Source organism: Pelodiscus sinensis, chromosome 3 (genome assembly GCF_052426305.1).
Source record: "Pelodiscus sinensis isolate ZL-2025 chromosome 3, ASM5242630v1, whole genome shotgun sequence".
In the NCBI taxonomy this organism is placed as follows: Eukaryota; Metazoa; Chordata; order Testudines; family Trionychidae; genus Pelodiscus; species Pelodiscus sinensis.
Window position 1 is genome coordinate 66,581,105 of NC_143054.1, and position 576,716 is coordinate 67,157,820.

Below are 576,716 nucleotides of genomic sequence, written 5' to 3' on the forward strand. Positions count from 1 at the left end.
AATAGTTGAGTAACTGATAGGGATTCATGAGGTTAAGTGACTGTATTTTACATCCCTACCCCCAGAGGCCTCCTGGGAAGAGTGTTGAAGTAATGTGCGTCACCCAGCGGGCCTGGCTAGGTCACACCCACTTGGGCCCTGACTCAGCAAATCACTGAGCATGCTCTTAATTCAAATTGTATCAAGGCCTTTGTTGGTTGTGCTTGTCACTTCCAGGCTCCCAGCTGGATTTGGGATTGCAGGCAGCTCACATTGTGGTCTTTTTCCTTCTGGCAATTTTACTATTATGGGGGTGCTTGTAGCCATCAGAAATTAAAAAACTGCAGTAAAACTTCCTTGTCTGAATTACCACAACCTTAACATTAAAACAATACAATTTACTTTCTTTAGTTTACACTGTTTATTTTTTGAATTCCTCTCTGCTTAAGCAATGCTAACAAGTCAACCCATCTCATTTCCAGGTTTCTACTCGTTAGTGGAATGCTGCAGTGTTTGGGTTGAAAATGCTGCAGGGATTTTTGGTCCCTGATTTGCTCTGCATTGGAATTTTTGCTTTGCTTTGCATTTCCATAGAAACAGTTTTATTAAAAAATATTACAGCGCCTACTTAAGTGATGTTGAGAATGAGGATGAGCAGAACTAGCTTGAATCAGTATTATGGTGACATAGTTATGTGAGTTACCCAATACACTACATCAACACGCCTCCAACTGATCTACCAGCTGCGCAAATAATCAGACATGCGGAATTGGGTCTAAAAGAGTGGAGGTTTTGTCCTGTGGTCAAAATTAACCACATTTCGTAACTTCTCCAGAAACTAAACTATTATACTTGCATTAATAAATATGACAATTTCAGAGGCAAGAAAAGTTGATATACACTACATAATGATATGTCTTTATTTCAACAGAAATGGTGTCTAGACAAAATTCAGTTAACACTAGCAATTCAAATGAATGGAAAGGTTTTTTTTTTTGCACAATACTGTATTTACAATGAGTAAATGAAGTTTTAAATTCATTAGTTCATAACAATGCTTTTTTTTTCCAAAAAGGTAAAAATTCTTAGTAACAGAGAATAAGCATCAACAGCCATCTCATTTATACAATAAAAATCACAAGAAACCACAGTCACCTAGAAAAAAATAATAAAGACAAGCTTAAGAACTAGTACAATAAAATGATGCATTGAATTAAGTTACATTAATCGCATAGAATCTGTGTAAAAAGTATGTAGAAAAAACACCTGATGTAACCTGTTACAGTCATTGACCAGTTATGAGAGGTACAGAGGATTATACAGGTAGATATGTGTGAAAACTGTCCATATACTGTTTGACCTGTGGAGGAAGAGAAGAGGGGTTTGTACCCCCTTGCATACACTGATAAAACCCTGTTTTGAATATGGCCTCTGAAATCTGTAAGGCATATATTAGAGGTGCACTTGTATCCAACTGGTTCTGGAACAAACTCTTAGGGCAATTCCACCCTTGAAACCAAAAAGATATTTGAAATTAATAGCAAACAACAAAGCATCAAAGATCACCAAAGTGTTTAGTATAATTTCTGCTAGTTTGAAGGATCCAGATACTTTCGTTCAGAGCATGAGGGTAGCAAATACAGTATCTATACAGGTAAAATTCTCTTGATTATAGGTCAAATATAGGATAACATTGTCTTAATAAAAATGCAGTGTTCTAAGTATGATAGGTCCAATAGAGAACAACAATCCAGATAATAATAGCTCACTCATCACACCACAGGGTTGTTGGTTTGGCTCTATTATAGAGATGGGCCCATCTGCAAAATCTAGACCTCGAGTTCAAATACTGGACCCAAAGGTCAGGAGAGGTTTGGATCCACGGTTTGATTTGGAGCTCTCTCTAGTTCTAAGAAACCAAGGTGATCAAATACTGACAAATTCTGTTATATTCATTCTTTCTGAGTCAGTTATTTTCTGCATGCCCTTATTTGGCCCATAGGGACAATTTCTGCACTGCATGTGAGTTTTTTTAATCATGTGGGTAGATTTCATATAAATTTAACAAAAACCAGAATAAGGATGGGATTTACCCAATGGTTAATTTTCCTATGGTTTGATTTGGCTAATTATAATGTCTCAGTTTTTAAAACGTGTTTAAAGATTCCTCACTGCCAAAAAAAAAAAAAAAATTAATTTAGTTGCCCAATGGCAGCTTTATATGTGTATTACAGTAAAAAAACATAACACTAGTTTTAATTTGATATAAATACTACCTATCCTGGTGGAGTGTAGGAAAATACTGTACATTTTGTCCATTGCAAATAATGCCATTATATCTTTCACTCTAAAGAGAATAACTTATTATTCTACAATCCACCAACAATAGATTTTTAATATAAAGAGACACTTTTTGAATGCACATGTATATACATATATAGTATTCTGCAGCATCAGGTATGATGCCTGAGTCATGAAATATTCCAAACAGTATTATAAATTTACAAATATGTATTATAAACAGGTGAACACACACAAACTGTAATCATATATGTATTTAAATTTTAGATTGTCTTGGCAGAGACAAACTACAATATAACCTTAATGTGTAGAGAAAATACACATTATATGTTGTAGGAGGCAAGAGAATGTAAATTTATATGTTAATCTTTTTAGCTGCACCTTATTTTAGATAAAAATAAGACATCCCAAACTCAGCAGCTCCTCTTGGCTACATCATCAACTCCATTGCACTTACTGCAGCTAAACCTTCTCTAGACAGATCCTAAAAGATAGACATTAAACATGATGCAAATGTAGACTACAGGACCTACTAACAAATCATCATAAAACAGATTTCAAATTGTTGGAGATGAAAAAAATTGCGTCTCGTTTAAATGAAGTTAATCAGCTGAACTGCAAAGAATTTGATGTAAATTAGAATGCAAGATAGTGTAGGCTTGACTAATATTTCCTATGTCTTATGGTACAATATTCTGTAGTTCTATTATCTAATCAAGGCTTATTTCTATTTTAACATAAATAGCAATGGAATATATGACTAGGTGAGGATGTGATAGCTTCTGGAAATACAGAGTTTCATCATGTTTTCTTTAAAGGACCAAATTTTCTCTTACACGATTATGCCAACTCTCACATACAGGTTTGTTTTCTTTAATTGGCAATCACAAGGTTAAATATTAAAAATCTAACTATACAAATACACATTTCTATTTAAGATTCTTAACATAAAAGACTTGACAGTGTTGAAGTTAGGATTAACAATCATACTATCAGCATTATTAATTTATCTGGCAGCCAGTTATTCTATTTGACAAAGTTACTTTTATCTAGTTCCCACTCTCTCTTTTAAAGAGAGATAGCAGTTGGCATACTAATCACTGTGGTTTGCCTTTGCAACACAACATTTTTTAATTCCTTGGGAGGGGGGAAATACAAGGATTAGATCCAAAAATATAGTGCATCTTAAAAGCAGCATATACCCTTAGAAAGACATATAATAAATTACACATACAATATATAAAATAATAGTTTTTATACTGCAGCATCAAATTCTGACGCCTGAGTCATCATATGTTAGGAAGTCCGTGATATACATACTGGGATGTCCTGATAACGTGGCTGATTTTTTTTTACGCTACCTCTTTGTTCCAGAATCAGCTTTTAATTAACTTAAATTACTTCCAAGGCACCTCCAGATAACGCAGAGAAACAATACATTATATAATGTAGTACTCATTTGACACAAGTATAATAAGCCTAAATGAAATGAGGTTTTCTGGCAATACAAGTATAGCAAAGGTAAATAAAAAGGAGAACTAGATGTAGACTGGACAAAGCTAGATGTTCAAAAATTCTCACATGTGCTATGTTGGTGCAGAATTCAAGATGGCAGACCAACTGTATCTAGCACAAAGTTTCAAAACAATTTATTAGAAACCAGAAGCTGCTGCTTTCTTTATGAATAACTGCATGATCCATATTTAAAAAGATATGTTTTTGTTGGCTAACCCTCTTAGTTTGCTAAATATTGTAGTTTCCTTTTTTCAATTGCATTTTTGGTCAACTGTTTTAATATCTCACTACAGAATGTTAATTCAACCAGTGTCCAGATGTGAAGCTAATTCTCCTAGATGTTTCCCTTTTAAAGTTAACCAATAACAGTTTTGAGAGCCAAATGGTTCACAATAGCAAAAACATACATGCGTAAATATAGGTCAACGAAGCAATGACAAATCAGTTACTTCTGATGGTGAAGAATGAAATCAAACATGACAAGCTTGAAGGGAGAGAGGAAGAGAGAGAGAGAGAGACTCTTATTTGAGCAGTGGTTTTAAGTATCAGTTCCCATGAAAAAGAAAATCAGGAAGCCCGGCACCAGAACAAGCCGAATCAATCCCAAGAGCTGCAGCATATGTTCTGTGGATGACTTTGTTTGTTTGTTTGTTTGTAACCATTGGAATGAGGTCAAGAGTACCAGTTGCACATGAGTCATTAGCAGGGCAAATCTTCATGACAGGAAGCTAGTTCAAACTTGGTTTTATACTCATAAAACATTGTGTCTATCTATATGGGAAGCCACTTAAAAATAAAAGGCAACAGAAACGTCTTTAAAATACTGTCAGTTGACAAAAAATAGTTATGACACTATAATGTGATTCACATTTAAACTCTAGTTTCACTATGGTCTCACAGAAACAAGACTTCTCTGCAAAACACGGAGCTGCTCTGCAACGTCAATGAATTCAAAGGAAAATCACCCCCTCCCCCGCCAAGAGCTTCTAGCACAGTTTCCTGCACACACTGGCTGGGGTTGGCAGGAAGTGTTCCAAATATATTTTGATCTGCATCTTTTAAAAGAAAGGATGATTTCCCCCCTTTTCAAACATGTGAATTGGGAATTTGTGGCATTTGGATATCTTTGAACATTTAAAAATAAGGATTTTGCACAGAAATGGTTAATACTTAAACATGAATTAGGATTTTAAAAAAACCACATGTCCTACGTTATATACTAATTTCTTTGTACATGCAGAAAAACATTTTTCAACAAACATGGCACATGCTATTTGCATTTCCTCCTCTGTAGCTAGGCTACTGTCGTTTGGGAGAAGAAAGCAGAAGCTAGATTGGCAAGTCTGTTACGGCCCATGAGCACAATCTCAACACAAAAAGAGAGGAGAGAGGGAGCTGATTCCTCCTCCAGGAAAAGATGCTGATTCACTGAGCGCCTCAAAAGAGCACCAGGACACACCCCTAGTGTAAACATTAGAACAATAGAACCTATTGTCACATAGTGCTTGTGAAAAGCTGCTTTTCAAACAGGTGTGCCCAGCTGGTCAATTTTGCAACAAGCGTGAATAAATGTGCACCTGTAGAGCATGGGTGGTGTTGTCCAGGATAAGCCTCAGTACTAGCCACACACCCTGGCGCAGACAGGGCAAAGAACCACAAAATAAAATTCAATACACTTATAATAGTAATACTGATACTACTACTACTAATTAAAAATAAAAATGTTAGGAGGACGATTTTCTGTTTATGCTGTACATAGATGTTATGTTTGGAAAGCTGCTGTCACACGCTATCATTCACTGATCACCTGTTTTACCTGATCACTTGAGATACAAGTTCAATACAGTTGCAATTAAGCCAATTCTCTGAGCAGTCTCCTTTGAGACAGCATTCTTTTAGCAGCCGACTTGTGCTGATGGCAATGATATAGAATAAGAGGGTTCTATAACACAACACTTCAAAGGGTAAGCAATCAAATCAGGTATGTTTTGCTCCTTGCAGGATACAGTGTTCACTTGACGTTTGTAAGCAAATATCTGCAAGTCTCAGTTATGGACTTCCATCTTTCAATTGTTTCCTATACAACTAGTCAGACAGATTTCTACAGGTCTGATTTTGATTTCACACTGGTGAGAATCATGAGTAAGTCTACAGAAGTAAATGGAATATACCTGTGTAAAACTAGTGGGAAATCAAAATCAGGGCCAAAGGGACTATATCAATGGGCTGCAGCCTGCTTGAGGCCCAATCAGCACACAGCCATGGCCCATGTGACATCCTTGGGGCCAAACAGATATATATAATGTGTGATGTGGCCCACATAACAGAAAGAATTACGTATGTGGCCCTTATGGTAAGTAGATTGAGGACCACTAGATGTATGACTAGATATTATTTGCCTGGGAAGAGGTGCAGATTTAGGATCTAATCCAAAACCCATTAAAATTGGTGAGCGTGTTTCCATTGACTTCAATCTGCTTGGAGGACTTTGGACCCCAATTTAGGAACAAGTGCTTGTTATATTTTATTAAAGAGCAAAATATACCTTACTGGATAGGAGTCCAAAAGTATAATTAACAGCATTTAAACTTTTTGTCAGGGAAAGAGAAAGAATATAAAAATATTCAAGCAGATATTCTTTTACACATTATATGGTGAATTCAGCATTTGGCAAGATTGTTCTTCCTACATAATCATCTCCTGAGTGTTTTTAATATTAGCTAAAACTTTATTATTTTTCAACTATAAAGCAAAGAGTACAGTATACTCAAGTTATACTGAAGTCACAACTTCATTATGAAAAGAGGTTTGACCAGAAACTCAGTGCAAGTGGCAAAGTTGACCATTACTGTACAGTATCTGCAAGAAAATAAAATAAATCCACATTGCTCAAATGGCACAAAATGGCTGTGCCAAAACCAAAAACTTGTTTATAATAAAAATCTCAGATAAGCTTCCAACACTAAAATTGTATAAATAAGTACAAACTGAATGATATTGCTGAACTGTGAACTAAGCAAAAAAAATCATGTAACAAGTTACCAAACTAGTTCTAGCATCAAAGACAAAAAAGGAATGTTGGAACTTGTTTATACAATATAAATGAAAGTTTCCAGTTGTAGAATGAGAAAAATTGAGGCATGCAGGGACTTTTGCATATGGATATATATATTTTATATATATTATATATAATATGTACAGTTTAGCTATAAAACTTTGATGTGTAAAGAAGCTGTCTTCAATGAAAAATTGAACATTCAGAGGAAATTCCTGAGTTAGGGTTTTGTGACATGGGCCACTGAGAAAAAAGCTGCAGTTGGGTCCTCAGAGGTGTTATGTCCATCCCTGTTAAGATTGAAATTAACATACAAAAACAGACAGTGTTGCCACTGTTTAATTCCCTGCCTGAGCAAGGGATAGCACCATTGTGAAGATAACTCCTGCTTGTAGAGAGGAGGGAATACTTAAAAACAGTATTGCTGCTAAGACCACTGTAGTGTGCACCAAATACGTTCTTCTAGACAACAAATGAATACTGCCACTGGCTGACTGAAGAACACCTGACCAGGTGTAATGTAAGGTTACAAGTCACTAGGTGTAATCTTTCCTAGGCTGCTCATCTGTTGTACATTTATCAGTCATTTCCTGACAGAAGTCTACTGTCACTGTTTGGCTACTCTGTTCTAGAGGGAGCTCTCTTTCTGAGTAAGTACCTTGGTCAGCTCCATCAAGCCCTCTTCCGGCTGTACAATTTTCTGAGACGTTGTTAGGTAGCCAGTGAGCGCCTAGCTGCACGGAGTCTTGCTCTGAGCAGCACTGCATGCCTTCCCCAACACACTGGGGTGTCACTAGGTTTTGCTCTACTCCAGTTGGTGAAGGGTTGATATTGGTGGCTGTTGGCAGATCCATAGGCCTGAGAACAGGGAAATATCGGTGCAGGGCTTGGATCTGTTCAGGGCTCTGCATATCCCTACACACTTCTTGGGAAAGACATGAGAAGTTATCTAACAATTCTCCCATGCATGCTTTCAGCTGGTTCCTTTCAGAGAGTAATTTCTCTTTCTCACACACCTGAAAAAGAAAGAAGGTATCTTAGTTTCAGGAAAGGCCACTTACTGCAGTTAAGGCTTGAGTCCCATTTTACATATGGCTTTAACCAGTAAAAATCACAGACCACCTTCCGATTTTGTGTGGCACAGGGTAAGTCACAGACACATGCAATGCTTTGTTGTCTACCTGTTCTGCATGCACTTTTTGCAGATGGCAGCATGTAAGCAACATGATTGGTTTGAAGAGAATATAGCTGCCAATTCCTGGATGGCAGCTGTTTTTGTCATACTGTGGTCACATGATACACGCTTTTGGAACAGAACTATTTTTTATGGGAGAAATCCACTATCTGTATAAAGTCAGACAAACTGGGTTCTAAGAAGGATTGGGGAAGTAAAATTCACCCGAAAGCCAAAGGTCAGTCTATGATGAGACAACTGTGCATTCCCCCTGCGGTTTACGTTCCAGCCTACAAGTAACGGTAGCTCTTCTGCATGAGTTGTGTGGACCACAAGCTCTAATGTAAAAGTGATCCTGTGGTTACTGCCAGAGCCTTCTCCTTTTGTGGCCTTCTGCTCCTGCCTATGTGCAGCTGGCAGTGTGTCTCCCATGAAAAATGTAGTGCATAGGCAAATCTTTTAATGAGTCCTATGTGATACAGAAGGCCTCATGCTGCCTTCATGCACCACAAGTTAATTTCATTATGCATTAATTAGACTAGCAAGTCTTCTATGTTAGCCATTAGGAACTAGTGAACTGGGGTCACACATGACCCCTGCATTATTTATCTAAGCTCCCTCCTCTTCTATTGGCACCAATCATTACCGTATTGGAACAAGTCCCACAAATAAATACACCAGTGAGATCTCTCTTCTTTCCCTTCTGGCAAGGGCAACTTGTAGGTTTGTTTGTTTTTATTAATGTAGAAAACTATTAAGGTATAAGCAAGAAAATAAGCTGGGTTTCATAATTTGTTCTGAATGTAGCAAAATTAGTGGTCACTGTTCCATTGTTTGGCAGCAAGTTCCAGAAGCTGGGTGTAAACTGTTTCCTGTGCTCATAAATCTTTTCTCATTAGACAACAGTTTCATTATTCCAGCGGCACAAAGCTCTTCTGGGCATCTGTAGTTAGGACTAGAGAGACAGTCCCAAGTTGCCAGGACCTTTCACTCAGAGCTATGAAAATCAGGACAAAGACCTTGGACTGAACTCTATGTTCAATGGGAAGCCAGTGCAAAGAGTGGAGAATCATGGTGATACGTGTCTGACAACTTGTATTGCTTCGTAGATAAATTGAGTGAGCGCACACACACACACACACACACACACACACACACGTGTGTGCACATATTCTAAAGAAGACCTGAGGGTTTCTCTCAATGAAAAATATTGTCAAAATGAAAAAGCTGATAAAATGTAAAGAAAAGGCCTGAAATTATGTACAACAGATTTTTAAGCCAGAAGGGACCATTATCATCATCTGATCTGATTGCCTCCGTTACACAGGGTGCTGAATTTCACCCAGTAATTCATGAGATATATTGAAGATGCTGTTTATTGTTTAAGAAAGTACATGCATGAAAGTTAGCTGGAACATGACAATGGGCATCAATTTATTATGTCAGTTTCAGACCCATCATCAGAATCAAGGTTTCTACACAGCCATGAGAATGGGAGAGAGACAAAGAGAACAGTTTACATGAAAAAGAACACCACCTGCCAAAATATTGATAAATCCACCAACAAAACATAAAAACTAAACAGATGCCCAAGTGCATCTTGAAATGAATAAATTATGTAAGGAAGTGTATAATATAATTGTGCAGACAAGGGAGAGAACAAGTGGGTGGATGGATGGGTCTCTGAGAGAAGCGCGCAATGTTATGAACAGGGAATAACATTTCATACTGTGTCTGTCCTTACCCCCCCCCAGTTTAAAGGAGGTTGCTGACAGAGCAGAGGATAGTTTGGGGTGGCTGCTCTGAGCTCCATGCTTGGGGGACCCTGCAGAGGCTTGGGTGGACTGGGGGATTAACTAGAAGGGCCCAGGGCCAGCACAGCAGGGGTTGAGCCACCCCGTACTCACTAGCAGTAGCGGGAGCCATGGAAAGCGGAGTGACCTAGCCCCAGCCTGTTCCACTCCTCCAAGGCACATGTCTGGGATCCAATGCAGTGGAGTAGGCTGGTCCAGGCTGCTCCGCTTCCTACTGTCACAGTGAGTGCAGGGGTGGGCCTGACTACTGCTGCCAGTGCCAGGCCCCCTGGCAATTTCTCAGGCAACATCACTCGGGAGAGGGTGCTTGAGGTAAGTGGTGCAATGAGGGTAGGAGGAAATGGAATAAGAGGTGGAACTTGGGGGGAAGCGGGGAAGTGGGGCAGGGCAGAGGCAGAAAGAAGCGAGGGGGGGGCTGGGGTACAGTGAGGGGTTGTCCCCAGGCCTCCCATATCCCTAGGGAAGGTGCTGGTTGCTGAGGACTGGGAAATAAGGACAATGAAAATAATTCCATTCTAATTAAAAAAGAAAGCACTCCAGGTGACACTATATACATGAAGAAATGGGAACTTATTGATCACCATGTGACAAATTAATTTCAAATAAAGGCCTTGAGCCTTTAAGTCAATAGGAGTTTTGCTACTGGTTTTCTTAGGCAAAAGTTAATGTGCGATCCTGAAATTGAACATTGTCTTGCAATGCATATATTCAAAATGTCAGAATTAAGGCTGTGTTAGCTCTTTTAATTTTGGCATTTCTTAACTTCATGCTTCATTTAGTTCTTTTAATGTATTTTGTAGAGTAAAAAATGCATGGAATATGTTAGGGAAAAAAGCAAAAGTGTTAGAACAGAAGATGTTTTCTAATGTCATCCTTCATGCCAGCGCTATTGCAGACCAGAAGATGAGGCTTTCTGATCAGTTCATAGCCATGAAATGAAACTCTGGAAGTGAGGTTGGGACAGTATTACTTTGGTTTCAGGTATCTTCTAGTGTTATTGCTATGTAGCTCTCATTTCTCTGGGTATCTTTAGATTCTATGTCTTAAAGCTTTTACAGTTTCTTTGCTATATTTTCAGTCTACTTTCTAAGTTAAGAAGTTGAAGATAATTTGTGCTAAGCTGAAACAGTCAGGAAAAAAAAGAACCCTGTACTAAGCATAAGAAATTAATTTCACGTGGACAATATTCCACGTAACTGAGCAATATACTCCATCTTACTACTACTAATAATCTTGGTCTACAAACATTTTGCATATTTGAAGATTTTAAAGACATCATCTTGTTAATCCCCACAGCATTTGTGAGAGGATGTTCAAAATTATAATTTCACAGATAGGAAGATTTAAGGCATAAAGATTAAAGTGACTTATACAAGACCACAGAGAGGGTTGGTTGGAGATGGAGACACTCTGGTATTTCAGATTTCCAGTTCAGTGCTTGACATTCTAAATCAAGTATCACTGCAAACTTTAGTTTGTTTGTACTGAAATTAAATAAAATGAAGGAACATATTCCCTCCTTCCCATTATGCACAGCACTGTCTTTGATGCTGTCAATAAGGTATTTTGATTGACATAACTAGTGACATGAGTATGCAAGTGTGAATCTAGATGAAGTGTAATTGCTTTGGTTCAAAACCAAAACAACAACAACAACAACAAAACCCAAACAAACAAAAAAACCTCACTCAACTATTTGCCTTGAAAAATAAAAGGAAGCTGGTTATTGTGATTTACTTCACTGAGCGTAAATTAACTAAAACCAGTATTGGAATTGTTTTGAATATTTATCCATCGTTAACAGAGAGCCCCATTATCAGATTTAATTGAGGCAAGTAACTCACCAATTTGCGGATTTCACATTCTAAGTTCTGAATACAGTCCAATTTCCTTTTGCGGCAGCGCTGAGCTGCAATCCGGTTCTTACTGCGCCGGCGAACATCATGGATGAACTCTAACTGTTCTGAGGTTAACTTGTGCATCTTTATCATCATCTGGAAATCATTCCGTGGAAGATCTGTGATTTGATCTACAGGAAAAGGAAGCTTCACCTAAAACAAAAGAACAAACACCAACCAATAAAGTTACAATTTGCTTGGTTAATGCAATAGGAACAATGTTGTAAAAGTCACTTAATTGTTTTCCCCCCAAACAAATAGAATTGCAAAAGTTTCATAATCTCTTTGATAACAATCAACAGCTCATCAAAGCTAACAAACTAATCAATCCACCAAAGCTTATTGCTGCCCTATATTTGATTTTGTGGGGGAAATAAATTATTTGGGCCAGATTATCAACTGCTGTAAACCAATGTAGTTCCACTAAAATCAACACTGCTTTTCTGATTTGCATCTGCTAAAAACCTGGGCCTATGAAAATAGTACTTCAAAGGAATTCTCATAGACTCTCCTGCACAAACATGGAGCCTAAACCTCTCCAGTGGTAAATGTGTTTTGGGAGCAGTTAATAGCTATTGATTTCCATGCGGGTAGAAGATGCCAAATTCCTCACAAGATTTGGTCCAACTTTGAGATAGGAGTTTTATCTGCAAAAACTAAAGCCCAGATTAGCTGCAATGTTAAAAACGCAATCTAAAACATAAATGTGATCATAAGTTATACATAACAGCAGCTAGGATTGATTTTACAATCAGTCCAATTAACAGCACACCATGTCATTTAGAAGGGTCAGAGTAACTGAAAAAAATCCTTTTTCTTTCTTTACTAATGTATGTAAAAATACATTTACTAAAATTCCAATAAAAATTATAGGACCAAGTCACATTTACTAGAACAAATCTAAAACCCCAGTAATTGAAATTGAAACAAACATTTGTTTTAAGCTCTTGTACCCTTGCTTTGATGCCACAGCTGAATAAAGACACACTAGTCATCTTTTATTTTATTTTGGAAATTCTATCCTTTCTCCCACAGTTCTTACTGAATATGCTTTAATTATCAACCATCAACCCGAAAACTGGGGATGGATCACTTGAGGATTACCCATTCTGTTCATTCCCTCTGGAGCCCCTGGCGTTGGCCACTGTTGGAAGAAAGGATACTGGTCTGACCCAGGATGGCTGTTCTTATGGAAATTAAAGCTGTGAACACAGTCTTTGAAACAGCTAATATGTCTATGCAAAGGGAATATTGATGGATAGATTGAAATAAAAAAAAATGTTGGTCACAAAAACTGTGTTTCACATAATTGTGTGACAAATGAAAGTTATGTGCAAAAAGGCCAAATAACTTATTTTCTTGTTAGTCAGACAAGCTTTCAAGCTAACATAAAGTTCTTCTTTAGGTTCTTAGCCACATAGCTTGTCTTTCTTACCAACACAAGTTGGTCCAATAAAAGATACAGAATCATCCATCTTCTCTCCCTAATATCCTGGGACCAACAGGGTTTCTTTTTAGTGTCATACCTATATTGACCAAAAGGTGGCAGTAAACATTTAACTTTTACTGTGATTATACAATGAGCAGTCCCTTGGCACCTTAGAGACTAACAAATATATTTGCTTTCATTGGTAAAACCCACTTCATCAGATGTGATTGTATAGTTCAACTCTTATTTGAAGTAGAATGTATAGTTAACAATTGGCTATCAGAGAAAATTCTCTAGCCAACCTAAAAATTCTGGTGAAAAGGCTCCTCTGATATTCAAACATGTAATTAACATCCTTAACCAGTGCACTTTAAAATATATGGCAATAAAGAGATTAAATACAGGGATAACTATAAAATGAAAACATCTTTTACCAGTTTGTTTACATACAACAGTTTGCTAAGGACCCGTACATAGAAAAACACACTTTGGCATTCATGATAATTTAATCTGTCCACATCAGCAAACATGCCAGCAATTTCCTCACTTCTTTCTTGTTGGCTTTCCATTCCATGCATTCTGATGTCATTGTTCCATTTATCTCCAAGCCCCAGTCACGTGAAACTTGGTACAAGCTTCCCACTGTATCCTTTCACACAGTTTTCATGCAAAGAACTTTGCCCCCCATGAAACTATGGCTCAGACAATGCTTAATATTACAGGGCATCACACTGCAGATCAGTTTAATGGAAGAAAAAATGCCAAGTAGGTGCTGACAGGGAAAACAGTGCTTTGTTTATATTGACAGAGATTGACCTCAGACATGGTGATGTGGACTACCTTGTTTGCAGACTACTACCTAATGATAAGAATGTTTGATTTCCCTTTCATACCCTTTGGACAGTAAACAGTGTCATGTAGTTTGATCTTAAGACTCAGCCAATGCCTGGAAAAGCAGTTTGTGGATTCCTTTGGAAGACGCTGCAGTTTAAATAGGAAAATAAGGCTTTTACATTCATGTTTTGACATTAGGGGTACGTCTAAACTACATGGCTCCGTCGACGGAGCCACGTAGATTTGTTTTTTTGGCAAAGGCAAATGAAGCCGCGATTTAAATGATCGCGGCTTCATTTAAATTTACATGGCTGCCGCGCTGAGCCCACAAACAGCTGAACAGCTGTTTGTGGGCTCAGCGCGCTAGTCTGGACGCTCTCGAAAGCTCTCGAAAGCTCATGATACCTTCTACATGTTTTGTTAGTCCTTAAAGTGCTACGGACTATTGGTTGTTTTTTAAAAAATTTTTAATAATATAGTTATACTTTATGCTGATTGTGGAGCAGATTCTTGACTGGCATAAGCTACAACAGAGCTATGTTGAGTCCTTCAGGTTGAGGATCTGGTCTCCAGCAATCTCTCAAAGGTGAGTAGCCTGCTGTATAAAATAGAACAAAGAGCTGCTTCTGAAACAAAATGAAAACTTTTTTGAACTCAGCCTTTCAGAGAGTAAGCAATTTTCTAGCCACAGTTTGGGATATTTCAAGTCAGAAACATCCACAGAAGCCCCATTCTTTACTACAGCAAGAAGCTATACACTTAGAGTAGGGAGCTGATAAGTATCTACCTGTACAATTATTTTTGCTGGATTTTTACATCAGAACAGAGGCCCTGTTCTTCACCAAAGATACCTCATAAATACTGCAGTCTTTATCACTACACATGCCAACCCATTTTGCTATTGTTGTAATTCATCTCTCTCCTGAATTATGGATGATATGTTCAAAGGAAAGACAGCCAAACTACACTTATGAAAACTAAAATCTGCTTATGATTTTGGGAAGTTTTTCTTCATTATTTCCATGAGAGTGCCTGTGTAAATGTCATTACATCTAATGGCTAAGCAAGTTAGTAGTGACCTAGATAGATAGGGACAGCCCGTGAATCAGCAAGTGAAAAGTGCATACATAATCAATTAATTCTTTCAAGCTTCACCGGCTAATTCCTGCATGGATAGCGTATTTGCTACTGCACTGCTCATGTACTGTAATAATTACTGCTTTTCTTTCACTAAACGGACTGAATCAGGCCCAGTATAATCCACACGAGAGATGTGAACATTCAGTGACTGGAATTTTTCCTATTTAATAAGTATCGTTAGCTTTTTACTTTAATTGAATTTCCAGAGCATCTTACTTGGGCTGCTAAATCTCATCAAACAAAATGCCAGAAAGGTGGCTGAAACTCCTTGAGCCTAACAGCAACCTTAAAGCAACGGAAGAGTCTACAGGGAAGGGTAATAAAGTTGGGAACCCTAGACATGACTGCATCTTTAAAAACAGATGAACAAAATCTTGTTTTCTTGCTGTTTGCTGTGTTTACATAACTTCAAAACTGCCAGCTCGTTCTTTTTAAACTGAAAGCTGCAACCTATGGACGGCCTCACAGCTTGCAGCTCCTGGTATTACACCGGAAGTATGGATTGTATCCTAGGAGTGACTTTTTGTTGTATGTATGGGGATGAGAATTATTTGTTACAATCTGAGGATACAGTCACTGTTGTTATTTTTGATAGTATTTTCCTAAAAGACATTTAGAAGAGAATTTTCAAAAGTGTTCTACGTTGGCTTAAGCTGACTGCCATTGAAGTCACTTAACTCCCAACAGGAGCAGCATTAGGCCAACATTGGGGCTTCTGAACAACCCTCTTTCCCCGCATGCACTCCATGATATATTTGTTCCTGTGTACTGTGGTGAAAGCTTTCAGAAACACAAACTGGTTACTGTATCCAAAATCTCCCCTTCTCTACAAGGATCCTTCCAGCCTATGGCAAACAGACTTGCCAAGCTGAAAACCAAGAGATCTGTGGGACAAGCATGCATAACCTGGAAGGTCAGGTTAAGGAACTCAACTCCAGCTACATAAAATACATAGCTGGAGTCAGCTTACCTTAAGCCGAACTTGGCACCATCTTCACAGAGGGAGGCCAACGGAAGCAAATGCTCCCGTCGTGTACAGACGTGGCCTTAGTCTCATGGAGAGACTGCTCACTCTGCCTTCCTTCTTGAAAATACTCTTGTCTCTTTTTGCTCCACCAGCCAGTCCTTCTCCCACCTGGAGCATGCCAATCATTGTTATCATCCATCCGCCATTGTTCTACAGCCAACAGTTTTCACTCTGGTCTGCCCTTTTTCCCCTCCCTCTGCAGTGTCAGTCTTTTCACTATTTATTATGTGGGCGCTTGGTCATGGGGCAACTGCCCGACCAGCTCAGTCAGCACTGCTGCTCAAGCCATGTGCTGACTGTGTCAGACTGTGAAAATTCCCTTTGGAAAGTGAGTCCCTGGTCCAATGGGCAAGTCTTCTTAAATAGAAACAAAAGACATGTCAAATGTGATTCTCTGGATATTAATAGTTCTTGGAAAACTCAACCTCTTAACTCCTTCTGTCCTTGTGTATTCTCTTCAGAGAAATTGCATTAAAGTGGCCTGAATTTAGATTTTGTTTTTACCTAATGCAGAAGAGTGTGATGAAACAAATACAAATGCATTTTATTACAAATGATGTTTAGAATCAAGTTGACACAGACTATTTTATAACAGCAAAAGGATATTTAGGAATATAAATTTTAAGAAAGCTAAGCACCATTGGGGAGACAGTTTCTGCTCTGGATGTGCTACCTTGTTCTTGAGGATTCATTATTTATGGTCTTATTTTTGTAGCTATTTTAAGCAATATTGTTGGAAACTGGCTGTGAAGCAAAAACAGTTGTATTCTTGTCAGTCATATTACATTCCAATAATTGACTTCAACTACTCTCCAGAGGCTGAGAGGACTGAGTGAAGAGAAGGATTTGTAGGAAATTGGCTTTCACATTAAACAATATGCTAATTCCATAAAATCCCAGCAGCTCAAAGTCTCTCCTTTTTGTGCTTATAACTGTTCTGCATTGTAACAGGGATAATTCTGTTTGCACCTGCTATTTTTTCTACCAAACATTAACTGAAAACAAAAGTCTCAGTAACTCAGTCATACTCACAAGACTCTTTCCAAAGGAAGAGACAGTCATACAACAGAAAGGCATCCCCCCTCATCACACCAAATATTTTCAGTATTATCTGATTTTCTAGTAAAATAAGCCATGTGCTTTTGCATGGCCCACATTCCCCTAGAGAGCATAGTCACCTGAAGGAATGAAGTAGAAAATTTATTTTCACTTATTTCTCACCTTATCACTATCCCAGGAAATGATATTTCTGTTAACAGCACTTCTGGGCACTGATGACAAGATGGGACCCAAATCAAGAACAATCGGTCAAAAATCTAAGCGACCTTAGATATTTTGATAACTGAGGTCCAGAGTCCATCAGCCATGCTCACATTGAGCAGTCCCCTGAAATCAAGGCAACTACACATTGCAATCAGTGGGACTACTCAAGGAGCAAGGTACTGCTCAGCATGAGTGGGAATGCAGACTATGGCCCCTTAGACAGTAGGAATTAATTATACTCACTCAACTATTTCATCAGCTACACTTTAAAATACAAACTATAAATAATTTCATGTGATGTTACATGGAGATTGAGGACTTAGAGACCAGTCTATAAAGTAATAAAGCTAGCAAAGGGCAAAAAGCACATTGTAAAGGTTGGAGAAAGCTCCAATTAAAAGCCTAAGAAGAGGCACTGACAGCAGTGGTTAAAATTTCAGACCGTTACACGCGCTGCCCTCTGATCTTAATGGCAGCTGAGTTACTAAACCTAGGCATAATGATTTGAAAAAAAACACCCTTCTCCCTTAGGTATTTTACACTGTTTGATACCTTTCCCAGAGGCTAACTTCCAGGGACACGGATATTAGAGAGTATTTTGAGATGTCTATATTATAAGACACTTCTTAAATGAGATTGCATTGTATTTCTATCAGCTGCTCTATTGCAATCTCTCTCTCAAATTCCCTTTTCAATCTAAGATCTGAACTGGGACTTAGAGCTCACACAATCTAATTTCCTGTAACCTTGTGTTGCTTACTTGGGTTCCGAGGAGATCAATACCACCTCATGGAGTATTAATTTACTCCCACTAACAATACTTTTCATCAATACATCTCAAATTGTACATCATAATTACTGACTTGTGCATGAGGCACAGAGAGTTGACTTGCCCAGCATTACATGGAAAGTCAGTGGCAGAATCAGGAATAGAATCCAAGCATCTTAACCTTCAGCCCAGTGCTTATTGAACAGACCACTACTGCTCCTTGCAGCCAGAAGGATTCTAAAGCCAGTGTCAATACCCAATATGCCTGTTTCTCCCATAAATGTTACCCTCCTTTTGTTCTTGCCACCCCATATGCATACAAAGCTCTGAGACCATCCACAATCCCATCTTCCTCATTCATCTCCTTCAGACCCACCTCTGCTGCAGCATCTACACACAATTAGCCAGCAAAAATAGCTAATTAGTCGTTTAAAACAAGCTAACAAAAATCCCAATCTCCCAGCCTCTTTACTACACCATGCTATGCATTTGCCCTCACTGAGTAACAAAATGAATCTGTGCTATGACTGTTTTCTCTCTTCCAACTCTCTCCCTGCTGTCTTGTTTCCCAGCTGTAAATGTGACATTTAAGATAGCGCTAGAGTGTGACATGGCCATGCAGGGGCATGAGGCCTCACCCATTGCTGCTTTAGGACTTGGCTCTTGGTCCAGTGAAATGCTCCAGATATCTCTGAGGGTGAAAAGGGGCAAGAGAAGGAACATTGTCTCCACTGCAACACACCACTGCTGCCCTCACAAAAGCTAACCACACAGTGGGAAGTAAGGCACACACTTATAAAAATACTTCACTGCCATCAATTGTGACTCCAAGTCACGATGTGTCCCGGGCCTGTTCAGCTGCACACTACCCCTTACTTAGAGCCAAGTGTAAAACAACCCTCTCCAATCTCTTCCTTGTAAGTCTTGCTGTTTTGGGAAGCACCAACCACACCTCAGGAGGAAGGTAAGAATAACAATAAGTAGCAACAATGGGTTGATGTTTTGAAAAATTAAACCACTTTATACAGAAAGTGAGGGATAAAATAAAATACTGGATTATTTTTGGGTCCCTACCTTTCTCTTTTTCATCCTAAGTTCTCAAAACCCATGCTAATCAGGCAATGAACTTATCTGCTTCCTATGCTAGAGCAGCAGGTCTCAAGTGAACATTTTATTGGTCTGACCCGGGACAGCAGATACCCAGTTCCATACAAAAATTACTCCAGAACACTCTGCTCAGTTTCCCTAAAGGAGTTCAGAAAAACACCTCTTCTCTTTTCAACTCTCAAGCCCTATACTATACCCTTCAATCTACCAAGCTTATGCACTTACCCTGAAATACTCACCCCATATTCATAAATTGCCACTACAGCCTTTTTGCCTTTGTAAAATGACCCTATTTCTCTCTCACTGATGGAAGAACATGGAAACTCACAGCTTGTTTCTTGGGCCCATATTCTTTCCCTGCTTCCCTCAATAACTCCTGTAAATTCAAGGATAACATTCCTCGATATTTTATGTAATGGTCTTCTAGTGTGCCTCAGTTATGAGGAAAGGGAGGTCCTAGGCAGGAAGTATAATCCAAATACTGTAATAAGTTTGATGAGCGGGAAAGCCCCCTGGTTGCAAATAAAGGCAACACATAGTGAGGCTGCACAGTTTAGAGGACAGACCACAAGTCTGGAAGGAAGCAAACCTGGGTTCTATTCCTGGCTCTGTCACTGACCAGCTGTGTGATCTCAGGTTAGTCATTTCACCTCTTTGTGGCACTGGTTCTTCTCTCACCTTGGGTGCGCCTCATACAGATTGCAAGTGGTTTGGAGCAGGGACTCTTTGTTTATACAGTGCAGTGCTTAGCACGACAAGGTCCTAATCTTGGCTGGGCTCTGTAAGTGCTACCATAGTATCACAGTCTATAAAGCAGGCTGAAGGAAACAGTACAGTTTTAAGAGTGAAAAATATATAATTCCTTTATATATATATATATCACATATATATATCACTAGGTGACAAAGAAAAAGAGAGGGGACAGCATTTGTACGAACACAAATTTACTCATCACTCAGCTGTTACCTGCTTCTTGTTTAATATTAAAATTTCAGTTAAGTGCTAAGCCTCCAGGAGATGAACTCAGCTATTTGTGATCTCTCCTCTGTTCAGCATGCAGACTCAGCTGAGGAGGAGATGAATACACATTACCCCTTGCCTCTGTAAATTAGAAAGTGCTGGGCAAATGCCAAAAGTTATTTAAGAGAATAAAGGACTGAGTCAACGGGTCACAATGACCATTACATGTGTACTTATCTTAATTCCCTACCTCATGTCCTCTGTCTTGCACAGGACATGATTCACTGTCTGCTTCTGAGAACGACCCAGATTCATCACTGGAGTTTGTTCCATAGGATGGCTCACATTTAATCTGGGGTCTGACTTGGTTGTACATTCCATCTCCCATCATGCCTGGCTCCTGATGTTCAGGGGCCAGGAATCGAGCTCCTTGGGAACAGGGGGAAGATGAAAACTCACACAGAGGGAGGCTACAGGGAGAACCAACACTGCCATCCTCTGCATATGAGTAGGAGGAACATGAGCTAGAGGTCCTGGTTCTGGTTTCCAGAGGAGGCGAGCGAGGGCAAACTTTAATTGGCACCGGGCAGCTGGTGTTGGGCCGCATCCTTCCTGGCAAGTGATCAGCTGTCAGTCCACTGTGGGAATAGGTCTGTGAACTGGGAAGGGACTGGCTGCCTCCAGCCCACAGACCCTTTGGCACAGTCTCAGTGAGGTCTTTGTCCAAGCTGCTCACACCAGAATATGAATGCACCGAAGTGTTTACTTGGTCACAAGCATTTGAAGAGAATATAACACTCCTCCTATCCAGTTCACCTTCCTGCTTATACAGTGTTTCAAAACCAGGTCCTCTGAGAGGCGATCCCATAGTGAAATTGGAAGCATCCTTCTGAACGGCATGGGACTGTCCATAATTCCCTGTGAAAGGGCTGTAGTCAGTTTTCTGGTCACCCTGAGTTGTCCCTTTGTCAAAAGGGCATGCTGGGCTCCTGGCAAAGTGCTGTTGGGAAGTACTGGGGAAGCCAACCAAATCTATGCTTTTTGTTCTGTTGAAGAAAGACCTTAGGCAGGAAGGAGAGGACATACTTTTAGACCTATCAACACAAGTGGGGCTTGGCTGTTTCCGGTCCATTTCAACATCCCCTTCTTTATCCCTGACATCAGGTTCATCTCCAGACAGACAAAGCGTTATGCTTTCTTCATCATTTTCCTCATTCTGAGGCTCACTTTTGATCTGGCCCACAGCAAGTCCTGATTTGAGGCCATTTCCAGAACCCTCTTCACTGAATGTGCTTGCAAAACCTGAGGTACTGATGAGTGATGTGTTGCAGATATTCTTGGTACAAGCAAGCTGATATTTCTTATATCTCGGGTACCGTGTTACCGCGTCTTTGTCCAAACCGTCCTTGCTATTTCTCAGCATGTCAGAATCAGGCAGCATCCCTTCTTCCTTGTCTGCTCCAGAACTAGTGGATTCAAAGTTAAAGGGTTCTTGAGGCATTCTGTCCCTTGGGCAAGATATTTTTGAAGTCTCCGATTCCATAGTTTCCTCCTCTTCACCATCAATGTTCTCTTCATGGTGCATTCTCTGACAGGTGGTATCCTTTTTGCACAGGAATAAGCCATCTTCATCATTCAGCAGCTGAGTCTGAAGGAAGCTGAAGCAGGAGTCCTCCAGGTTGTGCATGCGCAGGAATTCAGCACAGTGGATGACCTCCTGTATGTTTTCTCTGCTGAGTAACAGCTTAGCAGTGTAGGCAAACTGTAACAACGGACCAAATCCCCTGGCAGTGACCTGCAAAAACAAAACAAAACAGGAAAATTGACAGTGTTATCATCAGCACAGCTATTGTCCCAAACTTTTCAAGTGTAGTTAGATAACCTGACAGCTCTAATATCCATAAATAAATACTCTAACGTACCAGTTAATCTTTCATCAGGTCAGCAATGATGCTACTTCCAATAATTAATGCTGCCTGCTTGGTGTTGCTTTTACACCTCATATTACAAGCTGAACTAAACATTACATAGACTGAGTGACTTAAAGAACTATGACCAAGGCATTTACACTGATAAAAATGTAAAAAATACACATTAGCATACACACTGTTAATCAGAATTAATAGTTCTCTGTAAACATGATGCGTTGCAATAAGACAGTACAAATTAGAGTATATTTCTTCTAATTCTGATGCAGAATGGGCTGGAGGATAAAGGTGTAACTTAAGTTTGAACAATGTTTACTGATTGTTATATGAAAATTCGGATGATAACTTTTCCCTCTAGTTTGAAGGCAACCAGGCTAAAGTTTCATCAAATCTATGCTAGCCATCATTTATCAAGTTACTATTTCATAAATAATGGAAGATTTTGAATTTGTACTGCTAATGAGTTCTCTTCAACCTAGGGATGCTAGCTATCAGGGAACTGAACAGTCATGTAACCGCATGATATCTTTGCAGTTACATGACTATTCAATAATCCCCGTGGGTGGGGCTGGCAGCAGCATAGGGTGCCAGGCAGGAGCTGGTCTGTAAGGGGAGCCAGTTTAAAAACCAGTGTCCTCACAGACTGGCTGCCTGCCACCATACACTGCTGCCTCTGACACAGAGGCAGGAGCTTGGGGTGGCAGCAGGCTCTGTCCGCAAGGGGTCTGAGCTCCCCACAGCGGCTGCTCCTCATCTCCTGGAGCAGCTTCTGTTTGTGATGGGCCCAAGCTCTGATAGAGGCAGCAGTGCGGGGGGGTGTGGTGGGGGAGAGTGGCACCACAGAGCCAGTGCTGGGGTTTTTAAGCTGGCTCCCCTCAAGACCAGCTCCTGTTTCCTCCCCATCCTTGCTCCCTCTGATACAGAGGCAGCAAGGGGGGGGATGCGAGTAGTTGACAAGATTAATCAATAAGCCTAGGCTTATCAGTTAATTGTCTAGTTGACTACTCATTGACATCCCTACCTCAATCAATAGAATTGCATTGTTTCTGGTTTCCATGAATACGAATTACAGCACATAGGGAATATATTTGCATTCATATTCAGATGCACTGCACTACACCCCAGATTAAAAAACATAGCAAGAGACCTAAAAAAGAGTCACCGTGGCTTAACCACCATGTAAAAGAAGCAGTGAGGGACAAAAAGGCATCTTTTACGAAGTGGAAGTCCAATCCTAGTGAGATAAATAGAAAGGAACATAAACACTGTCAAATCAAGTGTAAAAATGTAATAAGAAAAGCAAAAAAAGATGAGGAGTAAAATTAGTTCGGACTAAGGGCTTTAGTCCGAACTAACGCGTCCCGGAGCGCACTTCCTGGTTTGAATCAGCTGTGATTCGAACTAGCGCGCCGGCGAGATCATGTTAATGGAGCGCGGGATATTTAAATCCCCGCTTCATTAACTACTTCGATTGTCTCCATTTGCATCCCTAGTTCGAACTAGGGATGCAGTGTAGACATACCCTTACTGCCCCTGTACAAAACTATGGTACGCCCACATCTTGAATACTGTGTACAGATGTGGTCTCCTCACCTCAAAAAAGACATTTTGGCCTTGGAAAGGGTTCAGAAAAGGGCAACTAAAATGATTAGGGGTTTGGAACGGGTCCCATATGAGGAGAGGTTAAAGCGACTGGGACTTTTCAGTTTAGAAAAGAGGAGACTGAGGGGGGATATGATAGAGGTATATAAAATCATGAGTGGTGTGGAGAGGGCCGATAAAGAAAAGTTATTAGTTCCCTAAATAGAAGAACTAGAGGACACCAAATGAAATTAATGGGGAGCAGTTTTAAAACTAATAAAAGAAAGTTCTTCACACAGCGTGTAGTCAACCTGTGGAACTCCTTGCCAGAGGAGTCAGCCACCCTAGGTTTGAGGCAGTAACCAAGCTCCTGAGCAGGGCTCAATTGGAAGCTATGTGGCTATGTAGCTTAGCAGGAACTTCCAGGTTGACTTTGTGAAGAAACAATTCCTTTTGTTTGTTTTACACATTAATTTAATTTGGTGACTCCTAATTCTTTTGTTATGAGAAGCAAATAACTTTTTTTATTTACTTTCTCTCACTAGTCATGAATTTTGTAGATCGCTATCATATCCCCTTGCTTAGTTGTCCCTCTTCCAAGCAGAAAAGTCCCAATCTTATTAATCCCTCCTCATATGGAAGCTGTTCCATATCCCTGAACATTTTTGTTACCCTTTTCAGTACCTTTCCCAAGTCCAATATATCTTTTTTCAGATAGCGTGACCACATATGCGCATAGTAGTCAAGATGCGGATGTACCATGGATTTCCATAGAGGTGATATGATATTTTCTGTCTTATTATGTATCCCCTTAATGATTCCCAATATTATGTTTGCTTTTTTGACTGCCGCTTCACATTGAATGGATGTTTTTGGAGAACTATCCACAATGATGCCAAGATCTCTTTCTTGAGTGGTAACAACTAATGTAGTCCCCATCATTTTATGCATATAGTTGGGATTATGTTTCCCAATGTACGTTACTTTGCATTTATCAGCATTGAATTTCATCTACCATTTTGTTGCCCAGTCACCCAATTTTGTTAAATTCCTTTGTAACTTTTTGCTCTGCTTTGGAATTAACTAGCTTGAGTAATTTTGTAGCATCTATTAATTTTGCCACTTTACTGATTACCCACTTCTTCAGATCATTTAAGAATATGTTGAATAAGATTGGTCCCAGTACAAACAGAAGGTGATTTAAATGTGCCATGTAGAAGCCATTTTTTCTTGATAAGCTACAAAATGAGTCTCTAAGAGGAGTAGATAAGGAGCAGTCAATTGTTTTTTGTGAAGGTCCACATTTCTGGTCAAGGTATTGTCAATGTCCACACTCCAGAGAAAACAAACAGACAATAATAAATAAAATAAACAACAATCACAATAATAAAATAATAATAATAATAATAATAATAATGATATAGTAAAAGATTTCAGGGTCTGTTCAAAAGCACCTGGTGGTTTGGATTTGGCTCATGATCTATCTATGAGTACACCATCAGTAAATGAGAGTGTATTTGAAATCGGAAGAGACTCCCTGGAATAAATAGCTTCTCATGATAGTTATCTTACATAACCACTAGGGGGAATGACTGCAAAACAAATTGAAGCACTCAGTGGTTCTACTACGTTTTCACCTGTGTTGTTTGCTACAGTGTAGATAGTCTAAAAAAACCTTGCAACTGATTTATTCCACAATACAGCTATCTTCCAGGGTGACTTGATCTTTCAGTCCTAATAACGCCAGATGATAAATACAGAATTCAGGACAGCTGGTACCTCTGTTTCATGCAGAGAATGTCAAAAGCAGAGCTCTAGCCATGCAAAGGAGAAAATATGGAAGACACTTCTTTAAGATACCGGTATATAAAAAAACTCTGAATGAAGGGCAGATGAGAGAGACAGTCAGGCCCACACCTTGAATTATTTTTAATCGTACATGGAAATTTGTGTAACTCATCACTCTCCTAATTCATTTACAGACACAGAGGTAAAATTACCAGTAACACACTGAAAGGATAATATTTTCAGCTCTAATAGATGGCTCCAGGGAGGCGTTTCTGACATGTTTCAGTTCAGAGCTAATGTTTTAACTATTCAAACAAACTTTGATAATAAATGCATGCAACCACTTGCTGGTAAGTGTTAAAATTAGCAGAATCCCAGTAGCCTGAAGCGGACTAAATATTGATTTGGCTTCTACTGTGGTTCTACCTTCTTATTGCCTTTGGAACTGTTTGTAATTAATTCACCGTGATAAGAATGCACATATTTAGGCATTGGAATATGATTATACACATTGTACAGTTTGAAAAGGAAGGTTTAAAAGCTGCATATATTACAGCCACCCATGCACTTCAATTCCATCAGATTGGTTTTTATAGCAGGAATGGTCTTTTAAAAAGATCATGCTATAGATGTGTCAATTAGTGAAATGAAGGTAATGTGTTTTACTAACAGAATTGGGTTTAGTAACCCAAAATAATGTTCTTTGTTTATACATTGGAAAAACTCTGGGCAGATGGAAAAAATGCTATTCACATATCAAAAACCACAACCAGAAAGTTCAGTTTGTGGGAACCTGTATGGAGCATCCTCTCCAAACTGATAAGTCAGGCCACTACAGCACTAGCCTCTTATCATACAGCTCTTCCAAATACCCACTTCTATAAAATTAACCACAACAATCAGTAGATAGTAGGAAAAAATTTGCGTGTACAAAACCACAACCTAGGCAACAAACAAGCGCTGGAACAATATATGCATGCCAGTTCTCTGACTGTATGCTACAGCCCTTTCTTATACCCTTTGCTGTATTTTTGATTGTCAGCTAGACTTTGTCCTCATGTATATTTTAAATGTGCCTACCACACCTTTATCGCATCCTAAGTAAATGAAGAATTTTATTCTGTTTTTCTTGTGTAATCCCCTGGCCTGTAGATTTTAAATAGCTCATGCTGTGTCCCAGCCACATCGGCTACCTAACTGTGATCGGTCGGTCTACAGAGTCTGGCTCTTTAGCTCAAGTTTCAGACATTCCCTTTTTAGGCTCATGAGGTCTCTGGTTCAGCTCCTGAGTTGGCCACGATGGCAGTTGTCATGCTTGCTCTCAACAATAGACATTTAATGTGGAACTCTTAGTCAATTTTGTTTATGTAGCAACACGAGGCCTGGCTAGTGGTGGAATGGAGGAATCTGATGCTGATCATGACTAGCACACTGTAGAATGAGGAGGTAATTATCAAGAGAATGTGAGATTATAAGGCCATAAGGGACTACTGTGGTCATCTAGTCTGGCTTTCTGTGTAATACCAAATCCATGGGCCATTTTGGTGAATTACACAGTCATAGGATTTTAAACATCAAATTTCATTATTTCAGCTATTTAAATCTAAAATTTCAATGTATTGTAATTGCAGGAGTTCAGACCCTAAAAAGGAGTTGTGGGGAGCTGCAAGATTATTGTAGGGGAGTTGTAGTACTGCTACCCTTATTTCTGCACTGTTGCTGGTGGTGGACTTGCCTTCAGAGCTGGGCAACCAGTGTGAGAGCTGCTGGCTGGGATCCCAGCTCTGAAGTAAGGATGTTAAATATTGAGTAATTTACTAGTTGAGTAGTTGATGGAATTTCCATCAACTACTTGAATAGTCGATAGGCACTTCCGCATTCCTCCTTTGAAATGGGGCTCTTGTACATTTCAAAGGAGGAATGCGGAACTCTGCATCCAGCCCAGGGCCAGTGGGAAGTCCCGTTGACTCCAGGCTCCACGCCGTGTGCCAGTTTTGAAATGTTCAAGAATCCCCAGCTAACCCTGGGCTCCGCGTGGTATTTCAAAGGTGAAGTGCCCTCATGGAGCCTAGGATCAGCAGGAAACTCAGAGTCTCCCGACGACCCTGGACTCCATGCTGTGCTGCCACTTTGAAATGCCGTGACCCTGGGCTCTGCACAAATGCTATGATGGACTCCGAATCAGCTGGGGAATCCCCAGCTGACCCCGGGCTTCACGCCATGGCGGTGTTTCAAAGTGGCAGCGCCACACAGCTGAACCTGGGATCAGCTGGGCAGCACTGCCCCTTTGAAACACTGCCACAGTGCCCAGGTACAGGCTCTGTGCAGTGCTGCCGATTGGAAGTACCCTCTCTTCCTCCCCCCCTTTGCTGCCTCTATCTGATAGACTAGTTGACTCGACTATCCGATAAGTATTTGCTTATTGGATAGTCAACTAGTCCTTAACATTCTTACTCTGAAGGCAGAGCCAATGCCAGCAATACAGAAGAAAGAATGGCATGGTATGGTATTGCCACCTTTATCTCTGTGCTCCTGCCAGCGAAGCTGAGCCCTTAGTCAGTAGACACCACTTTGTCCACCTAGCTCTCAAAGCAGCAGCTCAGAAAAAAGAATAGTGTGGTATGGTATTGCCACCCTTATTTCAGCGCTGCTACTGCCTTCAGATTTGGATGCCTGGACAACAGCTGCTGCTCCCCAGCCACCGCTCCCTGGCCACCCAGCTCTGAAGTTAGTGCAAGTAGTAAGTATGGCCCTAAAATAACCTTGTGACTTTCCCCTAAACTCCCTTTTGGGTCAGGACTCCCAATTTGAGAAATGCTGGTCACACTCAAGAAATAGGGTAAATTCACACAAAAGGCCAGATTTTCTGGTGGGAGATCAGATTTCATGCTCCATGACACTTTTTTTTCATGTGCATGAATTTGGTACGGCGCTAGCCATAGGACTTCACTAAATTAATTCCTGTTTCAACATCATATATTTTAGAGAAAGAATGGCTAATTAGCATTAGAAAATACTACACTTATTGGCAAGTCCAACCCATTCATTTAGAGAGTCACAGAAACTAAGGATCAAAAACTCATTTTAGACTATTCTGTCTCTCCCTTTGCTACTCAAAGAATAAATGCTGAGTGTTAAGTTTTAATTGACTTAAGTGACCGGACTTCCACTATTTCCTTTGGGAGACTGTTACTATAACCTACTTAAGACATATTGCTAGGAAATTTTGCTTTCCTTATATTTAGTTTATGTACTTGGAACACTCTAAACACTTCTCCCTCTTGGACATTTAGACAATTAAAATAGTCCCTACCTCACACATCCTTTTTTGGTATTAAATCAAAAAACTAGATAATTTAAGAGAAATACTTGGAAAATAATGGAGCAAATTAGGCATGAGCAGTCAATGCAAAAATGTTAGCAAAACTACCTTTCCCATTATGGCTGCATACAGAAAGGTGTCATTCTCATTTAGAAATATCCAGAACTGCCTGCAGTATCATAGGAGTAGTTCAATTGTAGTCACTCTCTAAATGCATTTGTGACATTTTACTGCAAATGTTGCATAGAGTTCAGGACAGTTCAGTATTACCAATATGTCGTAAATGGGAGCAGAACTCAAAGAAGAATGAGAAAAGTGATCAAGAGGCTGAGAGAAGTCTTATGAACGAAGAGTGAAAGAGCTAAACGTAAAAACTGGCTCAGTGATAGCTAAAGAAGAAAAAAATTCCATTTACAATAGTGGGAAGAGTGTAAATGCTGAGGACAGAGAGGAATTGGTTAAGATGTTAAAATGAGAAACTGTTGGGGGCAATGGAATAAAACTGAAAAAGGAAAGATTTTGGGAATTTTTTCATACTCATCCTAGTCATTATCTTTTGAGTGTGGAAGGGTTTCCCAAACAAAGTGATGAATGCCTTATTGCTTGAAACTAGAGAAAGAAGTGAAAAATATATCGCAGAGAAAAAAAAATCTTATCCTGGAAGAAGTAGACTAGATAACTTGATGAGTCTTTTCCAGCTCTAATTTCTAGGACTGAGAGTGACATCATTCATAATTTATCAGAATGACCAAAAGTTGCTATTTTGTAATTAAAATATCTTGGGGGTTTAAAAGGATAATTATTTAAAACCAGCAAGAGGGATTAACCTGTTCCAATGAATGCAAAAAGTTCTGTGGAGTGTTAGCCACATAAGCACTCAATGCCTTTAGCAGGAACATAAATTGCTGGGACAGAACTTTGCAATGCTTTGAGAACTTAGGGATAGTTATAAAAATAGCTGAAGGCCTTCATTCTGAAAGCACTTATGCAGACCATTAACTTTATGCTCATGAGGGGCAGGTGAAGGCCCAGCTAGGGAAGGCAAGCCACAGCTCTGCCCCCCTACCACCAACCCTTCAGCAACCTGGTCCCATGGAGCTAAGCCCAGCCCTGAAGCCCGATCCTTCTTGGCCAGCCAGGCTATGTCTACACAGCAGCATCTTTAACAAAGAGCGTGTCTACACTACAAGCCATTATTTCAAAATAATGGCGAGCTGGAGGACTTCTGACTCCGACTCCTGTAACCCTAATTTTACAAGGAGTAAGGGAAGTCGCAGGAAGAGTGTTCTTCCTTTGACTTCTTGCTGTGTAGATAGTGCCAAAAGCCGAATTAAGCTATTTTGACTTACGCTACACAATTGGAGTAGCTCAAGTTGAGCTGCTTAATTCAACTTTTGCCCGGCTGCGTAGACGTATCACAGAGATCCTTCCTGGGAGGAAGGTTAAGAAGAGTAGGCAATTTTGGGAAGTTAATTCCTTCACTTGGCTACATTATTCACCACCCCCTTTCATGTTGAAAGCTAAGCATGTAAAGTGCTTGTAGGATCACAGTTTAAATTTATAATATTCAGAATTTGCAACCCGAGGACATCACAAAAACATCTAAAACAGTACAAATAGTTTCTCTTCATCTCTAACTCAAAACAGTGATTTATGTAATTTCAACATTTTTTTGTGAGGTAAGGGGAAAAGAAAACTTAGATAAAGGCTGACAGTTTGTAATTTGACATTCAAGGTATTAATTAACAATACGGAGTAATAAACACATAGAAAGAGGGTATGTGGGTGTTAAAACTGAAATTAGGAATAATCTTTTCATTATTTTATTGCTATATAGTGTTTTTTAATATAATACACAACACTAATGTTGAGGAATGTGAAAAGGCTTTATAATCAACCTCAGAGTTGAAGATTGTTTCCTACAAGCTTAGTCTTATTAGTCAAATTAGTAAGGATGTTCTAGGCCAGTAAGTTCCTAACTACAACTTATATAATCAAGCATACCCTAAAAATAGAAAATAAGATTAGTGACAGTAAACTGTTCCTATTTTTTCCCCCCACATCCAGAAGAAGATCTCAGGCATTAAACATCTCTAATCTTATTTGCTACAATTAGCATACACTTTATTCTTTTTCTTTTGTAGGTAATGTGTGAGTATAGTATGTGCATTATTTTCAGAGTGTAATAACCAAGATCAGTAAACATGATGTTATTTCATTAAGAGTTAAGTAACTTCCTGATTATTTACTTAGTTATTTGGAATAGGGTTTCATGGCAGATTCTGTTTTTCCCAGCCTGGACATTTGATTGCTTGTTTTAAAATCTTTTCCACCAGTTTGCCAGATATCCCACTATATTTGCACAGGTAAATATTCAGTTGCATGTGCAAAATAGATCTAGATTTTCATGATTTGCTATATAAATGCCTATCACCATGCATAAGATTGGTGTGCACAAGAGTAGATGTTGCTTGTGAAACTGAAGTCTTTTATGATAATATAATAACGCACAGCAGGCAGAAAAAGGGACCCAAAGATGAAGATGAATAGGATACAAAAATAATGAAGTATTTATTTTTTAAAGCCAGAGACAAATATGGCAACCTTACACTGACTCTTTTGGCTTAATTGTGTGGTTTAAGTATCCCTCAACTCCAAAAGCTTAAAGAATGGTAGCCCTGCAATCACAACAGTGCACATTTCCCCTGCCTGATAATTATCAAGAGGCCACTGGGTTAGACCCATTAATCTAATTTCATTTCATATAAGAAATCAGCAATCAGTCTCTAAAATCTAGTTTGGTGCAGAAGCAGGGAGGCTACGTGAATCTGTATTTGGGCTTTTAAATACAATGTTAAAAGCAGTTCTCCTGCTGGTAAAGAAGCAATGAAAGCACTAAGCAAGTCCTGCAGTTTTGCTTGAAAAATGCCTTTGTGCTCGACCTATTTTTAGCTTGAGTTTTACTTTCTGCCCACTTATGCTGGCGATCACAAATTTCAATGCAAGACTGATCTGATGTCAAATTGATAGTCTGATAACTTTTCAAAGGTGTGGAAATTGTGAGTGACAACATTACAATGGAAACATCTTCACATCCATGCATTCTGATAAAAGGGAGGTACCCAAACCATAAAGCTTTTTTCCTTCAAAATGCTGATTTATCTTTTTTTCCAGTGAAAATAAAAACTAAAAAAGCAGCCCCACCACCAGCAAAGCTACTCGGCAGCCAGGCTTTGGATGTGGGAGAGCAGCATCTCTTTGAAGTACATCCATTTCAAATGCCTCTTAAAGAGGTCAGACTTCAGTGCTTCAAGAAGTGCCTTAACTCCCTTTGTTGTTTTACTTTTATTTTAGAGACCACACTGGGAGCACTTTTATAGCATCCAATTTTGCTTTTACAGTAGAAGTTTAAGCATAGCAGCCTCTATGACCAGCTCCAGCTTCTGATCTGGAAGGGAAGAGGTCCATTACAGTTTTTGATTGCCTTGGCAGTAATATTTATAAATTGAAGGAGAAAAAAAAATCCTATTTCCTTTTCCTTTGTTCCCTTGACTTAATGAACACCTAGTAGCATGGGCAGTAGCTAAAAGAGGCAAGGAGAGGCAATGTCTGCCCTGGGCCTTAGTGCTCAACCCCTCCTCTCTTTCCTCTCCCTATTTTGACCATTCCTAAAGGTTCCCACTGCAGTCTGTTGCAGTTTGCAGACTAGTAACTCTTCCCGCAAAAGGTCTCACGTGTGTTAATCTGTATCTGCAAAAACAACAGAGTCCTGTGGTACCTTAGGCTATGTCTAGACTACATCCCTCTTTCGAAAGAGGGATGTAAATTAGACATATCAAAATTGCAAATGAAGCCAGGATTTGAATTTCCCGTGCTTCATTTGCATACTCATGTCACAGTGTTCATTCGAAAAATGCTATTTTGAAAGTGAAATTGCAGTCTAGATGTGGTTCTTTCGAAAAGAAAAGCCTTTTTCGAAATATCCTGTAAACCTCATTTTTTGAAGGAGTACAGGATCTTTCGAAAAAGGCTTTTCTTTTCAAAAGAACCATGTCTAGATGGCGATTTCACTTTTGAAAAAGCGTTTTTCAAAAGAACGCCATGATGCGATTATGCAACTGAAGTGTGGGGCATGCACCAACAATAGAAACGCATGTTGTCCACTGTGAGCAGCTGTGGGTGCCCTACTAATCAGCGAGGTGGCCCCTGAATCTTTGCTGGGCGGCTGCCCAAGCGCTCAGCTTCTAGGGGATATTGGGCAGGGCCTAGGTAGAGCAAGGGTAGAGTATGGGCAGAGTCACTGGCTGGGGAGCTTGCCTCTGCAAGCAGCAGCTTCACCCATCGCCCATGCCTAGTGGGTCAATATTTCAGAGAGGAGCCCACTTGCATGCTCTTTAGCAGATCAATGGCTATTTAAATGCTAGTTTGCAAACTTATCTAATACCTAGGCACAAATTCCAGCTGCTTGTCCTTACCGAAAATGAAGTACAGGCAGTCCCCGGGTTACATGGATCCGACTTACATCGGATCCCTACTTACAAACGGGGTGAGGCAACCCTGCACTAGCTGCGCTCCGCATCTTCCTGGTCTGCTCCCCCCCCCCCCCCCAGCAGACCAGGGAGACGCGGAGCGGCTTTTCTCAGCAGACACCTCAGCTTGAGAATAAAGGACTGAGGGAAGTGAGGTGTGGGAGAATAAAACTGAGCTCTGGAGAAATGTTTGGCTAGAGTTTCCCCTACAATATGTACCAGTTCCAACTTACATACAAATTCAACTTAAGAACAAACCTACAGTCCCTATCTTGTACGTAACCCGGGGACTGCCTGTATTTAAAAATACCTCTCTAAAAATAAAACCTGACTGCCCACTCTGACTTCAGACTTTTTTGTCCTGTATTTTGATCTTCACTGGTGGAACCTGGCAGTAGGCCAACTGAATTCAACTGGACTGGGTGGGGTTAAAATTTCAGGACTGAAACCATAGCATTTGAGCAGTCAGGGTCCAAAGACTTGTTATAACTTGGGGGAGAGGGGGGAAGAGACTCAGGGCTGGAGAGCGTTCAGGGTGTGGGTTCTGGGTAGCATTCACCTCAAGAAGCTCCCAGAAGTGGTGACTTGTCCCTCTTGCTCCTAGGTGCAGGGACAGCCCAATGGCTCTATCTGTGGCCTTGCCTGTCGGCACTGTCCCGCAGCTCCCTTTGATCACTGTTCCCAACTACTGGGAGCTGTGGAGCCGGTGTTTGGGGTGGGGCAACACTTGAAAAGGGACCAGGCAGCCTCTGCACCTAGGAACCAGAAAGACAAATCACCACTTCTGGGAGTTGCCTAGCGACCACAGGGACATGATAGACAATTCTGGGAGCCACAGGGAGTCTGCTTTAGCTCCACTGCACTGCTAACTGGGCTTTTAGTGGCCCAGTCAGAAGTGCTGATTAGAGCCTGCCAGGGTCCCTTTTCAATTAGGTGTTCTGGTAAAAACAACAACAACAACAACAACAAAAAACACCACACCTGGCAACCCCACGTGACACTATCTATGCTTCAGGAGTGTCAGATCTATAAAATAAACTCAAATTAAGATTAAAGACAAACCAATCACATTTTGAAAGAGAATATAGGACACAGTAGATAAAATAAAACAGGATGAGGAAGAGGAGGGGAACAAACCTAAAGAGAAGTTTGGACATTTAAAATATTTACATGCAAAAGCTGTCAAGTTACACCAGCAAACATTAAAATAGAAAAAAGTAAAGACACACACAGAAGGAACTTCACAATTCAGAGTGTGACTAGGAGAGTGGATTTGGATGACTGAGTATTTGGTAGCAGCAAGTAAGGAAACACACCTAAGAAAAAATTAACAATGCACCACAAATGATACACATTATCTCTCTCTTTTTTAAGCAAGTGGAGTTAAGTTTCAATTATTTATATGAATTCTTTGGAGTGCCCTGGAAAATACATTACAGTAGTATATTTTGTAAATACAGCAGGATTGTCACAGCAAGAAATCTCACTACAGCATCTGCTATTATATGTTGCTGATGTAGGGAAGACACAAACATTTGTGTATATAGTTTAATGAAATACTAATGAGCAAAGTTATAGTATAAAAAGCAAGCTGAGAAGGAAGGAGACAATAAGGCTATTGAGAGATAAGACTGGAAAAATAGGAACAGATGAAAACAGTGTTGCAAAGGGATTCTTTGTCTTGTTTTTCACAAGATTATCATCAGTCAGGCGATAATGCCTTATAAGATACCAGTATTCCAGTGTTTCCTGTTACTGAAAGCTAGCATAGCACTGAATAAAAAAATCACTAGCTTCCTTATGCTGGTTAGGAAGAGAGTATGGTTCAGTAGACTAACATTCCAGATACTGGGATGTTTTAGCTGTAGTGTGGAAGGAATAATGTCAAAAGCTTTAGTATTACACTCAACTAGATAAATAAGTAATTAGAATTAACTAGTAGGCTGCAAGCATGTATAAATATCCCATTATCCTACAGGTCACCATATTTGTAAATGAAAACTGTATTTGCTTCAGTTTTCCTTTTACTTTCCAATATTTGGAAATGCACAATATATACACTCAGAACATGTTGATTCTTTTCTCCTATGCTTCAAATAGATCTGAGGATTAGTATGGCTTGTGTTTACTTCTTTGTGTTCAGATTTCATTATGACATCAGCACAATTCAGGGAATGCGATTTGTAAATAAAATGCCACGGCAGAACTGACAAAGGGAGCATAATCTTGTTTGGTTCACAACCTACAAAAAGAGCAGTTAATTCATTCTATGGAAGTGTAAAACAATACCCACGCCTCAATTTATTACTCAATACTATTTATCTCTATTAGTATCATTGGACAGGATATTTCAAATGTGTCTACATTTGCTGCTATTTCAAAATATTTGGGACATAAGCAGAGAAGGCTTGATTGTCCATTGCCTTGCATCTTGTTTAGGTATTTACACTTTTTCAGAATTAGTGCATAGTAGGGTGGCCAAGTGCCCTGTTTTCAATGGAGAATTCAGGTCAAAAAGGGGATCTGACAGTGTCTGACGGGATACCCAAAATCTGGTTACTGCAAGGGAGGAAAGCAGGCAGATGCAGGGTCATCACCCACACAAACTCCTAATCAACCAGGGCCACCTTCTACTTGTGTTGAGTGACTGCAGCTCCCAGCCCCAGTTCCCGCCATGGATGGGAGCGAAATGAGGGGAAAAACAGTGAGAGCCAGAAGGAAGAAGGAAGAAGAGCAAATGGGGCTTGGAGTCTTGGGGGAAGAGGTGGGATAGGGCCTCAGAAACAAGGGCAGGACAGGGGAAAAGCCTTGGGGAAAGAGGAGGGTAGGGAGAGGCCGTGGGGACACAGAAGTGGGGTAGGGAAGTTCTGAAACTCCTGTTGGAGTGTCTGATTTTTTAATTATTACAAAGCTGGCAATTCTAGTGCACAATAAGTGTAAAATGATACCAAATGAGACTGGAAGCACTTCATGGGTGTAAATGACAAAGAAATAAATGCAAAGTAATCAGGACATGACTGAGGTCTATAAAATCATGATTGGCATAGAGTAAGTAGAAGTGCTATTTAGTCCTCATAACATAAGAACGAGGAGGTCACCAAATGAAATTATTAGGCAGAAGGTTTAAAACAAATAAAAGGAAATACTTCTTCACACAGTCAAGCTGTGGAACTCTTTAACAGAGGATGTTGTGAAGTCCAAGATTATAGCAGGATTCAAAACAAGACAAGTTCATGGAGGATAGGTCCATCAATGTCTATTACCGAAGATGGGTAGGGATGGTGTCCTTAGCCTTGGTTTGCCAGAAGCTCGGAAAGAATGATAGAATAGGACAGATCACTTGAATAGATCACTTGATGATTATCTATTCTGTTCTTTTCCTCTTGGGCACCAGGCACTGGCCCCTGTCAGAAGACAGGATATTGGGACAAACAGATTTTGGACCGAGTCAGCATGGCCATTATGAGGTTCTAGTGGAGAATCAGAGATAAAGATTTTTTTTAAGTCTTTCAATCTTTCCTCCAGGCATTCAATACCAGAAATGGAGATATAGTATAATAGTAAGTACCGATGCACTTGTTTCATTTAGATTCTGTAATTATCTAGAGAGAAAATGAAATATATAGACAATTCCAACTGGAATACAGAATCATAGAATACTATAACTGTATGGGACCTTGAAAGGTTATTAAGTTCAGTCCCCTACTCTCATGGCAGGACCAAGCACCATATAGATCAGGGGTAGGCAAAAGGACCTCTGCGGGCCAGATCCGGCCCACCAAGTGCGTTGATTCAGTTCACAGAGGTCCTGACACTCCCCTACCCCCAGGCCAATCAGGGTCTAGGGATGGGGGATGCGCAAAGTCTCCTCCCACCCTGCTCCTTGTAGGACAGCGGCAGAGTGCATGGAGACTTTGCATGCTCCCTTTGTCCCCAAACCTTGATTGGCCTGCGGGTGGGGGGAGAGGAAGCAGGCAAAGTTTCTGCTTGTCCTGCAAGGGGCTCGGCACTTGGGAGTCAACTGCCAGCTGCTGCTCAGCTGGTGGGTGACTAAGCATGTGGTGCTTCCTTCATATGCTCTCCCGACCCCCAAGCTCTGACTGACCTGAGGGCAAAGGGGGAGAGGGGAGGCGCGGAAGCACGTGAAGTCTCCTCCCAGTGCCAAGGGTGTGGGCACCTAGAGGGAACCTCCAGCTGTTCAGAACATCTGGTGGTTCTTTCTAGGGGAGGTGGGGGCAAAGACTTCACATGTTCCCACACCCACAGACCAATCAGGGTCTGTGAGCAGGGAAGCATGGAAGTGTCCTGGCCCCACCCCTTTTAGGAAGGCCTGGGGCTGCTTCAAAATTTTTTGAAGTGTCCCCGGTCAAAAATTATTGCCTACCTCATGATCTCGATCATCCCTGATAGATGTTTATTTAACCTGCTCTTAAATATCTCCAATGATGGAAATTCCATAACCTTCCTATGCAATTTATTCCAGTGTTTAACCATCCTGGCAGTTAGGAAGTTTTTCATAAGGTCCAACATTGCTGCAAATTAAGCCCATTGCTTCTTGTCCTATCATAGATGTCAAGAAGAAGAATTTTTCTCTTCCTCCTCGTAACAACCTTTTTGGGTACTTGAAAGCTGCTATCATGTTCTCTCTCAGTCTTCTCTTTCCAAACTAAACAAACCCAGTTCTTTCAGTCTTCCCTCACTGGTCATGTTTTCTAGACCTTTAATCATTTTGGTTGCTCTGTTCTCCAATTTTTCCATGTTTCCTGAAATGTGGCGGCCAGAACTGGACATAAAACTCCTGTTGAAGCATAATCAGCACAGAGTAGAGCAGAAGAATTATTTTTTGTATTTTGCTTACAACATGCCTGTTATGACCCAATGTAATGTAGTCTTAGTACTGTCTTGTCATATGTGGGTTCAAGTCAGACATTTAAGGCTATTTTGACTCTGTGTGTGTGTCAGAGAGAGAGAGTGTACACACTTACATACACAGAGTGATATGTGAGAAGTGTGTGTGTGTGTGTGTATGAAAGAAAGAAAATGCATGCAAGAGAGAATAACTTCCATCTGTTTTGAAAAGATTGTGTTCTCCTTGGATTTTTATAACCATCATATTATTGCTACACTGGAGTGCATCTAAAAGGCTACCGTTCTGGCAGTCAACATTATTACAGCTGCATAGCTTATTAACAAAATAAATAAACTCAAACACACTAGCAAGAAAATATTCACTACAATTATTGCTGTCTGATAAAATAATGAGTAAAAAACATCATTCTGCTGTCCCATCTACAAATGTGCATTTACTGCTGTATATGATGAAAAATAGTTTCTTTGTATGGTGAATCATGCTAAAATTTGTTCTTTTAAAAAAATGTTTGGAGTTGGTGCCTTTCAATTCCTGAGACACTTCATTTTCTAAATTCAATATGCTCCATTTCCCTTACTGCCCATAAAATCCCAATACTTCCCAACTTTGGATGTAAGCAACTAGTCAAGTGACCACTAGATTAGTCGCTTCCCTCACTTTCTGCCTTGATTAGAGGCAGCAAGGGAGGGGGAAGCTGGAGCCAGTGCTGGAGGGAGCCAGCTTAAAAGCCAGTTCCCCTCAGCACCATCTCCGCTGGGGGGGCAGGGGAGGGAGAGGCACAGTGGGGGACTGGGTGCAAACTGGGAATCAGCTGATTCCCAGCTTGCACCCAGTCCCCCGCTGCCTTTTAAATGTAGTAAGAGCCTAACGGCTCTGCAGTTTCCCCCCTTATTGACTAATTGAGTAGTTGATGGAAATGCCATTGACTACTCGATTAGCTGATTAAACAAAATTTAACATGCCTATTCCCAACACAACTGAACAGAAAATGACATGTGCACATAATGACATACAGTTTTGACACAGGAGAAACTGGTAAACTATGCAAAAAAAAACCAGTGGAGAAATACCAATGAAAGGTCTTTAGGAAAGCAGAAAGTATAAAATGCTGTGGTGCTCTCAGAGACCAAAGGCGAGTTACACAGCACCTTTTGTCCATCTGTCATTTTCTTGCTGGCTCCAAGCAAGGGAAGTGGTCAAAATGGAACCAAGCCAGTAAACTGCTGCTAAGATGATTGTCCTTTCTTTTCCCTTCTCCAACTGATGCCTCTTCTCTTCGCATGCTCATTTTTCCTGATGCTTCCCCACAGCCCTGTTAGCTCTTGAATGATATACTCAAGCAGTGTCTTTTCTTGACAGTGTTAGAAAACTCAGTTTGGGTTTTATTAACATAATTTATCATTTCACTACAAATGTCAGGGTTTTTAAAGATATTTAGAAAGAGAGCAGGAGAGTGACTGAAGGACTATTACACACCAGTGCTGCCAAGCAGCTACACAGTGTTATTTTCTTGATATCATATATATATAGTAGCCCAATGTCTGTGACTCTGTAACGCTGAAATGCTGGCTGTTGCCTCTGGGCGGTGCTGTTGTCCGAGTCACGTCCTTCGCCTCCCGCCGTGGCACTCGGCTGACTTCTGCGCCGCTCAGCCGGGCCGCGGGAGCAAGTGGTGCAAGTGACCGTTTCGGCTCTGCAGTCCCCCAAGTGAGAGGCAGGAGGAGGAGGAGAAGAGGAGGAGGAGGAGAAGAGATAGAGATGGAGAGAGAGGTAGAAGGCGGACGAGAGCTGAGAGAAAGGGGAAGACAGTAGGAGGAGAGAGAGAAAGACGTGGAGGAGAGACCCAAAAATCCCGTCTTATGACGGGCTATTGGCTAGTTGGTCTATAATCTGTTAACTTGTGCAACTCCTTACCCAGTGGTTTGATGACACTGCCTTTCAAAAAGGTGTTAAACTATTTTCTTTTTCTGAAGGTAACCTTTTGGGTTTCAGAGAGAAAAGCTATAGAACGTTCATTACCGGAATTGTTAAAATTATGAAAATAAAGCTATTTGGATCTGAGACCATTTATTACAGAGTGTAATTAGGTTAAATCTAGAGTCTAGTCATCATTCTAATTAAAGAGACACTACACCCTTTCAAGTTTAGCTTAATATCTATACATTATCACATTTCCATGAAAGTACTGAATAAAAACCCTATCAGGTTCTTAGACTATGCCCACCATGGTAGTATCTGAACACCAGTGCAGAGAAAGATGCAGCAGTAGCCCCTTTGAAGTCAAGGGGACTATTCGTAACAGTAAACACTGTGCTCAGTAGTGTTCGCAAGATCAAGCCCTTTGCATCAGTGGAGGCTGGTGACATCTGAGCAGGTGGAGGTAAATCTGACCTGTGCCTCCAGAGGTCCTTGCAGAAATCCTGGCAATTTCAGATAGTATTGGTACAATATGATTTCTGCTAGCCATATCATTCATTTAATTACAATGGTGGCTGGTTTATGCAAGTTTCTGAATGAGAGAACAAGATCATCTCTAGGGTTCAAAATCTGCCAGGCAGATAGAGAAGGCTCATATCTCATGCAGCTCTGAAGAAAAAAGGAAAGATCAAATAAAAATGGTGGAGATGGGGAGGGGGGGAAAAAAGAGCAGGAGTTGGATAAAAAAATGGCAAAAAGCAGCAGCTAGGAAAAGAGAAGGGAAGAAGGGATTATCACACCAAAACTGCAGCAAAATAAATATATGCCCACTATATCAGCTCCTCTTTGGACATGCATCTGTGGAAGAAAAGTCTGTATCTTCTTTTCACCATTGTCCCATTGCTCCCTCCTCTATTCTCCTTTTATTTTTCTGACCCTACCTAGAGTGACTACATCCCTCCTTTTTTTCCTCCCTGGCCCTTTTAGCCTCAATTCCAAAGTGGGCTTCACAGCCCAACAACAGGTCCCTTGATACCTTGCCTCCTTCCCTCCATAAACCAACTTAGCTTTTTTCTCTGACTAATTTCACAATGTTTGTGGCAAGGCAGGGAAGAAGATGGGATGCAAAGCAGGAAAGACAGAGCAGCTTTGGAGCAGACTTTCCTGCCCTGTATGCTAGGTTCAAGTGGAATGGCTGCTTAGGAGAAGACATGATGATCTCACCCCCTTTCCTAAATACCACTATTTTTTAGACGAGGTTGTGCCAAGTCTTCAGCTTCCCTCTCAAACTTTTTGCTTGCCCCTTCTTCCGTTTCAATAAGAGGTCCCATCTCGCAGTCTAAGCAGGACAGGCATTGCTCGTCCTGGACAAGCCACCTGTGTTACTTTTTCTTTATTAAAAAAAGTTCCTGTGCATAGTTTCATCTGCATTACAAAGACAAATTAACACTCTTCAAATGAATTACTGAAAAAACTCCTTTGGAAGGCAAAATACAGAGAGAGGTACAGGAATCACTGGAGAAGAACTGAAGTTCATTTTAAATCAGTGTACCATGTACAAATAATGTCTTACAAACAGGATTATTTAATTTAAACCTTAGATCTGTCAAGTTCCATTACTTCAAATGGAGCCTGACGTTCTTGGCTTCATTATGAATCAGGATTATATTACAATTGATGTTAGGTTAAGTCATTGCTTAGATACAAGGCGGCACAAAAAAAATTACACAGCAGTCAGTAAATAGAGCAAAGTCATTGCACTGTTCTGAAAGGCAAAAAGTCATCTTGCTAAATGAGGATCCAAGCTGTCCTTTACCAAGAGTGTTACTAATAAATAAAAGACCTCTGGGAAAAGTGCTGAGCGAACGCTGGGTCTATTTTCAGCTTGCATCAGCAGCTGCTGCCCCTGGGATCACATCTTTACTCATACTCTACCCCATATGTAATCACTCCAGGGCTGCAACCAGTAAGATAATGAAAGAGCATGGCATAAATCTATACTTGAGTGGAATGCTAAATGAGAAAAATAACACAAAAAGGGGAGAAATAAACCACATTTTCAAGTCATTAGGAAGAAAGACTTTGACATATGAAGTGTTGCAACCATTAATAGCACTTATCATATAGAGTGGAGACAAAGAGACAAATTAATCAAACTGACAGAACTGGGACATTTTATGCTAATGCAGGCTCCTGGGTTTTAGTGTGTATTCCTCTGTGTCTGGAAAACTGATACCATTACAGGGCAGGAAATTGCATGAATAACATGCAACAGATCATAAAAATTCACACACTGAGCGCAAAAACACAGCCAAAAGCACTGTAAAAACAAGGCTAGAGACCTCAACAGAGGAACTACCAACAGCTAATGAATGCAAATAAGTACAGGAATATTTTCCATTCATGCATAACAATTAGACGATGGCTGTGACTTCACAGTCTCAAATAACATAGGTAAGATAAAGCCTGGAGAGCTAACATGCAGATAGCCGGGAGAATTGCTGGCCAAGTCAGATTCTAAATTTGTTTGCAGTATTGCAGCCAGCAGTTTACAGCCATTGGGGAATTAACCTGGCCAAGTGCAGTCTCTGCCTAAATCTATTGCCATATTGTTGTTGCATTTAATGTATAAAGGGGAGGAATAAAAGCAGAAATAGAAATAAAAGTAGCATTCCCATTCCAACAAATTAACCCCTCCCAACTGTGTAAATGCAAAGCACACAATTGGAGTGATGGCAAATGAAAAACATTTTAAAGTCATCCTTTTGGGGAATGTATAGTCTCTTCCTGACCAAAGCCACAGATATGTTGTGAGAAGCAGGAAACAGCAGGAACAAAAGAAATGCTGGGAAGGGCAGTGTGGAGCAGAGGATCTTGCCAAGGTTACTTGGTCTGCCATAAAGGCCTCTAAAGAACATTGAAAAATCACTGTCAAAACCAGCACCGGTGAAGTGTAGAGCTAATCATCCACGTAAACATCAAATGACTGACAGTTAATTTCATGGTCAGCAAAGGCATTGCTGACTGTGGTCTGCTTCCAAAAGGAGGAAGATGCTTGGTTGATAACGCATAACGCATACATACAGTAGCAGCATTCGGAGGTGGAGGAATTAAGGCAATAAATAAAACCAACCTGTAATAAAATAGTTACTTAAGTATATTTGGGGCTGCATAATTTCAAATCCAACTCCTGCCTCCCACCCCAAAATATATTTTGATGTGACTGTTAATGCTAGTATTGTTGGACAGATTTTGAGCACCAATGTTATAGGCACAAACAGGGTGAGACTGTTAATAGCATGAAATGGGCAGGGACTTGCGGCTTCCTGCATGAGCAGTAAAGTATCAATCTTGCACATAACTCTAGGGCTGGGGAGCCGCCTTCCACAGTGGAATAGGTGCAGTTCTATTTATTCAAAGATGGAGGGGAGTTGACCAAAGGGTGCAGATACCCTTCCTAGGGTGGAGTCCAGTTCATGAGTGCTCTCTGAAGCACTCTCTAATAAAGCACTTCGGGGGGTTGCTGCAGATTTCATGTGTGGAATCTGGGCAAATATCAAAGATTGAAAATCTTACCTAGCTTGTCTTATTGTTTTTTATATTGTGCACAGCACCATGTTGAAGCTTAATACATAAGAGATTATAATGGAGCCTGTTCTGATGAGGCTATAATCTAAATATACAAAGAAATATACATACACACATAAAATATAGTTAAAATATAGGTTGATTATGGAACCATTTCTTCCTTTCAATTTTTTTTGCAAGTAAATGTAGACAATAATAATGTAGAGGCATCTGATTTCTTCAATTCTTGGAAGGTCCCAGAAGTGTTCTGCAAACATCAAAGATGCATCACTCTTTAAACTTCTCCGATTGTAAATGAGAATACATGTTTTCTTTTCCCAAATTCTAGTTACAGTGAAATCTGAAGACCTTCCTTAAAGAAATATTGAGACAGGTGCTCAACACCAATTTATCTCTCTGAGGAGAGGGACAAGGTGCAATGATAAAAGTTGACAAACATTTTCCCACCTTCTTGGCTAAAGTGACTGCTACCAGGAAAACCAGTTTTGAAAATCTGGTCATAAAAATTCAAAAACTAAGCACCAAGCAAGGCCTTATGGGCACTTTTAGAAAGCATGGATTTGAAAGTGCTCTTGGAAGGCAGAACAGGCATCCACTGTACCTTCAGCCTCGATAATATTAGACTAGTGTAAAGGCCATCCTAGTTAGAACACTGCATTTTCTGAGTCCTACCATGAACTGGCTTTGGCAAAACACAGAGGGGACCATCAAATGAACTTGACAACAGGGCAAAAAAGGAGCCACAAAGCCACCACTGACCACCCTGGGGAACAGCTGTCAAAACTTTAGGATCTTAGAGGGAAACTCTTAGAGCAGTGTTTCTTAAACTTTTTAAGACCGAGGAACACAATTTTTTTTTTAATATGAGAAACACCAAGGATTTTTGGTTGAGCGAAAAAAAAAAGTTCAGGGGAAAAGGGTCCGGAGGAAAGTTATTGGCGGGGGAGGGGCGGGGAAGGTTACCTGCCCCTTTAAGGGCAGCCATTTTGAGTGCTGTTGTTCTCCATGGCACACCTCCGACTGCCTTGCAGCACACCAGTGTGCTGCGGAACACAGTTTAAGAAACACTGTCTTAGAGGGAAAGATAGGACTGGAAGGGCCCTCCAGAGATCTAATCCCCTTCACACACTTCAGTGTTTCTTATTTACCTACGGGTTCTGGTTAACTATGCTTCAGAGGCATCTCAGACACTTGGATTGACAAACAGGATGCATAGAGTGGCAATGCTCTCCTTTGATCTGTTGTTCCAAAGAGAACTAGTCATAAGGAACTTTTACTCTAGACCAGTGGTTGTCGGGCGCCAGGGGGCGTGGCCGTTCGCCCGCAGGGCACCAGGCGGCGGGGACACTTGCGCCCCAGGGGCGGCCCCCCCCATAGCCGCATGCCTGGGGCCGGCGCTCCCCCCGCCAGCGCCGCACGCCCGGGGCCGGCGCTCCCCCTGCCATGCGCCATGCGCCCGGGGCCGGCGCTCCCCCCGCCATGCGCCAAGCGCCGCGCGCCCGGGGCCGCGCTCCCCCCGCCATGCGCCGCGCGCCCGGGGCCGGCGCTCCCCCCCGCCAGCGCCGCGCGCCCGGGGCCGGCGCTCCCCCCGCCAGCGCCGCGCGCCCGGGGCCGGCGCTCCCCCCGCCAGCGCCGCGCGCCCGGCGCTCCCCCCGCCAGCGCCGCGCGCCCGGCGCTCCCCCCGCCAGCGCCGCGCGCCCGGGGCCGGCGCTCCCCCCCCGCCATGCGCCCAGTGCCAGGCCAGCCCCGAGCACCTGGCGGGCGCATGGAAATGCCCCCGCGGGCGTCATGGCGCCTGCAGGCACCGTGTTGGGGACCACGGCTCTAGACAGAGGCTAAAGTTTGTGAGATGTGATACAGACCCTTTACTAAACGCTAATCTCCATACAGGACTACAGAGTTTTGTGAATGAGACAAATCTATCCTACCCTGCTTTTCAGTGTCTGATGAGGAAGATGCTTTCTTATGTGAGAGATCAGTAGTTGCTGAAAGGAAGAAATTGGGGCTTGTGGAAAGCTGATAAAGAACAAACTAAGTTAATCACATAAATGCTTACAGTTAGGCCTCTCAATAAAAGTGGTCTGATTTGCACAGGTGTTGAACATGTACAACCTTCATTTATTTCTGTTGCTAAGTTCTTTGGCTTTATTGTCCTATCCTATGTTTGTAGTGTCTAGAACAATGGTGTGCCTGTCCATTCCTGAGACTCCCAGGAACTACCACAATATAAACAACAACAACAACTAACTTAGATGCTTACAAGTTAAGTACCTAAATTCTAAAATGTACTCCTAAGCACACAGCTAACAGAATCGAGCTTTTTTTCTCAGCCTTAGAGTCTACAAAGAGTTTGGCAATCCAGGTGTGACAGCTTGGGGGATCTGCATAAGGATTGTGCACTTATGAATTCTGGTTGATTTTGAAATTGCTGTCTGAGTGAATGCCTTAGTGGATTTGGAACAACCATCTGCTATCAGGGCTGGTGTCACATCACTTCCAGATGAGGGCATGGGTGATGGAAGCTTGCTTTGAATGCAGCCGCAGAGGTATAGGAGAGCACTAGGAGTGAGTCCTCTGCATGAGGAGTATTGTGACAATTGTGCCCACAAATTTATCCTGTTGTGAACTCAACCGTAAAAAAGTGACAATTCATAAGATGTTACAATAACCCTGAATAACCTAATGTCGAACCTAAATCCCCCTTACTGCAATTTAAATCCATTGCTTTTTGTCCTCTTCTCAGAGGTAAACAACATTTTTTTCTCCCTCCTCCTTACATAATCTTTTATGTACTTGAAACTGGCTATCATGTCCCCCCTCAGTCTTTTCTTCTTCAGATTAAACAAGCCGAGTTTTTTCCCATTTGGCTTCACAGGTAATCTTTTCTAGAGGTTTATTTATTTGTGCTGCTCTTCTCCAGTTTAACCACATATTTCCTGAAATGTGCACCCAGAACTGGACACAATACTCCAGCTAAGGCCTAATCAGTGCAGAGCACATCAGACAAATAACTAGGAATGTAAAACTTTGATTATTTGGCTAATCAAATAGTTGATGCAATTTGCATTGAATATTCAATTAGTCGATAAAGGCACTTTGGCCTTTGAAGTGTAGCAGCTGCCCTGGGACTGTTGCTACACTTCAAAGGCAAAAGCGCTGCATGGAGCACGGGGCCAGCGGGGGACTCAAGGAGTCCCCTGCTGGCCCCAGGCTCCCTGCGGCGTTTCAAAGCAGTAGCACGGCATGGAACCTGGATCAGCGGGGGAGTCCCCAGCTGATCCTGCACTCCACGTGGCACTGCCACTTTGAAACGATGCGGGGAGCCCGAGGCCAGCTGGAGATCCTAGGCTGCACGTGGCATTTCAAAGTGGCAGTGCCGCGTGGAGCCTGGGGTCAGCTTGGGACTCCCACGCTGACTGTGGGATCTACGCGGCGCTGCCACTTTGAAATGTCTCATGCAGCCCAGGCCAGCTGGGGACTCCCAGATAGCTTGCTGTCTATTTTTTTATAGAGGCAGCAAGAGGGGCTGCGACTAGTCGACTAGCCTGTCAACTATCCGATAAGCATTTGCTTATTGGATAGTCGACTAGTCCTTAACATCCCTACAAATGACTTTTGTGTCTTGCTTACAACACTCCTACTAATACATCCCAGAATGATGTTCACTTTTTTGCAACAGTATTACACTGATGACTCATATTTAGCCTGCGGTCCACTATGACTCCCAGATACCTTTCTGCAGTACTGCTTCCTAGACAGTATTTACTATTTTGTGTAACTGACTGTTTCTTCTTAAATGAAATACTTTGCATTTGTCTTTACTGAATTTCATTCTATTATCTGCAGACCACTTCTCCAGTTTGCCTAGATCATTTTAATCTTACCCTCTAATGCACTTGCAACCCCACCCAGCTTGGCACTGCTCACAGATTTTATAAATGTACTCTCTATGCCATTATCAAAATCATTGATGAAGATACTAAACCGAACTGGACCCAGAAATGATCTCTGTGTGACCCCACTCAGTATGCCCTTCCAGCATGACTGTGAACCATTGATTATTATTCTCTGGGAATGGTTTTCCAACCATTTTTGCACTTACCTTTTAGTAGTTCCATCTAGATTGCACTTCCCTAATCTGCTTATGAGAAGACCATGAGAGACAGTATCAAAAGCTTTACTCAAGTCAAGATATACCACTTTCCTGGCTTCTTCCCTAGTCACAAGACTTGTTACTCTGTCAAAGAAAGCTATCAGGTTGGTTTGACATCATGCATCCAAAGAGTGGTATATATTAGCCAATAGCAAAGCATTCAGGTCCCTTTGCACTATGGACAGGTATAGCAGTGATGCTGGAAGTTTTGGGAGCGGGCGTGCTGCTAAGCTATACCTCCCTTTATCTCCACATGCCTCTCATTGCCCGCTGGAGCTGGGTCCGGCAGTTGAGAGGGATCCTTGGGCTGATCCTTTAGCAGGATCCAGCAGAGCCGAGGATGAGAGGCCAGTGGCTGAGTGGGATCCCAGGACCCATAGCCAGGGTCAGCGACTGAGTGGGACCTGAGCAGGACCTGGGGCTGGCATGGATGCCAGGCACAAAACCTGCGGGTGCTGCGGCACTCTCCACACCTCTACTTCCTGCCCCTATGCATGCAATAGATACGTGAAATCATAGTCAAGTTCTCTACAATGCCCAGCCACAAATGGGTGGGATGTGGCGGGAATTTCAGATGTACATTCTTGCTGCTTTCAAGCGTGAGGGGAGAAAAAATATTATGATTTAATTTTCTGTATTAAAATACATACATTGCTATGTCCTTGTGGCTCCTCCTGAACCAGAGTCATGCTACTAAACCCATCTAGATTTATACACGTAGTGAGCATTATTCTCAATGTACCTCTCCAGTGCACCCTGCAATAATTATTCTGGATTCACCGAAGTGTGTGCTGTGAACGAATCTGAACAACAGTGCACATTCCATACAATGAATCTATAAAACTGTATGCAAAGTAAAAATCCTTAGGAGGAGTGATTGCCTTGCTTGGGGATTAATGAGAATGGCACTTGTGGTTTCAGGCTCATGAAATATAAATGTGTTTAGGGCTTGGCTTTGTTAGTAGCTTTGAGAGTTTGATGGATGTTACTCATGTCATTCTACAGACAGCTCTGCAAATAAAGGGGTTGGGAGTACTGCATGCAAGTCAGATTAGTGCAGTCTGCTGAGTCAATGACAGAAATAATTCCAGACAGCGACTGTGATTTGCCAAGAACATTAATAGTGGATGCAGACGTGAAAAGGGACTACCGCTTTAAAGCCTACTACTTTCTGAGAGGTAACATTAGATATTCCTAATGCTGCTCTTTGGACTGCCAAGGAAAGAAGAGCTTTCATAGTTGTCCAACGCTGGACAGCATCTTCCCATTTGAGGAACAAAGTGCCAAGCAGATTATTTTACCCTCACATTGTCTTTTCCCCCTTCCAGATGTAAACAGACTCTTCCATTCCAAACTCCTGGGAAGCTTCCTCTCAAAGCCAGTCAATGAATTCCTTAAAAATATTATATTCATATGTGCACAAAGAGAATGAAGATAAGGTAAAAGGACACTTTATTTTTAAAAAGATTAAAAAGGAATTGTAATCTCCTTCAGTCATCAGGGTGCTGTAATATCGGATATCCTGCAGCCTGCCTTTGATTTTCTCCTGAACCCAATTCATCTTTTGTTAGCTAATTCGCAGCATTTTTTCCTCAGGCCAGTGGACTGGCTTGGATGGCTAACAGCTGCCAGTATTTCTCATGGCTGTCAGTTAAGAAACATCCTAAGGTTAGATGCCTGTTTCCATCCCACCCAAAGTGTTGAATGCATTAGCTTTCTAGCATACTCAGTCTTTGGCAGCCAGAATCTCACTCAGCCTGCATTTCTCCTTGGAAAGATTAACTATTCCAGTCCATGCAAATTAAAGAAATACATAACAGATTTTAGGGTCCGGTCATCATTGGAAAAATGGAAAATTTTATAATGGACCCCAAGTTAATGACAAAAGGCTCTAAGAGAGCTTATGCTAAATCCATTTGCTATCTCACTTGTAAATATTATTCTATTAATGAAAAAAGATAATGGACATTCGTGTCTCTTTTTCCTGGAAGCTCATTAGCTTTGGAAAGGTCCCATTAATACCTAACCTCAGCATTAGCTGTGAATTTCTTCAGACGACAGAGGCACTGGGAACCAGAAGATAAAACAGATTCAAGTGAAGATAGAAAAGTTAATTGAGGAGGAGAAAATCATTCTTATAATGCCAGTGGTATCGCCTGGTTGGTTGTGGAGATACAAACCTGCTATTCCAGGTTCCTGTATCTAACACTTATCACTTAAAAAAATGCCGAAGAGAATTCCATCATGGTCTGAAAAGTTACCTAATACTCTTAATGGATTTATCATCTTGAGTGCCTAAAATTTGTTCCAAACACTAAAATCTAAAAGTATAGGCAAAACTGAAAAAGAGACCTGTGGATGCTAGCTTTGGTTATTTTAGCTGGGGTTTCTTATTTTCTTGTGACAAGTTGTTTTTAAATGCTTTCAGAGTTTAACCAGAATCTTAATTTTCAGGAAGCAAAGAGAAATGATATATTTAATTTATTGTTTTTCTTCTGCTCAGCTTTTGGCTTCTTGACAGGGACTAAATGCCTCTGCACTTTTATTGGCAAAGCAATGCAGGTAATAACAGTGAATAAGAAACCTATTCTTAGAAGTACTGGCTCTTTCACAAGTAAAGTACCACTACAGCATGAATGACTCAATCATCTACTCAAGAGCTATTACTTGCTGCGATGAAGCAATGTTAATTGGATAATGGCGAGCTGCCAGCTAATATTGGCATGACCTACAATACCCTTGGCTGACAGCCATGTATGCTCTATCACACCTTTTTTTTTTTGTAATCTGGATGGGAAGTGGAAGCCATTAAAAAAAAACCTCCCAAGTGATATTTAACTTCTTATCATGAATTAAAAGCTTAATTAAGTGCCTTGTTAAAGGAAGGAAGACCAGTTTTTATGATTAAATAAAACACAACAGTTAGGGATATGGATCAAATTAACATTTTTTAGAAACTTATTATTTTCTGAGAACAGAATTAATTTGGCTCACATTTAATAAGAGCAGCTAGGACAAGAACCTAACAGAACTACTAAAAATAGAACAGGTAAAAAAATGCACAAATTTTGGAGAACAAATAAAACAAGGTGGGTGAAAAATTTTATAAAATTAATAATTAATGCTCATAGACATGGTTCTTATTCATTCTATTCTGCACCAAGCTATGAATTTAGTATGTGCTCGGTCATCTGTAAGCAAATTTACTAACGATGTTCTCTGAAATCAATTTAGTTAGGTCTGTATAGAAAGCTATGTGCACACTACTGAATTGATATAAAAATAGCCTGTACTAATTTGGCTTAAATTGATTAGGAAAAGGTTTAAACTAAACCAAAATAAGCTACTCTTATTACTAAAATAACCAACATAAAAACATCTAACACAAGATAGTGTACTGGTTTTAAAAAACAATTTAAATTGAACCATTCCACATTCTGTGGGTAGGCAAGATATGACGATATTTCATCAGTATGGTAGAAACAAACATCTTTTTAAAAAGAAAAATGATTCAAAATAAGTCCATCCACATTGTTTGTCTAATTTAAACACTATCAATTTGACAAGAGACCAGATGTCCTAATTCCAGCCTCTAAACAGAAAACAAATCTGCAACTTAGTCTTGAAAGGAAGATGTATTACTTTGGATAGTTAAAAATAAGCTTCTGTTAAAATAAAACAAATAACTCAGCTCATATGAGCTATTGTATTGACATAAGGTAAGTGTGGCGGTAACTGCTTTTATGCTATTCTGTACACCAGTGCCACATTGAAACCTTAACTGGACATTAACTTCTATTTTTATAATTTCATATTTTTGCCATTTCAAAGCACAAAGAGAACCTAAAGCTTGATGCTTAGAAATATTTGTGGTATATTACAAGTGCTTCTTACTGTTTAGTGAGCTTTTGAGTGATCAGGGCTTTTTAAAAAGGACAACTTAAGGGTACTTTTGTTCTTGTGGTACTAAATATATCCCAAGCTAAATGAGCCTTTTCTAAAAAACATCAGAGCATTAAGTGCTGACAGAAAATCTCTGGGTTTGAAAAGTTTATTAGCCTAGGATACAGCTACTACCTAGCGAACTAATGCTTCGTCCTATTTTCCTGACCCCTCTTGCAAAATTTGAAGGTTTTCTGAATATAAAGAAAGAAAGAAGTCAAAGAAACCATCTTTGATGATGGCACACAACTTTTAAATCTGTAAGTATAGGAGACTATGAAAACCACCAGATAAGAATGGCCAACAAAAGCAGGAAATTTCATGTGCCATTAAATTCCATACTATGGTCATGCATAACATTGATCTCCAATTGACTAAAAATGTCTATTTGACAACTGAAGTTAAAGAATTTGCATAAAATAGTTATTCAAATAAACAAGTGACTGAATAAATAAGACCTCTTAGCCAATTAGCATATAGGGATTTACATATGTAAGAAACCAATACCTGTACTTTATCCCGCTCTGACAAACAGAATTATCTCAATCTAAAAAAAGTAAAGCCTTGTTGCCATGTAATAAATCTAGGTCAATGGAAAACTAACAATTCTTATTCCCTATATAGTACTTTGTATTTCAGGCCACTGAAAAATATTAAAAGCCAGATTCTCTGATTCTACTGACTCCAATGGTGTATGGTAGCAGATAATTTAGCCTTAAATCCTTACACGTTTTGAATTTCACATATATGGTTAAGTAACAGTGTCATATTAACCCAAAAATAATGCTATATACTATTTTACTATTATACTATTTACTTCAATGGTGATGGTACATAATAGAAATCATGTATGGTTGAAATGTTATATATGGTGCGAATAATTTTTATATTTTAATAGCAGTGTCATTTGTAATGTTTCATATTCTTTTTTTAAAGCTACCAAAATTGCTTTGCAATAAAAATACTGCCTATACCACTAAGTTACATAGGTTTTTCCACAGCAAGATCATGAACGAACATTAATTATGTATAATACAAGTGATGGTGTGGGTTTAATGATTTAAATCATCCAGGGTTTAATGATTTAAATCACACAAAAAATAAAAAAATCATTGCTTTAAATCAAGTTTCCCACTGATACTTCTTCACATATTTCTTAAATAATGGTGCAAATCTGATCACTAAAATATGTTAATTTACAGGTCAGAACAGCATTCTACAACATCTACAAGAGTGTACTTTGTGTATTTTTAGATAACTTGATTTTTATTAATTTAGGAAATAATACATACTACTCATTACCTGTGTCAAGCTACAGATGAAGCAGTAGTACATTAGGAATGGTAAGAACCAAATCATTCACACAAACGCAAAAAGTACTTATTTTTGTTAAACTAAATCTTAAATGTTACATAAATGTTTCATACTGCAATTGTAGCGGCCTCCTGAGTTGCCAGCTGACGGATGTCCTTAACCCCCCTTTTTTTTAATTTCAAATTTTATTAACTCTAACAGACAAGTCTGGAGAACTCTAAATGTCTAGGGGGCTGACTGAAAACAGTATAATAGTATAGGATGAGGTTCCTTTGGGAAAAAATGAGTTATGATGAAATAAAATATGGAATAGACTTATGGCATTATCATGATGGTCTCTGACCATGATGTTCCAAAATACGAGGCATGTATTATGTAACATAAAGCAAGAGAATGATACTCAGTGGCAACTGGCAACTCTAGATTTCTCCTACTGTAGCTTTCTGGACTGTATATGAGGGTGAAAGATTCTAAACCTACTTAACTAATTAAAGAAGATATAAGGATTAGCTAAGCTAAACTTTTTTTTTTTTCTAGTAACACCCAACATACCAAACCCCTTGGGAATTTATTTGTTAAATCATACCCTATACTGCAAGGAATAGAGAGAGTCTTGAAGAATGATGCATTGCAAAGTTGATCCACATTATTCTTCAGATATACCTACAGTTTTGTTCACATTATTTTCTCCCAATAAGCATCCTTATGATGTTTCATTCTTGCAGATAGGCCCTGCATCATCATTATGCACTTGCTTACACTTGACACATTTTCCTTTTTTTAACCTAGGGAACAAATTTCTTCAAAATATTCCCAGATAGAGTCTTACACCCAGAAGCCACGATAGTTTTTCTATGGCAAAAGTGTAGTGGAATACAGGAAGCTGTGTGTGTGCTGAATAGTATGTTCCCTTTTCCTTTAAGCTCCATTCCACTGTTCCTTTCTATGCTGCCTCTGTCCTAGGGATGCTAGATATCAGCTAATTCAATAGTCGTATAACCACATAAAATATTGTCAGTTACATGACTATTTGGTAGTCTTTGGGGGCGGGGCTGGCAACCAGTGCAATCCAGTTCCCACTTCTGGGGAGCCCCCTGCTACCATGTGCTGCTGCCTCTGTATCAGAGGTAGCAGTGTGGGGTAGCAGCAGCCCCTCTCCACAGGGAGTAGGTCTGATCTCCCCCCGAACAGGGGCTGCTGCCAGCGACCAGCCTTTGTCCGTGGCAGACCCAGGCTTGATTCAGAGCAGCCTTTGTCTACAGAGAACTTGGGCCCACTGCAGACAGAGGTGGCTTCGTGGCAGCCTCCCCTACCCTTCCTACCACACTATTGCCTCTGATAGAGGCAGCAGCAGGGAGTGGGGCAGGCGACTCTGCTGAGCCAGTGATGAGGGAAAGACTTTTAAGATGGCTCCCCCAAGCACCAGCTCCTGCTTCCTCTCCTGTCCACTGCCTCTGAGAGAGAGGCAGCAAGGGGGAAAAGGTATGTGAGTAGTCAACAAGGTTAACCAATTAACCTAGGCTTATTGGTTAATTGTATAGTCAACTATTCATTGACATCCCTTCTCCATTGTTTCCTTTATATTGTTCCTGTCTTAAGACACTGTCTAAACTAATTATGCTGTGTGTGGCCCCAGTTTACCACCAGATAAGTGCAGAACAAAAACAATCCTATCCAGCTTGGGTCTGTCTCTGCACATATTAGTCTGCTGTCAACCAGAAATTGAAGACTGAGAACTTTCAGGAATCAAGAACTAGTTGTTAGGCTGGACAAACTACAGCCATTAATTCATTTTTATGAGACTAAGTGTAGATATTACATATTTGTGTAGCATGTTAACTGTAACGGATTTTTAAATGAGAAATTTAATATTTTTATTATTTTTATACAAATCCAATTTAAATAAAAAAATCTGATTTTATTTGAAAAAATCATAAATTTTTATACCTCCTGATGTGTCCTATGTGATACATATGAAGTATTAGCTACAGTTTATTTATGACAAATTATTTTAGTTTGCAACGTTACGTTGAAATTCATCTGGTACTTGAATCACCTATTTCAATTGGGCTGTCTGGAAATCAGCATAACTGGCATTAATCCAGTGTAGAAATATAATACATAGCAACACTATTACTGACATTGACATGGTGTTAAATGATAATTCTGTTGCTAGGGTAGTTTTTAAACACGCAAAGGTAGTGTACAACAAAACATACATTAAGTAACTTTAAGGTCAATTTAAGAAGACAAGAACTTAGAAGTTATACACAGTATTATTTGAAGGAACCAGAGCAAAGGGTGTATTCAATACATAACTGACGTTTACTGTTTTAGTTTCGGGACTCATTAAATTACACGGACTGATTTCCACTCTAATTCATTAATTTGTACTATGTGGGGAACACAATATTTTATGTCCAGCACAACATCTCCTCCTCCTCATGGTAAAGCCACAAGTGAGCCTCGTGTAGCTGTTATGTCAGATTGATGCATGCTAGTGAAGTGCAATGGAGCAGCAGTTTCCAACCGTCGGTCTGCAGACTGGTGACGGGCCATCAACCCCTGCCTGCTAGGCCACGGAACATTCCCAGGCCTTGCTCCCAGCTTTTAATTAGCCCTGCCTGCTTGGGTTCTCCATAAGGTGTGCGCCCAAAAAATTCACTTCCCTCTCTTCCCCACACAGCAGCAAGGTGAATGGCATGGCTGGCAGCCGAGTGTGCTGCAGCTGGAGTCAGGGCCACGGTAAGGTTGTCCCTACTGGGGCTGCGTGGAGGGCAGGGCCAAGAGCTGCATGGGAGTGGCTGCCGCAGCCACCGGAGCCAACCGCTGCACAATGGTGGCTGCCCCAGCACCACATGATTGGCGTATGCCCCGGCTGTCAGGGCCAAATGCCATGTGGTGGGCGGCTGCCCCTGCGACCCCGTTCTCTTCCTTCCCCGCTTGGCAGGTGCCTTTTCCTGGCCTCCAGCTGCTCCCAGCCAGGATGCATTATTAAGTGGATAGGAAAATATGAATGTGCAGAATGTGTCAGCACTGTCAGACCAGTTAACTCCTGCCTCTAATTCTGGTGCAATTGAGGCAAAAGGTTTAGACTGGAGAATACTCTTTAACAAGTATTAGCAACTACAAGTATTAGCAACTATTTTATTGTTTTTTTAAAAGTGTGTGTGTGTGTGCAGCAGTTTTTCAAATTCTTGTTAACCAGCATGTCCCCTCCTTTTGATTTGATGGATATACCATGGGCTAAAATTACCGCAACGAAGATGCAAATGTACAAGTAAATTAATTACCATAATGAAGATGCAAATGTTTCAGTACCAGTCCGCCAACAGTTTTTGAATGAGTTGGCCGGTCTATAGTATAAAAAAAGTTGGGAACTACTTCCATGGAGTATGAGCTAGCAGGTGTGATTTAGTGGCAAATTACAACAAAAGATGTATTTTCCAGTGAGCTCTGTCTTTAACACCTCCTGTCCATTGCTATTAGGGGCTATCCTGCACCTTTAATACCTATACAATTATTTTCCAAAATATTGTGTTCAGCATATTTTTTCAGCCTAAATCATGTGACTTGAGGCAGTTAAATATCACACTAGAGATGAGCAGAAGGGAAAGGAAACAAGGCTGAGCAAGAAATACAGGGTAAAGAACAAGAACCAAAACACGGCTGAAAAGGGGAGGGTGGCAATTAGAGATGTAAGAAGTATAATCATGTAAACGACTAACCGATAAGCCTGGACTGTTAACGGTTATCCACAGGCTCCCACCCCACTGTTAGGGAGCTGGTGTGTACAGGAAGCCAGCTTAAAAGTTAACAATAAAAGGCAAATGGCCCCCAGCGTGCAATGGCTCCAATGGCTACCCCATGCTTGTGCTTTTGTATCAGAGGCAGCAGCGCTGGGGTGGCAGACAGCTTCCCGGGAGCGGAGCTGCAGGTAGGAGCCAGCATGTGCCAGGAGGCAGCTTAGAAGCCAGCTCCTAGGGAGCTGGCTGCTGCTCTGTGGGTGCGTGTAACCGCTGAAATTTTCAGCAGTTACACAATTACTCACATCCTTAGTGGCAATGAGGCCCAAAATACTATGACAAGTCAAATGATTTTAAACAATATCCTACTTTGAGAGCCAAATGGCATTTTAAATTTCCCATCTAGAAAAGCAGAAGAGTATTAGGGTCCAGATAATGTACTGAATGGTGCTATAGTCATTAAATGACCTCTGTTGGGGTACTACTCTTTCAGCAATGGCAAGAAAAGGAAGCTCAAATATTTAAAAGCTTTGCTATAGTTGTTAGTTTGAAATGCTGGCTGCTTTTTTTCCAGCAGAGATGGTTCTGTGAATGAATACGTTCATGCTTTAATTCTCAAGGGGCATCCAACAATTCTTAACCAACCCAAACAGAAAAATCATAGCAACAGTCATGCAGAGTCAGATCCAAAAATCTGCACATTTGGATTAGTTTTTTAAGACCTTGAGGGTTAGCTGGCTAGCAGCAAGTACACCATTACTGCCATGTGAGAGGGGGTTGTTTTTACAAACAGATGAATAATGACATACTGTACCTCCTCTGGCAGGCTGACAACCAGGTCATTTTCCGTCTGCCCAACCAGCGCCTGTAAGAAGTATTCACTGCAAGCAGCCAGCACAGCCCGGTGGGCTCGAAACTCTTTCCCCTCCACAATCAAAGTCACATCACAGAGAATATCCTGCTTCCGCTGGTCATTTAGGCACAGGAGGATATTGGTACAATGGACTGTTGACTCATACACATACATGGGGGATTCAGTCTTCTCATCCACAGACATTCCGTTCACACCCTAAAATAGAAACAGCAATGATAAGGAGAGATATTGCTGAAGAATGATTCCAGCAATCACAATTTTAACAGACACACGGAGGTAACATAATTAGTGTCTTGCAAGATCTAGGCAGCAAACTGCAGAACTAGTGCTGAGCACATTAATTCTTAATCTGAACAAAGAATTCAGGAAAGTTATCTGGAAAGATGCTTACATTACATGCCTTTGTTCTACCTAGTTTAATGGACTCCCTCCCACCCCCACATACACAGTATCAAAACTAGATTTCAGACTTGTCCTCAAAAAACCTACAAATAAGAGACTACCAATATTTTAAAAAATGTATAAGTAATTACACTTAAAACTTTGGAAAGTTATAGCCAAAAATAGGAGAATATTGGGTCTTCCACAGAAAGAGCAGGTTTTGACTCTTACACTTCTGCTTTGTAATGCCAAGAAGCTTTGCATTACATAAGTTGCATTTGCATAAGTTGAGATGTACACATTCAGGTGGACAGCACTTTTAGAATTTACACTGAAAACCCTGGCTTTACTGAGAAGGAACAAGAGATTGTACTTGACAAAGAGAACCAGTGCTCCCTATAAACCGAGTGCTTGGGCAGCTGCCCAGGACAGATTTAAATGCTGCCCAGATGATTAGCAGAGCACGCACAGACTGCAGCATGTATTTCTGTTGGTGATGAATATCTGCACATGCCTTGGTGCACATACATTTTTTCTGCCCATGGATTGGAAAAAATAGAAGGAACATTGAAGAGAACCTACCTATGAAGACCTCATTTCCTATTGTCTCAATAACTAGATCTGTTTTTCAAAATCAGTGTGTGTGTGTGTCTGAAATAATGCATATTCATTGGTTGTTTAAGACATTTATTGAGAAATGAAGAATAGTTTCTACTTTTTCTAAAGTGCCACAGGAAACTCCTCGTCGTTTCTTCTACTTATATTTCTAAATTAGGAATCCAAGATTCCAACTTCGCAAGTTTATATGCAGGACCAACTCTGAGCCTGGGCAAAGCCCCAGTGAAGTATCTGGGTGCAAAAGAGTTTTCCCCATCTAGAAATGTATAGAAGCATGGATTAAATAGTTTTTTCCTGACCATGCATTTCTATGATGCAAGTCTTCGTTGTAAGAGTGCTAACTGGGAGACTCCTTATTTGATTCTGATGTACAACACCCTGTATATATAAACAAAATGATTTTTTTCTTCACTTACCTTCTCTCTCATCAGTTTGGGAATTCTAAGTGTACCTCAATAATTAAACAATTTATTCTCCATGCTTCAATATCTTAGGGTTCTGTTTAGCATGGAAGTCAATCTCATTGTTTGCTTTGCTTTCTCATTTTAATTTCTGTGGCCAGTAAACAACAGAAATGTATTCTATGCTATATTTAGGCTTACCATGCAAAATTCAACTTTTATTTTCTGCTCATTTCAATGGGCAATATTGATGCTGATTTTAAACTATTTTTAAATCATCAATTTAAATTCTCACCGCTTCAGGAAGTTGGGTGAAGTCCAGACAATAATTATTTACTGTGATTAGACAAAGTTTCAAAAAGTTAAAGTTTTATAACCAATATAACACACAGTATCACTATCAAATACTGAAATATACAAAGTAAGTATCCTTAAACACTAATAAGTTCTTGGAGAGCAATTTTTGTTACTTTGTCAAAATTGTGTGATCATTACTGAGCAAAACGTTGCTGTTGGTTTGCGTATGTACAGTGTAACCACCATTTAACAAACAAACAAACAAACAAACAAACAAACTTTTCAAGCCTGCCTAACTCCCATGGTGGATTATTCAGAGTCTTTACAGTTAATTGTTACCAACCAATTTGTTTTGATACACTATAGCTTACATAAATACCTGAATCTACAGTAGGAAGGTGATGCAAAATTCCTCAGCTGTTAGAAGATTTTTACTTTGATAATGTTGGTTTTGTGGGCACTTGTAAACTCAATTCAGCTTTGTTCCTGTGGTTCCAGATTGAAACCTAGATATTTTTCCTAACAATCATCATCATGCAGAAGGTCCGATGCTTTAAAAAGCTATCAGGAAAAGGCTTCAGAATGGACCTCTTTGCTACATGTAAATGCATACTAGAGATGTTAAAATGCATTTAATTCCAGTGGCCAGGGAGAGGGGGCCCGTGCCCCTGCCTCTGACACAGAGGCTGCAGCCGCAGGGGGTGGAGGGGAGCTGTGTGTAACCAGGCACTTTAACCAATTAGCCCAGGCTCATCGGTTAACCATGCAAATGGTTATATTTTCACATTCCCACATACTAGGGTTGTAATAGTGTAGCCGATTAACCAAGAAGCAAAAGCTTACTGTTAATGCTATAGACTACACGCGTTTCCCTCCTCCTAACCAATACAGTTTTTAGCAAACTGACCAGCAGCCTGGCTCAGTCCTCGCTTGTGCTTAGTCCAGGACCTACCCCTTATGCATTTAAGCGTATTAGGAGCTGGGCAGGCAGGCTGCTGCTACCCTGCTCTGCTGCCTCTGTATCAGAGGCTGCTGTCTCTGGTTTTTAAACTGGCTCCCCTTGCGGACCAACTCCCACCTGGCACCCCATGCTTCTGTCTGATACAGGGGGTTCTTCGGGAGTGGAGCCAGAGTGCACTAGCTGCTGGCCCCACCTCCCTGGGACTATAGAATAGTCAACTAATTGATAAGAATTCATGAGGTTAACTCATTCTTCAATTAGCTGATATTTAGCATCCCTAATGCCTACTCACTCTTTCAATCAAAGAATATTCCTCAACTCAATTAAGTTTAGAAATTCATAGATTACAAATCCAGAAGAGTCCATTGTGATAATCTACTCATCTCCTGAATAACACATGCCACAGAACTTCACTAAAATAATCTTAAAGCATATATATAGATAATATTCTGTCTGATTAGGGCTAGTAACATGGATTAATAAAAATGAAGTTTTAGACTTCTGTAAAGCATAAAGACCATGATTTAGATCTTCTTTCAATAACTCTGACATCCCAGAACTACTATAGGAATTCCTAATGAAATGCTTATGACTTATGAATATTTTGCACTTTCTGATGAAGGCCAAGATTTTCAACAGTAGGCGCCTAAGATTAAGCTCCTGAATAAGTGTCTTGATTTTCAGAAATGCTGAATACCAATCATCTACCTCTCATTTATTGTGTCTTTTTATAGATATGTACCCGATCTGCAGTGGAAGGATGTCATTTTGTTTTTCTGCAGTTTTACTTTTTGTTATGGGTTTGGTTTCTTAAATTAAGAAAATTTATGCTCAAAAATTCTTCTCACGAAGTGAGATTAATGATCAGAAATGGTTGCAATCATTTTATTAGGATTATGGTAAAGAGAAAATGATACTCAGCCTACTCACAGCTTTCTGCATAACTGATCTTAGATGCTAATGATAATGTAAAATAGTGTTTTAAGTGGTCACTCCTGATTAGTGTAAAATGTGAGGTTTTACAAGAAAAAAATAAGTGGGAAAATCTGAAAGTCACAAATGACAATTAAATGGAGAATGTAGTTTTTCAGGCAAATCTCATATCTGTAATGTCTGAGATGATTCTGAAACTGTAAAAGTAACCTGAAACTTGGCAGATAATAAAAAGAATTGATTATATTTTCAGTTTTAAAAAAAGACACTTTGCCTGAAGTTGCAATCTGTTTATTACAGTAATAGTGCAATAAGGAAATACTTGTGTGAATCAAACATTACATTTTTGGTTACTAGTTAGTAATTTCCCTCTTTAACTATTGCTCTTATCAATTTTTTAAAGAAGTTATTACAAAGCTAGTGGAATTATTACAAAGCTGGTCAGAACATCACCATGTGTTTCCCCACCAGTTACTCAGCAAGCCTTTAACTACAGAAATCCCTGGTTTGAATTTGATCTGTAATGACTGTCACCAGTCATTTCCCTAGCAGCCAGTGGCTATATCTAACCCAATATGAAATTAATTGGTTGTCTAAGCCTACTTTTTTGTACCGCGGACAGTTATTTGTTGACACGTGCCATAACAGTGGAAGTGGAGGGTTCAGGCAGCCTTTCTATACCAAATCACCATGCTGGAGAGGAGAGATGGAAAAGGCTCTTGTTAATTCAAGTATTGTCTGATGGCCTCATTTGGCCCATAATGAAAACAAAGATGACTCTTTAGTTCATGATGTACAAGCATTAAGGTCAGGGATACGAGACTGAGCATTTTACAACACTTTTCTGGAATATTACAGCACTCTAAACAACTCTGCTGTAATATGCCAGGAAAGTTTTATCTGGTGTCGCCTCAATTTGACATTCAATTTTTAGCATGAAAGCCTACAAGTAAAACTGTGTAATTTACCATTAAGAATCACAGCACTGGATCCAGTGCAAAATGAATGGCATGAAATGCTAGGAAACATACCATAGAGGTTGCATTAAGCCCTGTAGAAAAAAGATTCCAGTCACTTTTTTCTGGATCAAGCCATGAGGTCTGATAATAAAGTACAGTTTTTTAAAGCTCTATTTCATAAATTACATTTTGTAATATTTTCAAAAACTACAAAAGCTTTTGTTTTTGCAGATCCAGACTAACACGGCTACCCCTCTGATACTTTCAAGAACTAGTTACCCAGAATAAGGGTTTTATGAATAACTGTAAAAATAACTGCTCGAGCACAAGAAAGAATCCCAGGTCAGACTTAGTTAGAAAGACTGTACAGCAGAAGTGCACATAAATTGGCAACATCTCTTTTCCAGCAGGATGAAGTCATGGTTCTGAGCTTTTCTGCTCTTGCACTGGCTACAAGAGATACCAATTAGGATTCATGTGAAAATAGTTATTGCAAAGGTTAGTCGAGAAACAGTAAATACTCCTTTTAGGATTACAAATCCTATCTTTGTAGAGGGAAGCTATGTAGTGTCTCAAACAGTTGTAAAGGTGAAATAAGGAGAACTGGTTAATCGGTCCCATCTTCCAATTTTCTCCTAAATATCTCGTTCCATGAAGATTACTTGCTGAATAAAAGCAGAAGTTTGGTATTAGATGAAACCTATCAAAGTTCAATGCATCAGTTAACAAGTTCCTTAGAGCTGTGGAAAATGACCAGCATTAAAATCTATTATTTTGAGCTCTTAATTATTTATATTCCTATTACAAAGGAATCATTTATAATCAATATACCCATTTATATCTTTGCTGCCTCTCCTTAAAAGAAACTATTGAAAAAGCTTAATGATTAATTCAGCAGTTTTGAGAGCTCACTAACAGCAGACTATACACAAAGGTCTCTTCAGTGAACTCATTATTTAATTAATAAATGTTGAACACCAAACATTTCGCAGTCATCTGAAACTCCCAAGTATTGCGTGAGTTTTTATCAATTAATTATCAATTACAACATCATAAAACATCAGCATAAAAATAGAAATAATGAAATTTAATTATACATTATTCTTTTTAGTTGCCACAAAAGCTACACAAGACTGATTTGGATTAATAATTCATACAGCAATAAAGTATCAGGAAAGATAATTATACAGTGCCACAATTCTCACACTGATTTTTGTAATTACAGATTACAACCGTGTTAGCAATTTAAAAAGGTTAGAGAGCAGGAGTAATTTGCTATGTCATCCTCAGACACATTAATGTCTTTTTCTTTTATCACCAAAGTTTACTGAAAATACAGCAATGGACCAGTCAAGGCTACACGGGCCTGCTTAAAGTCAAATATACGGTACCTGGGCCTTTGATCATTTGTGACTGAGTCCTTAGTTGATTAGCTTCTTGTATTGTTTAAATAGTATGTGTCTCAAAGCCCGAGGTGCATTGCCAAATGAGAAAAATGCAAATTAATAAAATATTTTCCAGTATTTAGAAACAAGATCATGGAATATACTAGAGGACAATGAACAGAAGCCAAGTCTTTGTATCCATTATGACTATTGCCTATGCAAGTTGAACTGTAGAGCTGGTGGGGAATATTGCTAGAATATTTTTGGTCGGTAAATGCTGATTCATTGAAACAGTTTCTCAGGATTGTGAGGGAATTTCTGGGAAGATTTCAGGCCACTCACTAACCTATTGGCTATTCTGGCATGGGTCTCTCAAAAAACTGAAACAGTCATGATTTGGCTCCAACGTAAAACTAATTTCAAAACCTCAACTTGTTCTGTGAAACAGAATGCTTGTTTTCTAGCTACCCCTTCTGAATATACATATGGAAATTGTCCAATCCAACTGCTAGGATAGTTTATACAATGTGACCTGTCAAATTCCTCCAGACTTTGTGCTCTTCCACATTATTAGAGTTGAGAATACTGAAAATTCATTCTTAGCTTTAGGATAAAGACTTGTCAATAGGTGCATAAGTTTGGAAGCTTACTCATATTGTTCAGTTGTGCATAAACACAGCAGATGAATATTAGCTATAGAAAGAAGATAGGTTCCAGTGCAAAAACAGATGGTAAGCTCCTAGAAGGCAGAACTACATTTTACTGTACGTGTGTGTTGTGCCTACTGCAATGTGACCCTAATTTGGGAGAGAAGCCTTTCAGTGTGACTTGTAAGCCATCTGTTTGAGTCCTGGGCCCCTGGCCTGTGCTCAGGCCTGTAAGTAGAGGTCTAATGGGTCCATCCAAACTGGGGAGCCCTAAGAGCAGGGCAGTCAGTGATACGAACACCATCCCACAGTCTATAAGCCCGAGGCCCTGGTTCAGGTGGGCAGTAGAATGAAGCAGTTCCAGTTAGTAAGGCTCAGGCCCTGGTTCAGGGTGGGCAGCAGAATGAAGCAGTCCTAGTTAGTAAGACCCAGGCCCTGATTCAGGGCAGGGCAGCCAAACAAACACAGCTCCCCAGGCACAAGCAGGGAGGTGGAGACTGCCACTCGGTATGTGGGATGGCAGAGGGGACGCAGGCAGGGGGGCCCCTCAGCCCAGGGCCCTATTGGTGGCAGCCCTGACTACCACTGGGGGTCAGTGGGGATCCCGCCCATAACATGCTGACACACTCATCCTGACAGTTGTCAGCTTCCCCTGGGCCACTTCCTAACTCCCCCCTCAGCATCTATCTGGCTCCACACTGGCTGCTGGTTCTCGGGGTCATGCAGTCTGAACCCTTGGGCAGGGTGTAGACGGTCTCATCTTCAAAGCAAGAGCCTGGCAGTCTGGGACAGTCCTCAGCCTCTGCAAGGTCCTCAAGGCCCTCCTGGCTTGAGAGCTCAGGGCAGGCCTCGGTTTCCTCCAGCAGCTGGGCCCTTACTGAGCTCCTGGGCTGGGCTTTTATCCTACCTGCCCCACCCGTTGACCTCTGTGGAGTTAAAGGGGCAGGATCTGGCACAGCCCACCAGGCCTTGGAGAGAGGTTCTTCCCCCTCGGGGTCAGTGAGCAGCCACCCCTGCTCACTACAGACTGCAATATAAAGAAAATGAAATACACCAGCACAATAGCAACCATGTACACAGAACTTGCTGATTACAGATATTGCTATGCTCATAGACCATTCATTGTTTTTTAAGTTTTTTCAGTTGCAGACGAACACAGCTACCCCACTGAAACCCTTAGACTGTCTTCCATATCTGGAAGAATCCTTATCTTTGACTCATTGCATTGATGTTTACATTCTTTGACAAAGGAGAAGGCTCCCAACTTTTCATGAATAACTAATCTGGCTGGATGACACTGCAAGACTGATTTTAGCCCAATCTGAAATTGCTGGATTGTGCTATTTGCATCCAATTGCGAGTACATAATAGTAGGCCCCATGCCATGAAACTAGATCTAAATGTATCGTGTGTGTATCCAGAGGGACTACAGAGGGAAAATCTAACAAACATCTTAGATGTCTGTATACTAATGCAAAAAGTACGGGAAATAAACAGAATGAATGGGAAATACAATTACAACATAATTGGCATAAAAAAGATTTAGGGAGATAATTTAGATGAATGGAATATTGGTATAAAAGGATATAACTTGTTCAGAAAGGACAGGCTGGGAACAAAAGGAAGAGGTATTTCCCTGTATACCAAGGAATTATACTCTTGTACTGAGGTTGAGATAGAAGTAAGGCAGAACTGCTGAACATCTCTGGGTAAGAATATAACCAGTAAAAGCAAGGATGATGCTATGGTGGGGATCTATCTACTATAGATCACCTAAGCAGGAAGAAGAGGTGGACAAGGCAAATAAAATCATCTGAAGCACAGGACTTGATGGGAGAGATCAGCCTCCCAGGCATCTGTTCAGAAAACAAAAGAGCAAAGCACAGATTTTCCAAAAGTTTATTGGAATATGCTGGAGATCATTTTTTAGTACAGAAGGTGGAAAAAGTGATTAGAGGAAAGGTACTTCTAGATTTGAGTCTGACAAATAGAGTGGAACAGGTTGAAAATCTGAAAGTGAAAAGCAGCATGAGTGAAAGTGGTCATGAAATGACAGTATTCATGATTCTAGGAGTGGCAGGAAGGAAAACAGAAAAATTAAGACAGTGGAATTCTAGAAGACAGACTTTAGCAAACTTAGATAATTGATAGGTAAGATAGCATGGAAAGCAAATCTAAAGGAAAAATGAGTTCAGCTGGCATGTTTTTAAAGAGATGTTATTAAGGGCACAAGAACAAAACTATCCCAATAGCAGGGAAAACAGGATATATGGTAAAAGCTTATTCAGATACGAAGCTCAAAAAACATTCATACAAAAAATGGAAAGTAGGTTGAAATAGTAAAAATTAATACCCCCCCCCCCAACACCACAAACTTTTAGGGACAAAGTTAGAAAGGCAGAGGCACAAGAGGAAATTAAACTAGCCGGGGACAAAGTTTAACAAGATAACAAATTACAAATACATTAGAAGCAAGAGAAAGACCAACAACAGAGTATGCCCATTACTCAAAGGAAGGAGGAAAAGACTATAACAAAATACATCAAAGTCCCAAGTGTTAAAGTACTTTTTAGTTTCACTTTTTACCACAAAGACTAGTAGATCAGGCAACAAACATAATGAGCGTCATTGTAAATGTGTCAGAAACTGAGGCTTAATTAGGGAAAGAGCACGTTAAGATGTTGAATCAGACACCTTCAAGTTGGCAGTGCTTGACAAAATGCATCCTAGAATACTTTAGGAACTAGATAGAGTGATCTGAAAATTCTTTAAGAGAACTCATGGAGATCAGGAGCGATCCCAGAGGCCTGGAAAAGGACAAATACAGAACCTAACTAAAAAAAGGGGAGTAAAGGACAACCCATGAAATTATAGATCAGTCAGCTTAGCTTTGGTATCTGGTAAGATAAAGGAGCAAATAAATAATCAATCTGTAAGCATCAAGAAGATAATAAGGTGACAGATAAACATCAACATGGATTTGTCAAATCAAATCATGTGAAACCAACATAATATCCTTATTTAACAGGGTAACAAGCCTTGGGGATAAGAGGGAAGCAGCGGTTCTGATATATACTTATTTTAGGAAGGCTTCTGATATTGTCTCTCATGACCATCTGTAGCCAGACATGAACCCCATTTTGTTTCTCCCCCAACCCCCAGAGAGCAAGAGAAAGGCAGTCAGCCTTTGATGCCCTGGGAACGCAGGTGTGCTGCCTGTCCCTGACTCTACCATAAACAGAAACCAGACAGTAAATGGGCTAGCTGATGACTGGGAGGCCTCCCGTCGCCGTGATGGCTAGTACCAGTAATTGACACGCCTTCACTGTCCCAGGAGAGGAATCTTCGCCCATCACATACCAGAGGTACCCATTGTCTGCATTTTCCCAGGTGTGAATTATGCTTTGCACCCTTCGTGGGAAACTTGGCATTCAAAGCCATTTTTCCTAATTGGCCACTTGAGACCAGGAAGAAGCCTACATGACCCAAGGGGTATAAAGAGGGGTTTAGTAGCCCACCCCATTTGAGCTCCAATCATCTACACCTGCTGGCAGGTATTGATTGTGGGACGCCCAATCTCGCCCTACTTCTTCCCGAGGGATTGAGAAAAAGACGCTGGCCACGCCAACTCTGGAACGCAGGGGTGAGAATATATACCTGCTAGGTGTCTATTTTGCATGCATTTAATAAGAGCTCAGAGAACCAAAAGGGTTTCATGGTACCTGTAAGTGACTTCTTAGTGTAATTTCTGTCCTGTCCTTTGTAGTGGCTGTGTTATCTGTAACACAGCAGTAGCATTTAACAGCTAAGTTTACCCTGTAACAATAAAATAGTACGGTAACTGTTTAAGCTTTAACCTGACTCCTTCAGTTGCTGTAACAGAACCAAGCACAATTTAAAAGAACTTCAGCCGGTCATAAGGGACTCACTGCCCTGACCGTCAACTGACACCATCTCATCCATAAACTAGGGACATATTGCCGAAATGGACCTACCATAAAAGTAGGTGTACAACTGGTTGGAAAACTAGCAAAAGAGTAGGGATTTTTAGACATTCAAGCTCTAAGGGCATATCAATTGGTGATCTGAAGCAATCTGTCTTGGGTTTGGTTCTATAAATAGCTTCATAAATAATTTGGATAATAGTATAGAGTGTACGCTTATGGTTTGCAGACAATATCAAGCAGGGAAGAGTTGCAAGTGCTTTGTAGGACAGGAACAACATTCAAAATGATCTTAAACTGGAGAAATGGTCTGAAAAACAAGGTGAAATTCAGTAAGGACACATGCAAAGTAGCAAACTCAGGAAGGAAAAATCAATTGTACAAATACGAAATGGGAAATTACTGGAAGAAGTACTGCAGAAAAAGATCACGGTAGCTTAGTAAATCATACGCTAAATATGAGTTAACAGTACAACATAGTTGCAAAAAAAAAGCAAACAACATTCTGAGAGGTATTAGCAGGAGTGCTGTAAGCAAGACACACAAAAGTAATTCTTCCACTCAACTAAGCACTGATAAAGCTGAGTTGTCCTGTTCTGGACACCACACTTCGGGAAAGATGTGGACAAATTGGAGTAATGTTCACAGAAGAGCAACAAAAATTAAAGGTCAAGAAAACATGACCCATGAGGAACCATTGCAAACAGTGTGGAGAAGAGAGGACCAAGAGAGGCAAGATAACAGTGTTTAAGTATGTACAAGACTGTTATAAAGAGGAAGATGATAAATTGTCCACTGAGGACAGGACCAGAAGTTTATCATCAGAAGTTTATAACGTGGGGATCTAGCCAGATTTCTGAATAGCACTACTGGCCAAGATGGCTCCCCCCCCCCCCCCCTTAACCTGCACATAGCCAGGAGTATGCAACTTTGGCTTTAAATAAGAATCTTATCACTGAGATTTATGCCTCTGGCACTTTAAAAGTGGATTACTGCAAGATGAACATGTGACAACACCTGAAAGCCATTCAGAAGCTAAAACTAGGGCAGAACACAGAAGTCTACATGTTGTAGGAGACACCTTTTATCAATACCTCAAGAGCAGCACTGGCTGTCTTCAACAGACAGAATTTAAATCAGATGGTTTTGATGTATAATCCTTTAATAGCTTGGGATCATCATCCTGGAGCCATCACCTGTCCTTATCATACTGCCACAGTTTAGCTCAGTGGAGACATTCAAGCTGTAGGCTCCCTGGATATATACAAGGGAAGTGTCAGAAGGCCCTTTGATGGTGGAATACCTCCTTCCTGGCTGGTCTAAAATAACCAAAATATGTTGACATTCAGGTTGTGGTAGAAAGCCCATTGTCTTAAAATGGCATCTTGAAAGTTTTTTAAGATGGCATTGTGGTTGGGACTTTTTGATTGAATTCATAACATGATTTTGCTGCCAGCAGGTTACATGCATGAGAAGAAATGTTCTGCTGTTTCAGTTTTGTAAACATTTTTGTACTATCTTTTAAACAGTGAAAACAACAGTGTCTGGAGAATGGGAAAAACTCCCAACCAAGCTATGTTTGAGCACTATCAGTTATATTTCAGTATGGCTGCGTCTACACTACGAGTACTCTCAGCAAAAAATATGCAAATGAGGGACTCATTTGCATGAGTCACAATCTAATTTGCATATTTTCTGCTGATCCGTTTTTGTGCTGGGGTTTTTGCGAAAAACAAGCAGTGTGGACGTTTTCTTTTTTCAGAAAAAGGGGGTTTTGCGCACACACAACTAGGATATTGTAATGTTCAGTGCAGAGAGCACCTCCACCATTAGGTGGTGCCATTTATTTACCTTAGCGTTAAGCTGTTATTTTTAATGTTATGTTGTATGCCTGGGGGTTTTAGCAGGAATTGCAGTCCGTCTGCGTGCACCAGAGTTGGTACTTACAGTGCTTACTGAATGAGCCCAGACTCATCAGTTAACCATTTACAGTTACACTTTCACATCCCACTATGTCTCTTCAATTTGGAGTGTGACTCCTATTGCCCAAACAATAAATCACTTAACAAAAGGTGCTACTGAGCAGGGCCCTACAGGACCTGCTGGTTCTCAAAGAGGAACAGGGCAGGGTGTTTGGAGAAGGCACTGCCCATGAACCTTTCCGGCTATATGGTCCCCAGTTCAGGGTCAATCTTGTACTTGGCTTCCCAGAGAAGAACCGATCTCTTCTTCTGCTATCTGTTCACTTTGCTTAGGTTTCTGAGCCTAGGCGTCTCGATATTGGTGGACATAATAAAATTCATTCTGCACATAATCTGTGGCGGGGCAGGGCTGAGGGCAGGTCTGCTGACAGGAAGGGACAAAAGGGACAACTGCCCCAGAACCCGGCAATTCAAAATAGTCCAGAGCTACCACTGCCACCCTCAAGGCCTATCATCTCTATAAACAGAAAATGGAATTCACAGTTTACATAGACCACAGTGCCCTACATTGGCTCCTTACAAGATAGATCCCAGGGCACCTGTGCAGATGAATTCATAAACTGTCTGAATTTACAGTCACAGTTCACCATAAATTTTGATAGCCCAGTGTGGTTGCAGATGCTCTCAGCCACATAAAGGCAGAGAGGGCCTGGTCTTTTGAAGACATCTGGCAAGAACAGTCTAAGACCCTGTGTTACATTTGGTGCACCAGTAGATTACTGAAGGAGATCCAGATTGGATCGCAATTCAACACAATTCAGGAACAATAACCCGTTGATACAGCTAACAACTTGCTGGTACATGAAAGTAACAAGACTGTCTTGCCAGCAAGCTTACAGAAAACAGTACTACAACAGTATTTTCATGACAATGAAGTGGTAGCCCACCCAAGGTATGAAAAAAGACAGTCAGATATCGACAGACTTTTTGGCTGGGCAGGCCTGCAAATGGTAAGAACTGAGTACTTTCCTGTCTTGACTGTGCAGAAAGGAAAGCACCAGCAAGGAGACAGAGTATTCTTCAGGGAAAATGCCCCAATCTAGTAAACTGTAGGAGTTCATACAGATCAACTTGAAAGATTCACTAGAGAAATACCAGCTGGAAATTAGTATTTGCAGGTAATGCATGACATCTTCTCAAAATATTTGATGCATATTGAAGGATAAGAGGCCAGACAGCAATGGCTGCACTGATGAAACACATATGAAACAAGATGCACCTGCAGTGATCAGGGGAAGAAATGTGAATTGTGGTTAATAAACAAGTTTGTTGATAACTCCAGATAACCAAGGTGAATAACAGAGTCACTAACCCTTTGAGTAACGGAGAAACTGGAGTGAAGTGAGTAAACAAAACCCCTAGTTCTATGCTTATAATTTTAGTCAGTGAAGACTAACAAGACTGAGATATGAAGACACCTTTTGTATTTGCATGTAACAGCAGCCAGCATTCCAATACCCATTACCCTCCTTCTGAGATTATTTTTGGACTCCGCAAACCTATTTTTCCCCTCTGACTTGATATCAGTGTTCCAGAAGGCGGAGGAACAAATGAGCCGGAAGCAAGCATGCCAGCCACAAATGCCAGGAAAAAAAAAAAAAAAAAGAAGAATCACAGTCCTATCTAGAAGGTGCAACTATGCAACTGGAAAAAGCAGCATGGAAAAAAAATCCCAAACTTATTCCTTTCAGGAGGGAACTTACATGGTAATAAAAAAACTAAACAATATGTCTGTGCTGTTTCAAAAAGCAAGAACTTGCCTGGTAGTGGTATTTATAACTTATGCACAGATTCATTACAGGTTGGACCTCCCTAATGCAGCACCCTTGGGACCTGACTGGCCCCGGATGAGGGACTTTGCTAGACCATGGAAAATCATTTTTGGACGCTTGACACCACCCCCCTGGCCCAGCCACTGGCCTCCCAGTCAGCTCCCCAGCTCCTCAGACCTCGCTGCTCTGCCCACCCACTGGGCAGCTATTGCTGCCATGGCTTCGCTGGGCAGTTTGGCACTGTGGGCCGGGGCTCCAGGCAGCCATGTGCACCAGGGCTCCCTGGGCAGCCACATGTGCGCCGTGGCTCTCAGCCCCAGTGGGCAGCCACATGCTACCCATCAGCTACCTGCTGACAGCCTACCTGCTGACAGCCTACCTGCTGACAGCCTACTGCCATGCCAGCCCCGCAGGAGTCTCTGGTCCTGCAACATCCATGCCGGATCATGGATGTTGGTGGAACAGAGAATCCTGGTTAAGAGAGTTTCAACCTGTACAAGAAATGGGAGGATAAACACTGAGGATGTTCATCATCCAAGAGGGACGGAGAAAAAGATTTGGAGTTACCCCAGCAGGCTCCTGTGACTTCTAATTGGAGACCGGCTGAGAAGAAGAATAGCCAAGGTGTCCTTGGAACCTCAATGCTCTGCCTTCTGCAAGTGTCTATGTCCACAACAGATAGGCCTGACTTAGGGAACATGAATGCACTGATAATAGATCCAGCTACCATGTTAGTCTGCCCGCTCAAGTCCTATATTCAGTCTCCATGACTGAATTTAGCACTTGAGCGGGCAGACTAACATGGTAATGTGCATGGGTTGCAGACTGGCTGGATTCCCAGTAGTTACTATTTTAAGTTCTTATTTAACGGGAGGGGAGAAGTTAAATGCACACAGCATCTTTAGCAGTAGATGGTGCTGTATTTTTATCTTCCTACAAATTGCTGCATCTAATCTGTGTGTTTTAGCAAGAAATTCATTCCAGCCTGTACTGGAATGTACAGTGTATTGTAGTTGGTACTTGAAGTGTTCAGTAAATCCCTGTGATTCTATAAGGCTACATCTACACTGCAATGCTATTTTGGGATACTGAAGTATCCCGAAATAGAACATAAGAACGTCCGTACTGGATCAGACCAAAGGTCCTTCTAGCCCAGTATCCTATCTGCCAACAGTGGTGCCCCACTGTTGCCCCAGGGAAGGTGGACCGAAGACAATGATCAAGCGATTTGTCTCCTGCCATCTCTCTCCAGCCTCTGACAAACAGAGGCCAAGGACACCATTTTATCCCCTGGCTAATAGCCTTGTATGGACCTAACCTCCATGAAATTATCTAGCTTCTCTTTAAACACTGATATAGTTCTAGCCTTCACAGCCTCCTCTGGCAAGGAGTTCCACAGGTTGACTACATGCTGTGTGAAGAAGAACTTTCTTTTATTAGTTTTAAACCTGCTACCCATTAATAGCTATTCCGCGTATTCACAGCAAGCCCATTATTTTGAAATATAACGGGCTCACTATTCCAATGTCCCCGTAAACCTCATTCCATGAGGAGAAGTGAGGTTTCCCAATAATGGGCTATTTCAAAATTTGGCACTGGGGAGCGAAATAAGCTATTTCAAAATAAGTTTGAAATAAGATACACAATTTGCGTAGCTCTAATTGCATATCTAATTTCGGACTATAGTGCAGTGTACATACACCCTAAATGAGTGTTACCATATATATGTAGAAAGCAACACATTTGAGAAGAAAAAATTCATTATTTAATCTCGCCTCTCTTGGTTTCCATTTCTAACAACCTAGACAGTGCACTGATTATGACAACTGGGGGATAAACCAGATCCACCATATTGCTGCTAAACATTGTCTACTCAGAAGCTGTCCAAAGTGGATTATGCCTAAAGCAACAATAGGGCCAAGATGATGACTGTTAGCCAAAACAATATTTTTTATTTTGCTGATTTATTTCACTGTGTAACTTGGATAGGAAGACATAGGATTTCAGTGAAGAAAAATCAGATAAAAGCAATTTCTTCTTTTTCCAGAACTCTTTCCATTCCTTATACTGTGGTATTTACAGCAGTGCAGATGCCCAAGGAGGAATAAAAATCTAAGTATATGCATTTCAAAGTTTCACATGGACTACAATTGGTATTGTAATACAGGCCCCAGTACTTATCCCCTGAAGACTGCACTAAGCTAAGGCCTGTAAGTCTTACTATGCTTTGAAAAACTAAGTGTGCTGAGGCCCAGGTGATAGCTTTGTGAGATCCTATAAGAGACTTGAGCTCTTTCCACACAGGAGGTGGCTTGTGATCTGTGGAAGATTCTGTGAATTTTCAGGAAGAGTCTTGCCTTTTGGTTTGAATGCTTCAGATACCAAGCCTTGATCCATCTTACAACTGAGGATTTTGAGATTCTTTTTTCACTACGGAGTGGTAGAGAGCACGAGTGATTTTCTGAACTTTTCAATTTTTGACATACGTATCATCACCTCTCTTCCAATATCCGGTTTCTGTGCCATGTTCTCTCATAAGGCTGTTTTTGGAAGAAGTAAAAGAGTGCAACATCCTGAAAAAATGAGCTATGCTTTGAGTCAATACTGCATCAATCTTCAGTGCTTGGTGGAATGTGCTATTCTGGAGTATTGTAGAGAGGGATTCCTATTTCAAAGTTCTTCTTGATATGATGTGAAAGGCCAATTTGATAGTACATATACAAATGCAAAGAGGTTGAAAGAGCAAACAATACTATGTATTGTGCTGACAATACTAATTTAGGATCCATGTGGGAAATTATGAGCAGGTGGCAGACAGATTTGTTGTGCTGCTTTCAGCAACCTTTTCACATGAAAAATGAATCAAGTTTATCTGGATAATCTGTTGTCCTTAGTGCTCTCCTGGGTTTTAGCTCCAGATTCAGCCCAGCCTGTACCAACTCCAGTAGGGATAAACTTTAAAGAATAGTACTTGAATATTTTGAATATTATTAGTGCTTAAAATTCCCACAATAGTGCATGTTGAAAGAATACTCCTGAATGAAACTAGTGCGCTGTTACAGGTTGAACCTCTCCACTTCAGCACTCTCAGGACCTGACAGGTGCCAAATCAGAGAATTTGCTGAACCTCAGGAAGTCAATATTGTCTAGCAGCATTACCAACATTTCCACTGCTTACTGAGCTCTTAGAATAGTAATAGAGAGGTAGCCGTGTTAGTCTGATCTTGCTAAAACAAAAGGAAAAACTATGTAGCACTTTAAAGACTAACAAGATGGTTTAATAGGTGATGAGCTTTCGTGGGCCAGACCCATCATGTGCCAACAAGGTCCGTCTGCTAAGTATATTGGACAGACTTCTCAGACACTTCGCCAAAGAATTAATGCCCACAAATCAGACATCTTCACAAGGAAAAACCAGTTGCTTTTCATTTCAACCTACCTGGACATAGTCTTAATGACCCTAGTACATGCATCTTACTTCAAGAGACTTTAACACCAGAATATAGAGGGAAAAACTTTAGAACTTTCTTTCATGCTTAAATTAGACACTGTACGAATAGGCCTTAACAAAGATGCTAATTACCTTAACCATTACAAAGATAGCTTCCCACTTATCACCCCTGATTAGCCATTCATTGACTCATAAGTAGCTATTCCCTCCCTCCCTGTCCCTCACCCCACCTTCTGTACTAAATCTGATTTGTCAGTTTAATAATGTGTTCACTTTTTTCATTGTATTTCTTTGGTATATATGGTCATGCCAATTCTCTTCCAAAATATGATCTTAGGAAGCGAGTCTGGCCCACGAAAGCTCATCACCTATTAAACCATCTTGTTGGGCTCTTAGAAGACATTTAGGGGTAAACTGGAGCTAGGTAACAGCATAGAACACAGAGCCAGGACTAGTGGTTGTAAACAAACTTTATCGGACAGCGGGAAACTTGGCCACACCCATGATAAGTGGACATCCAGCTAACTAAAATCATGTAAGACAACGGATATTGCCAGCCCAGAGTGTGCCAGACTAGAGATGTTCAACCTGCACTTTTCCATGTTAATTTTTTCAGGTATCACCATCTAGTTCAGGGGTGGCCAACCTAAACCTGAGAAGCAGCCAGAATTTACCAATGCACATTGCCTAAGAGCCACAGTTATATGTCACCAGCCCTCCCCACCACCACTCTCAGCACATCCTGCCCACTGGTCAGTGCCTCTTTCTCCTTTTCCTCCTGCCCACTGGGATCAGCTCTTTCTCAGTGGAAGACACTGGAGGGGGGAAGCATGGGTGTCACAGGCTCAGTGTAGAGGGTGGGAAGTGGCAGAATCCTAGGGGGAAAGGGTGGCGGGGGACGGTGCCTAGAGCAGAGCTGGGGGTTGAACAGTGAGCTCCCTCTGGCCCGGTGGAAACTTGGCACCTGTATCTCCAGCCTTGGATTTGCTACCTGTGTAAGGAGTCGCATATTAACTTCTGAAAAGCCACATGTGGCTCTGGAGCCACAGGTTGGCCACCCCTGATCTAGTTAATGAAACATTGTTGTCGAGTTTTATATGCAAAACTGGGCTTGTGGTTGAGGAGGTCTTCTCTGCATAGTAAGAAAACATGTTTCATTAATTACAACCTCAACTGACGGGAACTATGAGGCTGATCATGATTTGTTCCTGTTTGACATATGGACTATATAATATGAGAGGAACCTAAAAAGTGTTTGCAAGCTTTTTATCTTTGCTGTAACCTACAAGGCATTTAGAAAACTGTCCATACTCCCTTGTTTATGGATTCTCTTGGGTCTCTGCCTGTCTGTTCTGATTAACATGAAGAAAGGGAAGGCATGCAGTTGTTGGTAGGGTTTTATGTATATGGCAGTGTTTCTAAAGCTAAAGCTTCCTGGTTTCTCCTTCTGAGAAAAGACCAGGTGTGTCTCGTTCCCCCTAGATATAATGCTGCTATTCACTTGCTCAGCGCTTTCCAAGATGAATGGTGGGTGTCATGATTGAAGTTCCATGTAGATTGCTGATGACATTTTCTTTGTACGTAGAGCCTCAATGAATAAAATGATTTTCTCTACCCACTTGGAAAAAAAAGACAGTGGTAATAAATTTACAAGACTAAGTTTCACAAGGCTTATCCATAGTAGGTAGATTTTGCCAAAAATTCCAACCGGTTCTTAAATCTTAAGGTGAAAATTGATTCCAGTAAAATGATTAATTCTATTTAAACCTGTTTACTAGGATTCGGTGCTAAAATCGATTTTAGTAAATTGGTAGAATTTTTTGGAGGAAGGCCTTGTGGTTAAATCTTCAGAAATCCAACCAGAGCTGTTAGGTTAGACAGAATGGCTTTTTCCAGCTAGAGATCTAAGGTCTGCATCATTTGGAAAAAATCTTTTCTTGCTAGCATGTTTTTTTCTTTTCTTCCATGACTTGGCAAATGCTTATATGCTTGTTTAAGGTGCAGAGGAGGATGAAAACCTGACCATTTTGACAGTCCAGAACAATGTAGTGTGGCCAATATAACACTGTAGTATAGACCAACCCTGAGTATGTCAAAATGACCAGATTTTCATTCTCCTTGTGCACCTTACCTGTAAATATCTCTAGTAGGAATCCTAGCCATTGCCTCCGCAATGACTGCCCTAGGTGCTACAGTAACACAAATAAACATGTTGAATAGTAGTAGAGAGGTAGCCGTGTTAGTCTGATCTTGCTAAAACAAAAGGAAAAACTATGTAGGACTTTAAAGACTAACAAGATGGTTTAATAGGTGATGAGCTTTCTTGGAGGAAGTGGGTCTGGCCCACGAAAGCTCATTACCTAATAAACCATCTTGTTAGTCTTTAAAGTGCTACATAGTTTTTCCTTTTGTTTTAACAAATAAACATGAACTACAGAACTTTAAATGAAGTCAAGAAGGAAAGAAAAAAGTGGATATCGTGCATTTAGGAAGGTCCACCTCTGCCTGATACTGTCCTGAGGATTAAATATGCTAGGTTTAGTAGCTATGCATGTGGTAGAGCACTATGAGGGAAAAACCAAAAAGGCATGGACAGAGATGAAAAAAATTATGGGTAAGATCCTCAGGGGGTACATGTGAACTACCGTGCAGTGGTAAAGAGCTGGGTGTTTTAAGAAGTGTCTATGTGCCTATTCTTTCCCAAATGATTACTGGGTAATAACGAGGAATGCAAATAATTTAAAAAAAAAATTCTTCACTATAACATACAAATACACGTGCCTTTTACCCGTTATGCTTATTAAGGAAGTGCCTATAAAAGCACTAAAAGGCTAACGTTCTCATGTTCTAATAATTTGACATTAACTAAGACTAGCCATTTGACATACTGGATCCTATAGCAGGGCCTTTTGTTTAAAAGTGTAACCTTATCATCATCTTTATTATATTTAACAGTAGTATCTTTGTTTTCCTTTTGTTACAACTTATAATAATTGCATTTACAAACCAAATTCACACGCTTACACAATTGAAAATATTGCCATTCTTGTAACTAGAGTTTAAAAAGATAATATTTTTCATATGCTGTCCAACACTGAACACATGGTTGGCCCGAAATAAAAACAAATTTAATCTCATGTTAAAATATTTATTACAAGTTTGCTCTACTGCAAAAAGCACTGTGAAATGTATACGGTGTGCTAACTTACACTGGCACATTACGGACCTGATCTAGCAAGATGCTTGAGTGCCTTCAACTTCCACTGACTTCAGTGAGAATTGAGGGAGCTCAACATCCAACAGGATCAATCTCTACGAGGATGAAAACAAGTGGATTCATAATTCCACAATACAAGTAATTTGACGAGAAATAAATCTCTGTTGTTCCATTAGAGATTGACATGTTTATGTGCAAAGCAAGGAAGCTATAAAGCTCTCTAATTTGGATGGCAAATGAAGCTTAATTGAAGTATATTCCTAATTAATATTAACTACATTGTATAATACAAACAGCAGCTAAAAGGGTATCAATACATCCCACAGACAGTAGAGCTCTAAATCATTTCTCTTGCTACTGGGACCAACCCAATTGACAACTTCTGGTGATCAACAACAATCTTGTGTCTCAATCTAAATGTAAAGAGAAAGTATTCTGGATTATAAAGGTTTAAATCTGCTTTTTCCCCAATCGCATATATGAAAAATGTGCTTTCCAAGCAAACCATAATACACATGTCCCTGTGCCTATATCTTGGATGTACTGTGTTACTAGGACTGTAACAAGAAACGTAAAAAAAAAGTGAAGTAAAACTTACAAATCCAGTATTTTTCGATAATACGTTGCATATATGGCACAGTTTATCTTTGTGAAAAGGCAGTTTTTCAGTCAGATTCAATACAGACTTCGCCATTAGCAGAATCCACTTTTGTAAACAGCATCAGTTAATTCATATTTATCAGAAGTCAAGATCAGGTCACTCGATCCACATGTATGTATGGTTACTTCAAGAAATATATTAACAGAAATGAATACATTTTAAATATGCCCTTAGGCATGTGACTTGATTGGCAAAATAAGGGAGATACTCACTAATTTCTACTAACTGATATTATTCTTTTCCACCATAATTATAACATATTACATTTCAGTTGATTAGTAATCCTGATATGAAATATACCTATGCCTTTTCCTTTAATAACCGGGGAGATGTGTATTTGTTTCCAGTACTGTCCATAGTGCTTGGCATATATTTTTTTAGACATAAAAGAGTCCAGGTCTCTGGAAAGAAGATCTTTGGGATGTATCTATCAATAGAGCAACAAAGATTTACATTAGGGATGTAAGTGACTAATCGAGTAGTCAACTATCCAATAAACCTAGGCTTATCGGGTAACAGTGTCACTACTTAACTACTCATCTGTGTGTTGTTGGGTGTCGGGGGGGAGAAGAGGGCAGGGCAGGCAGAGGCGCTGCAGTCTGGGACCCGGTACAAACTGGGACTGTTGAGTCCCGGCTCACGCCAGGTCCCAGACCTACCCCCACTTTGGCTCTACAGTTTAAATGTAGTAGGAGCTGGGCTTTGTGTGTGCCCGGCTCCTTACTACATTTAAATTGCAGAGCCACAGAGGGGCCCCTAATTGACTAATTATGTACTCAATACAAACTATATCGAGTACACAATTAGGAAATTTTCCTGCTCCTTAACATCCTTAATTTACATGAGCAGAGGAAATGGCCCTTTGTTTCTTAGGAATTTACATGTTAAACACTGCCATTCTTACACCTATAAGAATTACCCTTCTGTTTAATTCTCACAAGTAGTGAAAAAATATCCCCTGGTTGTGAAAATATTATGATTTCAAGTGCATAATAAACAGAAGAGAAATCAAAGATTTGAAACAGAGCCAATGTTTCTGCAAAAGTCTTCAGTAACAAAAAACAAAACAAAACAAAAAAAGGTGGAGGGAGAAATACAGAGAGAAAATATATGATAAAGAGTGGGTCCAGAGCTGACTGTCAAAAGTGAAAAGCAAGGGGAAAAAGGGAGAGGGGACATCAACATGGAGTCTGAGGTCAGAAGTGATGGCTGGAAGAGACTGAGATCAGGAGGAGAACAGAGCTTTATGCCAGATACAGGAGAATCTGTGAAACAGCAAGTGACAGCCATAGTGAAGGGAAAGGGAGAAGAGATAACTGAGGTGTATTTCAAAGGAGAAGTATGTAGATAGAAAGGGAAGTTGGATGTGGCAAGAGATTGGAAGCAGGAGCCAAATTCTACAGTGTTTGCCCCCAGGGCTAGGTGTAAGGGCGCAAGAGGAGAGAGTGCTGAAAGTGAGAGCAGCTATGGAAGATGAATCAGAACAGAAAGCCTATTTCTAATGAATGAAAAGGAAAATGAAAGAGCAGGAGACAAAATATTGCATATTTTAGTCAGTTTTTTCAGCATGGAGTGGGAGGGAAAGGCAGGCAGAAGATAGAAGAAATGTTGCTTAGAGTGATACCAGGGATGGAGAGTTTGGAAGGGAGAGGAAGATGTTGAGAGAGATGTTGGCAGAGATGAGGAAGAAAAGACAGAGAAGTGGTGCTGATGGGGGAATAAGAATAGCAGCAAAAGAGATGAATGGGCAAAAAGAGGCTGTGGAGGTCAAAAAGTTTCAGGCTGCAACAGAGATCATTCTTTGCAGAAAGGCGCAAAGTAGCTGAGGAGGCAATGGGAACAAATACAATCTCAGCCAATAAGAAAAGGAAGCATGGTAGGTGACAAGTGGGAGGCAAAGGGGAAGGAACAGAATCATAGAATCATAGAATAATAGGACTGGAAGGGACCTCAAGAGGTCATCGAGTCCAGCCCCCCGCCCTCAAGGCAGGACCAAGCTCCGTCTACACCATCCCTGACAGATGTCTATCTAACCTGTTCTTAAATATCTCCAGAGAGGGATTCCACCACCTCCCTTGGCAATTTATTCCAATATTTGACCACCCTGACAGTTAGGAATTTTTTCCTAATGTCCAATCTAAACCTCCCCGCTGCACTTTAAGCCCATTACTCCTTGTCCTGTCCTCAGAAACCAAGAGGAACAAATTTTCTCCTTCCTCCTTGTGACACCCTTTTAGATATTTGAAAACCGCTATCATGTCCCCCCTTAATCTTCTTTTTTCCAAACTAAACAAGCCCAGTTCATGAAGCCTGGCTTCATAGGTCATGTTCTCTAGACCTTTAATCATTCTTGTCGCTCTTCTCTGTACCCTTTCCAATTTCTCCACATCTTTCTTGAAATGTGGCGCCCAGAACTGGACACAGTATTCCAGCTGAGGCCTAACTAGTGCAGAGTAGAGCGGCAGAATGACTTCACGAGTCTTGCTTACAACACACCTGTTGATACAACCTAGAATCATATTTGCTTTTTTTGCAACAGCATCACACTGTTGACTCATATTCAACTTGTGGTCCACTATGACCCCTAGATCCCTTTCCGCCATGCTCCTTCCTAGACAGTCGCTTCCCATCTTGTATGTATGGAACTGATTGTTCCTTCCTAAGTGGAGCATTTTGCATTTCTCTTTATTAAACCTCATCCTGTTTACCTCTGACCATTTCTCTAACTTGCTAAGGTCATTTTGAATTATGTCCCTATCCTCCAAAGAAGTTGCAACCCCACCCAGTTTGGTGGTATCTGCAAACTTAATAAGCGTACTCTCTATCCCAATATCTACATCATTGATGAAGATATTGAACAATACGGGTCCCAAAACAGACCCTTGAGGAACTCCACTTGTTATCCCTTTCCAGCAGGATTTAGAACCGTTAACAACAACTCTCTGACTACGGTTATCCAGCCAATTATGCACCCACCTTATCGTGGCCCTATCTAAGTTATATTTGCCTAGTTTATCAATAAGAATATCATGCGAGACCGTTTCAAATGCCTTACTAAAGTCTAGGTATATGACATCCACCGCTTCTCCCTTATCCACAAGGCTCGTTATCCTATCAAAGAAAGCTATCAGATTAGTTTGGCATGACTTGTTTTTCACAAACCCATGCTGGCTATTCCCTATCACTTGATTACCTTCCAAGTGTTTGCATATGATTTCCTTAATTACCTGCTCCATTATCTTCCCTGGGAAGATAAACTGACCGGTCTGTAGTTTCCTGGGTTGTTCTTATTCCCCTTTTTATAGATGGGCACAATATTTGCCCTTTTCCAGTCTTCTGGAATCTCCCCTGTCTGCCATGATTTTTCAAAAATCATAGCTAAAGGCTCAGATACCTCCTCTATCAGCTCCTTGAGTATCCTGGGATGCATTTCATCAGGACCTGGTGACTTGCTGACATCTAAATTTCCTAAGTGATTTTTAACTTGTTCTTTGTGTATCCTATCTTCTAAACTTACCCTCTCTCTGCTTGTATTCACTACGTTAGGCATACCTCCAGACTTCTCGGTGAAGACCGAAACAAAGAAGTCATTAAGCATCTCTGCCATTTCCAAGTTTCCTGTTACTGCTTCTCCCTCCTCACTAAGCAGTGGGCCTACCCTGTCCTTGGTCTTCTTATTGCTTTTAATGTATTTATAAAAGGTCTTCTTGTTTCCCTTTATGCCTGTAGCTAGTTTGATCTCATTTTGTGCCTTTGCCTTTCTAATCTTGCCCCTGCATTCCCGTGTTGCTTGCCTATATTCATCCTTTGTTATTTGTCCTAGTTTCCATTTTTTATATGAAGAACACAAAAGAGTAAGCTTCAAAATAAGAAGTCAAGCAGCCCCAAAATACTGCCAACCAGAAACAAAGGATCTCACTCCCTAGGCCCTGACATTGCTCAGCACCAACTGATGTCTCCAGCTTGGTTTCTTTTCATGCCTTACATCTACCCTCACAACCTTGGCAGGCTGGGTTTCTTTTCAAGGGTGACATTTTGGGAGAGCGGGGGAGGGGTGGCAACAACTTGCTTTTCTTTCCGTTCCCCTGACGATAAGGGAGAGAGGGGAAAGTACTTGCATTCTGTGATTTACTCCTCTGCCTCATCCCTTCACCAGCCAATGTGAGAAGCATGTGTGTAAATACAAGTATTTTCCCCTAGCTCCCTGACAGTCTGGAGAACAGGAAGAAAAGCAAACCTAGTCCCAGTACGCATGGCTGCTGTCCTCCCGCTTCCCCTCTCCGATCTCTACCCTTGTTTCTTTTCTGTCAAGTGCCTACCACTTCTCTGGACATGGACCAAGTTAAAACAGAGCACAAAATCTAGCAACAGCCATTAGGAAAACAACCTTACCTAAAAGATGGAGTAATTGCCAATTAACAAAACATGGGAGGAAAGGGGGTAGGAGACACTAGGTGGCTGTCGAGCATTTAATACAGATGCGTGGCTTCATTAAATGAAGCTTCTGTCTGCAAAATCCATGAGGGTAAAGCATTTGAAAATGATCTGCTTCGTAAGACTAGAGGGACTGAATGAAATTCCAGCATACTAGAAAGGTAGCAAGAAAACTATAATGTACTGGCTTGTAGAAGGTGATGCATAAAGTACTGAATCATAATTCAACAGCCAACATGAAGTATTTTCATGGTTCTATTCTAAAAGTGATTTATCCAGCAGTATGAGGATTAATGGATCTGAGGCATGAGAAAGTTATGAGTATGCTTATTACTAAAGTATCAGCTTGACATCCTCCATACTAAAAGTGCCCGCCTCTTCAAGAAAATGCCTGTTGAATAAATTAATCATGAACTATGGTATTTGACAGAGAAATTGATATCTAACTTAACAAATGAGACACTGTAGCCCTAATTTCATCATGCATATTTTTATGAATGTTCTTTTTTTAGTAGTAAGTAATTAATCATATGCTAGATTCTGAAAAGCATGTACTAGCTGCTAACCTACGATAGCTAGAAAATGCCTACTCAGGCTAGTAGGTCTATAAAAGTACTTCAACTTGCAAATTACCTCTTTCAGAAATAAGGTTGCCAACCACCATTCTAACATTTTGCTAAGAGTGGCATATAACTCTCAGGATGCTGCTACTCAATCTGTAACAAAACTAAGTAGCTCAGAAAAGAAATTAAAACAACTGATTTGCATAATATATTAAGGAGGGAAATATAATGTAGAAACAGTGTTTGGCTGATGATCCATTTAAGTATAAACAGTGTTTATCGAAGTTGTAAGGAAGCATTCACCTCTTGAGTGGCAGATAAGACAGAATTCAAACCTATGCATAGGAGAATTTCCACTGCCTTACTAATCTCAAGAAGTGGGTTGTGCCCACGAAAGCTCACGATACCATGTACATGTTTTGTTAGTCTTTAAAGTGCTACCAGACTATTTGTTGTTTAAGTTTTTACTAATCTATTGCATTTACAGCAGTATGCAGCTTTCAGACAATTTAGATGTGATTATGAACTGACAATTACTTCCATATAAAATATGCAAATTTTCAGTGCTTCCCTAAGATACTGCACTGAGATCAAGAATCCTGGAGGCAGAAGTTCTGGGATCCTCAGACATAGCAGAAGCACTACAAGCTTCCCCACTTTGTGCTGCAGGTGTATTTCAAGTGTAAGTAGATAACTGTCTCCAAGCCTATTTATTTTCTTTGGCAACCAGATGGAGCCAGCTGGTGATATTTGTGATGAGAACAACTGTCCAGAAAATAAGAGGGGATGTTTTTAAAACAAAGATCTGCTACTGATCATTTCGGGGTGTGTCACCATTAAGTCAAATGTCTTGTTTTATTAATGTTGTTAATCTCCAGCAAGCCATTCTGTTTAGGTGAAAAAATACATTTCTGCTTTTCCTTTCCACTTTATGAGACAGAAATTACTAACTCATTAACAATGGGAAAAGAAGCTAAACCTCACTAATTAGTGACATGCTCTCGTCTTTATTAAGCAATCTTTTGAATGAGGTACAAGGCACAAAGCTACACAGTTTATTCATTGAATGCCTGCAGTAACAGTTTCCTGTTACTGAGAGGTTTCCTTGAAATCACTCCACAAACGTATTGCAACCACAGTGCAAAAGAAACTACTTTTCCTGCTCTGATTTCCCACTTGAACTTTTCAAGAAGGTTGCATATAATTTACTACCAACTCTGCCTCGGGCTTCCTGTAGTCAGCCGCTGGTCAGTTTCAGCAGCGGCTGAATCTGGACGTCAGTGCCGACTTACATACAGATTCAACTTAAGAACAAACCTACAGTCCCTATCTTGTACGTAACCCGGGGACTGCCTGTATTTGCCTAGAAGCCCAAGCCAAGATGCCAGATACTGTAAAAACAGATAGTACAAGACAATTTGAAAAACTTGCATAATTTAAAACAGATGAGGGACAAAGGGCAGACATAAGTTCTTAGTAATATCTGCACAGCAGATTTCACCAGCATGAAAATAATAAACATTTAATAAACAATCTTGACTAAAAATTAGGGATGTTAAAATTAGATCAATTAATCGAATAGTCAATGGAATTTCCATCGACTATTCGATTAGTCAATAAAAGTGCTTCTGCTTTGAAATGTAGCAAGAGTCCCTCCTCCCCCCACCCTTGCTGCCTCTTTTTGATAGAGGCAGCGGTGGGGGGAGTGGGAAGCAACTGGTCAACTAGCGTGTCAACTATCTGATAAGCTTTTGCATACTGGATAGCTGACTAGCTGATTAGTCACTTATATCCCTATTAAAAACGAGGCCCTTTAAAGAAACTGAAGAGTACAGATTCAAGTACTGAGTCTAGAGGCAGAGTAATGAGTGAAGAGGCAGGAAAACATTCACTCTACCTATGCAAAAGCGTCAGAGGGGTAGCCGAGTTAGTCTGTAACAGGAAAAACTTAAACAACAAATAGTCTAATAGCACTCTAAAGACTAACAAAACATGTAGATGGTACCATGAGCTTTCGTGGGCAAAATCTACTTCTTCAGATGAAGTAGCGGATTTTGCCCACGAAAATTCATGATATCATCTACATGTTTTTGTTAGTCTTTAAAGTGCTACTCTACCTGTGGTTAGGCAGGTACCCCGAATTCTGAAGTATTTGACTCACATCTATTATCCAAAAGTCTGACTTTGTTGAGCGCTAAGAAAAGGTTTATTATTTTCTGCCTTCTTTAATCCACGAGTAGATTCCTACTTTCGAACGCCAGAAGGGGCCACTTGAGGTCACCTAGTCTGTACTCCTATAAAACAGTGTTTCTCAACCAGTGGTACGAGTCCTCTTAGGGGTACTCGAGAGAAGACTGAGGGGTACGTCAACATAAAGACTGAGGGGTACGTCAACATAACTGAAATTTGGAGAAAACTGAATTTTTAAGTTTTACAGCCCTTTATTATTTTTGTACTTTTTACAATAAAAAATTTCATTGCCCACCCAGTTACAATTAAGTTGTTTAAACAAATGCATTGCAATGGTAGAAAAAAAATTTGTGTCTCTGAACACTATAGATACTGGGGGTACTTTTTTTTTTTTTGGTAAAAGGTATTTCATAAAAGACTGAGAAACACTGCTATAAAACACAGGGCATAGACCTTTCTCAATATAATTTCTAGAGCATATCTTTAGAAAAAACAAATAATATTGGTTTAAAATTGCCAAAGATGGAGAAGCTACTTATGTTTTGACATACAAGCTAGTTTTTAATCCATTTAGTTGTTTATATTCTAAGTTATATATACTGGCCATCAAACCAACTCAGAAAAACGTACACTATCAACAGGTCAAATCTATGTACACAGCAAAGTTAATTACTTCAAGGAATAAACATCTGAATACAAAGTAAAATAAGCTTTTCAGATATGCGGAAAGCAAATTCAGTGAAATGGAGCAAGTCACTTACAGTTTTTCTACTAGGAACACTCTCCATGCAGGAAGAAATTAGAAAGGAGTCACTGAAACTATGCCAAGCTGACCAATCCTATAAAAATGGAAACCAACACCACCAAACAGGAACAGAATTCAAGTGTAGCTTCTTTCATTAAGAAAAAAGAATTAATGTAGCTATGGCACACTGATACTAAACAATGAAATAACAACTAGTTAAGTGTTCACCAATGCAGTCACTGGATAGCCCCCCAGCACTAAAATGTCCTACTGGAAGAAATGGGAGAAATGAATGGGCACAAGGTCCATACAGTCTCCCATTGGCTGCAAGGTACAGTCCAGAGGTATATCCCTAAAATGTATTATGGCAGCTTGAAATGCATTCCACCTGCGGAACTCTGTGTGACAATTAAAGCTTTTATTCTCCAGCAGAACCAAAGTGGCAATTTGCACTTCCCTACACCAATGAAGATGAATCCAACCTTATGTCTTAACAAGAGAGAACACTACCTAAAATACGTATGCAACTGAGATGCACCAGTCAAAACCTAATGGAATGTGAATAGTAGTGCCGCAATAGCCATCATCAAATGTTCACTGCCCACATTCGCTAGTTGATTTACTGCACTAAGATACCACTTATTTCAGCATTAATAAAACAAGCTCTCCAGTACTGAAGTATTACTTTCCAATGCCTAAGATGGTGACTGAAGCAGCAGCAAAGCCAAATCTCAGAAAACGGGGTAAGTTGTGTGTGAGTGTGTGTGTGTACTACTATAGATTCCACAATGTCCAAACAACAGAGAAAAATTGTTCTCTTTAACCTCTGAGGACAGGACAAGAATCAAGGGGCTTAATTGCAGCAAGGACAGTTCAGGTTAGACATTAGAAAAACCTTCCTATCTGTCCACGTAGTTAAGCACTGGAATAAATTGCCTAGGGAGGTTGTGGAATCTGAGTCAATGGAGATTTGTAAGAGCAGGTTAGACAAACACTTCTCTGGGATAGGCTGGAAGTCTTGCGTTAATTGCAGGGGAATGGACTAGAAAAGTTTGAAGGTCTCTTCCCATCCTTTGACTATGATTCTATAGCTAAATTGATGTACTCTGTTTGGAGAAGGATGAGAACTCTGCTTAAAACTACATAGAGGTATACAGCCAGTACTTGAAATTAAGGGCAGAAAGCAACCAATCTTATCTCTATTTCATCCCAGAACTCCACACAGAATGCACCAAACATAAAATGGAAGATTCGTTATATATATTTCTGTTACATTAAAAACCCAACCTCCAAAAACTAACCAGCCGAAACTCCTTGCTAAAATGCCTTCAAACTTCCCAGATAATTCATGTTTCCCTGACAAAGTATAAACATTTTCAGCCCCAAAGTATTTTTGAGATGAGTTTATAAGGAGCCATCTCCCAACCTCAGTCTCCAGGCCTCTTCTATTTCTTCACTCAAGTGCCTCTAAACAGTCACTTCTTCTGTAAAGCCCTGTATACCTTCCTCATTCTTCTGTCTTCTGGTCTGTAAGCTTTCTTAGTCAGGGCCTGTCTTTATAGAATTATTTTAGCATCACATTGTGGTAGCTAAATTAATAATAAAACTGAAAGGCAAAGGCTTACAATTGAATGATTAATGGAACCTTAACTACAGTGTCACCAGTACATTCATACATTTCCTACTCATCCCGTGCACATGAAATGGTGAAAATGAAAAAATTAAGAAATGCAACAGATGAACCCAGATCCTCTCTCCCTGAAAATCACCACCATCTAGTTCAGGCAATGTTTCAAATATTTTTGGATCTGCCAATGGCTTATTAATGATCAGGGAGGATTGAGAGGATTCCTTTAGAACTCTGGTTATATATATATATATATATATATATATATATTGTTTCCAACAGTCTATTCCTCTAGCTGAAAGATCGCTTCTTTCCCTTAAACTAAATCCAAAGAGAAAACTAATCTTCTCTTGATTTAGAGCTGACAGGTGGTACATGCATAATTAAAGATGACCTAACACAGAATGCTCTCATTTCTGGCATATAATCAGACACTTAAGCAAAGCAATTATCAGTAGGCAATCTTTTGTGTCAACAGAGATCGGGATGAAACATTTGTCTGGTCACAAAGATTTTGTAATGATGCTGCATATGCATTTGCAAATACTTCAGCAACATTACAGATTAAATCTCAGTCATCTCTGACAAAGGTCTTTATCATTTCCAGACAACTACAGTATCCTGTCTTACTTTGATGGAAGGCTTACTCTTACAGTATAAGCACAGCAACCAGTGCTTGAGAAATGGTCCCAGATGTCAAAAATCTTTTCAGGGCTCTGCCACGCCATTTCCAAGAAACTGAGGTACATTCGATATACACATTGCCTTATCCCCGATTAGGTCTGTGACCTTTCTTCCTCCTACATTCCCCTTCCACTCCCTCACTCTGTTCTTCAAAGCGGTTCTCATTGTCCTCTTCTGTAACTCTTGACATTATGCCTCCTCTATACCATGCCTTACGCTTCAGCAGACTGCCAACTGACATATGCCAAGAACCTTTACTTTCTTCTTTCAAAAAACCTCTTGAAAACCCATCTGTTCCATTAAGCAATCCAGCTGTAGCAGACACACTGCATTTGTTTCGCATTGCCTCATGCTGTATTTTCCCTGCTTGTGACTCTCTAGGTTGTGGACTTCACAAGCTAGGGATTTTGTTCATTGTATAGCATGCTTTATTTACTGTCAAATGCCTCGTGAACATCTGTCCTGTACAATTGTGCTATTTGGCCCATAAATCATCTTTTATTTTTGGCTTTCAAAGTGCTTCTTTAAGGTTGGTAGGCATTATTATCCCTATTTTACAGATAGGGAAATGGATGCAGACAGTAGTTCAGAAGCTTGTGTGAGGTCAGAAGGATGTGGCAGAACTGAGAATAAAAGCCAGATCTCCTTTTGTATCAGAAGATAGCACTGCCTCCTTGAAATAAAGACTTCCTTACCATCTGAAAGGGAGAAAATTTAACTTAAACCTTTAATATTTTCCCTTCAAATAATATTTTTTTGGAATCCAAAGAGTCTCCAGAGAATGAATAAGCCATTTAAACAGATGGACATTCTAAAAAGGGTCTCCTTGGAGGTGCAGAGTAAAATTAATTTAGAAGAGGAAAGCCTCACACTGAGGTGGTTTCCCTGGTTTTGAGGAAACAGGGGGTTGTAAACCACGATTAAAACCCCTCCCACCTTCTTTGCCCTGCAAAAGAGCTGCTCTTAGCATATAAAATTACTTCAATATTGCAGTGAGAAAAGTGTTTTTTAAAGAGTAGCTTATGGTAATGGATTTTCAAAGCAAAACTAAAGCTGCTTTCCCTGAGAATAGGGTTTTACAGATGGGGAACTTCACAATGCTAGTGGTGGGCATTTTACTGCATTTCACAGGATTTTTCATTATTTAAATTCCTACGTACTTATGTCATACATGAATAAATGACCTTATTGTTCAGAACATGTCTTTGTATGAACATCTCTGCTGTTAGGATTAGTGTTATTTTGCATTTTTCTTCCTTATCAAGTCAGAACAAAAGTTTCTTTTACTGCAGTTTTGGGAACTTCATGCAAATGTCAGTTTTTACACGTCAATTGTCAGTTTAACAACATATAATGATATATGCAAGAGTAACATTAATATTAAGGGTTGGCTTTTTAATGAATGAATCAAAGCTTATAGACAAATGTCTGTTAATGCACTACCATGAAGTTTGCCTTACCAAAAGTGCGAGTAATAAGTTTTAAGATTACAATATTTAACTGTTAGAGGGCTGAGTTCAGCTACGGACATTTTCTTCTAAAAGCATATTTATTTACAAATTCTTTATACAAGCAGCAACCTTTTTAAAGGGATGGACAAAACAAAATTTAATGTGTGATTAAAAATGATTCAACATGCTCAATTTACCTCACAAAGTAAACATTTTCTTAACAACTTGGAGGAATACTGGTTAGTCTCTTCCTAAGAGACATATATTCAAGTTTAGTTCTCGCTCTACTGAACCCAGTGCTACAGTGTTATTTAGGATTCAATGTCATAACCCTTACTCATCTTGAGTACTTCTGTGGGCTGCTCATGTGAGTAAGGGCATCAGAATCAGCTCCAGAAAGAAGAAAACACCACAGCTACGGAGGCAGGAACAAAGTGTTTTAGAGAGAATGAAGGATGAGGATTGCTTTGCATAACAGAATGCAGAGACGACACTGAGTATAAGCTACATTTTAAAACGTGGAGAGATTACGTCATGAAATTGAAATGGCATGTTAGAAAAATGTTTTATTTGGAAGCGTATTTCTTATGGAGCTCTGCAAACATACAAATATATTCAGTATCCAAAAATGGTAGCTTTCTGGAGCTAAAATACCATATGTGAGGCATGTTAATGTACAATATTTTTATACATGCACAAAAAACCACAGACTGCTTATAGTATGATATCCAGTACAACTGTACGTATCTACCTCATGAAGATACACAGATACACCCCTACACAAAGCAATACACATTAACATAAAATGAAAAATGGAATTTCAATGAGACAAACACCCAGATGAGATGTAGTTAGGCTTTGCCCCCTCCCCCTCACCTCTACTATATGGTAAGCATTGACTAATTTCACCCACTAATTTAACGTGTCCCATCCCATGGAGGACACCTTTTTAATGATGCTCCATCACTTTTTCTTTAACATGTCCTGTTGTACTTTTATGGATGATTTTTTCAGTCATACTCCTACATCCACCACAGAAGCCAATAGGGGTTACATGAATGCAAATGAGGAATTTGATCCTTATTATTAGAGATGGCTAAATAATGCTTAAAACATTTATTATACACATTGTTTGATATGTGATTTGTTTTAAATAATCCACTCCTCTCTGCTTAATTGTGCCATGCTATAAATTACTCAGTGGGTGTTTTCGTGCCATTTTGAAATGTATGTTATTAAACATAAATGTTTATTCTTTCTCTGCCATCTCTTCTCAAAAGCAGTTCTCATAGATGATAGTGCAGTTCAGTTTTTGCCAAATTATTTGGCTAATGTTTATATAACTTAAAACCATAATTACAGGTGAAGAATGACTACCGTAATCCAGTAACAAATAGAAAACTGTTAGCTCAGATGTTCTTCGTGGACACTATTCTGCTATTTAGGAGGCTAGCTTCACATCAGAAGTAATGTGCACATCAGAATTCTGGAGAGGGGTAACTGAGTGTACTCACTTGTTACCATTTACAACAGATATATTCAATGAGTTTTAATGAGCAGGCAGGTGGAAGAGATGTAATTAAGCAGTACGAAGTTGTCAAAACTTTAATAGAAGTGCCTTGCAGACTTTGATGCCTCAGAAATGATACACATGATCTTTGGGGGAGGTGCTGGCCTTATCTTAAAGCAGCTCCATTCACGTATTCAAGAAATGGCATTAACAGGCAGTTCTGGAGAAAGTTGGGAGGTATGTTTTCTTGGCCTAAGGAAGGCGATTGAATAGAAGCAGCTAGTAGAGGTTTGTGCGAACATGGGATTACGTTCAACAGAAAGATTACAGAGGGAAAGTAGCCTTCACAGTATACATTTAGGTGGATATAATCTTAGCATTTTTGCTGGACTACCATCACTAAATAATCTTTCCTGCTGCTTACACTGTTCATCACTACAATATCTGAATACCTAAAAACTAGAATGGAGAAATAAAAGCTCAGGCATGCCAATTTCTAGCTTCCTGAAACCATAGAAACTAGAATCCCTGGAGCCCATCCGAATGAAGACATTTTAAAAGACCACCACACTAATTTTGGATCAAACTTTCAGAGGTGGGGGGAACTCACAATTCTTATGCAAGGTAATGGGATCTGTGGATGTTCAGAACCTCTGAAAGTGAGACTTATTACGTACGGTACAAATAAACATCTGGAACATGTTATTGTCTCACCAATGAAGTTGTAATGAACATTTAAAAAATATTAACAAAATAAACATCTGAAGTGCTTTATATGGTAAATATCAGAAAAAAACTGATTTCCAACCCTGCAGCCAGTTGTTCTGCAATATTGTCTGCTTTGTGCTGACAACCTTCCCTCCCCCCCATCCTCCTTCCCCCGACTCATTCAGACACAATGCCTTCAGGTCTGTCTAAGTAATGTAATTTACTGGAGTGGAATTCCCTTGATACCTTCTGCAGCACTCAGTGACAATATCATTTATACTCTACACTGTCATGCCATGACACTGATACATTGGCTTTCATCCCTCATTCACTGCAGTGTGTGCAATTTCACCTTCCATTGTGTCCTTTTGTAGAGTGCATGTACAAATTCACTCCATTCATCCCTAATTATAAACCTCTGCTGAAATACTCTCATTAGATTTATATTTCTTACCGCAAATGTCAATCTTATTTGAAAATTCCAATTTTCCTGAAGATTCATCCATTAGCAATAACCTAAAGCACTTTTTAACTGAATGCATTAAAAGCAAAACCAACAGAGCGGAGATACACTTAAAATACATCATTATAGTAAATCTCCATTGCTAATGTTTTGTATTATTCAAGTAATGTAATAATGAGCACTTGACTGGCCAATTCTTTTCTTCTAGCACTAGAAAGGCGTGAGCTAATAATCATCTAAGTCAAAGTCAGATCATACTGTACAACAGGGTAGCATTGCTAAGCCTTTGTCATTATGTATGAACATGTGGGAGGGGCATCACAGGCTCAGCATGATCTTTCACCACCACCTTTTGTACTTTTTCACCACAGCCTTAGTCCATGACAAGGTGCAATAATGCAGAAGTGGCTATATTAAGTAAATCTTTGTGTCCAAGGAGATCATTCTAGGGCATTCCAGCTTGGCTTCCTATGTCAGGAAATGAAATGCAAATTTAATGATTTTATGAAAAATAATGCCGGCAAAAGTTCTTGATTACAGGTGTATTTGCCATGGGAAGGAAAGGGAGATTAAATAGCAGATTTTGCTGATTTCCAGATGTAGATAACCTGCATCACATATCCTAACAGGCTGCTAACCTTCAGCTGAAGCGCTCTACCACATTCTCTTACAGTAATTTCAATTCAACTCCTTCATTTGCGACTGTTCACCCTGGACAGTCTATACAACAAAAAGCAGACAAATTTAACAGGGAAGTGATAAAACTAGAAAGGATCCTTCCTACTTCCTAGGAGAAAATACTGTATTCAAATTATAAAAATATTAAGCCAACCACATTGCTTACTGACTCTTAGTAATGGCAGGTAGAATGCATTGCACAAAAGTATCATCTGAGTGATATGCACAGAGAAGTAAGTATCGAATATTGCTCATTGGAAAGCACTGAATCAAGTGAGACAGTTCTCAACATAGGATACAAACTCTTCTGGCATTTTCTTCAAAACAATTTGATATGACTTCATCCATACTAAACTTAGTAGCAGAAAAAACATTTCTACATCTATATCAAATATGGAGAATCCATAATGAAAATGACAACTAATCTTTTCCTGCTTGTCAGCATCTGGTCACTTACAGGATTAAAACATGCAGATAATTATAACAGATGTAACGTAATTCCCTGCAGAAAACACCACTGCCACAAAAGCTAATTACTCCTGAAGTTTTGCCCATTCCCATCTGAAGTATTAAAACATTTATTACTGCATCAACTCTCTAGCCTTGTACAGTGTATCAGCCATTAGTACAATTGATGGGTAAAGATGCTAGAACAGAAATATGCATTTAAATAAAAGGTCAGAGATGATCAGATAAGTGTAGACTAATGACGACACACAACACAGTTCCGCTCATAAAAGATATGGGGGGAAGAGATTACACTGAGCCAATGTAATAGGATTTAATCTTACATAGTAAAAAACCCAAAACCAACCCACCACAGACAGCATCAATAATCCATGGAACAACTGTGTGTAGTTTAAGCGCTTGTGCTATACCACATCCTCTTTACTGCATGGAGTTTCATAGCTTTTTAAGAAAGAAAAGGCTATGAAGGAGAAGCTGAGAAACAATGGAAAAGAAGTTTTTCAGCCTTTGTACCTTTGGCTCTTTGCCTCTTCACAGAGAGGCAAAATTTCAGGAGCATCTGTACTCCTCCATTTCAAGAACTGTAACAAAGTGAAAAGCTAAAAATGCATAGATACACTCATTCTTTGGAAATGCCACAGCTACTTAATGAGTGAAACAGGGACAGCACCAGAGAAGAGACCATAAAGTTATGAATTTCCCTGTAAATGCCAATGTTTCTCTTTCGTGTTTTTCTTGGCCACAAGCTGAAATGTTATTAATAAATGTGGCCAAAGTAGATTTAGCAGCTCAATAAAGGTACATTTTAACTCATTTAGCCAACCCTTTAACAGCTGTGGCTACCTGGAGAAACTACCAAGCCAGCAGTTATCCATGCTATCACCTTATAGTGCAAACAAAAGGGTTTCATATGCCATTGGTCAACATTTAGAATTCCTTTTCTTGCTGTTCACAAGGCTGGCAAAGAGCATTTATATTAAAAAGATTAAAATTATGGACCAACAATTCAAGTTCTACAATGATACTACTGGATGTCTGATTTTAAAAATATTTGTGAGACAATTCTGCTTCCAAACCCCTTTCATCACCATCTCTCATTAGCTATACTTTGTTTTTTTCAAATGAAAAAACACTGATAGAGTATTAAGTGTACAGTGTAAGTAACTTCTCTCTCTCCTTCTTATTTCAACAAAGACAGATTTACAAGTACTCAAATGTAGAACTTACCAGACAGAGGCAAAGCTGCATGCAATCCAGTCATCAGAGCTAACAGAATGATTCTGCTTGCTCTACAGATTCTGAATCGTCTGAGTCTTATTTTTAGTTGTACACAAAGGGCAATAAATGGAAAATCTTATTGTAACCACTGCTTTTTTCTTGGCCACCCACACTTCCAACACCTACAGCGCATGTAATCAAATGCAAAAAACCCAGCACTGATGGCTCATCTTAACAAGGGATGCAAAGTAGCTAAAAAAAAAAATCTATTGCATATTTTTCCAGTTTATATTTATGGTTTAATTCTGCTATTTTAACGGTGAGGATACAGATTACAATGCAGATAAACTGCAATAGTCTATAAATGGGGCTTTCATGCATTTAGCCCATCATTTTTGTTCTTATTCACTGTCTGGCAAACAGGTTCTCAAATTGAAGATGGTTAATCACTGACCAATTTTAAAGTCACTAATGAGGATGCAACCAGATAAAGGTACTCTTCCTTTACTAGCTTTTCCCAATGATTTATAAAGAGGTTACTGATGCCCTTTTATCAATGAGAAATTATCCTGATTTTTTTAAAATCCCTTCATACTCATAGTAATAGTATTAGAAGAACGACACAGCCTGCTGATGAATGATTTCATCATGCTTAAAAAATTCTTGCTTTGCAAATTACTTTGTAATTTCATACATGGCACAAATCACAACCTAGTAATACACTGGTTCTATTCACGATTCTTCTCCAAACCTGACCTTTTTCTAAGTACCCTGCACACCTTTTGAAGCAATACAAATGTGAGCATAATTATCTGGTGAAAACCTCCATGGGACTAATCCAAACTGACTGATTTGAGCGGTTTTAAAATAAAATAAAATAAAATAAAATAAAATAAAATAAAATAAAATAAAATAAAATAGCAAAAGACCATTCACAGCAGATTGCCAAAGAGGATCAGTCAAAGAGTTTGGGGATTCAGGAATGAAAAATGTCTGTCATTAACTACCCACTTCTTCAAAATACAAGGTATTATGGCTACTAAAGCATCAACAATATTCTTGCCTCAACTTGCAAATCATAACAGGAAACACATGCAAGTAGCCTACAGACTCATTATTTCAACAAATAATATTAAGACATAAAGTATCAACTCCAGAAAATTTGACTATCTATGCTTGATGATTAATAACATACTAGACAAAACTACCTGTCATCTTCTAGTAATTAACATGGAACCTAATGCACAGCCAGCTGCTCTGAACATATTGCAGTTTACACAATATTGTTAAAATCAGATGCATGCTTTTCTGGTGATTTTATGTCGGAGGAACTTCTGCTGTGTTGTAAAAGCACAGGTATCTAAGTATTATGAAAAATGGGTCATACGCCACTGAGTCTCAACCACACCACCCCCAAGTCGGGCACCAGATGACTGTACACTGTGCTGAAAGAAGGAGAGGGATGGATTTCAGCAGCAGTGAAAACAAAACTTTTATGTGGTAAGATGTATTTTAGTTTTTACTGGCTTAGGTTAGAGAAAGTTGATTTCACTGTCACCATCTTTCAGTATTTTCTTAAAATAAATGACAAGCGCTGGCAGGTACTTGAGAGCTGGCAAAGGTACTGTCCCACCTATGGAAATGCTAGTTATCAGAGTCCCTGTGGTAAAAGGAAGCTTTACCAAGATTGAAGTGAGAGCTCTGACTCAGGCAGGTTGACACAAAGACTGTCACCAGCAACGCCTGGAAGAAAAACTTTGTCACAACATCATTGCCACGTGAATAGAAAGTAAATAAATCAATGATGCTTTGCACGTATGCAGCACTTCACACCTCTGAAGCGAGACACAAACATTAATTAATGGCAGACAGGGAAGAGATGTCAAAATAATTCAATTTTGGTGTGTTGCATCGTATACATGGAACAGTTCTTCTAAAGCCTAGCAATTACCTTTTAGAGTGTAAATGGTATTTGCTTTAATTTAATGACTCCACAGTACTACTTTTAACATAAGCATCAAATGAAAAGGGAGATGGCTGTTTCTTCCAAGTATCCTGCCATATATTCAACAGTGAAGGTGTTACAGCCATCATCATACCATGGGTTTTCGGTTCACACCCTCCCCACATACTATTTTAGATGATCTCCACACACAAATGCACATGTACTTTAATTTAACGTATAATTGCTGCCTGGTAGATATATCCTTAATATTTTCCAGGTTATATTATGAAGTAAAACTTACTTGATGCAAATGTATTCAATTTTTCAGAATATCAACAAAACCAAACGTTATTTCCAGCTTAGTCAGAATGGCCAGCTAAAAGCAAAACTGGTTCCTGTGTCACTAATATTGTTATGGAACAGACAAACTGTAGGGAAAAACCATGGAAAAAGGCTTCCACCTTAAGAAAGGCTCCGAAAACTGACACCTACTTCTAACCTTAAACCTCTACTACCCCAACCTCCAAAAAGGAAGTTAATAAAATCTAGCTATCAAACAATCAAAAACCCTTACCCCAAGCAAAATTCTGAACCCAAAAAGACAAACCAGAGACTCCATGAAGTCCACTAGGGACTTTCCTACTGATTATATGTGGAAGGTATTTGGAGGTATAAAATGGAGTGAGGGAGGGACACGGACACACACACACACACACACACACACACACACACACACACACACGAGCCAGTGCAAAGTACTCTCCTCCAGACTCCTAAGACTGCTCATTCACATGAAAGTAAATGTGCATTAATGTGTGGCCATGTTCTCCAAATATGAAGGACCAAATTAACAGGAGTGCATAAACACTTCTGTGAGAGCCTAATTTGTGCATAGGCTGTACCTGATGTGTGTGCTCAAATTGGGTTTACATGTATCCACAGCTATGTAAGTGCTATAGGCAAATCAGATGTGCACTTTTGAAGCCGCGAGCCTGACTTATAGCTAGTGGAGGTGAGCAGGGGACTGACCACTTTTAAGCATGTAGGTGGAAAAATAGCATTTTTAATGGCATGGGTTTTAACTGGCCTTTATGTTTTTTTGACTCTCTTGCTGGTCAAGAGATGTAATTGAACAGGGTTTTTTTGCTGCACATATGAACAGAGATTTTGTAACTAGTGACCGTACATATTATGTCTAGGAGCACACCTGGGTCTCATCCTGCAGGCTTGACTCTTACTTGTCAGCTGCCAGAACTGGAGCAGCTCCTTTAAGCACCAGGAAAGGGCCAGACCCATCATCCAAAAGTGAGGCTCACCAGCAGGAAGAGGTTAAGTAAGGGTGGGCGGAGGGGAGTGGGAGAAGAGGGAAGCAAGGGCTTCTGGAAGGGGATGGTACCAGAGAGGGCAAGAGGGTGATCAGGAGGGAGATATGGGCTGCAAATCTGTGTGTGCATGCACGTGTGCGTGTGCATGCACGCATACTCTTTAAATGGTACTCTAATGCTCCTGGTCTGATGTGAATAATATAGCTGTTAAACCATCATGTAAAATATAAGCACCAAAGGTGGGAAAACAAACTATATTTCCTGGTATATGTGGCACATCTGAAATTAGAATCTGCTCCCGGATGCTCAGTGGCACAAAGACCATCTCTCTTCTTACCTATTATCATGACAGTTGAGATCAGCTGGGCTGCTCTTGATAACAGTAGGGAGACGTATGAATGTCTACTGACTAGGTGTTCCAGTGGTTGTAACGTCAACTTTGAAAACTGGACTTCCCTGTTGGTCCAATGAAACACAAGTTTCTGACCTATAGACAGACAGTAAAGCCTATCTATTTGCTCATTATTTGGCAGATGGTAGGCGGGTGACAGACATTTAGTCATCAAATGGTGTACTTCAAAATGTTAAATTAATTTCCATCTGCCCAAATTGCTGATGGACAGGTTTTAGAAATCTAAACATTAGACTTAAAAAGAAAAAAAATACTTGGAGAGGCCTCTAGTACCTTCAAATTACAGAAATGAGTTTTTATTTAATTTTATTTAAGAATCTTACTGGACTCTCAAGACAAGAATTTACATAACTAATATAAATTCAGGAAGTCCATTATTCCTCAGAATGCCATTGATTAGTATGTTATTTTTCCTCTTTTATGATTTCTTTAAAAAAACAAAACAAAAAAAATGTAAACTTAGCATTTAAATTACAATTCAGAATGTAGCATAGCTCCATGGTGATGTCAACAGGACAGCTGTGCAGCCGCATCCTAACATTGCAATTCAAGTAGCATCTGATCAAAGCCCTTTTTTGTTATACGTTTGTTTTGAGCTATTAGATAATGCAGTGCAACAAAGTATGGGCTGTTTAGGGATGAAAACAGCTCTTCCCAACCTCCCTAACTCCACTACTGTATAAAGGTTCATGAATGGTGCCGTGACATTAATCAATCAACAAAAGCTTTGACTGCACCAGAATTTGCTACTGTGGATCCAGATGCAGGCTTGAGCCTAAGCCAGTAACCAGCTGCTTCATGACACTGCAATTAACCATACTCTTTGGGACAGGGCCTCTGTCTTCTAAGTTTTGCATGGTCAGGAACACATTGCTGGCCAGGGGAAAAAAAGATTTTACAGCATTTTTTTTCAAATCCATGCCCCATTTTTCAATTTAATTTAGTGCTCCAACACCGTACACTGTTAGAATGAAGAATACGGATTATCCATGGAACAATCCACAGCATTATAAGAATTCCTATGTACCTCAGCTTTGACCAGGTAAGAGAGTTTTTCAGTTATGTCCATTCAGTTCCTGACTGCTCTTTTTACTCTGCCACTTAAGAGTGCCATTTTTAAGTTAGTTTCTCTGACATGGATTTGCAATATTGCTAACAATGAACAACCAACAATCATGAGCAAGGCCCCAAAAATCACAAAAGATTTATAAACAACAAAATCTGGTTTATTTCCATTTGTCTTATGGCTTTTAAGCCTCCAAAGTTTTCAAGCTTTTTCCCCTGAAGCTATAAGGACTAAAAACATACTTTAAAAAAGAAAATATGAAAGCTGAGATGCCCATAATCCTACGATTCCAGGTCCAGCGGCTTTATGGGAAAAAACCCCACACTAAATACTGCAAGATTCATGACAGAATTGCAAAAGTCTACAAGTAGTTTGCATCCACTAGAACAGGGGTCTCCAAACTTTTCAGCCCGAGGGCCGCATTAACTATCAAACAGCAGTTCGGGGGCCGACTACACACTTGAGGTCCAAATAAAAAACAATCAAAACATGGATGTTGTTTTTAATTATTTATTTAATATTATTTTATTCAGTTATTAAATAATAACACATTGATACACTACACATGAACACCTGTATTAGTGTAAATGGTGAAATTGTTTCCTGGATGCCAAAATAGCAGACATTTCTGGCTTTAGATTTGTTGTCCCTAACATCAACAGTGACCTGAGATTATCATCGGACAAGTTTGTTCTCAAATTTCCGTAATTTTTTTTCCGTAGACAAAAAGGTCTCCACGGGCCGGATGAGAGGGCCTCGCGGGCCGTAGTTTGGAGACTCCTGCACTAGAAGATGAACAAAAGTCACCACATCATTTCACACAGGCCACTCAGTTGCTCTCTGATAATGACTTTCACTCACTGCCTAGCCTGGGCTAGAATTCTGTGTCTTACCTAAAAATAAATGTTCTATTTTCCAAGCCTTTCAGCCATCCAACATCTTTTCATTTTCTTAATTTTATGATTTTTTGGTACAATCATTTATTTTGACCAGCTGCTCTTCTTCTAGATCTTGTGATTCACTGACAAACATATATTGTGTGTCTCTACACCCCTAACTCCTCTCTCACACTTCCCATTTTTACAATAATAGTTACATATTTGAAAATGTTCTTTTGACAGCAGATAGTTTTTTATGAGTGTTGCTGCAGGAAAATATTTAACTGTATTTACACTTTTCACTAGGGATGTTAAAATGCATTTAATTATGTAACCATGTAACCACTGAAAACGTCAACAGTTACACTGTTACACGCGGGCAAAAGTCGGCTTTCCAATTACTCTTTCACATCCTTACTTTTCACCTACATAAACATGATAAGCTCCAGTTTTTCCTGATACCAATGGTTCCTACGATCGACTATTTTTATTAAAACTATACTTTACTCTTCATCCTTAAGGAGGAATAAACGTGCCTGCTTTTACTTGGATTTTTTTCTAGATATCCCCCTCTCCTCCAAGATCATGGTAAAATTCATACCTGTGCCGTTAGCTTACATTGCACCTACTATGTTGAAACATTCAATGCCATAACAACATGAATATTGTAAAGAACAGAACAAGATTTAAAAGTGTCCTGGTGAGTAGCTAGGATGGCAGATGTCCTTACACACACTTCAGCAAGCCCCAGACCTCGGGCCAATATGACTTTTCATTCCATGGATTCCCTTAAGGTTTTTCTGGTAGAGTTATCTGACCAACTGCTAGTGTCACATGCTTGTGCAGATAGGAATGTGGAACATAACCAATGCAGAATAGTGGTAGAAATGTAGCCGTGTGCAGGATCCTTATCAAAGCAGCTGCATTGTTGCTCCCAAAAGTGAGGATGTGTAAAAGTGGGGTGCATGTTAGCAGGTATGAAACCCCCCAAAAATGTCTTCAGTTAAAATACACTGTCCACATTATGTGGATCTGTTATCTATAGTGGATAATAATTACTAATCGATGTGGAGAATTGGTAAAAAACCAAAAACAAAGATCCGAAGCACAAATTTTATCTCTGGGAAAGTGTATGCCTTTCCTCGAATTTCTCTAGAACAGTTCACATATCAGCGAAAACCAAAACACCGCTCCCCCTGCCCCCGGGCATTTAGTTTAATCAACAAAGAAATTAACAGGATAAAGTTCAACTCCAGCCTTCTCCTAAGCTTGGCTGCTCCTACAGTTACACCCTTGGGATCATTCCACCCACACTTGATATGCAGCCTCCTTGACAGCTCACTTCCTCCACCTGAGGACCCTTCCCTGCATAGTTTCAGCCCCATCTCCAGAAAGCTGATCTCTTTTTGACCTGGCCCAGTGGTGTTTTGTCCAGCCTCCTATACCATCTCCAGCAATCCACAACAGATAACACAATCATATTCTCTGTGTGCACCCTCAATGCTAATGCACAGCCTCTATCATTGTTATGGCAGGGGAAGGAGTATGGTCCAGCAATTAGAGGCAGGACTGGGATTCAGGGCTCCTGGGTTCCATTCCTGACTAACTCTGCCATTGACTTGTTTTATGATTTTGTGCATTAGATACTTTAGAAAAACCTAATCTTTGCTGCAAGCCACTTAACTAGTTGGTGCCTCAGTGAGAGCCTCACATGGAAAGGTCTGAGTAATTGACAAGATGTGGTAGCTGTAACAGACATAAGAGGCGACACTTTATAAAGTCTCTGTGTTAGCACCCTCACTGGTCAATAAAGCAAGGAGACAGAAGGCAATAAAGAGGGTGAGTGCAACATGGAAGGGAGAACGATGGTTCTACCATGCAGAATCTAAGGAACACCCACAGTAATGCCACACAGCATCTCCATTTGAAGCAGCCTCTGAAGAGTGGTTCAAGTATGCTTTGGGAATGCATGTACATGCAGGATTGAAAAATAGAGATAAGAACAAATCAAATACACAATAAAGGAAGTTATCCTGAAGTAACAAAAAGGTAGGCACGTTTCACACAAATACTCAAGCTATTTTTTAAAACTTTTTTGCCAAGGTCTATGATGAAGCAGAAAAAACAAACAAACATAGAAATGCTTCAAAATGACAGTCTCTTTTCAGTTTTCAAATCCAGTCACAGGAATTCAGTAACCATCTAGTTACAACCTAATATTTTATGACATTTTTTAAATGGTATTTATTCACCTTTCTGTCTGAAAATATTTCATTTTTATACTTTTTTATGGAAAAAGTTGAAATCAAGACTTACATGTAATTTTTCTAGGTTCTGTGCTGGCTAGTTTTCTCACGATGCTGGGAACTGGATGAACGGAAAAATTAAGTGGCTACAGCAATCCATTAAGATGTGGACTATCAAAACTTTAGGAGGCAAATTTCTGGCAGCTCAGTTGATATAAACCTAAAACAAAATGAAGACAATCATTAAAATTCAGACATCAAATTTAAAGTAGATGTTACTTTTGGGTTCTACTTCATTCTTTTGCCTAGAGAATCTTCACAAATCAGGCTATAGGGTTCTTGCCTATTCAGCAGCAGCAGCAGCAGCAGCAGGTGGAACCAGGGAAATCCATTCTCAAGGTATTTACATAGAGCCATATATTTTTGAACTCATTTTGGCTCCACAAAACATTATGACTACTCTATAGATTCTTTTCCGACAATTAGATAAGCTCTTTGGGGGCAGGGACCATCTTTCTGTTCTATGTTTATGCAGAACATAGCATACTATAGACTATGACTAGTACACTTCAATATTACTGCAGTACATGACGACACTTACAAAACCAACAAACATTCCCTAGGTCACTATAAGCTCAAGAATATTTACAAACAGAAAGTGACTGATGGGTGGTCTGCCACTATGGGGCCTATTTCCATGCCTCTCTAGTGTCACGCATCCGGGCAGAGTTCCTCTGAGCAGTATCCATTGGCTCCCTAGACAACTTCGAGAAGCACTGGACGCTGTCCAAGGTTCTCTCCTCAGTGTCCCTTTCCAGTTCTGCACCCCTGTTTTTCATTTGTTATCCCAAGCAATCACTTGAGCCCCAGGACTAGTGGTACCTCCTGCAAGGCTGGGGGAGGGGTTTTTAGAAGTGGATGGGCCCACCTCTGTGGATTTCAAATAGAGCGACACTGCCATCTTCTGTCTTTCTGCTGAGAGATCAGTTTTATAACTAATGGGAGAAGTGTACGCATCACACATGCAGCAATGTGTCTCTCTCTATATAAAACATTTTTCCTGCGGGATGACAGAGTGACATCATCACATCACTCTGCGTCCTGCTGCCCTCCGCCACGCAGCTTCCCACCCCTCCCCGGTGGCCCTGCCTCAGGAGCCCTGACCACGTGACTACTCCATGAAATGAGGGTTGGGGAGGGGAGGGCGGAGATGGTGGCATGCCCCTTGAAGCAGCGTCCACTTGTCTCTGGGTACCATCCCCAGCCTGCCTGGCCCACGTGCTTGCTGCGCAGCTTTGCTCTGTCCGGCCCAGGCCCAGCCACAGTGCTTGGGGGCTGTGCTACAGGTTTCCCCCTGAGCAAGTAGCTGTAGCATGTGTCAATGACTGGGACTAGGGCCCTAGCTCAGGCACCCTCTCCCGGGCCCGCTGCGAGCTGGGCAGGTCTTGGTCACACCACACACGCATCCCTTTAGGGATGGTACGGTTATGCTACACTAAGGATGCTAAATATGGAGTAATTTAGTGTTTGAGTTGATGGAATTTCCATCGACTACTCGACTAGCCGATAGGCACTTCTGCATTCCTCCTTTGAAATGTGCAAGAGCCCCTCCTGGGTGGAACTCCACATGCAGCCTGGGGCCAGCAGAAAGTCCCGCTGACTCTGGGCTGCATGCCGTGCCAGCTTTAAAGTGTACAAGAATCCCCAGCAGGGGCTCTTGTGCATTTCAAAGCAGAAGTGCCCTCAGGGATCAGCAGGGGACCCTGGGCTCCATGCTGTGCTGCCACTTTGAAATGCCACACTGAGCCTGGGTCAACTGTCCCCAGCTGAACCCAGGGTCCACACATACACCGCAGTGGCGTTTCAAAGGGGGCAGTGCCACACAGCTGATCCCGGGCTCAGCTGTGTGGTGCTGCCCCTTTGAAATGCCATCTCAGCATTTCAAAGCAGAGCCACACGGAACTGACCCCTAGCTCCATGCGGTGCTACCCCTTTGAAACGCCACCATGGCATTTGCGTGGAGCCCGGGTTCAGCTGGGGATAGCTGACCCAGGCTCCGCATGGCATTTCAAAGAGGCAGTGCAGCATAGAGCCTAGTGGTCAGCAGGGGACTCTGAGCTGTGCAGTGCTGCCACCTTGAAGTACCCCTCTAGCCCTCCCTTTGCAGCCTCTGTCTGATAGAAGCAGCAAGGGGGAGGAAAATCGACTAGTTGACTTGACCTTAACATCCTTACGCTGCACCCCAGTCCTCCAGAGCAGCCACTCTGTGCTCCGGGCTCCCTGGACTCGCCACGGAGCAAAGCTGCCCCAGATGCCATTCACACAGCATTATACAAAGGCCAATTCAGAAAGGCTGGGCTGAGCCTGAGGGTACACAGCTCAATGAATTTGTGTGTGGGGGGGAGGGTGGTCATGGTGTGTGTAGGGAGGAAGGAAGGGGGATAGGGTGAATGTGGGGATGAGTGGTGCAGTAAGGGGGGGATGGTGGGAGTGAGGAGGATGTAGGAATGGAGGCAGGGGGATGGGCAGTGTGGGGGCGTGGAGGGGAAGGGGTTAGGAAAGGATGGGGGTGTAGGAATAGAGGATGGAGATGAGAGAAGGCATAGGCATGGGGGTGCAGGTGGAGAGGGGTTAGGCAGGATAGATGCGTGTAGAAATGGAGGCAGGAGGATGGGGGTGTAGGGATAGAATCACAGAATCATAGGACTGGAAGGGACCTCAAGAGGTCATCGAGTCCAGCCCCCCGCCCTCAAGGCAGGACCAAGCTCCACCTACACCATCCCTGACAGATGTCTATCTAACCTGTTCTTAAATATCTCCAGAGAGGGAGATTCCACCACCTCCCTTGGCAATTTATTCCAATATTTGACCACCCTAACAGTTAGGAATTTTTTCCTAATGTCCAATCTAAACCTCCCTTGCTGCACTTTAAGCCCATTACTTCTTGTCCTGTCCTCAGAAACCAAGAGGAACAAATTTTCTCCTTCCTCCTTGTGACACCCTTTTAGATATTTGAAAACCGCTATCATGTCCCCCCTTAATCTTCTTTTTTCCAAACTAAACAAGCCCAGTTCATGGATGGAGAATGGAAGTGGGGATAGGGATGGAAAGAGGGGGATGAGCCGTGGGCTATGAAGCTCTGGCATAAGGACTAGCAGCCCAGATTACCCCACCAGTCTTTCTTTCTGCGGGACCCAAAATCTGGTTCTCAGTAGGGCACAGGCGTATAAAGCTGGGGGCTCCCCCATGGCTCCATGTCCCTGCATTGCACCCTGGCTGCACAGAGCATGTCCCAGCCCTGCAGCAGGAGCTCACTTGCCAGCTGGAAGGGCACATATGGAACGCTGCCACTCTGCAAAGACAGGCAGTAACCGGGTGTGGAGAGTGGGGAATTCTCTCCCTAACGGGCTGCTCACATGTAACCCAGCCCCTTCCCCTTGCTATTGAGCTGAGTGCCCAGGAGCACCTGGAATGAAGGGGATTCATTTGGAGTTGGGCCACATTTTACTGATTGTTTTTGGTTTTCATTTAGACGTGAGACCCACAAGTTCTCAGAGCATAGCCCTTCTTGGCAGGTCATTTCTCCATAGCCCCCTAATTTCACTGTAGGGAGGGCAACTTGAAACAGAACAGGGAAGCAAGGAGAAGGGAGAGAAATCTTTATGATCACAAACGGACTATAACATTACGGAAATAAAATACAAATATTAATTCTGTCAAATCACAAATCACTTGTAAAACAAAAAAGAAACAGTCACTCAGTACAAGAAGAAATAAAACTAGAAAATGTAATGGAGGCAAATTTATACATTCATGTTACAATTACACTTGCTACAGTATGTCAGGAGAGGAGGAGGAGAATAGAGGGAGGGAAGGGGAAATGAAGAAAGAGGAGACTTTCAGTGCTACCCTGTTCCTGGAAGGTGTGATTGATGTCCACTGCTGTAAAAAGCATGGGACCGCATCCCAAACATTTCATTCCTTTCTGCAAATGTCTCACTCTGTTTCTCTGTGTTCTGAGATAGCCTTACATTACACGGGGTGTGCCAGAAAGCATCGGGTTTTACACATGAGCTACAACATGAAAGCTGGAATTTCTCTGCCCAGACGTCAGACCAGGGCAGGATGAAACCTAAGCTCCTACACAATTCTTTGTCCAATGCATATTCTGTTGCAGGTTTCCATCTTATGTAGGATTTTTCTTTGTGAAAATAGGGAATGATTAAAACAAGTTTTCCTTAAAACACAAAAAAACCCTCAATCATAAGATATGAAAAGCAAAGCAAAGGTGCAAAGAAAAGCAAAGATTTCTGAAGTTCTGGTTTGACTGGTATTCGTAACATGAGGGTGTGTCTAGACTACAGGTTTTTTTTAAAAAATAGTGGTCTTTTTTGGAAAAAACCGTACCCTGCGTCTAAACTGCTGCTGTGTTCTTTCGAAATTAAATCGTTTTTTGACCGCGGTAAACCTCATTTTACGAGGAAGAACGCCTTTTTTCAAAAGTGCTCTTTCAAAAAAAAAAAAAAAGGCATTCTTGAATGCAAACAGGGCTTTTTTGAAAGAAAGCATCCAGACTGCCTCGGTGCTCTCTTTCGAAAAAGTGGCTTGCTTTTTCAAAAGAAGTAATTACAGTCTAGATGCTCTCTTTCGAAAGAGGCTTGTAGTCTAAACATACTATAATTGTCTGAGGCTATGTCTACACTGCAGGCTTCTTGCACAAGAAGCTTTTTGCTGAAGAGATCTTCCACAAAAATTTCTTGCGCAAGAGTGCATCCACACTGTAAAAGTGCATCGGAAAAGATTTTGCACAAAAGAGTGTCCATGCAGTCTCACAAGAAAGCTCTGATTAGCATTAACAGAATGGCCACCAGGACACCTGTGCTTGTTTCGATAGCTGTTTTTGCGCAAAAAACCCTGCTGCCTGTTCACATACAAGAAGGAGTTATTCCATGTAGAATGAGGAATACCTATACCACAAAAACCCCTCTGTTCTGTCGATTCACTGTACATTTTCTTGTGTAAAAACACACTTGAGGTGTGAAAGCTCCACAAGATTTTGTGCAAAAATAGCTGTTTTTGCACAACAACTCTGCAGTGTAGATGTAGCCTCAGTTGGGATTGGGATCCCATTCTGCTGAGTTCTGTACAGACACAAGAAAACAGTTAGCATATGCTGTGTGCCCTTTGTGGAAAAGTGCAGAGTACTTCTTCTTGAGATGGCTTTATTGTAACTTTTTTTGAACTGCTGAAAGGATTATTTGGGGCTCAGAATACATTTATAACAAGATTGGTTTTTATGACAGATTTCAAGACCTGAAGGGACTGTTGTGATCATCTAATCTGATTTACTACACAACACAGGAGACAGAACTTCCCCAAAATAATCCCTATAACACATGTTTTAGAAAAACTTCCAATTCTGATTGAACAATATCCGGTGATGGAAGAAAAATCCAGCACTACCCTTGGTAAACTGTTCCAATAATTAATTACTCTCATTTAGCAAATTCAGAGCCCATTTCAGAGGAGGTAAATAATCTTACTTTTTTCCAATTAAAGACAATTTCTTGTACATATAACAAATCTACTATATTCTCATTACATTCAAAGCAAAAGGGACAAATTCAAACAATTTATATTTGTGTGGACTAGCACCAGGAAGAGGACACTCCAGGCTGAAAGTCTGAATGATAGGAGCTTTCAAGATCAGAGAATGGCTGCAACTTCCTCTCCAGCAGATGGGATGTGAAATGAACTTGGGCAGACAACGTGTGCAGGTCAGCCAGGAAATGCACTGATTCAGTGCATCCCCAACTGGCAGGAAGCACTGACCACAAATTAAAGCTCCCCAGTCAGGCCTGCTCCATACTGCAAAATGTTATCTGGACAACTCTTATGAACACCTGAGTTAGTAAAGACAATGCCACGCATGATTAACTGTCAGTGCAGACTAGGGCAAACTGTGTTCAGAACCAGCCCAGCTAACCATAAACACACTGCTCAGAACAGTGGTCAGGTGACCCGATGTTAAAACAGAAATTGTTCCCAGTCTACACTGATGTGATGTGTTTAGCATCTTGTTGGCTGACTGGATTCTTCAAACAACTGTGTTGAACAGCATACAGCATTCCCAAATGGAAAATTCTCAGATAAGGAAGCAGGTTTTCCACCATCAGTCCTCTCATTAGGTGAATTCCTCCTGGGATACACTAGCCAGATACAGGCAAAAGATGTAGGCTTTACCTTTGGAAACCATATGGCTCAAAACTTATAAGCTAAATATTTTAAATGTAGAAATATATTTGAAAAAAACCCCACTTCCATTATCACCTAAAATTCCCTTGCAGAATATGAGAGGAGTAATCACTAGAATGAAAAATGAGATGATATCTTGTAAATAACCTCTCCAAATGACAAACACAGTTTGACTCTTTGTGTCCCACACAAGAAGGTATTCTTAATGCCAGTACACAGAAAATCATGTTAAATTTGATAAAGGATTCAGTTTCTCTATTAGGGTTAGAGAGTTAAGTTAGAGTTTTCATTAACATGCCATGATAAGATGGAATGGAGACTAGACTGAAATCACTAAAACCACCACAGAATTGTGTTACGAAAACTAGAGTCCCAGGACTGATGTGTGATTTGACAGTGTATTCAGTTTCTTCAGTTAGGACACTTACAACCTGTATGCCATTGCTAGATAACAGCCTACAGGGCTTATGCTTTGGGATTCACTCCATGAAACATGCAGATCATGTGGATTTACTCGAATTCTTATTGAAAGCTGAACATTTTCAGTGCTTGTCATAATTTAACTGATCATAGCTAGGATAGGTAGGAATGGTGTCCCTAGCCTCTGTTTGTCAGACAAACAGAATGGATGACAGAAGAGGGATCACTTGATAAGACCTGTTCTGTTCACTCTCTCTGGCATTGGGCACTGTCTGAAGACAGGATGCTAGGCTAGATGGACATTTGATCTGACCCAGTATGATCTTTCTTATGTTTCTATGTGCAATATTTCTTTTAAAAGTATTCTAAAAATAAATAGTCCTAAAAAGGAATGGACCACTCAGGAAACTAATAACTTTCGCCAACAAAACATAACACATGAAAGAGGTATTGTAAATGCCATGGAAGAGGTAAAACCTAAACAGTAAATAGTAACAATGTCCACCTTAATGTTTTGATTTTAAAAAGGTTTTTCTAGGAAATTTCTGTCAGTTTTCTATGAAGGCCTTATTAACTCAACTACAAAAATAACTGTTTAAACACAAATAGGAAACACAATTCTGGCCCAAAAGTTTATAAGTAAAGCAGAGCTCAATTTCAGATCATTTCAAATTTGGGTAAAATCTGATATTTTACAAGTCAGATAAACATCTGTGAATGCAAAAAAAGTTGCACAATCAGCTGAATGTGGCTTTCATTAACTAATCAGTGGAATACCTACAGATGTACTTAACATTAGGGCAGATAAAATTAAGGGAAAAACAGGTTGAAACAAAAAGTTGTAAAATTCTGCGGTGTTTTATCTGAAGTGAAAGTCTGGCCCTTTGCTTACATATGGCTATAACATTAAGGAATTATGTTTTTACTAGAAGATTTATCCAGCCTTGCTCAGGCCCTTAATTCAAGTAAGTTTTATTTTTCTTCGTTAAAATCATTTGTCTGAGGTGGGGCTGCAGATGAGGGATTTAGTATAGCGGCTGCCCTGGAGAGAGAGGACAACCCCAGCGCTGTCACTGCAGCATCTTGGGACCAGGTGAGAAGCACCTATCCGTGGCCATTTCAGCTGTAGCGGGCACAGCCAGGGGTGGGGTGCATGTCCCCAGGTGGGGGACAGACAGACAAACAGAAACAGACACTCTCTGGAGAGACACTGGATCACTGGGTAGTGCAGTGCCACATATGAAAGGACTGCTTTTTCACTTCTCCATCTTTACTCTCAAAGTAAGCTGGGGAAGTTTAAAAAAATTCAAGTGTCAGTTTGTGGGTTATTTTTCATTCTGTTGCAATGAAAAGTAGAATCATGAGAGGAAAGGGGCTCAGAGACTATTCTTTGTGTGAACTTAAAAAGAAAAGCCAATAAGGCTATGCACACTAATGCTGAGAAAAAGGAAATGGTACTTCATTTCAGCCAAAGTCATAAATCTTACAAGCCAGACTAACGGCAAAACAGCAAGCAAGGGAATTTTTATAAACAGATAATTAGTTGTGAGCTGAGATTGGGTTTACTGTACTGTCTATTTTGTGTCAGTAGCACTGACTCTGTTTCACGAGTGCTCAAAGAATTGTGGCAGGTTTTAGCATTGACTTCCACTGACTTGACTAAGAGATGCATGGCTAAAACTCCCACAAACGACTATAAAAATGAGTTATGTGCAGATGGATACTTTTGCTCCACATAAAACCAATAATAAAATTCTTCTAAGAACTGAGAAAGATTTTCAAAGCAGAAAACATCCTGACAGCACACAATGTTCATAAATCAGTTTCTGCCATGTGCGCACCCCAAAAAAACCACCTATCCCAGCCTGCATTCTCCTCCTGCATTTTGTACCCCTCATTTCTGGCCCTATCTTGGAGCCTGCACTCCTAGCTGCAGCCCTTACGCTGTCTCACATGCCAAGCCCCTACCCAGCCCAGAGCCTGTTCCTGTACCCACCCCAAATTTGACATGCTAGTGGACCAGTAGCTTTCCTTTCCCCTCCCACTCCGCCTTGCTGCTTCTATTAGAAAGACGCAGCAAAAGTGAGGGAAAAACAATGAGCTGCTTCAAAGTGGTACCTCCATTTTGAAATCATAGAATCATAGAGCTGAAAGAGACCTTAGAAAGCCATCAAGTCCAGCCCCCTGCCCAAGGCAGGACCAATCCCAACTAAATCAACCCAGCCAGGGCTTTGTCAAGCCGAGACTTAAACACCTCTAGGGATGGAGACTCCACTACTTCCCTAGGTAACCCATTCCAGTGCTTCACCACCCTACTAGTGAAATAGTTTTTCCTAATATCCAACCTGGACCTCCCCCACTGCAACTTGAGACCACTGTTCCTTGTTCTGCCATCCGTCACTACTGTGAACAGCTTTTCTCCAGCCTCTTTGGAACCTCCCTTTAGGAAGCTGAAGGCTGTTATCAAATCCCCCCTCACTCTTCTCTTCTGCAGACTAAATAGACCCCACTCCCTCAGCCTCTCCTCGTAGGTCATATGCTCCAGCCCCCTAATCATTTTGGTCACCCTCCGCTGGACCCTCTCCAATGCATCCACATCCTTCCTGTAATTGGGGGCCCAGAACTGGACACAATACTTCAGATATGGACTCACCAGAGCTGAGTAAAGAGGAATAATCATATCTCTGGATTGACTGGCAATGCTCCTCTAAATGCAACCTAATATGCCATTAGCCTTCTTGGCTACAAGGGCACACTGTTGACTCATGTCCACTGTAATCCCCAGGTCCTTTTCTACAGAACTGCTACTTATCCAGTTGGTCCCCAGCCTGTAACAATGCTTGGGATTCTGCCGTCCCAAGTGCAGGACTCTACACTTGTCCTTGTTGAACCTCATCAGATTTCTTGTGGCCCAATCTTCCAATTTGTCTAAGTCACTCTGGACTCTATCCCTGCCCTTCAGTGTATCTACCTCTCCCCCTAGCTTCGTATCATCTGCAAACTTGCTTAGGGTGCAATCCATCCCCTCATCCAGGTCATTAATAAAGATGTTGAACAAAACCGGTCCCAGAACCAAACTTTAGGGAACTCAATTAGAAACCAACCGCCATCCTGACATCGAGCCATTGATCGCTACCCGCTGGGCCTGAACTGCCAGCCAGTTTTCTATCCATCTTATAACTCCTCTGCATTTTCGAGTTATATATTTATATCCCTCCCTAGTCATCTGTCCAAGTTTCCACTTTTTGTAACCTCCCTTTTTGTGCTTAAGTTCACCAAGGATTTCCCCGGTAAGCCAATCCGGTCTCCTTCCATATTTGCTTCTCTTGCTATGCATTGGAATGGTTTCTTTCTGTACCTTCAATCAGGCTTCTTTAAAATACTGCCAGCTCTCCTGAGCTCCTTTCCCCTTCATGTTAGCATCCCAGGGGATTCTGCCCATCAGGTCTCTGAGGAAGTCGAAATCTGCTTTTCTGAAGTTCAAGGTGTGTATTTTACTACTCTCTTTTCTTCCTTTTGTCAGGACCCTGAAATCTACCGTCTCATGATCACTGCTTCCCAGGTCACCCACCACTACTTCCCCTATGAGCTCCTCCCTGCATGTAGCCAGCGGGAAGTCCCCAGCTGATCCGGGGCTCTGTGCGGTGTTTCAAATCGGCAGTATTGTGTGGAGCCCACGGTCAGCGGGGGAGTCCCCCGCTGGCCCCGGGCTCTATGTGGCACTGCCACTTTGAAATGCAGTGGGGATCATGCTTGAGTCCCCCGCTGGCCCCGTGCAGCCTGCAGTGCTTTTGCCTTTGACGTGTAGCAACAATCCTGGGACTATTCAGTTAGCCAATTAATTAAAATGTTACATCCCTAGTCTACACACTTTGTCAAATCCCATACTCCTCTCCTGCACCCCCACCCCCTGCCACAGCCCAGTGAATATGAGTGAGTGAGCGAGCATGGGGGAGAGAGGGAAACTGAGGGAGGGAGCATAGGGTGAGGGCTTAGAGAAGGGGCAGGGCAAATGGCATTTGGTTTTCCTCAAAATAGAATGTTGGCAACCCTACTACTAATCCTAATCAGGGATGTTAAATATTGGTTAACTGAATAGTCAAGTAACCTCATTAACCCATAAGAATTCGTCTACTATTCTATAGTCTCTGGGGCCGGGGCTGGCAGGCAGTGCACTCCGGCCTCACTCCTGGGGAGCTCCCTGTCCCCATCCCCCGTGCTGCTGCCTCTGATACGGGGTACCAGGCAGGAGCTGGTCTATGAGGGGAGCCAGTTTAAAAACCAGCTCCCGTCATGGACTGGCTGCCTGTCGCTCTGTGATGCTGCCTTCATTAAAGAGGTAGCAGTGCAGGGTGGCAGCAGCCCCTGTCTACGGGGGATCTGAGCTCTTGGACCCAGAGCAAACCTGAACTAAGCTGGTCTGCCTGCCCGCCTGGCTCCTAATACACTCTAAATGCAGAGCTACAGCGGGGGTAGCTCCCAGACCCAGCATGAGTCAGGACTGAGCCAGGCAGCTGGTCAGCTTGCTAAAACATTTATTGGCAAGGGAAGAGGGAGGGAAATACATGTAGGCTGTGTCTACATTGGCATCCCTTTCCGGAAAAGGGATGCTAATAAGACACATCGCAATTGCAAATTCCGCGGGGGATTTAAATATCCCCCGCGGCATTTGCATTTACATGGCTGCCGCTTTTTTCCGGCTTGGGGATAAGCCGGAGAAAAGCGCCAGTCTAGACGTGATTCTCCGGAAAATAAGCCCTTTTCCGGAGGATCTCTTATTCCTACTTTCAAGTTGAAAGTAGGAATAAGAGATCCTCCGGAAAAGGGCTTATTTTCCGGAGAATCACGTCTTGACTGGCGCTTTTCTCCGGCTTATCCCCAAGCCGGAAAAAAGCGGCAGCCATGTAAATGCAAATGCCGCGGGGGATATTTAAATCCCCCGCGGAATTTGCAATTGCGATGTGTCTCATTAGCATCCCTTTTCCGGAAAGGGATGCCAATGTAGACACAGCCGTAGTCTATAGCATTAATGTATAAGCTTTTGGTTATCAGTTAATCGACTACACTATTACATTCCTAATCCTAATAGCTAGAAAAGGGTGATAGTGTGAGAAATCTATTCCCAGTCACTGCACATGGTGAGCTGGTATTACACAGCAGCACCTGATGATTAGAGTATTCCTCACACTGCCATCTCTCTGCAAGCCTCCAAGACCCTGGCATTTTATGCACAGATAATGGTTTGATTTTGAGGCATGGCAAATCTGGAAATCTCTCCCAAAAGGACACTCTCCCTCTCAGCTTAAATTAAGAACAGTACTATCAAGGCAACAACTCTTTAAAACTCTTCCATGCCAACAGAAGTTAAGCAACCAAGGAAAATCCATTCCTCTCACTACGATATTTGAGAATTAACTTGACTCAAGGTCATTCACAGTTCTTTGAGCATCTGGGTCAGTCATAGGCTCTTCAAGTGGGAAAGAAGCAGTCATAAGCAGTAGCAAAGTTTCACTTTAGGCAATGCAGCCATGGTTAATGAGGAGCCAACTCCTTAAAATATGTTTAGCTTTGTTGCTATGCAGCTCGGGAAACCAGAGGAGCCGCTGAAGGCTAGCAGCAATGTAGACAGCTTTCTGCTAGCTATGGCTCCAACACACTATACTGATTGTGCTTACTACTTTCTCCCTTCTTTCCACTCATTCCATTTCAAACCCATGCAAGGCCAAGCACCATGGCAGGGCAATCAATCATGCTCTCCTGTTGGCCTGAGGGATCACTGGAGAAATACACATGATGAAGCATATGACGACTCTACAATTTGTCAGCTCCTGCCAGCATGGGGTTAAGGGGCAATGCTTGAGTCCAAAACTTGGATACCTCACTAGCAATCGCTAAACTGGAATTAGGATTCTTTACACATTCAGCCTAGTGATAAGTTGTAAATCTCTCAACACATCACTGGCTCCCACTAAGTTGATTAACTGGATATCTGTCCAAGGTCAAATTTCACCCGAGTAAAAAAGACTGGGAAGTGTCATTCTGAGTATTGGATTAAACGAAAAGTTACAATACAAATTAGGGATGTTAAGTAGTGATTAATTTGCTAGTTGAGTAGTCAATGGAATTTCCATTGACCACTCAACTAGTTGATAAGCACTTCTGCTTTCCGCCTTTGAAACGTACAAGAGTCCCAGTGAGACTGTCATGGAAAAGCCGTGTGGAGCCCAGGGCCAGTGGGAAGTCCCGCTGACCCCAGGCTCCATGCGGCGCTTTTGCTTTGAAATGCACAAGAGCCCCTGCTAGAAACTCTTGTACATTTCAAAGCTGGCACGTGCGTGGAGTCCAGGGTCAGCTGGGGAGTCCCCAGCTGATCCTGGATTCCAGACGGCATTTTAAACAAGCAGCGCCGCACGGAGCCCGGGATCAGCTGGGGAGTCCTCAAATGATCCCAGATTCCACCCAGCATTTCAAAGCAGCAGTGCCGCATGGAACCTGAGATCAGCTGGGGACTCCATGCGGTGCTACCTCTTTGAAATTCTGCGAGAAGCCTGACGCTGGGCTCCCTGCAGCATTCAAAGCAGCACTGCTGCATGGAGCAGCTGACCCCGAGCTCCATGCGGCTCTGATAGAGGCAGCAAGTCGGGGTGGGGGGGGGAGAGGGAGGAGGAGAGAATGACTAGTTGACTATCCTGTTGACTATCCGATAAGCATTTGCTTATTGGACAGTTGACTAGTCCGTAACATCCCTAATACAAACCAAGGTTTTATTATTTAAGACAAAAATTCTTCCAAATTGCCATTTGGCTGTAAGAGCAACATGCAGTAGACTAGGCAGTGACAATGGGTTCTACAGTTGCCAGACTAATCTAGGAGTGTGCCAATGTATGTATTTCCGATCCTGAGCTCAGGGACAATCTACTAAGACACTGACCATACCACTAAATGTGAAATCCACACCCCAATGCAGGTTTCAAGGAAGCTTTTTGGATTAGGGATGTAAAAAGTTGGTTATTAGTAACCAAGTAACCACTAGAAATCTCAGCGGTTACACAGTTACATGTGCTGTGCGCTCTGCAGTATGGAGCTTGAATAAGCTTTATGCTGCAGAGCCTGAAGCAAAGAAGCCCAAGAGTGGGGCTGCTAGCCCCTGCTAGCTTCTCCTCCCAGGGAGGAGGCTTCCCTGCCACAGCAAAGCCACCTCCCTGGGAGTGGGGCTGGGAGCCCCTCCAGCCCTGCTCCTGGGGATGCTTCATTGTGGGCTCTGTAGGTGGTTCCCTGGGAGCAGGGCTGGCAGCCCTTGTTGGCCCCACTGCTGGGAAGTCAGCGCGTAACCTATGGTGCGGGGGAGGAGTTGGATTGGACCCGCAACGGACAGGAGTTGCTTTGGCCAGCTGGAGCATCCCTGCCTGTGATGGGCCCCATGGGGCTGGCGCAGTCCCCTGCCTGGGGCAGGCGGGGAACCACACCAGTCCCTGTGGTTAACCAGACCCAATAAGCATTACCTGTTTAGGGTGATGCTTGCCAATTAACCTTTCACTTTCCTAATTTGGACATATTTGTACAACAAAACAACAAATCCTTCAATTCAGCAGATTCTCTGTATAGATTTTTATTTAATATTTATTTCTATAGCATCTGCTTTTAACAACAGTATAATACTATATTTATTCTTTAGATGTTTTATTATAATTAATTGCTATATATCACCCACTCACACACCACTAAAATAAATATCCTTTGGAGTAGTAAATGTTCCCGCAAGAATTATTTTAACAAGAGTTATAATGAATATGCATTGCTTTTACTTGATTGATTGTAAACTCTATTTAAGAAAAAGCTCTGGATTTTCCTTTGTAGAATATTTATTATTGATTCACCAGCCCCTTTCAAAGGGAACTGCATGATAGACACACAACTTTGCTCTTCTGTAGTTATTTCTATAACTGGAAGTGCCTTACAAAGTCCATGCAAGCTCCATTTTACAGAAAGGGTAAACTAACAGTGACTCACCCACAGTGCTGAAGTAAAAACAGAGTTGAATGGCTTGGCTTGGCTACCATAAAGCAGGGGTGGGCAAAAATCAAGCCCAGGGGCTGGATCGGACCTGCCAAACATTTCTTTCTGACTCACCCAGATGATTAACAGAGATGCATACTTACATCTGGTGCTGTCCAGTCAGCCTGGCCACCACTAATGGCGTGCAGCCCGGGGCCACCCAGGGTGGGCTGCGCCTGGCCGTGCGGGCGGGAAAGGAGCTGCTGGCTGGTGCTGCGAAGGTTAACATGGCCCCCGCCCCGGGCAGCCGCTGCAGCCCACCTGGAGCTGGGCGCCCCCCGTAGGTTGGTGCCCCGGGCAGTTGCCCGGCTAGCCCACCCCTTAGTTTGGCCCTGCCGGGGAGTGCCTGTCTTAAGAGGCTGTGCATTGTTTCTAAGATTTCAGTGCTCATGCTTGCTCTCACTCACTCACTCACGGTATGTCTACACTACAGCGCTAATTCGAACTAACGCATCTAGAACTAAAAACTAGTTTGAATTAGCGTTTTGCTAATTCGAACTAGTGCGTCCACATTGAGTGGACCCTGAACAGGGCTTAAGGATGGCCGGAAGCAGTGCCGGCAGGGCATCAGAGGAGGACTTAGAGCATGGAGATGCTGTCTCAGGCTAGCCGAGGGCTGTGCTTAAAGGGTCCCGACCCCCACCCCGGACAGACAGTTCTCAGGGGTGCCCCGCTTGCAAAGCAGTCCTGGCTTGGATTGCCCGGACTACCCACACTGGGCACATCACAGCACTCGGCCATCAGACCAGCTGCACTTGCCGCAGGCTGCCATCTGGAGAGAGGGGGCAATTGGGGGGCTGCAGGAGAGCTTCCACCCCCAGAAGCCCGCAGAGCCAGCCCAGTCCTCCCCATTGGGGGGTCGTGCCCCATTCCTCCCTCACCTCCTTCCACTTACCCTTCCCTAGCCCCTCTTCTTGATGTACAAAATAAGGTTAACGTGTCTTCCAAAATGGAATCTGTCTTTATTGAACAAAACTGGGGGAGACTGGGAAAAGGAAGTGGGAGAGGGGAAGAGAGAGGCTGGGAGAGGGGAGGGCAACTAAAATGATCACGGGTTGGGAACAGGTCCCATATGAAGAGAGGCTAAAGAGACTGGGACTTTTCAGCTTAGAAAAGAGGAAACAGAGGGGGGACAGGATAGGGGTCTCTAAAAGCAGGAGTTGGGTGGAGAGGGTGCATACAGAAAAGTTCTTCATTAGTTCCCATAAAGAAGGACTAGAGGACACCAAAGGAAAGGAATGGGTAGCAGGCTTCAAACTAATAACAGAAAGTTGTTCTTCACAAAGCAAAGAGTCAACCTGTGGAACTCCTTGCTGCAGGAGGATGTGAAGGCTAGAACTGGAACAGAGTTTAAAGGGAAGTGAGATCAAGTCATGGAGGTTGGGTCCATGGAGTGGTATTAGCCAGGGGGTAGGAGTGGTGTCTCTTCCCAAGGTTTGTGGAAGGCTGGAGAGGGATGGCACAAGACAAATGGCTTGGTCACTGTCTTCGGTCCATCACCTCCAGGGTCCCTAGGGTTATCTGCTGTCGGCAGACAGGCTACTGGGCTAGATGGACCTTTGGTCTGACCCAGGACGGCCATTGTAAGCTCAGGGTCGGGGGTCTCAGTGGACCCCCTTGATTCTCTTGCACACCTGCTCCTGGGTGGCCAGGCTGGCAGCTCTCCTGCCCTAGGCGGCCACTTTCCTGTGCCTAGTGCGGAGGTCGTGGACGAGGTCCACGATGTCGGCACTAGCCCAGGCGGGTGCCCGCCTCTTGTGGTCCCGGGCAAGCTCCCGGGAGCCGCCAGCCTGGTCCCAGGAAGAGGAGGAGGGCTGGGGGGCATCGGGTGGGTGGCTCGATCCGTGCCAGGTGCAGGGTCTGCTGGCTGGGTGCTGGCAGGCTTGCACCTGGCACGGGCACCGTAGCCAGCCTGTGCCCCTTTAAGGGGGCCGGGGCCGGGAGGGGGGCAGTAGAGTTTCCCTGGTGTTGGCCAGAGTGGCCACCAAGGAAACCTCCCACTAGTTCGAATTAAGGGGCTACACATCCCTTAATTCGAACTAGCTAGTTCGAACTAGGCTTAATCCTCGTGGAATGAGGATTACCTAGTTCGAACTAAGCGCTCCGTTAGTTCGAATTTAATTCGAACTAACAGAGCGCTAGTGTAGAGCCTATGAAAGTTAGTTCGAACTAACAGATGTTAGTTCGAACTAACTTTGTAGTGTAGACATACCCTCACTCACTCACTCACCTCATCTCTGCAGAGTGGGGGAGGGGAGACAACAGTGGAGGACATGTGGCTTCTCAGAAACTTACCCAACAGAAAGGATGTTAAGTTGCCATTATCTGGCTAATCATATAGTCGATATAACTTGTATTGACTATACAATTAGTCGATAAGAGGCTGCTCTGAAGACTCGCAGTGGAGGTAGCCAGCTGAAGGCAGAACTGAGCAATACCAGCTTGCAGTGGCTCCAGTAGTCACCCAAGCTGCGGCTCTGCATTTAAGAGCTGCCAGGATCTTACTACATTTAAAATACAGAGGCGCAGCATCCCAGTCCAGCATGAGCTGAGACTGTTTGGTCCCAGCTTGCACTAAGTCCAGCAGCCCCTATTTGCAGTGGCCAGGGCTGGCTGCAGGCAGGGGCTGCTCCGGCAGCAGCTCCTGTCCGTGGTGTGAGGGGAGAGGGGTCTGGCTCCCTGCTGGGAAACCCGCAGCAGCAGCTGCTGCCTGTGGCAAGCCTCCTCATCCCCCCCACTGCCTCTACAGAGCCTTTGAAATTCCACCCGCCCTGCTGCCTCTATAGAGCCTTTGAAAAGAGCCCTCGGGGCTCTTCCTACATTTCAAAAGCAGAAGCGCCGCAGGGAGCACAAGGTGAGCGGGGCTCTTGCTACATTTCAAAAGCCAAAGCACCACCGTCGGAACTGGAGTGAACTGGGATTGCTTCAGTCCCCACTCGCACCGTTTCCCCCTGTGCTTCTGTCCCCCAATGGGGGGGGGCAGCAAAGGGGGAGAGGGAGCGACAAGTGCAGTCACTACTTGACTATCTGATAAGCTAATGATTATTGGATAGTCGATTAGTTGCTTACATCCCTATACTCCACTCAACTACTCACTAACATCCCTACCCAGCAGCAGCCAGCACACACACACACACACACACACACACACACACACACACACACACACACACACACACACACACAGTGTCACACACCAAGTCCATGCCAGAAACACAGTGACTGTCACACACACACTCAATCTGTGTCTAAATCTGTCTCTCACACACAGTGTCTCTTTCATGCTCATACTCTTTCTCTCTGACCACATACCAAAATTCATGAAGTGGCACCCTGGGTGAAAATTATTGCCCACTCTTGCCATAAAATCTTACCTCCCAACAACTCTGAAGTATGCACGGCTGCCCCTTTCAAAACACTTTCTGTATCTTTTGATTCCTATGCTTAAATGCTAATTCGAAACTTCTTACAGCTATATTACTCAGTCTATCTCCACCCCACCATGCCTTTAGGCGCCACAGTTTTTAAAAAAATAATAATACTTGCCTTTTCTTTTCCCTTGGCAGATGAGTAGCCTGTTACAAACTGATGAGTTTAGTCAGAACTGTAGCCTTTCCAAATTAAGAATGTGACCTATTAGCATCATAGTGCATCCTAAATATGTCAACACATTGTATAATAGCAACTAGGCCATTTAGTTCAATTCTACTAGTGTAGAACACACATTCCTCTAATTTTTAAATATCAGATGACCTCAAACCTACCAACATCCTGTCTTACTTAATACTTCTAACAAGTTCTACCAAATGCCATAACAGTATCAGAAAGCACTACAGGCAATGAAATTATTCACTAGGAATTCATTTTTTAATCCAAAAATTAGATGTGTCAGAAAGTTCTGACATGGTTTATCAGAGCCTGAGGATCACCCAGGCTCTACCAAAAGCAATCTAAATGACTGCTGAAGACAAAGCATATTTACACGTATAATAAATAGATAAAACTGCGGTCTGCACTTTGTTTCAAGTTTCAAAGCTAATTTCCGGCCACCGTTCAGAGAAATATTTTGCATTTCAGTTTCTGAGTCACCAATTTTAACAAGGGCACTGCTTGGAATTACTAAGAATGGGAGCTGATGAAAATACTGCAATTTGATTCAGAGAATTCTTTTAAACTGCAACTCATGAACATTTTATATGGTGACGAGACAGAAAATATTTCAGGGCAGATACAGCTATGAAGAAAGCACGGATAAAATACAAATCCATCTTTCACAAAAAAAGTTGAGCTTTCCATTGGACGTCTAGTGGTTACCACAGATGTTTGGTAGCCTACTCCCGAAAGCTGCTTCCACTTTCCTGGTTAAGAAATATAAAACAATACGGAGACTCCGGAAACAAATCTGATTCACGGAGGAACGAAAAACATTCCTGAAAAGAATCTGCTACGAAACTGAAATTCGGAGACCGCCGCAGTGTTGTGTCTAAGTTGAGTCATCAGTTCCCTTTACACCCTAATAATTGTCAGCGCTTTGATCAGAATGACTGATCTGAATGCTACTCTGTATTTGTATTTTTAAGAACTTCCCTTGTAAACAAGTTCTCTACCATCCTGCAGACATGCTTACATTTGTGGAACTGTGGGGAACAGCTGTCAGAAACAAGAATTGCTGTCTTCAGCCAACCTAACGTTTTCTGAATCATGTTTTAACTGTGGTACCAAAAAGGCAGCCCAAAACGTGTCTATTATCACAGTAAGATTATGTTGCCTTAGAGTGCTATTTAGATTATTACATTTAAAGTCTCTGTGCAGGAACTCGTCTAGTAAGTAGCTCATGGGGATAACAAAGGAACTCTGTTCCCTTCAGCCCCACAGTGAAGCCAGTTCTTCTAGAAAAAGATAGACCCCCACCCCCCAACCCGGTTCAGGACCCTCTTCTTTTTTGTTGCTTCTCTGTATTTTTTCTAATTCTTATGTATCTTTTTTAAGATGGGGCAATCAGAACTGCAGGCACTATTCCAAGTGTGGGCATACCATGAATTTATACAGCTACATTGTTGTATTTTCTATATTATTCTCTCTCTCTTTCCTAATGATTACTAACATTTTGTTAGCTTTTCTGACTATCACTGTACATTGGGCTGATTTTTCAGAGAACTATCCAAGATGATTCCACAGTCTTTTTGAGTAGTAATAACTAATTTAGACCCCATTGTTTTCAATGTATAGTTAGGGTTATGTTTTCCAATGTGCACGACTTTGCACTTAATGCTGAATTGCACCTGCCATATTGTGGCCCACTCACCCAGTTTTGTCAGATCCTTTTGCAACTCTCTGCAATCTGCTTTAGACTTGAATTATTTTGTTGCAGTTGTGATGCTTTCTAGGCAAGTGACCTTTGTCCCAAACAAGCATGGTAACACCAGGGTGCTAGTGCCAGGATCTGGTATAATAGTCTTTCTGTGGCTATAGTAGAGTCTATGCCATTTCTATCTGCTCATATTACATCATCTAAAACTCATGGAGCAGCACTTTCATGCAAAGATACACTCTTGGCTAACTTAGCAGTTCTAAAGATGACCATTGACAGGATAATTGGGGATAATTCAGGAAATGTAGTTATAACATTCAGGAATGTATTTGCAACCATTACATTTGGTGCTATGTCACACTCGGGTAATCTTACGTACAACAAAACAAGGACCACATGATGACTCATTTTCTAAATACAAGGTATCAGTGCCACAAAAAATCCCCCTCCATTTTCCTATGCCAACCTACACTTTAGAAATCCTCATCTGGGAGAAACATTTGTGGTGAAGCCTACAAATACAACAGTATTTTCCCCAGTGGCAGTAGTAGAACTGAACCAAATCATCCTAATCTGTGATTCTGGTCAGTTTCATTCTGTTTCTCCTGCCAGGACAACTGTATGCAGGAGCAGCATGTACATGATTGATCAAGAAGGAAGAGAGAACCTGACAGGAAGCAGAAGAGAGAGAGGGAAAAAACCCACAATGGTCAAGTGACACCAACAGTGAGGAGATGGGAGAAGACAATGTGTGGTACACCAAGGCCTCTAAGCACCATATGTTAACTTGTGACTATATGAAGTCTCTGTCGCTCATTAAGCCAGTAAGATCTAGGAATGTTAAATTGTGAGTAACTGACTAACCGAATAATCGATTAATTTTGCATCGACTATTCAGTTAGTCAATAGGGTGCCCTAGGGCTGTTGCTACACATCAAAAAGTGAAAGAGCAACGTGGAGCCGGGGGTCAGCTGAGAACGCTGACCCCGGGCTCTATGCAGTGCTGCCGCTTTGAAGTACCGTGGGGAGCCCAGTGTCAGGAGCCCTGCTGCCACTTTCAAGTACCCCTCCACTTACTCCCCCTTGCTGCCTCTTTCTGATAGAGTCAGAAATGGGGTGCGAGGAAGCGACTAGTTGACTAGCCTATCGACTAGTCCTTCACATCCCTAGTAAGATCTAGGAGTTTTAAAGAGACTGTACACTGAGCCTTTAAGAGATTGAATTTTACATTCTCTATAGTAACGTATCCTCAGATGGATGATGGAAGGATCAGTATTGATGGGCTGTAGAGGTAGTCATTTCCAACACTTTGTGGATAAGGGATGAGGACAACATAAGACGATTAAGAGCCTCTGAAAAGAAAAAAGTGCATGAAATAAAAAAGGGGAGGGCACTGAATTTAAGAGATGAAAGTAAGAGTTGGTGCACAGAAATTACAGGAGAAGCAAAAGCAAGAACAAGGAGGTTGGTGGAGCAGGTAGAGAAAATACACAGATTTGAAAAAAGGAGTAGATGTGCTGAAAGGAGTAGGCAAAGGTGAAAAAAGAAAGGTGACTTGCTTGCTGGAAACCAATAAAATGTGTCTGAAAATGTTGTACTGGCTCTTTTTGAAAAATGTTTAGATGGGAACATAAGGGTTTTTGAATAAAGACCAACTATAATAAGTATGTATGATGGGAAAACATCTTAATGCAAGCTCTTATTCAAGTCCTTTAACATATATGTAACAGAATAAAGCTGGCTAATGAAAGAAAGATTAAAGCTAGTTTTCTACAAAAAGATTAAAAAAACCAACAAATAGTCTTGCAGCACCTTAAAAGACTAACAAAACATGTAGATGGTATCAGACACCATCTACATGTTTTGTTAGTCTTTAAGGTGCTGCAAGACTATTTGTTGTTTTTTAAGTTTTTCCAGTTACAGACTAACTCAGCTACCCCTCAAACTGATTTTAAGACTGCTTCTCACATAAGCTTAATTTTTTAAAAAAATCATGTTTATAATCACATATTTATTTAGACTAGCTTAAAATCCAATAGGTAGTTTCAAATCTTCAAACTATCATATCGGGATTCCCAAAAAGAATCTTACATATTTTCCCTGAGGACATTACAATAGTTCACTTACATGACAGTATTTGGGGTAGAGTTTGTATGGTGGATATTACAGGAAGCAATGTTGTGTTGCAATATTGTTCATAGAGCCAATTTGCACAATCCAAAACACCACATCAATGGGTACAAGTCTCTCTTCTTCCTGGCCAAATGGTAGTATCTCAAATGACAAGAACATAGACATGGGCCTGGGTGCAGAGATAAATAAGCCTCTGAAGTATGAGAAAGTGCTTGAATTGGTTTGGGCACTGCCTCTAATGGAAATTTATTACACATTAAAACTGAAAGACATCAGTTTTATGTTCTAGATTTAGTCAAAGGCGGAAGCTGTCTTATGCCAATTTCTACATCTGCCATTTGTCATATTTGTCAGGTGAAATCCTATTGGAAAATATGCTTTAGTGAGGTATTTTTCCTACATAATTCCATGGGGACTCCAACTTGCTACCTTAAACATAAATATCTCTTTCTTCAACTAAACTGGAAGGGAGTTGGGGATCAGATTATGTGGAACAGAAGATATTCATGCACTGGAGACTACAATATTAACTACGATACATATCTGATTATTTGAACTCAACCAAAAATTATTCATTACCCACAACAACATCCTCATTTCCACTAACTATTAATTACACAGAAAATCCCTTTGTTTCTCCTTAAATTCTACAAGCCAAACACTTATTCACTGCTCCCTTTGACTTTCAGATAAATGAAATCCTACTGTATCCTCCACTGGATGGCTGTGTACATTACTGGCAAACTGATGAGTACTTAGTAAAAGAAGCCCTCCTTGATTATTGTATATGTGGTTATAAAAGCAGGTGTAAATCTGCCAAAAATGATTTCTATGCAGAAATTGGCATAAGAGAGCTTCCTTCTTGGTAAATAGAGGAAGCACTGAACAAATATTTGTTTCCCCATGTTTATTTTTTCTACTCGGGCTTAGGTAAGACAAGAGGATGTTTTATGATTAAACCGATTTAAACTTTCAGAGTTTGTCCTTTGTGCATAATTTGGTCAATAATGTAGCTGGGTTTTTGGTCTCAGAGATGCAATATGGATTCTGTTGCTATCATAATGAAACCAGACACAGTTCACTTCTTCTTTTATTTTTCTATCACCTGAAAGGCATATTGTAATGGCAGAGTTAGTCATGCATTGGTGACTTAAGAATATTAAATATGTTTCAGTCACCAATCTCTACCTCCACGTAAAAGGGTTAAATTTAAAAGAAAACAGTAACTCCCCCACTTGAAGACATGATAAGCACATAGTGACTATCCAACAAAAATTAGCAGACATCCAATTATATACAGTAAACTGATTACTGAAAAAACCCAGGAGACAACAGTCTCCAACCTGACACTTCTGCTATTCTTCTTGTTCTCCTGCAACATGAAGCTTTATTGGCTATCAGTTATCACATGTTAAATAGTAATCTTCATGATTTGCAGAGAAAAATTATTTTCTCCACATGCAGATAAGGGCTTGTATATATGGTGGGGTAACGTTCCTTACCAGTATGTGATTTGAGTGAATATATTGTGCCTTAAGTGGTTCATGTTGTAAACCCTACTGGCGTGCTCTAAAAGTTCTCACGTGACCTTTAGCATAGTACTGTCTCAAACAGCACCACTTTAAAAGAGCACTGGGGAATTTTTAGTGCCCAACAGCAGGGTTTACAGCACATCTGTGCACTACAGAAATCAAACCCTTATAGGGTATGTTGCTGCTCCATGTAGACAAGCCTTAAATGACTTTAATATCTGGTTATTTCCAGTAAATGTATGATACTAAAACAGCAATGGACAACTAATCTAGCAATATTTTTTTGAGCTTTACTAGACTAAGATCTCTACTTTCCCTCTAACTCTCCATTGCTTCCCACTCAGTTCATACTGTAATACAGGCTGCTCCAAACCCCCACTCCTGTGAAGACTAGCAGCACCAATTCACAGAGGCCAGACAAGTGACTCATAACTAAGACAGAGACACAATTAGAGAACAAACAACATAGGACAGAAATGTAGTCACACAGCTTAATCTGCTATCGGAAGGTGCTCACATATAACATGATGAGTATAGCTTAAGACTCTACTGAACAGAAGAAAGCTAGTGACAAAAGTGCTACTGTTGATAGATATACATTTAAGTGGTGGAGAATCCTTTAGCTAGCTACAAAACTGGATTTATTGAATAGACAACACATTTTTCCCCTTATTTGAAAATCCTCATTCTTCAAATCTTGGAAGCTTGGAGAAGACAAATGGATCAGATCCAGTTGCCTGCTCCAAACCTCCACCTCTCTCCCCCTAGGTCTGATTCAGATTTTTTTATTAGTGTAAATCAGGAGTTGCCCAGTTGGAGTCAGTGGAATTCCACCAGTGTCAAAGTTCGGAGTTAGGTTCTCTAAACCATCCTACTCTCTCAAAAAATGGCCAAGGATTCCTTTTCCTTCAGTGGGATAAAAGCATTTACTGAAGAGCCCTACTGAACTGGGCCTGAGTAATAAAGCAAAAAATTTAACATGGTGCTAAGAGCAAGGTAGAGAGCAATTATAGAGGAGAGCTGGAATAATGGATGGGACAGAGCTTTACAGGACCTTACAAGGGAGTTTGAAGGGGGGGGGGGAAAATCAGGGAAGTGATTTAATGAGTGTCCATGGATCATGGTGACACAACCAGACAGGAAGAACCAGAATGAATGCAATTCAGAGATGAGGACAAATATGAGGAAGGAGGAGCAGGAAGTGGCAAGACACAAAGGATGAGTCCCATGCCACCATGCCTGACCATTACAGGGTATGATGTGTGGGAAAAGAGAGAACTCTGAAGAAAAGGGAAATGATAGACACAGTCACCAGGAGGCAGCTGGACTTCAGTGAGAATGAGATGGAGGTGTAAAGACCATAAATGGTAGACAGCTTATTAAAGGCCAAGTGGGAGTTCACGAAGGAGCAGAAAGAAGGATGGAGGAGTACCACGAGATAGGAATGAAAGATTAGCACCTAACTGGTAGGAAAGTAAGGAGGCCTGGCAGGGACAGGAGGACAGTACAGCTCTATGCTAGGAACCAGGATTAGGAGGACAGATGTCACCAGCAGCTACAAGAAGGTTTCAGAAGAGCAGAAAAGTAGAAGATCTGTGAACATGAAGAGGGAAGGCACTAAGAATGAGGGAGAACAGGAAGAAATACAGTTAATCAGAGCAATGGCCGGGTGACAGAGGGGAAAGATGTAGAAATGCAGATTGAAAAGAACAGGAGGAAAGGAAATGAAGAAGGGGCAATAAGCAAGTAAGATGGGAAAGACCTGCAATGCTGGAATCACAAGATCAAACAAAAATGTCTCTAAGTATAAGCATGCCTACAACTCTGCCAAAGACTGTAAAGTCGTTGTCTTAGTAGTTTGGAGAATGAAGCACTCTAAACATCCCGTATTCTTTTCTAAAAGAAAAAGGACTCAAACGCTTGTGAGAGAACTGTCATAAGTAAAACTGCATATCAAAGGCACTTTGAATATCATTTCTGACTCCTTGATGAGAATTAGCATGAGAACTATGTTACATTCATATCAAAATCTCCAGAATGAGTACTTGCTGAGCAGGGTCTGAAAAGAGGAACAGAGAGGTTGAAAGGCCAAATGACCCACTTAATTTCTATTCAAGTTAAGTTTCAAGTTTGGATGACTGCTATTAAAAAGGTCACAAAATCCAAAGCAGTCTACAAATGTATGGCCTCTCAGAAGGTCTTGAAGGAGATAACCTGGCCTCATTTTTGTTTTCTTCCTGAATTACTGTAGTTCATTCTTTAAGAGATCATTGCGTTTCAAGGCTGTCTTCAGCTTGAAAAGACATATTACTTGCCATTAATCTTTATATGCAGAGATAGCCATGTGCAATTCAAATATTGTGAACAGTTTGATTTTTTGGCACATGTGCGCACATGCAAGTGTGTGAGTATTCAATAGATACAGATGGCTCAAAAAGAAACAGACCCACAAAAACTATATGTAGCCCAAGGTCCAGTGTGCTTTAAGGAGTAGCCCTGGGAACTACAAGTTGTGGACTACAAACTGCAGTATGTTGGGAGAACTTCCTGGTTCTTGCCAGGATGTACTCTCTTCTCCCCAGCAGGGTCTCAGCACTGACTGAGCTGGGAGCAAGTAGGTTGCAGGCAGAGAGGAGGCTGCTGAACTGTCACCTTGTTCTTTGTTCTCTTCAGAATAAAGCCGGTTTCTGGTGGTTTGTCTAAACGAATCTGATCTGAGGTGCACACACACTCACACACACAACACAGCCTCAGGCCTAGTCTCCCAGAGTGAATGGAGGGTTGTTTCTTCTTTTGAAGAGTGAAGCTTGAGGGGAAAAAACCCTTTCACCAGAGAGCCAACTAGGAACCACACTTTAAAGGGAAGTGGGGTGGGTGTTGAATCCTGACTCCTGGATGAGGTGGTTCACTATGGGTGTGTCTAGACTACATAGCTCCATCGACGGAGCCATGTTAAGTAGTTTACTCGACATAGTCAATGAAGCGGGGATTTAAATAATCCCAGCTTCGTTAAAATAAAAATGGCCACCGTGCTGTGCTGACATTCCCTCTGATCCGGCACAGCGTGGCTGTCTAGACATGGCGTGGTCGACAAGGGAAGACTTTGTCGACCGCTCTGGTATGCCTCATGAGAATCAAAGAGTCTCTGAAGAACAGATATGTGTTTGGATAGACTGTGTATATAGACAGTTTTGAGCCAACCTTGACATCAAGTTTGTAATCTTACTAAGAGTGTCACAAATGTACAGGCTTCTATATGGCTCAGAAGTTGTATGAAACAAGGAGTTACATTTCACTGGCTCTGCTGAAATGTTGAAACAAGGTTAGACATTGTGGTAAAACTGTCAGTAGGTAAGTACACCATGGTAGTGGAAAAGTCCAAAGTGACACTAATGATGCTTATATGTTGAGCAGGCACGTGGGTTGACTGTTCCACATAGAAGTGAAAACCTAGTGAATGGAACAGAGGCGTTGCTGATTGCTGTCTGTGCCTTGAGAAATGAGCCAAATGTCCAGGTAGGGAAAGGCAATTATCCCCATCTAGTGTAACTGGCTGTGGCAGCCAACAGGATCTTGATAAAGGCACTTTGGATAATGGAGATGTCAAGAGGTAGGATAATACTGATAGTGGTCCTTGCCTAACGGGAAACGTATGAATTGTTTGTGTTGGGAATGTATGGTGTTTTGAAAAGAAGAGTCCTGACGTTTGAAGAAGTCATACCAATCTCCTGGACTGAGAGGGAACCGCTGTTGCTAAGATTACCATTGTAAACCACTGAGCAAGGACAAAAGTGTTCAAAGTCTTGAGGTCTAAAACTGTTCTTCTTCCCTTATTTTTCTTCAGGACCAGGAAGTACCGAGAACAGAACACTTTGCAACTAAAGTCCACGAGAACGGGCTTGATTTTCCTCAGGATTCAGAGTGATCGTACCTCCTGCCTCAGGAGCGCCTTGTGAGAAAGGCTTCTGAAGAAGAAGAACATGGATAGAGGATTTAAGGGGTGAAAATGAGCTGAAATGGATGCAATAGCCCATGCAAATCCCCTCCAGGGTCTCTCTCTCTGAGGTGATGAACTCCCAAAAAAGGTAGAAAAACAATTCCTGTAAAGGAGGAAAGGGGAAGGATGTAGGCTCTGGAGCAGAAAACAGATCCTGACCGATGATCAATGGGCCAAAATGGATGTTTTGAGGATCTCGCTGATGAAGGCTATGTCTACGGGGCTTTATCGGGAAAAAGTACACAAACTGTGCTCAGCAATTTGTGTACCTTTTTCTGATAACTCTTTCGGAACAGGCTTTTCTGAAATTTGGCCTGTCTACACTGGGCCAAATTTTGGAAAAAACCCCGCTTTTGGAAGAGCCCTTCTTCCTCATGGGAGGAGGAAGACAGAGCTTCCGAAAGAGCGAGTCTGCTCTTCCGCAAAAAAAAAAAAAAAAAGTGGAAGAGCAGACACGTTCCTGGTATCCCGGAAAACCCCCATAGTCTAGACATAGCGTACAAGGTTACTGTAGAAGGTTACTGTTTTCTTTTTGTCACAGGTGCACAGACGCCAGAGATTATAGTATCACTCAGGAGTCAAAGAATTGACGATCCTGTCTAGGGCACTGTAAGACTTGGGCCCCTCAAAAGGAAGGCTGTCAACAGCATTTTGTGGGAGGTCAGGATCTGGAAGCTCTCAGCTCTATCATAGCCTCGAAACTTGCAGGCATAGAGAGACACTGGTAACAGTTTGGCCTTCTTTAACAAGTGCCTGAAATTGTTCCCTCTGATCCTTAGCAAGTGTTCAGTAAAATACAGTACAGGCAGTCCCCGGGTTACGCGGATCCGACTTATGTCGGATTCGTACTTACGAATGGGGCTTTTCTCGCCCCGGAGGACGCGGTCGGCGGGACTGCCCAGACCTTCCGTGGTCCCGCCGTCCGCGTCCTCCGGGGCGAGAAAAGCTGCTCCGCGTCTCCCTGGTCTGCTGGGGGGAGGGGAGGGGAGGGCGCAGCTAGTGCGCCTCTGCCCCCCCCCCCCCAGCAGACCAGGCTTTTCTCGCGGACGCCTGGGGCAGAGCAGCTGGGGCTGCCGGTTGGTCCCGCAGCACCACTCCTCGGCACTAATGGACCAACCCGGCAGCACCCCAGCTGATCTGCCCCAGGCGTCCCCAAGTCAGCCGCTGCTGAAACTGACCAGTGGCTGACTACAGGAAGCCCGAGGCAGAGTTGCTCTGCCCTGGGCTTCCTGGAATCAGCCGCTGATCAGTTTCAGAAGCAGCTGACTTGGGGACACCTGGGATAGAGCAGCTGGGGTGCTGCCGGGTTGGTCCCCGCAGCGCCGAGGTGCGGCGCTGCGGGGACCTACCCGGCAGCGCCCCAGCTGCTCTGTACCACGTGTCCCCAAGTCAGCTGCTGTTGAAACTGATCAGCGGCTGATTTCAGGAAGCCTGGGGCAGAGAAACTCTGCCTCGGGCTTCCTGTAGTCAGCCACTGGTCAGTTTCAGCAGCGGCTGAATCTGGACGCCAGTTCCGACTTACGTACAAATTCAACTTAAGAACAAACCTACAGTCCCTATCTTCTACGTAACCTGGGGACTGCCTGTAGCTTGTACAGACAGACAGCTCAAAGTCAGATGAGGTGAGGCATGTCTATCAAAGGAGCAAGTAGTACTGATATCGGTGGCCAAGTTGGTATTGGGTAGGACTTGAACTTGCATCAATAGCGAGCACCTCAGGGATTGGCTGATGAAGTGGTTCTCGAAGATGAGTCAGTACTGGCTGAAAAGCTCTCACTACTTAGAAAGACCTCAGGTGAAGAGTGTGTTGACATCAGAGGATAAGTCACCGCTGAAGATTGTAGGGAACAAAGGTAAGCAAACGCCAGAAAGTTAGGGTATGTCTACACTAGAAAGTTAGTTCGAACTAACAGACGTTAGTTCGAACTAACTTTCCTATGCGCTACACTAGCGCTCCGCTAGTTCGAATTTGAATCGAACTAGCGGAGCGCTTAGTTCGAACTAGGTAAACCTCATTTTACGAGGACTAACGCCTAGTTCGAACTAGCCAGTTCGAACTAAGGGCTGTGTAGCCCTTTAGTTCGAACTAGTGGGAGGCTAGCCCTCCCCAGGTTTCCCTGGTGGCCACTCTGGCCAACACCAGGGAAACTCTATGCCCCCCTCCCGGCCCCGGACCCCTTAAAGGGGCACGGGCTGGCTACGGTGCCCGTGCCAGGTGCAAGCCTGCCAGCACCCAGCTAGCAGACCCTGCACCTGGCACGGCACAGAGCCACCCACCCGATGCCCCCCAGCCCACCCCCTCTTGCCGGGACCAGGCTGGCGGCTCCCGGGAGCTTGCCCTGGACCGCAAGAGGCGGGCACCTTCCTGGGCTAGTGCGGACATCGTGGACCTCGTCCACGATCTCCGCACTAGGCACAGGAAAGTGGCCGTCTAGGGCAGGAGAGCTGCCAGCCTGGCCACCCAGGACCAGGTGTGCATGAAAATCAAGGGGGTCCACTGAGACCCCCGACACTGAGCCCTGAGCTTACAATGGCCGTACTGGGTCAGACCAAAGGTCCATCTAGCCCAGTAGCCTGTCTGCCAACAGCGGCCAACCCTAGGGACCCTGGAGGGGATGGACCGAAGACAATGACCAAGCCATTTGTCTCGTGCCATCCCTCTCCAGCCTTCCACAAACTTTGGGCAGGGATACCACTCCTACCCTCTGGCTAATAGGACTCCATGGACCCAACCTCCATCACTTTATCTCACTTCCCTTTCAACTCTGTTCTAGTTCTAGCCTTCACAGCCTCCTGCAGCAAGGAGTTCCACAGGTTAACTATTTGCTTTGTCAAGAACAACAACTTTCTCTTACTAGTTTCAAGCCTGCTACCCATTCCTTTCCTTTGGTGTCCTCTAGTCCTTCTTTATGGGAACTCAGGAAGAACTTTTCTGAATGCACCCTCTCCACCCAACCCCTGCTTTTAGAGACCTCTATCCTGTCCCCCCTCCGTCTCCTCTTTTCTAAGCTGAACAGTCCCAGTCTCTGTAGCCTCTCTTCATCTGGGACCTGTTCCCAACCCCTGATCATGTTAGTTGCCCTCCCCTCTCCCAGCCTTTCTCTTCCCCTCTCCCACCTCCTTTTCCCAGTCTCCCCCAGTTTTGTTCAATAAAGACAGAGTCAATGTTGGAAGAAACGTTATCTTTATTTTGTACATCAATAAGAAGGGGGGCTAGGGAAGGGCAAGTGGAAGGAGGTGAGGGAGGAATGGGGTACGAGCCCCCGATGGGGAGGACTGGGCTGGCTCTGCGGGCTTCTGGGGGTGGAAGCTCTCCTGCAGCCCCCCAATTACTCCCTCTCCCCAGATGGCAGCCTGCGGCAAGTGCAGCCGGGCTGATGGCCGAGTGGTGTGATGTGCCCAGTGTGGGCACTCAGGGCACTCCAAGCCAGAACTTCTTTGCAAGCGGGGCACCCCTTAGAACTGTGTGTCCGGGGTGGGGGTCGGGACCCTTTAAGCGCAGCCCTCGGCTAGCCTGAGACAGCATCTCCATGCTCTAAGTCCTCCTTTTATGCCCTGCCGGCACTGCTTCCGGCCATCATTAAGCCCTGTTCAGAGTCCACTCAATGTGGACTTACTAGTTCGAACTAGCAAAACGCTAGTTCGAACTAGTTTTTAGTTCTAGATGCGTTAGTTCGAACTAGCTTAGTTCGAATTAACTAATTCGAACTAAGTTAGTTCGAACTAGCGCTGTAGTGTAGACGTACCCTTAGTTAGTACTGGAGGAATGTGTTTCTCATTACCTGTCAGTAGCACTGATTTAGGCTCTTTCAGTGTTAGCGGGAATAGGAGCATTCCTGTAGAATAAAAGCCTGGAAAATACTGGGGACTCTGGACAGGGATGCTCAGGAGTCAGTATGTTGGTTGTTACTGGGGAACTGAAGTAATACTATTGTGTGATGATGATTTTGACTCTGCTCTAGAGTCCTTATGTTTCAGGACACTGAACCTGGTGTCAATATTGATGGAATTCTAAGTGATTTCTCAACACATGGTTTATTGGCTGGCACCATGGTATTCATACCGGAAGGAATGAGAGCCTCATAGGTACCCATATTGGGATACAAGGGGTCCTATCGTTGACTCCTGAGGGATGACTTTTCTCTTCTCTGTTGTCCCATGCTGGAGAAGAGTTTTTCCATCAATGGTCTAGAAGGTACCATAGGGCCCTTTGGGGTTTTTGTGACAGCCAAAGCAAAAATTGTTGGCAGCGCTGATGTACAGGGATTTGCTTGAATCCTGAACGAGTCAAAGAGTGCTCCATCAGGAGGAGTTTGATTTCATCCTTTTCAACTTGTAAGGTCTGCTCTTTAATCCCAAAATTCTCTTAGGGTATGTCTACACTACAAAGTTAATTAGAAATAACAGCAGTTATTTCGAATTAACTTTAATAACATCTACACAGCCAAACTGCTATTTTGAAATAAATTCAAAATAGTGGAACACTTATTTCGAATTTGGTAAACCTCATTCTACGAGGAATAACACCAAATTCAAAATAGCTAATTCAAAATAAGTTCTGTGTAGACAGTTATTTCGAATTAGGGGGCCTCCAGCCCTTCCCAGTTTCCCCTTGTGACCACTCTGGGCCAAACCAGGAAATCTCCTCTCCTCTCCCCTAGCCCCGGGGCCCTTAAAGGAGTAGAGTCTGGCCACTGGGCACATGCGAGAGCCAGGCCTGCTAGCAGCCGCAGACCCTCAGCCAGTGGCCACACAATGGCAGCCAGCCGCCCTCTGCCCAGTCCCCCAGCACCCAGGAGCCAGCCAGGGGACGTAGACAGAAGGCACCCTCCTGGAGATAATGGATCTCACTGAGGTTTGCAGGGAGGCCCCCAATGTTCATGATCTCAACACTAGGCGGAGGAACGCGGCTGTCTATGGCTGTATAGCGGCCACCATGGCCATATAGCGGCCACCATGGCCAGGAAAGGCCACAGGCGCGCCCAGGAGCAGGTGCACCTGAAGGTGAAGGAGCTGAGGCAGGCATACACCAGGGGTGGTGCCACAGCAGGGGCTGCCACTTGCCCCTACTTCCCCCCACTTGTCTGAATCCTGGGGTGCGTGGTGGTCCACACCAGCCCGGGAGGCAGCGAGCCGGGAGCTGAGGACCCTGACCTGGGCACCGCAGAGGGGCCACTACCAGCTGTCCCAGCACCGGAGTCGGCAGGGTCATCCGGGGAGGCCATACCAAGTAAGTGCCAGCACTGTCCCCTACCTGGGTGGGAGGCGGGGACCACGCGCGTGGGCCATGCCTCCCACGGATCACACAGCCACCTGTGCATGTGCGAGCACATGCCATGCCACCCTTGGGCAGGTGGCTCCAGCTGCGTGACACCCAGGGGCCGTGGCCCAATAGGCACACGTGTGTGTGAAAAGACCTGACACGCTCCCGACCTTGGGGCGGGACCCAGCAGGACGCCCTCCCTTCACACGCCCCCTCTAGACAGAGGCAGGGGACATCTCCCCCCCACCTCGGCCACAGTATACACGGCACAGGAGCATGGGTGTGGTCTTGGGGAGAGCCAGACATCCTGACCATGGCCTCTGTGCAAGCAAGTTGCCTCTGACGGTGCAGGACACGGTCATCCGCACCTCGCAGGGGGTGCTGGACATCATCCACTGTGTCCCCAGGGAGAAATGACCACTCTCCTTCTTTCTCCACAGCCGCACCAGCTGCACATGCAGAGCGCACCACTCTGCCTGGGACATGATCCAGCACCCGAGGGTTCCTCCGGACCACCAGCATGTGGCAGGGGTACTGGGACCAGCACCTGGGGGCCCTGCGAGCCCTGCACTGCACCATCCAGGCCTGGGTGCAGGAGGACCTGCAGCTCCACCGAGAGCAGCTTTCCCAGGACCGCGCCATGTGCTCACACCTGCAGGCCCTGCTGCAGAGCATACTGCTCTGTGCTGCCCCAGCGCCTGCTGCCCCTCAAGCTACTGTTCCTCTTCCCACTCCTGCCCCCCCTCGCACCTATCCCTCCTTAACCTCCTCCCACTCCTCTTCAATCTCCACACACCCCCACCTCAACCTCCACGCCCTCCTCCCCATCCCCCCGGGGACGTCGAGGCTCCCGCACCCGCTGTGCTGAGAGACATGTGGCCCAACGAGACCCCCTCCCCAGAGTGCTGAGCTTCCCCTCTCCCCTTCTTCCCCCTTCCGGTTCCTTCCTCCTAGTTTTCCCCCTCCCCTCTCCCACCCTCTCTCCTTCCCTCTCCTGCCTCCTTTCCCTAGACTCCCCAGAGTTTCATTCCCCCTCCTCAGTTTTGTTAAATAAAGACAGTTCATGTTTATGAAAAGACATGTATTTTATATGACATCAGGAAGGGGGGCTATGGAGAGGTAAGTGGAAGGACGTGAAGGAGGAATGGGGCACGAGCCCCCAGTGGGGAGGATCTGAGGGCTCTCCGGGGTGGATGCTCTTCCGCAGGGCCTCCTGGATCCTGACAGCCCCCGATGGACCTCCCAGATGGCAGCCTGCACCAAGTGCAGATGGGCTGATGGCAACGACCCCAAGAGACGTACAGGCATGCCCAGAGACAGGTCTAGTTCCATGTTGCAGAGTGCCGTGGTGTCCCGAGAGAGGGCAAGCAGAGCACTCCGAGACACAAACGCTTTGCTGTCCCTCAGCGAGGTAGACCAGCAAGCAGAGAAACCTGAGAATGTCTGTCCGGGATGGGGGGGTCGGGTCCCTTTAAGCACAGACCTCAGAAAGTGTGTGGAGCTGCTGCCTCAGGCTAAGTCTGACCCTGATGGCCTGCTGGCACTATTTCCGGCCAGCCTTACCTTTGATTCAGGGTCCACTCAATGTGGACGCGCTATTTCGAATTAGAAAAATGTTATTTTGATTTAGTTTTTGTGCCTAGATGCGTTATTTCAAATTAGCTTAATTCGAATTAACTAATTCTAAATAAGTTAATTTGAAATAGCGCTGTAGTGTAGACATACCCTTATATTTGGAGAGGATGGGAGTGTCCAGCAGCTTGAATGTCCATAGCTGCAAGCAAAAGATGAATGGTAGATCTGGCAGGATTTGAAACCCAGAGTCTAATGCATAACCTGTACTTGAAGCTTTGGACAGAGGCCCAAGAAAAACAAACACTTAGATTGGGCAAAGAAGAGGAGAAGGGAGACATCCCCCTCCCCTCCTTTCCTCACACAAGCCCAAACTGTGTTAAACAGAAAAATAAGTAAAATAAAGAAAAATACTAGGCTGTGTCTAGACTGGCAAGTTTTTCTGCAAAATCACCTGCTTTTGTGGAAAAACTTGCCAGCTGTCTACACTGGCCGCTTGAATTTCCGGAAAAGCACTGACGATCTCATGTAAGATCGTCAGTGCTTTTCCAGAAATACTATGCTGCTCCCGTTCGGGCAAAAGTATTTTTCTGAAAGACTTTTGCACAAAAGGGCCAGTGTAGACAGCACAGTACTGTTTTCCGCAAAAAAGCCCCGATCGCGAAAATGGCGATCGGGGCTTTTTTGCAGAAAAGCGCATCTAGATTGGCCACGGACGCTTTTCCGCAAAAAGTGCTTTTCCAGAAAAGCATCCTGCCAATCTAGACAAGCTTTTCCGAAAATGCTTTTAACGGAAAAGTTTTCCGTTAAAAGCATTTTCAGAAAATCATGCCAGTGTAGACATAGCCCTAAAGAATAAGGAAAAATAAGCAAAAAATGTAGTAAGTACTGTGGCGAGCTAGCAAGCACCATGTTGCTCTGTCTTAAGCTAGAGATGGCTGAGGAGTTGAAGGGGTGGCAGGTATGACTCTTTGTATATACCCTCATTCAGGAGGGAAAGGGCATCGATGGCACAGATGTGGACCCACAGACACTGCTGACAAAAAATCTCCAACCATGAATGCCTGGGCATGCATTCGTCCTACAGGTGGAGCTCCCACAAGACTACTAACTGAAGAAGCAGCAGGCTGAATTTCCCAAGAGAGAAAATGGACATCTCTTTTAGGTATGTACACAACCTCATCAGCATAGTTACCTGAATGCTTCACAATCCATAGGAGATTTTAGCCTCACAACACGCAGGTGCCAGATATTTTCCCCGTTTCATAAATAGGGAAGTGAGACACAAGGAAGATTAAGTGGTCTGTCCATGGCCACACAGGGAGTTTGTGACTAAGTGGCGAAATGAATTCAGGTCCCAAGTGCCAATCACCCTTTCTTCCTTGGATTCTAATTTGAGGCTCTTGTTAATTAATGTGGTTTCTGCTTTCTTTATGCATTTATTGATTTTTGTTCTGCTTTTTCCATACCTATGTTTTGAATACCCCCAACGTAATATTACTTGAGATTAACCTTCACTACTATTTTCCTCTGCTTACATTAACCTCTAAATGAATTTCTTTTGCAGTCAGTTTCACATTTGTTTTTATCAGCATCGCTCCCTTCTTGTATAGCCATAACTACATTCAGATATTTTAGTGTCAGCTATAAGTAGTTCCGTTTGCAGTTTTACAGATCTACATTAAAAATAATTATAAAAGCAGAAACATTAATGAGGCAATAGATGGAATAAGAACGGATAAACGGAACAAACCAGACCTATGAACTGCACATAGAAGCCTCAAGCAAATACAAACGGCTTCCTTAACTTTATAGGCATCCTTCAGTCCCCACTGACTTCGTTTGGACCTTGGAGGTGCTTAACTGCTGTTCTGAATCAGGCCTAGAGTCTCAAATTCTGAAGCAAGGTTTCAAGCTGAAGTCCAGTTAAGTAGGGCTCAGACTTCTAGGAATGCGCAAAAAGCCAGAGCCAGTACTAGAATTAGACTAAGGAGAATGAACACATAGAATGTATCCCTTGCTCTGTGAATTTGGGCAAGTCACCTAACGTCCTTATGCCTCAGTTTATTAACATTTCCAGTAAGAACATTTATCTGTCTTTATAATGATATTTTGTGATTTCATTAACATTTGAACACATTATGAGAGCCTCTGAATGACAGGCACTATTTTTATAAATGTGCACAATGCTCCGTTTCAAGTCAAACTGTATAACAAAAAGATTGCTCACAGCAGGCTAGCAATACTCAAAGAAACAGTTCCCATAGGTTGAATCCCTTTGCTCTTGCCTTTGGGAGGGAAGAAAATAGGTCACTGTAGCCCATGTACAACATAAGGAACACCACCACAAACTTTCACAAATTCCATGTACTATGTATCTGGTTATTGGGCTACAGCTAAAACCAACCACAGACTATAAAGATGCATCAGAAGAACACAAATGCTTCTCTGCTATTACTACCCTTCATGAGCATGTTGTGTGCAAAGCCATTAAATAATAAAATAATATGAAAAATGTTTAAAGCAGCTGAACAGCTGCAATAACAACCTTCTAAAATATTTACTATTTAGTACCACTCAGCAGCTGAAAACACAATTGCTCATGAAAGACAGTCAACATTATTTAGTAGCTGGAAAAAGCTACTTGTGAAACAATTAACATTTACTTTGATACTTAAAAATATGTTATGTACCTAACATGAGACCACTCAGGGTACGTCTAGACTACATCCCTCTTTCGACAGAGGGATGTAAATTAGGCACTTTGAAATTGCAAATGAAGCCGGGATTTGAATTTCCCGTGCTTCATTTGCATAATCACGTCATGGCGCTCTTTCAAAAAAGCGCTATTTCAAAAGTAAAACCACAGTCTAGACGCAGTTCTTTCAAAAATAGTCATTTTCGAAATATCCTGTAAACCTCAAAAAATGAGGTTTACAGGATCTTTCGAAAAAGCCTTCCCTTTACCCTCAAAAAAGTGTGGACTGCAGTTTTACTTTTGAAATAGCGCTTTTTCGAAAGAGCGCCATGACGCTATTATGCAAATGAAGCACGGGAAATTCAAATCCCGGCTTCATTTGCAATTTCAAAGTGCCTAATTTACATCCCTCTGTCGAAAGAGGGATGTAGTCTAGACATACCCTCAGAGTCTGGACATACACCATTTCATATTCTTGAATAGATATCTAGCTCAACTCAAAGACATGACATACAAGTCTCTATTGGAATTGAGAATCTAGGGTTTTGGCAAGTTGAAATTTCACAGAATTGGTACAATTGCCACAGCAGTACTTCCTTTGGGATACCTGATCTGAATCTGGTTTAGGATTGAGTTGTGACTACTTCAGGGTGAGCTGTACACACACCTGGATCAAAAACATGATCCAGCTTTTACTATGCATGCCAATAAGGAAAAACTACAATAATAAATATAAATACAGATATAAAATAGCAGTAAACCAACTTATTTTAAATAGTAACAATTATTTAGTATTTGTATCGTGATAAAATGCACAAGGCCATTGATGAGAGAGGTGTCCTTTTACTAAATGCTGTAGCAACATACAGGATAAGACAGAAGAGCTTGCCCTTCTAATAGACACAACATACAATTTATAGGCAAATGTCAATGGCACACATCTTGGTACATTGTTATTTTAAATAACATTTTCCACAATTTCCCCACTCTATTCCTCTGTCAAGGTGCCTCACTCAACATGTTTCACCATCACCAATGAATAGGCTCTTCTTCCACCTGGCCCCCACACAAGATACAGAATCAGACTTGGCATGGCTTTGCCAAGATGTATAGTGCCAATGAAATGGCTGCTTGAGGACTAGCTGGGAGACACGGCCCAATGCAGAAATGGAGAGAGTGGACATTCTAGTCAAGTTCAGAAGGACAAACACTCCTCTCGTGTGAAGTGTCCATTGTTTACACAGAGCAGAAGAGGGTTTTTTTAAAGACCCATTCCAGAAAAAGTAGGCTGAAATGATCTCATTTACTTACCCCAGTGAATATGAAGGACCCAATGAACTGCCCTGGGATTCAAACTTTTTGATCAGAGACCATATTTTCTGGGCTGAGTGCCCTGGCCCAATCCAGTAATGCACTTAAACACATGTTTAACTTCAAAGGTGAGAGTCACACTTGGTAGAATCAAGTCATAGGTCACTTAACTCCTATCGCTGCCCTTTGGCCGACAGTAGACAATTGCTACTACTAAACCATTTTGAGGAATTTACAGTCTAAGTAATAGTAAATAAGTTAGAAACTTATTTATTATATACATGGTCATCACAAAATGGAGGGCAATGTAAATGGGAAAGGAGAATTTTTTTTAAAACTGAAGCCACAGCTATACCAAAATTTGTTCTACTTTCGAAAGTGACTTTAAAAATGGCATTGACAAGTGGTTCCATTTTTTGTGCCTCAATGATTTCCAGAGCAATTTTGCTCAGTTTAGAAGAAAAAAAATATGCTTTTAATTGCCACACCCATATACTCAGCCTGAAACCTGAAAGGGGAACTATGTTCTTTTTGGTTCATACATCATCAGCCATAGTAATAGAGAATCTCATTTATAACGAGGTTACATACTCTGGCCTTTAATATAAGGAAAGGAGAATCGATGATCTAATGGTCTCTTCTGGATTAAAAAAAACTACCAGTGAATTAACTGTATGGAACGGAGATAGGCAAATCACTGTTTATATCTGTGAAGCACACCTGCTTAAATTTGCCATGGAGAATACTGTAATGTACTGCTTCAAAACAAACAAGTACAAAAAGACCAGCCCATCGAGGACAACTCCTTTGCCATTTATCTGAGAAACACACTGAGGTAAAATGTGAACTGGCAAGAGGCTTATTCCTAGATGAGTGTTTTTCCTCTGTATCCAAGAACTTCAACATTAGCCAGCAAAGTTCTGGCAATACTTCCAAGTGATGAGTCTTAGGTAAGTGCCATAGATGAAGTGGTATACAGTTTTTCAGTGTTCACTGCTACAGTTGAATAGATAGCATAGTAAAGCTATAAAAAGGTAAGGAGAGATTCCAAAAGAACAAGCCACTTTACACTACTTGTGCAAAACTACTTACCCAATATATAGTCCTGGGCAGCTCTTTTCAGGCAAATTGCTGCTTTAGGCAGCTTACTGTTTCCAACTGGATGTTGCGTGGCTCAACTCTTTTGCCGTAAGAAACACCTATAGTTATACCTGGAAAAGGATATAAAATCAAAATCCTTTGTGAGAAATATGCAAATCTAGAGAAAGTCTTTTGTTCACTGCACTGGGCCAAAAGCAGCTTTCTGGAGAAATTTATAAAATCCACAAGATCCTTTTACAACACACACAATTGAGGTAGACAAAACTAACTACACCCAGGAACAAAAGATAAAAGATTTTATGCATCAAAGAAGTCAGAAAGCTACCAAGACTCCCACATGATGCTATAAAGAACAAATGCTTGGGGGGGGGAAGAGGGAAGGGGGCGCAGAGGCTGTTTGTTGGCAGAGGGTTGCTTAGAATTGGAGACAGTTGTAATTCTTTGAATTTTAAAAAAAGTTGATGTTTTTGTGAAAAATGTTTTGCAATTTTATAGCTATTTCACATAGACCAGGTTGAAATTTCTTCAACCATTAAGAATTTAAATAAAAATCATGCTGAAAACCAAAAAGACATTTTCATTGTTTTTCAGCCAGTTCTGCCTAAGGATGTTAAGGAGTGGGTATCTGGCTAATTGTGCAGTTTATACAATTGTATCGACTACACGATTATTCAATAAGGGGAGAGACTCTGTAGAACTTCAGCAGATCCGGGACTACTGCTTTTTAAATGCAGTAAGAGCCGGGTAGCTCTTTTACTACATTTAAAAGGCAGAGCTGCAAGGGTCCTGGACCGGCCCCGACTCGTATTGTGTCCAGCAGCCCCTGTTTATGGCAGCCTGGGCTGCCGCAGACAGGGATTGCTTCCACAGCAGCCTCTGCCAGCAGTGAGCCTTGGCCCACCATGGCCAGAGAATGCTTCATGGCAGCCTTCCCTACCGCCCTTCTCCCTCTAATGCAGAGGCAGCAAGGGAGGGCGGGAACAAGTAGTCAAGTACTCGACTTGATTACCCGATAAGCCTAAGCTTATCAGACAGTCAAGTACTTGACTACTAGATTACACCCCTCGCTCTTTCTAGAACATTCAGAAGCAAAAGTAGGTTGAAATCCAGACCCCATTACTGTCAGTAGCAAAACTCACTCTGACCTTACTGGGACATAGATTTCATGACTTGTGTTTAGGTTAAAATATATTAAGCAAAGAGATAAGAGGTACTTCTGTTGATAAAAGGCAGAAAGGCTTTTTATAGGTAGGATCAAGGACAAGTAGTAATGGGCTTAAAGCAGGACAAGGAGTAATGGGCTTAAAGTGCAGCAGGGGAGGTTTAGATTGGACATTAGGAAAAAATTCCTAACTGTCAGGGTGGTCAAATATTGGAATAAATTGCCAAGGGAGGTGGTGGAATCTCCCTCTCTGGAGATATTTAAGAACAGGTTAGATAGACATCTGTCAGGGATGGTGTAGGTGGAGCTAGGTCCTGCCTTGAGGGCGGGGGGCTGGACTCGATGACCTTTTGAGGTCCCTTCCAGTCCTATGATTCTATGATCTTTAATTGTTAGGCATGTTAGCAATTCAGTGATTAGGTAAATTAATGCAAACATGCATGCTCGCCATGTTGGAGGCTACTGTTGCTTGGTTTATTTAAACCTCTTTGAAATGGTCATATATGTCTGAATAATCACTTTTGGTCTGTGAAATTAATGTGAATTCTACAAAAAGAAATTTGCTATGGAACTACCAAACTGACATTTACAAAAAAGAAAGCTGTAATTCTGGAAAAGCAGGTACTGAACAAATTTCTGGAAGTCACGGTGATTAATAAGAAGAACTGACACAGTATTCATTCATGGGTTGCATCACAGTCCTTGAAGCTGTTTCTGTAGAAACTCTGAATTCAAGTGATACCAAGATGCTTCATGACTAGGGATGTTAAGTATCAATACATTGAATAGTCAATTAACCTCATATTTCTGCCCTGAATCTATTTTTGAATAGTCAATGAGTTGCTCCTTTATTTTTTAAGATAGATAGCAAGCTGTGAACAACTTACACTTTGCAAAGAAAAAGTTAAAAAACAACAAATAGTAGCACCTTAAAGACTAACAAAATATGTAGATGGTATTATGAGCTTTCGTGGGCACAACCTACTTCTTCAGATTACAGGAGTATTAGAAGTCCAGATCCAAAAATAAATAAGTGAAGGGAGGGGAAGGGAAAAGAGGAGAAAAAAGGAGGGGGAAAGGAGAAAAAAAAATAAAGAGACACAGCTATAAGAGACTGATAAGAACAACTAGCACCCCCATGGTTTGGTTAATGGATCTCCAAGTCGCCATTTTATTTCAGGCCAATTCCACAAGCCAAATACACAGAGAAGGATTGGAACATAACTTCATTCACAAGTTTAATTCTATGCAAATAGTATGAACAAGGACATGGGCTGGCTTGCACACTACCTCCCACATCTTAATGACTTAGCCAACCAACCCACCAACCATCGGAGGAGCTAATTGTTCTTATACCATTTACATGTTATGTTAGTCTTTAAGGTGCTAGACTGTTGTTTTTTAAAGTTTTTTCCTGTTACAGACTAACTCAGCTACCCCTCTGAAGACTTTACAAAGAGTTGTTCTCACCGCAAAAAATGTTTGCCACTTAACTGATGTACACAGTTATTTCACAGCAACAGCAGCTGTAGAAAGCTTTGACAAACTATGTCATGTGTTGAAAGAGCTATACATTCTTAGTTAAGAACATTACAATTTCTTTCTTCAGTCACCATCTTAAAGTTAACATTAGGAATGAGTTTAGCATGCAATGCTTGAAAGTTTACAAACTTCACAAATATTTGGATCTCACAAAACATGTTGATCTGTGAAACTTTCCTGCCTGTTAAACCTGTGCTTATTTTCATGCAAATTCTATGTTAAAAAAGACTTTACCGCCTTTTAAGAACCCTCTACTATGTAAACAATAAAGAACAATATGAAAGTAATCATTCATAGTGCTGATACTTTCCTACCTGTCAGTATATTTAGACCTGACCAGTGAAAAAGTGTTTATATTAATTGTTTGTGGTCATACTTCAAATGGAAAAAAAGTCTTAAAAACATTAAAAGTCTTTTTAATCACAGTCAAGCTAGTACCTGATATTACAAGTGAATACATTTTCTTACTGGTAATATGTCTGTAAGGTTCCATATGGTGGTGGTGGGGAGAGGGAGAAGACTACAGTGGAAACTGATTCATCAATATTTAAGACTTTTATTGTTAACTAGTACATAGCACACTGTTGCAGATTATAAATAATTTGCCTTATGTCTGGATAAATCTGTCCTGATTACACATTTGATTCAGTACCAAAGTAATGCTGCTCATCATTGAAATGTGAGAAGTGTTCATAGGCTGAAATGCTCCGAACAAGAATAAGGTAACCCATCAAAAGATGACAAAAGGAAGAGTACAAGTAGAACTAAATACATACATTTCTGTACAGTTGAGGATTAAGTACTTTTTGTATTCAACTGCTTTGCTCTTCAGTTCATGCAGAAATAAATGCAAGGGACACTAAAGCAACAAACAAATCAAAAAGCTCGGGGGGGGGGGGGGAAGAGGTACTATGTGCAGCAAAGCCACAATGACTAAAGAAGTTAACTCCACAATATAAAACAACTAAGTGATGATCCTCCTCATTAGCCAAATCACCTACACCAAAATGCAAGCTATTTCACGTTTTCTGGAAGCAATATGGAGTGGGGGGGAGAGGAAGAAATTGAAGAATTCCAAAGTTAAATTCACATCATCAGGCCAATATGTAAACAGTTTTGTTTTTCCACTTTTGAATGGACAGCTCCCAATATGCTTAAATGGTTAATACGATTAACTGCACATCAGTGCTGGAATGGCTTGCTCATCTTATGGTTGGAGTGGTACAGTAGTCATCTGTGCAAGATTTCCTCTAAAGCTAATGTCTGGACAATCTTGAATCTAAACAACAACAACAACTACTAACAACTAATAAAATATTAAGTGGAATGAGATTTCTAATGACTCGTTAACTTGGTCACATTGCATACACCAATTTGTCTATGCCCATTTTTCTTGAAAAAATTAAATCTTATTTAAGTTAACATCTTGTACTGCAGTAGAAGCCTTAAGTCCTGCTTTCTGAGTTCTTGATTTCAGGATGGCACTGCACAAAACACTAGCAGACATTGCACACTACATGCATAAAGTTGATTTGCATGCAGCCACTCCTACTTACACACAAATTGTACAGGCTCCAGTAAAGAATTTCTTCGCTACCCAAGACCTTATTCTGACAAGTGAAATTCATTACTCTTCTAAATCTAATGGAAACAGAGACACAGAGACTACTACTATGCATTACACATTTACATCATGCAGGCAAGTTGGACATTATCTATGCTGCTGAATGAAATGATATCATCTTTGCTCAATTAGTGTAGATTGCTTCTCTCAAGACACAGCAATCAAGTGAAAAAAACCACCCCGGCAACTATCAAATGGTTATAAATACTTAGACTGCATCACATAAATATACTATACCACTGGGTCCAATCCATCAGGCCATGAAGTTGAAAACAGAAGACAGACCAAGTATTAGACTACTTCAGCAGTTTGCTGTGGCTTTCTTCTGTTTTACATAGACTGTAATTTTCTTCCTACCAGAGGAAAACTGAAAGTCTAAAATATTACATTGAAGAATGCATGGATTATTCAGAATAATCTCTTCTGTGCACTTTATTCCCACATAGAGGAAGAGGTGGATAAACTCCAAATGGGCTGAATTTTTGAATAATTTTTAGTGGAACATTTGTCACAAGATTTTGAAATTAACGTACAGGCAGTCCCCGAGTTACGCGGATCCGACGTAAGTTACGAACGGGGCCCTTCCTCTCCCTGGTCTCCAACAGACCAGGGAGAGGAAGCAAAGCGGCGGAACACGCGGGCAGCGGACAGGGTTGTCCGCTGCCCACGCGCTCCGCGGCTTGGCTCTGCTTTGCCCCCCCCCCGTCCCCCTTGTCTGCAGACAAGGGGGACGAGGGAGGGGGGCAAAGCAAAGCCAAGCCGCGGAGCACGCGGCCAGCTGACAGCCCAGACGCTGGGCTGTCAGCTGGCCGCGTGCTCCGTGGCTTGGCTCTGCTTTGCCCCCCCCCGTCCCCCTTGTCTGCAGACCAGGGGGATAGGGGGGGGGGCAAAGCAGAGCAAAGCAGAGCCAAGCCGCGGAGCACGGGGGCAGCGGACAGCCCAGACGCGTCTGGGCTGTCCGCTGCCCGCATGTTCCGCCGCTTTGCTCCCCGTCCCCCTGGTCTGCAGACCAGGGGGACGGGGAGCAAAGCAGAGCAAAGCCACGGAGCCCGAGGGCAGCAGGACAGCCACGGCGCATCTGGGCTGTCCCGCTGCCCCCGTGCTCCGCGGCTTTGCTCCGGACACCTGCGGTACAGCAGCTGGGGCGCTGCCAGTTGGTCCCGTAGCGCCGCTCTGGGCACTACGGGACCAACTGGGCAGCACTCCAGCTGCTCTGCCCCAGGCGTCCTGATTCAGCCACTGCTGGTCAGTTTCAGCAGCGGCTGAATCAGGACGTCTGGGGCAGAGCAGCTTGGGTGCTGCTGGGTTGGTCCAGTAGCGCCGAGGAGCGGCGGCACTACTGGACCAACCCAGCAGCACCCCAGCTGCTCTGCCCCAGGCATCCGCAAGTCTGCCGCTGCTGAAACTGACCAGTGGCTGACTACAGGAAGCCCCTGCCCCGGGCTTCCTGGAATCAGCCGCTGATCAGTTTCAGCAGCAGCTGACTTGGGGATGCCTGGGGTTCTTAAGCTGAATCTGTATGTAAGTCAGAACAGGCGTCCAGATTCAGCCGCTGTTGAAACTGATCAGTTTCAGCAGCGGCTGAATCTGGACGCCAGTTCCGACTTACATACAGATTCAACTTAAGAACAAACCTACAGTCCCTATCTTGTACGTAACCCGGGGACTGCCTGTATTTAACCCCAGATGTACTTGTGTGTACTGATGAATTCACTGGAAGCCAGACACTTATATGCATCAGTTCCTTGTTTGTACCACTTCTCTCAACACTGCACTTTTGACAGCTTGACTTCTGCAGGAGGAGGGGCTTTCGAAGATTGTGATGTGAGGATTGCATCAGCATGGCAGTAAAAACCAAATAAGCTATTAAAGACTAAGTATGAAATATTTTGCTACAATGTCTGCAGGTTGAGAGATGGAGGGAAGAAGGGACTTTGGTAGAAAGTTTGTTGCCCTCATAACCCCACATCCTCCCAATTTTCAGAGGAGTTTCCATAGGTCAGGGGTCCCAGAATCTGAAAGGAACATCTGGTCCCAGGCTCCATGCAGTGCTACTGCTTTGAAGCACCCAATAGTTTTCTCCCCATTTGCTGCCTGTTTCTGATAGAGGCAGCAAGGGGTGGGGGAAGCGACTAGTCAACTAACCTGTCAACTAGCCGATAAGCATTTGCTCATTGAATAGTAGACTAGTCGACTAGTCATTCACATCCCTATAACATACCAGACAATATACTTTAAAACATGCAGTGAAACACTGCCTGGATTTTATATTTATATTGAAAGTCCTGTAATTGAGACGAGTAAATGGGATTCAACATTATTACTCCCTATATATCACTTTTCAACCATACAGGAATTAGTGTTCTACTAGGACCCAAACTAGGGATGTTAAAAAGCAGTTAATTAGGTAACTGTGTAACTGCTGAATCTCAGCAGATACACAGTTACATGCTGTGGGCTCTGCAGTATAAAGCCTTATATTGCAGAGCCTACAGCACAGGGCAGCAGCCAGCTCCCCAGGAGCTGGTGTGCACTGGAAGCCGGCTTCCAGCATGTACTGGCTCCCGCTTGCTGGCCCTACTCCTGGGGAGCCGGGTGCTGCCCCTGATACAGAGCTCTCAGTGTGAGGTGGCAACCGGCTCCCAGGAGCACAGCCGGGAGCCTGCATGTAACCATTAACTGTGACTGATGAGTCCAGGCTTATAGGTTAACCTTTTGAACGGTTATACTGTTACATTCCTAACACAAACACTGCAGTGCTGATTTGTTTTATCAAAATTTCCTCACTCCCAAAGCAAATTACATGAATGGCTAAAAAGAAAGCGAGTAATTTTCCTATTTATGCTGTACATTTATCTTCATGTTAATTAAAAGGTTAACACTGTCTTCAGCAGTACCATTGCGATGTTCCATCCACCAGCAAATAGGAAAGCAGTTAATTAGGACATTTTGCTAGAGTCATCCTCTTGTACTTGAGAGGGGAAAAACTGTTAACTAAGCGGAGGCTTCAAAAACTTCTTTCATTTCTTAACCTTTATAGGGACTGTGAGATACTCAAGCTAGGCTGAACCGAAACTGCATCTTAACCTATACAGCTTCACATGTGGAAACCATTGGAAAGAAAATGGCCTAAAGAAAATAAATCCCTCCACTTCCATAATTTTAAAGAGGCTTTCTGCTACAAAGAAAAAGCTAAGTAAGGGAAAGACTGGGCTCTTGCAATGAGCATTGTCAAGCAATTTTATCTTAACCTGATGTTTAAAAACAGAGGTAACTAAATTAGAAATTGCTAATAAGGTATACAAAGATTATTAGCCTCATCACCCCATGTTAATTGTCAGAAACTTCACATGGTTGTCTTTTTGTTCCCTGCAAAAGTTGACTTAAGACTCACTTCAATAACAATCTTCCCGATGAAGTTCTCATATAAAAGCCATCAGCTAGAGCTTTGGAGGAATCACATAATGAAAATCTCTCTTTGTAGAACACTGGTGAAAAAGAATGCAGAATATTGTGTACATGTTTAGGTCACTTAACAGCAGAAAGTGAGCAAGATGAACAGAATGTGAAGAGCAAGAAAAAATATTAAAAGAATTTATTAAGAAGAAAAGTTAATACATTAACCTTGCCTCCAGATAAACATCCATGTGTTATTGGTGTTCTGATCTCTAAGGATGCCAACTATCTGGTGGCACTTAGAACTTTTATGATGATTTTAGGGAGAACATTTAAACTAGCCCATTTTCAACTTCAAGCATGACTCATCACAAACCTGATTCCAAACCAAGGGAAAGAATCAGCTCCATGGCTTTCGGAGAACTGTCTCACTCTTTATGCATGCACTGCACTGACTGAAACATAATACTGCAACTAGAAATCCCAACATGCAAATTTTATTGCCCATATCCATTCTTGACCCCTCACTCCACTATGATTTTCATAGTAAAATATAGGTGTGATATGCCCCGGTCCTTGGTCCCTTAGTTAATTCAGTTCCTTTCTCATGAGTTTCTTCACCACTAGGGACATGTCAGTTTGGATTTTATTTAACTCTGATCTGAAGTGTTCAATTTCAGCTGTCAAAAAACTTGCTGCAATGCCTTACTCATTACAGAATCTTGTAAAAAATTATTAGGTATGTTGCAAAGCATTTCCCTTTGGAGACTAAAAGAGGTGAAGGACATAGCGACAGTTTGTGGTTTCTAGTGTGGTAATGAAAATAAATAAATAAGAGGAATACAGGATATAATGTGTTTACATTTGTCATGACAAGTCTCCTGGAGACAGTGAGGTTTACTGCTGCTGTGCTGTCAGTTACACTATAAACTGCTGCTTCATACTACTGGGAGGTCACTGACTGACCTACTTTCTGATGGAGTGGAGTTCATTTGCTAGTTCTGTACACAAACCTTTTTTTTTTTTTTTAAAGGAACACTCTCAACAAACCACAAAAGGCCTTTTAAACCAGCTGAGGGGTTTGACCGATGCTGTGTTAGGGTAAGATATTACATAGCCTGGCTCAGGGCCCACTTCCTTAGTCTGCTTATTCTTTTGGAAAAATCCATATTGGATTTTTTTTAAATGAGGTCAGGCTGCCATTACATTTTCTTCATTGAACTCTTGCATTGCATCAATATCAATGCTAGCCTTATACCTGCTGCAGACTATACAGAGTTACAGGATTAAGACATACAGCTATTAATAGAAAAAATGTGCAGGTGAAAGATACACCTGTTTAAATCATTCTAAGTAGCTGTTGATCTGATTCCATGTTGGGATATGCTATACAGCAGTGTTTCTCAACCAGCAGTTCGAAATATCTATCGCTATTCTGAAATAACTTAGTCCGCGTCTACACAGCAGGCAGTTATTTCGAAATAATGTCAAAATACTGTCAAGCTGGAGGACTTCTTACTCCGACTCCTGTAACCCTCATTGTACAAGGAATAAGAGAAGTCAGAGGAAGAGTGTTCTATTTCAAAGTAAGTGCTGTGTAGACGCTCCCTATTTCGAAATAAAGTATTTCGAAATAAGATACACAATTGAGGTAGCTCAATTTGCGTAGCTTATTTCAAGTTAAGTCCTGAAGTGCAAATGCACCCTTAGAGAAGTGTCTTTTCTTTTTCGCAAACAGTTTTTCAGTTAATTTGTTTTGAGAATTTCAGTACTATTCCTGAAAGTTACAGAGACGGACTAGTGGGTAGAATACAAGTGAGGTGATCAGCCATGCCTGGAAAATGTAATGTTTTTGTTTATCTCTGCAATACAACAGATGAATGTCAACATCACATAGGAGCATGAATTTGTATCTACCAATTCACACATTATATGTGGTGTTGGTATCTATATAACAGTACATTTGGCTGCCTTGCTTGACTCTTTTCAGTGGTCCATCTGTACCACCCCTTTGTCCAGGGTTGGGCAAAAAGTGGCCTGTAGGCTGGATACGATTTTACGCCAGGCTGCCAGACACTTTATTTACCTGTGGAGGTGAAGGTATGGGTACTCGCAGCTCCCATTGGCTGTGGTTTGCTATTCCTGGCCAATGGGAACTGTGAGACCCAACACTAGGGATGTTAAATTTAGTTTAATCAACTAATTGACTATTCAATGGAGTTTCCATTGACTAGTTGATAAACAGGGGAGCCATAGCATGGATAGCTCCCAGCCCTGGGAACCAACCCCAAAGCTACTCTGCCTCTTAAATGTATTCAGAGCCAACAGGCTCTTAATACATTTAAAAAGTGAGGTGCAAGGTCTGGGTCTGGGCCTGAGCCAAGAGTCACCTGATTCCCGGCTCGCGTTCAGTCCCCGCAATCCCCTCCCCTCTCCTTCTGCACTGACCCTGCAGAAACAGTGCTGGGGGGGGAATCGGCTCCTGCTCCCCCCACTTGCTGCCTCTGATAGAAGCAGACATGTGGAGGGAAGCAACCAATCGAGGGACTGACTATCCAATAAGCTTTATCTTATCAGATAGTTGAATAGTTGCTTACATCCTACCACTTCCTACATCTCCAATTGTTCAGGAATGGCAAATCCCAGCCAATGAGACCTGCAAGTGGCTGTATCTGTGGATGCACAGGAAAATAAAACATCTGGAGGCTTGCCAGGGGCTACCCATGGCAAAAAGCATCCCACTCGAGGGCTGCTTATTGCTCACCTCTCCCTTAGTCCAACATTCAAAACCCAAAGACACTCCTGATCATTGCCATTTAAAACACGAAGATTAGCCTGTAAAGGCCTCATAGCAGCTCTGTCATTGTTACACATAGTGCATAGCACAATGGGACCTAGACATGGCTGGTTTCTATGCACTATTATATTCTGACTGAAAATCCAGGCTCTGCGTTTTCCAGGATAACCCCCCCCCCAAATTCTCTGATAAACTTCTTCCCCAAATCCATGTTTTTCTACAATTAAAATTAAATGCTTGAACTTTTGTTTCCCTACCCACAAAACACACAGGTACCAGTTGAACTCAACAGGAGAACCCCCTTTCTCCAAACTTTTATTTTCCAGCTCTTAGTGTTAACCAAACCACTATTTGCTCAGAGCCACCAGTACTGGGGCTCAGATGATCAGCCCTGAGCAGCTGGAGTTCCAGCTATCTGCCTGAGCCCCCTCCTCCCATTTTAAAATAGGGAACAGAAAGCTCTTTGCCAGTCCTCCAGATTATCCCAATTTCTGATTATCCAATCTGCCTCTAGTCCCATTTAGATCAAGCAAATAGGATTCTATAGTAAATTTAAAGCACATTCAAAAAATCAACCACAAGAGGGAGAGGAGGTGCACCTTGTGTAAGTGACACTGGTAGTTTCAGTAAAATTTAATTATTTAATATATGGTTTGTATTTTTTTCCCACAAAATGTAAAATTTTAAGAATCTCTGGAAAAGAACAGCAAATATGGGAGGTAACTAGCTTGGCTTAACAAAAAATACAAAAGGAAGCTTCCAAGAAGTGGAAATTTGGACACATGACTAGAGGGGAATATAAAAGCAATGCTTAAGCATGCTAGGTGTAATAAGGAAGTTCAAACTACAACTGGAGATGCAACTAGCAAATAATGCGAAGGATAAAAAGAAGGGTTTCTACGGGTATGTTAGCAACAAAAAGATGGTCAGGAAAAATGTGGACCCATACTGAAGGAGGAAAGCAACCTAGTGACAGGTGATATAGAAAAAGCTGAAATATTCAATGCTTTTTTTTTTTTTTTTTGCCTTGGTTCTCACAGACAAGATCAGCTCCCAGACTGCTGCACAGTAAGGGGAGGTGGTGGGCAGCCCTCCGTGGTGAAAGAACAGGTTAAGGACTATTTAGAAAAGCTGGACATGCATAAGTCCATGATAAGGATGTAAGATCCCATTTAATTGGTTAACCGGTTAAACGTAGTGTTTAATGGGATAACCCCACGTTTCTCAAACTGTGGGTCCTTGACCTCCTGGGGGATCGTGAACAACTCAGAGAGGGGTTACAGCAACTTAGAGAGGGATCGCGGTTATCACAAAATTTGAGAACCCCTGGGTTAACCAATTAAAGAGGGGGGCCAGGGTTGGCTAGAGCAGCCCCTGCCTGTGGCGGTGGAGGGGGGGAGGGGGCACTGCAGCCCCAGACTGGGACGGGGTGTGCAGGAATCAGGATCTGGAAGCCCCACATGGGGGGCCCAGCTGGGCTGAAGCAGCCCTCCACCTGGGGCAGGCCATAAGCTGCTTCTGGGGATACTGGTTAACCATTACGTAGTAAACATCACTCCTTAAAGGTGGTGCTGACCCGTTAACCAGTTTCCCATTCACATCCCTACTCCATGAGTTGGATCTAATGCATCTTATAGTGCTGAGAGAGTTGGCTGTTGTCATTAGAACACCATTGGCCAAAATCTTTGAAAACTCAGAGTGACTGGGGGAGGTCCCAGATGATTGCAAAAAGGAAAATGTAGTGCCCATCTTTAAACAAAAAAACAACAAAAAAAAAGGGACAGACGACCTGGGAAACTACAGACTGGGCATCCTCACCTCAGTCCCTGGAAAAAATCATGGAGCAAGTTCTCAAGGAATCCATTTTGAAACACTTGGAGGAGAGGAAAGTGATCAGGAACAGTCAACATGGATTCATCAAAAGCAAGTCAGGCCTGGCCAACCTAATTACCTTCTTTGATGAGATAACTGTATCTTTGGATAGAGGGAAAGTGATGGATGTGATATACTTTGACCAGCAAAGCTTTTGATATGATCTACCACCATATTCTTGCCAGCAAATTAAAGAAGTACGGCTTGGGTGAATGGACTACATAGTGGAGAGAAAGCTGGCTAAACTGTCAGGCTCAATGTTTAATTGGATTTCTGTATCAAGCAGAGTACTCCAGGAGTTAGTCTTGGGGCAGGTTTTGTACATCTTCATTAACGATCTGGATTAGGGGATGGATTTTCACCCACAGCAAGTTCACGATGACACTAAGGTGGGAGGAGTAAATATGCTGGAGGGTGGAGGCAGGGTCCATAGTGACCCGAGGCAAATTGAAGAAATGGTCCAAAAGAAATCTGATGAGGTTCAACAAGGACAAGTGCAGAGTCCTGCACTTGGGGCCAAAGAATCCTAAGCACTGTTACAGGCTGGGGACCAACTGGCTAAGCAGCAGTTCTGCAGAAAAGGACCTGGGGATTACAGTAGACAAGAAGCTGGATATGAGTCAACAGTGTGCTCTTGTTGCCAAGAAAGCTAACAGCATATTGGGCTGCATTAATAGGAGCACTGCCAGCAGATTGAGGGAAGTGATTATTCCCCTCTATTCAGCACTGGTGAGACCACATCTGGAGTACTGCGTCTAGTTTTGGGGCCCCCCACTACAGAAAAGACATGGACAAATTGGAGTGTCCAGCAGAGGGCAACAAAAATAATTAAGGAATTGGGACGCATGATTTAAGAGAGACTGAAGGAACTGGATTTATTTAGTGGTGTAAGAGAAGAACAAGAGGGGTTTGACAATAGCCTTCAACTATCTGAAGGGGGGTTACCAAGCGGATGGTGGCTAACGACAGAACAAGCAATGGTCTCAAGTTACAGTGGGAAAGGTCTAGTTTGGATATTAGGAAAAACTATTTCACTAAGAGGGTGGTGAAGCCCTGGAATTGTCTCCATCCTTCTGAGGCCAGGCTTGGTAAAGCGCTGGCTGGAATGATGTAATTGGGGTTGGTCCTGCAACTAGATGACCTCCTGAGGTCTCTTCCAACCCTAATCTTCTAAGATTCTAAGGCAAATTCCATGTTTTTCTGTGGGAAACTGATTTCTAGCATCCCTGGCAATAATAAATTAACTTGGAGATATGTTTTTCTTTTCTCCGAAAAGTACATGTGTTCTGAAACTCAAGAGGGGAAATATTCAGTCCTGGAACAATGACAGCCTTTAGGCTTAATGTTTTGTGGCCCATTAGAGCTTGAAAAAGTAGTTTTATACTATGGAAGCTAAATACTGTAGAACTTTATACCTTAGGAAAAAAAAGACAGGAAATCTCCCTTTCCAACAGCATCAACTTCTAGCCCTGGAATGTCCAGATACATTGAATTTAAATCTCTACCACTGTAATGTGTGGAAAAGCTATTTTAAGTGAATTTTAGAATCAGCTAACAGTTGCTAGCTAGGTTCGACTATGTCACACTTTCCAATTGTGGGGTTCTTGCCCACTTTCTCTGAAGCATCTACAGCTGACCTCTAACAGAGAATATACTGCACTGGTGTACATACTTTTCCAGTCATGCCTCCCTTACCATTGCCAGAATCTGTATGGAGCGGAGGCAGAACTGGGGATGGGGTAAAAGAGGATGAGAGCAGAGAGGGGATCACAGCAGAACAGGGGGCAGAGTGTATCTGGGCCTGGAAGCGGAGATGCTCTGTGGGGCAGAAAACATGTACTCCTTTCTCTGTCCCCCATGGGGGCTGGTGGCTAAGCTGGTCTGGCAGCAGCAGGGTACAGAGTGGAGCTGAGCCTGGAGACAAAGCAGGAATAGGGGCTGAGTGAGGTTTGGGGAGGAGCTGGTCTGAGGGGCAGCAAAGGGCTGGAAGCATGGAGCTCCCTCTCTCCCCACTGCCATTCCCAAATACTCCCCACCGTTTGGGGGCCACTAGTGTGATGAACTGAGGATTTTATTCACCTTGTTGTGTTGCATGCAAGTCCTACTGTCCTATAATAATCCCACGTGTGTGCCTGAGTTTCCCTGACAGCTGCTACCTAGATGGTGATGGGAATTCAGGTTATGATAGCCTCCTGCATGCACCCAATGGCAGATGCCCTTGGTAACTTGAGCTCCAAGAAAGGGTAACCAGGTGTCACCTTCCTGGGAAGCAGGACAAAGGCAGGAGGAAAAGCCTGGCTGAGAGGCTGGGACCAGTTGTTGGGATTGGGTAAGTTTGGGCTGCCTTGGGGTGCAGGACAAGAGCCAGGCCCTAACTCTGGGGTTCCTCTCCCAAAGATGTATTGTACTGACTGCTTCTGATTACTGTGCTGACAAGTCTGTTCTGCGTTTTGTCCCTGCTGACTAATGAACCTTCTCTTCCACCTGCTGGCGGAGAGTCACATCTGACAGTGGATGGTGGGTGCAGGGCCTGGTGACTCCCCCATACCTTGGTGACACTCTAGTATACTGCGCCTAGATGGACTATGCACCTGACCCAATAAAGCAATTCCGATGTTCCTTGTTTTTTATTCTTCTGAGCCATGTGCAGTTGAACCTATACTATTAAAGAGAACCTGAGCAGACAGGTGAAGGGATACAAAACATTCCAATAAAATGTAGAACCCTACATTTCCCCCCATAAATTAGCTGTTACATAGAAAAGATATAATAAGGTGAAAGATTCTTACAGGCACCTGCTTGAGATGACACACAACTCACCCTCTACTTTGCCGCTTGTGATCACAAATTCATGGCGATAAAAAGATTATTATCATACCATCCCCTCAAAACACATGCACACTCTCTTGCTTTATGTTTACAAGTACACTGGATCTTAAGATTGACACCCTTTATTATAGCAACAGCAACAACAGAAAGGCATCAGACACATCGCCTGTGGTTTCAATGTAACTCAAAATCAGCAATTCTGGCTTCCAATAAGAGTGCTATGCTTCATTCTTCAGCTTTATAGCCAAGCTTTCCAGACTCCTGGGTAGGCTTAGGTTTCACAGAGGAAGCCACTTATAAATGCAGACATGCAACTCTCGTGCTCAGTAGGAGCAAAATCTACAATTTACAGGGATTTCTTTTCTTGGTATCCCAGGCTAGCATGGCCATAGCTTACCCAGCTATGATTGCAAGATGGGAGGCTGAAATTAAGACCAATGACAAGAAAACTCACACTTACATATTGGCATCAGAGCTACTGTCTAGAGTGCACTGAGCCAAAAATACAAAAGGTATGCCATAACCAAGCTTCATTTCTTCCTAACACACACCACAGGGAAGTATAAAAACATCAGAAGGAATTCAAATAAATCTGGGGTAAGAAGGGCAGAAGGAAAAGGCAAACAGTGGAACTTAGAACACTGAATAAAATCAATACATCTCTTTTAAAGGGAAAAGGTGATGCAACATACAGACTAGGGAAATATTTGGGTTTTACTGCACACTCACAGAAAACCCTCAATCCAATGCATAGAGATTGAGGTGCCTTCAAAAAAGAGAATGCTGTGTAAATGGCATTGCTGGAGTAATATAATGCAAACCAAAGGAGGTGAAGTCAGTTTGAGGTAAGGCTGACAGAATTATCAAGGGAAAATAATAATCCTTCTCTAAAGTGTGCAATGCACAGGAACAGAGCAATGCCAGCAAACTAGATTCTAAAGATTTAGGTTATGACGAGAGACTGAGGTTATAAGTTAGATCCTTAACAGGTTAAAAATAGATAAACTGCAATAAATGAAATCTTCAAAACGATGGAAATGCTATAGTATCAAAATAAACTCTTCATTTGCCAACACAATTGAAAACTGGGAGTGTATTTTGGACTGGGAGTTTAGCCAAAAGGAACAGTGCATGTGTATTGTAAGACACAAAGAGCAGATTTTGGGAAAGTGCTCTCAAGCCATAAGGACTCATTTTAGAAGGTCATATTCTCAGGCTATGTCTACACTGCAGGGCTTTTGTTGTTGTTGTTTTCAAAAAAAGATACGCAAATTGCAATTTGCATATTTTTCTGATTCTTTTTTCGGAAGAGGCTTTTCCGACATTTGGCCTGTCTACACTGGGCCAAATGTCAGGAAACACACCCTTTTTCGGAACATCCTTTCTCCCTCGTAAAATAAGGTTTACAGGGATGCCGAAAAAATGCATCTGCTATTCTGAATTTTTTTCGGAAAAGCAGATGCATGCCTTGGACGTGGCAGAGTTTTTCCTGGGATACCAGAGGAATCCCAGAAAAAAAAATCTGCAGTCTAGACATAGCCTAAATAAGGAAAGGGAAAGAAGAAACAATCCAGATAACTGTGAATTAAGTAAAACATGGCAGGCAAGAAACTCATGGTGTTGTACAGATTTTCTACTTAAAAGTTTGATGCTCTTTGAAATGATTTCCTTCAGCTTCCCATATCTTTTTCAGATGCTCCCTACTCTCACGCAGTTTTCTTCACAGATATCTCCCTCACTCTCACATAACTTACCCCATCTCCTCCCACTGCTTCCTAACAATCTCATTTTACAGATTCTCTCTTCAAAGCCTGACCCATACTATAAGCCACTCACATACATATGCAACTGATACAACCCATTAAAATACTACTCTTCCCCCTCCCACATCAACATAACGGACACAAGGTCACCAATATTTCAATGATCTTACTAGGCCTATGGATACCAATGGAGATAATATCATTGTGCAGACCTAAGAATGTGAAGGGAACAGTCCAACTATCAATTTTCTATTATCAAGACCATTTCTATTTGGGAGTACGCCTCCAAAAATACAAGAAATACAGCTCTTTCTTATTGGAATGAAAGACACCTATAGAAAACTAAAGTAAGATGCAACATTCTTAACCTTTCCCCTTGGAATGCAACTCGAATCCAGAACAACTAGTTCACTGTTAACATTACTTAGTTCATATGCTATTAGCAACAAATAGAAGATGGCCAATAGTATGGGTACATAGGCCTCTATTGTAATATACCCAACATTAAAGGAGTGTCCCTAATACAAACTATTGCCAAAAATGCTTTTCAGGATTAAATTCATGTTAATGATCAGCATGTGATTATGGTAAAGAAAGAGTGGTATAAGGGCAACTTCAAAGGACTGAATTAAAGCGTAGACAACAGAGATCAGTGTCTAATGACCCTGCTTGTGGAGTGACATGAGAGTTTAATCTTTTGTTTCTACTGGTAGTGCAAATTAGCATGTGTCTCGGTGCACATAAATTGTTCTGTATGTGGATGGGAAAAATCCACACATATATGGAAAAGACTGGTGAGGAGCCCCACATTTTCTTAATTCAGCTCTGAGTTAACAGCAAGTGGCACCCACACACGTGATCTTTTAGTGTACGCAAAATGAATCATCTTAGCAAGTTCCATTTGCATTATCAAGTGTACTATTTTTCAGGCATCCACTTGAAAATTTGGCCCTTAAGGTGAACAAAATTAAAGCAGACAATTGTTAGACTAACAACACAGAAAGAGAAAAATAAATAAACAAAAGCAAGGGAGAAAAAATACATAGTTTAAGATAACATTTGAAATGTGACAAAGAACCCATAAGGCAGAGAGATAGAGGAATGCTACTTGGAACAATGGAAAATGCAGAGGAGAAAATGATAAGATTGAGACGATACAGTAAAGAGACCGATGTAAGACAAGTGGAAGGAGAAGAGCTTAGAAGATGGAAGCGATGCATAAGAAGGAGCTTACATTAAGGCTATACAAGATTTTTAAAAATAAAAGTTGGGTCGAGGCACAGAATTTTGAACTGCATCCTGAAATTAACGGTTTCCTAATTAATGGGTCTAATATCATTAGACTGAAAACTACTCCAGATAAGGACTTGTCTTCACTTGTGTTTTACAGGACTCAGCAAAATGGGGCCCTAATCATGTTTGGGGAATTTGGGCAATATGCAACTGCAACGTAAGTGCCAGATACCATTTAACAGAATAACACAAAAACACAGCAATGGTTTCAGAGCAATGCACCAAGATGAATCTCTTTGGCTTTGTTTTATTTAAGCAATTCCAGTTTAATTTTTCAAAACAGGGTACTGTTTCTGGATTCTTTTTAAAAAATGCATTTGTTCATACTGACAAAATTAAAAGATCAGCTGCTTTCAATTAATTTATTTGCTTAGCAGGCACATCATTTTTTTTCTGACAAAAATCTGTCTATGGTAAATTACATCAACTGGGGGAAAAATTAAAAAAAAGTCTAAATAATTGCTGACGAGAATTTGTGCCTTAAATAATAAAGCAATTAATGACATTTTAGCAGGAGCACATTCTTCTCTCCAGAAATAAATCCATATTTCATCTCTCATAATTGCTTGGTCAGCTTCAAATGAGCGCAGTATAAATCTCTTTCCCATGCTGCTACTATTATCTATGATAAAGTAATCCTGTGTTCTGTATGCACTGTCACATCATTTTCATGGCACACTATCCTAATTTATTTCCAATAGGATAAACCTTGTGTAGTCCTATGTTACTTTTATGTAGGAATGTGCCCCCCCCCCCCCACACACACATATACGCCAAACCCTAATCAGCACTAAGATTGTGGGACTGGCAACTGCAGCAGATATATACATTCACTAATGGCGCATCTGTGAAAATAGACAAAGGCATTCTATAGTTAAGATTTTTTTTTATTCTGCCCCACCTGGCAAGCAATTCAGTAACTGGGCTTTGTACATTCATATAATTATCATTTCAATAAAGGAACACTGTCAATTTAAGAATCAGATTGCGTAAACTAATATCTCTTTACATAGACTACTTATGTCATCTTAGATTATTAAAATAAAATAAATACAAATCTACTTTTTTCTAGTATCTGAAGGGCAGATTTTGCAACCCTTTCTAATACACACTAAGTAGGTCACTGATCCTACAATTACTCACAGGCTTAAATTTACTACTAAATGGAGGACTTCAGAGCAGTAATGTTAATCCTTTGTGGAAGTGCTTGCGAGGACCTACCATGACTAAACACACTGAAACCACTGGAACTACCTGAGGAGTAAACTACAACTCCATGAAGTAAAGGTTGCAAAATCTGGCACTATGTTTTTATTTGGTTTTACTTGTTTCTTGAACAATGAACATCAATGGAATTTCAGCAGTTATAGTACTTGAAACCTGAAATCAAAATGTACTGCAACATGAAGGTAGCAAACTCTGAAGGTGGGATATTTGTTTTAAAATAATTTCTTCCAGTGAAATAAAAAAAATAGAATGGGAGCATTTTTACTGGCCTTATGTTTTGTAACAGCTTGTTTAACGTAGTTTAAATGTTGAGCCATATTTGACATGGTAGTATCTCTTTACAATCATTTGAAAGTCCCAAAACAAAGGGTACAAGCCACAGAAAGATGCTGACAACGATGACAAAGTAAATTTTAGCCAAATTTATATGACTTTCAGTATGGTTTTCTGTAAAAAGATTGTATAGGAAACTTCAATGGTCCCTAACAAGATATTAATGTACTGTCAGTTACTAAGCAATGGTGTAAGTCAGTGTAGCTTCATTGAAATTAACGAGGGTATGCAGATATACATAGCTGAGGATCTGGTCTCATTAGCTCATTTATAACCGTTTCAACATCTCCCCCTTCCAACTTACAAAAACATACCCACATATGGAGCGTAACATATGAGCTAATCAAAAACACCAGATTTTTATCCAAATTAGCCAACTATTATTTATCTATGTACTTAAGTGGCCCTATCAGTTGTATTTGTGTAGTTAAGTGGAAACAAAGCTACTGGGGATTGGGAGGAGCAAATTGAGGAGACAGACCAGGCTTTCTGATTCACCAGTTCACCCCAGACTTTACATAAGCAACTTTCAGTCTCACAACTAGTTCGGAGTCCATAATGAATCTGAACCCATGCAGCATTGCTGCGAAAAACCCCTGGAAGTCTGCAGCATATCCCCTGGCTTGATACAGACGAGCTACCATCCAATAGGGAAATTTTCTGCTACTCATTTGCAGCTGGATTATGACCACTTTGCATCAGTCAGACTGACTCTGGCCTTGGCTCTGGTATACCTAGTACTTGTACTTTTTTTTTAAATATATATATATTTATTTTTATAAATATATAAAAACCTTCACTTCCTTCTGATCTCTCTTCTTGTTACCACAATTACCTTAATCTAGAGCCTGGTCATACAGACACACATGTAATTTTACATATGACAGTTCAACTAGGGATGTAAAAACTGCCTACAACAGTTAACTGGTTAAATGATTTGTTTAAGCGGTTAGCCACCAGCTGCAGGGCTGCCTCAGTCCTGCCCCAGCCATGACTTAAGTTGCTCTGGCCCCACTGTGGCCCTGCCAACCAGGCCACTGTGGAGGGGACACTCCGGTTAACTGGTTAACCGGAAATTATAATGGTAAGGCATATGCTTACTGGTTAAGTGCTTACCTGATTAACCTTTAACATCCCTAAGTTCAATTGGCTTTAATAGTTCTACTTATAAGAGGAGAGTTACCCACATGTATGTTTGCTGGATTGGGTCCAACATGCACATTTTTTAGAAGCTGACTGGAGTTTTGTAAATACTTGTCCATAAGTGTTTTAAAATCTCTTATTAGCACAGCCCAACATCGAACACAGCTCACCCAGAAAGCCTCTGCTGTGCACAAGCAAGTCTCATAGCTGAAGGATGGAGCTCAGCCCTAAACTGGCTCGTGTTTCTTTGCGGTCAGGTCACAGACACTACACCAGAGTATTCTCTGCTTTTCCCCATGGAAGCTGCCAAGCCACAGAACTGAAATTTCCTGACCTCAACTCCCCCAATAAAAAAAATCTGCATTTCCAACTGACTCCTTCCCAAACTCTCTCCTAACAGATGGGTTTTTCAGTATGCTCAGAAGGTTGACAGATCGGACTATTTCAGAGGAGACAGGAAAAGGAAACGGGAGAGCAAACTCCCAAGTCTAGAGCCAAGTCTACACTGCTGGAGAAAGTCAAACTAAGATACGCAACTCCAGCTACGAGATCAGCAAAGCTGGAGTCGATGTATCTTACGTTGAATTTCTGTGGCATCCACATTGCAGAAGGGTGACAGGAGAAACTCTCCCATCAACTTCCCACCAGGGTTGATGGAGGTGCCATCAGCAGTTGATTTAGCAGGTCCTTAATAAACCAGCTAAATCGAACCCCAGAAGATCAATCCCGAGAGCATTGATCTCCAGGTAAATGTAGACCCGGCCCTCCTAGTGAACAAACTGCTAGAATTCCCATCACAGCAAGGAAACGTCAAGCTTAAGCATCTCTGCCCACTGCTTTTCTCTCCATGCAGTGCTGCATGGCTGCAGTCTCTCTCAGATGGCCTGGTCTCAAGCTATTCCAGCCTTTATAGGTGAGAATCAATATGTTAACACCCCCTGGAAACCTACAGGCTGCCACGGCAGATGCTGGAGCACGGGTATTATGAACGTGTGGAAGATATGACAATGAAGAGCAGACATGACAGGTACACTTCCAAAACCAGCTTTCTTTTGCCTTCTGGCACAGATTAGTGACACGGAGCCCTGCTCTGTAGCTTGTCCAAGCAGCTACAATATCTGTAGCAGAAACTGTAGCTGCTTGGACAAGCTATCTTCTCCTTATCCCCAGTGCTCACAATGGGAAGTTCAGTGTGCCCTGTGCACACTAGGACCCTATTGCAGGATTAGGAGCTAGGAGATTATGTAGACCTGAAAATTTCAGACCAATAAAAAGCAGCAAAATCATGTTTATCTAAATCCATTTAATTCAAAACTCCAATCAGCTGATTCATACCAGGGACCCTGTAATTGCCTCAATTGTTCCAAGCCCCATTTAGCAAAACATTTCAAGAAGGTCAAAAATATTTCACACAGACTGGTTTTCCTATATTTGAAAAGCAGATCTTTTTACCACACTCTCAGGCCCACACTTTGGTATTCTGAGCTTCCCCCACGTGAGAGGATGACATAACTCACACCTAGAGTGGTACTGGAAAATTCACTACTTTAGCCACCTGTGACTGCAGCAGTTTTTGCAAGGATAACACATGACCTTCGACTTAGGTCTTGGTAGGCAAATAAAAGAACAAGCCTCCACATCAAATAACTTTACAGAAAAGGCTGATTGAGCTGGAAGTTCACAGCTACACAACTGACTGTACCTAACACCATAATGTGGTCTGCCCCCTGGAGTTACACAGAGTGCAAGTCAGGGGGAATATAGTCCATGGAAAATAGCATTCAACCAGGGACGTATCATTACCAAAAAGATGCTGTTGACCAGGGATGGGGAACTTCAGGCCCAGGGGCCAAATGCGGCCTCAGCTTGCCTGGATCCAGCCCCCGAGGTTCACAGCACCCCCTCCACATTGGGGAATCTGCTGGCATTCCAGCCCCCCTGTTGCCCCACAACGGTGCTGGAGCACACAAAATCTACCAGGCTGAGCTCCCCAAAGGTTCTTGTATTCAAGGGGAATGTGGGGAGTGTCTTTTCTCTCTCTCAGCTGGGCACCACATCAGTGAGGGGTTTTTGTGCGAGGCCCTCGACTGATTTTTCTGTGGGTCAGTGGCCCCCAACCCAAAAAAGGTTCCCTACCCCTGCCGTTGACAAATGGGAGATAACAGAGAGGAGCCATAATTATGATTAGAAGGCTACAGAGATTGATTTTTTTAGGGAAAAAAAAGATTAGAGGGGCTTAGTATGTATAGCCTGGCTAAATAAGGACAATGGCAGGATATGGTAGCAGTCCACAAATATAAAAATAGAAAACACCAAATGGGCAATCATTATCTAGGTATGTGCAAGTTAGGGATGTTAGCGTATAGTTGTTTAAATGCTTAACTGATAAGCCTAGGCTTATTAGTTAATCCTAATGACTACGCACACTGCTCCCCCCTTGCTCCCTCTGTATGGGAGGCAGAAAGAGTGGCGACGCAGGAACTGGAGCCTGTGTGGATCCGTCTACCACTTCCCCCCCCACCGCTGCACCTCCCATAGAGGCAGCAGTGTAGGAGGCAGGTGCTAGGGGAAAACCAACTTAAAAGCCAGCTCTCCCTGAGCACTGGCTTCTGCAGAGCTGTCCGCCCCCCGCCCCTCCCGACACACTCCTGCACTGCTGCCTTTGATAGATTGGCAGCAGCATGGGGGGGGGGGGGAGAGCAGGAGGTAGGAGCAGGCACACATGGGAAGCCAACTTTCAAGGTGGCTCCTTGTGCGTATCAGATCATATGGAGCCACCTGCCCTCTGCTCCTTCTCCAACCCCACACTGCTGCCTCTCTATCAAAGGCAGTCACCTGTGCCCACTCCCCTGGCCCTCCCCTCCAGTGCCTCCCACAGATACAGAGGCCGCAGCACAGGTTGGCAGGGGGATCCCCAGGAGTGGGGCCGGGAGCCAGGAGTACACTGGCTGCTGGTCCTGCCCCTAGAATGGAGAGCATTCTAATAACTGTGTAACCCAGGCCTGCGCAAAAGGGCCTCTGCAGTCTGGATCCGACCCAGCAAGCAAGTTGATCCTGCTCGTGGAGGCCCTGCCGCTCCCCGTGACCCCAGTCAAGCCCTCACCTTGAGTCATTTAAAACTAAGTTGATCAAGGAACAGATTTTAAAATATTATTAAAGCTAATGTTATAGAAAAGAGGTTACGAGAAAAGAGTGTCTGTGTATCTGAGCATATACTACTAGAAGTGCCAGGGAGATGGAGTAGATCAGTATTTCTCAACCTTTCTGATACAAGGGACTGGCTTGCTGGCTTTCTAAACTGTATCTGGGGGATCTCAGGGACTGGCCCCAGTCCACGGACCAATTGATGTAATAGATCTTCTCCATTCTGATTTCTATTACTAATGATATTGCCACAAGAAATAAAAACTATGGCAGCATGTACACCAATACCAGACGCAGAAAAACTGAAAGCAGTGAGCTAAAAATGAATGGCCTGAAAAGAAGAAATCAATATTTTAGCTACATTTTAAACCTACCTAGGAAGTGGTGGGGTGAATATTTGTCAATGGGACATGACAACTCAGGGCTTGCACAGTAAAGACTTGAGAATAAAAGGGAAGTAGCATCTATAAAGGATGCCATGAATCCTAAAGCAAAGAGCAACTGATTAATGGCGAGGAAGACCAAGACATAGTTTATGTAAATACAAAACCCAAGTGGTAAAAATACTAACAAAACAGTGGGGATTTATAAACAGCTTCACCTCACAAAAAACAGACAGACAATCTAAAACCATGTGCTCATTGATAAAGATAGCAAGAGCTACCTAAAATGATTACTACTATAATAAGCCATAATGGCTTTTTGTATGGAATTTTACTAAACATGCAAGTATGAGGAAATGCCAATGAAAAGTTGCACACAACTTCCACTGTCACACACTAGTTTAAAGTAGATTTATAGCAAGCTTCTCTATTCCAGACAGAAGTGTTTGAGAAGCCAGTCTTTCCTCCCCAATGCTGCTTTTTTTTTTTTTTTTTAACTGCTAATACAAAGACTCTCACTTCATTTCCTGGGCATTGTATAAAGCAGTGGATCTAGAAGGAAAGATGTTTGTTATCCTTAGTGCAGTATGATTATTCCTAATTAAATTCCTATAGTCCTGTGGTGAAGTAGATCTTGATAGCCTCATTTTACAGCTGGAGATACAAAGGGGTTAAGTGACTTGTTCAACAGGAGATAGCAAATTAGTAACAGACCAAAGATGAGAACAACTTCTGGCTTGTAGGTCTGACCCTCTATTCCACAGTGAAGTTCTGTCCAGGCAAGTCAATCACCAGGCAGTTTAATTTCCCCTCTGTAACATCGGATTAATAAATAAATCCTTTGCACTTATATAGCACATTTTTTAATCTGTAACTTTTAGAGACTGAAAAAGGGGGAGGGAAGCATGCATGAATAGACATATTTTACAAGACAGCATAACAGAGCACAGAGATCTGAAGCACTTTTTCTGAGACACTTATCTAGTGAATCTAATCTACCGTCTCTACATCTGCCTTCCCTACACTATATTGGTGTAATGATGAAAAAATACAAGGGATAGATTAAAAAAATCAATGTTTTTAAAAAAGTAAAATAAAATCAGATTTTTAAAATTTAAATGATTTTTTTATTTTTTAAAAGTCAATACAATACTAAATGTCTCATTTAAAATAACAGTTACTATTAAATCTCATCACAAACATGCTACACCTACACTTACCATCTCATAAAAATGAATTAATGGCTCTAGTCTGTCCAGCCTTACAACCAGCTCTTGCTTCTTGAAAGTTCTGGGCTTTCAATTTCTGTTTCTCATCAGTCTTAGAGGGGTAGCCATGTTAGACTGTAACTTTATAAACAATGATTCGGCCTGTTAGTCTCTAAGTGCCACAGAGCTACTCGTCATTTCTCAGCAAACTAACCCATGCAAAGACAGACTCGGGCTGGATAGGACTGTTTTTCTTCTGTACTTATGTGGTGGGAAACCTGGGCCAAGCACAGGAGAGCTAGTTAAGATATTCTCTAAAGACAGAGAGGCAATATAAAAGAAAGGATAGAATAGAAAGGAACATTGGAGTGTACTGGAAAGAAAGAGGAAAGACATTATAAGCACACACACATATAGCTTCCTGTATTCCCCAAAATTTTTGACACAGAAAAGCTATCATGGCTTCTGGGTGTAAATTAAGAATGTTAAATGTTTTTATAAATAGTCGGCAATTACATGTTTACTTAATTAGATATGGTGGCAATAGTGTGAGTGGGGCAGGCAACTCCCCGGGAGCAGTGTGCATGGGAAGCCAGCTTTTAAGCTGGTCCCCTGTGCATACTAGAAGCTTCTGTGTAACCGTGAAGATTAACTGATGAGTCCAGGCTCATCAGTCAATCACGTACACCAGAGGTGGGGAGTCTAAGGCCCAGGAGATCCAGACAAGATGTCAGGCTCTCCTCTAACATTGTGGACAATGGTGCTCCAGCTCCCCCACTACCCTCCCATGGAATTGGAGCACATAAAATCTACTAGCTAAGGTTCTGGTGTGCGAGGGGAATATGATGAATGTCTTTCTCCTTCTCAGCAGGGGCCACATCAGTGAGGATTTGTTTTTTTTGCTTTTGTTTTTTTTGCTTCTGACTTGTGTGCAGCCCCCAATTTGTGTACCTTTTTCCGATAGTTTTGTCAGAAGAGGCTTTTCCGAAAGTTAGCCCATCTAGACTGGGCCAAATTTCGGAAAAACCTTCTCTTTCGGAAGAGCCCTTCTTCCTTGTGGCGCAAGAAAGACAGGGCTTCCGAAAGATTGTCTCGGCTCTTCTGCAAAAAATGCCGTAAGAGCAGACACATTCCCTGGACGCGGCGGAGTTTTTCCAGGATACCAGACATAGCTTGAGTCAAGACTGGTGGTAGAGGGCTGAAGGGCAAGGCCATCTTACTCCCTTAGTCCACTTCTCCAGTAACTATAGTGAAAGAAGATGGAGCCTGCATTTCAGAAAAGGCTGTGGTTACATGGACAATGCTTGTCAATAACTAAATTGATATACATGGGAAGATGAAAAAAGTTCAACATCTAGCTGCTCTTAGTGTAGTTAAAATAAGTGTGAGTTCAATATCAGTCTTTTTTTGGAGTCAAATACTCAAAAGCAAAAGAGTAGCATTCACTTAGCTCACTTTTGGTGATGTTCTAACAGCAGATTGTTTTCTGCTATCTTTTTCAAAATCAAAGCTTCACTTAAAAAAAAAAATCAATCGTTTGAATCAGTGTCAAGTTATTATAATGTAAAAATGCCAAACACCTTCTCTCGGTGACTGCTTAAGTTTTATAGGTAAAAAAGAAGCAATTCACACAAGTATAGCATTAAAACTAGCTCTCTTCTCTCAACAACCTACTATTGCAAATTATATTATTATAAGAGTAAAGTGAGTGAGTCAACAGGTCTGGTTTTAACAGCTCTGTTCCTGACTCACTAGTTATCTTGGGTAATTCATGACTTCTTCATACCTCGGTTTACGTAAGTATGTTTTAGGCATTATAATTAGGGATGTAAAATCCCGGTTAAAAGTTAACCCATTAAATGGAATGTTTATCCAGTTAACCGTGATCCCGCAGTGGGGGCTGCTCCAGTCCGGCTGCACTGTGCTTGGCGAACTACTCCAGCCAGGCCCAGCCCACCTCACCACACTGCAAGTGGGAGACTGCTCCGACCAGTCTGGGTTGAGCCTACTGTACTGCATTGCGGGCCGGGGAGGGCTGCTCCAGTCCAGCCAGGCCCATCCCACTTCACCGCATGAAGAGGGAAGGGTGCAAAGAGGGCTGCTTTAACCCTTTATCTCTTTAAATATAATAAGGGTGTCTTGAAGTTTAATTAAATTTTGTGCCTATAGGGTACTTTAAATGTAAAATTATGCAAGAGGTTGAACCACAAAACTAGATTTTGTCATTGGGAATACATCATTTGCCCTTTAGTAAACCAGGGCTTAGTTTAATTTATAAGAAACACAATTTTTTAATTTACAAGAAACACAGCTTTTGTTTCTGCAGCTGACTTGTTGATAACTGTGCAGGTCAAGAATTTAAAATGTAACAAGCAAAACCCAAAAAGCCCAGTTTTCTGGGACAGGAGAGAAAGCATGAAAGCACACGGTAGGCTTTCCCTCTTTCTCCCTGATCAGATTTTCCCAAATGCTCTCCCAATTTCAAAAGTAATGGACTTGGGATATATGGAAAGTCCAGTAGACTTGCAGGATTATTTGTCTCTCCATTTTGCTACTCTTGTAATTCTACTACCCTTTATTTTAGCACCTGTACTTCAGCCAAGAGGAATGAGAGCTTCCTTCAGGATGGCTGCAATTAGCAATTATCTGTTAAGAGCAGACCGTGTGCCTATACCTTTACAAGACAGACACAGAAGATACACTCCCTAATGAGAGAGCTCTCAAACTAAGCAGACAGAATGCAAAACACTTGGGAGATTAATGCAGACAAAAGACTGGTTCTTGGAACCTCTTTTGATTTTACTATTTCACTAATGGATGGGTGACAGCAGCGCATACTGATGTGGGAGAGCATACGTGGGTTTCATAGGAGACAGAATGCCAGTGTTCATTCTCCCTGGAGATTCAGTCTCACTGATGTGACACCCACGCTCACACGAGAATTACAACTGTGCTAGCTACAATCTTGTTTGAGACGCTCTTGGTGGGATACTGTTTAAAAATGCTTCTGCAACACAGGGCTAAATTTCAGCCTCATTTCCATTATCTCAAACTTTCCTTTCATTCTTTCCAGATTTTTTGTGGCAGAAGGGACCTGCATTGTCAGCTGCACTCGCAGGCTGGCATGCAAGGGAAATGTAAAGGCTTAATTTAATAAAGGTGAATTTTGTATAGAAAATTATTTTTCTAAACTGGTTAAAAGTTACAACTCCTTACTTCCTGCATGTAATGTTTGATGTAACACCACACAAATGCTAGTTATCTTTGGTGCTCCATAATTAGCTTCAAGATGCAAGAAAAGGTATTTTTGCATCAAGAATGTCACATCGAGGGTTCCAGTAGTTTTGACATCCTGCATTACACAGTGAGGAAAAATTCCTCTCTGCCCCGCTTGTTTGATAAATGCAAAATAACAGCGTACATACAGCTCATCTGACACTACCACTCGGAATCTGCATTGAGGTACAGCAACAAAGCAGTAGTAATGGTCAGAAATTGCTTCTGTGTTTTCTAAAAGGATTGTTTAAATAAGGTCCCAGATGCTTTTTTAAAATTCATGCTTTAATTTTAGAGATGTCTTTGTTGAAACCACTTAGATTAATACCTGGATGCAATGGTGCTTAGTTTTTTTTCAATAGCCAACATGCAGAAGATATCAGAATTCTGCCATATATCCATCGTCCATAAAAATATACTCCAAGTGAAAGCCTGATACACACTTTCTTAGGCTGGAAGTACTCCCACACATATTTAAAAAACCCCAAATAATAAGTTCTTAATAAGGACACCTAGCGTCATTTCTGAAAAGTGGTCATCATTGATCCAACTCGGCTCCCATTCAAATCAATGGGAGTTTTGCCTTTGACTTGGATGGGAGCAGTTAGTCCAATACTTCGCACTTTTCAAAATCCCACACAAAGCTTTTAAAGCCCCCCAGATTAGATCTAAAAAGTAGTAATAGTGTGCTGGGGAAAATCTTCTAGATTAAAAAAAACCAAGGTATTCTGTTTGCTTTTGACTCTACTACTTCATTGACAGGAAATTAAAACAAGCCAGAGCCACATACTCTGCAGGATTTAAAAAAACCCAAAACGTTCCGTGCTCCATTTGTTGGCTCTGCAGCAGCAGCTAAAGACTATTCACAGATTGTGCAAATATCATCAGTGATGTTATAGTCCATAAAACATACCCAATTCCAGATGAAATAAGATGTGTTCTATAACCTTAACAGACAAAACACTGAGAACTGGATCAATCTGTCCTCATTTTACACTCATGTAACACAGTTAAATCAGTGGGGTCTCAGAGCTGTAACTGAGGGCAAAACAGGTCTGTGTTTATTTAAATAATGGTTAAGGTTTATATTAATATTCTGCCCCATTTTTTGCACTCTGAAGGATATTCAAAGTTAATTGCATCTTTTTGCTCAAACATATATGAAGATCATGTCAGCCTTAAAGACATAGTGACAGATTAAAACTATAGCTTTTGAAAAAGCAACTACCTCAAGCCATGTTACCAACACCACTTCAGGTTTCAAAAATGAAAGAATATTAAAAATCCAGTTTACTTAACTGCTTATTTTCTTAAATTTATATTTCTTGTATTTTACAATGTACTTGCAGGCTCTTCTGCAACAATGCAGTTATTTGATGTTTAACTTGCATAGGAACAGTCAAATAAAATTTTCAATGGAATTTTGAAATGAACAAACACATTTTTAGTAGCATCAGTTTTGTCAAATACTTAATAAAATGTCAAATAAATGTCAAATCTATCTTAAAATCTATTAAGTTTGAATTTCCCAACTTCATCTAACACACAGAAGCTGACCAGAGACACCCTCCCACACACGAACACAACAGCTGACATCTCAATACTAAATTATTTTTAAAAGCAACACAATTCTTAATGGTTCTCAAAAGGTTACATTTGCTTTCAGGTTCCTAAGCCTATGAAAAAAAACTTGTGCATGTCTCTATTCAGCACACAAAGCACATTTATACATTAAACTACTGATCAATAAATATAGATGGCTTGTTTTAGATGATGAAGCTTTAGTGTGTGAGGGGAGTAGAAGCCTGTCATACAGTTCATAAAAGTATTTATTTTACAGTACTCTATTTGTCAAAAGCAAATTATTTTGGCGTCTATTCGCATTGGTCTTAATCCCTGGCTATTGCAGAGGGTCTCTACACTGTACTTGTGGGGAATGAAGCTCATGTAGACATATCTGCGCTGTCATCGAGCTCAGTGTTTCTCAATTTTTTTTATAAAGTACATCTTTTAAAAAAAATGAATAAGTACCCCTAGTACTTGCAGTTTTCAGACACACACAATTTGTTTCTACCATTACAACACGTTTATTTAAACAATTTAATCATAGCTGAACGGGCAATGACATTTTTGGGTGTAAAAAGTACAAAAATAATAAAGTGTGTAAAACTTAAAACAAAAATTCGGTTTCCTCCAAATTTCAGTTGCGTTGACGTACCCCCCAGACTTCTCTCAAATACACCTAAGGGTACTTGTACCACTGGTTGAGAAACACTGATCTAGCTAATGCAGGTGGCCATGTGAGGAATTAGCCAGGATTCTGGCAGGACTATACAGGCAGTCCCCGGGTTACGTACAAGATAGGGACTGTAGGTTTGTTCTTAAGTTGAATTTGTATGTAAGTCGGAACTGGTATATATTTTGGGGAGGGACGGGGAACTGGAGTTAGGTGGAAAAGACCCTGATTCTCATACAACTTCCTTATTCTAAGAAAAACACATACTGTTTTGATATGAAGGTTTTTTTGGTTGATATTTTAAGTAAAAATTGATCATAAGTTTCAGTGTTTCATGCTATATCCAAATCTTCCTTTTGGGGTACCTGAAAGATCCCAGTTATTCATTTAATAGTCAGAATCTTTGTTCTTTTATAACTAAAAGAAGTTTATTCAATGCATATTACTGTTCCAAATAGAATTTGCTACAGGTGGTTCAGTGAAATGGGTATTAAGTGTAATCAGTCGTCATTGGAGAGCACAGTGAAATATTGATACAATAAAAGCTGTTGTTGTATTCTGCTGAGCAGAAAATGGAAATCCCTTCCGGTGAAGTGTGTGTGTGAATTTATCCACAGGATTAATTTTAAAGAAAAATTCTGTGTTGGGAACAGGAGTTTAGCCACAGGTGGGTGCTCATTGTCCACTCACCCACTTTGCAACCAGACCCATCCCCTCGGGGCTTACCTTGCTCCGCTCCAGGGTGTGGGGTTGGGGCTTATCCCCTCTTTCCTTCTGTCCTGCTCCTCCCCATTCTTGCCCACCCACACCACTGGGTAATTTTTCAGCTTCACCTCTGCCAGGCTGGAAGGGACTTGTTAATTTTACGTGACGCTAACAAGATACTTGTAGCTGTTGCTCCCAAGGTGGACTGTAACACAATGGGTCTCACTGCCTGCTGCTCCTGCTGTTCCCTAGGAAATTAATTTTTCCGCTCTGGGGTGCCCCGTTTTGGCTGGTGTCTTGTTCCCCCCAGCAGACCCGCGTCCTCCGCGGCGAGAAAAGCCGCTCCGCGTCTCCCTGGTCTGCTGGGGGGGAGGGGGCGCGCTAGCTCCGCATCTCCCTGGTCTACTGAGGGGGAGGGGGCGCTAGCTCCACGTCTCCCTGGTCTGCTGGGGGGAAGCGCCCCCCGCGCCGCCGGAGGCGGCGACAGTGGGGGAGGCACCCTGCACTAGCTGCACCCCCCCCCTCCGTTTGTAACTAGGGATCCGACGCAAGTCAGATTGATGTAACCCGGGGACTGCCTGTACATCCCAAGCTGTTGAGGATTCACTGTTCCAGCACCTGAGCTTGCTAGATTCAAGTTAGCTTGGGTAGGTCACCACGAGCTGCAGTCACACCACATGATTACACTGTAGTCATTCTATGAGAGAATCCGCTCAGGCTGAATAGGGAGTGATGCATGTGTGAAGATGGCAGAGTGTTCGTTTGATGAGCCAGCTCCTGGGCTAAGTTAAAGTGCTTGTCTGCCTGCTACAGCTTCTACCCCAGGAGTAAATAAGGGTTTAATGAGGTGCAGGGAAGTCCTAGCCAAACACCACATTAAAGAAAAATGCCAGGAGCAATGTTCCCTCTATTTTTTCCATCCATGTGCAGAATAAATTTTGTTATGTGCACCAAAGAATGTGTGGATGTGCATCACAAGTAGAAACACATAGTGTAGGTAGCTGTGAGCACTCTGCTGAACAAGTGAGTGGCAGCTGAATCTCTCCCGGGTGCTCTCTCCCAAGTGCATACTCTATAGGGAGCCACGTATAAAACTGTTGTGCTGGATCTGTGCCACTGGATGAGCCCCTCACAAAATCTGGCCATTGAGGTAGCATGGCCAACAACACTGGGATCATTTCATTGTGTGTGATGCATCACAAAATGGCTGCAGTACACCTGAAATTCAGGCCCCAAATCTGTGAATGCTGAGCAGCAGTACTGCTACAGTCATGATTTTAGGATACATTGCATATTGTGGATAGTTTACCATTTGGTAGTTTTTAATTTGCTTTGGCTTAAAGTTACAGAAGTGGCAGTTTGAAAGTACTGTAAATTAGCATATATAATCCGTGGATTATACATTTTTTACAAGCCCCCCCCCCCCCCCCCGTGGGATATACATGTTAATGGGGTATACAAGTTTATTTTTACCCATTAGAATTGGGTCAGCTCTGATCCGCTGCAGGGAGGACTCCCCTGCCCAGAGGAGGGTGGGTTGCACCTGGCTGCAGCTGCGCGGGCCCTGGGCACAAGTGCGGCTCCCCTCCCTCAGGCCGGCCAGCTTGCCTGCACTACACACTCTGTTCCCCTCTGGTATGTGCAATTGCCATGAATTAGCCTATAGAACCCGGGGGCTATACAGGTCCACGGGTCATCTATTTTTTTTTAAACACAGCAAAGAAAAACCACGGGTTATACACGAGTGCGGGTTATACACACTAAAACACGGTAAATCTAGAATTATAAAAAATTATTCTCCTTTTCATTCTCAGTGGGAAACCCACTAGTTCCCACAGATTCTCGCAAACCTGAGAAAGTCACCACTACAATAATTTGTGTGACCACAGGCCATCACATGGGAAATTACACGAGATCTTCTAATGGGTATGAATGTTCTGAATTACTCAGTGAATTACTCTGGAATTACTCAGTTCCAGACAAGACTTTAAACAGAGTTCTGGCTGCCCTGAAAGAACATTAAAGATCTTTATACCATTCTTCTGTCATACTACAGTTTGCCCTGGCATCTTAGGAAGGAATTTGCCTGCTTCCTTCCTCACTTCTTGAGTAGTATTTTGCACTGATTGTCACATATGGCTATCACCCTCAATCCCAGAGGAAGGATTCTTCTCTATTACTCACACAAACATCTGTGCACATGTTGAGATTCCTCAAAGGATAAGAGCTACTATATATTTGAGAGAGTTTGCGTGACTGTCTGTTTGTCTGTAAGTCAGTTTGTTCAAGAACTCTGCCTAAACTCTAAGAACTATGACCACCAAATTTGGCATCCAGGACAATGGGATGTGCCTGGAATGGGACTGTTTCTCATAAAAAGGAAAGGGAAGGGTCTGCTAGCAGTGATAGTTATTCTATATAATAACCAGAGGGGGGCAGTAAGAGGCCAGAGATGGGGACTGAGACAGCTATAACCCCATTGGGATAGCAGGGAGCAGGGGTGGAGAAAGAGACAGCCACCTACTATATATTTGAAGAGAGTGTCTCAATGTCTGTCTATCCCCCAGCCATGGGACATGTACCTCTCCGTGGCTGAGGCTACTGGAGGTGTAGTAGCCATGTATAGGTGCTTCTCAACCGGCCCCTGAGAGAAGGCTGGGGTTGTCCTATCTTCCCAGTGCAAGCTGCATACTGAACCCTTCGTACCCATCCCCATTCCAGAGCAATGATTTAAATGAAGAAAAACAAAACATACTTGAGTTAAGAACCCAAAGCAATGTGCTAGTACTATATAAATGTACTTCTAGTACTTCTATAAATGTGTCATGTTACCAAAGCGCTACAACGTATTGGGTAATGTTATATTTTTAAACAGCATCTGTGGCATATGAAACATTTTACAAGCAAGTCAGTGTTGTAGGACTCCATCACAGATTTTTCTTACAAAAAGATTGTCCAGTAAAGAAGGATCTGCCAGAGGCACAAATATAAAAACGTAACAATCCAGACTAAAAGACTCTCAACAGGTTAGTGAAATTAAGTCAGGAGAAGAGATGAAAATAGCAACTTAAATGATTACACAAATAAAGAGAGCACAGGCTTTAAATCTTTTTGGTAATACTTTCATCAGGAGCTGGGATCAAAACCCAATATTTCCCTTCTCATCAAGTGAAACATTACACTGCTAGTGTTTATAGCCAGCAGCCTTACCACCTCAAGCTGTGATCCTGGCAGACATCATAAGGAAGCAGGATTGGGCACGTAGCATAAATGGATGGAAGACAAATGAATTCTACAGAATGCAATCTTGGTGCTTTATTGAATACACATATTCCTCTGAACCATAACCCAGGGATGTAAAATTTTGATTAATTATCTTATTGAATAGTCAATGCGATTTGTATCGACTATTCTATTAGTTGATAAGGGCACCTCTGTCTCTGAAGTGTAGCCACAGCCTTTGAAGCATAGCAGGGAGCACAGGGCCAGCTAGGGACTCAAGCAGTGCCCTGCTGGTCCCGTGTTCTGCATGGTGTTTCAAAATGGCAGCACCACACGGAGCCCAGGGTCAGCCCAAGTGGTGCTGCTACTTCGAAATGCCATGGGGAGCCTGGTGTCAGGGTCCACATGGTGTTTCAAAGTGGCAGCACTGCATGGAGCCCAGGGTCAGCGGGAGAGTCCCCAGCTGGCCCAGGGCTCCATGCATCACTGCCACTTTGAAACTCTGCAGGATGCCCAAAATGGCAGTGCCAAATGGAGCCCGGGGTCTGCCCCCAAGTTCCATGTGGCGCTGCTGCTTTGAAGCACCCTCTCTTTGTCCCGCCCCCTGCTGGCTCTTTCTGATAGAGGCAGCAAGTGGGGGGAGACGTGACTAGTAGACTAGCATGTCGACTATCCAATGTTTATCGGATAGTTGACTGGTCGTTCACATCCCTACCCGGCTTGGTGCCAAAGATATGTTGAGCTAACAGAGGCGCTCTCTTTTGGATGAGATGTACACCAAGGCCTTCACTGTTTGTGATTAATAAAGATCTCGTGATACTTGTTGCAATGTTAGGTGAGTTTACTCTTGTTTCCTTGACAAATTCAAACTTCAGTAATTTCACTCAAGCTACCAAAAGTGTCTCTGTAGTTTAAATTAATTATTTTTTTCCTTTCTGTCACTACGAGTGTAATGCAAAGAAATGAAGAATGAGTGCTATATTCTTCTCCATGATTAGCCGTTTATCAGTGGTAAGTGAATCCAGCTATATACAATCTGTACCATGTTTTTTTGTTTCCTCATAGTTAAAACCACTGAGGAAAAGAAAAGTACCATTATTTTGACAATTTCCTTAATTTCAAAAAAGCAGTCTGGAATCATTTATGTAAAACCTCATCAACCAGCAGAGTGAACTACAGGCAGTAGGACGATCTCAGAACATCAGCTCTTTTCTGGTTTATATGTGAAAATTAGCACTAGAATTGCGTGCTCTTTTTCCATTTTGTCTTTTCAGCTGTTACTTTTGCTATCCGGTTTTCTGCCCTTCCTTCTCCCCATTCTATAATCATATTTCTTAACTCCAGAAGTCTAATGCAGTGTACAACAAGTTCAAACAGAGGAAGTTGATGGGAGTCTACTGCCAATTCTACTTTACAGTCACAGCTTGTTCCCAGAGCTCCATCAGCTGCCTACAATCAAGGGCCGCTGACTGAGTTCTGCTTGCTGTCCAGGTTTAATAGGTTCAGCTAGTTAATGAAGGATAGTTAGATTGCATTCCAAGACTTCACATCATTCATGAAACAATTAAGTCTATACATCTTGGTCTGCTGGAGGAAATGGGTAAGTACCTTACTCTACTGGAAGGTTAAATGTAATGCATTTTTCAACTAAATGCTGCACCATAAGGAAAAACATCTTTGTATTTTCCAGTCAGCGGCAAAGCCCTGGGCACCTGCATGGCACCACAATATGCCAACATCTTTATGGCTGACATTGAACAACGTTTCCTCAGCTCTTGCCCTATGACACCTTTACTCTACTTACACTACCTCGATGACATCTTTATCATATGGACCCACGGGAAAGAGACCCTTGAAGAATTTCACAAGGATTTCAACAATTTCCACCCACCATCAACCTTAGCCTGGATCAGTCCACATGAGAAATCCATTTCCCTGCCACTACAGTACAATTAAATGATGGATACATTTCTACCACCATATACTGGAAACATACCGACCACTACACTTACCTTCATGCTTCTAGCTTCCATCCAAGACACATTTCTCAATCTATTGTATTCAGCCAAGCCCTAAGATACAACCAGATTTGCTCCAATCCCACAGAGACAAAAACCTACAGGATCTATATAGAGCATTCTTAAAAATGAAATACCCACCTGGAGAGGTGAAAAAACCAGATCGATAGAGCCAAAAAAGTACCCAGACATGAACTCCTTCAAGATAGAATTCTGTTGCTTTCTCTTTTGGGCCAATCTGTCATTACCTACAGTCCACAACTTAAACCCCTCCAAAGCATTACAGCCTCTTCCAGACTTACAAACCGGTTATGGACCAAGCAATTGGTTGTAACTCAGTTCATTCATATGTCCGACCCCATAGAGTTACACCTGACCGTGCTGTTCGTAAGTGCGGATCGTGTTTGTAACTCGGAGTCCGCCATTTACGCCAGCTTTGGTTCTAACTGTGAACGGTCGTAAGTCAACAGTTCACAACTCGGGGACCGGCTGTATCAACAACCTACAACCTATCCTGGAAAATGACCCCTCATTCTCAGAGGCCTTGGGGGAAAAGCCAGTTCTTACTTACAGACAATCCCCTAACATGAAACAATTCTTTCCAGTAACCACGCAACACAGCTACATCATAAGCATCCAGGAATCCACCCCTGCAATCAGCCCTGGTGCTAACTTTGCCCACACATCTACACAAGCATTCTTATCACTGGAGACCCAATCACATCAGCCACCAAATCAGAGGCTCATTTAACTGCACATCCACTAATGCAGACCTGCACAACTCGGAAAGCGGCGATGGCCATATTACTCCAAAGAAAACAGCTGCGGGCTGCAAGGATAGGTTTGGGGAGAGAGGTGATACTTTATTAAGAATTTTTCAATTAAATCACACAAATACGTTTTTTAATTATTTTAATTTTTATTTATGAATACAGAGTGCCCATCCCCTCCCCTTGCCTGTGGCCTTGCCGCAGGGGGAAACGTGAGAGGATCAATGGGCAGCATTGGGAAAAGGGGGCACCCACTCCCCACTCCCTCCACCTCAGCTCGAGGGGTCGGGGAGTGGCCAGCCCGCCTCCCTCTCCCCACCCTGGGCTCCCCTCCACGCTGAGGAGAAGTGGTGAGGAGGGGGGGGCGCTATTTCTGCTCCCTCTATCCTCCCGCCCCCCGCAGGAGCATTTTCTTTTTAACTGGTCTGGCCTTCAACCCCCTCTCTCCCCTTTTACGGAGCACAGCAGGCCCCTCCCCCCACCCAGCCTCACCTGCCAGCGCCAGGATCTGGGCATTGCGCAGCAGCAGGCACTTGGAAGCAAAGCCTCGACGCTTGGCTGAGCACACCTTAGGTGTGGGGTTCAGGCAGACCGGCGCAATCCAATTCCAAGTGGAGGCAAGCCAGGCTGGGCAGGCACACGGCATGGAGCGAGCCCAGCCCCAGTGTGCTCCCAGCCTCTTTGCCCCCTGTGGCCGGCAGAGGAGACCTGGGTCAGGGAGTCCAGTTCAAGTGGCAGCACAGCAGGCATGCGCCGCGTGGCAGAGTGACTCTGAGTGCTGGGGTGTTTCAGTGCCCCTCATAGGTTGGCACACTGGGCAGCTGCCCAGCTAGCCCACCCCTTAATCCAGCCCTGATCATGGGCCGCACAGTGAGCACCTGCGGGCCGCATGCGGCCCGTGGGCCGTATGTTGTGCAGGCCTGCACTAATGTGACCTAGGCCATCAAATGCCAGCAATGTCCCACTGCAATGTATTTTGGCCAAACTTGACAGTCTGTGGGAAATAATTAATGGACGCAAATCAGATATCCGAAAAGGCAACACAAAAACCTGTTAGAGAACACTTTAATCTGCATGGACACTCATTAATGGATCTCCAAGTTGCTGTTTTATTTCAGACCAATTCCACAAGACAAATACACAGAGAAGGACTGGAGCTTTACTTCACATTATCAACCAACCAACCAACCAAGGTACTAATGGTTCTTGATGTCTGTATGGAATCTGGTGTTGGTCATCCTCCCTTCCAAGTGCGAACTAATGGATCTTATCAGCCTCTTGTAACTATTTAGTATTTGAGATGCTATTAGACTATTTGTTGTTTTTTATGTTTTTCCTGTTACAGATTAACTCAGCTACCCCTCTGAAGATCTTATGAACGAACTATTCACTTTCTGTGGATAATGAAGAGAAATATATCATTAACAAGCTTATGAAGGGCTGCCCTACCTGGACACATGTGGAATTAGGAAATGATTTCACAAGATGGTAAGATAAAGCCCAATACTGTGAACCAGCAGGAAGTATCTCATTGAGAAGCTAAAAATCCAGGCAAAAGAATCTTGTAAATAATGTAGCTAGTGAAGCACCAGGATGTTTAATTTAAAAGATATTTCAGAGATACCAATACATTTCACTTTTATGATACTTTCCATAAAGAATCTCAAAGCACTGCACAAATGTTAATGGCTTATTAAGTATTATTCCTAACTTTGGAATAGGGGAAATGGAACAAAAATTAACCAGCTTGGGCAAAGGTACACCAGAACCCTCTTGTGGAATAGGGAGTAGAATCCACATCTCCTGACTTACAACCATGTACCAAAAGCACACTAAGAAAAGTACCAGGCTTCTCTCACTCTTGCATTCCCCTTACCTTTGCCACTAACTGCATCTCCCAATATTCTCAAAGTCTCCTCTGGCCTCTTTGGATTTAAAAGTTCTACAACACGAGGCAGCAGCTTTTCTGGTGATCTTTAGAATAGTAGGGACGCTCTTGAATTAAGAACTCCCCATCGCTGTTACCTGAGATTACCTCTCTTCACGCCTCACTCTCCAAGCCTTGTGGTTCAATCTGAAGGAGGAGGAACGTACGGACTGACGTGGCAGCTTCGCTGCTCCCCCCAGCCTCCCAGGGCTGATACATAAGCAACAGCTGCCACAGTTTCCTGCTCCTCTCCCTTGCTGGCCTTTTCAATATATGCAAGGCAATGGCACTGTTTGCTGCTGTTACCTTGCACTGAAACAGAACAGCTAAAGCATGACAGAAGAGAAAAAACAAGATAGAGGAGAGAGGTGGCCTGGAGACAGCTGAGAGAAGGGAAGCAGGAAAAAAGAAGAACAGCGGGCACCATGGCCATGACTCTCTTATATGGCTCCTTTACCTGGCACAATTATGCCATTTGTATGTCTCAGCAACAGTTACTATTTCCGAAAGCTGCTTAAAAGGATTACTATACCAATACAAAATAAAAAAAATCCCATCTTTGTGACTGTCACTGCTGCAGACTGGGGAACCAACAAACCTACTCTGGAACAGGGGAGGTCTGTAGTCTGAAGAGTCAAATTCCCCAACAGATACAGCCAAATAAGATTAGTTTCTCTGTGGGAATATGACTTAACTGAAGACGAATTGACAGAGAAATGACACTTTCAGTCGCTTACGAAAAACCTAAGGTTCAATTTCAGAAATGACGACTCTCGTGATAAGAGACTGAATTTTTTTTAATTAAATGCAAGAGTTTAGCCATGTGAAGTAAGGATAGGAGAAGGGTTATGTAATCTTTTCTCCTGTTACTCCCCATTTCCTTGATGCATGCCAGACAAAAATACATCACTTGAACACATCCCACAAGACAATGTTTCATGCTGTGAACAATTGATTGTCATGTGTTGTATGAAGCTTGTGGAAAGAAAAGGACAAAACAGAGCCAATGGGAGCCACGAGGCTCCATGGCCGTGGCACGGGTAAACAAACAAACTGGGGCGGCCAGTTAATGTGTTTCTGAGAGTGATTCCATGGAACTCTTTCAGAAACACTGGTCTAGTGAATAACACTTTCCCTAGCTCTAAAATCAGTAGCATTTGAAGGACCATCCCTAAGTCTGCTAACCCATGTATACTCCAACTGCATCTCCCAGTAGGAACAAGCCACTGTAGATCTTGCATTTTGTTCTAACACTTCCAATGAAGCAGCAAAATACCAAAGCTCAGATGCAACTTCAAAACTATATAAATATTGACACTATGCTCAGAAAACAAAAACTAGGTAGTCATACCATGGGGTCTTATTATACAAGGTTAAAAAAAAAATCTATTCCCTAATCCCCGCTCCAATTTCCATCCTTTGTGGGAGGGAACACGGGATATCTTAGAGCAGGGGTAGTAAATTGCTTTTTGTCAAGATCCAAATTGGTCAGTGTTTAGATTGCAGAGAAATATTTTTCCAAACTTCAATAACAGTAATGATAATAAGTAAATACAACTTTAGTGGTCCATTTCAAGGTGTCTAGCAATCTTGACTTGGCATGCAGTCAGCCTCTTGACCACCCTGTGTTAGAGTAACAGAATTCTAACTGAGGAACTGCAGAGAAAGCATGATGGGAATGGTACAATAGGCTAGCTAAAACAGCTGAGCCTGCAATAAAGACCATGTGTTGAAGAACGGCTTGGATGATTAATCTGAGCTGGAAACTCAGTCTGAAAGGAGAGAATCTGAATTCAAAACATCTGAAATACAGCAAATGTTAAGTTTCCAGGTTGTGACACAGCAAATCCAGGAGGTCACTCAAAGAAAAAAAAACCAAAATGTGAATACTACCAAAGAGGGGAAGGGAGGAGAAACTGCATGACCTTGAATTAATTAGTTAAATTGTCAAGCAATAGTTAACACTGAGGCATCTTGCAACACTGTTTATATCTTGTCACCACAAACAGGTGCTGGGAAGTCCAGGGTACAAAGGGCCTAGGATGGATGGGAAAAAAAATACATAGAGGATTTTATATGACCAATTCAGGTTAAGATGTTTAAAGGCAATTTCTTTCCTGGAATGAAAGTGATGTTCAAATGTGACAACAGCACTCTCTGACAAGTGAATATACCTCACATTTAGATTTTACTTTTTTAGTGAGAATTTCCATGATTTTGTGGAAGGAGAAGTTAAGGGGTTTTAACTGTTCTTTTCTATATAGATTTTTATACCATACTCATCACCATTCTGAGATTTGTATTAAGCTTTCAGAAAAGACTACATAATTATTTTTATACCATCAATGCTATAAGCCTACTATTTACCATTTGAAAGGGGAGGAATAAAAAAAAGTCCATTCTCTTTTCAGTGTGTATCAGTTCACTTTGCATACACTGTTATATGAAATATCTATGATTCTACACCTATAGATTTTTTAATTAAAAATGCTTTGACCCACAGATTTTTTCCCCTCCTGCTGCTTTTCTTCACCCCTTATACCAGCCACCTCACTCTCCTTTCTTCTACAGCTCTTTGTTGCTGAATGTCAGGGTCATCAGTGTCACAGTCTGACATGATTAGTGTTGCTGACATTACACCAGTGTTCTACGGAAGCAGGCAGAGGGCAGAAAAAAAAAAGACTGCAGCCATTTTATGAAGGAGTCAGGCTAAAATATGTATCAACAAACTGAGTAAAAACTCCCACGTACCAATTAAAATAAGGTTTTTGCACCACAAAGCTTTGTGCTACTTCTAAGCATCTCCATATTTTCAGATACATAGAATCGATCCCCATTTCTGCCTCTCCTGCCTGTATCTCTGAGGTATGTTCCTATTTTTGTGAGATTAAAGCCAAGGACTGAAATTACAGATAAAGCTTGAACCTGTGATTCAGCAGATTCTAATGTTCTGAAGTACAACAATCTGGGTACTCTTGAAAGATAGCAGCAGTCCATTACATGTATTGATTTGCAGCACTTTGTCAGCACTAATGATGTTATCTCATTAAAAGAGATAAATGCCCTACTGTTCTACCAAAAGCATCTGCTTCTTATTTCTCAATCTCACACTCCAGCAGGGCTCTCAGCAGCAAGCACAGTGAAATCAAATTGAAATCCAATGCAAAACTTGCTTACAGAGTTGCTTACTAAGTCTTCTTTTTAATTAGGTTTTTCTACTTTTCTTAAATGGCACTTCTGGCTTAGACACTGGGTGGGCGTATCACTAGAAGCAAAATTAGTTTTTTCAATCTATTAAATTTGAGGGAGCAGCAGCTGAGCACTAGTTAGAGAAGTTTTCAAACAAAGAGATGTAATTTACAGTTTCTCAACATTACAATTAATCTTTGTGCAAAAATAACTACAGTATATAGCTGCAACTTTTGTCAGAATAGGTGAAATAAACAGAAAGTAGCATTAATTATTCAGTTTGTTAACACTATGCAACATGTTGCTATGTGCATTGCAATGGTTTTGTTTCCACAGATTTCTAGTTTAAAAAGGTAGCAATTTACCATAATGGATGTTTTATACATAATTCCTTTGTGTATAGGGTCTTTAAACTACAGATTATTGAAGTCTATTAAACTCTCTATTTATTAATGTGCGTATGGGGAAATTATTACAATGAAGCAGCACCAGTATTTAAATTCCAGTTATTGAAGACGCTCTCCTAATAATCAATCCAGATATATACTTTAAGATGCAGCTAAAATACTTTTAGAATGGCATCACCCATACTTTTTCCTACTATTGTAATATGAATTGCTTATGGCTATGTAGTTGATAAACAAAGTAAAACCTAAGATGTCTTTCAGAATTAATGTTACAGGTTGCTGCTGTCAGACCACTGCTCCCTAAATATCCTGACATAGCACAATGCTTTGTTGCTATGGATAAATTCAACAATAAATAATCATCGGTGGCCTTATCTATCAAAATCAGTCGGGTTGCAGTTATATCTGGGAAGCACTGAACTCTATAAGGGCATGTCTACACAGCAGGGCTCAAGTCGAATTAAGCTACGCAACTTCAGCTACGTCAATTGCATAGCTTAAGTCTAAATATCTTAACTTGGCTTTTGGTGCTGTCTATACAGCAGGAAGTCAAAGGAAGAACCCTCTTCCTTCAGCTTCCCTTATTCCTCATGAAATGAGGGTTCCAGGAGTCAGAGTAAGGAGTCCTCCAGCTTGACATTATTTTGAAATAAAGGCTTATAGTGTAAACGCGCACTAAATAACGCTTCTGTGGAGGTCTGACTTTAGATCCCATTACTGTACATGGCTCAATGGAGGAAGAACAATGAACTTGCACAAAACTCATCAACTTTGATCAGGGTCTGACCACAAGCAGACATCCAATGCACCCAATCCCTAAGCTTCAGAGCCTGAGCTCCAGCCCAAGAACACAAACCAAAATGGCTATTTTTACCACTGTAGGATGAGCCGTGGTCTGCAGATCTGGCCACAGGCTGTTCTTGCTGTGTAGATGTACTTTTGTGATCAAATGTAGATTAAACTCTCTTTGCAGAGTGCTGAAGGAGTGTGTGGGAACTTCTTTCAATCCTTTCTGATCAGTCCCTTTCCAAATGCTGTAAGTTACTGATATTCTTCCAAGAAGGTGTTATGTTTCCATGCAATTAATTTCAAAATTTAAATTTAGTTTAATCCAGTTAAATGTATTACAACAGCATCAGATCTAGGCCTCTGGGAAAGGCCTTTGGATTTTATTAACATAAATAATAACATTTTATTATAAAAAGAGAAGGATGGTGTTTGGTTACATTACTGGGCTGGGACTTGGGATGTGGGTTAGATCCATCAGGCTTTGGTAAATCCTTCCGCCTTGCTATACCTCAGTCCTTATTAGTACACTGGGAGGTACAACTTTCCTACCTCCCAGATATACTGACAGGGTAAATTCATTTATGCCCATGAAACTCTCAAACACTACAGAGATGAGAATTATGAAAGTACCTAAGCAGAGGAACAGACAATTTAACTTCCCATCAAGCCACTAGCATAATCTCAACACCAATTAAATTAAACTACAGTTGTAAAGAACAATTACTACACCTAGTAAGCACAAGATAAAAAGGTGTGAAATAAGGTATCTGTAAGCCATCCTACCACATAAAGTAGCAATGTGATGTTGCTCAGTACTGTTACTTGTCTAGCTTTCCTCAAACACAGGAATACACATAATTTAGATAAAAAAAATATGCAAATCAATGTTGGTAATGTGGCATCCAAATAATTGTGCATACCCGGATGAAAAGAAGAGATTGTAAGGCAGAAATGCAAATGTATAATATCTGGATGATATGAATTGGACCTTGGGAACCTCTATGTAGTGTTTGGGGCTGATAATCTTTTAAAATGTCAAGGTTAATTTGGTTTGTTTGTACCTGTAAACTTAAAGATGAGGAAATTTTGCAAGCTTACAAAATGGAGCCTAAAACTCCATTTTGTATTTAAACATTCTCTCTAATGTCATCCATTTAAGATCTACATTCTGACACGTCCACAGGTGACTGTTAGATTTTAAAAACTCGCTCACCTGTTGGGTACGATTTGCATAGATTATGAATATGCATGAGCATTCCGAACCAACCTATCAGTTTGTACCACGCTCAAGGTGCATCTTTTGGCAGCCAATCGGTTTAAATCATTGCAGTCTATGCATATTCAAGGTCTGACTGAACAATGGTTCGTTCTGGTCCTCGGGCTTATCCTGAGATCAGGGCGTCGTTTGCATCGGGCTTAGGCTTAGGCAATAGGCTAGGAGTGAATGTCAGTATGAAAAAGGTCCTGTGAAGATCTTGTCTTTAGAGAATTGGACGGAAGGTCCTCTTCTCTCTTTTAGGTTAGGCTAGTTAGTTTAGTAATTAGGTAGGTTAGTTCACGTCGTCGTGTTTGTTCGTCAGGCTGCGTTGGGTCAAAGCATTTCGGCCGTCGTCGAGTCCATACGTCGGGCGCGTCGCGTTTTAGAATAGGGTTTTATTTTAGGTTAAGGTTAGAATAGGTAGAGATGGAGTCTAGCTTCCATCGCCGGTTCCAGAGGCGCCGAAGAGCCTGAAGAATCGCTCTTCACGGAAGGTGAAGTCCGCAATTCTACCCAGTTCTTCGTGGGACTCCTGGCTGTTCCTCTCTTGAGGTCCGGAAGGACCGACGGATTGAGGTCGCCAGCTTTGACCCTGAGACAGCCGGCAAGGGATGCCTGGTCATTCCTCTCCTGAGGCTTTCAAATAGCCAAGGGATTGAAGGTCGCCAGCACCACCTCAATCGTCCTCCCATCGCCGTAGACTCTGTAAGTAGGAATAGGGACCTGGAGGGACTTCCCCTTCTTGTCCGTGTAATGTAATAGGGGACTGCCCCCTTATTTGTTAACTAGAGGTATATCATTTTTACAAATTATACTGTTTGTTAAATTTAATTTGCTTAATATAGTCTTGTGGTTGTCACTGAAAACCCAAGTCTTAAATTTTATTTCACGCGCCATCTCAATCTAAGCATTGACACTCTGCTGGTGATCAGATACGGAATAAGAGTCCCAACCTGAAGTACCATCCCTAAGCGGATGAGTTTGGGTTATTTAATAACTCTCTGGGAAGCGTCTTTAAACACCTTTGACCTTCCTTATTCTGTTCGATAGACAGCTAACAAGATCAAGCCATAGTTTAATCCTGAAAGTGATCTTGTATATAGAGTGAGAGCGTTCATGGCAAGAATGAACCAAATTTTGCCCACTCATACAGGTTCTGAGAAAAGTTCAAGCCCTCAGGCAGGCCTGTGCAGTTATGCTATTTCCATTGCATCCAGAGGTGTTCTGCAATAGTTCAGAGATCCTCAAAAAAGTACCAAAAATGAGTGGACAGTTTTGAACTACATGCTGATTCCCTATAAATCAATGTACAAATCACATTTCCTTTCTCAAATTACAAGCTATAGGCCAGATAGCATTCTCAGTTACACAAATACAACCCAATTACTTTCACTAGATTTACATGGGTAACAGAGCAGAATTTATCTTTGGTTGGTTATTTTTTTAAAAGGTCAACATTTCCATAAATTACAGTAAAGAAATGTTTAGCTTAAGTAAGAGAAGCATTCCTTTAATCTTTTAGAAATCAGTCCTATTTCTTGATCAGAGAAAAAGGGTAGGAAGATTACAGCTAAGATGTGAAATCTATTATCTGTTCATTTCTACTGTAGACGAGCAATCAAATAAAATTACAATAACAAATGATATCCTTATTCATAAAGGGAAATAACACTTTTGAAAAGGGTGTGGTTTTATCTTGATTTTAGTAAGCTTATTTTAACTTCCCACCACTGCAGAATAAAAAAGTTCAGCTAACATTTAGCCACAATCCTAAGGAATCTCTCACACAGGAGTGGAAGAAGGTACAAAATGGTAAATGAGACTCTTGTCACTATCACAACATGGAATAAAAATTGGAGGTGCAAAAATTGCCGGAGACTATCCAAAGTACTGACACTTACCGGCTAAAATCATGGTGTAAAAATCTTCATCTAGTATGCAGTGCTACTATAATTAAAAAAGGCATTATGATATGCCTCTCTAAAATATCCCTCTCCTTTGCTCTTACACAAGTGTCTTGGCATTGGTGATAGCACATGACAGACATATGAGCATCAAACTGTAACCTGACAAAGTGGTATTAACATTTACCTGGTGTGAAAGTTATGATGTAGCCTTATACTTACACCTCTGTACAGGCAGCAAAAGCAGCTGCTTCTGCCAAGCAGTCAGTCATTCTGTCTATCCTGCTATCTATAGTTCTGAAATTCATGTGTCACCAACTGCAGTGAGTCTCCAGATCTAATAAAAATACTATTCTCCACTTCTTTAGGAGAATAAAAGTTCTCAGCTGGGAAGAAGGGACTTTTCTATATTGCAATCATGCCAGCTGCATTTCCAAACATTTCCCAATAAGGAGAAATATAGTATCTTTGCAGTGATGTTTATCTAACTAATTTTTTTTCCTATCAACATTAGGGTTAAATATTACAATTTTGCCAAAGAAATATTAACTCTTTGGCATCCTCTTACTTCCACGAAAGCCAATTTGCTAATCATTTAAGTATTTATTCCCATATTCACAGTTAATTTCAGAGCTTAAAGATGAAAGAGATAGCAGACCCAATGGGAAGAGAGCTCTGAGATGGTCTCAGATCAATTTGTGAGCTGGGGAGAAATTAACTATATTTAAAATTAGCTAACCAAGCAAGTTAACTAATGTGAAGCCAGTCCTGCTGTTGCAACTGGGGAAGACAACATTAGGCCCTGGATAATATTATATTATTTCATATTCAAATACATTTTAACAAATATTGAATGTATCATGCTCACCTAGTACATGTAGTGCTTGACCAGAAAAAATTCCTTCAAAACGGGAATTTTTTTGTATACTTAGTGTTCTAATATCATGTAATGCAGCAAAGTTGTCAGAACTATATGCCTTATATTTCATCTAGTCACAAAAGTGAGACAACTGGAAGAAGCCAGTTTCTGAAAGGTTAACATCCATCCAGATATTGTAAGTGTTCCAGTGACAAAGTAAGGAACAGCGACACCATTCATAGATTCAAAAGCCAGAACAGACCACTGTGATTGCCTAGTCTGACCTCTTGTGTAACATAAACCACAACCTCCCAATTCCCAAATAAATTCCTACAGCATATATTTTGGAAAAGTCATCCAATCTCATTTTAAAACACTGCCAGTGTCTTTTCTAATTTTGATGTTTTATTTGTGTTTAACATTTATTTTACGTTTTACAGTTATTTTAAATTCAGTTGAACTATTGCTCACAACTATTAATACATTTAATGCACAGAACTAATCCATCAATTTATCCACACTTTGCTAATGTTAATGTTGGTCCCAAGACATGAGACACAAAGTGGGTAAGGTATTATCTTTCATTAGAGAAGTCTGTCTTTTTCCCGCAACAGAAGTAGGTCTAATAAAAGGCATTACCAGGTTATTGAAAGAAGGCAGAAGTAGTTAGATTTCAGTTTTGACTTTTATCTGGAAATACTGATCTACTGTGCAAAGTGCTTCAACACTGGCTGCAGTTCAGACTGTTAAAAATTCAGTTGCAAAATATCAGTTGTTGAAGTTCAAAAAGCTTTTTGTTACAAAGTTTAAGAAAGATTATGGCAGGAAGTCTCTAAAAGCAACCTGATTGGTGATATTTTGTTCATTGGGTTCAAGAAAGAAAAGCCTTCTCTCTGGACTGTTCTCAAGGTGAAAATTGATATAACAATTAAAATAAAAAATTTAAGCAGACAGGACATTTGTTTCAATACCAGGAGACTGAAGAAGGAGCCATGAAGTGAGGAGAACAGCACATTGTGCTGTTAAATAGAAAGGTAGGAAAGCAGGTGAGCAACCTGTGAAAACAGGTCTTTGTAGTGCATAGTTGAAGAAAAGACTTTTAAGTGAAATTAACTCTAAGGGGAAAAAAACCAAGCAATGATAATTTTAATAGTTGGTAACACTACAGGCACACCACTAGCAAGAAGCTAATAGATTGTTCAGACAAATTATCAGAAAGTCTGAAGACCCCGATCCATTACTAACATATGGACTGCAAACTGTGCTACTATAGCAGTATGAGAGAAGATGCTTGATCAGAAAACTCTCACAAACATTCCTTCTAGAGAGTCTTTCCCAGGTCTTATGTGGGAATTAAGAAAAAGACATTCCTGTATGTCTTGTTCATTTGGATCAATGCCTAATTATACTGATAAGCAAATCTCTTAACGGGCTTATATTTTTATGTTCTGTGGAAAGGATGGGAAAGAAATGTAAACTTGTTTGATCTGCAGCTGAACAGGGACCTTCTAACAAAAGTTTCCTCCTGGATATTCAGGTTTGCTGATTCCTAGATGATAAACTGATTCCAGAGTTTTGCTTGAGCTGAGAGAAATGTATTGGTCAGGGTTTTATTTCAGAGTGGACTCCAAACTACTTCAAGTGGTTAACAGGACAGCTAACCAGGAGACTCTTTCTATATGAGGAGAGGGATGACATAACATCTCCTCTTGTTGCAAATCTCCTTAACTACAAAAATAAATCAGAACTGTTCTCTTGTAGTATAAAAAAAATAATTTTGACGTGATGCCATCTTAGACCTCTGGATGGAGGGGGCTGCATTCTGGGAATATTTCTAGAGAATTTAAATTGAATGCTTCTACTCATAGTGAATCCCCAATATCCTATGCTGAGCTGCCCTGAAGATCTGTACAGGGAGGAAAATGCCACACCCCACACTTCCAGCCACCGCATATTTCTTCATAAGAGCTACCTCTGTTTTTCTGTCTAAGGAAACTGTGCTTGTTAACAGTACAAATGAGCATTTGTATGAAATTATTGCCAAGCCCACTTTGGGAATCACTTCTCAACTTCTGATCTCCCCAAAAGGAGTTACAGTATAAAGTCTGTGCACGTATCTGCTGGATAGAATGGATAGAAGAGCTAGGCTCTTCTAGCATGACTTCACAAATGATGAGCACCGAGTAAATGAGTCAGATTACCTGGTTCATAAGAGAACATTCTTTGGATCTGCAACTTTTGCATCTGAAAGGTCTCCTAGATTTTTGTGAAGAACTGAAGACCTCTCCACCTAAAGCACAGCAACAAAAAAGCCTCCATAAAAATGAACACCATAGCCTTACTGAATCTAGGAAGTGTGCACTCTAGAAATCCCTTTCAGGATTGCAGTTCATTATGAAGAAATATAGGTAAGCCAGGACATTCTTAAACCTAAATTCCGTCGCCTGATTGATCTGTCTGGGTGCAGAGTAGGGCTGTAAAAGGATAAAAAGTACTAACTGTGTAACCGATTACAATTCAATTGGTTACAAAGTTAAACACTGCTGGCCGGCAGCGCCGCAGGCTGCCATCCCCGAGGGAGTTTAACTGGTAACTGGAACCTATCAGCATCAGCTTATCGGTTTCTGGCTTAACTTTTACATCCCCAGTGCAGAGCTCCATAGATCCATCTTTTGACCTGACTAATAGCCAGAAGACATCTCATTTGCCAATTATACATTGGCCCTGTTGTGATACAGTAGAGTGTCCCATGTATGCCTTCAGAGTTCTTGCAATCAGTTCTTGGCCTTAGAGGCCTATATTCTTCAATTACTCTGGTGACAAAATGCACAAACTGCCAGATCACCAGAGACAGAGCAAGAACACAATTTAGAACTGTTGTGTAGAAGCAAAAATGAGGAAAGGAAGTGGTATATTGCTGTGACTGGCAGCTAACAGCCTGCTGATGCCATAGGTTAGAAGTAAATGTTGCTCCCTGCACTGGTGGCAAACAGAGAGAGTGTGTGTGTGTGAGAGAGAGCGTGCACGAGTGCAGCCAATATATCATGGCATTTTTTAAAACCTGAAAAACACCTGTCAAAGAAAATACTTTTAAAATCTGTTAGTAACCCAACATCCAGAAGAGAAAATTGCTCATGACAGCAATGAAGAAAAATTACTTAAAAAAAAAAAAAAATCCTTCCTCTACCTTACACGTTGCATAGACAGAAATACAGAACATGTCACAAAACATGGAAGCACTTGAATATTCTCATTCCAGACTCCTCAATTTCAGAAGGAAGCAGTGCCATTGTGAAGAAACGTATGGAAGAAGGCAGTGTCAGAAAAACTGCTGGTCTGAAACAGGAGCATAGAACAAGACATAGTGGGTCTTGAAGAGTGGATGTGAGCTGAAAATTAGCCTGCTCATCAGCACACCTCACAGGGAAGTTTTCCGAAGGAAGGTAAGCAGCAACAAAAGTAAGAGGAAAGAAAGAAGGAGAACAGATCAAAGGGGACGAGGGGGGAGAGGGAAGCTGTTCCCAACACCAAAGGCAGATCTCCTGAGACATGTCTAGGCTGGATAGCTGTCCAAAGCAAAAGAGCAAATAGTGAGAAGAGATCAGCTCTTCATTTTCAAAGCAGTGAAACAAGCATTTTTTGTTTTGTTTTTTAAACTGGGAAATGTTTTATGGGTACAGGAAACACACTGAGATTTTTCTCCTGTCAATATATAGCAGATTTAGAGCATTAACTTCCCTTATCAGGAGTGATACTGATATTTCCAACAGCACTTAAGGGAAGTAGATGTTCAAATCTTATTGAATTTCAGTTGGATATGGCACAATGGCATCCTGCTCCATGACTAGGAATCCTATGCACAATACAAATAAATAACCCCACAACAAAACCAAAGTCTAAGGGGAGGGGACATATTACCTCTATTTTATAAATGGGCAAAGGCCTCTTAGAGAGAACAGAACACTTCCTGCACAAAAAAAAGCTTTTATGTCAGAGCTGAGAATAGGACATTGAACAATATACCATGACCAGAACTCCCCTCCCGCCACAAAATCCTGCAGTAGTTTAGGATGAACACAAAGAGGGAAAGAATTAGGGTTGTTAAAATACGCACTTGCCATCCCACGCTACGGTCTCTGATACAGTTATATTACCAAAATATATAATTCCTGCAATATTCTACTATTAAGAAAGTCTGGCATAATAGCAAAGTTACTACTTCGGGTTTTTTTAGGAAGTGCAAGATAAACATAATCTTGTAAAGGTAGTCTATTTAAAACCTTACATAAACAAGTTTGTTCATCTATATATTAATCAACCTAATTTTTCATTATTTACCACTAAAATATAAAATGCTGTAAATTTGACACATTCCCAAATCCTCTTTTTTTTTTTTTTTTTTTTAAATAGCACAAGGGAGCATTTTGGTTGCTCTGGGTAACAAACCAACTCAACTGAATAAGTATAGTCTATTTTCTGGTATAATGAAGATCATGCCATGACTGATTTAAAAATGAAACAAATGCTTTGCTATAGCTAACAGTGTTTAGTACAGTACGCTTACTTACAATTGTGCATATCCCCCTCCCTCCATGGTCCTATTAAATAATCTCTGGAAAGAATTAACCATGAGTAATATTCCAATTCTCCCTGTTCCCCATCCCTGGCAACCCCGGTCATGCTGGCATGAAGACAAAGCAAACTCATATTGCATCAGAGAGCCAACTCATTTTCTATAAACCTTCCAGTTAGTAGTTTACTGCTACTGTAATCCTGTGCTGACAACAGTGCACCCTTCGTTTTGTGCATGTGCGAGATTTTAAGATTTTCTTAATGAATAATGTTTTCAAGTCATTCTCTACACTGGCTCCGCCCTGTACTGTAAACTAGACATTACCTTATACAAGAATGAATCTGCTGCATTCCTCTGTCTAGCTGCCTCACAGCCGATTTCCTACACTCCCCATCAGAATCAACGGCAACACTGTCTCCCACCCCTTTCTCCTCCTCTCTCCCGCCACCCCCTCCTTTTTTTTTTTCTTCACTGCCTCACTGTGTTTTTGTGTAAATGATCTCACATGACTCAACAAATCCATCTGCCTGGAGCAGGCCAAGTTTGGAGCCTTCCCAGGAGGGAGGAGAAGAATTGCTTTGTGGAAAGGACCTGGAGCTTTGCCCTTTCTCTGGATCAAATTACCCGCCTGTCAGGCCTGACGGATTTGGCTAAAAATAAAAGGAAGCAGGCCATGAAAAGCAGATGAATGAGCTCAGCAGTTCCTTAGATAACATAGGCTTGGTGTTGCCCAAAGCTCCCACAACAGAAACTTCAAATGCTGGGCATGTAAGTGCAATGCTGCAATTCAAGCAAACTTGGTTGTTTAAAAAAAGTTGTTGAAAACAAACAGATTAAAGCAGACAGACGGAGAACAAGAAAGCTGACTGATGTAAGCTCCTATCTTATAAAATGCAAAAGATCGTGCATTTGCACTGCAGGGAGAGGAGAGAAAGACATTTTAAAACTAGATATGATGTCAACTTTTCAGTCTATGCCAGCAAATAGCTAAAAGTCGTTTGTGTAAATGTATGCCCAGAGCCCGCAGTGGGTATTAAGCACTTAGCTTGGCAATGTAATGACACACTGTAACAATCTGTAATGTGAAGCAGTCAGCAAAGCCCTGGCTCTGAAAGCTATTTCTCCTAACCATTAACCATATGTTTGGCTCCTCAGCTATCCGACCGGGTGTTCCAGCTTACCATCTGGTTCCTATCCACACAAGCAACTGTAAAGCATAGAGTATTTCCCTCTGGAACTGCATGTTTCTTTCTGTCTCTCTCAGATTCCTCCCAGCAAGCCTTCCTTCTCATTCACCACTTTCAAAGCAAACTTTTCCTCAAATAATGCCACCAAGGCCTTTACTATAATTACTCAGGAATGTACTGCTATACTGTAAACAAGGCCAGAAGTGACATTCCAGTTGTACACAATGATGGCTCACATACGTGTGCGCACACACAAAACTGGAAATTACAACAGCTGATACATCATGTTAAAAATAGAAGCATTCTTCACAGATCCAGGAGTAGTTTTATCACCCTTCACACGTGCTACACTTTCTGGGAACTGTGCTTTTAATTCTCCCCTCTAGTTCCTATCCCTCTACATTCAATCTGGATTACATCCGCTTCATTACTACACAGCAGTACATTTTCAATAATGAATTCAGCAGCAGAAATATGGTAAATATATGCCCTGTCTCCAAAGATAGCTTCGTAGGCCCATCTATTTTTCACAACACAAAGGAACTTTTAAAAAAGTTAAGGAGAGAGGAAAGATTTTTGGAGAAGATGGAAACTTGGTGATTACTAAATAAGCTTCCTTTAAAAATGATAAAAAGGCTTTTATTGTATTTCATTACATTGTTTTAAAAGGCTTGTACCTTACGTCTGTTTTATGATCTTGTGAATTTTAACTAGCATTTACATTCTAAAGCATTTTTATCCTGCTCTGTTTCTAAAGTGGCCTATGGGAGATCAACAATAATTTTTTCCCCAGGTTGTCTGATTTAGGATTAATCATGACATAATATAAAATATTCACTGATGCAAGCAATAGGAAATGCAGCAAATGCCATCCTTGCTTCATTATAAGAAAATTTACACACTGCAGTGAATCAGGTGTAGAGTGTTTATTCTAGTTACCGGTGCTACCAAAAAGGAAGGGGGGGCACTATTCTTACAAGTGTGTATGCATAGGGACTATAAACATACCACACATTCATATTTCTAGGAAATGGATTTCTTTTTAACAGAATGAGCTTTTCTACCAAGATATATGGAACAACTCTATTGCTAGAATAAGCAGTTTTATATTAAAGAAAGGCAATAGCTCTCATATTTCGCAGTGAAGCAGAACAGTTCACACCAACTCTGGTGTTTTCAAATGTCAGTGTTCTGTCATGAATCTAAAAGTGTAAAGCTGTGACTATGCCATCTCCCGCCTCACCCGCCAAGACAGAATGGCCAGACGCTAACAGAAAGGAAATGTATAGGAATTACTAGTTCAGAATGGCTTGATTTAAGCGGTCTTCCTCTGAATATTACATTACTGCTAATAATGATCATCTTCAACTTGCACTGACTTGCTTATTAAAACAGAGGCACAACTTTTCTAAGTGTCCCCTAAAATTAAGAGAATGAAGTGCAGAAGGCCTACTACAGGCCCCAGTCAGCAATGAGATGATCCTCATGAGGAACCCCCGCAACTTCACTGGGGCTGCCTGCAAATATATGTGTTTGCCCACAATGACCCAGTTGCAGGATCAGGGCCACAGTTACGAACTCCACAGTTAGTAATGCAAACTCCTACTGTGGGGATATAGTATCTGCAGTCATTTTAAAACTTATAGGGTGAATGCACGATGTATAAATTTTAGGCTTAAGTATTCCAGCTTGTCTACACGGTGAGATAATACACATGGCGGGGATGGGTTTTCTAAAGCACACTGTGTTGCACATTAATAGGTCTCTGTAGATCCTGCTGCTGTTCATTAGATATTCCATAGTGAACTTAAAGATATGGCTGTGAACTACCAGGGAACATTAAGTGCACTCTATCAGGGTCTATATGGATCAATTACTATGCAACACCCCCACATAGGCATACCACACTATGTAGAAAAACACTAAGGCTGCGTCTAGACTGGCAAGTTTTTCCGCAAAAAGCGCCTGCTTTTGCGGAAAAACTTGCCAGCTGTCTACACTGGCCACTTGAATTTGCGCAAGAACACTGACAATCTAATGTAAGATTGTCAGTGATCTTGCACAAATACTATAATGCTCCCGCTCAGGGATAAGCCCTCCTGCGCAAATGCTTTTGCGCAAGAGGGCCAGTGTAGACAGGTAAAAAATGTTTGGGGCAAAAAAGCCCCGATGGAGAAAACCGCGTCTAGATTGGCATGGACGCTTTTCTGCAAAAAGTGCTTTTGCGCAAAAGCATCTGTGCCAATCTAGACGCTCTTTTCCGCAAATGCTTTTAACAGAAAACTTTTTCCATTAAAAGCAATTGCGGAAAATCATGCCAGTCTAGACGCAGCCTAAGAGAGGATCTAAATTAGTTATTTATGACACAATGTAGCAAATATCCTCCTGGTGTATTTAAATGTTCTTAATCCCATTTTAGGTTTCTTAAAATATTTTAAACACAAAAACCTCAGACTGTTTGCTCACATCATAAGATAAACTAAAACCCCACCCTTCATAAGGCATTCAGGAAAAACAAGGATTCACGGATGATAGTCTTGCCTTTGAGCTGAACCGGAACACTTAAGAAGATTATCAGAAGTTATGAAATGAATAAAGAGGAATGGAAAAAGAATAGCTTCTTGCCTGACCACCAATACTGGTGGTGGTGGTAATGGTGTGTGTGATGTAATGGACATGCAATATAATTGTTATAGATTTTTCAGGCCAGAACAACTCATTGTGCTCATCTAGAGTCTAGACCAGCCTCCTGCATAATACAATCTTCCCCAAATTAATTTTTGCTCCAAGTCCAATAGCTGTGGCCTAACTAGACTTATCTAGATTTAAAAATTCCCAGTGATACAGAACTTATTATGGCCCTTGGTAAGTTGTTCAAATGGTTAATTACCCTCACTGGTTACAGTCTGCAACTAATTTCTAGTTCAAAACCATCTTGTTTAAACGTCCAACCATGTATCTTGTTATTCCATGTCACCTTAATGTGCTATTCAATCCCTGACAATGGGCCACCCTGTTTAAATATTTGACTTGATATAGTTTAATAGGAGTTAAAGGTAATGCCAGGTACTACTTGAATCCACTGAACTGTCTTCCCAGTACTGGTGGTTTGCAATCACATTTTTCCTATTTAAAAAAATGTTTTTCTCCCCATTACATTGGGTAAAAGCCAATATCAACAAAATAGAAAACTGATTAACTATAAAGGATTATTATTTATTATTTGTATTACAGTGATGTTCGGGAGTTCCAGATAAACTGGTGCTCCTGTTCTCTAAGAAAGACATAAGTAACAGCAAGAAAGTCTTTGCCACAAATAGCTCACAAATCAAAAAGACAAGACCTACAATGTAGAAGGAGAACCAAAAGTGACTTGTCCAAGGCCACATTTGTACAAGTGACTTGGACACTGGTTACAGTGATTGGTCCACAGTCAATTGCTTACCATTCTAGAATTTATTAGCTCTACTTTTAGGCATCAAATTCTCCCACTGATAGGCAAAAAACCAACAACATATAATGCACATAAATCATCCTGTCTTGGGTGGGAGAGCCGACTTGTAGAATAAACACCCAACTGAAGGTGTTATATAATCAAATAAAAATTGGGCCAGGCTGCAAGGATCTTAAATTAAAAAGCTATTTTGTGGTTAAAATCCTGAAAATTAGCGATGTAAAATCCCATTTAATTGGCTAACCAGTTTAACTTATTATTTACCAGTTAACCAATTAAAGCGGGGGCGAGTGGGTAGCAGGGGCCTGACATACCCCCACCATCACAGGCAGGGTTCCCAGCCCAGCCAGAGCAGCCCCAGTCTTGCACCCTGCCCAGCAGATGGGGAGATGCTCCAGCCACACCCATAAGCCTCACCTGTTACATGTGAGGATTACCTGCTAAACCTTCACGTCCCTACTGGAAATGCCATTAACCTAGTTATTCTGGGTGCTTTTTAAAAAAAGACACAACACTTCCTTAAGCATGCAATATTACCCAATGATTTATGTGAGCCCATGGATCATGACTCCACCAAGGTCTGAAACACATCACCATATTAACAGTGGAACAGGTAATGCCTCCTAGAGTCAAGGTTGCCCAACATTTCCCATTATGAAGACAACACTTTTAGTTGCTTACAACTTTGACAAAGTTTAACCATTTGGGCTGAAATTTCCGATCCTGGGTATCTGTGTCAAACTGAATTTTGTTGGAAAATGTCAGCCATGTTGGTTCAATTGTTTCTCAAAACAAGGTTAGACCAAAAAAACCATTTTGCCCATGTGAAATTTTAGTGTTTTGTTGTAAAAGTTCAAGTCCCCACATATTTTTGAGCATACACTTTCAATTAGGCAAGGGTTCCCTTTCTATTATGGAAATACCTTTTGCTGTCCTCATGAAAATCAGGGAAGTGGTAGTGCAAATGGAGAGTGGGAGGTATTTGACTGGGTGTGCACCAAGATCACAGGAGGAACTGGGGATGGGGTGAGAAGGACACTGGGACTGGCTGAACAAGAGGAGCTAGGTGAGGAGGGGGAAAAGGGAGGGAAGACAAAGAAAAGAGAAATGTAGGGCTGAAGGGACCTCAAGAAGTTACTAAGTCCAGTCCCCTGCACTGTCAAAGGACCATATAAACCTAGACCATTCCAGACAGGTTAAACTAGTACTAAAAACCTCCATTGATGTTGATTCCAAAACCTTCCTTGGTAACCTATTCCAACTACCCTAAAGGTATGTCTAGACTACATGGCTCTGTTGATGAGGTATAACAGGGTGGTCGGCAAGAGCTTCCCTTGTTGACAGCAGAGCATCCAGATTACCACGCTGTGCCACCAAACAGCTGATCGGCACAGCACGGCAGCCATTTTGATGTAAATGAAGCGGCGATTATTTAAATCGCTGCTTCATTTTCCTATGTCTAGAAACCTAAACTACATGGCTCTGTCGACGGAGCCATGTAGTCTAGACATACCCTTATAGTTGGAAAGTTTTTCCTAATATTTAACCTAAATTTCATTGGCTGTAGATTAATCTCATTATTTATTATCCCACTTTAAGTGGGCATGGAGAACAATTGATCACTGTCCTCTTTATAAATTGCCCTTAACATACTGGGAAAGATATCAGGCCAGCCTGGACCTCCTCAGAGTTTTCTCAAGACACAACATGCCTAGTCACAAAGACTGCAAGTTCTTAGCGAGGCACATATGTTAAAAATAAAAGTAAATTGAACATGTTTTCATCGTCACCAGGAAATTACTGTGCTGCTAAGGTATCCCTGGAATTCAAACTTCTTTGGTAATAGGTGGACATAACTGATCAATAAAAAGCCCTGTCAGAATCCCCATCAAATTAAACTGGTGGGGGAAGGGAGAAGGCTCTGTGCGTTGCCACAGCTCCAGCAACAAGCATCACCTCAATCTTCCTTAATGTTGTCAGCTACAGAAGATGCCTCTCAGCTAAGTCCCTATCTCAAACAAACAAGGAAACTGCATTAAAAAGGTGACCGAGCTGACTTATTAGCAGACTGATGTCACTGCAACCTAAAATTCCTCTGCCTCACATAGATGAGGAGATGCAGCAACAGCATATAAATGAAGCCCCTGAAGCTGGATGAAGAGTTGCTGAACACCACCATAAGAAGGTAATGAACAGCCACCTACTTTACCCTGCCAGATACGACAGACCTGTCAGCAGACACTGATGGGCAATATATTAAAAGGCTGCTGACATATTTAAGCATCATTATAGACACACGTTTGTAGGACACAATGACGCTATTACCGTTTTCATCCCCCACAGCCCCAGAAAACAAAAATGATGGACTCTAGGCAGTCAGAGGAATATGGATGAAGTTGCCTTGACATGAAGTAGACAAAATTTCTCAAATGGGAAACACTATAATTGGCAAAGTCATTAACATCAAACAGTGGCTTCCAAAGAAATGACTTACTACAATTTGAGGGTGGCTGGCACTTTGCCCTCCTCTTTTCCTACAAAAGGCCCAAATCCCCTTCTACTGGCTTTTACCAATGATGTTGACAATTTCTCTGCTGCTTGACAATACTATCTGATTATAAACTGTTGTATGATCCTTGTATGTAAATACTTTGTTAAAAAACCAACTGTATTGTAAATAGTTTCCAGTTACTCAGGAGTTTGCAAGTACATTGTCATATACAAGGTATTTTCTCACAATGCTATACAAAATACTAACTTGTTCAGCTCATCTTCTATTTAAAGATACCAATCGAGAAGATGCAAATAAGTGCTTAAAACCCTGAAGTTATTTGTGAAGAATAGCACTAGATAAGTCTTCAAACATGAGACAAATAGCTTAATCTAGCTAGAATCTGGACTCAAACCCCTCAAGCCTAAACTATTTCAAGTTTTTATACGTCCACTCTGACTGCATTTCCTTCTTTATGTCTCATGATACTAGACTTCAACATTTGATGAAAAAAATGTGTAAAGAATCTTTCTGCCTTGAAAGAGTGAAATGCTATTGTGTACAAAATAAAAGTGCATGTTGTCAACATGAACCCTTTTTACACACATTCAAACTCTGTTTCTCAACTGAACACCACCCACTCTTGAAATCCTGTACCAGCCAGATTAGCAAATGTGCACATGCTTGTACTCTTGCAGAAACAATAGTTTCTTTCAGTCCATACAATCGTCTGAAGAAATAGGCTAAAATGTCATGGGAAAAATTAGGAAATATCTACATAAAATGGTTCACAACAAGAAGGGTGGAAGTGTTCAATATAGCACAGAAGAGGAGAAACTAATAGAGTTGTTGCTAGTCCTTCTGTTTGAAAAGAGACTTCTTTTTGCTGACTGCTCAAAATAGAAAAGTGGTTGATGTTGAATTAGATTGGGGCAGGGAAACTTTTTTGGGTTGGGGGCCGCTGACCCACAGAAAAAAAAAAAATCAGTCAGGGGGGTGCATACACAAGTGAGAAGCAAAAACAAAAAAACAAAACAAACCCTCACTGATCTTGGTCCCAACTGAGAAGGAGAAAGAAACTCCACATAGTCCCCTCACACACTAGAGCCTACAGGGGCCCAGGCTAGTAGATTTTGTGTGCTCCAGCCCTGTAGTAGGGCAGTGGAGGGGCTGGAGTGCTTGCACAGGCTCCCCAATGCTGTGTTTTTTCCATAGCCAATCCTTTATGGCAAAACATTTCTATTTTGCATATTCTGTGTTTTCTTTATATTCACAAACAAAAAATCTAATAAAATGCTGCTGGACTCTCATGCTACCAAGTGAGTTCCAGGGAAAGGGAGTTTTGCAGGATGGGTATAAATACTATCACTACTCACTTCCCTCTCCATCCATTCCTGCCCACACACGCTATTGGGGAAGGTACATCTTAAAGACAGTGTAAAGCTGGCTAAGTGCTCTGAGCTATCTGATGATCCATGCATCTGAGTCCACACTATTCTTAAGCAGCACCTTCTCATTCAACTGAGTATATTGTGACAGGTAAGAAGCTTCAACAAGGTAAGCTAGCAGCAGCAGCAGGAGTGATCTTTCTGACCTCTGTCCCAGAGGGTCCTAAATACCAAGCTGGATGATTTTTATTTAGTATGGGTGTGTGAAAAGACTTTCCCACTGACATTGGGGTTGGGAGTCTCTGCATTATAATACAAAAACATATATTCTAGAACTATAGGCTACAACACAACTACTGTGATGGATCACTTGAAATTGGTCTATTTTGTTTGTTCCCTCAGAAGCATCTGGCACTGGTCACTGCCAGAAGACAGGACACCATTGATCCAAGCCAGCATGGCCTTTCTTATCTCATTAGATCAATAACATTTTTCCAATTATAATTCCAGAAAAAGTTGATACCTCCTTTAGGAATCTAAAATAGGTTTCTTTATCAAAAGTGGCTTTTCTAGGCATGCTGGCCTGGGCTTACACTGATTTTTTTTAAAGGAACATAAAATCCCATTTAATAGTTAACTGGTTAAATGGGGATGGACAGACTGGAGCAGCGCCTGCACTGCAGACAGAGGTTGCTCCAGCCCAGCTGCTTTTGACCCTGTGTTGGCTGCAGGTTCCCAGGCCTCCGCCTGCAGGGATGCTCACCATTAAGAGTGATGCTCCCTAGGTTTTTGTTTGGTTGTTTGTTTTTCCTTTAAAAAGTAGCTCCTCACAAGAAAAATTCTTGTAATGTCCATTCAAATACAAAAGCAAGTTAAGGATAGCAATTGTGGCTCAAACTCTAGTTTTAGCTTCTAATATAAACACCCGTGTGTTCTTAACTCTTACATGCACTTCTCTGGACCTTCTAATTTGTTAAGGTTTTAGGTAGTAATTCATAAAGATCCACTAATGTAGTATTTTTGTAATGCATCAGTAAATCAAAATATGATTTATGTCATGTCAGGCTGCACACAACCATATGGGAATGCCAGAATTTATCAAGCACTGTTACTAATAAGTGAAGCTGTAAAATGAAAAGTAAAGTCAAAATGGATGTTTACGATCCACACCAGTTCCAGACGAGTCCAGGCATCTTCTGGTTGGTTATGTCCTGAAATGTGGATGGTCATATCATCTATAGAAAAATCTAATCACATCTTGAATTCCTTGGAGCTTTTGTGGCAATAGGTACCATAGGTTAATTGTATTACAACAGTAAATGGGACATTGTTAGATGAACAATTTCATGTTTTAAAAGAAACAGTTGTTCCTACACTGTCTTTCTTGATGGGATTAAAGAGATCGCCTCCATGGATTAAATTTTTCATTTTCTTCCCTAACTGTTCTGTAATGATGCAAGGGAATGATTTTTCTTTCTGATGACTCAGTGAAACACTCAACTCCACCAGCAACCCTTCTTTCACCTTTTGTGTCCGACTGAAGGAATCTGAAGCTTCAACTGGCTGTCAGAGTTCCAATGTCCTCACTTATAACTGTCTTCAGGAAAAGATGTTAGATACCAGAAAACTTTAGAGAGTAAACAAAAATGGACAAATATTTAGGAGAGAAACTGAGCAGAAGAGATCTCACTCATTTGTCCTCTGTCCTCATTATCATTCCACCATTATAATAGGAAACAGAATACATCACAGCAAGAAGCACTTTGGGCTTCCCACTGCTTCCAGTTGTCCCCGATCTCTTCTGTAGGGACCTTGCATCAATTTAATGTTTAGTTCAGGATCTTAAAGATCTTCTCACTTGCAGACTAGTCTGAATCCCCCCAGAAGGGGAATGGAAGCTCAATCAAGACTTAGACCTTGTTCTCAACTCTGCAGCACTGACCTCAAAAAAAAAATAACTGCTAGAAGGGACATATGAAACTCCTTAAGTCAAGTGCCGAAAATATTCCTCATTAGTCTTGAGGTTAACAAACTGAAGCATAAAATCCAAGTAAGTCACTGTTTTAAAATATAGGAAACCACCTCCCCCCCCACCTTTTTTTTTTTTTTAAAGAGAATGGATTCCCAATTACCAGAGGCTGTCTCAAGGATGCATAACTTGAACTATGGATGTTAAATTTCAAATAATTAACTAATCGAATAGTTGATGGGATTTCCATAGACTATTCAATTAATGGATAAGGTCTAATGCACAGCGGGCTCCTGTGCATTTCAAAGTAGAAGCATTGCATGGACCTTGGAGTCAGCAGGGGACTCCCCACTGGCCCTGGGCTCCAGGCAGCATTCCAACTTTGAAATGTACAAGAGTCTCTGCTGGGGCTCTTGTACATTTCAAAGCAGACGCTGGGCATGGAGCCTGGGAGGACTCCCACTTGCCCCAGGCTCCATGTGGCGCTTCTGCTTTGAAATGTACTAGAGCTCCAGTGGGGACTCTTGTGCATTTCAAATTTGAAACTGGTGCTGCTGTGCCCCTGCCCCCTTCCACGGAGCTGGAGCTGGGGGGAGGAGGGAAAACAGCTTTTAATCCGGCTCCCCCCAGCATGCCCTCTTCTCTCCCACTCATGCTGCCTCTTTGTGATAGAGGCGGCAAAGGGAGGGGGGGGAGTGACTAGTGTGTCAACTATCCTATATGCTTTTGCTTATCAGATAGCTGACTAGTCCATCAGTCGCTTACATCTCTAACTTGAACATGACAGCAAACAGCAGTTCCTGATGGACAGATTATTTTCCATAGGAAAAGCGCAAACCATGATTTTCTCCTGGACAGGCCTTTTCAATGACTAATATTTCAGCATAATCCACATGCTAAATCCCCATTTTCTAGTCAGTCATGCAAATAAGCCAAGTTGCCAGAGAGAAACATAAAATACCAGATCAATGAGCATCCTCTCTTTTAGAAATACAAAAAGTAACTCCTCTAATTCCTTACTTGCTAGAAAGTCTGTTACACACAAAAATTATGTTAAAATGTGAAGTTATGCTTAACATTAACCTAGGGAATTTTTACAACAGAATATACAGTTTTAAAGGGATTCTACAGTTTTAATGAATTCCTAGAACCCTGAGACAGAAATTACAGGAAAATCAGTGTTGGCTAGACATTTCAATATTTGTTACCATAGAAACAAGACAGTAGATTTAGGTTTTTGGAGTTATCCATTTCTATACAATATTAAACTTCTTACAGCCTCTGCATATGTGTATTATAGCTAGAACACTTGTCAATCCTGATAAAGACTACAATGCCTTAAGTGCTCAATGAAACGGGATTTGAATGTTTTGAGTCTATTGAACAAAAAATCTATTTTAAAAGATCACTTTTTAAAATTTAATACTTCCAATATTCAAAAATGACACTTTATTGAATAGAGGGGATAAGGGAGATTTGTGATTAAGATACCTACAACATCTCTACAACAAAGAAATATAACAAAGGTAAAACAACTTTATCATTACAATTGCATCTTTATCTATGCAACTTAATGTTACCAACAAACAGTTCTGATCATTTTATTAATTAAAAGTCTCTTATTTTTAAATTTCTTTTGAAAGAAGGCTTATTTTCAGGAAGTTGTTTGTAAGCTATAGGAAAGGAATAGGCTAAATGTAGAATTTAAGCAGGGTGAGGTAATGTCTTGACTTTTCACTCACTTTCCTTTAATATTTCATGCAGGCATTTGAGATACAGATGTGTTGTACTTTCAGCCTTCAAACAACAGAACCCACAAAAGCTTTTGTAAATTTGCAGTGGTAATCAACATGAAGAAGCTCAGCAACTCAAACTAAGAGGCAATATATTTATTCCACTGCAGTCCTAAATAATCAAGATATAAAAAGTGAAGCTTGTTCACACTACTCGGAAGATGATGTATGATGGCACCTTGAGCTGCCAATGCACAAGAGAGTCCTGGGCTGAGTTTACATTTAAATATTAGGTCAAGAAAGGAGCATCAGCAGTGGTGAAAAAACCAAACAAAAACAAAAACCCACACCTCTTACCGACATAGCTAGGCCAACTTAGTCTGCAGTACTGATGCATGTATGTCAATGAGAGAATGCTTCCATGCACCTGCCTGCGATGACTGGGGGAATGTGGTCCTTCACTAACAGAAACCCCCCACCTCTATCAGCATAGGCTGCACCTGTACTACAGGGTTATGCTGGCACAGCTTCCGTACTGTTGATATAACCTTTGATTGGCAGTAGGGACTTTGATCCAGCTGTGAATATTTGTACTAGCATTGGCCTGACCCACCTGAATTTCACATCTCCTAAAACTGGATGTCTGTAATAGTGGTGGGCAATCTGCAGCCTCTGGACCACATGTGGTCCATTAAGGTCATCTGATTGTGGGTCATGAGACATTTTGCTGACATTGACCATCTGCAAGCACTGTTCCCTACAGCTCCTAATGGTCATAGTTCTCTGTTCCCGGCCAGCCAGAGCTGTGGGAAGCAGCAGCCAGCAAGTCCCTAGTAGGGATGTCAATGGTTAATGGTTTAGCATCATCCTATGAGGTGATGCTTACTGATTCCCAGTTAACCGGTGGCCTGGAGCTGTCCCCCTGCCTGAAGTAGGCAAGGGGCTGCTACAGCCCAGATGAACCCACCACTCCACAGGCAGGGGGCCTGCTCCTGCCCAGATGGCCCAGAGCAGCCCTCTGTCTGCCCCAGTTAACAGGATTGTATTTCCCTAGTCCCTATGGCCACTTCGCCTGCGTGTGCTGCATCCAGAGCTCCCAATAGCCAGGAACAGAGAACCACAACCATTGTTGGTCCAGCCTGCAGATAATCAATGTTGGCAAAATGTCTTACAGCTCACCACTAGATTACCTGCTGGGCCACCCACCACTGCTATAATGGCATTGATCCTGATATCTTAGCCACAACTGATTTGGTGTTGCAACTCTCACTTGCAAGTGGGGTACAAAAAAAAAAAAAGAAAAGAAAAGAAAAAAAAAGTACTACTGGAGGCTCCAAATAATGAAGCTTCCACTGGAGGAACAAAAGGAAAGCTTGAGTATAAAAGCCTTAAATTCAATGCTGATGCAACACACACATTTGTTTCCCCTCAAGTTACCAGTGTGATGAGAACTAAAACAGTTGACCACAAAAGCAAAGAAAAAAACCTGTAACACCCTCAGCTTCTGAAACAGTGCATTTTTATATCTCAAGTACAGGTATAAGTTAGGCAGTAGAACTAACATTTTCTTTCTAACCTCCTAAGGTACAGACTTCAAAAAGCAAATAAATCTAGTATCTTGCAAACTCAACTACTATCTTAATGAAACTATTTAAGCCCTTTTAAAATAAAAAAGGTATTCTTAAAGGGGCTCCAAGACAATATTACAACAAATGGAAAATACTGAATACTTACTTTAAAGAGGAAAATGGTAAGGCAATCTAAATTTTAAATTGAAAAAAGAAATTTTATATGTCATTTCCTGTGTAATACATTGATTTGAAAAAACCTTGCATTTTTCTTTTCTTTGGTGTCATTAAACAGTGGAATCTTTTTTAGAATATCTGAGATATTTATTTCTGCCTACTTATGCTATTAGCAACTTTGTTATACATAACTCTAAGTACAAGAACAGCAACAGAAAGTGAGTTTTTCCACTTAAAAGAAATAGAAAGATTGAGAATAATCAGGTCCTGTAACGCTTATAAAGATAAGGGTAGAAACAAATTCCAATGCAGAAGAAGAAGGCACAATTTTATTTTCACTAACTATTCAAGAAAATTAATTAGTTGGCTTTTTATATTAATTGAGTAGTATTTGTGTGATATATAATGGCGTTGTGTGTTGTAAAGATGTTATCAATAGAAGTTTGAGACAGGCACCATTATTCATAAGCAGCAAAGACACTTAGGACCTATAAGAACACCAAAGCAACTTCAGAGTAACGGATATGTGGGCAGACACAACACGTTCATAAGTACATAATGTAATGCACTGCAGGGGTGTCGGAACAATTTTTATAGTGAGGGTGCTGAGAGCCATTGAACCAAACTGTAAATCCTGGATATAATGGAAACCACTTCAAGCCAGGGAATGCTGAACCCCCCACCTCCAAAGCACCATCTATGTTGCACTGGTATTTAGTATGTACCTAAAAAAGCATTAAAAATTTGACAAAACACATATGTAGTTATTAGGATAGCAATTAATAGTTTAGGGCAGGATAGAGGCCCCATGACTGGTCACTAGCAGTTTCCCATGGATACCTAATAAAATGTATAAAGCTGCCAAATGCTGCCAGGGTAATGTTTAATCACTCACCCAATGAATACATAACTAGTGTATCCAGGTGGGGTGGTGAGTTGAGATTACTGACTACATAAGTGCCTGACACCATACACTTTACTATAACATCTTATTTATATTCTATCTTCTCCCCACCATGCAAACAGGCCTTTTCATCTCATCCACCTGCTGTGATTTGTCTTCTATATTCTTTGGGCCATGCACTGTTTGTAGAGTGCTTAGCACAATAGGACCTTAACTATGTCTCAAGGTGCTCTGTCTCAATTTGCATCCTGATTATTTATTAATATCATTATCCACTTACAAAGTGCCAAACAAAGCCTAATCTATTTTAAATATGACATTGTCTTTTTTGCACCATACTGCAGACTTTAAAAGAAAAAAAAACCTAATTGTGCTTTGCTTTATTTTTATTCTTACAAATGGGAAAAAAGGCCACTGCCATTCAATTAAATTGCTAAATATTGTGCCAAAGAATCTCTGATTCTGCGTTGAAAAATTAGAAAGGCATACATAGAACAGCTTTTAAACCACTTAATAAATATGTTTCTTTAAAGCATACAAAAATAATTAGCGGTGCAGAAAATGATGAAGCAATTGTGTTCCTCCTGTTTCACAACAGAAGAAGCAAAATTCAATGATGCTGGAATGTGGCAAATTTAAAAATATGCATAAAAGGAGATTTTTTTTCACACCTCATGCAACTATCTTGTGACAATGAATTCCACAGAATCCTTGAGGCCAAGAACTTAGCAAGATTCAAAGAGGGAATGCACATTTATATGAACAAAATTATAATAGTTAAATGATAAATAATTTGGGAAAAAAAAAGATATAAAATGTCATGTTTCCGTCTTAAAACCCGCCTTTATCTTCATGAGTAGGCAGATGTGGAATTTTCTGCCCACTGTGGGGGTTCCTCTGAAGCATCTGTTGGAACACAATCTCCTCATCTATATTCTCTGTACTGTTAATTATTTCTGTATGCTTTAAAGAAATAGATTTTTATTAAGTGGTTTGAAAGCTGTTCTGCATATGCATTTCTAATTCTTTGACACAGCACAGAATATCAGACAGTATGGCAATTACTATATACACCTTTTCTATTGTTACTGGAAGATTATTATATGAAAGAGTAGATGAACAGGCATGAGTCAAGGGAGGAGAAATGAAAATTTATTAATTCGTAAGAAAGTTAATGAATTGTGGGGAAGAAAATTAATTAATGGTGGGAAACTTACAAGAGAATAAATGGAGATTGAACAGAGAGGTGAAGTTATTAGATACGTGCAAAAAATAACTGTACAAGGCATGGAACAGATATGTAAGAAGGGATAAGAGTCCCACACACAAAAGACCATGATTTTATCATCTCAATAGATTGTTCAGTTAGAAACTGGCAATTGAAATCAGCTGACTTACAAAATGAACAGCCGGTAATGTTTAAATTACAATGTAAAAAAATCCAGTCCTCAGTTTCCCTGTGATGTTTCCATATTTTAGAAGGCTCAAATTGAAAAAGTATAAATGTATTGGCCTGGTAGCACTTATAGAGCTAAAAATCCATACATTCATTAGCTGAATTTCTAAAGACATAACGATCAAAGTATTGATTTATTCAAGTGGTTTTTTTTAAAAGAGGGATAACATGGTGAGGCAGGTGCAAGACTTGCACATTCGGATGCCTTTATTCTTTTCAAAGTGCTAAATCTCAGCAGTGATCTGTCCTTTTGGTCCAGTTATTCTTTGATTCTTTGCCCTATGTTCATTAACACAGGCAAACTGCCTTCTACTGACAACATCTGACCAACCTTTTTTTTAAAAAAAAAAAAACCCCAAAGTCTCAAATTACAAGACATCTTCTAAAACACTAATCCATGTTCCCTTCAGTGCCTTCAATCCATTTGCTTTGGCAAGAAATGATAATGTAGCAATAAAAGATTGGAATCCAGTACTCTAGAAGCACTTCACATTACTGCATATTCACATTAACAGCTGCTTGATTTTTCTTAGTCGATGTTATATTTAATCATTTATAAAAATGTGTTTCAGTTTTAGAAAAAAAAAAATCAACTGACTATATCCTCTTCGGGTTATGCTCTTGACTGAGGTTTGTCTGACTTACTGAGAAACAAGCACCTGGATCAATTCATGGGCATCCAATGAAGCTGTTAATTTCCCCTCAGCACATCAACTTACAAAAAAGGCATTAGCAAATCTCAGCATGCGATCATTCTCAGAATCAGCTTAACAAAAGTTTTAATAGCAAAATCATAGTGTACAAAATATTCCCCAGTTAACATGAGATATTAATAAAGGGTAAAAAAGCATTATTTTTGCGATAGTACTTAGAGACTCCCTCTTTTGTTAGGCACTGTACAAACATGAACTAGACACACACTCCCTGCACCCAGAGCTTACAATTTAAGAAAAATAAGTTAAAAGTAAAGTACCAGGACACTGAGAAACACTTTTCTAAATATCAGTTAACTTATTTTTATGAAAATATTTTGCTAATTTGACAGGTTTTAAATCCTCTCACATTAGTCTTTTGGTTTAGAGGCTCATTCTAATTAAAATTGGAATGATTCCTTCCTTTAGCATAATCTTGCTCCACAATCTGAAATTATACAAATACACAACAGGAAATGCATGGATACAACAGGGATGTTAAATAGCGGTTAGGAAGCTAAATCAAGTAGTTGATGGAATTTCAATTGACTACTCAATTAGATGATAACTGTGTTAACTACGGCTCTTACCACATTTAAAGAGCAGAGCCGCAGCAGTCTACCTGGCACAAACCGGGACAGCGTCTCTGCCATCCCTGTCCCCAGGAGAGACAGTGCAGCAAGAGGCAGCAAGGGTGGGAGAGGAGAGACTAGTGGAGTAGTGGGAGAGGAGAGACTAGTGGAGTAGTGACTGGACTACCTAATAAGTCTAGGCTTATTGGGTAGTCAACTAGTCGCTTACATCCCTAGGAAATAGGCTAAGTAATTTCACAGTGATAACTTCTATTCTGACATCACTTTGTCATAAAAAAGTAACTACTCCGGATCATTCAATAGAGGTACTTCTTACCTTTTGTTTCAGTCCATCACTAAGTGTGCCAATGAACACACCAGAGCAGTGGCTCTCATCCTTTCCAGACTACTGCACCACTTTCAGGAATCGTATTTGTCTTGTGAACCTTCAAGATGAATCTCTTTTAAAAACTACTTGCTTACAAAATCAGACAAAAATACAAGCATCATAGTCACTATTACTGAAAAATTGCTTACTTTCTTATTTTTGCCATATGACTATAATATACATTGATTTGGATATAAATATTGTACTTGCATTTCAGAGTATATTATATTGTATGAACAAGTCATTGTCTTCATGATATTTTAGTCTGCACTGACTTTGCTAGTGCTTTTTATGTAGCCTGTTGTAAAACTAGGCAAATGTCTAGATGTGCAACTCCACATACATCTTGGAAGAAGAGCTCGGCAAACCTGTGGTTGAGAACCACTATGTAGAGTAAGTTTCTGAAAGGATACTGATAGAGCGATAGTCATTCCTCTAGAATGACATTATGAGGAACACAGGCACCCTTGGCACTCCATTGCATATGGTCTACACCAGTGGTTACAAAACAGTAGATCGGGATCTACCAGTAGATCTTGGAGCCTGTGGCAGGTAATCCCGACTGGTTTGGCCAGGAAACTATCCAGCGCTGGCATTTCAGCAGCCCCTCCACCCGCTGCCATGCTGCCCCTGCCCTCTGCCTTGGAGCTGTCCCCCTGGGAGCCTCCTGCTTGCTGTGTAGGGTGTGGGAGGGAGAAGTGGGGGGTGCTAATATCAGGGTGTCCCTCCCCCCACTACAGTACCCTGTCTCCACACAGGGAAAAGGGGATGGGGGGGGTGTTTGGCAATGCAAATCTCTGTCACTCACACACTGTGTGTGTCTGTCATTCTCAAAAACACCACTTGTCCTTCACTCATCTCCTGATCCAACACATACGTTGGTTGTTACTTCTTTTACTGCTTGCAAAGTGTGCTATTTTTGGTTTTTGACTGGTCTGTGCATTTCATAATTTTCATTTCTCTCCTGCTTAAATTTAATTTTGAGTATTGAGTTCTAAAATGCCTAACCTGTCGTGGCTAGAGTAATTATCCCTATGGTTATTGCTGCTCCTGGAAGTGGCTGACATGTCCTGGCAGCTCCTAAGAAAAGCAGACCAGGTCTCCACATGCTGTTCTTGCCTGAGGACACCACTCCCATTGATCAATAACAGAGAATCATAATCAGTAGAAGCTTTGGGGCAGTGCCTGTCAATGAGGGGCAGCACATGGTGCCATGGAGCCATTGCTATACATGCCAGCTGCTATCAGGAGTGGTACAAGGCCAGGGCAGGAGACAGCCTGCCTTATCTTCACTGCTCCACCACCCAGAAGTCATCTCAGTTAAGTGGTGCCCAGCCAGGGCCTACTTCCCGAATCCCTGTCCCAGCCCTGAACTCCCTCCTGCCCCAGACATGAGTTCCCCTGCACCCAAACTCCTTCCTAGACCTTGCACCCTGAACCCCCTCCTAGACTCCAATTACCCACCCTGGGCTAAGCCCGGAGCCCCTCCCACACGCCAGATTTCTTTGCCCAAGACCAGAGCCTGCACCACAACCCTCTACTCCAGCCTGGTGAAAGTGAATGAGATTCAGGGAGGAAGGCCTCAGAGAAAGGGCGAGAAAGAAGGTGGGCAAGAATATTTGGGTCTGAGGTAGATCTTACATTGCACTTAAATTGAAAAAGTGATCTTGTGGTTAAAGAGGCTTTAGACCACTGGTCTACACAAACTCTTCCTCTACTATTTAAGCTTCACGTAAATCCCACGTTGAGGGACTAAATGATTTAACCACACTTGTGTGGATTCTTTGCAAGACGGTGAATTTTACCTATTAACCTTACAAAGCACAACCTTTCACTCAATATATTTAGGTATTATTATTAATCTCTACAAATTCTAATGTTAAGTGAGATCAATGGTGCAAATATCCTATTCACTGCAATGGAACTTTGTCTTAAAACAATGGGACTTCTGACAAAACTGCTAAAAATAGGCAAAAATAACGTACAAAGCTCTGACTGCATAAGCAGCACTTAAAACCACAGAATTCTTATTTACAAAGTGCCTTTGCACTGTGTAATTTTGCATGCTATAGTGCAGTGCATTTTCATTTTGTGAGCATTACTACATACCAACTCCATTACAATAAATTGTTCATGCTTCTACATTTGATTCAATGCAAGTTTTTTACTTTAAGGGGGAAAAAGTTATAAGAACAGATCTTTGTATAGTAAGATTTACCTATACAACAAAAAGTTTTAAAATGGAACTAAATCAAAACTGGTATGGTAGATTGAAGAAAAGGGCATCTGGAATGGAAATCAAGTTGAATAAGCAAAATGACGAAACCACGGAAAACCAGAATATGCAATTAGCATACCATATCAGGACTTCTTCAGTGTTGATGTTTTTGTGTTCTAATGCATCATGCACAGTAATACAGGGTAAGAAAACTAAATACTTTGCATCATCCACAATAAGTTTGTGTCTTGGATTTTGCATATTCATATTATTTCCCACCTCATAACTAAAGAGAAAAGTACACCATTTTTAAAAAATAATTGCTTGTGCTACCAAAAAACAAAACATCTTACAAAAAGAGAGCAAAAATCAGAAAAGTGTCTATGAATTACCTAAGACATCAGAGTAGCAAATCAGGTATGAACCTTAAATTCAACTTAGACTGGCAGGGACCAAAAGTTGCTACTATCTGATAGATATTTGATTATTTGTATTAACTCTGAAGGTCTATCTCCTCCCCAGTAAGGAAATAGCCATCATAAAACACTATTACTACTTGCCTTACTGGCAGTCTCAGAAAAAATACCAAAGACAATGTCTGAAGAAAGGAATATTCAGTGCATGAGAATGAAGGCAGGTGCCAGAGGAGGGAAGAGGAAAAAAAGAATGAAGAGTGGAGGGGGCTTCAAAAAGGGAAGTGAAGTGTACATCTACACTGCCATGGAAAAAAAAAAAAAAAAAAAACCCAAACGCAACACCAAGTCTCAGAGCCTGGGCCAGATGACATAGCCTTGCAGGACTCGGCCTTCAGAAATAAAACTGCAGTAGATGTTTGGGCTCAGCTGAAATCTAGGCTCTGAAACCCCAAGAAATTTGAGTCCACGTTCCAGCCCAAGCTTGAACAGTTACTTTATCATTTTTAGCCCTGCAGCCCCAAGAGCTCCTGGCCTGGGTCAACTAGGGCTGTGCTGTGGGTCATTTATTGTATGCCTACTTTGCAATAAAAGACAGCAAAAGCTATGCAGAGGCACCTAGTGATCACACTATGGAACCGGATTCTCAAAGGTAAAGATAAGGAGAAAGCTCACTTCATCACTATGAATTCGTCTACACTACATGGCTATTTTTGGATATCGTAGGTATCCCGAAATAGCTCCCCTGCATCTACACAAGCCGCCCGCTATTTCAAAATATTTTTCAAAAGGGCGTACCATCCTGGTAAACCTCGTTGCACAAGGATTAAGGGATGGCTTCAAATAGCACGTTATTTTGAAATTCTGTGCTGTGTAGACGTGCCAAATTTCAAAATAAGCTATTTTGAAATAGATTCGAGAGAAGATATTCAAGTTGCATAACACAAACTGCATATCTTATTTCGAGTTTAGGGTGCTGTGTAGACACACCCTAAGGGACAAATTCTAATACCTTTACACTCAGTAGTAATTATACCACATCAGACAAGTTAAATATAGTATAAAGTACTTTCCATACTTGAATAAGGATATAAAATCTAGCCCTCAATAAATATATCCTTTATTTTTGTACTGAAATGTTGGGAAGTGCATAACCCAGCAGTCTAGTCCTCCCCAATAATCTGGGGAAGCTCTTGACTTTTTTATTCCCTTGATTTTTCCCTTACCATAACAAAAGTTTGCCAACCATGCTCCAGAAGACCCTAAGAAGTTCTGCCATATCGAACATATTTGTGTTTCCTGACTGCATACAAAAACTATTCAACCTTGTAGGAGATGATAGAAGAGCATTTTCTTTTGCATTTTCATATTAAAGTTTCAGGAGAAAGAAAACAATTTACACACACCAAGTATATTATGTATAAGCAAACTACTGGCAGAGGCTTTGATGTGTTTCAACACTCCTACTGGGGTTGGTAGAATCAGACTGAGCTAAGAAGAGTTGATGAGTTTGAGATACTTTTGTTCTCATGTTTGATGTTCATTCACACTTTGAAAGTAAAAATGTTGGAATGTGCTCATTATTCCTGCACAGTAAACGTGTGCTTCTATCAGAGGCCTAAACTAGTTGTCAGCAGTGTAATGCAGATTGTACACAATGTGGAATGCTTTATTATTTCTATGTGTTTCACCCACAAAAGTGTGAATTTGTAAAAGTCTCATACAATAATTATTATAAAAATTGGTGATTTAGTTTGGTCTCAAGAAGTTATGCATGTTCTCCCTAAACTTACAGAACTGACTTTTAATCTTACTGCTTCCCATCTTACTCTGGAGCAGTCTCATTAAAAAAGAAAGAATGTTAAGGAAGAAAAATCCATGAATCTGATTTAATATGAAGAATCAGTTTCTTTTAAAAGCAAGAAAATGAGAATAATAACAAAAGACTGAATTTATACTTTTGTGGCATCTATTTGTAAATTCTTTGTATGAATAACAGAAGCACCTCAATTTACCTGCTTACTATTATCCAGCCTGATTGCATCCAGTTAAATCAAAGGCATCTCTTATGGAGCAGGAAATCAGGAAATTAAAACAATGACAATTACAGGGTACTGCCACAGAATGCTAAGGAGGAAGCTATCTATTGGGAAATGCCCACCTACCAGACTCCAACCTGGTTAACAGGATATCTTTCCCCTGCAGGCTCAAATGGACCATAAACTGTTTGAAACCCTGGCTTAGAGTAGGGTGGGGATAAAACTGGCAGAAGCAGCATGATTGAGAGGAATCTGTGAGAGACACTGGGAATGCTGATAGGCTGTCTGTCTCTGACAAAAGAGATGCAGGTAATTGGGCTCTTTGGTACTTACCAAAACTGAAAGGAAAGATTAAGGTTTGAGAGAGAGAAAATATAGTATCACTGTGTGTAAAATAGAGATAATCACACTAACCTCCTTTGCAAAGTTCTTTAAGTGCTACATATAAAAGGCATTATAAAATGGCTACATATTATTATAAACGTACACAACTTTTTTTTTTTCATTTTATCTCAATATTATGTACCTTTGGACAAATAAATGAACTTCATTTTGCAAAAACTGTTTTTTAATCATTTTAATCAGCTGGTGGCCCTAGACCACACACAGATGGGCCTGTTGTGCTATCATGTACGGTAAACTGGGGGATTGAATATAAGGGATCCAACTGAACACCAGTCGAACTGCAAGACCTTCACCAAGAAAAGGATGAAGGGAGTGAAACCTGCCCCGAAGATGCAAAAGGATCTAAACCACAGCTTGCCCTGTCACGGTGACACATACCTATAATCAATCACATTCATCTGTATTAAGTGTTTAAGAAATACACTGAGGACAAACAGGCTTTTAGCTCTGTTTGGATGATACTATTACTGCTCCAATTGTATTTAAACATAAATTGAAAGCATTTTATTAAAAGGAGAGATGGTCTAGCCTGGCTTTAACTTTTGCTTCTCTTTATCCTTGGCTAAAATTGCATTCCCTCCTGCCCCACTGACAATTTTCTTGCTGGGTAATTTGTAGGTCTGCCTCCAAAACTACTGCAATGACTGTTTCCTCCTCACATACACTTTCACAATGGTAGAAGCACATCACTCCTCATAAACCCACCTGATTTCACACTTTTCATTTCTAAAGCTATCTGCAAACAGTACTAGTTTCAGGGGAGGATTAATTAATCTCCATCTTGTCAATGAGAAAAGGAAAGGAAAGGAAAGGAAAGGAAAGGAAAGGAAAGGAAAGGAAAGGAAAGGAAAGGAAAGGACTTCCAAAGGCCACAGAAGGAATGCATGATAGAACCGGGACTAGAATGCAGGTTGGGTTGTCAGATGGTTTCAACAAAAACACTGGATACACTTGACATTACATCACAATCTACATTACATCTTATTTAGAAAATACCAGACATTTATATTTTCTCAATTTGTTTCCCGAACAGAAAGCTCAAATACTGGACTGTCTGGTTCAAAACCGGACACCTGGCAACCCTAAATGCAGGACTTCTTCCCCAATATTGTTAGACTTCTGTTTCTCCAGCTGTGTGATTTTGTATCAATAGGTTCTGAGGATCTAGTATTATAATTTTATTAATCCCTTCTCACTGTCACCTTAGTAATACAGATAAATAAACCATTAACAAGCCATACAAACCCACATTTAGGATTAATTTAGTACTGATCTATGCAATGCAAAAAACTTACTACAGGCAGTTTTCCACTAGGGATGTGAATGGTTAATCAGTAAACCTCACCCTTAACGGGTAAGACTTACCAGTAACAGTTAACTGGTGGAGGCTGGAGCAGCCCCTTCACCTGCTGCAGGCAGGGAGCTGCACCAGTCCCACAGGAACCACTGCAGCCAGGAAGAGGGGGCATTCCAGCTCTGTTGGAGCATCCTCCTTTGTTAAATTAGTCGACCAGTTAGACAAAATTTAAACAGTTAACTAACTTAATGGAATTTTACATCCCTCTTTCCCACGTTAGACCCTGCATCTTATTAGTATTTCCCTCTCTGAGCTCATGGGGATGGGCAGGAGAATTCTCTTCAAGTTCATTTTGATGAGTTGTAGAACTTGAGGGTAGGGGAAGGAATTCCTCATGACCATGTCTACTCTAGGGATGCTGCAGCTGTGATGTTGTAGCACTTGCAGTGCAAACACCTCCAAAATCCACAGATGGGGATTTTTCATTGAATGTAGTTAATCCACCTGCCTGAGCAGCTAGGTTAACTGAAGAATAGTTCTCTCGATTAATCCACTTCTACACTAGGGGTACGGTTGATTGAAGTACAGCACTCAAATGTGTGAATTTTTTTACAACCTTGTGAAATATACTAACTAAATTTTAAGGGCAGACCAGGCTTACGTCTTAATTTTGTTACTGTCGTCTTGTTTAGGTCAGAAAAGATAGATGGATGAATGTTGCATGACAGATTAAACAAACATGTAAAGGGGGAGATAAATATTTAGCATTCATGTTTTACCACAAGAACTCGGGCCTCCTGTGAAATCATGGCTCCATTGCCCAGGGTGCTTACAAAAGGCATAGTAAAAGATGGTTCTCACCTCAAAGAACTCACAACCTCAGGCCATGTCTAGCATTTACGTTGCAAAAACTTTTGCCACACAGAGGGAATATAATAATCGTGTGTTTGTATAAATGCATAACTGCTGAAATTTTTAGCGGTTAAATGTTTACATGCGGGGGGAGGCAACAGACTCCTACCTGCCCCTCCTCCTGGTGCCTCTGATAAGGTGGGGAGAGAAGGTGGCTCTGCGAAGCCCATATGCACAGGGAGCCTGTTTGAAAGCCGGCTTCCCATATGTACTAGTTCCTGCCTGCCCCATGAGTGTAAATGTGTAACTGCTAAAAATTTCTATCAGAGGCAGCAGTGTGGGGGGAGGGGCTCTACAGGAGCAAGCCATCTCCCCACAAGCACCAGCTCCTGCCTGTCCCATTGCATGCAAACATGTAACAGCTGAAAATGTCAGCAGTTACATATTTACACAAATAAATAAGTACACACTAACATTCCTACACACATGTGCTCTTACAGAGGCACAGCTTTACCAATACAGCTGTGCCATTGTAAGCTTGGAAGAGTAGACATGGCCTAAATAGACAAGGATGGGAAGAGAAGAGAGGGTAACTGATTTGCCTAAAGACAAAGCAGATAAACATCTGGGCTACGTCTACACTGGCCCCTTTTCCGGAAGGGGCATGTAAATTTCACTAGTCGTAGTAGGGAAATCCGCGGGGGATTTAAATATCCCCCGCGGCATTTAAATAAAAATGTCCGCCGCTTTTTTCCGGCTTTTAAAAAAGTAAGAATCTTTGAAGTAAGAATAAGAGCCTCCGGAAAAGGGCACTTTTTCCGGAGGATCGGGGCCAGTCTAGACGCTCTTTTCCGGCTTTTTTAAAAGCCGGAAAAAAGCGGCGGACATTTTTATTTAAATGCCACGGGGGATATTTAAATCCCCCGCGGATTTCCCAACTACGACTAGTGAAATTTACATGCCCCTTCCGGAAAAGGGGCCAGTGTAGACGTAGCCCTGGAGTCAGGGAAGTCCCACGGAAACCAGAGACCTAGCATCAGATTCTTTCTGTGCGTGCTCTGCTGCAATTTAGTCTGATAATCTCCATAATTCCATATCCAGAAAGAATCACTGAGACTGGTTTGCTGAATTTGCAGCCACTATTTAGGTAGAGATTATATCAAGCAGGTATTCAATCCTTATCCAGTATAATACTACACAACAAGATGGGAGAGCAGTGGTGATGAAATTTTAATTTATCTGTAAAACACGAGGCAGCCAATCACAAAAAATCCATTCACTAAAGCCTTTGCTTTCCATAAATTCTCCGATTTGTTGCTAGCATTACCACTGGACTCCTCCTGGATTATTGCCCTTTGAGCTTTTAATGTGCTGGATGATGCAAGCTCAGATAGGACAGCAGGTGTATTCCTAGAATTAATGGGCTCCCTGAATTTAATCAAGAAGAGTTTCCGTGGAACACAAGCAGTTTGTTTGGCTGTGTCTTTCTACCGTGTTTGAACGTTTTTAATACAATAAACTTCCAATAATCCGGCATCTTTAGGACCCGGGGGTGCCGGATTATCAGATATGCCGGAGTACCGGAAGGGGGGGAACTATGAGAGATCCGGGGTGTGGGGAGGTATGGGAGGGGAGGAGAAGTCAGCAGCGAACTGTGAAGCCTGAGAGAGGGCGGCGCTGCGGGACCAACCTGGCAGGACCCCAGCTACTCTGGCCCCAGCTTCCCCAAGTCAGCCACTGGTAAGTTTCAGCAGCTGCTGACTTGGGGAAGCCGGGGGCAGAGCAGCTGGGGTGCTACCGGGTTGGTCCCGTAGCGCTGCCCCTCACCTGAGAGGTGCTGCGGGACCTACCCGGCAGCACTCCAAATGCTCTGCCCCCGGCTTCCTAAATCAGCTGCTGGTCAGTTTCAGCAACAGCAGACTTGGGGAAGCCCTGGGACAGAGCACTCCAGCTGCTCTGGCCCCAGCTTCCCCAAGTCCACCGCTGAAACTGACCAGCAGCGGCCTTGGAGAAGCCCGGGGCAGAGCAGCTCCAATTGTCCAGCTGGCCAGAACACTGCCAGGTTCCAGTTGGTGCCAGACTATCAGGAGTGCCAGACCACTGGATGCTGGACAATTGGAGTTTTACTGTACTCAGATTATTACAACCTGCTAGTTGGTCCAATAGTCATTTCATGCTTTTCAATGAAGGAGGTTTATGCACTTATGTGTATATGTCCTCAGAGATGAATATATGCTACAAGGAACTAAACATAATTGAGAATGTGTGACACTTTATCCAGATGGGATAGAGGAGTTCTTTAAAAAAAATAATTCCATCTTTAAACTATTTAATAACGTTAAGTTTTTAAATGACTATAATACAATGCATTCTGCTAGCAATAATAATAATAATAATACCACCTCAGGTGGGTGGTAATTTTAGTTCTAGCATACTTAAGCTTTTCCTCAGAACAAAACTACCCAATATTGGTTAAAAACCAGTCAGATGCACTCCTCACTCTCACACATTACATTGGGGCCCAAGAATAAAGGATACATATATGAGGGGATATGCAAGTGCACTCACAATATATATCAGTATGTTCAGTGAATTATCCCTTTTAAGTACTCAGCATTAAAAATAAAAACCTAAATACCTTATGCAGTTACTCTGACACACACATCAGATATAATCCTCTCCACCACACAAAGTTGGATCCCTCTACATTCAACATAATACTATTTACAACAAAATGTTCTTTAGGCAGATAGCAAAAGATCACCTAACACAATGTAAGCTGATGAATATTTATAAATACATTGTGTAAGGATGTAACATGGTATGAAAGTTGATTTTTCCATCAAAAAAGATGAAATAATTAAAGTATAGTTAATATGCAGATACAGGATAATAAGCCACAAATTACTAAATACCACCACAATGATTTCTAATGGTGACAACCTCTCAGGGCACACCCAGCAATGCTTCCAGAAGCAGGAAATAAAATAACATTCAATCGCCTTGATTAAAAGGTAACAATGTTCAAAGAAAACAAAATACAAGTATAAAGGACCCTTAGGAGATCAAGAAAATAGTTTTTCTTTGTGTTTAAATGCCAATGCATAGTATACTTACTCATCTGATATGTAGCCTACAGCTCCAAGCACAATCTGCAAACAAAGAAAAACAAAACAAACTGCCTATATATATTTCTCTTATAAAAAAGTGAAATGTATTTTGATATTGAAAATGATGGAGTTGAATGCCTCTAAGTTTTGAAAATTAACATTTCCTGCAATATCAGCTTTCACAGAACAAAGTCTAATGAGTGAAATAATTAAAGTATATCCTAGCTTACAGAGACAAGCTTAGAGAAAAATCTGTGCAAGCCTGAAAACTTGTCCCTCTCACCAACAGTAGTTGGTCGAATAAGAAATATTGCTTCTCCTACGTCTCTCTAATATCATGGCTAAAATATTGCACGCAGAAAAAAGTTTGACAGATTTTATCTAGTATATACTTTAGTCGTTCGAATCAGCATTTCTTAACAAAAGTGCAACAGTAAGCACACATATTTAAAAAGGTTTTTTTCTCATCTGAGTAGAGAGAGAAATTCTGGCATATGCATCACTTCCATTAGAGCTAATGAGAGTGGCACATAATACCTCCAGAAGTTAAATATACCCAACATACACCTTTGCTGGTCATTAACTGCTTTCTAGAACCAAAATCCATTCCAGCAGGTGATATTACTTCTCATATTTCTCAGCAGTCCACCAATTCAGCTGTGTGAAAGTGTAGCTGCATAGTAAATGAAGGTATCAGTGGTAAATGCAACATGACAAATTCTATCATACTTTATGATAAAGTAATAATATATGCAAGTGTCTGATATATGGGATGCGTACCCAAAACAGCCCACACTTTTCCCTGCATTTATTGAAAGTTAAACTGAAATACTTAAAGCTGAAACAGTCAGATAAACTAAATCTTCCAAAGTGAAACTCAAAATGGTTGTCAACAGTAGGGATGTAGGATTTAACCAGTTAGACTCTTCATGAGACACCCGTCAGCGCCGCGAGGCCAGGAGTGCTGGCAGCCCTATGGAGCTTATACTGCAGAGCTTACGGTGCAGCCAGCTCCCTAAGAAGTGGGGTCGGGAGCCTGTGTGCACTGGGAGCCATCTATAAGCCAGCTCCCGGACCCATTCCCAGCTGCTGCTCCATGCTGCAGGCTCTGAAGCATAAATCTTAGGGATATTAAAATGCATTAAAGTAACCATGTAACCGCTGACAAATTTCAATAGTTACACAGTTACACGCAGAGGACAGGCAGCTCCCTGGGAACTTGTGCATGCAGGCAGCTGGTTCATGCAGCAACTGCTCTTTAAGCCAGCTCCCCAGACATACTGGGAACCTGCATGTAACTGTGAAGGTTAACCAGTGAACTCAGGATCATCCGTTATCCGTGTACATGCCTATACGTTCACATCCCTAATAATGCTTATATTGCAGAGCCTACAGGGAAGCTGGCTAGGGATGTGAAGATTTAACTCACTGTTAGGGTTAACTGGTGGGGCTGGAGCAGCTCCCCACCTGCCATGGGCATGGGGATGCTCCAGTCTCAAAAGGGTTAGGGATGTTAGCAACTAGTCAACTAATCAATAAGCAAGAGATTATAATCAATTAGCACCATCGACTAGTCGCTCCTCCCCCCCCCACCCCGCCCCACTGCGGCTCTGCCACTGTAAAGCCCAGGGAAGTCGGTGTGCGAAATCACTAGCTTAGCTCCTGCTCTGCGGGTGTCTTTTCATTCATCACACCTCACACAATGTGAGGTGTGATGAATGAAAAGACACCCGTGAGAAGTGGCCATGCTAGCAATTTTGCGCGAAGGCTTCCCTGGGCTTTACAATGCAGAGTCGTAGCCAGGGAGGTTTTGCTGTGAATCGGCGCGAGCCAAACTGAGCACCGCAACTGCATGCTGTTGTTAACTAATCGAACAGTCAACAGAAAATCTATCAACTATTCGATTAGGGAAGTAATAGCATTTTTATATCTCTAACAGGGGCCCACTATCAACAGTAGAGATGTAGGAGTTAACCAGTTAAATTCTTCATGGGATGTTCCACAGCGCCGCAAGGCCAGGAGCGCTAGCAGCCCTATGGAGCTTATACTGCAGAACTTACAGTGCAGCCAGCTCCCTAAGAAGAGGGATCTGGCTGTGGGGCACCCTGACCCTTTGTAGGCAGGGGCTCCTTCAGCCTCCAATTGAAGCAGTCCCTATCCATGCAGGAGCATGGGGGGGGGGCATTCCATTCCAGCAGGGAGCCTTTCCAGCTGGGCTGGACTGCTCCTCCTCCCTCCCTCTCCCTCCGCTCATACGTCTTTAATTGGTTAACCGAGTAAATAATATGTTTAACCAGTCAGCCAATTTCACTTCCCTAAAACTGGTATCCTGGTAGCAGGGCCAGCAGCTAGAGCTGGTGTGCGCTGGGAGCCAGTTTATGAAGCTTAGTCTCCAGCCCCCATAGCATAATTGTATAACTGCTATGATTTTTAATGGTTACATTTTTTACCGGGTTTTACAACGCTAGTCAATGGCCAAATTCATGTAATCCCAACTTCTCTACATTCAACTGGTCAAAATGAGCTGACCTATATACAACAGATGGAAAAATAGAGGTTAGCTGGAAAAAGCAAAAAAAAAAGTGAATTCTTTGTAAGACCATATGAAAAACAGACAGCATGTTTCCCCAGTGCCAAAGACCCACAAATCTGGGTCTGATGTGAAATATGGTTTTGAAAATGTTAATAGTTTTCAAGGTATTATCAATTTGTGTGTATGTTCTTTTCACTGTGCTTTTAAAAAAAACTAAGCCAATATAGAATTTCTTTTGAAAAAGGCACGCAACGGGAAAGAAATCAGAATTTATTTTGGTAGTACAGGTCTATTGATAGAATTATTGAAGGTCATACTTTCTAAGCATAACTTCACATAGTAAATATTGTGTTATAGATCTTTAATAAATTCATATTTTAGATTATATTTAAGCAAAAAGCTGGAATAATTGTTAAGTGTCAACCCCCTATGGCTATCAGCAGCTATGAACAGTAACTTAATGCAATTATTCTGAAAGCAACGATAAGTGGGCAGTCAAGCGAATTTGTAACTTAATGGTTTAATCAAGAAATTAAACAAGCAGGAGAAATTAATGACAATAATTCAACATTAGACTATACTTACTACAAAATATGAGAAAGTATTGTAAACATTACATAATCTCATTTAAAGAGTCTGTGTAATGCATAGGTTTTACCAATATTTACTGACATTAATCTCGTTAAGCTACTTGAAGTGTTTTATTCAGTAACAGGATTGATTAGCTGAGAAAACAGAGGTTTCATACAAAAGTAACTGAAAGCTCTTTTTGTCAGCGTGATGAAATTTTTTAAGTAATTTGTTTAGAGTCTTAGAACACAAGACAAAACATTACGAATGGTTCTCTGATTGACAAATATGAAATATGTAAACCTATCTTGCCACTACAGTTTATATAGGGTCCGAAAGCCAGATAAGAAGCAATACTTCATTTCTCTCTTTTTCATGCTGCTCAATAGAACTTTCCATTTTCCCAGAAACGGATCTTGCCTCTGAAGCAGTGAAAACATCATCCATTCCACAAGAATGTGAAAATATTCATGATTAGACTGATGGAAATAAACGTATACCCAGGCAGAACCTCAGCTAGTGTGAAGGGTTATAATTTCCATGAAGCTAGAACAGCTAACACTAGCTAGAATTCTGACCTGCCACATCTGATATCTTTTGGCGTCTTTCATCAAGTATTGACACTCATCCTGGTTATTTGCTTTATTTCTACTTCCCCGTAATAAATTTCTCGGAAACAAGTTTGGATTCTACATGTTCCAGAACTATTACACACAATGGCTACAACATTTTCATGTAAGTTGCATATTAAAATGTTATCTCATATTGCATACATAAGGGATACCACTTTCTCATTACAGTTAAGTTGCTTTTTAGGAAATCAGAAGGATTTCATTATTTCAAGTGACAAAGATTAAAGGACTCTAAAGTACAGCACAGAATTTGATAGTTAAATTTTTTAACTTTAGATCTGAAATATTTCCCAGAGACATGCAGAAGACTGGTCACCAATGGTGGTTTGTTTTCATTTTTGAAAAGAAAAAAGAAAACAACAACTCATTATCAGAATAATCCAGATTATTCTACGAACATTTTATTGTTCACTATAAGAAACTGCATTTACAGTGCTCAAACCAAAATTTTTAATTTTGGACTTGAAGGAAGATTTATCCTTCAAATCTGTGGTCCATTTGGGACCTTTGTGCACTTCTTTAAAAATGAAATTATATATATATATAAATTTTTTCAGAGAGAGAGAGAGAGAGAGAGAGAGAGAGAGAGATTTTAATACCAACCGGGTTATGGTGCTGAAAACCAAAAACAAACAAACAAAAAGAATGATAAAAATTACATATTGTCTTTGTTCAGATTAACCTTGTAAATGTTTTGATCATATTTTTTCTATACAAAGTTAATGTAAGTGTCTATTAGTTGCTTCCCTGCACCAAACTGGATCTAACAGCTATTGATCTTCCTTGTCCATGAATCCCATTTGTCTTCTCTGCTTCAGCCTCTCTCTGCCTTTCCATCAGTCTAATAAAAGCTTGTAGTTGAGTAGAAGCATTAGCTGACATCATTCCCATAGGTAAATGACTCAATCTTTTCCCTGCTTTTTCCTTAGTGATTGAGCTGACATCACCCCTCCTTTGAAACAGGAGCTGGCGAGAGTATGACATCAGAGATTAGTAATCCTTGAACAGTTTTTCCAAGAATTTGTGAGGCTAGCAGAACAGTCTCCAAACCACCAAAATCGCATCACACATTTATAGGTGGCCAGCTTTCAAGTTAGGCCATCCACATCATAATTACTGGAATCTATTGCCAGAAATTCTTCAATTGATTCAGACTTGGAAAAGTATAATACTAATGGTTACATCTGTAGAAAACACACTGCTGCTCTTCAAAAGCTTCAGAGAGGTAAAAACAATGAATAATCTAGCAGCACCTTAAAGACTAACAAAACATGTAGATGGTATCATGAGCTTTCGTGGGTACAACCCACTTCTTCAGATGACAGGAATATTAAAAGTCCAGATCCAAAAATAAATAGGGGATGGGGGGAAAGGAAGGGGAAAAAAGGCTGCTCTCCAGCCACACACACACAGTAACAGGCTCTCACATCTATACACGTTCATGATTTTCATAGTATCCTGAACTCCAAGGCCAGAAGGAAATGTTGTTAAGTATGAACTCCTGTATAAGACAAGCCATAGAACTTGCTCAAAATAATTCCTAGCACATATTTTTAGAAACATGAAAAACTGCCAGAGATGAAGAATCAATCATGACCCTTGGTAAATGGTTCCAATCTCACTGTGAAAGGTTTATGTCTTATTTCCAGTCTGAATTTTTCTAGCTTCAATTCTAGCCATTGGATTGTACTTTTTTTCCTTCAAGACTGAAGAGTGCATGGTTAAATAGTTGTTCCCTATGCAGGAACTTACAGATAGTAATCAAGTCACCCTTCTCTTTATAAACAAATGCAACTGAGCTCTCAGTCTATCACTAGAAGGCGTGGTTCTAATCTGACTCTTCTTTGAGCCCCCTCCAATTTATCAACATTATTTTTAATTTTAAGCATCAAAACCAGACATAGTATTTTGGCAGTACAGGCAGTCCCTGACTTAAGAACAGGTTACGTTCTGAACACCTGATCGTAATTCAATTTGGTCGCAAGTCGGAAATACCCTTAAACACTCTGCCCGCGCTGTTCGAAAAACTTGATGTACATGGTTGTCAACTCGAAAATATTATAATGGGGTTAATGGGAGGTTGGTTGTAAGTATGGATGGTCGTAAGTTAGTGTGTTCGTAAGTCGGTGAGTTGCTGTAATTGCACTGGTGTCCACTCCAGAAGTAAAATAACCCCTCTACTGTTACTCAAGATTCTCGTAATTATGCATCTCAGGATCAGATTAGCTCTCTTAGACACAGCATCAAACTGGGAAATCATGTTCCACAGATTATCCACTCCCTCCATGAAATCTTTTTCAGTCATGGCTTCAAGAATAGAGTCCTCCATTGTGAAGTATGGCCTATATTCATTATTCCTAGATTTAGATATTTATATTTGGCCATAATGAAACACATAGGCTGTGTCCAGACTCAGGGTTTTTTTCGAAAAAAGTAGCCTTTTTTCGAAAAAACCTCACCTGCGTCTAGACTGCAGCCGCGTTCTTTTGAAATTAAATCGAAAGAACGCGGCTTTTCTTTCAATGGCGGTAAACCTCATTTCACGAGGAAGAACGCCTTCTTTCGAAAGTTCCTCTTTCGAAAGAAGGCGTTCTTCAATGTAAATAGGGCTTCTTTGAAAGAGAGCATCCAGACTCACTGGATGCTTTCTTTCGAAAAAGCAAGCCGCTTTTTCGAAAGTTCAACGTGCAGTCTAGACGCTCTCTTTCGAAAGAGGCTCTTTCGAAAGTATCTTTCGAAAGAGCCTCTTTCAAAAGAGGCTTGCAGTCTAGACATAGCCATAATGTTTGCTTGCACTCAACTCTACCAAGCAATCCAGATCACTCTAAATCAGTGACATGGCCCCTCTTCATTATTTACCAGTCCTCCAATGTTGGTGTTATCTGTAAATTTCATCAAAGATGACTTTACGTTTTCTTCTGTGTCATTGACAAAACGTAAAAGTACAGGAACAAGAACCAACCCCTGTGGGACTCGGAGAAACACCTGCTTGACAATGTCCTAATCTACAATTATATATTGAGACTTGTCTGTAACATTGTGGTAGTTGTGTTAATCTAAGAATACAAGACCGACAAGATGAGTAGTATCTTTTAGTGGACCAACTTCTGTTGGAAAGAGACACAAAGTTTTGGGCTTACAAAGAACTTTAGTTAACCCATTTAATATAAGGCATGCTACTAGTATTGGTCTAGTTCTTTAATCAAAATATTAGAGAGTATCAAGTCAAATGTCTTACAGAATTCAAGTATACTATGTCAGTTGGACCTCTCTGGTTTGTCATTTTTGGGACCTGACCGGCCCTGAAAAAGGGAATTTGCCAGACCAAGAGATGTTCCTTTCTACTGGCACCCCAGTCTCGTCTCCCCTCTCCACTGCTGGCCCTACTCGCCCCTGCTGGGCTGCTGCAGCCCTGGCCCAGCTACCAGGGCTGCAACATGCCTGGCCCTACTACTGGGGCTTCCACGCCCTCGCCCCCGCTATCAGGCTTGCTGCATCCCTGGTCCCAGCACCGGGGCTGCCGCAGCCCCAGTTGTGCTACTGGGGCTCAACCCCGAGTACAAGCCCTGGTAGCTCTGAGCCTTCAGCCCTCTTGCCACTGGGCCTCCCAGCCAGGACTCCCTGGTCTGGCAGCCAGACGAGGGAGGCTCAGTTTTTGGAGGTCCAACCTGTATTACCTTTATCAGACAAACCTGTAATTTCATGAAAGACTCAAAGTTGCTGTGATCATGGGATTTATAGTAAGTAAATGAAACCATTATTCCAGATTGTGTGATACAGCCTAGAGCCATGTAGATTATGTCTCTTATTTTATTTCAATTGTTTTAGAAGCTGTTCCTCATACAGCAATACTTGAGATTAAATTTTTTTTTCCTAGAAACTCCCAATTATTTTAGTCAAGTATTATTACTAGATGTGGTCAGTGCACAGGGCTGCTTTATACTGTAAACAAGAAACTGCCATATTGGATCATACCTGTGGTTAAACTGGTCCTTACCTCTAGCAGTAGTCAGTAACAAATGCTTCAGAGGAAGATACAAGAAGCTTTGCATTATGCAGATTTGGAATAATATGCTCCAACATTAAGGGTATGTCTGTCTATTCTTACAAGAAGATCAACATTCCAGAGGTCGATCTTCTAGCATTCAATTTAGCAGGTCTAGCAGGAGACCCAAAGATCGAATGCTGAGGGCGTATGGTACTCCTCACCGGCGTATGGTACTCCTTCCTCTGTGAGGAGTAAGGGAAGCCGATGGGAGCAAATGCTCCCATTGGGCTCCCACTGAGGGGATGCCGCGATGGACTGGCTTAAGGTAAGCCGACTCCAGTTATGCCTATAGACCAGGCCTAACTGTCCTCCTAATCCTTCACAGTTGGACATTGGCTTACACTCTAAAGCATGAGGTTTCCAGTTCTCTACACTACAGGCTGTCTTCCCACAGGATGATGACTCACATTCAAGGTCTCAATCCTTATCCTCAAGATGCTTGCTCAGTGGTGTTGGCCCAGATATCTAGAAGATTGCCTGAAGCTCCAGGATGAAGATTAACTACTGTGACACAGGCACCCTTTCATGCCAACAGGCAGAGTATACAGGTTTTTACAAGGATTTAGTATGTGAGATAGATGCACAGTAGTTCATGAAAGGACGGCTCTTGGCTTTCTGTAGGGATCTCTCATGCCACCCTTTCATGAACTACTGTGCATCTGAGAGATCCCTACAGAAAGCCAAGAGCCCACTGATTATCGTAACCTTTGTGAAATTTATGTGTGCAAAATATTTAAAGAATTACGTATCGAAACAAAATGTTTTATTCTTAAGGGCTGAAAGTTAAAGCAGGTCACTGGGAGGTGACATACGTCAGGCACATCTCTTTCACACAGGAGGTAACAGATGCCGATCTCTGTCTGACCAGGGCAATACTGCATGCCTTACAATGGATGCCTATTTGCATAGGAGGTAAATAATAGTGAAAAGACTCGAACAGTCTACAAGAGAGAAAAATCTATACAGGGAAGAGAGAAGGGGGGCATCAGCAGGGTGTGATTTTTTTGTGTCTAAGACCTAAAGGATTAGGTCTGATATATTAGGGAATTAAAAACAAAAACAAACAAACACAGAGGAAGCAAGAAACTGTCAAGTGATTTCTCTCATGAGAAGCGCATCACAGCTATCCTGGCCGTAAACTGTAAGTGAGCAATACTTTATTAGACGTGTTAGTTAAGTTTAGGCTCCAGAATGCATGTTATAAATCAGGTGTGGGGAACCTAGATTGCCTGGATCCAGCCACTAAGGTTTGGGGCTTCCCTACCTCTCACTCCAGCCCTGATGACCATCAAAAGCCTTGCCACCACCTTCCACTCAGCATTTCCATCTGTTTTCTCTGACGTAAACAAACAGCAGCATAGATGCATTTTAAAACAAAAACAAAAAACATACATTACACGCACACAGAACCTGCCAGCCCCAGGGAAGAGGAGGAGGAGAGATAGAATTACATGTGACACCACACGGCTTAATGCACTGTTGGAAGATTCTCAGATACTTTACTATAGGGATGGGGCAGTGTATCAGAGGGGTAGCCGTGTTAGTCTGAATCTGCAAAAGCGGCAAGGAGTCCTGTGGCACCTTATAGACTAACTGCAGTGTAGGAGCATAAGCTTTCGTAGGCAAAGACCCACTTCGTCAGATGCATGTAGTGGAAATATCCAGAGGCAGGTATAAATATGCAGGCCAGAATCAGGCTGGAGATGACGAGGTGGATCCAATCAAGGAGGATGAGCCCCACTTCTAGTAGCTGATCTGGAGGTGTGAATTCCAAGAGAGTGGAAGCTGCTTTTGTAGTTAGCAAGCCATTCACAGTCTTTGTTTAATCTAGAGTTGATTGTGTCAAACTTGAAGATGAACTGTAGCTCAGCAGTTTCTCTTTGAAGTCTGGTCCTGAAGTTTTTTTGCTGCAGGATGGCTACCTTTAGATCTGCAATTGTGTGTCTAGGGAGATTGAAGTGTTCCCCTACAGGTTTTTGTATGTTGCCATTCCTAATATCAGATTTGTGTCCATTGATTCTTTTACGTAAGGACTGTCCAGTTTGGCCGATGTATATAGCAGTGGGGCATTGTTGACACATGATGGCATATATTACGTTGGTAGATGTGCAGGAGAATGTACTAGTGACAGTATGGCTGATCTGGTTAGGTCCTGTGATGGTGTTGCTGGTGTATATATGTGGGCAGAGTTGGCACCGAGGTTTGTTGCAAGGATTGGTTCCTGAGTTTGAGTTATTATGGTGCGGTGTGTAGTTTTGGTGAGAATATGCTTCAGGTTGGCGGGTTGTCTGTGGGCAAGGATCAGCCTACCTCCCAAGGCCTGTGAAAGCGAGGGATCATTGTCCAGGATGAGTTGTAGATCACTAATGATGCGTTGGAGAGGTTTTAGCTGGGGACTGTAGGTGATGGCCAGTGGTGTTCTGTTGGTTTCTTTCTTGGGCTTGTCCCGTAGCAGGAGGCTTCTGAGTACACGTCTGGCTCTGTCAATCTGTCTCCCCACTTCCTCGTGTGGGTATTGCAGTTTACAGAATGCTTGTTGAAGATCTTGTAGGTATAGTTCTCTGTCTGAGGGTTTGGAGCATATGCGGTTGTACCTCAGTGCTTGGCTGTAAACAATGGATCGTGTGGTGTGTCCGGGATGGAAGCTGGAGGCATGCAGGTTAAGTATAGCGGTCGGTAGGTTTTCGGTATAGGGTGGTATTGATGTGACCGTCACTTATTTGTAACGTGGTGTCCAGGAAATGGACCTCCCGTGTAGATTGGTCCATGCTGAGGTTGATGGTGGGGTGGAAGCTGTTGAAATCATGGTGAAATTCTTCCAGAGTCTCCTTCCCATGGGTCCAGATGATGAAGATGTCATCGATGTAGCGTAGGTAGAGAAGGGGTGTAAGTGGACGAGAACTGAGGAAGCGTTGTTCCAAGTCAGCCATAAAAATGTTGGCGTATTGTGGGGCCATACGGGTGCCCATAGCAGTGCCACTGGTCTGGAGATATATGTTGTCACCAAATCTGAAATAGTTGTGTGTGAGGATAAATTCACAGAGTTCAGCCACCAGTTGTGCTGTGGCATCATCAGGGATACTGTTCCTGACAGCTTGTACTCCATCTGCATGTGGGATGTTTGTGTAAAGAGCCTCTACATCCATGGTGGCTAGGATGGTGTTTTCTGGAAGATCACCTATGCATTGTACTTTTCTCAGGAAATCCGTAGTGTCACGGAGGTAACTGGGAGTGCTGGTGGTGTAGGGTCTGAGCAGAGAGTTCACATAGCCAGACAGTCCTTCAGTTACTCCCTATAGTAAGAATCTGTACAGAACAGTTGCTGAGCTGCCTTTCCTGCATTGATACAATTATTTCAGAACTCTTCATCCACTTTAAGTAACTAAATATCACTAATATACAGATACACTGTACTCAAATTAGGCTAAGTGTGACGGGGTGCCGAAGTCCTGCGAGTCGCTGACCTCCGGACTCCACACTGAGGGCGAGCGACAGAGTGGGGGAGGGCCCTGGTCTCCAGGATATGCAATTGGACTCAGAATTGGCAACCCCATAGACTGGGGGTACGAAGGAGTTGTTCCAGAGGCTGCCCTGGCTGGCATAGATTTGAGACTTGAGGGTTGGAGGGGGAATTAGGTCGGAGTGTGGGGTCCAGACACTAGTGGGCTCACAATGAGTGTGCTCACAACTGGCTGGGTGAGCATCCCACATGGCGCCGGGCAGGTCGCACCAGGACACTAAGCACAAATATATTTACTCAATAAAGAGATCTCCACCTACACATGAAACAGAATATTACAGATTTAAGCATACTAAGTTCTCAACCAAAAGAAAAAAAAAAAAAAAGGAGTAGACAGTGACGAAAAGAAACCTTTCCTGATGCCTCTTCTGGAAGGCAAACCTGAAACAGAGTCTCCTGTGGTTAGAATAATTAGATGGCTTCTTTTTCTCCACCATTTTGACTATTTTCTAAGCCAGGAGCAAGGCAATGAGTGAAGAAGTGATGTGAGGCCTGGAGTCTCTTGCCAATGGACAGCAAATGCATCCTTCTACTCAAGCACCACCAGTTCCTCAATATCGGATACAATATCTGGGACTTAGTTATTTTCAGCACACATTGCTCCTGCTTTACTTTTCTGTCCACTCTCATGCTCTGGTGTCTTGCTCAGCCAGTTCCTGTGTGTGCTGAAGTGGAAGGGGAAGAAAAGGGTGTTAAAGGATTCACATTTTACACAAGCTACTGCAAGCTTCTTTAACGGACTCTGGCATTTAGGCTATCCCACCTTTTAAGCTACCACAGTGAAAGCTGAAATGAATTTTTTCAGTGTTCTTTAAAATATCAGGAGATCCAGAGGAGCCTGTCTTCTGTTCTACTACATAGTTTCTTTGCCCAAAGGAAAGTCCAGGGGAAATTATTATTTGCAGCTGGTGGGGTAGGTACTCCCCCACCACATACTCACAGCTTGCAGCTGTCATGGATGACATTCAAGGGAGGTAGATATGTTTACTCACCAGATCTGTTGCACCACCACTTGAATAAAGTTTTTACTTATAGGAAGAAATACTAATAGTATCAAAATGGTTCCCTGACGGTTTAAGATCTAGGATTGGTGTTATGCCCTGCCCTATACTTAATTTCTACCCATGCACAAAATTGTTGAGACTACAGAATAATTCAAGTGACTCCCCAAAAAGACTGGTTCCAATTTTCTGTGCTGATTCTATCCCATTTATGGAGTCAAAGAGGATAATTTCAGAAGTGATGCATGCATTTATACTCTGCTTTAAATGTTTCTGAAAATTGTAGGGATTATTGGTTGTGATTTTTGGGCCTTTTCTCCTTGAGAAAAAAGGAGAATTCAACATCATCTGTTAACTATGTCTGTTGGAACTTGGGGTTAGTTCAGACTTAAGATGGGGGCGGGGGAAGGCTGGGAATTGAAACAGTGTGTGCCCAGGGGAGACAAATGATTGTGTATGACTGAGATTTGAAGCTAGTAATAGAAGAGAAAGCGTGCTCATCTTCCACAAATCTTTCTAATATTAGAGTCGAGGGAACATTGTTAACTATGGCCAGACTTTCATTTGTATCTCGGAAGAGTTATCCAGGATGGATTCCTAAGTTCCAGTGGACCACTAATGAGAACTCAAGATTTTAAAAGCAAGCAAAATAGAGCACCAGGTCTCCAAGACTACTAAATACCAAGAGGAATTTGGAGAGATTATGATAGACTGGTTGGAACAGTTTGTTAGCTTAAATTTCTGCTAGCCATGTTATCATGTCTCAGAACATACAGATGACATGGATAGAGAGAGGCTTGTTAACCAAAAGTCCTTCTTGCTGCTCCCTCCAGCTTCCTGTGTAGAGGATCCCAGAAAAACTGGAGTCAATGCTTGAATTTATTACGGGAAAATTAAACCAGAGGACATGGAATTCCTGATTCAATTTCTAGCCAAGACTTTTGTGCCTCACATAGAATTAAATGTTGCCACAATCGTTGGAATGAAAGGATGGCTTCCTTGGCATCTGAAAAGGATGCTGCAAGGTCTGATACATATGCTACCAAATACTACTACTTCTTCAGGGCATTCTCTTAATGAAGACTGGGTTGTTCTGTCTGTGCAGCAGCTTCTTATGGCCTTCTTGACATGTGGTGGGTGACAATGTCCTTTACACAGAGGAACAAAGTGTTTCTAAGAAAGAACTGAAAAGAAATACACATACAACGCCTGACTCGGAGAAAGAACTAGCAATAAACTCCATTATCAGACAGCAAAAGGAGCAGGGAAGCAACCTACGTAGTGGGCAAACTGCACCCAACTGGTGTTCTATGTGCAGCCCACAAGACATTTTGTTTACTGTTGCCCATGCACATGGTTGCCAGATTCTGAGAGTTTTCTTCAGATAGGTTTTTTCCTACTGACATTACTCAAGTGAAATGAACTTAAAGAAAGGACATATGAAATAAGGTGCATGCTCATTGCACACAACATTGACTGAGAGCCATGTGTACCCTCTCCATCCAATCAAAGTGCTTCTACGGTTTAAGACAATCTTGTGGCCCACAGAGATAAATGGGGGCCACTCATGCAGTCCACTTACTGTTAAAATGGTATTCAAGAACAGATCATTGGTGGAAGCCTTGGAGAGAGCTGCAACACACAGGGCCCTGGCTTCTAGGTGTTATCACAACACAAATTAACAATTAGCTTCTCCCTAATTATCTGTTTCTTCTAGAAGTACAAAAATGAGGTAATATTGCCCCCTGATGGGAGTAACCAGCAGGGTGGGATAAAAAAGAAACAGCATCTCGGCTTCCAGGCACCAAGACAAACAACAAGTGAGAATCTACTAGAAGAAAAAGGTGACAAGAACATAGGCAGAAGGGCAATATACACTTGTGCCAATTTCTAAATAGGACTGTATTTTGTTTGTGGTGTTTTGTTCTCATATACTGGCAGAGAAAGAGCATCATGATCTTATTGTAGTCAACAGTCCAGTCACCAATGCACAAACATTTATTTAGCAGTTACAAATCAAGCTAACAGACAATTTAAATATTCCATGTTTACATTTCCTTTAAATTAGTAAGATCTAGAACCGTAATGCCCAACCAGTACTAAAGCAGTAGCTATAGCTAAACTAGCCACACTCAACCAGCTAAATAGCCACATGTGGCTCTTGGCTAGCGAGTTGGACACCGTGGATCTAGAGCAAGTGCTAATTAACTGCCAGCATTCTAGGGTACTTCTTTTGGACCTTATGCACAGTTTATCATCTATCAAATATCTCCCTCACCTTCATTTTCATCTTGATCCATATAAAACCTCTATTTATTACACAACATTCCATCAAGAACAGCAAGTCATTTTTTGGGGGTAGAAATAGCAAGAAATTAAAAACTGTTTTCAACTCAATTTTTAACTTTTGTCCTCCTTCCATTAGAAAGTATGACCAAGTTTTTCTGCCCTCATTTGTATTTACATGGAAATTACTGTAGAATATAATTTAGGTTTTATTTGTGTTACCTATTAGGTTCTTTGAACAAGAGATTTGTGTGTGTGTGTGTGTCTGTGAGCAGAATGTAAAAAGGCTATGCCTTTCTATAAAGATCTATGTGAACTGAACACTGTGTTTATGTGCATGCATGTGTTACTTTTACACACACACTCTTCAAAGTTCTCCAGCTCTCTTATCACATGTCCTTTTCTCGCTTGTTAGTTGTTTAAGTGGCAGAGGTTTTTCCCCCTGTGTAATTTGACTCACTGTGTCAGTGTTTTACAATAAGGGTGTGTCTAGACTACAGGGTTTTTTTTGAAAAAAGTGGTCTTTTTTCGAATAAACTTCTGCTGCGTCTAGACTGCTGCAATGTTCTTTAGAAAGTAAATCAAAAGAATCCAGCATTTTTTTCGACTGCCGAAAACCTCGTTTTACAAAGAATAATGCCTTCTTTCAAAAGTGCTCTTTCAAAAAAAGGCGCTATGTAATACAAACTGTGCTTTTTCGAAAGAGAGCATCCAGACTGCTTGGGTGCTCTCTTTCCAAAAAGCGGCTTGCTTTTTCAAAAGTACTGGTTTTAGTCTAGACGCTCTTTTTCGAAAGAGGCTTTTAGTAAGAGTGCTATGCAGGCCCAACTGATTTTGAGAAGCAGAGAAAAAAATACTTTGAATTCATTTAAGGGACTCTCGTCTTCTTTTGATTTCACACTATGAGACAACTATGTCCCACCCAGCCTTTTTACTATCGTATATGTTCTAGTTTAAAGAAATGGCTTCCTGTAAGCAAACATTTTTTCTTTGGTTACAGTGTTTTTGAAGTGATGAAATCATGAAAGGATTTAATTTGCATGAGTGCCTTTTTTATTTTACCATCTACTCAAGTACTTAAATGCATGGAGCTATACATCTATTTTTGGCATATGATAGAGGTATATAGCAACTTCTGTAGTTGAATTTGAGTTTGTATAATTTCTGAATTATCAACTTTGTGTCTTTGCAACATTTATACCAGTGGTTCTCGACCTGCTACCCAATCAACATACAGCTGAAGCCTATGCAACATTCTCACGGCCATACAAAGATAAGAATGTGTGTCTGCGTGTTCCCACAATGGTAGATAGGTTGAGAATCACTAATCTATACAAACTTTTTATATATAAATATTGCAGTACAAAAGTTTAAGCCTTGCAGCTGAGTACATGTATAGGGATTTTCAACTAGAAGTCTTTTTCACACAAATACACCCCTTCCTCAAGCACTATTTAACCATCTAGCATACAACTAGAAAGTGAAAACAATGCAGTCTTGCCAGGAGATATAAACTCTTAGGCTACATCTAGACTGGCAAGATTTAATGCAAATACTCTAAACGCAAGAGTTTTTGAGTAAGAGAGTGTCTATACTGGCATGTGCCTTTGCGCAAAAGATTTGCTTTTGCACAAAAGCATCCAGGCCAGACTTCACACTCTCTTGCGCAAGAAAGGTCCGATTGTCATTTTAGCCATCAGGCTTTCTTGCGCAAGAAATTGATGTTACCTGTCTACACTGGCCTCTTGTGCAAGAGGGAGCGTCAGAGTATTTGCGCAAGAAGCACTGATTTCATACAGTAGAACGTCAGTGTTCTTGCGCAAATACTTGCGGCCAGTGTAGACAGGCGGCAAGATTTTGCACAAAAGCGGCCGCTTTTGCGCTAAATCTTGCCAATGTAGACACAGCCTGTGGCTAGTGTGCTAAGAAATAAACAACAGCAGCATCCTCCAAATTAAACTGAAATGTTGTCCCACTTTACTAGTTGCTCAGGTCTCTCTGTGTCAGAGCCTTTGAGTTTGGTTTTCTTTTACTTTTTAATTTTCCCATTTTATTTTGCCTTCCATTTTTTCAAAGCATGTATCAGGCACAGCTAATTCAGAACTGACACCATAAATTAATATTAAGAAACCACAATTTGAAAATGTAAGCTGTTCCTATACTACTAAATATATTGAAGTCTTTCAGTCAGAATCAACAAGATAGGAGACATGATAATTATTATTAGAAATCTGGTATATCCTACAACTTAGCTTTATTTAATTAAATTCAATAACTCAATTCCTATCTCCAGCTGTATGTACAAATCCCCTTGAAGTGCAACATTTGTAACTTCTATCAACCACTGACTGATGCCAGACATTCCAGGCATGTCCAAGTGGAACATATCTGTTTTGTTCCTCAGTCTACATCTACACTACAGTAGAAAGTTAACTTAAGCTACACAGCTCCAGCTACATGAACAACCTTAAGTAGAGTTACTGTGGGGTCCGCACTGTAGGGGGGGCAGGGAATTTACAGGACTTCCCTGACACTTCTTGTCCAGGAAAGAGTAACAGGGTAGACCAGTGAGTGATCTGCAATCAATTTGGTGGGTCTTCAGTAAACCCACTAAATTGACCACCAATGGATTCATCTCCGAGAGGCGACCCAGACTGTAGGGTAGAAGTAGCCTAAGAATGATAGTAGGTACTTTCCTTCATTTGATTAAACGTGAATGGCATGCTGACAGACAGTATCAGTGAGGAGAGTTAACATAATGGGATCTTCACATTTTTATTGAAGACAGACAAGAATATTATAGTACCTATTGAATACGTGTCCATATTTTGCTCAGTGAGAATATGCAGTGCATATTGATATCAACTCTCTTTCACTATTAGTCTGCCACTACACTTACTGCATTCTCATGCTCAATTAACATTCCCTCAAAAAGAACAGAATATGAACACAAATTTAGTATATTCACCAGCACTACAGGTACATAGTAGCTAGAGTATTAAACAGCAAGCATATAGTTAATGATCCTGCAGAATATAAGTAGAAGATTGAATGGAACTTTAAAATAAATCTGTATTTGCAAATGCTAACATTAAGCTCCTTGTGGGTAGTTTGAAGCGGAGGGAAAGACCTAATCTGAATAATAGCCTTGTAATATTCCAAATATTGAAACTTAATTAATTATGTTGATCCTTAAAATTAAAGTTGCTTTCAATGCCGCCCAAATAGGTGCAGTTTTTATAGAACAATAGAAACAGTCTTTTGACCTTTGATGATTAGACAGGGTTTGGCCTTTTTTTTTTTTTTTTTTTTTTTTAAATTTCTGGGTCTCTACAAGTTGTGGAAACTTTTAAAGACAAAAATGTGACTCTAGATAATTTTAAAGATTTCATATTCCTAATATGGGCAAATTTAAACCGCAGCCTTAGTCATAAACCTAAACGAAGCAAATCAGTAACAGTGAAAGAAAAACTACCGCAAGCAAAACCTGATGCAGTACGAATATCATTTGAACCAGTGGGTTACAGTACATCACAATGTACGCCAAAGGAAGTGGGTGTAATACCTCTCTCACTGTTTCTCCTCCTTCCCCCAACCTCATTAGACCACCTGTAACAGTCTCAGAGGAAGCAGACAATCTCCCACATACTTTCCAGCTGCACTGCAACAGCCACAAAGTGCACATGTGTAAAAATACATATGTGGAGCATCAGTGTCAGAAATCTTTCTGATGATTAACCTACTCTATTTAAAAGACTAGCAGAAAAAACACAAGGGCCAACAGATCCTCCTCAAACCCACACAAGACTGGAAAATGATGGTAAACAGAACATAACCTCTGTTGACTACTGGCAGCTGTGGTTGAGATTAGCACTCACCAGAAAACGTTTGCCCTTCTGACCAGCATTTTCCACTAATGATTGAATAGACTGGGGTGTGGAGAGAACAAGATTGGTAGAAGTGGGGACAAAAGTGTTTTCATTTACTTTGGCCTTTGGGTACCAATAACCAATGTGATACGTTTGTCTTTGAAAAATTAGTATTATGGGACAGATCTTGTCACTGGTACTGAAGCAAGACTGCCTAGGTAGATCAATAGGGAGTTCAGGATGGACTAATCCTGACCGATCCCAAACCAGGGAGTTTGCTAGACCAGGGGAGGTTAATGCCACCCCTTCTGCTGTTGGCCTCTGCTCCCAACTGCTGGCTCCCCACCCCAGTCTCCATCCCTCTACCCCAGCTCTGTCCCCTAACCATTGCCTTCCTGCCCTTAGTGAGGCTCTGCCCCAGATGCCAGGCTCCAACCCCCAGCCGGCTCTCTGGTTCAGTATGCTTCAACCCTGGAGCACCCACAGGGTTCCCAACAATTCCAGACCATGTATGTTGCCAGGCCAGAGAGTTCTGGACTGGAGAGGTTATTAGTGTATTACACTAATAAAAAAGAACACCAATAATGAAACAGGACTTTGTGGACCCTGAAACCTGAGCCCAATAGCAAAACCCATCTAAGGGGGATTTCTTTGTGGAAACTACAGGGCAGCTGCGTTTCAGATGGTTTTAATACCCGGCAAAATTAGATCAGTACCCTTTAAGAAGTCTTCTAGCCCTTAGAAAACTTCAGTGTAAGGTATTTTTAGATGCCCCTAAATAAAAAAAAAAGGGGGGGGGGATTCCCATTACCTGGAGCTTGGGTAGGAAATGCCCAAGAGTCCTCACGCCTACAAGATGTCACACTACTTTTATTTTGTTTTTTTAAACATTAGTATTTTATGGAAACTGATAAATTTGCATATACTGCAACAGTGATTTTCCCTCCATGAGTTGCCTTAAACTTGTTAATATATGGGGGGAGGAGCAGAGGAGTTAAAAATATAAACTAATATTTTAAACCATGTGTAAACTCTGTGTTTCACTTGAACAATTATTTAAACTAGTGGTTTCTTTAACTGAACAAATCTGCACCTGCAAAATGAATCACTGCTCTATAAACATAGAGAGAAACCTTTCCAAAGTTATGTGTTTAAACATTCTCTACTACATTTTATATTTAATTTTTGTGGAAGAATACTACTATGGATATTAAGAAATTTCTTCAATCTCCAAAACATTTCCTTTATAGGAAGCTGAAGACAAGAAAAAATAAAAACTTCCACAAAAGACAAACTATTCAATATGATTTTAGGATTACATTATTAACACCACAAGACACACACACTATATTCCAGATTAATCCACAATCCTTGGACTTTCTGATCAATTTTTCTTTGACCACAGAATCCTCCAAATCCCTGAACATCCCACAATGAGGCACTTATCCTCCAGTTTAGCAACCCACTTTTCCAAAAGCCACATCTATACTTACTGCACCAGAGATCGATCTTCTGACAATTGATTTAGCGGATCTAGGTAAGACCTGCTACATTGAATGCTATAAGGGTGGTGCTGGCCGGCACCGGTACTCCTGGCAGTCGCACAGTGTAAAGGAAACGCTCCTTTGGCCTCCCTCTGTGAAGACGGCACCAAGCTCAGTTTAAGTTTACGTATTTTACATAGCTAGAGTTGCATACCTTCACCTGATCTTCCAGGTTTAGTGTAGACCTGGCCTAAGTTACCTACTTGCATCAGTACAAATTATTCATCGATTGCCACACCAAAAGGGACAATGTCATCATTTAGTCTGACCTTATAACATGGAAATGTAATTTATGTGCCTAAAATTTCAAGACTGACACATTACTGGATTGAAAAATCTCACAAAATATATTTTAACAGTACAAAGTTAGTTTGGAAAATCTGTCTCCCTGTGTTAAAGAATCGAAGATCAATAACAAGCAGTAATCAAGAAATTCCTTCCAACATATTTACTTAGATTTATAATATATCAAAAAAGTAATCTCTAGGTGTCAAATTATAAACATACAATCAAATTAAAAAGTAAAACTAGCAGCTACTTACTCTACACTCACATACAAAAGTAGTATTGACACAAGAAGTCCAAAACTACTGCAGACATGAGCCACTTATTTGAGCTTCTTCCTCTCCTCCAGACCTCCAAAACATGCAGGTCTTGTAGCATGGACTGAAAGTTTAAATTTGGGTTGCAACTGGCCACAGAGGGTGAGCAGCGAGAGGACAAAGGTGGTAGATTCAAACATTGATTGATAGCCCTTCTCAGAGAACACCTGGCCTACAACACCCTCATTTTAAATACTGAGAAGCCACTGACATAAGGGTCTACACTGATCACAGCTGTGCAGTATTATATGGGAACACAAGATGAAAGTCTTAACTGGGCAGATTCCAGGCCATTTATTAAAACATAAATTTTGCTTCTTGAAATTAAGGCATGTTTTGGTAACACTGATGGTGCAGGGATTTCTCCAGTGTTTCATTATGATCTCTGGCTCACTCCAATTTTATATCATATAAGAAGGTGCCACGGAAATAAATTAGAAGTTATTTTAAAAGGTCAGGTGAAATACAGTCCAATTTTTTGTTTTGTTTAAAGCAGGACAGAGGCAAGAAAAGCAGTAGCTCTGGTTAATTCTTTACTCCTTGCAAATACTGGCAGGTTAGAACAGTTTATACCTTGTAGGTGAAAGAGTATATCTAACAAAAAAAAATTATAAAGCACTTTTAAAAAAAATAAGGTGCTTGACAATTTTCAGCTAATGTCCATCATAAAAATACAACTAAAAAAAACCCATCCCAAACCATATCATTTTTGTAACTAAATAGATACAATAGACTATTGATAAGTAAACGCATTTTAAATAAAACATATTTATTACAAAAATCTAAGTTATCAGGACGGGCAAAACTCAAAGGCTACATGTTCAGAAAAGCATCCAAACTATAGGGGCTCGTCTACATTGGCCCCTTTTCCGGAAGGGGCATGTTAATTTCAGAGATCGTAATAGGGAAATCCGCGGGGGATTTAAATATCCCCCGCAGCATTTAAATAAAAATGTCCGCCGCTTTTTTCCGGCTTTTAGAAAAGCCGGAAAAGAGCGTCTACACTGGCCCCGATCCTCCGGAAAAAGCGCCCTTTTTCACAGGATCTTATTCCTACTTTGAAGTAGGAATCGGGGCCAGTGTAGACGCTCTTTTCCGGCTTCTCTAAAAGCCGGAAAAAAGCGGCCGACATTTTTATTTAAATGCCGCGGGGGATATTTAAATCCCCCGCGGATTTCCCTATTACGATCTCTGAAATTAACATGCCCCTTCCGGAAAAGGGGCCAGTGTAGACGTAGCCTAGATGTTTACCCGAAGCTCAGCTGAATTATCCTAAGGTGACTCCAGTCTGTAAAGTAGGATGGAAAATTTCCATTAGTACAAGATCTCATACTGCAGAACTAGAAATGAGCAAACACATTTGAAAGTTTCAGAAACTTGAGATTTGAGATCAGTTTTTTAAATGGGTAAAAGTTATTGTATATCCCCCCCCCCCCAAAAAAAACCCCAATAACTTGCAGATTATTTTTTCATTAAGATAACTGCACCAGCACATGATGTTTATGCCATAGCAATATTATTTTGGAGTGATTAAGGCTGCTTTCTGATTAGTGAATATACTTAAAAAAAAAAAGGTTCCTTTTACAACCTATCACTTTGTTGATGCTTCAGTTTACAAGGAAATCATAGTTCTGAATTGGTGGCACCACATTAATATATATATGGCAACATGTTAACATCAAACATGAAGATAATGACTGCAGGATCAAATATATGGAAAAGTGCGGTTAAGAAAGAGAGAAAAGAAAGAAATATCTGAATATTTTCAAAGTGAATAAAGGAAGTGGATGGCCAAATAAATCACTTTTGTTATCACTGTTCTCCCTCTCCACCTGTAGTTTTGAAGTCTCTCCTTAACTTTGAAGTCCTTTGCTTTTGAGGATTTTAGTCAGATGTTATTTTAGAACAGTCTGAAAAGGTTTTTGGTTTTATAAAGTTCTGAAGTGACATTACTAACCTTGTTACTCTTTATTGTACTCCAGTTCCCATGAAAAAGAAGTTGTTTGAATCACTTGTTGCATTTTAACTACTAAACTCATCTTAAATAATGGATTGGCCTCACCTCAGTCAAATATCTACACAATCTTTAGAGGAAAATTTTATAGTTTAAAGTTACCCCTAGTTATTTCAAGTATCCCTAGTCTCTGTTTCTCAGGAGGTGGTGACAGGGGAGGGATCACGCGAGGATTACCTGTTGTAATCCCTCCCTCTGGGGCATCTGGTATTGGCCACTATCGGCAGACAGGATACTGGGCTAGATGGACCTTTGGTCTGACCCAGTATGGCCATTCTTATGTTCTTAAGTTGTGTAGAGATTATACTTCAGCATCCTAATAATTCTTTCCCGAAAAAGAAGTTGAAAAACAATACAACTATTTGTATGTAGCAGTCAGCTAACATCAACTTCAGTCTTTCATGACAACATCAGACAGCTTTAACTAAGTGTGTCTCAATGTACTCCCAATTTAGTGTCACAGAATAACAAAGCTTAATAATATAGTGGAAGCCAAGTAGTGGAGCATTTGAGCCTGTGGCTTTGGGTGGTGGGAAGCTGAAAGGAAGAACAGGAAATGTATTGATTAAAAACAAAACAGACAGGTCTGTGCACAAATGAGCTTGTATATTAGTTTGCATCCTTGAATTCTGAACTAACAATCAAGGCTAGACAAAACTATTGTGCTGTGACTATCATTCAACATGCCGAATGATACTAGCTTCAAACATACAAAATAGCAATATTTTAAGGGAGAGTCTGGATACTGTTTTAGTAATGCTTACTGCTTTTCAACTTGGAATTTGTGGTTACCCCCATTAAGCACACACACATTATGAATTAAGTGGAAGGTAAACATAAACTGGTAGAGGACTAATTGTCCAAGAAACTGTCTAATGAATGAATCATTGATTCCACTTTTAGTCTAACAGTAAAATAAAGAAAGAAAAAAGGTCAAGAAAGGTAAACGGTATTAACATAACGATTCTTTGCAAAAGTGTTTAGGTTTTCATTGTCATAGCTGTAAGTTCAAGGCAAACAGCCACATTGTAATGCAGAACTACAGTATGTATTTTATGTACCTGTGCAATGAAATACTGCAGTTTCTTTTTATCATAAGAATTCTGCACCACATTTTTCTGCACCACACATTTTGAAGTATTTACACAAGAATGCAGAATGGATTTGAAAATAAACTCTAAATCATAGGGTTTATAATCTGAAGTGTTTGGAGGGCTAAATATTCTGAGTAAAACTGTCACAAGTACCTAAGTTACTTAGGAACATAAATCTCATTAGCTTGACTGAGGTGCTTCTAAAAATGGAATTTGTGTGACTATGAGTCTTATATGTTTTTGAAAGTTTTACCCTTTCTGTTGGTAGGATTTTTTTCTAGAGACAGTCTGAAATGAGAACAATGACTCTAGATTCCTTTTCAACGTTGGGCATCTGATCCAGCCCATCTCTACTCTTTACCCATACACAATTACTTTATGTACTTCACTAGGAATTTTCCTTAAATAAACATTTATAGGAGTTGGCCATCTATTCCATCCCATTCTTAAAAAACCAGGACCATCATATTTTTGCAGATCCTGAATAACTACTAGTTTTATATTTATCAAAGTAAGATTTCCATAGGCTTGTACAACTATATTATTCAGTGTGCTTTTACCCAGTAAAAAGGTGGCAGAAAGAATCCCTTAATTCTAGTTTGGTTTATACCCTTGCCCTTATCTTGTACTTGAAGAAATCCACTAAACTCAGAACCCAAAAAATAGTTAGACTATAGAGGTTTAAAAATATTATTCCACACATAATGTCTTCTAAACAAAAAGGGCAGATGCTCAGCTGTTGTAAACTGTCTATTTAGTTCAGTGGTGCCAATAGCAACTTTCGCTAGCTGATGATCTACCCCAAAATGTTTGTTTAAAAAAAAAAAAAAAGTTTTGAAGAGGTCTAATAAGACGGCCTGAAATACCAAATCCTTATAAAAAGTGATTTGCTGTTTCAAGCATCGCAATACTAAAGGCAGTAAATCTACAGCTAATTACACAAATGCCAATATACTAAGTAATACAAAAGCAAAGATTTGTTTTGTCATCTTCTTTGTGCATAACGTCTTGAAACTTTTTAAGCAACATTGCCATCCTGAAAATAGAGCAGTACCACTTTCTAAATAACTTAAGGGAGCAAATCAGAAGTGTTTTCAAAGAACATATTGATCACGCTAATATTACAGCTGAAATACTTAGTACTTCAAAAGCCTCGTATTATACCCACAGAGACCTGTATTACAGGATTGATATAGAACAGACTACTTTCTATTTAAAAAATGCATTACCTTACCAAAAAACACCCCAAAGAACAATGAAACACAATTGTCACAGACTAATATTGTTTCTTCTCCTCTAACAATTCTCATCAGGTTTTAATTTCTCTACTCAACATAAAGGGAAGCACCTAGGAAGAATGTATTTAAGGACAAAGAATACTAGAAATCAGTTTCTTGTTTGTATTTTTACTACTAGAAGACAAATTTTCTCCTAGGGAATGAGCAATCAATTGTGCAAATTGCCATTTATTCTCCAATTCTTATTTTCTATTAACTTTCTTTGTAGGATCCTTTGACAGCAAAACAAAGAGCAATAAAGGTTGTTCAGCAATATTACCATCCTGCACAGTGATTTAACTGAATGGAATTAAATGGAAAAATGACTTCATAGGACGAGGCAGCGTGTGCCCTTTTTTTCTTCCTGAGACAAAGAAGATTAGATATTGCACTTAAATTTCCTCTAACAGTGCAACTTAAATGTCTATAACACTTAGTGCAAAAGAGTTTGGGAACCGAAGACTGGAGGTTAGGAAAAAATGTCATAATGCAAATAAAAGCAGCAGTATCACAACCAATGGTGCAACTAATTTTTATTGGGTGGGGGGAGGGAGAGGGAAGATATTTCACCACTGTAAAACAAATAATGAAATCTTCCATAAGTTTAAAAAAAAAAGTAATATTTTCCAACCTTTCACTAAGAGTAGGGGTAAAAAACCACATGTTTTAAAGGTCTTGCACATTTTTATTATTAGAAGTAGAAACCCTACTGATACTGATGAGTCATTTGTATTGGCGGAAACCAAGAACACCCATCTTCTTCGTGGGTTACACAGCACTCAGTGTGGTTTTCTAATCATTACCGGTCAAAGTAGTTGACTGAAAACAAAACAAGAGACAAGAACTCACCTTTGCTCCCAATGCTTGTTTAATACCAGCTGATTAGTTTATCATCCTACAGATTGCTTACATTGACTACTTTTGGTTACACAAACAGGAGTCCCTTTCAGAAAAAATAGTAAGTGTCGTTAAACTTTAAAATAATCAAGATTAAATCCAGCACTAAAAGTGGATAATACAATCCATTTCTGCAATGGCCTCTACAATAGATTCAAGCAAAACACAAACCAATTGCAAATATATGAATTCATCAGAAACTGTCACCTTTCGGAACCTTCTGAATCTTCAGTACAGAGTCCATAAATACAAAAAGGACCAGTTGCACTGGAATATAAGTCTTCATTCTCATTCAAATGAAGGAGTCCTTTAATGTTAATTACAGAAGTTACTGTAGTTTATAGGGTTTAAAACACACAAACAAAAACAAGACCCAAGAGCTAGCACAACTTTGAAAATAAAAGACTACATTTAACTTTGGGGTATTAAGTGAAATTCTACACTGAACAGAATGAGGAATTCTGCTTTAAAAAAAGCAGATAAATTACCTAGGAAAAATGCCATTTTAATGTTAAATTTTACATTAGAAACAAGAAAAATAGTTACAGAAAAGGAACTCCACCATCCCTACTCACACAAAAAAAATGAACCCAACTAACACACAAAGAAAAAAAACAAACAAAAACCAACACAAACACACATCCTATTAAACACTTGCAAATGTACTTCAGACATAGTTTGGACAGAGGTGAAAAAAACTGCAACTTTTTCTTTTTACCATAATCCTGGCCGAACCAAATGAATGTTTTTGATATTATTTGGGAAAGAAACTAAATCAGAACAGTGGCCAGAGAACTACAAATATGTAGCAACATCAGTCTGCATCTCTTACTGAGGATAGTTTATAGTGAGGATAACTCTGAGCTGCAGCAGACACGTGAGTCAGCAAGAGCTGCCTGTAGGAAACTGCTGACACGCTAAATTGCTCTGCATACAGTGTGCACACCTACACACAAAACAAAAACAGGGTGTTTGCAAATTAGTACATAGGAACACCTCCATACTTACAGTTCTTGTTTTCCTAGTTTAGATCTAAATTATAAAATAATCACTAATAATAAACCCTTTGAATGTCAGCTATAACAAGCAACTATGTTCAAGTCTTAAGGGGCACTTGTTTTAGCTGTTTTTATTTGACTAGATTTAACTCATTTCTCTTTGCAAAAAGAATTGTTGCTTCTAGACCACAAAAATTACATGGTGACAGACACCTACATAAGTTCCTGGTTTTCTAAACGGGGAACACTCATGAACCTACACATTAAAAACGTGTACAGTTTGGGTGAACATTTTGAAACTAAGACCAAAAATACATAACTTCAAATTTCAACAGCCATCAGTTTTAAACAACTGGAAATTCCCAGCTTTTCCTCCTTCAAAGAGTTCTTCAAACAACACTTTTTGTTGATACATTCTGACGTCCGGTATAAATGATATTTACACTTCCATGAAATACAAGTTTTTAAGAAACAAGTCTCAATGGATGAGACAATTTCAGGTCATCTTCCATATCCTGAGCATGACAAGAAAGTGTAGACTAATGACTTCTCCCTGAGGCTCTAGTTTAAATGTCAAATAAAACAGTGGCTTGCTATGTATATTTATTGTAGAGAATCTTTGGGAGGAACTTGGGATAAATCAGGTATTCTGTTTATTGTAGTGCGGAAACCTATCACTTTTCCCTTGCCCTCTTGTAATGGTCTAGTTACCATACCAATACAGTTTACCATCCCCAAACTATTTTGGTTGGCCTTTGCATATAACTAGAAGAAAATGCTCCAGCAACATCCCTTTTTTTGGCTGATCAAAGATATGGTATTTGTAACCAGTTAGTAAGATTCCCAAAGCCCATTCTATCATTTTTATTAGCATATTTTGAACATTAGTAGATGTTCAGTCAGTGCTGATAGGTTATTTTTACTGAACCAGTAGCATCAATTTAAGATCATTGAGAGATCTTAAGGTCACACAGAAATTTGTATCAATTCTACTACTTGATTTTACTTAAATTATGAAGTGCAATAATAATGGCAGAATAAGTATCATGCTTTTCAACACACTACAAAGAGGTTCCAACTTAACTTAAAAGCAAAATGAGTACATTGCAACTCAGTTGGCTACAGAGTCCTACATTTTCTGATGCAAGCTTCAAATGTGTACTCATTCAGACTGCTGCCAAGGTTAATGTATTTTGGCTGAAGCCATGGTGACTTTTTGTAAAAAGCTGAGTAAGCATTTTGAACTCTATCCTGGTGAGCCACTGGTAGAGTTAGAGTTAGGGAGTCACTGTTCACTCAACCACAATACCATATCCAATTTAAAACCTATTTAGATCTTAGCAGAGAATTGCATTATCTATAAAGAATCTGTCACACTCTCCTAAATTGACTGTAATGGAGAAACAAATCTCTTAGATTGTTAAAGGAAGCTCATATTTCTCATTAAAAACAACTCCAATTTTTCTTTGCTACAAAATACATTGTGTATATCCATTTATTCCAACTCAGAAAATAAGCTATATGCAAGCTCTACATTATACACCACACCGAAAGATAACATAAATCTATGGTTTAGGATACAACAATGTGCTCGTTAGAACACGTCACATGAAATATACAAAAGACATAGAAGTCAGGCTAGTAAATTGGAGAAAAGTTATTTTTAACTGAACCTCTGAATCAGAGCAACGCTCTTACAAAAAGAACTGGCCTTTGCAATTGCATATAATTAAAGGATATTGTTTAATGTATTTGGAACATCAGAATTATAAAAGGAAAAGTGATTTCCCTCCCTCTCCCCAGCATACACAAAGCATATGCAGTTCTAAGAAATCACCCATTCACATTGTCATACAAAAAATGTAATCACTACTGAAAAGACTAGTTAGGACCTGTCATATTACTTTATGCCCCATTCTGAGATGTTTTAAACACACACCAAGCTGAAACTGGATAAATTTATCCTTCCAGATGCATTCTCACTGTAAGCATGAGTAAAGTCCTACTGAAATGGATGGATATCATAAATAGGTAAGAAGAAAGTATTCCTCTTTATTGTTTTGAGGAATGAGAAAGAATGACTTCCTTAATAATGATTGTTTTTCATGGTTGCAGGCACTTCTAGAGCAAGGCACAGCAGATATTAGCCAAGATGGTCAAGGATGTAACCCCATGCCCTTGGCGTCCCTAAGCCTTTAACTGCCAGAAGCTGAGTAATAAAATGCTCTGTTCTGTTCACTCGGTCTGATGCATCTGGCATTGGCCACTATTGAAAGACATGCATACTGGTCTGACCCAGTACAGCTATTCTTATGTTCTCATGAAAAGATGGCTAGTCTGACAAATACTGCAGCCTGTAGAAAAGAATAGCTATGTTACTTAATTACAAGACAAGCTTTAATAACCAAGCTATTGAAGATTTTAGATAACTAAATATGGGAAATTACTATTATACATTCCATACCACATATTATACACAGAGGTTTCCAGTTTCATCTCTCCCACTGTCACTTATGTGCGTACATGAAGAGATGCATAAGCCTCTGTGCAGCATGAAGATTGTATTAAACCTCGTTAATGTCAATGGGTCTCCAAGGCCTTCTACTACAATGTCAAAACATTTACCAGGATTTTTCACATTAAGAATATTAGGTGTCAGGATATGGGCCATAACTCTCAGCCAGCAATGTATGTTATTTCAAATGCACAATACACTACTACTAATTTTCTCCTAGATGCCAAGGTTCTATGGCTAAAAGCAAAGATGGGAGGGGGGAGACAAGGTTATCACAGTATCTGGGGTTTATTTTGTTAACACCTATAAAATTCCATTAATTCTAATGGCAGTTACATGTGCCTCTATGATAGGATGCACCCAGAAACACTAGCCCTACCACTCAATTTGACCATTGTTAACAACTGACTAATCAGGATTTTTATTATACTAAATACATTTTGGAATATATTACACAATAAACTAATGGGTATACCCTCCTCCCAGTAGTCATTGTTGTCTGCTAGTTAAAAATGTATGTTAGTGCACATTTAAAAAAAATTCCGTGTCTAATTTTGCATCTTAACACTACTTGTGCTTCTACAAGACTTTTTATTAGTAGTTTTGCTATTCTGCACACATTTTACAATTTGGTCAACTGAGGCATACTTTGTGTAAGTGGTTTGGCTCAATATCACAGAGCTGGTAAAATGGAAAAAGCTAGAAATAGAAACTTGAAATTTTGACTCAATTTTCAGCACTTACTATTTAGACAAGATTTCCATTCACTTTATGTATCAGTGTCCAACACCTTTAAATCGATCTCTGGAGTTCCAAGAACACCAATAATTAAAAGAACATATCCATGACACTTCAGTGAAGTATTATGTCTGCTGACCTGCTACATAAGCACGTAAATACTACAGTGATGGGCTCCACACAAATGAATACAAGTCAATCTTGGATTTCAGAAGGATATGCACTCATCAGAAGCAGAATTTAGCTTTTAATTTTCACACTGAAGAGTCTTCCAAAATGTTAGATTAATACACTGCTACTACACAAGCACTGTAATTAAATGCTTCACCCACTTCCTTGGCCATTTTAACCTATTCAAAAGATATTAAAAACAATTATTCCACTTCCTATCAAAATTTCATTTTCCCCATATCCAAAGAATTGTCAAATAATACAAGCAAATACTACCCCTAAACACACTCCTACATGCAGCTGAATAAAAAAATCCCATACAAAAGACTCCTTTTCTAATCAAAACATAACCCGCTGCATTAAGGTGCATGTGTGTCTTATGACAATGATGAAATCTTGAAAAATAGACTTTCATCATTAAAACACTGACAAATCTTCAACAGCAGAACAAACAGCAACACTACAATTTAGCATTGCTTTTGAGATACTAATGTCTGATTCTAACAAAATGCTATTTCTGCCAGTTATCATTACCTTAAAGAATGAAAAATGCAGTTTACTCCAGAGCTGCCAGGGCTTCAGTAATAAGGGTAGGATGATCTCACAATAACTGAAACATTTTAAGCAAGACACCCGCTGTATTATAAAAATAGCCTGTTCCACAAAAGGAGAGGCATGATTTCACACTTAGCTGCAAACGCTCAGGCTGTCATGAAAGAACTGCCTTGCCTACATGTTATATGTTAATGATCTGAAAAAATTATCAGAGTTACCCCTGCTCTCTAAGTTTACTCAAAAAAATAAAAATAAAATGCTTAATAAAAGAAACGGTGCTTTACCTTCTTTACAGATCCCACTAGGCAAGAAAGAAAGTAGGGCTTTTAAATTAAACACACTAAAAGGATTACATTTACAAAAAAATGCTCTGAAGCAAATGGTGTAATCTGAGAAATGCATATCTGACAATGAAGAAACGATCTGATGCTTGCCAGAAATCATTAAAATTGAGTCTTGTTTGCCACAAGACCACCACCAATAACTTAATTATTTTAAGGCTGTTACATGCACTGATTAACTACACTATTGTTTGGCAACAACTTACAGCAAGTTACAAACTAGTTGAAGTCAGGATTTGAATCCCAAGTGCACACAGGCATTTTAGGAGTGTGCCCAATAAAAAGACAGGTGTCTAATAAAAAGCCACAGAAATAAGCAGGCTACTGAGGTGACCCCCTTTTGATGCAGCAGTAACTTGGAAAGTGCACACAGGCGTGCGCGCACACACACACACACACACACACACACAAACACCTCTGCACTGCAGGACACTGCAACGTGATCACTAACCCAAAGGAGAAAACGGGAAAATCTGGGAACTGAACACTTTCATGTCCCCATACATGGGACACCCTGAACACAAAATCCCATCAAAAGAAAAGGGAAGGAGTGGTGCTAATGAGAAGAGCTTTATATACAGGATGACTTTGGGGGATGGGGGGGGGGAAGAGAGAGATCTGGCAAGAAGTAACTAGCCACTCAGAAAAGATTAAAAAATATCACCCTCTATCACACTGCTTAAGGGAAGTGTGCAAGGAACCCAAAGGGAACTGGAATCCCGATCGCTTTGCTTTATAGCAGTACCCTGCTCCCTTTTTGTTAATCGAGGCATTCTTTGATCGCCTGGGGCGGGTAGCCAAGAAATGCCTAGCAAAACCTATTTTTCTGGGTGGGTTTTCCTTTTTTGTCGTTACACCGGGTCGCCGCTGCACAAAAGAGCTAAAATGCCAAAATAAAACAGGCGAAGAGGCAATGAGGAGGAGGTAGCTAAGGGGTCTATGTCTCTCATCCTCCCCTGCTCTCCCAGTTCATTAAAAGGCCTCGAAATCTGACAGCTGCTTTCCTCCGCTCGTAAAAAACAAGAGCCCCCATGCCTGACTTATTACTCTTGCGCTCCTCCTCCTGCTTACTCAAAACACCCATCAGCGAGCATGCAATATACCAGCTACACTTTCCCCTGGCGCGCACACTAAAGCAACTGCGGGCTGGCCATCATCAGACACCCTCTCTCTGCTCCTCCTTCATCCCCACCATAACGCCCATAAAAGGCACCCTTTTCGGTGGTCCCCAAGCGCCAAGCCAAGCTGGTGTCCCGGCCAGCAACAAACAGCCGAGCTAGACTCTCTAGCTCACACACACACACACACTTCAGATCCTTTTACACGCTTCCAGTTACGCAACGTTTCTGTGGTTCCCACTTTTAGAAATGACTGTTCGCCCTTTTGCGACCGGGGCTTGTTTTTAAATGTGCCCCCGCAGCAGCTGGCTGGGAGAAAATCCGCCGCCCCCTCCCCTCCCCCGCCGGCTCTCCCAGCTGCACACACCAAACTTCATCTCCATCATTCCCCGGGAAAAAGAGCTGAGAAAAGGGAGACTCACCTTCTCCGACTGTCTGCAACTTTCGAGCTTTCTCCTCCGGCTGCAGCCTCCCCAGCCCGCTGGGGCTCGGGGGCAGAGTGGGACGCGGGGAGCGGCTGGGGGCTGGATTGGCCGATGCCGGGGAGGGGGTTGTTTTTTTGCGGTGAGGAATATGCACCCGCGGAGACGCACCTCACATGGCGATGGCTTAAAAACCAGCTGCCTCCAAAGTCTTTGCAGAGAAAAATAGAGGGAGGGGACGGGGAGCAGCAGCAGCAGGAGGAGGAGGGAGGGAAGGAAGGCTGCAGCAGGGGAGGGGGGCGTGGGGAGGGGGAGTCGCACAGGGATCGCTACGCTGCTGCTGCTGCTGCTGCACTCGGGGCTGGCGGCGGCTGCACAAGACGGCGGCAGCTTGGTGCCTTCTCAGCCCGGCGGCGTGTTGCGGCGGCAGCCCCCGTTCTGCAGGTTACACTCTCGCCGCGGCTCGCGCTCTCCCCAATGGAACGCCGCCTACTCCCCTCAATCGCTACATTGTTGACATTCGCAGGCTGACATCATCCCCCGCTCTCCTCCTCCTCCTCCGCCGCCGCCGCCGCCCGCCTTTCCCATTCACAATAACGCTACGTAAACCGCGTAGCGCTCTCCCTGGGCGGCGAGGAGGCCTTCGCGGAGAAATTGGCGTAGCGCACCTCGGCGAATAGCGGCTTCGCCTGCATCCCAGCGCTCAGACACGCAGCGCATGCGCATCTTACGCTCCCCCCCGCCGCCTGCCTCTCTCCCCCAGCATTCTCAGCGACTCAATCCGTGTCTCTTTCTCGCTTTGCTCTTAGCGTCTTCTCGCGGCGGCCTCCCTGTTTGTGCTCGCGCGCGGCCGAGGGGCAGGCTGGGGGTTGTAGTCCTCGCTGTCGGGGCTGGGGTTCCCGACTGATGCAGAGCCCTGGACCTGGGAGGTGATGCTGATGCTCTCACGGTGGCGGAGGCGGACCGCGCGCGCCAGTGGAATGGGCTCTGCTGCTGCCTTAAAGCAACGCGCGCTCACACAGGAGCCAGGGGCCGCAGGATCCTGGGGCTGGGGAGGGAGCGCCGCGGGAGCAGCGATTCGGGGCTGCCGGGGTTTTGCATTCAGCGGTGGGGAGTTACCAGGGGCTCATCAGCTTCCCAGAATCTAGCGTTAGAATTTGCTAGGAGGCCTGGCACAAAATCTGTGCACGCCCAGCCTTCCCCGTGACAACAACAGCATCTTCCTTCCATTCCAGCGATATTTCCCACACACACATCCCGGCCCGAAAACCCCGGCCCAATGCAGTAGCCAGTCCACTGTACTCAAATGTCATGTACCAGCCTCTCCAGATAATAAGAATGGCAAACACGTCCTGAGATTTAAAAAATAAACAGTATGTTTGTATGTGGGGAGGGGGGTCTTCTTTGCCTTCTGGTTTTGGAGCGTTTAGGGGGCAGTTGATTCACTTTTACAAGTCGTTAGTGCAACCAGGAATCTAGCATTTAAAGTGATTCTTACGTCCTCCCTTGATTCCAGCTCCTGAGACATCAAGGAAAATGCCAAATATCATGTCATATAAAATCATGAGAGCTAGCACATCTACCTTGAACACAGTGAATATAATTTATTATGCCTGGGATATGAGGATGAGAAAAGGTTTTCTGAGAAAGAAGGTGACCTGGCAAATGAATCATGCCAGGACAGGGCTAAGAATGAGATCACATGAAGGGATTTTTCTAATGATAGGGATTTGGATAACTAGTTTTTAGTAAACGTTTTATTGGGTTACTGGTCTTGGAAAGGTGATCCTAAGAAAATCTGCAGTGAATTGAGATAGTAACCTAGCTGACAAAACTACAGTTAGTTTATTAATATTTCTGTATTTGTGAATGTTTTTGTTCTGTCAGAGTACTGTGTATGTTTTTGTTCCATGTACCTTCTGTTTACTTAATAAAGAATTAATAAAAAAAATGCAAAAGAACAGTTTCTCCCTTTTCCAGCTGTTCTCAGTGAACACATTTCTGATGCTCCCTTGAAAGACTGTGTCTGCCATATTTTCAAGGCTTAGTTTAATCACAAAAAACATTGTAGATACATCAAGTTAATGCAATGTAGCTGTCAGCATTTTACAGAAACTACATAGTGTCATTGCTTTGGGATTGATTCGCTAATGTCTTGCACTTTATGTAATCACAACTGTGCAAAATGAGTGTCAAACTTTTAATTTAGTAAGATCTTACATCAACTTTTCATAGGTACAAAGTGATTACATCAGCTGCAGGTAAATGGAGAATCAAGCCACAAACCTATACATTTTTTGAGTGTTATTCAAGTAAAATCTTGTTCATAAATGTTATCTAAGCATATAAAACACACACACACTCCGCTTTAAGCACATGTAAATCCTGTGGCATTCAAAGAAACTACTCCTGTGTTTAAATGTTTGCAGGATTGAGACCTTGTTTGTGTTTATTGTTTTATTTATTATAGAGCTACCAAAAAAATTTAAAATATGAGAAACAAAAATGAAGGTACCAAATTACTAGTCATTCAGCATCACTGCAGAGCGCTTCAGACAGGACTCAACATGTCTCCAGTGCCATTGCCACCGCTCAGTTTCAGATTTGATATATTCCATTGGTACCTCTTGCACTTTGGGAGATTTAGCCGCAGAAGATTCAAAGGTGAACTGAGTGTGGTACCTTAAGAAAAGGAGATTTAGAAAAAGGGAAATTTAGTCACCTTCTGGCATTGGCAGTCAGTACTGAAGACCAGGGAAGTCTGAGCCTCTTCAAACATCCTTGCATGGTCCCACCTATACTCTGCCCCCAGCCCTCTTCCTGCTTTCCAGCACTGTGCTGTGAGGGGTTCTTCCCCTCTGAGCAAAGACCTAGGTGAGGCTAATGCGTGCAGACCTGCATTCTAGGCCTGGGGGGAGAGGAACAGTGCCTGTCCTACTGCCCAGTACTTTGAGGCTGCGAGGGGACTCTGGGGCTGAGGGATTCCACTGCCCAACACACTGGGGGTGATGAGTCACATCATTGCCTGCCCAATTTCCCAGCCCTCTGGAGGGAGCAGGGGAACCTCAGTACCTGCCCATCAGCTTGGCACTCCAGGGTTGGGGGGCTTGGGTTGCCCAGGGCTGGGGAAGATAGACAGGTGACCACATAGGGCTGGGCTCAGGGCTCTGGTGGGAGAGGTGGGGCCCTATGCAGAAAGGACAGGACAGGGGCTAGTCTTCCTAAACTCAGGATTCACACACAGCCCATGCCTTCTAGCCTGGTTGAAATCAGACTAAAACCATCTGTTATATTGTCCTGTGAAGCTATGTCCACTTCATAAGTTTCTGAAAGGAACAATATTTGGTATTTAGTTTACTAGCTGGTATTTTAAAGTGACTATCTACTATATATTTGAGTTGGTCTGTCTGTCCAGCTGCCTGTCTGTTTAAGAACTCCTCCTCAACTGTAAGAGCTATGACCACCAAAGTCAGTTTAAAGTTTCCTCTTATAACTTAAAGCAAAGTAAGGATTTAGTTGTCCCAGGAAAACGAAATGTGCCAGGAATGGGATTGCTTTTCATAAAAATCATACAGAAAAGAGACTAAATCACCAGGCAGGTGAAAGAGGCTGGCTGGGGATACCTCCTCCCCTCATCTGGGACTGCCTGAGCCCCAAGCCTCCCATCCCTCAGAATCCCTTTAGGAAGGGCTGGGAAGGCTGAAGACCCCCCACCAATTCATATGGGAACGTGGATGGTTGTTCCCCTTTGTCATGGAGCCAGCGGAAGTACACAGTTTGTTGCATTCCTCACTCTGGCAGGGGAGCACGGGGGCAACAAACCTGAACCTGCCCCAGCAGGGGGACAATGCACTCTTCCCCTGTCTGAGCCCGCTGGAGCTGCAGTGGTCATGGAGAGGCGCTTCTAACCTGGCCCCAAGCTACTGCAGAGAGAGAAGGCTAGGCTGGGGTAGTCCTCTCTCCCCTGGGCGGCCAGCATACTGAATCCCCTCATCCGTAGCTCCATACTGGAGCAATGATTTAAATTAAGAAATAAAAATATTAATTGAAAAAAATTTTAAAAAGTGAATAGTCCTTAGGGACCCAAGAAACACCAGGTAAATCTTCTAGTAATAATATATCTTGACTTAAACATAAAACTGAAAATTGTCTGTTCTAATTAAGTGACTTTTGGAATTTCAGTTCCTGATATTCCTTCCATTTTAGTCAGTAGCAAAACTTCCATTGACTTTAGTGAGAACAGGATCATGCCTAGAGGGGTGAATATTCAGTGGATTATGAAGGGAATTAGAGGTGCATTGGGAGTTAAGCACCTAAGTTCTTTTGAAAATCCTAGTACAGGTAGGCACATAAATACCTTTAAGAGTGGTCAAACTACTCTTAAAAGAAGATGAATTTTAGATCCTTGTGTGCCATTCAGGAAGTGTTTTTATCAGGGCTACTTGTATTTGAAAGCCAAAGAATATGCAGGTTTTATACTAAAATCTAGTATACAAAAATCTAGAAAATCAACCAGTGATTATTATGAAACACAGAGGAAAACAGAAAAGTATAATTCAGTGGAAATCAGAGTTTTTGCAAAAACAGTATGTTTTTCTCACAATACATACATTGTCTTTAGAATATTTTGTGATTTTGAATCTACCTAAATGCTAGGAACAAGGGAGTCACAATTTAGGGCAACAGCACATGTGTTCCTCTCTATGGCCCACCAAGAGCTCTGAGGCTATCATCTCTCTTTAGTAGAGACACACATCTCTTTTGCCCTCCTGACCTGGGTATTTCCAGGTTTGTGCAGTGTCTGTGAATTCTCAAGCAAGTCAGACTACCTAAGCAAGCCTGCCTTACTTTTCTCCTCAGTGGGTATAAACAGAATAATTCTCCAGAGTTTTAAGATACCACACAGCTTTTCCTAAGCAAGTCTATTTATTCTTGAAGCATTACAGAGAAAACACAACAAAACAACAAAAGTACCTACATGCATGCTAATAAGTTTTCTAGAGAACACCCCAACTTTAACAAAGTCTCTGATAGAATCAACCCTTTGAATCCCACCAAGGATTTTTTTAAGTAGTTATAAATTTAAAATTACCTTGTCTCAGAACCAGTACACCCTTGAATCTAAGAGTCCTTACTTTTTACAATGTGCTGCTGATCTTGTCCTTATGTAGCAGGTGATTAGTGAACAAAAGTCCCCTCTTTAGGGAAAAGCTTTAAAGGCTCACTTCTTGCATAACTGAAGGTGATACATTTTTATCCATGTCTTCCTGGTGATGTCCTGGGAAACCCGGCTAAAGTTAAAAGTTAATTTTTGTCTGCCCATTGTTTTAAATAGTCCTTTGCAGCTCATAACACTTCCTAGACGAGATTACATTAGTCATCTCCCTCAAGACAATCCCACAATAATACACAAACATTTGCATTTTTAAATCAGTAAACTCCTCAGATACTTAAATTTAATTCAGTGAGATGTAATTTAATTTAATAAGGTTAGTCCAGTAGTTTGCCATGTCTGTCAGACTCCAATCATGCTCTCATTGTAGTCCACTGTATTTGTCTCTCATAATTCTGGCATGCATAATTATTTCCAAATAAACCACTTGTCTTGTCATACCTCCTAGGCATTTGATCTTACTGCAGAGTAAGTTCATGGAGAAGGCCATGTTTTAAATGCAAGCCATTATCGATCTCTCAAAAAATGAGACATTTTACTAAAAGAAAAATGTTTCGATGAGAGTAAGCATAGAAATATCAGTCAACAGGTTGTATATTTCAGAGGAAACAAAATTGCCATTTCAAATATATTTACAAAATCACAATTATCTAAAAATGCCAAACAAAGTTAAATTGGTACTTTTACTTAAGTAATTTTATACTTAAATCTTTGAAATATACGCATTAAGGATTTTTGGGGCTCGTTTTCTACATTATCTTTGCCTTAATTAGAAAGTTTTCACACAGCCCCATGTATCCGTTCTGATGTCTGATACTCTCTTACAATATTTTTCAACATTTTCCTAAAAGTAACCAAAAGCTTTCCAGAATATCCTCAACTATAAATAACTATGTTTGATCATATTTAGAACATATTACAACTATTTAAAATACCACACAACTGTGTAAAAAGCATATCCCAATAGCCCTTTTTCAGAGTAGATTTGCATATTGGGTCATGCAACATGAGTAGTCCCAGCTGTGCTACCCATTGGTGACCTCAGTAGATAACAATATATGTTAGTCATTAAGAAAGCATGCAAAACCTATAGATTTTTGGTAAATGAACTCCTCCTAACCTAAAGATTACAAGAACAGAGCTAAGCATTGTTCAGAGCTACTCCCACAACAACTTCTCATTGTATGAAATGGAACTGACTTAAACATCATAGGATTTGATATGTCAGTGCTGATTTAAAAATCTTATACTGACCTTTCATTGTTGTATTCTTTGAAAAATCAAAGCAATAATGGAAGAAGACAAAGGAGCCAAATTCTGCAGTCCTTAACTGAGCAAAACTCCTGTTTACTTCAGAGAGAGTTTCGCTCTGCTAAGTGCAGGATTTGGGCAAAATTACAGCTCTCCTGAAGTTGAAGTTCTTGGTTGTACAATTGTGTACCATTCCTTACCACATACAAGTGTACCATATCATTGATGATTATGTAGATATATCTTATTAATATTAATTCCCAATGAAGAGATAATTTTAAAAATTGTCTCATTTTCAATTTAATTATTAGGAAATTAACAGATGAATATTCATTGCATCATATGTTTTTATTATACATTCCAGGTAATATTTTTACTAATATGACATGAATAATGTGCACTGACTCGGTAACTATGACAGCTAAGAAGAAATCATGAAATGATCCACACTGTAATGTTTTCACAGTATGGCTTGACACAACATCACAAGAACCACGAAAGAGAAAATACCAAGTACAGTGTGCAGATAGTAAACTGTGATTCTTTAAGGATTCACTGAGTTGCACTGAGATTCAATCCCTTTTGAAATATCTTGAAGCATTCAAAAAGCACCACTGCAAAGATTAAAATTGTGGTGCCAGGAAGCAAAACAGAAATGAATATTTAATCATTGCCTTTTTTTGGAAAAAAAGGAGGAGGGGGAATGTAATATAAAATGCATTAGAATAACAAGGAGGGTATCACTGAAAATGTCAAAACTTCCTGAGATGTTTGAGAACTTTCAAGTCTTATAAATATCAGTGATGATGTAGATCAGGGGTGTCCAAACTTTTTTCAAAGAGGGCCAGATTTGATGAAGTGAACATGCGTGAGGGCCGACCATTTTGCCTGACATTCTTTGAACCATTAAAATTAAATGCAAATTAACTATTTTATGCAAAGTTTATTGCAAACGGCATACTTTTCATTTCGTCACATGGATGACAAATCTAAACAGGTGTTAAATCACCTGCCTTTCATATCTGAAGGCCAGATGAAAAAAAATTCAGGAACCTGAAATATATGTCGGGAACATTGTAAAGTACATTACATATTATTGGTAATAAAGGTTGTCTGTCAACTTTTAAGTTCAAAAAATATGAACAGGAACATAACACCAAGTATACATGTTGTGTCCAAATATATTTATAACTGATTTAGACCAACTGACATTAACTGAGATTTTACAATGTATTCATCTCAATACATATGGATTCATTGGGGGCCATAAAAGATAGATATTGCCAAATTACCTGTGGGGCCGTATTAAACCTGAACACGGGCCGCAATTGGCCCACGGGCCAGACTTTGGACATGCCTGATGTAGATACTTAACATTTGAGATTTTAGCCCTTCCATTTTTATTTATTCTTTGAACCATTACTTTCTTTTGTAGTTTTAGCCATGTCTCAGAATGTCTAGAACAGTTTTTTTTTCTAGCATGCTTTATTTTATAATGCAACATAGAACAAGGGACATTTCAGTGGAATAAGCTTTAATAAGGCATATCCTGTAGGCCAGGCCCTTTGAATTTCTTGTTTCTGCAACTGCAGGATTATCTGCAGACTCTGTTTCTTGCCATAGAATCTCTCTTCTCTTTAAATCTACACTTCTAGGTTATTTGACTACAAACATAGTCTTCTGTCTCCATCAACTCAAAGGAGTGCCAATTTTGAAAATGTAAGGATGAAAATTTAAAACTTATCCAACTATAGGGCCATCTACCATGACATATTCAAACATTAATTTATCTGTCCCTGCTGCTGATAAACCAGTGTGGTTAAGCCAGCATTGCAAATGGCATATGTACTATTAGGACTGGACTAAATCCCCTTCCAACATTGTGTCGAGAACTCTTGCTCAAAGACAGTGGAAACCTTTAATTTTCTTGCCACTTCACAGGCTTATTTAGAATAGCTTGTTTTTGAATCTTTCTTAGTCTTTTAATTTTCTTTACAGGCAAAGTACAGACAGATGTGTAAATACCCTCAAACAAAAACAGCTTAAAATGCCAGTTGTTAAATGGAATTTATTTCTAACAAATACTGAGATTCATCAGAGAGTTGAAGAACCACTTCTCTCCAAAGTTATCCAGAAAAGAAGATAGAAATGTCTAGGACATGGGTTGAGAAGGAAGTCAGAGTGTCTGTCACGGGCAGGATGTCAGTGGGCACTTGATAGAACATGCCAAAGGGGCCAACCAAAAGAATTCTTGTACCCTATTCAGAGAGGGAAAACTTATGGATTTGACAACTTGGAGGACATTCACAGAGTGGTCTAGAACAAACAGGGATGTTGGAAACTTGTTTGTGTCTTATGCAACAACTTCCAGTGTGGGAAGGATTTAGATTCAGACAGGAAGCTTTCTTGTGCATTTCACTGTCTATCAGTAAATTAAATGACATACTGCTGAATAATATAGGCCCCAACACTGACCTGCTGCAAACATCATTAACCCCATAATATTAAATTCTGGATTGTAAATAAAAATAAAATAAATATTTTTTGTGTGTGGAGAAAAATCTGCTTAGCACCAATAAATTGCTTCTTTTAAGGAGCCTTTTCTCTTTTACTTTACAGAGTCTTTAGCATCAATGGGGGTTTATGCACATTCATCAGTGGCTGACTAGACCCAAATGATTAATTAGAGTAAAAGCTTGAAGGTAATTATTATACATAAAATGTTGTTTTATTGGGGAAAAAACCTCTGAATTTTTAGTAGGTATGATTCTTCTGTCTTTAGAACACTAGACTGAAGGCTTTATGGAAAGATTTGTGTTTTCTTTAAGATTTAAGGCTGCAGTGAAAGCACAGGACATGTTGCTATCATTGTAGGAGTTTCACAGTGTTGGTTTTCAAAGGCACAAATGGAAGGTATGTGTAACTCCCATTGAAAAATCTATGGGAACCAGGGTGTCACTGGTAAAAGCACTTACATGCTGAAGTCCCATTTTTAGGCTTCACTACAATCCACAAAACTCCTGCTCAGCTGCCACCTACTCCTTGGGATGCTTAAACTCAGCTGATGTTTAAGTTTCTTCTTCTGGGCATGTGCACTGCAGCCTCACTACAGGTGTGTAGCCACCTGTCTCCTGTTCAAGTCCCAGAGCCATTCACAAACAGGAGAGGAGAAGCATTGAACTGCCCATACTCCTGTAGGGGCCCAATCTGCAAGGCATACTCAGAGGCTGTCTATTGGCCTAGACCCCCTCAAGTTAAACCATGTTGGAGAATGACACTTACTTAGAACCTAGCGAATAGGGCATTCTCCCAGGTTGTAGGAAACCACCTGCTCCAACTCCCCTCTCTGCCTGAAGAGGCACAAGGATTTGAACAGAGTTCAGCCAACTCTCAGGAACGTGCTCTAACAACTAAACTATGGAATAGTCTGATGTAGAAGTCCTATAAGTGCCCCTGTTGAAGTTCTACTTGAATTTAATAATAAATAAATAATAAACGGGGTAAAGAAAGAGTTAGAATACTATAGCCTAATGGTTAGCATGTTTACTTGAGAGGTAGCAGATCTCTGAATCACATCTCTTGCTTAGGTGGAGGGAGAACTTAAATCAGGGGCTTCTATATCCTAGGCTAAAGGTCATGAAGGAGATCCTAACCCATGCTGTTTTCTTCTGGGTCCCAAGTGCCTATCTTCTCCCAGTTCGTGAATCACAAGCAGAGACAAGTGCCTCTGGTTAGCTCAGACTTTTCCACTGAACTTCAGGAGGACCAGGGATGAAACCTAGCTGGTCGCGATCTCCTATTGCCTACCTTAGGTGGCTCCCTACTTAGCAAGCCGGCATTGTGGATTACATTGTAAAACACGAATCTCAACCCCGTTAATTGTTCGGGATAATAGGCAGCCCTGTCAGACTTTGCAGATCAGTGTTGTGCCTATGATTTTTTTAGGCCCTTTTGGGGTTCTGGGCCTGTGTACCTAATTGCCATGGGTGTCTTTGAAAAATCTCTCCCTTCATCCTTAATGCAGCAATGCTTTTGTGATGGCAGTGTGCTGCCTTTGCTTTTGAAAGGAAACATGTACTTTGCTGAGTGCACTGTTGCTTCAGCATGAGGAGGGATTTCTGTTGTATTCCAGTGATGAGTCATGCAGGATGTAGCAGATGGTAGAAAATGTGAAGCCACAAGAATATTCAGAGACCTGTGGGATTAAAAACTGGAACTGGGGAGAGGGGAGGAAGAGGTGGCTGTGTAAAAAGCCACTAGAATTGATAGAGGCCAGCAGGGTGAAATGTAAATTCACTGGAGACAGAAGCTTCTCCAGTTGTGCATGCACACACGGGCGCGCGCGCACACACACACACACACAAACACAGAGGAAGCTGTGAGGAAAGAGACTAATGAAGCTAAATATCCAGGGAGATTATACTTTATGCAGCTGAAACATGCTTGTACTTAGTGAGGTTACAAGTGGTTTTCCACTTTAAACAAAAGCCAGAGAAGTCCATAAAGGAAGTGACAGCAAACAATAGGGATCAAGAACTAATTCAGTAGAGATGACATGTATAGCGATAGAATAATAATTTGCATTTCCTCTAGAAGTAAATGAATGATGGTCTTTTATCAATGGGCCTAATGTGGAGTCATTCTTCCAGCTTGAAATGTGTGTCATCTAAATCTTTAAAAACAGCATTATTCTGAACATGTCTTAGGCCTGGTCTACACTAGGCCAGGAAGGTTGGCTTAAGGTATGCAGCTCCAGCTACGAAAAATGCACAGGTGGAGTTGGCTTACCTTAAGCCGAGCTGTGGCGGCATACACACAGCGGGAGGCCAGCAGAAGCAAATGCTTCCATCTGCTTCCCTCACTCCTTGCAGAAGGAGGAGTACCGGATGCCAGCAGGGGCTTTCCTCATTGTTCGATGTATGGGCCTATACTAAATCTGCTAATTCAAAAACTAGAATATTGACCTCCAGAGTGTCAATCCCACAATGTCTTTTCAAGTTTATTTTAGTGCAGTTAGGAACACGATTAAAAATCATGAATATTATATTTGGTTTTACAGGTGAGAGGCCTTTTAGCTAAGATTCATTTACATTAAGCCAATTACATAATACCCCAACATATTTATGATTTTTCACTCAGTTTATACAAAGAGTATTACATTAACTTTCTTATCTCATTAGCTGCTTCAGCTGTTTATTTCTAGAATAGACTGTACCAAAATGTTCTTCTGATGATAAAGAAAAGTGAAATTAACTTTAGTGATTTACATTGGTCTCCCTCAGAGAAATTATAAATGTAAACAAAGATGTCACATATATAGAGGGAAGGAAATTCGATTTGAAAAAGTCTCAGTCTCCAATAATGTAATGTGTAATACAGGCCAAGCAATTTGTTTTTATTTATAGCATATGTTTTTAAAGTTTACAGTGTCCCTTTGAAGAAAGGACTTGGTCCCTGTAATTTATACTTAATAGTGTCGATTTTTGTTTTTCGCTTACAAATTTTGCTCTAATTTGTCAATAATACATTCTTTGTTTAAAAGGTAAAATGCACATTGGGCAAATACTCTACAGCAATCTGCATAAAAAGTGATGACAAAGAGCAATTAGCATTTCATTATTATGCAGTGAAATACTTCTTTACTCCAAAGTGACTGTAGATTAGGGTTTTTTTTTCCCTGTGTGTAAATCTCATCAAGCATTGTTCTAAAAATAATATCTAAGATCCCAATGCACTTTTTGTTAATCGGAGTCTTTGGCATTCTATTGAACTTTATATGGAGAGATTTCCCCACAAGATGTTAAAGGATTATCCAAAACATTTTTTTCTCTTCAGCATCTGAGGAAGTGAGTTGTAGCTCATGAAAGCTAATGCTCTAATACCGCAATACATTTGCTAGTCTTACAGTGCCACTGGACTCCTTGTTGTTTTTGTTGAAACAGACTAACACAGCTGAATCTCTGAAACCCATTACCCAAAATATTCATCATCATAATAAGCATCAGAATTTTGATAGATAAAATAAGACAGAGGAATTTAATACTTTGTCCAATTAAAGCGTTACCCTTTTTATCTCTTGGGATCTCCATTCAAACTACCCTCAGATCACACACAAATAGAAACGTATTTCTACCACACACAGCTATTTTATGCAGAACAAAGCGTCAAGATATCATTTTCTGTGCAGGCTTGATTTTGAGTATAGATTTCATTACCATCTCACCATAGGATAATCAAATTCCTTTAGGGCAAAGATGAGAAACATCAAAGAGGCAATATGGAAGACAGGCTTTGTTGGTGCATGCTCTGTCACCTACATTGCTGGTCCTTGCCTGCCTTTAATTTGTCAGGAAATGCTAGTAATTCAAAACCTTTCTTTGGACCAACATATATATTAAAGTACCAAACCTTCTGAAAACTGTGTGATTTCTTTTTAGTTGAAAATGGAATAAAAGATAAATTCACATCTCACTAACATAAATGGCCTCTTATAAGGATCGTAATAGCATCCGTACATTAACTTCAAATACATGTTGTCTGCACCTTTTTGATAAAAGCATTTTTCTCCTATGTTTCCCCCGTTTATTCCTTTAGCATTTGGGAGAAAATTCTGTGCTTATGAAAATGAATCTAATGTTAGGTAGGCCCAGGTATAGCTGAAGACAAGAACTATTGATGCTTCCCTGAGTGGCTTTGCCAATAAAGGAACAAAAGTCCAGTATTCTGTTTCTGGCAGCATCCAGGAACTGATCTTCTTCTTTGGAGAATCAAAAACCCTGAGGACACCTAACTGATTGCGAGATGCTATGTATGGACTGGGGGGAAGAGGAGGAGTTAATCCTGACTCTCACATGAGATGAGTTTATGTCCCAAAACATGAGGAAGTTTAATTTCCTTGTATCCTTTTCTTCATATAGGTGCAAATGTTATTTCTACTTAACAAATTCTCTAATCTATTTTGTTGGATTCTAATCAAGAATCTGCCTTGTTCATGTCAGTTGTCAGGAAGATTAATGGGTTGAGCATACATATAGAATTGTTACATTTTTAGTTAAAGCTCAGGGCTTGAAAAGTTTCCCTAAAATACCTACTTCCCTGAGTATTAAGCCATTTATCATGGTGAAAGATACATGAGCTACCATGCCCTTCCCTCAAGTCCTCCTGAAATAAATGAACACATAAATACTTTCCCCCTAAAAAAATGTGCTATTAATAGGCTCTCTTCTCTGCTACAAAAACAGCTTGTTGCTTCCTAACTTTCTAATGGGGCTTTCCAAGTTCTTCTTAAGCAAACCCAGCTTCTCAGTGGGAGGAGTACAGAGAAAGAAACATTAGAACTGAGATTTCCCCTCTTCCACCAGCCTGCAGGCAGAGGACTCCACTGCACCGGAGCTCGAAATAAGATATGAAATTTGAGCTACACAATTGCGTCTCTTATTTTGATCTTATTTCAAAATAGCTTACTTCGTACAAATTTCAAAATAATACAAATTTCATGGAATGAGGTTTACAGGGACGTTGGAATACTGAGCCCATTATACTTCGAAATAACGGGCTTGCTGCGAAGACGCGGGATAGTTAATTCGATATACTCCAGCATTGCAGTGTAGACGTAGACCACCTGACCATCCTCCCCACCACCAGTGAGTGGTAAAATACATGCCACTGGTGGGCAGAAAATAAAGAGGGGAAATCAGTTTAGAGAAGGCATATTTGGAGCAGCTATGATCCCTGTTCCTCCTCTATTCTCCCATCACCTCCAGATGAAACACCAGCACCTGGGCACTCAGCTCCAATTAGCTTACTCTGTTTCCCTCTGGGGTATGTCTAGACTACATGGCTCCGTCGATGGAGCCATGTAAACTAGTTTACCCGGCATAGGCAAAGAAGCGGGGATTTAAATAATCCTCACTTCATTAAAATAAACATGTCCGCTGCGCTGTGCCGACGATCAGCTGATCCACACAGCGCGGTAGTCTAGATGTGGATCGGTGGTCTGGGGAAGCCTTTGTCGACCGATCCTTTAATCCTCATTTCACGAGGCATAAGGGATCGGTCGGCAAAGGCTTCCTCAGCCCACCGATCCGCATCTCGACTACCGTGTTGTGCCGGATCAGCAGATCGTCAGCACAGTGCGGTGGCCATGTTTATTTTAATGAAGTGGGGATTATTTAAATCCCTGCTTCTTTGCCTATGCCGGGTAAACTAGTTTACATGGCTCCATCAATGGAGCCATGTAGTCTAGACATACCCCTGAAGAAAAAAGCAATGGCTCTATTTAAATTCCTCCTCCTCTCTTTGCCTACTCCAAGTTATTATTTGCCCTATGTGAGCAGACAAGTGGCATTTTCAAACCCTCATTGTCAGTTTACTTGCTCCAGTCTCAGTTTTCAGTGTCCCTTTGTTTTGTTACAAGATTTTTTAATAAAAGAGCCAGGTTGGGGGTGTTTTGGTACTGGTTACAACTGTTATTTATGTCAGACCAAAAATGCATATGGAATTTAACAATAAGGATGGTTTCTGCATCTTGGAGTTCATGGTCTCACCACATTAAATCCAACCATGCCTCTATTTCCTTATTCAAGGTCTCCTCAACTACTGCTCTCTCTATGTCTACACTGCTGAGAAAAGTTGGAAAAAGATCTGCTTTTTTCTGAAAGAGGCTTTTCTGAAATTTGGCCCGTTTACACGGGGCCAAATTTTGGAAAAAACTCCTCTTTCAGAACATCCCTTATTCCTCTCACCAAGAGGAATACAGGGATGCAGAAAGAACACGTCTGCTTTTTCGGAAACTGTTCCGAAAAAGTGGATATGTTCCTTGGACACAGCAGAGATTTCCAGGTTACCTCTGGTATCCTGGAAAAGCTCTGCAGTCTAGACATGGCCTCTGTGTATTAATGACCCAAGTCCCACACCTGCCATGAGCTTCCCAAAGACAGCATCACAGATGCTGCAGGACTAGGCCTAATACTGAGCTCAGTCCTAGTCTGTTAATATGGGATTGTTTTTACACCATATCACTCCAGAGTTCTTCACATTGTCTTGTTACTTTTAGATTAATTTAAGCATGTTACTTGCTTGAATAACATTAACTTCATTTAGGGCAGATGCCATCGTTAAGCTATGTAGGATTCCTAACTATTTCCTTGAGACAACTGAGCTAATTAAGAGCATATCCATTTGTATAACAGGTAGGGTTGCCTACTCTGACTAAGCTATTCTGGGAGATATTTTTTCCCACCACGATGTAATGCAGCGATGGGCAACCAAGAACAGTGAGTGGTCCTCTTTCATCTCAGTGAGCTGCAGCAGCCCATGGCCCACTGGGATTCCACCTGTGGCCCACAGACCCCTGTCTGTCGTCCCCCCCCCCCCCCCCCCGTGCCTCTTGTGCACTGGGACACTGGAGCCATGCATTTCCTACTGCTCTCCTTTCCTCCCAGCACTTTCAGAGCACCATAAATCACCTGATTTGTGCTCCATGCCGCTCCTGTGCCAGCTCTGGGAGGGAGGGGAAGGAATGGGGACAGAGCAAATCAGTGAATTTGTGGCACTCTGAAAATACTGGGAGGGAGGCAGAGGAGTAGGAAGTGCAGGGCTCCAGAATCCCAGTGTATGAGAGGCTCATGGGAATAGGGGGCAGACAGGGAGTCTATGGGCCACAGGTGGAGCCCATGAGCTGCAAGTTGCCCATTACTGATGTAATGTCATTTTCTTAAATTGTCCTATTAAATTTCCCTGTTTGATTTTAATATGTACTGGGAGATTGATGCTGATTCTGTGAGACTCCAAGTCAATCCTGAAGGGCTGATGATCCTAATAACAGTCTATTACCCCCACATTAAGTTTTGCTCTTCAGAATTATATTTCATCTGCCTGTGGTGTGGAGTTTCTGTCTTCCATCATTTATAATAACCTAAAAACTTTAGTGTCATGAAAAAGCATCAGCTGCTTATTGCCCCTTTATCTAGATCGGGGGTGGGTAATAAGCAGCCATTGTGCCAGTCTCAGTTCGCCAAGGTTATCCCTGTCAGGCCATCAAGCACCTGAGCATCTGCAGATACGGCTGCTCGCAGCTTCCATTGGCTGTGATTCACTGTTTCTAGACAATGGGAGCTGCAGGAAGCAGTGGCCTGGCCCACACCACTTCCCGCAGCTCCCCATTGGCTGGGAATGGTGAAACGTGACCAATGGGAGATGGGAGCAGCTGCACCTTTGGATACTCAGGTAAGTAAAGCATCTGGTGGCCCACCAGGGGCTAATCCTGCCAGATTGCATCCCACCCCTGATCTAGATCATCATAAAATACCAGAGTCATACTAATTCTGTGGTATTCTACTATTGCTATACTTCTGAGTAAGCAGTCCGGTACTATGGTGGAGTGACTTGGCACAAAACCAGGCACAGTCAACAAGGCTGATCTTTGCAGTAACAATACTCATCAGCATGAGGGTTCAAGCTGCTTCTGTAATCCTGGGTGGGGAGCCTTGCTTTGCTCAAGCAGCCTCTGTCATAAAACCTTCTCTTGAATACCTCATTTTGGATGTGGAAAGCTGAGTCTGGGACAGCCCCTTGCTCACCTATGACCAGTTAGCACCACCTTATCATGCTATCATATAGCCATTTATTATGATAGTTTGGTTTCCTTAGTTTGGTTTCCTTTGTTCAACCAATTTATGGTGTATAATTTTATCTCGCGGTAAATTATTTTTATCAGTAATCTTTTAAGAGGGACTTTATCAAAAGTATTTTCAAACCCAAGTAAATTATATCTACCAAATCCCCATTTTGGTGGATCTTTCAAATAGTTACATTTACATTGAAGTTAATTTGGATTTCACAGATTCATAGAATACTAGAACTGGAAGGAACCTCGAGAAGTCATTGAGTCCAGTGCCCTGCCCTCACGGCAGGACCAAGATCATCTCAGAGATGTGTCTGTCTAACCTGCTCTTAAATATCTCCAGTGATGGACATTCCACAACCCCTCTAGGCAATTTATTCCAGTGTTTAACCATCCTGACACTTAGGAAGTTTTTTTCTAATGTTCAACCTAAAACTCCCTTGCTGCAATTTAAGCCCATTGCTTCTCATCCTATCCTCAGAGGCCAAGGAGATCATTTTTTCTCCCTCCTCCTTGTAATACCCTTTTAGATACTTGAAAACTGCTATCATGTCCCCTCTTAGTCTTCTCTTTTCTAAACTAAACAAGCCCAATTCTTTCAGTCTTACCTCTTTCAGTCTTACATCATCATAGCTGAGGTTAGACTCTAAGTCTGCCGTTTATACATAGCCAGCTATTTTAATTTCTTTGTCCTCAATCAGACTCAGTCAGTATCCTCAACACTGAAGTGAAGACACCTTGGTTCACCTTTGGCTTCTATTTTGCAACTGGACAGTTGTTCATAACATCACACTTGAGAAGCAATCTCTTTTTAAAAGTTGCATTGCACATGTCGATCCACAGCTCGATTCCCCTGCATTTTAGTTGCTTCCAGACTCTCAGATCAATACCATTGAGACCTTATCGCTTACTGCACTTGTTTCTCAAGTTGCTCCTCTATCTCTTCCTTAAAATGTTTATCTTTGTAATATCACACTCTTTCTCCCACAGGAAGTGTGCTTAGCATAGGAATTTCCACATCATCCTGTGCAGTGATGACAGATGCAAATTCCACAATTTCTTAATCCTTATTAATTGCCTCTTTAATCTCCTAGGGACTGGAGGGCCCTCACACACACATGTAGAGTTATTTATGTTTCATCTATTTGAATCATTATGCATTCTTTATCTTAGTATCTTGTCTTTCTCTCTCTGATTTGCTATCTTTATTTACCATTTACTTGATATAATTTTATGATCTAGTCTGTTGGGATGGTTCAGGTAATTTTTCCTCTTTTTGGCACATGAGCTCTTCTGGTGTTGTCCCAGAAGCATTGTCTCTAAAGTTTACTGCATATACCATTCCTGCATTTCAGAACATAAAAACATAAGAATAACCATAATGGGTCAGACCAAAGGTCCATCTAACCCAGCATCTTGTCATCTGACAGTGGACAATGCCAAGTGCTCCAGAGGGAATGAACAGAACAGGTGATCATCACGTGATCCATCCCCTGTCACCCACTCCCAGCTTCTGACAGACAGGCTAAGGATACCATTCCTGCCCATCTTGGCTAATAGCCATCGATGGACTTATCCTCCATGAATTTATCTAGCTCTTTTTTGAATCCTGACAAAATCCTGGCCTTCACAACATCCTCTGGCAAGGAGTTCCACAGGTTGACTATGCATTGTGTGAAGAAATACTTCTAGTCTTTATGGATACATCTACTCTGCACACTAAGCCTGGGTTTGTGGGACCCATGCTTGTGGACAGGGGTGGACTGGCAATCAATATAGGCCCGGGAAATGGGTTGAGAACGGCCCACTTTTTCACATCAAAGAATTTTTTTTAAATTTACTCTTTGACCCCCCATTAGCCAGGCCTCTGCAGGTAACACTCTCAGGGCAAGTTGGACACATGACCAGAAGTAAAAGGTGTCATGTGACCAGGGCCGGCTTAGGAAGTGTGGGGCCCAATTCGAACAGTTTCGACAGGGCCCCGGCAGCCAGGATTTTTTTGTTGAGCAAAAATAAATAAATAAATAAAAATAAAAAATAAAAACACCGTGCACAAAAAAAGAGTCACGGCCCCAGCTATAGGGCAGAGTCATGTCTAGCCTTCCCGACAAACCCCGGGGACGACCTCCCCATCCTGTGGTGCAGGGAAACCCCTGCACTTGACTCACCCCTCCAGAGGTGCAGGGAAGCCACCACGCTCCTTCTCCGGGGCCAACGCCCTCTCTCGCAGCGTGCCTGGCACGCCAGCACACTTCCGGCTTTAGGGCGCAGGGTGCGGGGCCCGATTCGGGGGAATCTGTCGAATCGGCCTAAAGCCGGCCCTGCATGTGACCCCTCTCTAAGGACTTTTCCCACCATCCTCCTACCAACAGGGATTAGTTTGGCCTCCACCAAACCTCCCTCATGCAACTATCCTGCAATTGCATTAACCCAATGTGTGTGACATTAACTCAGGGGCTGAGGGGGTGGAGAGGCTGGGGGAAGTGTTCCTTCTAATAGTTTCCTGCCATGAATAGAATGAATTTTGTGTTGTGCACCAGTACTGAGTTAATGTGGCTTGTTTAGATGTGCCACTGTAGCACCCAAGTTACTAATAAATATCTTATAAACCTCTGCCTTTTCCCTCTGCTGCCATGTCCCCTCCCCTTACTCCATCAGCTCCCCTGTTGCCTGCTTCCCCCCCACCACTCCTCATCCTCCTCTGCTGTCCTGACTCCTGCCCTTCTCACTGCCCTCAGCCCTCCTGCGACCTGCCCCCCTCCACTAGCCCTTCTCTCCCTGCTGTGCCCACTCCTCCAGTAGCCCTACTCTGATCAGCCCTACTCTGATCCTCATCCCTTCTCTTAACACCTCTCTCTACACACCTGCCCTGCCTCTTTCCTCTGGTACTAGTCCCTCCCCTGCAGGTGTCTGCCCTTCTGCTTCACCCCCAGAATCCCCTGGCACCTGCACCTTTCCTAACTCCTGCACCCTCCTGGTGCCCCCCCTTCCCTCACAGTGCCTGCCCCCTTTGCCCTCTTTTTCCCTGATGCCCACCCCTCACCACCCTCTGCCCCCGTTCCTCTCATGCCGCTCTGCCCTCACACATGAATTGTTCCATCCCTGCCTTCCTCATGCCCACCCCTTCTTTCAAGCCTTCTTCCAGCACCTCCTCCTCCCCCCTCTAGCTCCCAATGCCCTTACCCTCTCTTCTCCCAGCATAACCCTGTCCCCCCTCCCACTGACACCTCCCCTCCTGCCCTTTTCCTCATTGTCTCCACTTGGCCCCCTGGCATTTGTTTCTCCTCCACCCTGTCCCTTGGTGCCTTTCCCTTTCTTCTCCTGCTATGCCCCCCACCCCTCAGCACAAGCCCCTTCCTCTCCCACCCGTTCCTCCTATTTTTCCCCCTTCCCCTCCCCGGCCCCACCTTCTGCCTTCCAGTTTGTGGCACTGGAGTCTGTGATCGGGGCCCAGAAGTCCCTGCAGCTCTGGCCCCAGATGCTTCCAGGACTCCAGACCACTTGCTGGGCCTGGAGCTGGGTTGCGCGGTGCAACTCTGGGCTGGGTGGTTTTAAAGTCTCGGGCCGTGACGTCATGCCACTCCCGGGCATCTCCCCTCTCAGCTGTTGCGTGGTGTTTGAGCACGCCACACATGCGCTCCCTTGGCCCCACTGTGCCCCGTACATGGCCAGTGTCGGGGAATTTAAAGTGCGGGGCTGTGGTGCCCCGTCACAATCCCCCTCCTCCTCCAGCAGCCACCAGACGGCCCTTCAGCCCTTTGGTCGGCCCTTTGGAGGACGGCCCACCGGGAAATTCCTGGTATCCCGCTGGGCCAGTCTGCCCCTGCTTGTGGACTCAGTGTTTCCAAGCCTATGCTTGAGCATCCACAGTGCATTGTGAACCCAGACCTGGGTGTCACAGCCATGCTAATATGTCCACGCTGCACTACACAGACCTTCTGACTTGGATCTGTGGCTGGACCTGCACCCATGTTGCAAAATGACAGGGCTTGGATCCGAGTCATAACAGAACTCTAGCTCTGACCCACTTCCCCAACAGAGTGATAGAACCTTAATCCTGAGGGCTTACTGACCAAGTTAAATTGACTTGCATGTGGATGGAAAGAGGGCTTTGGCTCAAACCTGAGTGGGAGCCTGGGTTTAGGTTGTGGTATAGACATATGCAAAGAACACCCAAGTCTCTCAATTTCTTGCTATGATTTAATTTTCCTGAGTTCAATGTAATCTTATATGTCCCAGTTCAGTGAGGCACTTTATGATAGGCAGAACGGGCAGTGCCATGTTTAGTGAAGGAGACCAACACTTCCCACGCTAAGACCCTGTGGCATCCCCCAGGGTAAAATCCAGATTATAGGACAGCTATGCTCCCTGAATTCTCTAGTCTGGTGTTCACTATGGCAGACTTGACATTTAGCAAGGGGATTATTTTGGTACCAGGATGCCTTTTGCTGACTCTGAGTAAATCTGCTCATATTTGGCTAACTTATAAACCTATGAAAAATCATAGTTCATACTTGCTCTTGTTTTGGCAGCTAAATTCTCCACAGATTTCATCTGCACTGAGCAAGTTGAAGTTCCTCCTACCTCCTACTTGCTGACCAGTGAGTGAGGATATGTCTACACAGCAAAGTTATTTTGAAATAACAGCCGTTATTTCAAAATAACTTTACCAGCGTCTACACAACCAAACCACTATTTCGAAATTAAATCGAAATAGCGGCGTGCTTATTTCGAAATTGGTAAGTCTCATTCCATGAGGAATGGTGCCAATTTCGAAATTACTATTTCGAAATAAGTGCTGTGTAGATGCTTATTTTGAAATAGGGGGCCTTCAGCCCTTCCCAGGGTGCCCTGGTGGCCACTTTGGGCACAACCAAGAAAACTCCTCTCCCTCACCTCCTCCCTGGAGCCCTTAAAGGGGTAGACTCTGTCTACAGTGCCTGTGCCAGCTCTAAGCCTGCCAGCCCAGAGCCAGCAGTCGCTGCACCTGACTCAGTGGCTCCAGCATGAGCCAGGCAGCCTTTTTTGTAATGAACACGTGTCTTTTATTGTACAGCAGGAAGGGGGGTTAGGGAGGGGTAAGTGGAAGGATGTGAGGGAGGAATGAGGCACAAGCGCCCAGTGGGGCACACCAGGGAGACTGTTACTGCCTGCAGAATGTGCTGCCGGGCTCGCAGCAACACATCCAGGAGAAGCACCAGCGTGCCCAAGGGCAGCTCCGACTCCATGCTGCAGAATGCTGTGGTGTCCTGAGTGAGGGCAATCAGAAAACGCAGAGAAAAAGCTTTGCTGTCCCTCAGCGAGGTACGCAAACAAGCAGGGAAACCTTAGAACCGGCTGTCTGGGGTGGGGTTGGGGGGTCCCTTTAAGCACAGGTCTCAGCCTCAGGCAGCAGACACACAAGGTAACTCCTGACCTGATGCCCTGCCAGAACCGGTTCTAGCAGGCCTTAAATGCGATTCAGCAGCCTATCAGTGTGGATGCGCTATTTCGAAATAGCAAAACACTATTTTGAAATGCATTTTGTGTCTAGACACGTCATTTCGAAATACGCTATTTTGAAATAACGCTGTAACGTAGACATACCCTGATTGAGCATGCTCTAGTCCAAGGTTACAAAGGTTGAATAGGTCTTTCCCTGTAATTACTGCTCCCAGCTGAGCTCCCCAATTCTGTGAGGCTGAGCACAGGTATGGAGACTGTCTGTCCTGAGCTCTCAATATCTGTTCCATGCTGGGCCCAGGCAGGAAAGAGAAGGCAGAACCTCCTGACTGAAATGCAGACAGGACAACAGGTGTGGGTGTAGGTAAGACCAGGACTGGGACCTGTGAGAGAGAGGACAGGAAGGACTAACAGGAAGGACTGACTACCTGAACATGTTGCTTACTGGGAGAAAGAGTGTCATGCCAACAAAGAACCTGGTGGGGAAACTGGGGCTGGGATGAGGGGCCTTTGGAGAGATTTTGGAACTAATTAAAAGAGGAGACTTGTACAAGGAGCTGGGAGGAAAGGAGCAGGGTGAAAGTAAATGCCAGGACTGACCAGTATGCCTGAATCCCAGTTAAGGGGCATGCATGTGTGTGTGTGGGAGCTCTGGGCCCCCAGAAAAGGCAGGACCTTGGGCATAAGGGACAGGGCAAAGGGTCCAGACTCAACCCTTTAAAGAGGGTCCCTAAAATGCTGCCGTGGCATTTTACCAGTACGCTGTACTGGCCATCCTGACCCACTTTTACCTCTGGAAAGGGGAGACTGTGGTGAGGATCTGTGGCGGGGTAGAGACAGAAGTGGCACAGGGACAGGCTGGAGGAGACACAGGCAAAAGGGGTTAGTCTTGGAGGCAACAGGTTCAGAAGGGCCTGCATTCACTTGAACACACTCCCCTTCAGAACCTGGAATGGAATTCAAAATTCCTCAATCTCAGTATTTGTTGTCAGCAAGTACCCGTGCTGCCCATGAGCATACTATATATGTCATCCCCCTCCAGCAGCTGGTCCACATAGAGGATGACAACCTATTACTAATGGCGGGAGTAAAATCCATCCTGTGCACTGACCGAGGCAGAGGTCCCTTGTTAAAAAATAGTATGTGATCATGTAAATAATTCCTATGGACAGGGGACTTTACACAGACTTACAGCTAAATATATGCACAAGCGTCTCACTGAATCAGGGCCAACTATTCTCCATGCAGCATCCTTTAATTCTGACCTACAGTGCCCCTGCTGCTTCAGTCCCTAGCTTATCTCATCTGCCAGCTATGGGGACTTGTCACATTATAAGGTAGCTTGTCAATTGTACAAATGGAGATTAGGAGAAGCCCCCTATCTTTAATTTTTAATTGTGATTTGAACAAATTCTCAGAGGTAAAGGGCCAGTGTACTAACTCATCCAACCACTTCGTTCCATGTAATTTTCATTTTAACTTGTCACAGAAAATATCTTGAAAAAAAACCTTTCAACTTGGTTATCTTTGCCTTTATGTTATTACCTCCTCTTAAAAGGCATTAATTAAGAAGGAAGAAAAAAATCATGTCTCTGGCCATAAGAACCTAATGTACTGTATGAAAATTAAAATGTAACAAGAAATGAAGACTGTAATGTAGTAGGTTATTTTATGTACTTTATGGGGAAAAATTGGCTCAGCTCACTTCAAAGCGAAATATGCCTATGGTAGAGCACAGAAGTAGGAGGAAATAATAATTATATCTGAATTGGCTTGCAGCTAAATTCCATAAATGAATATGGGTGTGACAAGACAAAATGTTGTCTCAAAGTTAACATTAAGGAAAATGAAGCGGGCATAAATCAAATGTCATTGGAAAAAATATCACCTGCATTATTACACATGAACATGAGTAAATTAGATTACTTGTTATCAACATCCTCTTTCGAAAGAGGCTTGTAGTCTAGACATACCCTGAGTGTACAGACTAATCTCCTTCTTATTAACCTCCATAAGCAACATAAACATATTCCAATGAAAATAATATCAATTTTATACGAACCTTTCAAATACCCCTAAGGGTCACAAGTATATTTTAGCAAATGACAGAGAAAATGCAGAAATAAAAGAAGTCCAGGTTTTGTTGAAAAGTCATTAGGAGATATCAGAAAGTCAGTGTCAAAGGAAGAAAGGAACAACACATGCATATTTATTAGACAGGAAGCTCCTTGGGGTGGGGCCTATGTGTTTGCAATGTGGCTAACATACAGGCACCTTGATTGACACATGGCTGTAGGCCTGAGAAAACTGGGCATGTGCCTAGGCCCCCCTGCTGAAATGGGGCCTCAGCAGTTCCCTGTGCCTTGCTTCCTGCAAATCCAAGTTGATAGTTTCAAATCAGCAGGCTCTATGTACAACTTTTTCTATTACCGCTATGTTATATATTTGTTTGCCGTAACATTTTAAAAAATTGCTATTTATTTCTGACTGTCATGTGGTAGGGGATGTTAATTTACACCGTAGTCCCCAAAGTTATTTAGATGGCCCTGCATAGAGACTCTACCATAATATAAATACTAAAGTTGTGTACAGTGGGATAAACTACCCGAGAAATGTTTAGACAGTACAGTGATGGGGCTTTAGACAAACTTTAAGTAGCTAGAGAGGATGAAAGAGTCCCTAGTAAAAGATGGAACCTTAGAAAGTGACCAAAAGGAGGACAAAGGAGCTTAGATGTTCAGAAAATGACTAATTATTTCCTCAACATTGAGCCTGCGTACACTGATCTGGCTGTAGTGTGTTGCTCTGCAGTTGCTTTTGAGGCTTTAGGGCTATGGTAGCCTCAGCTCTGCCTGCAGCCTTCTCTGTGTTGTAATGACCAACCAATTTGCGTAGTCCTTGGTACACGAGTTCCCTTCCAATTCCATCCTAAAGAACAAATCTTCCAGGGTGAAGGGATTCCCTGAACATGCCATTTTGTAGGCAATGCTATCTGACAGAGATAGGGCCACCTCCTCGCCCAGCATGCTTCTGTCTTGCCTTTTTCCTCGCAGAAACTACATGGACTCTAGTGGTTGTGCCTCCACCTTACCCTTTTATTTTAAATTCCCTCCGCCATTTTCACAACAATCCCTGTGCAACAGTCAAATGATGCTTTTTTGGCCCTCTTCCCAGGACATGAGCGGGACAGAGATTTTCCTCCCTTGACAACTATATGTAACTGAGATCACTCTCGCCCAGCCCTAGTCTCCACTCTCACGCCCTTGGGACTTCCTTCCTGCCTTCATCAGCCTTGGGCTGATGGGCTAATTGGGATCTTATCCCATCCAGAGGCTAACCTGATTGCCTAATTTTCACTGTCAGCTTTCTCCAGGGGGAACTCATTTACATCTGAATGATCAGACGCAGGCTCACCTGTTCTCTCCCTGCAAAGGAAGATGCTGGATGGAGAGGTGCTCTTCAATAGTAGGTCCTATTTCCTTTCCTCCCCTGGTTCATTTATCTGGGAAGAGTTCTAGACCATGTCTGCTGCCTCCCTAAATACCTTCCAGGAGCAGTGGGTGCTCTTTTGGCTTCTCTGCTTGGTGTCCCCTTCTGGCTTCCTGCTTATGTCACTGTAACCCTCACTTCTGTTCCTGTTTTGTCATCCATTGTCTCCCATCCTTGCTTGAGCCCTATGTTCAGTTGCTCCTCCCATACCAGTCTCTGCCCGGCTCTCCTCCCCCCGACCTCGTTCTCCATAGGTGTTCACCTCCTGCAGTCTGTTCTAGCCTCACTTCTCACAATAGGTAATTCCACAGGACAACCAGGCTGAGCTTAGCAAACTATGCTTTTAGGACCGCATCTGTACAACTCTGTCAAATCCCTGTACCATAGAAGCACATTCATTCAGCCGCATGCGTAGTGATCTTCATATGCAGAAGAGGTGGCAGGATTTGACCAACACAGGAGCTTTGCTTATATGACTAGGCTTTGAGTAGTGTTCTTGTTCTAGAGCAGTGGTTCTTAACCACACTGCAGCCTGCACCCCTTTGGTTCTCAAAATATGTTCTTGTACCCTTTATTAAAAATCGTTGAAGTAGGTCAGTTTTAAACCTAAGATATATCATAAAAATCTGGCATGTCTCGCACCCCCAGAAAAAGCAGCTCGCACCCCCAGGGTGCACCCCAAGTTAAGAACCACTGTTCTGGAGGATAATAATGTGAATGTCAGATATTGTCTATTTTATGTAAATTCAAGTGATCAAATGCAGCAGTTGCCAACTCTTGATAAATTTGGTGTTTCTTTTATGAAGTCAAGTGTTTACATGGGATTCTCAACCTTCATTAAAATGAGTATATTTCTCATAAACTGATTGCAGGACAAAATCAGGAGAACAGAAACCTAACACTTGGAACCGAGAGGAAAAAATAAGCAGAATTCACATTTATTTTTAAAAGGAATCTCATGATTTTTAAGCCAGTCTCTTTACTTTTTGAGTCTGATTCATGGTTTTTGAAAACCTGGGGTAGGCAATGCTGAGAACATAAACTTTATTTGAAGCATCCAGAAATAAATGAGTTAATAATGTTCCCGGAACATTTCAGGACATAGCTAAATTGATCAACAAGCAGGGGTAAAACTAGAACAATTGAGATGTTGCATTTGCCTGGTACCAAAAGTCAGATGTCAGAGTACATGTTACTTCTTAAAAGACTAAATGAAAAATTATAGCTCCTCTGTACAAGAAGAAAGAAAAGCTTTATTGAAATAATCCCTTTTGTCACATCTTATAAAAATATTATGAGGACAGCATGAATAAAAGCATTAGAAAATCAGAGGTTTTAATCTTGGGAATTCCTGTAAAGGCAAGTTTTCTTGTTTTATAGCATAATGAAAAAAGCACAGTTACTTTAGATACCAGCAATCCACCTTTCTGGGATTTTCAAACTGCCTTTGTTAGAAGTACTTCTTCAACATTTTGATCGGCCAGTGATCTCACTGGTTCCTTAGGAGACTTCCTGCTTCGGGTGTACTTACAATTTTTTTAGGTTACTTTTTGAGTCTTTGGCTAGCTGTTCTTCAAATTCTTTTTTGGCCTTCCTAACTATATTTTTATACTTCACTTGTCAGAGTTTATGCTCCTTTCTATTTTCCTCAATAGGATTTAACTTTCCCTTTTTAAAAGGATGCATTTTTGCCTCTAACTGCTAGTTACTTTGTTGGGTAGCCACAATGACACTTTTTTAGGCCTCTATGTTTTTTAATTTGGAGTATACATTTAAACTGAGCTTCTACTATGATGTTTTTAAAAAGTTTCCATGCAGCTTGCAGCGATTTCACTGTTGGCAACATCCCTTTTAATTTCTGTTTAAATCACTTCCTCATTTTTGTGTACAGATGGTGTAGGGCCTAGGGCAAGCTCTCAGGCACAGGGCCTGGGACACACCCTCTCCCCATTGCAAGCCCCACCCCCCCTACCCTTGCTGCATCCCACCCCATCCCGCCCCACTCCAGTCCACTTCTTCCCCTAAACCATGACACTTCCCACTCCTACTTTACCTCCAAGCTGGGTGATTACCGGGAGCCTGCTGTGGTGGAAGTGGCAGCCTGGTCTACTCTGCCCCACCACACTTTCCTGGCCTGCTGTGCTCTGCTTGGGGTGGCTCTGTTTGTATAGCTACCCTTTCTGAAATTAAATGCTACTGTGGTGCGCTGCTTTGGTGTTTCTCCCCACCCCCAGAGATGTTACATTTTATTATGTTATGTTCACTATTTCCAAGCAGTTCAACTCTGTTCAAAACTGCCTTTCTTCTTACGGGTTCCAGGACTAGCTGATCCAAGAGTCAGTCATTTAAGGGGTCAAGAATCTATCTCTGAATCTGTTCTGAGGTGACATGTACCCCGTCAATATGGGGATAGTTGAAATCCCACATTTCATTGAGTTTTTTTAAAAAATGTATAGCCTCTCTAATCTATCTGAATATTTCTTAGACCAATCCCTGATGAGGTAAGACAGACCTCTTTATACTAGCAGAAAGCCTTAGACCTATCATCCATAGAAGTCTACATGTGGTGCAATGGAGAAAAATTCTGCCTTTAGTTTCACAGGTATAACTTTCTTTGAGGTAGTCTTTCCATTATCCTGCACCTTGTGTAGGCATTGACATTCATGGATAGTGGGTGTAAATCATGAATAAATTAGAATGGTATTGATTTGTACTCATCTTGTACAAACACCTATGACTATGCCAGATGGAGAGCACTGGAGAAACAGGGCACTGACTTCAAAAGGAAGTTACATCACAATAACTGAGACAATAATTGCACTCATGTGTCTGACTTAGAACACCTTACATGAGCCCTGTTCTCTTTTAATTTTTGTAATGTGCCTAGTAAATTTGACAAGCCCAAAGCAAATATATTTGATAACAAATCGCATTATTTTCCTTAACCCCTTGCCCCACAATACTTAATCTACATTTCCTCCTGACCAAAGGAATCATACTAGACTACATAATGGAAAAGCTAATGGAACAACATGTAATTCTTCTGTGTGAGTGTTGCAGATATCTATTCTGGAATTATTTGTTGCATGCCTTCTTCCCAATTGCATGTGACAAGAAATTGAACCTTAACTATCATACTGGTAAATACTCACTAATATTTTAGTTAACAAAGCTTTGTGTATGTGTTTTGGGAAAGGACGCAGATTGAGTGCAATGTTGACACAATATTGTGTTATTACTATTGTTAGGGTGACATTATCACCTAGTTTATTTGTTCCATCTGTTTCATGCCTGTTTTGCTATGATGCTAGTTTGAAAATACTGAATCTGTTTGTTTGTTTGTATTCATATTAGAGATGAATATGAAGATTAAAACAGCAACATAAGAATGGTGCCTGTGATAGGATTATCGTAAATATAGAGAAGACACAATATAAACACATAAGCTGCTGGAGGGTATAGGATATGGAGAGGAAATGAATTAAAGGCAGAGGAGAAGGGAGGTTCTTATGGCTCAGGCATCAGACTGGAACCCAAGAGATCTGAGTTTTGTTCCTGGCTCTGCTGCAGTGATTCCTTTGTGACCCTGTATTCTGAAGCCGAAAGCTTCTGTGGGCTCTCCCTAGGCAAGGTGTGGGGAACCCTGGCTCTGTGCCCCTGGAAGAGGTAGGGCCTCAGGTGGAAGGGGAGGGGCCAGGGGGCAACCAGTCCTCCATGCTGCCCAGATTGCAGTGCTGGGTTCCCTCCCTGGTCCTCAGAGCAGTGTGGATTGATGCTCTAGCACTCTGGTGGTGATTTAAAGGGCTCATAGTAGCAGCAACGGTGGCTGGAAATCCTGCGCTCCTTTGAATTGCCAGGCCCCCTTTTTCTCCCTCTGTCAGCAAGCCTGCCTGTACTAACCACTTAATCTTTCAGTGCCTAAGTTCTTTATCTGGAAAATGGAAGTAATAGTACTTTCCTACCTCACGGACAGAGATGTAGTGAAGATATATCCATTAAAGTTTGTGAGCTGCCCAGACATTAAAGTGGTAAGTGCTGTAGAAAACCAATAAAACACTATACATCATAACCCTTTCCCTCATGGAGAGTTTTGCATGGTGAGCATTTGTTGACCAATTTAGTATCAACAAAAAAGCTCGTCTCTTCCCAGGGAAAGAAAACTCAGTGGCTAATGGTATTTATTATAGACTGTTTTAAGTCACATAGTGGAGTGAGATACTTCCAATACAAGAGGGAAAATGAAAAAAAAATCCATCTTGCCAGCTAGGACAAGGAAGAGAAGAAGATGAAAGAGAAAGATGATAGATGTCCTAGCTGGAGAGAGTGAAAGTGTCAATAGAAAAAATCATAAATCCTCTTCAGTAGTAGGAAAGAGTTTTGAAGGCTTATGGCGTATGAGCTTGATTTTCCACTGCCATGAACCTTATAGAGTCAATTACATCAATGGAAAATGGGTGTAAACTGATACAAATCAGAATGGTTGCATTTTACACTTGCTTTATACTGGGGTGAATGATTACACAAGAGACAAGCTATTGGAGAAACCATCCACATATATTTTTCCAGCATAGTTCAACTCAGTGGTGCTAATTGATCTTTTCATAGCTTATTTGTCAACAAAGCTTTAGACAGGATTTATTTGAGAGGGGTAGATTGCTGTAGTAGATGCTATCACAGAGTTATACAGATGCAAAACAACACTTCAGGAACTAATCCTAAATAACTACTATCAGATTCTAAATTTGTGTATATTTGGAGTCAATAAGAAAATCGTTTCACTGCTTATTATCTTTGATTAGATAGGGGTTTCAGTTTTGATTTAGTATTAAGTGTCTGATTTGAAACACAAAGGAGGTACCACAGATAACGGAGTTGTTTAAAAAGTGACATCAAAAGCAGGTTGTTGAATTTCCTTTCTTTTTAAAATTGATTTTCCTTTCACTACAATTATTGATGCCTGGATGCATATGTATGCTTAAAAAGAAAAATTAACTTTATCAGTGCAATGACTATCATGCACTTAAATGTCCCATTGTCACACACCAGGGACATTTCCTAACAACAGAAAAACATCAAATAATACAAATGTAGCTGACTGGTTTTCCATTAGAATGAAGGCAAGCAGATTCCCCTGAATCATTATTGTGTTCTTTTTCATGGCTCACATGTGGCTGAATGTTATTTCCAGACTGAGGCTGACAATTTCCTGAAGAAACTTCATGGTTCATTACCTCCTTTTATCATAGCAACACAATAAATTGCTGTAAAGTCAGCTAATGTGATAGAAAATGTTCACATTTTGACAAAAAGTCCTGTTTTTTTCAAAGCTTCAAAAATACATTCAAATCACCTGTCATTCTTTATGTGCACAGAGATATTTAGTATTACTGTGTGGCATGTGGAACAAAGGCTGCATTTTCAGTGTAAATGCCACTGTTTTATGGATCTACTTAGATATCTTCTTGAGGAAATCAATATGGAGTACAACTACTAACTGTTCAGAGAAAAGAAAACTAGCTATACTTGTTGCTTTGGTTGCCTCAGCTTTCTATGCTTCTATCATGCTATTAAGAAATATAAAACAGAAAATGGGGTCATCAGTCAAAATTTGCTCATGTGGAGTGCTTCAGCGCACCTCTGTAGTGTGGATATATGAACTGAGAAATGTATTGATGTATGGTATTGTGATTATAAGCTGGCTAATGTATGTTTAGAACAAGGACTAATAAAAACTGTGAGATCTGGAGAAATGTGCAGAGGTTGAAGGTGGTCCTGAGTTCTAATGCTGGTGCTGTTGCTGACTCAGTGTCTGACCTTGGTCAATTGCTTCACCTTTCTGTCTCAGTCTTCTCATCTGTACAATACTCACCCAACTCCCTCACAGGTGAGGATCAATTAATGTTGTACCTAGCTGTGAACTTATAAAATGCTTAGCGATACTATAGTTTTAATTTCTATTGCTGTCCAAACCTCACCCTTGGTCTCCCTTGTCCTCTCACTTAGCCTATTTGCCTCCTTTCTTCTATCGTACTCAATTGCATTTCTTAAACTATCCCAACCCAAAGGTCTACTTGACGCATCTCTGCTGCTGCTAAAATTGTCACTGAAAACAGTATGTCAGGAGGGGGAAGGGAAAACGAAGAGAAAAGCATCAATAGCTCCCATGCACACAAAAGGACAGTGCCTATGACATGACCCCTTTTGAGCATGCCAGCCATTCCCCCTACTTCCTTTCTTCTTTGGAGTGGGGTTGTGAGGAGGGAGCAGTTGCTGCTCTCCCCTGAAGGTAGAGAATGTGAGTATGTGTACGGCACTTGTGAGAAGAGCACAAAACAGTGACATTTCCTGCAACCCTGCCCTTCTCCCCCCTTTCTTCTCCTCTACCTAGGCAAGTTCCATGCATAATCTAGCTCTGAATCATGAAGACTCACCAAAGACCACCCGCACATGAAATGGAAGAATCAACTATTTAGGAAGTAGAAAAAAACCCTATTGAAATAATGGTGTTATTCTTTTAAAAAATAGATTTTCATTTTACAATGTTAGATCCCAATCCTGCATTCTGTACTGAGAGATAGCTGTCAAAGGAGTGGGTTTTGTCCAAGAAAGCAGGGAAGAATAGAGTTCTCATTTGTTATTTCCGCTATTAGGAAAGAGCCATATTGGGCTACATATTTTGCTGAATGGCCTGGTGATCAAGTTCGCAAAGAAGCTTTACTAAGCTGTTGCTTACGTTCCCTGGGAAATAATTACATGGGTTCTTTGGAAACCTCTTCAGCCAATCAGAAGGTAGATTTTATCCAGGGCTAAGCTTGGATTCTGGAGCCTTGTTGGCACACTCTTGTTTATTATCATAGATCACTACTCTCAATGGCACAACATGAGAACAAGATGGATAAATCCCCAAAAATACAAGCTTCTATACTAATTAAAACATAATTTTCTTTACTCCACGTGATATGTAGCCATATGAATGAGGCAGTTAAAGCAAGTTTAGTGTAACCGAGCATTCCCAGGGAGGAGTGAGCAGTCCTGCTTTTAAAGGCAATGATTGGTAGAGACCTTGAAAAGCAATTAAGGGAATGACATTCCATATGTCAAATATTAAATCAATTGTTTGTATGTAGCTGACCTCTGTAATGTGGCTGGGATGCTGACCTAATTAATGTATATTTGTGTCGAAAAGTACACAGGTAGTCAATCATAATCTCACATGGTGGAAATCATTTTAAAGCAGAGATTTGCTTCCTAAAAGCGTGCCCTAAGCCAGAAGATAAGTCTTTCAAAGCCTGTATTTACCACATGTTACACACATTTAACTCTGGGTGATGTGATTTCACTTGCAGTTAAAGCTAATCCAACTCCAAGGCTCTGCACAGACAGGCAATGTTTAAAAACACTGGGCAGACCAAACATTCCACTTTTTCTCACATGAATAGTAAGTGAAGGAGTATAGTCCAAATGCAGACCTGTATATTGAGGCATTGAGATGAAAGGAAAAAGCTAGGTATGGAGTCACAAAGCAGAAAAAAAAAGAAAGGCAGAGAGTAAAAGAGGAAGCAAAAAGAGAAAACTTCAGTAGAAAAATCTCAAGCACTGGCATAGCTGATTTCAACTTCACAGAGCCACTCTGAGCATACATTAAACCAAGTTCAGCTACTCTATGTTCCACCAAATATTTCATATTAATAATTAAGAAGTGACTGGCTATCAGAGTAAGATTCAAATAGATGGAAGGGGAGTTTGGATCACCTTTCTTAGGGCTGCAAAACTTAACTAGGAGGTATCATTACTGAACTACTGAGAAATGCTGATATACTAAAGGAATAAGGGATATACATCTTGCAGGTTTCTCCCCCTCCTTTCTTGCAGACACTTATTTTCTCCTTTTATTCTTCTTGATTCACTGCTGCTGTGCATACACATACAAGGCTTGATCTTGCCCTCTAATCTCTGCGGTGTGCATCACTATACAGCTCTGGGAAATCAGCTGACACACACAGGCTCAATAACTGATTTCTCCAGATAAACGGCAATCGAGGCTGTGTATATACAAGAGAATGCAGTGACTCGGTGTTCTGAATCGACATTTTTTGTGGTGCACCATTACCCTCCTTTGCTGGGTACATTCTTATTGAAGTAGGTGACTTTTAAAATTGTCCCTTATTCCTGCATTGGTGAATGGGTTGTTCACTGAGACCTCCCTGGATGTCTTGCTGCTGCTTTGGACTTTCTTCCCTAGCTCTTGCCTGAGTGTGAATGTGCACTAGATAAGCTGAAGCATTTTAATCCAGAATCTCTTACCTGCAAGGTATGAGTAGAACCATTATGCCATTACATGCACACCTTTCAATGGCACCTGGAGGAAAATAAAAATCAATTTTACTTCTTTCTTTCTTTATCTAAGTGCCGCAGCGCTGTTGGCAGAAGCCTAAACTCACACAGCAGAGCCCTGAAAGCCTCAGACACAGAACCACTAAGACAGAAGACCAAGAGGAGAATCCTGCATGAAATATTCAACAGGGAATCAAGAAAGAAATCTGGGAAGCAGGAGGCTTGCTGAGATCACTTTGAAACGCTTGTGAAGTCACTGCCATTTGCCCCCTCTTGGCCTGGGATGAAAAGCAAGCCTAAAAGCTGCACAGAATTATATTTGTAAGAGCAGGGAGACAGACAGTCAGACAGAGAAACCGTGGGAGCCCAAAAAAATAAGTAGCGCATTTAAAAGAGCTAATTACAATTTTTTTCATGGAGATTTATCCATTGACTGTAATTAAGCTCACTCTATTTTTGCGATCTTGGCAAGATCTAAGAAAAAAAGAGAGAGACGGAGAGAGCTTGCAAGCCAAGCGGATTTTTTCTAAGCTCTCTCAGCCCTAATTAAAATCCTTTGTGTAAGACCAACTAGCAATCAGATTTCTAATAGATCTGAGTCCAACTGCCTTGGCTACCTCTACCTCCGAACACAGTTGTTGGGAGCAGGGCCACAGCCAGGGTTTGCTGAACCTGGGGGCGAGAGGAGACGGAAAAGAGGTATATGCTCCCTCCCCCCCACCCTCACCTCTTCTGCTGCTGCTTTGTTCTGTTCATAATCTTACCAGATGGTTGAGGCAGGCAAAAGAAGAGACTGTGTGAAGCAGGCAGGTGTTGAGGCCAGCAGCAGGGAGAATGGTTGAAGAAGTTGGTACAGATTTCACACTATGGCTGCTGGCTGAGAGCTTTGTTGTTCCCTTTCTCTTCCTGCCTCATGAATGCATTCACATACACCATTAAGGGCTAGATCCTCACCTGGTGTAAATGATGGTAACTCCAAGGAAGTTAACAGAGAAATGCTAATTTACATCCGTTGAGGATCTGACTCTAAGTTTCCGCACATCCAAATTCCACTCTTCTTATACTGCTTCTCCTATGCATGGGTGGGCATAATGCAATTACCAGTCGGGGAGCTCTGGCTATTTGCTGTAAATCTATTATTCATTCTCCATGCGCTACATGGCAGACTCTCCACCCACTCCAGTGTAATGCTATTGCCATACACGAGTGTAAATGAGAATAGAATTGGGTCAGAAAACTCTACAGAGAACTAAAAGATCTACAGAAATCAGTAGGGGTATGGAACAGTTCCCTTCATATTCCATGGTCCTTCCCAATCCCCTGTTACACTCAGAATGGAAACAGTGCACCTCTTGGAAAGTAATGCAGTTTAGGATTTGAATATGTGGCAGCACCAAGGTTTTGTGTGCATATAGAATTAGTTCTTTATTTTTTTTAAATCTATCTGATATTTCATATAATATCGTATACAATCCTGCTGCTGTTCTCATTCAAGTGAAAGACAAAATTCCCATCACTTCAATGGGAATAAGATTGGATCCTATTATTGCTCTGAGGAAACTATAATAACAGAACAATACTCTGAAATCCAGACATCAGTTTTTAATTACTGTACAATAAAATACTCTTGTCAGAAATCCAAATTCGGAGAATTCTTTAATGCTCTTCCAGTTTGGGATTTGTGTAAACCGACATAAAAATAAAGTATATTTCCATTCTGAACACTCATCCACAATGATCTAAAAAACAATGGAATTCATGCCCCTAGAGTTTAAAAAAACTCAACTGAAAGGCATAGAACAAAAGAAATACCACAATTATGAAGCACATATAGTTAAGTTTATATATAAAATATCCTTTGTCTGATTATTTTTATAGAGAATTAAAAATTACAAGAAAAGGAAAAAAAGATGTCACTTTGTTTTCTCCAATAATCTTCATGTTTATCTCTTAATTCTTTTTTTTTCAGTTTGACCACAGAAAAAAATCAATCTTCTACATTACGGTTAAGGATTTCATCTACATTACTGTTAAGGATTTCTTTTTACAGAAGTGTTTGCATTTGAGAAAACTTTACCCTTAAAAAAAATGAAAACAATGATATACACTTCCTTCTAACAAGAACATGAGGTTCTGCATGGCACAGGGATTTCTATTTTGAGTCTCATGCAAGCTTATAGAATCATAGAATCATAGAATAATAGGAATTTATGAGAATTTAAGTCCTGTTTCTGGAGCAAGCTTCATGAAGGCAGGAGCCTCTGCCCACAGGTAGCACCACTGTATATGTCTGCACTATGGAGTTAACTCAGGTGACTGGCACTTTGGTCTGAGCACTTAGGTTAGCCTAGTCCAGGTGTTAGCAGCCACATTGCAAAGCCATACCCAGGTTACTGCATCTTCACTGGTATTGCACATACTTGTGTGTCACCAGGACTTCTAGGTGCTGGAGTGGCTGTGGTGCCATTCTTTACACTAGGGGTGCTGAAAGCAATATTTCACTTCAAACTTTTTACCTCACCTCCCCTTCCTTCTGTCCATGCCATCCAGTTCTCCAGAGCTGGGGCCAGGAGTGAGGCCATGACTCTGGGGAGGAGGGGAAAAATGCAGACAGAGATTGGGGGGGGGGGGGGAAGGGGCAAAGCTGGGATCTTCAGTGGGGGAGTTGCCCTGGGCCCCATGTTTGGGGTACTGCAAGGGGGGGGGGTTGCCCCAGGTCCCACACCCTCCTAGGGACAGCCCTGCTCCCATTATAAACAACCCAAATAGAACAAAGGAAAGTGACTTGCTAGTGACCCTGAGACAGGAGCTTTCCACGTATGCTCAGCAGTGTTCATATACTCCATGTTAATACACAAATCTTAGTAATTTCCTTACTCATATTTTACATTCATATTATGGTATATTATGTTAGATTTTGCTTTTTTGACTTGAAAAAAATTCAAAGTATAATGTATCCTCCCCACACCTTGCCTCTCTGTTCCCTTCCTTCCCTTAAGAAAGGATCATGTTGTATGTAGTGGCCTAAGGTACCTGTGGAAAACAAGTGCCTCGTTAATAGGAAATGGAACAGAAATGCCATAATCATGGTGGAAGGGGATTTGGAGGATGTTAATAAAATTCTTCAGAAGGTGGCTAGAGAAAACTCCTGATGATTTAACCTTCTGTCCTTGAAGGGCTCCTGAAACAGTACATTATAGTATTCAAAAGTGGGAAAAAATTTCATCCTGCTTTAGTGCACTCTAAACCCCATAATTTTTTAGAAATACATTTCCTCATATAGCAGCCACATGAGTCACTTCCAATAGTGAAGTATGTTCCATTCCCCCTTTCAAATGCAAGCACAGTCAGGTTTTGGTGCGCTTTGTGTTGATACCAACCAATGCTTTTGCAGTTTTGGTTAATGTTTCCTTTCCAAAGGCAAATAGAGAATTTCTTTGGCAATGTCAACATAGAGGCTGTCATCCGAGGAACCACTAAAGGACCTCTCCTGAGTTTTTCAGTGCTGCAAGTCTGGTAGTTTTGCAATGTGCTCTGTGTTAAGACTGTACTTTGCCCTGAGTTATGATCTGATTTGCTGAGTAAAGATTTGCTGTCTGAAAAATTACTTTCTAACCCTGTGCTTTCTCAAGAATAGCCCATGCTGAGTTCAAGGTGAGAGAGCTTAATGAAACAGAATGACATGCCAGTCCCTGAAGTTGCCAGGATCCCCAAATTAAAATGGTAGGAAGGCCCGACTCTATTGTCCTGGGTGTTTCAATGGGGGAGTAGGTGAAGGAAACTTATGCACAGAGGGAATGGAATAAACTACTAAAATATCTGAATAAAATAAAGACACTCTGAAGTGCAGGAAGCAAGCACATACTGGTCCAGGAATTAAATTACTCAAGGTGGTGAGTCATCCAAAAGCTATTCAGCATTTGTGGTTAAAAGAGAAACCTTTGCCAGAGAATGACTAAAATCTATTGGCAGATGCTTTAAGGGAATCATGACTGGGCCTAAACCAGTGTGTACGCAAGAGAATTATTTTTCTGCTCTTTTTACTGAAGCAAGGCTGTGGGTGAAAAAAATCCACCCCATCCCTGCTTACGTGGATCATTACAGCGTTCTGCTAGCCTCCAGGGGCATTTCCAATCAGGGTGCGAAATGAAGCCAGGTTCAGATTTACATTTCCTTGCTCAGGCTTGGCTATGTGATTGTGTGTGCATGCTTTAAAGGCTAGCGCAGGCAGTGTACAGAGGACTGGCGTGCACTCATTCTGGACACATTGTATGGTATAGAGGAGAAAGGACAAATTCCAGGTATCTTGCACTTTTGCTACAGAAACAAGAACAGGACAAATCTCAGAGGGGCAGGAGTGTTAGTCTGTATCTGCAAAAACTGTGAGGAGTCCTATGGCACTTTATAGACTAAATCTGACTAAGCGTTTTTTACCCATGGAAACTTATGCTCAAATAAATCTGTTAGGGTATGTCTACACTTGCCCCCTACTTCGAAGTCGGGAGGCAAATGAAGCATACCGAAGCTGCAAATCAAGCCCGGGATTTAAATATCCTGCGCTTGATTTGCATGTTCCCGGCCGGTCGCCATTTTAGAAATTCACTAGCCCGGAGTAACTGCCCACGTTTATACGTGACAGTGAAATGGGAATACGATTTAAAGCCATAACTCGAATTAGCTGGTATTCCTCCTGCAATGAGCTTTACCAGCTAATTCGAATTAGGGGCTTTAAATTGGACTCCCGTTTCACTGCCGCGTGTAGACGCAGGCAGTTACTCCAGGCTAGTGAATTTCTAAAATAGCAACCGGCTGGGAACATGCAAATCAAGTGTGGGATATTTAAATCCTGGGCTTGATTTGCAACTTTGATATGCTTCATTTGCCTCCCTACTTCGAAGTAGAGGGCAAGTGTAGACATACCCAGAGTCTGTAAGGTGCTCCAGGTAAGGTTCCCTCTAAGCTGTGCAGTAGCACAGCCTCATAGATGCTTAATCAGTCCTACCCTGTCATGCAGCTCGGTGTGCAGAGCCCTGAGTCCCTGACTGGGCAGGGCTGATTAAGCAGCTGTGGCGCTGTGCTGCCATGCAGCTTAGAGGGAACCTTAGCCACAGGACTTCTGTTGTTTTTAAAAACAGGACAGGCTTTTTCAGTCTAGACAGACTGTTACTTGGAGTTCTGTGTAACTACTAGTGGCTATTATTTTGCAAGGTGTGGCGTCTCCCCTGCCTTCACTTCCGTAAAGTGGAAATGGCCCGAACCTGACAGGGTCAGCCTTATTGCAAGTAGTCTTTTGAAAAGGTTGGCTTAGACACATACCAACCTGCCCTCATTGTTACTCAAATGGGATGTCACTAATATATTGCAGAAAGGACATTGCACCATCTGTGGGAAAATATGGAGCTTAGTTTATGTTTCCACTGCCTATCAAAAGTAGTGTTCATGAGACCTATTTTCTTTGATTTCTTCCGAAATCCCCAATGCTTATGTTCTGAATCCAGAAGCTCACAAATTGTATTCATTGTCTTTACCAAATGTCAGTGACAAGTACTGTAATCAAGCAGGTTTTATTTTTTTTTTAATGAACATATTTGGTTGCTTTTAGTCAATAGACTTCTCTGGCTGTAAGGAACTATGAAGCAAAGCAATACCCTGCCATACACAGGCACTTAATTCCCTCCAGACAAGGTTGAAATGGAGCCCTGGCATCATTTAGAGAAGCCTTCCCACACCTGCTTTTCATTTCCTCTTGCTATTTCTGGTAATAAAAATTGGACCTGTTGCTATAAATTTGGGCGCAAAAAGTCATTTATGCATTTTTTTCTTAAAAGTATGTTTGTGATTGAATGAATGTCTGAGACTATAAAAAAACAGGGTATTTCTGGAAAACGTAAAAGAAAAGAAAGGCCTTGCCCTCTTTTTTATTTTTACTGCTTATCCAGCTGCAAGTATCCAGTTCCACTGAGTCCTTCTTAAGTGTCTGCTGTTTTTTTCATCAAAAATTCTCTTTACATTGTCTTGTGCTGGAGTTGCCCTTCATTAAGGACTCAAATGAAAACAGAGTATTATCTTGTTTTGGAGCAGAAGTTGAGTTTTCTGTTGGAATGTATCACTTTTTGGCACTTTATTTCTCTGTTTTCAAGTCCTTTCTCATTTGAGCCATTTATTCTCAGTTATTTTGAAACTTCTTTCTGATGTTTGTGAAGGATAGGTCCATCAATGGCTAGTAGCTAGTGTGATCAGGGCTGCAACCCTATGTTCTTGGTGTCCCTAAATCTCTGACTGCCAGGAGCTGGGACTGGACATGGCAATGTGACATGGGGACAATTCCTTTCCAATGCCAAACAGATACTTTCTAGCTCATTATTTATTATGGCAGTTTTTTCCTTCTAGCCACAGAGAATCCAAGATGATCTCTTGAAAGAAATATGCACTTGTTAACTGGTATAAAGAAATTTAATAGCTAAAATATTTCCAGGTTTCCTGGCAATATACTCTCAGATTGTTTTGATGTCTCTTGATGACATTAAAACACTGGCATTGGCCACTGTCAGAAGACAGGTCCTGGTTAGACAGACCTTTGGTCTGACTCAATATAGCCATTCTTATGTTTTTATCTCAAATCACCTTAAGTATTCTACTTAAACAATAATTTTGTGAAAGGCAGTAAATATAAAATGAGATGACTAAACATCTGATGGAGTAAATCCTTCAAAATCTGAAAGTGTTAAGGGGGGGATTTTCAGAGCAATTAGGAAAGGCAACGTGATCAAAAATACTTTCTATGAAAATGCTAATTCGAAAATTCTTCCTTTGAAATTTTGGTTACTATACTAAAATAACTGCAAATAATTGTGCTAACATAATAAGTAGTATAATAATAGTGATCTTTCAGTTTATGCCCAAATGGATCACACAGGGTTTTATAAACTCCTCTGACTGATTTTACTAACTATTCATCAGGACATTCAAATCCCATATTTTGGCATTTAAACTAGCATGGAGAAAAGAGGCATTTGCTCAGCTGAGGTCCTGATCCATCAATGAGCTAGTTGCAGACAGAGCCCTGCATCTGAGCAGAGTCTATTGACTTCAGTGGATTTCTGTGTGGGCACAGGGGTCCCTTTGCACAAAGCTTGTTGCAGGGTTGTGGTCTAAAACCTAGAAAAGCCTATGATTCTAAGGATTTGATGGAGCTTCAACTGAAATTAATAAGGACCTTTCCTTCCGCATGTCAGCATCCACAAGTAGGTTTTGAACATCTACATTTCAAAATTGACAATCCTGAATCACTTTGTCCACACTGAAATGCGGCTGACTTTGGAGTGAAGCATACCAAAAGTTTCATCGTGAACAGAAACACTGCACAACTGATTATGACAGGATGTGAATAATACTACACCCCTTTGAAAGTGCTGGGGGAATTCTAGAAAGGCAGCGTATAATTACCTCAACTGAAATCTGGCTCAGACTCAGAGGTTAAAACCCCATCTTGAAAGCATATTTAACTTCCTGTTCAGTCTCTGATTCTCATCGCTTAACAGAATTTTCCTGGTAGATTCTAATCTCTTTCTGATTGAAACCTCCTCCCCCCCCCAATACATAGGAAACAAATAATCTCCATTGTGCCATCAAACTGAGACAGAACGTCATCATGTGATCAGTGGGTCACAAATATGTGGGGAATTTAATTTTTAAAATGTGCTGACTTTAGAAATAGGATCACTGAATTGTAAACAAGCCCCTGCTTACTGTGGGGCCACTGCCTGGGACTAACATTTCATCTTCCATCACAACAGTGGATTTTTTAAAAAAATGTTTGAAGGCACTGCTGGGAGACAGTCACGAAATCAAGGAGTCAGTATCAGAGTCTAGAATCAAGAACACAAAAAGTTGTTATTGTAAGGGGGTGGGAGGATTGGGAAGACTGCCCTTGATTTAGGAACAAATGGTTGCTATGATAAGATGGCCCAAGAGGATGGTGTCTAACACAACATTGAGAGAACCTACTTTTAAACCCCGAGACTGAGTAAAATCTATATATAAATGGGTCACTGAAATGTGCCTAATGTTGTCTACATGTAGAAATCCTACAGAGGTTGCTTATTATTGGATAGTACTAGATTGAACAAAGTAGGTCATTTTGCAGCTTTGTTCTGAAAACAGAACAATGCCCTCAATACTTTAAATTTTGCGCTTGAGGATATGCAGGGATCCTTACACACACACACACACACACACACACACACTTTATTCTCCGATTATTTTCTGAAATTAACACCAGTTAAATTACCAGAGTCTCGTTCAAGTAGCCACTTGACAATCTCATATGCCAGACATTTGCAAAGGCTATTTATAGAATTCATTCTAACTATAGTGGTGCTCCTCTTTTTAAGGATCTGTCAGCATTGCCGTTATAGACTCCGTCTATCACATGGCAATAAAAATTTACTCTAGGCTATAGCCTGCTATGTATGTATGTATATGTGTGTGTGTGTATATATATATATATATATATATATATATATATATATATATATATATATATATGTATGTGTGTGTGTATATGTATGTGTATATCTATCTAGATTATATATCTATATCTATCTATCTATCTATCGATCTATGGGCTCTTTTCATTAGAAGAGCTAAAAAAAATCAGTTTCTAATACATTTGAACTCTTAGGTTGTGTCTACACTGCACCCCTTTTCCGGAAAAGGGATGCAGATGAGACAAGTCGGAATTGCAAATGAAGAGGGGGATTTAAATATCCCCCGCTTCATTTGTATAAACATGTCTGCCGCTTTTTTCCAGCTCGGGGCTTTGCTGGCAAAAAGCGCCAGTCTAGACGGGGATCTTTCAGAAAATAAAGCCTTTTCCGAAAGGTCCCTTATTCCTGATTTTAAGAGGAATAAGGGACCTTTCGGAAAAGGCTTTATTTTCCGAAAGATCCCCATCTAGACTGGCGCTTTTTTCTGGCAAAGCCCCGAGCTGGAAGAAAGCGGCAGCCATGTTTATACAAATGAAGCGGGGGATATTTAACTCCCCCTCTTCATTTGCAATTCCGACTTGTTTCATCTGCATCCCTTTTCCGGAAAAGGGGTGCAGTGTAGACACAGCCCTAGTGCTGAAAAAAAGGTGTCCTATCATGTCAACTTAAATTTTGTATATTCAAGGATCAAACCAGGCTTCCCTTGGTGGGTAGGGAGTGGGGGAGAGAAATAGAACCACTTAGAAGGCAAGAAACCATGAATTAGAAACCTCTGCATCTTCATCAAGCGAGTTTCTTGCTAATAGCCCAATGTGGTCATGGGCACAGGGATTCTGTATGTGTGGTGGCTGCATGTGCTGGATCCTTCAACTGTTGGGGTATTCCTATAGCCACAGGGAAGTCAACAGATGACTTGTGCAGATGATTGGGCCATTCATGCCATAGAGGCTGCTCTCTGTGCCACCTCTGTTGTCACAGAAGTAATTTTCTTGGCACAAATGTGTGTCAGCCATATTTGTCTGTCATGAGCTGCTGGTCTGCGCAGCCAGATTTGTATCAGTACAATCTGGGAATATCTTCACACTTGTGTTGCTCATGCTACTTCAGCTGCTGGTGCCAGTGGAAGAGGGGTGCAGTTGTTTTCTCACATTGTGCAACTTCCTTTTTGGGTATCCTCCCCCACAAAAGCCTGCAAGACTGGGAAGCTGGCTAACCCGGTCACCCCCTCACAGAAGTGGCTCCACCTATACAAGACCTGTGTTCAAACCTGACTATGGCTTGATTATTGTATTACAACTCTGCTCGTAAACAGGGTAGAAACATGATATGCGCACAGGTATAGGATCCACAGGTTGTAATGTGGAGTCAACTTGTTTACAATACAGCTCAGAAGATGGACCTAATAGGGGTTTGAATGTAAAGGCTGCACAAGCACTCACGTATCCAATCTGTGCTACACTCTCAATACTTCCCTGTGTTTGAAGGTAGAACCATTTTGTCTGTGTTCCCTTTCTGTCTAGCTATATTTTTCCTCTCATTTCCCAGATGGTGTGGAATGCAAGAGGAATTCTACTGTCTGGCAACCCTAGTTCCTTGCCAGCTTTTAACTAATACGGAGTCTAGATACGTATTGATTTTTCTGCTTTTCACAGACTGCACTCATCATTCATTTTATATTAGTAAAAAGCCCATTAGTAATAAAAATAAAGGATGAAAGGTGCAGAGCCCATTAGAGTACTTACTCTATATGGATGAGCGAAACAGTTAAAAGCACATCTGCTTATAAATATGCTGATACAGTTATTGGAATAGTGACTAAAATCAGAGCATAAGATCAAGAGATGAAGATGAAATCCCTTCCCCCTCCCAAGTGGAAGGGAGATATTTGCTATTCTATGGCACTGCTGAATGTATGTAGCCTCAGATGCTCTACATGAGTGAGATGGGAAGATTAAATAGTGGAATCAAGGAATGTTACACAACAGCCATTCAGTGGTAGACTCAGGCTTGAAGGAATTTCCAACCGGTAATGGTGAAAGTGAGAGCTAAGGAGGTTTAAGTATAAAAGGAAAAGACGGTGGTGTAGTCCTGAAATGAGTTTATAAGAAGCAGAGAAAGCAGAGTTGCTTCAGCACATTAAGGAATAGTCTAGATTGCTCCTGTTGTCTTGTAGATAGAATCATTTAATTGATCCCCTTTTGACTGTCTGACACAACATGAGGATGGTGTATGCAAGAGAGGCATTTGTATAAATACTGTACAGTGCCAAGTGCTTGTCTGTTTTTTGAATATGAACAAGAAAACATGTTTTCAATGAATATTTTGCACTTTTGCATTGATCATCTACTTTTTTTAAGCGCATAGAATTTGGAGACTAAAGCATTTGGGTTTTGACCACTACCAATACACCTTCTAGGTACTGAAGCTTGGATTCATAGGTTAGAGGTTTGAATCCTTGTGACTCTAAGGCTACGTCTAGACTACATCCCTCTGTCGGCAGAGGGATGTAAATGAAGCACTTTGAAAGTGCAAATGAAGCCGGGATTTAAATATCCCGCACTTCATTTGCATAATTGCGTCATGGTGCTCTTTCGAAAAAGCGCTATTTTGAAAGTAAAACCATGTCTAGACGCAGTTCTTTTGAAAAGGGAAGGCTTTTTTGAAAGATCCTGTAAACCTCATTTTTTGAGGTTTACAGGCTCTTTTGAAAAAGCCTTCTATTTTTGAAAGAACCGCGTCTAGACTGCGGTTTTACTTTCAAAATAATGCTTTTTCAAAAGAGTGCCACGACACAATTATGCAAATGAAGTGCGGGATATTTAAATCCCGGCTTCATTTGCACTTTCAAAGTGCTTCATTTACATCCCTTTATGTAGACGTACCCTTTTGATAAAGTTAGTTATTTTGAAATAATGTTGCTATTTCAAAATAACTTAGTTTGCGTCTACACAGCAGGCAGTTATTTCGAAGTAATGTCAAAATACTGTCAAGCTGGATGACCTCTTATTCCGACTCCTGTAACCCTCATTGTACGAGGAGTAAGGAAAGTCAGAGGAAGAGTGCTCTATTTTGAAATAGCTAAATTTGCGTAGCTTATTTTGAGGTAAACTCTGCTGTGTAGACGCACCCTAACGGTACGTCTACACAGTGGGGCTATTTCAGTATACCAGAAGTATCCTGAAATAGCTATCCCGCATCTTTTGAGTGCATCTGCTATTTCAAGATAGGTCTTGAAATAGCCAACACGCTATTTTGGCATCCCTGTAGTCCTCATTCAATGAGGGTTGAGGGATGTATCAAATAGCACGTTATTTTGAAATTTGGTGGTGTGTAGATGTGCCAAATTTCAAAATAAGTTATTTCGAAATTCAATCCAAATAAGATACTCAGTTTGCTTAGCGCAAATTGCATATCTTATTTTGAGTTTAGACACACCCTAGGATGGATGCATTAGGTGGTGTCTTCAAAACCTCAAATCCCAAGTCAGAATGCCTTCTAGAACTATCAGAAGATGAATTGTATGTTTGGTACAGGTTAGCGTGTACTGTACTCAGATACTAGAGGCAGTGGGTAAAGTACAAGAACATGCAGACAACAGAAAGTTATCTATCAAAACAACAGTGCAACTGGTAAACACTAGTTCAATAATATTTCAGCTGAGGCCAAGGGATCATACTGAAGATATTCCAAATGCGTTGTTTATTTCCATATTCTCTCTGTTCTATTCCTAGTCACACTGTAAATGAGAGCTTGCCTTATTCCAGTGGTAAACTGCAGTAGCAATTCCAAACGCCTTGTGCTGTCAGAAAAGAAAGGTGATTTCTGGAGCAACCTCTTTGGATGCTGAAACCCAATCTGCGAGCTGATGCATTGTGTTCACGGGGTGGTGACAGAAAGATGATGGTTGTGCTATACCTCTGCTGGGTAGCTGATTAAGCAATGCTGTGGTTTGGCTTGAGGGTGCTATAGTCAGCAAGGATGCGTATTCTATTTGAATGCACCGAACACAGAGAAATAAAGGCAGAGGGGAAAATAATGAGGGAGCGAGGGAATTAGAAGGAAATTACTGGACTCTGTGTATTTATTTAAATATTTTTGTTTAAATATTTTTACCCCGTCTTTCTATTTAAAATATTCAAGGCGGTGTACAAATAGTATGTATCAAAATAAGACTTTAGATAAGCCACTTAAGAGGCTAGCACTAAGTGCCATGCTAATGGTGGATTCTACATCCTGTCCCTGGAGAGACTTCATCTAATGGGACTTTTCAGTTACTATGTTTTTACATAAAAATATTGGATGTCTATGAATATAGAGCCCTGATACTATGTGGAAAAACTTACTGGGATTTTAACTGCCTTTTGTGGAGCTAGATATCAAAGGTCCTGTCTCTCCCCAAATATCCACTAATTCAGTTATAACTGTGCAAACCCCTTTCTTGCAACATTTGTATCAGATTAAAACAGGTTATATTGGTTTTAGATTGCTGTACATTTAATAAACCAGGTTTAAGTCAGTTCAGGAGTATACACATACAAAATAGTATTTGTTTAACTAAATCAGTTAAAAAAACCCCACACCTTTGGTTATCTCAGTGCAATTTGTGTGTAGAGCCGACCAAAGGAGTCGGCTAGGGATCAAAACGTGGTATTATAGTATTAATTCAGTCACAATTGTGTTGGGCAATGGTCTTAAGGGCACAGACTGAAGGTGAAACGAAAGAGAAAAAGATATTGCTCTTGCACAAAGCAATTAGTTTAATAAATGCAGTTTGGGGAGAGAGTAGAAGAGACAAATAAAGGGATCATCCCCTTATTAAATAATTAATGTTTGATTCCTGCTCATGGCGGTGTGAACAGCTTAGTTTTTGTGCCTCTAAATATAAAGCTGAAGCATAAAAGCCAAGTTATACACTGAAAACTTAAGTGAATTCAGAGAAGATATAGTGGCATGTGAGCTCCACAGCCAACAGGCAGATGATGAGTGCATGGCCTATGTACCCATACTAGTTATATAAACTTTTCTATACTTTGCTGTTGAGTGGAAAGTAGAGGATAAGCAAAGATGCCTGAATATACTCCTTATAAGATAATCATAAAGGATGGGTTGACTACACTGTCACCATGACCTAAGGTTAGGTCCTAATAAATTTGCCTCTGGGCATTTCAAGTATCCAAAGAAAGCAGAAACAAGAAAAGCTCCCAAAATTTATGCTTAAGCTTGTTTGTCTGCACTATATTGCCTACTCAAACAATGACCAAAATTGCAGCTAAAGATTCAAAAAACAGAAAAACAAAACTAACTCCACAACCCACAGAACACAATCTCTGAGAGAAAGCATGGCACCAGGACTGAACACTTGGATACTTCACACAACACTCCGACATCATCAATTTATGAAGACTATGCCTAAGTAGAGCTGAATTATTTCTGCTTTCCAAGGGACTGGACTTCTGCCCCATTGCTTCTGGGAAGACAGCTGTACAGTTCCTGAAATCCAACTACCAGATAGTGTCCAAACCAGGCAAAAGGGGTGCTATGGTAGTCCTCAACTGTGATGACTAGGTTAAAGAAATCCATCCAGTGTCTTTCTGACATCACCTACTACAAAGCATTTAAAGGAGACTCCAAACCACAGTTTACTCAAAAATGTAAATATATCACAAATCCTTCCATAAACAACTGCAAGAGAAACTCTAAACCTCATCACCCATAAACCCACTCCAGAACATTCTACAGGCTTTCCAAAAAACACAAACATAGGAACTCAAGCAGCTCTATCTTAGCTGGCCATATCACTCATAATGAAGGAATATCAGGATGCATAGAATCTATTGTCAAACCATTGAGAACACTAAGGGCCAGCTTTCTCCAGGACACAACTGACTTCCTCCAGAAACTCTACAATATCAACAACCTCCTTCAGAATGCCATCCTTACGACCATGGATGTCACCTATCTATATATGGATATTAATTTCACTACGGCATAAATGCCCACCTCAAATATCTACAAGACAAATGGACAACCCTCAGATATCTATCCAAAACACATTGTCAAGTTCATCCATTTCATCCTTACCCATAACAATTTTACATTCAACAAACACTTTGTCCAAACCATGGGAAGAGCCTGGGTAGTAAGAATGACTCCCAACCTCATCTGGATGAATGCACCACAAAAATCAGCACTCTACCTGAGATACAGCAATGATATTTTCATCCTCTGACAGATGACCTAAAATCTTTCACAGATTTCCATCACAATTTCAAGCAGCACCACCTAGCCTTTAAACTCTCTCTAGAACATGCTACATTAGCATCAACTTCTCAGACATCACAATCAGCTTCAACAATGGAACCCTACAGACAACTATGTTCAAGAAGCCCAAAGATCACCACACTTATCTTCACATGTCCAGTAACTGTCCCAAACACATCAAGATATCCTTTGTTTACAGCAAAGCACTCAGAAATCACAGAATATGTTCCAAAGTGAAAGTCCAGGATATTCACTTTAACACACTTAATACTGCCTTCATCAACAAGGACATCCACCAGAGAAGTAGATTGCTTCTTGGAATGGGCCACCTGAATATCTTGAGAGAATCTGCTTCAGTACAAGTATCAGAGGGGTAGCCATGTTAGTCTGAATCTGCAAAAGCGACGAGGAGTCCTGTGGCACCTTATAGACTAACTGAAGTGTAGGAGCATAAGCTTTCGTGGGCAAAGACCCACTTCGTCAGATGCATGCAGGAAATGTCTGGGATTTTTGCAGAGCAGTCATTGCAGCTTAGAAAGAGCCCAGAGTCCCTTGCATCCACAGCTGATTGGTCCATTCCCCTGCAGTCATAGCTGCTGGATCCCACTAAGCCCGACTCCCAGCCCAAGGGAGAGAGTCCAGCAGAGAGGCAATTACTGATGGTGGCCACGGTGTTCTGAGCTTGTGCCAGTCAACCTGTCATCAAGACAGGGAGCAACATAGCATTCCCCTTGAGATACACCCTCCAATTGTATCCTCTGCCCCCTTTCCAGCTCCCTCCCTCACTCCAGCTGTGTTCTCTTTTAATGAACTTGAAATATGGTAACCCTAGCTTACATGGACTTAACTCTGTAAGCAGCTACATTAAAATGTAGCTCCCACCAATTCAAGTTGCCCACTACCCCAACTTAATAACTCCACCTCTGAGAGAGGCATAGTGCTTCAGTTGGTATAGTTAGGTCAATGCAGTGTCAGTGTAGTCTACACTGTATGAGGCACTGACTCTGCATTGTCTACATGGACTGTTGCGGTCTTTCAGAAACTGTCACACTGTGGCCTATACTGGCAGTTAAATGTCCTCTTGGTGAGGATACGCACTGCCAACACAGGAACGTAGTGTGGATGTGTAAAACTGATTGAAATACTGTGGTGGCCGTATGTCAACGTAATTTAGGCTGACACGGTTGTAGTGGAGACTTGTCATTTGTATACATGTATTTGCCTGCTTTAAACTTGTAATAACGCTCTCATTTCTTTTGGCCACAAGGGTTGTCTTCGGTGAGAGGACTAGAGTACAAATCCATGTAGAGTAAGGACACATCTACACAGCAGGGATAAAGCTGAATTAAGCTACGCAACTTGTGCTATGTCAATTGCGTAGCTTAAGTCAAAATAGCTTAATTTGGCTTTTGGAACTAGCTACACAGCAGGAATTCAGAGAAAGTGCACTCTTTCTTTGACTTCCCTTACTCCTCATGAAATGAAGGTTACAGGAGTCGGAGTAAGAAGTCCTCCAGCTCAACATTATTTTGACATTATGTTGAAATAACTGCTGGTAGTGTAGACACAGACTATGTTATTTCTGAATAATGTCAATTATTCCAAAATAATACTGCTGTGTAGACATACCCTAAGAGTTTGGGCTCTTGCGACTGGGATCAACCTGAATATTTTGTGATCTTTCATATATAGCAGAAATCTATCACTAAGTCCAGTTTGCCTGGATGGGGGGACTATCTGTGACTCCACGGTAAGACTTTTACAGTGCTTTAGGAGTTCACACTTGCTACTGGGTTGGTGAAATCCAATTATAAAAAACAGAACTAGTTTGGGGGCTCTGCTCTTGATAGTCTGCCCTGAGGCTGACAATCACAGTCATGAACCATTCTAAACACACTAACCCTCCTCAGATGCCTGCCCGCCAATCCCCCATCTTCCATATGGCTGGAGAGGTGTCAAGGGACCTTTCAGAGTGAAGTGGCCCATTAAAATATGTGTTAACTACTTACGCTAAACAATCTGCTCCACCTTGTATTTAGCTGTGACATTCTGTGTACGTTTCCCAGACCTGAAGAAGAGCTCTGTGTAAGCTTGGAAGCCTGTCTCTCTCACCAACAGAAGTTGGTCCAATAAAAAATAAGTATCTCTCCCACCATCTCTAAAATTACAGCTAGACAGTTTTATTACATCTCTCTCAGGGATTCCTTTGTACAGGTCTTCTAATCAAGCAAGTCTATGTGTAATGCCCCCTTTTAATATAAGGGATGTGTACTGAAGAATTCCCAAGTCACATTTAATGTACACTCAAAGATGTTAGTTTATTGGCATCCATCATTTACCCCATTTACTTTAGAATAGGCAAGATCTTTGACTACAGAAAACTGCCATTTTTAAATAATTTGGGTGTACAACATCAATGTTTACTTTTAAGCATCATTATTAGTTTTAATGTTCAAAATTGCAGTAGCCATTAAAACAGAAATTGTCAAAATATACAAAATAAATAGTCTTAAAGCAAACTAAGGAGTTCTTAAGTAACACTTTCCTTTCTTTATATAGCTGTAAATTCGGATTGTCATTTTCTGCGTGTATGGTGAAATTGACATTTACTGACATTTACCGAAAACCATCTAATCCTGCCAAGCCTACACATAAAGGAATCTCTGCGAGTGCAAAAGCAAGGATAAGCAACAAGAAAAAAAAATGTGAGCAAACAAAATCCATTCAGACCTTTGCTCTGCCACAGTTATTTCATAACCTATTTATTACAGTGAATGGCTTTCAAGGGCTTGACATGAGTGCTCATTTGTATAGTCCTGTTCCCGGATAGTCTTACAGTCTTATCTAGTTATGTCATGGCAAAAAAAAAAAAAAAAAAGAAAGCACAAAAAACAACCAAGAAAACCTCTACAACCAGTACTTGGCATAAGAAGTGTGAGCAAGTGCTAACACAGTAATTAAATGTACCCAGTGCTTTCTGACTTCACAGATGACAGTCTGCGGTTTGCCTGCCCACCCAAAGTGTGTGGGAGGGCAAACCCAAGTCTTCGAATTATAGCTGTAGCGAGTGCCTCGTCACTTTCTTTATCAAGATTTTCACAGTGACTGGGAAAGGGTCACACCCATTAGCACCAGACGTTATCTTTCCTCTCCCACAATCAAATTGCACAAGATACCTCTATCATAATATTCACTATCTTATCTCTGTACAGTGTACTTTTTCTGTACTATACATTTTGCATTGGTTCTGTACCTACATGTAAGAAAAATAATAATAATAAAAAAGCAGTAATTTAAAACTGAAACTGAAATTCCATGAAATGCCAGAGGCATGGTCAAAGTCTTGATGGTTATCAGCAGACCCAAACAATTAGGAATATTTGGATTTTCAAATCCCTCACAAAAGATGAGAAAAGATGATAAAACCCCTCCCAAAAAAACCCCCCAAAAAACCAAACCCCAAACCAAAACAAAGAAAACCCCCCCAAAAAACCTAAATGGTCATGGGTTGAGAGGTAAAATTGGAAGAAGTGGACAGTTTTCAACATGACAAAATATTAACAGTGGAGGGCTCCAAGCATCTGTGGTAGGAATGGTGTTTTTAGTAAGTTGATGATCTAGAAAGGAGAGCAAACAGTGAGGCTTTACAATTGAAGATGACACAAAATTGCTTTGCAGAGTCAAGTGGGGACTGCCAGGGACTACAAAGAGACAAAGTTAAGAAAGTGAACAGCACAGCTATACACAAAGTTCATTACTGACACATATAAGATGCTACATACTGGAAAAAATTATTTGAATAACTGATACCATTGTTGGGTCCTAAAGGAACCGAGAAACAATTCACAAAAATCTGCATTCTCCAGTCCACTAAGACCCCTGTTGTACTATTTATAAGTCTGGAGATGGCCAGCAAAGAATTCCTGTTGTGTAGGGGAACTCTGCCAGAATAGCCACCTCCTGCCCTGCTGTGTAAGGGGTGGAACAGAGTGTGCCAGGGCATTCTGAGGCTTAGAATAAAGGAGCCACAAGAGCTGTACTCCCATATGAGAGAACTGAACTACTGAGCATCATTACATGTCAATAGAGACCTATGAGACACAGTCCATGTAAGTTTAAAACCAGCAAAGAAAATACAAAAGTCTATTAAAAATGGGATAGTAAGTATTAGTAAAAATATCATGCCATTATAGCAAAAGTATTCCAAATGAAGTATATCAACACGGTGAAGTTCTGGCTACTATTTCAGAGAAATGATAGATTGGAGCTATCTGGTAATAAAAATGATTAGGGGCATGGAAAGACTTTCATATGAAGAGTGAAAGAAAAGATAGAGACTACTTAGTTTAGAAACTAAGTGTTTAAGAGGGGACATGATAAAGATATAAATGTTTTGTGGCACACAGAAGGTAAATCCAGCCCTCCTAATTATCCTTTCTCTTAATAAAAAAAGATACATTCAATGAAAATGAAATGTAACAATTTAATAATAATAAAGGGAAATACTTTTTTTACACGATCTGTGAAACTCACTGGCACAAGATATAAGTGAGGTCAAGACCTTAGTAAAAGTCAGAAGCGATAATCCATTTATACTGATGAGAACATCCACTGTTAGGTTATAGAAGAGAAAAATAATTGTAAGGAATACAAACTATAATGCTTCAGAACATAAGTCAGCCTTTATCTGATGGGAGTAAGGAAGAAACTTTCTTTGTGAGCAGGTTATTCCATAACTGCTTACCACAGAGTCTTGCATCTTTTCCAGGAACATCTAGGAGTGGACACTATAAAATGGGATACTGGGCCCACTGCTTTGATCTTGCTCGGGAATTCCCATATCACTAATGCAATAGAGAAATCTCATATTAATGTGAATGCAGTAAACTCGGGCTTCAATTTTATGAAGCTGTGAATTGGCAATAATTGATAGAATGGGCTAATGACAAGATCAGCACTTCTCCACTATTTATCTCTTAACATGGCTGTTGCTGGTGTGTAGCTGTGGCATCTGAGTGAGCATGTCAGGGTATTCAGGGCAGAATGCAAAAGCCAGCTCTTCTCCTAATCAGTATTAACCCCAGAAACCTACAACAAATTTCTGCATGAAACCCAAGTCTACACCAGATTCTCTCAGCAAATAGCATCCAGTTACGTCTGGTATAGGAAGCCTAGTCCCACTGCCACTTGGACCAGTAGGAGAGCAATATCCAGCCTAGGAAAGAACATGCCAGGATAATGTTATTAAAGGGACTGCTTGCTATTATATTTATAGAAGTGATCTTTTGGTCTGATGTTCTGTGATCTATTGTCCAGAATGGTCAGGGAAGCCATCTCATTCTGTGGGCGTCTCTAAAGCTATGTCTACACTACACTGATGTATTGGAAAAATGTACGCAAATTGCATCCTGCAATTTGCGTACCTCTTTCCAATATTTTTTTCAGAAGAGGCTTTTCCAAAATTTGGCCTGTCTACACTGGGCCAAATTTCAGAAAAGCCTCCTCTTTTGAAGAGCCCTTCTTCTTCATGGGAGGAAGAAGACAGGGCTTCTGAAAGATAGCGTCTGCTCTTCCGCAAAAAAAAAAAAAAAAAAAAAAGGACGAGCAAATGCATTCCCTGGATGTTGTGGTATTTTTCCAGGATACCTCTGGTATCCCAGAAAAAACCCATAGTGCAGACATATACTCAATCTCCAACTGCATGAAGCTGAGACAGGACACCAAGGGTATCACTCCATAGTTGCCCTGTTTTCTGCATTCCTTCTTAAGCAACATTGTCAGAAGACAGGGTGCTAGGCTGGATGAATCATAGGTCTGACCCAATATGGCTGTTCTTGTGTGGAATGTCTAGAAAAGATAAAGTAGATTGACTTGTTTGACTATAGAGATAGTCATAAATTAGAGTTGGGCCAGAAAATCTTAAACTCTGTCAGAAGAGCATTTTGCTCAGATTTGAGAAATATTGTGTCTTCTTGTATTTGGGAACAGAAGTGAAAGATGCCTCAAGGAAGCCTTAACTTGTGTGACTGGTGCTTGCATAGCGAATTACAGTAGGTTTAACTGACCTTGGCAAAGGCACAGAGATTTTTTTCTTTTCACAGCAACAATCCCTTTTGGGGGATATTTTCCAACATATTAACTGTAAAAAGGCTTCAATCTCTCATCCCCAACAATACATATAGTCTTGGCAAAACTTTATTTTGATTATTTTAAAAATTATCTGTATAATATTAGTGTTTATTTTAGGAATTTTTCTGGTTTTATGGATTTACATTTAAACATGATGGGAAATGTGCGGCAGGGTGGTGCAGCTCTGAGCATTTACCATGACAGCGCACTCTAAATTCAAAACAGTTAAAGCTTTATAATGGTTCAAACAAATTATTAAAATATACAAAGAAAATATTCTTAAATCAAACTCTACTAGTTCTCACGCTTCATATTTCTTACTTTGTCTACCTGTATATTTTGATTGTCACTGATGTAATGTTTTCCATTGGTTTGTGTGTGTACAGTGAACTCGACATTTACCAACATTTACTAATAGCTATTTAATCCTTTTAAGCCTAAATACATAGCATGTGTCATCACCTTCATTTTTTTCTCCTCAAAATGTTATTGAGGCTATGGAGAAGAAAATCTAAGTGCTTAGAACATAGTGCAATTATGCAAGGCAGGATTTTGTTTCACATTTCTGTGTATATTTACATTTATGCACCAAGATGTCAGTGGGCTGGCAGCTAGAGTAAGGTGAAGCTAATATGACTCTTTTTTGTTGTTGCTGTTGAAGAGACTGATGCACTAGGACCAGATTTTAATCCTTTTATACCATGAGCAGCCTCATTGATTTCAATTGAGTAAGAAACTCCTCAAGATAAATAAAGTTATCAGAATCTAGTTCTTAATTATTCCAATGAAAAAGTTTCAGTCGGGAGGCAGTTATTTCTTACCACAGAATATCTGGTGGACTGTAGAGATTGTCACATCAGCATACATTCATTTCTCATTAAAGAGAAGAACTGCCGAAAGTTATTTAAGGAAGGCTAGAGAAAAAGTGTAAAAGTAGAAACAGCACTAGGAAAAAAAATAGAGCCAAGCTCATGCAAAATGAGAGCTCCACTATTCTGCCTCCAAAGCTCAGATTCTGCCTTCTTTGCTTATTTCTATGAATAGCCTCATTTTTATTTGAGGAGTAAGGGAATACTGAACATTGGCAAAGAGGGGCATAATCTAGCCTAGAATGATCATAATAAAAGCAGGAAGAGGACAACCAACAAATGTAGATGTGGTTTACAGATTATTTTAAAATAGCATTATGCCTTTGTCACTAGATGTTCTGGATCACTCTGGCATGAACAGACTGATCCAAGAAAACAGATTGTAAGCTCCTTGGGGCAAAGTCCAAAGTCCTGTCTGTTTGTCTACAATGATGCACACTGTAGAACTAGTGACAGCCAAGGAAGTCTGGGAGGTACGATATTTCTGAAGTGTCTTACAAATTGCTATCTCCCTTGTCTGCAAGGGAGTTTTCAGACCTTCTTCCTGAGATTGCCATCTGCTAGCAGCTATGTTAGCGTTGATTGCTGTGGTAGCATCCAAAATACAATGACCAAACCTTGGTACACTGGTATGTAAACACAGTTATTGGGCTATGCACCGAGGAGCTATGCAGGGACTAGGGTGCAGAATTTCTTTCCTTTTCAAGGACACTGAAGAGTGGCTATAGACCCTCCCAAGACAAATCTCTGTTGGGAAAACAATGTGTGCATCTGCATAGCTGCAGAACCACTAGCTCTACCTAAAACTCCCCGAGGAGGAGCTCAGATGGTTTCATGGAGCAGACCGTGACTGTGCAAAACATGCAGATCATATGTCTGACCCTCCCCTTTCCACAGTGGAATGGCACCAGCATCTACAATGGCTGCAGAAGAGGTGTGAGGGGGAGGGCATGTTATGACCGTAAAACAGTGGTTTTCAACCTGTGGTCTGTGAACCCCATGAAATGTTGCCTTTACCACAGAACAGTGGTTTTATCTGGGAGTCCAAAGACGATGTCTACGATTTCCAAAGTGGCCTGTTCACACCTCCATTCAAAAATGTTTAAGGGCCCATAAATGAAAAAAGGTTGAAAACCACTGCCCTATAATATCCTAAAAACAATTGCAAATTAAATCTTTCATAGGTGAGAAGTAGTTTGGTAAAACATCTAGCTGCCCACTGCTCTAGATGATGAAGCAAATTAGTGGGAGTATGAATGGAAAGTTCAGTATGCTTATCTGAGTCCTTAGACTGTGCAGCTTGAGGTAAAAACTGATGTCATCCTAGGAACACAGACTATTTATTTTTGCAAATAATAAATGAAAAAGAGTACAAATGAAAGGAGAATGCTACTTCCTCATTCCATCAATTTGATTTGATGTAGCACCTGCACAGTTGGAGGTTAATTTAAACTACAGGAAACCTGGGGTTCTAGGAATGCTCTAACTCTGATTCCATCTCAATTATTCTGTTCTATTTGGATTTGTATACTGAACACATCACCATGGTATCTGAATGCCCCTATACTGTATTTATAAGAAACCAGCAATTGCTTTAACTGTCTAGCAAGAGAACTATGGAAGAAAACATAATTTGCTGTAAAAGAATACATGTAATGCAAGTGTACATAGGAAGGTAACCTTTTATCTAGTAAATACCAGAGACAAGGTATAGTGAAAAAAACTCCAGAGTGATTTTTTTGCAAATAATTCTTTTCTATATTGCTCTTACTGGGATCTGCATAGTTTGTCCTAAGCAAATAAAAAGTTCAAATAACTAAGTTATATTAAAATAAATTTATCTCACATCTGTTTCACAAAATACGTGATTTTCACTATTTCATTATGCAAGTCTAGCAGAAATGGATTTTTTTTTTTTACAAACAATAGATATCACATCTTTTAAGGTGTTAATAGATACCTTTCCCTAGGGGTATCATGACTTGTTCTTTACCATTGTTTTCCAGTTATGGTGCAGGATGCATGATAGTAAGACCCAACTGCTAAAAGACTCTGCTACACGAGCTAAAAATATTCTGTGGTCAATCCAGAAAGATATGAGAATGTGCCAGAGGTGGGCGTGGGGCTGGCCATGTACAAACGCCTGTCAACATGACAACTGGAACGTATACAAAGTCATTGTTTGAGATTTTCTACACCTTTGGGATCTCATCTTCTGCTAAAGTGCACAAACATAGATGCTTTTTTGACAGTGCATCAAAAGCCACCGCTAAATATAGAAGGCTGTCACATGCTCTTTTTAGTCACATTTCAATTCATTGCAAAGTACAGCAAATATCTTACAAGAATTCTTTCAACCTTGCTACAGGTTTGGTGCACTTTTTGCTTATTCACTCCCACCTCCACTTCTGCAGAACTAAAGAAGATAAATAGTGAATAAAAAGGAAGCTTTGATGGTTCTATATAGCTGTCTAAATGTACAGACATGTCTGAAGCAACATGGAAAGTGGTGACAGAGAGCATGCGTGAGTGAGTCTCATTTAAAACAAAGCAGTCAAACTTAAAAAAAAAATGTATCTTGGATCAGTGCCCAAAATCTTCAGCTGATGCCTCAGTGAAAAGTCTGTACTTAAACCTATTTTCCCTCTGGTTTGTTATTTTATTTTTATGCCTTACATAATATGACTGATTTCATAGAAATCTATTTATGTACTCTAGGATATAGACCAAACCCTGAAACTGTTACTTAGTTTTTATTCAGGCAAAACAGCTACTGCGATTAATGTAGTGAATGAGTTCAGACTAATGAAGTTTATTTCTGAATACCAGGGGAGTTTTTCTTGCATAAAAATTATGAGATAAGGCCAGGTATTTTGCTTATATTCTAGGTAAAGAAGCCTTTATAAATTAAATTAATGGAGATTCTCTATCTCCCAGAACTGGGAGGGACCTCGAGAGATCATCTAGTCCAATCCCCTGCCTTCACAGCAGGACCAAGTACCATCCCTGACAAATTTTTGCCCCAAATCCTTAAATGGCCTCTGCAAGGATTGAGCTCACAACCCTAGGTTTAGCAAGCCAATGCTCAAACCACTGAGCTATCCTCTTGCACCCCCTTCCACTCCCTCATTTAAAACCATAGAATGTTAGACCATGCCATATCTTATTTGAAGGATAAGTGTTTTTAGATTTCCAACAGCATCTTTGATTAGATGGGCGGGGCCCATGTAACAAGGAGCTAATGTTCCCACATAGGCTAGGGGCATCCAGTCTTTTCAACCAAATGGGCAAACATATTACTTCAAAAGAGTTAAGGGGTCACAATCAATGTGGTAGGTCTGGTTCTCTGCCCTGCTCCATTCCCTTTGGCTATGTCTAGACTGCAGGCTTCTTTCAGAAGAAGCTTTCGGAAGAGATTTTCCAAAAACAATTCTTATGAAAGAGAGCGTCTACACAGCAAAAGCACATCAAAAAAGCGATCTGCTTTTTTGAAAGATAGCGTTCACACTGAATGGACACTATTTAGCAGGTAAGCTGTGATTACTATGGACAGAGTGGCCAACAGGGCACCTGTGCTTTTTCCTCTTTCCTCTTCTTCTGAAAGAACTCTCCTTATTCCACACACGCCTTTTTCTGAAAGAGCTCTTTCAGAAAAAGGCTTCTTCCTCATTGAAAGAGGTTTACTAATGTGGGAAAAACCCTTCTGTTATTTCGATTTTTTTCAAAAGAACGTGATGGCAGTGTGGACGTAAGTGAAGTTTTTTCGGAAAAATAGCCGTTTTTCTGAAAAACTCTGCACTGTAGACATACACTTTGGGTCACTCAGGTAGTGGAAAGCTCCTGCAAATCCCCTACTGAGAACTATCCCAGTCTGAGGGAATTCCCATCAATAGCAGGGTGGATGTTTCAGATGCCTATTCCCCTCTTTCTATAAGTCCTAGAAAAGGGGGCAGACTGAAGAAGGGGGATGACTGGAGGGCCCTAGCTGGTATCACAGCTGACAAGTGTATGTTAAGGGCAGCTTCCAGGCAGTTGGCAACCAGAGCTCGGACAGAGAATCAGGAAGCAGTAATTATTTGTTGGGTCTTACTGTCACCGAGGCTTTAGGGGAGGCAACACTTAACACACTTATCCTAGAAGATAGCAATTAGAGTGGCTGATGCCCTAAGTTGATGCTATTAAGATCTTGGCAATAACGGGCCAAGAAAATAGAGCAAAGCAAATGCTCTTCCTTGCTCCACTGCCCTCAACCACTAATATTTTATGAATTTAGAATGATAGGAGTCATTAGAACTCGCTCTCACTGCTAAAAGTTACACAACATGTCTCTCTGAGAGCTAGCTCCATTAGTACAAGTCTCTTTTAATTTTGAAATGATTCGAGGTGCCTTTATTTTCATTGTGCACCCTCCCTCTGAAAATCAGGCCCCTTTAAAGTGTTCCTGTTGGGTGTTTGCGTGCCCCTCGTGGCTGGGAGTGGCATAGCAGGCTCATTCCTCACCTATCACCTCCTGCTGACAGCTGCTCTGGATCTGGGGTGCCCTTCTTCTTCTTGTGATTGATCCCTCTGACCAACTCACGATATAGTTCCATGTCCTTTGTAACAAAAATAAAAAGAAATATCCAAAAATGTCCCAACACAAAAGATGCTCCTGCCCTCTCTTGGGCAATGTCATAGCCTGTCCTTGATGCTCTTTTCTCAGCCCCACCTTGGGTTCAATAGTTCTTATGGAGGGCTTGTATGCTCCTTTTTCAGGTTTGGTGAGGGAACCCAGTCCCACCCTCTTCTCTGCATTCTGGCCCAGGAGCCCTGTGTTAAGCAGCTCGATCTGCTTCTTTAGATACACTGCTGACTTTCTGGGCCATTTCCCCATCCTGTGCTGTTTCCCTACAGAATGTGCTCAACACAACCTGTCCTCCATTGCTTAGGCCTTTGTCTGGTTCTTAGGCCTCTGGCTTCTAGGTCCTCTCAGCTCCTCATTTCTCTGCTGTAATGTCAATACCTCAAGACTGTCTCTCTATGCCTGGCTCTCTTTCCAGGGTAACCACAGCAATTATTTCCATCCCCATGGCTTTCTTCCATATGCCTTCATCAAATCCTTCCCTGAGAGAAGGAACTCCTGACCTCCACCACTCTCCTGTGTTTATCTGTGGATTCATCTCATGGCTCTCTCCTGTAGCTTTCACTTCCTTTACTGAAAAAGAGTCAGCTTCTCCTTAGCTGGGTCTAATAACAAATTACGCTAGACACACCCTTACGGTGTGGCAAGGTGGGCTATTAATATGTCAGATTCCTGTTTATTCACCTATGTGGGGAAGAGGCGCCCCAAACACCTAAGAATGGAGGCATCCAAAATCAATTTTAAAACGTTAGGTCTGGGCACTCTTGCTCCTACACATTATGAAGTCTACACAAACCCTCTCTGTAATAGATATCTAGTCCCTGGCTGTTGCACATGGCCTTCACCAGCCCAATATAACAGCTTTGTAAAGAACATATGACATATCTGAGCACAGGCAGATGCCAATACAGTAAAGCCAATGACTAATTAGATTCACAGGGTTGGATTACTGTGTATGGCTAGACTCTAAATTATGCCAGCTAGAGTGGTCTTCTAGGAACTGCTTCACTGTCCAGTAATTGTTGGAGTGATGTACGTGCTGCACCACTCCTTCCTGTTTCTTCCAAAAACCTGGGGAAATAAACTTAGGGATCCTCAATGAACTCCCAAAATGCAACCCTTCAGCCATTTTGTGAAATGCAGCAAAAGGAAGGTTCAATATATCTAGGGTTCTGCTTGACAAATAACTAAATCAGCTTGAGCCCCACCCTGCATGAAAATTGGGAAAAGTAAAGGTACCCTTTCTGGGTGCCCTTAACAGGTACAACATTGCCCTCACAGACACTCCAAGACCATGTTCAAATTTGAGAATTTTCATTAGGGGAAATGGAATATGGTTATGAACAGCAACAGAATATGTAAAAAAACCTAGAAGATTTACCTGGTTTTGCTTGGGTCCTTAACTCAAATAAGCTTAGTTTTTATTCATTTAAATCATTGCTTTGGGGTGGGCCTGGGAATGAGGGGTTCTTTATGCAGGCTACCTCATGGAGAAAGGACAACCCCAGTTCTCTCTCACTGCAGCAACTTGGGGACAGGTGAGAAGTGCCTCTCCATGACCACTGCAGCAGGCACAGCTGTGGGAGGGGGACAGACATACAGACACATACACAAACAAAATCTCTAAAATATATAGTAGATAAAGAGTATCATACTCACCCTTCCAATAACTTCGGCAGTAACCTAACTTCCTTCTCACCTGTCAGTCAGGCTACCCCACAGGCAACAGACATATAGGTATACTACTTCACCCATCCAACAACCATACTATCCCTGGAAGCCAACTACCTCACAAAGTGTAAGTTCCTATATAGTTATTGTGACTCCCCAACTCTCAGTAGGAATTGTGGGTAGGTAGCATATGCAAATGAAGCTTTCTATGTTAGCAATATTCTATTTTCAACCATGGAGGGGGCAGAAAGCTCTTTTCCCTCTGGTGCTTCATTCTAAACAACAGCATGTGTCCTTTAAACCCTAAGTGCACCGCTATTTAAGGAGAAAGCAGAAATCCTAATTGTGAATTTTCTTACTGTCTTTGTGTTTAAAATAGACCACTTGGAGAATTCATCTTTGAAGTGCAGGTAAAGCAATGTAAAAGCCATGGAATTTAGGAATTACAGGTACTTCTAAGCTGAGATTTTATATGCCATAAAACCTGATGAAAGCTACGGCTATTGCCAAGTTATAAACCTCAGAAAATAGGTGTTGATAATGGAGATGCTATCGCTAATAGACATTTAATTACAACAGCACCGGCAGGTGCTGCAGTAATAATAAAAATAATGGTCCTTCACAGATAAAGCATGGCTAATGTCTTTTCTTGATAGCCTCCCAGCATGCTAGAAGGGCTGAGAAGCACACAAGTGCAATTCATGGCATCTGTAGTTTCCAGGGGTTTTATTAAGAACACTTTGCTGACACACTAACCGCTCCCATTACATTTTGATTTCTATGTGGCTCTGGCAAAGAATCTAAATAAACTGAATCTGAAATAACAGAAAAATATGAAATAATTGTTCTTTCCTAAACCTTGTATTTATTTTGTTCCCTTTCACTGTATTTATCTTTCTTTCTGTGTCACTATATTTTTATGCTGATAATGAACATGGTGTGTAATTACCCAGCCACTAGAGATTATCATTGGACAACTAATTCTTTCTCCTTGGCCTCCCTGGAAAAGTGAAGAAGGTGATCCCAAAATATTACTAGATGTTGCCTACCCCAGCTTTGCAGAAGCACACAGAACCAAGAAGATGGTCCCTCAAAACCTCCAGCCATGTCTTACAGTCACAATAGACTGAATATGTAGAATATGATTCTTGAGGATGATCTCAACGTGGTGCTCAGGAGGAAGATACAAATAAACAAAATAAATGAGGAAATACATGAGAATGAATTTTCTTCCTTGTGATAGAGTGATTGGCCTGCACTGGTCCACAAGGAATTAAAACAGTCCTGTGTGAAGGTTGGAGCAGAGGCCCAAAACGAATAGGACTAGAGATAATCAATCAGGGCCTGTCTAGGCCCTATAAGAGCTCCCGGAGAGGAGGAGCTCAAACTTGCTCCAGTTCTGGAAGGAGAGGAACTTAGATGCCTGGTAGGGAAGGTACCATGGACAGAGCAGTGCTTGAGAAAGGCAGGGTGAACCAGGAGGGCTCAGGCCTGAATAACCTCCAGGCTTTGGCCCAGGAAGGTACTAGGCTGCAAAGGAGCAGCCAGGACAGGAATAGGCAGCATCCGACCCCTCTTTGCCAATGATGAAGTGGCCAGTTCAGACTGCAGTTTACCTTGAGGGAAGGGGCTAGATGACGAACAGCAGTGGGTCACTGAGGCAAGTGATGGCTTAGGAGGAACAAGGGGAAGACCCTGGTGTATGGGTGCTGTCATGGGGCAGTACTCAGGGGAAGGGGCACTAGTGTCTGTGAGGTTCAGGGGCTTAACGCAAATGGTGGAGACAAAAGGGACATATGAAACATTGGTCAGAAAAGGTTGCTCCGAGCTGGAGAAGAGTTAATACCCAGAGTGAGCCAGTGGCAGGTGCCATGGTGGAAAGTCATCAACCTGTCACATTCCTTCAATCAAATACAAAATCCCTGCCACTAAATCCTTGAGTAAAGCTGCTTCCTGACCTTAAATTTGGCAACCAATTTAACTTCATGCACATGAAAAGGCCTAATGAACAATTCACACTCAATAAGCTGGCCAGATATCTTAGCCTCGTTTTCAGTTGGTGGGATTGCTATAAACAGACACACTTCCTCCAGTGTCCTATTATTTGAGAATATTCAGCAAAAAGTTTTAGCAATTTTTTGCTAAAGAAAATGTGAATGAATTATGGGCAATTCTGTTTCGATAGTTACTGTTCAGGCAGCCTGCAGGTATTCATACACAGTACAATGTATTCTAATTGCTAACTGGATGAACATGTAAAGAACTTTTGGAATAAAAACAGCCCTGTGAAAATTGAAAGTTTGCCTTCCATAAACATGTGACTGACATTCTTTCCCTAAATGTTGGTGCCATTAAAATACAAACCCATGTAGGTTTGTGGAAGGCAAACACAAGAGAGATATCAACATGGCCTAAGCAAATCAGTTTACAAGTTCTAGTGAACATTCACAGAATTTGTTTATAGCATTCAACCAGTTCTCCATAGGCCTGAGCTAAAATTAAGGCTATGTCTACACTCGCGGCTTCTTGCGTGAGTAATATGCAAAGGAGGCTAAACGTGGAATATTGCTGAGCCTTATTTGCATACCTAATGAGCCCCTATTTTTTTCAGAAGAGGCTCTTGCGCAAGAAGGAGTGTCTACACTGTCCCTTCTTGCACAAGAAAAACCCTCTTGCGCAATGCCCTTCTTCCTGAAAAGTAATAGGTGTAACGGCGTTGCGCAAGAGGGTTTTTCTTGTGCAAGAAAGGGCAGTGTAGGCGCTCCTTCTTGTGCAAGAGCCTCTTCTGAAAAAAATGGGGGCTCATTAGGTATGCAAATGAGGCTCGGCGATATTCCATTTTTAGCCTCATTTGCATATTACTCACGCAAGAAGCTGCAGGTGTAGACATAGCCTAATTGTCTTTAATGGGATTGGATCAGGCATCATGTGAGCAAATGGGTCCACTCTTGTATATGTGTATTTTATTTTTACTCTATAGCACCTGTCACATACCTCCATTAGTTTTATTTTATAGTAACCATTGCCCATCACCATAGTATATAAATATATAATCTATGCTGTAGCCAAGTAATTGCCTGTTTTTTTTCTAATAAGGAGCATTGTACTGGTGACTCCAGGACCAGAGAATTCTGAGTGTTAATTAGCCTTTGAGAAAATAAAATCCCTGCTGGGTATTTAACCCACATTAGTTTGGTTTTAATTTACAGTGTCTGGGTCTGAGTCTGTTATTAGAAACCCTTACAATTCAATAGGATTTGTCTGAACTACCAAAAGGGTTATGGAAACAATCTTCATAATGTCATTTCTATGAGACTGAACAGTCTTGGAGCATGAAGGGGATTACTGGACACGTTAATTTGCTTAGAGCTAACAGATTTTCCTTTCCCCCATTGATAGCTCATTTTAATTGTAAAAAGATCTTAGCCTAAGTTCTAATCAAGCATATGACTGACAAAGTTATCACTTAGAGACCAGTGTTAGACACTAACTGCCTCCAGCAGATTAACTAGGGCACCAGTTACAGCAGAAGGCAGCATGCAGAAAACAAAGGCAACTGAAAGTATGCATAATATAAACACATCTTTGTTTTCTATAGGCATGAAGTGCATTGTCAGGGTGTCATATTGGATATTTTCCAAAATGCTGTTCAAGGATGATAGCCTGGAAATTACCTACAGTCCTGAATCAGTGGTTCTCAGCCATGGTACACATACCCCTAGGGGTATAAATAAGTCTTTCGGGGGATTCATCAACTCATCTAGATATGTGCCTACTTTTATAACGGGCTACATAAAAAGCACTAGTATATCAATACAAACTAAAATTTCATACAGTGACTTGTTTCTACTGCTCTATATATTAGGCACTGAAATGTAAGCACGATATTTATATTCCAGCTGAATTATTGTATAATTATATGGTAACGATGAGAAAGTGAGCAATTTTGCAGGAATAGTGAGCTGTGACACTTTTGTATGTTCATGTCTAATTTTTGTAAGCAAGTAGTTTTAAAGTGATGTGAAACTAGGGGCTAGGCAAGACAAATCAGCCTCCTGAAAATAGTATGGTAATTTGCAAAGGTTGACAGCTACTGTCCTGAAATACAAAGGTTGTTAGTTTGCTATCAATACAATCATGTTTTCTCATGGCAAAGGGAAAATCTGAAGAAGAAAAAGTAGAAAAGAAAATCAAACACCGATTTGTCTGTGTAAAAGCTAGCCACACTGCAGCTACACTTCATTATTAACATAGAGCATTCTTAACTATTCTGTATACAGCTCTGCAGATCTGGTTTAGCATAAATCCAATAATATATGCAGCATCTGGTAGATGACAATCTGTCATATCCAACAATAAAGTCACAGCATCATGTGTATTCTTATGCAGCTGTATAGTCTGATCGGTGAGGAACAAGACTGCAAACATATCACAGAACGTGCAGACTCCCACTAAAGACTTGGCCTTCTTTCACTCAGTTTTTTGCATCTGTCTTCCTCAAAGAGTTTATAGCCTTTGTTGATATTTGGTCGGCATTCAGAGCCATCCTTTGAAGTTTAAGTTGCATAATGTGAGATTCTGCTTAATTGATGACCTCTCCTGCGCTTTGAGTTTCTGATCTCTACAGAAAACTTTTTGGGGGGAGTCTCTCATCACCTGTTCTGATAATATGTCCATCTAAGATGAGCTTTGATTATCATTGCATTGATGCTGGCTGTTTTGTTTTTTTAAAGAAAGTCAATGTTTAAGACTTTGCCTTATCAGGGGATTTTCAGAATAGAGAGAAAATTTTTCATGTGAAATTTTTCAAGTTGCTCAAAGTGTCTATAGTAAACCATCCATATTTCACACCCATATAAAAGGGATGCTATCACTGCTGAATTGAATAATCCAGCAGTGATAAGCACTGGAACAAATTGTCTAGGGAGGTCATAGAATCTTCATTACTGGATATTTTTAAGAGCAGGTTAGACAAACACCTGTCAGAGATGATCTAGATCAGTGGTTCCCAAACTTTTCGGCTTCACGCCGCCTTTTTGATTTTTGAGAAACCCTCGCGTCCCCCTCCCCCCCAAATAGCAGCAAAACTTGTTGAGAAAAAAAAAAAGGAAGTGACCGGGGCTGAAAAACAAGAATAGCAGCAAAACTTGGGGTGGGGACTAGATCACCTTGTGGCCCCCCTGGAATTTGTTCATGCCGTCCCCTGGAAGGCACACACCGCAGTTTGGGAACCCATGATCTAGATGGTGCTTGGTCCTGCCATGAGTGCAGGGACTGGTCTTCATGACATCTTGAGGTTTCTTCCAGTTCTATGATTTTATGACTGTATAATCACTTGACTGTTGGTGGTTAGATGGTATGCTGGTTGAATGTTCTACAGAGAAGACTTCCAAAGATTTGGATTGCCTTTCATACTCTGTTTGATATTTCTTGATCCAGGGAATTGTCACTTGAGATGGTACTGACAAGGTACGTAAAGTGATTTATGCTTTTGTAGGTGTATCGCCTTAATAGAGATATTTGGCTCAATGGTAATGATTGATTAATCTGATTGGAAGAGGACTAGAAATGAATGCATAGCTGAGTGTACGGTGTCGATAGGAGAGTACTGGCTTCTTCAACCATAGGATCCAATCCTAAGAAGGTGTGCTGGGAAGAGATGGGGATCCACCTGTTCAGGAACTAGAAGAGGGTCTTCGTGCATTGACTCTCCAAACTAGTGAGGAGGCTTTGGACTAGGTTCAAAGGGGGCAGGTGACAAAACCTACAGGTAAGCATAAAAAAAACTCTTAACAACAGGTTAGATGTTGGTGCGGGGGAGGGAGACATGGAAAATTTCAATAGTCAAAGGAGCAAGAAGAGGGAAATTAGTGGGGCAACTTGCTCAACATATTGGATCTCTACACAAATTCAAGGAGTATTGAGAATAAACAGGGAAGCACTGCAAGTCTCATGATAAGTCTCATGATTACAATGCTGGTATAGAGGGATAAATCTTGTTCAGGAAGGGCAGGTGGGGTAAAATGTGAGGGGGCATAGCGTTATATGTCAAGAATATATACACTCTTTATGAGGTCCAGAGGGAATCAGAGGCAGAACCATTGAGAGTCACTAAACATAAAAGGATTTAAAAATGGGGTGATCTCATGGTGTGTGTGTGGCGGTCTGTATAGACTAGCATATGAAGAAGAAAAGGTGGATAATACATTTCTCAGACAATCAGAAATATCCAGAATACAAGAAATATCCAGAATACAAGTAATGGGGACTTTACTTACCCACACATCTTTGGAAAAGTAATACAGTAGAACCTCAGAGTTACAAATACTAGAATTCAGAACTGACATACTTCATTTAGAACACACACACACACACACACACACACACACACAATCAGGCACGCACACACACACACACACACACACAATCAGGCAACAACAGTGGACCAAAAAACATAAGCTACTTAAAAATAAAGGGAATGTTTACAAAAAGATTTGGCTAGGCAAGGAATCTGTTTCCATGCTTGTTTCATTTATTGTGATAGTTTAAAGAGCAGTTTACTTCCCTAGTCAAGGAATAGAGAGAGCTATACTACATTACAGTCTGAAACCAGTAAGAGCTTTGGAGTGGAAAACCTAGGTCAGCCTCAAAGAATTGGAAGTTTCATTAGTGTCCAGCTCCTTTGGTGCAGCTGTTTTTTAAGTTCTCTTTTTCTTTAGACCTGTCACTGAACAAAGTAAATTTCTTGTTTTCTTCAGTTTTCCTTTTGTAAATAACAATGTTTTACCATCAGGCATGTCATCCTTCTGTGACTATCCACTGGAACAGGAATTTTACATGCAGAAGTGATGCAAGTGTTAAAAAGGGTAGTTTATCAATGACTTCTGTGAGCCAGAGTGATGTGTCATTCTGGCAAAGAGCCTGTTAAAGAGGAAGCCCTGTTCTGTAATGTGTTCAGCTGGGGATTTCTGAGAACTCTTTTACACCCAGTCATTATCCATTTCACACTCTGAAATGGATGGTTATGTTTGCCTATGTGACGCAGATTTTAATAGTTTTCTAAAGTACTAGATCATTTAGCTCTCAGCTAATACAAAAACCAAGCTAGTAATTAACATTAAATACTGAGAAATGAATCTGATGTGATGAACACTTGGCACACAGTGAGAACACTGTGATTTCACCTTTGGGAACTGTAGTGCTCTTGCAACATAGCTAGTTGTTACAGATGAGCAAGCAGAGCTCAAACCAATAATACAATATGGTTATCTTTCTGGATCTAATTGTTGCTACATTTTAAAGATTTCCAGTATGCCTCATCTTCCCCTGAGTAAATAAAACTGTGTTCATTTTATAACAGCAATTTAAATGTATATACTAACACCTTTCATCTCCCCTAAATTCCTAAATGGTGCACATATTATAAACATATTACAGCACCACTGAAAATGTAGCTGCTTCTGGGGTGGAAAGTGTCAGACTGTTACAGCACAATACCCTGTACAACAGTGTGGAGGAAGGAAAACTCAGGCAAAGGATGTGAGAGTATCTTTAGTCTCACAAAGAGTATAAAGTCCGCACTGGGCACACAGAGGTGTTATTTTTTTCCTAATGTCAGATTTAAAAGGGGGCCTTGGGTACCATTGGCATTCACAATACCACTAGGCAGCTGCCTCCTAATCCTGTAGGCACCTAAAGTTGTTAAGTGCCCAAGTTACTACTGGTAAAGTCCTCTAAGTTTCTTCCAATGGATATGTGCACTTAGTTTCCAAGCTGCTCAGCAGTGTTTGGTCTTAATTCCTGGCAGGATTCACAAACTATGTGTTCCCAAATATCTTGCATGTGGGATGCTATCTGATGGGTGTACTCAGAACAACCCACACAAAACACAGCCAGGAGGAGATACAATCCTCTTTCTCTTCTGATACCTAATAGTGCAGTGGTTAATGCACTCATTCAGGATATAGGAGAGCCAGGTTCACATTCCCACTCTGTCTGAGTCAGAGCAAAGAGTTGACTATGGTTCCTGTACCCTCTGGTAATTTTCAAGCCATTGGGTATTCTGGGTTCAGGAATCCCACGGGACTGGATATTCTGGGGTGGGGTTCTCACAGTTCAGCTGGTTGAAGCTGTTTTATGTTTTCATGAAATAGCTGACTAGTCACTGGAGCAGAGTGAGAGTGAGACTGAGTCTGTAGCTCAGAATCAAGGCTCTCACCTGAGATGCAGGACTCAAGTTCAAGTCCTTGCTCTGAATGGAGATCTGGACCTGGGTCTCTCCCATCTGAGGTGAGTGCTGGAGGTATAAGGAGGCACCATTTCAGTTCTTTGGGAAATGGGACTGAACTGGTTTAGGGGAATAACTTCAGGAGGGGGTTTATGGCTATGAATCCTATTAGGTGCCTCCTTCCAGCACCTTAACTCTTCAGCCCTGTTGGATGGTCCAAGAGGGGAATATGAGAAATTTGTGACATGAATTTGCACTTCTCTCTTCTGACAGGTTAAGTGTTATCTACATGTCACAGTTCGGAAATCAGAGGTACTGAGCAGTTCAGTAATTTACACAACACGGCACAATTTTAAATGACATAAATTATGCTACCTGCACAATAGAAATATGCATAGTGCATGTTGGAACTTACTTTTTAATCTATATGATACACTATATAAATCAGATGTGGAAGTTGTTCTTCTGTTCGGAGAATCTCTCTGGATAATCTCTCTGACAGTTCTGTTGTCAGTATTCCCAGTATAGTTGAAGGTGAAGACACAATTAAGATTTGGTGGATCAGATCCAACATCTCGTTTACAACACCTTGTATTTCTGGTCTCACCAGTGCACATGACTGCAGCTAATAAATTCTGTAGTAGAAATCAGTCACTGATGGGACTGAAGCCCAGGTTATGTCTAGATTGCATCTCTCTGTTGGTGGAGGGATGTAGGTTGGACAGGTCGACATTGCAAATGAAGTGGGGATTTAAATATCCCATGCTTAATTAGCATAAAATGGCTGCCATTTTAGCCAGCTCAGCACTTTGTTGGCAAAAAGCAGCAGTCTAGAGGGGGATCTGTCGAGAAAGAAATCCTTTTTCGACAGATCCCTTATGCCTCCTGCAAGGAGGTTTACAGGATCTGTTGAAAAAGGCTTTCTTTGTGGACAAATCCCCCTCTAGACTGCTGCTTTTTGCTGACAAAGTGCTGAGTCAGCAAAAACGGTAGCCATTTTAATGCAAATTAGGCATGGGATATTTAAATCCCCGCTTCATTTGCAATGTCGACCTGCCTAATCTGCATCCCTCTGCCGACAGAGAGATGGAGTCTATTCATACCCCCAGGTCTCTGGTTTCTCCATCACATGCTGTAGCTATGCAGCAAGTCTGTTACCTTAAGGCAGGCATGTCCAAAGTCCGGCCCGCGGGCCAATTGCGGCCCGTGTTCCGGTTTAATACGGCCCCACAGGTAATTTGGCAATATTTATCTTTTATGGCCCCCAACGAATCCATATGTATTGAGATGAATACATTGTAAAATCTCAGTTAGTCAGTTGGTCTAAATCAGTTATAAATATATTTGCACAACATGTATACTTGGTGTTATGTTCCTGTTCATATTTTTTGAACTAAAAGTTGACAGACAACCTTTATTACCAATAATATGTAATGTACTTTACAATGTTCCTGACGTATATTTCAGCTTCCTGGATTTTTTTTTCATCTGGCCTTCAGATATGAAAGGCAGAGTGATTTAACACCTGTTTAGATTTGTCATCCATGTGATGAAATGAAAAGTATGCCGTTTGCAATAAACTTTGCATAAAATAGTTAATTTGCATTTAATTTTAATGGTTCAAAGAATGTCAGGCAAAATGGTCGGCCCTCACGCATGTTCACTTCATCAAATCTGGCCCTCTTTGAAAAAGTTTGGACACCCCTGCTAAGGCAATAATAGCTACGTCATACTATACAAAGCAAAGTCAATAGCTAAGTAGATATGTAAGCAGACTCTTATTTCCTCAGAGCAACAGCTAGATCTTCATGTGGGTTTGAACGATGTCCTGCAAAATAGGCTCTACTCTTGACTTTGAACAGTGTTCTGTAAAATAAATAACCATAGAAGCGTAGGACCAGAGGGGATCTGAAGAGGTGTTAGAAGAGAACAGAACAGAATTCTTTCAGGTCTGATTCTTCCCAGATCAGCTCCTCTGCTCTGTTTCTGCAAGAATAAGTAAGATTTTTCATTCAGTTTCCTTATATCTGTCTTCTGCAGTAGATTTCTATTTTTTTTTAAGGAGTAAAGGTGCTACAGGACTATATTATTACTTGTTAAGTTGAAAAAATTGCCCTTTCGGGAGATCAAATCAATACTTGCAACTTAGGGCACGCAGTGCAATAGTTCCATGGATGGTTAACATTCCTCTAGTTAGAGTGTATGCTAACAGTCCTTGAAGACAGAGAATAGGCCTCCTTTTTGTTCTGTGAGCTGCACTGTGCAAAGAACTTTATTAGCACTCCAATAAATAGTAATAGTACCACCGTAGTTCTCTATACAGTATTTGGAAAAAGAAGCAACTGGGGTGTGTAGATGTTGACAGGAGGTGATTTTTTATGTATGTGTGTGGTGAAATACCTAGTGAGGAAGGATGGTCCAGTGCCTAGAGACTGGGACATGAGACGTGAATGCTAAGTCCCTGCTCTGCAACTGACTTCCTTAGTGACCTTGAGCATGTCATTTAGAGTATGTTAACATTGCAATCAAAGAGGGATTGCAGCATGTATAAACATACTTTTGTGAGCTTTAATCTAATGAGCGTGGCTAAAAATAGCAGTGAAAACATAACGACAGGAATGCTAGTGTGGGCTGTCCAAGCCTGCCTGGAACTCTGGGGATGTACTTGTATGCTGGGGTCTGTGCTATTGCATCTATACTGCTGTATTTAGCTGCACTCACTAGATTGAAGCATACACAAGTGGCAGCCAGACTACCAACTGCAGAACAGTCCCTGTGCTTCAGTTTCCCAACTGCAAAATGGGAATGGTAACACTTCCCTATTTCATCCTGGTTAGGATGAATGCAATAATGATTATAAGGTGCTCATACACTATGACAATGGATGCCATAAGTAACTCATGTGGGTGTGTCTAGACTTCAGGATTTTGTCGACAAAAGTGGACTTTTGTCGACAAAACTATACCTGCGTCTACACTACCGCTGAGTTCTGTTGACAGTAAGAACATGGCAGTTTTGTTGACGGCGGTAAACCTCATTCTATGAGGAATAATGCCTTTTGTCAACAGAGTTCTGTTGACCAAAGGTGCTATTACATCCACATTGTGCTTTATCAAAAGAGAGCGTCTAGACTCTCTGTCGAAAAAGTGGTTTGCTTTCACGACAAGAACTGGCTGTAGTCTAGATGCTCTTTGTCGACAGAGGCTTTGTCGACACTATGGGTGTGTCTAGACTACAGAGTTTTGTCGACAAAAGTGGACTTTTGTCGACAAAACTATACCTGCGTCTACACTACCGCTGAGTTCTGTCGACATAACGTCGACAGAACTCAGCAGTTTTGTCGACGCTGGTAAACCTCATTTTACGAGGTATAACGCCTTCTGTCGACAGAGTTTCTGTCGACAGAAGGTGTTATTGCATGTAAACTGTCCTTTGCATCTACACTACCATGTCGACAAAGCAGCTTGCTTTGTCGACAGAACTGAATGTAGTATAGACGCTCTTTGTCGACAGAAGTTTTGTCGACAGTATCTGTCGACAAAACTTCTGTCGACAAAAGCCTGTAGTCTAGACGTACCCTCAGATATACAGATATCCATTTAATACACTGCTTCGTCTGCACTCTTGTCTTATCCATCTCCACTTCAACTATAGGTACATCTAAATAGTTCTCCTGGTATAACAAAATATTCTGTTAGACTGTTTCCTCTTTTCCCCTCCAAATGTAAAAATGTCACCTGAAAATTATTCTGGCAATATTCTGTTCTGAATCTGGGGGAGTTTTAGTAGCTAATTTAGCAGCTGGTTTTGTGACCAGAACTAGCAATAAGTATAAGTGAACTAGCTGATTGTGACTTAAGACAGTTTGGCTTTATAGGACCGTATGTGGATATGAGAAACAGTATCAATAACATCCCAAAACATTTCCAAACCAGGTTTGTTTGTTTATTTGTTTGGATAAAATGTTGGCACCCAAGAATACTCATTGGTGTGGTATGAACATTTACTCACTGGGGTTGATTGGCATGAAAAAAATAACCCAATCCAGGCACAAAATCACCTCACCCAGCTTTTTCTATTATTGCTGGAAATGAAATGAAACAAGATAAATTATTTGCTGAGGCGTGCATGCTAACTACCAACACTTGTCATACAGTAGTGGGAAACAGCACTAGTTTTATGAGTCCAGACTAATGAAGATGATATCAAGATATGTTACCAACATACCATACCTGAATAAGAGCAATCTCCTTCCAAATAACATCATTGTACAGTATATTGGTTAACATATGGACACTTCATTGGCAAATATTACTGACAAAGACTGATGCAACTAAACATTATCCCCGTCATGCTTTCCACTGGCTCCCATTTTGAATTGCTTCAATTTCAAACTTCTTGCTTATTCTAGTTTATTTTCATCTTCGTCCTTCTTTTCTTCATCATACTTGCTTGTTGGGTCTTATTTTAAACTCTATTGGGCAGAGACCATGTGTATCATATGTTGGTATAGCACCTAGCAAAATAGGACCCTAATTCTGTGAGTGGTCATTAATTGTTACTGCAATAAAATAAATAATTGTAAAGTGCCTGAGTGGAATATCTCCAACTGTGCACTGCATAGGGAGCAAAGAATATTGAATGGCTGCTTTCTATTTTTATTAAATGTATTTATTTTTAAGGAGACAGGCCTATACTTTCAGAGAACCAAACTCTTTACTCAGTCCTTACTTACCGATTTCAATAGAAACTTTGAGCGAACACTCAAGTTTTGACTGACACTGTAAACTGAAGCACCTTTCCATGCACTTTAAACTGAAACAAGAAAATGTGGTTGTGAGCAAGTTTCTGGAAACTACAATGATCTGGGTTTCATAAAGAAACTGCGGAAGAATCACTGTCATGTGTATAGAATTGTGCCATCACAATGAGAGCTATAGAAAGGGTCTAGACTAATTGAGAACGAGTCCAATATTTGCACATCAGAATAATGTATATCCCTGAAAATTATTTCTTTAATCCAAACTACATTTGGTTCTTGTTACAGATGTCTTGCTAGGCATTTCAGAGTCGATATTATTCGCATTTTGAATAGCTGATCACAAGTACTCAATAAAAATGTTGAAATACTGCTTTACACTCTTCACCCATTCCCAGATACTCAGAGTCATGAAAGTTGTTCAGAAGGGCCTCCTTTCATAAAGCCTCTTGTACAGATAAGTTACGAAAGTAAAATGAAGGTGCTATTGTCTTGTCATATTACTATGGATGCTTGGAAAGGAGAAGTCTTTTACCAAGTTAGCCAGAAAGGCATTAAAGTGGATGCAAGAGACTTTCTTTTCCAAATAGAACTTAATTGTCATCTCCATTGAAAGCCTGAAAGAGTAAGAATAGCGGCTCTCAGGACTGCACTCCATGTGGCTGTCATGTGAATCAGAAGATCCTTGGCAAGGCTTTGGGTTCCAGACCACACAAATTGCAGGGACTGAAGATCACAAAGTTAGGGCAAACCTAGTGGTGAAACAACAGGAACCGCATAATGCCCATGGAAAGCCAATGTCATGGTATGACTTTGGTAGCTGCTCCTGCTCTCCCTTTGGCATGCTGTGTCTGTTACTTATTTTAGAGCCCTACCAAATTCACAGTTAATTTCCGTCAATTTCATGGTTATAGAATTTTAAAAATCCTAAATGTCATGATTTCAGTGATTTAAAACTGGAGTCTCACAAGGTTGTAATTGCAGGAGTCCGGACATAAAAAGGAGTTGGGGGAGGGCTGGGTTGCAAGGCTATTGAAATAAGGGTTGTAGTACTGCTATTCTTACTTCTGCACTGCTGCTAAGGGGTTGATGGTAGCACTGCCTTCAGAGCTGGGCAGTTGAAGAGTGGTGGCTGAAGTCCAGGAGCACATCCCTGAAGGCAGAGTCACCTTCAGCAGCAGTGCAGCAATAAGGGTGACACAATATGGTATTGCCATCCTTAATTCTGTGCTGCTGCCTTCAGAGATGCGCTCATAGACAGCAGCTGCCACTCTCTGACCATCCAGCTCTGAAGGCAGAGCAGAAGTAAGGGTGGTAATCCTGCTACCTCCCCCTAAAATAACCTTGTGGCCCCTTCTGCAACTCCATTTTGGGTCAGGATCCACAATTTGAGAAATGCTGGTTTCCCCTTGTGAAATCTATTTGGTACAGGGTAAGAGCACACAGACCAGATTTCTCAGCGGCAGACCCAATTTCATGGTCCATGATGTATTTTTCATTACCATGAGTTTGGCAGGGACCAACGTATTATGCAAATTACTGCAACCTTGAGCTTCCTGTCTGTTGGCTGTATCTGGAAAGAAACCAGTTGAAATATTCTAAAACCTTTCCAGACCGTTGTATCTAATTGCACGCTAAATACACAAATGCATCTTGCCACTACTGAGTTCCCTGCCTCTGTAAAGTCTGTTTGTCAAGAAACAAAACTAAAAAATTGCTTTTCAATTAACAGGGCAGGTTAGGCTCACATCCTGCAATGACTCATTTCTTTTAACTGATGATAAACTTCCTGACCTCTTCCACAATCTGCCAGCTCACCATGACCTTGTTAAAAGGCCACATTAACTTTTTTTTTTTTTTTAAAAAAAAAAGACAGTAACACAATACAGCTAAAACGAATCTTCAGTGACTGAATCTACTTGTGGAATTTTGGCAATGGATTGGGCCATACTATAAGAAGCCCCCAAGTTTAAAACTAGCTCTAAAAATATCATGTTAAATACAAATGCAAGTGGAAAAAGCAACACAGTAAAGTGAGGCAGTAGAGGAAATAAAGGAAAAATACATTCTATCAGATCTTAAGGGCATCAGTATTCTTATATTTTATATGATTTAGATTCAAGTCCATTAGATCAGTCCCTGCACCATGTGAGTGGGAAAGTTCCCTGGATACCAAACTACAGGATCAGCTGGACTAAATAACCTTATAATGACTGATCTGTAGAATATCTGTAACATTTTATATCTATCCTTGTAGTTGCGTGGCTTACTGATTACATAATGAACTACAATCTGAAACACTCTGGAACCAACCAAATAACCAAATGGCGGAGGGAGTTTAGGTTGGGGGTTTATATGGCTTTCTTGTTTATTTCTGATAGTGCCCAGTTTTGGAGGCACCCCTGCATGGCCCATAACTTGAGAACCTTATGATTGTTATTAAAGCAAAGCAAGAACTCCACCTGTTTGGTTATACTGTACTAATTAGATGTTACTGGCATTCAGAGTTGCTGTCAAGGCTATTTTCCACGCTGGCACTTTGCGAGCAGAAGGTGGGGGTCTGCAAAAGACCTTAAAATACACTGCCACCAAAGGCTTCTGTTTAAAAACTCACCAAGGTCACAAACTTCCTGACCTTTGGGTATGCTGCCACTACCCAAATGTAAAAACCCCTTTACGGAGGAAGGAGCACTTGGGAACTTCTCCCTGTAGGGTAACCCCTAGCTCTTAACCCTCTCTTAGGAGAGAGCTTGAAAACAAACAGTCTCTTAATAGATGACCTTCAGTTCAGGCACATGGACACAGAACCTTCTGCCTTTTAGGACTACAGGAATTAGATTGTAGTCTTAAAAAGCTAATTTTATAAATAAAGATAGGCATACATGGTTGATAGGTGCTACAAAGCAAATAAAAGAGATTTAATCATAGGCTACGTCTACACTGGCCCCTTTTCCGGAAGGGGCATGTAAATTTCAGCAGTCGTCGTAGGGAAATCCGCGGGGGATTTAAATATCCCCCGCGGCATTTAAATAAAAATGTCCGCCGCTTTTTTCCGGCTTTTAAAAAAGCCGGAAAAGAGCGTCTAGACTGGCCCCGATCCTCCGGAAAAAGTGCCCTTTTCCGGAGGCTCTTATTCTTACTTTGAAGTAAGAATAAGAGCCTCCGGAAAAGGGCACTTTTTCCGGAGGATCGGGGCCAGTCTAGACGCTCTTTTCCGGCTTTTTTAAAAGCCGGAAAAAAGCGGCGGACATTTTTATTTAAATGCCGCGGGGGATATTTAAATCCCCCGCGGATTTCCCTACGACGACTGCTGAAATTTACATGCCCCTTCCGGAAAAGGGGCCAGTGTAGACGTAGCCATAGAGAATTGCTTCCTTTGTATTTAGTTTCAGTTACAGTGTGCAGGGAAGTTTAGCGCAGAGGAGTTTAACCAAATTAAATTCAAAGAACATAACCTGATCAAGTCTAACTAAACACTCTCTGTTCACTTATGCTTTTTGTAGGGTTCAGTCTTTCCTTAGGCATAGATATGGCTAAAAAATCCATGCCTTTATTAAGAACATAAGAACGGCCGTACTGGGTCAGACCAAAGGTCCTTCTAGCCCAGTATCCTGTCTGCCAACAGTGGTCAGCACCAGGTGCCCCATGGAGGGTGGACCGAAGACAACGATCAAGCGATTTGTCTCCTGCCATCTCTCTCCTGCCTCTGACAAACAGAGGACAAAGACACCATTTTATCCCCTGGCTAATAGCCTTTTATGGACCTAACCTCCATGAAATTATCTAGCTTCTCTTTAAACTCTGTTATAGTCCTAGCCTTCACAGCCTCCTCTGGCAAGGAGTTCCACAGATTGACTACACACTGTGTGAAGAAGAACTTTCTTTTATTAGTTTTAAACCTGCTACCTATTAATTTCATTTGGTGTCCTCTAGTTCTTCTATTTAGGGAACTAATAAATAAGGGTATGTCTACACTACAGCGCTATTCGAACTAACTTAGTTCGAATTAGTTAATTCGAACTAAGCTAATTTGAACTAACGGATCCAGACTAAAAAACTAGTTCGAATTAGCAAATTCGAACTAGCATGTCCACATTAAGTGGTCCCTGAACCGGGGTTAAGGATGGCTGGAAGCAGTGCCGGCAGGGCATCAGATGAGGACATGGAGCTGCTGTCTCAGGATAGCCGAGGGCTGTGCTTAGGGACCCGACCCCCACCCTGGACAGACAGTTCTCAGGGGTCCCCGCTTGCAAAGCAGTCCTGTCTTGGAGTGCCCGGAGTACCCACACTGGGCACATCACAGCACTCGGCCATCAGACCGGCTGCACTTGCCGCAGGCTGCCATCTGGGAAGAGGGGGCCATGGGGGGCTGCAAGAGAGCTTCCTCCCCAGAAGCCCGCAGAGCCACCCCAGTCCTCCCCATCGGGGGCTTACCCTTCCCTAGCCCCCCTTCCTGATGTACAAAATAAAGGACAATTGTGTTAAAAAATAGAATCTCTCTTTATTGAACAAAACTGGGGGAGACAGGGAAAAAGAGGTGGGAGAGGGGAAGAGAGAGGCTGGGAGAGGGGAGGGCAACTACAATGAGCAGGGGTTTGGAACAGGTCCCATATGAAGAGAGGCTAAAGAGACTGGGACTTTTCATCTTAGAAAAGAGGAGATGGAGGGGGGATATGATAGAGGTCTATAAAAGCATGAGTGGGGTGGAGAGGGTGCATACAGAAAAGTTCTTCATTAGTTCCCATAATAGAAGGACTAGAGGACACCACAGGAAAGGAATGGGTAGCAGGCTTCAAACTAGTAACAGAAAGTTGTTCTTCACAAAGCAAAGAGTCAACCTGTGGAACTCCTTGCTGCAGGAGGCTGTGAAGGCTAGAACTAGAACAGAGTTTAAAGAGAAGTGAGATAAAGTGATGGAGGTTGGGTCCATGGAGTGGTATTAGCCAGGGGGTAGGAGTGGTGTCCTTGCCCAAAGTTTGTGGCAGGCTGGAGAGGGATGGCACAAGACAAATGGCTTGGTCACTGTCGTCGATCCATCCCCTCCAGGGTCCCTAGGATTGGCCACTGCCGGCAGACAGGCTACTGGGCTAGATGGACCTTTGGTCTGACCCAGTACGGCCATTCTAAGCTCAGGGCTCAGGGTCGGGGGTCTCACTGGACCACCTTGATTTTCATGCAAACCTGCTCCTGGGTGGCCAGGCTGGCAGCTCTCCTGCCCTAGACGGCCGCTTTCCTGTGCCTAGTGTGGAGGTCGTGGACGAGGTCCACGATGTCCGCACTAGACCAGGCGGGTGCCTGCCTCTAGCGGTCCCGGGCAAGTTCCCGGGAGCGGCCAGCCTGGTCCCGGGAAGAGGGGGAGGGCTGGGGGGCATCGGGTGGCTGACTCGAGCCGTGCCAGGTGCAGCGTCTGCTGCCTGGGTGCTGGCAGGCTTGCACCTGGCACGGGCACCGTAGCCAGCCCGTGCCCCTTTAAGGGCTCCGGGGCCGGGAGGGGGGCATACGAGTTTCCCTGGTGTTGGCCAGAGTGGCCACCAGGGAAAGCTGGGGAGGGCTAGGCTCCCACTAGTTCGAATTAAGGGGCTAGACAGCCCTTAATTCAAACTAGTAAGTTCGAACTAGGCTTAGTCCTCGTAGAATGAGGTTTACCTAGTTTGAACTAAGCGCTCCGCTAGTTCGAATTAAGTTCGAACTAGCGGAGCGCTTGTGTATCGCCTATCAAAGTTAATTCGAACTAACATCCGTTAGTTCGAATTAACTTTGCAGTGTAGACATACCCTAACTTTTCTTTATTCACTCTCTCCACACCACTCATGATTTTATAGACCTCTATCATATCCCCCCTCAGTCTCCTCTTTTCTAAACTGAAAAGTCCCAGTCCATTCAGTCCATTCCTGGTTCAGTCCATTTCTCTCTCCTCAGCTCCTGCTCTAAACTCACACACAAAAAGAAAACTGAAACAGGTAAAAATTGTTTCATATAAAAAAATCTTTCCCTCTCTTCCTATTGGCTCTCCTGGCTTCCTGACAACACTTCCTGGACACCCACTGTTCTGGGTTTAACCCTTTACAGGAAATTTACTTATTGATTGTGGAATGTTCCATCTATCACAGATGCACTCAAACAAGCATGTCAACATTAGGCGAGAAAGCACAGAAGACCTAACAAAGTTGTATGGGTTTGCTTCCAATAGACAAGAGTTAGGGCCTTGCTGGCAGTGTGAAAATCCCTCCCATTGTTCTTACTATGTTCATGTTAAAGACTGATGCCCTGAATAATTCTAGAAGAAACCCTAGACAAATTGGGGATAATTAAAATGAATGTTCTTTCCCCACCATGGACTAATATTGCCCAAACAAACAAACAAACAAACAAACAAGCAAACAAACAAAAAAGGGCAATACCAGACTTCCTAATCCAGAGTAAAAAAGTAGCACAAAGGCACTCTATGTTCTAGGCTCTGAAAACCTGCTGAAAGATCTGCTATAAGAAACACTAGTCCATCTGCACTGCAGCCAGCTCAGATCATTGTGGTCCAAATCTGAATCCTTTCCATGCCATTAGTCATTGCACAGGGCATGAACAAGGTTCTTCCATTTTGCTGTAACAAGCTATTTGCCAGAAAGGCTGCCTTGCTGTGTTTCTGTAGCTTTTCATGAGGGTAGGTTGCTGGGCTGTCACTCAACTCCCAACCTGACCAGTGGAGAGCTATTCATTTGGTTCTACCCTTGTATGTATCTGGCTTGGGTGACCCTACTAGGAGTTAAAGTCCTGCCACATCGCCCCCAGCTCTCATTGGAACACTCAAGTTTTCCTGCCACATCCAGGTGCAGTCCCCAATCTTTGTGGTACAACCACAGAGCTCAAGTGGGGAGATGGCAGGGAGAGGGCTAGGGTGTGACAATGAGAATGCATTAGTCTTACAACTGCATTGCAGGGAATATGAACAGAGTAATAAAGAATTGGTAGAGGAGAGCTTTTGCTCTTAATAGCCACCAGCAGCTGCATTTACGCATTAAAATGTATCAAAAGAGCAATCTTGGTACTGTAATGCAATAATAAAATAAATTCAAACTCATCCAAAATTCTTAGTTTGGTCGTAGGTCCTGCTGAGAAATAGCTGATTTAATAATATGTGAAAGTGTGACTCATCCAAGCAGATTGTGCATGGGAAAGAAAATAATCTGATGTAACAGAAAAATTTACAAATCTAGTAACCCTCCTCTCTCAAAACCTTTAAAAAACCCCACAGAAGGCCAAGGATCAAAGCAATGAAGTGGCAGCATGCTCTACATTGAAACAGTAACAGACGTGACTTCCTCAGACAACAGTAGTGCAAGTTTACAGAGGTTTTTCACAGGCACCGAAGGAGAAGGTAATATCATCACATGCATCAGAGATTGGAAGCTGAGCTCTAAAGCCACCCAGGCTTATCACTAAAATATTGTAAAGCATGATTACAAGGTTCACTAGAAATATCAGGAGTTGAATGCCCAGACGGGGCAGGATTAAGAAGGCTGCAAACAATCCAGAAATGCATGGTTGGTTCATGCTTACTAGAAGCAATCAAATTCGAGTAATGTTCACTTCTGGCCTGTAATACTTCTCTCTTTATTCTACAAGCACTCCTTCTACAGCTAATAGATTTCCTTCCCTCCTTGCTTGTTCTCCCCAACAACACAGCATTGTCAATTTGATGATCTTGGTTAAAATATGAACAAGTTAGTGGATTTCTTATATTATAGAAAAATCTCAGATAGGTAGCCATGTTAGTCTGTATCTGCAAAAACAACATGGAGACCTGTGGCACCTTAGCTATGTCTACACTGCACGCTTATTTCGAAATAATTCATGCTATCATATATATAGTAGCCCAATGTCTGTGACTCTGTAATGCTGAAACGCTGGCTGTTCCCTCTGGGCGGCGCTGTTGCCTCCCACCGTGGCGCTCAGCTGACTTCTGCGCCACTCAGCCGGGCCGCCGTGCGGGAACAAGCAGCTGTTTGGGGTCCGTACTCCCCATGCAGGACAGGGGTGCTGTATGGGGAGCATGGGCCCCAAACGGCCTCTTGCACCGCTTGCTCCCGCACGACGGCCCAGCTGAGCGCCACGGTGGGAGGCAATAGTGCCATTCAGAGGGAACAGCCGGGGGTGGGGCCTGGACGAGCGTGCGTCTCTGATGTCAGGAAAGGGTGCTGGATTCAAAAGGAGGAAAGCAGAGTAGACACAGAGGACGCAGAGGAGACAGAGAGGAGAACAGAGGAGGCAGAGGACAGTGAGAGAGAGATTGAGAGAGATGCAGTAGCAGGAGGAGAAGCGAAACACAGAGTGAGAGGAGGGAGGGGGAGAAGAGAAAGAAAGATAGACGGAGAGAGACACAGAAGGCAGAGGAGAGCTGAGAGAGAGAGAGGGTGAGGCAGTAGGAGGAGGAGAAGAGAGAGGGAGGCCATTTGTGCCGCTTGCTTCCGCGTGGCGGCATGGGTTAGCGGTGCAGAAGTCAGCTGAGCACCACGGTGGGAAGCGAAGGGAGGCGGGGTGGTGATGTATACGCCCAGGGGCTGGGGCCTGGATGAGCATGTATCCCTGATGGAGAGAGAGGAAAGTGGAGAGAGAGTGAAAGGCAGGAGGAGGAGGAGAAGAGAAAGGGAGAGTGAGAGGCAGGAGGGGGAGAAGAGAAAGAGAAAGACGGAGAGAGAGGCAGAAGGCGGAGGAGAGCTGAGAGAGAGAAGGGGAGGCAGTAGGGGGAGGAGAGAGAGAGAGAGAGAAACGGAGCGAGAGACCAGAGGCTCAGGAGAGAAGACCGACGTGGAGAAGAGACCTGAAAATCCTGTCTTATGACGGGCTAATTGGCTAGTTTCAAACTAATGGAGTGTGCACCTACACAGCAAACCCATTATTTCAAAATAATTTCAAAATAACAGGCTACTTACCCTGACTTCTGTTAGGTTTAATGAGGAGTAAGGGAAGTCGAAGAAAAAGTGTTCTTCCTTTGAGTTCCTGCTGTGTAGACAGCACATAAAGCTGAGTTAAGGAACTTTGACTTCAGCTACACAATTAATGTAGCTGACATTTCATATCTTTATCTTGCAGTGTAGACGTACCCTTAGGCTATGTCTACACTATGCTCTCTTGCACAAGAAAATATGCAAATGAGGCAAAGTCGTGAATATCGCCGCACCTCATTTGCATACTTAATGAGTTGCCATTTTTGTGCAAGGGGCTTTTGTGCAAAAAGGAGCCACCTACGCCGTTCTGCCGCCTTTTTTTCAGGCCTTAGAGGCTAACAGATTTATTAGAGCATAAGCTTTCTTGGTTTTACCCATGCAAACGTATGCCCTAATACATCTGTTAGTCCAGGGCTCACCGAACCGCGGCGAGCCCCGCTCGCCAGCCGCGCTGTCCGGCAATCTGTGCATGCACAGATCGTTCTGCGCATGCGCAGATCACCCGAACCCGGCTCTTCCGGGTTACAATCTATTTGCCACAGGCGAGTAAATTGTATTATTTGTCGAGCTCTGCGTTAGTCTCTAAGGGTACGTCTACACTACATGCCTCTGTAGGCAGAGGCATGTAGATTTGTTTATTCAGCAAAGGTAAATGAAGCCGTGATTTAAATGATCGCGGCTTCATTTACATTTACATGGCTGCCGCGCTGAGCCGACAAACAGCTGATCAGCTGTTTGTCGGCTCGCCGCTAGTCTGGACGTTCCCCCTGTCGACATCAAAGCCCTTTGTCGGCAGCCCCGGTAAACCTCATTCCACGAGGAGTAATGGGGCTGCCGACAAAGGGCTTTGATGTCGACAGGGGGAACGTCCAGACTAGCGGCGAGCCGACAAACAGCTGATCAGCTGTTTGTCGGCTCAGCGCAGCAGCCATGTAAATGTAAATGAAGCCGCGATCATTTAAATCGTGGCTTCATTTGCCTTTGCCTACAACCCAAATCTACATGCCTCTGCCGACAGAGGCATGTAGTCTAGACACAGCCTTTAGTGCCACAGGACTCCTCATTGTTATATCATAAAAAGCTGATCTTTTTATGGCTGTTTACGGATGTGTACCAGCTGCTATTTCTTACCAATACACCATACCTCTTTCAACTCTGTATATAACCAGGGAATATCAGCTAGGAGTAGACCATTACTGGAATACTGTGACCTGCACAGGCAGCTTGTCCTTAAAATGGATACTGACAACTTGCAAAAGATTCAGAAAGTGCTACCAGAATGATTTGGGGTCTAGAAAACCTGCCTTACAGTGAGAGATTAAAGCTCTAGCTATTTAGTTTTTCCAAGTGTAAGTTAAGAGCTGACTTGATCGTCAACCTCTAAAAGTCCTCATATGGCAGGGGTGGGGAACCTCCTTTGGGCTGGGGACTGCTAGCCCATAGAAAAATCAGTTGGGGGCCACACAAAAGTGAAAAGCCAAACGAAACAAAATGAAACACTGATGTGGCCCCTGACTGGGAAGCAAAAAGACATTTCCCACATTACCCTTGTGCACCAAAGCCTGGGGGGTGACTAGGCTAATAGATTTTATGGGCTTCCCTAGGCTTTGGGATGAGGCCAAAAATGAGGGGCTCAGTGTGTGGGAGGGAGCTGCTGGGAAGCAGGCTTGGAGTGGGGGGCCTGGGTGGAAGGGAAGGTGTAGGAATAAGGTGGTTGTGTACAGACTGGGTGGGAGGGGGTACCAGGAGAGGGCTGGGGATTGGGGGTGGGAGGTCTGGTAAAGGAGCAGTCTAGGGGTGGGGAGGTGAGCAGGAGGACGTGCAGGAGCAGGATGGGGGAGTGGGGTCTGGGCCATGCTAGTTCAGGGTCTCCAATGCTGGAGGTGAGCCCTAAGCATCAGGGTCTGGATCCAGGCAAGCCAGGGACTGAATCTGGCCCCTCAGGTTCACCAACCCTGAAATATGGGGAATAAATTTCTGATAGCAGACGGCTCTTTGATCTAACAGAAAATGCAAATTTTGAATCACTAGAAATACTTACCTAGAGATGAGGCTTCTCCATCACTTGTGGCCTTTAAATCTAGACTGGATATGTTTTTAAGAGATATACTGTAGCTGAAGCAGAAGATAAGGCTAGCTGCAGAAGTTAGTGGTCTGTGTTCTATGGCTTCTGTAATGCAGCTGGTCAGCCTAGAAAGATTATCATAATGTCCCTTCTGGCCTTAAAATCTATACATCTGTAACATGAGCATGAATTAGGAAAGGCCAGTAAGGCCAGTTCTACACTAAAAGGAGACATTGAAGCAAGATACACAATTCCACCTACATAATTATATAGCTGGAGTCGATGTACCTTGTTTCATGTTTCCCAACGTCCTCACAGCAGGAGGCTGATGGGAGCAAATTCTCCCATAGGCTTCCCTTACCCCTTGCACAAGCAGGAGTTCCAACACCTGGTGGGAGAGGGGAAGGGCTTCTGAGTTTGATTTAGCAAGTCTTAACTAGACTCACTAAATCGAACTGGAAGATCGATTGTAGCAGTAAGATGGGAATAATGTTAATAAATGATACAACAGTAATTGTCATCTATCTTGCAGGAGCATAGTGACTATCAGTTGATTAATTATCAGTTTTTTTAAGTTTGTCATAGGAAGAGGACTGTGCAAAAGTGAAGTTTCATTGTACGAACGGTAGAAGAGAATAATATGTGGTTGTGGTAAGGTAGAAAGAGAAGCAATATTTTGTGCGTCTGTATTTAATTAGATGTTTACAGTACACCCTCTCTATACTCTAAGCCAGCAGTGTGTAACCTGTGGGTTGGGGTCGCGGCCTGGCTGTCAGGGTCAGGGCCTGGAGGAGGGATGGGGGGGAATTGCAGTGCTGGGCCAGCTACCATTTTTTTTCCAGCGCGGTGTATACATGGTGGGGGCAGAGGGAGCAGCAGCCGAGCTGAGCGGCATTTAAAGGGGCCACACTTTTTTTTTTTGGATCAACCAAAATTTTCCCGGCGGTCACACCAGGAAAAAGGTTGCGCAACATGGCTCTAAGCAAATGTATAAAGAAATATATAAGGATAAAAAAAGTTAATGAATTGAAGAGCAAAAATCGAATTCATTAAGATGATCCGTATTTTAAACCCTCAGTTCTGTTTATATGTCTTTCATGCCACTGGTGTACTTTCTCAAACACATGGAAAAACAGGTGGGTCTTACCGCATACTGTGTAGGTCAAAGAGTCAAGCTTTGTCAGGTGTTCCAGAGTCAAGGGCTCTCCACTGAGACTATTTCATCTGAAACCCTTTCTTGCATAACTGCTGTCACATCAGACAGGAACAGGCCTGCTGACTGGGGTGGGGGAGGAGAGAGCAACTGCCCCAGTGCCTGATCATTCAAAACGGTGCAGGCCCTTTAAATCGCTGCCACTGCTACTGTGGCAGCAGTGTTGGCTGGAGCCCTTTAAATTGCTGCCAGATCCCCAGGTGATGCTAAGAGGGCTGGCTGGGGGGAGGGAGAGGCACTGTTTGGCTGGTGCTAAGGGCTGGCGGTCCTTACCAGCCCTTTCTGCCTGAGGCCAGGCCTCTCCTTGAATAGCGAAGCTGACCTTACTCACCTTGCCCAGTAATTTTGTCAGCTTCCCTAGATGGGAAATGACATTCTCTCTCAGATAGCTAGGTGTTTAACAACTAGATCTGTATAGCATCTTACACCAGGCTAACTCAAAATACTTTACAAATGCTGCTTGTAGGATAGGTACTGCATGGTATATCTTCTTATCCCCTTCTCACAAATGGGGAAAATGAGCACTGAGAGATTAACTTGTCCAATGTTCCACCAATTTGCTGTGTGAGCCAAGCATAAAACTAACTTTTCTTGTCTCCCAGTGTGCTGCTGTGACCACTACACAGTACTGCCAGGTTTGAAAAAGTAACCAAAGAATGATACAGAAACATCTTGAGATTTACCCAAAAATTGTATATGCAAGGAATTAACCAAACTGGAAATGCAACCTTTGGAGACTATCTGTATATCATATTAGGCTGCAATATTATAATGAGCTCTGTATGGGTGTATCTCTGCATCCACACAGAGTTCATTGCAGGACTGGAGCTTTAATGTGGCTAGTTGAAATCACAAGACTCCTGTGTTTCCTGCATACGTGGTGATCCTGGGAATAATTCCCCATCTAAACCAAACTCTCCAAGATTATCAGTGCACAAAACTGTAAACAAATCAAGCTCAGTGCATTTTGAAAAGCAGCTTTGAACACCCCAAGGTGGACGGTAAACCACAACAACAGTAACAGGAAAAGCAGCACCACAACGAAAACCTAGCAATCCATTTGAAACTAAATTCATTTATTAAACTAAAAGAAATAGCTCAACAGTACAAAACTCCAGCACCACCACCCTGACCACATGAGATAAATGAGAAAAACTATATTCTTGTAGGCACACCTCAAGCACGCTTAAAACAACAGCCTGCTCCAAACAGTTTCCACATAGCAAGGTGATCTCATTGTTTGATAAATAACTCTATCCAGGCAACTATAATAAATCAATGATTTCACAGTTTTGTTCACTACATATAACTTGGGATTGGTATGAGCATAATGGATTTTTACACTACACTGATCTCTTCTTGTTCCTATGAGCATTTTAAATGAACTGCAAAGTATTTCTAACAGATGCAGCTTTTGGAGTTGAATGGTAGCTTGTAGACTGGCTTGTAGGATTCCACTTTGGAAGCTAGAGTACGTCTAAACTACATGGCTCCGTCGACGGAGCCATGTAGATTTGTTGTTTTGGCAAAGTCAAATGAAGCTGCGATTTAAATGATCGCGGCTTCATTTAAATTTACATGGCTGCCGCACTGAGCCGACAAACAGCTGATCAGCTGTTTGTCCGCTCAGCGCGCTAGTCTGGACGCTCCCCTGCCGACATCAAAGCCCTTTGTCGGCAGTCCCGGTAAACCTCATCCCACGAGGAATAATGGGGCTGCCGACAAAGGGCTTTGATGTCGGCAGAGGAGCGTCCAGACTAGCGTGCTGAGCGGAAAAACAGCTGATCAGCTGTTTGTCGGCTCAGCGCGGCAGCCATGTAAATTTAAATGAAGCCGCGATCATTTAAATCGCGGCTTCATTGGACTTTGCCTATGTGTCTAATCTACATGCCTCTGCCGACAGAGGCATGTAGTCTAGACACAGCCCTAGAGAGAAAGCCTAATTAGAGCTCATCAGATACGGCACAAAAAATCTTTCCGAAATATTTAAGTTCAATTTCACCACTTTTTGGGCTTGCTTTTTGTGAATAGTCAAGGAACTGAGGTTTACTGACAGTGATGCCTGTGCAAAGGGAATTTGAAGCTAGCATGCATATTCACACTGGAAGAGGTATCATTTAAACAGATGGGACATGGCTTGATAAGTGGATGAGAGGTACCCCACACCCTCTTGCTGGAGCTCTGGCACAGAAACACCTAAAGAAGTCAGATAAGCATCTGACCACACCCTCTGCAAGTAGGATTGTACAAGCAGAGACAGTTTTCTGTATCAATGACTGTGATGATGACAGAACACTACAGACCAGTCAGTTTAGATAGCTTGGTGTATTTTAATGGAATAGGAAAGAACTAAACGGATGACTGATTTTTATTTCAGGCTATATATATGCGCTCAAGGAATAGGGGAACAGAAGTCTTTTTTGCTAGCTTTAGTGCTCCCCAGTTCTGGAGACTGACCAGGGGCTAATTCTGCTCCTGGAATAACTTAGAACACCTCTGGGCTACTATAAACTACCCGGCTACGTCTAGACTGGCATGATTTTCCACAAATGCTTTTAACGGAAAAGTTTTCCGTTAAAAGCATTTGCGGAAAAGAGCATCTAGATTGGCGCGGACACTTTTCCGCAAAAGCACTTTTTGCAGAAAAGCGTCCGTGCCAATCTAGACGCGCTTTTGCGCAAAAAAGCCCCGATCGCCATTTTTGCGATCGGGGCTTTTTTGCGCAAAACAATACCGCGTTGTCTACCCTGGCCCTTTTGTGCAAAAGCTTTGTGCAAAAGGACTTTTTCCCGAACGGGAGCAGCATAGTATTTCCGCAAGAAGCACTGATTTCAAACAGTAGGAAGTCAGTGTTGCAGAAATTCAAGCGGCCAGTGTAGACAGCTGGCAAATTTTTCTGCAAAAGCAGCTGCTTTTGCGGAAAAACTGGCCAGTCTAGACACAGCCCCGCTGACTGCTAGTGACCCTTTGGGGTTGTTTCATCAGTAGGTAAAAGTGAGAAAACAGAAGCCCTCTGGTCATGTTCTTGTACCTTAGTCATAGGCTAGAACGTCCCTGCTGACTATGCTACTTTGTTATTGTCCCTATATTGGGAGCATCCCTGAGTCTCTGGTTTAGCTGACAGCATGGAAAGACCATAGCAGGATCAAAAAATAGGCCCATACATTCTTTGTGTAAATGCAATGAGAGAAAGCTTAAATTTAAACTCTTTCTCCAGTCTGTAACTCTTACTGTAACCTAATATTTCTAGCAGTTTTGTCTTCTGTGTCACCCATGTGGCAATTCCCCAAAGATGGAACCAGTTATAAGCCAAGTGGGTTGGGAAGAAAACATTGAAATACAACAAATATTAATGATAATTGGGAGTCATTTAAGAAGATGTTACTAGAGGCTTGAAAGGATAGAAAGCTTATTCAGTTACAAAAACCTTTCAGTTAAGACAGGAAGTGAAAAGATTAAAAAAATCAGTCACTTTATAACCAATGGAAAAAGGGGGAAGTTGATAGCAATAACAATAATTCAGCAATCATGAAATTCAGGCAATCAAGATAAAGGCATCAATGAAAAAAATATAAAGGAAATAGGGTTCAGGACAAGAAGAAAAAAAATTAATGAAGATCCTAGGAACAAAAGAAATCCAGGCAATAGTACAGATTTGTTACTATAGGTAGCTAGGGAAAGCAAAGCTGCCAATAACCATGGAGAAAAGGCTATTGTTTTCAATAAATACTTTTTGTTCTGTATTTCGAAATAGCATGTCCACATTGAGTGGATCCTGAACCGAGGTTAAGGATGGCCGGAAGCAGTGCCGGCAGGGCATCAGGTTAGGACTTAGAGTGTGGAGCTGCTGTCTCAGGCTAGCCAAGGGCTGTGCTTAAAGGGACCCGACCCCCACCCCGGACAGACAGTTCTCAGGGTTCCCCGCTTGCTTGTCTACCTCGATGAGGGACAGCAAAGCAGTCCTGCCTTGGAGTGCCCTGAGTGCCCACACTTGGCACATCACAGCACTCAGCAATTTAGCCTGGCTGCACTTGCCTCAGGCTGCCATCCGGGGGGGGGGGGTCAATCGGGGGGCTGTCAGGATACAGGAGGCCCTGCAGGAGAGCTTCCACCCTGAGGAGCCCACAGAGCCACCCCAATCCTCCCCATTAGGGGCTTGTGCCCCATTCCTCCCTCACCTTCTTCCATTTACCCCTCCCTAGCCCCCCTTCCTGATGTAAAAAATAAAGGACATGTGTGTTCAAAAATAGAAACTCTCTTTATTGAACAAAACTGGGAGGGGGGGGATTAACTTCTGGGAAGACTGGGAAAAGGAGGTGGGAGAGGGGAAGAGAGAGGGTGGGAGAGGGGAAGGGGAAACCTGGGAGGAGGGAGCTGGAAGGGGGAACCCAGGGGAAGAAGGAGGAGGGGAAGTATAAAACTATGATACGCCATATCTTCAGTACAGTGTACAGACATGGTCTCCTCACCTCAAAAAAGATATTTTGGCCTTGGAAAGGGTTCAGAAAAGGGCAACTAAAATGATTAGAGGTTTGGAACAGGTCCCATATGAAGAGAGGCTAAAGAGACTGGGACTGGGACTTTTCTTAGAAAAGAGGAGACTGAGGGGGGATATGATAGAGATATATAAAATCATGAGTGGTGTGGAGAGGGTGCATAAAGAAAAGTTCTTCATTAGTTCCCGTAAAGAAGGACTAGAGGACACCAAATGAAATGAATGGGTAGCAGACTTCAAACTAATAAAAGAAAGTTGTTCTTCACAAAGCAAATAGTCAACCTGTGGAACTCCTTGCCACAGGAGGCTGTGAAGGCTACAACTATAACAGAGTTTAAAGAGAAGTTAGATAAAGTGATGGAGGTTGGGTCCATGGAGTGGTATTAGCCAGGAGGTAAGAATGGTGTCCCTGGCCTCTGTTTGTGGAAGGCTGGAGATGGATGGCACAAGACAAATGGCTTGGTCATTGTCTTCAGTCCATCCCTTCCGGGGTAGCTGGTGTTGGCCGCTGTCGACAGACAGGCTACTGGGCTAGATGGACCTTTGGTCTGACCCAGTACGGCCGTTCTTATGTTCTTATGTTCTAAGCTCAGGGCTCAGGGTCGGGGGGGAGGGAGGGTCTCACTGGACCACCTTGATTTTCATGCAAACCTGCTCCTGGGTTCGCATGTGGCCTTTGGTGGCCAGGCTGGCAGTTATCCTGCCCTAGATGGCCACTTTCCTGTGTCTAGTGCGGAGGTCGTGGACATTGGAGGCCTCCCCCCAAACCTCGATGAGGTCCACGATCTCTGCACTAGACCAGGCGGGCGCCCACCTCTTGCGGCCCCGGAGAGCCACCAGCCTGGTCCCGGGAAGAGGTGGAGGGCTGGGTGGCAGCGGATGGCTGGCTCATGCCGTGCCAGGTGCAGGATCTGCTGGCTAGGTGCTGGCAGGCTTGCACCTGGCACAAGGACCGTAGCCCGACCATGTCCCTTTAAGGGCTCCGGGGACGGGAGGGGGGCAGAAGAGTTTTCCTGGTTTGGCCCAGAGTGGATAGGTATCGGTGAAGCTGTACACCCACCCACCCTAACCCTATCCCTTTAAGATTAATTGTCCACAAAGTCTGGGAGTTGGTCATGTCAGAGTTTAATATGCAATGTTTACTTGGCACAGTAACAACTATCCTTGAAGAACTGTGTTCCAAGTGACTCATCAGGCCTGTATTTTCATGAGAAGGGACACAGTCCTGCACTTTGGACTTGATCTATCACACTCTGCACATCACAAAAGATATAAGAGCATCTGGCAAGCAGTGAAGAAACTAGAAGCTGTTGAACTTCATTTATACTGCGGGAATGATAAATAACAAAGACAGGCTACTACTTCAGAGCAATCTGGTAAACGTATTAATCTAGGAACAAAGAATGTCAGCTATATTTACACAATACGGGAGTCCATCCTGGGAAGCAGTGACTGTGAAAGCGATGGGGAGTGTTTTACCTGTGGGAGGATAATCCGCTGACCATGAGCTCCCAGAATGACTCTGGGGCTATAGGGTTAATATGCTCCTCGGACACATAAACTCTCTAGTAGGAGTAAAGGGGTTATTTTACCTCAGTATTTGACACTGCTGCAAGAATTCTGTGTCCAGCTCTGGTGTCCACAACTCAAGAAAGATGTTGATAAATGGGAGAGGATTCAGAGAAGAGCCATGAAAGTGATTATAGGATTGGAAAACATGCCTTATAGCGATAGACTCAGAAAGTTAAGTGGTGACTTGATCCCAATCCATAGGTACCTACATGGGGACTATTTAATGACGGGTTCTTCCATAGGCACCAACTTTTGCTATAGTCAAGAGGTGTTCAACCCCCTAGCTCCTTCTCCATCCTGCCCCCACTCCACCCCTTCCTCCAACCCACAACCGTTCTGCCTCTTCCCACACCTGCTCCATCCCTGCCCTGCCTCCAAGCTTCTGCCCCTGCCCTGCCTCTTCCTGCACCTGCTCCATCCCTGCCCTGCCTCCAAGCTTCTGCCCCTGCCCTGCCTCTTCCTGCACCTGATCCATCCCTGCCCTGCTTCCACTCCACCCCTTCCTCCAAGCCTCTACCCCTACCCCACATCTTTCTTTCCCCTCTCCTAAGAACCTAATCATGCCATATACTTACACCTCCCTGTCCTTCCCAGAACATCATGAAGCAGCAGCAGGAGATACAGGGAGCAAGGGGGAGGGGTAGATTAGTGGGCTGATGGCAGGTGAGAGGTGATCGGGGAGGAGGTTGAGGGGGAAACTTGGCTGCTGATGAGTTCTCAGCACCCGCTAATTTTTCTCCCTGGGTATTACAGCCCTGACTCTTGAGAGTCCTGCAGTTTCTATCCCACAGGGCTTCTTGGGGTTGGTTCAGTATTCCTGGTATATGGGGGTCACTACTCTATTTAATCAAATTTAGCCTGGCCATTCCACTATTTGGGGTGCTGAACCAAACCTGAGCAGCGCTGCAGCATGACCCTGTGTGCCTGCAGGTAGGTCCCAACACCGGAATTGAGAAACTGATCCTACACAATAAGGAGCTGCAGGAGCTGCTGCTGCAGGATCAGTTCAGGGTGATGGTGGGAACCCGGCCCACACCTCAGTGACGTTGGAACAATGCTTATAATGAGGGGTGCCATTGAACAAAACTGTAAACCCTGTAATATCATGGAAACCACTTCTAGCCAGGGGATGCTGCTGCATTCCCAGAACCCTAGTTCCAGCACCCCTGCCATTCCTTCCCATTCACTAAGAAGCAGAGTGGGCTCTGAATGGAGACTGGAGGTATTGCCCTATCTGCCTCTGAAGCCACTCAGACATCCTCCTGGGAGCATGTCCCTCCAGCCTTCCATCCTACATGGGCTGTAACTGTGATCTAGCCTTTCCTCGGAGATCAGCTTTTAGGCCCCAATTCAGGAAGCTGCTTAAACAGGAATCTAGCTTTGAGCCTATGAGTTGCTCCCTTTGATCAAAGGGATTACACATAAACATAAAGTTAGGCATGTGTTCAAGTCCTTAAAACAGATTCTGGGATTGCAAGGGAAAGAGTCTTGGTTCAATTCCTTTATTAAAAATGGATATGGCTCCAGTCAACATCAATTGACTATGCAAAAGATGAAGTGATGAGAAGGCCCTCAGTGTATATGTAACTACCACCGGGCAGATCTGAATCTGGGACCTCAATGTAGGAATCACTACCATTTTAGCTGTAAAGCCAGCTGGCTCTCATCTTAGGCTGTAGAACTCCCTTGTTCTTCTCTCGCACTGTAAGTGGACTGAGTGCCACTACAGGGGTCAGTGAACCACACTAATTGTGTGGGTTACACATATGCCATCAGCGTGGGCGGAAAATAAGCACATACACACTCCTCCCCCGAACACAACAATATTAAATGTAATTCCACTAGATGGCAGCACAATAAATGCTTATTTTTGTTATTTTAATATCTCTGGGGTAAGGTTTTTTTAGTGCTCTAGCATGTGATACATTTGGAAAGGATTTCTAATTTAGAATTTTTCAGCTATCCAACTAATGATCATTTTTTTCTTGGTATTGATTTATATATTTTAGGGTTTCACAAGAACTGCAGGGGCAAAACACTGTGAAAAATTCATCAAAAGTTCCCTTTCAAGTCTGTGAATTTTCAAAAATTGAAATTGATGTAATTTAAAGTGTTCTATTCAGTTTTCTGGCACAATGATTGTTGATTACTATTAGCACAACAGAGCCAATGCAATTACAGTGCAGAAGAGCAAACTGGATTCGTTTTCCTTTCACAATCCCACAGTCTGTTATGTTGTGATGCTGAGGAATTCCTGTTGAGGGAGCTGCTGCTGTAGCTGAGGAAGAAGGTCCCCTCCCTCCAACCAGGCAACTCCATGCATAGTACCCCTGAGTCCTTGGGTGGGGCTCATTAAACAGCAATGAGCCATGTTGCCAAGCAGTTTAGAGGGAACTTTGGAGAACGGTCAGTGTGACAGAGATGGTGCCTGAGGGCAATCAGAGAGCAAGCATGAAAAATCAGGACACTTTATTGGGGCATACAATTGCATATGTAAGACATAACTTTTAATGTCAGGATTTCTAGATGGGCTAAGGATACCTTGCCAGTGGCACAAAATTAGTTATGTGTGGGTGTCCTCCCTTTATGGTGAGAAGCTGGAGAAATTGAGTGGATGATCTCTTCCTAGTAGAGTGAGACATCTGAGGGGTGGAATAGATCTCTCCTAGTGCTTCAGAGGGACAGCTGAAGGGTGTGGTGGGGAGTGTCTTGCCCATGTAGCTGAAGCCAGTAGGGAGCTGGGCGCCTTAGGGAACAGCTGTGATGCAGCTGCAGAGAACAGGGCGCTGGTTTGGGTTCATTACATACCTACTGCATACCAAGGTCTCAATTCCATCTCCATTCCTCACACTGAATTGCTCTCTGTGGCACTACTCATGGAAAAAAGCGCCCCTCAATGTAATAGTGACAGGACTGGATCCCAACTTTGCAGCAGACACAGCTGCTCTCTCAGCTCTAAAGTGAAGACAGATGTAGTCAGAGCCATCTTCCACTGAGCTGAAAACTAGAGGATGTAGCCAAAGGACAGCAAGTATGGCATGCCATGCTAGCGTTTGCAAAGTCTTTTCTGATTTAAACCACACAGGTGTATTTTTCTTCACCACAGGAGTGAGAAAAGCAAGTGTGAATAAGGTAACCTAGTATTGAAAAGTGATAGAAATGTAGCCGTGTTAGTCTGGTGTAGCTGAAACAAAAAACAGGACTGTGTAGCACTTTAAAGACTAACAAGATAGTTTATTAGGTGATGAGCTTTCGTGGGCCAGACCCACTTCCTCAGATCAAATGGTGGAAGAAAATTGTCACAACCATATATACCAAAGGATACAATTAAAAAATGAATGTATTGAAAGGCACACTTTGCCAGGGCTTAGCTGCCATGCTTCTGTAATTCCTTTCACATCTGACTAGTAAAACCAAAGAACAAACGTAACAGGATGAGAATTTGGATGGCAGAACAAGGAGCAATGGTTTCAAGTTACAGTGGGGAAGGTCTAGGTTGGATATTAGGAAAAACTATTTCACTAGGAGGGTGGTGAAGCACTGGAATGGGTTACCTAGGGAGGTGGTGGAATCTCCATCCCTAGAGGTGTTAAAGTCTCGGCTTGACAAAGCCCTGGCTGGGTTGATTTAGTTGGGATTGGTCCTGCCTAGAGCAGGGGGCTGGACTCAATGATCTCCGGAGGTCTCTTCCAGCCCTAGGAGTCTATGATTCTAATTTGGGGTCTATTGTCTATACAGAACTTATTGGTATTAATGGAAGTAGCTTGTGATTAAGCTGAGAAGAGTTGCACATAAAAGCCCAAAACAGTATGCGTAACAGTAGGAGTCACATTTCCTGGCTTCAGTTCAACTGTGTGACCAGGTTATTATGTCGCCACCCACCTTGTCTCTCCAATACCACAGAGCTGGCACGGCTACAGCACAGCATGCATGTTTAGTGTGCTAAGAACATGAAGGCAAGCCACCAAGGACCATACTAATCTGAAGTGTACAAAGATCTCTGAATAACCCACACTGTTTTCAAACGATTGTTCTTGACACAGCAACTATTTTGTGGATCAATACTTTTATTTTGTTATCTTGGTGCTATATAGAAGACCATGATAATACTGCCATCCTGTGGTCAGGATGGTTATGATGGAGCGAGCCTGTGTATAAGATTGATAAGTAAAGCTAATATTTAGTTATGGGTATTTTAAAAGCCATAGCCCATGACATGTCCATGATTTTTACTAAAAAATACCTATGAATAGAACTTAGCTGCTCCAGAGCCCCAGGGCATCCGTGCTGCTTGGGGGGGCGGGGTGGAGCAGTGCAGTGCTTTGTGACTGCTGTTCTGGGGCTGCCCCTGAGACTGCTAATTCTTCAGTGGCTCCTGGGACCACTGGCCACAGCCCGGGGCTGCCGTAGCTGCTGGCCCCAGTGACTTCTATGGCAGACTCACAGCCTTAATAATAAGCACACCGTAGCGCTTTCCTTAGGGCAGCGAGGTCTGTGTACCACTCAATGTATGTCTTTTTGTCCTGAGTGTATCTTCCAGTGGATTTTCTTTCCCACAAGACTTTTGTCTTGACCAGGTAGTTTTTCATTTTAATGGAGACTGAATTGCAGAGTTTAACTGAATTCAAAGGAATCTAGATTTGTGGCTAGAAGAGGAAGGGATAGAGGGGCATGGGGAAGATGGAATCATAGTACATTTCCAAAGGTCAAGGGTTCCTCAGGTCTGGAATCATCTCCTTGTTTTAGTTCAGAAAATAACTGGAATTAGAGATGGCAGAGCCTGGGAGTGGCTTTGGGTTTGCAAAAGAAAAGCTGGAGTAGTTCAGATCCAGGTACCATGTTATCTCAATTTTCTGCATTGTGGGCTAAGGAGGTGGTGGCAGATAACTGTTTCTGATGTAAGATCTTAGAACTGCCCCAGAAGTTCTGTTCCTGGTACGATGACCCAGTCAGCGACTATGCAGACAAAAGAAATACCTTGTTGCCCAGATGACTCCTCCCTTGATTCAGTTATTCATTCTCTTCAGTCTACTCTGTCACACTTTACTCCTTAGCAATCTTCAGTGTAGCTTGCCCTTAACAAGCTACAGTTTGTTTTGCTGTATTTTCCATTCTTACTCTTAGGCTGATGAGCATCCTGGTGTAAGTCTCAAGACCATTTTGAATTTCTCCACTACAAACTCACTCTCTTTTCCTTTTGTTCTATCATTTTGTTAGCCAACCAGCTCTATTTTCCCTTCCTCATTGAATCCCACACTTGAAATTTCAACTGCCCTTTTTTTTTTTTTTTTTTTTTTTTTTTTTTTGGCCACATAGGCCCTGTTCCCAGCCCTTCTCCTTTCCTCTCCTCTCCTCTCCTCTCCCACTGCTCAGAATTTTGCCTATTTCTTCTCTGAACAAAATGTCTAAGGTTTGGTGCTGTCTAGCTCTGCCCCTTTGTCCTTCCCTTGCCCTTATTTACAAGCATCACTTTGGCTAATATCTTTATTCTGATGACAATGACCTTTCTTTCTCACATCCCTTTGTGGGTATCTTGTCATCATCTCAAACTCAACATGGCCAAAGTTTATGCACAAGTCAGAGATGGAATTAGACTCTATGAGTCCTGATTCTTGATCATCTGCTCCACCTGCCTCCAGATCTAAAATTTTGGAAAAAGTTGGGTCTCAACCACAGGGACCTTTCCACAGCCACAAAAACAAGTTCCAATGTCCAATATTCTGCGTCAGGTGGTTTCAAGTATAAAGGCTATCTGTCCCTTTTACTTACTGAATGTTGTACTATAAGCATTTTACCAGTAATAATGAAAAGGATTTAGAGATATCTTGTTCTAAAAAACAAGAGAGCCCTTTTGTTATGTGATATATTTTATCTGGTAAACCCCAGCTACCTGAGATATAAAAACATCCACATCCTCTTGCATTTTGACATTCTAAAATTTTGTTTTTCAAAGCTACTAGTTTCTTAACTAATGTGATGCATTCATTTAAACCAAAAAGTGCTTCGTTTTAGCCCAGCAATGGCATAAATATAGGTGAAGTGAACCCTACTTTTGCAGAGCAAATATATTAGCAGAATTTTTTGTAAATTCGACTTTGAGTGGGGAGCGGCAGATGTTTATTCAGTTTGCATATTTCTTGTGGTTTGCGGTTTCTTGTGGTTTAGGTATTTGAAGGGTGTAGACACTAGTGAGTGAGAGGAATTGTTTATCATGATATCTGAAGCAGTTTTTGCAAGTTGGTATGACTTTTTGGCTGCCCAGGTAAAAGTCTGCTTCCCAAGCAACTGCATGAACCAGTCCTGCTGGTTCCAAGAGCATGATAGGGACTCTTCTCCCAGGACTATAATTCCCTTCCAGAAACAGGCTAGTGTTGTTGCAAGATTGGAGTTGAAAGTAGGCAAATATATTGTTTTTTAAATAGCACTATCAGAGAGCCCCATTGTAGCTAATAAGACACGCCTTTCCTCACAGTGATTGTCCTTCTTGCATGTTGCATTCCTTTCCTACCACTGTTTGGGTGAGATCCTCAATTCTACTCTATTTCTGGTACCATACAGAAAAGCGATGGAGATGCGCAATTCTATCTGGGAGAGATTTTCCTTGCTGTGGGCACTGCAGAAGAGAGCCTGACAGCTGTAAGGCCATCTTTGGAGGATGACCTCACAGAGCTCAGGGGTAGGGGCATGCCAGGCAGGATTTGGAGAGGGCATGTCATGCTGCATTGCAGAGATTCCAGGTACTGCTGAAGCTCATAAGGCAGCCTGAGGAGGTTGCCGTAACTTAATGGGGTCCCAGATCCCTGGTAGGCTGCCCTGGAGCCATAGGCCCTGGAAACTCTTGGGTCACTGACTATGAAAGATTGCCTGGTGAGTTGCCCTGGAGCTATGAACCCTGGTAGGCCCAGAGTCTCTGGGCCTGGGGCAGACCAACGGGCGGGCTAAACTGGAGACACAGACCTTCGGATTCCAAGAAGGTGAATGGGCGAGCTGACAGGAAACCAGGTAGGTTTTCTGATGTAAACTTGCCTGGCTGGTGGAATTTGAAACCTCCCTCTTTTCCACCAGAACTTCAATGAAATTGAATCACCTCTGCACAATATTTCAATGTTGCCAAACTAGCAAATTCTGACCAATGATTTTTTTTTTAAATTTCTGACCAGCTCTAGGCCGCTTTTGTGCTAAAGCCACCGTAGCTCCTCCCTCACTTGGGTGAAAGGGAGCAGCACATGACCTCACCTATATTTTTTTTATATTGTATGTTCTTCAGTGCAGGGGTTATTGTACTTAGACTGGAAAGCATCTTCTAACGTATTTTGAGCACTGGCACAATAAAAACAACAATACTATCACAACAACACATAAAATGTAAAAACGACTTACACTTTTCAGTTGGAAACCGAGAAGACTGATATAGCCAGAGAGAATTCCACCTGTTTATGGGTGAGATGAAAATGAAGATCAGAAGTGGCTTTACAGAACACCAAGATACTCCTCCTTTTGGTGATCAAACACCAAACTACTTGGGGAACTATTAGACAGCACATCCTTTGGAGACTACGGGGTGAGAGTGAGAATTTATTATAGTGTCAAGTCTGGCAATATTCTTCCAAAGGCCTGCTTTCTGATTAAAAGATATGCGATAGCTGAAACAGAACTTATGGGCTTGATGAAGATATTACAGGGTGGGTTATATGGTCATGTAATGAAAGCCAGGTTCCAATTTGGCCTTACAATCTTTTCAACTTCTTCCTACAATTCTGTAATGTTCACGTGACAGGGCTCCATTCTTCATGTTGGTGCTTCCTGCTGGCTGTCTTGGGGATTAGCTTCTCAGGTCATTTTGCTCTTTCCTCATGGTGTGTCACCCCCTGTCATGTCTGCTCTTGGCACCCCATCCCAGTGACAACTGCAGTTAATTGTCCAGCCACTTCCCCAGGAGTGGGGAGGAGGGCAGGACCCAGGCTCACCAACTAACCGGGTGCATGGTCCAGGACCCGGAGAAGGCTACAGCCATCTGCTGCACCCTTCCACTTCCTCGGTGTATTCCCTGGGCAATTCCCCACAGCCCTAGCACCTTCTTCACCCTTGCCTCAAAGTCTCAGCCTGCCAGTCCTATGCAAGAGTCAGGAGTTCCTGCTAATTCTCTTGTTCTTGTCCAGCACTGCCCTGTCCAGGGTGCTAGCTTCCACACATCAGCAAGGCATCTAGTTCTCTCTTCTTGAACTCCAGGTAGTAATTCACTGTTCTCTGCCCTGTAGCTGGATTCTGATTGGCTGCTGCTCACAATCCCTCTCCTATTGGCTGCTTCCAGGACAGCCTTTCTAGGCCTCTATTAATTGCTTGCATGCCATTGTGTGTTTGTTGACCCATCACAATCCTAGTCCCATACTTTTAGGTTATAGAGTCAGTTAAGAATATTCCTATTGGCTTTGGCTGCCTGTCTAAAGCATCACATGAGCGCCCCTTTTCTGATTGTTCTTTATACATCCAGATGTAGCAAAGAGAGTAAAAAAGCCTAAAACTGCAATTCCTGTATTCCTGACTATAAGAAAGTGGACTGTGTTATTATTTTAAGGGGCTTCCCTTTCCTCGTCTGTTTATTCTGCTCACATGTCAAAGATACAAAACCAAGAAACTTCATCTGGAGCCACATCTAGTGATTATTTCCCTCTTGTATTCACAGTAGCTCAGTCTCATGGCTAGGCCTGTTCTCACTGGGATTCTGTGTTGTGTGCTTTGCCTGACTCCCCACATTCACAGGTAACAATATGTTTTTTTCTATAGCCATATTAGAAGGCCTAAAGCCTTCCTCTGTAGCCAGACTGAAGAGCAGCAGCCATTAGCTATAAAGCTTAGAGTTACCTACTCACATTCCATCCAAATTGCATTAAAATTGTGTCACACCAGGCTGTTAAGAAGAAGATTCTGTCCTAATGGCACCCAGTGTCACCAGATAAAGAAACAGATCTTAAGAAGGGTAAAGAAAGCTTAGATTAACCATATTTCATCTGGCAAGAAACTGTTTATTAATAGTGGTGGTTGTGGATTCCTCATTCTATGAGTATGATCCTCACTTTCCTATTGTTTGTCTGTATGATCTCTGTCTGGTTTTTAATTATTTCTGTTTGCTGCATGATCAATTTTGTTAGGTGTAAATCTACTAATGTAGTGAAGTCTTATTGGTTAGGAAGTTTCAGTAAAACAGTTGGTTAAAGAATAGCTAAGCAGGACTCAAGTTTTACTATATAAACTGGGGTCCAAGAAGGAGACCAGGGGGAAAGAGGAAAGGAAAAAGGAAGAAAGAAACAGAAAGAAGACGAAGGAAAGACCTGGAAGAAGAACTCACTTCCAAGACCCAGCCTAAGATCAGAGCTGCCAGAACTCCTTTGCATGACCATGACATGCAGCAAACAGGATTCAGAGAGACTGACCTTGCCTGGCCAACAGAGGAAGTTTGCCTGCCCTGATCAGGATAGGTGAGCATGACATTGCATGCTTGGCATGTGTATTCTGCTTGCTTGCTAACTGTCAATAAATAGAAAGTAAGGATATTACAGTGTAAGGCTCTTTCCATGGTAAAAGATCCTGCAAACCTTCAAGAAGTTATGTCCTGAACCCTAGGAATTGGGTAAGCGTGGGTGTCCCTAGGGCATGGGAATGACAGAGAAACCTGTGCAGGTAACAATAGAGAAACCTATGTGGGTAACACATAGTGCACTACTGTAGGAGTTTGTACCCTCAAGAACCATCTTTCCCTCCTGATCAGATCCCCGGGCAATATTAGAGATGCAGCAGTGTGTAAGCTTCCTATGTGTTTCAGTACCTACCTGGATAGAATACCAGTAAGACAATAACAATACCTAGCTCATATACAGCACTTTTCATTAGTAGATCTCAAAGTGCTTTATGAAGGAGGAAAGTAGCTTGCTCCCATTTTACCCCTGGGGAAGCTGAGGCAGGGAGCAGTAAAGTAACTCGCAGGCCAGTCACAAAGAATAGAACACAAGTCTTCTGAGGCCCAGTCCAGTGCTTCACCAACTAGATGCACAGTCTCTCCAGAGACAGCGTGTGAAAGAGAGAGAGGAAGAGAGAGAAAGAGAGAATTTTAGATTCTGTACCAGTATACACTCTTAGGCTGCGTCTAGACTGGCAAGTTTTTCCGCAAAAGTCCTTTTTCTGGAGCAAGCTTCACGAAGGCAGGAGCCTCTGCCCACAGGTAGCACCACTGCATGGCTGCGTCTAGACTGGCAAGTTTTTCCGCAAAAACAGCCGCTTTTGCGGAAAAACTTGTCAGCTGTCTACACTGGCCGCTTGAATTTCCGCAAGAACACTGATGATCTCATGCAAGATTGTCAGTGTTCTTGCGGAAATGCTATGCTGCTCCCGTTCGGGCAAAAGCCCTCTTGCGCAAATGCTTTTGTGTAAGAGGGCTAATGTAGACAACACGGTATTGTTTTGCGCAAAAAAGCCTCGATGGCGAAAATGGCGATCGGGGTTTTCTTGCGCAAAAGCGCGTCTAGACTGGCACGGACTCTTTCTGCAAAAAGTGCTTTTGTGGAAAAGCATCCGTGCCAATCTACACACTCTTTTCCGCAAATGCTTTTAACAGAAAATCTTTTCCGTTAAAAGCATTTGCAGAAAATCATGGCAGTCTAGATGTAGCCTTAGTGTGTCAGCAAAGGTCCAATTCATATTAATTCTGGTGTGTGGGCGGGGGAGTTTCTTTTTATATGGATAATTTGTGTACCAGTAAGTGAGATCACCAAATCATTTAATACACACAGCAATCATGGCAGCAGAATCACCACCAAAAGAATGGTTCTGCATCATTAACTGGCTAATTGACCCAGACTGCACAGCACATCCATCCAGCATCCAATTGGCTGCTCAGAAGGCCTGTCAGTGAACTTCGCTGATGAGAGCAAAAATTAAATTTTATGCTGGAAAATTTCAGTTTTTTGGAAAAATCTAAATGAATTATTTTGGTTTGGATTGGGTTAAGTCAAAAGAAATATTTTGGTTTGTGGTACCACATCATTTGGGGCCAATTAGATATGGATGTGTGTGCCTAAACTGCTACCATGTCTCATAGAAATTGTAGCTCAGGAACTTCATGCTTCCTTTCCTCCCTGAGGGCTGGGCTCCTTGGCTGAGTTTGGCTCCATCACGCTGGCCAGATCTCAAGCACCCCAAAAAATGTCACCAGAAAAACATGAGAAACAGATACATACCCTTCCCTGGCTGGTAAAAGCAAAGAAAAACTGTCTTGAGGAAATCGTTATTGCCTCTTCATACAGCTTGAAAAAGCAGTGGTCTACTCAGTCTTCAAAAAGCCAACTTCAGCCCTCCCTGCCATTTCATTGCCAGTCTCCCATTCCTGGATAAAATATTTGAGAAGGTAACAACCATCAAGGTACAACATTGACCCCTCCCTAGTTACACTAAACAACAATTCTTTCATTGTTATGGACACAGGAACGTCTCCATGCTCATATTGCTGCACCACCTTCCTGCCTTTGGCACAGTGACCACAAGGTACTGCTACTAACCCATCTACATGCGTTTGGATGGCTCAGTACTACAGGGGCTCCAATCACTCCCCTTTGAAGGAATGCAAAATGGTGATTTGTATCTGCTCCTTCTCTCTGAAGGCTTTCACCAACAGGGTCCCACAGATTTCTATATTATCTTTGCCTCTCTGCAATGAAATCACTGGGCATAGTAGTGAGATGCCATGGGCTCAGCTGCCATCAATATGCAGATCACACCCAACCCTGTCTCATTGCCACTTATGCAACCATCACTCTTAGAAAGATATCAGAATGGCTATAGGAAGTCAGCTCTTGGGTGAGAAGCAGCTGGTTCTGGCCTAATACAGGCAAGATGGAGGTGATGTGGCAGGGGAAAACACTTTCAAGATCTAGCTGAGATACTGCTTGCACTTTCCACTGATGGCAAACGGCCTTAATTCATCAAAGAGGTGTGAAACTCAGAGTCTTGTTAGACTCCTTTCTAAGTTTGGATGGCCAGGTAGCACTGATATCTAAAAACACTTTTTTTCTCCTCCTGTTCTTTATGAACCCTTACCCACAGATGAGGATCTAACCACAGTGATCCATGCATTCATTCCCTTGCAGTGTGTCTGAAGCTGAACATGAAGATGATGTACAGACTTTGGCTACCTGTTTTTTCCAGGGCTTAGGACTCCATGATCTAGTGCACACCAGCCCTGTGTTCAAGACCTTCCACTGGCTTCCAGTCAATTTCAGATGCCAGAAAGACCTTGGCCCTAATCTTGAAACAGTTAATGGTTCAAGGCTCAGCTACATCAATAACTGTATTTCAATCTATGGGACAACACAAATCACAATGACAGAATGAATTCCCAGAGCAAATGAGGTAAATCCAGACTCTGTTTTTAGGAAACACTGCAAAACCTTCCTTTTGGAAGAAAAAGTCTTTTCACCGTAGCACAGAAAATGTTCATGCTCTACCCCTCCTGTAATAGAAACAAATCAATCAGCCAAAACACAAACAAAAGTCAAACATACACTAATAAGCAAAAATAACCCAGAGCTTTTACCCTAAGAGGAGAGAAGTGCCAGAGACTCCAACAAGTCTACTAGGGACTTCACCACTGCTATTGATTTTACCTGGAAAGGCTCAGATACCATGGTGATGGGCGGCAGTATAAAACCCTCAGACCAACAGAAATGATCACATACATAAAGTTGAGTGACCCACTGTGTTATAAACATTGATTAATTTGTCTGATAACGATATCTACAGAAGGACATTGTAAGTATTACCCTCAAAGCTTTGACGTGCGGCAAAGAGTAGCTTAGTGGTTCAATTACCTCCTGGAAGAGTTCTTTAGGTGTGCCAAATAAGCAGATGCAGTTTCTATGAAAAAACAACGCTGCTGCTTCTTGTGAAGCTTTAGTTTCCTGTGGTGCCAGATGTAGCTAGTGTTTTACCAGTTCTTTCTTCAAATAGCAGTGCTCAGGGGGGATAAACTTTACTTAACCTAATTAATTTTAATCACAGCTTTCAAATCTCATACTGTGCAAAGAATTACAAATTGGAATACATTAATAGAAGCCATGGTTTATGCTGCAAGCTAATTGTGAAATGTGCATTTACATTTTCTGCATGAGCTTGCAATTACCATTAAAATAAAATTCAGTTATGTCCTTTTAAATTACTAAAATGTGAAGAACAGATTGAGCTGGTCCCATTTGTTGTACTAAATGACTTGAAAATGTCCTACATTTCAAAGAGTTAAATGACTCTCCTTGAACAAGAGGCTTTGGAAAATGATTTCCTGTTGTCTAGAGTTAAGATGCTTCCAGGCATTCTTGTTGTTTAAACGGTCTTTATAAAAATGGATTATAGGTTTAAAATTTCCCACCTGCTTTCATATAGATCCATTGAAATAAAGCAGTCAGTTTAACTCCTACTTAGATTGCCTTTTACCAGTAGTAGTCTGAAGCAGCAACCACTTTCTCTCATTACATTTAAGGCCTTATTCTGAACTCCTGCAGAGTTTAGAATCATTCCAGAAAGTGAGCTTCCCAGTGAAGAAGCGGATCCTTTTTTCTTTGTATCTGTTGGGAAAAGAACAATGGGAGAAACGTTTACAAGGAACTTCAAAGCCAGGTAAAATCCAGCTGGGGGGAGGGGGTTATTACACACCGAAAACATTGACCATGTGTATCAAAATGTTCACTACATTTCATAACTCTTATATAATCCTGATCATAGGTTTAAGAGATTTTATCTTAGGGTTGGTAACATTTTCAAAAGTATCTCCAAGGGTACGTTGGAAATGAAGGTGTGATTGTTGCATGGGGAGGCGTACCCATGCTCAATCTAGCTAGTACTTTCAACAATAGTAGTATAACAGATATGGCACAGGCATCAGCATGGGCTAGCAACCAGAGTACATTCCTAGAGTACTGGGAAGGCTTGCCATCTGCTATTTGTTATCCATGCTAGCTAGCCAAGCTATAATAACACTTGCACCCTCCTAAGGTCCCAAAGCTCATACTTGAGCCAGAGCCCAAGCAAAGCTTAATTACAAGCCAAATAGGAAGATGCAAATGTGATGAGATACCAGGGGGCCCCCTTAACTCTCTAGCTTGGGCTGTTTCTCACAATGCTTTGCTAGTGACAAGCAGCAACCCCTTCCATATGCTGCTCTCATTCAGCACAACTGTATGTGGAGCCCCACTCCCATGAAGATTTGCATGAATGCTCCCTGAGACACCCATAAATCTCACACAGAGAAAGACACCAGCCAATCACCCCAATCCTGCACTTTATTGTCATACCTTGGTGAGAAACCTGACAGTGTAAGTTTATTACTAAATCTGCAGAGGACATGCACAAGCCTTTGCAAAATAAGCTAAGATTTTTCGAGCACTTCAACCAAAACCCATCATTTTAGGTAAAACATAAAACAGATTTATGAACTACAAATAGGTTTCAAGTGATTATAAATGAGAGGCACAAAAGGTCAGAGATGGTTACCAAAGAAAAGAAAAGGTAAGTGCACTGGTTAAAGTTAAACTTTAGTCTGGCCTGCCTCATAAACAGGCCACAGAATTTCCCTGAACTAATTCTTGTTTGAACCATATTTTGATTTAAAAGCTTCCAGTTGTTCCAATGGTTAATTATTCTCCCTGTTAAAAATGTGTGCCTTATTTGTAGTCTAAATTGATCTAACTTCATCTTCCAGCCACTGGAAATTTTATACATTTCCTCTTTCTATTCAAAGTATTGCCAGACTTTCAAAGGCTCTTCGGCCATCCAGGAGGTCTTCTTCTCTGGATGACTGAGGGAATAGCCAACACTCTAATCATTTTTTTTCTTGTAAGTCCCAGTTCTGCAATCTGATCCACATAGATTGATTCCTTTCACCTAGATAGAGTTCTACTGATTTCAGTGTAACTCTGCATAGACAGAAGGGTCTGCCTGAAGGAAACAGATTAGAGAAACAGAGCCATACATATAATCAGGAAGGAGAAACATGGTTTTAAGGGTTTGGTTTTTTTTCTCAGGATAAGAAAAACATCAGCTTTTCAAAATATGTTCCAGAGAGCGGGGATGTGCAAATCCTTCACATTTACCTGATAGAGTCCAGCTCTACATTAAATCCATAAAAAGCTATGAAGAAAAGGTTTATAGAATAGACATTTTTTGTGGCTCAGAGAAATGATGAATGTCTGTACAGGATTCATGGCACCCCTTGCCTATAAACTAATGTACAGTGTCTCCTGCTGGATATATTTTGAACGGCAATAACACTTTCAATTAATTAGAAACAATCTTTTACTAATTTATAACACTAAAGTCAATAGAAACTGTTACACAATATGTTTTCCATTCAAAATTCAGAGAGATTATTTTGCAGTGAAGTGTTTCAGAGTCACAGAACCACTTCATTATGACAACATTTGGATATTGTTTCTACTTTGCTATGAATCAAATTTCACTATAGTAGGGTTCAGGCTTCCATAAAGGAACCATCCAGGGAAGCACAACGGCAGTTACATTTTCTTTCCTCAATTAAACCTGGTATAATTTAGCATTTTTTGTTGAACAAGATTCCTAACTAACCTGGCTTGTCTAGTGATGAGACATATCACAGCCTTGACACTGTAATTACTAGTCATTCATATAGTAAAAGGTCAAGTTTCAGTCCTTTCGGGAAACCACAACAATCTTTGTGTATGACAGATGATAATCTTTGGCTAAGCTGTAAGCTTCAAGCTTACTAAACCATTTCCAGTATATTGGGGCTGCAAGAAAGCCATGTTTAGAATGCTGAGCTTAAAATAAGAGCTAGTTGCAATATTTTTTCATAGAATACAATACAAAATATATTGATGTTGAAAGACTACAAAGGTGAAGGATTGGTGGAGGAGGCTACCCAAAATATCCCTGAAAACCACTGAAGCCAAAAGCAGGAATAAAATAAACAATGTTTTTGCTCTGCAGCTGCACTTCAAATTTACATTTGCATGAAAAAGTTTATCAGAACTGTCTTCTCTTTCTCAAAGTTGCAGTTTATGTGTTCTGATAGTATATATAACTATGTAAGTGATCCTCACCTGGTGTAAATTGTTATTGTAATTACTTATTTGTTTTACCTTAGCACTTAAGAGCCACAGTCATGGAATAGGACCTCATATAGCTACAGTGAAATAAGGGAAGCTCTATTGGTCTGGTAATACTTAACGCACAGTCCTCACAAAGTTCAGAGCAATTGCTCCTATTTTCCCTCTATGTGGTCTAGGAAGGGCACCCACCCTTGACTTCTGGTTCCTGAGACATCGTTTCTTTTATGTGGAGCCACACACGTCTCTTCCTTTTAACTGCGGCATTTCTAGGCTTACCATTTTCCTGATTGACTATATTGTGACCTTCAACAGCAAAAGACAAATCGCTCAAGTAGACCTGCTTTGCTTCTCTCCTAAGAGATGGTAAATGGTGTAATTGCCAAGAGTTGTAAGTTGCCACACAGCTAAGCAAGCTCTTTTATTCCTAAGGTGAAAGCATTATATAAAAAAACATATTAAAACAATAAAAGAACCTATACACATGCTAATAAGCTTACCAGAGACCATCTGCCAACACCAACAAGGGCTCTAGCTAGAGATTAGTCCTTCAAACCCCATAGAAGGCTTTTCCTGTGGTCGTCAGTTCATAATAGCTTTTGCTAAGAATTAAACTCCAAGTCTTATGGGACTGCAGTAGGCCAAAGACCTTCCAAACCTTCCCTAAGGATTGGGAGCCCACTTCAATCAGAAGTCCTGTCTTTTTGTTGGATCAGAAAAAAGGCCCAGAGTCAGTTGAAACTCAAACTATATAACCAAAAATTATCTCTTTATCTGCTGGTCCCTAGAGAATCCAGTTTGAATCCGTATATGCAGGACTCTTCCAGTGATGGTAGGTCTCTGAAGGTAAATCTACACAGCAGTGTTATTTTGGAATAACTGACTTATTCTGAAATAACGTAGTGCTTGTCTACACTACAAGCCTTTATTTTGAAATAATGTTGAGCTGGAGGACTTCTTACTCCAATTCCAGTAACCCTCATTTCACAAGGAGTGAGGAAAGCCAAAGAAAGAGCGTTTTTCCTTTGACTTCCTGCTGAATAGACAGTGCCAAAAGGCAAATTAAGCTATTTCGACTTAAGCTATGCAGTTGACATACCTAAAGTTGCTTAGCTTAATTCAACTTTAGCCCTGCTGTGTAGACGTACCCTGGTGATGTTACATCTGACAGAATGTGCCTTCTGGCCTTCATTCCTGGAAGGCTCTGATACCCCTTTCCTTGGAATTTATCTACAATCCTTCAATAGTATACAAATTTCTGTATTTTAATATAATGAATGCCTAAAATACTAATTTAATTAAACCAGGCTGGTGCAAGATATTGTCAAACCCCTCACACACAGTATTTTACATTTTTTTAAATAAAATGCCTATTGTAATCAAACAAAATATTTATATTTACTTCTTTTCAAATTGCACTGAACAGAAGAAAAATTCATTATAAAAGTCAACCAGTTCAGTCGATGGTTAAGGAGACTGCATCTACAGCTATGTTCAACAGAAAAGGTTCCAGCCAGCTCTCGCTTATACTAATGTAAATCGTTGGTAATGTAAACCTTTGGAACTAGCATATGTAAAATAGACACAAGTTTAAATCAACCAATTATAAAATATGTAGTACATTATTATACCCTGCATCTGCAGGATAGTAATATGGAGTGAATGAACTTTATGTACACACAGATCTGGGTGACAGGAGAGAGCTTTCTATTTGTAACATTTTAATATCAGAACCGTATCCAATTGTATGCTAATCAACAAGTCTTAGCATAAGATCATGGATCTCAGGTTTGCTACAGAATAAGGGAACTGGTAAATCAGATCGGTCTTCCTTGGAATTTGTAAAACAGTAATAGAATCACAGAAACATATGGGAAGGGTCCTTCAATGGTCAAGTCCAGTCCCTTGAATTGTGGCAGGTCTAAGTAATTATTTTATTTTAACCTATTCTGAAAAACCTCCAGGAATGGGGATTCCACCATCTCTTTTGGAAGCCTGTTTCTGAGCTTATGTTTGCCCTGATATTTAGAATGTTTTTTCCCCTAATATGTAAATTAAATCTCCTTGCTGAAGATTAAGTCCATTACTCTTTGCCCTACCTTCATTGGATATAGAACAATTGATCACCATCCTATTTACAGGAGCCTTTAACATACTTGAAGACTATTATCACTCTACCCTTCTGAGTTCTTTTCTCAAGACATGCCCAGTTCTTTAAACCTATCCACAGAGGTCAGATTTTCTAAACTTTAATGATCTCCTTTGGTATTGATATTCCCTCCAAAACCTCTTTTTACTCAGCTTCTCAATAACTCAGCTTGACTCAGGCCTTCTTAATTCGGATATCTTTATCTGGCATATGGCTGGATGAAGAGATGGATGCAGGGTACATCACAGCTACAAAGCTACACAGAAACCTCCCTCTCATTGCATTTGCATCACACATTTTTGGATTGGATTGGTTACTTTGCAGGAGCCAATCCCTGTGCAGTATACATCTTATCTCTATGTCTCTAATGATGTCCTGTATTACCTAGTTCAAAGTAAATATTTCCCTGCCTGTTCTCTCTCTTATCTTAGTTGGCTTAAGCATTCCATTTTGGTAGCCTACTGACCTATTTACTTATCTTGTTTAGCACCAACTTTCTGTTTTCAAAATGATGATTCATTTCCTTCCCTAATTCTCACTTCCACAAAATGAGGCCTCCCTCTATGTGTTAATTACTCATGTCAGGCCAGGCCTGAACTACCTTTGGACTTTCTCCAATTTCTCCACATCTTTCCTAAAATGTGGCATGCAGAACCAGACACAATCATCTAGCTGTCCCAAATGGAGTGAGGCTTCATCAGTCCCAAATAGAGCAGGACAACTACCTCCCATCTCTCACATAAAACACTGCTGTTAATAAACCCCAGAATGATATTGACCTTGTTTGAAACTGCCTCACAGTGTTGACTCATATATTCAATTTTTGATCCTCTATGACCCTCGGGTCCTTTTCAGAAGTTTTACCACCTAACCAGTTATTCCCAATTTTCTGATTTCTCCTTCCTAAATGAAGTACTTTGAACTTTTTTTTAATTGAATTTCATCTTTGATTTCAGATTCTTCAGTTTGTCAAAGTCTTATTCTATTCCTTCTAAGCACTTTCTGTCTCCTCCGTATCTTGGTGTCATCATTTTATAAACATACTCCCAACCCCATTAACAACATCATTAATGAAAATATTGAAGGATACTGAACCCCTCACTGACACCCTGCAGGACCTTATTTTATATGTTCTCCTGGTTTGATGGCAAACCATTGATAAATACCCTTTGGCTGCGTCTAGACTGGCAAGTTTTTCCGCAAAAGCGTGTACTTTTGTGCAAAAACTTGCCAGCTGTCTACACTGGCCGCTTGATTTTGCGCAAAAGCACTGACATTCTACTGTCTGACATCAGTGCTTCTTGCGTAAATGCTTTGACGTTCCCGTTCGGGCAAAAGCCTTTTTCCGGAAATGTTTTTGCGCAAAAGGGCTAGTGTAGACAACTGAGAACTGTTTTGCGCAAAAAAGCCCCGATGGTGAAAATGGCGATCGGGGCTTTCTTGCGCAAAACCGCGTCTAGATTGGCATGGATGTTTTTCCACAAAAAGTGCTTTTGCACAAAAGCGTCCGTGCCAGTCTAGACGCTCTTTTCCACAAATGCTTTTAATGGAAAAACTTTTCCGTTAAAAGCATTTGCTGAAAATCATGCCAGTCTAGACATAGCCTTTAGGTAAAGTCTTTCAATCATCTACCTTATAGTAATTTCATCTAGATCACATTTTCCTAGTTTGTTAATGAGACTGTCATGTGGGACTGTGTCAAAAACTCCACTAACCATCAAAATGTATTATGTCTACTGCTTCTTCCCCTAGCCACTAGGAATGTGACCCTTTCAAAGAAGGAAACTAGGTTGGTTTGGCATGATTTGTTGTGTACATGATGGCTATTATAACCCTATTCTTCTCTAGATGCTTACAAATTGATTATGTAATAATTTGTTCCAGTAACTTTCAAGGTATTCAAGTTAGTCTGACAGATGTGTAATTTTCAGGGTCCTCATTGTTTCTCTTTTAAAAGATTAAGTACAATACATTATTGAAAATGTGACTTTTGCTGTATTTCTTTTCCAGCAGCTGCGTTGATTGTTAAAGTCTTGCATTGTGACCAGGTCTTGTGTTTTGGATATTTCTACTATGTTTTGTTCTAGAAATGCCTTATCCATCTCTTTATGATTTGGTTGTCTACAGCACACCCCTATTTTTTTATCCTTTGTATCTTTTACTCAGAGACTTTCATCTGGTCTGCTTCTGGTCTCCATCTGGGCCTTGCAACAAGTGTATACATTCTTGTCATGTACTGCAATACCTCCTTCCTTTTTATCCCACCTGTCCCTTCTGAACAAACTATGCCCCTCTATGCCAATATAACAGTCATGAGACTTATCCCATCAAGTCTCTGCAAAATAATAACAATAAAATAAAATAGCTCAAGATTCAATATTTTGGGAAGGCCCTAAAATGGTTTGCAGATTGGGTAGGAAAAAATATCAAAAGAAAACAGCATGGCTGCCTGTTAAAATTCTGTAAAAGCATTTTAAAAATTAAAAATATTGTTCTGGTATAAATAAGGGGCTCCTAGAGAGCTATTAATGCATTATACATTTGAGGTCTCCTCCTGCATGTTATTACAGGAACATACTGTGCAAACACTATGAAACAGTATACCTAAAGATGTATCTCTGCAATTTCAAATGCACAGGTGGAAAGCTTTAACCACTGAATTTAAGGCTTTTATTTTATGATGTTTAAAACTGGTTAAGAACTGTAAAATGATCATCCTTTTCTGTGACTTGTTCTAGTGGCAGGTGTGATAAGGAATATGGACTGGTTGCCCGGTGGTAAGAAATTGCATTCTGGTGGATGAGGGTAGGTAATCTTATTAGAAGATGAAATATGAGTCATCATTTAAAAAAAAAATAAACACTGTGAGCGTTACCTTTGCTTCACTATGTCTGACTTCACCAGATTATTTAATTCTTTGGAGCTGCTGTAGCAGTAAAAAGACCAACTGCAACATTTGATGGCTGAATCTTAGCAGTACATAGTGGGCCAGATTTTTTAAAGCATTTAGACATCTAAATATGCACATAGGGAACTAATTGAGTTATTGTAAAGCACCAAAGGCCTAACTTCCATTAGACACTGTAGTGTGTCAACATAAACACTAAAAGCCATGCCTTAAGCAGCTACTAGAGAGTTCCCTGACTAGGAAGTCCTTCTGTTTATTAAACTTCCCTTGAAACACATCCTCATCCCCTCTGGTAACTATACAGAACCAGGAAATTTAAAAGCACTGCACAGGCACTTAGGTGCTTTTTAAAAGCCCAGTAAGTACCTATTGGCATCTTTAGGCACTAAAATACCTTTAAAAATGTAGTCCAGAGTTCTGTCTTTTTGCCTGTGCTCTACACATCACCATGGAAACTCTTGGCTTCTGGGGGCTGCAGTGATATTTTCACAAGATGCTGCTGTCTGCGAGAGCAGATGACAATGCTGATGATCCATGTCATGCTTCCTTTGCTTACTCCATCTGCATGGTGATTGGTTTCGGAGAGGTAGAAAAACTTCAAAAATAGACTGCAAAGAGAAACTGTTGAGCTGGAATTCATATGCAAATTTGACCCTAAACTAAGGTTTAAATAACACATTGAGTGGTTCTTGCATTTCAATAGGTAATTTTCCAATCAGGTACTCTCACCTTCTCATCATAGCTGGAGATGAACCACATCCACTCTGATTTAATAAGACGGATATGACTGATGTCACACTCCCATCTCTGTATCCCTTTCTTTTTTCTTTTCTCTCCAAGCATCTGAGGAAGTGAGTTGTAGCTCATGAAAGCTTATGCTTTAATGCCCTAATAAATATATTAGCCTTTAAAGTGCCACCAGACTCCTTGTTGTTTTTGCATGGTGATCATCTTTCGCTTGTGTGTGTGGTCCCTCTTGCACTGGTGTCTGAGACATGGTGATTGAGTGGAGATTCCTCACTGGCTGCTGCATATGTTATACCAGTTATGGGGATACATAAAATAATTTTCTTAAAAGTATTCACTGAATGTTTTTAATTAACATAACGGCTAAATAGACCCACTGAATGTGCGATTTTGTCCTGTGTGTTAGTGGTATTCCCGCTAGCTTCTGCTTCTCTGATCTGTCAGATTACTTCTATGTATTGCACACATACCCCACTTCCCTCAGATAAGTACAGCAAGTACCCTCATTTCACTAGAAGAGAGTTTTAGTGACTAGCCCAGGGTCACAGTGGCAGAAATAGGAATGGAACACCAGGGTCTTAAATCATACTATTCCCACTCCTGGGAATTCTGTATCTCTCTGTTATCACACTGATCCATGCCACTGTTAAGACTGCATATTTGTGATGATACAACATCTGAACTTTCTTCCATCCACTGTTGTCCTTGCTATGAAGAATCTCCAAGCGACAGGGAACTGTGGCTGAAACACAAAATCACTACCTGTTCTTAAACTAGTGTGTGTCATGTTGAGAACTTCAGCATTTTGTGCTTTGGCTGAATAGGGTAAAAGAACTGGCAAAGGGACACTATTACTGAATATCTTGCAATGCAGTATCATAACTTACACAACAATAGTTAGGTCCAATTGGATACCACTGGGAAAATTAACCTAAGTAAATACCAGACACGGGATCATAAAGGGTCACGAGAGCTCTAAAAGTGATTAGTGTTCATCATCTTATGCTTAAGGGATTTGTATTTAGACCAATTCAATAAGTGAAGACATAGTCTATAAATGACTCATTTTGTCATTCTGTATCTCTGTGCTTTCATGAAAATAAACCGCAGCAACGTTTAGTGTTACACTAAATTTTTGACTTGTATTTGGAGGCAGCTGCTTCTCCCCTTTTCCCCTCCAGGCTTAATACAATGAGGCTGGACAACAGGGCAAACATTGCAGTTGGTAACAATGTTATTTGAGAATGGCTTTGTCCATTGTGCTGATCCCACAAATATTTCCCCAGTGCAAAGATGATGTTATGCTGGCTGGAATCCAGGGCTGTAAACTTCTTTCTTAGAGATTTTTCATGTTATAGCTTTTTCATGTTTTAGCTTTTTCACTACTTGTCTTAGAATTCTGTAACTGTTGCATTTGGAGCCCTAGAACTGTTACAGGAGTGTTTTACAAATGTTCTTTCATTCCAGAGTTAGAAGGACATTAAACCAGGGCTAAATTTCTTAGGGCATGTCTACACAGCAGCGTTATTTTGAAATAACAAAGAAAGTGACTACACAGCAAGCCTGACATTTCAAAATAATTTTGAATGGGCTTCTTATTCCGAGTTCTGTAACCCTTGTTTCACGAGGAATAACGCCTATTTTGAAATAGTTATTTTGAAAGAGGGTGTGCGTGGATAGGACACCTGTGGTTATACCTGGCGGCCACACTGTCCACACTCACCAGAACTCTATAGTTCCCCTTCCCCTGTAGCCCTTAAAGCTGAAGGCACAGGGGAAAGGGCTTGTGGCACAACACAGGCCCTGCTAGCCCTGTGCCACACAGCAGCGCCCTGCTCTGCCCTCCCTGCTGCCATGGCAGACACCAGAGCTGCATCTGAGGCCCCCACAGCTGTCAGCCCAGCTGCAGCCAGCTTCCAAGCCCCTGCCCAGGGATGAAAGAGGAGGGCCCCATCCTGGTCTGGTGCAGAGATCCTGGATCTCATTGAGGTCTGGGGAAAGGAGGTAAACCTCCAGGATCTCTGCATCAGGTGCGGGAATGCAGCCATTTATGGCCAGGTGGCCAATAGCCTAGGCCAGAAGGGATATAACCACTCCTAGGAGCAGGTGCAGGCAAAGGTAAAGACAAGCCTATATCAAGGCTAGAGAGTGCAGCTCCCACTCTGGGGGTGGCACCCCACTCCTGCCCCTATTTTGAGCACCTCCACTGCATCCTGGGATGAGGGTCAGTCCCTTTAGTCCCTCCCCGTGTTGTGTGTTCTGGACTGGAGAGGCCTGTCTCCAGCCTCTCGGAGGGTGTGGCTGCAAATGAGGAGAAGGAGGTGCAGGAGGAAGAAGGTGAGGAGGCCAGCACCGACACCATGCCTACTAGCCACGGGTCACCCAGTCCCTGGAGCAGGTACCTCCCTCCCAGGATGTATCCCAGGGCTCCGATGAGGCTGGGAAAGACCCATCAGGTGAGTTCCATACTTTCCCTAGACACACACAGGGAGGAGTTGGGGGGTGGCGAGGGGCTGCGCACCCCTCACCTGGCCTTCTTGGCTTGGGGTTCGCACAGCAGCCAGTGCACATAGGTGCACATGGAGCGGCAGTCCAGAGCAGACAGCCTCAATGAGGCTGCCACACAGCAACCTTGTGCTGTTGCTCACAGGGCTCCTGCACAGGCCTGCTTTACTCCCAACCTTCCAAGATACCACTAAGTAGGTCGGGGTCATGGACACACACAGCAGTGCCACACACGGCACACAGGCATGCCCACACTTTTGGAGTGGCATCCACTCCCAGGCAAGCGCGGCAACGCAGAGGACACTGAGCCCGGAGGAAGTGGAGTGAACCTCAGTAGCACCCTCACTAGAAAGAGGAGTCTGCTGCTCACACACACCTCCCCCACCACTCTTCCCACATCTTCCAGTGTGCAGGGATACAAATCCTCTCCCTGTGGGATACTGCCACTGCCGAACCCCGTGTGTGCATGTGGAACAGACGGAAGCTGAACCGCCCTGTCACCCCCCCCTCCTGTCCGCAGGCTCCTGGCCTGTCTGGCACCTTCCCTTGCCTGCTTGTCCCAGGGTCAAGGGGAAAGCAAGACCCCCCCCCTTCTGGGACATCTGTGCCCCTGCAGGAAAGGGCCAACTGTGTTGGCCACAGATGGACTTGCTCAAAGCATTTTGTCTTCATCTGACCCAAGACCTTTTGGTGTCACCTCAGAGGGCTTCATGCACCCTGTCTCCTGGGATGACTGTCCTTATCACTTTTCTTCACAGCTGGATCAGCTGTGAGTGAGGCGCGAGCCACATCTCCTGTGCCCGCCTCCCAGCCCCACAAGACCCACAGGCACTGGTGAGCCCAGGAAAACTTGTAGTGAGAGCACATTACCAGGCTACATGCCCTGCAGCTGTCTCTGAAGCAACAGGACTGAAGACTGGGTGTAGACCCAGAACTGTGCTGTGCTACTTGGCAGGAGCTGTTGCAGCAGGCCTGGAGTGTGTGTGTGGCTTTCACCACCACTGTTGACCACCTGGGATCACCATAGAGCAGTCCAACAGCTGCCCTCACTCCTCCTGCCCCAGCTCCTGCCCTCGCCCCTGTGGCTTCTCCCCCCTGTGGCCACCGAGGGCCTTGCACACAAGGTGGTGGGAACGCCCGAGGCAGGTGCCAGTCCCAGACCCATTCCTGAGCCTCTCCCTCTCCCTCGTCCCCCTTCTCCCCTTTCTTCTCCCGCCTGTCAGGTTCTTTCTCCAGTGCCTTCCCAGTTACATTTACCTCAAATTAAAAAAACCAGTTTATTCTTTCCAAACTAAAAAGTGAGGTTTATTGTGTCTGCAGGGGAACAGGAGGGAAGGAAGGTGAAAAGGGAGGGCAGAGGAAGGGAGGGATGTGGGAGGAAAGGCACAGAAGGGCACTGCAGAGGCCCCAGAAAGAGTCTCACGGCGCTATTTCAATGACCATTTGTAGTCTAGATGTGCTATTTTGAAATAAGCTATTTCGGAATTTTTATTCCAAAATTGCTTATTTCAAAATAAGTGTGTAGTGTAGACGTGCCCTGAGTATTTTCTAAGTATGGGTGTGAGCTTGTGCAAACTTTTACATTTTTTCCTTCTGAAACACTTAGAATTTTTTGTTTGACAGGAAATTTGGAAATCTCAAACTGTGTGTCTTTTGAAAGGTTTCAGGACCCAGAAACACAGTCTTACCCTCCTCTCCCAGCCACAGGACTCAGCCATGTATCTGGGGTGTTGTTGGCAGCTCTCATACAGCATTGCCCTGAAATTCAGCATTGAAAGCTAATAAAGTTTTACAAAATTATCTAAACAGGCTGCTTCCCACATCCCCTTTCCTGTGCATTGTCTTGTAAAGTGACTCTGGTAAGTACTTCTTTTGAGAGAATTTGACATAATACAGTTTGTTGGTGCAATGGGCTAATGCAGGTTAACTTGCCTTTCACGCTGCAGATTCAAAGATGGATTCTCCCCTCAGCTGTTGGTAGTCCGTCGTGTCCGACGATGATGTCAACTGAAAGAGATGAGCACGTGCAAAGAACCTATGCGGAAAAGTGTTTAAAGTGGAAAAGCTGTTGCACAGGGGCAGTTCCACTCTCTTGGCCTAAGAAGCCTGGTTCCAGTGGTATGAAAAGTCATCACGGCTGGAGACTTTTTAGGCTGCAGTGGATGGCCATGTCATTTCCTTCACTCAGTGCCTTGTCATGTCCTTTGCTCTCAACAGAGTGTTGCAGAACTGCCTTCCTGGTTGTTGGATCTCACTGTTGATCTCATCTGCACAGTCCGCCAGAGCCGACTTTGCATGTGTGGTAGGCAAGTCTCTATCTCACTGAAGGTCTCAGACCTGTTGGCTACCCTCACCTGGGTTAGCCCACCTGTCGAAGCGGTTTATCGGGGTGTGGCCACTGCGCATGCTACAGCTTCTTGGAGCCACAGGTGAGAGCTGAGTGCCAGGTGGGGACCAAAGGTGCACAAACTGCCCCCGAAGAGACACGACAAGTCCCCACACCAGAGGTGCTACCCCTCCCTGGGCACCACAGACAACCCAGCTACCTCCTCAGTTACCATCCCTAAAAAGCCCTTAGATAAGATACCCCTTCACTCCCTTACAGTAATTTCAAAAAGACAAATCTGGCTTCCTGGGAAGCAAAGAGAAATTCTCCCAGACACTGGCGTGCCAATGCTACCCTGGGCTTAAGAGAGGGTGCTGCTGCCCTCACCTACCATCTTCTCCACATCCTCCCCTTACCATCTCCACTTAATACTGTGGTGTAGTTTTGCTTTGATTTGAGGCAGTGTGGGAACTGCCTCTCTTCCTCTGCTCATTGATAAACTAATTTGGCTCGAAATTCCAAATTGACAAGAAATGTTATTCAATTTATAATTGAATACTATCATGTTTTTCCTTCTGAAACCCTCAGATTTTTTTAACAGGAAATTTGGAAATCTCAACATTTTGTTCCATTCCAAACAAATTGTCAGTTGTGAAATCTCTATCACTGGAGGTTCTAAACATCAGGTTAGACAATCACCTGACAGGGATGGTCTAGTTATTACGTAGTTCTGCTTTGAGTGCAGGGGACTGGACTAGTTACACTTCTCTGATTTCATGATTCCTGTATGTTAAGGATTTTTACACTCCCTATGAAACTGATACTCCATTTTCCCAACAAGCTCTAATTAGCAGAAGTCATCAGAGTGTAACATAAATAATAATTTGGCCAGGGAAATGAAATACTGCCTTAGAACTTATAAGATACAACATCACTTTTAAAATATATCATCTCTTATGTACAGACTCTGACACTGTTCCCCTGGAGAATGTTATAATGATCTCAAAGTTTCACATTGAATTTGGTCACTTGAGTTCAAAACTACTATTACAAAAGCGGGCCCAAATAAATCAGCTAAGCAAGGTTAAAAGTCTGTGACGCTAGGATTTCCTTTGCTGTAGCCATCCTTGCTGCCATTCACTTTTATTATATTTTTAAGTCAATGTATGAGAGAATCTTTTTACAAATAACCTCCCTGATTCTGTCTGTAAATGAAGTTTAAGAGGATATAAATAGTTGAGGGTATATATTTGACTAGAAAGGCTATTCTTACCAGTCCACTGTCTTTTTCTCGCTATGTGACTGGGTTTTAGGCACAGGAAAGGGAGTTTAGAACTCTCAGACACTATTTCTGTTGTTATCAGTCACACAATCCTAGCCTTCTTTGATGCACTTGATAACAAGTGATCTCTCATCACTCTAGGAAAATTTTTTAACTAGATTAAGGCCACTTAACAAGTGCACTTCTAGAAAGTGACTATGTAAAAAAAGGGTACCTTGTCCAGCAGATCTGTTCCTTGTGGCTACGTCTACACTGGCCACAATTTCCGGAAAAGGGATGCAAATCAGGTAAGTCAGGTAAGTCAGGATAGGGAAATCAGCGGGGGATTTAAATAAACATGTCCGCCACTTTTTTTCCGGCTTGGGGAAAAGCCAGAAAAAAAGCGTCTAGACTGGCGCGATCCTCCGGAATAAAGCCCTTTTCCGGAGGATCTCTTATTCCTACTTCAAAGTAGGAATAAGAGATCCTCCGGAAAAGGGCTTTATTCCGGAGGATCGCGCCAGTCTAGACGCTTTATTCCGGAGGATCGTGCCAGTCTAGACGCTTTTTTTCCGGCTTTTCCCCAAGCCGGAAAAAAAGCGGCGGACATGTTTATTTAAATCCGCGGGGGATATTTAAATTTCCCTATCCTGACTTACCTGATTTGCATCCCTTTTCCGGAAATTGTGGCCAGTGTAGACGTAGCCACTATATATTCAGAGCCAAAGCAGCTGAATTGCGGGAAAACAGTTTTGTTTATTGCTATTCCTAGTTAACATTGTAGAGCCAACACATCTTACAGGCTACGTCTACACAACGAGTTTTCTTGGCAAAAAATATGCTCGTGATCTCATTTGCATATTTTCTGCCAATCTGTTTTTGCGCTGGGGTTTTTGCACAAAAACAAGCAGTGTGGATGTTTCCTTTTTGTGCAAAACCCCCTTTTTCCGCAAGATCCTTATGCCCCAAAAAAGGAGGTTTACCGATCTTGCAGAAAAAGGGGGTTTTACACAAAAAGGAAACGTCCACGCTGCCTGTTCTTGCGCAAAAAGAGATCTGCAGAAAATATGCAAATGAGATAGTGACTCATGCAAATGAGTCCCTCGTTAGCATATTTTTCGCCGAGAAAACTCGTAATGTAGCCACAGCTATTGTAGTTTAGACAGCTACAGCTGTCTTCTGCTACTCCTCCTGCAGCAATAGAATGGTTCATTACCTTCCAATCAGCCACACCTGGCCAAACTGCAAAGGGCAAAGGAGTTGCACAGGTGTCACCGAAAATGCAACCTGAAGACAATGGGTGTTACACAGCTGTCACTGAAGGCTCAACTTGTCCTGAATCACCTTTTTGGTCTTATCCCAGACTCTGATGCCATGTGATTCTTCAGAGTGCTCAGGTTAAAGATATCCCTCCCCTCATCTGTCAAGCAAGTACATTAAACATAGTGCCCTTGAGAGACAATACAGGACCCCCACCAGTGGCACTTTTACCGGTAAGCCTTGTGCCAGCTGGCATGGGCAGCAAGAAGGGCCGGGTTCAATATCTAGGGGATCCTTTTCAACAGTGTCCCACAGAACTGGTTTGAGGTCTCATGTTAGCTTCTGGGTGCTTCTCAGGGGCTATTCTTCCCCTCCCACAAGTGCAGCATCTAAGGTAGAAATAGGTTTTTTACAATAAACGTAGCCTAGCATTGATCTGGGAAAATGGCACAAGCAGGATTTATTAACACAAAAGTATGAGCAAGACACCCATACTCAAACTGCACTGGGCAGCACCTTTTGTTTCAGGTTCTGAAATGCACCACTAAACTTCCTGTAGTGTACCCCGCTCCAACTTAACTCTCATTTGTCCCTGCTCAGTGCACGCTCCTCGTCCAAAGGTGTTGCTGCACCATGGCGCGGGGGTGGTGGTGTAAAAAACCATCTCTGACATCCAGGCGTCTGTTGGATGCCTGTCAGTTAACTTCTGCCACCACCTGACTCTGTGCTGTGACCTCTGTGGGTCAGACTTTAAGTGATTGTCAGCACTTGGTGATGTTTTGCTCTGAGCAGGCTGAGCAGAAATGACATCCCACCGTACCAGTGATTTCAGCAGTGATTAAGCACTTTAACAAAAGGGCTCCAATGAAACCTATTTAGCTCTATCTTTATACAGTGGGGAGGAAAAGGTAAAACCAGACTGGGACCTTTAGAAAGAATCCATGCTTTCTGGCTAAGACACGTGTTCCAATCTCAACAACATTGATAATGGCATTACACTACTCCTGCATTCAGTACTAAAGTGACTGGTGACCCACCATGCAGGCAAAGTTGATTACTTTGAGCAACACAGTGCTGTCTGCTGGATACCTAAACACAGTAGGTGTGTTCATGTCAACAGAGTTTGCCTCTGAATTCTCTCCCTCTCCGAGCTGACTGTCAGGGGAAGAGTTCATTCAGACCTTGCTTGAAAGCCTATTTGCTTTTCAGACTCAAATCCTACTTTAAGTTTACAGCTAATGCTAAGGATACATTCCTGAATTTCAGGAAAAGTCTAGCAAATAGGACTGAGGTTTCCATGCATGCCATGACCTCACCTATAGCTTTCAAAAAAGCTCTAATCAGTCATCTCTTGCAGCATAGTTTCTGAGGTCATAAAAGCGATGGACCCAAATCAAAAAATGAGATACAGATTCAAACTTCCCCAGTGATGAGGGAATGGTTAGAACTGGGGTGGTGGTTGATGCAACTTTACCAATAGGGTTCATTAACTTTCAGCTGTTGCTATGAACTGTCAGTGCAACTGAACATTGAAAAGTGACTAAGTAAAAATGGTATTTTCCTTCTCCACAGGTGCCCTTTATAGCTTACTGTCAAAAATATTTTTACTGCTGCTTTTACTGCAGAGACATAACAGCTCTTAAAGAGGAAGCTGGGTTCATTTTGCTTCCTACTTCATTTATGGTCTTTAGCTAGGGACCAATTTAATTGCTGGAATTGTTAGAAAGTTGAAATAACTTTATTTAAAGGTACCACTTGGATTTTTCAATTCTGTCTGTTCACAAAATAATCTGTTCACCTGCAAACTTTTGTGATGACTCTAAGGGAGAATAAACAGAAGGCCATCATGCCATTTTTGTTGAAAGCTTGTACATGCTTTGACTGAGGTGAGACAGTTTTGTTTTGTTCATGTTGCTGATACTTGTAACTTGTCCATTCTCCTGTGGAGAGTTGAACCAATTCTTAAACATGCTCTCATGCTAGACCTTTGGTACACCAGCGAAGACGTAGTTGCACTCCCCAAGATACTAAGAAACACGGAGGTAGTAAATAAATCATAGAATCATAGAATCATAGGACTGGAAGGGACCTCAAGAGGTCATCGAGTCCAGCCCCCCGCCCTCAAGGCAGGACCAAGCTCCACCTACACCGTCCCTGACAGATGTCTATCCAACCTGTTCTTAAATATCTCCAGAGAGGGAGATTCCACCACCTCCCTTGGCAATTTATTCCAATATTTGACCACCCTGACAGTTAGGAATTTTTTCCTAATGTCCAATCTAAACCTCCCCTGCTGCACTTTAAGCCTATTACTCCTTGTGCTGTCCTCAGAAACCAAGAGGAACAAATTTTCTCCTTCCTCCTTGTGACACCCTTTTAGATATTTGAAAACCGCTATCATGTCCCCCCTTAATCTTCTTTTTTCCAAACTAAACAAGCCCAGTTCATGAAGCCTGGCTTCATAGGTCACGTTCTCTAGACCTTTAATCATTCTTGTCGCTCTTCTCTGTACCCTTTCCAATTTCTCCACATCTTTCTTGAAATGTGGCGCCCAGAACTGGACACAGTACTCCAGCTGAGGCCTAACTAGTGCAGAGCAGAGCGGCAGAATGACTTCACGAGTTTTGCTTACAACACACCTGTTGATACAACCTAGAATCATATTTGCTTTTTTGGCAACAGCATCACACTGTTGACTCATATTCAACTTGTGGTCCACTATGACCCCTAGATCCCTTTCTGCCATGCTCCTTCCTAGACAGTCGCTTCCCATCTTGTATGTATGGAACTGATTGTTCCTTCCTAAGTGGAGCACTTTGCATTTCTCTTTATTAAACCTCATCCTGTTTACCTCTGACCATTTCTCTAACTTGCTAAGGTCATTTTGAATTTTGTCCCTATCCTCCAAAGAAGTCGCAACCCCACCCAGTTTGGTATCATCCGCAAACTTAATAAGCGTACTCTCTATCCCAATATCTACATCATTGATGAAGATATTGAACAGTACGGGTCCCAAAACAGACCCTTGAGGAACTCCACTTGTTATCCCTTTCCAGCAGGATTTAGAACCGTTAACAACAACTCTCTGACTACGGTTATCCAGCCAATTATGCACCCACCTTATCGTGGCCCTATCTAAGTTATATTTGCCTAGTTTATCAATAAGAATATAATGCGAGACCGTATCAAATGCCTTACTAAAGTCTAGGTATATGACATCCACCGCTTCTCCCTTATCCACAAGGCTCGTTATCTTATCAAAGAAAGCTATCAGATTAGTTTGGCATGACTTGTTCTTCACAAACCCATGCTGGCTATTCCCTATCACTTTATTACCTTCCAAGTGTTTGCATAGGATTTCCTTAATTACCTGCTCCATTATCTTCCCTGGGACAGACGTTAAACTGACCGGTCTATAGTTTCCTGGGTTGTTCTTATTCCCCTTTTTATAGATGGGCACAATATTTGCCCTTTTCCAGTCTTCTGGAATCTCCCCTGTCTGCCATGATTTTTCAAAGATCATAGCTAAAGGCTCAGATACCTCCTCTATCAGCTCCTTGAGTATCCTGGGATGCATTTCATCAGGACCTGGTGACTTGCTGACATCTAACTTTCCTAAGTGACTTTTAACTTGTTCTTTGTGAATCCTATCTTCTAAACCTACCCTCTCTCTGCTTGTATTCACTACGTTAGGCACACCTCCAGACTTCTCGGTGAAGACCGAAACAAAGAAGTCATTGAGCATCTCCGCCATTTCCAAGTTTCCTGTTACTGCTTCTCCCTCCTCACTAAGCAGTGGGCCTACCCTGTCCTTGGTCTTCCTCTTGCTTTTAATGTATTTATAAAAAGTCTTCTTGTTTCCCTTTATGCCTGTAGCTAGTTTGATCTCATTTTGTGCCTTTGCCTTTCTAATCTTGCCCCTGCATTCCCGTGTTGCTTGCCTATATTCATCCTTTGTTAGTTGTCCTAGTTTCCATTTTTTATATGACTCCTTTTTTATTTTGAGATCGTGCAAGATCTCCTTGTTAAGCCAAGCTGGTCTTTTGCCATATTTTCTATCTTTCCTACACAGCGGAATTGTTTGCTTTTGGGCCCTTAACAACGTCCCTTTGAAATACTTCCAACTCTCCTCAGTTGTTTTTCCCTTCAGTCTTGCTTCCCATGGGACCTTACCTACAAGTTCTCTGAGCTTATCAAAATCTGCCTTCCTGAAATCCATTACCTCAATTGTGCTGGTCTCCCTTCTACCTTTCCTTAAGATCATGAACTCTATTATTTCGTGATCACTGTCCCCTATACTGTCTTCCACTTTCAAGTTCTCAACTAGTTCCTCCCTATTTGTTAAAACCAAATCCAGAACAGCTTCTCCTCTGGTAGCTTTTTCAACCTTCTGAAACAGAAAGTTGTCTCCAATGCAGTCCAGAAACTTATTGGATAGCCTGTGCCTCGCTGTGTTAGTTTCCCAACAAATGTCTGGATAGTTGAAGTCCCCCATCACCACCAAATCTTGGGCTTTGGATAGTTTTGTTAATTGTTTAAAAAAGGCCTCATCCACCTCTTCCACCTGGCTAGGTGGCCTGTAGTAGACTCCTAGCATGACATCACCCTCGTTTTTTACCCCTTTTAGCTTAACCCAGAGACTCTCTACACAGCTATCTCCTACATTCATCTCCACTTCATTCCAAGTGTGTACATTTTTAATATACAAGGCAACCCCTCCTCCCTTTTTTCCCTGTCTGTCCTTCCTGAGCAAGCCGTACCCTTCCATACCAACATTCCAATCATGCGTCCCATCCCACCAGGTTTCTGTAATACCAATGATATCATAGTTGTATTTATTGGTTAGCAATTCCAGTTCTTCCTGCTTATTACCCATACTTCTCGCATTTGTATATAGGCATCTAAGATACTGATTTGATCTTGCCTCCCTGTTGTGCCCTGACCCTCCTTTCTCCTTGCCATTATAGGCCGTAGTCCCCCCCATTTCCAACCCATCTCCCAGTCCCGCACATGCAGCACTTACCTGTGGGCTTTGCTCACCTGCCCCCGACAAACCTAGTTTAAAGCCCTCCTCACAAGGTTAGCCAGTCTGTGTCCAAACAAGGCCTTCCCGCTCCTAGAAAGGTGAACTCCATCTCCGCCAAGCAGTCCTTCCTGGAAGAGCACCCCGTGATCAAGGAAGCCGAAACCCTCCTGGCGACACCATCGTCGCAGCCAGGCATTCACCTCCAGGATGCACCTCTCTCTGCCCGGGCCCCTACCTTTGACAGGAAGGATAGAAGAGAATACCACCTGCGCTCCAAACTCCTTCACCCGTACTCCCAAAGCCCTGTAGTCACACTTGATCCGCTCAGTGTCACACCTGGCAGTATCATTTGTGCCCACGTGGATGAGTAGCATGGGGTAGTAGTCAGAGGGCCGGATAATCCTCGACAATGCCTCCGTAACATCTCGGATACGGGCCCCTGGCAGACAGCATACCTCTCGAGATGAGCTGTCAGGGCGACAGATGGGTGCCTCCGTTCCCCTCAGAAGAGAGTCTCCAACCACCACTACCCTACGTTTCCTCCTCGCAGTGGTGGCAAGAAGAAATGTCAGATTTCTTCTTGTTACCTTGTTGAAAGTATTTTCTGCCCTAGACCCAATGGATGCAAAATAATTTCCTCAGTTAGGTCTCTGCTATGGTAGTCTGCTTAATGCTGTTTCCAAGGGCAGGCCCATTGCTCTCCTCTTCACAAGCAGCAAGGAAAGGAGCCAGGTCTGACTTCACTATGAAGGTATGAGGTAAGCTGCCTTATGTCAATCTAGGCAGGAGTATATCTACAGTTAAATGTGTCTCCCACCAATCTAAGTACCCCATTACACTACCATTGTAACACCAGCACCCTGAGCAGTGTTCAGCCGTGGTCAATATCTGGCAGTTGATGTGGTGTGAGTGCAGACATTGCATCAACTTTGTTGACCCTAATAGTCCGCCAGCAGAAGTCCCACAATGCCCAACACTGATGAGTCTAGTCACAATTGTTCATTCCACTGCCCAGAGGTCATGCATGTCACAAGCACCTCCCACCCCCAGTTAAACTCCTGCATTCTTTTGAAATGCCTTCTTCTAGTTACCATAGTTTTGGATTCAAAACACTCCAGGTAACAGCAAGTAGAGAAAGGGGACAATTGTTACAGTTTGCTGCAGTAGGGACTAGAGAATGGTGGGACACAATCTGTTATTCCCTTCTCATAGCCTGCAAGCCAATTTACAGTTGCATTTTGTTACTGGGACTCAGGCTGGTAGCCTGTTGCCTGAGAGACTATGTCAGAAGGACAGGGAAGATCTGGAAAAAAAGAAAGGTTGGAAAATGGTTTTGGGTAAGAGCTTGACAGATTTTGTACAGAAGTATCGTAATGGTCCTTGGAAGCCTGGAGCACTCACTGGCCCCAGTATGTTCCTGCAGCCCTGTAGAAGAGAGAAAAAGAAGAAGCTAGCCAAAAGGTGGAGTCAGACCGCCGTAGGGCTAGGACTGACTCAGGTACCACCGATAGCCACAAAATGCAGAAGCAAGTGTGTGTGAGAGAGAGCCTGGGGCGTGTGACTGGAAAAAGCAGGCAGAGGAAAGCAAAGCAGCAGTTGGGGCCTTGCTGAAGGACTCTCAGAACATGGCCCAAGCAGACCCCAGCGAATGTAAGAGCCAAATTTGTGCCTTCCAAGCACAGCTGGGAAAGCGGAGGGAATAGTGACTGTGAGAAAAAGGGCTCATAGCCTAAGGAAGAGAAATGGATCAAGAGGCCCTATGTATATCTTCCTTATTGTGACTATGAGAAGGATGATTCTAATGAGTTTCCTCTAGGCCCCTTTGGGCCATCCCCATGTGGCTCTTTGCTCCAAACTCTGGGAAAGCTGTAGAAGCCCCCTGCTCAAAGCTGCAGAACCCCCAGCAGTAAACACCATGGCTAGAAATATTGGGCCCCAAGAATGAGAAGAACAGGTAGAGACCAGGCCTTTCTCCTCTGACCAGGTTGGGTCACAGGGAAATTGGCTGGCCTGTTAAACAAGAATATAGCCCTTAGGTGGCTGGAGGGGATAACTGACACCAACTGCTGGTCTCACTTGGCAGCCTTGGTCAAGGAATGAATGACCTCAGTCATCCCTCTGGACTTTGCAGGGGGATCTCTACTAGAAATGATGACCAAAGGGACGTGATAAAGGCCCTGTTCCTGGGAGAAAGCCCTGTAGCAACATTCCATCAAGGGAAGCAACAGGCAGGAGAGAGACCAGAAAGCAATGTGGATAGAAAAAAAGCTGGATTTTAAACAGTCCAGGTTGAGGGCACCTGACAACCTGGCTGTGCCACTTGTGGTTTCAACAGACTTTGATCCAAAGGTTTCTCTCCATGATTCATATGGCCATGGTAGGTAGGGACCCAGAAATTACAGTGCTAGGAGAAATAGTGGTTGGGGCCAGAAAAACCTGCGAGGCGCAGAAAGAGTTGATAAAGTAGCTGCAATAGCTCTCCCAGGCAATTCCATTGGAGTAGGCCAAGGAAAAGTAGGAACAGAGAAAGAAAGAAAAAAGATAAGCTGTATGAAAGAACCTGCCAATTCCTCGTGGGCAGAGATTTGGAGAAGGCTCTTGAGGTATGAATCAAGGAAAATAATAGATGGGCTGCTTACTCCAAAATTCTTATTGAAGCTGGCTGAACATAAAGGGAAGACTCTGAGTGCAGCACCTGTTGACCCCTGTAAGGAGGCTGGGCACTTCACACTGCTAATGGATGGGGATAAAAGGCTGCCATTTGTTCTCCTGGCCACAAGAGGATCTGTGACATTGCATGAAGTAACCCCTGTGAAAGCAAGGACTGGAAGAGACATACACCTGCCAGAACAATAGTGCATAGAGGGAACAAAGCGTGACAACCTGCAACCCCACATCCTCCAGGACCAGTGGATGCAACAGCTGTCAAAAGCTGTTGCTAGCACTCAAAGGCAGGTTGCAAAAGTCTTGGGAACAAATGTTCAGAAAATGGATATGAGAATGGGTCCAATTCTAAATCCTCAGGAACAGCAGATAGTGGATATGGTTACATAGTAATTAGTTAAGGAAAGAGTCTTATGCTCTCAGTCCAGTTTAGGCAGGCTCTGTCAGAATCGACAATAAAGCAAGTCCCACAGTCTAGAAAGGAAAATAAGGAAAGAAAAATATTCTCAAGTGGTTTCATTTCTCACAGGTGAAAAGTTGGAAGGGAGCTAGGCCCAGTAGGCCCTAATCAAATTAGGAATGATAAATTTGTTGACTTCCAAGTGAATGGTTGAAGCACATTGGGAGCCCAAAAGTCCCTTGCATGGTGAGAAATGACTTGGATCCAAATGAGTTTAAGTGATTGTTAAATTTAGTTTAGATGTATAATAATGCCTGCTGCATTCTAGGGAAGGGAAACATTTATTTTGTGTTTGAGTACTACCTGTAAGGATGTTGGAAAATATTGGAGTTGATGCACTCCTGTGTGCTACTTTTGATCGTGTTTGGATTCACACCATCTCTGGTGGTGTGAATTCAGAACCTGTTGTATTCAATTACAAATACAAAGTGTATACGGCTCACTTTACATTTATTTTTATTACAAATATTTGCACAGTAAAATTTTTATTTCTCAAATCATTACATGCAAGTACTGTAGCATCATCTCTTTATCATGACAGTTGAACTTACAAATATAGAATTATGTAAAAAAACCCTGCATTCAAAAATAAATAATGCAAAACTTTAGAGCTTACAAGTTCGCTTCGTCCTACTTCTTGTTCAGCCACTCAGACAACCAAGTTTGGTTACAATCTGAAGGTGATGATGCTGCATGTTTCTTGTTTACAGTATCACCTGAAAGTGAGAACAGCTGTTTGCATGGCACTGTTGTAGCTGGCGTTGCAAGGTATCTATGTGCAAGATGTGCTAAAGATTCTAATGTCCCTTCATGCTTCCATCACTATTCCAGAAGAAATGCATCCATGCTGATGGTGGGTTTTCCTTGATAACCATCAGTAGGGAGAGGCCCAGCCTTAATTGTATGTCTTAGAAGCTGGCACCTGGTATGCACAGTAAGATCCGAAGAACTTTTGTATGAGTCATTTCTGTCCCACCATGCAAAACTACCCAAAAGACGGCATTCTTAACATTGGGCAGTTGTATGCTAGGATACCTACCAATGGTGCACTGCACCATTCATCAACACAATCACTTCTGGTATGCATGGCACTGCTACAAGGGGCCAGAGAGGCACATGCACAAGCAATATACTGTGCTGGCTATATACCAATAAAGCTTGCGTTAAAACTTTGTAGCATAGAAGTGCATGAGAAGAACTGGGAGGACCACATTAAAACTCTCTACAGCATGCTCCACTTCATCCAAAGCAGGGATCTCAAACTCCCAGCCTTTGGACCACCATCAGCCAAAGTGATTGCACAATCTGGCTCAAAACTCCTGGAGAGTTGCGAAGGGGTGTCTGTTATGGTCCCCAAGCTCCTTCCCTTCCTACCATCAACCCTTCTGGTATAGCAGGAACCATGGGAAAGTGGAGCACACTGGGCAGGATGTGTGGGGGGAGGGCACAACCTCCTGCTGATCTCCAACACTGCATCTTCAGAGAAGGGGTGCTATGGGGTAGAATGATGGCAGGAAGGGGCTGGGTTTGGGGGACAACAGACAGCTTCCCTGGGAGTCCTGATCCAGATTGTACTCCAGGTCTGGCTGGGGATGGCTCATGTTCTGAGAGTTTGAAACCCCTGCTCTAAAGAACCCCTCAGAAGCAAGCAATAAGTTTTAATGCTCCCCTGGAAATAGGGGAGGAATGAAACCAGCAAGGAGCTACAGAGAGCACTCTCCCTTGTCAAATTATCACTGCAAACGGAATATTTCACGATTTCGGTGGCAGCTAGAGAGTGACCCATATGGTGTGCAAGCTGATGTAAGACACTAATTCCCTGTGCTCACTCTAGAAAGCAGCCTGCATGCAGCTGTTATACTCTCCCTACCCCAGCCCCATGTGGGGGTGGGAGTGGTTGGGGAATAGGAATAACTGACTTCAAACCAGCTGGGCACAGCTGTGCTTATGGATTTATGCTGCACCAGGCTTCAGGGTATTTCCCCCATCTGGAAACCAGCAGAAGCAGGAGGCAAGATTGTGACTGTCATACTTACCTCCGGCTATCTGTCCTGGCTGGCATGTGGGGATGGTGATGGTGGTGTTTCTGCAGAAAAGATACTAGATTCTCAAGTTCAGTCTGTATGATGGTATAACCAAGCATCCCCTCAGTCCTAGCCTACTGCAGCTCTTAAAGAGCCATACATAACCCACTTCTGGGGGCACAGATAAGGGAGTGGAGCCCAGGACATAGCTGACCCTTCTGTCCTAGATGTACCCAGTGGAGCAATCTCACCCAACTTGATATTCTCTAATTGTACTGAAAGCAGATAGGGAGAATAGTCCATTCATATAGCCAGAAGACAGACTCAGATCTTCCGGCTTCCATTCCTCTCTGCCATTCACCATGTATAATGTTGGTTAGGTCATTTCACATTTTCATGCCTCTATTTACCCATACGTAAAACACACCAAAACCCTTCTGTGCTCTTTTAACTAATTTTGCAAAATTCCTTTGAGATCCAGGAACGTAATTGCAAAGCATAAAGGAAAACCTATTACAAAGTGTAAAATAAAATTATGAATGAAAATTGTGAGAGATTTCAGTAAGGCAGGATTGTTAAAGACATTATTTAGTCTAAATTCAGTTCCATTACATCACCCTGATTGAAACTGCCAGCCATGTACAGAGGCAAGGAAAAGATGGCACAGTTTAACTATGTGGAGCAGATGGAAAGATTTGTTGCACACTAAACTGACCTAATTCCTCAAATCTGCCAGATTAGAGAAGGGGTTAAAAATGCTCAAACTGACACACACGCACTGCCAGGCATAATGAAAACAACTGCAACCTGTTTGAACTCATTTAAAAATCCCATGCACCTCGGTCAGTGAAAATATTAAAGCTGACTACCGCCAACTTATTTCACAACAATCAATTCTGGAAAGTATTTAAATCCTTAAAAAAAGTTTTAAACATGTTTGTTACCTGGCTTAGCAGGATTCCTCCCCCTAACCCCTAGACTGGGAAACTCCTATTCCAGGGATTGGGAATGTTCTCCCCACAGTGTTCCCATTGTTATGTTAAGTATATTTTGAACATGGCATCTGAGAATCCCTTGGTAGGACAAGCAGTCCAGGGCAATGGGACAGTGTTGGGATAAAGTTACTGTTATCCAAGGACAGGGAAACAGCATGTTCAATGGATTGATTGCAACTGCCTATGTACTCCAGTGAAGCTTCTCACACAAAATGATGTGTCTTAGGAAAAGCACCAGGTAAATGTCTTCAGAATAGATTTGTTGATGTTGACATACAGCTATGGTGGGAATGGTTTGTCCACTGCTGTCCCTCCAAGTGCATCAAGGAAAACAGTAATTTACAGTGGTTGAACTCTCTGCTTCCCATGAGTTGTGGGATTCCTTCACAGATCATGGATGCCATGGAAGTGGTGGGGCATGACAAGTCTGTTAAAGTCTTTCAGCGTTTATTACTCTGATTCCTGGTAATGCAGTACACCCCTGTAGCAGAAAGCCACACTGATCATTCCCACATCATATGAAATCATTCACCATTTTATGTACAAGTTTTGAATTACAATCATCTTTTCATCAAAAACCCACCCAAAAATAAAGCCCAGTAAAGCATTTTGGTAGAACTGCACAATATACTGAAGCATTCTTTCAGTAGACAATATCTTACACAACACATACTTTGACAATAAATGCAGAACCTATTACTGTTTTGAGATTGAGGAGGCAGTGTCCAGACAAAACTACATATTTCACATTCATGAACAGAGGGAGAGTTTTAACTGAATAATAGGTGACATGAAAAATGTTGTGAACACTCCAAAACAGTTGAACAGAAAAAAGTAAAAGCACATTTCTAAACAACTTTAAAGCAAAAGCGTCTTGAAAATACTAACGTCACAGGAAGAAATTGTTAATTCTTCTTAGTCATTGCTGTCCTACTGGTTTTTGGGGGAAGTTGTGGGGCAAATACATTATTGGTGGAATTAGGGAAGGGAAGATTTAAAGGCAAGAGAACATAAGCTCTATATTCCCTCCGGAAAATAGATAGTTCTGCCATTCTAAGTAGTGAATGGAGCTGAATTCCATAAAACATACAGTACTTATTTTACAGTATGAGACCCTTTTCAATGTAAACTTAAAAAGTAATTAATGTACCATTAAATGAAGTTAGCATTGCTTTCTTTCCATTATTCTAATTTTGCCATAAAGTGACTTTGTACATGGAGTGTTAATTTAAAAATGTTTCATTATGACATAGAAGAACCTCAATAACTGTCTTCGGAAATGATTTTGCAATTATTAACCATGCATGTGAAGTCAAGCATTAGTATTCATTCTATTCTACTTCATGCTTAAAACACATGCTAAGAAGCTGCTGAACACAGACTGTGTCCATTTTGGTAGATGGACAGATGTATGCAAACAGCAATGCTTTGGATCACTTGTGCTATTCCTAATACTACAGTTATTTTCTCTGCCAATTACATTTTGCTATAAATATGTGTGCCCTTAAGTTGATCCCAATATCAGTTTCAGCTAACTAATCAAATTATCTGCTAAGGTTTCGGGAATGATAACCCTTCCTTTATTTAAATAAAGTGACGGAAGATTTTTAACTCCAAAAGGGCTTGCCAATAATAGATTTATTTTAAAGTTAGAATGGCATAGTTTGGTAAGTTATCCTTCATCTTTGATATTCTTACACACTGACAATAATATCAGAATTTATCAGAGGATTTTACAAAAAAGCATTTACCAAGTGCTATTAATGAACTCTTGCACCAATTTATTCATCTGAACAGAAGCCAAACATCACAAACTTTTGATCACATTTCTGGTATTTTGTTGATACAGAGACTAAGTTTTCATTTTATATTTTCTCTCTGAAAAATTTATATTTGCAAAAGACTAACGTTATTAAAAGTGAGCCCGAGAACTTAATTGTTTATGATTCTATTAAAAAGTGACTAATTTGAAAGCTCGTTTATAATCCAGACAATCCATTTTCAGTGATTTATGCCCAAATAATCATGGTGAATATAGATATTAATCATGTTATGTTTCGTTTGAGTTCATTAAATGCGACTCTTTAGTCACAAAGACAGTAGGCATTCTGTGGTGGGCTTGCTTGGAACACTTCTCAAAATGACTGAAATAATTAGGATTCATGAAGCAGACTAAGCCATTTCTCTCATTTCTTACCAGCTTCTTCCATCTGCATTCCCTACTCTATATCATGTTTTTTTATTTAAAAATAAAAAACTCAAATCCTCATTTCTTTATCCAAAACAAACTTATTTACATGTATGGTGAATACCGATGTTTTCTTTTCAGTATTTCAATAAAGGTTCTAAAAGATTCCAATATCTAATATTAAGGGAATGATTATATAGAACTTTATATTCATTTGCTTTCTGAACTGTCTTCCAAAGATGCTACAGGCACAAAAGTTTTAAAGCTTAACACATGCTTCCACACATTTTGGATGTTTCTTCTTTTATACAAGGGAAACATTTTACTTAATGAATCACCCTCATCATTTTTTGTCCAGTATGATTAGGAGAAACTGCATGCCACTCCACTCCTTCCCCTCCCCCCCAAAAATAAAAAAAATAGTAAAGAAAATACAGCCTTTTGCTTCAATTATTTTATGAATGCAAGATTACAAGAAACAGATTAGTCAAAATGCAGGACTATCAAGCACTGAACCAGTGATGTTGGCATCAGTCTGACTACCATTTTGCACATGGAAAAATGCACTAAGATTACAGGTAAAATGCATCACAAATGCACAATGAATTACTCTGGTCAATCAAGTTCAGGTCTGCAGCATGGTGCATGAGAAAATGACTGTCACTGTAAATTTGCTTGAGATGAGACACAAGAACAAAACCACTCCAACAGAAGTTTTTGTTTTGTTCTTATTGAGGTAACATCAGAAATTAAAACAAGATCTTCCAATTTAGCAGCCATTTTAATGCTTGTTAGGGTAGCCTTCACACACTGAGCACATGTACAGCCACAATTCACTGTATTTGTGTAAGCTGAGTCCTGGTGATTAATTCAAGTCACTGTTCTCCCACCTTGTTCAATGAACCTCTCAAACTCAATGTCCATCATAGGAAAAGGAAAATAAATGCCGTTCTAAGTGTAGAAGACAAATATAGGCATTCTGAACACACCAAGAAGCTAACACTCATGAGTTGTCATAATAAGGGGTAATACAAAAGTCTTTTCTGTGCATATTTTAAAATTGAAAGGTCCCAGTGAATCATGATGTGCCTTGTCGTTTCTGTTGCTGATTTCTGATGACCTCTAACTGTTTTTTGCATTGCTGGTAATAAGTTGAAAGACTTTTGTTTTCATCTAAAAGCTTTTTATGTTCTTGTACTAGACGGGATGTGTTTTGCTGGTCTTTTTCATCCTGGTCCAGTTCTGCTATTAGCTCTTGTCTAAAGATAAAAAATGTCAGGATTAAAACATTACAGGAGAATGAAGAGACCCAGCTCATTTCAAGTGTAGTACAACAGAATGGCCTTATAGTTAACCAACCCCCCTCATCCCAACCCGAAAACCCATTTATTAATCTTTAGTTCAGTCTCAATATAACATATGTAGTAATGGTCTATTTCCAAATCAAATCTACTGGTATGCAATTAAAACTAATTGTAAATCAAAATCCTAACAACTTTTCATGCCTTTTTTATAATAGCTTTTCAGTTCAAATTAACAGAATCCAAAGTACTGCAGATAAATTCTTAAAACTTATTTAGACACCATTTCCCTGGATTCATAGCAAATAAGTAACATTTACAAATACATGAACTGAAAGATATGGTGCCTTAAAAATATTTACAGATACAAACACACATCTTCTCTATACATTGTTCCAAACTATAGAATTATTTAAAAAAAATCTCGCTAAGCAAAGGCTCAAAACTACAATAAAGTTCATGCAATGGGGCCTGCAAACACACGCACACCACTACTCTAAATTACTAGGACACCACATAGGTGAAGGAGTCTGATTGCTCAAAGCTCATGGCATAACTGAATCCTAATGTCTTGCCATAATTCATTTAGACTTTGTCCCTGATCCTGCCCGTTTGCAGACATGCTTAATGTTAAGCACATGAAGTAATCCTACAGACTTCAATGAGACTCACATGCTTAAGTATTTGCAAGACTGGAACCTTAAAACGTAAATTCTGTCAAAGAATGTTTTTTCAATGAATATTTATTAGTAATTGCTATTAACTGTCACTCAAACCCTTCCCTCTAATAAAGCCTTTAATGAAAGGCAATGAGACAAATAGTACTCCAGTGCACTAAGATTCACTTCTTGCCAAGAGAAAAAAGAGATTTAGAAATAGTGAGATGAGACAAGTCAAGTGTAAGTTTAATTTTATGGCAAGAGTTATTAAAAAAAAGCAGCGTGGTGTAAACACATGCAAAAATAGGAAAATTGTTTAACTCTTTTGGAAAAAATGTTAAACTAAATGGTTTTTCAGTTGCACCCTTGTTAACTATTTTCATAACTATCATTTAAGATAACTGATGCAGTAAGTATTCAAAATGTATTGCAGTAACTGTTTTTAAAGGAGCAAAAAAACCTCAGTAGGCAAACTATTACTTTACAAAATAATTTATCTGGCAGTTAGCTAGAATGCATTTTATTTTATCATTTGTTTATAAGACCACAAGTTGCCATCAATGTTAAGAGACAATGCAGTAGAGAAGAAAGTTAGTGACACTAATCCCCACTGAAAAATCTGTAATTACTGTAAGAAAGCTTATGTTATCCACAGCATACCATTTTAATTACTTAATTCACTAATAAAGACGTGATATCGCCAACACAAACAATGTTTTTCTTTGAATACATATGGATAGATATTATGGATAAGAAAAGAACAAGATTTATCAATAAAATGGAAGAATTTTGTGTTTGGATAGTCTGGAGAGGAAGGTGAAATGAACAAAAACACTCGCTCTTCAGGGTGAGAGCCTAAAGTTAAGAAAAATAAAATCATCCTGAAAATAGGTAGTTACAGGATTTTCAGAAACAATACTATTTAAAAATATTAGGGGGCAGTGTCCCCTGCTCGCTACACTCACCAACTTCCCTCTCTGGGGGTAAGCAGCCCAGCTCCCCCAACTCCGGCCTCTGGGGAGAGCCAAGATGAGGCCTACCCTGGCTCTCTCTCCCTGGCCGCCAGGCCCCTCCTGAGGCCAGGCCAGCCACAGCTCTCTTCCCACTCCCGGCCGTCACGCACCCCCCTCCAGACCAAGGCAGCCCTGACTCTCCCCCTTCCCAGCCACAGGAGGGCTGGGCTGGGATGAGGCTGGCCTGGCTCTCTTCCCTTGGCTGCTGAGGGGTTGGCCAAGGCTCTCTTTTCCCAGGGAGGGTCTGAGGCCACCCTAGCTCAGTCCCCCCTACCCTGGGGCTGCCTGGCTTGCGCTCTCTCCGAGCACCGGGGAGATGGGGTGGGAGGAAAGAAGGAGAAAGGCCATGCAGCTCCTGGCTTTGCCCCTCCCCCCCTTCCCAGAGCACCAGGGAGGGGGATAGAGGCAAGGCTGTGCAGACTGTCCAACAGGAATAACTTGTTTTTATATATTGAGGGAGACTATATTATTTTAAAATTCAGAACCCGAGGGCAAATAGTTTGGAAACCCTAACCCTCAGCATCCTTAAGCTGAAACAGAGGAGCAAAGTTAACTTTGCCCATATTTTGTCCTCTTCTCCAATCAGAAGTCCCATTCTGTTCCCCTGCTCCTGTGACCTCCACTGTACAGGTGCTTTAGCCACCTCTCCTCTCTGGTCCACCTCCAATTAACATCAAAGGACAGCTCCTTTTCTAGAGAGTTGAAAGCCTCACTCTTCCCACCTATCTTACCTCAGCCACTGGTTGGCAATTTGCTGGTTACTCCCATCTCCAACTTCAATGCTCCATGTATGCGACCTCCCCAACATTGCTTTCCAACGTTAGAAAAGGGTATGGAACCTACAGTGCGGCGAGGCAGGGCAAACACAGATGTACTGAAGGCCAGTATTCTGACCTAGTGATCACTTTGGGTCCAATCCAGGAAAGAACTCAATCACATGCTTCAATTCAACTCTGTGACATCCATTAGATTACTAAGGTCCTTAAAGATAACATATTTTGGGCAGATAGGAACTTAAATCTTTAGGGGCAAGAAGTCTTGCATTTGTGTTATTTAATTGTATCTAGTGATCAAAATTGATAGTGTGATATAAAACTTGATAGTGTGTTGATACACTGGCGAAGTAACTACGCAAAAATTATATTTAAAAATGTAAATACATATTTTAATAGTTAACTATTATGAAATTAAATTGCTTTTCTTTTGAGGCTTATTGCAATTGCCAGCTAATGTAAGCAGCTGTTACTGATTGCCATACATAGGTGTTACAAGCTTTATAATGTAAAAATTTACAGAGGATATTACAGAAGACAAATATAACATACTTTTTTTCAGCTACTGTTAATAGATTTATGGTCAGGAGCACAAATATTCTGTAATTTTTGGGAATGTAATTTGGGAATGGTGCATTGATTTTTCTACATGAGAAATTACTGGATTAAAATAGCATTATTATTGTAAAGTAAAAGGAATCTGTACAGAAGAACAGAAAGCATTTACAAGCATTTTACTTACTTTCTCTGCAATAGCAATGCAATTTCTGTCTGAACTTTCATATATTCTTGTGCCATTTTACAGTGCTGTTCAAATACAGCCATAGATTCTTTGGAGTTTGGGCATGGTGCTAGAGGCTGAAAATAAATCAGACATGTTAAAATCTAATAAACTGATATCTCAATACATAGTGTGTTAGAATGTGTCTGCAATATATTTATACCAGCTTTCAGAAACTAGTAAGGTTTTAAAAATAAGTGTTAAACTCTGCCCTGGAAAATCTTAGTGCATTGTTGCAAAAGCTGTATCAGACCAAACATCTTATTTTATTGCTCTATCACTTTGTAACAAAGGATGATGATCATCCATTGAACAAAACGTTGGGATGAGACTGCAGCATTTCATTCTATGACCCTGAGCAAATTTTGAATTCAGACTTTTAAACTAAGATTTCAATTTGTTTTAAGGATCATATTTTCCCAGGGTTTATTTTTAAAAGCTTGATTAAATCTGAGTCAACCAATCTCAGGTTACAGAATAAGGTTCTTTAGCCATATTCAAAAGTTAGTCAGGACACAAACATCAATGAATATGCAAAACAATATTTTAGCTCATATTTATATAACAGGGGAATGTTTTAAGGCTAGTTTAGACTGAATTTAAATTCAAATCACTCATAAGATATACAATTATTACCTGTAACTGGTGATCTAGTGTAAGATATGCCATTGGGATGGAGTTATCTGACCCATTGGTATCTGTAACAAATACCACCATAACTATGATATATTTTTAATTGAGTTAACTGTACAATTCCATGTAGGACATTCATAAGAAACTACACTTCCTTATAAAATATGGATTACTACTTAACAAAACTAAACATCAATATGCAGAGTGATCATTTTTTTTCTGCTTTGTGTTTATTAAAGTTAGTAGAAAATGACATTTGAGTATGATCTTTTATACAAAAAAAGAAACAAAATATTACACCTTTATAAATTTGTGGATATCCTTTTAGTTGACATCTGCTAAATATGATGTAGGACACATATCTCTCCAATGCTCTTAGGGAGAGCAGATGAGTCATGCAGGGAATCTATAACATCTCTGTTGAGCCAGGGTGCTGTTGCTCTCTTCCAGAGAGAGAGCACTATGGGCCTTCCCAGAACTTTCTCTCAAAACTACACCATGTGCTTCTGGAATCTTACATGCTTTACGTCTTCAGAAGCCCAAGATCTGAGGGACATAAGGCTATTGCTAAATCTCAAGATACAGCAGCAGGGTTAAGTGAAGAAACTACTGGGTTCCAGCACTGTGAGACTTATCAGGAGAGCAAATGGTAGAGGATAAGTGGGAAAGAAGTGGGCTGCTTAGTCACACCCCAAAAGCACCTGCTGTAAAGTAGAGATGGTGGTGGCAAAAATGAAAAGGTATTGCTCCTCAAAGACTACTGAACTCTAAAAGCAATTTCAAAATACAAAGGAAGTGGAAGTGCAGAAAATGAGAAACTGCTTCTTCCCACTCCCCCCTTAAACAGCAAAATGAGAATGAGGGGATAATGACTAATCACAAATACCAAAAAGAGAGGGCTATAACTTGCCCTAAAATGAGGAACTTTTTGAAATAGTTTTCAGATATCTTGCATTGTTTTCACAGTCAGATTTATGCAAGCCATGAACTAAGACTATCCTTAGAAAGGAGCCAAGATTCCGGACTTCGCTTCCTGCATAAAATTTCTTTGGCAAATGTGTCAAAGTCTGTCCACCTTAGAATGTCACAGAGAACCCACTGTGTTAGTATACTGAAGTACTGATGCTTTTATAATGGCTTGTAAGGACTGAGTCTAGGACTTCTTTAATAAGATTCCACTATAACATTATGAGTATACAACTGTTTTATTAAAAAAAAAAAAAAAAAAAAAAAAAAAAAAAAGGGATGCTATGGTAATCAGAAATGTTCACACACTTTTAAAATGAAAGTTTTTCTGCATCACTTTGTAACTGCACATTATCCCATATTCTCCCCCTCTTCTATCCCTCCAGAGATATGTGCCTGAATCTACAATGCTTACTTATCCTGAGTAGTACTTTATCCAAAAAGATGGCTCACTGAAATCTAGACATGTATATTTATAATATTCACATACAAATAAAACAGGGTGGGGAAAGTGCTTTGGGTCGGGGAACCACAGAAAAGCAGGTGCACACACAAGTGAGAAGCAAAAAAACCAAACAACTCTTCCCTCTCCCAAAACACATCTCATTGGCCTGACCCCCAAGTGAGAAAGAGAAAAAAACCCCCACAGATGTGCCCCAACTGAGAAGCAGAAAAGAGACACTCATCTCACTTTACCCCATGGAGCTAATGCACAAGATGGGGGAGTAGTGGAGAAATTGAGGATCAGGACATGCCCCCAGGACTGGATTAACTCTTCTGGGCGTTTGGGGCCAATTGATTGTGGGGACCTCTACACTCTCAGGTGTGGTCTGGAGGTAGGGCCGGGTTAGGGTTGGGGGGGGAGGAGGGTAGAGTTCAGAAGTGAAGTGCCAGTTGCAGAGCCTGGGATGGAGAGTGTGGGAGAGGGCAGAGCATGTGGGGTCTAGGCAAAAGGCAGGGTGCAGGAGCAGGCTAAAGATGGAGGTGTGGGGATTGGGCTGCCTACTTGGCACCACACCCAGGGAGCACAGGTGGCTCTGTATCACCCTGTGCTTGCTGCTACTAGCCCCCCACCCCGCCACTCCCATTGGCTGCAATTTCCAGCCATTAGGAGCAACAGGGATGGAGGCTGCAAGTAAACATTTGTTGCATGTTCTAAAACGCTGAGCAGAATATCATATTTATTGTAGCATCATAGGAACATTAATTATTTTGCTTTTAATGAACTATAGCTAAGAACTGATGTAATTTCATGGAGTATACTTAAAGAATTTGTACAACCAATGAACAAATTGCAGTAAAGGTTTAAATGAGGCACAAAACTAAATCAAACAGTTGCTCTATTATTCAATTTCTTTGTGAAGTTTACACACACCCACTTATCTGAATCAAAATAAATTATAAAATAAACTTTTCAGAATGTTAAAGACAAGAACAAACAAAAGAACAAGAACTGCACAAGCATCACCTGTAGATTCATCAGGTGTCCATGGAAGACTACGAGCTGGCTTTTCAGAGGTTGGTCCTGAGGTAGTGATCATTCTCACACTAGGACTGGATGATCTACTGCTGTTTCTGCTCTCCTGCATAAATAAAACAAAATTAAGAGACACTTCCATCATTCTCATGTGACAATGACAAAACAAGAGAAGGAAGACCAGTACAATAATTTGTTTTACTAGCCCTTTTTGAGATGAGTAACTGATATAAAGAAAAAAGCACGGTCATTTCTACAGTTCTTTTTATCCTGGACGTTCTCAAAAGGCTTAATAAGCTTTACAAGCATATATAAAATTACACAGGGATCATTTCAGCCTGATCTAAAATTTATCTTTAAAAGTGTAAAAGAGAACAAAAATACCAAAAGATGATTTTTGACTTCAGTGTATAGAAACTAAGATAAAAGCTATGCAATGTATTCAAAGGGTTCCATTCTGAGCATCCCATTAGACTCTACTGCAAAAATTTTGTGTAGAGTCAGAAGCTACATTCACACTAGAACATCTTGACTCTCGCCTATCAGAAAACTAAGGAGCCAAGTTCATTTCAAGTGCTCCAGTAATAAGAAATTAAACAACTGCACACAGCTGGAAGAAGTTCAAATGTTATTCTGACTACAGTACACTATTATGTATTATATGACAGCTCTTACAAGGATTCGTATGTCATGATCATACGTAAGAATTTGAGCTGTTCAAGGCTCAGGTTACATGATTCATCTTTACAAAACACATGAAATATTTTAACCAAGAACAAGAAAGAAAAATGAAACCCAAGAAACAGACTTCTCTCGCCTAGCCTAAAAGGCTAGTAATCCTCTTTTAAAAATGCTATAAAATTCACTCTTACCCTAACCCATTACTCCTCCTCAAAGTTTGACTTTTAAATGGACTATGTCTTTCTATTATTCCATTCCTCCTTGTGAGATGTTTCCCAGGTAAGATACTGCATAAGAAAGATTTAAAATTTGATAGACTCGCTATTTTAAAATGTATTATGGTAAACAAAGACTTGATAAAAGTACAGGCTCCTTCAATTTTTTGGGGGGAGAATGTTGAATTAGTTAGTCATAAGGTGAATTTTTCTTAAAAAGCCTGAAAAAACCAAAAACATCCTAAGTGTTCCCAAAAGTTTAAATTTGCTATAGTTTTTATAACACATTTAGTACTTGAAAGTTAAGCTTGTCATTAATTTTCCAACTTTATTGTACTAATAATTTTAGTCTTATAAGTGTAAATTTTAAATCAAAATCCAAATATGAACACGTTTTTACATCCTGAGGTATACATTATTTTGACTAAATTTATAATATTCTTTTTCTACTAATTGCAATAGTTTAAGTCTCTCTCGAATCAGGCAATTAAACGTCCACACACACACACACACACGGCTCGACAAATAATGTAATCTACTCGACCGTGGCAAGTTGATTACAAGCTGGCACTGCCTGATCTGCGCATGCGCGGCTCGCCGCCGCTTGGCAAGCCCTATGTGTGCGCACACACAAATAAGAAAACCCAGACTCAATCCTATACTATTTTAATAAAACTTATTTATAATAATGCAATTAAAATATCTGGGGGTAAACCAGGGGAAAAAAAAAAAATCAGACATCTAACTCAGTTTAGTCGGTTTATTATATTTCAGACAATTTAAAATATTACTCTTGTTCAGTTATAATGGAGATATGTATATATGCAAACAGATTATATTCATTCAGTACATCTGCTTCTTAAAATTAAGAATAATCTGTAAAAAGTTGTAGTACACTAACATTCTGACTTTCTTCCCTCAAACTTATTTCCACCAATTAAGTTTAACTCTTTGGGTCACTTTCTGATGCCAGTGCATTCTACTTCATCACCTGAAATGTAAATGCAAACAAGAAAGAATTCCAGACCCTGAAGAATCAAAAGGTATGGCCATAAGGTATTACACACTTGTCAATGAGTCCAGTAACCTGTCTGTGACAGAGGTCAGTATCAAATGCACCAGAGGAAGAAACTCTGAAGTGGTTTTTATTGTACCGTTTTAATTATTCTGCATTTCATGGTCTTATACAAAAACAGGGCTGTGCTAAATACAAACTGAAGACATTTCTGAGATAATACCAGACTTTAGAACTGATTTATGTATTTGGAAGAAGCTCATGTGGTTGAGTCTTTCTGCTGATATTGGGCGAATCTGTTTTACTGAAATGTTCTAGAATAAGTCTACATTGCAAGGCTATTTTGGGATACCAAAGGTGTCTCGAAATAACTACCCCACATCTTTTGAAATAGAGTGAACATTTTCAACACTATATAAAACTTAGTAGCCAACAGTCTTCCTTATGGAAAAAATAATGACATTAATTGAGGAAGGCTTTTATTAGATTGGGCATAAGGTAGTTTTTTTTGCGAAAAATGTTCTAGCTGAAATTATCCTTTAAAACAAATATATGAAATACTCTGCTACATTTAGATTATTGAGATATGCCAATAAACACAGTCACTTCTTAGACAACATTATTTAGACCTCATTACCAATAATAAATAGAAAGGGTCCATGTATGTTAAATATTCTTCAGTGGGTATGTATAAAACAGTGTTCACATGCTTCTTTTTAATTGCTTTATATTATCTGATACATGTTTTTCTGTGATCTATTGCATTGTTTTCCACTTCACAAGAAGTTGTGTGAAATATGAATAGTTGACAATTTAAGGAAAGAAAATGTAGGAAAAGTATCTATTTTATCATAGCAACAGCTATAAATCCCATGTCTTCTCTATAATGGTAGTTCAAATACTAAGTTACCCCAGATGCTACTGCTGTAGAAGTGTATTCAAAAAAGTTACAGGCACAGATAGCAATGCAATAGATCACAGAATAAAAAGGAAAGTTAGAATACTGCAATTTAAAAACAAATATACAACCAGTAAAGACCAAAGGTCATTTTGAGGCAAGAACGCTGGCACAGAAAGATTGATCACTGTTGGAAATAGATGGAAATGCAGCACTTGCGCACAAACAGAAGCTCAATCCAACACCAGTGAAGTTAATGGGAACAAGCTCAGACTCAACATCAAGAACATTGACCTGGATAAAATTAAACAAAATGTGACTCAGGGCATGTGTACTTAACCTGGAGGTTGTCAAGAGGTCCCAACGGATCCACCAGCTCTTTCTTTATGGATTGACACTGGAGGAACTGGGAGTCCCATTTTTTTTATTTTAATATGGGTTTTAAAAAACTGGAAGAGGTTGAAAGCCCTGAGGCTTAGTGTGCTCAGTTGTTCATGATCTCAATGCAACACTCAGCCAAGCAGCAAATCATTATGTGCAGAGCATTAGGCTGACCACACTGATAATGCCATTCGATGGCAGGAATTAGATGCTATATAACTCTTCAATCACACCAGCAATACAATAAAATATAATTGTGATTGTCCTCCAACTGCAAATGGTAGAAATCAAGTGTATAACAACAAAATATGAATTCTGATGTTAAGAGGGGGAGAACAAGTGGTCTCCCTTGACGCAGACAACAAAATCAGACAAATAGAAAGACAAAATCTCTGATGATTGTGATTAGTTTTTTGGGGGGGGAGGGAGGGGAGAGGGACATGGTGGAGGGGACAAAAACACTCAGAACTCCAAACCTCCCTCTTACACATTAGTTTTTTTCCCCAAAGACAACGTACACACAGACCTTTAGCTAATTTAGCTATAACTACTCAAAAGAGATCTTGCAGTCATCCACTCGATGTGCAGCAGCAGTCAAAAAAGCAAATAGAATGTTAGGAATCATTAAAAAAGCTGCAGAGAATAAGACACAGAATGTCTTATTGCCTCTATATTAAAATCACAGTATGCCCACATCTTTAAATAGTGTACACAGATGTGGTTGCCTCATCTCAAAAAAGATATCTTGCCATTGGAAAAGGTTAAGAAAAGGGCAACAGAAGTGATTAGGGGTTTGGAATGGGTCCCATATGAAGACAGATTAAAAAGACTTGGACTTCAGTTTAGAAAAGAGAAGACTAAGAGGGGATATGACAGAGGTCTATAAAATTATGACTGGTGTGGAAAAAATGAATAAGGAAAAGTTATTTACTTATTCCTGCAATATAAGAACTAAGGGTCACCAAATGAAATTAATAGGCAGCAGGTTTAAAACAAAAGGAAGTTTTTCTTCACTCAGCGCACAGCCAACCTGTGGAACTCCTTGCCAGAGGATGTTGTAAAGACTAGGACTTTAACGGGGTTCGAAAGAGAGCTAGATAGATTCATGGAGGTTCGGTCCATCAATGGGTATTAGCCAGGATGGGTGGGAATGGTGTCCCTGCCCTCTGTTTGTCTGGAAATGGATGAAAGGAGAGGGATTCACCTGAGGATTACCTGTTGTGTTCCCTCCCTCTGGGGCATCTGATATTGGCCATCTGATATTGGTCACTGTAGGCAGACAGGACACTGGGCTAGATGGATCTTTGGTCTGACCCAGTATGGCCATTCTTATGCTCTTATGACCATATGATGCATGTTTTTTAATCATCATGACAGTGAGATTAGGATTTGCAGAGGAACTATAAGATGAGGATGAAGACTGATCATGATTTAATATTTATATTGCAGTTGTGCTCAGATGCACTCAGCAGGACTGGAACTCCATTGTGCAAGGCACTGTACAAATTTATCTGAAGACATGGTAAACTAAAATTAAAAATAGTTTAAAATGGTATGCACACTGAATTTAGCCTAGATTATATTTGTCCTCCATGACACGACTGTCAACTCATATACCATATTTTGGGAATTGAAGAAGGGTGGTTCTAGCATTTATGTTCACCCATCCAGCACCTGAAGTTGTATCTCCTTTTAAAGTTTTCCATGTTTGATCTTCAGTGTGTTTCTAAGAAAGAGTGCTGGGGTAAGTACACCTCTTATTCTGGAGAATAACTTTATTCAGGAGAATAACCTACTGCTAACTCCTGCCATTCCCCCTCCCCCTCCGAACTGATAAACGAAAGAGCATGATAGAGCAGAGAGGGAGAAGCAATCTTCAATTTATTAGGTCTAGATCATGGGTTCCCAAACGCCGGGGGGGGGGGGGGGGGGAAATTCCAGGGAGAGCGCGAGGCAACCCAGACCCCCTTCGCCCCCCCATCAAGTTTTGCTGCCCTGGTCAGTCCCCCCCCCCCTTTTTTTTTTTGCTCAACAAGTTTTGCTGTGGGGGAGTGAGGGTTTTTCAAGAATCAAAAAGGGGACGTGATACCGAAAAGTTTGGGAACCACTGGTCTAAATCATTTAAGGCTTTATAGACTGTAACCAGCATTGTGAAGATCATCTATCATTTCATGGGCAACCAATGCAGTGTGGGCAGCACAAGGGTTTACAGGGAATGGAAGCAAACAGTGCTGTAGCGCAGGGGTGGAGAATCTCAGGCCCAGGAGCTAGATGCAGCACCTGGCTTGCCTGGATCTCATATCTGAGCCTCAGGCCCACTCCACCCCCCCCCCCCCCCGCAATGAGGAGCATGCACAAGTGCTCCATTCCTCCTCCCACCAGCCCCCGGGCTGGAGCACACAATCTACTAGCCTGGGTCTGCCCCTTGCCCAAACCCCCCACAAGCACCATTCCTCCTGCCCAAAATCCCACGGGTACCCTACGCCCCCTTCCCCAGAGCCAAACACCTCCCCTCCCTGCTGTCACCCAATCCCCCTTTTCCCCCAACCTTATGTCCGGATCCCGAAGCAGATGCCTGTGCTCTGCGGCTGGCTGCTAGCACGTGCAGGCCGGACGCTGTGTGTGCTGGGGACTGTGAGTGGAATGGCGCGGGTCACTGCGGCCTGGCTGTGAGAGCGGCTCACCCGAGCAGTTCCGGGTTCCAGTTGATGCCGGACTATCAGGAGTGCCGGACAATTGGATGCGGGACTAATGAAGTTTTACTGTACAATGAAGACTACATTAAGTATGGCTTCACCGTCATGGAAAAAAAATGAGATTGATCATCCTCAATGCGTAGTATGCCACACAGTTCTTAGCCATCCTGAGCGACACTTGACGAACCACTGTGCTTTGACAGAGAAACCAAAAGAGTTTTTGCTACTAAACTTCAAATTTTGAAACGCATGAAGCTGGACACTACCGGAGCTTTTCATCAAGCATCGGCCAAAGTGATAGAAGCTTCTTATGAACTGTCATTGCTCATCACTAAAGCCAAGAAAGCGCACATAATCAGAGACACTCTTGCTTGTTGAAAGCAGCTGATATTGTGCTTGGTGTCGAAAGCAAGAAAAATCTATTGGAAGTTTTGCTTTCTGACAATTCCGTGAAATGTCATTTCGATGAACTGGTGAAAGATCTTAAACTTCAAGTTGTGGAGGCAGTGTTGGCTTCTCCTTTTTTTGCAATTAAGTGCGACGATACCACTGATGTAGCACAATACTGTCAGTTGCTTGTCTACATTTGATTCATTAACAATGGAACTGTGAAAGAAGAACTGCTTTTTTCGAAGAAATTGATGACCACATAAAAGGCTTTTCATATTACGAAAATGATTTCCAACTTTTTTGAAGAAATTAGACTTTCATGGGAAAAACTGGTTTGGGTATGCACAAATGGTGCTCTAGCAATGCTTGGCTCTCGCTCTGGATTTGTGACGTTGGTGAAAGAAAAAAAATCCAGCCGTAACCACAACTCACTGCATTATACACAGACAAGCATTAGCCACTAAAACCCATCCAGATGACCTATGTGACTCATTGAATTTGGCCATCAAAGTTGTCAATTTTGTGAAGAACAGTGCTTTAATTATGAGACTTTTTAATGCTCTTTGCATAGATTTGAGAGCAGATCATAAAACTCTTGTTTCACACGGAAGTACGATGGCTTTACAAAGTTAACATGCTTTTGAGATTATTCAAACTAAAAGACGAAGTGGAATTTTTCCTCAATCAACAGAAGAAAGGAGAGAGATATTTACAAACCAAACATTTGAACTTTCACTGGCATACCTGATGGACATTTTTTAATCTTTGAACATTTTGAAGCTGCAAGGAAACAATGCTGCAAACATTATAGTGCACTATGATGCCATCAAAGTATTTATGGTAAAAATCCAGCTTTGGAAACATCAAACACAAGCTCAGACGCCTAACTTTTTGTCTTTTCCAACATTTTCATCACTCGCTGAAAATGAAGGTTTCCAAGAAGTTTGTAAAGAGGATGTGAAGAACAAAATAGTGTTTCATCTGGACTGCCTGGCTGACGAATTCATCAGCTATTTTACAGACAACTTTTCTGGCGACCCCATTCATAAATTAGTATGCAATGCATTCAACGTTGATGTTGATTAATTGCCAGAAGTATTGCAAGAACAATCACTCAAAATAAAATATGATTCAAGTGAGAAAGAATTTCAAAAACACAGGAATTTTGGATAAAGTATTTCCCAATGTACTCAAAAGTTGGAGAAGAAGCACTATGTATTATTCCATTTTCGTCAACGTACCTCTGTGGAAAAAGCTTTTCAAGTTTAGTCACATTAAAAACAAAAAAATTGACTGGATGTCAAAAATGATTTGCATTTCGCACTTACATCTTTCAAACCTAGGATTTCCAAAATCGTGAAGAAAACACATCATCCTTCACATTAAATTCAGTTTGTTAGTACTATTTCTTATGTTAAATTACATTTTTATTAAATTTTTGTGCCAAGAAAAACTATTTGTGTTTATTTTTAATTTTAAATTACAAATTGAATTTTTTGAATTTTTTGTTAAATTTTGAGGTTGGATGATGGTAAAGAAGAGGTGGGGGGCGTGAGGGTTTCTCAAAAATCAAAAGGGAGGCATGATGCCGAAAAGTTTGGGAACCACTGAGCTAGTTGGACAAAGACCCACTCGAGTGAAAACTGAAGAGGGCAATATCTAGGAGTCAAGCTTGCTTTTTGCACTCATTTTTTTGGGGACCGAAAAGATTTGACTTGGTATTACAAATTGAAAAGTCTATCTCTAAGGCTCTCATTGCTTTCCGTTCAATCTACCTCAAAAGCAAAAACTTATTTAAACCGAAAGTCTAAAATGTTATCCACTGTGTATTTTTATGACATTTGAGGTGTTATTTTATTCTAGTTATCTTGTATGCTTCACTATTATTCAAATGTGTACTAGAGCACTTCAAAATGAAAAAAAAAAGTCTGAAGAGAGTTTCAGATTGACAGACTTAGCAGAAATGTAAAACAAAAGAGTTACAGATTTCTAACCCTTAGCTTGGCAGAGGTAGGAGGGAAAAATGGGAAAATGTGAAAGCTATTCCAACTCCACATTTTCCTCTCTGTACAAAGGTACCAGAAGAAAACTGGGGTGAAAAAGACTTTTGCTACTATTCTGGTCAAGAGAACAATTATTTGGCAGGAACACAACTAGAATCCCTAAGAATGTAGCACAAGCAGCTTTCAAAGGCAGGGTGTACGAGAGTTAAAAAGATCCAATACAGATGCTATATTTCTAGCTTACTGGTATTATCTGGTACCTGCAAACAATCATTTTTAAATGCCCCTCCTCCCCGCAAAAAAAACCCCCACAAAAAGAACTGAAAGTTAAAAATAAAACAACCTGCATCAAAATATTTAATACTGCACAATACAGTGTCATATGGGTGAGACAGACATGCACTCAAACCTTAATTATAAAACAGGTAAACATATTACAAAGCAGTAAGTAAAAATTGTTCAGTTTCAAATCCTTTCTTTAATTACACTGTATGACTAAATAAACGGAGAATGATTTATTACTGTGCTTGTATTTGTAGAATTCTTTTAAAAAGCCCTGCTTACATTCTATGTACAATGAAAGTGTTCTGAATTTAAAAAATTGATCCCGTTTTCTTCTGATCTATGCACATATTCACAAATATACTAGACAAACTAGATTTTGGGGATAGGACAAGATTTGTGTTGCTACAACACTTCATGAAACTGAAGAGAGATCAAATGTTAATCTCTTTGATGAGTATACACCCCTAAAATTACCACCTATTTTGGATTACTGCAGTAGCCTGTTTAATATGGAAACCTGATTAACCTGATTATCACACAGAGCTCCTATTTTTCCATGTTCAAACTACAGCAGGGATCTTAAAATTACAGTAGAACCTTGCTAATTCACACTAATGATCAAAAACTCACTGTGAATTACCAACATCGACAAATTAGCAATTAAATGAACAAGACAAAAGAAACAAGGCTAACGCAACACTAACTGTACTCTGGCATTTGAGACATATCTTGTTTAATTTTAACATTTAATACTTTAGACTGTATCATTATGCTTGTTACCATGGTATCCAGACACCATGACACAAAAAGCAATAGATACTAGCAAATATCTTGTAAAAGTATTGACGTCTTAGGAGCAAGACCTTGCTATGTTACTTTGCTATTACATTTTAATCCAAAAAAAAAGTGGAGAGATATCACCATAATGATTTAGATTTGATAATACTACGTTGAGGTTCATTATTAGTACATACAAAATTATGCAGCATGCACAAACAAAAAATGTTTTTGAATGTTACATGTGCTACTTACGCAAGTTATAACCAAGAAACTGGCACCTAGACATCTTTCATAATCTGCCCTTTCACATGTTTTATTTTAGGTGGTAAAAGAGGCACTATAATTTGTAAATTAAATGATCCCTAATCACACAAAGTTTAAAAGACCAGCTCTCCATAGTATAAGATAACTGTTGATTTCACCTAAATGTTCATGAAAGACAAATAAAGAAGCCACGGGCTGAAAGATTTTACCTGATTGGATTCAGTTCCAGCAACACTAAGATCTTGAATGGATCTCCGTCTCTGTTGTCCGTTTCCTCCTGGGGGGGGGGGGGGGGGGGGAAAAGACAAAACAAAACACTAGAATCTGCTCAGAAACAAAATAAGAAGGGTGCGACTATTGCAGCAGGAGCTTGGAATTTGTACAAATCCACAGAGAGAAAGTGGGAGAGAGAGAGACAGCTGCAGAATTTTAACTCAAAAAATGCTGGCCTGTCAACATAAAGTATCTCCTAATACAATAACCACTCCTACCACATGAATAGCTTCTGCACTGTACTCCACCATCTTCTGTCACATGTGTTTTAACAGGCTTAGCACTTGGAGGTTGAGGCTGATGACGACATCTATTTCAAGTGAGTTACGTTATGGGCATTTCTAGAGCAAGGCTGCTACGATAAGATGCTGCCAGCTCTAACCTGTTGTCCTCTAAAGTAGCACACAGCAAAGCCTTCTGTCTATGTTATGTTCCTGTCACTTATATTAAGAAGCTAGAAGAAAACTTGTTTCACCTCAAGTCAAAATGAAAGCTCTTGGTCATCTTTTTATGAGCATAAACAGTTCCTAATCTGAAAATCAGCATAGGGGTTTTCTATCTAAATCACATATTAATCTACTAAACACAATGTCATAATCTTTTCTGTTTTCTTTCTACCCATTAGTAATTATCCACTAGTGAGAACTGAAAAGTTAATACTGGTATACCATCAAATAAATGTTTATGAAATTAAATCTTATGTAAAATACTATGCATTAAGCAACTGAATTTCCCTCAACTTTGATTTTTTAATATTGTTTATATGGACTCCTAACATGACAGGTCAGCTGTCCAAAAGGAAACACCAAAATATTATGAGTAACAGCTGACAATACTCAGAATTCTTGGTCTTCAACCTGCATTATATAACTTTCTACTAGAACAGCACTGAGAATGCGTACTGTAACATTTACAACATCTACCCTCATACTCTTTAACAGTCAGAAAATAAATCAATGTTTTGTAACATGCAGCTCATTTTTTAAACTTAGACATTTACATATTGTTCAAATATGACTTTGCAAACTTTCTAAATATAAGTTTATTTGCACACCAATTAAAACAAAAGGTGAAACTGGCTACCTAATTTCATCTATGCAGTTCAAGAAATCACAAATTATGAAGTTCTTCAACTGCAGTCTGATCTCTTCTAGAAACACACTATCAGAAAATGCAAAATTCTTAGTACCTTCTTCACCAGTTTGTCATTTGACATTAAATGCAAGAGGCTATAAAAATACATGAGAGAAAACAGCTTATAGATGAGAGAATGGGACAAGGCTGTCTGAAAGTGGTATAATATTCTCAGTTCTGACCCTGTTTATAATTAGACAGGAAATCAATTTACAACCTCTTAGTAATTTAGTTTTCTACATCAGTAATTTTGGGGAATTACCCTAATACTTACCAATGCAAAAGTGATGTTGTGAGGCTTAATGTTGTAAGTGAACGGTTATTCTGCAAGGCACTCAGTAAGAATTATTAAACTCTTCCATTTAATATAACTAATTGGCCATTAAAACAGGATTACTCATAAATGGAAGAATTATACTGTTGATAGTAGCGGCAACTCATCTTGGAACTCAAGATATAGATGAGCTCCCCATGACTGATACAACAATTATGTACACATTTCATTCAACAGCACCATTCTAAAATTAGCCCATCTGAAATAAGCTTGCAAAAATATCTGGAATTCTCATTTCAGATTAGCAACATTTGTGAATTTAAAGAACCCGGCACATGTGTTGCTGAAACATTAGATGATAGTTGCCAAAAAATTAAAATAATCAGGGTGGGGTGGAAGTAAAAATGAACACTTTTTGAAGGCAAGAAAAGACGACTAGTTGATTGTGTTATAATTAGTAAGAAATCTCCAAGTTAGTAGTAGCATGAGACAAAAGCGAGCTCTATTAGGCAATGTCATTTTAATTAGTGTAAATACTACAGACATCTGGCAAATGTTCAGACAAAGGAGAAACAAAGATTGCAAATCAACAAATACTTGTTGCTCCAGAATCAAGATTAATGTCAATTCAGGAATATGAACATAGACTACATTTCTTTGACTTTAAATAATTAGCTCTAGTCTATACTTTTTTTTAAAGTTGTTTTGAATGTTCTCTTACTCTACAGTTTTAAATTATTTGAACACATACTATATTTCTACAGAGACTGATGCCCCCATTCAATGCAGCATAATCTATGAATGAAGCAGAGGGCTTCAAAAGGAAAAATATGTTTGTATGAATTTTAAAGGCACCAAGCTGGGATTCAGGAAAGGCTGGATTCTATTCCTGGATCTGCTACAGACTTCCCCTGCTAACAATTCTTATACACAAGAGGACAGAAATAAGGTTGCACTGGCAGCCTTAAAAATCTAGCCTTTCCTAACTTCTCAGTGCTTAATTTTGCTATCTTATTGGTTCTAAGGTAGTTTTTTCCTGCATGTAACATGTTACCTTAATATAATCACTGTCAGCATTTTTAATACATAGGGTCTGTCTGGTAATGTTACTATTATGTATTTTGCATAAGGCCAATATTTTAAATACATAAATACATATTTAATACACAAATTTAATAAATATTAAATAAATAAATATTAATTAATTTACACTAGAAAGGAAAATCTCCCTCTGCCCTCCTCCCCCTTAAAGCCCTCAACCTAGTTAACTTTTACATAAAGAGGAAGTTCTAACTTCACCTGGAGCAAGACCCTTCAGTGGAACTTGAAGTTCTCTCTCAGGCACTTTGTCCTGAAAATATTCTCTGATGCACAGCCCTGTCACCATCTAAATAATACTTCAATCCAGGTGTTCCTTAGAGTACCTTTGCTGGCATACCTTCTTAGATGCTAAGATACAAAGAGGAATATCTCAACTGAAGACCATAGGTGTATGTAGTACGATTCCTTTATGGCATGCTTTTAGAAGGCGTATTTTCCCTTATATGTATAGAAATGTGGACTTTTTCCTGTCCTGTGCATCTCCTAATGTGCACAAAGTTTTCCATGCCAATCCAATTCAGGGAGGCTTGAAAGTTTGCATTTCCTTCTTTAAAAATGCAATACTCATGAACACGGTGAACATATTCTAAGGCCTCTGAAAAAATACTACCCTTAATATTAAAGAGGTATCTAATAATTTGGTTTAACTCTTTTCTTTTAAAGCAAATCTGTACAAAAGATTTTGTTTAAGGTAATATCTCACCTGAAAAACTGTTTAAGTGAAGTCATTTGTAAATGAGGGACAGAAGCTGGACATTCTAAAAAAAGGAATGCAAGTTTATAAAAGCATATTTTATTTTGCATTAATTACTGACTGTGTAATTTATCTCCAAATCACATTTAGCAGTGTGCGCTGTAATTTTAGTTATCAACATTTGTTTTCATTGTGTATCCAAAAGTTTAAGGCTATTTAAACTGAAAAACTGTAGATGTGTTACTGATGACTACATAAGAGTGCTATCAGTTTGACAAAATGAAGAAAATTGGCATAGCAGACATTAATGCATCTATGCATTTCTACAGTTTTTATATAGATAATTTTCAAAATATCAACTAATGCTCTTAATCTCCATCCTCAAGACACACCTGTGAGATGTACATCATCAATGATACAGATTTCACCAAAGCTCTGTATTTATTCTGTGCTGCAGTTATATATTAAACTGATTTGGGACCTGTCTAACTTCTCTGGGGGAGGGACTTCATGGTTTGAGAAATTATGCTTTACACGGTACTAATGACCACAGTACTATAAACTCAATAAGCCTCACTTTGGTAGTCTGGCATTTTAGTTAATGATATAACATAACTTGAGCACTTTTGGCTGTAAACACACAAATGGAGTTGCCAGTGTATGAATACTATAACGTAAACAAGATTTATCAGATATTTCCTGACTACCAACTTTTTAAAATTGTTGGCCTACTTATCTTGGTTGTATTATGCATTGTATTTCAATACATACTTCAAAACATTGGTGGGCCATGGTTTTTATCTTGTTGAAAGACTTTTTAGAAACACTGGTTTGCAGTGGTTATGCTATATTTGCTGGAACTCAGTTGTGCTTTTGTATGTTCATATGAATACATACATATAACTACCTTTGAAGATTAGTTATCAAACAGTTAATTGGAAATGAGTATCAACTCCATTTTACTCATTTTTTAAAAAGATTTGAATACTAATGGAAAACTCAGGATTTAGTGATTTTAAGTGTCAGTATCTCAGATAAATGACGATTATACTCATTTAAAATGTGTTTGAAAAGCATTTAGAAAGGACAAGAGTTTGGGTGTTTGCAGGACAAAGAGCTTTGATATATATTTTTCACTTTCAGCTATTGCATACTTAAACTAAATAGCCCGATCAGTCCATCAATATGAGACCTCCAAGTAAAACACAGACATAAGAAATGGTGATTTGGGAGGTAGCTCTTGCACTAAGTCAGTTCTGTTTCAATTCCTCAGAAGTACTATGGAGCACCTTTGCAATCCTTTGGATAAGATGCAAAATGAAATGCTTAACTAAATGTAGTCATTTGAAATCCTGTAACACTGGTAGGTGAGAAAGGGTGTTGGTCCTTGTGCCCTAGCCAAATTCTAGTTAGGGAAATTGGTGTACCTTGAATTACTCTGACAGCTTTATTTAAATAGGGTAGTCTGCACATTGTCCCAAAACGATGTAAAGTTCTGCTGTTATCTACCCTGGACATAGCTTTATTTCAGTGGCTAGTAAGAGATCTGTATATCTAGTTTGCAAAGCTCTTTGGATAAAGAGTTACATTTTGTATATTCTACATCTAATTGTCAGTCTATTAATAAGGATCTGTAAACATTTTAACACTGGTGGAAGTTAACAAAATTGAGTTTTTGTTTGTTTGTTTGTTCTTTTTTTAAGGTGAAGTTAAGAGGGTGAAGGCTTTCTGGAAAGGGAAAGCAAGGGGTAAAAACAATAAAAGAATGTTGGGGCTGCCATCTTGAGGATTTTAGAGGAAAACCTGGCTGCACTGTAAGAGTTTGGAAGCAAATATACTGCTCATAGATGACAACACTGAGTCTGAACTAGAGTGAACATAACTAGGGATTACCAAATGAAATTAATGGGTAGCAAGTTTAAAACAAAGGAAGTTTTTTCCCCCCCAAGCAGAGCAGAGTCAGCCCCTGGAACGCCTTGCCAGAGGATGTTGAGAAGATCAGGACTTTAACAGGGTTCAAAAGAGAACTAGATACGTTTATGGAGGTTAGGTCTATCAATGGCTATTAGCCAGAATGGGTAGGAATAGTATCACTAGCCTCTGTTTGTCAGAGGCTGGAAATGGATGATAAGAAAGTGATCACTTGATGATTACCTCTTTTGTACACTCCCTCTGGGGCATCAGGCATTGGCTACTGTTGGAAGACAGGATACTAGGCTAGATGGATGGACCTTTGGTCTGACCTGGTATGGCCGTTCTTATGTTCAAGTCCTGACTAGGAATATGAAAGTGTAACCGTGTACACAATTAATCAATGAGCCCTGGCTCACTGGTCAACCTTCACAGTTACATGCAGGCTCCCAGTATGTATGGGAAGCTGCCTGTCCCTCATGCCTCTGATACACAGGTATGTGTAGGGCAGGCAGAAGCCAGTATGTGCAGGAAGCCATTGCCTGTCCCCTCACTCTCTCGTATGTAACCGTGTAATTGCTGAAATTTACAGCAGTTACATGTTTACTTAAGTGCATTTTAACACCCCTAGTCTTGACTAAATCTGATATTTTATCATCTAAAGGGGAGGGAGGGTGGGATCTGCCTCAGCTTGCTCTGTGTAAAAAGGGAAGCTTCAGGGAGCTGCCATTTTTAAACACTGTATTTTCAGGGGATGAGTCAGACCACACTGACCCTTTTGCAGTGCTTTTCATTCCCTGTACTCCCTCCAGCCATAAAACAACATTCCCTTCATTCATCCATCCAGCCAAATATCAACCCCCTGCTACCTAAGTTGGTGCAATCATTCATGACAACAGAGAGTAGTCTTTGGGCCAGAGAGTAAGAATGACTCTATGGTGGGCAAGGCACTCATTTAGGATGGGGGAGACATAAGTTCCAAGTCCTGCTCCAATGACAGTGCATGTATATTTAAAATACTGCACATACAGGCTCTCTCTGCAATTTGCTTCATATGGGGAATGGTCTTAAGTACCAAGAAAAGCAGTCCAGCCAAGGGCTCAAGCCTAACCAATTGAAACACAAGGAAAAGGGGACTGCACACTGGCAAGCTTTTAATTTTTTTAAACAAGGGCATCCATTAAGGGTTTTTTTTATGGTTTTCATCTGCACCCTATGCGAACTGGAGCAAAAAGTATTTTTTTTTAAATAATGTGATCATTATTCCATCATCTTAGTCAATAGACCCACTCATGTGGTCTGTGATACCTGTTATGACGACTGCAGGGACATCCAGAATGTTGCCAAATGAAGCAGTTTTACGATGGCCTCGTTTAGGCTTGGAATAGGCTGAAAAAACACATACACACACAATACACATGCAAATAGCTACAACGGTAACACAGCAAATTATTAAATACATGACACTGCAATTTTCATAAACTGCTGTTAAACTAAACTACATGCAAAACATGTCACACAGAATAAAGTGCATAGCTTTCTATTCATGCTTAAAAATAGTAAAGAAATTGTTAAAAGCAAAACAGAACTAGCAGTCAATACAACATAATTAGCTGTAGTTAGCAACACAGATCTCAGACAAAGCAGCATGGCAATGAGGAAGGGGAAAAAAACCAAAAGTGCAACCATGAGAATGGAAGACATATATCACTTTTTTCAGTTCACCTGCATATCGTACTTTTTAAATTGTTTCAAGCTGTATAATACAGCATGAGTTTTTTTCTAGTCCTAGGCTAACATTGTTTATAAATAAGTTTACATTTTCATGGTGAGTAAGCATGAATTTAATTTCTGTAACTGTCATCTTCTGTAAAGTGAAATCCAAGTGATATTCAAGATAAGCTCACTTTAATATTGCAAGATTTGAAGAATTGCTTCAAGAGTTTATAAGGTGACCTCTGACTAAACGTTTGCTGTTTTGTAAAAGTGGCCATTGCCTACCAACCTAACTACTTTAGAATAAGCACCCCATTCATGGGACTGTTGAAAAACAAAACAAAAAAATATCCCATATTTGAAGTGGAGTATGTAGTTATTCTAGTCACACCCAAGAGCATAAAACATACTTTAAAAAGTTCATTTTGCCACATGTGATAAGAGGAAGCAGTGGTAAAATAAAGACCTATAGTTTAAAGATTAACTATGTTTCATTTGGAATAGATTTGTGAATGCATCTCCCAAAAACTGCTCTGGCATGTTTACCTGAAAGAACTCAGTGACTGACAAATATACACCGCCTGATTTGTTTCTGTGGCAAGTCTAATAATAGATGGAACAAGAGGATTAGATAATTCTTAAAATACTTTTTGATTTATTTATTCTTGATGATAGCCTTATCCTCACATAGCAACACAATTTCTTTGTCCAGGATCGTATTATGTTGTTCTCTGTAACAGTTAATGTGATTAAGAAATCACCACTGTTTGCTGTTTCCAGCTTAAATCACAATACCTGCCCGAGATTTGCGTGGCCTGATTTCTACTAGTTTGTCACTGCCTGAAATGAATGCTGTTTCCTAATACTTGTCCCAGTCGAATCAACTAACTTTATTTAAGGAAAATTAATAAAAAAACAGCCATAGCAAAATCTCAGAACATAATACTTGGATATAATTAGTGGTATCACTTAAAAGAATCCAGTTAAGGAAGATTCACTGGGCTGATTCCAAACTCACAGCGGGTGGTCAAATGAGTTACATTTGTTCTATACCAGTGAGAGAGACAATGAGGCCCACAATATTAAAATGAATCAAAACACTCCAGATTATTGTTAGGTAAAGACAACAATTGCTTTGAGGTTGTCAGACCCTTCCTGAATACATCTCTCAACAACATATGGATGAGGGCTATCAGGAAGTAACTGTAGTCCACAAGTTACAAGAATACAGGCTGAACATCTCTAGCCCGTCAACTCTCTGGACCGGACCTGTGTCGAACCATGGGAGATCAATATCGTCTAGTAACATTGCCAACACTTGAACTGTTTATTGGGCTCCAAGGAAACATTTAGGGGACCAGAGATGTTCAACCTGTAATAAAACCCCCAGTAATCCTAAACTGATACTATCATATTCAAATCAGACTATAAACGCTTTAGGACAGGGACTAAGGCCACATCTATACTTACCATGTTGGCGTTCTAGTGTTCGATTTAGCAGGTCTAGTAAGGGCCTGCTAAATTAAACGTTGAGGGTGCTCCAGTCGATGCTGGTACTCCTCGATTCACAAAGAGTAAGGAAAGTTGACGGGAGTGTTTGCTCCCGTCGCTCTCCCGGTGTGCAGACAGCACCAAGCTTGACTTAAGGTATGCTGACTCTAGGTTATGTTATTTACGTGGGTACCTTAAGCCGACTTTCCGGGTCTAGTATAGACCCGGCCTATGTCATCCCACACGTATGTACAGTGCATATCACAGTAAGCCTTTGGACATTACTACAGGAAAAACCTTATTCAACTCAGGAAAATGAGTTTAATGGTCATGGTACACAAGAAAGTCAGAATACCAAGTACATACTAATATGACTACTACAAATTTTCATGGTGATACAAAAATATTGGCTCAAAAAGATAATGTCTAACTGGTATTCACTGTGCTCGGATTCGGTAAATCTAAAGATTAGAGATGTAAAATCCTGTTTAATCAGTTAAGTGGTTAAACATAACGTTTAACTGGGATCTCCAGGGTGGGGGCCCACCGCACTGCAGATAGAGACTGCTCCAGCTGGCTGAGCTAGACTGCCCCCCATGTGGAGGGCCTGGCTGGGCTGGAGCACCCCTAGCCCATAGGGCGGTGGGCTTGGCTGGGCTGCCGGTTAACTGCTGACATCCCTACTAAGGACATATGTTAATACAAAGAAACATTTACAATTATGAAATAAGTTAATAAACCGTGAAAACGGGACCTAAAAAACAGACAGTGCCTGCCAGGTATAATGTTTTGTTAGTTTGCTTATTGGGAAAACATTCACCTGCTCTGCCTTTGCTGTAAAATTATGCATTTAAATATGGCTAGTACCCTAAATTTCATCATACATAAATAATTTATCATATAAATAATGGGGCAGCTTTTGCACCCTGGCAAAATATGTGTAGCTAAACATTTTTACAAAGACACCCAACTTCTGTTTCTCTGAAACAAGAGGGTTATATTTATATCTGATCTTTTCAACAGCATAACTATATTAATAATTTGCACTTCTTTTCCGCCAAAACTTACTTTTCAGTTTACCGGTGGAAATATTATTGCTTTTAAAAATCTATCTACTGCATTTACAAAATTTTAAAATATAGTTTGAATGAAAAGTAATTCAAATAATAAAAATGACAATGAATAAAGTAACACTCAGAAGCAGAGGTTTTAACTTGCATTAATGAAAGAAGGCTCAAATGAAAGAATCACAAATTTACAAAATGCAAGCAAAATCTGACTTATCCACTGTATATGTAGTCAAATCTTTTCTGTAATCTTAAAACTACACATATTTTAAAAAATAACACCTTCTTTCAGGCCTGAGTGCTAAATGTGAAAGGAGCTGGGTTTTTTATAACTAGACTTGGCAGGATTTTATTTAAATTGATAGAGATTGATAAATGTTGATTATAACTGAGATACTAAAACTGAGGAAAAACATCCATCAGTAACAGCTGGTACAAGTGTAACTTCTCCCCATACTTTGTACATGCAGGAATTGACCTCACTGGTATTGCAGCACAGAGTGCCCTGCTGCCATGAGAAGGAATAAGCAGGGTTGTGACAGGAAAGCTGTATAAGACTCCCCTGGAAACAATATGAGGTCAGGGACAGTGGATCCCATCAGCCTGTGATCCAGGTGGGGCAGAGCAGAGAAAGGAAGCTACTCTGCTGAATGTCTCTGTCCCAAGATCGGAGCTATTCAGCAGCAAGGTAGCCTCCCTCAGGGACAGGGAATCATCATTCTATTCCTCATAAACCTGGGGTGGGGAGAGGTCTCTGCTTTGTCTGGCTAGGTCACAACTTTCCTTGCACCTGCAAAGACTGGGTATCACTGGCCCTTCAGCAGCATAGGGAGCCCTCTGCAACCCTATTGTCTCAGCCACTTTTTCACTAGACACAAGTGCTAGGGGGTCCCTGCTTAGCTCCACCAGCACTGTAGTTTTGCTTGCATCAGGGGCCTGCAGAGACTGGGTGTTGTTGGCCCCATGGCCGCCCCCACTATTCAGGGCTGGGTTGGGGGTTGTCTTCCACACAGCCTTATCTGATGGAGCAGAGATTCCTGACTAGGACTGCACACTCATTTGTACCATATGAAAGTTAGTAGAAGCAGCAGGAGGCAGGGGACCAGCAGCTTCTGTTGGCCATGAATGGCCAACTGTGGACAACGAGGGCTACAAGCAGCTGTACCTGAAGATGCACAGGCAAATAAAGTCTCTGGCGCCCTGCCAGGGGCTAAGCCTGGTGAACTGAGTCATGCCAGGAGCTCCCTGAAATTCTATTTTCAGACCTATCCAAACTCCTAGCTCAAACCACTCTTAATTTCTTGTGACCATAGGAACAAGGCAAAACTACAAAAATTAAAAATGAATCTATATTAACTATCAAAAATACAAAAGCCAAAAATCAAGTTCTGCCAGGCCTATTCATATAAATTCTTAAAAAAAAAATAATGGATAGATTAATAAGGAAGCCATGCCCAAATAATATTTACCGGGGATCATCTTATTAAAAGTAGGTTTAAGAGAAACATTGTTTAATGTGCACATAATTTCATACTACTTTCAGCAACTTTTCACTGTTCTCTGCCCCCAACTTATTTATTTTTACCTGTGGTAGCAGTAATCCTTGCTTCTATTTCGGACATGTCAGCACTCATCCGCTTGCTTTCTCCTGAAACAAGAGTTGATTGTGGTCGTCCACGAACATCTGATAAGCTTTCCACGCTGCTCCCACGAGATGGAGGTAAACTCAAACGACCAGGGTCCCCCTATTAAAGAAAGTTAACTTAATTTCTTTTGTTCAAATGTGAAGTAAAAGTGTTCTTAAAATAAACAACATGTACAGGGTCATCGTCTGAGTGTGCTACAGCATGAAATATATGGCAGAATGTGGGTAACTGAGTAAGAGACATTCAATTCTCATCCAAGGAGTTCAGTCACAAATTTAATTAACATTTTTTTCATGGAAGCATATCCTCTTGAAAGCATAAAGAGGCATCCAAATATTTAGCATATCTGACACGTACATACTTTGCAATTCTGATTATAGAAGTGGGATGTGAATTTCTGTTCTCACTTTCAGGTGACAATGTAAATAAGAAGTAGGCAGCATTATGGCCCATAAATTTAAACAAACTTGTTTGTTTTAGTAACTGGCTGAAATAGATGTAGGACTGAGTGGATTATAGGCTCTGAAATTTTACAGAGTTGCACTCAAAAACAAAACAATATAACAAAAATAACCTACATTTGTAAGTTGCACTTTCATGATAAAGACCCTGCACTACAGTACTAATACGAGGTGATCTGAAAAAAAATGTCTTTATCATGTTTACATTTGTAATAAAAATATAGTGTTCACTGTATACTTTTTATTCTGTGTTGTAACTGAAACAGATATGATTGAATATGTAGTAAAACATCCACATATTTATTAAATTAAAATTGGTATTTTATTAAAGTGTGACTAAAATTGTGATTAATCTGGATTAATTTTTTTAGTTACTCAAGTGAGTTAACTGCAATTAATCAACAGTCCTAATTTTAAAACAAATGTTACTCCAGAAAAATTAAGCATCAACTTCTGAGCTTAACTTCTGATTTCTGAATACAAGGGTAAGAGAACAGTGATGAGGGAAACTCCCCTCCACCCCCGTATATTTCTGTAGAAAATACTTATGCAGGTTGAAACTCTCTAAATCAGGTCTGGGAACATCCGTGGTCTGGCAGGACCACATATGTTCCAGGACTAGAGAGTCTTGGTAGAGGGCTAGCACCTGGGAACCTAATACATAGAAGCAGGGCTTCCTAGCAAGGCTGCTCAGTAGGGCAGCGGGAGCCAGGTGCGTGCCAGGGCTGTACAGCGCATGGTGGCAGCAGGCTGTCTGGTGCAGCAGTGGGAGCCCAATGAAACAGCAGGAACCTAGCATGTAGAAGTGGCGGAGCTGCCCAGTAGAGCAGCAGGAGCTGGTAGGGAAGCAGGGACCGGGGGGGGGGGGGGGGGGGGAAGAGAGAGAGAGAGAGAGAGAGAGAGAGAGAGAGAGAGTGTGTGTGTGTGTGTGTGTGTGTGTGTGTGTGTGTGCGCGCGCGCGCGCGTGCAGGAGGGGGCGGAGAAGAGTGGGAGCAGGCTGGGTGGCGGGGGGGAGGAGGAAGATGGGACGATGACGACAGACAGAAATGACCTGCCCTGGTCTGACAAAATCTCTCATCCAGGACTCGTCATGTCCTGAGGGTGCTGGACCAACCTGTACTGTAGTATTATTAATTAAATTGTATATTTTTAAAACAAAAATCATGTAACCAATAATTAAAGCATGTATAGATAGCACCAAATATGTTGTGATTTATATAAGCACTCAGCATTGGCCTAACTTTGCTTTGACTCACTGAAGATTTACATTAGATCTTCAAAGTTATGAGCTGCAGAGTTATGAACAGACCAGTCAGCCACATTTGGAACCATAAGCACACAATCGGGCAGCAGCAGACCAAAAAAGAGGCAATAGTATTGTGTTAAATGTAAACTACTAAAAAAGGAAAGGCAGCATTTTTCTTTTGCATGGAAAAGTTTTAGATGTGCATTAAGACACCATTTAGTTGTAAACTTTTGAAAGACCAAGCATATGTTATGTTCAGTTACAAACATTTCAGAGTTGTAGATAACCTCTATTCCTGAGCTATTTGTAACTGGGGTTCTATCGTAGCTCTATTTTTCAATCCTAATATAAACTGTCAATATATTTTCATTATTCAAATAGATGTGTAATCTCTCTTTTTTTTTTTTTTGGAAATCATACCAATCTCTTGGTCTGAATGCCTTCTTAGAGCAATGAGTTCCACATCACTTACATATTATTTATAAAGCAATTCCTTTCATCCAGTTTAAATTTGCTGACTAAAGCTTTCACTGAACATGTATTATGAGAAAAGATAAATAAGAGATGCCTGATTTACCTTCTCAGTATCATTTCTGATTAGATATACTTCTTTTGGGCCCCATTATATCTTCCTTCCCTCACCTAAGGAATCCCAGTCTTTCACTGGTTCTGGCAGAGAAAAAACAAACCCACCAGACACTAGTGTTCCTCCATGCTTAGTCACCTAATGTGACGTATTTTGTCCCTCCTGCCTGATCAAGGAACAGTCTCCTTTTGCTCTTAATTTTACCGACATTCACATCATCTCTTTTTCTGCTCCCCAGAAGATGCTGCTTTACTTCTGCGCTTTCTACTCCTTTCTCACTACCAGTGGCTTGTTAGCTAGTTAACATTGTAGTTTACTTTCCCACACTAATATATCTCCTTCAGCAAGGCTACTCAGCCCATGGCCTGCTTGTTTGTGGCCCGCGGTGCAGTTTGGGTTTATATGGGGCTCAACTTGCGGCCCACGGGTAGGATCCTTTGAACATGGCCTCCACTGGGAACACACTCCATAATGGTGAGTCAATATAATGGTCTTTTGTTGATATGCGTTTTAGCAGTTAAATTCCTGGACTGTCATTGCTCGTTAGAAGTGCTATTCTGTGGGTGGAAATTGGGTAAATATTTCATTTTATTAATATCAGCAGAACTGATTTAAATGGGGCCAGCATGTTGTGTAGTCTTGCCTTTATCTTTGTATTCATGCCCAAAAGTGTGAAAGAAGCTATTTGCATAGATATTTGCATGTACATGCAACCACACTTAAGGTGAGCTGTATCATTGTGGTCCCCAGGACTTTCACAGTTGAGAAGCCTTGTCTGGGAGGAAACATTTGGCTCTTCTCTCAGTGGTGGTCAGCAACCCTGAAAGGCAATTTCTGTTTACATTCCTTTCTTACTCGTGATAGCAGTATTCAAGTAGCTAAAAGGGTATTAGAAGGATGAGGGAGAAAAATTGTTCTCCTGGATCTCTGATGATCAGACAACTTTCAGTCTGGGTTGTTTAACATCAGAATAAATTGCTTAGGAAGGTTGTGGAATCTCCATCAATGGAAATATTTAAGAACAGGTTAGATAAACATCCATCAGGCATGATCTATTTGGTGCTTGGTCCTGCTGTGAGTGCAGGGGACTGGACTTAATGACCTCTCAAGGTCCTTTCCAGTTCTAGTATTCTATGATTTCCTCTTTGCACCATTAGGTCTTACAGAGACGACTATATGTGTGCTTAATTTCTAGCTGCTTTTAAAGATAAGCCTCACCATTGATATTAATTCTTCTATTGACGTAACTGTAAAAGGAAATCCGTGAAGAACATCTGATGCTGACCATCAGTAAATGCAAAGTGGACTACATATTTAGAGATGATGATGTACAAAATTATTCGTACTGTCCTTTACTGAATAAAAGAGCTTATTGTTAAGGAAAAAAATCCTGTATTTTAGAGCACATAGTTTTACTATAATGATTATATTAATCTAACGGCAATTTTATATTTAAAGCACAATATTTTTTTCACTTGCTTACCGACTGCTTTGTTGGATTTTTCATTTGCTGAGCCAGTTTTGATTCTAAGCGTTTAATGGTATCATTGGTGGCAGGTCCTTGAAAGTCACTTGGTTCCATGTTAGCATCACTCTTGTTACTGGTGTTTGTAGAAGTGATGTCCATAAATGAGCCTATTAAAAAATATTTTTGTTTTTAAATTACTACTTTGAAAAACATTAAATCAAACTGAAATTATTTAGCTACTCATTCTTCACTCCTTAATAGCAACCTTATAATTTTTAAAGTAAAACTCTGCATCACTGCAGTAGTGAAGTTAAAAAAAACCCTAAAGAATCTCTCCAAAGGCAAAAAAATTCAGAACAAAGTATTTCTTCTTGCTTGAACAGCAAGTTGCCCTTGTTCTTAAAGTCAACTTCAGCTACTAATCTCAAATCATTAACAAAACCAGTGGACTCTGAACAAAACTGACAGTTTTGCTTATAAAGTCTTATAAATCACGAATCCTACTGTACAATGAAAACAGATTTGTAGGGTAAGTATAATTAAAACATTCATTTACAATTACATGTAACAGATCTAAAACATTACTTTAAGTATGTTTTAAACTTATGTGCTAAACACATTTTGTGTATTCTGTCTAACGAAGACCATTCAGTATAAAATGACAGTTGATAGGATTTTGCAATAAAATTTATTGGACAATTCAAAATTACTTGCCCAAAATATTCTTTGTGCACAAAAGTGAAAGTCAGAGTTTGGGACAGAGGGAAGAAGACAGGCATGAACAACTGTAGTTATTAAGCTACAAGAATGAGGAAAATAGTGCAAAATTTCATAAAGGGAGAATTTAAATATTTTTCCCCTCCAAACACTGCTGTGAGTTTGAGTGATCACCAGCATTGTGCACCAGGAAGGAATTTTCCCCTTTGAGACAAGATTAGTAGAGGATCTGGTGGATATTTTTTGCCTTCCTTACGACACACTTGGGGCCTTTTTACATTACAGTACAAGCTTTGTTATCCAGCACTTTAATATCAGGAACACACTGTTAACTGGCATCTGTCATAGATGGCAATACAATTCTTCCTTCAATTAAACAGAAAAAAATCCAACAGCCACCCAGCATCAATTTAGACATTAAAAGTTAGTAAAGTTTGTAGTAAAGCAGTAAAGTTTGTCATTTTTTGGCATACAATACCCTGAACAATGTCAGATATTATTTATCCCATCCTGCAACTAATCCTTGCGCATGGTGAAAAATTCATGAACTATTGGTTGAATAGTTTGAGTAACAAACATTTTATTAACCAGCAACCCCCATTCACCATGAATGTCGGATAACAAAGTTTGTTTTGTAGTAGGAAGAAAAGTTACAAGTTTAATCAGTACAATTTGTAGTTTCATCATAATTTGCCGAGTGTGTCCTGTGCAGAAGTGATGCTCAAAAGCAGTGGCAGGCAATAATTTTTTTTATGAGGGGAGTACGCTTAAGTGGTCACAGGCCACACTTTCATATTAATGGAAGAGGGGTATGACCTGGAATGGAGTTTGGATGTGGGAAGGAACTCTGGGCAGGGTCTGGTTGCAGGGTCAGGGAGGGAGTGCAAGGTGTAGGCACTGGCTCTGGCCAGGAGGTGCTTACCATAAGTGGTTCCTAGCTAGCAGTGCAGTGGGGCCCTCAGGCAGTCATGCTGCCTGCATGCTGTCAAAGCTGCCAGCAAATATGTCTCTGCATGTCTCTTGGGGGTGGGGGAAGAGTAGGGGGAGGGGAGGGGGAGTGGTCCGTGGGTTTCCATGTGCTGCTTCCCCCTGCAGCTCCCACTGTCAGAATCCAACTAATGGGAGCTATGAGAAAAGTGCTGGGAGTGACACCCGAAGACACGCTTGCCAGTGTCAGCTCCCAGGAGTGGTATGGCCGGGACTGCAATAGATAGGCTGACTCAGTGCCTCCGCTGAGCTCCAAAACATTTTCCCCCAATCCAGAGTGCCATCATGGCTGGAAGAAAATGTGGGATATGGGCTGTATTTTGCCCACCCCCTGCTCAACGGGACCAGCTGTTAGGGGTAAACAGGAGTAAGATTTGAGAGATGGCAGTTGGGCTCTAGTAACATGCAAGTAGAAACGGAAACTCTACATCTTAGCTGACTTTGGCTATGTCTAGACCACAGGCTTCTTTTGGAAGAAGCTTTTTTCAGAAGTCATCTTCTGAAAAAACTTCTGAAAGAGTGTCCACACTGCAAAAGTGCATCAAAAAAAGGATCTGCTTTTTCAAAAGAGCGCCCAGACTGAATGGACACTCTCTTCATGTAAGCTGTGATTGCTATGGATGGAATGGCCACCAGGGCACCTGTGCTTTTTCCTATCAACACTGGAAAAATGGAAGAATGCAATTGCAGTGTGGACATTCCTCAAGTTTTGTCGGAAAAATGGCTGTTTTTCTGACAAAACTCTGCAGTGTAGACATACCCTTTAAATTAACCTTCATATGTACCCTTATTCTGCATCGTGGGAAGAAGGTGATTCAGAGTTTGGATGGACCCTAGGGATTAGACTAAAGGAGGCAAGATTTGAATATTTGTTATTTGGTTTAAGATCCTTTACACCACAGTGCTGAATCTCCCACCGCTCAAAATCAAAATTAGAGTTGCAGGCTGCACTCTACAAAAATCCTTGGATCTGTTTTATTTCCCTGATTAAAAAGTGTGTGTGGGGAAGCTGGGGGGAGTGCGGGAAGAGGAAGATAACTTACATTTATACAATCATACCTGTACTAGTGGCAGAATTGCTTTGGCCTTCATCTGAATACTGACAAGGATACTGCAGAGGTTCATCAGCTCCTGGAAAGTACTATGTAGAAAGTAAATTGTTATGTATTAAGACAATTAATGCTTTCAGAAACGTACAGCAGCTATATAGATAACATGGACCTCAAATAGACCCTAGTTATATGAATGTAGCTAGAGGGAAAAAAAAAGGTAATTTGAGAATGCTATATTGTTTGACTGCTGCTAAAGAACGATCTGTAACAATTCAATTCTTGCTTTTCCATAATACTGCTCTGCATTCCCTCCACCCCAAAAAGCACACAAACCCAAACCTATTTTTATTAAGTGCCTTCAGAAAGATTTGTTATGCACTAAGAACAATGCAACATAATGGAAGCTTCTTACAGGGACATAAATCAGGCAACATCCAGTTTAATTTAGCATAAGTATAGAATGATACACATTCTATTCAAGTGTATGTATATGAGGGAGCTGTGTCAGGGAAAGTACAACAGCAGTTAAGAAGAGAGGATGGAACCTCATCTTGAAAGTGTTGTGAATAAATCCACGGTGACTTAATAGCACTAGTCCTTCAAACACTTCGGCTACGTCTACACTGGCCCCTTTTTCGGAAGGGGCATGCTAATTTTGAAAGTGGGAATAGGGAAATCCGCGGGGGATTTGAATATCCCCAGCGGATTTAAATAAACATGTCCGTCTAGACTGGCCCGATCCTCCGGAATAAAGCCCTATTCCGGAGGATCTCTTAGTAGGAATCTCAAAGTAGGAATAAGAGATCCTCCGGAATAGGGCTTTATTCCGGAGGATCGGGCCAGTCTAGACGCTTTTTTTCCGGCTTTTCCCCAAGCCGGAAAAAAAGCGGCGGACATGTTTATTTAAATCTGCAGGGGATATTTAAATCCCCCGCGCATTTCCCTATTTCCACTTTCAAAATTAGCATGCCCCTTCCGAAAAAGGGGCCAGTGTAGACGTAGCCTTCTTGTTTAGCTTAGGTCATCTCTACATTATGAGATAAGTCAAATTTATTAAGGTCAATTTTTTAGCACCCAATTTGGTCAAGTCAGAGGTGCATGTCACCAGTGCAGGCAAGAATTTGCTTCAATTCAAAGTAGTGTGTCTCAGGGGGGTGACTACTGTCAACTTTGAGTGATGCACTGTGGGTAGCTATCCCACAGCTCCCGCGACCCTCTGCATTCTGGATTATGCTTGCAGTGAACAATGGGACCAAAACTGTGCAGATGGTTATGGGTACATATTGTCAGTGTCCCATAATGCACTAGTCTTTTCCTTCTATCCCTGCTTGAAAGTAATGGCAAATAGTCTCTTCATGCGTTTTTCCCCCTTGATTAGCCATGCATATGCTGAAGTATATCCAGAGTGTATTCAGGGTCCTCTGGGAAGAGGAAGAATCTCGGGATGTTACCAATATACTCCTTTGCAAAGCACCCGAGTTGAGCTACTGGCAAATGCTGCTGGCATTCGATCCTCTGGACACAGTGAAATGCCGGTTGTGGTGCCGTCTGAGAAGCACAGACCGGTGGGACCATAGTGGGCACGGGATGATCAGCAGTGGCTGAAACTTTCACATGTGTAAGGCCACTTTCAAGGAAGTTTGAGAATTGCTTTCCCCAGCCCTGCAGTGCAAGAACACCAGAATGAGACCCACTGTGACAGTGGAGAAGCAAGTGGAAATTGCCCTGTAGAAGCCTGCAACGCCAGACAGCTCCTAGTTAGATGGGAATCAATTCGGCGTGGGGAAATCTACAATAGGGGCTGTTAAGTATCAGAGGCGTAGCCGTGTTAGTCTGAATCTGCAAAAGCGGCGAGGAGTCCTGGGACACCTTATAGATTAACTGAAGTGTTGGAGCATAAGCTGTTGTGATTCAAGTAGCCAAGGCAATCAATACCCTTTTGCTATGGAGGGTAGTGACTCTGGGAAACATGGAGGCCTTAGCCGCAATGAGGTTCTTTAACTGTGGTGGGACACAGATGGAATACACATCCCTTTCTTGGCACCTGCCAAGAACTGCGAGGGGTACCTTCTTAATGGCGCTGCAGGCATTATGAGATCCCCAGAGCTGTTTCACTGACACAACATGGGAGGGTTAGGAAAGGTACAGGACGCACGCATAGTTAGGAAATCCTGCCTCTTCAGAAAGCTGCAAACTGGAACTTTCTTCCCAGACTGGAAAGTTACCACTGAAGGCACTGAAATGCCAATAGTGATCCTTGGCAACCCAGCTTCCCAGTTGATCCATGGCTCATGAAGTCTAAAATGGGCAGCCTGGACCACGTAAAGAGCAGTTCAACTATAGGTTGAGCAAGTGCCGAATGGTGGTAGAATGTGCTTTTGGATGTTAACACATCCCTAGGGATTGAGGCTGCCCTTATCTCCCGCCCTGTCATATTCTAGGGCCCCTAAGAGACGAAGCTATGGAACTCAGTTAGGAGCGAATGTGGTTCCTCGAGGGCTAGAGGGTCTGCCTGTGTAGGTAGCTATCTTGGAAGGCTGCCATGCGGTTCTTTATGGACTGGAGATACAACTTAGAAGAAAATATATAATACTGGTTCATGGAAGGCATATCTTCAAAAGTCAATACTGCAACATAATCCCTGTTAAATTATTTACAGATTAAAAGAGAAATTTATACCCGCATCAAATGTGTCATGATTTTGACAATTTCTTCCATGGAAGGTCGTTGTGAAGGATCCTTAGACCAACAACGAGTCATTAAACTCTCAATAGGCTTAGGTAAATTTTTGATCAGTGGTGGCCGGGTACCTATAATTAAAATCAGACAAATCTTAATTTATATATCAAGCTACTGTTTAAAGTTCTGTCATTGCCTGATTTTTTTTAAACAACCTACTTTGCTATTTAAAATAATTAAAGATTCATGGTAATCCTCTTGCTCTGTGGGGCCTAAATCAGAAGCCATGCAGCTTAGCAGGAACTTAGACCAGAATCCCATTTTGCTAGGTGAAGTTTAAACATAGAATGGACAGTCCTGACCCAAAGAATTTTATCTCAAACAAGAGACAATAGATGAAGAGAGACATGAAAATATGTAAACAAACAATGGATCACAACAAAGATAAAATGAGAGTTCTTCGCCCCATTAATTCACACATCATAATTACATGTAGACTGTGCTTACTGACTGTGCTAACAGACAAGAAAGAGAACCAAAAATGATCTGGTTTAGAAGAGTGCTTAAGATCAATGACAACAATCTATGAGGTCTCAAACTGGCACCTACTGAACAATGAATAATTTTTCAATTATGAAATATGTAATAGTGTTATATAACAAGCACACAATTTAACTTTAAATGCACCAAAATGAAAAATTATTTTCAACTCACCATTGTGAACTGCCCACATTATGCGGAAAGCAGGACCACCAATCTCATCAAAAGGTTTCCTACGGGTGATTACCTCCCAAAGAATGATACCCCAACTGAATACATCACATTTTTCACTGTAATTGCTACCTGAAAAAATATATATATATAATTTGTGTCTTTCCTACATGATATATGCCTATAAATATGTAGGAATAGCTATGTATGCTTTAATTTTATTTCAGAGTATAATATCTTTGTTTTTCACACAGAAAAGACAACAATCAATTCCATAAGAGACACATTTTTAAAAATTTCTAAGTCACCTAAGATACATTTAAAAAAAATACACCATTCATACTAAACACTTGTTTCGAGGTTGTAAAACCTCTTTTACTATAATTTTCAACAAGTTTCTAAGCGTTCTTTTTGCAAACTAGTTCCTTCACTGAAACTAACACACAGTGTTTAGGACAGTCTTATTGTTAAATATCAAATGTGATTTTATTATAATTAATCAGTCTCTCAAATGTAGAATAATTCCATTGTCATTTTGGCTACCAGTGCCTTTTGTAAATCTCTCTCTGAAATCACTTCTTCCGTGACAACAATAAATCAGTCATCAACACTCACCATCATCTCTATCATTTTTATTTAAAAACATAACTTCCTTAGCAGAACCACCAAGACTATCTTAAGAAATAATGTTATGTCATTGTACCCCTGTTTTCCACACCCCCAATGCCTACCTATCTATTATCCTCACTCATTCTGTCGTGCCTGAAAATTAGTTTTAAGTTCTCGAGGCTGAGATTTCTAGGCCTCCCATGAAGCATAAAGCAGACAATGTGTGATATAAAATAACGAATAATAAAGAGCAAAGGAGAAAAATACTTTGTTAGAGAAAGCCATAAATATCTTAAATAGACACAAATGGTAAACAAATTCAAGATGTAAAGTATATTTTTGTCTTCTCTGGTTGATAGCTGAAACAAAAATGATAGTAAGTACCTAAAGACAATCTATTCTGTTTTCTCATGAAACATATGGAAGAACCTAATAATTTAAAAAGTCACTTCTAGATAGCATTTCTTTACATAGGAAGACACCATTTTACTTCTAGAGATAGTATTGCGTTTATAGCACCTTTCCCACGCCTTACTTTAGAATGACATTTATTTCAAATTTAAATAATAAAGAAACACGTCTGTGAAGCTATAGGAGCATTGACACATTTAATACTGCAACAAAACCCAGCAGCATTAAAGTAATTATATCAAAAGGTATTATGACAAACTGCCATTAGTAAAACAAAAGCTTCTTTCTACTCTTTCATCATTCTAGTAAAAATAACTTCAGTTCTCTCCAAAGCCATATCAAATAGATATTTGAAAATTTAGAAATTATTAAGTATAGATAGGCTTAGGTTATCTTATTGTGGATATTTAATGTAGTAATTAAAATTAACATTGGTTAACGAAGTTGAATGAATTTTATTTTGAGGCATTAATTTTAAATTTTATATTTTCAAAGTATTTAATAATTCTGTGCAATTTCTTTCAATAATACCAATACAAATTTTGGGAACCAAAAGTATATAAAAATTCCTGTCCAGAAAACTTGATCGAGTTCTAAAATTGGGAAATTTTAAATTAAAATGTTACATGTTCCTACTTAGTTGAATTTACAGACTGGAGAGCCACTAACAAGTGGACGGCTTAACATTTTCACTGAAATTCCTGGAAATAGGCAGGCTTAAATGTAGTCCTTATTCTGCTTTTAATAAAAATCAGATCTTCAACTTTTTAAAATAAAAATAAAAGCTAACGTTGTGGTAAGTGAACATTTAGAATAAGTTTTGGCCAATATTTAAAGTGAACTACACAGTATAACCAGGACAGTTTCTAATAAACTGGTACTTAGAGCAACTGAAATAAAATTGCCAGTTGTAGGAGATAGATCAAGGACTGGCCTACTATGGCAACTTATCTAGAAGATGGATATATTTATAATTTAGGTTGAGATATAGCTACATTGGACAAGGATGTTAAACAGATCCCTGAGCAATGAAGCTTTCTTGACCTAATCCCAAATGTAGATATAGCTATGTTGATAGAGGAATGCTTCCGTTGACCCAAATATCAGAAGATGGCATGTCAGCACCAAAGGAAAAAACTTTTTCCATCAGGATTATGGTGACGTACACATGCACCTACACACCAGGATTATGGTGATGTAGCCATGGCGATGTCAGGCTGTGTCTCTGCTGGCAAGGTTTGGTGACAGAAGTGAGGCCGACAAGCAGGAGTTGCCATAACTGGAAACCTGTCAAACTATTTTTTCAGGTACCCGCAGTTGTCAAGTATAATCTCAAGTATATATATTCTAAATCAGTGGTACCCAACGCGGTGCTCGTGGGCAACCATGTCACACGCTGGGCCATTTCTGTGCACTCGCTGAGTGATCAGGGCCAGCCCCTACCCCGGGCACATAGTGCATGGGCAGCGCCGCCCCCCGGGGTGCATGGCGCATGGGCTGTGCTGGCACCGGGCACGCGGCACGGACCCTGGGCGTGCGGCACAGGCATGGCGCTGACCCCGGGTACGTGGCACAGGGGTGGCGCCAGCCCCGGGCGCACAACACATGGGCGGCCCCGGGGTGCATGGACTGTGCTGGCCCCGGGTGCACGGCGTATGGGTGTCCCTTCCTCTGGGCATGCCATGCAGGAGCGGCGCCAGCCCCAGGCACGCAGCACGTGGGTGATGCCAGCTCCTGGGCGTGCGGCACAGGAGTGGCGCCGGCCCCGGGAGTGCAGCGCATGGGTGTCACCGGCACTGGGCACACAGCGTATGGGTGCCTAGGCTTCATGCTGCTCCTCTGGAGCAGCAGAGAAATGCCTCAGGAGAAGCACAATGCCTCAGGAGAAGTACAACCTGCAGTTTTTAGTCGGGGAGGAGGGAGAGCAGCAGCGTGTAGAGCTGCTTCCTACTCCCCTGCCAGAGTCCATACCCCGGGGCTGTGTCTACACTGGGCCACTTATTCCAGAAAAGCAGCCGCTTTTCTGGAATAACTTGAAAGCTGTCTACACTGGCCGCTTGCTTTCCTGGAAAAGCAATGCCGATCTACTGTAAAATTGTCAGTGCTTTTCCGGAAAAACTATGCTGCTCCCGTTCGGGCAAAAGTCCTTTTCCGGACTTTGGGGCTTTTTTCTGGAAAAGCGCGTCTACATTGGCCACGGACGCTTTTCCGGAAAAGCATCCTGCCAATGTAGACGCGCTTTTTCCGGAAATACTTATAACGGAAAACTGTTCCGTTTTAAGCATTTCTGGAAAAGAGTGCCAGTGTAGACACAGCCCCGGTGTTCCTGGATAAGGGACACCCAGAGTAGAGGATCAAGTGTATTATCAATCTAATACCTTCCTGGAGAACTTAATTCACTACTGAAACCTCTAGGGAAAAAAACAAACCAACCAAAAAAGCAGTCAAAAAAGCAGTTATGAACATCCAAAATTAAACTTTTAATGAAACTTTCATTCCCAGAGGGCAAATTCAGCCCAAGTTACTCACAGGTCTCAAGGCGTCTGATGTGCATAATGACTGAGCAATCCCCCATTTAATTACATAGTAATTAAACAAATCCTTGTCTTTTTATTTTATATTATCATTGAGCTCCCACATGAGATGCCAACAAATAACTTTGATTAACCTCCCCACTTAACTATTAAATACAAATTACAATTTTTAAAACTGAATTATTTATAGGATCAGAGAAGAAAAGATGGACTAAATTTCAAGGGATAAGGAAGAGAAGGCAGGTATTGGGAAAAATGGGACTATGTTGAATTGTAAGGTAGGTAGGGACCAAAAAGAGGTGGCTATGCTTGCTGGACACAGGTGGAGAATTCTAATGACCACAGTAAATCAGAATACTGTGTGGACAGAATCAAAGCACATTTCAGTGCAGTAAGAATTGGGGATTATTTTGTGATCTCAGAAATGATATCTCAGGATGGTAATGCCAAACAAGATACATAATTTACTGTTATTCATAATTTACCATTATAGTCTATTCAGTTTTGTCACTGCAAACTCCAGGTATCAAACTATCCCCATTTGTTTGTATTCCTTTCCTAAACATACTGGTACAGCAGTCTTTCCCTCTAGTAAATTAAGGATTTCTTTCCTTAAGTTATTTTTAATCTAAAATTCATTTATTTAATTATACAATTTTATAACACAACAGAGACAATGAATGTAAATGAAGCTCTCAACTGATTTCTTATATCAACTCATTCAAAATAATGTTCTTAAGTAGAGTAATACATGTGAAACTGTACATTATTTTGTTACCTTCAAAAACTTCAGGTGCCATCCAAGCAGCACTTCCCTTATTGTTGGTCATGTGTGTTTGAATATCACAGGCTGTACCAAAGTCACAGATTTTTAGAACTGTCCCCCCAGCTACCAACAGCAAGCTGTCAAGAAAATCCCAAATGTTTAACAGAATTTAGAAGTCTTATCAAAATAATAAAACATTATTTTATTCCAACAACTTTTATTTAAGGCCTGCTTAAATGTATACTATAATAATGTATACTAACACGGCAGAATTTGCTCATCTAAGTATAACATTACCTTTAAAAATTACTATAGTATATCAGTAGGTTGTGACTTGCTAATTATGATAAACTGAATTTTAATTTTAGTCTTTACAAGTATAAACTGAAACCTGTAGTCCAGCATCCTTGGAACATGACCAGTGCCAAACGAGAGAGTTTACCAAATCATGTGAGATTAATATGGTCTAGCAGCATTACCAACACTTCCCATGCTTACTGGGCTCTTAGAAGACATTTTGGGGTAAATCAGAGCTAAATTAAGCAAAGAACACTGAGAGCAGGACTGGTGGTTGTAAAAAAAAAAAAAAACCACTTTACTGTGAGAATCTTGGCCACACCCATGGAAAGTGGACAGCCAGCTAACTAAAATAATGCCAGACCAGAAAGTGCTGGACTGAAGAGGTTCAACCTTTACTTTAAGTATGTAAGAAAACAGTTTATTTAGGCATAATTACTTCAATCCACTAAGCACACAATGGAGACAAAATTTGTAATTTATCATAAACATTTAACATAGGCTCTGCAGACAGGCGGTCAGCCATCATGGCTGCTATCTTGCCAGGTGAATAATCAGAACTCCCATTAGGGATAGTCAATGAGGCTTTTTCTTCAAATGGAAGGGTCACTATTGACCATGTGCTCTAGTACCTATGGAGCTGTCTACGTCTAAGGTCTACTTCTAATTTCCCCATTCGGCTAACCAAGTTTCTGCTAAAACAGACTTCACCCGTTATATGGGGCAAAAACAGGCTTTATGTTTGCATAACATGTAGTGGTGAGTACATGGTTAATGGAACACAAGACAATCAGCCTTTCTTGATTGTCTAACTGAAATTTAAAACGTGGCTTTTATTTAGATTCAATTATTTGTATCTAAAAATACAATTGATCAATGAAAGTTTTCCTCCAAATTCAATGGAAGTAACAGGATAAAGAGAAATCACAAATTGCAATTTTAAGAACAAAAAGTTTAACACTAACTAGAAACATACTTTGGCGGTTTCAGGTCCCTGTGAATTAGAGCTTTTGGTTTCATGCTGTGGAGATATGCCACACCTTGGGAACACTGTAAACACCAACTCATTGCATGTGCAGCAGTATAATAAGGTAGAGGCTCAGCGCCATGCAGTACTGCAAAACAAAAGTACAAACTAAAAAGAACTTTATTGCTTATTACCATAGAAACAATGAAATTAACAACATTTCATTAACAAGCTCTATGAAATTCAAATAGTTAATCAGAGAATCATAGAATTGGAAGGGGCTTTCCAGTCCCCTGCACTCATGGAAAGACTAGCTATTATCCAGTTATTTACTCTCATTCTTTAGCACTGCTCTTGAAATCTTTTATATACAATTTAAAAAATGTAAATTGCTATTAATCGAAGTTACCTGAATAATGATTTCCTTTTTAAAATGGTACTTGGTTCATTAGTAAATATTTATATACAAATTCTGCCATTTAATGGCTATTTATATAATAATGTCATTAATTTTCAGCTGTATCCAGTGTAGCCTGTATTAAGTAACTACTCAAGGAATTGATGGTCACTTTAAGTCAGAGGTTTTTACAGGGAAAAACGAAAGGAGTCAGAATTTAATTCGTGTATTTGTACAAATAATCATATGGTTAAAATGTTTTTGAACTATTCTTGCTATAGAGTTTTATATTTTGAAAAAAGGTTTTCTTAGCACTTCAGCTGCAGGGAGACACGTTTAAATGATACTCACCATTATATAGAGAACCTCCTTCAGCATACTCCATAACAAGACACACCTTTGGGGAAGGAGACAAAATATAGGGATGTTTTAAAGTGCAGTGTAAGGGAGGGCAATAGGTTTTGTAATTTGAAAGGATTTTTTTTTTTAAAAGAGGAACTGCAAAGTTTCCATAATTGTCACATTTAACTATAAGATGCAGAATTAAATTGATACTTAGATCTCATTAAAGGTTAGGAAAGAGGAGAGGATGCATCACTGTATAACCTTTAAGGCTAAGGTTGCCTTCAAATTACAATTAGAATAAATTTACTGGGAGAGTGAATTAGAAAAGATTAACAATTAAAATTGCAAGTTTTTATTAGAACTAAAACCAATAAATTATTTAACCAATTTAATATCCCAGATCACTAGTAATGTCAGCCTATCATGTTGTGAATTCAAGAATTCATGTTTGTCCTCTTATAGTGCTTGCTACATCACCCGAGGCATTTGTGAGGTCATCAGCTATTGCAGGGCAAAAACAGAATCCTGATTGACAGTAAGTGAAAAGGAACTGATTTTCATAGAATCATAGGACTGGAAGGGACCTCAAGAGGTCATCGAGTCCAGCCCCCCGCCCTCAAGGCAGGACCAAGCTCCATCTAACCTGTTCTTAAATATCTCCAGAGAGGGAGATTCCACCACCTCCCTTGGCAATTTATTCCAATATTTGACCACCCTGACAGTTAGAAATTTTTTCCTACTGTCCAATCTAAACCTCCCCTGCTGCACTTTAAGCCCATTACTCCTTGTCCTGTCCTCAATCATGTGCACAATCATTTCTGTAGAAGCAATTTGGAATCAATATGAGGACTGCACATCTATGAAGTCACATACATGTATATATACCACACTAATTTCTTTGCAATTAAAAAAAAAAAATCAGCCTAGGGAGTAAAAAATGGACAAATGAAATGTGAATCAGTTTTTAGAGGCTACCCACTGGGTAATTTAAAAAAAAAAAAAAAAAAAAAAAAAAGCTTAGAAAAATCAACCTATGAATAAGAAAACCAGGAACCATTTTAGAAGCACAATACTAAGGTGGGTATGTTGGCTGAATATATATCTTGCATTACTGTTTGATTATAGTGAGGATTACACTTACTGGATTCAGACAGGCTCCATATAACTTGACAATATTAGGATGGTTCACACGTGACAACTGTCGAAGCTGCAACACAAAAGTTCACCACCATTTTTCAATCATAAAAAAAATTAGACTACCATTTGGTTACTTATACACAGTTAATTAAAATAACCCAAACACTGGCCTAGAACTTGAGAGTCCTGAAACCTTGGCTCTGCTACAGACTTTGTGCATGACCTTGGAAAGACAAATCATAAATTCTCTGGTGGCTCAGGTTCCCATCTGTAAAATGGAGAGAATAGCACTTTCCTGTCTCATAAGAGATTATATTAGCAGGAAGACCTATTAAAATGGCTCCAAAATTTTTATGATTCTCAATCAACATGCATAATTAAAAATGTTAAGTAAATAATAATGGAGTCACATGCTTCAAGGCTAGCATGTAAGCTGCAGATCATTCACATTCCAAATACAGAAATGCACAAATAGATATGACATTCTGAGGATTTTGCACTCCTCTAAGGTTGCCAGATGGTTTCAACAAAAATAGCGGACACACTTGACATTACATCATAAACTACATTACATATTATTTAGAAAATCCAGGACATTTATATTTTCTCAATTTGTTTCCCGAACACAAAGCTCAAATACTAGACTGTCTGGTTCAAAACCGGACACCTGGCAACCCTACACTCCTCCTCTAGCACTGTTTATTGCCCATAGTTGGAGGCAAGAATACCTGACTTCAGAGACAAATGTCCTGAATCACTGCAGAAAATCTTCTGCGCAAAATGCTTCCTTTTGCATTAAAGAGAACTAATGTCCACAAAAATTAACTATAAAATAAATTCTAGATGTTAACACTTATGCCAGCCAGTCATTTGCTTGTAGCAATTGATAGTGGGCATGTGTGGATTTCTACATCTGAAAAAATTGAAAACTATTTTTTATTTTGCAAGCTGACAGAAAAAAAAATCAAAGTAGGAAGATTTAGCTTTCACACAGATTTTTGGGAGAGATTTTGTAGCACCCTCTGAATTTCACTATCTACTCAACAAACACATTTCTAGAAATTATATGTTTGTGTGAGTATGTATTTTTATATATAAAAATATAATCTGAAGTGATACTGAACAGAACTGAACCGAATCCACACAGTGCAAAAAAACCAAACTAACAATATCCTGAAACCAATTCAAAATAAAGCATTTATGAGGAGTCTTTCTTCTTAGATTCTCTCTCATAAAACCCAATAAAGAGACCTTACCATTCAACAATGTTTAGATTTATGTAAATGTTATTCAGCTCTCACATACTTGGCAATGAGTGCAGTATAGTTACACAGAGATGTATTAAAATACTTTTTAGTCATAAAATGTTACTATGGTTGAAGGAACTTCAAGGATTTAATCCTATTTTGTTTCATATATCCTGGGCACCCTAGACTCTCATCTACTATGCTTTAAATGTGAACAGAACTATAATATAATGAATTTCATGGCTGTTATGGACTATAAACATTCAGTCCTAGAATATTTTCTCTCTCTTAGCACTTCACACATTTCTTAAGTACCTATATCTAAAAAAGATGAGGAATGGAGAAAATGAGGGGTTTATTCTCAAATAAATGAGTTACATGTACTTTCTTCTAGATTTTTAAAATAATTAAAAGTCAATTCGTATATTAATGGAAACAAACCATTTCACACCATGACTCCTCCTCCCAATCTTAACCAATATTGGATGAAGAATTTCATAACCTCTTTGTCTCTCTACAAAGATTAAATGAGCTAGAGCGGCATAAAGAAGTTCTAAACACCCCACAATCTGGCTGGCAAGGATTCCTGCAATGCAGGAACAGGAGAAAACAGCCAGAGGCAAACTTCAGAGAACCTTCTTAAAAGTTCTGGTGGAGGAGGCATGGCCAGGGGTAGGGTATGTCAGTGGAAGGACATAGCACATTACTAGTTTGGGGGTGAGGGAGTAAAATTTATTTTCAAGCAAGCTTACAGTACCTCCACAATGAATGCCTTTCTTTCAGATTCACTTTCTATTTGTTTAATGGCTACATCTTTTCCTCGCCATTTTGCCTTGCAGACCACACCAAAGGCTCCTCTTCCAACAACCTAGATCAAGATAGCAAGGAACACTGTAGCTAAGAAAACAATTTCAGCTTCTTGGTAGCACTTCACAAATATTTAAAGAAACATACAGTATCAAAAATTAGAGTAAAGAAATCAGACACATGAAGTTTATAACAGAGCTTTAGTTTCGTCAAGTCATAAAGTACATCTTATATCTACTAATTCTACGGCTATGCTCATAAATGACATGTTCATAAAAAAACAAGCTACATGCATTAAATACTTTTTCAAATGTATATGTAATTTAAATATTTAAGAAGAAATGTGACATTACTTATTTCACACAAGATCTAGTCAAAAAGAACCCAGGAAAAAAAGCAAGAATAGTTGTTTTCTGCTTATTCTTTTCTTCATCCTTCCCATGAAATGTTTACGTTAAAACTTGGCCTGGGAAATAGTATAATCTTACTGCATATATTCCTGCTTATTAGTTATACAGAGTTTGAGCTCTAGAATAAAAGTACATTAACACATCTATTTTAGCACTATGACAAAGCACGGCAGAACAGTGGTTCCCAACCTTTTGTATAACCCAGACTGGCAAACCCATTCAAAAACTTTCGGCAGACTGGTATCATTTTCTTTGTATATTCATTATACAAATAATGAATATGCAAATATAATTTTACCATACACCAAAAGCTCCATCCCCCAGAGCTGCCACGAAAAGCTGGCTTCAGCTCCGCCAGAACCCCACTTTGCCAGAACCCCATTCCTTAAGGCTTAGAGCACCACCACCACCAGACCCTGCCCCCCCATTCCAGCCTCCCATTTTCAGAGCCCTGTTTCTACCCAACCCCTCCAATGCCCCACCCGTGCCAGCCATCAATATTAGCAGCATCCTCATACCCACCAGTGCCAGCCCTGCCTCTGTAGCTGCCCACTACTAGCCCCACCAGAGCGCCACAGTTCCAATTCCCCACCTGGATGCCCTGATATACTCCAGTGTCAGCGCCCTGCCTCTTAGAGCCCCCAACTCCTTAAGACAACCCATAATTCAGCAGCCCAAGAGCCGGGCAGAGAGAACTGGGAGAGAAGAAGGACGCTGCTTGGAGTGACCCACGTGGGACTTGGGCAGAAAGTGGCCAGTCCCAGCATGTGGGGAGCAGTTGCACAGGGATTAATGGCTCGGTGTTTGCCCAGCTGTGGTGCTGCGCAGGAGAATCGTGCCACCAAGACTCCGGGCCCGGGTTGAAGCTGGTGGCTCCCGGGGCTCCTCTACTGGTCAGCGAAGGGCACAGTCAGGGTGGCCAGCAGCAAGGGAGGCCCGTCACCACTTCATGGTGTGGTGAGGTGAGGCGGGATCCGTGTTTGGTACGTGTGAGGTTGGCAATGTGGCTCCAGCCTCCCTCGCAGCACTGAAGGTTTGTCCTGTGACAGCTTTCCCTGCACATCAACTTCGGGCTGCCCTCACACTGCACTCTTCCCTGCCTGCTGACATGACCCCCTCACCTCACTTCCCCGCAGCTCCGGCTCTGGCCATGTGGTCTGTCACTCCAGCTCTGGCCCTGACTGGGGACGCTGCCTGCCATGTGACTCTCAGCTTAGCTACCCTCAACCACCATTCAAAATTAACACCTGCCTCCCACCCCTCTGCAGTATATCCCAGCCTCCTGGATTACCGCTTTCTGCTGGTGCCAGCTAACACAGTTAAACCTATAACTCAAGTGGCAGGAATTTGTGATGCAGTCATGAAGGCCAAGGCTTCAAAAGCTATGCATGTTGGGGTGTTATTACAGTTACATACAACGGAATCTGATTTTACCATTCGGATTAAAAAGAAAATTATAAACAAAAATGAATTTTATTTAAGTTGCAAAGAAATCAAACACTACAAAGCATTTTGAAAGTCTAAGAAAGTCTTCTACAGAAGAGTTATTTTTAATACAGGCAGTCCCCGAGTTACGCGGATCCGACTTATGTCGGATCCGCAGTTACGAACGGGGCTTTTCTCGCCCCGGAGGACTGGAGCAGAGGGACGCCCAGGTGCGCTGCAGTCCCGCCGCCCCTGTCCTCCGGGGCGAGAAAAGCTGCTCCACATCTCCCTGGTCTGCTGGGGGGAAGCCCCCCAGCAGACCAGGGAGACGCAGAGCAAAGCCGCGGAGCACGCCCGAAGCGGGACAGCCCGGGCGCGCCTGGGCTGTCCGCTGTGGGCGTGCTCCAAAGCTTTGCTCCCCGTCTCCCTGCAGACCAGGGAGACCGGGAGCAAAGCCGCGGAGCGCACCTGGGCTGTCCCGCTGCGGGCGTGCTCCAAGGCTTTGCTCCCCATCTCCCTGGTCAGCAGACCAGGGAGACGGAGCAAAGCTGTGGAGGACGCGGGTGGTCCCGCCACTCGTGTCTCCCTGGTCTGCTGGGGGGGGGGGTGCCCCCCTTCTCCCCCAGCAGACCAGGCTTTTCTTGCCTACGCCTGGGGTAGAGCAGCTGGGGCGCTGCCGGGTTGGTCCCGCAGCGCCGCTCCTCGGCGCTACTGAACCAACCCAGCAGCACCCCAGCTGCTCTGCCCCGGGCTTCCTGGAATCAGCCGCTGATCAGTTTCAGCAGCAGCTGACTTGGGGACGCCTGGGTTTCTTAAGTTGAATCGGTATGTAAGTCAGAACTGGCGTCCAGATTCAGCCGCTGTTGAAACTGATCAGTTTCAGCAGCGGCTGAATCTGGATGCCAGTTCCGACTTCCATACAGATTCAACTTAAGAACAAACCTACAGTCCCTATCTTGTACGTAACCCGGGGACTGCCTGTAGTTCACTTTCTTGCTGAAAAGGCTCTTGCAAACATCAGCACAGGATGGAGTTACAAAGTTTGGTAATGTACTATGATAACTCAGAAGTTTGTTTTTATTGGTCAATTTAAGAAAAGATGACACAGTGCCCATTTAATTATAAATGACTTGTGGACAAATTCTGCAATTCAGACAGTGAATTTGCATATTGTGTTAGTTATGGTTAAATCTGACTTGTAAGCACATTCATCACCAGAGTACCTAAATATTTACATGCAAGCTTCTAAGACTAAATAAATATGCTTCAACTGAGGAATTATTAAAACATTTGCCGGAAACATAATTAATCATGTAGTTAAGAACGGAAAAAAGGAAACTTACCTTCTGATTGTGCATAATTCAACAAGTTTTACTGTGTGCCAAAAACTCACTATAAAAAGGGTCTAGTGCAGTGGTCTCCAACCTTTTTAACGACAAGATCACTTTTTCAGTTTAAATGCACTGTAAGATCTACCTTAAGCCCAAATACCCATCCCACACTTCTTTCGAGGCCCTGCCCCTGCCCCATCCCTTCTCTGAGGCCTCACCCTGCTCACTCCATCTCCCTTCCTCTCCCAGCCTCACTCACTTTTACCAGGCTGGGAAAAGGGTTTGGGGTGCAGGCTCTGGTCTTGGGCAAAGGGGTTCAATGTGTGAGAGGGGCTCCGGGATTAACCCAGGGTGGGGGATTGGGGTCCAGGAGAGGCTTCAGGGTGCAAGCGCTAGGAAGGAGTTTGGGTGCAGGGGAACTCATGTCTGGAGCAGGAGATTGGATGCAGGAGGTGGTTCAGGGCTGGGACAGGGGTTCAGGATACAGGCTATGGCTGGGCACCATTTAATTGAGATGGCTTCCGGGTGGTGGAACAATGAAGTTAAGGCAGCCTTACTCCTACCCTGGCCCTGCAGCACTCCTGAAAGTAGCTGGCATGTACAGCAAAGGCGCCATGTGGTGCCCCTCATCTACAGGCACTGAGTCCACAGCTTCTATTGTCCATGGTTCCCCATTATCAATTAATTGGAGCTGCAGGAGTAGTGTCTGCAGGCAAAGACAGCATATGGAGACCCCCTGCTCTGCCTTTCTCAGGGGCTGCAGGGAAGTGCCAGCCATTTTCAGGATCAGCAATTACCATGAGGATAATTACTGCAGCCACGACAGGTTAGGCATTTTAGAACTCACTACTCAAAGAATTACATTTAAGTGTAAGAGAGAAATGAAAATTATGAAATGCATACTGACCAGTCAAAAACCAAAACTAACACAATTTGCAAGCAGTAACAGAAGCAAAAACAAGAACCCACATATATGGATTGGGTCAGGAGATGAGAGTGAAGGACAGTGTATGTGAGAGTAACAGAGACACACGCAGTGTGAGAGAGTGACAGAAACTTGCATTGCCAAACACCCTCTATTCCCTTCTCTCTGTATGGAGATGGGGTACAGGAGAGGGGGCAGGGGAACACTGTGACATCTGTGTCCTCTCCCCCTTCCACACCCTGCACAGCAAGCAAGAGGATCTGGGGGTGGGAAGTACAGCACCAAGATAAAGGACAGGAGCAGCAAGCAGTGGGTGGAGGGGAAACTGAAGTGCTAGCGCTTGATACTTCCCGCCAAATTGGCCAGGATCACCTGTCAGAGGCTCCAAGATCTACCTATAGATCCCGATCTACTGGTTGCTGACCACTGGTCTACTGGAAAAGGAGGATACATTTTAAAAGGCAGACTTCTTTTAGTAAGTAAGCCCAGCTAATGGCTTTGGAGAGGTCAGTGTCAAGAGCCAACACAAAGTCCTCCAGATTCTTTTAACAGTCACAATGGAGAACCAGGAGAGGCAGTCAGAGAAATATACAGCATCTAACAAACTACTGAATGACAATATACAAGATCAGTTAGGGTATTAAAACCATATGTCACCATTTTTTATTGCTCCTAGTACTGAACCATAAAACTAATGCCTAGGCTTCAGCTCAAAGTAAAACACACAGAGGCATTGCCAGAGATAAAGGAGTGACCACTTTCAGGTTCACATTAAAAAGACATACTTTTAGTCTCTTGGTCAGCCATTTTAACAGCACAAGAGAGAAGCATTGGCCACACTTTCATTTCTTCACATTGATTCCTTCATATCTCCTGCTGCTGGTAAAACTATATGGGTTTGGACAATCACACACATTCTCAATTTACATGAACCCCACATTATTGATTTGTTACTTCAGTAGTTCCAGTAACAGCAGTTGCTCTGCAGTGCTGGAGTTTTGGAGAATGATCTAAAAATAAACATTGGTATGAAAAATTATTCTCTATTATCTCTGGGTACCAAAAGAAAAAAAAATCAAGGCGTGTGGGGAAATGTGCAGTATGTAGTGCATAATCCCCTTTCATTTTTTGTAACAATTGTCTGCCAAGAATAAAATAGGTGGCTCAAGAAACAGGTGTATACTATTCAGAAAGTTTTGAAAAGTCATTAATTTACATAACTTATATTTTGTTGTCTCCCTTTCTCTCTCTGCGTCTTATGGAAACTTCTACAAAAAAGCATACCAGAGAAATTTCCTATTTTATGGCAGTGATTTTATATATATATAAAACTTAGAGCGTTGTATTTATACTTTTTCCAATGTAAGTCATTCTAACATTTTAAAAGCATCATTCTAAATAAAGCCTTAAATTAAATTCTATACAAAGTGCTTGTAGCAGAGATGATTTTTCTTTGTGTATATACATCACTAGCACACTTACCCAGTATTACTTGGGCCCTTAACTCAATTTTTGTTGTTTGGAAAATAAAATGATAATGTACATGTTTCATTAAAATCACTAATCTGGGGTGGACCTGGGTATGAGGGTTTATTATGGGGGCTGCTCTGGGGAGGGAGGACTACCTCAACCCTCATTTACCACAGCAGCTTGGTGTCACATGAGAAGTGCTGTTCCATGGCTGCTGCCGCTCCATCAGACATAGCTGGGGAAGAAGTTCATGTCCCCCGGCTGAGGCAGATTCAGGTTCATCTGTACCCTTAGCTGCCTAGAATGACTAGGCAGCAAACTATACACTTTCCCCTTGTTCCCAGATAAAGGGGACCAGCTAACATTTCCATACGCATCAGGGGAGAGTGTCAGCCTCCCCTCCCAAAAGGATAATGGGGGCTCGAGCAGTCCTAGATGGGGAGAATGAGCCCCCAGACAGCCCCTTTCCCTGGCCCATTGATTCTGTCTCTTTTCTGTATGGTTTAGGAGAAGCAATCCCATTCCAAATTCCATTCCAAATTCATATGATTGAGGAGATTCCAAATACAATCCCACTTCCTCAGATCAAAAAAAAAAATCCCATTCCAAATACAATCCCACTTCCTCAGATCAAAAAAAAAAAAAAAAAAAAAAAATCCCATTCCAAATACAGTAGCTCCTCGGCGCTACTGGACCAACCCGGCAGCACCCCAGCTGCTCTGCCCCAGGCGTCCCCAAGTCAGCCGCTGCTGAAACTGACCAGTGGCTGACTACAGGAAGCCCGAGGCAGAGTTGCTCTGCCCCCGGCTTCCTGGAATCAGCCGCTGATCAGTTTCAGCAGCAGCTGACTTGGGGATGCCTGGGTTTCTTAAGTTGAATCTCTATGTAAGTCAGAACTGGCATCCAGATTCAGCCGCTGTTGAAACTGATCAGTTTCAGCAGCGGCTGAATCTGGACACCAGTTCCGACTTACATACAGATTCAACTTAAGAACAAACCTACAGTCCCTATCTTGTACGTAACCCGGGGACTGCCTGTATATACCATTTTCTCAGAACAACCAAACCTTTATTTTGCTTTAAGTGATAAGAGGAAGCTGAATTTGGTAGTCCCAGCTATTACCATTTAGAAGGAGTTCTTGGACAGACAAACTTTCTCAATTAAATTGCAGATTAAGACCCTGCTTACTACCATGCAATAGACTTGATTATACATGGAGTATATCCATGGATGACATCAATTTCAGAGGTCCTTGTTTAAAGGTCTTTAAAATGTTATCTTATCTTGCAGGATGTTTTATAGGTTATTTACTTATAATGAAGTTATGCTTATTCAGATCCCCAGTTCAGCATTCATCTGATTCTTAACTGTATCAGCCAATGCATATACTTTTATCAATAATAATGAATAGCTCTTCACTTCAGACTTATCCAGTGGAAAAGTGCTGCTTATTGTAAAGCAGCCATGTTGGGTAAAAGAGGGAAAATATAACACTTCTTTGGTTAACAGCTTTAGTATTCTTTGGAAAATTCTACTTAACTGCAGTAGCAACAAAAGAAAGCCCACAACACATCTACTAAATTATGATCTTGAGGACTGAGTGGGGGTTTTAAGAACAACCAAATTCATACTTTCCAACTGAGTTTCCTTTTCAAAGAATAATTTTATATTAAGATTCGCTTGCTCACATCAAAGAGTTTAGTGAATATGCAATTAAACATCTTAACAGTCTGTTTAGTTTATTCCTAAAATGACCATTTCCCTATTTGGTCTAAACTCTCAATTCTTTTTGAAGAGTTTATTAGCATTTACATGGTTTACTCCTTTCAAGGAAGTGTTTATGTCTCAGTCTGAGGTGGCAATTTATCAGCAAAGGCTTATTTTAAACCCCACCACTTTTATATATTTAAAAGAAAAAAGAGATGGCATGAAACTTTTTTAAGTTTAAAAATGACATATCTGAAATTTAAATCAATGTTCCGTAATCTGTCCCAAAGATTAAAAGTACTGTAACTTAGCAGCAATGTAAATATATTGCATGCACTGGAATAGATTATTATGTTCTGTCACTATATCCACGGTGCTCAAACTAACAGGCCCAAGGTTTAAATATTAAAGGTTAGTGCCAACATTACCGGCTTTCAGTGCCTACTGCAAGATCATTTTCACTTGGCAGGCATTTCTCCAAGGGCAGTATGGTAGAAAGGAGGATTTTAAAAAAATTCTCTATTCCAGCTGTTCCCAACCACCAAATTGCAGACCAGCGCTGGATCGCAAACTACTGGCTGCTGGGCTGCCGTGCCTCTCGGGGCAGAGGCTAGAGCTTGGGTACACCACCCAGCGCCTCCCCTCTCGCTACAGCTGTTGGGAAAGGTGTGCCCTGTCCTGCCTCTCAGCCAATCAGTGCTGGGCAGAGGCAGGGTCTCCTCCTGGATGTGGAAGAGTGGCTCACAGTGTGGCGGGAGGACCATGCGGAGACCAGCAAGGCAACCTTAGAGCAGCTGCGCTCAGCTGGTGGCAGAGAGGCAGCACAGGGCTAGGTGAGGCGGGTGGGGCAGGCACTGAGGGCAGGGCTACTACTGGGGAGCGCTATGAGGTGGAAGGCTGACACTGAAGGGCACTTGGGCATCCGGGGTGGGGGGCTGGCACTGGGGAAACCGGGGGCAGGGGTGGTAGAGGAGAGCTACAGGAGCGGCACTGGGGGACTCTGGGAATAGGGCTAAAATTGGAGACTGGCACTGGGGGAGTTCTGGGGGGGGGGGGGGGTTGGCTGCAGTGGGGCTCTGGAAACAGGAGGCTGGCACTGGGGGGGTCTGGTAGTGGGGGCTTTAAGGGATGGGGCTGGCACTTAGGTGTTTGGGATGGGCAGGCTCTGAGGGTGGGAGACTGGCACCAGGAGGAAGGGTTGGGTGCAGGGAACTCTGGGATCAGTGGCTGGTGCTAGATATAGTGGAGGGGTGGGGGCTCTAGGGTTAGGGTTGGCACTGGGGGATTCGGGGGCTGGCTGCCTGCCTTGTGGCAACTGCTGGAACTAAAGCTGGCTGTTCCGAAAGCTCTGGCCCCCAGAACCATTGGGTATACTGGTAACATTTCATTTGCACATTCATTATTCACATAAAATGTTACCAGTCCACCAAAAGTCTGAATGGGTTTGCCGGTCTGTGGTACAAAAAAGGTTGGGAACCACTGCTTTGTTCCAACAGAGGTGAAGTTGTTAGTATGAGTATAAACTATGTATACACATTCTGAGCTTTATAAAATGGCGCACTTGATTATTACAGGTTGAACCTCTCTAGTATGGCACTCTCTGGTCTGGCAATATTCATGGTCTGTCATGATTTTTGTTAGTCAGATGTCTACTTATCATAGGTGTGCCCAAGTTTCACACGGTCCCATAAAGTTTGTTAACACCCACCAGTCCTGGTTTCCAGTATTCTGTACTGTTATTTAGTTCTAATTTACCCCTAAATGACTTCTAAGAACCCTGTAAGCAGAGGAAGTGTGGGTAATTCTGCTAGACAATACTGACGTCCAGTGGTGCAGCAAATTCTCTGGTTCAGCACCAGTAAGGACCCAAGGGTGATGGACTAAAGAGGTTCAACCAGTACTGTATTTCAGTGACACCCAAAAGCTCCAAAAATCACATTTTTTCCACAAGAAAATTTTGTCCTCTGCATATGCAGTCCACAACATGGACAATGCTCAGAGAATAAGGCATTAATTCAGGATTTTTTTAATTCTCTCCTCATTGAGTGGTGACTTCATTTACTGCACTGACCACGGAATTATTTCCACAAACTCTTGTATTGCAATCACCATAAAAGTGACGAATTCACCTTTCCAGAAACTTACGGGACAGATGTGCTACCCACATTTTACAGATGGAGAGCTTTACACAAAAAAAGTACATTCATACCTATGTTTTAAAAATTAGATTAGTGAAACTGATGCAAGTTTGTATATATGCACTTCCTCTCCAGCACTCAGCCTTTAAGAAGGCAGAGGCCATTACAATTGTGATTGTCAGTTAACTCTTAATTGTGTTTTAAGAAAAGGTGCCTGAGCCATATAAATGAGTTGAGACTGAGAAAGACGGGCCAGTGAGGTAATGGGGTAACTGAGAGCTGCCTGAGTCAGTCAGAAAAAGAAGCAGGTAATCACTGACTTCACTCTGCACTCCTCAAACTCAGGACCTGACTGTCTCAAACTGGGCACACAAAGTCAGTTGCTCTTTGTGATAAGCCATATTTTCCAGAATTTAAATAATTTTTGTAACTTTTCTAAAACATTTAGAGTGTGGCAACAATATTTCAGCAGTTGTCTCAACAATTCAATATACTGAGTTAATATTATCTCCATGTTACTGCTCAATATTCCTGGTTACACATGGATCATTAGTTCTTTTAGCCACAGCTCTGTACTGGCAGACCACTTACGATTAATTATCTAACATGAATAGGAATATGATTTTGCAACAGTGATCATTAAAATGATGAATATGAATAAACTTTCTGAAACATCCTTAGATAAAACGCCCGCAAAATTAAGTAGTGTTGCAATCTAGCCTTCCTCGTCTCCATGTCCATCTATGGCAAGGCAGATGTGCCAAACAACACTTTCTGTGCTTTTCTGCAATGCTTGGCGTAGGATCCAAGCCCACCCCTGCTGGGTGGGAGAAATGTTGGGTGGGAGAAATCTTCTTACTACCAGGGTAGTTAAGCACTAGGGATGTAAGCGATTAGTTGACTACCTGATAAGCAAATGCTTATCAGGTAGTGGAGTACGAACTTGACTAGTTGCTCCCCCACCCTTGCTGCCTCTACCCTTGCTGGAAGGAGCTGGGTAAAAGCTGGCTCCCCCCTTCCTCAGCACCGTCTCCGAGGGGACAGGGGAGGCAGTGGCAAAATGGCACAAGCGGGGATTGAAACAGTCCCACTGCTGCTCCTTTCCTTTGGAATGTACAAGAGCTTCCTGCGGCTCTTGCACACTTCAAAGGAAGAGGCATAAAGGGGAACTTGTGCCATCAGGGACTGCTTTGCTCCCTGCTGGCAAGGGTTGCCGCTGCCTCTCTCCCCTTGAAATGTACAGGAGCTACCATACATTTCAGAGGGAGAGAGGCAGAGGGAACCCCCTGTGTGTCTCCCTTTGAAATATACAAGTGCTGAGAACGGCTCTTGAACGTTTCAAAGGAAGAGGCGCAGTGGGATAGTGAGTGATCTCCTTATCAACTAATTGAGTAGTCGATGGAAATTCCATTGACTACTCAATTAGCTGATTAATTGAAATTTAATGTCTCTCAAGTACTGGAACATAAATTGTCTTTCAGGGCTGTAACAAGGGCGAGGCGAGTGAGGCACTTGTTTCAGGCGCATAGCTGAGGGGGTGCAGAAAAGACAGCTACTACGCTGTCTTTGCTCATGCCACATTAGCACCCCAGCCTGTGCTGAGCACAGTCTTGCCTGAGGCCCCAAATTAGCTAGTTACGACTCTGAGGGAAATTGTGTAATTTCCATCAGAGCTTTTTAAGAGCAGGTTAGACAAGTGCTTGTCAGAGATGGTCTAGATCAGAGGTCGGAAACCTACAGCATGTGTGCCATAAGTGGCACGCAAGCTGATTTTCAGCAGCATGTGGGGCCAGAGCTCAGCCCCACCCTTCCTCCCCCATGCAGCCACAGGAGAGCCCTCTCTCTTCTCCATAGCAAGTTATGCTGTGCTGGCAGAAGGCAGCGTTGGGGCCAGCCCCAGACCGCATGCCGCAGCAGCAGTACCTCTGGCCTCTAGGACTGGCTTGGGACCATGTGGCTGTGGCAGTTGCTGCAAGGAGGCATTAAGCCAGGTAAGTGCCCTGCCTCATGCCCATAATAGGATGTTTTGACATTTTCTAAATCAGTTTTGTTTCTAAAATAACTTCAATTGGATATTTTAGTTAAATTTTAAAAAGTTTAAAAGTGAAACCGAAAGAAAATATTTTAATTCACCTGATTTGTAATGATTTTAGATTATTGGTTCACAAAATCTGAAACTTGTTTTTCTTGACCTGATTCAGGACAAGAAAACATTCTAAATCTCATGGGACTAAAAAACCATTTCCTGCTCAGTTCTAGGAGACAAAGGACCCTGAATTCAGGCCCTAGTGGGAAGATTTGGCTGTTTCCAACTTGTATTATGGAGGTGTACACATTACAAAAGTGTCCTCTTAGTAGGGATGTGCTTGGACTCAATGGTTAACCTTCACGGTTACACACAAGACTCCCTGAGAGCACTGGGTCCCACTGGCCCCTCCACGCTGCTGCCTCTCTGATACAGATGCAGCAGCACAGGGGGTGAAAGGGCAGATGGGAGCCATCTTAAAGTTATAAGAAAAACCTCTGTAACAAATTTGGTGGTCCTAGCTCTTACCGTTTAAGAGGAGTTCTTGAACAAAAGGACTTACAGATTAATGGACAGACAGATGAACGTATATATACAAAAATTAGAAACCAGGGGTATTAAGCTGCGTGTAATCTGGTAACTGTGTAGCTAACAAAATGTTTATATTGTTAACGTAGAGGCGCAGTGAAGGTAACTGCTGGGACCCGGCACACCTGGAACTGAGCCAGCTTGCCTGCCCTCTGGCTCCTAAGTCCTTTTAGTGCAGAACCCCAGCAGGAGTAGTTGCCAGGACCTAGCTTCAGTCGGACTGAGCTAGCCTGCCAAAAAACTTACTCACAAAGCCACAGGGATAGTGGTGGGGTTTACCCTATCTCGATAATTTTAAATAATGAAATGCCATCTGGAAGTTGGATGTATGTTTGACTTGTAATTATTTTGTTTGCATTTCTGCTACCAGGGTTCTCTGATCAAGGAACATCTATGGTCCTGCTGGACCACGGTTGTTGCTGGACAAGAGAATGCCGATTTTGGGAGGTGCAACCTGTAATTTGGGAGGTGAGCAGCAACCTGGGGGGAGCCAGGCTGAAGTAGCGGGACAGGTCAGGGGCTGGGCAGCAGCATCCAGCAGCCTGCAGCAGTGGGGCTAGAACTGGCAGCAGCCCCTGACAGCCTGCAGCACTGGGACTGGGTTGGGACTGGGCCAACAGCCCATGGCAGCGCAGGGACAGGGCCAGAGCCATGGGCAGCCTGTGAAAGTGGTATCAGAGCTTATGGGCTGCCGTATGACAGTGGGACCGGGGTCACGGCTGGCGACAGCCCCAGTAACACACAGTAGGGTGGGGCCGGAGCCCTAGACAGCCTGTGAAAGTGGGGCCAGAGCCTGCAGGCTGCAGCGGGGCTGCGACTGGAGTCTAAGCACTCGGTAGCCCCTACCACAACCCAGTAGGGAGCCTGGCAGGGCCTGGAGGTAGTCCCCCTACCTCCCTTACTCATCCTCCCCACTCATCCTCCCCACTTGTCCCCCCTTCCTCCTTGGCAGAGTCAGCAGCTGAGGGTTGTGGCAGAGAACCTTATCTAGTCTGGCAAATTCCCTGGCTCAGGACTGGTCTGGTCCCCAGGGTGACAGATAAGAGATGTCCAACCAAAATACTGTATATTCATGTGTTATCCAATGAAATGTGGCCAAACCATACTGAAAGTACAAGCACAGATCTTATGTTTATTACCTAGGACTTGGGGCCTATAACTATTCCAGAACTTAAAGCCATTAATAACTAGTGGCGGTGCTATCTGCTAATCGGACAACCTAAATAATACAAGACTAAAACTGAGATTACACAAGAATTCTTTGGGATTTTTTAGTTTAACTTTATTGAAGTTCATTTTAGGACATCTAATTGATGTTCACATACTACAAAACAAACATTTTGGTCTTTTGTAAAGGGTGATCATTCTAAAATTATTGATCTCTAGATGTAGTACTAACAGTTTTCTTGTGCACAGTGGTATGTTCTTAGTTACAGTGTATAATCACTAGCAATTGTGAAATCAATAAAACAACAAGAAATGGGCGACAAGGAAGAGGTTCATACATCTTGGAATTTCATAATAGTGGACAAATATTGTTTTTAATTCACTTTTTCTATTGCAAAGTAGTTTGTGTTGTTTCTACTGTAAGATGAGTTTATCCTGTAGGCATTTTTAGTACACTCAGCACTGTGGTATCCAGAGACCTATCAAGAACTGCTGGTAGATTACAACTTACAATGATAAAACAGCTATCAAAGTTTCTCCTTGTTTGTCAAAAGTCCCTTTCCCTACTTTTAAAAAGAATGCATCTTCTCCCCCCCCCCCCCCAGCTTCCCCCCAGATTGAAAGGAAAGTCTCAGGATGACAGTATGATACAGTAAACTAATTAGTGCATTAGGACTCAAGACTCTAATAGTCTAATTCTTGCTGAGGTCTCAATCTAGGCACTATTTGGGCACACAATTTTGGTGCACCAAATCCTAGCTGGGCAGGTGTTGGCATGCATATATATAAAAGACACCAAGATTCAAATATCAAGACAGAGTTCTACCTCCAGTTAGGCACTGTGTGGCCCTATATTTCCCCACCTGGAAATGACATTATAATTACAGGTCTCGGGTGTTGTGAGGATTAGATATGCATATGGTATTTTACTTTTTCAAAGTACTAAGTACAACATATATTATATTTGCTGTGGGGTATTCATTTTTGTGGATCATCATTAACCATATGATTTCTAAAATTTCCACAACCTTAACTTTTTCCACAGGATAAGGGCAAACTATAAGCCACATTTCAAAAGGCACCATAGGGAGAAAAAAAAATACCTACCAACAACACACCAGCGTTTTTTTTTTTTCCAAACACAAAAATACTTCCTCCTACTCAGTTCCTCAAAACAGAAAAATTGTTTGAAAGGATGGAATTAAATGTTTAATAGGAAGAGGAATGTGTATATTTTGACAAGATATTTCATAGAAATATTAAATTGGAAGGGACCTCAATAAATCATCTAGTTCAGTCCCCTGCACTTGGGCAGAACTAGCTAGATCAGGCACTCAAACTTTTTTCATCATGCCTAGAGATGTGAAACCGGTTAACTGGCTATCCACTAAGCATCACCTTTAATGAGGCTTACTGGGTAACATGTTTAACCTTTTCCTGGGAACTGCCTCCCACCCACCCCGGATGGAGGGCTGCTCCAGCACACATGGGCTGGGATCCTGCAGCCCAGAGAGGGGCTGGAAGCATGGGGCTGGAGCAGCCCTTGACTATAGCACAGGGACTCCCTCCCTGCACATGTTTAACCAGTTAAACTGGTTAACAATTAAATAATTAAACAGGATTTTACATTCTAAATCATGCCCCCCATTCTTTATGTCTGTAGTAATTTAAGCTCTCTCACCACACAAGTACATATACTGATAAAAAACACAATCTACATTTAACTCTCACTAAATGTTATAAACAAGAGGGCACTGATTCAAACAGAGTCATTTAAGTACATAGCAATATTTAAGTGAGATATTGCTTACAAGCATTGCCAACTTTACTTCACTGTTGTAGCAGTGGTGCTGCCATTAGAGCTGAGTGGCTCAGCTCTGAAGGCAGTGCTGCGGCCAGCAATAGCACAGAAGAAAAGGCTTCATAGTTATGAACAACAGATTTACAAATTGACAGTTCACCACACATCTCATTTGGAATGGGAGGTACACAGGCAGCAGCAGAGACACACACACAAAAAGCAAATACTGTACAGTATTGTGTGAAATGTAAATTACTAAGAAGGGAGGAAAGCAGCATAAGAACATAAGAACCACCTTATTTGGTCAGACTAAAGGGTCATCAAGCCCAGTATCTTGTCTCCAATAGTAACCAATGCCAAGTGCCTTACAGGGAATGAAAGACCAAGAAATCATCACATGATCTATCCCATTCCCAGATTCTGGCAAACAGGTTAGGGACACCATCTCTGCCCATCATGGCTAACAGCCACTGATGGACCTATCCTTCATGAATGTATCTAATTCTTTTATGAATCCTGTTAGCGTCTTGGCCTTCACCACATCCTCTGGCAAAGAGTACCAGTGGTTGACTGTGTAGTTTTTCTGCACAGTACAGTTTCAAAGTTCTATTAAGTAAATGTTTAGTTGTAACCTTTGAAAGAACCATAAGGTTTTATTCAGAGTTATGAACATTTTAGAGTGGTGAACAATCTCCATTCCTAAGGCATTCGTAATGCTGATTTTCTACTTTATTTAATGCTGTGGGTAAATTTCAGTAGAAAGTTTCTCTCCCCTAATAGCTTCTCATGCCTCTCAATATATTCCATATATTCCCTCCCCCTCCAGTTTGAGAGCATCTGATATAGGTTATCTTGTTTATAGAAAGGGAAACAGTAAATAATTTTAAAGACTGATTAAAGCTAAAGTACCTTTTACAGATTTCTGGTGACTCAAGGTGAAAGTCAAAGATACCATGATACCTTGCAAACAGTGTTCTTGGAAAACATTACTTTTCAATAAAACTGTTTATAGTCTCCAAAAATACACTTCAGTGGATGCAGGCTAACTATCACTATTTAGTAAATGATGCTGTAAAGCTCAGAACTACTGGTTATCATATATATGAAAGGTGCTATACAAGTCTAAGTTCACATCTATATAGTTATCTTTTCTTCTGACTGATCTTTTTCTTTCAGCAGTAATTAATCTGCTAAAGAGCTAAAAACACATAGATTATAATGATGCCAATGTTTGTTAAGTTAATTTTTCTGCAAGTCAGCATATGTAAATCCTACCAAGTTCAATGGGGGTCTGCCCATGTACAACAACTTGACTTAAACAGAGACTTCACAGGGATGGAGGGATTCAGTTGAATCGAACAACTTGCAAGATAAGGGCCTTAATGAGCCGTTAATATATCTCCATTGAACCTTTCTGGAAAACAGATTGCTCTAGAGAATCTACCTCCACATAAAAACCAAACTGAGCCACAAATACTTTTATCAGAACTACTTCTTAATCAACTGCATACCAGTTTCAAAGAATTTAAGTCAGCTCTTCCACAGCCAATCTTTCACTGAAACACTCAAGTAGGAAACTTCCCCCCCCCCCAAACTAAGTACAACATAAATGGACAATTACGTCACAAGTAATCAATACCAAATGCAATAAAGGGTCACATATGTACTGATGTTAATTTAACAGCCACTGGATTGTACCATCACTTACATTAGTTCAATATATCTAAAAGGAGTCTTTTATGCTTATGATAATGTAGACATAAAAAATTGGGATATGATCATCAGATAGATACCATAGTAATGGGTGTATAATAAGTACATTGAATCGGATGGGTGGAAGAGAGAACAGAGACTTACAAAAATAGACACAGACAAAATGGAAGCATTACAATATAGTTTAAAAATTCTCCATTTGACAGTGATAAAGTTGGGTGGTTATGATCAGTGAGTTAATCAGAACATATAGAAGTCCCACAAAGTCTGGATTAAATTTAGACTGTTTAAGTAAAAATTCACCTATACACTATGATTCTTGCTTCGTGTTTGGAATATCTAAGCTCCCTGGCAGCTCAGGTTAACAGCCTTGCATCTAGCCATACATGTTTTCTATGCACATTATTGCAGTATTTAGACACTTCCGAGAGGGAGAATAGCACAGAATTTACTATACAACGCTCAGCTCTACGTGCCTGTGAGTAGTCTCACGGCCTCTCTCATAAGGTTGGAGTTTTGCTTCGGTGTCTATGAGCAGAATCTTCACTATCACCCCCACACCTTTGTGCCAACTGACTACCACTCTCGCCCCTCCTTTCTCCCCACTTCCCCGCAGCTGGCTGCCTGCCAGGACCACAACACCTATCTAGTTTGTAAGCGTCTTTCGGGTCCTGTAGGGTGAAAGCTGCCCTACGAGTCCCAGGGAGCTGTGCACAGGGAGGAAAGGGGAGTCTCTGAGCACGAGGTTCGCTCACCTCTTCCACCTCTATCTCCTTGTAGTCAATTTCTTCGAAGTTGAGGACCGGGGGAGTTTCGATCATTTCAGCGGAGGCGGCAGCAGACATCCCTTCGCTGTCAACTAGGGCAGGAGGGGGCAGGGCCGGCCGAGCCGGGCCGGGGCAGAGGAGCGGCTCAGGGGGGCCGCCTCCCCGCGGCACAGGCTCTGGGGAGCGAGGGCCTGGCGGAGGCGCCTCCTGGGCCGCCGCGCGGGGCGAGGCCGCATCCGCGGCGATCCGGGGCTACTGGGGCCGCGCGGAGCCCCCAGCCGGGGGGGCCTCGCTCCGCATCCTGCGCCTCGGGCGCGCCGCCCGCCCTAGGCCGCGGCCTCCCTGGAGCCTGGGACTCGCCTGGACTGCGCGTCCCCAGCAGAGGAGACGGGACGGCCCCGGGGGCGGGGCCCCGCGGCCTCCGCCAGCCCCGGCGGGGAGGGAAGGCGCCGCTCAGAGCCGAGCTCCGGCCGCCGCTACTGGCAGGGGAGCCGCTTCCTGCTGCCCGGCCGGGGGGCGGGGGGGAGTCTCCGGCTGCTGCTAAGGCCGCCGGAGCGGGGCCATGGCCTGGCGGCGGCTGCGGCTCCTCCCGGCTCCTCCCCTCGTGCGCGGCCGGCGGCGGCCCAGCTCCGCCCCCCCCGCCAGAGCCGCCCGGCAGCCAGGGGGAGCCGCCTCCGAGCCGCACAGACGCCTGGGACACGCGCCTAGGAACGGCCCCGCCCGGCGCCGCGGGGGACTCAAGCGCCGAGTGGGGCACCGAGCGCAGCGGCTGTTGGTAGCAGCTCCCCCAGCAGCGGCTCCCGGGGCTTCGTGTACCAACGGCGGATCCCAGCCGTCCCTGGGAGGGATTGCAACGGGCACAGCAACCGCCCCCAGCGCTACGCTGTGCAATGGCAGGCGCTGGTCTCGTGGCTGCATGGCGAGCAGTGGCGGTGCTAAGGCTGCTGCCTGTTTGTCCTAGTACCACGGGCTGCACCGTGCCCCAGAAATGGGCCGTAACAGGCCCGGCTTGTAGGTGGAGAGTGCACAGGGCAACATGCACTGCTCCTGGCCAGAGCACTAGCTCCACGCTCCCATTGGCAGGGAACCTGCTGCTGGCTGCTTCTGGGAGGCAGCATAGGCTGCAGTACCAGGAGCAGCAGGGAGTCTGTCTTAAGAATATAAGAATGGCGAATAGTAATAGAAATGTAGCTGTGTTAGTCTGGTGTCGCTGAAACAAAAAACAGGACTATGTAGCACTTTAAAGACTAACAAGATGGTTTATTAGATGATGAGCTTTCCTGGGCCAGACCCACTTCCTCAGATCAAAAAAAAAAAAAAAAAAAGAATGGTGGTACCGTCAGACCAAAGGTTCATCTTGTCTCATACCCTGTCTTCTGACTGTGGCCAATGTCAGATGCTCCAGAGGGAGTGAACAGAAACACGTAATTATTAAGAGATCCTTCTGAGGGATGTTAAATTTCAATTAATTAACTAATATAATAGTTGATGAGATTTTTCCATCTACTATTTGGTTGGTCGATAAGGACTAGGCTGCATTCTGCCTTTGAAATGTACAAGAGCCCCACTAGGGGCTGAGGGTAGCTGGCTTAAAAGCCAGTTTCCCCCCACAGCTCCAGCTCCGTGGGAGTGGACAGGGGTGCAGCAGCAGTGTTCCAACTTTGAAATGTACAAAAGTTACTACTGGGCTGTTGTACATTGCAAAGTTGGAACACCGCTGCTGCACCCCTGTCCACTTCCACGGAGCTGGAGCTGTGGGGGGAAACTGGCTTTTAAGCTGGCTACAGTCAGCACCTCTTCCAGTTCCTCCCCTTGCTGCCTCTTTCTGATGGAGGCAGCAAGAGGGGGAGAAGTGACTAGTTGAATAGTGTGTTGAGTATGGATGTTAAATTTTGATTAATTGACTAATTGAATAGTCCATGCAATTTACATTGGCTATTCAATTAGTTGATAAGGGCACTTTTGCCTTTGGAGTGTAGCTACAGCTTCAGGGTAGACACTTCAAAGGCAAAAGCGCTGCGGGGCACACAGGGCCATCAGGAGACTCAGGCAGTCCCCCGCTGGCCCTGTGCTCCCTGCGGTGTTTCAGAGTGGCACCTTAGAGCCTGAGGTTAACTGGACACCCACTGAGCTCAGGCTCCACATGGGACTGCCGCTTTGAAACACAGTGTGCAGCCCAGTGTACCAGGCTGGCCCTGGGTTGCATGTGGTGTTTCAAAGTGGCAACACCGTGTGTAGCACAGGGTCTGGCCCCAGGCTCCATGTGGCACTGCCTCTTTGAAACACCCTCTCCAGTCCCCCCCTTTGCTGCCTCTTTCTAATAGAGGCAGCAAGGAGGGTGAAGCAACTAGTTGACTAGTCCTTCACATCCCAAGTGTTGACTATCTGATAAGCTTTTGCTTATCTGATAGTTGACTAGTCGATTAGTTGCTTACATCCCTAATCGCTCTGTCATCCATTTCCAGTCCCTTACAAACAGAGATTAGGGACACCTTTGGCACCCTCTGCATCACTGACCATGAGCTGCTCAAGGTAAGCCTTTCCTGTCACAGTCCTGTCACACCCAAAGCTGGAGTACCTGGCTACACCCCAAAGCTCTCTTCCTCAATCTTATTCCAGAGCCCAATTATCAGAGTCAAATTATCTTGGGTTGAGGGCAGCAACAGTTTTCTTCAACTGGATTACAAGAAATACAGTGTGAAAACCGCTAGACTGTACAAATACCCTCACACTACTTAAGTCCTGCACATTCCAGGGTGCAGTTCAGTCCAGCGAAGGGTTGTATCACTGATTACCCTATAATGCTGAGTGTCTCGCAATGCTTTGCTGCTGTAATACCAGCCTGGGCTGCTCACAACTAGAAAGTCACACTCTGAGGTCCGGTCTACACTGTGGGGGAAGGCCAGCGTAAGGTATGCAACTCCAGCTACGTACATAATGTTGCTGGAATCAACGTACCTTAAGCCAAGGTTGGCATCATCTCTACAGTGGGAGGTTGACAGGAGAAATGCTGCACTTGACTCCCCTTCATGAGGAGTACCGATGCTGATGGGAGCTCCCGCAGCATATGATTTAGCAGGACTATGAACCCTGGAAGATGGATTGCCAGTGTGTCGATCCTCCAGTAAGTGGAGACATGGTCTAAGTGTGTGTATAGCTGTGATCTTGGTAAAGCTATGTTGACTTCAGTAGCTTGTCAATGATACTGCAATCACTCTGTTTTCCACCAGTCTTGCTAGGGTTGCCAATCCTCCTGGATTGTCCAGGACTCTATGGGAATGAAAAAATATGCCATGTGATTAAATCTCCAAGAATGGAACCAACCCAGACTGACAACCCTACTACTACTTGCAAAATGATCACATCATTTCCAATCTTGGATTTTCCCTGAAATGAATTTTGTACTGTTCAGCTTTCACTTGGGCAAGTCAGATATTAAAGGTGCGTTGCTCCTGCAAAAACAATGAGGAGTCCTGTGGCACTTTAGAGACAATGGGTATGTCTACATTGCACACTTTTTTCAGAATAAGCTATCTTGGAAGAAATACTCCGAAATAACTTATTTCAAAATAGCACATCTACACTACAGGGAAGCTTCAAAATTAGTCTGAGGCAGGCTACCCCAATGTAGAAGCACTACCTTGATTTAGTGCCCCAGGAAGCACTAGGGAGTAATTACTTTGAATGGCCCTGGGGAGGAGCTATTTCAAAATAGCAGCAGTGGAGTGTCCACACTACACTTATTTTGGAATAGGCATTATTCCTCATGGAATGAGGTTTACAGAAGTCAGAATAAGCCGCCCATTATTTTGAATTTATTTCAAAATAACTGAATTGCTGTGTAGATGCTCATATTGTTATTACAGAATAATGGCCATTATTCCGAAATAACACTGCTGTATAGATGCACCCTAAAAATTTATTAGGGCATAAGCTTTCCATGGGTAAATCCCACTTCATCAGATAAATTGGAGTGGAATTTATGGAGTCACGGAATTTATGGAGGCATGGGTGTGTGTGTGTATATATATATATATAGAGAGAGAGAGACAACAAAAGAAAAAGAGGGTATTTGTGTAAATGAGGCTAATGAAGTCAGGGTGGAAGTGTCTCATTCACAGCATTGATGTGGAAATGTTGATAGCAAGAGGGGAAATTACCTTTGTAATGGGTTAACAAGTTAAGATCTTTATTGAATATTCAACAGTTTGATATTTTAATTGCAGTTACTGAACAGTTCAAACAGAGCACTGGATTAGTTTAGATTAAAAATGAATGCAGGCTTTTAAGTAAAATCAAGTATAAGAGATAAAGTTAGAAATGGTTACAAACAAATTAAAGTGAATAGACAGCTAAAAGTATAAAACTTACTCTAGAAAGTTTTGGCTCAAGGCTTTGTTCACGACAGATATTCCTATCCACAGTTTTCCATCAAGATGGAGACTTACCCTCTCCTCCATCAGAATTCCTCCCAGAAGCCCAAAGATGCTGGTGCCTTTATTTTCTTAGTTGAGGGTGAGAGAGAAAGAAAGAGAGTGAGAGAGAGAAAGAAAAAGAGAGGGAACTTAGGCTGTGTCCAGACTCAGGGGTTTTTTCGAAAAAAGTAGCCTTTTTTCGAAAAAACTTCACCTGCGTCTAGACTGCAGCTGCATTCTTTCAAAATTAAATCGAAAGAACGCGGCTTTTCGTTCGACAGCGGTAAACCTCATTTCACGAGGAAGAACGTCTTTTTTCGAAAGTCCTCTTTCGAAAAAAGGCGTTCTTGAATGCCAACAGGGCTTTTTAGAAAGAGAGCATCCAGACTCACTCGCTGCTTTCTTTCGAAAAAGCGGCTTGCTTTTTCGAAAGTACTGCTTGCAGTCTAGACGCTCTTTTTCGAAAGAGGCTTTTTCAAAAGATACTTTCAAAAAAGCCTCTTTCGAAAGAGGCTTGCAGTCTAGACATAGCCTTGGGGTTTTCTGCCTCTTTCTTTTAAACACTAGTGAACTCTTGAAGTGGATTCTTCTGAAGATTACACTTCAAATCAATGTTTCTTCAAATAATAAAGGAGGAGATATGGAGTCTTGTAGTGAAGATGGCTGATGGTATTTCTTCCCTGCTACATTTGCTGAAATGCTTTTGTCTCCTGCCATTTTCCTCTCCGGCTCTCTCCAGGATTCTGTGTACTACAGGTTGAACCTCCCTTGTCCAGCACCCTTGGGACCTGACTAGGGATGCTAACTAATGTGAATTTGTGTAAACACGTAACCGTTGAAATTGTTGTTGGTTACAGGTTACATGGGGGGGAGGGAGAGCAGGCGAGCACAGGCTCCCACCTGTCCCCCTACCTAAGTTTCCTCTAAGGTGTGTGCCTTCATGGCTGTTCACAAAAAATTTTAAGCCCACCCACCTCGTTCAGAGAACCTCACAACACCACTCACTTTTCTGCAGGACCTGAAAGGTGGTGGCGAGGTGGGTTCTAGCCCTGTGTCCTGGCAGGGCTGTGTGGTGGGCAGCTGCTCTGGTCATCTGGAACCGGGACCAGGGTTGCGTGGTGGGCGGGCGGCTGTTCTGGCTTACTGTCCAGGCTGGGGGCTGCATGGCAGGGGGTGGCTGCTCTGACCAGCTGTCTGGGACTGGGACCAGAGCCATGTGGCGGGCGGGCAGCAGCTTTGGCCAGCTGGCTGGGTCTGGGACCAAAGCTGAGACTGGAGCCACATGGCGGGTGGGTGGCAGCTCCAGCCTTTTGGATGGGATCAGGGCCAAGGCCCTGGGGTGGATGGGCTGGTGGGTGCTCCAGTCGGCCAGCTAGGGCCGGGGCCGCATGGTGCATGGGTGGGTGTCTGCCACATTGCAAGTGGGCAGCTGCTCTCTGTGAGTTGACTGGCTGGGGCAAAGGTGTCAGTTTTCATGACTCCCTAATCATTAACACAATGTATAAAAGTAAACTGCCTCACCAATGTCCATCCAGTGAAAATGACTAGTTAACAGCAGTAAATAGGGCAAAAGGGAATTCAAAGGAAGTGTATTCTGCACTAAAAGAAGTCTAAGTCCCACCATCATCAAAAATATCATAATAAACAACATTACATTAATGTGAAGAACTGCCGATATAAAGTGACACAAAATCTAAGTTGCACCAAGAGTTTCTATAAAGTTGTTAAATCTCTAAAAGCTTAACAAAAGAAGGAAACGTCTGAATGATTAGAAAACCACAGGGTTTGCCCTCCAAACTTTTCAGTTGGCGCTGGGGAAAATCTCTCTCTTTGAAGAAAATTGGATCCATTTTACAGAGGCCCTACTTATGCATGAATTTCAGAATACATTTACTAGAAAATTCATTATATGAAACATTTATCCCATGAATAAATTAGAGACTGAAATACAGTGCAATAAAAGTTTTGCTGCTAGAAAGATTTTTATGGGTGAAATAATGTGAGAATTAGTAACATTAAATATGATTCTCTTTAAGTCAGCATAGTCCCCCATACAATTATTTTGACATTCTCTGGCATGCATAATCACAGATATATTCAAATAATGTTGGCAGAAGAGAATCAGAATTTAGGAAGACACCAAAAATTACTGGAATGGAACAAGAAACCAGTCCTACACCTCTGAAGTTAACTTGAATTTTGCCATTGACTCCAAAGAATGCAAATTAGAACTCAAAAGTTGTGGCTTCTCTCCATTGCAAAATGGTTATTAAGGGTATCTGAAAATAGTTTTCTTTTTGTATCTGTTGCTAGGTAGGATACTCAAGCATGACATGACTGAGTTTAATTAAGCTAAATCTCCACATGTACCAAATAGAATGGGTCAAAATATGCTGTATGGTTTGTTGAGTCATTAGATCATCTGCTAAAAATTTCTACGCTCAAATTAATATGTATATAAAGCTGTCATATTCCATTATGCTAGATGTACATAGCTGTGCCTCCGTTTCCCCTCTGTACAATTGTGAGGCCACATGCATTAGTGATTGTGAGGTGGTTATATTTTGGAGTGAAGGAGGGCGGTGTGAGTTCCTTGGTAGGCAGACTGCATGTGTCCTAGTGAGAATGGGGAGCACTATTAACAAGGCCTTGTAAACCTGAGCTCAGATGTCTGCAGAGAAGAGTCATACTTCCCTCAGTTGATGCAGCTTCTCCTTCATCTGGCTGTGGGGCTCTTTCCATGTGCTTTTCACATTGGACCTATCTAGCCCCTTGAGTCTACCTCATGCCTTGTCCCCTATTTGCCCGCTACGGGCCCTGGGGAGGCAGAGAATAGCTGAAACACAGTGTTAATTTTATCTCCTGTTTTAGTATTATTTATTCTATAACATATATATATGTAAGATATTTGTTAGTAGCTGATGAGTACTACGGTGGAACACATCCGAACAAGCACACATGACCTCAATATTGGTGCACAAGACAAAACTCCCTCTGCTCATAGATGGAAAATCTTAGAGGGAACACTGCCCCCTACTGCTGTGGTTAGGGTATTCATCTGAAATGTAAATTCAGGTTTAAATACGTACTCTGGAACAGAAATTTGACCAAATCTCCCCTATCACAGATGAGTATTCTAAAACTAAGGCTAATCTGAGGAGACAGTTTCTCCTGTGGAAACTATTCCACTTTGTCTAAGTAATTATCTGTTCACTCAAGCAGTGATTAGAATGTGTGTCTCCTTAGACAAGTACCTTAACCAGCAGGCTAGTGTCATTATCATACTTCTTGGCTTAAGATGTACTGAAGCTAGGGTTGCCAAATCTTCCAACTGGACAGACCAGATGCCATTTGTGGCAATAGTGTCCAGTCTGGGAGAGTTGGCAACCCTAACTAAAGTATTTTATACAAAGTGGAACAGCTTTAATGGAAACTATTTAAGGGAACTATTAAAGTAAACAGCTCTCACAATGGCTCAGTGGTTAGGCTGCTCCTTTGCATGAGGAAGACCTAGGTTTAACTTTCAGTTCCTGAGCAGGGATTGAAAGTTAGGTCTCCCAGAGGAGTGTATTGACTGTGGATATAAAGGGGACATCCTTCTCAAAAATTGTCAATGGCACCTAAATTGCCTTGTGAATCTCTAAAATTTAATTTTGGCAGACTCTTTTCATTTTTGTTTAGACTGCAACCATATGAATGTTGGCAGAAATCAGTGAAAGGTGTTAATTGATCCTAATCAATATTTTTCAGTGAAAAATAAGTATGACTGAAAAATGTTGCATGGGTCTAGTTGGTGCTTGGATAGGGAGCTTTGCCTTCTCATAGGCACTCTTCATCTGGGCCTGATCTATCATTATGTTACACTAGCAAAATCAGTGGACATACACCAGCCTAAAACTAGAGTAACAGAACAATAAATCAGATTTTGTCTTTTTTAGCAGCTCTTCTTATATCCTTTTTCACTATTGTTTAGGGTAGAAGTAACTTACATTTCTTATGAGTACTGTTGTATTGCAACCCCAGTGGCGGGAGGCGGCAGGAGGGGGGCTCAAGTCAGAGATTTGGGAGGTTGCAATACAATACCTGTAAGAAATTTAAAGTGTGGGGTGGAGTATGGGGGCTCAGGTCAGGGGATTGTGGTGAGTGTGGGTGGGCTCAGAACAGGGGGTGGATAGGATATGTGGGAGGTGCAGGAGTTTGGAGGTGTGGGGGTCCAGTGCAGGGGGCTTTGCTCTATCTCCATGAGGAGAAAGGGAACACCAAGCAGCAACTCCATATGAATCTCTGGGTGGGACAGGTTCAGCACCCCTGCCTACCCTAAATGGAGACCTGGGGAGGCTCAGGGCTGTGGCAGTCTTGAACCAGTGTAGGAGCTCATCCCTAGCTGGCCCCTTTTCCCTGCCTGCCTGCTGCTTAGGAGGAAGCTCTGGTAGCCCAGCTAGGAGCACACCATATCTAGTCCTGCAGCACAGTACCCCACCCAGCTGGCTCTTTCTTGCTGGAGCGGCACACTAGGGTGCACCGGCTAATTTTCACTTTTGGGTAGAAGAAAGTGAAGTTAGAACTGGATGTCCATCATCTCCCTTTTATTGATTGTTCTCAGATCCTGACAGTCAATCCTGTAACTTGTAAGAAACATTGGGAATCAACCAGTGTCAGCTTCCCCAACAAAGTTGGTCTGTGACTGGTTGCCTCTCTTTGTGGCCTCACCAGAGGTATGAGTACACTAGAGAGCAAAATCAAAGCTGATGCTGTCGATCTTCCAGGGTTCGAATGAGCAGTCTAGTTAAACCAGCTGATTCAAAGTGAGAGGGGCGCCCTTGTTGATGCTGGTAATCCTGCTTTCATGAGGTGTAAGGGAAGTCAAATGAAGAGTGTTCTCCCTTAGACTTCCTGCAGTATAGATAGCGCCAAAAGCCGAGTTAAGCTATTTTGACTTCAGTTACACAATTAACATAGCTGAAGTTGAATATCTTAATTCGACTTTGTCCTGTAGTATAGATGTATCCTGGGAGTGCGGCCCTAAATTTAGGTTCAACACCCAGCAGTCAGGACTGGTATGTTGAGTGCTAGAAACTTTTGCAAGTTCCCCTTCCACTATTCTCTGCCTGCTTGTCTGTCTGTCCTTAGTTTGTGGTGTGATTTTGCAGTGTGGGAGTGACAGTTTGGCACAGGAACCATTATTTTTGAATGTTTGGAAAGCATCTAACTAATAGTGGGTGCAACCACAGCTAACAGAATAATTATTATGATTAATTAAAGTCTTTTCTCCTAATGAAAAGTCATAAAGAAAAGAAAAAAGTACTTGCAGTCAGAACTCTTTAATATGTCATAGTACTTTGAAATACATGCAAAGTATGCACTCTTTTCCACAGCATTTTTTTTCTTTAGTGAGAGACAGGTAGTTGATTTTTCCATCAGTCTTTCAAATCTTTGTGCCATTTTCCAATGTCATTAGGACAATGAAGACCAAACTTGCAAGTGCTCAGCACCTAGCAGTTCTCCTTGTGACATTAATCCAAAGAACCAACACAATGAGTTGGTTTTTGGAAATTTGGCCACTTATTTTGGTGCCCAAATGGAAAATGAATTCTGAGAATCTGGCCCCAATGTCAGATTCTGAGCTCTTTTGAAATTCCAGCCATATATCTTCAGCTGGTTTCCCACCCAGACCCATGGCATGGTTCCAAATTATTCTGACCATCCACCAATCATTCTGAGATGTCACAATACCATAAAATGTATTTTATAATAATTAAAGGTTTTTAATATTTTGAAGAATTTGAAATGTAGTCAAAATAGAAAAAAATGAAGGCAATATTTTCCAATCTTCAAAGTAATTACAAAATGGCAAATACAAATTACTCTGCTACATTCACTCTAGACAATAGTTCCCAAAATTAACAGCTCATAGCCACATAACAAGAGATCTTACCAATACATTTCAATATCTTGTTTATTTAAATGTATATGTTAGAGCATTTCTCCATTCCAGCAACTGTCAAGCTGCTCTGTAAGGGTATGTCTACACAGCAGCATTATTTTGGAATAACTGATGTTACTCCGAAATAACAAAGAACACATCTACACCACCCTTTATTTCAAAATAATGTCGAGTTGGAGGATTTCATACTCTTAATCCTATAACCCTCATTAGAGAAGTAAGGGAAGTCAAAGGAAGAGTATTCTTCCTTCCATTTCCTGCTCTATAGACAGCACCTAAAGCCGAGTTAAGCCATTTTGACTTAAGCTATGCAATTGACATAGCTGAAGTTGCGTAGCTTAATTCAGTTTTAGCTCTGTTGTGTAAACGTACTCTTAATCCCCTTCTTTCATTTCAGAAGCAAAATGTATAAGAAAATGTCCCCTTTGCTTCTCTGACAGAGTATGGCATAGCCATTATTTATAATATGTAACACCGAGTCTGAGACTGAGTCCTTCTGCATCTGGCACCTTATGAATTCTATCCAGGTGGTTTTAGTTAACCACAACAGATAATCAGTTTAAGACTAGAAGATTTACTTGATGTTGCTTGGGTCCTTAATTCAATTATTTTTTTATTTTGTTATGTAAAATGAAAATGTACATGCTTTATTTAAATCATTGCTCTGAGATGTGGTGGGGGTTCAGTGTGCGGGCTGCCTGGGGAGAAAGGACTACCCCAGCCCTCTCTCACCACAGCAGCTTGGGGACAGTTGAGAAGCACTTCTCTGTGGCTGCTGCAGCTCCAGCGGTCACACCCCAGGGGTAGTATCCCCTGGGCTGGGACAGGTTTAGGTTCCCTGCCAGAGTGAGGAATGCAACAAAACTGTGTACTTTGCCCTTGCTCCTTGATGAAGGGCATCAACCAGCAACATTCCCATACAAATAGGTGTGAGGAGCTTCATCTTTCCTGCTGTTAAGGGCACCTGGGAGGTAGGAGACTCAGAGCTGGGACAGTCCCACATGGGGGGGGGAGGGTGCACCCCCAGCCAGCCCCTTTCACCTGCCTGGTGATTCTATCTCTTTTCTTTATTGTTTTATCTCATATACCAGGCACAACTCTCTCAAATATATACTGTAGTAGATTTAGAGAATGTATTTCTTTCTAGAAATCACTAGGCGGTGGGGAGGCCTAATGATTAGGTCCTGGAATTGGCCCCAGGCCTAGGAACTCTGACTCACTATATTAGTACAGTCCTTAAGTTTGGGGTGTGTCCCCAAGAGTCCAAATTCCCCCCCCCCCCTTAGTGAGGGTTTCTAGTAAGTTTCCCCCTTTGTCTCAGGGGGTGGGGTTGAAGGCTTATTTGCTCCTGTTGCTGGCCAAGTGGGAGGGCTTTGGTTCAGGTCCTGCAAACTGCAGAACCATGCTCCTGAGTCCTTGTTGGTCAGCTCCTAACTGAGCCAGGCTCCTTCCTTTTATCCTCCCTCCAGGCTTGGCATTGGCTACCGGTAAAGCAGGGTTGGGCTAGCTGGGCCAAAATACTTTGTTTAACCCCTGTGATGCCAGGCCCTCCTCTCTTCATTCCCTCCCACTGATAGTCTAGAAAAACGGAGGCACTAGTCACATTAATTATAGACTAGTCTTATTGTCAGGTTATAAAGGCTTCTTTTGAGGATACTCATCAAGGAAGTAACAGTTACTACCTTTCATAGAATCATAGAATACTAGTACTGGAAGGAACCTGGAGAGTCATCAAGTCTAGTCCCCTGCACTCATGGCAGGATGAAGCACCATCTAGACCATCCCTGAAAGGTGTTTGTCTAGCCTGCTCTTTAAAATCTCCAATGATGTAGATTCCACAGCTTCCCTTGGCAATTTATTCCAGTGTTTCAGGCCCCCAAAAATCTGGAAGTTTTTCTTAGTGTCCAACCTAAACCGCTTTTTCTGCAATTGAAGCCCATTGCTTCACGTTCTATCATCAGATGTTTAGGAGAATCATTTTTCTCCATTGTCCTTGTAACAACCTTTTAGATACTTAAAAGTTGTTATGTACCCTCTCAGGGTATGTCTACACTACAAAGTTAGTTCGAACTAACAGACGTTAGTTCGAACTAACTTTCATAGGCGCTACACTAGCGCTCCGTTAGTTCGAATTTAAATCCGATCTCCGCACTAGGCACAGGAAAGTGGCCAGCTAGGGCAGGAGAGCTTCCAGCCTGGCCACCCAGGAGCAGGTATGCAAGAGAATCAAGGGGGTCCACTGAGACCCCAGACCCTGAGCCCTGAGCTTACAATGGCTGTCCTGGGTCAGACCAAAGGTCCATCTAGCCCAGTAGCCTGTCTGCTGACAGAGGCCAACCCTAGGGACCCTGGAGGGGATGGACCGAAGACAGTGACCAAGCCATTTGTCTCGTGCCATGCCTCTCCAGCCTTCCACAAACCTTGGGCAGGGACACCACTCCTACCCCCTGGATAATACCACTCCATGGACCCAGCCTCCATGACTTGATCTCACTTCCCTTTAAACTCTGTTCTAGTTGTAGCCTTCACAGCCTCCTGCAGCAAGGAGTTCCACAGGTTGACTCTTTGCTTTGTGAAGAACAACTTTCTGTTACTAGTTTGAAGCCTGCTACCCATTCCTTTCCTTTGGTGTCCTCTAGTCCTTCTTTATGGGAACTAATGAAGAACTTTTCTGTATGCACCCTCTCCACCCCACTCATGCTTTTAGAGACCTCTATCCTGTCCCCCCTCCGTCTCCTCTTTTCTAAGCTGAAAAGTCCCAGTCTCTTTAGCCTCTCTTCATATGGGACCTGTTCCCAACCCCTGATCATTGTAGTTGCCCTCCCCTCTCCCAGCCTCTCTCTTCCCCTCTCCCACCTCCTTTTCCCAGTCTCCCCCAGTTTTGTTCAATAAAGACAGATTCCATTTTTGAACATAATTGTCCTTTATTTTGTACATCAAGGAGAGGGGCTAGGGAAGGGTAAGTGGAAGGAGGTGAGGGAGGAATGGGGCATGAGCCCCCGATGGGGAGGACTGGGCTGGCTCTGCGGGCTTCTGGGGGTGGAAGCTCTCCTGCAGCCCCCCAATCTCCTCCTCTCCCCAGATGGCAGCCTGCGGCAAGTGCAGCAGGGCTGATGGCCGAGTGGTGTGATGTGCCCAGTGTGGGTACTCCGGGCACTCCAAGCCAGGACTGCTTTGCAAGCGGGGCACCCCTGAGAACTGTCTGTCCGGGGTGGGGGTCGGGACCCTTTAAGCACAGCCCTCGGCTAGCCTGAGAAAGCATCTCCACGCTCTAAGTTCTTCTCTGATGCCCTGCCGGCACTGCTTCTGGCCATCCTTAAGCCCGGTTCAGGGTCCACTTAATGTGGACATGGTAGTTCGAATTAGCAAAACGCTAATTTGAACTAGTTTTTTAGTCTGGATCCGTTAGTTCAAATTAGCTTAGTTCGAATTAACTAATTCGAACTAAGTTAGTTTGAATTAACGTTGTAGTGTAGACATACCCTCAGTCTTCTCTTTTCTAGACTAAACAAACCCAGTTCTTTCAGTCTTCTCTCGTAGGTCATGTTTTCTAACTCTTTAATTATTTTGATTGTTCTTCTCTAGACCTTCTCCAATTTCTCACATCTTTCCTAAAATGTGGTGCCCAGAACTGGACACAGTATTCCAGAGAAGGCCTAATCAGTGTAGGGTAGAGCAGAAGAATTATTTCTAGTGTCTTGCTTACAACACTCATGTTAAAACATCCCAGACTGATGTTTGCTTTATTTGCAACAGTGTCACACTGTTAACTCACATATTTTAACGGGGCTTTTCTTCTATGAACACAGAGGAATGAATTTTAATTACAGTTGTTTGTAAGTAAGAAATTGATGCAGACTGTGTCTCACTAATAATGAGCTTTCTGTTTGCAAAATCATAATCATTATTACCAGAGAATGTCACTGTAACAAAGATTGGACAGGATGTTATAATGTTTAAGTTTCTCTTTTAAAAAACCTTTTTGTCTGCCATAAGCATGGTGAGTTTGGAGTGCTATTGTCAGGGTCTAGATATTGCTTGTACAGCATGGAAAAATATTTAAAATATGTATTAAACACCTCCATTACAATTTTTTTTCCAATACTACTGTACAAAATGTATGCAAGGATATTATTTAAAAGGTATGCATCTATACTGAAAACTGTGTTCTTTATTTATCTAAGTGAATATAGCTGATCAGAAAATGATAAATATATCTTGCTCCGGTAATAGTAGTAAACACTTATCTCCCTAGCTGGTCATTATGTATTGCACATACTGCGATGTTTTTCTATTTGCATACTATGAAGATTATGAAGTTTGCAAGAGATTACAGGAACTACAGGAAAGATGGGTGCCCTGTTTATGATGAAGATTAAAGAATTAATGTGGTGTAAAAGGAGAATGAAAGGAGACACACAGTATCCTTCATCAAAGGGACAGGCTACAGCATGCCTGTCTTATGAATGGAAGGTCACAGCTGTCCTGTCTGGGAGAAAGACTTTGGGTAAGCTAACTTATATGAGACAGGAGAATGCCTGCTTAGTTAAGTCTAGGCTCTAGAAGAAGTATCCTGATTTTGTTTTAGATGTAATCAATAGTTTCCAATACTTCTGTCTCCTGGCTATTATTTGATTTCTCTTTTGTTAAATACACTTAGGCTATGTCTACACTCGCGGCTTCTTATGCGAGTAATATGCAAATGAGGCTTAGCGTGGAATATCGCTGAGCCTCATTTGCATACCTAATGAGCCAACATTTTTTTCAGAAGAGGCTCTTGTGCAAGAAGGAGCGTCTACACTGCCCCTTCTTGCGCAAGAAAAACCCTCTTGTGCAATGCCGTTACACCCATTACTTTTCAGGAAGAACGGCATTGCGCAAGAGGGTTTTTCTTGCGCAAGAAGGGGCAGTGTAGACGCTCCTTCTTGCGCAAGAGCCTCTTCTGAAAAAAATGGTGGCTCATTAGGTATGCAAATGAGGCTCGGTGATATTCCATGCTTAGCCTCATTTGCATATGACTCACGCAAGAAGCCGCAAGTGTAGACATAGCCTTAGGGTACATCTACCCTGCAACACTATTTCGAAATAACTAGTGCTATTCCAAAATAACTTAGTCCGTGTCTACACAGCAGGCAGTTATTTCGAGATAATGTCAAAATACTGTCAAGCTGGAGGACTTTGACTCCTATAAACTTCATTGTATGAGGAATAAGGGAAGTCAGAGGAAAAGTGTTCTATTTTGAAATAAGTACTATGTAGATGCTGCCTATTTCAAAATAAGCTATTTCAAAATAAGATATGCAATTGATGTATCTTAATTTGCCTAACTTATTTTGAGTTAAGCCCTGCAGTGTAGATGTACCCTTATGTTAGTTTTCACTATAAAGAAATCTAAGTGCCTTGAGTTAAGTGGAATGGTGGTCCCGAGGGGAAACTGGTAAACTGTGGTGTACTGTTCCTTGGTGAATAAGGTATCTGTCCTTGAAATGTCCTTTGGAACAGGATCTGGGCATTACAGAGAGACACTCTGAAGGCATGTGGTACTCACAACCTTGGGTACCTTGAAGATGCATTGCACCAGATAAGTACTTACAATAGAGATAGTCACAAAAGAGCTGTTTGCAGCTCCTTTAGCCTATCTCATAAGATGTGCACAAGGAGGCCTAATTAAACTTTCACATGCAACCTTAATTCTGACTTTTTCTAACTTTTGAGTGCTTGACTTTGCTACCTTAACATAATTTGTGTATGAAATTTTCAAGGTTTTTTAAAAAGAAACTGGAAAATCAGAAATTCTATTCAGTGTAACTATTGATGTACATGTGGTTCACCAGCAGGGCTGAAAGCAGTAGTAGATAATCATTTTCTCCTTAAGGGAGATGAGACACACATTTTGTTAGTGCATTTCACAGATATTTGTTGACAACAGGGAAATATAGACACCCAGGAGTCCTACATGAAATTATCTTTGAGAACTTGTGGTGGGTAAGTGAAGTTTGGAGAAGGGAACAGAGGATCTGAACAGCTATAAACCAGTCTGTTTAACTTTGATACCTGCAAAGATATTTAAACAAATGATGAAACAATCATTCTGTAAGCATCTAGAGAATAATAGGGCTATAAGCAATAGCTAATATGGATTTGTCATAAACAAATAATGCCAAACCACCTTAATTGCCTTCTCTGACGAGGTTACTTGTCTAGTAGATTTGGGAAAGCATTAGATGTGATATGTCTTGGTTTTATTAAAGTTTTTGATCAAGGGTGCTTTGCAGAAGTATGGGTGTTTCAGCGGGGGGCGGGGGGAGAAGGGTGGCACAAGGCCAAAGTATTCCATCCTTCTCCATGGCTGGCTGTTCTCATGGTAGGATAATGGCCCTTTCTTCTGGTGCCACAGCAGTCTCTGGTGGGTGAAATCTGTAATTACAGCGCCTCCCCAGCAGAGTCTATTATTCTGCAGGAAGAAAAATGTCTGTGGAGGACATGAATTCTTCACTTATGTTTTGTTTTCAAAAAGTGGGGGAGCATAGCTCTTTAGTACCCCTGATTCCAGCTCCAGTGCCTTTGGTGTAGTCCCACATGACAGTCACATAAGAAAATTTGGGAAATGTGATCTATATGAAATGACAATAAAGTGGAAGTGGGTCCCCCAGGGGTCTCTTCTGGGTCTATTCAATATGTTCGATAATGACATGGATAATGGTTTGTGTCATACACAAATTTTATAAAGCTGGTAGGGCTTGCTAGCAATTTGGAGGACAGGATTAGAATTCAAAACAATCTTGACAAAATGCAGAATTGATCTGTAATCAACGGGATGAAATCCAATACAGACAAGTGCAAAGTACTTCACTTTGGAAGGTGTGATGAAGCGAGGTTTCCCTCCTTGTTATGGTGTAGATAAGTCTATGTGAGTCTCCCTTTTCTGCATGAATACTATGTTCACCTCAGTTTCCCCATGTATTATGTCAATGCCTACGTAGTGGAAATAATTATTCTGCAGAAAGAAAAAGGTCTGTGGGGGACATGAATTCTGTACTTACGTTTTATTTATTAAAAAGTAGGGGAGCCTGGTTTCCTGAGTCCCCATAGTTCTGAGACCCTTGGGGCAGGTGAGATGATGGCCGAATCCATTGTAACCTGATGACCAAGAGGGAGATGCAACCAGGTGACACTTTGCTCCAGAAGCAAGACATAGAGTGGGCAAAGGACAATAGGTGTGTCCAAGGTCAGGCTGCTGGAAGCAAGTCAGTCTCCTGTTTGGGGCTTGGGCCATGGGCCATGGGCCATGGGCCAAATACAAGATGGACTTTACTGTACCAATATGGCTTTTCTGTAGCCATGTTGGAAGGCCTGTGCTAGGCCTGAACCATAGCTGCCTTCTGCAGCCAGACTGAAGAACAGCAGCCATTACTGTAAGGCCTGGAGTCACATACTCACAATTCCATCTAAATTGTATTAAAAAGTGTCACACCAGGCTGTGAGGAGGGGACTTTGCCCTCTGTCATCAGATAAAGAAACAGATCCCAAGATGGGTAAAGAAAACTTAAGTAACACCATTCTGTCTGGCAAGAAACTGCTTATCAATAGAGAATGTTGTGGAATCCTCATTCTATGATCATTGTCATTACACTTTTCTATTGTTTGACTGTGTGATCTCTGTCAGGTTTGTAACTGTTTCTGTTTGCTGTATAATTAATTTTGCTAGGTGTAAATCAGTTAAGGTGATGGGATATGATTGGTTAGGTAATTTTGTTATGATTGGTTAGTAAAATTAAAATAATTGGTTAAGATATAGCTAAGCAAGACTCAGGTTTCATTATATAAACTGGGGTCCAAGAAGGGGAAGAAGAAGATCAGAAGTAACAGAAGGAAGGAGAGGCTGGAAGAAGACTAGGAGGAGGGGGAAAACCTGGAAAGAAGAACTCACCTCCGAAACACAGCCTAAGATCCAGAGAAACTGATCTTGCCTGGCTAACAGGGGACGTCTGCCTGCACCCGGATTGGTGAGCATGACACTGTGTGCTTAGCATGTGTATTCTGCTTGTTTAGGAATTGTCAATAAATAGAGGATAAGGATATTATTGTGTGATGCACTTTCAGTGGTTTAAGGTCCTGCCAACTCACGGGAAGTTACACCGTGAGCCGTAGGAATTGGGTAAGGATGGGTGTGTAAATTCACAGGGTTGCACCTTGAGGCCTAGGAACTGGGTAAAGGTGTATGTCCCTACAGTGTAGAAGGGATAGAGAAATTTGTGCGGGTAACATTACTGAAAGTGATTCCTGTACTAGCAGACTCTGTTCTATATTGTGTTCCTGTTGACTAATAAACCTTGCGTTTTACACACTGTCTGAAAATCACTACTGACTGTCAAGTTGGGATGCAAGGTCGTGTTGGCTTCCTCATGGGTCCTGTCCAAGTGGATTCGCTGCAAGAAGTGCATAGTGAGAACAGGAATGCTGAATTCTCCAGGGTCAGACCAAGGAAAGCCATAGTTTCTTGCCCTAGACAGTGGGCCCTGAGGGGATTCACACTATCCCAGAGTCCTGTCTGGCGTTATACAGAGCAGTTCCTGAGCATTGGGCCCATGACTCCATGACAGAAGGAAAAAAGCCAAATATAAAATTTCAAAATGGGGAATAACTGACTTGTCATACTGCTGAAAAAGATCTGGGGTTTATAGTGAATCATATATCAATTATGAGTCAATAATATCATGAAGTTGAAAATAAGGCTATTGTCATTCTGGAGGGTGCTAACAGTAGAATTATATGTAAAACATGAAAAATAATTGTTCTGTTCTCAGCTGGAGTACTTTTCCAGTTCTGGGTGCCACATATTAGGAAAGATGTGGATAAGGTGAAGAGAATCCAAAGGACAGCAGCAAAAATGACAAAATATTTTGAACACCCAATCTATGTGTAAAGGTTAAAAACCCTGAGCATGTTTAGTCTTGAGAAACGATGACTGAGGAGAGGCTTGGTAACAGTCTTCCAAAATGTTAAGAGTTGTTATAAGAGCTAAGTTTTAGCTCCAGTTGAGATCCAGAATTAAAAGAAGATTATTTCTGATTCCAATTTAGATGAATCCAATAGATCACGAGAGCAGATCATTTTGCAATTTTTTTGCGGTTCATGATAGTGGAAATACAGAAGCAACTGTCCATGTGTAACTTCAACTCTGTGCTAAAATATTACAAGAATAGCTTGTGAGACTTTGTGGATGTAAAACCTGAACGTGAATCCAAATCCTAATCCTGATTCTATTTTGATCTTGGACATTGAAACTTAACCTTACGTAGTGCCTCTTTGAAACATTTCTAGTTAAAATATTATTATCTATATATTTTACCAAACTAAACTGGAGAAAATAAACATGTAGCATACTGTGATAATGACTATAATTTTTATTTTACTAACAGATAATTCTTTATTCATATAGTACATCTCTCTGAAAAGCATCTGAAAGAAATGAATCTCAAAACTTCAAATATATTTCTTATTCTTGTTAGTACAGAATAAAACTAATATCATGGAAGAAAAAGAAGATTCTTACAGTGTAATTCTATTTGTTTGAAGAGGTGATTTGTGGGATTCTCATTCTTGGGCAGTCTTTTGCCTTCTGATTCCAGACTGGTAGCAATTTCTGATTCTGACCCTGGCCTAACTCTGACCCTTTCCCAGCTTCCGGCAAACAGAGGGTAAGGGCATCACCCCTCCCCATCGTGGTTAACAGTTATTGATGGACCTGTCTTCTATGAGGGTATGAAACCTACAACACTACTGTTAATATATCCTCGAAAGTTTGCTTTTTTTTTTTCAACAATGTTGCACGGGTCCCTCATATTTAGCTTGTGATCCACTATTACCCCCAGATCCCATTCCGTGGTACTCCTTCCTACGCAGTCATTTCCTAATTTTGTGTATGTGCAAATGACTGAGCTTTCCTAAGTGGAGCACATTGCATTTGTCCTTATTGAAAGCCATCCAAAGATAGGGATTAAAGCTTATAACAATAGGTTGTACATTTATGGTGTCATCCTAAACTCAATGGCAACTCAATCTCTTCACATAATTTAATGAGAACTGGAACAACCTTTTGTTAATGCAATTTTTAATCTCTAGATATCTAAGTTCAAATTGTAGTTCAATGAAAAGTGAGAATGATTTTATCTCATTTTATTTCCAATGGGCTTGATCTTGATTATACAAATCAACGGGAGTTTTCCCATTGGCTTGAATCAGAATAGAATCATGCCTTCTCTGCGCACATTTAAAAATCCCAGAGCAGTTTTTCACAATTTAACATACCTTTAACATACCTAAAGAAATGTCTAGAAATGAAAAAAGCTGAAGCGTCTTACTTAATAATCATGGACATGAGTCATATACATTCTGTGGGGAAGGCTGCACAGTATTTGCCTAGCATGAGGTATAGTTACAAAAGTCAGTGCTATTTATCTCTCACTATTAGGAGCAGTAAACCCACTAATGACTTTAAGAAAAATAAAATTAAGAAAAAATATGCCTGACAGTGCCCTTAAATTCTGGGTAGTGGGCAGCAGTCCCATCTGACAATCAGAAGTCTGTTACCATACAAATATCTTTCACTGACTATGAATGTTTATTAGAGATTGCCAGAAGTCAGTGTAGTTATCTCCTGATGCCCATGGTAGTAGACAAATGTTCACATTACCTCAAAGGTAGTAATACCACTGGCTCCAATCTCCTCATCAATTCCAGAGGAGCAATAAGGAAAAATCAGTCTCAACATCCTGGACTTAGTTGGTTTATGTCATGACCTCAATATTTTTTAAACTATTTTTGGTGGTGTTGGTGTATTTGTGCTACCTAATGTATTTTTCATTCATTCCATTTACAATTATTGGATGTTACAATGAATGGAAATTAGAAGATATTTTTTCCTTTTTTTTTTCCTTTTTGAAAGGTTTTACCAAAGATTTTGAATAAAACATTTTTTTTCAAATAAGTAATTCTCTGTTGGCAGAAATAATGCTGTAAATATGTTCATGCTGCCTGAATATTTTTTTAAGTTGGGATTTTGTTATAAATTTATTTCTCCCTTTGCTGTAATTAACTGTTCATGAAAGGAAATCAGTACTAAAGAGAAATACATTTTTAGTTCTCCACAAGGTGGTACTGTGGTACTTTTTCTGTTATAGAAATCTCTTTGTTATATTGTTTAATTTTTTTAATAGGTTCTGACTAAAAACAAAGAAGGTAGCGGCAGAACTAAAATGGTCTTATTCAAAAGTTTTGTTGAGTTTCCACTGGTTCTCTTTTCAATGTGCTTTCTTCTTACTTTTAACTTTTTTTAGAAAAATAAATAATTTTATTACAAGGTAGAATTGTTGGAATGGTTTTCCAATATTGGTTTCATTTCTTAATCCTTTATGGGCAGATACTTGTTCAGTGAGATCATTTTAAAGTGTTTTCCCCTCCAAAACTATACACATGAACAATAGTTACCATTAAGTTAGAAATTGACCTCAAACTCGCTATCTTTATATTTGTACAAAAGTAAAAAGGGGCACCTGCCATTATTTACAAAAAATATATAACAAATTAAAATAAAATTAAATAGCCCTCTTGTCTCTACACAACAGTTCCATTGTTAATTACAATGTCAAAACCACTATTGGCCTGAACAAAACTCCACAGAAATCCATGGGAGTCCAATCAACTTATGTATTTTTGGATCAGACACTTGAGGTTTGATTTACAAGGTACAGAGCACTCTGCTCTGATTCAAAGCAAAGCACTTAAAACCATGCATAATCCCATTGAAGCCAATAGAACTATATACATGCTTCGAGTTCAGTACGTGCTTACGTGCTTTTCTTGATCTGGGCTAGAATGCCCCTTGCAGGACTGAGTTTTCCAGTACCTTGCAGGATTGAGTTCTGTTTTCAGTAAATTAGTTTCTCTAACATTCTCGCTTTTTCTACTATTTTTCCTGACCCTGATGTTAAGGACTTAACTCTGATAACTGGTATCCAGGCTTATATTCTATCTTATCTATTATGCAGATGCTGATTATACAAGACATGATATAGACTAAGTGTGGCCTTCATTAAAAAGCAGGGACAAAGGATCAAAGGGTATGTCTACACTACAGCATTATTTCAAACTATCTTATTTTGAAATAGTTATTCCAAATATCTTATTTAGAAATAACACGTCTACACACAAAATGCATTTTGAAATAGCACATCCACACTGATTGGATGCTGAATCACATTTAAGGCCGGCCGGAACTGGTTCTGGCAGGGCATCAGGTCAGGAGTTACCTTGTGTGGCTGCTGCCTATTTGAGGCTCGTGCTTAAAGGACTCCCCCGGGATAGCCAGTTCTCAGGTTTCCCTGCTTCCTTGCCTACCTCGATGAGGGACAGCAAAGCATGCTCTCTGTATGTTCTGGTTGCCCTCACTCAGGACACCACAGCACTCTCCAACATGGAGCTGGAGCTGCCCCTGCTCATTCTGCTGCTATTGGACATGTTGCTGCAAGTCTGGCGGCACTTTCTGCAGTCTGCCTCACAGGAGCTGCAGCAACCCAACCCCCAGGCCTTCTTCCAGACCCTCCTGGGGTATGTGGAGAAGCAGCTGTAGCACCTGGACGCCAGCATGCCATAATCCTGAAATGCTGAGGAGACCAACAATGGATCCAAACCTTGAGGATGAAGAAGGACAACTTCCTGGAGCTCTGCAAGTGGGTTGCCCCTGCTCTGAGACAACAAGACACGCATACGAGGCCCACCATTCCCCTCCAGAAGCGTGTTGCCATCTCCCTTTGGAAGCTCTCCACACCAGATAGCTACCAATCCGTGGGGAACCAGTTTGGCATGGGGAGATCCACCGTCGGGGCTGTGCTTGTGCAAGTATGGCAATCTTGGGTGACTGTCCCACGAGGAGGGTGGAAGGAGGGAATGGGCTGCCATACGGGAAGGGTGGGGTGGAGGTGGTGTAAGTGCCTTCCCTGTTTGTTCTGTCCCAGCTGCACAAAGCCCTGCCTGCAATGGGCAGGATTGCTGGGGGCTGTTTCTGGTGTGTGGGGGAACAGGGAATTAGAAGAGGAGAGGGGGGAACTCTCAGGCACCCTGCCACCCCTGTAATTGTCAGGTTTTGTGTGTTCTTCTGCAGGTGGTCAGGACGATCAACACCATCTTGCTCCACCGAATCATCCGCCTGGCAGAGGGGTTTGGCACCCTGGGCTTCCTCAACTGCCGGGGGGGCTATTGACGGGACACACATCCCTATCTGTGCCCCGGACCACCAGGCCTCCATGTACATCAACTGGAAGGGACACTTTTCAGTGATCCTGCAGGCCATGACTGACCACCGGGGCCACTTTGTGGACATTAATGTTGACTGGTTGGGCAAAGCACATGACGCGCGGGTCTACAGCAACTCTCCCGTGTGCCAGAGGCTGCATGCTGGGACTTTCTTCCCTGATCGCCACATCATGGCCTGTCTGCCTGGTGGGGGATGTGGCCTATCCCCTACAGCCTTGGCTGATCTGAAGCCCCATACTGGACACCTTAACCCCTCGCAACAGGCATTTAATGACAGGCTCAGCAGGGCCCGCATTGTGGTTGAGGGTGCTGTCAGGTGGCTGATGGCCCATTTTAGATGCCTTCTCACCTGCCTGGACCTCTCAGAACAGAATATTCTACACGTGGTGGCAGCGTGCTGTGTGTTGCATAATGTGTGTGAGCGAAAGGGAGAGGCCTTCCTGCCAGGCTGGATGGCAGAGGCTGAGCACTTGGCCAGCCTGTACGCGCAGCCCCACACAGCTGCCCTTCGGGGGGCAGTCCGCATCTGGGAGGCCCTGTGGGAGAGCTTCTACCCAGAGGACCAGTAACAGGAGGACCTTTCCTCGGTCCAGCCTACTGGGGGCTTGTGTCTCACTCCTCCCTCACATCCTTGCACTTCCCCCTCCCTTCCCCCCATTCCTCATGGAAAATAAAGATAGGGTTTTTTTGAACAAACTGAACTCTGTTTATTGAACCAAACTGAGTGGGAAATGAAACTCGGGTGAGACTGGGTTAAGAAGGTGGGAGAGGGGAAGAAAGAGGGTGGGAGAGGGGAGGGGGCAACTTGGGAGGATGGAGCTAGAAGGGGGATGAAGGGGGAAGAGAAGCTCAGGGTCAGAGCGGTGCCGGGGCTGCCACCTCCCAGCACCATGGGTGTGTGGGCCTTGGCATCCTCACGGTGTGTGGAGGGTGTGGAGGGAGAAGCAGGAGGGGGAGAGGGTGTGGAAGGAGGAGCGATCACTGGGGAGGCAGCAGAGGCTGGAGCGGCAGGAGGCAGCATGCTCTGCACCAGGGTCTGGAGATGGGCACAGATGGCATGGCCCTGGGCAAGCTGCTCCCGCCAGCTCTCCCGCTGGAGTTGCAGGTCTTCTTTGACCCAGTAGTCAAGACTGTGGTGCAGGGATCACAGTGCCCCCAGGTGCTGCTGCTGGTATTCGTCCATTGGACAGGTGGGCCTGCGGAGCCCTCGCATGCAGGAGGATGTCCCTGGTAGTGTGGTGTGCCCTCCACTCACAGCTGGTTCAGCTGTGGAGAACAAGAACAAATGGTCAGTCATGCCTGAGGACACAGTGCCTGAAGCCCAGCCCCACTCTGCAAGGCGAGGACGACAGTTCTCCTTGCCATCAGAGCCGATGTCTTTGAACACAGGCCATGTTCTAGATGTCTGGGGGCCCTGCTATCCCTGGGAATAGAGCTGCCCCAAGATTGTGCCCATGCCCCTGTGCTGTATTTCAGTGGGGAGTGAGGGGTATGTCCCCTGCCTCCTTGTAGAGGGAGGTCATCCTGCTGTGTTCCCACCCCGGGGTCAGGAGCATGTCATATCTCTCCATACACCCTTCTGGCTAACAGGACAAGGCCCTTGTGTGGCAGCCAGCTGGGGCCATGTGCCCAGGAGTGGCATGGCACGTGCTTGCACGTGCACAGGTTGCTGTGTGATCTGTGGCCAGCAAAACCCAGGCGCACAGTCCCTGGTCGTCCACCCCCCTTCATAAGGGGACAGTGCCGACACTCACATGATGTCCCGTCCCTGGCCTCAGACGATGCCTGCAACAGGTCTGCAGAGATGGCTCGGGGGTCCTAGCTCAGCTGGGTGATGACCCTGGCCTCCTCTGGCTTCTGGCTCTCCTCCTCTCCCTCCTCCTCTGTGCTGTCATCAGGGCCCTCAGCGAGGACGACATCGGCCGGCTCTGTCCCGGAGTCGATGACTACCTGGAGGGAATGAACTGTCCCGCCTCCCAGGATGCGGTCCAGGGCATCGAAGTAGGGGCAGCTTTCTGTGTCTGCCCCTGCTCGGGAGCTGCCCTCTCTGGCTCTGGCATAGGCCTGCTGCAGGTCTTTGATCTTAAGCCGCACCTGTTCCTGGGTGCGGGTGTGGCCTGTGTCGGCCATGCTGGCAGCCATCCGGCCATAGACAGCTGCGTTCCTGCATCTCGTGCGGAGATCGTGGAGGTTGGTGGCATCCCCCCAAACCTCCATAAGGTCCATGACCTCCGCACAAGACCAGGAAGGTGCCAGTCTCTTCTGGCCCCTGGCAGGCTCTTGGGAGCTGGAGGATGGTTCCCGATGACTGCTGGAGGGCTGGCTGGTACCGGCTGTCTGTCTCATTTTGTGCCACTGGGTCAGGGGCAGCAGCACAATAGCTCAGGGCTGGCAGGCCTGGTGCTAGCCACAAAGGTTCTGGGCAGACTCTACACCTTTAAGAGCTCCGGGGAGAGGGGGGAGGAGAAGAGTTTTCCTGTTTGTGGCCAGAGCAGCCACCAGGGCACCCTGGGAAAGGCTGGAGGCCTCCTATTTCGAAATAGCCCCTATTCCCTGTCTACACAGCGCCTATTCCAAAATAGCTATTTTGGAATAGGTACTATTCCTTGTAGAATGAGGTTTACAAATTTTGAAATAAGCCCTCCACTATTTCAAACTAATTTTGAAATAGTGGTTTGGCTGTGTAAACATAACTTTGCTGTGTAGAAATACCCAAAGTGACCTCCACTTACATTTAAATTTAGTTGCTATTCATGCAAACATGATTAAAACATTGCATTATCATAGTGTTTTTCACTAGTATTTTCTATAAATGTTATTTAGACAAACAAATTTCCAAGGAACACATCTGGGGCTGTGTCTAGACTACATGCCTCTGTCGGCAGAGTCATGTAGATTAGACAGATCAGCAAAGGCAAATGAAGCCGCGATTTAAATGATCGCGGCTTCATTTACATTTACATGGCTGCCGTGCTGAGCTGACAAACAGCTGATCAGCTGTTTGTCGCCTCGCGCGCTAGTCTGGACGTTCCCCCTGTCGACATCAAAACCCTTTGTCGGCAGCCCCGTTATTCCTCGTTATTCCATTATACTGCCACTAGAGATGGGAAGGCAAAGGAATCCCCTTGCTCCTGGAGCCAGTTGCAGGATGGGGTTCTTATGGATGTAGCAAAAACAAAATTATGAACTGTTAAACTGTTTCACCAATAGATGGCGCATGCACACCTATTGGGGATGCAAAAAACAACATGTACCTCCTACCTTTGGTTATATTCTTGGATGATCCGCATGATCCGATTGTTGTCAATAAAGATTTTTCTTCTTCCCTTATTTTCCTCCCACCTTCACACTGAATTCCTTTAAAGCTCTCAGTATATTTTTTATATTTTAGAAAGTTTCGTTATAAATGTATGCCCCAGTAATATCACCTCTTCTAAGCCTGCTCAAGGATTTCAATATTTATTTTTGTGGGCAGTTAAGATTGTTTTCTTTTTCAGAGTATTGGATTAGGTGTCCCAATACTATAAGCAATGACTCAAGTTTTGTTTGGAAGAAGACTCTGACAAAACAAGAACAAGCAACAAATCTTAGGAATTGTTACTATCTGAGGAACTAGATAGGAACTATCTTAAAAGCGACGAGGAGTCCTGTGGCACCTTATAGACTAACTGAAGTGTAGGAGCATAAGCTTTCGTGGGCAAAGACCCACTTCGTCAGATGCAACTTCAGTTAGTCTATAAGGTGCCACAGGACTCCTCGTCGCTTTTGCAGATTCAGACTAACACGGCTACCCCTCTGATACTTGAACTATCTTAAGAATTCTATCTATCTGGCATTGCTAGATAGAAGATATATGTTAAAGGGAATGATTCCCAAACTGTGATCTATGGATGACTACTAGAACACTTGCATCTTATTAAAAGCAGCTAAGAACATATCAAATAATTTTCTAACACTGTTTTGATGTGTAAGAAATTGCTGTAGGTGCCACCGGGATGCTACGTTATCAAGAATAGAAAGAAAGATGGCATGCACAGTTGTGAATGGGAGAGGAAGAGTTCAACAAAACAATGTCTCTATGCACACTATAAAATAAAACAAACTTGAGAACCCTAGTTTCAAGGCATTAGATCCTGGGTAGAATGTTTTGAGGTTTTTCCCTGGCTGCACCTGTGTCTTCTCAGCATAGTTCAAAGTGGTAGTGGAAGATCCTTCAAAAGGTTCTGGGAATCAAATTATCACACTTGGGAAAACAGAGCAATGAAGCATCAATAAGATTAATGAACACTTGAAACATCTGCTATGTGGATTTCAACTTTAATTAACATGTCTATGCAGTGCCTCCCATGAAGCATAAGAAGACAGTTAAGTCTTGTCACCTCATAAACCTGACTGAATCTCTCTTATTATTTGAAACAACCACAGACTTCAGCTTTATGTGACTAGAGGCTTCCATGGTCTGTGAGCTATTGTGTTATGTGGAATTTCTTCTATCACACTTCCACAGCTGTGACACCATAAAAAGGGTAGAGGCCTATCTGAGATGGCCAGGTAAAGAGACTACATGTCCCAACTTTAGGACAATTGTTATACATTTCTTAATTCTAGAATGTGCTTGAGAAATAAAGTATCAGAAGCAATTCTCTTAGGAACAATCTCTTATTTTCACTTATTCTCTTTGACAGGTATTGATGCTGCATGTGTTTACATAGTGCTGAAGGGTGAAGAAGGAATACATGTGTACAGACTGGGAGTACATATGTTTTCCCTCTTGAGATTATTGGTTGATCATCCTTGAAAAGAGTCCAAATGTAAGTAAAATCATCAGATGAAAAATAGAGACACTGGGCTTTCTAATAAATTATTGTTTGCTGTGTTACTGTAGCCATGTTTGTCTCAGAATATGAGAGAGACAAGGTGGATGAAGTAATATCTTTTATTAGATCAGTTTCTGTTGGCTAGAGAGACAAGCTTTGAAGGTATACAGTGCTCTTCTTTGGGTCTGGGAATGGTAAATGCAGTATCAGAGGGTATGTCTACACTACAGCGCTAATTCAAACTAACTTAGTTTGAATTAGTTAATTCGAACTAAGCTAATTCGAACTAACGCATACAGACTAAAAAACTAGTTCGAATTAGCGTTTTGCTAATTCGAACTAGCATGTCCACACAGAGTGGACCCTGAACCGGGGTTAAGGATGGCCGGAAGCAGTGCCGGCAGGGCATCAGATGAGGACTTAGAGCATGGAGATGCTGTCTCAGGCTAGCCGAGGGCTGTGCTTAAAGGGACCCGACCCCCACCCCGGACAGACAGTTCTCAGGGGTGCCCCGCTTGCAAAGCAGTCCTGGCTTGGATTGCCCGGAGTTCCCACACTGGGCACATCACAGCACTCGGCCATCAAACTGGCTGCATTTGCCGCAGGATGCCATCTGGGGAGATGGGGAGATTGGGGGGCTGCAGGAGAGGTTCCACCCCCAGAAGCCCGCAGAGCCAGCCCAGTCCTCCCCATCGGGGGCTCGTACCCCATTCCTCCCTCAGGGTATGTCTACACTACAAAGTTAGTTCGAACTAACGGACGTTAGTTCGAACTAACTTTCATAGGCGCTACACTAGCGCTCCGTTCGTTCGAACTTAATTCGAACAAACAGAGCGCTTAGTTGGAAGTAGGTAATCCTCATTCCACGAGGATTAAGCCTAGTTCGAACTTACTAGTTCGAATTAAGGGCTGTGTAGACCCTTAATTCGAACTAGTGGGAGGCTAGCCCTCCCCAGGTTTCCCAGGTGGCCACTCGTCTGCCCCCCTCCCGGAAACTCGTCTGCCCCCCTTATGGCCCCGGACCCCTTAAAGGGTCACGGGCTGGCTACGGTGCCCGTGCCAGGTGCAAGCCTGCCAGCACCCAGCCAGCAGACCCTGAACCTGGCACGGTTTGAGCCACCCACCCGATGCCCCACAGCCCTCCCCCTCTTCCCGGGACCAGGCTGGAGAGGGATGGCACGAGACAAATGGCTTGATCACTGTCTTTGGTCCATCCCTTCCAGGGTCCCTAGGGTTGGCCGCTGTTGGCAGACAGGCTACTGGGCTAGATGGACCTTTGGTCTGACCCAGTACGGCCATTCTAAGCTCAGGGCTCGGGGTCGGGGGTCTCAGTGGACCACCTTGATTTTCATGCAAACCTGCTCCTGGGTGGCCATGCTGGCAGCTCTCCTGCCCTAGGCGGCCACTTTCCTGTGCCTAGTGCGGAGGTCGTGGACAAGGTCCACGATGTCTGCACTGGACCAGGCGGGTGCCCGCCTCTTGCGGTCCTGGGCAAGCTCCCGGGAGCCGCCAGCTTGGTCCCAGGAAGAGGGGGAGGGCTGGGGGGCATCGGGTGGCTGGCTCAAGCCATGCCAGGTGCAGGGTCTGCTGGCTGGGTCCTGGCAGGCTTGCACCTGGCACGGGCATCATAGCCAGACCGTGCCCCTTTAAGGGCTCCGGGGCCGGGAGGGGGGCAATAGAGTTTCTCTGGTGTTGGCCAGAGTGGCCACCAGGGAAAGCTAGGGAGGGCTAGCCTCCCACTAGTTCGAATTAAGGGGCTACACACCCCTTAATTCGAAATAGTAAGTTCGAACTAGGCTTAGTCCTTGTACAATAAGGTTTACCTAGTTCGAACTAAGCGCTCCGCTAGTTCGAATTAAGTTCGAACTAGCGGAGCGCTAGTGTAGCACCTAGCAAAGTTAATTCGAATTAACGTCCATTAGTTCGAATTAACTTTGTAGTGTAGACATACCCAGAGATAGATAGTTAAGCATAAAGAATTGGCACAGGTTGCAAGAGACCAATCAAGATGAAGTGGGCAATTGATACTTCTGCAGTTATAAAAGGAAGGAAAGTTAGTGGATTACGGATTGTTATGATGAGACATAAAACTCGTGTCTGTATTGAGTCTATAATTGTTGGTGTCTAGAAAAGTTATGAATTTAAGCTCCCAGGTTTTGGTATTTGCAAGGCACTTAGTGCACACTAGCTCCACAGTTAGTGAGCTCTAGCTATACCACCTCTGCAAGAAGCATAGAGTTTGCTATGCTCTGGATAGAGTACTGGGACGCCAGTGGGGGCACTATGGTGTAGTATTGCGTCCTGTCTGGCCTCCGGCACCCTTCCCACTATGCCCATTCTCACCTCTTTGGTCATCTGTTTAAACTCTACTGCCCTGTTCAGATGAAAATCAGTTGACCAAGCCCCATTATTGCACTCTTTTTAAAATGAAAGTCCTCTCCCTGTTTGCTTGGCGATGCTCAGGAGATCCCTGGCTTGGAGCCATGTTGAGGTGCTAGACCTAATCAGCATTTGGAGAAAGGAGGCAGTTCAGTCCCAGCTGTACTCTAGCCATGGGAATTGTGATATCTATGGGCAAATTTCTAGGTGCATGACCAAAAGGGGCCATGACTGGGATGCATTGTGGTATAGGGTCAAAATGAAGGAGCTGTGAAATGTCTACCACAAGGCATGGGATGCAAACCACCACTCTGATGCTGCGCCCACTGCCTGCAGGTACTACAAGAAGCTGGAGGTGATCTCATCTCCACCATGAAGACCACCGTGAATACCTCAGGAGTTCAGGGGGCTTCCAGCAGTGGACTGAGTCAGACTGAGGATGTTGGGGCCATGTGTGCTGAGGGCAGAAGGATCCAGAGCCAGAGGAGGACTTTGCATCCGTAGAAGCTTGCAGTCAGGGGCTGTTTTGTACCCATCGTGAGATGAGTCGCTTGCAACACTCAGAGGCTGTGGATGATGCGATTAGGAAGTGGTTGGGAAAGCACTCAAGCAAGTTGCTGGCAGAGGGAGGGTTACAGAAAGGAGGCTGGATTCTGTGTGATGTTGCTACCAGCAGGAGGTTGGTAGCACATTTCTGCCTGGATTAGATGGCAGAGCAAACATGACCCCTGAAGGCTGACATTCTCTCGCCACTGTGCTCTCAGAGCGAGGGGGACCATCGCTGTGCCTTTGCTTCCCTGCTCACCCTGAGCAATGAAATATCTTCCAGGGTGAACACAGCCTGGCTATTACTAATAAGTGGCTATTACTAAAACTTTCACTCCCCCACCACAATGCTGTCCCCAATTCACTCCTGCCAAGAACAGAGTACAGCCCTGCACAAATGATAACCCTGCTCCCCGACATCCCAGTGAGGGTATGTCTACACTACCCTCCTAATTCGAAATAGGAGGGTAATGTAGGCATACCGCAATTGCAAATGAAGCCCGGGATTTGAATTTCCTGGGCTTCATTTGCATAAAGCCGGCCGGCGCCATTTTTAAATGCCGGCAGTTCGAACCCCGTGCCGCGCGGCTACACGCGGCACGGAGTAGCTAGTTCGGATTAGGCTTCCTAATCCGAACTAGCTGTACTCCTCATTCCATAGCCTAATCCGAACTAGCTACTCCGTGCCGCGTGTAGCCGCGCGGCACGGGGTTCGAACTGCCGGCATTTAAAAATGGCGCCGGCCGGCTTTATGCAAATGAAGCCTGGGAAATTCAAATCCCGGGCTTCATTTGCAATTGCGGTATGCCTACATTACCCTCCTATTTCGAATTAGGAGGGTAGTGTAGACATACCCTAAGAGATTTTGGTACAAGGGGTTCCCCTGACCTGCTGCACAAAGAGGTACCCCGGCCCATGCTGCCTCAGCAAGGGTTTTCTAGGCCCTTTTCCTGCCCCACTGCACCTAGTGTTTCCTTTGGTGCCCTTATTGGTGGACTCCTCATTGTGGGGTTCCTGTATAGTATGTATATTTCCTCAGGGCTGGCAGTGCTAGGTATGTGGACAATGCAAGTATTTCAAAGGGATAGGGCAGTTCTGTGTCTAGCATTAACAATGGGCCTTCTGTGACATGTTTCAATTTCGTCCTTGATAGAGCTAGTCTCAGGAGGTTCTAACTCCTGCAGAGTGTCTGAGATGGGTACAGAAGTGCCCAAGAAACACTGGAGAGGAGTTTTTGCAAGATGTCTTGAGCCACACAGATGCCAAACACAAAAAATGGTGGAGAGACAGCTACAGGAAGCAGTGGAAGGAAAGCACGCAGCGGCTCTGAAGCATTATGGAGTGGCAAGCAAACATGTTGGAGGTGCTGCTGTGCAACCAGCCCTCCCCTGCAACTTTTTCCACTACAGCCCCCCAACTCTGCCAATGCAATATGGGCACCACCATTGTCTCCAGGTGCCACCTGCCACACTCCACACTTAGCCGCCCAACCTCCACCCATGCAGACTATAATAGACTGCTGATGTACTCAACACCAATACGCATTCAGTTTATTCCTGAGGAACTGCAACCCCCCTTCCACAGCATATGAACTCAGACAAACCTGTGAAATTCTTGGGCCATGCCTTACCTCCTCCATCCCCCACTCTCTCTCCCTGTCTCTGAGGGTGCATCTACATTGCAAGGCTTAACTTGAAATAAGCTACGCAAATTGAGCTATGTCAATTGCATATCTTATTTCAAAACAGCTTACCTGTATTTAGAAATTGGGAATGTCTACACAGCACTTATTTCAAAATAGAGCACTCTGCCTCTGACTTCCCTCATTTCTCACACAAGGAAGTAAGAAGTTGGAGTAAGAAGTCCTCCAGCCTGACAGTATTTTGACTCTATTTCGAAATAATTGCCTGCTGTGAAGACACAGACTAAGTTATTTCAGAATAGCTCTAATTATTTTGAAATAGTGTTGCATTGTAGATGTATCCTCACAGTGCTGGTGTTTGTTTTATGCTTCACGGGTGTTCTATGTTTACATTGTGTTGTCCAGTGCATGGACCAGTGAGAGTAACCCTCGTATGTGTGGCAACAAACTTTACTGACTTTCAGCATCTAATTGCTGTCTCAAGGCATCCCTGATCCTTACAGCCCCACGCTGTGCTCCTCTAATAGCTGTGATCTCAGGCTGTTGAAACTTGGCCTTCAGGTGCTATGCCTCAGCAGTCCAGCCCTGAGTAAAGCTTTCACTTTTCCCGTCACAAATATTATAGAGGGTACAGCATGTGACAGTAACCATAGGGATGTTATCATCTGCCAAGTCTAGCTTCCCATATAAACATTGCCAGTGGAAATTCAGACGGCAAAAAGCACAACAGTCGCTCTGCACCTGCACAACCTGTTATTGAACCATTCCTTGCTGCTGTCAAGGCTCTCCGTGTATGGTTTCATGAGCCTCAGCATTAAAGGGTAGGCAAGATGTCCAAGGATCACAATGGACATTTCTATTCCCCCCATAGTGATTTTGTGGTCCTTGAAGAAAGTCCCCTTTTGCAGCTTCCTGAACAGGCCAGGATTCCAAAAGATGCATGTGTCATGCACTTTTCTATACCAGCCTGCATTAATGTCCATGAGATGCCCTCAATGATCCACAAGTGACTGTAGAACTATGGAGAAATACTCTTTGTGATTAATGTACTTGGAGGCGAGGTGGTCTAATACCAGAGTTGTAATGCCCATTTGGGCAGTTTGGGAAGCCCATTTGTGCAAAGCCATCCACAATTTCATGCCTGTTGCCTAGAGTGCCAGTCTTTCAAAGCAAGATGTGATTCATGGCCCTGCACACTTCCATCAGCATAGACTTTCCCACTCTGAAATGATTGGTGACTGTGTGAAAGCTGTCTGGAATAGCCAGCTTCCAAAGTGTGATCAACATGTGCTTCTCCACTGGCAGGGCAGCTCTAATTTGCACGTCCTTGCACTGCAGGATAGGGCAAGTTCAGCACTTTCACTTTTCCAGGTGGATATTTCAGTTTTAAGAATGCTCTATATAGATCCTCTTGGTGTTTCCCTCTGTGTGTGGGATTGGAGCAAATCCAGTTGTATCTTAGGGCTTGGCTGTATACAATAAATTGAGAAATGTGTCTGGGATGGAAGCTAGAGGCATGAAGCTAGAGGCATGGAAGCTAGTGGTTGGTATAATGTGGTGGAAATGTATCTGTCATGTAATTGTCCTGTAGTGTCAAGGAAGTGGATCTCACGTGTGGACTGATCCAGGCAGAGGTTGATGGTGGGGTGGAAATTGTTGAAATCCCTGTGAAATTCTTTTTCCCATGGGTCCATCTGATGAAGATGTCATCAAAGTAGCATAAGTAGAGTAAGAGTGTTAGGGAGTGAGAGCTGAGGAACCATTGTCCCCATGAAAGCTCATGATACCATCTACATGTTTCGTTAGTCTTTAAGATGCTACTAGACTGTTGTTTTTTAAGCTTTTCCTGTTACTTTATAATCTGATGTGATTATCTGCTCTTAGTCTTTGTGTTTAATAAGTGCTATTACAGACTAAGAAGCGAGTAAAAGGTGGCTTACTACAAAATCAGAAATATCCCTGAAAAGCAGGAACTCCTGAGAAGACTGCCAATGCTATGCCATAGAAAATAATGGACCCACCTTTAAAAGTTATGGCCCTATTAAAGCATAAAGATATTGCACTCAAGGTGTTAAAATAACAATTAAATATGCAGCTCTACTGCAAAAATACAAGGCATTTCTGTGGAAAAAATACCACGACAAGAATGTGCCATAACAACTAGAAATAAAAATAAATACATTCCTTTAATTAGAAAAGGAATACTTCAGACCCGTGCATAGTTTTGTGGGCGACATGAATCCATTAGCCAATCTTTTAATAAGCCTACTTTGTGCTGGATTCGGCGTAGCTTTGCTGTGAGAGTGGACATAGCTATTAAGAATTTAATATACTTCTGGCAGAGCCAGAATGCTGTAAAGAAAATAGAAGCAAAGACAAAAAAAAGTGTTTTATTTTTTGCAGTTAGGTTGTAAATTAATGGGAAAACCCTCTATTATTACCATGTTATGTCTGAAAACCTTAAACACACAGAAGTCAAGCCAGGTTCCTAGAACAGTGCTAATGTTGCTATACTGCATAACATATCTGACATGTTTCAGCTTGGATTACCCTTGTGCTAAAGTCATATATGCAGTCTGGTTAAGTGCATGGCATCTTCAGAATTTCTTGACTTTTGTTCATCTACTTTAATTTTTTATGGTTATTGTGACGGGGAAGCCGATCCCCGCACTCAACCCAGCTGGCCGGCGGGCGCCAACAGCTGGGGAGGACCGGAGGCGGCCGCAGCAGGGGCCTGGCAGACTGCAGGTGAGCCCCGATCCGGGGCTCGCGGGGCACGGGCGGCGGGCGGAGAGGGGGAGGACCAAGCCCCGGCGAACCCTGGCGGCTCGCTGTTACCCGCGGGTGGGGAGAGTGCTGTCGCCGCCGCGGACAGCCCAGGGCTGACGGCCGGCACAGCTGCCGGCAGTCGGGACACCAGGCGGAAGGGCGCTAGGACCCAGGAGGGGCTCCCTGGAGCGGTGAGTGCAGGAGGGTGGGGCACCACCCGGGACGCCCAAAAGGGTGAGCGCAGAGACCAGGAGGGGGGAGGAGAGCAGGAGCTGGCTGTGCTCTCAAACCCCACAGGCGGAGACGGGGTGTGCGGAGGGCGAAAGGAGCCATGAGCCACAACCCCCCAGGATGCCGCCGCAGCTGACTCCGGCGGGAGGCGTGGCGGGGACGGACGGAGTTCCCCGGCAGCAAACACCCTACCAGGACGGGCCTGGCGCCGGATGGTAACGAGCCGAGGAACCAAGTGGAGGCCAGTGGCATGACTGATGACCAGGGCCGGCGGGCGTGAGGCGGGGATTTAAGGAGAGAGACTAAAAAAAAGGGGGCGAGACTAAGAAAAGGGGGGTGCCATAAGGCCGGACTGTGCGGACCTTGCCACAGTGATGTTAAAAAATAAAAGGAAAGGTTGGTACAATCATTTAAGGTATTGCATGTTGTGAATATGAGGACTAGTAGTTCACCATGGAGACCTTTGTGCTGTCTAGTCCATCCATGTGTCAGAGTAGGTGGTGGTCTTTGATTAGTTCAGATTTTCCATTAATTGTAGGCTATGGATCCCATGGTACTTAGGATAAAACTTTTAAAGGTTCTTACATGACTTAAGAATTCAAGTGCCATTTTCAAAAGTGACTTTAGCATACTAAGGAAACTAAATTCCAATAGCACTAAAACTTTTAAGTCCTTCAGTACGTTTTGAAAATAGGACTTAGATTCCAGAGTCATTTAGGCATTTTTGAAAGTTACTCCTAGCCTACAGGGTTAGGTTTCCCCAACTCGGGACTTTATTGACAATGTCTGCGATGTCGTAAAGGGGATCATAACATATTTGTTCCTTATAAACCTAGGTTCTAAGGTACTTAGTTTGATTTTACTCAGTGATATAATAAGAGTTTGCCTGAGTAAATAACTGAGAAGCTTAAATATTTACTTTTTTTCTTATTCATTGCATAATAGTGCCCAGAGAACTCGATCTAGATCTACTATAAAACTACCTTATTGGTGTTGTGCATGACCCCAAAGAATTTGCAGTGTAGGTAAACCATATAAATGTGCCCAATTACTCCAGTAATGAATTCTATATATATTTATATTATAATAATAACTAATAAAAATTGGAAGTGCTTTGCCAGACATATTAACCATACTTTCTTCTCAGTTTCTCTCTAATTTAATTACGTGTTGATAGTGTCCCTAATTTCAGATGCTTTTGACCCAAGACTGGTTTCTGGAATTTGGAATGTCTTATTGCCTTACTCTCTTTTCCTTTTCAAAAAGATTCCCTGGAATCACCTTGTTTTCTCTTTCCCTCGCCTCTGTTTTTCAGCCTAATACTAGAGTCAGCTAATAGAGATCCAGTGTGTTCAGATGGCAGTAAACTTTGGAAGTTCTACATTACATTTGATACACTCATCCACAGGGAAGTCTGACAGACTTGCCGGGACCTGGGAAAGGTGTGGAGGGAGGTTGACTTCTCTGTGCTCCCAAAAGGGGTAGGGCCTCAAGTGGAAGGGGAGGGGCCAGCACCACATGGTGCATGCCATGCCACGTCCCCTCCTCAGAGCCACCCAGAGCATGATGCGTTGCACTCTGGTGGTGATTTAAAGAGATCAGTGCTCTAGATGCCACTGCACCTGCAGTAATAGAGGCAGGGATCTCTGGATCCTTTGAATTGCCAAGCCCCGGGGCAGCTTTGTCCTCTACACATCCAAAATCATAGATACCATATATAGGTCTTGGCAAGGCAGAACTCTACCCCTGATAAAGGCAGTGCTTGCTGGAAATATTTTGTGATCACTACTGAGGAAGGATTTTGATGAAACATGGAACTCTCAGCTGTAGTGGTGCTAGGGTGGAACTGATCCCAAGGCCTTCTCCCTACCTTTCTCATCCAGCAATCCCTGCATGACCATAAACCCACATTAGGCAGACTGAGGCAGCAACACCAGTCTGCCTTATTGTATACGGCCCCCTCCATCATATCTGAGAGGATCTCATTCCCTACTCAGAAGCACTGGTTGCAACAGTCATAGACAGACATTGATATAACCAGCACATTCATTTTTAATAACTGAGTCCTATGATTTACCCCACCAAGCTTCTCTAATGTCAACATGTCAGCTAGGTCTCATCCCCCCCTGCTGCTCTCACATCAAGATCCTCTTATTTGTTTCTCAGAAGTGGAACATTTGTATATGAAGTAAGAAGTTAGAACCCCCTTCTTATGGCATAATGTCCCTTCTTTTGTTACTCGTCATTCTGTACTTATCTTCTGGACCAGCACAATCCTCACACAACTTGGCTGCCTGAAGTCTGATGGTCTGATTATTCAAAGGAATTGAAATATGTTCTTCTTCACCCATCTAGCTTAGTTTAAGTATCCACATTTCCCTCCATAAAATAAAACAAAGTCATGAGAGCATCTGTTACCTAATGTTTGCCACCCACCAAATTGCATGACAGCAGTAACTCCAATCTGAACAAGAAAAAGCTTCCATTAAAAAACAGTACATGCGGGGGGAGCGGAGAGAGAAGACACAAGGATCTTTTAACTGTGGCCAGTACTGGAGAGGAGGCAGAAGTCGTGTGTTGCAGGGAAAAGTCACCAGGAGATTATTAAGCTACTGGGACTCCCAAGGAGCACACGATAGTAGCAGCAGCTCCACCATCCTTTCACAGGATGCAGTGCATGCTTCCCTCTCCATCATGACACAGTTTTCACTGTCCCTCCTTGCCCCCTTTCAGGTCACAGCATCTATGGAGCACAAGCAGGGAGCAGGCCTGATGATGGGAGGAACATAGGGGGCAGCTGCCCTAGGGCCCAGCATTTTAAAAGGGCCCAGGGCTGCTGAAGCCATGGGCAGTGCACTCTTGGCAGCTCTAAAGAGCTGGCTGGAAGAGGCTAGCCCCGGTTCTGCCCCTTCCAGGAGTGCAGAGCTGGGCTCCCCCATCATACCCAGGGGCTCAGCAAATCTGTCAGCTACCCTGGCAGGGAGCATTGTGTGCAGTCCCCAGTATATTGTGACCTGAGCCTGTTCAGGGATGCAAAGCACTATGCACAGAACAAAAGGCTGGCCCCCGCCCCAAAGAATTTACTGTCTAAACAGCTATCTACACAGCTACATAGTTCATGGCAAGCTGGTGTGTGAGTGTACTAGACTGCTGTGCTCTCACTAGTCATATAGATCCTGCTGCGTGCACTGAAAGTTCCATTAGGCGCTTTGGCCTACTGCAGTTTGAAACAGGAGTAGGTCAAAGCACATGACAGAAATTCTAGGGGGCATGGTAGCAAGGCCCGAACTCCTGCTGGCTGACTAGTGCATTGTACAGCTGTTAGGTAGATGTCTGCTATTGTGTTTACTTTTACCAGTACCAGCTTGCCATACACTAATAGATCTTGTTTATGTGGTCAAGGACAGTATGGCTATGTCCACACTGCTTCGCTATTTCGAGATAACTAGAGTTATTTTGAAATAACAATGCGAGTGTCTACAAAGCCATTCTGTTGTTTTGAAACTATTTTGAAATAATGGACGGCTTATTCAGAAATCTGTAAACCTCTTTCTATGAGGAATAACGTCTATTCCAAACTAACTGTTTCAAAATAAGGCATGTATAGACACTCCACTACTGCTATTTCAATATAACCCCTCACCAGGGCCATTCTAAGTTATTCCTCCTCAGTGCCTCCTGGGGTTCTAAATCAAGATAGCACGTCTACATTAGGGAAACCTGCCTTGGACTAATTGTGAGGCTTCCCTGCAGTGTAGACATGCTATTTCTGAATAATCTATTTTGGAATAACTATTTTGAAATAAGCATGCCATATAGACATACTGTACTTAGTGCAGCCAGTGGTCAGAGCCAGTGCTAGAGCTGGTAGAGTAGTCAGAGCTGGGGAATATTCCCAGCAGCTGCAGTCAGGCCAGCAGCAATATCCAGGGCTGGGGAGCAAGGCCAGAAGCTGGGGCTGGGGCAGATGGCAGGGCCAAGAGTGCAACTGGGAGGGGAGCCCGGTGGCTGGGAGGCTGGTGGTCACCCAGGAAAGCCTGGAGGCCAGCAGCAGTGGGCCAGGATTGACCTCCCTGGTCTGGCAACCAGTCAGGTCCCGAGGGTGCCAGACCAGGGAGGTCCAACCTGTAGTTGGAATTAGGAAGAAAGAAGCTCTGGAATACTAAGCAAAGGCCAACTGATGACTTCACTTAAATGGGACCTCTTAAAACTGTACAGCCTGGGAATACCCTGGTCAGGAGGGAGACACATGCATGTCTCAGCCCATGAAAGGAGCTGAAAAGCCTGAGAGTGGGTGTTCTCAGTACAGTATGGAGGTGGGGACTGCCAGTTATAACCACTTAGAACTCATTGTCCAGGAAGCGTGCTTCACAGGGAGATATGCTATAGGAATAACAAATGTTGCTGAAATGAAACACATTGAAATCAACAATGTCTTTTCTTGCTGAGCTGTATTGCTTCCAGCAGGTATATTAATTATTATTACATATATTTATTTATTTATTCATTAAAGAGTACTTTACATTGCTAGACACATTGCCAGTCTCCAAGGGTTTAGAATCTAAATTAATCAAGACAAACAAACACAAGACAAAACAACATTTGTAGCAGAGATTGTGTGCTGGGATTACTAATGAAAAAAAATTGCTTGAAGATGTGGGTTTTAAATCAATATTTGAAGGAGAAATCATAGATTTTAGAGGCAAGAGGGACCATTATGATCATCCACACGGATCTGAAAGGCCATACTGTAGTAACATACACACCAGACTATAATACAGGAGGCTTCTGGGGAGCACTGCTGAAAGGGTCAATCCAGGGTGAACTGCTCAGAGAAAAAGCTATTTACCGCCCAAAACTGGGTGGTCATTCACTATAAGGTACACCAACTCAATCACAAAGAGAACTTTTGTTTACCACAGTGGCTAGCAAAAATCCATACAAGCAATTCCCTTCAGAAACTCCAGTTTTCCTGTGCCACCATCAGTACCACTCCTTATACAGATAAGGGGTTATGAAAATCAATCCCACCAAAACAAAACAAGTTCTTCATATCCCAAAGGACCAGCCACATTCCCAGGTCAATTTATAACTCAGACTACCCAAAAAGCATGCTATTAGCCAATCCTTTAGCATCTAAAATCTAAGGGTATGTCTAGACTACATAGCTCCGTCAACAGACCCATGTAAACTAGTTTACCCGGGATAGGCAAAGAAGTGGGGATTTAAATAATCCCTGCTTCATTAAAATAAACATGGCCGCCATGCTGTGCCGATGATCAGCTGATCCGGCACAGCGCGGTAGTATAGACACGGATTGGTCAGCTGGGGAAGCCTTTGCCGACTGATCCTGTAAGCCTTGTTTCCCCAGCTGACCGATCCACGTCTAGACTACAGCGTCTAGACTAATGCACTGTGCCAGATCAGCTGATTGTTGGCACAGCACAGTGGCCATGTTTATTTTAATGAAGCAGGAATTATTTAAATCCCCGCTTCTTTGCCTGTGCCGGGTAAACTAGTTTACAAGACTCCGTCGATGGAGCCATGTAGTCTAGACATACCCTAAAGGTTTATTTATAAAAAGAAAGAAAAAAGGGGCAAGAGTTAAAATTGTTAAAAGGAATGAAATACATACACCAATTGAGGAAAACTCAGAGCCTTGTTTATAACCTTGCCCATGTGGAAGGACTCCGATGGTTTTTGTGGTGTAAAAGCATGTCCCAAGATGGAGTTTGTCACATGAGAAAGTCATAGGTCCATGCATGACTTAGTCTTTTTTAAGCAGCAGCCACTCCCATGCTAGTCTGAGCATTCATAGAAAAGACCATGAAATATGGATTTGCACCATCTAAGGTACATTGTCAGTCAAGTGCTGCTATTCACTGGACTAATAGTCTTCTCATAATAGACTGGCCAAGACTCCTGTTGATATCTCCCAGAAGCAAATGTTTGAAATACAAGTACTCATAATTTCAAGTACAAATGATACATGCATATGAGCAGTATAAACAGAATCAGTGAATCATAAGTTTTTCATAGACATCTTGCTTGGTCCACTTTTCTACAAGATTTGGTGCAAACATATAACAACAGTTGCGACAATGATTTGTACATTCATATTACACAATCACAGAAATAGCCCATAGACAAGACTTGAATCTACAGTCTTCAGGTAGCGCTTAGGGTCACTTAGGCAACTCTCTAGCTATTGCCCTGAGGTTCCAGCTGAGTATTGGATAGGGGGTTGCTCACAGAATGAGGACTCGGAGATTTTGCATTTTGTAAAGGTAGAAGGGAATTGAGGGGAAAGGCTGTGAGGCCGATGAGGTGCATAACATCTGAGGCTCTGCCGTGAATAAAGCCTTTCATCTGAGCATTGTGGAAGAGAGCCTTTTATGTTTCCTTTGTCTGAATGGGACAAATTTGAACATGTACTGCTTTTTTAGAGAGGTGAGGTAACATATTTTATTGAACCAACTGCTATTGCCTAAAGAGAGAAGCTTTTAAGCTGCCTACAGCTCTTCTTCAGATCTGGGAAAAGTTCTCAAAATGTCACAGATAAATACAAGGTGAAACATATTGTTAAGAAAAAGGAGTTGACACAAGATGAAGTGAGTGATTAACACCTCTGCAGTCATAGAACAAAGGAGAGTAGTAGATTACAGATTGTTGTAATGAGACATACAATCACTATTTCTATTGATTCCATGATTTTTTAAATGTCAGTTTAGGGCTTTGTCTACACTGGCAAGTTACAGTGCAGTAAATCATCTCCCAGCACTGTAACTCCTGAGGTGACCACACTGGCAAGATACTTATTGTGTACTAGCTCCATAGCTGCTGCACTCTAAGGCCAGGTCTACACTGGAAGATGTAAAGCACTGGCAGCTACAGCACTGCTCTCAGAGTGCAGACGGGAAAATGCTGTTGGGTGTGAGCCGCCTGCGCATTAGCATGACTTGCAGTGCCTCTGGGACCAGTGCATTCTGAGCAGCTATCCCACAGAGCACCTCTTGCTCTTCTGCTGCAGAGGTTTGTGGAGCGATGTGGGGGCATTTTGGGTTCTATCCCAATGTCCCATGGTGCATTGCTGCACATTCCAGCAACCCCTGTACTTCATCCACATTTGGCGCCGTCTTTCAATGGCTTCTGTGTTGTGCACTTCTAGGTGTGAGTGGGTGGATCCCCAGCTGTTGACAAAAATGCTCATAGGTCTCACTAGCACATCATGCATAGCAGCTGAGCTATTTTTGAAGCTGCAAAGTGACAATGAGGAGTAAATGTGTTCATAAAACACAAGATTTCTTGTCAAGTATCAGAGGGGTAGCCGTGTTAGTCTGAATCTGTAAAAGCGGTGAGGAGTCCTGTGGCACCTTATAGACTAACTGAAGTGTTGGAGCATAAGCTTTTGTGGGCAAAGACCCACTTCGTCATGCATCTGATGAAGTGGGTCTTTGCCCATGAAAGCTTATGCTCCAACACTTCAGTTAGTCTATAAGGTGCCACAAGATTTCTTGTGGTGCTCATGGAGGTGCTGACCAAAGTGGAGTGCTGCTTTTTGGGCTTGGAAAACAATCACTGAGTCACACACTACCTTCCACAACCAACCAGACAATGGGGTGCTAATTGTTCTTATGAGCCTCTTGTAACTATTTGAACCATCTACTCACTGTCTCTCTTTTTTTCACCTCCCTTCCTTTTCTCTCCCCCCCCCGCCCTCTCCCCCTTTCCCTTATTTATTATTGGATCTGGACTTCTAATACTCCAGTCATCTGAAGAAGTGGGTTGTGTCCATGAAAGCTCATGATACTATCTACATGTTTTGTTAGTCTGTAAGGTGCTACTAGACTGTTGTTTTTTAAGTTTTTCCTGTTAGGGTATGTCTACATAGCAAAGTTATTTCGAAATAACTTTACTAGCGTCTACACAGCCAAGCCTCTATTTCAAAATTAATTCAAAATAGCAGTGCGCTTATTTCAAATTTGGTAAACCTCATTCCATGAGGAATAATGCCAAATTTGAAATAACTATTTCGAAATAAGCGCTGTGTAGACGCTTATATCGAAATAGGGAGCCTCCAGCCTTCCCAGGGTGTCCTGTTGGCCACTCCAGCATCAACCAAGAACATTCCTCTCCCTCCCCCTTCCCCAGAGCCCTTAAAGGGGTTGACTCTGGCCACAGTGCCTGTGCCAGCTCCAAGCCTGCCAGCCCAGAGCCAGCAGTCACTTCCCCTGACTCATGCATCTGACGAAGTGGGTCTTTGCCCACGAAAGCTTATGCTCCTACACTTCAGTTAGTCTATAAGGTGCCACAGGACTCCTCGTCGCTTTTGCAGATTCAGACTAACACGGCTACCCCTCTGATACTTGACTTCCCCTGACTCAGTGGCCCCAAAACATGAGCCAGCAAGCCACTGGCAGCCAGCTCTCCACTGCTCCCCAGGAGCAGTCTGCCAGCTCCCAGGAGCTTGTCAGGGCCTGGAGAAGGCAGATGCCTTCCTGGTCCAGGATGGAAATCATGGACCTTCATCCATGATCTCTGCACTAGATGGAGGAATGCAGCCGTCTATGGCAGGATAGCTGCCAGCCTGGCCACCAAAGACCACATGTGAACCCAGGAGCAGGTTTGCATGAAAAACAAGTTGTCCCAGTGAGACCCCCAACCCTGAGCCCTGAGCTTCCCCTCCCCCTTCTTTTCCTTGCTTCCCCCTTCCAGCTCCCTCCTCCCAGGTTTCCCCCTCCCCCTCCCACCCTCTCTTCTCCCCTCTCCTGCCTCCTTTCCCCAGTCTCACCAGAGTTTCATTCTCTCCCCCCCCTCCTGTTTTTGTTAAATAAAGAGAGTTTGTGTTCATGAAAATACATGTATTTTATTTTACATCAGGAAGGAGGGTTAGGGAGGGGTAAGTGGAAGGATGTGAGAGAGGAATGAGGCACAAGCTCCCAGTGGGGTGGACCAGGGAGGCTCTTAGTGCTCCTCAGGGTGGAAGCTCTCCCGCAAGGCTTTCAGGATACTGACAGCCCCCCGATAGACCTTCCAGATGGCAGCCTGCAGCAAGTGCAGCCAGGCTCACAGCAACGCATCCACGAGAAGCACCAGAGTGCCCAGGGGCAGCTCTGGCTCCATGTTGCAGAGTGCTGTGGTATCCCGAGTGAGGGCAACCAGACCATGATGCTTTGCTGTCCCTCATCAAGGTAGGCAAGCAAGCAGGGAAAGCTGAGAAATGGCTGTCCGGGGGGGGGGGGGTCCCTTTAAGCAGAGGCCTCAAATAACCTCAGGCAACAGCCACACAAAGTAACTCCTGCCCTGATGCCCGGCTGGACCTGGTTCCGGCCGGCCTTAAATGCGATTCAGCATCCACTCAGTGTGGATGCGCTATTTCGAAATAGCAAAACAGTATTTCAAAATGCATTTTATGTGTATACGTATTATTTTGAAATAACTTATTTTGAATTAACTCTTTCGAAATAAGATATTTCGAAATAACACTGTAGTGTAGACATACCCTTACAGACTATCTCAGCTACCCCCTGAAGCTTATAAAGTAACAGTTAAAGGTGAGCTTTACAAAACATGTTTCTTTGTCGGAACTCAGGGAAACTATGAGGAGAAGCAAAAGCATGTTGTGTTCAGCTGAGCTACATGAAAATATAACTAAGTATTTTATATGGTAGAGAGTTATTTTTGAGCACTTCTTCCATGATGGTGGGAAAAAAATAGTTGATGGAATTAACCCTAATGCTACATTACAAAATAGCATCCCTTCTTATGACTGTGTTACTTCAAAGGTCATGTCATAGGACATGTAGAATCATAGAACACTAGAACTGGAAGGGACCTTGAGAGGTCATTGAGTCTAGTCCCCTGCCCTGCCAGCAGAACCCAGTACCATCTAGACCATCCCTGATAAATGCTTATCTAACCTGCTCTTAAATATCTTCAGAGATGGAGATTCCACAATTTCCCTAGGCAACTTATTCCAGTGTTTAACCTCCCTGGCAGTTAGGAAGATTTTCCTAATGTCCAAACTAAACCTCCTTTGATGCAGTTTAAGCCCATTGCTTCTTGTCCCATCCTCAGAGGCCAAGGAGAACAATTTGTCTCCTTCCTCCTTGTGACACCCTTTTAGATACCTGAAAACCGCTATCATGTCCCTTCTCAGTCTTCTCCTTTCCAAACTAAAGAAGCCCAATTTTTTTAGTGTCCCTCCAAAGGTCATGTTCTCTAGACATTTAATCATTCTTGTTGCTCCTCTCTGGACCTTCTCCAACTTCTCCAAATCTTTCTTGAAATATGGTGCCCAGAACTGGACACAATACTCCAATTGAAGCCTAATCAGCGCAGAGCAGAGAGGAACAATAACTTCTTGTGTCCTGCTCACAACACTCCTGTGAATGCATCTCAGAATCATGTTTTCTTTTTTTGCAACAGCATCACACTGTTGGCTCATACTTAACTTGTGGTCCATTATGACCCCTTGATCCCTTTCTCCAGTACTCCTTCCTAGACAGTCGCTTTCCATTCTGTATGTGTGAAACTGATTGTTCTTTCCTAAGTGGAGCACTTTGCATTTGTCCTTATTAAACTTCATCCTATTTACTTCAGACCATTTCTCCAGTTTGTCCAGATCATTTTGAATTATGACCCTATTCTCCAAAGCAGTGGCAACCCCTCCCAGCTTGGTATCATCTGCAAACTTAATAAGCGTACTCTCTAAATATCTAAATTGTTGATGAAGATATTGAAGGGAACCGGTCCCAAAACAGACCCCTGTGGAACCCCACTTGTTATGCCCTTCCAGCAGGATTGTGAACCATTAATAACTACTCTCTGAGAACTGTTATTCAGTCAGTTATGCACCCACCTTTTATTAGTCCCATCTAAGTTGTATTTGCTTAGTTTATTGATAAGAAAGTTATGCGGGACCATATCTAATGCCTTACTAAAATCTAGGTATACCACTTATCCACCACACTTGTTATCCTATTAAAAAAAAGCTGTCAGATTGGTTTGACATGATTTGTTCATTACAAATCTATGCTGGCTGTTACCTATCACCTTGTTGTCTTCCAGGTGTTTGCAGATGAATTCCTTAATTACCTGCTCCATTATCTTTCCTGGCACAGAAGCTAAACTGACTGGTCTGTAGTTTCCTGGGTTGTTCTTATGTCATATCGCTTCATGGATCTAAGAGGGGAAAGCCACCAGAGATTCATTAAGGTGGTCATCCCTTTTGGTTGAAGTTGGAGAGTAGGGACATCCAACTGCAGTAACTCCAATTGGGCCATAAATGGAAAAGATGGCATAAAGCCCACCCCGTATCTTACACTGAATGTAGTTCGGCCAGTATAGAACATATACAATCTGTGTTCCTTTTAAAAAAAGCCTAAACACATTTTTAAAAGATTTTCCCCTTTGTAATAATACTATAATGAAGGAGTTTAAATAGAAAAGATGAGTGTTAGCAGAAGCTTTTCTTTCAGGTCCACTGAAACCTGCAATATAAATGATAATTAAACCATCTGAACAAATAGAGGGCTGATTTTCCATAACTACATCTGAGTCAAAGGTAGCAAAATAAAAATGCCTCCTTAGTTTTTAAGGTATCCAATTAAATTGCTGGCACTACTGATAATGGTTGTTTTGTCCTAAAGCCCATTACAAAACATATCATGCTTCTTGAAAGGGAAGAGGTTGCTGAGCAATAGTCCCCATAATTGGAAAAATCATAAATGTAACAATTATTTTTCTATGACTATAGCTTACACAATTTCTTCTTCTCTGCAGGGTCTTTATTTTAAAGACCATTTGAACAATCAAGCTATTATAGAGTGAATCATATTGAGGGCTACAGTGAGGGAGCTAATCTCAGCCATGGTGTAACATCACCAGAGTTAACTGACATTACACCAGGGATGGATTTGGCCCTGGTTGTCTCCTGTGTCAGTGTAGTTCAAGATGCCTATGCTTTCCATGCTGATAAGGTATCTTTCTGTAATCAATCAACATTTTTAACAGAGGGTGAAATGCTGACTGTAGTATTGGCTTTATCACTGAAAGTTGCAGCTTTATTTTTGTGTTTCAGTCAAATCTTCATCTCCTAGCAGCAAACAACAGTAAATGTGATAAGTTTCTATGTAGGATGAAAACATATGATGTGTACATGGTCTTAGAGTACTCAGAGACTGAATTCTATTAATTATGATTCGTGCTGATTTGATATAGTGTTCATATTTAAGCTTAACAAAATTCTGGGAAATTCAGTTTATTCTAAAAACTCTACTGGAAAAATCTTGTATTAGTCCCTATCTTGAAAGAATAAATTCATATTACAATGATCTTCCTTAGTGTGGGGGAATTTTAGTTTAATCTGTCCATAGAATGCAATTTATTGTATGAAAAATGTGGCAGTTCATTGCTCCGCATTCCTTCTGCTCCAAAGTGGCTAATTTTTAGTATATCAAATGTAGACAATACAGAATTTAAGTGGTAAAAAGAGGGAACATTTCTAGCCATAAATGTTTTGAAATGTTGTCTGTAAATAGAGAGGATATGTTGTTATACCCCAGACACAGCTATAATTCCCATGTCATTGAGTTACAAAGGGATAATGTGTATTTATTTATTCTTTTGGTATTTAATAGGAAATATAAGACCTGCATTGTATTAGACATGACCAGATCTGGACTCTGAGATATAGAGGGCCTGAGGAAAGTAGAAGAATAGTGTCAGAGTCCAATGTTTGTGTACGTTTATGTTTGTCTTAATTTTTTTTGTATGCAGGGATGTTGTAGCTATGTTGATTTCAGGATGTTATGGGAGCAAGGTGTGTGTTGGGTAACTTTTATTGGACCAGAGCTGAAGAAAAGTTCTGTGTAAGTCAAAAGCATGTCACTCTCACCAACAGAAGTCAGTCCAATAGAAGATACCTCATCTACCTTGTCTCTTTAAAGAATTTTGTCAGTTGTGAAAAGTTAGAAAGAAACACACCAAAATAATGTCCATAGACCATGCATTGACCTTCACAAAGCAGTAGCATATAGTGTTTTGCATATCAGATTAGGAGTCAGTGAAGGTGTGGAAATATCTCTCTGCCTTCTGTATGACATGCACATACTTGTTTTGCTCCCTATGCACCCCAAGTGCACTATAGCATGACAGAAGGGAAAGATGGCAAGGTGTGGCAAGGCAGTGCCCATGTGTGGATCACCCTACATGTTATTCTAAAGCTGAAACTCTGGAATGCAGTAGCCATTTTGTTTAGAGCCTGTTACTCTGGCATCTTTGTAACTGTACATACACACCTAAGCCTTGGTTAATGTCAATTAAAACAGGAGAGGAGGCTCTTGCCACACCAATCAAGGTGGGGGGAGGGAGTGAAAATCCCTTAGCTGAGCACAGAAGAGGAGGGTAAACTTCCCTCTGCCTTTAGCGAAGGGACCAGAACTGAGTTCTGTTCTACTTTACTTTAGTCCTTACACCTGAGGCAGCCAACATGGAGTGAGTTGTATAGTTCCCTTACATACACAAGCATCTTTCCATCATCACTTATTTTTGGCCAGAGCAGGATCTGGCCCATATAAGTAATGTTTATGGGTTCATCAAATAATTTATTTTCTCTGCCCACTTTTTTGCTTTAAACTAAAAAAAAAATCCAGTGTAATACAATTAAGTATGAAGAAAATGAGTTTTGCTTCCTCCATGGTTTGTGTGTTTTATAGCCCTCCAAAGACTTTGAGAAGACTCAAAGGCAGATTCTCAGCTTGTATAGGCTGCCATAGCCCCATTGCCTTTAATAGTGGGAGTGGGAGAATGGCACATAGGGAGCATGTGGGAGGATGGAACCCTTCGTATGGGCAATGGATTTGTGCTACAGTAGCAACAGAATGTACAACTCCCTTATTACAGGCAGTCCCCGGGTTACGTACAAGATAGGGACTGTAGGTTTGTACTTAAGTCGAATTTGTACTTAAGTCGGAACTGGCGTCCAGATTCAGCCGCTGCTGAAACTGACCAGCGGCTGATTCCAGGAAGCCCGGGGCAGAGCAACTCTGCCTCGGGCTTCCTGTAGTCAGCCGCTGGTCAGTTTCAGCAGCGGCTGACTTGGGGACGCCTGGGGCAGAGCAGCTGGGGTGCTGCTGGGTTGGTCCAATAGCGCCGCTCCTTGGCGCTACTGGACCAACCCAGCAGCACCCCAGCTGCTCTGCCCCAGGCGTCCTGATTCAGCTACTGCTGAAACTGACCAGCAGCGGCTGAATCAGGACTCCTGGGGCAGAGCAGCTGGGGTGCTGCCGGGTTGATCCAGTAGCGCCGAGGAGCAGCGCTGCGGGACCAACCGGCAGCGCCCCAGCTGCTCTACCAGAGGCGTCCGCGAGAAAAGCCTGGTCACAAGCTGCGCCCCCCCCAGCAGACCATGGAGACGCGGGCGGCGGGACCGAGACGCGCGGCGGTGCCACCGCCCGGGTCCTCCGCGGCTTTGCTCCGCATCTCCTTGGTCTGCTGGGGGGGGGGGGGGGAGAGGGCAGCAGACCAGGGAGACGTGGAGCAAAGCCGTGGAGGACGCGGACGGCGGGACCGGCCAGACGTCCCTCGGGGTGAGAAAAGCCCCGTTGGTAAGTACGGATCCGACATAAGTCGGATCCGCGTAACTCGGGGACTGCCTGTACAGTGACTTTTGATAAGGTTTCAGTAACTTTGCACACAGATCACAGATATGGATCAATTTAAGCACTGTTCACTCCTCCCAAATACTAGTGTCCTCATTTTTCACTGGTAATTGTGAGCAGATAGCGTGATTCATGAGTGCTCAGCACCTTCAAGAAGCAAGCTACTAGTGCCCAGCCCTGTAAACTCAACCAGCCCTGAACTTTCATTGAAAACAACCAGAGCTCCTTTCAGGTGGAGCATTCTCTGGATAAGGCTCTCATATGGGTATGGTAAAGTTTTCAAAAAAGATGACAGAGCCCACAGCTCTGGCTAGACAAGCAGAAGCAATCAACAAAAGAGTGATGAAACAGCAGAGGAAATTGCACTTTGTAAACAATCCTAATGAATGTGGGTGTTATTCTAATTTTAGTGATTTTTGCATAATGGTGTTTGCATTTCAACCATTAAAGGACACAAGTTCAAATTAAATTTAAAAAAGTCAAAATTGGGAGAGAGGGAAAGAAAAATCAGTATGTGCAGGAGACTATAATATTTCATTTTTATTTGCCATGTGCTTTTGCAAAAGCTTTTTTTCAATTACAAAAGAAAAAAAGAATTACAGATACAAGTTGGATAAAACTCATTTTCCCTCTTTTTAAAGTTTTGACTTTAAATCCCTCAGGAAAGGTATAGCAGGCTCGATTGTAACTGATAAATAGATTACTGTGCAGCAAAGGAAACTAGGAGCATAAATCACAGCATTCACAGACTGCATTTGTATTTGAAAACCTGTACATGTGCAATCATGTTATTATGAAGTAAGTGCCATGCCTCAGATTCACAGTTAGTAAAAATAGCAAAAATGTAGTTATATACACCTTCAGCTTCAGTAAATAGATATTCCTGCAAACATCCATTGCCCTTAAAATTTGATCCTAATTATACATGGGCCAACTGATGGCTCCATAATCAGTATGAGTCTTATTTTCACAGAACAGCTCAACTGAAGTAGTAAATTATGAGAGCAGAGTGCACATGGTTTAGGAATGTCAGTGAAGTCCTAGGCATGAGCTCATTTGTTTTCAATTTGGGCCCAGCTGTTATTTCTAATATATTTTTTTTTAACTTTAACCTGGTGATCTTTGATATTTTCAGATTTTTAAACTTTTACAGGTGGAACATCAACTTTTTAACAGCTCCTGATTATAAGTTTCAATGATGTCAGCAAAAGATTATCATCATTTTAGCAACATTAGGATTTATTAATTTATGACACTGAGGTTTACACAAAAATAAACCAGGACATTATGGAGAGATTCTGGTAGTTTCTCCATATGACGTTGTGACTAGATTTCTATTGCAAACCTGATTCTGACCTCACCCCCTCACCCATGTAAGTTCACTAAAACCAAACCAAAACAATCTGCCTGAAATGTCATGTGTGTTGTGCTTTATTAAATAGGAAAGTCTGTGGGTAAATCAGACAAAGTTTATGTGAAATAAAAATAATTTGAAAAATGAGTGGTGTTTCACATTAAACATCCTTCTGTTTTAGTTTTCTTGGAAACAGCTCAAAACCAGTTTTGTTAAGAAACTCCAGGTCTGTGATCCTAACAGTGAGGACCTGATCCCTTCTTGCAGTAGCAGTTAGTATCCAAAATTGATGATGGAGTTGCAAGTAGTAAACCCCTGCCTGTTCCCTTTCCCCACTCCTTCCTATGCTGAAAGGATGAAAGAAGGCAATGTATGTATCACTTCACTCTTTGGCTATGTCTAGACTGGCATGATTTTCCGCAAATGCTTTTAATGGAAAAATTTTCTGTTAAAAGCATTTGCGGAAAAGAGCGTCTAGATTGGCATGGACGCTTTTCCGCAAAAGCACTTTTTGCGGAAAAGCACCTGTGCCAATCTAGAGGCGCTTTTGCACAAAAAAGCCCTGATTGCCATTTTCGCGATTGGGGCTTTTTTGCGCAAAACAAATCTGAGCTGTCTACACTGGCCCTTTTGCACAAAAGCTTTTGAGCAAAAGGACTTTTGCCCAAATGGGAGCAGCATAATATTTCCGCAAGAAGCACTGAGTTCTTACATGAGATCGTCAGTGTTCTTGCGTAAATTCAAGTGGCCAGTGTAGACAGCTGGCAAGTTTTTCCGCAAAAGCAACTGCTTTTGCGGAAAAACTTGCCAGTCTAGACACAGCCTTTGTGATCAGTGCTGTCAGTCTAGCTCTCCCTTACCTTCCTCCGATACCTATGTCCACCACTGAGTAAGCTACACCCTGATTCACCAGTTCTCTCCATTCCAAACTATGCTCAAACCTGATGATCACACCCAGCCCCTGCCCAGTGAAGAAATTTACCAGCCACCATTAAACTCTGTCCAACTTAACTGTCATCTGCTTAGAAATGCTTCCCCACAACCCACGTGTGCCTAGAATGAGAATCTGCTTTCCTGATCTTTGCATAGCTCAAAGCCACACTTTGGATCCTCTCTCATCCAGTTTCTAAGATACAAAATATTCTTCCACAACTATTCAGATTTATAAAACATCCCGCCCCAGGTTAAGACCCTCCCTTGACGTACTGGGGTGCAATCCAGACCAGTGGAGAGCTGTGTCATCCTTGCCCCACAATCTGGGGTACCTTGTAATGCATTACTTTGGTAGCTCCTAGCCTGGATGCCTCACAAACAGCTTGCAGCTCACTCCCAGATGTGTTTGTGTAACTGTTACCTCCCAGTCATACTTTCAAAAGCCTGGATTGTATTGAAGGGTGACCCCAACACACTCTGTCCCAAATTTCCCCCCAGAAATGTAAGTCCCATACAGCCCAGCCTAGCCCTGTCCTGGACAGTCTTCTCTTATTCCTTTAAAGGAAGAAGACAACATCTTACCACCTTAAAAGAGGTTACCCAGACTTTCAAATTGAAACCCACTGAATTAGATAAAACAAATTTATTTACTACAAAGATAGATTTCAAGCAAGAATAAGCATAGGCAATACAGTCGGACATAGTCACAAGATAAAACTCTTTCTAATGCTAAACTTGACAATTAATTTTAATTTGAGGCAAAGCTCTCACCCACTGTCCAAACTTCCTCTAGGTCAGAACCTCTCCCCAGAGTCCAACAGTGGTTTCTTTTATTTTCTCAAAGTGATGATGAGTTGGACAGAGTAAGGGAGTAATTTGGGGTGTCTGCCCTCCTTTTTTCAGTCTTTCTTTTCCAGGACAGTGTGTCTGATATTGGAGGCTTCCTGGTGGATTCTTTCACCTGCCTATGATCAGATGCAGGTTTCCTTTTGTTTCCTCTCTTTCCCTGTCTGCCTGATTACTCTATTTACTGTGTAAATGCCTCACAGAAGCCTGTATGTCCTACCCTGTTCCTCCTCCCTGTGCTCCAGGGCTATGACACCCTCTGGCGTCATGGTGTACTGCATCTTCCAGAAGCTGGAGCAGCTTCAGCTCCACCATGGGCATATTTATTTACACTACATTTAGGAGTGAGCCTCTGAGCCTTTGTCCACAAACTCAGGATAGTGGGGCTCATACCAGCGTTCTAAAAGAAGATATATAATAGGTGCTTTGATGTTGCTTCCAAGCCCATCCTCTCCCCTTATCTTTAGAGCCTTAGCTTCAGCCCCAGCCAAAATGGAGACAATTATTTTTAGAGTGCTAACATGAGTCCCAGGAGCACAGGTCTGTGGACCAGGTTGGGATGCTCACTCCTAGGTGCTGTGTAGACTTGTTCCAAAGTTCTTTTCCTGACAGTGAGTGATACTGCCCACAGCAATATACCAGCCACACTCCCCAGTGGCTGTAGGGTAACAGACAACTCTGGTATTATTAGTCCCACTTGTTTCCAGCGAAGAGTGGTACCAGCCCTTGTGGAAGGTGTTAAGTGCCTGCAATGCGAAGTGAAATCAATGAGAGCTGAGGGCACTCTTCAGCTTCTAGAAGGTGTGAAGCACCTCAAAAGGTTAGGTTATAGCCTGTGACTGTATCAAATGATGTATGCTGGAGAAAAGCCAAATGATGAAACAGGACATTGGACAGAGTTGTCCATGAAAAGTCTTAACAGGAAAAGTAGAGAAATCAGATCTATTGTTGGGGGCAGGAGGGAGGAGGAGCAAGTGGGAAGTTGCCACCAGGTACCGGCGATCAAAAGGGCCCAGGGCTCCTGCACTTTAAATTGCCACCAGACCAGTGTGCCCTGGGTGGCAATGAGGGCGGCCAATAATGTGGGCGGGGGGAAGCAGGAGGAAGGAAGGGGAGGGGAGAGACTGGCTTCCCAGCCCCCTCCCCTTCTGCCCAAGGCCCTGCCCCTTCTTTCCAGGGGCCTGGTGAGGCTGTAGGCCTCGCTGACAGAAACTGAGTGTTTCACTTAGGACAAAAAGGTTTTGAGAAAAAATTAAAAGGAATAACTTTTCATCAAGTTTACTCTATTACTGGACAAAACTTTCAGGGTATGTCTATGCTAGCCCCCTAGTTCGATCTAGGGAGGCTAATGAGGGCGACCAAAATTGCAAATGAAGTGCGGGATTTAAATATCCCGCGCTTCATTAGCATGTTCCCGGCCGGTCGCCATTTTAGAAATTGACTAGCCCGAAGTAACTGCCTGCGTCTACACGTGGCAGTGAAACAGGATTCCGAATTAAAACCCTAAATTGAATTAGCTGGTATTCCTCCTGCAATGAGGTTTACCAGCTAATTCGATTTAGGCCTTAATTCAGTTATTTCCTTAATACAGAAGACTCTTTCCATTGCTCCTGAGCCCACTAAAGATACATATTACAGGGGGCATAGTCAGGAGTGTTAATGACATAAAATCCTAATTAGGTATATAATTAGGTTTAGAGAACATGACCTAATGTTTAGAGAACATTAGGTATCTAATTAGGTTTAAAGAACATGACCTATGAAGCCAGGCTTCATGAACTGGGCTTGTTTAGTTTGGAAAAAAGAAGATTAAGGGGGGACATGATAGCGGTTTTCAAATATCTAAAAGGGTGTCACAAGGAGGAAGGAGAAAATTTGTTCTTCTTGGTTTCTGAGGACAGGACAAGGAGTAATGGGCTTAAAGTTCAGCAGGGGAGGTTTAGATTGGACATTAGGAAAAAATTCCTAACTGTCAGGGTGGTCAAATATTGGAATAAATTGCCAAGGGAGGTGGTGGAATCTCCCTCTCTGGAGATATTTAAGAACAGGTTAGATAGACATCTGTCAGGGATGGTGTAGACGGAGCGTGGTCCTGCCTTGAGGGCGGGGGGCTGGACTCGATGACCTCTTGAGGTCCCTTCCAGTCCTATTATTCTATGATTCTATCTCAGTAGGCCCCAGTCCATGCTTAATTTTACACATTTGGGTTATGTCTTTCACTTTATCTGGAATACTCACATATGTAAAGATAATTGTTGGCAGTGGGGTGACAGGTTTGTAGAAATGTTGATGGTGCCCAGATGGGTCCGAGCTCCTCCCCTCCCGTTCCTTAAGCCTTTGGGAGGCAGTTTGGATGCAAAAGACGGTTTGAAGAGCAGGCTCTGGAACAGAGTTTGGGTGCTGCATGCAGGCTCTGGGCTGGGATGGGTGGCGGAACAGGCTCTGGGAGGAGTTTGGATGCAGGAGGGCTGAGGGTTTCAGTTGAGAGGCGAAGTTTAGAGGCATGGAAGAAGATGCAGGGAGAGGGGGAGGGTTCAGCACTTATCTGGGCCCCCATCTGGCAATGGCTCCTCTGTGGGGAGACTGAGGGGTCTCTGTATGCTGCTGCCCACAGGCACTGCTCCTGCAGCCCCAACTGACTGCAGGGATTCTCAGGGATGGGGCAGTATGCGGAGATATTCTCCTCCCCAAGGGCTGCAGGCACATGGCAGCTGCATGCATAGTGAGTGGCCAGGAAACCGTTTTAGTCCCATTGTGCTGCTGCTGGTGGTGACGGGCCCCCTGGACCCTTTCAGATTGCCCAGGGGCACAAGACAGTACTGGAGGAGAAACCTGGCCCAGAACTTTGCAGGAGTAGGGCCCTTGGGTCAGGAATTTTTCTGGAGCCTGGGCACCATGGGCCCATATAACTCACAGTGTTGGTGGGCAAGATTTTGGCCACACATATATGCAAACATCATGAGAGGATCAAGGCAGCTGCATGGCACAGGAGCATCCACTTTAGTCCACAAATACCTGCTAAATCTCATTAAGGCATCCATACAACCTTGTGTCTCAGAGTAGCTTAATTAAATTATTACCGGCATGCTAGGCTTTTAACTTGGCAGCAGGGTGTTGCATTCAATAAACAATACTAATCTTATACTGCAAATTGGCTGTAATACAAACAGAGAAAAAAATCAAGTCTCTTCACAAGAAACTATTAGCCATATAATGGAAACAATAAGTGAGTTTGAATTGTTCAGCTAATCATCACACATTTTTATCACCCCATTCCTTTTTCCTTTTTAAGTTCTGAAAGACAAAGTCAGAGAAGTTAAGTTACCAAGTTCAGGTTAATTTTTTTCTACAAAAGCTTCAGTTTTTGAGGATTTTGAGGGGAAAAACAAACCAACCCACTCCCTGTGGGTCTTGATCCTGGTTTATGCTGAGTATTTTATTGAAGTCAGTGGGAGGTCCAGGCAGTGAGCAACTCACCTGATGTGCTCAACATATTGTAAAATCAGCAGAATGGCATTGACAATAATTTTCCCCAAGAAAATCAATGGCATAAGACATAGTGGCAATTAATAGCATAAATTCTCTAATATTGTCATCATTCGGTGAGATACTCCTGAGTATGCCTACACAGCATCTGTGGCTGGCCTGTGCCAGCCAACTCAGGCTTGTGGGGCTTGGAATTTGGGTTTGTTTCACTGCTGTGGAGACTTCTGAGGGGTAGGCAGGGGCCAGGGCTTTAGGACCCTGTGAGATAGGAGTATTGCAGAGTTTACCGCCAGCCTAAGCCCGAAAGTTTACACAGCAGTGAAACAGCCTTCCAGGCTAAGTTGGCTGCAGGTTTTCTTCACTGTTTATAGACATACCATAAGGTACTTGCAAATCCATAGGGCAGAGGTGCGAAACCTTTTTGTGGGTCAGGGCCCACTGACCACAGAAAAATCAATCAGGCGGCACACACTAGTGAGAACAAAATAAACAAAAAACAGCTCTCACTGTCATGGCCCCCAGCTGAGAAGGAGAAAGACACTTTCCACATTCCCCTTGCACACCAGAGCCTATAGGGGCCTAGATTAGTAGATTTTGTGTGCTCCGGCCATGCAGTGGGGGGGGAGGGGGGTGGGCTTGGAATGCCAGTGTAGCCTCCCCAATGCTGGATAGGAGCCCTGAGTCTTGGGGGCTGGAACCAGGGAAGCCGGGGGCTGTATTCAGTTGCCCAGGCCTGCGGTACCCCACCCTATCATAGGGTTTTTTTGTACCTATGAACCCCTGTTGTCTTTTAATCAAAGCATTGGTATTAGATCTTGTTTTCATTGTCCCACCTCTCTCCCTGGGAATACTTCTCAGCCATCTCAGCTCCTTCTGGCCAGATGCATGCTCATGCCTCCTAGAGCTTTTGCAGGGGGAGTGCAGCTCCATCATTTTTCCATGTGGGTGTCATGAAGCATAGCCTTTGGGTTTAGGGCAGCATGGCCTAATGACCAGAATCTAAGGGTCTGGGACAGTTTAAGGTGCAGTGTAAGGGGTTGGGCAGGCCCACCTTCCTGCACTGGTCCCCAACCCAGGGCCCTGTCAGTGGGGGAGTGATCCACTACTCACTCAGCTGGGAATCCCACTGCAACACACTGAGCTCACTAGGGTGGGAGATACCACTCATACATCTTCCCTGTGTCACTTCCAACCAGTTCTGGCATTGGTGTGATCCACATGGTTTCAGGGTCCTCAGGCTCTGAAGCGCCAGTCTCCCCCTGAGGCTCTTGTGGCTTTGGAGGCTCAGTGTAGTCTCTTGGGTCTCTAGCTCTCATCATCTGGGTCACAGGCTGGGTTACCTCTGGCATTGTTTCAGCAGATTCTTTCTTTCCAATGTCCATCCTCAACTGAGATGAGCTGCTCTCTTTTATACTGCTCTAGCACTTGGCGCATGCCCACTGAGGCTGGAGGGATGGGATTTCCTCTCTCCACAGGGTTTTAACTCCTTCTGTCTAGTGTGGGGTATGCATACCCCATCACAGTGAAAAAGTGCTTCCTTTTCCCCATTTTCTATTTAGACTATAAATACTTTGGAACAGGGAATATCTATTACAATGCCTATGTATAATGCCTAGTAGGATGAGTCTGTGACCCACACTGTGGCTGCTGAGTGCTATAAAGAGATGATAATATATTCTGTTTTCTAATCACCTGATATTGTACTTTTACAGTATCAAAACTTCCTTAAAGTAATTATTCATCTGTTTGATCCCTAATTGAATTTATCAACTTTGTGTGAAACCTATTGCTACCTAGTGTATTGTGTTCCTTTATCTTATTCAAATACTTGATCACCACTGTTTTAACAATCTGCAGTAGAACCTACACAAATATCCTCAGGGAGACATTGTTAATATTCTTCCTAACAAGTACAGAGACAAAAAAATCACCAAGTTTGTGTCATTTCTTTTTCAGTACGTCCCTTCTAACTGGTTTATGTAAATATTCAAAATTAACCTGAATAAGCAGAAATACTTTTTTTTGGTATACCAAATTGTACATAAGCAGTAGGTTGTTAGATAAAAAATATTTGTACGTTCATATATTTCTGCTATATGGAAACGCAGGAGTCCTTTGGTAATATATTTCTTGGTGAATCTATTATATATAAAATGGAGTTACAATTTAGTTGTCATAAAACCAGGTAATATAATTTAAATAAAAATATGTACTTACTTCATAGGACCTTTTTATGCATCAATTATGTTCCTTTGCTTGCCAACTAACATTACAATGGTAACCTCTGTATGAATTTTATATCTGGTAGATATTAAATTAATAAAAACATATCTAAGAGTTGAACTACAAGCCCTAGATTCTGTTAGCATCTGTTTCCGGTGAAACAGGGAAAAAAAGGGAGAGAAAATGTTACTTAAAACGAAGCCAATGGAGTTACACTATTATAAATCTAGTGTGGTAGAGTGGAGAATCAGATCCAAAGTGTCTAACTGATCATCTCTTAACTATTTTGAGCTAGATATTGCTCTTACTAAAATCTTTTTTAAAAACTGGTATAACTCTATGACTTCAATAAAGTTATTGCTGATTTTTTTCACTGTTGTAAATGTTTTCCTCTTTCTTTTAATAAGCAGAGCTTTTGGCAACATCCCTCTCAAGCAGACTATTATTCACAGTAGGTTCTTATTCTCCAACCACTATCACTGGTGTCAGTCAGAAGCAACTCCACTGCTGTAAAACTATGTAACTGAGAAGACAATCTAGTTCTGTGAATGTACAATGGACCTAAACATCAAGAAATCAAACAAACTGGTTAACCTTCAAAAAAGTGTGTGCTGACATGGTTTTTCTGTTAACAGTAAAAAAAAATAAAAATAAAAAAAAAAAACTCTACACAACTTGTTAAAAAATTTACTACCTTACTTTCCCAACTTCAGTCAGGGTAAGCGTGTGTCATGAGGAAAATCTGGAAAATCTACTAAATAGGGGTTTAACAGTTTTAACATGGAGCCTTGCATTTTACAAGTTATGCCAGGTGTATGTCATAAAGTAACAATTTAGGGTCTCAAAGTTATGTAGTCATGATGACGCATAACTAAGCATTAACAGACATATAAGAGCTTGTTATTTTCTTTATTCAGCAGAGAACTCTTCTTGCAAATATCTATTTTACATGTTAAGCCTTACAGACCTGTTTCTCCATTTTGATTTGTGGAAACCAGCCCTTAGCTATTAATAAATAATCAATTTTCCATTGCAATTATTTTATTTAAGTAACTCAATAAAAGAAGACTCAAAATTTTAATTACGCACTGGTTCCAAAGTTGCTTTTGTAATATTTCTGCAATAAAAATTTAATAGTAAGTTCATTATATATAGTCTATTAAGTACAATCAATGAAATTTTGTCATTCCTGTGATTAACAGGTCTATTAAATAAGGAGGATTAACAAACCTTTTAATTAGTGGTTTGAACTTATTTCTTGTAGATCAATGGATTTTAACCTGTGGTCTGCAGACTTCTGGGAGTTCATCGTTTATGTCCAAGATTTCCAAAGGGGTCTGCACCTCCATTAAAAATTTTCTACAAGTCTGCACATAAAAAGATCCTGAAAACCATTGTTGTACATTATTGTTTAAGAACTTTGGTTCATATAAGAAAATAAATGTCTTCAAAGGTTGTTAATCTTTGTAGATTTTTTCTCTTGGGCTATGTGTTCTTTAGTAATTTTCAAGAACTTTCTTGGAGACTGAGTACAATGCAGTCAGATCCCAAACCCTGCCCCTCTGTTGCAAAGGAACCATAAAACTGCCCTGCTGTGCTTTGCAGAGTGGAGGTATCCCATTTGGATTCAACAATGCACTCTGTTCTTTTCAGAGCACTGAATGTTCTTACTCAAATGTTGCAGGTAAAGGATAGGATTGCTAACATGGATGATTTTATCTGCTTCTGTAAAGATTGGCCAGAGCAATTGTGTTTGGAAATGATCATTACAATGTTCAGGAAAAATGGGTTTGAATTGGCTAGTAGTAAGTATCATTTTTCCTGTGCTGAAGTAAGTTCTTAGGGCTTCCCAAACTGTGGTACAGGAGCTTGATGTTCTATCATTTCACTTCACAACACTTGTAAAAAAATGGTACATGAACCAATAAAGTTTGGAAACTGCTGTTAGGCTGTTTTTTCATAGATAAAGGCCTAGAGGCTTAACACAGTCTTCTGAGGAACTTAGTTATTTCCTTTGTGGATGTGTATTTTAATGTAAAATCAAAAGGTATTTTTCAGAAACAAGGAGTTTTTTCAATTCTTAAAAAAAGGAGTTTTTATAAAACATATCCTAGCTTTTGAAAGGGACAAATCAGAATTTCCTAATCATGTCTTTGTAAAATGGAGGGAATGGGAGAATAAGAACAAAGACAGTGATGATAGGAACATGTACTTAAACTGAGTAAGTGCACCATTAGCTGGTTTTGAGACCTGTAGCTGCGGAACAAGGAGCTTCTAGGATTCTGGTACAGCAGTAGCACTAGAAAAATAACATCTTGCTTTAAATTAGACTCTATGCCTGAAACAGCACAGAGTGTGTTTTACTGTAATGTTCAGCATCTAGCATAATGTCCCATACCAAGCCAACCAACTAACCAAACACACAAAACACAAATAAATAAATGAAGCATTATTGTTGTTATTGTATGATAGTCCTATAAAAAGTAATGTAGGAAATGACAAAAAATTAAACCACTAACTGATATAATTTCTAAGAAGATATTTGTAATTGATTTCTTGCTGCTTCTGCTGCCAGGAACATAAGGCACCGTATGATACTGGGCATAGTGCTACTCTGTAAAGACTGTTAACAGCAAAACCATGGCAGTCTCTCCAAGATGATCTAGAAACATCATTAGAAACACCTGTGATGTATAGGAGGAGAGCTGGCCAGCACCCAAGGTACGTCTAAACTATGCTCTATTTTTGAAAGAGGATATGCGAATTCCCCGGGAATTTGCATATCTTCTTCTGATCTCACTTTCAAAAGCAGATCTTTTGAAAGTGAAAGTAGTCTGGATGCCTTTTTTGGGGGGAAAAAAAACCTTTTTCGAAAAAACTGTGTAAACCTCATTTTTTAAGGAAGAGAGGTTTTTTTGAAAAAGGGTTTTTTTCCCTGAAAAAAATGCATCCAGACTACTTTCACTTTTGAAAGATCCGCTTTCAAAAGTGAGATCGGAAGAAGATATGCAAATTCTGCATATCTTTCAAAAATAGAACGTAGTCTAGACATAGCTTTAGTGACTAAGGGGCTAAACTCAGGTAGTTAAGGGGGTTGATAGGAAATCAAATGGGAAAGACTGTTGAAATGTAAATTGAATATAGATACTTGGTTGTTGTTCCTTTGTGTGAGTTCTAGGTTAGCAGCTGGAGAAAGCAAAATGAAGTAATAGAATAGAATTACCATGCCTACAGGAAAAATTGGGCATGAGAATGGACTGGGCTTTGAACTGCGGATCAGTACAGATTGTGAGTAGACAGAGAAATGTATATTTAATCTCGATCAGGGTATTTTTCTTTATTTTGCTGTTTGGTTAACCTTCTCTTTGTGAATTCCATGTGCCTTCCTTCTCCCACTGAACCATATTTAAGCTGCAGCATGAAGAGACTGTTTCTTTGTCTTTTGATCCGTTGTTTTCTCAGTTGTTCTCTAACACGTAGCAACTAAGTATGCTTTATCAAGTATATTTTTTGTTTTGTTAATAAAATCACTTTTTAAGGTGATGACTTGATTCTTGTGTCCTGAAAGGTAATACCAGGTCTGTGTGTGTGTGTGTGTGCTTGTTTAGACTGAGAGGTCAGCTATCAGAGACACAGTTTGTTTTCTGTGTTCTTTGTTTGTTTTTTCAAGCTCTGTTGTGTGAAAGAGTTCGGGGTTCCTCTTGGGAAGAAGTTCAAGTGTTTCTTCCTGGTTTTCAGAGTTTATGATGGTGGCAGCCTCTCCCCCAAGGCCAGGGAATCTGTAATCTTGGGGAGTTTTTTAAAGCAGAAACCTATAGCGGCAAGGTATTTAAGGTCTCTTGAGGGCCCCCCCTTCTGTACTTGGAATGCCAGAGTGCGGAACAGCCCGGACAACATCTTTGAACACTAAGTATTTGTTAGTGATTAAAATTACTTTTTTTCAAGCATGTTTGCTTTAATAGTTCCCAGCAAAGAACTGAAATGGACAGTGTTCTTGAAACACGTAAGGCCAATTCTTAGGCACAGCTAATCTGAGCTCAGCACAAAGAGCTGAGTTGCAGTAATGATGGATTTCCTCCACTCTGATGTCTCCCACACCCCAGTTCTAGGGTTGGTGCAGCAGACCGTTCAATACTTGGAATAGCCTAAGAACTGCCCAGCTGCTCACAGTTCCAAGAGGCTGTTGCATCAGTTTGGAATCACTGGGGTGAAAAAGTAATGTAGCTACACCCCCTTTCCTAGCCATATCCCCTTTGACCCTACATTGGCTGTATGTGATCTGAGGAGTCCTTTAAACTGGCTTCATGTACCCTTTTAGCTGCTGGAGCGGCACAAAGGTCTATGTAAAAAATCAAGGAACTATCCCTTAGTACTGGTATGTGGTCTACCTAGCTGTACCTACAGTGAACAAGGCACATAATTTGACCCTTGTTTTCTTCAGGAAGTGTGCTGCAAATTATGTGTAACTAAAGTGCAGACTGGTATTGCACAGGCTGCAGGCAATGTGATTGTTGAAAGATCACCCAGTGTAATCACACATTAGGTTTCCTTTCCAGAATCATTAGAAAATGGCTGGAACAATGTTTTCTCCACACAAACTTTTAATAGGTTATCAGTGATCTCAACTCACATGTAGCCTACCTTTCCCAATTCTGCAATGTCACACTCAAATGTCATCTGAGTTGGATACCATTTTCCATCACACAGAACGAGTCTGACATCAAACAGCCTGCACCTTCATGGGGGGAAAGAACTTTGTGCATCTTTTCAAATCTGTACGAGAAACTGGATCTGTAATAGGCACAAACAACTAGGCCGTTCTGGAGATGCCCATGTGAAATACAAAATAGGCAATATTCCTACCTTGTCAGGAAGAAACACAGTGAATCAATTGTAGTGTACAATGCAAGTGAAACAACAAAATCGATAGCAGTTGAAAGAAGCTGAATTTAACCCTATGAATGTATAATAAGGATGCATGCTACATTTTGCAAACAGTAACTCTCCTCTGACTCTAAAATCTATCAGAAAGTGTTGCTAAATATAGCCTCCTGGCTAAGAGAACCCATGAGATGAAAAACAGCACTTGATATTTTTGTACTGAAATTCAGGCTTGTTAATAAATCTCCAATATAAAAGCATTACACAACCAACAACATTATTGTTATTTGTTTACTGTTTAATGGAAAAGCTGACTTACTTTCCTGATTTAAAAAAAAAAAGATAATTAATGTTACCCAAACAGACACCATTTTAAATTCTCAGACAGCTTTTAGGGCATTGTGATTCTTTAAGCTTCTTCCAATGCATTCAGTGCACAAAATATTATGATAGCCTCTTTCTCTGACCTCAGCTAATGTGTTGTCGACTGTAAATTCACCCACATGCTCCCTATTTCAATAGCATGAAAGAAGTGGCATTGCATATATTTTCTGCAGTTCTCGACATTCAGCATGCTACAAAATTCCAAAATTAGGCAAACACAATGGATTGATGCTGGGGACATTTAGGGTGAATGAGATCTTCTAGTTTATACATGAGACAACAAGGTAAATTAATAAGGGAAATTGACAATCATTTATACATGCCAGTATCAGCAGGCTTCTCAGCAAAACTGCTAACGAAAGGTCACAGCTCATCTGCTACTGAGACAACCAGCAGTGAGGCTAAAAATTATTCATTTTCAAACACTATTTAAGTACTTTGTTCACTGTGGAGGCAGAAGGGCTTCTTTTTCTTCTTCTTTTAACACAGAGAAGCAATAAATCAGCCACTTTAAGAAGACCCAGCTAGCCCAACACAGATCGATTTCACAGGCAAGTCGATGGGCTGCTAATAGAATTACAACTACCTGTCAAAACAAGGAAAACATATCTGTGACAGTGACAAAGGGCAAATCAATTGAAGAAAAGTTTTTTTTCTTCAAGACACAGATGCAGAGACCATGAGTGTCTTTCAAGAACCTGCAATTATGACTAATAGCAATATGTTTTCACCATTATAGAAGCTGATCCTGTCGTCCTTGCCCATGTGGGTGGAATAGTTCTACTGTGGTCAGTGGGGCTATTCAGATAAGGTAGGGCTGATAGATGAGATCCATAGTTCTGGTTATCTCAGTGATTTAGGTTATGAAATCTATTTTTTAAGGTTTTCATAAAACAGCTGCAAAAATTTGGTCTAGGTGCTAGAGCTGAAAGGGGACAGTTTCTTTATCCTCAGATCTTCCTAAATTGTTGTTTCAATTATCTATCTATCTATCTATCTATCTATCTATCTATCTATCTATCTATCTATCTATCTACTTAGCAGTTTCAGGTGGATTTTAATATTTGTATAGCTCACACATGGGATCAATTATGACAGTGATATTTGGCAAAATATTACATTAGAATATAATTTTGCAGTAATTTGGAAAAAAATAATATTGTGAATTGTGGAAATTTGTCATTGTGCTATAACTTTGTTTTGATACACATTTCATATATGTAGTATAAGTCTCAGATAATAACATATTAAGATTAGGGTTGAGAAAAGCTCTGTTAAGTCAATTATATAACCACAATTCTATACACATGTACTGATGCCACAATCTGGAATTGCTCTATAGCCTTCTCTATCAAATGCTGTAGTCACAATATATTTACCAAATCAGCATAAGCACAAATTACCCTGCTTAGCTGGAAGAGCAGTAAAAGAATATGAAATCATTACACAATACAGAATAAAAAACAGGACTGTGCTTCCTAATCATGTAATTAGCAACCAGAAAGGGGAAAGGGCTACATGATAAATCTGTATATCAATCCTCCCTGTGGGTATGTCTACACTACCCTGCTAGTTCGAACTAGCGGGGTAATGTATGCATACCAAACTTGCTAATGAAGCCCGGGATTTGAATTTCCCGGGCTTCATTAGCATAAAGCCGCGCCGCCATTTTTAAAAGCCGGCTAGTGCGAACCCCGTGCCGCGCGGCTACACGCGGCACGGGGTTCGCACTAGCCGGCTTTTAAAAATGGCGGCGCCGGCTTTATGCTAATGAAGCCTGGGAAATTCAAATCCCGGGCTTCATTAGCAAATTCGGTATGCATACATTACCCCGCTAGTTCGAACTAGCAGGGTAGTGTAGACATACCCTGTGATATCAGATGTTACTTGGGGCTTGAACAAGACTCCATCATTCTTGTCTATCATGCTGTTTGCCAGGATGGTAACTGTGTTTCTATAACTTCACTTTTTAAAACAAGATAGTTGTTGGTGTACTGCTCAACTCTCAGGTTGGAAGTCCAGTGAATTGCTTTTCATCTTGTCCTACCATTTGTCCTCTGACTTCAATGACTCTACAGGCATTACAGTTTCCACTGACATAGCCATAAGAACTCATGGACTACACAATTCTTCCTATCACATCAAAATGCAGTCCCCAGAGAAGGACAAGATAAAAATATTTATGTAACTACATTGCATGAAAGTTCTTTCTTCTTTCTTCTAAAAGCAAACAGCCACAGAAATCAAGCATAAAATACTGCCTTTAAGAGGTGGACATAAACTTTGGGTGGTATTTGAATCTGGCATGGCTCCAGATCTGAGCTTTCCAGATAGCCTTTATGACCACTGCTCTTGTTTCACCACAGCCGCAGCACCTGGGACTGCAGGGCGCACCACCTCACCTGCAACAGCCACCCACACCCGGGCCAGCAGGTGCAACAGGAACCTGGAGGACTACCAGCGGCGGCACCTACGGCTACTGGAGCACCAGATCTGCATCCAGGAGCACTGGGTCTGGGGAGGCTGGCAGGAAAGCCTCCCCCTTCCGCTCGCACAAATTGTACAGCACACAATGTGCTGCCACCACTGGAGAGATATTGTGTTTGGCGAGGTCGAGGCAGGTGAGGAGGCACCTAAATCTGGCTTTCAGGTGTCCGAAGGCCCCCTCAACCGTGATGCAGGCCCTGGTGAGCCTGGCATTGAAGGCCTGGTGGGAGGGGTTGAGGTGCCCTGTGTACAGCTTCATCAGCCAGGGCTGTAGGGGGAAGGCTGCATCCCCCACCAGGCACACGGGCATGTCCACGTCTCTGATCCTGATGTGGCGGTCGGGAAAGAAGGTCCTGGCATGCAGCCTCTGGCACACGGAGGAGTTGCAGAACACCCTGGCGTTGTGTGCCTTGCCAGACCAGTCCACATTAATGACCGTGAACTGGCCCCGGTGGTCACACATGGCCTGCAGGAGCACAGAGAAGTACCCCTTCCTGTTGATGTACTGGGAGGCCTGGTGTTCCGGGGCATGGATGGGGATGTGCGTCCCGTCGATGGCCCCCCCGCAGTTGGGGAAGCCGAGGGCACCGAACCCCCAGATGACGGCATCTGGGTTGGCGAGGTGGACCACCCTGCGGAGCAGCACCCGGTTGATGGCCTTGAACACTTGCAGAGGGACACAGCAAACCGCGAATCACTGGGGCACCCGGGTGGCTGGGAGTGTTCGTTCCCTGGCACTGTCCTGCGCCCCACCCCAGAAGCAACCCCTGCAGGTGGCGTGTAGTACGGCCGGGACAGACTGAACCCTCTGGTGCGGGGCACTTTTGCCTCCTCCCCCCACGTTTTCCCTGGGGCGGCCAATCCCCTCCTTGCAGCCCCCCTCCCCCCCGGCCCAGTGGCTAGTGGGTGCTGTACCTGCATGAGCACTGCTCCGATGGTGGATCTCCCCACGCCAAACTGGTTCCCAACGGATTGGTAGCTGTCCAGCGTGGAGAGCTTCCACAGGGCGATGGCCACACACTTCTGGAGGGGGATGGCGGCCTCATACGAGTGTCCCGTCACCGCAGAACAGGGGCGAGCCACTCGTAGAGTTCCAGGAAGGTGTCCTTCTTCATCCTGAAGTTCTGGGTCCACTGTCTGTCTCCCCAGCACTCCAGGACGATGCGGTGCCACCAGTCGCTGCTGGTGTCCAGACACCAGATGTGGCGGGGCATGCTGGTATCTGGACACTGCTGCTGCTCCTCCACGACCCCTGGGGAGGCCAGGGAGAGAGGCAGGGGGCTGATGTGCACCAGGTGGTGCAAGGCAGCCTCCACCCATTGCTGGCAGGCTTGCAGCAGCAGATCCAAAAACTGGAGCAGCATGCCCAGGGTGAGCTCTGGCTCTATGTTGCCAACTGCAGCGGTGTCCCCAATGGGAAGCACCGACACAGGCAGATGGAGAGAAAAATGCTTTGCTGTCCCTTGGCGAGGTTGGCAAGCAAGCGGAAAAGCTGAGAACCGGCTGTCCAGGGGGGTCCCTTTAAGCACGAGCCTCAGATAGCCTCAGACAGCAGCCACACAAAGCAACTACTGACCTGATGCCCTGCCGGAACTGGTTTCAGCTGCCCTTAAATGCGACCCAGCATACAATCAGTGTGGACACGCTAGTTTGAATTAGCAAAACTCTAATTAGAATTAGTTTTTAAGTCTAGATGCGCTAATTCGAATTAGCTTAGTTCGAATACCCTTGGATATCTGCACCCAGGAAGTGAAAGTCCATCTGTCTTGTATCTTGGTGTGTTTTAGGTTTGTAAGTTAAACTCCATTATCAGGTGCAAGCAACCCCAGTAATAAACAAACAAACAACCCTTCCCCCCGACCACTTTTAAAATATTCAAGATAAAAAAAATAGAAAAAAGAGCATATAGATCTCTGCTGCTTTATTAAATAGTGTGAGAAAGAAGTATTGGTTCAAAGTTAATGATGAATGGGGGTAAAATTCCCTTACCAGTGACATGGCCTGATTCTAGTCTTATGTCAGTGTCAATTAGGAGTAATTCTACTGAAGTAAATTTAAATTCTAGTTCCACTGAAGTATATGACAAAGCTCCCTGTGATGGTGTTTATAGACTCCTCACAGACATTAAGGGCTTGTCTACATGTGAAGATGTATTATGCCGATGGGAGAGCTTCACCCAAAGGCATAGTTAATCTACCTCTGTGAGAGGTGGTAGCTATGTCAATGAGAGAAACTCTCCTGTTGACATAGCTCTGTCTAGACCAGGAGTTATGTCAGTATAATTACAATGCTTAGGGGTGCGGATTTTTCACACCCCTAAGAAGCATAGTTTTACTGATGTAAACTTGTAGTGTAGACCTGGACTAAGGAAGGGAAAGAGCAGTACTGGACCAAGAAAGCCCCACTCCTCAGCAACTCCCAGACTCAGCAGTGGGAATGGGAAAGGAGAAGGAGAAATAAAAAGAAGGCAAGGCCAGGCAAGTTAACGTGGCCTGAAGGGCAGAAGCCAGTTTTCAGTGCAAGGTCATGCATTTAGGGAGTGACACTGGTAGACCAGCCAATCTGCATTGTGACCCCCCCATAACAATTTAATAAGACTCAGAGGAGTAGCCCAGGTTGGTCTGTAATATAAAAAACAATGAGTACTCCCATGGCACTTTAGAGTAACAAATATGTCATATCATGAGCTTTCATGGGTAAAACCCACTTAGGTGCCACAGGACTCCTTATTGAATTTAACAATGAATGTATCATTCTTTTCTATGTGAATTTCAAAGAGATTTACTAAACTAGCAATCAGCAACTCATTTTGTAGTAACGGAAATCAAGGGTAGATACTAAGTGAATTTGTCTGTGTTTACCTAAATCTTTGTTAGAAGTTTAACAATGTTATCAAATTAGCTTGAAATTGCTAATTCCCTTTCATGTCTTAATTATGTAACAGTGTCCAGTTAAACTTAAGATCAAAGACTTAAGATACTGAAGGAAACTAATAATATTATCTACATTGTCTTCAGCTTACCTATATTTTTAATGCTGGAAGATGGGTTAATTGACTTATGTTAAACAGTGTAACTGGATTACCTGTGTATGCATAGTAAATAGGATGTTAACTTCAAAGTAATAAGATAGTGTGTATTCAACCAAGAATATGCTGTGCTCAACACACTTAACAGCTCACTTCAGCTATAAAAGTAAAGCTCTGGGCCTGATCTGGCATCTCTAGTCTGCTTAAATTTTGCACAGGGAATGTATAAATCGTAAGATGGAGAGCTTCCAAATAATTAGCTGGAATACCCTGGAAAATGCATGGAAAGACTATTTTGCATCTAAACTGCTTTTGGATTCTGACCTGTTAGAACGATTCCAAAGAGACTTTGACAAGCCAGCAGTTTATTCCATCACTATTGTGTTCTTGAACTATTAACACTGGAAGCCGTTGTGTGTATATTGACCTTTTAATCTCTTGAAATGTTCTTCTTTTTTCCTTTTATTATTAAACCCTTGATTTTAGATACTAACGGATTGGAAATGGTGTGATTCAGGTAAGATCTAAATTTTATATTGACCTGGGGAAAAGTGTCTAGTCCTTTGGAACCAGTGAATTTTTCATATGGCAAATCAGTTTTTTGGTAACCCCTCACTATATTAGTCTTTAGAGGGGTAGCCGAGTTAGTCTGTAACTGGAAACAGTTAATAAACAATGAATAGTCTAGTAGCACCTTAAAGACTAACAAAACATGTAGATGGTCTCATGAGCTTTCGTGGGCAAAACCCACTTCCTCAGATGACTGGAGTATTAAAAGTCCAGATCCAAGAATAAATAAGGGAAGGGGGGAGCAGGAGTAGGAGGGGGAAAAAAGATAAAAAGGACAGTGAATAGATTGTTCAAGTTACAAGAAGCTGATAAGAACAATTAGCACTTCAATTGCTTGTTTGTTTGGTTAAGTCATTAGGGTGTGGATGTGTGATCCAGCCCATAACTCTGTTCATTTCAATTTGATAAGAATTAAACTTGTAAATGAAGTTAAGTTCCAACCCTTCTCTGTGTGTTTGGCTTGTGAAATTGGCCTGAAACAACACGGTGACTTGGAGATCCATTAATGTGTATCCAATTTTGTTATATTAGTCTTGTTTGTGTAGATGGTAACCAAGGGCAGGAATATACAAAGGAGACTGTATTTGGCTTTTTAGTTAACCAGCATGGTACTGCAGATGCTCTTTCTTTTACTGGTATTGTGCATACATAGAATAAACCACCAGTTTTGGCGATTGTCTGCCCTATTACATGCAAGCTGCCCTAAGCATAGCATTTCCAGCATGAGGTTCATCCAGGCACCCCATTCAAAAAGACTAGCAACAAGAATTTTTCCAATAAACTGGGGTCTTATCATTTGGAAGTGATGGAGGAGGAGACTCAGTGTATTTGTCAATCAGGCTACGTCTACACTGCCGGCCTTTGCCAGCAGAAAGTATGCTAATGAAGCACTCATTAGCAACTTCTCGTGCTTCATTTGCATAATCTCTGCCCAAAGCTTTTTGCGTAAGAGGTTTCTGCACAAAAACTAGCAGTGTAGATGGATCCGTTTTGTGCAAAATCCCCCTTTTGCGCAAGATCTGTATACCTCCTTTTTTGAGGCATAAGAATCTTGCACAAAAGGTTTTTTTTGTGCAAAACGGATCCATCTACACTCCTTGTTTTTGTGCAGAAACCTCTTGCGCAAAAAGCTTCAGGCAGAGGTTATGCAAATGAAGCACGAGAAGTTGCTAATGAGTGCTTCATTAGCATACTCTCTGCTGGCAAAAGCCGGCAGCATAGACATAGCCCCTCAGTACGAATATGAGTTGTCAACATAAAATGGCCACAAAAAAAGGCTAATGCAGTCTTAAGATGCATCAGATGAAGTATTTCCAGTAGAGACAGGGAAGTATTAGTATCACTATACAAGGCACTGATGAAACCTCATTTGGAATACAGTATGAAATTCTGGCCTCCCATGTTTAAAAAAGAGATTAGTTCAGACTGGAACAGGTACAGAGAAGGGCTACTAGGATGATCTGAGGAACAGAAAACTGCCTGGTGAGAGGAGACTCAAAGAACATGGTTTAGCATAACCATAAGAAGTCTGAAGGGAGTTATGACTGGTCTCTATAAAGACATCAGAGGGAGATATATATTTGCAGGCAGAAGAGTACTTTAAGTAAAATGCCAATGTAGATGCAAGAACAAATGGATATAAACTCGACATCAACAGGTTTAGATTTCACTCTAGGTGAAGGTTTCTAACTATATGAGGAGTAAAGTTCTGGAACAGCCTTCCTAGGAAAGTAGTGGTGGCAAATAACCTAACTGGCTTCAAGACCGAGCTTGATACATTTATGGAGGGGATCAAATGATGTGGCTACTCACAGTGGCATGTGGCCTATTGGTGACTGCCTATAGCAAAAATCCCTAACAGCTGGAGATGGGACACCAGATGGGGAGAGCTCGGTTACTACATTGAACACTTTCCTAGTATCTGCCAGGTGGGTCTTACCCTTATGCTCAGGGTCTAACTGATTGCCATGTTTGAGGTCAGGAAGGAATTTTCAGATTGGGTCAGACTGATGGAGACCCTGGGGATTTTGTTTCTTCCTCTGCAACATGGGGCATGGGGCACTTGCTGGTTTAAACTAGTGTGAAAGGTGAATTCTCTGTACCTTTTTGTCTTTAAACCCCATTGTTTGAGGACTTCAGTAACTCAGCCAGATGGTAGAGGTCTGTTTCAGGAGTTGGTAGGTGAGGTTCTGTGGCCTGCAGTGTGCAGGAGGTCAGACTAGATCAGTGGTTCTTAAACTTTCGTACTCATGTTCCAGAACTTTTACATAGCAAGCCTATGAGTGAACCCTCCTTGTAAATATAAACACCTTTTAATATATTTAACACCATTGTAAAGGCTGGAGGCAAAGTGGGGTTTGGGGTGATGGCTGACAGCGTGCAACCCCGCATATAGTAACCTCATGACCCTCTGTGGGGTCCTGACCCTCCCCAGTTTGAGAAACCCTGGACTAAACAATCACCATGGTTCATTCTGACAAAGTCTCTGAGACTATGGACTTGGCTACACTTTAGATTAGATTGACGGAACAGCAATCAATCCAGCTGGGGTCAATTTACTTCATCTAGTATAGATGTGATAAACTGTCTTTTGATTGCTCTCCCATTGACTCTAATACTCCACCTCAATGAGAAGCACAGGGGGAATCGACAGGAGAGCATCTTCAGTTGACACACTGCTGCATAGACACTGCAGTAAGTAGATCTAACTACATTGACTTCAGCTATGCTATTCTCATTGCTGAAGTTGCATAACTTAGATTGATCTCCCCCATAGTGTAGACAAACCCTATGAAGTGAGGCCCATGGGTTGCATGTGGCCCACTGGGGCTCCACCTTCAGTGCATGGCTCCCTCGTCTGCCTTCCTCCACCACATGCCTCTCATGCACAGAGATACTGGAGCCCTGCATTTCCTACTCTTCCCCTTCCCTCCAGCACTTTCAAGCACCACAAATCACCTGATTTGTGCTCTGTCCTTGCTCCTCCCCCTCCCTTCCAAAGCCAGAATGCCACAAATCAGCTGTTTGCGCCTGTTCAACCTCTAGGAGGGAGCAGGAGGCACAGGAATGGAGAGCAAATCAGGCAATTCATGGTGCACTGAAAGTGCTGGGAGGGCGGGGGAGGAGTAGAAAGTATGGGGCTCTGGTGTCCCAGTGTGTGAGGGGCACATGGGAGAGGGGATAAACGGGGGGCTGTGGGGCAGTAGGTGGAACCCCAGTGGGCCACAAGCTGAGATGAAGGAGGGCTACTCATGCGGTCCCCTCACTATTCTTGGTTGACCATTGTTGGTCTGGACTATGGACAATGACCCAATTAGAAGGGTAGGGAAGAGGTGACCTGAGACATTCCACATTTCTGCTTCTTGGGTCCTGGGCCAGGACTCTGAAGAAAGGGGAGGCCTTTTCTTTCCAGGAACTTGGGTCCTTTCCCATTTGGCCTGCTGACTCCTAAGTGAAACCTATTACATTCCCATTAACTAAAGTGGGACCAGGATCTCCTGAATGAAACCAAAATGCAAAACCAAAGTGTGAAGAGAATGAAGCTCACACTATGTGAACCATGAACATTGGCATGTCTTGTCAATTTTGCTCTTCACTTTATGGGTGCAATACAGTGACGTCAGTGAATTTTCCAGGTCTTCAATGGGTGTTGCACCAGTGTATCTGAAGGTAAAACTGAGCTTTCAACTCTCTGGAGGAAGGTATGAGCTGGAGAATGTAATATGTTTGTAAAGCATTGTGTGCTTTAGTCCACAAATCTTTTAATTCAGCACCAGACTGAGTCATCTAAATGCAAAACACCTTTTACTTTGCATTAAAAAAACACAAAGCAATATATTTTGCCTACAAGTAGGATTCCTACAGCATTTTTCCAATGCTACTATCTGTTAGGATTTTCTGAATAGTGCCATGACTGCTTTAAATCATTTTCAAATAATGATGTAGAGAACAGCTGAAATAATATGAATAACACATTTATTTAAATTAAGTATTTAGATTAAATATGTATGTTACAAAATATAAAAGTTTATTTATTCTATATGAGGTATCCTTTCAAAATAATGATTTACTGTTGGTCACGGTATCCTTCAGTTATATATCCATGTTCAGTTTCTTCCAGTCACTCTCACTGTGGATTTAGATCTTTGTCCTATCTGCATTACAGTAACATAATGTGGAGTGACTTGGCAGCAAGTTCACAGCTACTACTGTACAGAAAACAACAGGGGAGTCCATCTCTGAGTCACTGAGAACAAAAGGTATAAAGTTAGATCCAAGCATTGACTGATCACAGAGTAAGTGACTCTCTACCCATAGACCATGCCTCTTCCCAGAAGCTTACTCACTTCAAAAGTAGAGCTAAAGCTCCAGTTAAGAGGGCAGGTATCCCAGTTAACTTTAAGCAGATATCAAGAGAAAAAGGCAAGCAGCCAAAAGGGTCTAACATCATCCGTATGCTACAACTTTTGTAGTCCTAGCTTCATAGAGCTTGTGGTGTTTGCAGCCCAGCTTGATTTTGACATGCTAACGTAATTTTAATCTACGTGTGATGTTACTAGGCTCAAATGGCCAACTTGGAATGATTAAAACTTTGAATTTTTCACAGTAAAACAAAACAAAGAGCTGTAGAATGAGGTTTTATCTTTCCATCTACACATTGGAGATGAAGAGAGTGCCTCTCTACTATTATTCCAGGTTCCCGCCTTGAGCACCAATGTAGTCCATGGAATTTCATGAGCATACAACTGATGTAGTACAGTGGAAAATCAGATTGGAAGGATACAGCAGGTAGATCAAAGGACCAGCTGGACTGAAGCAATGCTGATAGATGGAGTACCATTTGTCATTGTTTTTCAAGATGATGTTATGTTACATCTCTACTTTTAAGAGATTTTCTGTAAATCGGGTACTCCATGAATCAGATAATTGTTAAATTCATTTTGGAGCTGATTTCAAACACCCAATCCTAGATACCGTGTTCCTTCATTTCCCATAAACTACAATAGGATTTGTAGCACTCAGCACTCAGACTAGACCCTTTTTTTAAAAGGTTGGAATAGTACAGGTAAATAAAGCTCTTAAATATTATAAAAAAATCAGGAAAAATCTTGAAAATTGTTGACTAAGCATTTTTTAAAATACAATTTTCTGTGTATTATTAATAGTAAAAATAATAATATATGTACTTTTAAAAAATTAGTATCTAAATTAATATATGTGAAGGGTTTCAGGAGTCTTCAGTGATGTCCATCTATTCTTAATTTAGATGAAAAATTTCACATGGAAGGAAAAATAAAAAATACAAGTAAATGTAACAGAACTAAAAGGTGGTATTTTTAATTTAGGGATTTTTATGTTATTTACTGAAAAAAACTCACATTTCATTTTCAGGGGAAAAATAGTCCTTGTTTGATATAAAAAAATGTAATTAACTTAGAACTGATTTATTCAATATGAAGCACTATTACAGAAGTACAGCAGATGTATCATCTATAAACCTTTTGCTCTAATTTATTAGTTACTTCATAGAGTTATAAACTGTATTAACTCTCGGGTAGAAATCAAGCACTGTTACAGAGCTCTTGAGCAGATGTGCTGCAAGAAATCCTTTTGATATTTTTTTTAAACCTGGAGAATAATGACACTGCAATATCATGTGGTGAAAGAGCAATAATTTGATAAACATTGTCTTTCCATTAGATTAGAGCAATTAATCTGATTCTAATTTAGCTGAAACATTACCATACGGGAATCCCTAGAGCCCTGTGAATAATCTCTAAACACATTGACACACTCAGCAGACAAACATTATCTCACTCATACTGTTCTTCCATATGGTCTCCTACCATGGTGATGGAGAGCACCCTGCTGTTTCAATCAAATAAATGTCAATTATCTGAGATAGATTTTTAGTTCACAAGCATAGGCTTGCAATTCAGCCAGTGAGGCTTCAGTAGAATTGTTTGCAGTTCTTCTCTGAAATTGTCACTCTCGTTTTCAGCGGAGTCCCCACTGTATTGTCTTCAGACTCCGCTGCATCATCTGAAGTTACAGCGACTATGTATTGAAAATTACCGGTGCAAGAATCCATTTGTGTTTGAATAAGACAGAAAAGGGAGAAAGCAACAGAGAAAGGAAAAAAAATGGCAGCAGAATTTACCATGAAATCTCCTGTGTATTATGCTCATTCCTGGAATGTTTATTACTCATCTGCATATATAAATATAGTAGAGCTTTGCGTAGGTGAAGGCTGCTTAGATAACTCATTGATATCCTGTGGCCCAACAGGCCTACCAACAGAGGAAGGGGACAAAAGGACCAGTTACCCAAGAGCTCAGTGATACAAAAGGGATCTTTAAATTGCTGCTGATGTGGCACATCGTGTGCTCCGGGAGGCACTGAGGGCCACCTAGCTAGAGCCCTGGCCCTTCTGGAAGTGTGAAGCAGCCCCCTCTGCCTTGCCTTGCCCAGGGACCCAATGAGGCAGTGTTGGTCCCAATTTAGAACCAGATCCCCTAAAGTATTGAATATTCTCAATTCCTATTGATCTGTCCCTGTATCAGCTTACTTTATGTAAAAATTCTGTTATTTCAGGTACCAAAGCTTGCTTCTATTGAACGGAGATATTACACAATCGTATTTGTTCTTTGAGATTGTCAGATGGGCAGGAGATGGAAGACCTAATTGCATAGTGCTGGTTTGCTTTGTTAATTCTTTAACTACTAAAACTCATATAGCAGGAGAAAGTCATGTCAGCTTATACTGTCTCCTCAAAAGTCTGTTGGCATTAGTAGAGCATATTGATAATAGATATTTAGTTAGTTAGTTAATGCAGTAATAAGCTGTATGATAGAAATACCAAGGTACAGTCTGACACAGATCTTGAGAGAGGTTTCATATCTTAAATGTTTGTCACTAGCTATGCTGCATATATGGCTTAACATCCCTGCCAATCTTACCTAATAGAATTTATCTAGGGTTATTTTTTTTTTTTTTGCCCTGTTATAATTTTGGCCTTCTCATCCTCACATCCTCTGGCAAAGAGTTCCACAGTTTGAGAGTGTGTAGTGTTAAGTAGTCACTGCTTCGACCTTTGAAAAGGTGTAGTGTTTCATTCCATTCCCTGTCCTCCCTCCCATGCCTAATTTTGCTGGCCCATGCTCTGTATGGGTGTGGCTATGTTGGAAAGACTAACTTTGGTTTTAATTCAAGCCTTATGGCATTCTCCCTCTCAGAGAGGCATAAGGAGCAAACTGAACTCAATTTCTGCACAAGGGTACTAGAATGGAAAGTCTCTTTCTGCCCCTTTTCCCTCACCCCTGTGCTCATCACTACAGAAAGGCACAAACTAGACTAGAGTAAGGAAATCCAGTCTGCATTGCTTAGTGTAGTATGCTACTTTGAGATTATGTGCAGCATTTGAGAGCCATAGTTTTTACGAAGATACTTCCCTCTAAAGAAAGGAAAATATTGAGGCATAAGACAACTATACAAGCCCTCTCCAGAGGGAAGCTCTCTTGCTTCTCTGGGTTTTCTTTAGGGAATTAAAGCAGGAGATGTATATATTTTTTATCAAGCCAAACTAATGAATTAATTATGTCAACAGAATCTGTGTGTTCTGAGAAACAAAGAAAGCTGAAGAAGATTCAACAAGAGAACATGTAAAGGATGAGCAGTCAGGTCAATGAACTAAACAAAATTCCATATTCATTTCAATGATATATGTTCTTATTTACTCAGTTACAATTTTTGATGTGAGACTGGAGCTATACACTGAAGAAATGGATGTAATCAGCAGTGGGCCAAAGGAATCTCATTTCATGGTTTATTACATAGAGGGCATAATATGGAGATTTGTTTGGGTTTAATACACAAACTATTACTGATCTGAGCTGTAAATGTGTTATATATAGTATCCTGGCTATGCATCCATCCTATTGCACCAATCTCTCTTCAGCCCCCGTCATAGTGGGTATGTCTAGACTACGTGGCTCCATCGACAGAGCCATGTAAATTAGTTTACCCGGCATAGGCAAAGAAGCGGAGATTTAAATAATCCCCGCTTCATTAAAATAAACATGGCTGCCGTTCTGTGCCGACAATCAGCTGATCTGGCACAGCGCGTTAGTCTAGACGCGGATCGGTCGGCTGGGGAAGCCTTTGCCACGTGAAGCGAGGCTTACAGGATCGGTCAGCAAAGGCTTCCCCAGCCTATTGATCTGCGTCTGGACTATCGCGCTGTGCCGGATCAGCTGATCGTCAGCACAGCGCAGTGGCCATGTTTATTTTAATGAAGCGGGGATTATTTAAATCCCTGCTTCTTTGCCTGTGCCAGGTAAACTAGTTTACATGACTCTGTCGACAGAGCCATGTAGTCTAGACTTATCCAGTAGTATCGGAGCACCCGTATTCATGACTGTTCAGCATCTTGGAGGATCAAGCACAAAATTTACCTTTTTTGTAGAACTGTCCTTTCCCCTGTATGGACAGCTGGAAAATCAGAGATCTTGTTCACAGTAGCAAAGTAATTTGCATGCAGAAGCTATCCATTCATTTCAATAAAAGATGGGATATTTGGGCAATGTTGTGTGGTTCCTGGCATCTAATCCATAATTTTAGGTTACCTGTAATTGTATATTTTATAAATAAAAAGTGCCTTTAACTTAATGGATTTGGACACTCCGTCACCAGTAATGTAATAATAAAGGTTTCGCTTGAGGACATTGTGAAATACAATGTTAACGTTGTTCAATAAAACAATTAATATGATCAATTTGACTTGAAATGTGTCTTGTTGTGTAAACCATGAGGTTATTAACTTTAACAATGTCAGAGTGTTCTCACTATCAAATTCAATGAAATTAATGTCCAAGGAATAGCTAAGAGACACTATGAATAGAAGAAACTATTAATGCACTGTTGGCCATAAATATGCAGAGCAACCTTCAAACACGTAGTGAAGGATTTAGATAGGACCTGTTGATCAAAGAGAAAGAAAGAGAGTACATCTTGAGACCACACAGTGGTATGGGAGGTGTATGAACAGATGCAAACAGAGAAACAAAAATAACTTTTAAACTCAAATAGAAGATTTGAGAAAGAGGAAAAGTGCTGCTGAGTAGCTGTAACTTCTATGGAAATCAATGGAAAATGTGGGTGCTTATTACCTAGAAAGAAGTCACATTCTGTGTTATAGGGAGAAAAAGAGCACAGAAAGACACAGATGTTGCGGTATTATAAAAGTATGCTATGGACTCGGACTTACATGTGCACATACACACACACACACACACACAGAGTAATCAAGAACTTCAGGAAGTCATAACTTTAAACCAAAATTTTACATTTGTCACAGTAACTTGTGCAGTAATTAAGGCAAACAGTGCAAATCTCAGAATGATACTGGGAGTGCATCAAGTAGCCAGAAATGAACATTCAGAAAAGATGATTGGAACTGGGATGTTTATTTCTGGGAGGAGCATTGCATTCTTTCCTTGCTTTGAGGTCCTATTTCTAGGCTGGTTGACCACGATTATGTGTATTTTATTGCTTAGGTTGCGGAGTTTAGCAATTGCCCCATATTGGGAGCAGTTCATAATCCCTTCCTGAGTCCATAGCACACTGGGTCCATAGAATGCACCCCCCTCTGTGCACTCTGTAAGCTCCTTGGTTAAATATTGAAGACCAAATGTAACCCACCTCCTCATCTCTATATCTACAAAAGGTTCAAACCCCAACAAAAATGCTAAAAACAGAATAGCTGGGATGGAGTGCAACCTGAGAGAGATTGCACGATTGCCTGGTGCCATGTGTAGGTGTAACCCACACACCTACTGGGTTTGGTGTATTGTCCGATGTAGAGGCACTTAAACCACTTACAGTGAGAAATAATGAGTTTCCTCTACTGCCTTAGCTGAGCGCTAGCTGGCTTTTAGCTCAAGCGGTATAGACTCATGCACTAAGGTCCAAGTTCAGTTTCACCTGTCAGTATTACATATGAAGAGGGGATAGAAACTGCATTCTGTAACCTTTGTGTAGTTTCCTTGTATAAAACATTTTTTACTTTGAATGGAAACCTAGATTTGTTTCTCTTGACAAATTAGTCCAATACATTTCCTCCTCCCAACTCTCCCTTGGTAATGCAAAAAAGTTCACTCTGCAAGTTTACACAAATGAAAACCTTTTCCTGTTCTTCCCTTGAATTTCTGACAAAATCACTACACAATGTTTGGAGGCAGAGTTCATGTTTTCATCATTTTCACAGTTGAAAGAGACCCGAGAAAATTGTGAAAACATTGAATTGCAACCTGGGGGTTAATCCATAAAAGTAATAGATTTGAGCCAGGATGGAATTTGCAGGATGTTTAGTCAAGCTTTTAAGGAAATTGGAAAAGATGAGTTTGATCAGCCTAATGTTCTTCAGCCAGGACGATAAAAGCCACTAACATGACATGCATAGGCATCAACTCTATGGATGCTCCAGCTTTAGAGCACCCATAGAAAAAATTAGTGGGTGCTTAGCAGTTGCCGTCTATAATGCCTCCTGTTGATTAGTGGCCCACCAATCAATTTTTCCCCCTTCCTCCCAATACCTCTCACCAGCCAAGAACAGCTCTTACGCAGCATGCAGCAGGCCTTGGGCTGGGAGTGGAAGAGAAAGGATGAGATGTACTTGGGGAGGATATGGAACAGGGTAGAAAGAGGCAGAGTAAGGGGTGAGAAGAGATGGGGCAAGGGTTTGAGATAAAGAGTGGAGTGGGGGGTGGAGCCTTCTATTCACATTTTATCCTGCTAACTCTGTTGCTCACTGAAGCAGCATGACTCCAAGAAGGGAGCCAGGATCCTTTCTTTTGAGAGGCAAGTAACAGCCTTTATATTCCTTGCTGAGATTGTGTGGGCTCTTCCCTACTATAGTTGCCTTAATAGGACAGGGATATCCAGTCAGCGATTCTCCCCTTGGTGGTTGTTCTGGAATTATCAGCTGGGAAATAGCTACAGTCTCTTTAAGGTTCAACCCATGCGACTAACGGTAAGATGGAGAGGAACCTGCTTCTTGTTGAGATGTTGGGAGAGAAGAACAAGATTGCATCAGCAGATGTCCTCTCTATATGACAGTCAAGTGGGATGGAGTCACAGATAACATCCTTAGGGTGTTTGGGAGGATTTAGGCAATCATATAGGCAATAAATAGTTACTTATCGCTGATAGGTTCCCTTCATAATCTGTCCTAGTTTTTATGACTTCAGAACACAGGCGGCTCATGCATCTTCCATGTGCAAATTGTCACAAAAGCTGCAGAGCCCATCAGTTGGGCTATGATTTTAAATTTGCTTTTTCCTCTAAAAATCTAGCCACTTTTCCAAATAATTTTAAAATCATTTCAACTTACAATTTCTTTTACAGTCAGAAATTCCATTCAGTTCTCCTGTTCCCATGTGCTATGTTTACTAATACAAGAGAAACTTGGTGTGTCGTGTGGCTGAGAAAACAGCTTCCATTCGATAAGCGGCACAGCCTGCTAGAGCACGGTCAAAATTACCTATTTCTGACAAGTCTATATGGAATTTTCTGTGCTGTATTTTCAAGATGTGACATAATCACTAGGTAGTCTACGTGTACCACACCGCTGTTGAAAACACAGTGGAAGCCAGAAGTTGTCAGCAATGCTAGAAAAGCCAGAATTCAATGTCAGCAGAATGGAGCAGTGTTCTGCTTTCATTGTGCATTAATTTAACAACCGAAGGGCTCTCTCATTCCCTGATGACATTATAGGGTGTCATGTGAGCAGTTCTTCCCCTCTAGCTGAGCACTTTTAAAATGCTTATTGTTTGTCAACTAAGAAAAAAGACGAAACTGAAAACGGTTCAGGCCTCCGCATTTAATTTTGAAGGATAATGATTTCAATAAAAATGATAATTTAAAAGCTAGACCAACCTCTCATAAAAGGATGCTGAAATTGCAGGGGACCCTGCCTTCCCAAATTTAAAATCCAGTTTACTTCTCTATTATTTTTATAAAGAAATTAAACTGGGAGCATTAAACAATTAAGTTTAATTACAGAGAGAAAGTTAAAAGTTGCTGGAGAGCTATTGAAAGGCACAATGGTCCAGGGAGGCTTGGAGGGGAGCAAAAGGTCAGGAAGTCTTAAACACCCCAAAATTAAAAGTCGTATTTCAGTATTTTGTTCAATAGTCACAACAAAAATACTGTGGGGCATATTTATAAGTTCAAATAATCCATTCATATTTGTAATGTTTTTTAAGTACATTAGAAGCAGGAAGCCTGCTAAAAAACCTGTGGGTCCCCTAGACGATCGAGATATAAAAGGAGCAATCAAAGACGATAAAGCCATTGCGGATAAACTAAATGATTTCTTTGCTTCAGCCTTCACGGCTGAGGACATTAGGGAGATTACCAAATCTGCACCGTCCTTTGTGGGTGATGGATCTGAGGAATTGTCCTGGATTGAAGTGTCATTAGAGGAGGTTTTGGAACAAATAGAAAAACTTAATGTTAATAAATCTCCGGAACCAGATGGCATTCATCCAAGGGTTCTAAAAGAACTCAAATGGGAAATTGTTGAACTATTATCTGTGGTTTGTAACCTATCCTTTAAATCGGCTTCCGTACCTAATGACTGGAAGGTAGCCAATGTGACACCAATATTTTAAAAGGGCTCTAGAGGCAATCCTGGCAATTACAGACCGGTAAGTCTAACTTCAGTCCTGGGCAAATTAGTTGAAACAATAGTGAAGAATAAAATTGTGAAGCATGTAGAAGAACATAATTTGTTGGACAAAAATCAACATGGTTTCTGTAAAGGGAAATCATGTCTTACTAATCTATTAGAGTTCTTTGAAGGGGTTAACAAACATGCAGACAAGGGGGATCCAGTAGATATAATATACTTAGATTTTCAGAAAGCCTTTGACAAGGTCCCTCACCAAAGGCTCTTGTGTAAATTACATGGCCATGGGATAAGAGGGAAGGTCCTTTCTTGGATTGAGAACTGGTTAAAAGACAGGAAACAAAGGGTAGGAATAAATGGTAAATTTTCAGAATGGAGAGGGGTAACTAGTGGTGTCCCCCAAGAGTCAGTCCTGGGACCAATCCTTTTCAACTTATTCATAAATGATCTGGAGAAAGGGGTAAGCAGTGAGGTGGTAAAGTTTGCGGATGATACAAAACTGTTTAGGATAGTCAAGACAGAAGCAGACTGTGAGGGACTCCAACAAGATCTCACCAAACTGAGTGATTGGGCAACAAAATGGCAAATGAAATTTAATGTGGATAAGTGTAAAGTAATGCACATCAGGAAAAATAACCCCAACTATACGTACAGTATGATGGGGGCTAATTTGGCTATGACAAATCAGGAAAGAGATCTTGGAATTATCGTGGATAGTTCTCTGAAAACTTCCACACAGTGTGGAGCGGTGGTCAAAAAGGGAAATAGGATGCTAGGAATTATTAAGAAAGGGATAGAAAATAAGACACAGAATATCTTACTGCTCCTGTATAAAACTATGGTACGCCCACATCTTGAATACTGTGTACAGATGTGGTCTCCTCACCTCAAAAAAGATATTTTGGCCTTGGAAATGGTTCAGAAAAGGGCAACTATAATGATTAGGTGTTTGGAACAGTTCCCATATGAAGAGATGCTAAAGCGACTTGGATTTTTCAGTTTGGAAAAGAGGACACTGAGGGGGGATATGATAGAGGTATATAAAATAACGAGTGGTGTGGAGAGGGTGAATGAAGAAAAGTTATTAATTAGTTCCCATAATATAAGGACTAGAGGACACCAAATGAAATTAATGGGTAGCAAGTTTAAAACTAATAAGTGAAAGTTCTTCTTCACACAGCGCATAGTCATCCTGTGGAACTCCTTGCCACAGGAGGCTGTGAAGGCTAGAACTATAACAGAGTTTAAAGAGAAGTTAGATAAATTCATGGAGGTTGGGTCCATGGAGTGCTATTAGCCAGGGGGTAGGATTCGTGTCCCTGGCCTCTGTTTGTCAGAGGCTGGAGATGGATGGCAGGAGACAAATTACTTAATCATTGTCTTCGGTCCACCCTTTCTGGGGCACCTGGTACTGGCCACTGTTGGCAGACAGGCTACTGGGCTAGATGGACCTTTGGTCTGACCCAGTACGTCCGTTCTTATGTTCTTATGTTAATTACCATTGTTATTTCTTTGTTGCCATACAGTAGTAGCTTAAGACTTAAACAAATGCTTAATTTTGTCCATTGTGAGAGGTATATTGACTTCACAGTGTGTAAAGTTAAGCATACACATAAGCTGTTGCAAAATCAGGGCCACAGAGTTCAAACTTATTCCCACTGAAATCAAAGAGAAATTAGTCACAGATTTCAATAGCTGTATTGAGGGTTTTGGTGGAGGCACTTAGCTTTGTCTCCTTACACCAACTGTAGAGCACGACATGGTCCTTTATGTCTCATTGCTTAAGCATTTTCATATTCCCCTACACTATTAGATTGGAGAAAACTGTTCACAGACAGAGCTAATAGATTTGCCTTAATAAAACTTTGATGAAATTGTCAGTTTAACTATGAGTTAAGGCAAAAAGATTTTCATTACAAACTTCTTTGGTCCTATTACCAGTGATGTCAATGGAGATTTTTCCATTGGCTTCAGGAAAAACTAGGGCCCTGTGTTATTTCTGTGAATTTCTATTTTTGCTCTTATGTCTCTTTTTCCCCCCCCAGTTTTTCATTATTTTTGTCTAATATGGCTTCCAAAGCTTGCAGCTTTCAAATGTTTTAACAGATCATGGGCCAAATACATCTCTGCTGTAGCTCCAGAGTCCAACATTCATCAAAGGGTGAATTTAGGCCAAGTAAGCTGAAGTTGGATGTTAAACTGCTATAAGTTCACATACCACTGCACAAGGAGAGGAAAAACACTATTAATCTCTTAGTGGAAAATGGTCCCCAATCAAGTTTTCATATGCAGTATTTCAAAGATGTCATAAATTGCTTTGTATGGCTGCAGATAATGGAAAGTCTAAGAGGCAGATTATGCTCTCCTCTCTATAACGCAGGGATGAGGAATCTTTTTTGCGTCGGGGGCCACTGACCCACAGAAAAATCAGTTGGTGGCCGCGCACAAGTGCGAAAAAAACCCTTCACTGATGTTGCCCTCAACTGAGAATGAAAAAGACACTTCCCACATTCTAGGGCGGCTCAGCCTAGTAGATCTTGTATGCTCCAGCCCCAAGGTGGGGCAGTGGTGGGATAGCCAGCTTGGGCTCTTCAATGCTGAGAGGGTCCTGAGCCTCAAGGCTGGATCCAGGCAACCCGCAGACCTGAGATTCCCCATCCGTGCTCTAACGGGACCTCATCTCAACCCTTTACTGCCATTGGTGAGCAGTTTCGGGTACAAGTATTTCTACTGAGGGCAATGGGAGTGTTCATATTAGTAATTTATCGAGTGGGAGTAAAGGATTCATAATGTAATCACTGATTTTGGTGACACCACTTTTGCAATAAGGTATGACTCAACAGAAATGGCAGAATCGATCCTTAAATCAATAAAGTTACACTCGACTATTATGACAAATTATAATGTAAGTATAATAAGAAATTACAAGTTCTGTTCTGGTACTTGTCTCATACCCATCTCTGTACTATCCTTCCAAAAGTGCAGTAGATTGCAGTAGAAACACACATGTATTTCTAAGATTCTGGGGAATATTATGTTGTATTATGTGAGAACTAATACGTGACTATGTACAGATCCTGGTAATGAATGTATTTTTATGAGCACAAACAAAAAGGGCCAAATTATAGCTGCTCATACTATAACTATGTCATTTCCTAACATCAGAGTGCAACCTTAATGTTCCATTAACATAGTTTTCTATTGGAATTATGCTAATTCCTCTTTCTCCTCAGTGTTTATGTTCTTCAAATATTTGCAGACTATTATCATGCACCTAGAATGCTGTTGGTGCTATATAAATACTAAGCTATAACAATGAGTCCTCCTTACCTTCACTACTCCTTAGTTATTGTGAAATAATTCAGTGTAATCAAGCATTATGAGAAGTAAAAAGAGAGATTGCATAAAGGATAATTCCAAAAAGATTTATACGTAGGCTAAGGTAATGAAGTGTGCTACTGTAATATATAACAGAGAGCCGTATGGAACAATATTTACTGTAGGAATTATATAGCATCTTATTAAACAACTGTACAAACAATAAATAATCTTCACAACCAGTGTTGGTTTATCCTATGGGCAAGGCCTCTGGAGAATTTTAAATGACGGTTATCTTCCACCCATCAAAAAGCAAGAGAAGATTCTCAACTGATTTTGGGAGGTCTTTCCATTTGTGTTTTCATTTGAATCACTTGTATTTCTGATGTCAAGTATCAGAGGGGTAGCCGTGTTAGTCTGAATCTGCAAAATCGGCGAGGAGTCCTGTGGCACCTTATAGACTAACTGAAGTGTAGGAGCATAAGCTTTCGTGGGCAAAGACCCACTTCGTCAGATGCATGTCATTTCTGATAATGTATTGTATTTCTGATAATGACCGGATGAATGGCTCTTTGTTTGCCAGTACACCATGGATGGGAATTGCAAAGACATCTTTGCCCCTTCCGTTCAAAAGTCTACTGATTTTTATAAGCTGCTGAAGGATTTCTGAAGTTTCTTTCAAATCCCATACGTGCTTTGGAAAACCTCACTCCATATCCAGAGCTTTTTTGTTTTCACTTGAAATTTTGCCTCATTGTTGACTTCTGTGTCAGTACCCTATATGATTGAGGTATAATTTACAGCTGCTCCACGAGTTACGACCACCTCCAGTTATGACCATCCGCACTTACGACCAAAGTGGTTGTAAATGCAGATCCGAGTTACGAATGGCGATCCTCCGCACTTACGAACAGCGCAGTCGCCATGTAACTCTATGGGATCTGAGTTACGAACACTTTGAGTTACGGACCAAGTGTTGGTCCGTAATTTGTTCGTAACTCAGGGAGTGGCTGTATTACCTTTCTTGCCTTTCAGTAAAGCAAGTGGAGAGAAAGGTGATAACTTCTTAATAGAAAGAACAACAGTAACTTTGAATCCATTTCTTCTAAACTTCTTTTTTCTTAAAGCTTCTTTTTTGTATTTAAAAGTAAGGGAAATCAGAGGTTTTATCTGTGGGACAGGTTCTCCCACCTTAAAGCCAATGCTCATGTTTTCAAAAGCAAGTAAATAAGCTGGTGTTCAAATCCATAACGTTAATTAGCCCCTGTGGAGAATTGCCCCAGGGGCCCACCCCAGCTGGGGTGACCCGGTGTGAGCCGGTTCCCACATTTCTCTAGCCCTCGGAGGGGGGGGGGAGGAAGGGGAGAGAGGATTGGGACTGTGGGTCCAATGCCCTTTTACCTATGTTCCCCATTCCTGGGCGACTTCCCCTCTTAATAGGGTCCGCTCCAAGGTTACGGACAGCCCCCTGGAACAATTCCTTGGTCCTTCCTTCCATATATTCTGTAGTCCTAGTCCCCTGGCCACCTTTGGCCACCCCTGGGTCCTCAGTTCAGCCCAATACACTCGGCATGCACAATATCTTCACTTGTGACTAATTAATCTGCCCGTCTGCACAGACTCTGTCTCATGACTCAATGGGGTGGGGACTAGGGGGACCCATACCCTCCCACTCCTCTGGGTCCCAGCCCAGGGCCCTTAAGGTAGGAACAACTGCCGCTACCTGGCTGGTGGGGGAAGACCCCAAAACCCACCAACCGCTCAGGGTTTCGGCCCACCCTGGGCCTCTTCCTACCCATACCCGGACTCACCACGCATGGCACCTTCCCAGAGCTGTCTCTTCTCTGGCCTGGCACCCCTGGTACTGCTCTGGAGTCCTTCCAGCATCTGGGCAGTTAGGCTGAATCCGGGGGCCTGGTGCTCGACCTCCTATTGCTCTCTCAGGCTCGGCCCCTTGTGGCTGCTCGCGACCTGCTTGGCCGCGGTAGGTGAGGGTGGGACTTTCTTCCCTTCTGTTGGGCCAGCTGGCATTTTTCCTGCTGGCGGCCCAGCTCCTCCTTCCTCTCTCTGGCTCGCCTCACTACCGGCATTTAAAACACCCGGCACCCGGTTTGAGCATGTGCCACATCAGAGCGAAGGCGGGGCCGGCTGGCTGCACTGCTCGACCTCAGCTCTGACCCAGTGGCAGGGGCTTTTCGCCCCATCAGAGCCCCTAACGCCCAATGAACTCAATGAATGTTTAGTGCCTAAACATCTTTGAGGATCTGTGACTAGGATCCTAAGTCCCATTTTCAAAAGTCACTTAGGAGCCTAAGTTCTATTGGCTTTCCATGGGACTGTGTCTTCTAAGGCTACATCTAGACTAGCACTTTTTATTGGAAAAAGGTACGCAAATTGTGCTCCACAATTTGCATAACTTTTTTCAATAATTTTTTTGGAAGAGGCTTTTCGGAAAGTTGGCCTGTCTACCCAAATTTTGGAAAAGCCTCCTCTTTTGGAAAAGCCCTTCTTCCTCATGAAATGAGGAAGACAGGGCTTCTGAAAGAGTGCGTCTGCTCTTCCACCAAAAATGTTGGAAGAACAAGCATGTTCCCTGGGTGGTATCCCAGAAAACTCTGTAGTCTAGACATAGCCTCCTTGACTAAGTTATTTTTGAAAAAGGGACTTTGTCCCAGATTTTATTAAAAAATACTTAAGCATTGTTCCACTCAGTTTTTCAAGGTCTAAGTAGCACCTAAGAGCCCAAGTCTCATGGAAAGTCAATGGATGCTCCTTTTGACCCTTTTCTCATAGGCTGATACTAATGAGTAGACTCTTGTGTCCATGTGTAGTCCCATTGCAAGGGTCCTCTCACATACACTAATTTACAGAATTGGGCTTGTGTATATGTTGAAAGTATGACCTAAAATAGCAGTCACTGATGTCATAGAGACCTGGGGGGAGAGGAATTCCATGGAACTTTAGGCTGTGAGAGAAAATCTAGCAGATCGTTGGGCGCCTTCAGACTAGACAGTAATGTGAAGGTTGTTGTTGCCAGATACTTTAATGATAAAGGTTAGGGTAAAAATTCTGCCCTTTAATTTATTCATCCTGTTGCAGTAGTTGCACAAGAAAACTGAACTGCCCAGCTGTTTTTGCTGGCACCCTAAATTCCTGGTCATCACCTTCTATCATTTTCCCCACATGTGTCTGTAACACAAAAGGGTACTGTGGATCCAGGGCAATGAAGGATGAGGAGAAGATGAGGGAGTAAGGGAAAGCCTCCCAAAAGAGAGAAACTGCTGCGGTGTTTTGTTTAAATCAGTGACTACAGTTTGAAAACAGTTCAAAGCCTGCCAGCTCTGGAGTTTGGTTAGTCCAGTGATTGCTGTTATAAGATACAATAGTGATATAGATATCTCAGAGCTCTACTAGATTGTGAAATGTTGGTGGGAGGTTGATGAAACATCAAAGCAACTCTTTGCTAGCTGTGAAGGGCCCTGTCTTAAGTGGATTTAACTGGTACCCAGGCCATCCAAAATCACTAGACCAGGTTATTGGCCTATGTGTCCTTTAACTGGTAAGTGAAACCTTGGGCATGGATGTTTCTGTTCTGTGAAGTAGAGTTCAGTGGCTGTCTGACCTTTTGGTGTGACTGTGAAGAGTTAAAAGAACACTAATTGTGCAGTGCTGATGCCTTACTCTGCTGGGTTTGCACCTGCAACCTGCTAATCTTCCAGATTACCCAAACATTACCTACCTGTGGAATAATGGAAATGGGACAAAAGGCTTTCTCCACTCTGTCTCTTCCACCTACAAAATGGGTCAGCTCTCCGCTCCTCCTGGCTGCTTGTCTGGGACAGCCCCTTTCTCTATTTTTTAATCTTTCCCCAACCCAGTTAGAGCATCAGTCAGGAGGTAGGGGAGTTCTTCCTTTTGATGGCTGTCCTCTTTCTCTCTTCCCCTACCCTGAGAGAATAGAATACCAATCGATGCAGTTCGTTCTCAAATCTTGGTGATGTCTATGAGCATGCACTGCTCTTGTCACCCTGCAACCAGTAGATAAAAATGGCTGCTAACCTAAATTTTAAGAACCAAATAATTTTTCAGTCATTTGTAGCCATTTCCTTCTGGAGCCCAGGTGTGGCTTCTTCACCAGGGGATTATTTTTTGGCAAATAAAGGAAACAAACAGATATATTTAGTTACTGAATAAAGCAAACAGTGTCTGAAAACAATTGAAACACTAACTTTTAATTCATCTCTCTTATATAATTTGTTGTTTGTGTTTTCTCTTTTCAAGTCTGAACTCCAAAGATGGCTGCAGCAGCAGTTGCTGGAATTATCCCTGTGCTTCACTCACTTGCTGGTGATGAGACCAGTTATTACATCGGACGTAAACTGTGGTTTGGCTTTTTAGGGTTATACGCATTGGTGATCTATGTGGAACGTTTGCCCTGGATCTCTCTCAGTAGTGACTTTCAGTGCCATGGTAACATCTCTGAACCTTGCATGGGAGAGTGTTTTGAACAACATTTCAACAAGCCTATCATTGGGACCTGGTACTTGTCTTGTTTCCTGTTCCTTTGTGTATTTCTCCTGATGGAATTCTTTGTCTTTCAACTGAGGCACAAACAAGCCAAGGTCAAAGATGGGCAGGAAAAAGAAGTTGAATTGAGCTCAATGATAGGAGTCCAGGAAGAAAGCCAAAGCCAAAAAAGTGTTCGCATTATAGATTTTCACATTCAGAAGTCACTTCTGTGCTTGTACCTTTTAAACTTCTTACTGCAGCTGGTAATCCAGTCTGTGTTTCTGTCTATTCTGCTCAATGATCACCTGCCACGGGTCAATAACTCCTCCATATTATGTAGCACCAAGCTCTGCCCAGGTCCTTACAACTGCCTGGTGATGGGATCAATGGAAAAGAGGATGTCAATTTACACTCTGGCTACACTGGCTATGTTTATTATTATCTTTTGCTGTGCATTTTTCATATATAGTATTCATCATTACCTGCTGAAAGGACTAGAAGAGCTGAGAGCTAGAGACTTGTGGCTGTGGGAAGTTTGATACTGTATTCAAAGCCACCAAATGGGTCAATTTCCACAGTTACTTCTGAATTGTAGAGAGCACATACAAATCTCAGACTTTTTCTTTTCTCCTCTAATTATTTTGTTTTCTGATTTAGTGATACACAGAAGATATCTGCTTTTTTTTGATTAAATGCCATTGGGAATCTTATCAGCATCTCTTGCTATTGAGTTATGTCATGTAATAAATTATGAAAATGGTGCAAGTTTCCATTCTGTACTCCAAATAAATTTTGTCCATGTCCATTATCAAAGCAATATACCAGGATAGTAAACTATTACTATGCATCTGACCATTGATGCTGATCATCAGTGCATAATACAGTGATGATAACAAATACCTCTAGCAGCTAGCATTTGGACAATAGATGGGGAAGATTCTGAGATATTTCAGAGATTTCTTTCCCAGGTGTATGGTTGGTGGATCCTGCTCAAATGCTTAAGATCTAACTAATTACTGTGGTACTTGTACCACAACCCCACTAGACTTGAATTTACCCCTTTGGGTTTTTCAGAAGGAGAAGTGACAGCAGTGGGGCCAGCTCTGGGGCCAGAAGTCTGATGGTTGGAATCCAGTGCAACAGTGTGAACAAGCCTAGAACCAAATTCATACCACAGAGATTTAATTAAGAAATAGGAGAAGGAATTAAGAAAAACTTCTTAGGTGGAGTCAATCTATTGTTAATATGAATATAATATGACATCTATTAGGCTACGGAATAGGTATATTGTAATGAGACGGAGGCATAAAGAAAAGAACAGCTCTGAAAAGTATTACATAGGAAGACATGGTAATGTGTGATATGGATGAAAGAAGGTGGGCAGATAAAGTATGGATGAAAGAGGGAGGAAGGAGTGCAAGTTAGCCCCAGCTCTTGACAGGAATGCAAAGCTACACATGCCTTTGCAGGTTGTGCAACTCCCTCATGTACTGTGTACTTTGGTGCTTCTGGGTATGTCTACACTACAGCACTAATTCAAACTAATTTAATTCAAATTAGTTAATTCGAACTAAGCTAATTTGAACTAGTGCATCTAGGCCTAAAAACTAATTCGAATTAGCGTTTTGCTAATACGAAATAGCATGTCCACATTGCGTGGACCCTGAACCGAGGTTAAGGATGTCCGGAAGCAGTGCCGGCAGGGCATCAGATTAGGACTTAGAGCGTGGAGCTGCTGTCTCAGGCTAGCCGAGGGCTGTGCTTAAAGGGACCCGACCCCCCATCCCGGACAGACTGTTCTCGGGGGTTCCCCGCTCACTTGTCTAACTCGATGAGGGACTGCAAAGCAGTCCTGTCTTGGAATGCCCTGAGTGCCCACACTCAGCACATCACAGCACTCGGCCATCAGCCCAGCTGCACTTGCCGCAGGCTGCCATCTGGGAGGGGGTAAATCGGGGGGCTGCAGGAGAGCTTTCACTCCGAGGAGCCCGCAGAGCCACCCCAGTCCTCCCCATCAGGGGCTCATATCCCATTCCTCCCTCACCTCCATCCCCTCTCTAGCCCCCCTTCTTGATGTACAAAATAAAGGACACGTGTGTTCAAAAATAGAAACTCTCTTTATTGAACAAAACTCGAGGAGACTGGGAAAAGGAGGTGGGAGAGGGGAAGAGAGAGGGTAGGAGAGGGGAGGAGGAAACCAGGGAGGAGGGTGCTGGAAGGGGAAAGCCAGGGGAAGAAGGCGGAGGGGAAGTATCAAACTATGGTATGCCATATCTTCAGTACTGTGTACAGATGTGATCTCCTCACCCCATAAAAGATATTTTGGCCTTGGAAAAGGTTCAGAAAAGGGCATCTAAAATGATCAGAGGTTTGGAACAGGTCCCATATGAAGAGAGGCTAAAGAGACTGGGACTTCTCAGCTTAGAAAAGAGGAGACTGAAGGGGGATATGATAGAGGTCTATAAAAGCATGAGTGGTGTGGAGAGGTTGCATAAAGAAAAGTTCTTCATTAGTTCCTATAATAGAAGGACTAGAGGACACCAAATGAAATGAATGGGTAGCAGGCTTCAAACTAATAACAGAAAGTTATTCTTCACAAAGCAAATAGTCAACCTGTGGAACTCCTTGCTGCAGGAGCTGTGAAGGTTAGAACTATAACAGAGTTTAAAGAGAAGTTAGATAAAGTCATGGAGGTTGGGTCCATGGAGTGCTATTAGCCAGGGGGTAGAAATGGTGTCCCTGGCCTCTGTTTGTGGAAGGCTGGAGATGGATGGCACAAGACAAATGGCTTAGTCATTGTCTTCAGTCCATCCCCTCCAGGGTACCTAGTGTTGGCCGCTGTCGGTAGACAGGCTACTGGGCTAGATGGACCTTTGGTCTGACCCAGTATGGCTATTCTTATGTTTTTATGTTCTAAGCTCAGGGCTCAGGGTTGGGGGTCTCACTCGACCACCTTGATTTTCATGCAAACCTGCTCCTGGGTGGCCAGGCTGGCAGCTATCCTGCCCTAGACGGCCACTTTCCTGTGCCTAGTGCGGAGGTTGTGGACGTTGGAGGCTTCCCCCCAAACCTCATTGAGGTCCACGATGTCCGCACTAGACCAGGCGGGCGCCCGCCTCTTGCGGCCCCGGGCAGACTCTTGGGAGCCGCCAGCCTGGTCCCGGGAAGAGGCGGAGGGCTGGGTGGCAGCGGGTGGCTGGCTCGTGCTGTGACAAGTGCAGGGTCTGCTGGCTGGGTGCTGGCAGGCTTGCACCTGGCATGGGCACTGTAGCCAGACCGTGCCCCTGTAAGGGCTCCTGGGCCGGGAGAGGGGCAGACAAGTTTCTCTGGTGGTTCCCAGAGTGGCCACCAGGGCAAGCTGGGGAGGGCTAGCCTCCCACTAGTTCGAAGGAAGTGGCTACACAGCCCTTAATTCGAACTACTTAATTCGAAGTAGGCGTTAGTCCTCGTAGAATGAGGTTTACCTAGTTCGAATTAAGCACTCCGCTAGTTCGAATTAAGTTCAAACTAGCGGTTTGCCTGTGTAGCACCTATGACAGTTAATTTGAACTAACGGCTGTTAGTTCGAATTAACTTTGTAGTGTAGACATACCCCCCGATAGCAATACTAACCATTCCCACCCAAGCACAATGATATTCACTTTGCTTGACTTCTCTTTTGTTTTATACACCCGTATTGTATTTCAAACCTAAGTACCTTGCTTAGCTCCACAGAGCAGATTAGTAACAGAACCTGGAATAGATGCTAGATCTTTTGTTGCTGGGCATGTACAAAATGGATTAAGAGTTATTTAAACTAAGGGCCAAGACTGGCATAAGAACAAATGAATATAAATTTATATACATGAATATTATATAACATAGGCCATCAACAAGTTTAGTCTTGCAATTAGATAAAGGTTCCTAACTATCAGAAAAGTGATGTTCTGCAATAGCCTTTCAAGGGAAGTAGCGGAGAAAAATAATTTAACTTGTTTCAAGACTTGGCTTAAAAATATATTGATTGGGATGGTATGATGAAGTTGCCTATAATGATATATGTCCCAGCTGTGACTGCTTTTAGCAAATATCTCCAACAGCTAGAGATGGGATATTAAATGGGAAGGACCCTGAGACACTACAGTGAATTCTTTCCTGGTTGTCTGGCTGGTGAGTCTTGTGCAGATGCTCAGGATTTTACTGATTACTATATTTCAGGTCAGGAATTTCCCCCCAAGCGACATTGGCTGGCTGAGACTCAAGTGTTTTCTTGCTGTCCTCTTCTGCATGGAGCATGGGACACTTGCTGCTTGATTTTGAGTAAATGGTGGATTCTATGTAACTTGAAGTCTTTACATCAAGATTTGAGGACTTTATTAACTTAGCCAGAGTTGCTAGGCCTATTATGAGAGTGGGTGGGTAAGGTTCTGTGGTCTGTGATGTGCAGGAGGTCAGACTGGATGTTCATAAAGATCTCTTCTGGTGTATGAAGTTGACTGGAAATGGTACTACTTCATGGGAAGTAAAAAGGTCCACAGAAGAACCAGAGGTGGACCTGGTGATGCATGAAGCCCACCTCCTTTTTAAAGTAAGATTTCTTTGCTATCTAGTACCTATGAAAGACACACGCTGAAATATTTCCTATCGAGTTCAGGCACCTAACTAAAAGTGACCTGATTTTTATAGGTGCTAAGCATCAACAGCCTTTGGTGATTTTTACTATGCCATTAAGACAGAATTAATGTAAAGTTCAAAAATTCAAATATATTGCCACAGGAAAATGAAAAAACAAACAAACCCCAACCCACAACCACCAAAACCAAGAGATGTCGGAGTGTCCTGAAAGGCTTCACCTTTGCAAAACCTAAGTTCTCATTCCTCTTTAGCAGAGAGCCATATGTTGCCATATTCCACCGCTGCTACCCTGCTTTCACTCTTTGATGATGAAATTACAACCATTTCTTCAGATGGCATTTGGGGGGAGTAAGGAAGGTTTATATCCATACATTGTGGGATAGAGAATATTTTCCTCATCAAATATTATTTTTCCAAGGTTCTTGCTTTTTGAGCAGAGATTCATATTAGCAAGGCAAGATCAACTATGGAAGATCAATATGAATTCTACACTGGGTATTCAATGGGTGTTTGGAAAAAAAATCTATCCAATTTTCAAAGACTATAACCACAGCACTGAGGTCCTGGGGTTATTTTGTTTTGTTTATGCCTGCATTTGTAGTGCTTAATATAGACGGTATAGCATTCTATTGTGCAGACAAAGTGGAAAACAAGTGGCATCAAACCATGCCTGTGATAAACTTCTGTCCCTTCAGTCTTTTAACTACTGCACTTGTATTGTTAATTTCCCAGTAGTTAAATTATGTCTGTAAGACTACCTTTATTACCTGCTTTTCTGTTTTTGTTACCAGAATAATGCAGATTATCAAGGACAATTGTTTAAATTATAGATTTTTTTTCTTTCTTGCTTGCTTTATTATTATAAAGCAACTTTAAAGACCTTTTATTTCTTCTGATTGTTTAAAATGGCTCTGTTAAAATACGATGTCTTAGATATGCAGATATAATTATAACCGATGTAAAATTTTGTGGGCTAGGACAATACAGGGGGATTCTTAGAAACTCAGTAAAATGGAAAGGGTCAGCAAAGGTTTAGTAGAATTTGATAGGAGGCCTCTTACAAATATCCAGATGAAATTACAGCCAGTTACTCTGTGAGGGACACTATTCTGTGATTTAAAACAAATAAATAAATAAATGAATAAATAAAATCTCTCATTCAGAATAAATGTTTGTAGCATAATGACCTGATTCACCCACAAAGAAGAAATAAATCAGACAGCTGAGAACAGAAGAGGGATTAATCTCAAAAGTTTGTGCTAGTCTTTGTTTCCCTGCCTTTCACTATTATCCAATGGGGAAAAAAAAAAGAACTAACCACTCTGTGTTATAGCTCAGATTGCATGGCTCAGAGAAAGTCTAGATGGGCAGGGGGCGGGGGAAAGGAGGAACAGTTGAGAGAGATTTTCTATTATTTAGAGACAGAGGAACTGACAGAAAATGGAGAGAAATGGAGCCAGTCAGTCCATCTTTGTCTGCTTGAGGCTTAGAACAGACACAGGCTAACAGTGACTGCATTCAGCTAAAGGACCACCGACAGCAACCTGAGTGCTGCATTTGATCATATAGGCATAACTGAGTGGGAGATTTCACTAGCTGCAGTCAGCTTATTGAATGAATAATTATGATCCTTTTTCAATTTCATATTTGATCTCTGGCATTTTCTGACCTGAATAGAAGGAAGCGATTACATTACCGTATACAGTAGAATGGTCTCTGCTCTAATCTGTTTGAAGTGATCACCTCTTGGCATGTGATGCAGGTATTTTGCTTTAATTCCACTAGCATACATTTACAGCTATCTGTCTGTATTATGGGGTTGTGGGGCCATGTTCTGGAACTGCCCAGTATGAAGCCAGTCAGGACTCCAGAGTAGCATCCCTCCTCTGAACTCACTGATGTCAGATCAAGATGCTCACTAAGGTTATGTCTAGACTACATGGCTCTGTCGCCAGAGCCATGTAGATTAGTTTACTAGACATACCCAAATGAAGCCGTGATTTAAATAATTGCTGCTTCATTTAAATTAAAATGGCTGCTGCGCTGTGCCGATCAGCTGTTTGCCGGCTCAGTGCTGTAGTCTAGACGCTCCGCGGTTGACATCAAAAGCATTTGTCGACCTCCCTGGTATGCCTCGTGGATGAAGTTTACCGGGAAGGGAGGGTGGGTGAGGATAGCCAGACAATGGCAATGCAGAGGCCCCTTGTGGAGAGGCCTGGGGGAGAGTGTCATGGCTGGCCTTGGCTGAAACTCTCCCTCAAGGCCTTCCAGATGAGCACAGTCTCCTGATGGGCTTGCTGGATGGCAAGCATGTGTGGCTGCTCAAAATCCCTGGCAAGCCATCCAGCTTCTGTCCCCCACCCTGACAGGAAAGTCTCCCCCTTGTTCTCCCAAAGGTTGTGAGCACACAGCAGGCTGACAACCTCCACAACAATGTGGCATCTGCTGAGCCTGGTGTTGAAGGTCTCCTTCTTGGGGTCCAGGTGTCCTGGGTAGGGCTTCATCAGCCAGGGGAGCAAGGAGTAGGCTGCATCACCCACAATGTCCACCTCCCCAACTCTGATGGAGCTGTCAGGAAAAAATGTGCCAGCATGCATCCTCTGGAAGAGGATGAATTTCCTGAACATGCGGGCGTTGTGTGCTTTCCCTGACCACCTGACACACACGGCAACTTGCCTAAATTTTAGGCTCCTAGAAATCAATGGGATTCACAAAGCCTGAGTTTGGTGCCAAGGCTCTCTATACAATACCTGTGAGAGATAGGTACTCTCCGAATGGGATTCACAAAAGCCAGCACTCTAGGCTACTCCTCTCTCTCTGGCACAAAGATACCTTCATTAATTAGACACTGTAAAATGGATTCAGTACTGTGGGAGAGAGAACAACTAGGCATGAGAAAGATTTTGTAGCTGGGGGCATAGAGCGCTCATCTGGAAGATGGGAGATGTGGGGGGACAGTAACTCTAATTCAGTCAATTTTTAAATTATTGATCCAAAGTGAAACAGAAGTGGCAATAATTTCCCTAATACATTTATTTAGCTTCCACACGGGTATTCCTTTATTAGTCTAAAGGCCATTTAGTGTTGATTTCCATGAGACAAATACAAGCTTATAAACACTTACCCTTTATATCCCAGCAACACTACAGTTATAAACAATGGCCACCAAATATAACAGAATCAGGCTTGGGAGATAATTCATGTGACTCAGGAGGAGTAAAGAAAAGCTTTGACAAAGAAAACCCTAAAAACCTAGTCTTTGATAAATGTAATAAACAAGTGATGTCATTGCTGGTTATTGGATGTTAGATGAGACCAGAGGAGGTAGTTTAAGGCTGAACCCTGTCCTCTAGCCTGGTGAAGATCCAATTAACAGCTAGGCCCCTCTCCAAGGTTTTCATCTTGTTGGCCAAATTTTTCCTTAACACTGGACTTAGCATGTCCTTATAATATATTAAATGACTTTATATGAAGCAGATCACCCACCTAGTTTTCAAATAACCACTTTTAATGTTTTTAATTAACTCAACCTAAATCTTAAATAAGATAATGCTAATATTTCAAGGATCACTACAGATTTAACACAAACAACCCTTCTTTTCATGATCTCATTCGTTCTGTCTTTTTGGGTCTATCACTCATGTTAACATCCAAATTCAATTTAAATATGTGTTTCACCCAGGACCAATGTAAGCCTTTATAACTACAAACAGCTTCAATAGGAGAGGCTGAGGGACACATCCCCCCACCCCACACACACACATCAGAATTGCCCAGTGATTAAGACATGCACTTGAAAGGTCAGAATTCCTGTTCAAATTCCTTTTCCCCCTCAGATGGAAGGAGGGTTTGAACTGGGGGTCTCTTCTGTCCCAGGTGAAAACTCTTCCTACTGGATTAAAAATTATGAGGGAAGTCACTCACCTTATCTTTCCCTTTTGTGCAAGCTTTTCTATAAGGGCTCAATCCAATAGGCACTGTGGGTGAGTTGGGCAGACCAATGCCTATCTTCTCCAGATCTGGGCATCAGTCTGGGGTTTAGATACCTGGCATGAGAACTAAAGTGCGCATGCTGAGAAGCAGAAACATTGGTGCTTAAGAAATTTCTACTGCCAAAATTTAGGTGCTGAATGAATTTAGGATTTGTGGGCAGCTGAGTGGAGGTTTTACAAATCCTAACAGGTCCAAGTCTAAGATTTAGGTGCCTAAGATGGGAGTGAAGAACTTATGTGCTTTTGTTAATCTAGCCTCAAATGGCCAATAAGTTCTTAGAATGTATTGGAGCCAAGTTGTTTCAGAAGGAGAAGGAAGCAATCAGAAGGACCACCATTAGAGATTTGATTCTGACCAACAGAGAAGACTTGGGTATTAATATGCAGTGGAAGATGACTTGAATAAAAATGATTAATTGAAATGAGAAGGAATGAAAACAGCAGAATAAAGATGATGCAGACTTTAGCAAACTCAGAGAATTGGAAGGTAAGGTTATGTAACAAGAAGGACTTTGGGGCTGTGTCTAGACTACATGCCTCTGTCGTCAGAAGCATGTAGATTAGACACATAGGCAAAGTCAAACGAAGCCGCGATTTAAATGATCGCGGCTTCATTTAAATTTACATGGCTGCCGCACTGAGCCGACAAACAGCTGATCAGCTGTTTGTCCGCTCAGTGCGCTAGTCTGGATGCTTTCCTGCCGACATCAAAGCCCTTTGTTGGCAGCCCCGTTATTCCTCGTGGGATGAGGTTTACTGGGGCTGCCGACAAAGGGCTTTGATGTCGGCAGGGGAGCGTCCAGACTAGCGCGCTGAGTGGACAAACAGCTGATCAGCTGTTTGTTGGCTCAGCACGGCAGCCATGTAAATTTAAATGAAGCCGCGATCATTTAAATCGCGGCTTCGTTTGACTTTGCCTATGTGCCTATGTGTCTAATCCATGAAACGAGGTGTACCGGTAGTTCGGAATAGGCACCCTAGTCCGAATTACCTAGTTCGAGCCCCGTGTAGCCGCGCTGCACGGGGTTCGAAGCAGCGGGGATTTAAAAATGGCGGCTCCCCGCTTATGCTAATGAAGCCCGGGAAATTCAAATCCCGGGCTTCATTAGCAAGTGCGGTATGCATACATTACCCTCCTAGTTCGAACTAGGAGGGTAGTGTAGACATACCCTAGGAGTGGTTGCAAGCAGTTTGGAGGATGGGATTTGAATTCAAAATAACCTTAGTAAATTGGAGATTTGGTCTGAAATCAACAAGATGAAATTAAATAAAGATAAGTGCAAAGTACTATAGTTAAGAAGAAATATAAAATGCACACATTCAAAATGGGAAATAACTGTCTAGGCAGTAGCACTGCTGAAAAAGATCTGGAGACTATTGTAAATCACAAATTGAGTAGGAGCCATTGATATTAGGCTTTGCAGTCTATATATATATAAAAAGAGAGAAACAGATTTCTCTTAGATGGGAGGAGACATTATTGCTATTTACCTGATCTTCCCTTCTGGAATCTTTATATCTGAGGATATGCATGTGAATATCCACGGCTCATTTTTGCTGATGTGAATACAGATGCAGATACAAATTTTGTATTTAGAATCTTGCAAATTTGTGGATATCTGCTTTATATCCCCAGGTATCTGCACCTGCTATTTGTGGACCATTTTTGCAGATGAGGATGTAGATATCAATTTTTTTTCTATGCATGGCTCTACTTATTTTTGTTTTAAATCTAATCATTATTAATTTCTTGGAGTAATCATGGTTCTTAGGGTATGTGAAGGGGAAAATAACACTTTCTTCATTACTTTCTTCTTATCACTCATGATTTTATAGACCTCTATCATATCCCACCCTTAGTAATCTCTTATATAAAAATGACCCATCACAGTTTTTTAATCTCTCTTGATATGGAAGTTGTTCCATATATCTGATAATTTTTGTGGTCCTTGTCTTTAACTTTCCCAAATTCATTATATCTTTTCTGAGATGGGGTAACTATAACTGCATGCATTATTCAAGGTGTAGGTATATAATGGCTTTACAGAGTGGCATTATGATATTTTCTTTCTTATAATCTATCCCGTTCCTAATATTCTATTAGCTTTTTGACTGCTCCTGCATGTTGAGCAGATGCTTTCAGAGAACTACCCACATTGACTCTACAATCTCTTCCTTGAATGGAAACAGCTAATTTAGACCCCACCATTTTCTATATAGTACTGGGATTATATTTTGTAGTGCACATTACTTTGCACATTGAAACTTAGTTTGGAACTTAACTTTTCCTTCCTGCTCTGACTGAAAATTCAGTGATACATCTCTCTGTTTTTATCAGTAGCTGTTGCTTCTACATCCTCATGGGCTGCCCCACTCCATACCCACAGAATGCCTGAACTTGATTAGGAGGATAAAGAAGAGGACATGGGAGGACATGTTTAGTGAGATCCAGCATGCAAGTGCTACATTGTTCCATGAGCAATGAGCCTGGAGGGCTGATATGGCAGACATCATGGAGAAGGCATCTGCTTAACTGGTAGCTGAATCCTTCCTTGTGCTATCAAAGCAGCCAATGTATGGTTTCATGAGCCAGGGGAGCAAGGTAAAGGCTGGGTCCCCCAGAATCACTATTGGAATTTCAGCATCAACAATGTCCTTGCTTGTAGTTTTCCGAACAGGTCTGTGTTCTGTAGCCTATAGTGTGAGCTTGCTTGCTTGCCTATATACCTTTCTTATAGGTTTCTTATGGTTTTGAGTATTTGTTTGATTATAATAGGTTATAACAGATTTATATTATACTACGGGCCACATCCAGTATGTTGAGCTAAGGCTAAGGTAGTGTGTTTCGGACCTTTCATCTAGATAGGTGGAGATGAGTTAAACATAAGATCCGTATATAGTGTTGACCTTTAGCATGGGTAGATAAAGGAAGTGCTGAAGCTGATTGATATCGGGGGCTTCCTCGGTTCACACTCTCTTAATCTTAACAGGTGCTACCGATGGTGTACTGTACTTTGCATCAACACAAGAACTCTTGGCGAGTACATCCAGCACTGACACAAACAGCCAAGTGCACATGAGCATGAGAGATATACTAACTTTCAGAGGAATAGCCACATTAGTCCGTATCCACAAAAACAAGGAGTCCTGTGGCACCTTAAAGACTAAGGGTACGTCTACACTACAACGTTAATTCGAACTAACTTAGTTCGAATTAGTTAATTCGAACTAAGCTAATTCAAACTAACGCGTCTAGAACTAAAAACTAGTTCGAATTAGCGTTTTGCTAATTCGAACTAGCAAGTCCACATTGAGTGGACCCTGAACAGGGCTTAAGGATGGCCGGAAGCAGTGCCGGGAGGGCATCAGAGGAGGACTTAGAGCGTGGAGATGCTGTCTCAGGCTAGCCGAGGGCTGCGCTTAAAGGGTCCCGACCCCCACCCCGGACAGACAGTTCTCAGGGGTGCCCCGCTTGAAAACCAGTCCTGGCTTGGATTGCCCGGAGTACCCACACTGGGCACATCACACCACTCGGCCATCAGCCCGGCTGCACTTGCCGCAGGCTGCCATCTGGGGAGAGGGGGCAATCGGGGGGCTGCAGGAGAGCTTCCACCCCCAGAAGCCCGCAGAGCCAGCCCAGTCCTCCCCATCGGGGGCTCGTACCCCATTCCTCCCTCACCTCCTTCCACTTACCCTTCCCTAGCCCCCCTTCTTATTGATGTACAAAATAAAGATAACGTTTCTTCCAACATTGACTCTGTCTTTATTGAACAAAACTGGGGGAGACTGGGAAAAGGAGGTGGGAGAGGGGAAGAGAAAGGCTGGGAGAGGGGAGGGCAACTAACATGATCAGGGGTTGGGAACAGGTCCCAGATGAAGAGAGGCTACAGAGACTGGGACTGTTCAGCTTAGAAAAGAGGAGATGGAGCGGGGACAGGATAGAGGTCTCTAAAAACAGGGGTTGGGTGGAGAGGGTGCATTCATAAAAGTTCTTCATGAGTTCCCATAAAGAAGGACTAGAGGACACCAAAGGAAAGGAATGGGTAGCAGGCTTCAAACTAGTAAGAGAAAGTTGTTCTTCTTCACAAAGCAAAGAGTTAACCTGTGGAACTCCTTGCTGCAGAAGGCTGTGAAGGCTACAACTAGAACAGAGTTTAAAGGGAAGTGAGATCAAGTCATGGAGGTTGGGTCCATGGAGTAGTCTTAGCCAGAGGGTAGGAGTGGTGTCCCTGCCCAAAGTTTGTGGAAGGCTGGAGAGGGATGGCACGAGACAAATGGCTTGGTCACTGTCTTCGGTCCATCCCCTCCAGGGTCCCTAGGGTTGGCCGCTGTCGGCAGACAGGCTACTGGACTAGATGGACCTTTGGTCTGACCCAGGACGGCCATTGTAAGCTCAGGGCTCAGGGTCGGGGGTCTCAGTGGACCCCTTGATTTTCATGCACACCTGCTCCTGGGTGGCCAGGCTGGCAGCTCTCCTGCCCTAGACGGCCACTTTCCTGTGTCTAGTGCGGGGATTGTGGACGAGGTCCACGATGTCCGCACTAGCCCAGGAAGGTGCCCGCCTCTTGCGGTCCAGGGCAAGCTCCCGGGAGCCGCCAGCCTGGTCCCGGGAAGAGGGGGTGGGCTGGGGGACATCGGGTGGGTGGCTCTGTGCCGTGCCAGGTGCAGGGTCTGCTGGCTGGGTGCTGGCAGGCTTGCACCTGGCACGGACACCGTAGCCAGCCCGTGCCCCTTTAAGGGGTCCGGGGCCGGGAGGGGGGCAGATGAGTTTCCCTGGTGTTGGCCAGAGTGGCCACCAGGGAAACCTGGGGAGGGCTAGCCTCCCACTAGTTCGAATTAAAGGGCTACACACCCCTTAATTCGAACTAGTAAGTTCGAACTAGGCTTAATCCTCGTAAAATGAGGTTTACCTAGTTCGAACTAAGCGCTCTGCTAGTTCGATTCAAATTCGAACTAGCGGAGCGCTAGTGTAGCAGCTATGAATGTTAGTTCGAACTAACATTGTAGTGTAGACATACCCTAAGAGAATTATTTGGGCATAAACTTTTATGGGCACAAAACCACTTCATCTGGCAAAGTGGATTGTTGCCCATGAAAGCCCATGCCCAAATAAATGTTATACTAACTTTGGTGATTGTACGTTGATGTCACTTGCATTGAGCAAAGACTGTACTATACACATGACATTAAATAAATCTAGTGCTATGTTCCTATCTGTAGTTTAGCTGTTACATCAGAGACAGAGCCTGAGAGTCCATCAGGAACTGTAATGAGAAAATGCACCTCTATGACACTGTGTGTAATTCTCTAACTAACTGTGCTTACTTTTTTAGCATTCTGGAAGTGGGAAGGTGCAGGAATAGATGGGATAACACTTTACAGGAGAAAGAGTTTGACTTTTTTGGATTCAGTTTTGCAAAGTGCGAAGCATTGACGTCATTGTGTGCTCAGCACCTACCAGGATCAACCCTTTTATAAAACATATGATTGATATGTGTTATAAATATCTATTAAATGTTACAGAAGGTTAATAACACCCAGCCATATCACTCATTTATTAAAATAAACCATTCGCTCATAGGCTGATCAGAGGTGAGAGAGCAGCTCAACTGTAATCTTAGATTGATGACACTTCTAAAACTTGTTCAAGCATGTGTGCAAAAATCTGTCAGAATAAGAGCTCATTAAATGAGAAAGTAAAAGACAGGTAACTTTTATAGTATACAAAAGTTATGCACATGCATACATGTGCTTTGTTTAGTCCCTTCTTGCTAATAGGTAAATTATATAGAATGAAAGTTGATTCACTATTTTTGCACTAGATTGTCTGGAAAAGAAATCTGCCAAGCCAGGCATTACTGCTGCTATACCAGACTGGCATCTGTTATCATTTAACACCACTTTGGCATTCATGAAATTCCATTATCTTCAATGTTATGTTACACCACTGTAAGTGAAGACCTGTGTGAACAACAGGAGGTATTCTCACATCACCCATATTTATGTATGTAACCTGGAATTCTTTGAGGTTGATATTATTGAAACTGGAAGGGGAATTATTTCACACTTTTGAAAGTGTATGCCTAAATGTAGGCTCTTATATAAGTGGTCTGATTTTCAAGGGCACTGAATGCCCACAGTTCCCCTAAATTTAAGGATGTGAATTAGGAAATGTTGGCATTAACCCCCCCCTTTTTTTTAGATTGTAAAGCACTCTGGCAGGAGTGGGTAATAAGTAGCCTGTGGGCAAGACACAGATCATCAGGATTAGCCTCTAGTAGACTGCCAGATGCTTTATTTGCCTGAGCATCTGCAAGTATGGCGGGTTGCGATTTGCCGATCCTGGCCAATGCTTCTCGCAGCTCCCATTGTCTGGGAATGGTGAACTGCCACCAATGGGAGCTGTAAGTGACCGTGACTGTGGAGGCTCAGGTAAATAAAGAATCTTGTGTCCCTCTAGCAGCTAACCCCTGTGAACTGTGCTTGGCCTCTGGCTGCTTATTGCATACTCCTACACTTGGAGATGGTTACCAAAACAGACATTATGTTTGATGGATATTCTTAATGCTATAATCTACTATATATTTGAGAGACATTGTTTGTCTATGTATCTGTCTGTCAGTTTGTTCAAGAACTCTTCCTAAATGGTAAGAGCCAGGACCACCAAATTTGGTATCCTCTTATCATAACTTAAAGCAAGGTAGGGGTTTGATTGTGCCAGGAAAATAGGATGTTGTTGGAATGAGCTTGGTTCTCATAAAACTATTCAGAAAAGAGACAGAATCACCAGGCAGGTGAAAGAGGCTGGCTTGGGATGTGCCCCTCCATCTGTGACTACACCAACTCTGAGCCTCCCACCTCCAGGTCCCTTTTAGAGAGGGCAGGGGTTCTTTAGCTCTCCCTGCAATTAATATGGTTGTTCCCTTTATCAGAGAGTGAGATCAAAGTGCACAGTTTGCTGCATCCTCACGCTGGCAGGGGAGCACAGGGTGCAGATGAACCTGAACCTGCCTCAGCTGGGGAACATACACTCCTCCGCCGGCTGTGCATTCTGGAGCTGCAGTGGCCATGGAGAAGTGCTTCTCACCTGGTTCAAGCTGTTGTGGAGAGAGGGGGCTGTGGTAATCCTCTCTCCTCAAAGAAGCCTGCACACTGAACACTTCATCCCCACCCTCACCCCAGAACAATTATTTAAATGAAGGAAAACAAAAATTAATTGAGTTAAAGACCCCAGCAATGCCGAGTAAATGTGCTAGATTGCAGAAAGAGGACCTTCCCTGTGGAATGAGCTGTTTGATGATTGTTACATTTTAACTATGTGATTGTTCCACTGAAGGTTACAGTAAAGTAGATAAATACACCCATATTTGTATTGTTTTCTAAACTTCTTAGTTGATTATGTTTATTGTTTAATAATCACTTGTTGGAACAAGTAAACATCTAATGCAGAGTGCCTTTTTAACACACAGGCTCTGATGCTGTCCTTCATCTTGTGCAATGAACTTCACCTGTACTAAGAGGGTTGAAAATGTTACTGTTTGTTTCCGAAAAAATTCCCACTGGAGACCACCCAGGGTTACACATGCCCGGGTATATTGCCACCAAAGGTTTAAACTAAAGAAGATAGAGAGCTATCTCTCTCTCACATACACAAACAAACAAGCACACACACTCCTCCATTCATTCACTCATTCGCACACATTCATTTCTGTCCTCAGACACTCACACGCTTACACAGGCATACGGGTTGCAAAAGCTAAGGCATGTAGATCCTGGAGGGTCTGTCTGCTCATCATGGCTGGGGAGCTGGTCAGGAAAGAGACTTGGCTGTAGACAGAGGTGCTTCTCAGGAGCTGGGAAAGAAAAAGAGAGTCTCATATGTATTCCCTCTCCTCTATATTGTGTCTGTATGGCTCCTGTGTCTCTTCTACCTCATCACCAGGGACCATGCCCAGACTTCCCTTTATCCAGCAAAGCAGCAGTCTCTGATGACTCATCACCATGTGCTCCAGCTTTAGCCTTGCAGCTTCAAACAAAACCACAAACACACACATACACACTCATCACTTAAGGAAGAATACAGTTTAGAGCAAGTTACAAGCAAGGTGGCTGAGAGTTACAAAGATTACAAAGTTTTACAAAGATTACAGCAAGTTGCAGGGTTTGTCAAAGGTTACAATGAGTTTCAGTTTAAAATCTTAGACCTTACAGTTAGTGTATTTCCAGAAAATGCATGTGGAAAATCAAGTAAGTTCAGGTGGAGGCTTTTTTTTTTAATGCAACACTGTTCTGATTTGCTTCACACTTTGCACATATATAACTGACTACACAAAGTGCAAGGCAGAGGAGAAATAGACCCCATATGCCTACTTTCTCTTCCTTAGTACTAGAAGCTAAAAACAGACCAATTCTTGGGACCCTATGTACAATGACCCTATGTACTATGTACAGACAAGTAGAGGTACACTGTGTGTCCATAGATTTCACAGCTGTTTACAAAGGAAGTCAGCAGCATGAATACTGAAAAATCCAGAACATAGACATTTGTGTGAAGAAAATATAATGCCAAATTTGATGGAACTGGTATATAAGTAGTTTTAAAAAGCTAGCTTTCTAGATTCTGTTCTGCACATAGAATGTTAAAATACACTTTGAGGGACTCCAGGAGTGATTCCAAAGTTAAGACCACTCACTTTTATCAGCTCAATTCCATTTTAGTGAGAACAAATATGCCTCATAAATAATGTTACATCAGTTATTTCTAGAACCTCAGAAGTAAATGTATTCAATAGCTTAGAGCTATAAGAAATTGAAAAAAAATCTTTTAAAAAAGTCATCAGCACCAGGAGAGGCTCCTGCCTCCCAACACTTCTGAAAATTCTTATTGAGTGCTAGCCCTTTCAGAAGTGCTCAACTCACAGGGCACTGAGTAGACCTTGGCAGGATCAATCATGGTCTCTCTCAAAGATGATAATGCACTTTTACAAATCGAGTTAGCTAATATGATTTTGAAACACTCCTTACTTCCCACTGTGGATAGAGTGTAACAGCTTTAGAATCTCTTAACTTGTCATGTTGCAACCGAGGGAGAAGCATAGACTCTAACATAATCAACAATCATCATTTTTACAGGCTTTAAACTATGTCTGCACTAGATGTAAACTGACACCACAGTTGGGATTGCAGCATGTGTTGACATGCCTGAGCTAATTTTGATTTGACTACCTATAGAAACAAAAGACTAAAGATTAAGTAAGGTTAATTATGATCAGATGCGTAACATTATTAATATTAACAACAAAGAGGAAGGAACAAAAGCCAGAATAGAGGAAGAACAGGTTAAAATATTTAGATAAGTTTGATGTATTCTAGTCAGGAGGACCTGATGAAATTGACCCAAGGGTACTCAAGGGACCAACTGAAGCAATATCAGAACTGCAATTATTTTCAAGTACTCATGAAGAATGGATGGTTTCTAAGTGGTCTGATGAAGGGAAAACATAGTAATCATCTTTAAAAAGGAGAAGGAAGAGGACACAGGGAATTAGAAACCTCCCAGCTTAACTTCAGCATCTGGAAAGATACTGGTACAAATTATTAAACATTAATTTGTAAATACCCAGAGGGGAATGTGGTAGTAATGAATGTGCAGTATGGATTATGAAGAATAAATCATGCCAAAGCAAACTAATTTTCTTCTTTCACAGTGTTGTTAGCCTCCTAGTGAATGGGGTAGGGTGTGGGGACGGGGCCTTATTGGGAAAGCAGTAGATATGATATATCTTGAATTTAGTATGGCTTTTAACACAATACTACATTACAGTCTCATAAGCAAATGGCTAAAAGACTGGGTATGCAACTGGCTAAAAGACTGTACTAAAAATTAGTCATCAGTGGTTTGCTCTTAGGCTGGGAGGATATATCTATGGTGTGGGCTGGTGAGAGGTCCCAAATATGTCCTGAGTAAGGAAATATTTAATATGCTTAAGAGCATCCCTATTCAGATGGCAAAAGATGCCCTAGTTTCTAGCAGTGAGTTTCAGCTGGCTTGACCATCTCAGTGTAGCTCAGCTTACTATTGTTATAGTCTAGGGTGTCATGTAATAGGACATTGGAAAACTAATAATTCTCTTGCAATTAATATTCTTGTATTATGTAAGAACAATCAAATCACAAAGACCTATATAGATGTACTAGACTTAAGACTAATGTTTTTAAATCAGGGTTCATCAGATCCTTTGTCCAGACAAAGGATTGTGGTTCTACCTCCTTGAATGTGAAGCATGTGAACTGAGCAAGGTGTGACCAAAGACAAAGAAAAGTATGCTTGCATCTTGGGCAAATAAAGCCATGAGGAGAGCAAGTGGAGAAGAAGTGATCATTTTCTCAATGGAGAAATCTAGATTGCACCCCAAGGAACTCTTCTTGCCTCTTAAAGCAAAATCAATGAATTTTGAGAAATATACTTTCCAAATGTAGAGTAGACTATAAAGAGAGAGGCAGAGAAGCCCTAAATTATCTGTCACCTGAGAAGACAAAAAAAACCAGAGACTTGGACTTTGTGCAGATCCTGACTAATTGCTAGTCAGTTATGGCTGGAAAAGGAAGATTGGTGAAGAAACCAGTATACAAAGTTTAGCTTGTTAAGTTAGGTCTTGGCTATTAGAAAGGGGTATTTTTACTTGTGTTTTCTATCTTTATTCCTTAAATCTGAATTCACTTAAAACTTCTCCCCTTGTAATTAAATACTTTGGTTTTACTTTTTAACTAAACCAATCCAGTGATTTGACTGAGCTGCAGTGATTGTTAACTCCAGTGAAGATAATTAACTGCTGTTTCTATCTCTTTAAAGGAGTAATGAACTTAACATGTACAGGAAAAACTTAAAAAACAACAAATAGACTAGAAGCACCTTAAAGACTAACAAAGCATGTAGATGGTATCATGAACTTTTGTGGGTGCAACACACTTCTTCAGATGACAGATAGCTGAAGAAGTGAGTTGCACCCATGAAAGCTCATGATACCATCTACATGTTTTGTTAGTCTTTAAGGTGCTACTAGTCTATTTGTTGTTTTTTAAGTTTTTCCTGTTACAGACTTACTCAGCTCCCCCTCTGAAGCTTTTAATATGTACAGTGATAGGAGCTGTGCATTTCAGAGAGTCATGTCTGAGGAATTTGGGCAGGTGTTCATTGACTGCTACTTGAGAGGCAAGGTCTGGGCTGGAAGACATCTGAAAAGTTTGCTGACAAGATAGAAAAGCTGATGTGTCAAGGAGTCTTGCCAGCAAACTTTTTCATATATTAGTTGTATCAAAGTTTCCATGTACTGAGATGAGGCTGAGAGGAGTAGCACAGTGTTTCAGAGTTCTAGGTATTTCAGTAGCTTGTCACAATAATTAGACAGAATTAGAATTCAAAATGACCTCCATAAATTAGAGAATTGATTTGAAATCAACAAATTGAAATTCAGTGAAGATCAGGGTAAAGTACTATGCTTAGGAAGAAAAAGCAAACACATTAATGTAAAATGGGGAATGAATGGCCAGGCAGCAATATGGCATAAAAGGGTCTGAGGACTATAGTGAAATACAAATTGAAATCTAGTTTTAGGCTCCACACTTTAAGAAGGATGTGGACAAATTGGAGGAAATGCAGACGAGAGCACCAAAAGAGAAAAAAGGTTTTGAGAATCTGACTTGTGGGAAAACATTACAAAAAATCAACCTGTGCATGTTGAGAAAAGAAGACTGTGGGAAGCAAGGGGGCTGATAACAGTTTTCAAATGTGTTAAAGGCTGTTATAAAGAAAGCAGTGATGAATAATTCTTCATGTCCATAGAAGGTAGGATGAGAGGTAATGGGCTTAATCTGCACCAAGGGAGGTTAGCTATTAGTAAAGACTTTCTTTCAATAACATTAGTTAAGTACTGGCATAGACTTCAAGGGTGATTTTGGAATCTCTATCAGTGGAAATTTCTAAAAACAGATTAAAGAAAAATCTGTGAGGGGTGGTATAAGAATAGTTGGTCCTGATTCAGAGTGTGTGTGTTTGTGTAGGGGAGGTGTGCATGACCTCTTTAGATCTCTTCTATCCCTGCATTTTTATGTTTCCATGATTCTGAGTCCTAGTGTTAAAGAATATGTAAAATCATACTAGCTAACTCAAGTTAACTAAGTAAATTTAAAAGAGGACTTTTTGTCACTATTCAAATAGATGCAGGTTTTCCGAAAAATCCCCTAAACATACTGTTGAGAATCACAAGATGCTGCTCTTACATATAATCTTACAAGTTATCTTTCTTAGCACATAAGCTGTGTTCTGTCTTTAATGAAATGCTGTATTGTTGGTTGTTTGAATTCCGTTTCTTTGTGGGGAATTGTTCCAAACAACAAGAAAGTTTGCCTTCTTTAATTTCTTTAATCTCTCCCAGTTACCTTCTGGGAACAAGCCTTAATATTTTGGCTAGGATTTCAAAAAGTTGGTATTGCCTGCATGACGTTTATGACCACTTCTATTCAAGGACTAATATATATATAGTGTAAAAAAACTAAAGTGACAAAGAAAAGACTGTGATATCACAATTTCTGGTCCAGCTGGAAACCATCCTGAAAAATCCTAACATTGTCTATCACTCATTAGAGAGGTGACAATATATTATGTCCAATTTGAAATACAAACTTGCACCTATTCAGACATTGGAAAATCCCAGCATTTTTGTCCCATGTCTGTTTCACCTGTGAAAGGGGAAAATTGTGAAAAGATCACAGCTTGTTTGAGACAGGGACAACATGTAGTTTTTTACTTTTCTCTGAGTCATTTCCACTAATGTTTTATTGTGATTTCCATTGCTCACTCCTGATAATGGTAAATTAAACATGTTATTGAAAAAACCTGAAAAAATGTAGTCATTTGCATTGTCTGAACATTTTGACTTGATGTCAGAGACATGCAGGTGGCAATGTGTTATCTTCGAGAACATGAATATATTCACAAATAAATAGTTATAATATGTGTGAAGTAATCATCACAATTGTGGTTCAGCTGTTTATGCAGGACTGGTCTGCAGTCTAAAAGTCCAAATACTAGTGATTTAATGTTGGCCTTGTCATGGCATTACATGGTCCACAAGGTGTCTCGTTGTGCCATCCTAATACATACTGCATAATACAAATTAAACAATGTAATGGAATAAAATGGCTGACAGCCAAAGTTTGGGATACCTTCTATTTGAAAAGAAAATATCCTATTCATGCGAATGGCTCATAGTCATGAAAGACATAAGCCTAGTGTAAGGTAGATTTTTAGTGTAGGTTACATGGAAAATTATGCAATATAGTTTTCCCTTCTAATGTGAACAAACTCTGTATTCATCAAAACAGGTTTCTTGGCACACAGAATGCTATTCAGTAAGCACACTGGGGAGGAAAGAGGCAAGCCAAAGCAGAAGTGAAGAATGAGTGAGGAATAGGCACTACCATAAGTGAGCCAAGAATGCTGATTTATTATGGAAAGATGTAGATCATTAAAAAAAAAAAAGCTGCCCAAGTTAAAGCTTCTTCAGAGGTGCATAACCCAAGCTGACACTGCCTTGGCAGCAGGATAGAAGAATGTGTATGCAAAGATTAATTGTTCTTGAACAACTTCTCTGATGCGCTGGTGAGCACACAAACAGCCTTTCTTATAACCACAGGGATGCAAGGTCTTATAAAAGTCTTGCTATTTTTCTCCTTCTGAACAAACATAATCAATATACTGTGGCCTCTGCAAGGTGAATTTCAATTTCCATATATGCTTGAGTTTCTACTTCCTTTCCTCACAATCCAAGGGCATTATTAGTTATGGAATATAGGATCCCGATCCACACACCCAAAGTTTTATTAGGGTGTAAAGCAGCTGGTAGTGTTTAATGACCATCTGCTGCACGAGTCCCAGCCTTTGAAAGCTAATTTTCCTCATATTGCTTTACTGTCTCACTGTTCACTTGTAGATCCCATCCATCTCTCTCTCTCTATCTGTTCTCCCTGGTCTGATACCTAGATTGTATGTTTTTTTGGGCAAGGACAGACTTTTTGTTCTGTGTTTGTACAGTGCCAAACACAATTTGTTCCTGGTCCAAGATAAGGACCCATAGGTGATGTTGCAATACACATAATTACTTCTTTTAATAACTAGAATAATTTTAAAATATGGCCATCTTTTCTACTGACTTGATCCCAGGACATGGAAACAGCAGATATGGAGATGGTTTAGGCCTGTCTCCTCATGACAGTGCTATAGTTGAGATCACCAGAGCTGTTTATGCTGCAGTCCCTGTAATGTAAGTGAAGAGGGCTGTCCATAGGGTGCCCTCAGTGAGTTGTCCTCAGTTTTGGAATTTGTTCCTGCCCCCAGTCCACAATGCTCTTCTTCCTTCTTTCATCAATCTGAGGACTTTTATGGGTATATAATTGGGCGGTCCTTTGGTTTTAACTTATGCAGTAGATGTGCAGAGCAGAGGATGGGCACTATAGATGTTCTTTTACATCGTTAAAAGAAGATCTCCTTACAGCCTGTTTGGAAAAACCACATTGATTTTTGCACTTACCCTTCCCATTTTTGGCTCTTTGGATCTTCCTTTACTGATTCTCCATTGGCTCCATTTTCAGGAACTACACCCCAGTGCAGACAGTCAACAAATGGCTTGTGCACCACTTAAACTTCTGCTAACTTTTGGCACAGGTGTGTTTCATCCCTTATAGCTTCTAAGTTATACCAGGAATCTCTCCATTGCTCCATAAAGTCTGTATGAATTGAGGCTCTGTCCCTTTGCAGAACCTATCTTTCACCTCTAAATGCTTAGTAAAATAACTTCTTCTGGTACATGGCTCTTTATCATGGCACCAGCAATTGGAGATCTCAAGTGTGTTCACCCACCATTAAAGAGATAAAGAGGAGATACCATAACTGTGTGCCACACTGTTCTTGAGCTCCACAGGGTCAGGATGGGAGCTCATGTAGCCCCAGTGATATAAGATGTAAGTTAAACAGCCCATCACCACAATATATCCTGCTGTAATGAGAAAGGATCTTTTGACTCATATGGTTGTTATGAGGAACATGAGAGATGATCTGGAGTGATTAAGGGACCCTGATCTAACTTGTCTATTTGCCAGAAGAGTCTTATACCACCTTTTGACACTGTTGTTTAGAAAGGTTGTGTCTGGCACACTGTTTGAGAGGCTCAACTAGTTCAAAAACGGGGAATCTTGACTTTAGCTGGCATTTCGATGTGCCTTTGAGATTAAATTGTGAAGTAAGTTGTCCTGATAGTTGGCTGTGTGAAGTAATGTGGTCAAGGTCCTGCCTTCACACCTGATCACCGGAGGAGCAATTCCGGGCCTGGAAGGATGGAGACTGGCGTTGTTCAGGTGGCACCAATGATAAAATGAAGGGCAGAATCTCGCTTTGAAAATCTTCTCTAACTTATACTAATGACGAACCTTCTCCCTCCCATCCAGAGAAACAGAGCAATACATTCTATCTTGGTTTTTGGCTATTAAAAAACCTGAGTTTTTCAAAAGGAAGCATAACAGCTCATGGCTGATACATAAAAACACAGGAATTAACAGGTGAAATTTTTTTGGTTGTCTTGGATTTAAATGATTTCTCTATTTATCTATATCTCACTAAAGCTAAATTTGTTCATCTTCAGTGGAAAATTAAGGAGATGTTCATTGCTTAGTCACCAGTTCAACATTATTAAGAAATGTACATATAGTATGTGGGCTTGTCTTCTAGTCTTTTTTCCATTGCTGCAGTGTAAAATCATAATATATCACTTTCACTAGCAATTTAGCAGAGCATAAGGGAGGAAATGTAGCTCTACTGTCTTGGTACTTATTTTCTAATAAAATTCTAATAGATTTTGAGTAGAGGACAGAGAAGATGACATTTATGTCCTAAATCTTTTTTTTTTTAACTGGAACAGCACAATGAAGCAGGAAGTTAAAATACCAGATTATAAAATTATGCACTCTTTACCTGTGTACACAAATATTCTGATAAAGAAACCTGTCTTGCCTTTGACACTTAACGAATGTCTCAGTTTGAGACGCCACTTGGCAGGCTGGAGACAATTAAGCTAGTTAGTTTTTCCCTCTCACTAGAGACTGATTTCTTTCTGATTTGACAGAGGGATTTTTTTCCTAGCAAAGATTATAGGGTTTATGAAAAAAGAAAGGAAAAACAACAATAATTTTTGTTTTGCTGTTTAATAGAAAGTACATTAAAAATACTTCCTCTTTAATAGACTCTAACTATTAAAGCTTCTTTATGGTCAAAGGTGAATACCTATTTAAGATTAATTTAATATTGTTGTCATCTATAAATGAATGTAAAGGGCACAACAATTTATCTTAACATTCTGCAACATAACAAAGCTCATTTTAACAAATACCTGTATAAATGACATATTTACTGCTCTGATCCTGTACTTTAGCTGTAAAGCACTTAATTGATCCTGGAATAAAGCAATAAAAACAAAATGAATTCTCTTTGGCATAGAAAAATGAAACAGGATTGTAAACCATTGATCTGAATACATCCGAAATAAATATATAATTTACTTTGCATCTATAGAGTCTGATCCAAGGATCATTGAAATCAATAAGGGTGTGTCTAGCCTACAGGGTTTTTTCGACAAAAGTTGGCTTTTGTCGACAAAACTATACCTGCCTCTACACTACCACCATGTTCTGTCGACAGTAAGTAAATTTTGTTGATAGCGGCAATTTTGTCGACAGCGGTAAACCTCGTTTTATGAGGAAGAACGCCTTTGTCAACAGAGATCTGTCAACAAAAGGTGCATGTGGACGCAGGGAGCCAGTTCTGTCGTAAAAAAGGGCCTCCAGGAAGAAGCCCTGACAGTCTAGCCTTTACATGTAGAGCACCTCTGTCCAGCAGCTAGCCAGGTCACCCGTGCCAACCGGACTAGCCATGTCCCAGCCTCAAGACCCCCCGGCCCTTCTTGGGACACAGAGGAGGACCCACCCAGGGGCATCAAAAGGCGGGCACCAGCCTGGTCAGGGCCAGAAATCAAAAACCTGCTGGAGCTCTGCTCCCAGGAAGAAGCCCTGCAGGCCCTGCAGACACACTGCAGGAATGCAGACATTTATGAGCACCTGGGCCAGGGACTGACCACCAAAGGGCATCACACCCACACCATGGCACAAGTGAGGGCCAAGGTGAAAGAGCTGTGGCAGGGATGTGCCTGGGCCAGGGACCAGAGCTCCCGCTCCAGGGCAGCCCCACAGAGCTACTCTTACTACCAGGAGTTGGAGCAGATCCTGAGCAGTGGGGAAGCCCGGACTCCACTGCATGTGGTAGAGTCCGGGTTACCCCACCACATCATGGACCGACTGCTGAGGGAACAAGAGCAG

General features: G+C 41.8%; 2 protein-coding genes and 1 long non-coding RNA gene across 14 annotated transcripts; 1 reads left to right on the forward strand and 2 right to left on the reverse strand.

Moving 5' to 3' along the window:
- Window positions 1-885: 885 nt before the first annotated feature.
- On the reverse strand, window positions 886-258,342 carry BACH2 (BACH transcriptional regulator 2). 8 transcript variants are annotated; one of them, XM_089776889.1, is made up of 8 exons: window positions 257,593-258,342; window positions 224,855-224,889; window positions 143,677-143,795; window positions 104,108-104,257; window positions 57,758-58,012; window positions 20,516-22,060; window positions 11,683-11,889; window positions 886-7,866 (listed from the first exon to the last, which is right to left on the reverse strand). In XM_089776889.1, the coding sequence occupies exons 5-8, from the start codon at window positions 57,998-58,000 to the stop codon at window positions 7,387-7,389; spliced, it is 2,475 nt and encodes an 824-aa protein (XP_089633015.1). In that variant the 5' UTR covers window positions 58,001-58,012; window positions 104,108-104,257; window positions 143,677-143,795; window positions 224,855-224,889; window positions 257,593-258,342; the 3' UTR covers window positions 886-7,386. The 8 variants fall into 8 exon arrangements, with proteins under 8 accessions (XP_089633015.1, XP_006133351.2, XP_075780008.1 ...); XM_006133289.5 differs by lacking the exon at window positions 224,855-224,889; XM_075923893.2 differs by lacking the exons at window positions 224,855-224,889; window positions 257,593-258,342 and adding an exon at window positions 255,691-257,530.
- Window positions 195,273-203,656, forward strand: LOC112547486 (uncharacterized). The gene is made up of 3 exons (XR_003091221.3): window positions 195,273-195,404; window positions 203,284-203,360; window positions 203,519-203,656. It is a non-coding gene; the product is annotated as an uncharacterized LOC112547486 (long non-coding RNA).
- Window positions 258,343-394,291: 135,949 nt separating the features above from the next.
- On the reverse strand, window positions 394,292-459,903 carry MAP3K7 (mitogen-activated protein kinase kinase kinase 7). 5 transcript variants are annotated; one of them, XM_075923896.2, is made up of 17 exons: window positions 459,251-459,898; window positions 441,745-441,855; window positions 439,745-439,810; window positions 438,610-438,655; window positions 437,871-438,009; window positions 436,610-436,734; window positions 432,281-432,409; window positions 431,567-431,697; window positions 428,895-428,976; window positions 426,147-426,298; window positions 422,310-422,469; window positions 417,759-417,839; window positions 411,273-411,340; window positions 401,447-401,561; window positions 399,016-399,077; window positions 398,341-398,456; window positions 394,292-395,111 (listed from the first exon to the last, which is right to left on the reverse strand). In XM_075923896.2, the coding sequence occupies exons 1-17, from the start codon at window positions 459,338-459,340 to the stop codon at window positions 394,931-394,933; spliced, it is 1,854 nt and encodes a 617-aa protein (XP_075780011.1). In that variant the 5' UTR covers window positions 459,341-459,898; the 3' UTR covers window positions 394,292-394,930. The 5 variants fall into 5 exon arrangements, 4 of the variants coding, with proteins under 4 accessions (XP_075780011.1, XP_075780012.1, XP_075780013.1 ...); XM_075923897.2 differs by lacking the exon at window positions 417,759-417,839 and having other exon boundaries at window positions 459,251-459,896; XR_012902602.2 differs by lacking the exon at window positions 399,016-399,077 and having other exon boundaries at window positions 394,972-395,111; window positions 459,251-459,903.
- Window positions 459,904-576,716: the final 116,813 nt, after the last annotated feature.

Coding starts and splice junctions, on each gene's coding strand:
- BACH2 (XM_075923891.2), bottom strand. CDS start 96,195: ATGCAGCTTTGCCTCTGTCTG. Junction 22,061..57,757: donor TTGTCAGCCTGCCAGAGGAG/GTACAGTATGTC, acceptor TTGTTTTTGCAG/GTCACTGCCAGGGGATTTGG. Junction 7,867..11,682: donor AATGTGAAATCCGCAAATTG/GTGAGTTACTTG, acceptor TTTCTTTTTCAG/GTGTGTGAGAAAGAGAAATT.
- MAP3K7 (XM_075923896.2), bottom strand. CDS start 459,340: ATGTCTGCTGCCGCCTCCGCTGAAATGATCGAAACTCCCCCGGTCCTC. Junction 411,341..417,758: donor CCCTGCAGTCGTCATAACAG/GTATCACAGACC, acceptor CCCCCCCCCCAG/GAGGAAACGGACAACAGAGA. Junction 401,562..411,272: donor CTGGAACTGAATCCAATCAG/GTAAAATCTTTC, acceptor TTATTTATGCAG/GAGAGCAGAAACAGCAGTAG.